The sequence below is a fragment of the Rhinolophus sinicus genome, chromosome 15, assembly GCF_057876585.1.
Source record: "Rhinolophus sinicus isolate RSI-liver-muscle chromosome 15, RSI-T2T, whole genome shotgun sequence".
Classification (NCBI taxonomy): Eukaryota; Metazoa; Chordata; class Mammalia; order Chiroptera; family Rhinolophidae; genus Rhinolophus; species Rhinolophus sinicus.
The window spans coordinates 64,815,303-65,375,730 of NC_142515.1; the positions used below are offsets into that span (position 1 = coordinate 64,815,303).

The 560,428-nt window shown below is 41.4% G+C and overlaps 8 protein-coding genes and 2 pseudogenes across 46 annotated transcripts; 5 read left to right on the forward strand and 5 right to left on the reverse strand.

The window, feature by feature from the left end:
* Positions 1-6,704: 6,704 nt before the first annotated feature.
* Positions 6,705-57,845, forward strand: LOC109437160 (WASH complex subunit 2). 7 transcript variants are annotated; one of them, XM_019716166.2, is made up of 31 exons: positions 6,705-6,844; positions 6,930-7,052; positions 7,772-7,936; positions 13,540-13,602; positions 16,025-16,198; positions 18,298-18,391; positions 19,141-19,199; positions 20,389-20,436; positions 22,705-22,815; positions 23,372-23,459; positions 24,042-24,110; positions 25,198-25,316; positions 25,787-25,844; positions 26,870-26,929; positions 27,355-27,528; positions 29,215-29,339; positions 30,372-30,458; positions 33,523-33,624; positions 35,148-35,279; positions 37,232-37,401; positions 41,938-42,043; positions 46,600-46,755; positions 48,449-48,631; positions 49,592-49,720; positions 49,851-49,931; positions 50,546-50,668; positions 51,607-51,669; positions 52,023-52,235; positions 53,782-54,399; positions 55,597-55,774; positions 57,505-57,845. In XM_019716166.2, the coding sequence occupies exons 1-31, from the start codon at positions 6,842-6,844 to the stop codon at positions 57,642-57,644; spliced, it is 4,014 nt and encodes a 1,337-aa protein (XP_019571725.2). In that variant the 5' UTR covers positions 6,705-6,841; the 3' UTR covers positions 57,645-57,845. The 7 variants fall into 7 exon arrangements, with proteins under 7 accessions (XP_019571725.2, XP_074193377.1, XP_019571727.2 ...); XM_074337276.2 differs by having other exon boundaries at positions 57,531-57,669; XM_019716168.2 differs by lacking the exon at positions 51,607-51,669.
* Positions 57,846-59,990: 2,145 nt separating this feature from the next.
* On the forward strand, positions 59,991-167,243 carry ZFAND4 (zinc finger AN1-type containing 4). Of its 13 annotated transcripts, none has more exons than XM_088792137.1 (11): positions 72,165-72,304; positions 75,711-75,830; positions 76,202-76,779; positions 121,844-121,919; positions 122,842-122,909; positions 126,257-126,443; positions 134,446-134,665; positions 155,007-156,182; positions 157,210-157,264; positions 165,229-165,346; positions 166,306-167,243. In XM_088792137.1, exons 4-11 carry the CDS (start codon positions 121,882-121,884, stop codon positions 166,439-166,441), a joined length of 1,998 nt encoding a protein of 665 aa, XP_088648263.1. In that variant the 5' UTR covers positions 72,165-72,304; positions 75,711-75,830; positions 76,202-76,779; positions 121,844-121,881; the 3' UTR covers positions 166,442-167,243. The 13 variants fall into 13 exon arrangements, with proteins under 13 accessions (XP_074193379.2, XP_019571733.3, XP_019571731.3 ...); XM_074337284.2 differs by having other exon boundaries at positions 76,677-76,779; XM_088792138.1 differs by having other exon boundaries at positions 72,167-72,304; positions 75,714-75,830.
* Positions 60,329-71,995, forward strand: LOC109437163 (small ribosomal subunit protein uS12 pseudogene; annotated as a pseudogene). The gene is made up of 2 exons (XR_016018936.1): positions 60,329-60,458; positions 60,970-71,995. The product of XR_016018936.1 is annotated as a small ribosomal subunit protein uS12 pseudogene (transcript).
* Positions 167,244-183,727: 16,484 nt separating the features above from the next.
* MARCHF8 (membrane associated ring-CH-type finger 8) lies at positions 183,728-317,863 on the forward strand. Of its 13 annotated transcripts, none has more exons than XM_088792142.1 (8): positions 183,728-183,885; positions 233,149-233,328; positions 292,254-292,304; positions 308,886-308,968; positions 309,192-310,037; positions 311,442-311,622; positions 313,560-313,707; positions 314,092-317,863. In XM_088792142.1, exons 2-8 carry the CDS (start codon positions 233,227-233,229, stop codon positions 314,391-314,393), a joined length of 1,713 nt encoding a protein of 570 aa, XP_088648268.1. In that variant the 5' UTR covers positions 183,728-183,885; positions 233,149-233,226; the 3' UTR covers positions 314,394-317,863. The 13 variants fall into 13 exon arrangements, with proteins under 13 accessions (XP_088648268.1, XP_074193394.2, XP_088648275.1 ...); XM_088792149.1 differs by having other exon boundaries at positions 183,737-184,402; positions 314,356-317,863; XM_074337297.2 differs by having other exon boundaries at positions 183,740-184,402.
* Positions 317,864-325,021: 7,158 nt separating this feature from the next.
* ALOX5 (arachidonate 5-lipoxygenase) lies at positions 325,022-372,250 on the reverse strand. The gene is made up of 14 exons (XM_074337298.2): positions 371,997-372,250; positions 365,427-365,625; positions 359,564-359,645; positions 349,037-349,159; positions 341,829-341,935; positions 341,161-341,333; positions 337,783-337,929; positions 330,678-330,881; positions 329,896-329,982; positions 328,166-328,344; positions 327,813-327,934; positions 327,350-327,450; positions 326,823-326,993; positions 325,022-325,687 (listed from the first exon to the last, which is right to left on the reverse strand). The coding sequence occupies exons 1-14, from the start codon at positions 372,144-372,146 to the stop codon at positions 325,508-325,510; spliced, it is 2,025 nt and encodes a 674-aa protein (XP_074193399.1). The 5' UTR covers positions 372,147-372,250; the 3' UTR covers positions 325,022-325,507.
* On the reverse strand, positions 363,493-364,389 carry LOC109433781 (UMP-CMP kinase pseudogene; annotated as a pseudogene).
* Positions 372,251-445,707: 73,457 nt separating the features above from the next.
* On the reverse strand, positions 445,708-454,346 carry ZNF22 (zinc finger protein 22). The gene has a single exon (XM_074337301.2). The coding sequence runs from the start codon at positions 454,344-454,346 to the stop codon at positions 453,669-453,671; it is 678 nt and encodes a 225-aa protein (XP_074193402.1). The 3' UTR covers positions 445,708-453,668.
* Positions 454,298-498,932, reverse strand: RASSF4 (Ras association domain family member 4). Of its 6 annotated transcripts, XM_019710290.3 has the most exons (12): positions 498,789-498,917; positions 494,074-494,191; positions 488,380-488,470; positions 486,330-486,405; positions 472,999-473,141; positions 471,552-471,646; positions 470,684-470,838; positions 467,008-467,109; positions 466,679-466,730; positions 465,962-466,083; positions 465,018-465,115; positions 462,462-463,703 (listed from the first exon to the last, which is right to left on the reverse strand). In XM_019710290.3, exons 3-12 carry the CDS (start codon positions 488,439-488,441, stop codon positions 463,559-463,561), a joined length of 1,050 nt encoding a protein of 349 aa, XP_019565849.3. In that variant the 5' UTR covers positions 488,442-488,470; positions 494,074-494,191; positions 498,789-498,917; the 3' UTR covers positions 462,462-463,558. The 6 variants fall into 6 exon arrangements, 5 of the variants coding, with proteins under 5 accessions (XP_019565851.3, XP_019565849.3, XP_019565848.3 ...); XM_019710292.3 differs by lacking the exons at positions 462,462-463,703; positions 494,074-494,191 and adding an exon at positions 454,298-454,433 and having other exon boundaries at positions 498,789-498,932; XM_019710289.3 differs by lacking the exon at positions 494,074-494,191 and having other exon boundaries at positions 498,789-498,932.
* DEPP1 (DEPP autophagy regulator 1) lies at positions 479,243-485,380 on the forward strand. The gene is made up of 2 exons (XM_019710294.3): positions 479,243-479,498; positions 480,076-485,380. Exon 2 carries the CDS (start codon positions 480,094-480,096, stop codon positions 480,718-480,720), a length of 627 nt encoding a protein of 208 aa, XP_019565853.2. The 5' UTR covers positions 479,243-479,498; positions 480,076-480,093; the 3' UTR covers positions 480,721-485,380.
* A 20,597-nt stretch (positions 498,933-519,529) lies between the features above and the next one.
* On the reverse strand, positions 519,530-547,936 carry TMEM72 (transmembrane protein 72). Of its 3 annotated transcripts, XM_019710283.3 has the most exons (5): positions 547,553-547,771; positions 528,680-528,746; positions 524,580-524,651; positions 523,661-523,800; positions 519,530-522,227 (listed from the first exon to the last, which is right to left on the reverse strand). In XM_019710283.3, the coding sequence occupies exons 1-5, from the start codon at positions 547,620-547,622 to the stop codon at positions 521,749-521,751; spliced, it is 828 nt and encodes a 275-aa protein (XP_019565842.2). In that variant the 5' UTR covers positions 547,623-547,771; the 3' UTR covers positions 519,530-521,748. The 3 variants fall into 3 exon arrangements, with proteins under 3 accessions (XP_019565842.2, XP_019565840.2, XP_019565841.2); XM_019710281.3 differs by lacking the exon at positions 528,680-528,746 and having other exon boundaries at positions 547,553-547,935; XM_019710282.3 differs by lacking the exons at positions 524,580-524,651; positions 528,680-528,746 and having other exon boundaries at positions 547,553-547,936.
* Positions 547,937-560,428: the final 12,492 nt, after the last annotated feature.

The window sequence follows — 560,428 nt, forward strand, 5'->3', positions numbered from 1 at the left end:
TCCCTACGACTTGTAGTCGTCCTTCCCTTCTCGGGCCCCACGTTCGGCGCTGTTCCAGCATCATTTTTTCAGAAGTCCATTTTTGCCCCACTGGCTTGAGATGCCACTTTTATCAATATGCTAAGTTTCCAAATGTGCTTGGGTCTGTTTTGAGTTTTCTATTCGTTTCCAATGGTCTCTTTGTCTACTCTTGCACTGATACTACACTGTTTTAGTATAGAGGCTTATAGTATGTTTTCACGTCTGGTAAGGCTAGTCCCCCCTCAGTTTTTCCATTTTAATGTTTTCCTAAATGTTCTTGCGAATCATATTTGTTTTTTTCCACATTGTATTCTTGCCCAAAATGCATAATCTGAATTTATTCATGAGGAAGCAGAGAAACCCAAATTGCAAGAAATTCTATAAAAGAATTGGCTGATAGTCTTCCAAAGAGTTAAGGTCATGAATGAAAAACTAAGATAAAGAAATTGTATATGATTAAAGGAGACTAAGGAGGAATGACAAATGCACTATGTAATCCTGGATGGGATTCTGGTCCATAAAAGGACATGGGACACATGAAAAAATTTGAATGAGGCCTATAGATTAGACAATGGTAATACATTGATATTAATTTCCTGGTTTTGATTGTACTGTGTTTATGTAAGATATAAATATTTGGGAACTGGGTAAAGGAAATATGGGAATTATTTGCATTATTTTTGCAACTTTTTTGTAAACCTGAAATGATTTCAAATTGAAAAATGCAATAATTAAAAGAAGAGAAAATTTTAAATTATGTATAATAAATTTGTATATATTAATATATTATAATTTATATATAATTTATATATATAATTTATATATAATATATTTCAATATTATCAATCAATATCTTTGCCAAATCCAGGAGTTGAAGACTGGCAAGAGTGAAGCAATGGGACAACATGAATGAACCTTGAGCACATTATGCTAAGTGAGATAAGTAAAACAGAGACAGAGAAGTACTATATGTTATCAGTTACATGTGAAATGTAAAAAAAGTCAAACGTGTAAAAAGTATAGAGTAAAATGGTGGTTACCAGGGGGTAGGGGGTGGAAGGTTAAAATTGATGTTGTTTAAGGGTATAAGCATTCAATGAGTACTAAATAAGCCATACTTATCTAATGTGCAGTATAATAAATATAGACAACAATATTGTACTTTAATTATGTAATGTGATAAATGGCTATCATAATATAATATATAAATGTATCAAAGAAACACATTGAACACCTAAATTTACACAATGTTATATGTCAAATGTATTCAATAAAAAAAGGATTGGATAACACACACACACACACACACACACACACACACACACGAGGGAAGCGAATAGGTGAGTACAATGATGCTGATGTCATAGCATCCCATGAGGGAGCGTTCCCTACAACAGTTCAGCTTTAGTTAAATTGTTGGTGCAGGAATTGGACTCCTAGGACAGTTACCGTGTCTCCTCTACAGGACTTGCCCACCACTTCTGGGTAATGATGTTGGTATTACTTGAAGTTGCAGGCTGGATGTCTGCCTTTTGATGTATTTGGCTGAGTAGTTGAACCAAGGGAGGTTGGGTGCTTAAAAGAAAAGCAAAAAATTCTTGGTTAAACTGAAGATTTCATTTGAGAACCAAAATCCTGAATGAATAATCTTTTAGGTGTTGAGGCATGTATTTTCTCTGAAAAGTGTGTATCTTTTATAGCAAAATCTTATTGGAGATTATATTACTGAAAAATAAACTGAGATAAACATGTAGAAGTGTTATTCAATGTCATACAGTATCGAAAATCTAAAGAATTGCATCAGCTTTAGAATTTCAATTCTTATTATAATATTTAAAAGATTGTAAACTTATCAAAATGCAAATTAATTAAGTTTTAAAATACTATACGCCAGATAAATTTATCTGAATTCTCAGGCATGGTTATGGCAGTGCAAGAATTCTCTGACATGAACAAATTCAATAAAAAGAATGACTCAAAAACATTTGCAAGTCTACGGTGGAAGTGCCAGTAAGGAGAGTAACACTGAGCATACAGGAAGGGGAGTTTATGACAGCCCTATCCCAGGGGAGACAGGAGGGGCTCAGTCAAGGGCATGGTGGTCACTGACTGACCCTGGGCAAGAGTGGGGATGGCTTTTCCAGAGACTGGGAGAAAGGGACTGAGGGAGCATGCAGCCCTGTTGCTTTTGTTTGCCTAGCATGTCTTCTCTCTGCTTTTGGCAACAGTTTCCAATTTTTGTTTTGGGACCCACTTATATCCGTTCCATGTGATCTTGGTAGAAGTACCAATTAGATGAGTGGGAATATGACCTAAGGGAAGCCAATCAGATTCTGTTTATCTCAGGAACTTGAAACTTCAGTGGAGAAACATAAAAAGGGAAGTGATTGGAGCGCAATCATTCTGATGGCAGTGGCTCAGAGAAGGCCGTCCTGAGTTCCTCCGGTTTATGCTCTTCCCAAGACCTGTCTACTAGCTTTTCCTTAAGTTCTGTGAGCTCTGCAGTATCTTTCCCAAAAATTGTATTTTGTTTGACTTTGCCAGTCGAATTCAGTTTTGTGCAAATAAAGAGCTGCATGAGATACACAGATGTATACATAAAAACATTATAAGTATGAAGTGACAAGGCGAAGTCTGTTCTCTCTGGTGGAGGCAGTGGATAGTTTGAACAATGTGAAGTTATCATAGAAAGCTGATCAAGGATAAGTATAAAAATCAAAGGTAAGTAAAAGGACTGCTATTCAGCGATGAGGGTCCATCTAAGTTTGTAGAATAGGAATGTGTAGTGATTTCCTTCAGGAACCTAGGTCCAGGAAAAGAGAAAGAGCATAGTTGGACTCATTCAAAGTTAGGAGCTAGCTTGAAAGAAAAATAGCAAAATGGAGTTACTATTGTCAAAAGAACAATCTAAAACGGACCCAGGAGTCCTCTAGGAAGCTAACACACCCTCCATGTGAAACTGAACTTCTGAACTGGGTTAAAACTCAAATGGCTACATCTGGATACAGTTCCGGTGACTTGCTCTCCATCACTGAACTCTACATTAAAATAAATAAAATTTTCACCTAGCAATAGACATAAGCAATCAATCAAGTATTGCACAGTGTAAGTCTGTATGCCAGCACCAATCACAGCTCTTTCAAAACAACTTCCTTTAGGAAGCCTCCCCTCCCCTTTTCTGTCTTTATAAACTCTGTCTCTTTCTTTCCCCCTTGGACACAGTTGGGTTTCTACTCAAATCTGTGTCTTGAATTGCAATTCCTAAAGAGCCCTTCAGTAAAGCTTTTGTTTACCTTGTAGTTCTTGGTCAAATTTGACTGACATTACGATCAAAGATTATTTGTGAGAAACATAATGTGTGGATATTAATGGCTGTCAAGAGAAGTTGTAGGCTAATATAATGGGCTCTAGGCAGAACAGGCAAGGAAATAAAGCAAAAAATGGGAGAAAAGGGGGCACTGAGGGACTTAGGCTTGGGTTAGTTGAGAACAGACTAGGGCATGAGAGAGAGATCTGAAAGTTCAAGAGGCTACTTTATTGCATCCAGATTTAGAAGCCATACAGTTTCATGTTATGAGGTCCAGGGTGTGGATAAGCAGGGGCTTTGAGAACTGGGATGTACATTAAGGTTATTAGGGTACATTGAGGCAGGTTCATCCACATGGCCACTGAAGTTGCCCATGATGATATCAGGTGGGATGCAAGTTTGATAATTGTCTCACCTCAATTTTACCAACCAAATTCTAAAGCTGTTGTTGTTTTTTAATATTAATGACTAGGGTAATAGCTGGGAGTTTGTAGATGACAACTTAAATAAAGTTCCCTTAAGAAATGAAGACTAGCTATGATGTAACATAGTGGCTAACTGTGTGGGTTCTGGCTCCGATTCTTCACTGGTTTTCCAACCCTGAGTAAGTCACCAGAAGTAAGTTATCCTCCCTGTGCCTCAGTTTTCTCAACTATAACAAGGGGTGGGGGGAAGGGATAATACCATATTTCCCTGAAAATAAGACCTAGCTGGACCATCAGTTCTAATGTGTCTTTTGGAGCAAAAATTAATATAAGACCCAGTCTTATATTATACCTGGATTATATTATATTATATTATATTATATTATATTATATTATATTATATTATATTACTAATATTATGTAAGACCTGGTCTTATAGTAAAATAAGACCGGGTTTTATATTAATTTTTGCTCCAAAAGATGCATTAGAGCTGATGGTCCGACTAGGTCTTATTTTCGGGGAAACGTGGTAGTATCTACCTCATAATATCATTGTGAGAATTAAATATGTGTAAGGTATTTGGTAAACACTGAGTACTTCACAAATGTTAGCTATTATTTGTTAAAGGGGAGACAGATATATAAATACATTATAATACAATGTAATACTTTATGAGGAATATGTTTACAGACATATTGACAATAACTCAGGGGGCACTTAAATCATATTTGGGATAATCAGGGGAGTTGTTACTGATGTGACAGAGGTGAAAAGAAAATCCAAGAGTTGGACAAATAAAGGGCATAGGAGAAATGGTAAGATCTGCGTTTTGTTTTAAATTTATTTTTAAATTGTAGTTGACATTATATTAGTTTCAGGTATACAACACAGTGATGAGACACTTATATACCTTATGAAGTGATCAGCACGGTAAGTCTAGTACCCATCTGTCACCATCCATAGTTATTATGATATTGACTATATTCCCTATGCTGTACATTACATCCTCATGACTTAGTTTATAATTGGAAATTTATACTTAATCCCTTTCATCTGTTTCACCCAACTCCCCAACCCTATCCCACTTGGCATCCATCAGTTTGTTCTCTGTATCTATGAATTTGTTCATTTGCTTTTTTAGATTCCACATATGTGAAATCATACAGTATTTGTCTTTGTCTGACTTATTTCACCTAGCGTAATACCCTCTAGGTCAGGGGTGTCCAAACTGTGGCCTGCGGGCCAACTGCGGCCCGCAATCCATTTTTAATTGGCCCGCAGCAAATTCCAAAAATATATTTAGTTTACTTAAATAAACCAGGTGAGGCAATACGTACTTCACCTCGAGTGAGTGGCCCGGCTGTTTGTGTATTTTACCGCATATGGCCGTTGGTGAAAACCATTGAAAAAAGTTTGGACACCCCTGCTCTAGGTCCATCATGTTGTCGCAAACGGCAAGGTTTCATTCTTTCTTATGGCCGAGTAATTCTGTTGAATGCTCACTGTATGGAAGGTACAATGCAAGCTATTGCACAAACAGCACTTCATTTAATAACATGTCCCTGCAAGGTATATATCCTCCCTTTACTGGGGAAGAAAGCTCACGGTTAGAATACTTGCCCTTGGGTACACAAGATGGAAAGGAATTGGGATCTGTACTTAAAAGGTTAGTTGGTTTGTCACAAGAGGGACTCCGCAGTGAGAAGGAACTTCAAGGAAGTGTAAGATAGAACAGCCAGATCACTGAACACTAGCAGGGAGCTGGGAGAGTTGAGGATGGATTCAGAAGCAAGGATCATGCAAAAGGCTGGACTTGCATCTCAGTGCAATGTCTGTGTGGTGTAGAATTAACCCCTGGATGTTCGAAAAAGGTGAAAGCATTCACAGGCTCTACAAAGTGGGAGAGTGAGAAAAGGTTTTCTTAAAATTAGGACAGAGAGAATGCCCATGGCAGTGTTTAAAGAAGATGGCTGCTGTGGGTAGTAAGGAGGGGATGGGGTAGAGGAGGGTTGCCCAGGCAGAGTGGAGTCAGAGTAGACAGCTGCACCAGAGTGGAAAGCTAACTTCTGGTTAGCTTTTTGTTATGGAGTCAGTCAGGCAGGTTTGAGGGCTGACATCCTTCCTGGGGTCTGGTCTGAAGATGATATTATCTCTGGACTCCAACATGGCCATAGCGACCTGGGACTTTAATGTGTTACCAGTAAAAACTGCAAGGGAGTTGTAAATTGCATTCCGGTGTCAAGGCGCCTGAGGATTATGAAATTGCTCTTTTCAGGTTAGGATGTTGTTAATTAATGAGGTATGGGTTTACTTCAGAAAGGGAACAGAGTTAATCAGTGAGGGGAGAAACAAAGAGAAAACATGAATATCAGGATGGATCAAACTGCAAACAAACTAAGTCTCTATTACCGGTGACTTCATAGAGAACTATGCGGTGAGTCAAACTGCAAACTAGCTAAGTCTAATTACGTTATTGATTCCCTGAATTCCCCCTTACAATGCCCAGGGAGTAAAAGATTTTAAGCAGGACCTACACAGTGAGTTGAAACACAGCATGCCGTTGATGGCCAGATAGTTCAGTCATTCTCCATTTACTGAGCGCCTGTGTACAGACGCCCAGAATGGAAGCGGACTAGAAACAAGGAACAGGAGAAGCAAGGAAGGGGTGCCCACATCCCCCCGACGTCTAAAGCCTGGAGGCTAGTCGTTCCTGTCTTGAGACGCGAGGGGCTAGTAGCGCGCTCCAGGGCTAATCGTGTGCAATCACCTGCGCCCTCCGGTTGAAGGGCACCCAGGCCCACCCCAGTCCTTCAGCGCCCCCTGGTGTCAGCACCCCTCCTTCCTCCAGCTTCCCTGCCCCTGCCCAGCTGCAACCCTCCTAAATCTCAGCCCCAATTTACATCCAGCAGCTTCCTTCCAGCGGAGCCGTAGGTCCGGTCACGTGAGGGCTAGGTCACGTGTGACATGGTCACGTGAAGCCAGGTCACGTGTGGGGCCGCGGGGCTGGAAGCTCAGCTTCTGGAGATCTGCGGGCCTGGGCGGGTGCGACCCGCATGGTGCCCAGGTCCGCCGAAGTGCACCGCCGGGATGGTGAGGACCGCAGGCTGGGATCGGGCGGGGCCGGGGCGACTGCCTCCCGGAAGCTCAGCCCCTCTTCTCGTCCTTCTCGTTGCAGATGAACCAGGCGATCCCAGAACAGGAGCGGGCGCCTGCGTCCGAGCCGGTGTGGGAGCGGCCCTGGTCTTTGGAGGAAATCCGCCGCGGCAGCCAGAGCTGGTCGCTGGCAGCCGACGCGGGCGTGAGCGGCGGGTCCCCGGGACTGAACGGGAGCGGAGGGAGAGGGGGCGCCTGGGGTGACGCGTGGCCTGCGAGGGGGGAGACTGGAGCCCGATTCTCCACCCCGGCCGTCCTGTAACACACATCCTTTGTCGCCCCCGAAAACTTCATCGTGGCAGAGCCCAGGCACTAGGGAGGGGGCGGGCCCTTAGAGTCCCACTCGGACGGGGGCCCAGACGCGGGGTCTCTTTCTGAGCCGGGCAGACCGCTTTCCCCCGCGCCGCGGGATTGCTGTGGCACTAGTGTGGCGAGTCCATGACGGTGCCTGGACCGAGTGGGGCGGTGGACAAGCCAGTATGTGGTCATCGTGGCGTGGGGTTCTTCAGGCGGGTGGTCCAAGAAGCTCAGTACTGTGATTCCAAAGTCGCATATGAAGAGGATTTTTTTAAAAGGGGTTTGTTATTTTACCCTTTGTGATCCTTGTAGAATGACAACCAAACAGGACTTTAAAATTCCTCCAGAAACGAGACAGCAAGTGTCCATTGACTCCTTGTCACTGTTTTGATGAGCTTTCGCCATTTTTCAGGGCTACTTGGTCTTAGCATTGACAAAAGCGGCATCCCTTGTACATTCCAGCACACACACACACAAAGGTGAAAGAAAACGGGTCATTTTTTGTTTTGACACAAAGAATAGATGCATGTAATATTGATACTGCTGTACGTTTATTTTTTTAAATAGCTGCTACAGTTTCTACAGGAATTCTCACAGCAGACTATCTCTAGGACCCATGAAATCAAGAAACAAGTGGACGGACTAATTCGTGAAACTAAAGCCACAGATTGTCGCCTACATAATGTCTTCAATGACTTCCTTATGCTGTCTAATACCCAGTTCATTGAGAATGTGAGTTACTTAGTTACATCAGACTTATAAATAATGCTTTTTTGAGGAGCAAGAGTCATTGTGATATTAAGTGATCTATTAGTAGTTTCCCTCCTAAATTTTGATGGAAGTGGTGGTTCTTGGTAAGTAATTAAAGCTTCTTTCTGTAGGATTAATGCCTTTTTAAAAAAGTTAGTAAAACTTTTTTTTTAAGCACTTAAAAAAAAAATCTAACAAAATTTACTCAGATTCTAGTCTTTCTATTCCTTTTTAGTTTTGGCAGTAGTCAGCAGTTATGGTGAATTGCAAGGCCCTCAAACAAGCCTTGTTACGGAATATTCTGTAGAGAGAGCCATGCCCTTTGTCTGATACTCTGGGCCACCAGCATGTAGCTGCAGTCATTGCTTGTGTTCATGTTGTTCTGATAAAATTGTATTAAAGACATGTGTGTGACCATTTGGAATATTCTCAACGTTTTGTTATGATGGCTGAACCTATGATACAGAATCAACTTTAAATAGATTACTGGGCCATAACCCATGTTTGACTTTTGTCTACGTATTTATTGAATTTCTGTTAAGTGCTGGGTCCTAGAAATATATAGACAAATTAGATAGAGCTTCTTACAAAAGATCACAGTTTTCTATTCCAGAATAGAAAGAAAGCAAGCGTGGCTGGAGCCCGGTGATATGAGGGGAGTCTAGTAAGAGATGAAAGTGGAGAGGAAGCTTAGTTAAACTGATCTGTATGTCTCATAGGGTGGCTAGCTTCCTGAATGTCAGCATTAATTTGAGAAGAGAGAATTAATAAAGCAGGCTGTTTCCTAAGATTTTAGATGTAAAGTAATAGAAAAGATTTTGAAAATTGCAGGATTATAAAAAGCCAAAGATTCTGGATTCTTAAGAGAAGACCAAATATTGTCATGCAGGTATCTTATGCAGTATGTTTGTGCGTTTTTTAGTAGTTCAGATTGAAATGCCATCACTAGCCTTTTTTTTGGGGGGAGTGGGGGGACTATTGGTAAAATAATGAGATCTTAAAGGTCATACAGATCTCTTTCCCAGTAAGTTTAAAATACTTGTATAACAAGTATTCTGGTAAAATCTGTAGTCATATCCTGGTTGGCTGGAGAATGTCAATGCTTGGTCTTGAGCATCTTTTTCATTGAAAGAGGTGGTTTACGAAACTCTCATCTCTACTTTACTAGCATATGCTGCCCCGTCACTTTTTCATCAAGCTGAATTTGGAGTCCTTTTAAATATACTTGTTGCTCTCATTCTGTAGTCAATATTAGGCAGCTCTAGATGGGACAAGGAATAAAGTTGGGAGGCTTCTTTTGTGCCCGATGTGCCCATACCACATTGGTACTGAATTGGAATCGGATCGATACTTTGGGGGTAGGGGGCATCATAAACTTCTGAATTGTAGTCTTCAGATTTTCTCGTCAGCTCTTCTTTTTTGTCCAGGTTTTCTTAATTCTGAGTTTTCCATGATCTAGTTTTTGTGGTTTTTTTTTTCTTTTTGGTTGATTTTTTTGGGTAATAGTTCTTTATTTCTGTTCACTTCTTGGATTCCCTATTTTCCATCCATCTCTCCATCCCCTGAGTCCTTTATGCCTCTTCCTGTTCATCAGAATTCCTTTCTTGATGCACCTGTTGCCACTGCCAAATTTAACTGCTTCCCAGACCTCCCTCTAATGCCACATGTTGTTTCCATTCATGGCAGAGCACGATGAAGAGAGTATGGCTAAAACTCTGATAATCTATTTGGCAGTGATTTGGCTCTTTCTGTGCTTCCTTCAAACCCTGACACTGGTACTCATGTGTTACAATTCTGGCTTGAATGATGGTGCCATTTGGTTTCATGGTAGTTTATTAGAAAGATATTCAAAGTCAGGTTAGGTTTCTGCATTTTAGTGATTAACCTTAGAGGCAGCTACAGGGTTGCAAACTGTATTACGGAATTAGTGAAACCGAAGACCAATCAGGATTTTCTAGGGCAAGAGAAATTAGTACCTTTAGGAAAGGCTCCAGAGGGGGCTCTGAAGAAGGAGAAATGCTAATTAACAGTGCTTCAGAATGTTATCAGCAGGGAGCACAGTTCTTAAAACTTCATTAATCTGTTAACTCAGGAATTTCATTCTGAAACTTTAAGTGACCCAGTTAATGACTTTTTAAGTAGCACTTCCCACAATTATAATTTTACATTTATTGATATGATTTGATGCAGCGAATGCCCCTACTAAATCGAGCCCCATTTTTTGCTAAATGTTTTATTCCTTGGGCCTAGCACAAGCTTGATATATAGGGACTCAGTGAATATTTGAATGAATGAATGAGAGAACACATACATGAAAAGGAGCAGGGCTGTGTATAATCTGTTAAGAAGTCCCCTGCTCCCTTTTTCTCCTATTACCCACCTTCACCTTTTACCATGTTTCCCCAAATGAGGAAAAGATGCTTTAAGCGGAAATACCCAAATATTTAAAAATTCTGAGTATGGCTACCTGCTCTGAAGATGATCAAAAAACACATGATAAATACTTCATAGCTGTGAGCTCAGCCTGGTGAGGGTGAAGGAAGTTAGCGTGGATTATTCTCCATGTACTGAGTACTTGAGATGCATAGTCCTGTTCCCCCGCAGAGGACACCATGGGTTTTATGTATTTGCTGGTTGGCTTCTTAGGTGTCATGTTTGGCTTTCGAGCTGCAGGCTGTTGCTGTCTTGTGTGATAGTTTTTAATGACAAGCAAGAGAAAAAGTAGGATGTTGGAATTGTTCAGACTTCAGTGTGAAGTTCAACCTTTCAGATTACCTGGTCTTGCTATTTAAATTCTGAGGTAACCTTGGTAGCTGCCATGTCATAAAGTCTCAGTTTTAAGAATTACTTACTTTTTTTGTTCCTGTGTTTGAAAATTACTTCCCAATTTTCTGATCTTTATAGAACAATTAGAAGGGTATGGAAAAAGAAGAAGCATCTGAAATTTCATCAGCTAGAGGGGAGCTGCTCAACATTTTGGCATATGTATTCCAAGTCCATTTCCTGTGCAGACATTGGCCTTTAAGTTTTTTTCCTTTATTGTGATAAAAGTAATGAACGCTCATTGTAGAAGAGATTGACATAGATTAAAAAAAAATTGAAGTGTAAAAAAATTAAAACTACAAAAATCAGCAATAATTCCACCAACCCAATTTACCCACCATTGAACATACTGGCATATTTCTTTCTAGTCTTTCTTTTTTTAACTTTAACCTTTTCTAGATGATGATGATGTGTGTGTGTGCGTGTGTGTGTATTTGCAACCTGCACTTTTAATGTTAACTTACTATTTTATAAGTATTTTAACATGCCTGTAAGACTTTTGTGAACTTAAGTTTTATTGATCTTACTCTATTTTACAATACATCATAATTTATTTAATAGTCCTTCAAAATCAAAATTTTTAATGAAGTATTTCATGTGTCTAGAAAAGAACATAATAACTACAGATGCTAATAATATGCACTACCCTCCATTAACAGATTTTAATATTCTGCCGTATTTGTTTTAAGGTCAACAACTCCCCATTTTTTTTTAACTCTAAACAGTTTGGGCGAGGGCTCCTTTGTATCTGCCTTCTTCTCCATCCCTGGGGAGTATGTAAGTGTGGATGTGTATGAATGCGTACGTGCTGTATGAGGTAGAGCCTCTTCTTTTTCCATATGGTTAACCTTTATTGTATAGTTCTTTTCCTTACTGACTTTCGTGTATGAACACATCCATGTGCATGTGTTTATGTGAATATGAAATCAGGCTTACATGTAATTGTGGGTCTGTTTCTGGCCTCTGTCTTTTATTATGTTTATCGGCTGTATGCCAGTATCACAGTCTTCAATAGATTTCTAATAAGTCTTATTAGGCCAAGTCCTGATTTCTTTTTTTTCAGAATTGTTATGGTTATCCTTGGCTTTTTATGCTCCTGTGTAAATTTGAGGATTATCTTGCGAAGTTCCACAGAAAATCCTATTAGGGTTTTGACTGGAATGCATAGAATTACAACTTTGGTGTTCATGACTTTATACTGTAAATTGTGATGCCAGGAGCATCTCATTGTTTGTGTTTATGATTGTTTTTCCTGGAGCTAAATTTCACAAAGTAGAATTCTGGGGTCAGAAGATATGGACATTTGAAAACAACATTGTCTGATCAGATTGGCAGATATTTAAAAAGGTGGACAACGTCTGTTGGCAAAGGTTTGGGAAATGGGCACTTGAATACATTGTTGGTGACAGTGTGAGTTTTTATACATTTGTTGACAGTCATCTGGAACGAGCTATTAAGATTAAAAGAACAGTTATGTTCTTTGACTTGGTAGTCCTATTTTGGGAAGCCGATCAAAATGAAAGGGCCAGGGCCTGTGAATATGTGTGTGCATATGTTTACAGCAGTTTGTTTACAAGAGGAAAAACAAAATCTCCTAATCTTCACCAATAGGGAACTCTTGAATTAATTATGGTTGAGTTCATACCATAGAATATTATGCAGATATTAGATTAAGTCAAATCTATATGCATTGACCTAGAAAGTGGCTTATGAGGACATTAAGTGAAAAAATGGAACAGAGAAGAGTGTATAGGATGAGTAGCTTTTTATTTAAGAGTAGGAAGGGTGGAAGAACTCTGAATATGTGCGAACATCTATTTATATTTGTGTAAGAGCTACAGGGAACAGAGGAGCACACACCAAGATTAACTTAGTTATTCCAAGGGTTAGGTTGGAAATGGGGAGGGAAATATTTTTAAATGTATCTCTTTTCCATATACATTTATATCGACTTTTTAATTTTAATTGAGATACAATTCACATTCCATAAAATTTACCCTTTGAAAAGGTGTGCAAGTTAGTACGTTTTAATATATTCACAAAGTTATAACCAATACCAGTATCTAATTTCAGAACATTTTCATCACCCCATTGTTTATAACAAGCATATTTTACTTTGGGAGTTTATAAGACAATAAGTACTTTAAAAATAACAGGAAATCACGGTGAGTTGCTGGAGTGATAGCTCTATTGGAAAAGAGAAGCCTGCCTTCCATGCCCATGGGTCCGTCAAACGCCTGGCCTTCTGGCAAATCATTGGTGGGCAAGGCCTGTTTTCATATAAATAGGGTAATAAAAATTTACCAACCATTTTAAGTAAAAGAATGAAAATAACGTTTACCATTTCTATTGCTCAAAATATTAAAGCTCTTATTACCTAGTAGATAAGGTCTACCAGTTGACATTCTCATTAGCCTCACATTCGAGTTACCTGTATCATTGCCCCGTCAGCATTAAATATTAGGTTAAACAAAAAGGTGTGAAAACTGGTGTAGCTGACTGTTTTTGTGATTCCTTAGTCAACAATGAGGTTGAACTTCTATTTATGTTTCCCAGTCATTTGTATCTTTTTTTTTCCTTAATTTAATTTTTGGTGAATTGACTACTGTACTTTTCTTTTTATCCCTAACTAGTCGCTTCAGCTATTTGTCAAATAATCATTTCTTCCTTGTCTATGTCATTTTTAATTTTGTATTCTTACACTGTGACTTATTCAAAATGATGTTCTGACCATTTAAAAATCTATTTGCTTCCATATTTAGCGTGTATATGATGAAGAGGTGGAGGAGCCAGTCCTCAAGGCTGTGACAGAAAAGGCAGAACAGGTACTTGTATTAGATCACTCTTCTGTTGAGTTCCTGACTTAGAGATGAAAAGTGGTGGAGGTTTGTAATGTGGTTGGAGGGGGTGGGGGGATGTGGGGGGACATGGGGAGGGCTGCTCCTCATAGCCCAATAGTCGAACCCTTTTTGCCTCTGAAATTTACTGTATTAAGAAATATGTAGTAAAGATCCTGAATTCTGGCTTCAGGATAGAGCACAGTTCAGCGAAGCTTTTCTGTAAAGGGCCAGTTAGTAAATGTTTTAGGTTTTGCTGGCCTCATTGGTCTCTGTCTTTTTCTTTTTCTTCTTTTCCTCCACCTCTTCTCCTTCCCCCTCCCTAAAAAATACAAAAAACGCTGTTACCTTGAGAGCTATTCAGGAACAGGCCTGGGGTTGGGCTGTAGTTTGAATTCTTTGAAGACTGTGATCCTTATCCCTGCCAGTTAAAAACGACAGTAAGATGGAACCTGGATTAGTTCACACACGTTTGAGTGCCTCCTACATGCCATAGGATGTGTTGGTACAAAGAATATAGACTGTGCAGTAAACATTTATGGAGTAGGAAGGTTTCAGGGAGCTGGTGACTTGGAGAAAGACTTCGCCCCCACAAAGGTTACAGTCTTGGTTGGGGCGACAGGACACAGTGTGTCAGGTGCATGGCTACTCACTGTTTTGGAAGTTCAGAAGAGAAAGAGCTCAGGGGTAAGATAGCAGAGAAAGGCTTCATGATGAGGTGTGAGCTGGGTAAGCAAAGAAGGGCCAGATTGTAAGGCCATTTCAGCAGGAGAGAATGCCGTGAGCTGTGGTTCCCAGTTGGGGGATGTTCCTGGCATTTTCTGGACTCTTAGTGCAAAATCCTGGAGGTTAGATAAGAGGAAGGTAGAGGGGTGAGGGGCAGATGCTGGAGGGCTTCCGAAAGTGGGCTAAGTAGCTGAGGGGCAGCAGTCCTTCCCTTTCCCCCTGTGGCTTCATGGATTCTTCCAGAGTTCTCATCATAGGCCAAAGCACAGATAAAGGATCTTAACTTTCTAGCACTCTGGCAGAATGTGTACCCTTTTCTTCCCACTCAGGAAAGCACAGTGGAATATGTGTACGATTGTTATGGGAGTAGCCTTGAATCAGTTCTAATTTATTCAATTATTCAATCAGCTCTAATTATTAAATCACTTGAAAAAGTTGGTCTTTTATCAGTTACTGTTACTTGTCATATATGAAGCTGTCAGACTAGGAAAGGATATTAGAAACCAGCTACAGTTCTCCCTATTTCCAAACTTTTTTAAAATAAGAAGGTTTGAATAGTACTATTTTTAATAGTACTCCAGGATTTGCTAACCACTGAAGTCCAGTGGTATCCAGTTGCACCAAGTCAGGTTCAATTTTAAAGTGAAAGTGTTTAGTGAACTGTTTTTAAAAAGTCACTGTATATTTATTTCACAAATGTATTTTCACACACTTACAGTGTTAGCTATTTAACTAGAACGAGGCCTACCAGAGTATTAAAAAGATGCAGCCCAAACAAAAAAGCTCACTTAGAAAGACTCCCATACTTGACATAAAAGTGTAAAATGTTCGTAGGGTTTTCCCTGTTGGCCCTGAAAACACTGCATGGTTGGGTTCTTTCTATAAGTATGTATCAGTTTCTGGGATATTTGTGAAGAGGGGAAATGACACAATTTCTTTTTCAACATTTTTGACAACTGATGGGTCACAGTTGAGTGTGTGAAGGGGCTGTCATTGAGAGCTGCTGTGGTAGGAAATGGAGACCTGTGGAATATTTTCAGCAGGTTGGTGACATGCACAGACTTCTGCGGGGGGGGCATTGTTCTGGGGTGATGGATGGGATAGATTAGAGATGAAACTGACCCTCTCTTGGTTTGAAACAAATTGATAAAATAACTGTAATTTTCCAGTTGTTTTTGAATTATAATTGAAACATGACATCTCTGGCTGGAGTATTTTCTTCTAAGTCTTTATTCCTAACATTGTCCAAAGGATCACTAACCAAGATTAGTGGGATATCGTCATGGTGAAGCTAAAAGTCTAGGCTCTTCATTCCTCCAGTAGCAGGGAAGGAAGTGCCATTTGAGGGCTTGTGATGTCCCATCCATGGTTAGTGTACTTTCACCCAAGTTGTCTGGCTGAACCAGCACAAAGGAGTGCTTTTGTTTCTGAGGACAATGAACCTGGAGCTCTGGGACCTTAGGTACTTCGATCCATGTCCTGAAAGTGACAAACTTAGGATTGAAAACTTAACTCCAAAGTCTGTGTGGAGGCAGAATCTGACTTTTGTTTACATTTTAATTAAGAATTTTTTTATTTTTATTTTTTGGAGCATAAGTCCAGGCCTTAGAGAACATTTGCAGTGTTTTATTATGGTTATATCAATATATTGGCGATCCACGCTGAACAGTGTTTTTTTTTGTAGGAGAAGACTCGGGAACAGAAAGAAGTAGATCTGATTCCTAAAGTTCAGGAGGCTGTGAACTATGGTTTACAAGTGTTGGACAGTGCATTTGAGCAACTCGATATAAAAGCAGGAAACTCCGACTCTGAAGAAGAGGATGCTAATGAGAGGGTAGAGCTGATCCTTGAACCAAAGGTAAAGACATTTGATCCAGGTACTTATTGTTACACCTGTTATGTTTTGCGAACTGTATTTGGATACAGAATTAGTAAAATATGCACTTTACTTCTAGAAAGTGGACATGCCACTTAGCAGTCTCGCGTTTACTCCATCAGAAAGATCTGCTCTCCTCGCATGTTGAGCACTTACTGGGCACAAGTAGCGTGCCCAGTGAGGGCAGTACGGAGTTAGAGCAGGGTTCCTACTCTCGTGATGCTTATGACCTCGAGATGGTGGGAGAGGGGAGACATTTTTATGAGTCACCATCATAAGTGCTCTGAGAGAAAACTGACCTCTAGCTGGGGAAATTAGGGTAAAGATGAGGCTTGAATTGGGTTTTGAAGGATGAGAAGGCTAATGAGAGGTGGAGGTTGTTCAGAACCTGAAATTCTGTAGTTTGTGTTAAAGGAGACTAGAAGTATTGAAAGACATTTGGGTTGTTTCCAGGTTTTGGCTATTATGATAAAGCTGCTATGCTTGTGTATGAACAGACTATTAGCCTAACAGGTATTTATTGCTTTACTGTTACTGTCTCTCAGATTGCGAAAGGAGACAGTGGCAACACAGATTCACTCAGGAGAAACACAAAAGCTGCTGTGTTGCTTTTGAAAGTCCTTGTGATACGCAGGTGCCTCAGGAATTGAAACGTGCCACAAACCCAGACTCTTCTAGTCGTTTATTTGGTTGACATTTCTCTTCCAGTTTGTGCTTCCAGTGTCGCACGGGTTGGGGCTGATCCTTTAGCACTGGGACACTTGATGGCTTGTATTTTTACTGTAGGGATATAGAAGTCAGCAGTGGACCCTGGGCCACATTTGTGACTTCCAAGTCACACACCACTTTCTGTTTTACAGGAGCACTTTGAAGGCCTTCTGAGTCAGTGAGCAGTCAGCCCAATTACCACTTCCTTTTCTTTGCACTAAATTGGTTGCTATTGTATCTTTAACCTTTACATTACGCTTCCCAAACTTTATGCTGTGTGAAGCATAGAATTATTCTCCCTTGTCCCCCAGAGTCTGTTTGATAAGGAAGAGATATTATGGCCAAAGGGTCATGCCTCACAGAAAACAAGTGAGCTTTTCCTCAGCAGTGGAGATGGGAGGTTGTCCTGGTGGGGGGAGTGCTTTCTTGTCCTTAAATTTTTAATGTGTGTGATGGGTGGGACTTAGGAGTAGGGGACTGAAATGCAAGGATCTCCAACATGTGTTATCCTGTACAGTCGCCTTTATCTCATCCAATGTTTTATCATCTGGTCGTCTTTTACCAACTTCAGTTCTCTAAATTATACAGTGTGAACCTCTCGGGATGCTGTTATTCTCTGAGATATTTTTTCTCCCAGAAAAGTTCTCATCAGACTTTTAGACATTGCATTCACGATGTGGACTATAGATATTCGCACAGTTGCCCTTGTGTTTCTTGTCATGTAGTCTGCGCTTCCTGTGGTCTGTTCAGTCTTCTGCTTTGCGCTGTTGCCATGCAAAGGAGCGCTGCATACCCTCTGTGCTGTGTTAGTGACCTTTTGGCCATGCCTTCTCCACCAAGCCTGCACATTCCCACCTGCCTTCTCATAGTTATAGAAAACCATTTGGGTTTTCTCAGGACTCAGGACTCATAGGTTGAGTGGTTGACTTTTGTTCAGTGGTGCAGCTTTTTAGGGGAGGAAGGGGAGTTCGGAGTCATCAGAGCTTGCCAGAGTTCCTGGTTCTTTTCTAGGTCCTCCTTCTGTTGAAGTTGTGCTTTGAAGTGCCCCATGTGGCTGTGAATTTGTGCCCCTCTCCCTGATTACTGCTGGTAAATGGTGTGCAGGCTTTGCCACTTTTGTTAATATAGTTAGGTTCTTAAGAAAGGAGATGCTGTATGATTCAGCTTCACTTTGCCATCTTTACCAAAGATTTGACTTTTTTTTAATCAATGATTTTTTTTTTTGTACTTTTAATCCTGCTGTATTTCTTAGTGTCCCCTTTTATCATGTAACTTGTTTGGGGTAGTCAGATGAAATAAAATATCAAATGGGAAACTTAATGTTACTTTGCAACCTAAATCTTTAATGGCTGATTCCCTTTCATGTTTTGCAGGATCTGTACATTGATCGTCCTTTACCTTATTTGATTGGGTCAAAGCTGTTCATGGAGCAGGAAGACGTGGGTCTTGGAGAGCTGTCTAGTGAAGGTACTCTTTTACACCAAATATTTTTGTTACTTTTAACATTTATATCTTTTTATTTTGAAATAATTTCAAGCTTTACATTAATGTTGTAAGAGTAGTACCAAGAACTCCCACACACCCTTCACCCAGGCTTACTGGTTAACATTTCACCACATTTGTTTTCTCTCTCTGAACAGATACACATAATATTTTTTTCTGAACCTATTTGAGAGTCATCAATCAGACATCATGCCCTATTACTCCCAAATATTTCTCTGTATATTTTCTGTGAACAAGGACATTCTCTTATATAACCACAGTATAATTGTCAAAGTCAGGAAATTTTACATAATACTATTGGCTAATCCTCAGTCATACTCAAATTTTGCCAGTTGTTCCAATAACATCCTTTACAGTCTCTTTTTTTTTTCTGGTCTAGCATTCAATTCAGGATCACTCACTGCATTTAGCCGTCCAAAAAAAAAAAATTATCTTCGCTTTTCACTACTGTGACATCTTTGAAGATGTCAGTTTTTTCCATTGTAATTAATAAATTTTTTTGTAATTAGTATCTTGGGAGATACGTAGAGGCTATCTAAATATTTTATTCCGCACTGTAGTAAAGATACTTTTAATTCCAGTTAATGGTATAATATAGTTTTATCAAAATCTCTGTGATGCTGATATGTGGTGGTTTATGATTTTGAGAAGGAACTAAATAAGCACATTTTCTTATGAATATTGGCAATAACCCTAATTTTTCTTCTAAACAGAAGGGTCAGTAGGCAGCGATCGTGGTAGCATTGTGGACAGCGAAGAAGAGAACGAAGAGGTAAGGGCTGCATCGTGCGTCCAGGCCATGATAGGCAGGCAACTCAGGGTGTGTTGAGCAGGCCAAGTAAATAACATAGCTCTGATTCAGTCTGTTTTCGTAAGTCTTTTAACAGTGATAGAAGCTGTATTCTCAAGCTTTCTCCTTGGGATTAGATTTCCGTTTTGTCTTGCGTACAAGAACTGGAAAACTGCTTTAATCCCTTTCACCATTTCCCTCTTCCACCTCCCCAGCAAATCCTGTTTTTACCAATAGGTTTTGAGGGGCACAGTGTAGATATTTTGGTAGAATTGCTCTCTGCCTACGATAGTCTTTTGAGTAATTTGTATTTTTGAATAATTCTAGGAAAAAAGTCCACATTTGAAGCTTTTATTATAAAGCCTCCTAGAGAGAAGAATGCTCAAAGCATCCACTTATGTCTAGCTTTGTTGCTGCTTCTAGCATCTTCATACCCACAGAGCGTAATCTGACCCCTGCTCTGGGGTCTCCAGGTCTGTGGACCTTGACCACTGTTGTATCTGGATTTGTCCCTTTAGATGGAATATTTGTTACTACAAAGGGCAGTGACAGTTGAAGGCTAATTCTGCGTGTGGATTTCTAAAAGGAGACAGTATTGTATGCGTGTACTTCTCTCTTCTGCCTTCTGCACAGTCCCCTCCTTCAGTCAGCCCTCCAAACAAAACACCTACCAGTGGGAAAATACCTTTTCTTAATAACCTCGCTGTGACGGATGGTCATGAGCTGAATCCTTTGCTTTTAGCCATTCATACAACTCTTGACATGATTGGAGGTGGCAGTTACTGGTGTTCCCTCTGGGGCCTGATGAAGTAGTTATCCTATTTAGAGGAGTGGAGTCCAAAAATGTAAAAATCACACAAATCAATTTTGGGTAATTTAGTTAATTAAATGTACAACTCTTGCTTTAAGCCCAAAGGTTAGAGATGGTAGTGCAGATAGATATGAACAAATTCTTACAGATGTTTCAATTAACCACCAAAGTTACCTGTTCACTGGAGCAGCCCTTGGCCATGTTGGCAGCTGCCCATCTCACCTGTACTTGTCACTTCAGGTACCCAGTGACCAGTAGAGAAACTGACTGTTGACTAGCCCCAAAAACTAGCCCCCAAATCATTTCGGTACTTCTGAGTAAAACCTGTTTTAACAACAAAGCCTTTTTTTTCCCTTAAAGGAGTCAGATGGAGATTTTGCCAATCATAGTGACAATGAGCAAAACCGGGTAAGGCTCATGTATTGAAGTGACTTTAGTTTTAAATGTTAATTGAAGCATAGCAGATATACTAAATACATACTAAAATTACTTTTGAATGACTTATGAGACAATAAGGATTTATTCATGTTTACAACCAGTTTTCCTTCAAGCATTTCATGTGTTTTTTGTTTTGTTTTGTTTTTTGTTTTTTTTTTATTGGGGAAGGGGAACAGGACTTTATTGGGGAACACTGTGTACTTCCAGGCCTTTTTTTTTTTTTTCCCAAGTCAAGTTGTTTTCCTTTCAATCTCAGTTGTGGAGGGTGCTGTTCAGCTTCAAGTTGTTGTTGCTAGCTCCAGGTCCAGTTGCCGTTGCTAGTTGCAGGGGGCGCTGCCCACCATCCCTTGTGGGAGTCAAGGAATTGAACTGGCAACCTTGTGGTTGAGAGCCCGCACTCCAACCAGCTGAGCCATCCGGGAGGCAGCTCAGCTCAAGGTGCCGTGTTCAACCTTAGTTGCAGGGGGCAGAGCCCACCATCCCTTGCGGAACTCGAGGAGTTGAACTGGCAACCTTGTGGTTGAGAGCCCACTGGCCCATGTGGGAATCGAACCGGCAGCCTTCGGAGTTAGGAGCATGGAGCTCTAACTGCCTGAGCCACCGGGCCGGCCCCAAGCATTTCATGTTTTGATGCTATTACCCCTTGTATATTATTTTTCAATTTTGCTTTATATTTTGTCTTTATTTTTCTTAGAAAACAAAAAAGTGAAAAACAAAATTGAGAAACAGAGCCTCTAAAAGAAGTCCTGGTTACCCAAACTGAACTAATTGCACCCTCTCCCCTGTTTTAAAATTTGAGACAATATAGCAGTAACGTTAAGGACCACTCAAAAGATGAAAAATCTTCTAATCTTACTGTTTTAGTATCGCTGTATTAATTTTGGGGGACCTTTCTAAGGATATATTCTTTTCATAATACGTATAGTTTATTTTCTGCTATTTTACATTAACATAAGTGTTTCCTTGTCATTTTAAATAGTCTTTGTAATTTGCTTTCTAAACTTCTGTATTTCTAAGCAAATGATATATGATACTGTCGTAGTCTCCATATGTATATGGGAAATAGTTTATTTTCAGGATTTTATTTTTGAGATAATGATACATTCAGTATTTTCCTACATAAATACTGAATGTATCATTATCTCAAAAATAAAATCTGTGACCTATTTCCTTAGGAATGAGGTAGTGTAGAGTTATATTAAAGGCTCTTGATATTACTGTCTGATGGACATTCTAAATTACAGATCCTGTGTAATGATTTTCCTGCACTTATCAGCACTGTGATTATGATTTTTGCCACCATAATATATGTACAGTGGTATATTGATATCATCCTAATTTGCATTTGAGTTTCCTAATTGGGAAATACTTTTTCATAAAAATTTTTGACTATTAAATGAAGGATTTGGTACTTTTTGGTTGGTACTTATATTTTCCCAGTTGTATTCACAAATGTCACTCGTCTCTATAATTTTAATAACCAAGCCATATCTCCTTCTGTGGAATTTACTATTAAGACCCATAAACTTAGGCAGTTTTTGAAATAGTATACTATAGTGATCAAAAGCATTTGCTTATCCATTGAAAATAGACTGGTTTTGTGTGCCACAGCCAACCTCAGAGTTCTAAGGATTTTAGCATAGTGCATGGCACAGTATATTGATTTAAACATTTAAAAAAATTTAAATTATACATACCAGTGGCTGCTTTTATAAAAATTAAAACTTAATAGATAAAGCTTAGTTTGAGCCCTGTGACCCTCATCTTCTCACACTCTCCAGAAGTAATTCGTGTTATTATCTGGGAGTGTATCTTTCCAAGTGTTTTTCTTTGCTTTTACAAGTATTTCTGCCTCCATGAAAAGGGTGTAGGGCCAAGGGGGGTGCCAGGTATCATGCTGGATTTATCACACAGTTTTTTCACTTGATGCTTTGGATATCTCACCAGTTGTTGCAGCTTGTTCCTTTTAACTGTTAGTATTATTATGATAAGATGAAACTTAGTTTATTCCTTTCTCTAGTGACATTTTAAATATTCCAGTATTTTGTTGTTATTTTCTTGCACTGGCAGTAAACCTGTGTGTCTTGTTCTAGCACCTGCACTGCTCGTAACTTTTGCTTCATCATCATCATCATTTAACAAGCGAGTACCGTTTTGCCTAAAGGCTAAGTGGCACTGTCTCTTTTTCAACTCGATGAACTTATCTAATAGCTCTAATCTGGTGGTTTATATCCTTAGCACACTGCACAGATGAGTGATGAGGAAGAGGATGATGATGGTTGTGACATTTTTGCTGACTCTGAGAAGGAGGAGGAAGATACTGAGGACCTCGGAGAAAACACTAGACCTGTAAGAGAGACTGAACCTTGGTATCTTTCGGCAAGGTTTGGAAGTGGTACCTAAGACTCATTCCTTCTATTGTACTTTATATTTGTAACTGTCTTATTTTATGTCACATTTGTGTTTCCATTTATACTTTTGAACATAAGCGTTGAGTATCCCAAGTTGCCTTATAGGTGTTAATTTCTCTTTCAAATGTTACAATTTCACAAGTCAGATCATTCAAAATATATTCAGTTCTAGAGTTTAAGACCCCAATAATCCTTCCTCGTTCCCCACTCCAAGCACCTCGTGGTGGTTTTCTTATCTAGCTCTTCAAACAAGTATTTAATGAATTTTTAAAAAAATAAGGAAATATGGAGGATGTCCCTTTGAAGGGACACCAGGTCCTGTCTCTCAGGTGGTCTGTATAGCGTGCATGTATTTCAATCCATTTAGTTAAATCCTATTTTATCAGTCCAATATTGTTGCCATTGTTTACACAATTTTGTTAGGTATTCCAAAGTAAACTGTAATAGTTGGTATGTTATAAAAAGGTGATTCTTTTGGTCTCCTCTGCCTGTAGAAAAGAAATAGACCAACGTCATTTGCTGATGAGCTGGCCGCCCGGATCAGAGGGGATGCTGCAAGCCAGGTGGCAGAAGACCGAACAGGTACATCCCCAGATGAGTTACGGGGAAGTGCGGCCCTCCGCAGAGCTTGACTAAATGGGTGAAGTTCCCCGTTTAGTTTTACTAAGGCACAAGAGGATTGCGTCGTACTTCTCGTTCTTCTTTTGACTTCAGATTCTTTAATAACTGAACATTGTGGACCTCCCAGGAAAAATGCACATTTATATAACATTGTATATGCAACTTCAGGGGATTGGTGGATGCCCCAGGGAACCATGGGCCCCAGATTCAGAATCTCTGCCTTAATATTTACTCCCATATCTTGACTAAATGAAAATGTACTGGACAGTATGTTCTAGTGATTTAGCAGGATGGGAAAATGGCAGGATAATTCTTTCAGCAAGTGCGGTCTTGGTATGCACGTGACCCTGGTATGTAAGCTGAAACTGAGTGCCTGCTATGGTAAGGCACTGGCTGAAGGGCTCCGGTGGAGCTGAGAGACAAAGTTCAGTGGCTTTCTCTGAGCTTGGGAGTCATGAGGGTGGCTCACATGTTTGTGAAAGATCAGTAGATAAATACGAAGTGTAGACTGAGTGTGGTTAAAACTGTGACATATTCTTCAAGTTTTATCTCCAGAAGCAAAACCTAAGAAGACACCAAGAGAGAAGAACGAAAGGAGAACCCCCGCAGATGGTAGGCCTTTCCCTCAATTCTGGTGTTTTCGGAGGCTCTTAACTCAGGATATTGCTTGCGTAATTCAAAGTGCCACTTTAGATGCAATGGTGCCTATGTCTCGATTCATGCTACAGAGCATTTAAAAGCATGCTTTGGGTGCTGGGAGGAGAGATGGGTGTGGAAGAAAATTCTGTGAGGATTTGAATTACTAGATTTTATAGTGATCATTAGCTGTTTTTCCAAAATTCTCTTCAAATATAGAAACTAGGGGTCTTGAGCATGTTTTTGTGTTTTTTTTCCCCCTTCTGCCTCCCCCCCCCCCCCAAACCTCCCTCCACTCTGGTTCAAGCCGTTGTTTCTCAGTCTAGTTGTGTAGGACACAGCTCCCTGGCCCATGCTGGTATTATGAGCCCATCCTCCCCCTCCCCCCCCCCCCCCCAGGCAGTCGGTCGCCTTTCATCGGTTGGCCGCACACAGCAGCTCATGGCAGTTCTTACTGGCTGCTGACGCTGGCTGCTGGCTACTCATCCTGGCCACCGGCCGCTCATGGGCAGCACACAGTAGCCAACGGCAGCCCACAGTGGCTCAGGGCAGCCCAGCTCCAGGGAGAGCTGTTGTTCACAATCTTAGCTGTAGAGGGCGGAGCTCTACATATGTTTTTTAATAAAGAATATACCAGGCTCTGTCATGTTAAACAATAATGCCCATTACATTTCCACCTGTGACTGAGCAATCTGCAAATCTCTTTGTTTAGCCTGCCCTTCCCCCAAATTCGTGGTGGGGTGTTTCTGAATGGCAGTCACCATATACTTGCTTCAGAAGACATAAATCTAGATTAAAGGGATCACCTATGGAATTTACCCTGCTCCAGACATTTCCAGACTTTAAGGTGGGAACCTGGAGAGTCTTTTAAGGGATTCAGTGGACTGTTCAATGAGTTTTTGTTAGAAATTTCTCAGACTGCCAGCACTTAAATACCCCTTGTTACATATGGTTAGATAAACTCTATGCCAATTTTGGAGATGTTGCAAAGGCTAAACCCCGGAATTTAAGTACCAACCCTATCTTTAACTCTCCCTGCAAAACATTCCTTTCTGTTTGCCAGATAAAGAAGAGAGTTTGTTTTCACCCCCCAAGCTGACTGATGAAGACTTCTCACCATTTGGCTCGAGAGGTGGCCTGTTCAGTGGAGGGAAGGGGCTTTTTGACGATGAGGATGAGGAGGTGAGTCAGGGGTAATTGGAAGCTCTCCATAGCTGTGTCAAGGGTACATAAGAAAGAAATACATCTTGTTCCTTTAGGAGGGAAAAAAGTGGCTTCTTAGTTGAAAGTTACCTCTTTCATATTTGGGGAGATTTGTGTTTAAGAATCACAAAGTGAGAAAATACTGTATCCTAATGCCCTTTGTTAGGTGGGGAGAGGATGTGGAGCTGTTAATAGTGAATAATTTACTTCATAAGGCAATTGTTTCTTATCTATTGTCTTCTTCCATGTTTGTATTTAATTTCTGGACAGACTTAAATTCTTTAAGGGTCTGATTTTGCCATAGTCTTCACTTTGCAACTGATTTTCAGGCAGGACAGCAAATATGTACCTTTAAACTTTACAAGGTACTTTTCTTTAGAAAGCCTCAAAGGCAGTGACATTTTCTACTGTGTTTTTGAATTCTGTGTCGTCTATTTCATTACAACCAGAGTGACCTCTTCAGGGAAGCCCCTCAGGACCGAGAGGCTCGAACCCCAGCTAGTGAAGGTAAGCTCAGATAGAGGCTGGCTGTGCTTCATTGTGCCCAGATTTCCAAAACTGTTTACTTTGCATTAGGAGGGGGAGTCCCTGGAGTTGTTCCCAAGCCTTGTTTCTTTGTCAGGCAGGAAGCTGTTGTATTTACCTCAGTCTAGTTAAAAGTAGTTTATTTGCACTAATTCATGTCTTGGAAAAAATAAAGAGTGTTATCTGTAAACCCACATCACAATTTGCCTCTTAGAGAATTCATAAAAAGTCAAACAGGAAAAATACCCTAGCAACACATTTTAATTTAATCAAGTTTAACTGAAAGAAACACTTGTAAAATTCTGCATATAAATTTGAGATCAATAATTCCTCAGCCCATTGTGCATCATATCTGTGGAGTTTTTAAAAGGCACACACACCTAAAAAAATTTTTTAAATTACAAATTTTATTGCTTTAGGCCTGTGGTAGTTCTTGGGAATTGGGAATTAGTTATTTTAAGCAACTGGGTCTCCCCAGGCCACGAGTCATCAGATTTTGGACCGTTCAGACGCTGCCTTGATTGTCCTGTGGTGCCTGATCTCCACTTTTTGGCATCGGTGATTTGCCTAGTTTCCCCCTATCCTGTTTCTGTCTTGATTTTTTTCATTTTTGTCTCAGGTTTTTTGCTGTTCTTTTTGTTTGTTCGTCTCACCAACAAAAATGGGTAGAGTGGGCACTGGAAGAGCCCTGCTTGCTCGGCCCCTCCCACCTCATCCCTGCATCCTCCTTGGCCTCCCCGGCCAGCCCCACTCCTTTTGTCTGCCCAGAGTCACACTGATCTTCCATGGGAGTCACAGCTGAGATGACATTAGTACCAAGAAAAATGTCATGACATCGGTAGAAAAGATAATACTAAGGAACTTTAAAATGGCTCTTTTAGGGAAAATTAGTTTTAAAAGGTCTCTTATTAAGTGTGTGTTGTGTTGTACATATTTTAGGAAGGTACATTTAACAAGGAAAGTTAATTTCTTTGTTGAAATGGATCTCTTATTCTTTCTCATTTTAGTGTCTTCATCCTCTAAACCTGGAAAGAAAATCCCAGCAGGAGCAGTTTCTGTATTTTTAGGTATCATCATGTAGGGTTTGTTTTTTGAAAACTGTATTAGTATCATTTTGTCATTTTTAAAATTGCCATCTTCTAAGGGCTGGCTGGAGAGGAGGAGGAGCTTCAGAGGGCATGGGACAGATTATAGAAAAGAAAGCTCATTTCCTGGGATTGGCTGCTATTTTTTTAGAAATTGGTGGCCTTGGCCCTTATATTTGTTTGAGTGACCCGGTGACTTGGCATTATGGGATGTTCTCTAGCAGAAAAAGATAGACGTTATTGAGTCCTGTTACTGTGTTTTGTGAATAAACTGAAAGTAAAATTTCTTGGTGGGTGGTAGTGGTTTTTCCTTTTCTGTAAAGTCAGAAGGCGCCTCCCCCCCCTCCCCCCCCATACACACACACACACTGGCTCACAGCCTGGCTGTCTCCTCCCTGTCCCCACAGGGGATGCTGATATGTTTGGTACAACCTCTGCTCCATCACTGAAGGAACCCCAGAAGCCCGAGCAGCCCACCCCAGGAAAAAGCTCGTACCTCCCAGTGCCCACCGGACTCTTTGATGACGACGATGATGACGATGACTTTTTTGCAGCATCCTCTGGCAAACCCTCCAAGACAGGTATCTGTTCCAGCCTGTTTCTGGGACTTTACCAGAAAAAGAATATTGACCTAAAAAGGACATAAAGCTGCTCTAGTTTATATCTCTTGCAATACCAGAACCCCTCCTCAAGTATTCCTGTCTTAGAGTTGTCTCATCTCTACTTAAATAGTATGGTCGCTTGTAGATCTCTATTTTACGAATCAATCTTTTCTGCTTTGGAAACAAATTACTAGAAATATCTTCCTTATGGAGAGCTGAAATCTGTTCCCTGTAATATCTGCTCAAGAATTGTACTTCTCACCTTTGGAATTACAGAGAAAGTTTTAATTACACTTTCTTCCTGCAGTCCTTAGTAAACTATATGAGTAGAACGCCACAGGCTAGCTGTTTAGTTCCCAGCTGCTGTACTGTGTTCCAGAAAGCCTCGGTAACCTTGGCTTTCCCTAGCACTACAGGGTTTTCAGCCCCTTGGCCACGTTGGTACCCTCCTTCCTTATCCCTACAAATTTAAGCTAGTTTGTTGATGAAATCATCCTCTACATCAATTCTTTAATGCACAGACTCCCAGGACTGCTGTGAAAATGCAGATTTTGGTTTAGTGGGTGGGGGAGTGGGGCCTCGAGTTTGCATTTCTAAGGAGCCCTCTGTTGGCAGAGAGTGCTGCTCTGTGGGTGCTCTCAGCCCCTTTTTTCAGTGGTAGGTGGTGTGGGAAGTAAGGATAGAAACAGAAAGTGAGGGAAATAACAGCCTAGTTATTTTAGAAAGAGTGCAAAGGGATGCCCAATAATCCTCAGATCTAGGTCAACTGAAAGGATGGTGAGTCCGGGCAGTAGAGCCTCCTGTGGCTGGGAGGGCTCTCACTGTGATGGGTGTCACTGAGCTGATTTGCAATCATAGGTCAGCTGATGCTGCTTTCTTTGACAGCTGATTCTCCTGGGACATTCATGAGTCAGCTCCCTCATTTCAGCAAAACATGCCTCATTCAGTGCAGCAGTGCTTGTGGTACTGAAAGGTGGAAACTGCCCAAGTAGTCATCAGTAGGGTAAATTATGGTCCTTCCATTCAGTGGAATTTTGTGGACCTCTTAAAAGAATGAGGTCTATGTACATTGACATGGCAAGACACTCTAGGTACATTAAGTGAAAAACGCAATGGTAAGACCCGTTGTTCAAGTTATGTTATCATTTATAGCCTTATATTGAATGACTGAAGTTAATATGTTAGTATCTCTTTTGGGAAAATTAGTAGCATGTATACCAAACTGTTTCCAGTGGGTGGAGGGATGGGGTGATGGGGGAGATTTCAGTATTTGCTTTTATATACTTTTGTATAATTTGATTTTTTTTTTTTTTTTAAAGTAGAAGCCAAACCTCATTTCTCAGCTCCTAGAGTGATTGACTATTAAATGATCTTACTTTCTATGGGTCTCTCTAGCTTGTATGCCAGTCCAAGCTGCTCTAGGCATCACATGTTGTTGCTTGGATAAGTGTGTAAACCAGATGGTTCAACTGTCCCGTGTTTCATCTGAGCTGCTGTTGTGTTCTTTGAAAAATTCCAGTCTAGTCCACTTAATATTTCTTGATAACTAATCAAGAAATGATATACTTTTAAAATTTATTCTTTGAGAGGGAAGAATTTTTAATCTGTGAATTTTGTGGTGGGACTTTTTACCTTCGTGTAATTTGTTGTGTTATCTTTTTAAAGACAAAATCAAATCCACTGCCACTATCTTTGATGATGAGAAAGGAGATCTGTTCAAAGAAAAAGCAGCGGCTTTACCAGACGCTGCTGTGACTCAGACAGATGAAAATAAAACAAGAGCAGAAAAGGTGAGCAGGAGGGAAGACCGAACATAGGAGTGTTTGCTTGAGACATCTTGTTAATTCCTCTGGAATCCAGAGGGCAGTAGTATTTCCTTTTAAGTGTATAGTGAAGAACTTCAAACACACAGGAATTTGGAAGAAAAGCAACCAGATAACCACCACCGAGTTTCAGCAGTTGTTAGGGTTTTGCCCAGCTGTTCTAACATTCACTGATGATCTTTTCCTGAACCAGTTATGTTGCGGGGGTGCAAAAGAATGTTTTTCTAATTCTTGCAATTTTTTCTTCCTTTATTAGTGGGCGTTTTCCTGAAGAGAAGAACTTTTTCTTCTCTGCTTTTTTAGTATCGTTATAGGATCCTGGCTTCTCTATTCATGTATTATAATCTGTGAGCATCGTTATTTTTTGTGATGCTCAGATTGACCTGTATTTGGCCAGTGGGATGCCTCCCCCTCAGTCTTTAAGCAGTTCTGGCTGCTTTCCCTTCCCTATGCCATCTTGTACACCTTGACCTTTCTAAAGCACATCTTGTGTGATGTCCACATTATGAAACCCTGACCTTCTTACTGCTGACCACCTAGGTTCCAGCGCTTGAGAACTCTGCCAGTTCCTGGGGCCTCCCACCGTCCCATTTATGCACTGTACGAGGCAGGCAGCCTGTCCTTCTCTGAACCACCAGATGTGCCCTCTGCTTATCTTGCTTTTCTCCTCACATGGTTCCCTCTGCCTGGAATGTCCTTGCTTGTACCATCTCGTGTCTGGGACTTGTCCTGAGAAATTTACTTTATCAAGGAACTGTTTCTATTTTCTTTCCTAACTTATGCCAACTTTTAAATCCTTTCTCATGACACTTATCCTTTTGAGTTAATTCTTCGAATGAATTTGATACAGCTCCAAGACCCATGGCCCATTTCTTCCCCGGTACGTGGACGGTGCCTTATCCCAGCAGACTCAGTACATTTTCGGAGTGAATGATTGAGTAAACCCTCACTTCCAGGTGTCTTGTTTGTTAACTCTGAATTTTTCCCCCCCCAACAAAGGTTACCCTGCCTTCCAGCAAAAGTCTCAAGCTTTTGCCAGAAGCAAAGACTCAAAAAGGTTTATTTTCAGATGAGGAAGACACTGAGGTAAGGAATTCTTTTTCTTAGTTCTGGGAATTAGTCTGTCGTTATGACATTAGAAACTATTTCTTAATCAGGATTTTCTCAGTAGAGGTACATGACTTTTTATTAAGTTCTTTAGTTCTGTTTTTTGAAAATAATCTCTTGAGAACACATGGCCTTTAGAAAGCAGTATGTGTACAGTACTTTTCACTGTTGGATTTGAATCCAGTACATCTCATGGGAGGAAAATACTGTCTCACTTAGCTCAAATTTTAGGCTGTTTATTGGTCTGCAGTGCGATGAGGCGCTTGTGCTAGGACGGAAATGGACACGCTGCTTCTCTTTTGGTAGTCTCACTCAGAAGTGAGCTTGGTGGCGAAGGGATGAGCATTCTGGCCCAGACTTTTATCTGCTGACTGGAACAGTTTGTGGCCGGCGTGGGCTTGCAGACACCCTCCGTCCCCCGGGCACTTGGCCCAAAGCAGCCCCAGCTCTCAGGGTGTCCCTGCTTTTTCTGACTCCCACAGCCTCAGTCCTTTTAGAACCAGTTTTAGGCTAGGCTTTTAGAGGATCAGAGACTGGTATAAGAATGTCATGGCAGCAGCTAGTCCCCTTCACAGAAAAGTATGTGGGCGTGGCAGAAATTTACGTGTAATTTCCTAATTTTGTGAACTTTGAGTTAAACTCCAATGATTCCTTTGTACTAACAGCCAGGATGAACATACATCTCTTTCTAAGTATAGTGATTACCACTGATATAAAAAGCCTTGGAGGCTTATATGCCATTGACAGCCAGTGTACAGGAGATAGGAATTCACCAAAGTCCAGCTAAACCCAACTCCTGCCATGTGGGCACGGTGTTGAGTGCGGGGCCTCACTGGTCTCCTATGCGCTCACTGCCTGCTGCTTCGCCGGCAGGCACACCTGCACTTCAGGCCCCTGCCCATCTGGGAATGCTCTGTCCACAGTCCACGTGGCTCCTTACTTGTCCCAGTTTTCTGCCAGGCCTCCCCCAATGACCATTGCCCTGGTAACATGCCCACCAGCACACACCACACCGTGCTCCTTCACCACTCTTCTGTTGTACTGTCTTCACAGCCTGTGTTGCCAGGTGGTATTTCATGGCTACTTGTTTATTGTCCCAACTGCAATAAACTTGGTGAGGACATGATGTTTTGTTCACTGCTCTTGTCCATGATACCTAGTGATTGACATTCGGTGAACCATCAAGTAGCTGTTAACTACAGGAAAAAAGAAAACAAATATGAGCAATTTTAGTGACTTAAAGGTGTTCCTTTGAAGTTTCTTATCGTTATGAAATAAATCACTCCAAAACTTAATGACTTAACACATCAATAAGTTTTGGCTCCAGAAGTTGACTGGGCTGAGCTGGGCACTTTCCAGGTAGGTTCCCATGTGGCTCCTCGTCTGAGGGTGGCCAGGCTGGGAGTCATCTCACTCACATTTCTGGGCCTGGGCAGGGAAGACTCGAGCACCCCCTCTTATCTCTGTTCCCCAAGCATGGCCACTGCTGGGACTTCTTCCATGGGCTCCTTATGGTGGCCCAGAGCTCCCCAGTGAGATCCAGAGAACGCTGCACAGAGGCCGTATTGCTTTTCGTACCCGAGCCTCTGAAGTCGGCATTATCACTTCTGTTGCATTCTCTTGGTCGAGAGAGGCCTACCCAGGTTCAAGGGCAGGGGACAGATGCCACTTCTTGATGGTAGGAGTGTAAAAGGATTTGCAGACAGGCTTTAAAACCATCACTGAAGGCTTTGTCCCATGTGCATTATCACAGATTGTTTTTATTGGATGCTGGCAGGGTGCGTAGGCAAGGAGAAGTGAAACAGTGTAGCCCAGGAGATAAAGCTTTGGACCAGGAGGATTCATTCTTTACTCCTGCCTCTACGTCTCAGGTGTGGAGCTGAAACTTGCCCTGTGAAATCACTGTGGGGAGGTGTTTGAGGTAATGGAAAAGCCTTTTTTCCCAACAGCAAGGAAGATATTAGGGGTCCAAAACCATGATGTTCACATTGGTTTTTGTTGTTTGTTTTGGTGTCCTTTTTAAAAAGCAACATAGCCCTATCTTTAAGTGAAATCTTGCCAATGTGTAAAATGCAGGAGAGGCATGGGAAGCCAAGAGCGCCCCCTGTGTGGCCTTTTCTGCCTAAATAGACCCCTGGGACTCCATGGTCTTCTGTGAAAACCACTGGACTGAGAAGAGCTCTTCTCAGTTAATGAACTCATTAGGTCTTTATTTGAGGAGAAGACATTGACTTCATAATAAAAAATTTATCTAGAGAGGTCTTAGAAACTATGTTCTTGTCCTACTTAATTGTCTGGCTCTTGTGTGTTGAAGTGCCCTCCTGAGGAAATAGTTGTCCTATTTTATGTTAAATTCACGGAGCTAATTTTATTCTTATTTATGCAACTCAATTTGTAGACCTTTCTTTGCATTATAGGCTAATGTTTGGTAGCAATTTGAAAATTCCTTAAGAATCCACCAGATTTTTCTCTTGTTTGTAACATCCAGCTGTCGTTCAAGTAGAATGCCTAATATTTTAAAATAAAAACTGAATTTGTATTTATTTAAAAGAAATTATGTTATGTACTCTTACAAGAGGAGAAAGGGGTGTTTCTGTTAAACAGAGTCGTAGATCCAGTAATTTGGGAATCTAGCTTTAGTTTCCATTATAGAATAAATATATTTAATCCTTCTGACTCTTTGGGCAGAAAAAGGAAGCCTTTTTTTTTTTTTTTTTTTTTTTAGCATGATAGGAGATTGATTGCAAAAATTTCCCCTGCCTTAAGTCATGCAAGTGGGATGCCAAGATAAAGCAAATTGGGAGCATCAAAGCCTGTGGGTTCCAGCGACGTTACCTGGTATTGCGTGTGGTCCCTTCCTCCTCACAGATGGGCATTCGTGCTGTGCACAGGTGGGACACACTGACACGTGTTCCCTGAGGACAGTCTGATAGAGACCTAGCTGCATGGCAGCTGCCATGTAATAGTCTTCAGTGTTACATAGAATGGGTACTTTATAACTGACATACCTTGTTAACCAAGGACTTTCATCTTGATTCAACAGGATTTGTTTTCTTCTCAAAATGTGAGTAAGTCAAAAGACGCAGCTGTCCTGCCTAGCAAACTCCCCAAGTCAGTCTCGCTTTTCGATGATGAAGATGAAGAGGTAAACGTGATTGCAACACAGATAATCAAATTTTTGATTAGTAGAAAACTGTTGCTGATGTAACTTTATAGCCAGAGGCTCATTCAGTAGAATGAGGTGATGGGGAAGCAGTCAAGCTCTCTGAGGCTTGTATAGCACAAGTATTTCAGCTTTTCTTTCAGCAACTCCTTTCTTATACACTTGTCAGGACATTAAGTTTTTGACCCAGCTCTTAAGGAAGGCTTTGTGGATTTCACTTTAAAAATCTGGCTTTAAGAAATACTTTTTAGAGGCTGGATCTGTGTTCTGCCTGGTGCTCTACAAGAATGTCTTGGATAAAGGGGAAGGCAGGAGGGGAAGTCAGTCACGTCCTCACTGCTTTTCCTTACTGCCCTGGATAAGAGAGCAAAGTGGGGGAGAGAATCAGGGTAGAGCTAGCCAGCATACTGTGCATAGAGCTGTGCAGTGGCTCAGCTGGGCGGCACAGCAGGTCCTGCGTTCACATCGCAGCTCCACTGCGTGCAGATTGGGGAGGCGGGGCAAGTGGCTTAGCCTTTCTGAATCTCCTATGGCTTAGTAGTACGTAGGGTCACTGTGACAGCTAAAACAACAGTGCCTGGCACATAGTACGTGCATAGTATATGTTAGCTTTGGTCATCAGTATCCCCATCAGATGCCATTCCTTATTTTCATGACCTTTCATGCCTTCCCACACTCTCTAGAGGCTCCCATGATCGAATCTTTACATTTTAGGACTGTTCACCTGATTAAGTTTACTGTGAAGAGTGTATTTCTGTCTAACTCAGGCTCAGGCCCTTTGATGGTTTGTTACCCATATGATAAAAAAAGTACCTTAATAGGCACTTCTGGAGGGCTTGAGGACACAAAAATGTACAGATGCCTTTGAATCTATAGGGATCAGCTCTCAGTAGGCCAGATTTTACTTAGTAAACTCTTTCTTACAATTGTATTGTCTCTTTAAAATTAACCAGAAACACAAGTCATCCCTTCCCTCTGTCCTGGGTATATGTGCTTCATAAATGTAAAGAGTGGAGAAAGCTCAGTGTTTCTCTCCTTCTGTCCATCGCTCAAGCTCAGGAGTCACAGAAAGGAAGGTGCACGTCTCTGGCTGCCGCAGGGCACAGTGCTGCTCTCGTGGCAGTTGCAGGCTCTGGGCTCTCCCTAGTAAGCACAGGACCTGCCCACCACAGGACCTGGTGGCGCCAGGTTTCCTCCTGTTTCTGTGACATTGTCCGCACATCCCCCCGCTTCCTCCCAAGTATTCTGCCTTTGAGTTCTAGGGTATCTGTGTTTGCCTTTTGTGGACAGAGGGTACAGTTAGAGAAGACTGCAGACTGTTGTTGCAGGCTTATATGTAAGAGAAGTGGGACTTATTTGCATTTTGTGATTCCCGTCAAAGGCATTATATACATTCTGTACCTGACTAGAGATTTATTCTCTAACAATTTGACATGAGAAAATGTCTTAAGATTTTGTTTTATGTGTATGAAGTTGTCATATTCTTCTGCCATTTGTTTTTCTAGGATAATCTTTTTGGGGCCACAGCTGCTAAGAAGCAGACATCATCTCTACCCACTCAAAGCCAAGAGAAAGCAAAACCTTCTGAGCCCTCGAAAACGAAAGCATCTGCCTTGCTGTTCAGCAGTGATGAGGAGGTAGGTTGAAAGTCTCTGCTAGAGAAGAGTAGATTATTAGATAGGATTTAAGAGTTACGGCTATCCCAAACATTTTCTTTTTCTACCTATTTTATATCTAGGGAAGTTCAGTCACACCAAAGACTATGTTGACAAGACTACCCTGTTTCCCTGAAAATAAGACCTAGCTGGACAATCAGCTCTAATGCGTCTTTTGGAGCAAAAATTAATGTAAGACCTGGTATTATATTATACCTGGTCTTATATTATATTATATAAGACCCGGTCTTATAGTAAAATAAAATCGAGTCTTATATTAATTTTTGCTCCAAAGAACGCATTAGAGCTGATTGTCTGACTAGGTCTTATTTTGGGGGAAACACAGTAGCTTTCTTATCTTGAAGAAAGATATTCAGTATAGTATGTTAAATAGAAGATTGATCTTTTCAAAATGATTAGGAATAAAATAAATAGGGCCCTCAAATTGTAATATATGCTAATTTAAATGAGTTAAGTCTTATTTTACCTTGTTAAATGATCACTGCCTTTCATTAATCAAGAACATGAATCTAGACACGGTAGGAGTATCCTATGCAAGTTTAACTCCTTTTTTATTAGAGTCTTAACAATATTTTCATTTACTGTTTTGATACATATTAGCAAAGCCAATAGTAAATATGGTTTAGCTGCTGTTTAGATATAGGTGTACAAGAAAAACTTTAAATATAATATTTAAAAACCTGAGCATTAAAAATCTCCCATATGATAATAATTGCTCTTCTTTAACACCATAGGCAAGTTAGAGTATGACATGGATAGATAAATTGTAGACATGGTGTTTTTATTGAAAGCAACTTAAAATGACATAGCATAATTTTCTTCTACTCAAACGTTAGGAATTTACAATGGGTATTCTTTTTATTTTTTTTTTATTTTTAGCATTGTTAGTGATTGTTTTCCCCTTAGGAATGGCCAACCATCAGTGGAATGTTTCCTACCATAGTGGTTCAGGAAAATAAAAATATTAGCTAAAGCTAGTCACTGGCATAAAGATAACCACAGTTCTAGAACAGAGACTCTCAACGTTGGCTGCCCATTGGGATCACCTGGAGAACGTTAAAGAGTGCTAATATTGGGTTCCACCACTAGAGATCCTGAATTAATTGGCTTACGGTATGACCTGTCACTGGGACTTTCTAAAGCCCTTTTAGGGATTCTAGCATGTATTGCTGCTGGAGGAGCTTGTCTCAAATTATAAGTTAGGAAATCACCTGGGCGTCCAGTTATGAGTGCAGGTTCTGACTCAGAAAGTCTGGGAGGAACCTGAGATTCTGCATAACAGATGCTGCTGGCTATGGACCCCACTTTGATTTGCAAAGCTCTAGACTCTGGAGACCAAAGGACCACTTAAGAAGTGCTCAGGAGTTACTTGATTTGAAGGGGTGAGCATAGCCAGGTGCGGCTTCCTTAAATGCTCTCTCAGTCTGGATTCAGACTTTTGTGGTAAAAGGGTCATAAGTCTGTTTATATGTGCATTGTGTGAGTTTTTTATACTGCTTTTCCTAGCCTGCTTTGGGATTTTTAAATTAAGATACTTCCTCCAATGTTGAGAGTTCTTGGTTTATTTTTTTTAACATACTTTTTCCTTTTCACCCCCCTCTTTAATTAATTTTGATCCTCTAAAATACACAATGTCCCTCATCCTGATGTAGAACAGACCATAGAGAGGAGACTCTTCGGGGCAGGCAGTGGAGGAGGAAGGCATGGACAGGGCTGTGAAGTCAGAGAACCCAGCTGTCTAGATCTGAGTCCAAAGAAAAGCCTGGGATGTGAGCTTTCTTCAAGTGTGATACACTTAGTAGGGTAATACTTAGTTTAAATACAACTTAGTTTAACGAATGTAAATTTTGTTTTACCTCCTAGGTTCTTTACACTACATTGCCACTGGATTAATACATATTTTATATTTTCAGGACCAGTGGAATATTACTGCTTCACAGACCAACTCAGTGCCTGACAATAGGTCTAAAGGAGAGCTTAGGCACTCTGGGACCACTCAGGACCAGGAGACCAGGGCTGTGAAAAAGACCAGCCTCTTTGAGGAAGACGAAGAAGATGATCTGTTCGCTATTGCTAAGGACAGGTGAGGGAGTCCTTGCATGAAGTCATTTAGTCTGAGTCTGTGATAACAAGGGATTTGAGGTGGTTAGTTCCTGGGGTGAGCTGCTAATCATTCAGTACCGCGTGGTAATACAAATAAGGCCATCTAATTTTTACTTGCAAGATATTTGTCCCCATTACTAGGAAATGTTTGCATGGGTTTTTTTTGTTTGTTTGTTTTCTCTTGTGTTTTTTTTGATGGATCCTTACCGAATTTCTTCTATCTTTTTTTTTTAACTTTAAAATATTTTCTTGGTTTAGTATGGTTTAAGGACAGTTTGTTGTCTTTTGTGGTGTTTCTCTGTTATACCCTAAAGAATGCCAAGTTTGGTCAAGGTTATAAGTTTGTCATTTGGATAGAAATCTGCTCAGCCCTGAAATCTATGTAATTTTACTAACAATTGTCACCCCAATAAATTTAATTAAAAAAAAGAAATTCCAAAAAAAAAAAAAAAAAAAAAGAAATCTGCTCAGCCATGAACAGCATCCTGTTGGGAGGATGGTTCCCTGCAGGGTTGTGCTGTATCATACCAATTACAGGTACCCAACCACATTCCTGCTTGTACAAGCTGGCAGGGTGTGCAGAGTGAGGATGGGTTGTGGATTCACAATAACTCTCCTGCAAGTATTTTTTTTCCCTCTTGAGAGTCTTAAATGATCACTTTGAAATTCAGCTGAATGGTAGTAGCATAAAGAAGCAATTGATTGGACATGTAAATGCTGTGCATTGGTGTGGTTTCATTTTGATTTGATAGATTCAGAAGCACCTCATATTTTTATCTCTGAATATTGTGATCTCTTCAAATGTCACCATTTCTACTTTTGGCCCCTGTGACTTCACACCTGAATATATCCTTGGCCCCTGGTTAAGAATGCTGGCTCTGGAATCCCAAGACCTGATAATAAATTCTGGCCCTGTCACTTCCTCTCTGAATAACATTGGGCAAGATACCTAATCTCTCTGGGCCTGAGTTTCCTCATACGTTAAACAAAAATACTACTAATAATACTTCTCCCATAGGATCACTGAGATGATTAAATGAAGTCCAAATGGAAATACTTAGCACAAAAGCTAGTACATTGTAAGCACCCAAATATTACCATTTATTGTCATGAGTGTAGGGGAAATAACATTTCATTCTTTTATTTTGTTACTCTCTTTCTCCTGGGACACTTCTTCCTTTCATACCTGGCTAGCCAGCTCCTTGCAAGACTCAGTTTAACCCCTCTCTTTTACGAAGCCTTCCCTAACCCAAACAGGTGAGAGAGAGAGAGAAGTAAATGGGGTTGGAGTCTGGAGCAGAAATGGCACCATGTCTGTATGTCCCTTCTGTGTGGCTCTGGAGCACTTGAGCACTTTCTACATGGCATAGAAGTTACCTGTTACCATATGCGCCCCTCCCTTTTCCCCTACCCCCCACACACATAGTCACAGGTTTGGAGATCTGGAAACATGTCTCATTTGTAGGTCCCAGTCCAAACTACACACAAAACCTGGCTTTCAGTAATGCTTCTCTGCTCTGGACTCATTCCATCTCCAGCTGGTCCAGAAGTTGTCTGTAAAATGTAGTGTACAGGCATTTTCCTGAGGGAATAATTCAAAGCTTTCATCCGATAATTTAAAAAAAGAAAAGCTTTTACAGACAGTAACAGGTGTAGGAAAGGGTGTGGAGGAATTAAAACCCTCATACGCTTTGTTGGAGGAAATGTAAAATGGTGTGGTCACTTCGGTCAGCAGCCTAGCAGTTCCTTGCAATGTTAAACATGGAGTTACCACATGCCTTAATTTCACTCTTAAGTATATGCTGGAAAGAAAGGAAAACACGTCCACACAAAAACTTGTACAGAAATGTTCATCGTGGCATTGTTCATAGTAGCCAAAATTTGGAAACAACTCAAGTCCATCAACTGATGAAAGGGTAAACGAAATATGTTATATCCGTACAGTGGACTCTTATTCAGCAGTAAGAAGGAATGGAGTACTAATACATGCCGCAACATGGAAGAACCTTGAAAATATTGTGATAATTGAAAGAAGCCAGTCACAGAAGACCACATGTATGATTCCATTTGTGTATAATGTCCAGAATAGATAAATCCGTAGAGACAGAAAATGGATTAGTGTTGGGGGTTGAGGGGAAAGGAAAATTGGGAGTGACTGTTAACCGGGATAAGGTTTCATTTTGGGTTGATGGAGATATTGTGAACTTGTATTATAGTGATAGTTGCACAACACTGAATTTACTGAAAACCAGTTAATCGTATGCTTAAAAAGGGTACATTTTATGGTATGTAAAGTATATCTGCAGACCATTCTAAGAAAACCAAGATTTGTGACCCTCACGAAGTTGTGAAATACTGTATTGTAAGCAGGGCACTCAATGTCCTGTCTTGTCTGGACAGCCCTAGCTTGTGTCATTCCAGCATGATCTTTAATAATTTTCCCTTTCACTCTCAAAAGTGTCCTGGTTTAGACCATGAACTCTGTGGTCATCATAATGTTTTTCTGATAGCCGTACTTTTTAAATAAATCAAAATACTTCACCTATTATACTGAGAAATATTCTAGCTTACCGGGTAACATAATTTTCTTCTGAGCACAGATCTCCGTGAGAGGCCCAAATTTAACCAGCAGTTGCTGAGAGTGTGGACTGAAGGCCAAGATTAAGGACTGTCTTTTGGTTTCTACTGTATCTATGTCCGGAAAAAACCTAGCTTTTTTCCAGCTTACCTTCAGAATCTGTTATTAGATGGGTTTTTTGTGGGTTGGGTATTTTTTTGTTTTGTTTTTGGGTTTTGTTTTGTTTTTAGAAATTACTTGTTCGGAAAATTATACGTAAGATTTTCTCCTGCTATAGCTACTTAAAGAGGTTTTTGGCATTTTTAGGCATCTGATATAATTAATTTTTAATGATTTGTGATCATTCATTACCTAGTTGTTAAATACTTTGGTTATAGTTTATGTGTGTGAATTTTTATTGGTGTATTTCCTTATAGGCCTATCACATGTTATCTTACTGTGTCATTATGAATTGACTCTGCTTTTATAGCTTCTTTAAGATATATCCTTAATTTCTAACTATCCTTTAGTATGTGTCCAGTGTAAGTGCAGTCAACTATTTGGTTAGTTCCCTAATTAGTGACCCTTAGGTTTGTTTTTTGTTTTGTTTTTTAACATGTAGGCAGACATGAATATTAAACTAACAAATAAGCTACATGTCCTTTGTTAATAGTGAACTAACAAAACGATGATACATACATATCACTGGTTTATATGCTAGTTATATTGTATGTAAGTAGGTGGATATGATGAGCAATTCACTTAAGTGACTTACTGATATTTTTATCTAGCTAACATTGAATTTAAAGTTTTCATTATTTGGTAATTCTCTAGTATGCCAGCTGGATGATTGCTTATCATGTAGTGAAAACTGGCATTTGACCCTTTAGTAGTTGGAACACTTTCTGTTCTGGACCCCATGTCCAGTGCTAAGCCTCCACTTTTCTATTTCTGTTCCTTCAAAGGTCCTGACCAGACTTGTGCTGGCAGACACTTATTGCCCACCTTCTTCTTAGGGGCCAGCGCTGAATCCTAGGTCAGGAGGTAGGTGAAGGCAGGCAGGAGGAGAGCTGTGGCTGGATGTCAGTGGTGGTGCCCAACGTGGGGTGAAAGATGGTGAATAGTGATGTGGAGCACAGTGAGAATGAGCTCTGCTTTCCCCGGGTTCTTAGAAACTATGTAGAGGGGATGGGATGGAATGGGTTTCAGTTTTGAAGAGAAGGCATGGAAGAGCATGCAGATCCTTGGAAATGCAGAGGTAAGTGGCCAAGGAGCACCAGGCCACAGGTCACAGCCCAAGCAGGCCCTGGCCCTGTGATGTCTTGACAACTGCCTTTCTGACCACTCTGGAAACAGGCATCCATGCTCTCTGGTTCTTCCTCTGCCGTAGGAAGTGGTGAGAGAGAATGCTACGTTTGGGAATGCTTGAAGTGTTGTGTGCCTTGGCAAAGCTAACAGCTAGTGCACCTACACTGAGGCAAAAGTAACTGAAAGGGGACAAGACAAGGAAGGCCTTGGATTCTTCTACATAAGGACGAGGGACAAGCAGATGATCTGCTAGACACAAATTTCATCTCATTCAAAGGTTTTTCTTGTTTGCTTATAACTGTGTAAGGTCAACAGAAGGCTCAGGTGTTTTGGTGGTGCCATGTTTCCCCAAAAATAAAACCTAGCCGGACCATTAGCTCTAATGCGTCTTTTGGAGCAAAAATTAATATAAGACCCGGTCTTACATTATATGATATTATATAAGACCTGGTCTAATATTATAGTAAAGTAAGACTGGGTCTTATATTAATTTTTGCTCCAAAAGACGCATTAGAGTTGATTGTCCAATTAGGTCTTATTTTCGGGGAAACATGCTAGGTGGGTTCCTATAGGGGTGGCCTAGAAAGGATATTGTTTGTTTGTTTGTTTGTTTTTATCACATTTGCCTTTTCTTTGACTTTGTTTGTATAGCCAGAAGAAGACCCAGAGGGCATCACTCCTCTTTGAAGACGATGACGCTGACAGTGGAAGCTCTCTGTTTGGCTCTCCTCCCACATCTGTTCCTCCTGCAACAATGGTATTCTTAATTTTAGGTCCAGGAAGTATCCTTGAGGTGGTGTTACCTAAACAGTCATACTTCCCTGAATCAGCTCTTAAAAACAGACCTTGGAGGCTGATCTAATGGAAAAACTCATTTAATTTTAGAAAGAGATCTTCTGGGTAGTGGTATTTTACAGGTGAAGCTCACATGCAAAGCCTGGAGAACAGGATTCCTCCATGTGGTGCAGCTCTGTTGTGAGCTGTAGTTCTCCAGAGCCTCGGTGAGTGCTGCTGCAGTTCTGGAGGAATCGCCAGGCTTAGCGCCAGTGGCATGGAGTTCTGCTAACATGAGGCCTGGACAGTTAAGGCACATATGATCCCTTTTAGCGGCATGTTTTAAGTACTAACACTTTGGTCTTGGTTTACATTAATAGCCAATCAGTAAAAAGGAAGGGAATTCTGACACCTGCTACAACATGGATGAACCTTAAGGACATTATACTCAGTGAAATAGCTGGTCACAAAAGGACAAATGCTGTATAATTCCACTTACATGGGCCACCTGGAGTAGTCAGATTTATAAAAACAGGAAGTAGAATGGTGGTTGCAGAGGCTCTGGATAGGGAAGAAATGGGGAGTTGTTTAATGAGTCCAGATTTTCAGTTTTGCAAGATGAAAAAATCTGGAGATTAGTTGCACTTCAATGTATTTTTAACATTACTGAACTATATACTTAGAAATGGTTAAAATGGGTAAATTTTATGTTGTGTTTTTTTACTGCAGTGTAGATAAATATTTTTGAAGTATGTGATAAGAAAAAAAATAGCCAGTCAGTGGCTCTCTGGTGTTAGTCAATAGCCTTCTAGTGGTTACGTCTTCGTGGCATGACTTCCACAGTCACCTAAGCTCACACGTTCAGCGCGTCTCTGTGTTCGTCACATCACAAAGGAGTAGTAAAGAGTGAGAGGAAGGGGCATGATGATGCTAGGTGTCCGGGAGCCGAGGCATGCTGGGAGCCTGTCTTCGGCCTGTCATTCATCCTTCCCCAGCACATTCCCTGAGTGGCTATACGTGAGTATGTGCACTCAGAACAAAGAGAAGCCAAACAATATTTTACAGCCACCTGGCTGTTGCTGACAGGCCAAAAGGGAAATTGCGAACTTCTTGGGCTAGGACCTCCTGTACCTGAGCTGGGGAAGCACGAAAGGCCACGCGTCACGCTGACTCAGCCAGCTGTGAGGGACTTCAACTCCAAGCTCAGAACACTGCATATTGGCGTGTGCTAGAGGCAGAAAGACATGCAGGACAGGGATGAGCCCCAGTATTCCTGCCGCGTGGGAGCAACCCCAGAATTCAAAATGGCAGCTCCGCCACCCAGCTTGGTGAAGAAGACCCTCCCCTCCCACCTCAGCAATGGTGACGCAGGCACATCCCAAAGGACACTCCTGCTCCTTGGGGGTACTAGAGGGATGGATGTGATACGGCAGCAAAGGAGTCTGGGACTTCCTGTTTCCTGCAGGCCGATACTTGGCTCTTCTCCCATACCTCCTAAAGATTTTTTGTTTTAAATTACACAGCAATATGTGGATGCCTTCTGAACAAGGGTTTAGAAAATGCAGAGACTGCAAAGTCCCGGTTCCATAATCCTCCCTAGACAAAATCATTGGGAACAATGTGTTATCAGTCCTTTCAGCCCTGTTTCTAAGCCTGAAAGGATTTATATCTTTTTTAAAAAATTAAATAAGATCATGTACATTTTCAGGCATCTGTTTTTGTCCTGCAGCATTATATGTCATTTCCATGAGCTCCATCTTACTTCTTCACCACTGTATAGTATTCCGTAGTGTAACTACCAGGACGTGTGACTGTTTCTCCTCCGATGGAGTAATCCACTGTTTTCTGCGAGCTTGTTAGGGCTGTTTCTTCCCATTCCTCCTGCCTTCTCATCTTCAACCTTGACTGTTGAGATGATTTAGTACCTGGTCTATCTATCACGGCTTCTTCCCTCATCAGCTCTCCTTGCTGTTGCCCTGGTTGTCCTCTTAAAGACATACTCCTGTTCTTTTCTTGTTACAGCACTTTAGCTAAGCCTGCCATGCTTCCTGTGATCTCATTCAAACTGGACTCATCTTTTCCAGCCTCTCACACCATGTGCTGTAGGTCACTCGTCCTGTCCTAGAATGCTCCAGAAGAGGTTGTTGTCTCTTTTGTCTGGAAATCTTCGTATTTTCAGACATAACGATAAGTGTTAATTTGTACTATGGGAGCTTCCCAGACCAGGCACATGGCAGTTCATGATGCAGGAACTGCTTCCTACACGTTCCCATTAAGTGGGCTTGCACAGCTTGTACGAGAAACTTTCAGCACTGGGGGAGCATGCTGCCCTCCTTGGGCTCTGGGACTTCCTGCTGCTGCTTCTGAGGTGGTCACAAGCCTTTCCTGGCATCACTCATTACTTGCGTCTCCCTAAAGATGACATCTAGTTCGGGAGATCTGAGTGGGTTTTCTATGTAAATTATAAATAACTTCTACCATGGATAAATGATCAATAATCTAATGAATTTTGAAGGTTCTAGAACTGTAAAATGTCTTTTAGCCTGTAGTATTACGATCATTAATTAAGACAGAAAGTCAAGATACACATCTTAAATAGCTGAACTACCTGCAAATTGATTTTTACCATAAAGGTCAAATATAATCACCTTTAGACAATAGTATATAAAAGATATTTGTTGTATAGAGATCCTAGAATATTCTAAAGTAAGTTAAATGTGACTCACCTGTCAAGAAAATTAATTTCATGACAGAGATGAAGACTCAGCATATCTTTAGGAAGGTTTAAAACCAGTGGTTTGGCTAGCAGCATTTTCCTTGGTTTAAGGCCGGTAATTACATGAAGTGAGAATATGTTTCACCACACCTATGTCTTGTTTTTTACCCTCATCAGCTTGCATCGAGATCATACGTAGTTTTCACTGAGTCCACAATATTTTTTCCTTTAATTATTTCAGTTTTACCTTATCTCTTCTGAACTCTTTTGTGTGTTTCCAGTCTTTTATTTCAAGTTCAAATGGTTATGCATTTTAAGGACCTCTTCCTAACAATAACAAACAATCTCCTTACCTTATTCTTCTTACTTCATTCATAATTTTACCATCTGTCTTCCTAATTTGATTTAGAAACTGCTTCAGAGCTTACTTCTTCATGTCATCGCATGTAGTGGTACGATAGTTAGTTTTTCCTAAAGAAGTTTTGATGTCACTTGACCCAAGAATGCCGGTAATTCCAGGCAAGTCACATAGCCTCAGTTTCCTAACCTCTGACATCCTGCCTCACAGCTGAGGGACAGATGAGACAGGGGTAGTGCTTGCACTCTTGTGTCGCAGCCCCTACCTGATGTAAAGCACAGTGACTAGCTATGGAAATACGTATGTGATCCTTTCAGGTACATGGACATACGTGTGATAGCTGTTAATGTAAGTTAGGAAGCTGGTAAGGGCTAGGGAGAGATGTGAGTAATAGTCTTACCAACAAAGCAACCGATGCTTACTGAAGAGAACAGGAAAACCTTCCTGGGGGACATCTGAGCTGGGCCTTGCTTGAAAGACGACTATTGCCCCACATGGCAGTGCCAGACTTTACAGTGGGTTTAAGGACTAGTGAGGATTGGTAAACTGCAGTGTATAAAGGGATAGGGTGAGGTGTCAGTTGATTGTCATGTTTAGCATTTGCTTAATGCACACAGTGCATGTCTGGGGTGGGAAATGACGTGATCTGGTGGGTGTTTTATTTTAACAAGACAGCTCTGGAAGATGTCATATAGCTGAAATGTAAGATGAGCAAGGCAGAGAGGAGACGAGAAATTGTCTTGATGGCAAAGGTAAGGATCTCAGCCATGGCATTATGTATGGTGATAACAGACACAAGGAGACACACGCAGCTGATATGGTGGCACAAACGAAGTGCCACGTCTGTGTGTCTCTTCTCCTTGTTTGTGCCCCATGGTCTCCTGTCCTGTCTCTCCCACCACAGCACTTAGCACCCTAAGAGCACTGTGGCTTCAGCTTGCTCTGTGCATTGCAGGCACACTTTGTTTTGGGTGTTAACCTAAAAATAAAGGGCCAAAGTGAGAGGCAACAAGCTTTCATTTGCGATCCAAAAGAATAGCTGTTCAGGCAGAATAGCACTGATTCAGGCTTCAGAAACCCAGATAGCTTCTGATTAGGAGGCAAGGCAAGAGGTATTTATAAGAAGGGGAAGAGGAACAATTACATGAATAGAAGGGAGGTGTTCAGGAGCTAAGGAAGAAATTTCTATAGGTGCAGATAAGATAACATAGTGATGCTAAATCTAAAGAATGTTTTTAATTTTCAGTCCCTAGTCATAGTATCTGCTTTCTTGTTATCTTCACCAACGGTTGGTTGGGATATGCAGTGCTGCTTTAGGTCCAGTCCAAAGGTTATCTGGCCCTGTTTCAACATTTTAAAGGTTTGAGGGGTAAAACAAGCAAGGCAGTTCCTCTGGGATGGCAGCTCTGACTCCATTTTAAAGTGCTGTTTTTCATGAGGATGTCATTCACTCATCTTTTGGTAGAAAAAAGAGCCTGTCCCTGAGGCACCACCTCTGCTGTTCAGCGATGAAGACGAGAAGGAGGCACAGTTTGGAGTGAGGCCTGTGGGCCAGAAGGTTGAGAGTGCCAGCGAATCATCAGGATTTGGGAGAACACATGTGGTGGACAAGTCAGAAAAGGTGGACGGTTTCTTGTATATTCTGACACATTTGTCTTGCATATGTTCTTGTAAAACACACACATACACACACACGTGCAACTCTTACATCTTTCTACCGCAGAAAACACATGGCTCGGTGGTTGACAGATTTGAAAACACTGAGAAGTATAAAGAAGAAAATCTCTGATCCTACCACTCAGGGAACCTCCAGCACTGCTCTGGCCTTTCCGCCTCTCCTAGACTGGCGCGCACGGATGTATGGGCTGGCTGTGTCACACTGCTCCTGTCACTTTGTGTTCATGTCCGTCTTGCCTCTCTCTCTCCAGGGTGTTCTCCATCATCTTGTTTCTCACTTCGGTTTTCTCCCTGCATGTCTGCTTTTCTGACTTGTTCTCCATAGTGTTCCTATTATCCCTGGTTCTCTTCTAGTCCCCACCTGTACTTGAATTAAAATGACAGTCTTAAGAAGATTTTAGTTTACCATTCTTGTATGTGTAGTTGATGTTGGCCATGGATTAAAGTGAAATTTGTCTTCTAAACCATCAGCATTCTTTTCCTGAGCGGGCTGTTATTTCCTGTAGGTGGCTTGGGGGATAAATCTGCTGGCTGCATCTGGAAATCAGCGATTGCCAACGATGTCTGTATAGCTTTTCTTTTTTTCTAACTTTCCTTGTACTCTGTGTGTTCAATGGCTTCTCTTCTAGGGCCTGTGTGGAGAATGTCTCATATACTTTTTCTGTTGCATTTCCTTGGGGCTGCAGTGATACAAACATTTTATTTGTACTTGAGTCATCGTGTGACATTCTCTTCCTATAATTTCGATGTAGTTTCTGTGTTCCTGTAGCCCCTGAGTTACCCCCGGCACAACCCATTTCACACTTGAATTCTAACTGCTGGTTGTACAGTGCTCTCCCTTGCGTGAATGTAAGCTCTTTGAGGATTGGGGCCAGGTTTGTTTTGCTCACCATGTATCTATAGTACTTAGTATTATTACCTTGCATACAGTAGTGACTTTTAAAATTACATATTTCTTCAAAGCTGCATTTTTTCCCCCCCACAGTTTAACCACTCTGCAGTTAGGATGCACCTCAAAATCAATGGCATGTTTAATTGGGAGTCATTTTTTCTTCCTTGGTGGTTCATACAGTAATAATGGTTCTTACAATCAATGGTAACTTACCTGAAATGCGGTGCTTGTTGAATGAATAAGTGTTGCTTTTTACAGTTATTTTAGAGATTCTTCTAATTGCATGCAATGTAAGCCCTCTATAATTTAAGTGTTCAATTTCGTCAATTAGGTTTCTCGTTGGGACTTGCATATTAGTTAAATATTAGGAAATATATGCTCCACTCCCAATGATTCGTACTTGTGTTATCGCTACGACTGAGGAGTTATTTATAGCTCTAGAGCAACCTATGTGGGTCAAGGTTATAACTGGCATATATACCTCTTGGTAGGAAGGAGAGACTGATGGCTTTAAGCTGAATGGAAGAAGTCTCTTTGGCGGTGAATTATGTACAGAATAGTCACCATTGGAGCAGCCAATCAAGGATTGGTTTCTGTTTTACCTGGGAGCGGATCCGAAGAACTGTCATGCCCTGAGACCGCACACGGGCAGTTACTGGATTAATGAGGAGCTTGGGGGGGGCTCCGCAGTAGAATTTGCATTTTCAGATTTACTTATTTTTTTCCTTATTCTATTCATTTTCAGGAAGGATCTTTGACTGTACCGACTCAGGAAGCAGGCAAGCATTCTGATTTATTTTCTTCACCATCCCCATTGGACAAAGGAACCAAAAGTAGAACCAAAACTGTTCTTAGCTTATTTGATGAGGAAGAGGATAAAACAGAAGATCAGAACAGCATCCAAGCTCCAAAGAAAGAAGTAGGAAAGGTGAGCAAAAGCAGTAAAGGCTCGGGACTTTAGAAGGATAAAAGAATCTCATTTCATAGTATTAGTTCTGCCATGTGAGTTGCTGAAGAGTTGAGGGTTCCAGTTTCTTCACATCCTCACCAACACTTTTCCTATATTTTCGTCCAGTCTCTTACTGTGTATGATTTTATATTGTGATTTTTACAGTGATGAAATTTTAACATTAATTGCTGTTACACTGGTTTTTATGTATAATCAATAATGATAATCAATTATTAGTTAATTTTTAATGTGACCTATTTTCGTCAGAAGTGAGTTTTGTTTGTTTATTTTATTCTGTGGATGTGATACTACAGAAATAGGGGAAAATTTTAGAATGTCAAGGCTGGGGCATTATAGTGTCAGATCAAGTAATGTAAATAGTAACTTTCAAGTGTCAGACACCCTAGCAAATAAAGATTCGTTTAGAATCTGGAGGTAGTGGGATAGAAGGTGTGCAACGGGGAAGGTTGGCTGGTCACACCTGTGCCATGTCTGTGGACTAAGATACTGACAGGTTAGGGATACATGCTTGACCACTGCATGTAGTTTTTGGTATTAAGTCAGCTACTGTCTCTTCTTCCCTTTGGTAATAAGATGGAGAGAACTTATTTACTTTTGTGTGTTTTCACCATTATGGACCTAATGGGTTAAGTAAGATGTTTGGATACTACACAAAGGTTGCAAGATGATCTTTCCAGAGTATGTGTATGTATCTATATGTATATATATTCTTCCACTATTTTGATAGCTGTATAGTATTCCATTATGTGAATATGTCATTGCCCTTCCTGTTTGCAGTTAGGCTGTGTCCAGCCTTTAGCCATTGTAAACAGAGCCACAGGGGACATCTTAGTTGTTCCTTCTTTGCCGCTGTGTGTTATTTCCTTGAGATAAATCCTTAGAAGTCTAAGTGCATGTGAATGTCCCTCTTTTTCCCAGAGTCCCGACCCTGATGCCCGCCCCAAGAGCACAGGTGTCTTTCAGGATGAAGAGCTCCTTTTTAGTCACAAGCTCCAGAAGGACAATGACCCAGATGTTGACCTTTTCTCTGGCACCAAAAAAACCAAGGTCAGTTCCCAATGGTTCTCCACATCATGGCTTTGTTATTGTATTAGATATTTTCTCAGCAACTCACCTGGTGGCTGTCTTTGTAAGTTGTTTTTGTTTCGATACTGAATTTGAGTTTTGTCTGTTGTAGTCGCTAGAGCCACGTGTTGGGAGCCTGTTTGGGGATGATGAAGACGATGACCTTTTCAGCTCTGCCAAGTCCCAGCCTTTGGTACCAGCATTTTGATGTCTATGCTTGGGTGTGTGGGGTGCCTTCTGGGAAACGAAATTAATGTCCAGTTACACGATTAAAGAAAATACTCAGAGAATTGTGGTGCTTACTAGTAAATAAATGGCAAATAATGTGCTGATGAGAACATTCGTGTTGTTCTCTATTATTAAAACATTAACTAACCCAGGTTCTTTTCTTACAAATTTGTTTGATTTTTAAGTTGTTTATTGAAAGACTAGTGCACACAACATGGTGACTAAATATTCATGCTTTTCAAATGCAAAACTTTAAATCTGAGTGTTTGCCCCTATGTGTCATTTCCTGCACTTGCCCCAGTAGATTTGTAAGTACTCTCTATTTTCTTTTTATCATAGAGTGGACTCCTAAGAAAGTCACAGTCTTTAGAATGCTATTTCTGAAACACTGCCTTTGAGTTAGTTCAACCCTCATTTGAGAAATGACTTTTAAAACTCAGAACCCATGTGTTGTGTGTGTGTGTGTGTGTGTGTGTGTGTGTGTATGTGTGTGTATAGATATGTGTTTTTTTCATTGTGACTTTTTAAAAAATGTCTAAGGTACTTGACAGACTTATGGTGTTTTTTGTTCTTTTGAAGATACCAGAAAAGAAAAGGGTAGTGAAAAAAGACCAGTTTGTCTCCTCTTTCAAGAACGAGAAACATCCTGAATCCACTCAAGGTATCAAAGAAAAAAGCATGTGGAAACCGGAAATCCCTCAGGTTAGACTGATCTCTTCAAGGTTCAAGGACTTTGAGCTCTTGTTTGCGTCCCCGTACAGATGAACTCATACAGATCCAAGGTTATTCAGAGTTCTCTTAATTAAGAAGGAAACAGTACCTAGCACTACCTCTCTTTACTCTAATATTTTTGACCCCCGCTCATCTCGCTTTTCAGTGCATATTCTAGACCCATGAATCTATACTTATCATTATTACTTTTAGAGTCCCTTCAAATTCAATTCCAAGGTAGAGTAAAGAACCTTATTCCCACTAGAACCCCCATTTCTCCTTTTGGGCTATCTTGGAGTATTATTACAAATTAAATGTAAATTGCATCACCCAATTTCTTGGTTCCCCCTCATGTTACGTCTTCTGAGATCGTTGCTCTCAGTTCTTGTCCTCTGCAGTCTTCTCTGTGGCGTGGCTCCTGAGAAGAGGCCAGGACTGCGGGCGAGTTCCATTCTGGCTTGCAGCTGTCCCGGCTGTTTCCCTGAGACCTCAGTGTCCTGAGCTGTGAAACAAGGCAGTAGCGCTAGCACATCTCCAGGGACTCGTCCCACGCCTCAGCTGCTTTTGCTCTTAGGCCAGTGCATTAGGCCGTGGGTGAATTTCTGTGGGCTCCGTAATAACTCCTGTGTGGGATAACCAGCACGGTAATTGCTGGCTGGTGAGGTTTTGGTGCTGTCACCCTACAATTTTCAGGAAACTTTTTCATGATCTCTGTCTGCCTCTGCACAGTGGCTGAGGAGGCGTAAGGGAAGTGACATAGGTGGAATGTTTCGAGGCCCCAGGAGGGATCTGAGGGCCTTTCCCATTAGAGAATTACAGAAAGTGACAGCTTAGCCCCATCACAGATTTATCTACAGGCATAAGTGTAACCCAAGAGACAACTTTTCTATTTCCCGAGTGGATTTTTAACTGAATGTAATTTCACACAGGACTCACCAGGTCTCGCTCCATTTAAAACCAAAGAGCCATCCCCTCGGATCTGCAAAATACAAGTAATTATAACATGTCTGGAATCTTCATTGCCTGCCTTGTGGCATCTATATACTTTTTTGGATTTGTACTATTGTCAGCTGCTGCCAGGCGTTTTCTCATCTCTTCCCCACCCTCTAGTTGTTGCTTCTTGTGTGCTGTGTCTGTAATATCTTTTCTTTAGTCCAGTGGTGGGCACAGGTGTGTAAGCCTCTGTTTAATTCTGAGACGTGATGAGGAGACTTGGTGGCATCTCTCTTTCTCCTCTTGTGTTATATGTTCTGTACACTGAGTCTCTCATCCTGTGTCACAGTAATAATCATAGACTGCTGTGTTTAAGAAAATACAGAGAGTAAGTGTTATTTTTCTCCCTTAGGCAAATTTAGCGATTAACCCAGCAGCCTTGCTGCCTGCAGTGACTCCCCAGATCTCTGGAATGAATCCTGCTTTGTCAGAATTGGCTCTTCCCTCATCTGGACCTGGGAGAAACCACAGTCTGGAAAGTATGTCCACTCTGCCTGGGAGTGTGGAGGCTGGAGTGAGTTTTGACCTCCCAGCTCAGGCCGACACTTTGCACAGTGCAAACAAGGTGATGAAGCCACCTTCATTCTCTTCTTGCTTCTTTTTTTTTTTTAACCAGAACAACTTGTATGTTTCTTCCTAGTCCATCAGTTACACACAAGAGACCGACTCCCCATTTGAAGGGGCACCTTGTCCTTCCTTCAGCCTCCGTGCCCTCCTTCCAGCTCCTTAATTCTACTCCACTCTTCACTGCCTGTGTTTGTTACATTTACCTTTTACTCAGTAGCCACAGTTAAACCCCACCACCTCCAGGCTGTTGTCGCATAGCCACAACAGGTCTTTTAAACACAGAGCAGATTGTGCCCCTCTGCTGGCTCCTCACTGCCCGAAGGAGGATATTCGAGCTCCTTGGCCTGGTATTAAAACCTTTTACAATCTGTGCTGACTGAGGCTTCCGGTTTCCCCACCAGCCACCCCACTCTGCACACCCAACCCCGATCACACCAGGCACCGTCCCGGAACACACCACTGCTGCCATCTGCTGGTGCTGCTTCCAGGGTCAGGAATGCCCTTCCTCTTGGACCGCTCAGCTTCTGTGATATTTCCCTTCCCTCCCCGTCTCATGCCTTTCCTCTGCGATCGCCGGGTAGTACACCCAGCCACACTGTTCACAGGACTGTAGACTGGGATCTCTGACGTTTTGCTTTTGTTTTAGTTGGTTCTCTTTTTTCTCTCCAGCCTTCCTTCTCTAGAAAGTCTTAGCTGATCTCTGAGTGACAGTACCTAGGATAACCCTAGCAGATACAGTCAAGTGTTTGCTACCCTGTTTTCCTTGTGAAAAATAAAATACCCTTATCTTTGTTATATTTTATAGCTTAATTTTAAATTGGCTACTTTTTAATTTCATTTGTGAAATTTCCTTGAAATAGGCAAACACGGTACTTTGCCCAAAGTAACTTGTACCTTCTCAAAACTACTTGATTGTATATTTTAGAAAATATTGTAAATACTGCATCATTGCAATAAATGTCTCGTATTTTGAGGTTATATTAAAAGTTCTGATTTTTAAGTCACATTTTTATGTGAAATCTTTACCATTTGAATTTATTGTTTGTTGATTTGAAGAAAAGAGCACCTTAGATTACATCTCTTTATTTTCTGACACTTCTCTGCTCCTGGAGCCTGATTTTAGGCTCGCCTCTAATAAAGGTTAGTACCAGAATTCCCCCAGATTCTTGTTTTGAAATATATCCACATTAAACTGAGAGCAGAGTACAGATCAGGGAAGGTTATGGGGCACAGAGCGCCAACGTGCCTACTTTGCAGGGTTCCAGTGGCAGATGAAGCTTTTTGTATGAAACTGAACAGAAATTGCCCTCAAAAGACTGCAAAATGTAGAATACTAAAGGATTCAGAGCGACTTATTTTTGGACTACTAGGAGCTGTTAAACTTCTTTGGAAATCTTTAAGAAATAACCTCTTCTGTGTCTTAGATATCTTGATTAAAGTAGACCAGATAATCTTCCAAAACTTTGACTTGTTGATTATTTGCTATGTTAGCTTTGGACACTTTTATTTAATCATCAGATCAATGTGGTCTCTTGCCGTTGTAGAGCCGGGTCAAAGTGAGAGGGAAGCGCAGGCCGCAGACCCGTGCAGCTCGGCGCTTGGCTGCACAGGAGTCCAGTGAGGCTGAGGACACGAGTGACCCCAGAGGATCCGTTGCACAACTGGCAGAAGGTGCCATTTCTCCAGAATGCCATCAGCCACAGTCCAGGGCAGCTGGTGGAAAAGATAGCTCTGAGGAGTCCGTGGCAGCTGCCACTCCAACTTGGACAGGTGTTCCGGTGCCTGGAGTGGATAGAAGCCCCTCTGCGAAATTTCTGGGTCAACTGCTTGAAGATGACCTTTTTGATTCTGGAGATACCTTTTCCAAAGGTACTGGATCTCAGTTCATGGGGAGAAGAAAAGCCAAGGCAAAGGCAGCAGACAGCCCAGCCAACCCTCCAGGGGGAAGTAAAGAAACGAGCCCCATGTTTGCTGCTCTGGGCGAGGCAGGTAGTGATGATGATCTCTTTCAGTCTGTTAAGCCGAAACCAACAAAGAAAACAAATCCCTTCCCTCTCCTGGAAGATGAGGATGATCTCTTTCCAGATCAGAAAGGCAAGAAGAATGATTCAAAATCCAACAGTCAGCAGGATGTCATCTCAAAAGCACAAGATATTTTTGAGGTAATAGGATGTAACAGCATGTTCTTGTGCCTGGTTCTATGTTAAGGAAAGTGCTAGTTGGCTCAGTTGAGCCATGGATTACGTAAAGCTTGTTTCATTGCTGCCCGTATCTACTTGCTTAGTAATTATAATTAGGTTTCTGTATTAATATAGTAGCTCTGAAACTTACTCAGAAGTACTTTTTTGTTTTGGTTCATGGTAGATGGTAATAGTTGCTGGCTGGCCATTATATTGATACAGATCTTGATTTTTAGAATTTTTATCATAATGTTGCTTCAGTCAGCTTCTTTGGCAGGTCACTCTCTGACATACATAAAGCAGTATTGGTACAGCTTGAGTGTTTAACCTCGGGTTCTTGAGTAAATGGGCCCTAGCTAATGGTTGAGCACTGGCTGGAGGGCCTTCAGCGGCACTCTCTAGGCAGGTGTTCAGTGAGCATCTGGGTCCTAGAGACACAGGTGAACTAGGACCAGTGCTCTGCTCCCCAGTTCTCTAAGGGAGGGGAATTGGATATGACAGGGCGGAGTGATGGGTAAGGGTGGAGGCTCTCCTTCAGCTAGAACCGGTAGAGAAGGCCTCTCTATATCTCTGTAGAGTTGGCATTTGAGCTGGGACTGAGACAGGGCATGTAGCCTAAGACATTGACACCCCTTCCAGGGTACAACATGAGGTGCCCCACTGGTGACACAAGTAACAAGTGAGTGTACCCAGTACCTGCAGCTGGAGAAAAACAAGAACCAGTTTCATCCAGCTAGGCTGATCCCCTTGACCTGGACCTGACCTTTAGCTAATTATAATGTCATTGTAATCTCATTTGCATTGCGGTTACTATAGTGGGACCATACCAAAACGTGCCCCCACCCCAGAGGTGTAAATACTGGCTCGCTCTCTGAATTCACCCACACTTTCCTTTCAAGTGTGTACTTTTGTCTCAGTAAACTCCCTGTGCTTTACTGCATCTGTCTCGCTCTTGAATTCTTTCTCATGTGAAGACAAGAACCCAGTCACCACTGCTCTGGGTGGAGTCCTCCTTTGGACATCCCAGCGAGCCTCCAGGGACAGGATCTGGTAGAGGGCACAGGTCATATGGCTGTTCCAGAACACCCTGGCAGTTTGTATTTTTTACAACTTGTTGAAATACGTGTTTTTAGAAAAAAAAAATTTAATACTGTTTTTCTTGGTTTTCGCCTTAACAAGGATGATATATTTGCTACAGAAGCAATTAAACCCTCACAAAAATCAAGAGAGAAGGAAAGAACATTTGAACCCAACTTGTTTGATGATAACATTGATATCTTTGCCGACCTAACTGTAAAACCAAAAGAAAAGTCCAAAAAGAAAGTGGAAGCTAAGTCTATATTTGATGATGATATGGGTAAGTATGATTTTCTATACGACACAGTCATTACTGTTCAACAACATGGTATTTCTCCTGCTACCTTCATCTTGGCCCTTTCCTGGGAAATGTTCCCAGTGGGTTTTCTTTGACTTGCTGTGTAATCCTGAGTTAGGCTGAGGATGGATAAGTTCATGGACTAGTCATTTTGGTGAAACAGCATTTTGGTATGATAGACATCAAGGACTTGAAGGAGACCCAGAATGTGGCCTTCATTTTGACTTTTAGTATGCCCCCTGCCAATTATCTGTGACAAATCTGAACACTCTGATGTTATGATAGGAGGATCAGAAACTACCCCAACATGCTAAAAAGTAGGTAGAGGTGACGGCTGCGGGCACGATGTAATCAGAGTTCTAGTTGGAGAGTGTTCAGAGAATGGAGCGGCAGTTCAGGAGGAAAACAGGACTAGATAGGAAAGCAGGTTATAACTCAGACTTAAGTCTTACCAAAGATCTTCTGTGTTTGTAAACATTCTCATTTTCCCTCCATGGTGGAACATCTTATTAATGGACAAGCCAAACGCCCAAATACCCTAATTGTAGGGCTTCTGAAATGTCTTGTATTGTGTGTTGGTGGATAGGACTTGGCTGAGGCCAGATACATACTTCCTACTCCTTCCCCTCTCTCTTAGGTCTAAACCTTGGGGTTAACTGGGAGAAAATCCGTGCTGCAATTGCCACCAACTATTCCCAAGCAAGCGTGTGCTCTGTTTCCATCTGCTTCCTACGATATTGGGTGCAGAAGAGACTCTCGTTTCTTTTATTACAAAAAAAGTCATATATGTCTGTTGTAATAGATTAACACTATTCAGAAAATGTAAAAAGTGAAAAACAAACCCTAGAGGTTACTATTAGGTTGGTGCAAAAGTAATTGCAGCTTTTAATCTTTTAAACTGCAATTACTTTTTGCACCAACCTAATATTATTGAGAGTTAGGTTTGTATACTTCTTTTCCCCCCCAAAATAAGAATGTACTTATTCTGCTGTTCCTTTTAGTCACTTAATGTCTCCCATGTTAGTAGAGATCTGCTTTCTTGTTTTTAGTGATTGTATAGCATTGCTTTGTATTTAGCCGTTAACCTATTGAGGGTATCTAGATTGTTTTGAAATTTTCTCAGTTACAAATATCGCCATGGTCTTTAACATTTGCATATGCGTATCTGTATTTACACATGCTAAAATCTCTGTAGGATAGCATCTTAACAGTAAAATTAGTAAGGTGAGTCATGGAACCCTAGAGTCAGTGCAACACTAAACATAAGGTAGTCATAAAGACTTAGCATTGAGGTGCCTCAAATAGATGCATGTACTCTGAAAAAGCATGACTCCTGTGCTGGATTTCCCTTTGCTTATTTTCAGTATCCTTTCCTTTTAATGTCCAGTGGGAAAAGAATGTAGAAATAAGTATAATGTCACAGCTAGTAAAATCGGGGGCTGGATTTTTCCTCTCCTGCATGGGTGCACACATACCTTCATAGCTTAGAAAATGGTGTTCAGAGAGAACATATGACTTGCATGTGATCATAAAACTTAATTATTAGCAGAGCCAGGACCAGAATCTAAGAGGCTTGGCTCTGTCTTAGTGTTTTTGGTATCACGAACTTGTTACCAGACTTGAGTGTTTGGTGGTTTGTGTAGCTGTGTCTTGAAAGTTATTTTTTTGGGGGGGGCCTATTCAGCAACTCTTTCTCTTTTTTGTTTTTAAAGATGATATCTTCTCCTCTGGTGTCCAGGCTAAGACAGCGAAACCAAAAAGTCGATCTTCACAGGCAATACCTGAACCGAGATCCGAACAGAAGGTGGCCAACGTGTTTGATGATCCTTTGAATGCCTTTGGAGGCCAGTAGACCATTCAGAGTGTCACATCTCACCCTTCAGCTACATCCTTGAGTTAATGATGCTGTCCTATACGCTCATTGTCTTAACTGAATTATAAAACGGAAATAGTGAAACAGCGCACTCACCTTTTACCAGATGCACTTAGTATTTTTCTGCATTGGTTTTAATCATGCTTAATACTGAAAAACAAAAATAAATGTTTCACAGTGTTTGTTTATTTGTTTTTAATTATATTTTGATTTAATCAATTCACCTTGGTAGAGCCACAATATAATTTAGGGCTTATTAGAGAAGAAACCTATTTGTGCATTTCACAGGTGGGCAAGGAATCCTAGAGGTAGCAAATCACAGATAGACGACCAGGAGTCTTCCTTACATGGACGGAGGCCTCATATTAGTTAGAACCTGGGCAGGTGATAGAGGAAGAAGGTGAGAGATTATCAACCTCAACCGCAGCAGTCTTTGCAATAGGAGAGAAGGGTTCTCTGATACCACTGAATCCTGAAAATGCCTCTTCAGGTGCACTAAGGTAAGATTTGACAAACCATGGCCCTCCACTGTTTTTGAAAATAAAGTTTTATTGGAATATAACCATACCTCTTTATTTATTAGGTTGGTACAAAAGTAATTGTGGTTTTTGCAAAAATTTTCAACCTTTTAAACTGCAATTACTTTTGCACTAATCTATACATAATTGTCTACAGCTGTTTTCACCCTGCATGTAGTATGGGAGTTGAGTAGTTGTGACACAAAGCATAAGATATTTTCTATCTGGCCCTTTACAGAAATAGTTTGCTGATCCTTGATCTAAGGCATCCATTTCCATTCCTTGGAGCTTAGCATTATTTTGTGAAAGAGACATAATGAACCTAGGTGATGGTAGGAAGAAGTCCTGAGGATAGAAATGTCAGCCTCCAAAGCAGCTCTGTTCTGTAGATCTCTGCACTGTGGGAATGTTCTGTAACCGTGTTGTCCAATATGTTAGCCACTAGCCACATGGACGGCTGAGCCTCCTCCTAGTCTGTTTTCCTGTGCTGAGTAGTTAATGTGTAACCAATCTTATAGGCAGGCCCAGTTGGCTTCACCAATCCTGAAGCCACTAACTTCTTCCTTGGGCATTTTTAAGATGGAGCTAGGAATTGTTTATACTGAGTCAAAGATTTTGTACAGCCCCCACAGATCAGCTGTTTGCCCTGCTCTGCTGTGAGTGACCTTATGACGCGAGAGGGTGCTTACTACCATGTTTACCCAAAAAATAAGACTGGGTGTTATATTAAGGTTTGCTCCAAAAGACGCATTAGGGCTTATGTTCAGATGTCAGCCTGAAAAATCATGCTAGGGCTTTTCCGGGTAGGTCTTATTTTCGGCGAAACAGTAGTTGCCTGCTCTTTTCCCTTTTGTGCATCTACCTTTTGTCCCTTAGGTTACTTGTGTACAGTTTCCTGCTCTCAGTCCGAGCCCACTGTGGTGTCTGACTCAGTAAGCATTTGTTAAACAGTTTTTTCTTTTGGAGCGATTGAATCTACTGATCTGTCATTAGGATTGATTCCAGGGAATTCAGGAGAGTTAGAAATATACAGTTAGAAAATATGCACATTGCTATTTTGAGAGGTTTGAAAGGGGGAGGGAACTTAACACTCATTAGCCCTGCAGTAGGCACGTTTCAGGTTATTTTATTCAGTCCCCATAATTCTACCAGATATGTAAGGTCCTCATTTTACAGGTAAGGCTAAAACCTGGAAGCAAGGTTAAATAACGGAATAGGTTGGATTTTTTGTTTTGAGACCTAGATTAAAATCTGGTTCTCCCACTTAGAGCTGTTTGAGTGTCGGCAAATTATTTTCCTTTCTTAGCTTTTATTTGTTCCTTTGTCAAATAGAGGTTTCAATACGAACCTTGCAGGATTATTATAAGGGGAGAGAATATACTAAACGCAAGAAGAGGGATCTGTTCAAGGCAGGCCAGCACGGAACACTAGGAGCGCACAGGCTCTGGAAAGACCATCTACTGGCCTGCCTGGGACCTTCCTTTCCCCAGCACATGGTGTACCTGTAAGAGCGCCTTAGGTTATGTTGGCCTCAGGAAAGGTGCTATTCGCACCTTCGTGTGGCCAGAGGCCAACGCCGCCGTTCCTACAGGCTGTCCGGCCCGTCTCCAGCCCGCCCACTTGGGCCCTAGTCTGGTGTCCACTGTCAATAATAAAGAGTCAACATCCGGGCCACTCCTAAACCACAGCCACCACCGAATGAAAAGAAAGCTCCGGCGCCCCGGCAACCGCCGGCGCCGGCGGCCAGGCCTGATTGGAAGGCGGCGTGAGCGGCGGCGAGCGATTGGCGCGCTGTGTCACAAAGGGGCGGGGCGCGGCCGCAGAGCGCCCCTCGCCAGTGCCGGCCGCGGCGTCCTGGGTGGGACTGCACCTCCCTGTCGGCCTGCGGACGAGCGAGCGAGCGGATCAGACAGCCGGTGAGGGCGAGCGGGCCGGATGGGGTGGGCGCCCGGGGCCGAGGGCCGCTGAGCGGAGCCGCGCTGCCGCCGCGGGCCAGAGGGGTGCGCCGGCCTCTGGGCGCGGGGCAGCCGGGCCGCGCCCACTCCGCCGCCTGTCGCTGTGCTCGCCGCTGTTGCCCCGAGACCGGCGCGGCGGGCAGTCTTCGCTGAGGACACAGCCTCCATTCTCCGCCTCTCCGCAAGCAGGACGCGCCTCCGTGCGACGGGCGCTGCTCTCTGATCGCGGATTTCGACGCGGAGCCTGATCGCTGTCCTCCAGATCAGGCCCCTGCGTCTGCGGAGCCGGCGTTTCTCTTGGAGGAGCACGGGCTGTGCAGGTGACTCAGCGGTCTTCAGGAGTTTGTGCGTTGATGATTCGAGTAGACATTGGCTCCGAAGGAGCGTTTAGGGTACATTTGCACGGTATGGTGGTATAATTTCTGTAGCTTGTATTTGAAACTGAGGGGTGTCTTCACACATTAGTAAAAACAGTTCATTAATAGTCACTATTTTTAGTTGCTGCGTATTGTTCTGGATCTCTTTAGGTTGGGGGGAAAGTTTAAAAGGTAATTGCCCTTATGCAGCTAATATTCTTTACAATGGAGGATAAAGCTGATCCTTAGGTTACTGAAATTACTTATTTAGAGCTATTATTGCCTCACCTGTCTTGAACTTCCCTTTCATCTTTGGTGGTTGTATTTTAGAACTTTTTTCAGAAGAAATGAGAGAAATGTTTTGGGAATAGATTTAGAAATGTTTTTTGATGTCATTACTATTAATAGCGAAGTGTGTTTTTTAAAATTATTGGTAAAAATCCTTTGCTTTTGCTTGTGCCGATGGTGCCGGCAGGATGGGCAAGTATCACCGGCTTCGTACTGCCAGGAATCTCCGGAGCCACCGACGAGATCAGAAATGGCATGATAAACAGTACGAGAAAGACCATTTGGGCACAGCCCTCAAGGGCAACCCTTTTGGAGGCGCTTCCCATTCAGAGGGAATCGTGTTGGAACAAGTTGGGGTTGAAGCCAAACAGCCAGCTTCTGCCATCAAGAAGTGTGTTAGGGCCCAGCTAATCAAGAATGGCAAAAAAGGTCACAGCCTTCGTACCCAATGATGATTGTTTGAATTTTATTGAGGAAACATGAAGTTCTGGTTGCTGGATTTGGTCGCAAAGGTCATGCTGTTGATGACATGCCTGGAGTCTGCATTAAGGTTGTCAAAGTAGCCAATGTCTCTCTCTTGGCCTTATACAAAGGCAAAAAGGAAAGACCGAGATAAGTTTTGGTGGTGAAAACACAGTGGTAATACATTTTGCATATGCCAAAAACAAAAACAAACAAAAAACTTTAAGTACTTTTTTCTTAGTCTTCCTTTCCTATTCCTCTTCTATGTTTTGGCTGTTCTTGTTCTTTCATCATTTCCCATCCTGTCTTTGAGTCTTCACTGCCCCTACTTTCCACCATCATAGGGTTCCATACTATTTTATGTCGAGCATGACCCCACAGCACTTCCATGGTCCCTGCTTTTAATACTGGCTAGTGTTTGGCCTGCTGAGCTTTCATTTGCCTCTCTCTACCATCATCTAGTCCTCCAGTCAGTTTAACATGATTTAATGGCCTCATTTTGCCCTCTGTTACAGTGATTGCTACTGCTGAGAAATATAACTATTTTCTTGAGGCATACATTTCAGTTTTGAATTTGGTTACCAACCTTGCTTTTTTTCTGATATTGGAAGTTACTCCATTGATTAGGGCTCAAATTAATGTGGGTGTTCACAATTAGTGCTGTGCTAGGTTGTTGTTTTCGCCCATAGTTACTTTATCCATTCTTATTATAGATGAAGGACTTCCAAATCTGTCTTTGTTACCTTCTCCCACCCCCAGCTTTTTTATTATACTTAGAGTATTGCTGTGGAAGAGTGTCGTGATATGCTCCTTAGATCTTCTGTCTCTAAACTCCTTGGTTAGGCACTGGTCACCCATGTCTTTCTTTTTTTTAACGTTTATTTCAGCATTCCTGATCCCTGACTTCTGTTGCTAGAGTTGCTACTATGTAGATAGGAGTGCTGTTTGCTTTGGAAAAGCAGATACTGATTATTTTGTAGTACATACATGATAAATATGTTCTTAAGAATCTGCATGTTATCCAAAATTACACTGTAAAAGCAGTTGTTTCAGTGAGGGGGGAGAAGGGTCAGAGATTAGCTTCATACAATGTCATTTTTCCTACAGGCATTTCAGTGTGTTAAAGATATAAGAAACAAAACCTGAGGAATACGTTATTTAGCTTTTATTTAAGTGCAGTGATCCTTTACTACTATCACTAGCAGTATTATTAGCACAGTACTTTGTAGTATTATATTTATTACTCATTATTTTGATTAGTAGTATAACAGCACTCAGAGCAGCTATGCTGCTAGCAACAACTTTTCTTCCTGTGATGCCGTCTTTTTAGGACGATCAGCAGTTTGCACAATGAAATTCAGTTTCCCTAATTAATTAATTATACTTCCAATTAGTATTATAAAGTGTTCTGCTAAGTATTTCTGCTAAGTATTCACATAGCAGAAATCCCTGTATGAGCATGTATGTTATGAGTTGGGTAAACTTTGGTGGACTTAGTTTGGAATGAATCATAGCATGATTCCCATGGGAAACCAACATTCCTCCAAACAAACTTTTGGAGCATAACCAAACATTCCTTCATCTCTAAAAAAGGGATAATACCTTATCAATATCAGCTTTGTTCTAAGGATCAATTGAGAAAATGAATATTTACTTACTCTTTCATGAACAAACCTTTAATGAGCACCCATGTGTATAAAACACTGCGCCAGGTGGTGGGCGGTAATCAGATGTGGTTCCTCCCTTAAGTAGCTCACAGTATAGTCGAGTAAGAAGGCCGTGTAAAAATGAAATTGATTGTAATAGGTGCAATATGCGATGGAGGTAGGGGTGCAAAGGAGAGTAACCATAAAAGACTTGTGGAATAGTTGCTATTTGAGCTGAGTTTTGAAAAATGATTAGTGCTTGTCAGGTAGTCAAGTGTAACACTGGCAGTGAGCAGAGCAAAGCAGGAGGTCTGATGTAGAGGCTGATGTGTTCCAAAGCTGCAGGTGCAAATGATGAGAGAACAGAGGTACCAGAGGTGTTGCAGGGTGGGGTGAGGTGTATGTATAAATAAAATGGGGCTGGAAGGTGAGATGCATGATCTTAGGACCCTTTCTAAGGAGTCTGAATTTTATTCTATAAATAGTGGGAAACCATTGTAGGGCCTTGAACTAAGAAATAACATGATCAGTTATACATTTAAAAAAGATAACTGTGCTCCACATCAAGAGTCATTAGGGAAATGCAAGTTAAAACAGTGAGCTATCACTACATGCCTATTAGAATGGCCAAAATCCAGAACACTGACATCATTAAATGCTGGCAAGGGTGTGGAATAATACTAGGAACTGTCTGTCACTTGTTGTTGGCGGCTACTTTGTAAGACACTTTGGCAGTTTCATACAAAACTGAACGTACTCTTAGCACAAGATCCAGCAGTTGGTATTTACCACTCCTTGGTATTTACCCAAAGGAGTTAAAAACTCATGTTTGCACAAAAACCTGCACACAGATGTCTATAGCAGCTTTATTCATTGTTGCCAAAGCTTGGAAGCAACCAAGGAGTGTCCTTCAGTAAGTGTATGGATAAATAATCTGTGTACATTCAAACAATGGAATATTACTTAGTATTACAAAGAAATGAGCTGTGAACCCATGAAAAGACATGGAGGAAATTTAAATGCATATTACTATATGAAAAGTCAATCTGAAAAGGCTACATACTATATGATTCCAAGTATATGACAGTCTGGAAAAGACAAAATTATGGGGATGGTAAAAAGATCAGTGGTTGCCAGGGAGTTGGGTGGGAGTGGAAGATGAATAGGTAGGGCACAGAGGCATCTTAGGGCATTGCAACTATTCTGTGTGATACTCCAATGGTGGGCGCATGTCATTACACATTTCTGATAACCCACAGAATGTACAACACCAGGAGTGAACCCTAATGTAAAGTATGGCTTTGGGGAGCTAATGATGCATCACTATAGGTTCATTGATTGTAACAGATACACTGCTCTGGTGCAGCACTGCGACAGTGGGGAAGTTGTGCGTGTATGAGGGCAGGGAATGTGTGGGAACTCTACTTCTATTCAGTTTTGCTCTGAGCCTAAACTGCTCTAAAAAATAAGTCTATTTAAAAGAGAGCAAAAAATCAGGTTTTTGACTAACTTAGATTCATTTCCCTCATTTACTCTGAATAGCTGTTTCACAGCAATGCTTTCTGAAGTGAAATATAAATTAATTTTAGAGCTTTGACCTCTCCCCCTGCTTAAATATAGTTGAGAGTAAAATAATTTCTGAACTATATGACATGATACCCTAATCCAGTTTTCATTAAACTTCCTTAAAATAGAAAAAAAATAACTGTTGGCATCATTGAGAATGGATTGGAAGAGTGGAGTGCAGGAGTCAAGGAGTATAGATAGGCTGTCGAAATTGCTCAGTTGAGAACTAATGAAGGCCTGAACTAAATCCTAATCATTGTTGTTGGAGAGCATGACAGATTATAGAAATATTAAGAAGTTGTACTGTTAGGATGGGTCACTTCTAGATATTTTAGGGATAGAGGAAAATCTAAAATGATTCAAGATTTCTAGCTTGAGTGACTAGATTAATGGTGATGTTGATCTAGATGGAGACTGGAGGACAAGAAGGAGGTTTGTAGGGAAGATGATTACATTTGGATATACTGGATTTCAGGTGTCTGTCTAATGTCCAGATTTCATATGCTTATGGAATATCATGCCTCTAGAATGGAGATGTAGGTTATTAATCAAACCATAGTCTTTTAAAAATAACTCTTCCTTTAAACACACTGCTATGAAAATTACAGTGACTTCAGTCAAGGTAAAAAATTTATCACCCATTTTTCATCTTTACTCTTTTATGTCTCCAGTGTTCGTTTTTTGTTCACTTAGGCTTACTTACTGATACCCTTCTTCTACTCTGAGGCTTTACCTATTCTGTAGTACACTCAAAACTTTAGGGGCCGGCCCGGTGGCTCAGGCAGTTAGAGCTTCGTGCTCCTAACTCCAAAGGCTGCCGGTTCGATTCCCACATGGGCCAGTGGGCTCTCAACCACTGTTCAATTCCTCGAGTCCTGCAAGGGATGGTGGGCTGCACCCCCTGCAACTAAGATTGAACATGGCACCTTGAGCTGAGCTGCCTCCCGGATGGCTCAGTTGTTGATTGGAGCACGGGCTCTCAACCACAAGGTTGCCTGTTCGATTCCTCGACTCAGGCAAGGGATAGTGGGCTCCACCGCCTGCAACTAAGATTGAACACGGCACCTTGAGCTGAGCTGCCGCTGAGCTCCCAGATGGCTCAGTTGGTTGGAGCGTGTCCTCTCAACCACAAGGTTGACGTTCGACTCCTGCAAGGGATGTTGGGCTGTGCCCCCTGCAACTAGCAACGGCAACTGGACCTGGAGCTGAGCTGTGCCCTCCACAACTAAGACTGAAAGGACAACAACTTGAAGCTGAATGGCACCCTCCACAACTAAGATTGAAAGGACAACAACTTGACTTGGGAAAAAAAAAAAAAGTCCTGGAAGTACACACTGTTCCCCAATAAAAAGTCCTGTTCCCCTTCCCCAATAAAATCTTAAAAAAAAACAAAAAACTTTACCCATCTCTGGACTACATCAAACTAAAAAGGTTTTGCACGTTGAAGGAAAGTATCACAAAATGAAAAGACAGCCTACTGAGTGGGAGAAGATATTTGCAAATGATACATCTGATAAGGTGTTAATATCCAAACTATATAAGGAACTCCTACAACTTAACACCAAAAAAACAAACAATCCAATTGAAAAATGGGCAGAGGACCTGAATAGACTTTTTCCAAAGAGGACATACACATGGCCAACAAACATGAAAACATACTCAGATATCACTAATCATCAGAGAAATGCAAATCAAAAACACAATAAGATATCGCCTCACTCTGTCGGAACAGCTATCATCAATAAACAAGTAACGTGCTGGCGAGGATGTGGAGAAAAGGGAGCCCTCGTGCACTGTTGGTGGGATTAGGGCAACATATTAATAAAATAAGAGACAATTCTCACAGTCATCTCAATAGACTCTGGAAAGAAAAGCATTTGACAAAATCCAACACCCTTTCATGATTAAAAAACAAACACCTAAACAAAGTAGGAATAGACGAGAACATATTCAATCTGATAAAAATTAATGAAAACCCCACAGCTAAAATAATAGGTTATGGTTAAAGACAATGCTTTCCCTCCACAATCAGGAATAGGACAAGAATGTCTGCTCTCACCACTTCTGTTCAACCTTGTATTGGAGATTCTAGGCAGGGAGTTAGATAAGAAAAGGAAATAAAGAGCTTCCAGATTGGAAAGGAAGAGGTAAAAATCTCTATTTGCAGACCACATGAATTTATATGTAGAAAATCCTAGGGATCGACTAGAACTAATAAATGTATTCATCAAGGTTGCAGTGTACAAGATCAATATATTAATATCAATTGTATTTCTATACACTTAGCAATGAAAAATCTGAAAATAAAACTAAACAATTTCATTTAAATAGCATCAAAAAGACTAAAATTCTTCGGAATACATTTATTTGAAATGCAAAACTTGTACTTTAAAAACAAAACATTGTTGAAAGCCTTTGAAGAAGTTATGAGTAAACTGAAAGATGTCACATGTTCATGGATTAGAAGATTTAATATTGTTAAGATGGTAATACTCTACAAATTGTGAACTGTTGTTGACTGGGAGCCTTACTGATAACATAAACAGTCAGATTAACACCTATTTTGCACATTGTGTGTATTATATATTGTATCCTTACAATAAGCTAGAGAGAAGAAAATATAATGAAAATCATAAGAGAAAATACATTTAAAGTACTGCAATATATTTATCTGTACTGTAAGTTTATGTCATATGTTTATAAGATCATTTGTCAATACATCAATATTACATGATACAAAACACTGTAGATGTTTTTAATATATGTATTACAACACTGGACATCAAAAGTGAAAAGATCATGTGAAAAAGAAATTCATATTTATTTATAGATTATAACGATTCATGCATTGATAATGAAGAAGTAGCAATATGATTGCTTTCCAGTAGCTTAGTGTAATCGATACCATTACTTCATGGTAGCCTAACCCATACACTAATGAAGGCAAAAAAATTTTATGGCATACAGTATTATACTCATATTCATAAGGTAGTATTGAAAACATCGTTACTTTTTGAAAAAAAACACATACCTGTGATGATAGGCTGATACACAGTTTCTCCAATTATGATAGAGGCATACTGTTACTGTGATGAAATTCTTTGAAAAGCAGTAGTAAGAAAACTAACACTATTAATTTTATATTAAATATCACTCACCTTGTGCCTATGTAAGGATAGGCTATCCACTTCCATACAAGTCTTGCAATCTGTTCTACACAATGAATACTAGTCAGTGATTATGATGATGATACAAAAAATGCCATATATAGTTCTTGCTATACAGTTACTAGATTTTCTCACAAAGAAGCACACAAACACGCACAACAAATAAACTTAGTAATTGTATGGCATGATGATTTTCACTCATTAATTGGAAGTGGAGCACTATCTTCATCCTCATTGTCTTCACAATAAGGAAGAGGAAGAGGAGGGGTCGTCTTGCTATCTTGGGGGGCAGAGGCGGAAAAGATGGAGGAGATGGAAGGGGAGGCAGGAGAGGCAGGCACACTCGGTGTAACTTTGTGGAAATATATAATTCCTGCCGGACTTTTTGCTTTTTCATTTCTCTAAAAATGTTTCTATATGTTTCCAATCCTTCCATCATTTACTTTAGTATCAGTGCCTGTACCATAGAAGCGTCCATGTTGTAAAGTGAGTCAAAAGCAGTCTTGAGTAATTGGAACCCTTCGACCAGGTTGCCTATGTCAGGTCATTTTCCGGCACTGCCTCTTTCACATCGTCCGGCACTGGTTCAGAAGAACTCATCCCCACCGAGTTGTCTTCTGTTATTCCTCTGGTGTGTCCATTAGCTCTTGAATTTCTCCAAGATCCATATCTTGAAAGCCTTCACCCCCGCCTTTCCCCTTTGTTGCCATATCCACAATCTCTTATGATTTCCCTGAGGCTGTATTGTAAATCCCCTGAAGTCATGCACGGCATCTGGACACAGTTTTCTCCAGCAGGAATTTGTTGTTTTGGGCTTGTTGAATTTCACAGCTTTTTCTATCACCGTGATGGCATCTTCAGTGGTGTAATCCTTCCAGACTTTCATGATGTTGTTTTTATCAAGGTTCTCTTCCATAGCACTGACATCCTTTTCCATTGAGCACTATGTGTAATGAGCCTTAAAGGTCCTTATGGCCCCCTGATTTAGAGACTGAATTAGAGATGATGGGTTTGGGGACAAGTAGTCCACCTTGGTGCCTTCGGTCTTGAACTCATGGGGTTCTGGGTGACCAGGAGAATTGTCCAAAATCAAATCAACTTTAAAAGACAGTTCCTTATTGGCAAGGTATTTCCTGACTTCAGGAACAAACCATCGATGGAACCAGTCCAGGAAAAGGGTTCTCATTGTTCAGGCCGCCTTGTTGTACAACCAAAACACTGGCTGCTGGTGTTACCTTTTCCCTTCAAGGTTTGGGGGTGAGCAGCCTTATAGATAAGGCTGTTCCTTGGCATTTGCACAGAACAGTAGAGTTAGTCTGCCCCTCCCTGTCTTAAATCCTGGTGTTCACTTTTCTTCCTTAACTCATGAATGTCCTTTGTGACATTTTTTCTTTCCAGGATAGGACACTTTCATCTGCATTAAAAACCTGAGAGGCAGATATGTTTTCTCCTCAATGATTTTCTTCACTGGTCTGCTGATTCTTAGCAGAAGCTGATTCTCCTGGCATGTTGACATTTTCCAAGACAAATCTTTTAGAAAATTACTGCCATTAAATTCTCCAGCTTCACATCTTTCACCTTCGTCTTCCTTTAAGTTGTCATATTACTTTGCTTTTTCTCAAATCATATTAGAGTCTATAGGTAGGCCTTTTCTTACAGCAATCTTACACCCACATTAAAGCTACATTTTCAATACAGTCTAAAAAAGTATTTTACAAAAAGTGCTAAGTTTTCATGCCTGCTGGTGATGTTGCAGCAACGGGTTCACAAATTTCCTTTTATTTTTTTACGTGGTCCTAACGCTGGATTAATTTATCTTGAAATGGTGGGCAACTGCAGCTGCAGACCTCAATCTACAGTACACACCAAGCAATTCAAGTTTTTTTTCTAATGTCATGACTTCTTTCCATGTTGGGAGCACTTCCAGCACCACTAGTGGCACTTTGTATGGATTTCATGGTGTTACTCAAGGTTTGCGGTATTACCATATAAACACAATGAAAAATACATGAGAACCTTGAGACATCACTTGTTACTGCAATACACAATTTACTAGCGAGACAAACTGCCTATGTGGAGATGACTAGTATCATGCATGGTGTAACCAGATTCTCACAACACTTGCTCACCGCAGTTGCCATAGGAGGTGACTTCGAAATGATCACAGTAGTTCAGTATGTACTACAATTAATTTTATGCAGTTTTGATTTAATATTACCTATTTATGTTTTTTTACATTTCTCTCAACTGAATGGCACCACGTATGGTCTGTGTTTTTGTGCTTAAGTTTTGATAAATTTTAACTATATAATTTGCATATATTTTGTGGTAGCACATGATAAAATAAACTAGTATCTACACGTATTTTTTGCATACATGACACATCTAACTTTTTATCTTTTCAAATATTTTTAGGCTATACAATTCACCTGTGAGTTTCTTCAAATTGTCACAAATCTCAAACATTTTTTTCAATATATTCATTGAAAAAAATCTGCATATAAGTGGACCTGCACAGTTCAAACCTGTGTTTTCAAGGGTCAGCTGAAATTTGTATCACCTTGGATTAGTCAAAGCTTTTAAAATATGACACAAAAAACACAAGGAACAAAAGAAAAATAGCCAAATTGGACTTCATTAAAATTAAAAACTTTTGTATCTGCAACGACACCATCAAGAAAGTTAAAAAGACAGTCCTTAAAATTGTAGAAAATATTTGCGAATCATATCTGTTAAGAGGCTTGTATCTAGAAAACATAAAAAAAAAATCCTTACAACTCAATAATAGACCACCCAATTAAAAGTGGACAAAGGATCTGAATAGACTTTCTAAATAGACATTTCTGTAAAGAAGGTATACAAATGGCCAATGAGCACATGAAAAGATGCTCAACATCATTTCTCTTTAGAAGAAGGCAAGTCACAACCACAATGAGATACCACTTCACACTCACTAGGATGGCTTTAATCAAGACAATAAAAACTATTGGCAAGGACGTGGAGAAACAACACTCTCATTCATTGTTGATGGCAATGTAAAATGGTTCAGACCACTTTTGGAGTTACACAATTGCTAAATGTGGAGTTACCACATGACCTAGTAATTCCACTCCTAGATATATACGGCGGAGAAAGGAAAACATGTCCACACAAAAACTGTAATTGAATGTTCTCATAGCTTTATTCATAATAGCCAGAAATTGGAAACAATCCAAAATGCCCATCAACTGATGACTGGATAAACAACATTTATTCAACAATAAACAAAGAATAAAGTACTGATACATTCTAGAACATGGATGAACTTTGAAAACATTATGCTAAGGAAAGAAGCCTGTTACAAAATATTACATATTGTGTGATTCTATTTATGTGAAGTGTCCAGAATAGGCAAAATTATAGACACAAAGTAGATTAGTGGTTGCCTGGGGCTGAGAGGGAAAGGGAGAATTCGGGAATGATGTCTAAGTTGTACTTGACGTGATGAAAAGGTTCTAAAAATGATTATGGTGATGGTGGTACAATTCTGTGAATATATTAAAACACGGTAAATTTTAGACTTTAAATGGATGAATTCTATGATACGTACCTCAGTAAAGCTATTACAATTTACCTACCTCTCCAGGAAAATGTGTATCATCTGTCCTCTAGTTTAAGACCGTCCCCTTTACAAGTTTTCACTGAAAAATAGTAATTTGTCAATTTGAGTATTCCTATTTTTCTAATTATATACTTGTTAATTATCTTAGTACTTCTGTTAGTGGTGTTTGCCTCTTGGATGTTTGTGTGTAGAAATTATGTCTAATGTCTGTTAACCAGCATTAACCATCCCAGTGCTCTACTGATTGATAACATATGGAAACACAAATGCTCATTAATTATTTAGTGAGTCCTATTTTTAAGGAACCTTTTAAGATGGTTGCTATTCCTTTTATTCAGTGTGATTCAAATGTACAGTGGCTATAAAGTTATGCTTTATATGGATTCTAAAACATAATTTACATGTTTTAGGAAAAGATGTGCATAAATTTTTCAAAGTCTTGCAAGCACATACCTATGTATGGAGTTCGCTGATTTAAATAGCATTAACAAAAAAACAAATATTTGTTGAGCATGTGCTGTATATAAGTAACTGTGCTGAGCTTTAGTAAGATACAGAAAATTATTGCAAATATACCTGTTCTTGATAATCTTACAGTTTAATGGAGGTGGGGAGTGATTTCAGAGACAAATGTGAGAAGTTCAGGATTAGCATATTAAGCACTAAAATGAATTCGGGGGCTGTCTGGAAGATTGATGTGGCCAGAGTTGTTCAGAAAATGTTTATGGAGGAATGAGACTTTCAGGTAGACTTGTTAAAAAATTATTCTTGTTTTTAAGGTACGAAACTGAAAACATGAACAACGATACATATTACCAATGTTCAAAGCTGATTTGGCTAGAACTGGTATACAGTTGCCTACAACATATTCCAGAAGAATTAGAAAAGCCAAAGTAATGGATAACCGAAAAGAGCCTCCATTCTTCAATGAAGATAACATGGGACCACTGTACTACAAACTTCCTTTCTATGACACCATGGAGCTCTTCGTTGAAACATTGACTGGAACATGTTTTGAGCTGAGAGTTTCACCCTTTGAAGCTGTTATTTCTGTGAAAGCAAAAATTCAGAGATTGGAAGGTACTAGTCTTTCTTTATTTTTAGGATATAAGGATTAAATTTGTTCATCAAGAGTGTATAATAACTTTAACTTTTCCTACAGAGAAAAGGTCAAACATACACAGAATTAGAAACTATAGGCTAATTAACCCCCATGTACGTTTTACTCAGCTTCAACAGTTATCAATTCATGAGCTTTCTTGTTATCATTTCTGTGTTCCCCTCACCTCATTCCCTTTCCACCAGATTCTTCTGAAGCAAATTCGTGGCATCATGTTAATGGTGTGAAATAATATTTTAAAACAGTTTTTCAACAGGTTATGATGACTTACAAATTCTGCCATAACTACCTTACAGTTACTTTTAATGAGCAATAGTAATTGCATTCCCTTTGAGAATACTTTTTCCTTCTTTAATGTGGAGATTTTCTGAGACAAGTTTTTGGCTTACACTTATATATATTGGAAGTTTCCTCAGTATAGCAGGCACATTGAATATTGTACATCATCTCTTTTGTGGTTCGTGTATTTGTGAAGTGTCACAAACTACTTTGTGTAAAATTAGTCTTTTACTTTGTACTTAGCAGACTTCTGAAATAAGTGGTATTTGTCATTTATAGTTGTTAAAATCTAGTCTTTACTAGTAGAAAATTACATTGCCCCATATAATACTAAATAGATCTTTGCTTTTCAAACAAGCTGGAACTTGCTTTTAAAGGTAGTAACTAGCATTGCCCTCCAGCCCAGGTTAAGTTCAGAATTGTAGAAGGATGAGGAGGGTTGGAATTTTTATCTGTGTAAATCAAGGATCCTGGTATCTGGGCTTCTGAGTATTTGCTGCTCCTCTAGTAACTAACCTGTATTGAAGTTAGTGGCCAGGTGAGTCCAATGACGGCGTCAGTACATGGCACATGAAGGTTTTGTCTTCCCAAGTGATCTGGTGAGACATGGAGTCTGAATAGTTTATTTTGGATTTGTGCTTCTTTTTTATTTATATGACGGGGTAATGATATCTTTTTAGGAAGAGGAGGGTAAACCCTCCTGTGCTCTAAATAATTCTTCTATTATTTCCTCCTTTCATGCATTTTGAATAACCCTTGTGCAGCAAAAACACTTTAGAGACCATGCTATTTAGGCCTCTTAATGTCAGAAGAGTAAACTTGGGCTTAGAGAAGATTAGGGACTTGTCCAGTGGAAGTATTTAGTTACTGATTGAGTTAGGACCAGAACCAAGATGTAGGCTTCTTGTCCTCTGGAAGGAGGGTAAAGCAGTGGCTTTGTAGATATTAGACAGTTGAATCCTAGGTTAGACAATCATAAAACAAATACAGTTATTGTGGGGTTGGGGGGGAGAGAGAGAGAGAGCATACACGAGTTCTCTGGTATTCTTATAAGGGTACTGATCCCACCCTGAGGTCTCACCTTCATGAGTCTCACCTTCTCACCTTCATAACTTCATCTAATTATCTCCCAAAGGCCCCATCTCCAAATAGTATCACATTAGGAGTTCAGCTTTCAATATACCAATTTGCAGAGGGACACAGTTCAGTCCATGACACCTACCACTAGTGGTCAATAGCTTAATTCCTATGCCCATTCTTCATCCTCATACCCTTTACCCCTTCCTTTCCTCTTATTCTCCATACTTTCTTGTAACTTTTTTTTAAATTAGTTTCAGGTGTACAAAACAATGTCATAGTTAGACATTTATACCCCTCCCAACTCCCCTCCCCCAATCTACTACCCCTCTGACGTCATATATAGCTGTTACAATTCCATTGATTACATTCCCTATGCTGTACTCCACTTCCTGTGACCATACATATATTAAATTATAGTTGACATCCATTGTTATTCAGTTTCAGCCTCAGGTGTACAGCACAGTGGTCAGGCATCTACACCGTCCCTGAAGTGGTCTCCCTAATAAGACAAGTGCCTATCTGACACCCTACAAAATCTTTACAACATTATTGATTATATTCCCCAAACTGTTTTTCATATCCCCGTGGCAATATTGTGGCTACCAATTTGTGCTTTCTAATCCCCTCACCTTCTCCCTCATCCCCACCCCACTGACATCTAGCAACCATCAGTTTTTTCTCTGTATTTCTGAGACTATTTCTGATTAGTTTACTCATTTATTCTGTTCTTTAGATTCCACACATAAGTGAGATCACATGGTATTTGTCTTTCTCCGTCTGACTTATTTCACTTAGCATAATATCCTCTAGGTCCATCCATATTGTTGCAAATGGTAAGATTTCATTCTTTTTTATGGCTGAGTAATACTCCATTGTATAAATGTACTGCAGTTTCTTAATCCAGTCATCTACCGATGGGCATTTCGGTTGTTTCCATGTCTTGGCTATTGTAAATAGTGCTGCAGTAAACATAGGGGTGCATAGATTTTTTCGAATTAGCGATTTGGATTTCTTTGGATAGATGCCCAGGAGTGGAATTGTTGGGTCATAAGGTAGTTCCACTTCCAGTTTTTTGAGATACCTCCATACTGATTTCCATAGTAGCTACACCAATCTGCAATCCCACCAACAATGTACCAGGGTTCCCTTTTCTTTACAACCTCACCAGCACTTGTTGTTTGTGGACTTGTTGATGATAGTCATTCTGACAGGAGTGAGGTGGTATCTCATTGTGGTTTTTATTTGCATTTCTCTGATAATTAGTGAGGTTGAGTATCTTTTCATGTTTGCTGGCCATCTGTATGTCCTCTTTAGAGAAATGTCTCTTCATGTCCTCTGCCCATTTTTTTTTTAAAGATTTTATTGGGGAAGTGGAACAGGACTTTATTGGGGAACAGTGTGTACTTGCAGAACTTTTTTTTTTCCAAGTCAAGTTGTTGTCCTTTCAGTCTTGGTTTTGGAGGGCGCAGCTCAGCTCCAGGTTCAGTTGCCGTTGCTAGTTGCAGGGGGTGCAGCCCACCATCCCTTGTGGGAGTCGAACCGGCAACCTTGTGGTTGAGAGCCCACCGGCCCATGTGGGAATGGAACCGCCAGCCTTTGGAGTTAGGAGCACGGAGCTCCAACCGCCTGAGCCACCGGGCCGGTCCATTTTTTAATTGGGTTGTTTGTTTTTTTGGTGTTGAGTTGAATGAGTTTTTTAATAAATTTTGGATGTTAATCCCTTATCAGATGTATCATTGGCAAATATCTTCTCCCATTCAGTAGGATGCCATTTTGTTTTATTGATGGTTTCCTTTGCTGTGAAAAACTTTTGAGTTTGATGTAATACCACATGTTTATTTTTCCTTTTACTTCCCTTGCCCGAGGCGATATATCAATAAAAATATACTAAGGGTAATGTCTGCAAATTTACTTCCTATATTTTCTTCTAGGAGTTTTATGGTTTCAGATCTTCTTTCTTGTAACTTCTTGCAGCTCATGGGCAGTGACAGTCATTCTATTCTTCAGCAGGCTTCAAGAGGGCATCCATCCTGAAAAAATCAGTTTGAATCCTTTCCTGGGTGATCTTTCTATTTCTACTGGAAGGAAGACATTTCTTCTGTCAGGAAGACATTTGGGGCTAACATGGTGGGTAAGACTCTCCAAAACAGAGTGATATGGAGTAGGGAGAGGTGACACTGCTTGGTTTAATCCTTAGGGGAAATGGTTGCTCTGCCAGATGGTTTTTCCTTATAGGCATCCTTTGTTAAGTTTAGAACTAGAACCCAGTGGGGGATAGAAAGGTAGATGGAGGGGACTGTGGAAGAAGGGCTGAAGGAGTGTTCTGGAGGAGGCATGATGAAGCTGTAGTGAGAAAGGAGCAGTACCTACAGGGAGCTTCCAGTGGGCCTGGAAGGCATGGGAGCACTGACTTCAGATTACTTACTGAGGAAATTACTAAACCCTCTCTTTCCCTCAGTTTTGCTCATTTTATTTTATTTTGTTTTATTTTTTGAAAGGAGGGCACAGCTCACAGTGGCCCATGCAGGGATCAAACCGGCAACCTTGATGTTATCAGCACCACCTTCTAACCAATTGAGCTAATGGTCACCCCGTTTTGCACATTTTAAATGGGAATAACAATAATACCTGTCTCAAGGAGTTGTTCTTAGAATTATCTGAGTTAATAAATGTGAAGCGTTTAGCAGAGCATCTGTGTTCTTTATCAGGGGGAAATAATCTGTGGAGAAGCACAGTACATATCTGAGAATATAAGAGCTGTGCCCTTGGGAGGAGATGTAATCTAGCCCTCCAAGTTTCTAGAGAAGGCCAATTATTTGAAGCTTGTCATTACCTAGAGCAGTAGTCAGCAAAGGAGAGTATATATATTGCTCAGAGGATGTGAAACACAATCCAGTGGAATTTGGAAAGAAAAAAACATCTGCCAAGAAATGTAAGTGATTGTTGTCATTTGTTTTTTATTTCCATGGGCAGTGGATTCCCTGTACTGGCCATCTATGGTAATTGGCATTAGTGCTCTCTAATAAAGACTTCTCTGAATGGGATAGTATTGTTTTCCTGGCCCTCTTCTGTATAGGTGAGTCCCTATTATTAGTTCTGGCCAATGAGCTATGAATGGGAAGTTTCTATCAGCCTGCGTCCCTGAGTGATTATAGTGAGCAGATCCCTGGCTGATATGCAATGGACATGTAACTTGAGCAAGAAGGAAATCTTTGTTTTAAGCCACTGACATTTTATTGTGGTTTAGGGTAGGTTCAGCGTAACCTACAGGTAACCCCTGTATAACATGGTTGTTAGGTTCTGAAGAGATGCTGTGTTATGTGAATCCATGTCATACGAAACAGAACTAGTACAAAAAAGGGGGTTAGGTTCCAAAAATTAAAAAAAATACTATTATATTTTTATAATTAGGAGAAATATCTTTATTAAAGCAATTTTCACCAAAAGTATAATGTTTTCTTCATCATCACTACTAAGCACCATTTTTTTTTTAAGATTTTTTTTTTTTAATTGGGGAAGGGGTACAGGACTTTATTGGGGGAACAGTGTACTTCCAGGACTTTTTTCCAAGTCAAGTTGTTGTCCTTTCAATCTTAGTTGTGGAGGGTGCCGTTCAGCTTCAAGCTGTTGTCCTTTCAGTCTTAGTTGTGGCGGGCGCAGCTCAACTCCAGGTCCAGTTGCCATTTCTAGTTGCAGGGGGCACAGCCCACCATCCTTTGTGGGAGTCGAACCGGCAATCTTGTGGTTGAGAGTGTGTGCTCCAACCAACTGAGCCATCTGGGAGTTCAGTGGCAGCCAAGCTCAAGGTGCCGTGTTCAATTTTAGTTGCAGGGGGCGCTGCCCACCATCCCTTGCGGGACTCAAGGAATCGAACTGGCAGCCTTGTGGTTAAGAGCCCACTGGCCTATGTGGGAATCGAACCGGCAGCCTTCGGAGTTAGGAGCATGGAGCTCTAACCGCCGGAGCCACCAGGCTGGCCTAAGCACCATTTTTTGACAAGATGTCTTCATCCTCTGAACTTAATACTCCACGAACAAAATGGATTTAAATTCTAATAAATTTTAAAATTCTGCAGTCAAATCTAATACGACATCCATGCTCTAATGAAAAATTTCAAAGGAGATACCTTTTGCTCTTAAAATCTTTTATTATGTTCCATGTTATTCGGGGATTTCCCTAATTTCAAATGAGATATTGTCAAGCTGTGTGTCATGCGGGGTCTCTGGTCCCACTCCCCACATAAGAATGCAGGATATGGTGAGGACAAAAAGGAACACCCACAGAGCCATAGATAGGGGAGCCATGTTCTCTCTGGCGGCTGGGCGAGACACACACAGTAGTATCCACACGATCCGCATACCGCCATTCACTTCTCTGCCTGCCAACCAACCAACCAATCAACACAGCCCCACAGTTACATCTGTAGCCAATTGGCTAACTGGTTACGGCTGACGGCTAACCAATCACAGTTGATGGTCATTCACTACCAGAGCCAGCACCTCCCCACACGAGGCTGAGAGCATGGAAACTGCTCTCTGGGACTCTGTCCCCACACTCCACCCCTTCAAGGTCTTGCCTCACAATCTACACTACAAGCGTCTTCTGTGAGGGGCCCTGTGACTTCTCCAATTCCAAAATTGTACGACCAATTTCCTCCTCTCCTCCTGGCAGGTGGTACTGTCGCACCGTAACCACACACTGGGGCTGCGGCAACACTTGAGGAGGGTGGTGAGCATGCCAACATGTCAGTCACTTTCACCACACCCATACGGAGATGGAACTCTTCCACCGACGACTGTAAACTGAGGCCATGTAGCACGTCCACTCCTACAATATATTCCGGAACGGGGGAGACATACTCCTTGTACATACGGGGGTGGGGGTGGGGGGAAGCCTTCCTATACCCAGTGGTAAGGAAACAGCTTTTACCATCATTGTCTGTCCCCTATAGCCATCAATGCAGATTGATGGTCCCATAAACATAGCCATCTGGGTTCCCATAAACAAGACTGTAGTCTACGCCAGTGTCCACTAGGGCAAAAACCCTCTGCACATTAGAAGGGGACCAATGTATGAACAGTTCCACGTGGGGCCTCCGGTCCTCGCTCATCCCCTCTGACCTGGTACCTTGGCTCTACCCCTAATCAAGCTGAAAGGAGTCCTGGAGGACACAAGTCGTGCTTTCCCGGACTTTTCCTTTAGGCTTCTCCGGAATTGCTGTTCCGGACACAACTGTTTCCAAAGTTCCAACAAGAGTGCATTGGATTGTCGGTCTGTTTTTTCCCGATCAATCCCTGCTGCCACGAGATTATGTCACATCTGCGTGTGTGTTACTCTCTAAGGCCTGCGACCTCGCCCCCTTACTTTTGATTTGGGTTTCTAGGTCTCAACTTCCCAGACCTCCTGTCTTAACTTCCTTTGCCGCAGTCTTTCAATATCCCCTAGGGTGGCCAGGGCAATTGTAACTTCATGGATCCGCCGCCCCACATAGGGCCTAAGAATGGCAACCAAGGATCCAAAAGCACTCGCAGGTGCAGTATCCAAAACCAGATCTCATGCTGGTTGTAAAACGCTCGTCATCCGGCCCCCGCATACTAGGGTTGAACATAGCATGTCTCATACCCACTTCACGGATGATTTAAGTTCAGTATACCATTGCTATTTACTCACAGTGTCTGGCAGCTCGCCAGCCTCTCCTCATACTGTGCTTACAGCAGCAGTGAGCCACTCCATTAGAGTGTGGTTGCCCTGGTCTTGGGCCAACCTATGGCGATTCTGTAACCTTTGTCGCAGGGACGGATGCATGGTCATGGAGGCCAGCTTTTCCATTTCGCCTGGGGAGCAGAGAATGCTGTCTGCACCCTCATCCCATAAACGTAGTAGCCAAGCCTAGATTGGCTCTCCAGGGTGCTGTCAGCACCGCTTCCCCAGCTCCTGCAGCTCAGTGGGAATGTAAGGCGTGTAGGTTGTGAACTCAGTCACAGCTGGGTTAGCGGCAGCAATGCTCCTGGGGCGCAAAGGTTGCTCACGTTTTACCCTTTGCTTCAAGATTGGCCGGGCTTGGGGGTTTGGAGCTACATTGTCTCCACTCATGTCATCTGCCTCTGCCTCAGAGTCTCCACTGTGGGGCTCCTCCTCTAACAAGCGGACTGAGCTTCCAGCGCCTCCCACTGGAACACCTGGTCCCGCACCTGTGCTATTCCAGCAAGCGCTTCCTCCGAGTTAATGATGCACTAGGGTGAGAACCTCCTCCAACCGACGGTCCCCAGCTCCCAATGCCACCCCCCAGGGCTGCTGATTTGGCACCTGAGCTATTTAATTAAGCGTGTCCTCTATGTTACGACACAAGGCGGTGAGGAACATGCAGCCTTCATGGCCAGCTGTACCCTTTGCCTCCTTCAGCAACCACTCAGCCAGAACCTGCAGGGCCCTCTCCGTGCTGGCCGGAGAGCCATCCATGTCCTCCCATCCCTCTTTGGGGGTCCAACTTCTGAGAACTGTGGCTACCGCGTACCACACACTGTGTGGGGGCCAGCTCTTCTGCCCAGAGTCAAACGCCATTCCTATCTGATTGGAATCTTGCTCGCCGCTCCAGGTGTCCAATTGCGTGAAGGCCTCAGTGCAAGATGTCCGCAACCCTCAGAACCTATGGCAGCAGCAGATTACCAAAAGGAAGGTGATGCCTTGTATGGCCAAGAGGGTGGTGTGCCATCTGGAGGTTTGAGTCTCCCTGGCAGACCACGCCTCCCATTCCCGGCGCAGCTCCTCACGGGTCTCCTGAAGCTGACCTTTGACACTCCAGAAAGCTTTGCCGGGCACCATACCCTGCTCACTGCGCCATTTATCATGCTGTGTGTCATGCGGGGTCTCTGGTCCCACTCCCCACATAATAACGCAGGACGTGGTGAGGCCAAAAAAGAACACCATGGAGCCATAGATAGGGGAGTCATACCGCTATATTCTCTCTGGCAGCTGGGCGAGACACACGCAGTAGTAGCCACATGATCCACAGTCCACCATTCACTTCTGGGCCTGCCAACCAACCAACCAATCAGTGCAGCCCCGCAGTTATATCAGTAGCCAATTGGCCAAGCGGTTACAGCTGGTGATCAACCAGTCATAGTTGATGGTCATTCATTACCTGAGCCAGCACCTCCCCACGTGAGGCTGAGAGCCTGGAAACTGCTCTCTGGGACTCTGTCCCCTAGATACCTTCTACTCTTAAAAGCTCTTATTATGTTCCGTGTTATTCGGGGATTTCCTTAATTTCGAACGAGATACTTTTTGCTCTTAAAAGCTCTTATTACACTCTGTGTTATTTGGGAATTTCTCTAATTCTCAAACCGTGTTAGAGTGAAACCATGTTCTAGGATGCCGTGTTGTACGAGGGTTTTCCCAAATTCTCTAAATGTGTGAGAGCGAAACAGTCTTATTGAAGTGCCGTGTTATATGGGGGTTATCTGTACTTTATTCTTACTGATTCAGTATCACATAGGGATCCATTTTTTTTTTCACTATATAGATAATTGGTTATCTAAAACCACTTACTGAATTAGTTTAATCTTTTCTGATTAATTTCATATCTGTCATGTACTACATTTTTATTTATATAGCTCTTTGATCTGATCTTTATCTAGCTCTATACCAATATTATACTGTCTTATTTATTATAATTTATAAGTTTTGATAGCTGATGGTGTCCATACAAATTAAGGATTGTTATGTCTCTTTGGAGAATTGACTCCTTTATCATGTAATGCTCCTCTTTATCCCGGATAACTTTCCTTGCTCTGAAATCTGCTCTGTCTACAATTAATTTAGCCACTCCAGCTTTCTTTTGGTTAATGTTAGCCTGACATATCTTTCTTCATCCCTTTACATTTCCCCCCCCAGCTTTCTTGAGGTATAATTGACAAATAAAATTGTATCTATCCTTATTCAGTTGGCTCTCCATATCTGTGGGTTTTGCATCTGCTGATACAACCAACCATGGATCTAAAATAGTATTTTCAGTCTGTGGTTGGAAATCAGTGGATGCGGAGGGATAGCTGTATGCATCGTTTTATGCCATTTTATATTAGGTTGGTGCAAAATATTGCGGTTTAAGAGGTTAAAAATAATTGCGAAACCCACAGTTAATTTTGCACCAACCTAATATAAGGGACTTGAGCATCCACAGATTTTGGTATCTGAAGGTGGTCCTGGAACTAGTCCCCTGTGGATACCGAAGGATGACTACTTTTAATTTATATGTATCTTTATCCGTAAGTGGATTTCTTTTAGACAACACTGCAGTTGGGTCTTATTTTTGATCCAGTTTGATGATCTCTGTCTATTTATTGTTTTATTTAGGCAATTTATGTTTAAAATGATTATTCATGTAGTTGGATTAATAACTATCATATTTGTAAGTTTTCTATTTGTTGCCATTGTTATTTGTTCCTGTTTTTGTTTTATACTCTTTTCTGCATTTTATGATTTTAACTGATCATTTTATATGGTTCTATTTTCCCTCCTTTCCTATCATCAGTTACACTTTTTAAACTTTTTGGGGGGGTTGTGCTAGAGTTCGCACTATACATTTAGAGCTAATCCAAAATTAATGAGATACACCAAAGCACAGGTCGGGAAGAGCTCAGAGAACACCAAACTGAATAAAATTTAAGTTATACTATACCTCTTCACAGGTATTGCAATTACCTTATAATAACTAAATATTCCTAATTCCCCCTCTTCTCCCTGTATCATTACTATCATTCATTTCATTTATAAGTCATTATCATCTATACATTGTTATTACTATTATCTTGAACAAACTATTATCTGTTAGATCAATAAGAGTCAGAAAACTAATCAAAGTTTTTATTTTACCTTCATTTATTTCTTCTCTGATGATCTTTCTTTTTTTATGTAGATTTGAGTTTCTGACATATTTTCCTTCTCTCTGAAGAATTTCTTTTAACATTTCTTGCAAGCCAGGTGTACTGGCAACAAATTCCCTCAATTTTGTTTATCTGAGCAAGTCTATTTCTCCCTACTTTTGAAGGCTAATTTCATAGGGTATAGAATTCTAGGTATTTTTCTTTCAACACTTTATATTTCACTCCACTCTCTTGTTGCTTACAGGATTTCTGATGAGAAGTTCCCTGTAATTACTATCCATGTGTTTTTATCCTCTGGCTTCTTTAATGATTTTTCTATTTGTCTTTGCTATTCTGCAGTTTGATATAATATGTCTACGTGGAGATTTTTAAATTTTATTCAGTTTGGTGTTCTCTGAGCTCTTCCCGATCTGTGCTTTGGTGTATCTCATTAATTTTGAAAAATACTGGGCCATTATTACTTAAAATCTTTCTTCTGTTCTATTTCCTCTTTCTTCTAGTATTCCAGTTACACCTTTTGAAATTTTCCCACAGTTCTTGAATGTTCTGCTTTTTTTCTTTCTTTTTTCTCTTTACATTTAAATTTGGGAAGTTTATATTGACATTTCTTTAAGCTCACTTTTTCTTTTCTTGCCATACCTAGTCTGCTAATGAGCAAACCCATCGAAGGCATTTTTTATTTCTGTTAGTGTTTTTTAATCTGTAGTATCTACTTATACTTTCTTACAGTTTCAGTCTCTGTGCCTATATTACCCATCTATTATTTTATCTTGTCTACTTTTCCATTAAATTTCTTAGTATATTAATCATAGTTATTTTAATTTCCCTGTCTGATAATTTCAAAATCTCTGTCATATGAATCTGGTTCTGATGTTTGTTTTGTTTCTTGAGATTGCATTTTTTCTTGTCTTGTAGCATGCTTTGTAATTTTTTGTTGAAAGCTGGATGTACTGTATCAGTTAATGGTAACTGAGGTAAATAGGCCTTTAATGTGAGCTTTTATATTAAACTGGCTAGGAGTTGGGCTGTGTTTAATGTTTATTGTAGCTGTAAGTAACAGAGACTTCAGATTCCTCTAGTTTCCTTGTTTTTTCTCCCCTGTTGTCTTTGGGTTTTCCTAAGAACTCCTCCTTAGAACAAGTCTGTGTCTTGTAGCTCTTTCACTTGTAATCCACTGTTGTTATACTAGAGCCCTGTTAGTGTGGTCGTAAAATATTGGGGGAAGGAAACTACCTATAATCGTTGATTAAATCTCAGTCTTTTAGTGGGCCTGTGTCCCTGGGCTATGACCTTCAAGACATTTCTTAGCTTTTCCCCTAATCCTCCCCATAATCACTTAAGTAAGATAGGAAAACTAGAGGGATCTGGAATCACTGAAATGCCTTTCCCCCATGGGCGCTGGCTCTGGTAAAGTGATAGGCCTTTATTATGGAGAATGCTCTGAGCTTTTTCATAATGTTTATGTTTCCCCTCCCTCTGCCTGAGCTACAAAGGGATCTTTCTTGATTCTTTCCAGTGAGAACCTGATGTTGTTTCTAGTGATAAAACTCTGAAAGGTATGGGAGCTCCCCCGACACTGTGCCCCCAGGAATTCCCCAATCTCACACTCATCCATCTGCAGCCTCCACCAGATCATCAAAGTGACCACTGAGGTGTTCCTTTCAGTTTATGTCTCTAGTCTGTTTCTGCTTCATGCAAGCAGATCTTGGTTGTAACTCTCTGGATTTGCCCATCTCTGTAGATTTTGGGCTGATGGTTTGCCCTCCTACCTCATTTACTGATGGCTCCCAGAAAAGCTGTTGGTTTTCAGTTTGTTCATCTTTTTTCTTGTTGTAAGGTTGGGGGTGGCAACTTAAAAGCTTTTTACATGTTGTAACTGAAACTGGAAGTCTGAACTTTGTTTTTAATTTGACCGTTTATGATTTAATATTTCCTTTTGTTACCGGAATCCTAGCTGCTACATTGCCGGAGGGTGGCCCTCCTTGGCATGGTGTCCAGGTTCTTGGCGTCTTGAGCAAAGAATTGAACGAAACACGGAAATAAAGTGGTGAAAGAGCAGTTTATTAGAAGAAAAAGTACACTCCAAAGAGGTAGGAGTGGGCCTGAGAAGAAGGCAGTGGCTGAAGGGCCCATTATTAGAAGAGAAAGTATACTTCAAAAGGATAGGAGCAGGCCTGAACAAAGGTGTGTCTCAAAAGACTCAAAAGGTGCTGACTGGCGAGGACTTGGAGTTTTTATCCCTTTTTTTCTCTAGAATGGGCTGTTCCTCTCCAGGTGTGGGACCACTTGATTGACACCTGTGATTGACAAGAGGCTATTACTTCATCTTTTCAGACTGCACATGTTCCTTCCCAGAATTCAGTCTGTTATAATGATATTAATGAACTTCTGGGCATGTGTATGATGCTATAATGATGGTATAATGAAGCCCATGTGAAATGAAGGTCGTTGTGGACTTCACTGTGCAGGTGTGAGTGACCAGTTTAATCTAGTTGGGTATTTTGTACCCATTTGTTTCCTTATAGTAGTAGATAATTATAATGAAAAGGGTAAGTTTTGGGCAGTCGCATTCTGTGGGTTGTGTTGGACGTGCAGGAATGCAGAGACCCAATGCCTGTCACCAACTACCTGCTTTGTCTTTCCCTGGAGAGATGTGATCCCCATAAAATCTCTGTGGGAAGTTGAGGGACAAGGAGGTCTTTTCTTCTGTATCTGCTTCCTGCTGGGCAGGGGCATAGAGCTGTCCCTACCTATTGGGAGATTCACGGAACTCTCGTCCTATCTGGTCTTAGATGAGAGGAAGGGGTCTCGAGATCTGCCTGGAAGACTGTGTTGGCTTCCTTGGTTGGAACCGGTAATCTTGTTTGAGGTATCATCTGTATCCCCAAGGCCCCTGAATGAGGAAAAATAGATTTTAATTAATAAATTTAAAAGTGTTTGGCTTAAAGAGCAGAGCTCAAAGCTATTGATGTGAGGTGGCTACGTGATAGAAAATCCGTGCGCTCTAGGAGCTTGTGGCCATTCAACCGGTCATTCAGGTGGTGGTAATTGTCCAGGAGCTGGGCCCAGAATGGGTTAGAAAGAACATTGGCCTTCAATGATTACAATCGAAAAGTGTAAATAAACATTTACAAAATAATTAAAAGGCGGGGGTGGGTGGTGGGTGCAGGAGCTAAGAAACTGGGGAAAAAGAAACTTAAAGCAAAGGAAGCTTAAAATACTTAGAGGAAAGAAAAACTGTGTTAACTATATCCTACAAGTTTTTAAGTTGAATTTAATTGTCATTAAATTCTAAGTGTTTGTTTTGTCAAAAATATTTATTTTATCATTTAAAAAATTATAATAGAGACTCTGCAACCATAGAAATATATAGGATTAGATAGATTCGATCACTTTTTGTAATTTATACACGTTCCCAATATTCTAACTAATACTACTGAACATGTTTTCATTTTTCTCTAAGTCTAATAAACTATCTCCATTTTTTAATAAAGGTATAAGTTACGTATTGTAAAATTCACCATTTTTAGTATTGTATTAGTTTGGTAGGGCTGCCATAGCAAGGTACTACAAACTGGGTGGCTTACGGAACAGGAATTTATTATTTCAGAGTTCTAGAGGTTAGAAGTCCAAGATCAATGTATTGGCACTGTTGGTTCCTTCTGAGAGCTCTTAGAGAAAATCTGTACCATGCCTTTCGCCTAGCTTTTGATGGTTTGCTGTCAGTCTAGGGCTGAGATGACAACATACAATTTTCAAGAACAGGCAGTAGAGCAGACATTTCTTCCTAAAGCATCTCCCAATCTCAGATGACCCCATAGCTTGAGACAAAGGGGAAAGGAGAGAGAATCTGGTACCTAGGCACAATGGGAAGTTAGCTCAGAGATAAATTATTTGTTTCTCAAACCCCAGAACTGTAATGTTTGTGGTTGTTTTGTTTTGTTTTCCCACCTACTTTTTGGTAGTGCCAGATGCTCTAGTCCAGCCAGTTTCATCAAGATGTTCTAGGATCATCCTGTGTATTTCTTGCCCTGTCAGAATCAGCCATTTCTTTGAGGAGTCCTCGTTCCTTTTGTTGGAGTATGGTATTAGGAACCAAGATCTGGGTATGGCAATTGACTGTTTAACCACAATAATAGAAACTAGTAGACAGTGGAATATTATTTTCACAGTGTTGAGAGAAATAACAATCTCTACCTAGAACTGAATTTATCTTTCTTTCAAAGATGAGGACAAAATTAAAGACATTCCCAGAAAAAACAAAACTTGAATTTCTTAACAATTTCTTGCTAAAGGAATTTCTGAAGGATATATCTTAGAAGGCAAATGATTCCTAAAGGAAGTTGATGATGCAAGGTGGAATGGTTATCAAAATGGCATATTTATAGATGAATCTAAATAAGCATTTACTTAATAAAACAATAATATATGAAGGTTTGAAAAAATTGATTTAAAATCCTGGTAACAATGACATATAAGTCAAGGTGGAGTTTGTAATGAGAGTGCTAAGGCTCTTACTAGTATTGTTTATGAAGAGGGTAAAGATGCGATTAGCTTTAGACTTTATTTTGTTAAATGTGATCATTTAAATTTCTAGAGTAATCACTAGAGATTAGAAATAGAGTTATGTAATTTCCAAATGATAGAAGTACTTTACCTTCTTCTATCGGAATTAATAATACACATAAGAGTCAGGTAATTAAAGCAGGACAATTAGAAAGCACAAAGTAAGATAATAAAAATGAACAGAAATATATCAGTAATTCCAATAATGTAAAATGGATAAAGCTGTCTAATTGAAAGACAACTGATAGAGTACTTTTTCAAAAAGTCCATACGAAATGCTGTTTATAAGAGACCTAATCTGAAATATAAGGACCCCAAAATGTTGAAAGTAAAAAGGATTGAAAAAGATATACCAGTTTAATACTAACCTGAAGAAAGTTAGTGTTTCTATATTAGTAAAGTTATTATGTAAAAGGTGAAACATGGAAAAACCATGTAGAGGGATAGTCATAGTAGTCTTGTTGGTAATGTCAAAATTCTTGAAACAACTCAAATGAGTACACTAGAATGGATAAATTGTGGTATATGTAAATATATTTGTCATTGTCATGCCAGGTGGCAGGTGGGGTCTCTGGTTCCGCTCCCCACATAGGAACACAGGACATGGTGAGGCCAAAAAGGAACACCCACGGAGCCATGGATAGGGGAGTCATACCAGTATATTCTCACTGGCAGCTGGGTTGGAGACACAGGCAGCAGGAGCCACACTATCCACAACCTGCTGTCCACTACTCTGCAATCCACAACCCACACTCCGCCGTGCTAACTGCAATCCGCGCTTCCCAGCCACCATCTTCTTGCTAGCCTCCCGCCCCCATTTTCTGCTAGCGTAGCCACAGCAGTTATATTAGTGGCCAATGGCTCACTGGTTACAGCTGATGGCCAACTAGCCACAGCTGATGGCCATCCAATCACAGTTGATGGCCATTTACTACCTGAGCCAGCACCTTTCCATGTGAGGCCGAGAGCCTGGAAACTGCACTCCTGGCTCTATCCCCACAGTCATATACTGGAATTGAATTCTAAGGAATAGATTACAATAGGGAAAACTAATGGAATAATAGTTTCATGTGTGACATGGGTACATACATACAACAACAATAGTGTATAAAAAAGCAAATCATAGAGGAATACAAACACTGTGATTTCCCATATTATATAAAGATCAAGAATAAGGAAGGAACAGAGAAGAACTATAAAAACAATCAGAAAACAATAAAATGGCAAAAACTACAACCTACCAATAATTACTTTAAATGTAAATGGACTAAATGCTCCAATCAAAAGACATAGTGTCACTGAATGGATAGAAAAAGGAAGACCCTTCCATGTGCTGCCTACAAGAGATTGAATTCATATCAAAAGACACACAGACTAAAAGTAAAGGGATGGAAAAAGATATTTCATGCAAATGGAAACAAAACAAAACAAAAAGCTGGGGTAGTGATATTTATATCAGACAAAATCAACTTTAAAACAAAGGCTGTAGCAAGAGCCAAAGAAGGGCATTTCATAATTATAAAGAGATCAATCCAATAAAAGGCTATAACTCTTGTAAAGATTAAAAAGAGGCAAAAGAAACAATACCACACAGTGAAATAAAGCAATAGCAATAACAATAGCAAAAGGCAGAGGAATGATTCACAATGGATTTAGAATGGTGATTACTTGTGGGTGGAGGTAAGAGGATGCAACTGAGAAGCATGAAAGAGTGTTTTTTCTTTATATGCTTGTCAAGATTTGGTGTGGTCAATCTTTTTAATTTTAGTCGTTCTAATGGGCATGTAGTAATATCTCATTGTGGTTTTAGTTTCTCTAATGACTAATGATATTGAAGATCTTCATGAGTTTATTTGCCATCCATATATATTCTTTGTTGAAGTGTATATTCAACTCTTTTACCCATTTTTTTTTAAATTGGGTTGTTTGTTTTCTTATTGTTGAGTTTTCAGAATCTTTATATGTTTTGAATATGGGTCTTTAATCAGATACATACATGTTTTGCTGAGATGTTCTTCCAAGCTGTGGCTTGTCTTTTTATTCTTTTAACAGTGTTTTTTTTTGAAGAGTAGAAATTTTAATTTTGCTGAACTCCAACTTATCCAAAAAAAAATGTTTTAAGGATATAGATGTCATATCTAAGAAATCTTTGACTAATCTGAGATCACAAAAATTTTCTTCTATATTTTCCTCTAAAAGTTCAGTTACATTGATTTTTTAAAATATATTTTTTTAATTAAAGTTTATTGGGCTGATAGTAGTAAAGTTACATAGGTTTCAAGTGTACAATTCTGTAATACATCATCTGTATATCACATTGTTCACCACCCAGAGTCAGCTCTCCTTCCATCACCATATATTAATTTTTGATCCTGTTTAAAAATAATTTTTTATTTTTCTATTATAGTTGACATACAATATTATATTCGTTTCAGTTTGACAACATAGTGATTAGACATTTATGTAACTTATAAAGTGATCATCTTAATAAATCTAGTACCCATCTGGCACCATACATAGTTATTACAATATTATTGACTATTTTCCCTATGCTATAATTTATATTCCCGTGACTATTTTGTAACTACCAATTTGTACTTCTTAATTCCTTCCCCTTTTTTACCCATCCCTCCCAACCTTCCTTCTATCTGTCAACCATCAAAATGTTTTCTGTATCTATGAGTTTGTTCCTGTTTTGTTTTTTTTTATTTATTTTGTTTTTTGGTTTCCACATGTAAGTTAAATCATACAGTATTTGTCTTTCTCTGTCTTATTTACATTAATTGATTTTTAAAATATTAGACCAGCATTCTTGGAATTAACCTTTGTTCATCATTTTGTTTTTTTCTTAATATGTTGTTGAATTCTGTTTGCTGAAACTTTGTGTAGTATATTTATATCTGTGTTAATGAAAGATATTGGTTTTATCTTGTTATGTCTTTGTCTAGTTTTGGTATAAGGTAATACTGTCATCATGGAATGAATGGGACTATTCCTTCTGCAATTTTTTTTGGAAGTGAGTAGAATTGATATTATGTTTAATAATATCGGGCTATTCAAGTTATCTTGTTCTTGAATGAGCTTGGGTAGCTTTTTTAAAGGATTTTGTTAATCAGTTGTTGAATTTTATTGGCATAGTTTATAATATTCCTTTATTATCCTTTCAATATCTGTGTAACCTGTAGTGATGTCACCCCTCTCATTCTTAATACTCGTAATTTGCATAGTCTTTTTTTTAAATGAGTTTTATCAATTTTAAAACTCATTTCTCTTGTTTTTGTCTCATAAATTTGTTTCTGCTTACTTGTCGCATATTATGTTTCTGCTTACTTGGGGTTTAATTTGCTCTTTTTCTAATTTTTTAAGAGAGACTAAGTTCATTGAGACATTCCTTCTTACGAAATACTGGTATTTAGTGTTTTAAGTTTCCTCCTAAGTACTGCTAATTATATCACCCCACACATTTTGATATGTTGTATTTTCATTCAGTTCAAATTCTTTCTAATTTTTCTTTTGATGTATTTTTAATACTTTTTAAAATTTTTCAATTAGTTGATGTTTGATGTTATATTAATTTTAGGTGTACAGCATAGACGTTAGACATTTATATAACTTAGGAAGTGATCCCCCCAATAAGTCTAATATCTATCTGACACCGTACACACTACAATATTATTGACTATATTCCTCATGCTATGCTTTACATCCCCATGACTATTTTGTAACTACCAATTTATATTTCTTAATTCCTTCCTCCTTTTTCACCCACCCTCTGAGACCAGGGGCGGGGTGAATGTTTTTATCGAGATTGATGGAGACTGAGATATGGCATCGGCCTTAGTCTGCACACTAGGATGGGGGAGGGCTCCACAAAGAAACTGGATTCTGCCAGCACTTCTGTCTGGGACAAAGCTGTGTCTCCAGCCCTTGCCCTGGAACCAGACAATTCAGTTCCTCCTGGTATGTCCCTGGCGCCTAGTGAGCTGCTGCCCCAGCACTGGAGCTCAGGAGTGGGACTACTTGCTCCTCAGGGGGGATCTCTGCATCTGAGATATCCTTTTGATTTTTAATGGTTACAGGTGGGTAACCCCTCATACCAGGCTTTTTCTGTATGTCCCTAGTTATAGGGCTTCAGTTCAACTAGACTTCAGGTAATTCTCAATGATGGTTGTTCTGTAGTTTAGTTGTAATTTTGATGTGGTCGTGAGAGGATGCAGGCACAGCATTTACCTGCTCCTTAATCTTGACTGGAAATATTTTTTATGTATTTTTTTTGATCCATGAGTCTTTTAGAAAAATGTTTAGTTTCTAAAACTTTGGGGAATTTCTAGAAATCTCTGTTATTAATTTATAATTTAATTATACTGCATTGTTTGAATTCCTTTAAATGTTTAGACACTTGTTTTATGGTCCAGAATATGGTCTGTCTTGGTAAATGTTTCATTTACACTTGAGAAAAATACGTGTTTCTTTTATTTAGGAGTATATTATTTACGGGTGTAGTATTCTATAAATGTCAATCAAGTCAATTTCTTTGATAGTATTCTGTTATACTATGTCCTTATCTACTCATTCTATCAACTGTTGAGAGAAGGGTATTGAAATCTCCAACTATAATTATGAATTTATCTTTTTCTAATTTACAGTTCTGTTAGCTTCTGTGTCATGTATTTTGAAGCTCTGTTATTAGGTGTATACATTTTTAGGATTTTAGGTCCTCGTGATTTCATTAGCCCCTTCATCATTATGAACTGACATTCTTTATCCTTGGAAATCACTTTTGCCCTGACATCTACCTTATTGGATATTAATAGAAATCACTCCATATTTCTTTTGACTAGTGTGCTAATAACATAATCTTTTTCCAGCATTTTATTTTTATTTTAATTAAATTTATTGGGGTGACATTGGTTAATAAAATTATGTAGTTTTCAGAGTGTACAATTCTATAATACATCATCTATATATCACATCGTGTAGTCACCACCCAGAGTCAGTTCTTCCATCACCATATATTTGACTCCCATTTACTCTCCTCTACCACCTCCTTCCCCCCTTACCCTGTGGTAACCACTAAATTGTTGTCTGTGTATATGAGTTTTTGTTTGTTTGTTTGTTTCTCTTATTCTTTGTTGCTTTCAGTTTTATACCACACATATGAGTGAAATCATATAGTTCCTGACTTTCTGTCTGACTTCTTTCACTTAGCATGATAATCTCAAGATTCATCCATGTTTTCGCAAATGGAGTATTACATCTTTTCTTATGGCTGAGTAATATTTCAATGTATATATGTACCACATCTTTTTTATCCAATCATCTATTGAAGGACACTTCATTTGTTTCCATGTCTTGACCATGGTGAATAATGCTACAATGAAGATAGGGGTACATATATCTCTTTTTTTTTTGTTTATATCTGCTGCCTCTGCACTGTCCCCCAAGAGGAAAGCTGGTCAAGGACTCTTTCTGTTTGTCACAGTCCCTTTGGTGTACCCATCAACAGAAGCCGTGCTGACCACCAGAGTCAGACAGTCCCCTGGGCAGCGGCAGCAAACATCAGAGTGCCAAACTTGTGTATAAGCTTCTGTCCAGGAGATACTAGCAAAGCAAAGGGAGAGTGTGAAGATGACACCAACAGGCTTCCCTGGTCTCTGCAGAGTATTGCTGTTGGTCCCTTGATGTGTGTTAAATTAAAAGTCTATCCCTTCGGCTCCATCTGTTAACATAAACAAACGGGAGTCTTTCCTGGACAGACCAGGCATTTCTGTCCACGGCCTCTGTGCTGGGAGTGGTCCACAGCGAGTCCACGTGAGCCTCGGAAGTCCTGTCTCTTAGTTCCATGTAGCCTTGCCAGTCTCATGGGTGCAAGCCTCATTAGTGTTCAGACCTAGATGTTTTTGGGCCCATCTCGTACGTGGAAGCTTTAAAAGTTGGGGTGCCAGATGTGGGGTCCAAACCATTTGATCCTCAGGGAGAAGCTGGGAGTTATAAATTTCTTCCTGGTTGTGTGTTGCTGCACTAGGGATGGGATTTATGATAAGATTGTTTCTCAGCCTCTCCTACCTGTTTAGGTATGGGTTTTTCTTATTCGCTTGGTGGATAGGAATCATTTAGCTTGTTTCTGGATTTCTCTGAGGGAATTGTTCCACGTGTAGCTGTACATTCAGCGTGTTTATGGGAGGAGGTGTGTTCAGGAGCCTCCCATATCACCATCTTGAAGTGGAACCAAAAGTGACTTCTGTGTTGATCTGGGTCAAAGAGTGGGGACAACCACAGGGCCTAAGTAAGATCTAAAGGGGATCCAGAGAAGTAAGGAGAATCTGCTCTCGTTTTTAAGGAATCTTGCCTAACCTAAAGTCATGATGATTTATCCTTTTGTCTTTTTCTAGTTTTATAGCTTTAGCTCTTACATTTAGGTTTTTCATCTTTTCTTAAATGAAAATAAAATTCACATTACATTAAATTAACCATTGTAAAGCCTATTATTCAATGGGCTTTTGAACTCTTATCAAGTAAATCACTTATCTCCATTTCATTAAGGTCTTTTTCTGAGGTTTTATATTGTTATTTTGTTTGGAACATATACTTCTTTTTTAATAACTTCTTCTCATTTAATAACTTCATAACATTGTGCATCCTTAGTTCTGTCTAGTTCCAAGATATTCTCATCACTTCAAAATGAAGCCCTGAATCCATTAAATAATCATTTTTCATTCCCTTCTCTCCCAGTTCCTAGCAACATCTAATTTACTTTCTGTCTCTATCAACTTACTTATATTGGATATTTCATATAAATGGAATTATACAATAATGTTTTTGGGGTTCATCTATGTTGTATCATATATCAGTTTTCCTTTCCATTTTATAGCAGAATAATATTCCGTTGTATGGATATGCTGTTTTGTTTATCCATTCTTCAGTTGATGGACATTGATGTTTCCAGTTTACGTTTGTTATGAATAAAGCTGCTATGAACATACGTGTACAAGTATTTGAGTACTTGTATTCAATTCTTTGGTTCTTCACCTATGTGTGGAATTGCTGGGTCATATGATAATTTTATGTTTAACTTTTTGAGGGGCTGCCCAACTGTTTTCCCTGATCCATATTGAATTGATTTTGTATATGGTTTAAGATAGGGGTCCAAATTCAATCCTTTGCATGTGCAACATGTAAGATTTTGAAAGTTGTTCCAGCACCATTTGTTAAAAGTACTATTTTTTTTCCCACTGAATTGTCTTGGAATCCTTGTCAAAAATCAATTGAACACATACATATGAGTTTTTTTCTTGCTTTTCAGTTTTGTTCCATTGATCTATCCATTGTCTATCCTTGTGCCAGTACTACACTGTCTTGATTACTGTATCTTTGTAGTAAGCTCTTTCAGGATTATTTTGGTTATTCAGGATCTCTTGCATTTCCATGTGAATTTTAGGATGAGCTTGTCCATTTATGTAAAAAAATGCTTTTGGAATTTTGATAGGGATTGTATTGAATTTGTAAAGTTCATTTGGAGAATAGTGCTACCTTAATCATAGTAAGTTTTCCAATCCATGAACACAGGATATCTTTCTATTAATTTGTCTTCTTTAATTAATTCCAACCATGTTTTGTAGTTTTCAGTGTACCTTTGCATTTGTTTTCTTACATTTATTCCTAAGTATTTTCTTATTTTACATTTTATTGTAAATGTGTTTCCTTAATTTTATTTTTGGATTAGTATTAGTGTGTAGAAAACTGATACTTTATATTGATATCATTTTCTGCAATTCAGTGACTTAGCAATAGTTCTGTGTGTGTGTGTGTATTCTTCAGGAATTTCCATATAATTAGATCATGTCATCTATGAATATAGATGGTTTTACTTCTTCCTTTCCAATCTCAATGCTTTTTATTTTTGTTTCTTAATCGTCTTGACTAAAACCTTCAGTAAAACATTGAACAGAAGTGGTAAAAGTGGATATCCTTGTCTTATTTCTGATCTTAGGGGGAAAACTTTCATTCTTTTACTATTACATGCAGAGGGTGCCAAAAAAAATGTATACACATTTTAAGAAAGGAAAAAAACTGTATTAAAATTGTAATACAATGAACGACTCTAGCGTTCATTTGATTAACACCATCTTTTGAACGAATGTCATGCTAAAAATTGCTACCATAATTCAACTTCGAAAAGTAATACATAGATAACATCTTTTAAAATGTGTACATTTTTTTTTTTTTTTTTGCACCCTTCAGTATGATGGTAGCCAATTTGTTTTTCATAAATGCCCTATACCAGGTTGAGGAAATTCCCTTCTATTACTAGTTTGTTGAGTGTTTTCTCATGAAAGAGCGTTGGATTTTGTCAGAGGCAAGTTCAGTATTTATTGAGATAATCATGTGGTTTTTGTCTGTTATTGTATTAATATGGTCTGTTACATTGACTCATTTTTGTATGTTGACCCAACCTTGCGTTCCTGGGATGAATTCCCACTTGTGTGTGGTATGTAATCCTCTCAATATGCAGCTGGATTCTGTTTGCTGGTCTTTTGTTGAGGATATTTGCAATTATATTCGTAAGGGATAGTTTTATTTTCCTATAATATCTTTGTCTTGTGTACCCCAGTAATACTGGCTTGATAGAATGAGTTGTTAAGTGTTCCATCCTTTTTTATTTTTTGGAAGAGTTCATGAAGGATTGTGTTAATATATTACATGTTTGAGAGAATTTAGCAGTGATGTCTGGTCCTGAGCTTTTTTTGTTGGAAGTTTTTTGATTACTGACTCAGTCTCTACTTTGTATTGATCTATTCAGATATTGTTTTTTGATTCAGTTTTCATTGTTCGCGAGTTTCTAGGAATTTTTCCATTTCATCTAGGTTATTTAATTTGTTGGCATATAATTGTTCGTGCTATCCCTATATAATTCTTTTTATTTCTGTAAGGTCAATAATGTTTCCACTTTCATTCCTGATTTTTGTAAATTGAGTCTCTTTTTTTGTCTAGCTAAAGTTTTGTCAATTTTGTTGCTCTTTTCAAATGGTCATCTTTTCGTTTTATTAGTTTTCTCTTGTTTATATTATCTCCACTTTATAATTTATTTCCTTCTTTTTGCTTTGAGTTTAGTTTAGTCTTCTGTTTCAGTTTTTTAAGGTAGAAGTTTAAATTATCTACTTGAGATCATTCCTCTTTTTTATTGTAGGTATTTACAGCTATAAGTGTCTTTCTAAGCACAGTGATTGCTTAGTCCGGTATTTTGTTGTATTTTTGTTTTAATTCATCTGAAAATATTGTTTTAAATTTTTGTTGTTCTTTCTTTTTTGACCCTTCGGGATTTTAAAAGTGTGTTTAATTTGTGTTTGTTGGTTTTCCAAATTTGCTTTTGCTGTTGATTTTCAATTTCATTCCATTTCGTTGGAGGACATATTTTGCATTATTTCAGTCATCTTAAATTTATTGAAACTTGTGGCATGACATATGGTATATTCTGCAGACTGTTCCATGTGCATTTGAGAAGAATATGAATTTGTTGGATAGAGTGCTCTATAGATGTTATATGTAGTTGGTTTATAATGCTTTTCAAGTTTTTTCTTGCAGAGCTTCTATCTAGTTGTTCTACCCTTTATTAAAAGTGGGATATTGAAGTCTCCACTATCATTGTTACTATCTCTTCCTTGAATTCTTTTTGTTTTTATTTATTTTGGGTCTGGATTGTTACGTGCATATATGTTTATGATGGTTACATCTTGTTGATGGATTCACCCTTTTTTTTCTCTCAATTTATCATTGTATTTGTTTTTTTTTTAATTTATTGGGGTGACAATTGTTAGCAAAATTACATAGATTTCAGGTGTACAATTCTGTATTACATCATCTATAAATCCCATTGTGTGTTCACCACCCAGAGTCAGTTCTCCTTCCATCACCATATATTTGATCCCCCTTACCCTCATCTCCCACCCCCATCCCCCTTACCCTCTGGTAACCAATGAACTATTGTCTGTGTCTATGAGTTTTTGTTTCTCATTTGTTTGTCTTGTTCTTTTGTTGTTTTTGGTTTATATACCACATATCAGTGAAATCATAGGGTTCTATGCTTTTTCTGTCTGACTTATTTCGCTTAGCATCATACTCTCAAGATCCATCCATGTTGTCACAAATGTTCCTATATCATCTTTTCTTACCACTGAATAGTATTCCATTATGTATATATACCACAACTTCTTTATCCATTCATCTATCGAAGGACATTTTGGCTGTTTCCATGTCTTGGCCACCATAAACAAAGCTGCAATGAACATTGGAGCACACGTGTTTTTATGTATAAATGTTTTCAGAGTTTTTGGGTAGATACCCAGGAGAGAGATTGCTGGGTCATATGGTAATTCTATTCATAATTTTTTGAGGAACCTCCACACTGCCTTCCATAATAGCTGCACCAGTCTGCATTCCCACCAATAGTGTTTGAGTGTTCCTTTTTCTCCACAGCCTCTCCAACACTTGTTACTATTTGTTTTGTTGATGATAGCCATTCTGACTGGGGTGAGGTGATATCTCATTGTGATTTTTATTTGCATTTCTCTGATGATTAGTGATGTTGAGCATTTTTTCATATGTCTATTTGCCATTTGTATGTCCTCTTTGGAGAAACGTCTCTTCAGGTCCTCTACCCATTTTTCAATTGGGTTGTTTGTTTTTTGTTGTTGAGTTTCATGAGTTCCTTGTATATTTTGGATATTAGCCCCTTATCGGAGACACCGTTTGCAAAAATCTTTTCCCATTCGGTTGGTTGCCTCTTTATTTTGTCAATTGTTTCTTTTGCTGTGCAGAAGCTTTTAAGTTTCATATAGTCCCATTTGTTTATTTTAGCTTTTACTTTCATTGCCTTTGGAGTCAAATTCATAAAATGCTCTTTGAACCCAAGGTCCATAAGTTTAGTACCTATGTTTTCTTCTATGCAGTTTATTGTGTCAGGTCTTATGCTTAAGTCTTTGATCCATTTTGAGTTAATTTTGGTACATGGTGACAGATAGCAGTCCAGTTTCATTCTTTTGCACGTGGCTATCCAATTATCCGAGCACCATTTATTGAAGAGGCTGTCTTTGCTCCATTGTATGTTTTTAGCTTCTTTGTCAAAAATTGTTTGTCCATATTTATGTGGTTTTATTTCTGGGTTCTCAATTCTATTCCATTGGTCTATGTGTCTGTTTTTCTGCCAATACCATGCTGTTTTGATTATTGTTGCCCTGTAGTACAAGCTAAAGTCAGGGAGTGTGATACCTCCAGTATTGTTCTTTTTTCTTAAGATTGCTTTGGCTATTCGGGGTCTTTTGTGGTTCCAAACAAATCTGATGATTTTTTGTTCTATTTCTTTAAAAAATGCCATTGGGATTTTGATGGGGATTGCATTAAAACTGTATATTGCTTTGGGTAATATGGCCATTTTAACTGTGGTGATTCTTCCATCCATGAGCACGGAATGTCTTTCCATTTCTTTTTGTCTTATTCAGTTTCTTTCAAAAATGTCTTATAGTTTTCAGCATACAGGTCCTTCACATCCTTGGTTAAGTTTATTCCTAGGTATTTTATTCTTTTTGCTGCAACTGCAAAAGGAATCGGTTTTTGTATTTCTTTTTCTGAGATTTCATTGTTAGTATATAGGAATGCAGTGGACTTTTGTACGTTGATTTTGTAGCCGGCAACTTTACTGTATTCGTTGATTGTTTCTAATAGCTTTTTGGTAGAGTCTTTAGGGTTTTCTATACATAGCATCATATCATCTGCAAAGAGTGATAATTTAACTTCTTCATTCCCAATTTGGACGCCTTTTATTTCTTTCTGATTGCCTGATTGCTTTGGCAAGGACTTCCAACACTATGTTGAAAAGCAGAGGTGATAGGGGACATCCCTGTCGTGTTCCTGAATGTAGAGCAAAGGGCTTCAGTTTTTCACCATTAATTATGAGATTAGCTGAGGCTTGTCATATATGGCCTTTATTATATTAAGGTATTTTCCTTCTATACCTATTTTATTAAGTGTTTTAATCATAAATGGATGTTGTATCTTGTCAAATGCTTTTTCTGCATCAATTGATATAATCATATGATTTTTGTCCTTTATTTTGTTTATGTGATGTTTCCCATTGATGGATTTGTGAATGTTGAACCATCCTTGTGCGCTGGGAACGAACCCCACTTGGTCGTGATGAATAATCTTTTTAATGCATTGTTGTGGATTCACCCTTTTATCATTATATTCTTTGTTTCTTGTAACAATTTTTTTAAGTCGATTTTTTTCTGATATTAGTATGGCCAATCTAGCTCTCTTTTGGTTACTATTTGCATGGCATACCTTTTTCAGTCCTTTGGTTTCATCATCTTGATTTTTTTGGTCTGTTCTCTCAATCTCTGCCTTGTAATTAGAGTGTTTAAATCCACTTAAATGTGATATAATTACTGGTTGGCAGAACTTCTGTCACTTTGCTATTTGTTTTCTATGTTTGTTATAATATATTTTTTGTTCCTCTGTTTCTCCATTATTGCTTTTTCTGTTATGTAAAGATTTTCTAGTTTATCATTTTAATTCCCTTATCTTTTTTTAGTTATATGTTTTTGAGTTATTTTCTTAGTGGTTGCCTTGGTAAATACTATTAGCATCTTTAATTTATTAAAATGCAGTCCAGATTACTACCAACTTAATTTTAATAGTATATAATAACTTTGCTGCTAAATAGCTTTATCCTCTCATTTGTGCTGTTATTACATCTTTATACATTGTGTGTCCATCAACACAGATTCATAATTATTGCTTTATGCACTTTTCTTTGAATCAGATAAGAAAAATAGGGGTTGCAAACAAAAAATATATTAATATTATCTTTTGTATTTATCTATATTGTTTTTTTTTTTTTTACCAGTGTTCTTTAATAGTGTGTGGATTCAAGTTAGTCTCTAGAGTCCTTTCATTTTAGCCTGAAGGACTCCTTTTAACACTTTTTGTATGACAGGTCTGTTAACAACGAATTCTCAGTTTTTGTTTGTCTGGGATTGTCTTTGTTTCTCCCCATTTTTACAGGATAATTTCTTTGTATATAGAATATTGGTTGGTAGTTTCTTTTTTCTGTCAGCACTTTGAATATGTCATCTCTCTGCCTTCTGTTTTTTTCCATGGTTTCTGATGAGAAACAACTGTTAATCTAATTGAACATCCCTTTCCATGATAAGTAGCTTCTCTCTTGCTGCTTTCTAGATTCTCTTTGTTTTTGAAAGTTTAATTATGCTGTATCTCACTGTCTATCTCTTTGAATTTATCGGATTAGAGTTAATTGAGATGCTTGGATATGTAGGTTAATGTTTTTTTCATCAAATTTGGGAATTTGTGGGCCATTATTTCTTCAACTATTTTTTCTGTCCCTCTCTCTTTTTCCTCTAGGACTCCCATTATGCAGATGGTATGCTTCATGCTGTCCTACAGGTCTCTTAGGCACTGTTGACTTCTCATCATTCTTTTTCCTGTATGTTTTTCAGAGCAGGTAGTCAAGGAACCTACATTAAAGTTCACTACTTCTGTCTTCTGCCAGCTCAAATCTGGTATTCAGCCTCTCTCGTGAATTTTTCATTTCAGTTATTGTACTTTTTGACCTCTATAATATCTATTTAGCTTTATTATTTCTAAATATTTATTGATATTCTCTATTTGGTAAGATATGGTTTTCTTTCATTCCTTGTTCCTGATTTCCTTCAGCTCTTGTAACATGTTTAAAATAACTGACTTCAAGTCTTTGTCTAATAAATCTAACTTCTCAGTTTCCTCAGAGACAAATTTTTACTATTATTTGCTTTTCCCCAGTGTATAGGCTATACTGTCTGGGTTTACTGTTTGTTTGTTTGTTTACTTGTTTTTGTTCTTTCTGTGCTTTGTAGTTTTTGTTGAAACTTGACTGGTTTTCAACATTTTGATCACAATGTGACAACTCTGGATATAAGATGATTAGATTTTCCTCCTCCCCAGTTTTTTCCCCCCTCTGAATTAATTATGTAAAGTCTGCTCTTTTTTTTTTTTTTTATGTTTATGGCCATGCAGTCTTTGTTTCATTAGCATTATCATAATGGTCAGTTGAGTGGACAGAGACTTTTTTAAATGATTGAAATAAAACATTCTCTTAGGGACTCTGTGTGTTTGTGTGTTGGGGCACACCTTCAACACTTAGCCAGGAAGTTTATAGCTCTGTTTTAGCCTTCCCATCCTGGCTATGTAGTACCTGAAAGTTAGAGAGAACTGAGAGCTTAGTGCCTTCTCAGCTCTCTCCTGAGCATTTGCACACCTTCGAGCATGTGTGGTACCTTCTAGGTTCCCAGGAGTACGTAAGAGATTCTGACAGCAGCTTATTCACCTTCCTTCCCCTCCCAATATGTTTGAGTAATCTAAGTTGTTTTCCCCAACTTTTTTCATTTCCTCAGGATGCAACAACTAAAACATTTGCTCATTAATGCTTTGAACAAACACCCCTCTGGTAATGGCTTTTAGTGCTGAGTAAGTTCTGAGTTAGGTGAGCTAAAGAAAGCCATTTGAAAGGATCTTCTAGTAAGGCACCAGATAACTCAAAACAAATAATTTTGATTTTTTTGTGTATGAATGAGGTTCTTTGTGTTCCCCCTGGTACTGGTACTGAGAACAAAGCTGTTAATTTGAAGACTGCTGCAGACCTGGGGAGTAGAGGCTGGGTTAGTGTGAATTAAAATACCACAAAAGAGCTCATTGCTCTTAACAAATTTCAGCATTTTTTGTAATAAGTACTTGCTGAGTTGTTATAAGCAGTTGGTCAGTTTCCAGAGTTCTTTAAATGTTGATTTTGAGAGTTTTTGCCATTTTTCAGTTTCTTTTATGGGAGATGTGCTTTTAGAATTCCTTACTCCACTGTTTCCCCCAACATCCTCATCCTTTAAGTTATTTTAGCTGAAAAAGCATTCTAGCTTGACTTTTTTTCTTCTTCTCAGTACATTAAATATGTTGCTTTGCTATCTTCTGGAATAGTTTAAGAAAAATTCTATCATCATTTTATTTCTGTATGTAGATATCTTTATATTTTTCTGGCTGCTTCTAAGATTTTCCCTTTATCACTGGTTTTGAGCAAAATGATTAGTGTTATATCTTTCTATGGTTTTCTAAATGTTTCTTGTGTTTAGTGTTTAGGATCTGTGAGTATTATAGTTTTCTTCAAGTTTGGAAAATTTTAAACCATTATTTTAAAAGTATTTTTTGTTGTTCTCCCTTCTGTCTCTTCTTTTTTGCAGACTCAAGGTACTGGTATAGTAGGTTGCTTGAAGTTGTTCCACAGCTCACTGATGTTTTCTTCATTGTTTTTTTCTGACACTTTTTGTTGTTCCCTGTTTTGTTTTGCTTAGTGTCACTGTTGCTATGTCTTCAACTTCACCATTTATTTTTCTCCAAATTCTAATTTGTTGTTAGTCCTGTCTAGTAGAAATTGTAGTTTTTAATCTCTAAAAGTTTCATCCTGGAATTGTAGTTTTTATCTCTAAAAGTCTGAATTGAGTCTTTAAAGTCTTTTTTGTCCCTACTTCAGTTTTTGAACATATAGAGTATAAATATAATAACTTTTAATATTCTTCTCTGGTAAGTCTTGCCTCTTTGTAAGTTTTCTGTGTCTCTGATTATTTTTTTCCGATGAAATATTGTGTTTTTCTGTTTATTTGCATGCCTGGAAATCTTTGACCAGATGCCTGACATTGTGAATTTTCTTTTGGGTACTGGATATTTTTGTATTCTACAGATCTTCTTGAACTTTATTTTGTGATATATTTAAATTACTTTTAATCAGTTTGATCTTTTCTGTTCTTGATTTTACGATTTTTTAAGTGTGACTGGACCAATATTCACTTTAGGTCTAATTATTCCCTATTACTGAGGTAAGATCTTCCTGAATGTGCTACCCATTGTGAGATGAATTTTGAGATTTTTTTTCCAGTCCAGTCCTGTGTGAGTGCTGTGCAGTGTTCTCTTTCAGATGGTTCCTTCTTACCCTGAGGTAGTTTCAATATAAGCACATGCTGATCAGTGTTTTGCTGGATATTCAAATGGCACCCTCTGTGCATCTCTGTTTTGTCGTTCTTTTCTCTCTGGTACTCTTCTGCTCAATGAACTCTTCTCTACCTTTGTGTCCTTGGACTCTTAGCTCCACTTTTCAGCTCTCTGAGTCTGCTGATATTCACCTCAGTTTCCCCTCTCTGTGCATGGCTTGGAAGTTCTCTCAGAGAAGTAAGCTGGGGCAGTCTTGGGGTTCACTTGATTTGTTTACCACCTTTCAGAGATCACTTTCTTTTTATTGCTTGATGTTTTAGTGTCTTGGTATCCATAGTTTCATATATTTGTCTTGTTTTATTTTTATTATTTCAGGTAGGAGGATACATTTGGTCTCTGTTATTCCATCTTAACTGGAAACCAAAGCCTCTGCTATACTTTAAGGGAAGTGCCCCCTTCCATGTGTCTGAGGAGCCAATGCTGGTTCTCATTGCTCTCCTTAGTTTTTCCTCATGTTTCTCTGCTACATTTGGTAGAAAATCTTTATAAACTGTGATCTCGAATTATGTGTACTTCTTTTTGTTATTTGAGGGTGGAACTTTTTATATTAATATTTTCACTGATTTTGTAGGGAAGAGAATGGAGTAAAACTACTGCTCTAACAACTATGACAGTGAGTGACTTCAGTTACTGAAAATGCTTCCTTTATATTCTACTCATTCTTATGTACACCCTTGTTATCTTAAGGGAATAATATGGTTTTAAAATTTTTTGGTAGATTCCGTTTCTTTTTTTTTTTTTTTAAGTTAAGGAAGTGTCTTTCTACTACGGGTATTTGAAAACATTATTATTTTAACAACTGATTCCAGAATTTTTCTTTGAGTAAGAACTTTGGGAGGAATCCTTAGAAAAGTTACTTGGAGTAGATGGCAAGTCCCTTAAAGCATGACTATTAGAGGAGGACCACAGCCTTCTTTCCCCTAGTGATATAAAATGATGAGTATACTGTTCATGTGCAAACAAAATGGGAGGAATTTTGGGGGGGGGGGGGCTCTTATTGCAATGAGGATAGAGAACTGAGAGATTGAAAGGATAAAGTAGAAAATAGAAGGGAAGAGATGGTATGATGGTTAATTTTATGTGTCAACCTGACTGGACCATGAGTTGCCCAGATATTTGGTCAAACATTATTCTGAGTATTCCTGTGAGGGTATTTTTGGATGAGATTAACATTTAAATTGGGATTTTGAATAAAGCAGATTGCCCTCCATAATATGGGTGGGCCTCATCCAGTTAGTTGAAGGACTGAATAGAACAAAAAGACCAGCCTCTCTCTTGAATAAGAAAGAATTCTTCATTTAGGCTTCGGATTTCATCTGCAACATTGGCTCCTCCTGGTTCCATAGCAAACCGTCTTCAGGTTCAAACTGGACCAAACTGGACCCTCTCCTGGGTCTCCACCCTGCTGGCTTTCAGACTAGACCTGTAGCCTCAACTCTTCTGGGTCTCCAACCTGCCAGCCCACCCTGCATGTTTAGGACTTGCCTCCCTCCATGATCACATGAGCCAATTTTTTATAAACCATTCAATCAATTGACATCTCTTTCTATCTCTCTCAAAAGAAAAACAATGACACAGAACTAATGGGGGTGATAGAAAAGGGAAAAGGGGGTAAAATATATAGTGATGAAAGGATAACTGACTCTGGGTAGTGAGCACACAATGTAATATATAGATGATGTTTTATATAAATGTACACTTGAAACCTATGTAATTTTACTAATGTCACCCCAATAAATTTAATAAAAATAAGGCTTGAAGGGAATACATCAATAAATTAATAATGGTTGCCTCTTGATAAAAAGAAATAAAACTATAATTCTGGAAAACTTCCAGAAATATGAAAAGACCTGAATCTACACATTGAAAGGATCTATTAGGTAACCTGGAAAAATTCACCCAGAACTATTTGATTTCACTGATAAAGATAAAATCCTTAACAGTTTCTCACACAATGCACACACACACGCACGCACACACACAGTCAAATAACTTATAAAGCAAAAGAATTAGACTGCACTTAGCAGCAACAAAAACAATCTGATTTTAAAATGAGCAAAGGACTTGCATAGACATTTCTCCAAAGAAGACATATAGATGGCTAATCAGCATATAAAAAGATAGTCAACATTACTAATCAGGGAAATGCAAATGAAAACCACTATAAGATGTCACACCCAATGCAATGTTCACTATAAAGGAAAAAAAAAAAACACAATAACTCAGAAAATCACAGGTGTTGGCAAGGATGTGGAGGAATTAGAACCCTTGTGTATAAAATTGTGCAGCCACAATGGAAAACAGTATGGAGGCTCCTCAAAACATTAAAAATAGAACTATCTTATGATCCAACAATCCTATTTCTGGATATATATTAAAATAAATCAGGATCTGGAAGAGATGTTTGCACACCCATTTTATTGCATCATTATCCATAATAGCCAACAGATGGTAGCAACCTAAATGTTTATTGACAGATGAATGGATGAAGAAAATGCAGTATTTTGACTTGTATACTATAAGCTGAGGACTGCACACAAATATATTATTCTAGTTGGTAAATTTATTTATAACATAGAGGTTAGTGATTCTAAAGTAATTTACGTGTATAGTAAGTTTGAGCAAATAAGTAAATATATTGTGGATAATGTGAACTGCTCTTCACTGTGAGAGAAAGAGGTTACACATGAGGAAAGGGAAAAGGCTAGAATGAACACTGTGGTGATAAATTGGAATTGGAGGTATCTGTATGAATTCCTGAGTTTTAATATACATGAAATTTGGGTGAGTACAGAAGCACGTTTATATGTGTGTAGTAAATATACATATTTTCTATCTCTGTCTGTTATGAAGGCCTAGATACAATAGCAATGAGCACACTTAGCACTTGGGTCTTGGTTTCTAAATACCATTCCAATAAAAGTAACCTTGGAGAAATGACTGATGCCAGGACTGAGGCAGGAAAATAAAGATGAACCTGGACTATCTTGTGGTACGATGCATAGCAAGGATATGCCTTAAAAATGATGGGGACATTTCAAAAGGACATATGAGCCAGTTTAAAGGTACTCCTGATAGTCAAACTTAGGACAATTTCAGTAATCAAATAACAATAACAATAGATTATAACCCATAGAATAAATATCTATGAGTCCATGCTGATGTAAGTAAATAATTGGGTAAATAGAGAATAAGGGCTAAGGAACAGCTTTTCCTTACAGTAGAATGCCCATAATGTGTAAAGAATAAGAGAAATAGAAAAATCTTTTGTCAGGCAAATATTACAGTAACAACTGTTCTTGGCAAGGCCATCAGTAAATACTAAAATTATTGGCCAAAATGATAAGAAGAAATGGAATGTTTGCATAGCATCAAGGTAGCTCCTCACTAGATATTTACTAATTACAAAATTAAAATAGTAACTTTAAATTGTAGAAATCTGGCTGATACCAACTTAGTTATGCAATCAAAGTCACCAATGAAACTCTGTTTGCTAAATCCAATAGTCAATTCTCATTTCTCTTCCTGTTGGGCCTATCAAAGCAGCTGATCACTCCCTCCTTCTGGAAACATTTTATTCCCAAGATACAACCTTCTCTTGGCTTTGTTATTACCTCTTCTGCCACTCCCCCTCAACCTCCTTGGCTGCTCAGTGTCAACTCCCTGACCTCTTAATTTTGTAGTGCCCTTGGGTTTCTTCTCTTTTTCAGTGTAGACTTACTCTCTTGGAGATCTCATCCTACTAGCTAAATATTGAAGACTCTCAAATTTTTCTCCCTAGCCTGGATTTCTGTCCTGAACCATAGGCAAACATGTCTAGCCTAGTCAACATATCCCTTTGAATGTGAAATAATTATCTCAAAATTACCATACCTAAAACTAAACTCTTCCAAACCTGTTTCAGCTCCAAATTTACCTATCTCAATTAATGGTACCTCCATCCATCCAAGTTGCCTGGGTCAAATATCAGGGAGTCACTCCTGACAATTGCTTCCAGGAGATAGAAACAGAGGGAATACTTCCTAACTCATTCCATGAGGCCAACGTTACCTTAGTTTCCAAACCAGACAAAGACATTACAATAAAAGAAAACTATAGACCAATATCTCTAATGAACGTAGATGAAAATTTTCAACAAAATATTTGCACACTAAATCCAACAATGTATAAAAAGAATTATACGGCATGACCAAGTGGGATATATCCAAAGTATGCCAGGCTTGTTGATCATTTAAAAATCAAGGTAGTCATACAAGCCCAGGAAGGCCAGAGAGTTCCACACAAGATGAACCCAAACAGGCCCAAACCAAGACACATTATAGTTAAAATGGCACAAGTAAAATACAAAGAATCCTAAAAGCAGTAAGAGATAGACAGCAAGTTACTTAAATGGGAGCTCTGATAAGAGTATCAGCTGACTTTTCTACAGAAACATTGCAAGCCAGAGGAGAGTGCCGGGAAATATTGAAAATGATGGAAAACAAAGGCCTACAACCTAGATTGCCTTACCCAGCAAGGCTATCATTTAAACTTGAAGGAGAGATAAAGAGCTTCTGGGAAAAGAATAAGCTAAAGGAATTCATTGCCACCAAGCTAGCATTGCAGGAAATGTTAATGTCTTCTTTAGGCAGAAGAAAGATAAAAGCAAACTAGCAAAGACCAGAAATACAAATAACAAAATGGCAATAACTATGTACCTATCAACAATCACTTTAAATGTAAATGGATTAAATGCTCCAGTCAAAAGACACAGGGTGGCTGAGTGGATAAGAAAACAAGACCCATGCATATGCTGTATACAAGAGACTCACTTCAGATCAAAGACACACACAGGCTGAAAGTAAAGGGATGGAATTAGATATTTCTTGCAAATGGAAATGACAGAAAAGCTGGAGTAGCAGTATTTATATTGGACAAAATAGACTATAAAACGAAGAATATAATAAAAGACCAAGAAAGGCACGACATAATAATAAAGGGATCTATCCAACAAAGGACATAACCCTAGTAAGCATCTATGCACCCAACATAAGAGCATCTAAATATATAAAACAGATATTGACTGACAGAAAGACAGAGATCAACAGTAACACTATCATAGTAGGGGACTTCAACACACCACTGACAACAAGGACAGATCCTCCAGACAGAAAATCAATATGGAAACAGTAGCCTTAACTGACACTTTAGACCAGTTGGATTTAATCAATATTTTTAGAGCATTTCACCCCAAAGCTGCAGATTATACATTCTTCTTTAGCACATGGAACCTCTTCCAAGATAGATCACATGTTAGACCACAAAACAAGTCTCAGTAAATTTAAGAAAGTTGAAATCAAATCAAGCATCTTCTCTGACCACAATGCTATGAAATTAGAAATCAATTACAAGAAAAAAAACTGGAAAACACACAAATGCTTGGAGGCTGAAAAACATGTTACTAAATAATGAATGGGTCAACAGTGAGATCAAGGAAGAAATCAAAAGGTATCTCGAGACAAATGAAAATGAAAACACAACAACCCAAAATCTATGGGATGCAGTGAAAGCAGTCCTAAGAGGGAAATTCATAACAATGCAGGCCTACCTAAAGAAACAAGAAAAATCTCAAATCAACAGTCTATCCTTACACCTAAGGGAACTGGAAAAAGAACAGCAAAATAAACCCAAAGGGAGTACAAGGAAGGAAATAAATGAAATAGAGACCAAGAAAATAAAAACATCAAAGAAACCAAGAGCTGGTTTTTTGAAAACATAAACAAAATCGATAAATCTTTTGCCAGACTCATCAAAAAAAAGAGAGAGAGGATCCAAATTTATAAAATCAGAAACGAAAGAGGAGAAGTGACAACAGACACTGCAGAAATGCAAAAAAATTTTAAGAAAATACTATAAGCAACTGTACACCAACAAATTAAAAATTTGGAAGAAATCTGGAAGAAATTGATAATTTTTTTAGAAGCATACAACCTTCCAAGGCTGAATTAAGAAGAAACACAAAAATCTGAATAGACTGATTATTACCAGTGAAATTGAATCAGTAATCAACAAGCTCCCAACAAACAAAAGCCCTGCACCAGATGTCTTTACAGGTGAATTTTACCAAACATTCAGAAAAGAATTATCACCTATTCTCAAACTATTCCAAAAAATCCAGAAGGAGGAAAGGCTCCCAAATTCTTTTTACATGGCCACTATCACCCTGATCTCCAAACCAGACAAAGATATTACAAAAAAAAGAAAACTACAGGCCAATATCCCTAATGAACATAGATGCAAAAATCCTCAACAAAATATTAACAAACAATTCAGCAATACATTAAAAAGATCATACAGTATGATCAAGTGGGAACCATTCCTGGTTTGCAATGTGGGTTCAATATCCGTAAATCAATTAATGTGATACACCACATTAACAAAATGAAAAATAAAAATCATATGGTCATATCAATAGATGCAGAAAAAGCATCTGACAAAATCCAGCATCCATTTATGATAAGAACTCTTAGCAAAGTGGGAATAGAGGGAGGGATCATATCTCAACATAATAAAGGCCATATATGATAAACCCATAGCTAACATCGTACTCAATAGGGAAAAGCTAAAACCTTTCCCTTTAGGATCAGGAACAAGACAAGGGTTTCCACTTTCACCACTTTTATTCAACATAGTTCGGAAGTTCTAGCTATAGCCGTCAGACTAGGAAAAGAAATAAAAAGCATCCAAATTGGAAAGAAGGAAGTAAAATTGTCGTTATATGCAGACGACATGATACTATATAGAGAGAACCCCAAAAACTTCACCAGAAAACTATTAAAACTGATAAATGAATTTAGTAAAGTAGCAGGATACAAAATTAATATTTAGAAGTCAGTTGCATTTGTATACACCAATAATAAACTATCAGAAGGAGAAATTAAGAAAACAATCCCATTTACAATTGCTAAAAAAAGTATAAAATGGAATAAATTGAACGAAAGGAGTAAAAGACCTGTACTCAGAAAATTATAAGACACTGACAAAAATTAAAGAAGATACAAATAAATGGAAACACATTCCATGCTCATGGATAAGAAGAGTTATTATAGTTAAAAAATGTCCATACTATCTAAGACAATATATAGATTCAACACAATTTCTATCAAGCTACCAATGACATTTTTCACAGAAATAGAACACATAATCCTATAATTTATAAAAGACCCCGAATAGCCACAGTAATCTTAAGAAATAGTAAAGTGGGAGGTATCACGCTACCTCAATCGTACTACAAGTCTATAGAAATCAAAACAGCATGGTACTGGCATTAAAACAGACACATAGATCAATGGAACAAAGTAACCCAGAAATAAATCCATACCTATATGGTAATTTATGACAATGGCAGCAAGAATTTACATTGGGGTAAAGACAATCTATTCAATAAGTGGTGCTGGGAAACCTGGACAGATATATGCAATAAAATGAAGCTGGACCACCTCCTTACGCCATATACAAGAACAAATTCAAAAGGAAGTAAAGACTTAAATGTAAGATCCGAAACCATAAAACTCTTAGAAGAAAATATAGGAAGTAAGTTTGCAGACATTACCCTTGGTAATAAGTAATATTTTTTCCTGATATATTCCCTTGGGCAAGGGAAGTGGGGAAAAAAAACAAACAGATGGGATTATATCAAACTCAAAAGTTTTTTCGCAGCAATGGAAACCATCAATAAAAAAGGCATCCTAATGAATGGGAGAAGATATTTGTCAATGATACATCTGGTAAGGGGTTAATACAGAAAAAGCATCTGACAAAATCCAAAGTTTATAAAAAACTCATTGAACTCAACACCAAAAAAACAACCCAATTAAAAAATGGGCAGAGGACATAAAGGGACATTTTTCTAAGGACATACAGATGGCCAACAGACCTATGAAAAAATGCTCAACCTCACTAATCATTAGAGAAATGCAAATAAAAACCACAATGAGATACTACCTCACTCTGATCAGAATGGCTATTATCAATAACTCAACGAACAACAAGTGCTGGTGAGGATGTGGAGAAAAGGGAACCCTCGTGCACTGCTGGTGGGATTGCAGATTGGTGCAGCCACTATGGGAAATAGTATGGCGGTATCTCAAAAAACTGGAAATGGAACTACCTTATGACCCAGTAATTTCATTCTTAGGTATCTATCCAGAGAAATCCAAAATGCTGATTCAAAAAGATACATTGTGCAGCCCTATGTTTATTGCAGCACTGTTCACAATAGCCAAGACATGGAAACAACCAAAATGCCCATCAGTAGATGACTGGATTAAGAAACTGTGGTACATGTATACAATGGAGGATTACTTGGCCATAAAGAAGAATGAAATCTTAACCATTTGCAACGATATGGATGGACCTAGAGGACATTATGCTAAGTGAAATAAGTCAGACAGAGAAAGACTTACATATAGAAACTCACTTACATGTGGAATCTAAAGAACAGAATAAATGAGCAAACTAATCAGAAGTAGTCTCAGAGATACAGAGAAACATTGATGGTTGCTAGATGAGGAGGAAGGTGAGGGGATTAGAAAGCACACATTGGTAGCTACAGGATTGCCACGGGGATACGAAAGACAGTTTGGGGAATATAATCAATAATGTGGTAAAGGGGCCGGCCCCGTGGCCCAAGTGGTTGGAGCTCAGTGCTCCTAACTCCGAAGGCTGCCGGTTCGATTCCCACATGAGCCAATGGGCTCTCAACCACAAGGTTGACAGTTTGATTCCTCGACTCCCGCAAGGGATGGTGGGCTCCACCCCCTGCAACTAAGATTGAACACGGCACCTTGACCTGTGCTGCCGCTGAGCGCCCGGATGGCTCAGTTGGTTGGAGCACGTCCTCTCAACCACAAGGTTGCAGGTTCAATTTGTTGACTCCCTGCAACTAACAATAGCAACTGGACCTGGAGCTGAGCTGTGCCATCCACAACTAAGATTGAAAGGACAACAACTTGACTTGGAAAAAGTACTGGAAGTACACACTGTTCCCCAATAAAGTCCTGTTCCCCTTCCCCAATAAAATCTTTAAAAAAATAAATAAATAATAATGTTGTAAAGATTTTGTAGGCTGTCAGATGGGCACTTGTCTTATTAGGGAGACCACTTCAGGGATGGTATAGATGCCTGACCACTGCACTGTATACCTGAAGCTGAAGCTGAATAATACTGAATGTCAGCTGTAATTTTGTATATGTATATATATGTATATATGTAAAATTATACATTTATACATATACACATATATACATATATATACATATATATACATATATACATATATATATATAGTCACAGGATGTGGAGTACAGCTATATACGATGTCAGAGGCATAGTAGATTCGGGGAGGGGGTTATCACTTTGTGAGGGGTGTAAATGTCTAACTATTATATTACATTGTTTTGTATACCTGAAACTAATTAAAAAACAAACAAAATGACACACATATACATATATCTATATATCTATATATAAAAGGTAATCTATCACCTCACCAGCCTAAAGAAGAAAAACCACACAATCATATCAGTAGATGCAAAAAAAGCATTTGATGAAATCCAACATTCATTCATGATAAAAATTCTCAGCAAATTAGGAATAGAGGGGAATTTCCTCAATTTGACAAAAACCTACATACTTAATGGTTTGAAATTTGAATCTTTTCTGCTAAGATAATGAACAAGGCAAAGATGTCCCCTCGCACTGCTGCTTTTGAATACTGTACTGGAAGTTCTAGCTAATACAATAAAACCAGAAAAGGAAATAAAAGGTCTATATATTGGGAAGGGAAAAACAAAACTGTCTTTGTTACATATGACATGATTCTGTAGAAAATCCAAAAGAATCAACAACAACAAAAGCTCCTGGAACATTAGTATCCAATAAAATGAAAAACTTAGATATAAATCTAACAAAATATGTACAGGGTCTATATGAGGAAAACTATAAAACTCTGAGGACAGACATCAAACAATAACTCAATAAATGGGGAGAGATTCCACGTCTATGAATAGGAAGACAATATTGTCAAGCTGTCTGTAGATTCAACACAATCCCATAAATATCTCAGCACGTTATTTTGTGAGTATCAACAAACTGACGGTACATTTTTTATGGAGAGGCAAAAGACCCAGAATATCCAACTCAATATTGAAGGAGAAGAACAGAGCTGGAGGACTGATACTACCCAACTTCACGACTTACTAAAAAGCTACCGTAATCAAGACAGTGTAGTAAGGATAAAAGAATAGACAAATAGATCAATGGAATAGAATACAGAGAGCCCAAAAATAGACCCACATAAATGAACCCAACTGATCTTTGACAAAGGAGCAAGCCAATAAAATGGAGCAAAGTTTCTTCAACAAACGACCCTGGGAGAACTGGACATTCTTCACACAGACCTTATACCCTTCAAAAAAGTTGGCTCAAAATGGGTCATAGACCTAAATGTAAATTGCAAGCTATAAAACCCCTCAATGATAACATGCAGAAAAACCCAGATGACATTGGGGATGGTGATGACTTTTTAGATCCAATATCAAAAGCATGATCTATGAAAAAAGTGATTGGTAAACTGGACTTCATTAAAATTAAAAACTTCTACTCTGTGAAAGACAATGTCAAGAGAATGAGAAGAGAAGCCACAAACTGGGAGAAAATATTTGCAAGAAACAGATCTGATAAAGGACTATTATCCAAAATATATAAAGAACTCTTAAAACTCAATAATAAGAAAATAAACAACCCAATTAAAAAATAGGTTAAAGACCTGAACAGACACTTGACCAAAGAAAATGTGCAGATAGCAAGTAAGCATTTGAACGTCATATGTCATTAGGGAAATATGAATTAAAATATCAATGGAACACAACTACACACCTATTAGAATGGCCAAAATCCAATCAGTGAAACTTAGGTTTTACTTAAGGCAGATAAAAATAATACTGATAATAAATCCATTACACTTACATATAATATAATGCCAGGTTACTCAATGAAATGAAAACCGATATAGCAAGGTAAAGAGATAAAGAGTGATTGGCACTGGTGAGGGTGAGGAGTGTATTTTTTTGTAAGTGGTCAAGAAAGGTATGAGGAAATGACATGTGAGAATTTTAATAAAGCAAGGGAAGGAACAATAAGGATATCTGGAGGAGGCGATACCTTGAGTCAGGAAGTAGCCGGACTTATTGAAGAAAGAATAAAGGCAAGCGTGCCTCAAGTAGAATTACTAAAACAGAGAGTAATGGAACATACGGTTAAAGATATGTGTAGGAAAGGCTTTTAAATGCAGCACTAATGAGTTTGACATCCTCTAGCTATCCTGTTCTAGGGATTTCCTATTGGTCCAGTAATACAGCTAATTTCCCAGCTTTACAACATCTGTATTAGGATTCTCCAAAGAAATAGAACCGAAGTTGTGTGTGTGTGTGTGTGTGTGTGTGTGTGTGTGTGTGTGTGTGTGTGTGTGTCTGTAACTGTTGAGGATTTTATCTTTATCATTGAGATCAAATAGTTCTGGGTGAATTTTCCCAGGTACCTAATAGATCCTTTCAATGTAAATTCAGGTCTTTTTCTATTTCTGGAAGTATTCCAGGATTATAGTTTTAAATATTAGTTCTGTTTCACTGTTTTTCTTTTTCAAGGACTTTGGTAATATGAATATTATTCCTTCAGGGCCTGTTTTTCATTTCAACTACCTTCTCTCTGACCCTTTTTTCTTCTTTCTTTATGTCATTTTTATTCTCTTGGTTGCTTTCCTGCCTTGTCCCTTATATTATCTCTCGGTATCTTGTAATTTATTCTTCATTTTTGAGGTAATTTTGTCTTTTTTCCTTCGTTTCTTTTCTGAGTTTAGTCAGCTTTCTTTTTCATTTGTCTCTGTTTTGTTTTGTTGGGCTTTTTCTTTTTTGGACATTTTCTGTTCATAATTTTTGAATTTCTGATTCACATCATTTTTTTTATATCTTCAAATGCTTGAGCTAGTTTGGGGTGTGGCTTTACAGTTTTCTTCTGCTTCGTGGTTATTTCTCTGGGTAAAATTTTACCTTGGTTGATAAGTGTGGGGTTTTGTTTTCTAGTTTTTACTGTTTGTATGGATTTGTTAATTTTTCTCTTGCTGATTTTTGTGGTAAAGGGGTGTTTTACAGATTCTATTTAATGGTGCTCTCTCTGTCAATATAGCAATGTCCAGACGTTTTAGTAGATATTTTATGTTTGTTTTAAGGTGATGGGAGTTGTGAGTCCTCCAATTTTGTGGTTTTCTTTTGTCTTAGAGGACTCTTAACACGTTGCGTAGGGATCACGAGAATCTTCGTTTTTTTCTGAGCCATGCGTTAAGGACGGATAACGAGAATTCTCGTTTTTACTGTTGACTCTTTTTACTTTGCACATTTTATTGAATTATTTGTGTTTCGTTAATAACAAAGGAAGCTGCTTTCTGCAGTATCACACCAGGAGGGATTACTAACATCATAGGTGAGTAAATCCTAAAAAATTCCATAGAAAAATAATAAATGACATAGAAGCATTTACGCTTTAAAGAGAAGAGTGCATTTTAAAGTAGTTTCTTTTAAAAACCTGCCGGAACAGAGGGGTATGAGGGATTTAAACTCCACCATACGCAACGTGTTAAGTGTTCACCCTTTGTTCCTGTTCCCCTCAGTGATAAAGGAATTACTAAAAGATGCTCTTCCTCTTTTGTTTTTATGCCTCCTGCAGAAACTCCTTCAATTTGCTTGGCTTTAAAATCCCTTCCTTATAGTCAATGCTCTAATCCACCTGAGTCTTTTTGTAGACTTTTCAGACATAGAATAGCTTCCCTGTTTGTCTTTCCAAAATTTTTCTCAGTCAGCCCTGCAGCGGGGGAGCGTGAGACTTCCTGCTCTGGGAATAGGTGATTGCCCCTTTTTATTCCGTTATTTTGAAGTTTGAACATTCTCTGACTTCAAGTTAGGAGGCTGAGGGCATGGTTTCTGTGTATCATTTCCCTTCTTGTTGTTCTGTATTGTTTTGGGAGGAAATATTGGGAGATGGGAGCTATGGTTCACCATTGTCCTTAATTATCCATAAGTTCTATGGATTCTGGTTTATTTTCTAAATGTAGAAAAGAACATTTTTTCAAACACACACACATCTGTGTGAAAATTCTAAAAAAAGACAAAAGAAACATGCTTGAGTCATTATTAGGATTAGATGAGGTCATGAGGGTTGGACCCCCTTGATGGGATTAGTGCCCTTATGAGAGAGATATCAGAGAGCCCCCCTTCTCTCTGGGTGCACTCTCAAAGAGGTTGGGTGAGCACACAGGAGAATGTCAGCTGCCTACCAGCCAAGAAAAGAGGCATCAGAATGAAACCTACTTTGCTGGAGCATTGATCTGGGACTTCCCAGTGTCTATAACTGTATAATTGATTCTTAATATTTTGTTTTTCTTTCCTTTTTTTTATTAAATTCATTGGTTAGTAAAATTATATAGTTTTCAAGTGTACAATTCTGTAATTCTATAATAAATCATCTATATATCACATTGTATGCTCACCACCCAGAGTCAATTCTCTTTCCATTACCAAATATTTGACCCTGTTTACCCTCTTCTCTTCTAGCCTCTTACCCTCTGGTAACCACTAAACTGTTGTCTATGTTTATGAGTTTTTGTTTCTTTATTTGTGTCTTTTTCCTTTGTTGCTTTCAGTTTTATATCCCACATATCAGTGAAATCATATGGTTCTCGACTTTTTCTGTCTGATTTATTTCACTTAGCATAATAATCTCAAGATTCATCCATGTTGTTGCAAATGGCACTATTTCATATTTTCTTATGACAAGTAGTATTCCATTGTGTGAACATACCACATCTTCTTTATCCAATCATCCATTGAAGGGTTCTGTTTGTTCTCATGTATTGGCCACAGTGAATAATGCTGCAGTGAACATAGGGGTATATATATCTTTACAGATAAATGTTTTCAGATTTTTTTGGGTAGATACCCAGCAGACGGATTGCTGGGTCATATAGTAATTCTATTCTTAATTTTATTTTTTTAAAGATTTTATTGGGGAAGGGGAACAGAACTTTTTTTTTTATTGGGGAATAGTGTGTACTTCCAGGACTTTTTTTTTCCAAGTCAAGTTGTTGTCCTTTCAGTCTTAGTTGTGGAGGGCGCAGCTCAGCTCCAGGTTCAGTTGCTGTTACTAGTTGCAGGGGGTGCAGCCCACCATCCCTTGCGGGAGTTGAACCGGCAACCCTGTGGTTGAGAGAACACGCTCCAACCAACTGAGCCATCCAGGAGCTCAGCGGCAGCTCAGCTCAAGGTGCCATGTTCAATCTTAGTTGCAGGGGGCGGAGCCCACCATCCCTTGCAGGACTCGAGGAATTGAACTGGCAACCTTGTGGTTGAGAGCCCACTGGCCCATGTGGGTCTTGAACCGGCAGCCTTCTGAGTTAAGAGCATGGAGCTCTAACCGCCTGAGCCACCAGGCCAGCCCCTGTTTTTAATTTTTTGAGGAACCTCCACACTGCCTTCCATAACAGCTGCACCAGTCTGCATTCCCACCAACAGTGTATGAGGGTTCCTTTTTCTCCACAGCCTTTCCAAAACTTGTTACTATTTGTCTTGTTGATGATAGCCATTCTGACTGGGGTGAGGTGATATCTCATTGTGGTTTTGATTTGCATTTCCTTAATAGCTAGTGAAGTTGAGCTTTTTTTTCACAGATCAGTTGGACGTTTGTATGTTTTCTTGGGAGAAGTGTCTGTTCAGGTTGTCTCCCCATTTTTTAATTAGATTGTTTGTTTTTTTGTTTTGAGTTGTATGAGTTCTTTATGTATTTTAGTTATTAGCCCCTTATTGGAGGTGTTGTTTGCAAATATCTTCTCCCATGTGGTTGGTTGCTTCTTTGTTTTGCTGAGGTTTTCTTTTGCTGTGTAGAAGCTTTTTAGTTTGATATAGTCCCATTCATTTATTTTTGCTTTTACTTCCTTTTCCTTTGAGTTCAAATTCATAAAATCCTCTCTGAACCCAAGGTCCACAGTTTAGTACCTATACTTTCTTCTATGCAGTTTATTGTTTCAGGTCTTATGTTTAGGTCTTTGATCCATTTTGTGTTAATGTTGGTACATAGTGACAGATAGCAGTCTAGTTTCATTCTTTTGCACGTGACTTTCCAATTTTCCCAGCACCATTTATTGAAGAGGCTTTCTATTCTCCACTGTATGTTTTTGGTTCCTTTGTCGAAAATTATCTGCCCATGTATATGTGGGTTTATTTCTGGGCTCTCAATTCGATTGTATTGGTCTGCTGCCAATACCATGCTGTTTTTTTCTTTTTTAAAATTTATTGGGGTGACAATTGTTAGTAAAATTACATAGATTTCAGGTGTACAATTCTGTATTACATCATCTATAAATCCCATTGTGTGTTCACCACCCAGAGTCAGTTCTCCTTCCATCACCATGCTGTTTTAAATATTGTCACTTTGTAGCACAAGCTGAAGTCAGAGAGTGTGACACCTCCAGCCTTGTTCTTTTTTCTTAGGATTGTTTTGTTTATTCGGGGTCTTTTGTGATTCCATACAGATCTGATGATTTTTTTGTTCTATTTCTTTAAAAAATGACATTGGGATTTTGATGGGGATTGCATTATATCTATATTTTGCTTTGGGTAATATGGCCATTTTAACTATGTTGATTCTTCTAATCCATGAACATGGAATATCTTTCCATTTCTTCATGTCTTCTTCAATTTATTTTTTAAATGTCTTATAGTTTTCAGTGCATAGGTTCCTCACATCCTTTGTTAAGTTTATTCCTAGGTATTTAATTCTTTTTGTTGCGATTGCAAAAGGAATTGCTTTTTCTTTTTCATTTCTCTTTCTGAAATTTCATTGTTAGTATATAGCAATGCAATGTATTTTTGTACATTGATTTTGTAGCCAGTACCTTTACTATATTTATTTATTGTTTCTAATAGGTTTTTGGTGGAGTCTTTAGGGTTTTCTATATAACGAATCATGTCATTTGCAAAAAGTGACAGTTTAACTTCTTTGTTCCCAATTTGGATGCTTTTTATTTCTTTTTCTTGCCTGATTGCTCTGGCGAGGACTTCCAGTACTAAGTTGAAAACAGTGGTGATGGGGGCAACCCTGTCTTATTCCTGAGCATAGAGCAAAAGCCTACAGTTTTTCACTGTTAATTATGATATTAGCTTAGGGTTTGTCCTTATTTTGTTGAGGTAGTTTCCTTTTATACTTATTTAATTGTTTTAATCACAAATGGATGTTGTATCTTATCAAATGTTTTTTCTGCATCTATTGATATAATCATATAATTTTTATCCTTTATTATATGTGGTGTATCACATTGATCGATTTTAATATGTTGAACCATCCTGGTGAGCCTAGAATGAACAATACTTGATCATGATGTATAATCTTTTTAGTATATTGTATTCAACTTGCTAGAATTTTGTTTAGGATTTTTGCATCTATTCATCAGAGATATTGGTCTGTAGTTTGTGTGTGTGTGTGTGTGTGTGTGTGTGTGTTGTCCTTACCAGTTTTGTTATCAGGATAATGTTGGCCTCATGAAATAAGTTAGGAAGTACTGCCTCTTCTTCAATATTTTGGAAGAGTTTGAGGAAGACCAGTGTTAGTTTCTCTTTGAATGTTTGGTATAATTTACTAGTGAATCTATCTGGTCCTGGACTTTTGCTTTTGGGAAGGTTTTGGATGATTTTTTCAATTTTCTTACTGGTGATCAGTCTATTTAGATTTTCCAGTTCTTTGTGATTCAGCCTAGGAAGGCTATATGTTTCTAAGAACTTGTCCATTTCTTCTAGGTTATTGAATTTGGTGGCATATAGTCCTTCATAGTATTCTTGTGTGATCCTTTGTATTTCTGCATTAACTGTGGTACTTCTGTTTCATTTCTGATTTTGTTTATTTGTAACTTTTCTCTTTTTACCTTAGTGAGTCTAGTCAATATTTTGGGTATATATCCTTTTAAAACTTACTTTTTGTGAATAATGACTGAATTGCACTTTAATATATATTTCTGTCATAATTTATTTACCCAGTCTTCTATTAAGAGGTATTTTCACCTATCTAACTTTTCACTAGTATAAACAAAGCTGTATTAAATGATAAGTGAGTGTGAGTGTATTTGTGAATGCACTGGCTTATAATAATAAACACTAGCACATATAGCACGTTTCCTGTTCTAGGCAGCTTATAGTGTCATAAGCAAAAGTAATTAGACAGGGTAGTATGTGGGATGTTTGAAAAAGATTTTCATCCATATCACTATCCACTAAATGTCCCAATGTCTAAATGCAGATAATGCTTACTCTGGATAGTGTAGTCTAGATAGATAGTCTTTGGGTATTTAAATGTGCAGTTTGTAAAAAAAAAAAAAATGCTAGAGTGTGGGATCTGCCTGGTGTTCTCTTAACATCACAGAAATGTATAGAAGCTGCCTTGTAGACTATATCTTTCAGCATTGAAAATTATTCACTTTTTTTCCCCTGAGATTGAATTATTCTGTAATTAGTGTTCAGGCTCTACAAAAATACATGTTAATATATACAATAATGAACTGTAATCACATACAGACACTGAGGTGGAAAGGATTTTCTAATACATTAATGTTTTTAATTGGAAATTATATTGTCTGCCCCTTTTTAAGATTATTGACCTTTCTATTCACAAGAGATATGAAAGATGCCATTTTAGTCACTGAATAAACTCACATAATAAACAATCATTATTCCATGTGGACATTTACTCTGGGAACAAATTTTTAGAATACAAACCCCTAAGGAAAGTAAACTAAATGTTCCATATTTTTGATTTAGATATAATTGATATATTAGTTTCAGGTGTACAACATAATGATTTGCTCTTTGGGTATATTGCAAAATGATCTCCACAATAAGTCTAGTTAACATTTATCAGCATACAGTTAAAAGTTTGTTTTTTTTCTTGTGATGAAAAATTTAAAGATATCTCTTGGCAACTTTCAGATAGATAACACAGTGTTAGTAATTATAGTCCCCGTGTTGTAAGTCACATTCCCATGACTTATTTATTTTATAGCTGGGAGTATGAACATTTTAACTCCTATCCATTTCTCCGATCCCCACTCATACTTTTAATACTGAATATAATAATATAGTTTGTACTCTGCAGCATTTAGAACTGTCTTCTAGGGCTTAACTATTAAATAAACTCTTTAGGGTTGATTCATGATATCTTGTTTTGTTTTTCCCTTGTGATATCTTGTCTTTTAAAGGCTCTGTAATGTCAGGCTCCGGAATGTCATAGTATTTTGTTTCAAAGTCAGAGAGTTACTGAAACATATTGTTATTTTTACAAAGTAAGTGGATTGGATACATCTATTTTTAGCCACTCTATTTCCTAGATTTTAGCTAAGCACTTAGCATTCAATTTAGAAGTGTGTTTAATTTATTATTATTGTTATTTATTATTATTATTATTATATGAAACAGTATTACATCATCCTCTTTAAAAGACTATTGAATTTTTAACCGTTTTTTATAACCTTTTCCTAAGGTATTCCCATCTGTCAGCAGCACTTAATTTGGAATAACATGGAACTTGAAGATGATTATTGCTTGAATGATTACAAGTGAGTGTATGAGCTGTTCCCTAGACACTCAGTATTACCACTTCATATGCCAGTGTTTATCTTCTGAATCATGTCTCTTTTCTTCTGAATAGTTCTGATACCTAGATTTCAGTGTCAATCCAGAACTTTAAGATGTGTTGGCTCAGTGCCCCACACTACCCAGTTCTTGTCCTCTGGTTCTTTGTTTTACCTTCTAACTGTTCACGCCAAGCTAATTATCCCCTGCCTTTTTACAGCTTCCTCTTCTGATCTTGCCTTCCTTGCTCCTTTCTTTGAATATTGACTCATTGCCACCTGGCTATGTCATTTTCTTTCTGTTTTCACAAGTATTATGTAAAAGAGTACTGCTCTTCACCAACTCTCATTTTTCCTTAAGCCCTTCCTTCTGTTGCCAAGTGACCAGGGGTTGTAGATACACTGTCTGACCGTTTGTCCTTCTTCCTCCCTTCTCTCACATCATTCTTAATTCTATCCTTAAGAAAAGAGCAAAAGGGTCAGAGGTGATGTGGAATAGCCGGAAGAACACTGGGAGACCTTGTAGATTTGCTGTTTTCTGTTTTCTATTTTATAAACTATATCTGCTATTTTCTAACTCAGGGTCTTAGATAAGCTTATTTTCTTCTTCGGGCCTCTGTTTCCTTACATGTAAAATGAAGAGGCTAAACCACACAATCACAGAGTCCTCTCCAGTAATTTTATTCTGAAATTTCATGTCATATTTAAGGTTTAGGAGAACTTGTTCACTTTTTCATTATTTATACATGTAAATAAATTAACATTTTATGTTTATGCACATTGCTATATCTATTTTTATATTTTAGAGGGTAGGCACAGTGCCTAATAAAGCAGCACATAATTATGTGTGTATTTAACTGAATGCATTCTGATGATTGTAGTTTATTTTTGTGTTAATTATCCACAGCATTTCAGAAGGTTATACCTTGAAGCTGGTACTGGCTATGCGTGGAGGACCTATAAATACTAGAAGAGGTAGGCATATGTTAAAGTTACGTATGTTAAAGCAATTTGACAACAGTAATCTTCAAGTCAGTTGGTGTTTTTATATGTTTTATAAAACATATTTATTTAGGTCCTCTTTCTGTGGTTAGGTCTTAGAGGAGCCACATTTGTTACTCTAGGCATTGTTTTTTAAAGCCTAAAATTCTAGGAAAATCTCATGATTCCTGATTCAATCCAGAGATATTTAAAAATAAACTTCACCAGTATAGGGGAGGGAAATGGAATGGTATAGTAAAAATATGTTGTTATTATTGTGTTCAAGTTCATTTCAGTCTTGTTGCTTTTTCTTTATCCACTGAGTCTTCAACTCCTGGGGTAATGATCATTATAGAAAATTCCAAAGATGCCTGTTAGCCTGGTTTATGATGCATTTGGGTTTCATGGGTATTATCATGGCCCTGTTGAATCTTTTTTCAGAATGTGGGTGTCTGGCAGTCTATTCATTCATTCAGTAAATACATTTGGAGCCCTTATTAGGTGTTCAGTGCACTGTTTCCTGGGAGAAAGCATCCCGCTTCATCACAGTGCCCACTATAAACATGTAGAAGTTGATGCCATTTCAAGTGCTGGAGGGAATAGGGCAGCGCGGTAGAGTCTGCGGGGGCCATAACGGCAGCGTGGTAGAGTCTGTGGAAGCCAGGTAGTCCGAGGGTGATTGAGGAAGAGCCCTTGGAGACGATGGTGTGAGCAGACACTTCGTTAACAGGAAAGTTGTAAGCATGGGAAGAACTGGGAGTGTTCCCATTGTTCCCTGATTCAGGGATGTCCCGTGAATCCCCACCAAACAGGCGTCCTGAGACTGCTCAGAGCAGTCCTTCTCTGTGTGCCTCATTTGGGAGATCCTTCTCTAGCCACGAAACAGAAGGTTAAGTATTGATCCCACTGCTGCTTCTTTGTTCCACAAGTCAAATTTTATCTCTGCTTCAAAATTTTGGTTAGAAAATAAGGTTATTACCATCTTTTTCCTAGCAACTTCAAGAGTGTTTTGTGAGATATGTTACTTTGGCTGTTGAACTGTTTTGGATAGGTTGGAAAAAATGAGGATAATAATGTTAGAGCTGATTAATTAGCATTCCTAATCTCGGGGACTTTCTATTAACTTGACTTAGGAAATTGTCCTCTGTGACATAAGGTGATGTTTATAGTACTGATTCTGACGGTAGTGTAAAAACCTAACGCGTATACTGAGCCATTATGATAAGGTAGAATTATATAGTGTTTAATAACATGTGAACTCCATTGTGTTCTATTTTTGAAAGCTGGTTATTTGTGTATAGTATTGTTTTTAAACCAGGAGATTTAATCAGAAGACCTACTTTTCTTACTAGGACTAAAATTATTTTATGTTGATGAGGAAGAGTGTAAGTGCTACCGAGTCTGAGTTAAAAATGTATGTAGTTTTAAATCTTTTTTAAAAAGTGAAAATGAAAGGCATCACTATCTTTTGGTAGTTGAAGCTTAGTAATACTTTTTTTCATACAGCTTTCTGTGCCTTGTTAGTAAATTAAGAAATCAGCACCTAGAACTTGTCTGTTTTTTTGATATTTTAAGTTAAGTTTTTAATATTTTGCCTTTATTGAATCAACTTTTTTAAAATTAAAAGCTTGCTGTTGTCTACCTTACATTATTGAAAACTTTGTGAAAAATAAAAACTGTATCCAAATCTAAAACTTCATATTGTATTTGAGAAACCATATTTTTTTAGCTATTTAGTCTTACTTGACAATTATGGTTTAGAAAGTACCTTTATCATATGAGTTCCAATAATATTTAGCTTTTAAAATTGTTTATGAATGAACCATTATCAAAACAGTGTAGAAAATACTTTCTTTTCTAAAACTAAATTTCACCCTAACCTATATATACAGTGTTTTATACCTGATGAAATCTAAGTGATTTTTGTTATGAAAAAGTGTGTGTGCACATACACACATATGCGTACACGCATCAATCCCAACACCTCCCTAAGTAAGGCACTCTTTGTTGGTTCAAGCAAGGCTTTCATGCGGCTTCAATAACGGCAGTAGCATTACTAGTAGTTTTTTATTTCTTACCAGTGTAATGTAGAAAGTATAGTATTAACTTAAAAATGGCAAGAACTTCTGTCAAAAATGTCTTTTAATATTTATGTATTTTGTGTCTATGAAAGTGTCCATCAAAACATCTGAATGTTTTTATAAAAATAATCTGAAGTTTATCGTATTTCTAAAGTTTCTGTGTTTCAGTAGTGGTGGTATTGAATTTAGGATATGGGAACATCTTGAATGTTTTTACCTTACTTTCAGAGTTTAGCACTTCTTATTGCTGTAATTTTTTAAAGGGTAATGCAGCACTGTGATTCTGTTAACAATTAAGCTGCTTGAATGAGAGTTACGAAGTTTGAGAAATTGTTGCTTCTTCTAGGAAAGAGCATATGTTTCTTCAGCTTGACATGAGAGTGTCTTTGGAAGCGAACTTTCCCCCCCGTAACCATTACTTAGACACACCTAAGTGAGGGAGCAATCTCTTTAGGCCCATTCCTACCACAGGAGCAGGAGCTGTGGCTGCTGTGGACAAGAGCGGGGTATAATGATGGCTGCATGTCATTCAAACCTGAGGACAGCTCCAGCTTCCAGAGCCTGTGGGCAGTAGGGGCTCTGCCCCGGTGCTTGTGCTGACGGGACATGGATGCATATTAGGACACTTGGGGTCCTGGGAAGGTGCTTTCAAGTAACAACATTCTGACCATTACACACATTGTAGTTTTAGTACATGAGTGGCCCCCTTGTGTTCTGAATTATTGTGTACAGTTAATTACCTAACTGCACATCAAGAAACAGCTCTAAGAAGGATCAGCCTCTATACAAAACCAGAAAGAAAAAGAGGGATTCATTTGCTTCTCATTTCTAATATATGTCTCCCAATTATGTGTGTGTTTATTTTTTAAATGTAAACTAAGTGGGATTTATATTGCTTTTAATTATTGATTGTTGGAACCAATATTGGAAAATATAGGAAGCAGAAGATGTCAAGTGAGAACAGTCATTGGTAATTATGTTGTAGAATCAACAAATATATAGACTCTAGTGGCACAGAAAAACCTCATTTATTTTTGTACGTAACAACATAATAATGCATTTCATTTATTCAATATTAATACAGCATAGGGAATGCTGTGTTCACTATAGAAGACCAGAAACTTCTTTGAAGAATGTCATGTATATATTGCATAGACAGCATTGTTGTTCAAATTCAGCTCTTTATATCCTGTCACTGTACCAAGATGCATAAAACTTGATATAAATTGAAAGCTTGTTTATCAATTTTTCCATTTATAGTTCCTATTGAAGATCCACTTAGGGAGATGGCTGAGTACATGGATTCCAGTCAAGACGAGGTCTGGCAGAAGACCTCCTGCAACAAACAAGTAACATTTTTGGTATACCGAGAAGGAGATCAATTGAATTTCTTTCGTGTAGTAGATAGGGGAGATGGCACTTTAACACCATTATCTGAATCTTTAAGGTAAATAGGTTTTCATTTGCATGTGTCACTTAGAAAAGAACATCATATTATACACTCTGTAAACCTTTATGTTTACCTTGTGTTGTTAGAATAATGTTACTGTATTCATGAGACTGACTAAATTCCATGCATTTTCCCCCAACTGCCCCCCAACCCCAGGTATGTAATTCTGAAATTGTCCTTCATATGATTAATACTAAGTAATTTCTGAAACTGAAAATTCTTTATGGAATAGGATTTTTTTTCATACAAAAGATTTATTTCTGTAACTTTATGAAACTCTAAGATGCCTACTAGATTATGGAGTCTTATTATAATAGTGTGTTATTATACAACCTTGCCATAATAGAAAGGTTTGAACCTAAAGTTGCTGTCTTTTTTCAAAATTTAACTCTGCTGCTTAAATGTGGATAAATCTTACTTCTCTAGTCTTGTTTTCCAACTCTATAAAAGCGGAAGGAGTTGTTGTATTACTTATAAAATCAGAAGGAAATGAGCAGAAGGTACTTAGCTAGGCAACAGAACAGTTAAGGAATTGGCCAGGGCAGCCTATAAGTTTCTGTGAATCCGTCTTAATTGATTCTTAAGGCCTCTCACTTAAGTCACTAAGCACTACTGAGCTTTTTTAGACAGTCTCGACACTAGGCACTGGGTTACAGAGATGATTATTCCTTTCTCAGGGAGCATGCAATCTGCTATAAATAGTGTCTGTAAATACTTTTGGCAATTGTTATTAAAAGATATCAACATCTCTGGAAAACCAGATGAGAAGGACCTTTATTTTGCCTGAAAAGTAGGGAGTTAGGGACAACCTCTGAGAAGAAGTGACCATAAAAGTAGGAGTTTGCCAAGCAGACGAAGGAAAGGTCTTACAGGTCACTAAATGTAATCCCACAGTATAAAAAGCCAGTGGCAAAACTCTTCATAGAAAAGATAACTTATAGTCTGGAGAACATTTTCTGTGGGGCAGGAGTCTGGGCACAGTTTATGTGGGTGCTCTGTTCAGGGTCCCACAGGCCGCAATCATGGTTGGCAAAGGTGCGTCTTATCTGGAGGTTTGATCGGAGGAGAGAATCAGCTTTCACATTCATTCACATTGTTGCCATAATTCCCTTCCTGGCAGCTCTATGACTGAAGCCCTGCTTTTCTGCTGGCTATTGGGCTAGACGTTGCCCACAGCTCCCTTCTCACTAACTCACAATAACTAAGTTTCTGTGAATCTGGGGCCTAAGTTCCATCTGCAAGTTCCTTTTACTTTTGCTCTGTTCTGTTGGCTACATGTAAATCAGAAGTCATGGCCACAGTCAAAGGTAGGAAAGTGTACAGGGCGTGAGTAATGGGATCGGGAAATGCGAGGCTTCCTGTGGGATTCTGCCCACCATGGACTGTTATGTAGAAGGAAGACTAGACTCATTCACTGTGGCCACAGAGTGTACACTGTGACAAATGGGTGTTGACTATTGACTGTAATTGTCAGGATCTGGTTAGCACTACAAACGTTGCATAATCACATGAGCTAGAAGTCAAGATGAGGGAGCGATGAGGGGTGCAGCCTTAATCCAGTGTCTCACTTGAACTGTGGGTGTGATTTCTTCATCCCAGTGTCTATATGTGCTAGCTCACTGATGTTTGGGTGTTCTTCCCTAAGAACATCCTCTGTTGGCGTTCCTTTCCTAAGGGAGAGAATCTAAGCTCCTTAGCTTAGTATGTACAATCCTTTACCACCTGTCACCATCAGTTTTCAGTTCTCTTTCATTATGCCATGTTTTTGCACATCTATTTCCCTTTACTTGAAATTTCATGTCCTCCTTTTCTTCCAATTTTTCCTCAGCCAACTTCTGTTGTATTTAAGATACAGCCCAAATGTTGCTGTGGATTTCAATTAAAATTGTATTATTGTTTCTCTCTAGGTCATTTTTTTGTTTGTTTATTTTCTGCTTCCTTTCTATTCACCTACCAGAATCGTACAAGAGGTAGAGTGGATAAGAAAGCAGAGTAAAAAATTTTTTTAGTCATACCTTGAAGGACGTTTGTTTTGTCTATTCTACAACAGGGGGCAGGAAACTGTTCTGTAAAGGGTCATATAGTTACTATTTTAGGATTTTTCAGACTAAGAGATAAAATCAATTGTACTTGTATAACAAGAGAGAAAAAAAGTCCACAAAATTTTTACTGACAGAATTTAAACTATAAGAATAATAGAAAGAGAGAGAGAGAGAGAAAGAGAGAGAGAGAGAGTGTGTGTGATTCAGGTCTGCTAATGAGAAGAATGGAATTCTTTTTGTGGGAGTAATATTTTACTTAATTGGGATAGAAAGCTCGTGTTGCCTGTCAAATTTGCAAAATCATTTCCAAAAGTTTATCTGTTAATATTGATCTGTAATGAGATTTTACGTATTTTATCTTTGCAATTTTCTTTCTACACAGATAGGTACTACCATATACTGATATGAGTTTATGAGCATATGATTTTAATTGAGCATATTCATCACCTGGAAGGCATTCATAGCATTCTATTAGTCTTCCCTTGCTGTTTCCCTTTAGCACGTCGTCACACTGCAGATTAATTACTTTCAATTGAAGATGGATGGAGCTCCTTTAAACAGATTTTGAAATTGGAAATTTCCATTAACTTGCAATGAGGTATAAAAATACTGCTGGTAGTATATTTTGAGCTCAGAAAACATGTCTGCTGCAAACTTGTGTGGGAATGGAGATCCCAGCTAAATTTTTAGCTTTTGAAAGCCTGACATTTCATTACATGAAGTTCACAGTAGTACTAGTTGTCAAAATAACATTATGCAGTATAAATTTCTCACATAAGTATGGTTTTGCCTTGTCATTTTAGGTGGAATTCATTAAGAAACATTATCAAGTCCACAGGAAAAGCTAATTTCCAAAGGCATTTACTGTTTGCTATTAGCTGTTGAGGGTGGTTCTTTTGTCCGGAAAATTTTAGTGTCAGCCCTGAGCTAAAAGAAAAAAATCATAAAACTACTACTGTCAAGTCATTGAACTGATGGTGAAGTTCAGGAGACAAAGAAAATTTACCCTTGACACTACTGGTTCAATAATACATGGTAGATTCAAATATTTGCCACAGAATACCTGCTGATGAATAATGCAGTGAGTAACCATAGGTTTTAAACAGCTTACATTTTCATTAGCTCTGTAAATTTGTTCAACTAAACTTTGCTCTTTTTTTTTGTTCTACACATATTTTTATTCCATCAATAGTAGGAAATTTCACTACAAGTTGTACTGAATTAGTGTTTTAGCAACTTTCAAAATAATCTTCACTGTGGTGGTTTTATGCAGTCACTAGTTCTCAGTCACTTCAAACTTGATATTGATGCCCTGAATAAACAAAACAGCTACACAGTATCGATAACTTACATTGACTCATCAAAAGCCAAGAAAACCAACTCCAAATCACTTGCCTTATTTTTTAATTGACTATTTTTTATTATTTTGTTAATTAAAGTTTATTGGGGTGACAATTGTTAGTAAAATTACATAGGTTTCAAGTGTACATTTTAATTGACTATTGATGTTGCTTTCAATGTTGTCAACTTTTCGAGAAATTGTTCTTGCTGTAGGAGTAGTCTTGAAGCAAGTTTCTTTTGTCTGGACCCATTTCTTCAACCACTGTGATCAAACATGGTTTAATTAATTCACTATTAACAAACAGATTTCCTTGCTTGGCTAGTAAATAAACCACTTGGAAACTTATTTTGGTTGCAGTCTCATTTTAATTTTTGTGAAGAAATTCTACTATGATGAGATACTGCATTTTAAATTTTCTGATTTTTTTGACCATTGCTTTCATGCAAGTTGAGACTATTATGATGAGTCCCTTAGTCTGGTGATGTCAAAATATGTTGTTTTTCTTTAGCATAGCTATAGTGTCATTGCATAATAAACACAATGCTTTGCTGTTTACTTAATAACAAATGATTCGCTCTCTACTGTGCCTTAAAACTGTCACATTTGAAGTCCACTCTTCTCTTCTTGTTGTGACGTTAGGTACACACTGCTAATTTTTTTTTTTTTTGAAACGTCACTGTACAGTGATACGCCTGGCACTCGGAATGCTGTTGAATTATAACTATGTCACTGTGATTTGTAGCATGCCAAGCCATAGTGCAAAGCAATGAGAACCACATACAATTTCTGTTGCGGCTACTCACTCTGCCATGGCAGTGCAGTCAGCCATATGCAACATGGGCATTCCAATAAAACTGTTAGTGACACACGTTTGAATTTCATATAATTTTCACATCTTATGAAATATTGTTTTTATTTTTTCAACTATTTAAAAATGTAAAAACCATTCTTAGCTTGTGGGGCACACAAAAATAAGTGGTGGACTGAATTGGCTGGTGGCTGAAGTTTGCTGACTTCTATTCTAAGAAGAAACAGAGATAATTGGGTAATTATTTGATTCATTCCAATACAAAATCTACTATCAGTCATTTTTAGTCTCAAATCTTTTTAGTCAATCATGCCACCTTCCTGCTTTTTAAAATGGAAAGAAATAGGAGGAAGCATTTGCAAGACTTTATTAAATGGTAACGTGTCCATGAAAGTCACATGAGGACATGGCTTCATGATGAACAATATTCATGTTGAAATAAATAATATTACATTTGTCCATTTCTTATTTTTTAATCATGTTATTAGATTAAAAGATTTAGAGAAAGTTAAATATAAGCACTCAAGAAAATATTTAGGTAATTGTTATGCTTATGTGAATTCTCCATGCACATATATTAAAATTTTGATTTTCTCTTCTTAGAAAATATTTAGAAATTCAAGAAAATATTTTGGCTACTTAAATATGAAGAGAGATATTTTTTTATTAGACTTGTTAATTACTATGTTATCCTTGTCTAGTTACATTTATCCAATGCAAAAAAAATTGTGATTGCCTTCTGATATCATGAATCTGTGGTTTGTGAGAGAAAAAGCACAATAATCTGATTCTTTTTTAAAAAAATAGGTGAATTTAAAAGTTTCTTTAAACCTCCAAAATGCATCCAATGAAATATTTATCATGAATTTACTTTCTTACATACCTACACACATGTGCGCATAAACATGGAAACAGTAAAGGACCAGTTTTTTTGTTTTTTGTTTTTGTTTGTTTTTAGGAAGGTTGAGTCAGAGACCTCTTTCAATATTCAACATGGGTACTTAAAGTTAAAACACCACAGCGTATAATGGAGAAGTATTTAAAGTTAAAATATTGCAAGGTAACCAAGAATAGAGTATACTTGTGTCATTCCTTCCAATTCTAAGGGTGAGCTGGCAAAAATCTTCCTTTAACTCTCCTTTTCAGGTGTCATTAACTTCAAGACAAGAGCCATCATATACCCTAAGTTCTGTCACTTTTTTTGGTACACAAGCATGGTGCAGTAAGGTCTATTGTTTGGTGCCTGGGAAGCAACAGGAAGTAATATAAAGAATAGAGTTTGGAACCAGACAGATGGGGAATTTGAATCTTAGGTCTGCCACTTACTAACTCTCCCATCTTGAACAAAATCACTTAACCTCTCTCAGCTGCAGTTTCTTCATTATAAAATGGGATATAATGTCATCTTATATAGTTTTTGTGAGTATTAGAAATAATATGTGGAAGTACCTGGAAGAGTAGGCATTTAGTAAATGCTGGCAGTGTAGTGTTGTGCCCGTGGTGTCAGCTTTCCTAGTGTAATAGGCATCTACAATAGGTCCATGTGAAGTGATGGTCACAAGGCAAGCACTAGGGACTGAACTGTTTGTGGACATCAAGTCCTGCCATTCTTCCTTCTGATAACGACGCCTGCTGTTCATGCAATTAACTCACAATTTCAAAATGTCATCAGTTTCACCATATAAAATTTAGGAATGAGGTTTTCTACTCTCTACTTTGCTTTTGTGTGGTGGTAGTATGTGCTTCAGATGTGTTATGGAATGTGCCTTATTAAGGCTATCCTAAATTGTTTCCATTTCTTACCACCATATAAAACAGGAAATCTTATTAGCCCTCTTATTCTTCAGCATACGAGGTGTGATCAAACAATACGGCAAATGTTTAAATAAAAATGATTCATTACAGTAAAAGACACATTGCCATTAATACCCTCAAAATACCTCCCCTTGCTTTGAACACACTTATGCCATCATTCTTGCCACTTTCTGAAGCAGTTCTGGAAATTCTCTTTCGTGAGTGTCTTTAATTGCGCTGTCGTAGCTGCCTCAATGTCCTGAATCATTTTGACTTTGGGGAGGAGCCAGAAGTTACACGGTGCCAGATCTGGTGAATAAGGTGGATGAGGACACACCGCAAGGTTTTTATTTGACAGAAATTGCCATATACCAGAAATGATGTGTGACACGGAGCATTGTCATGCTAATTTATGGCACACTTTAAAACACACCTCTCAACCATAGCTCACACCCGGCTGAGTGCACCGAACAAGTTGAAACTTGTCACACACTGTTACTAAGTTTCGGTGCACCGTTTCCTGTATTGAAGATTCCTGCCTTTCCGTTGGATGGCACTCGGCAGCAGCATTCACCATATTTTGTGATCACAGTGGAAAGGCTCCATGTCACACATCGCTTCTGGTATGGCAATTTCTGTCAAATAAAAACATTATGGTGTGTCCTCACCCACCTTATTCACTGGATCTGCACTGCGTGACTTCCTGGCTTTTCCCCAAAGTCAAAATGACCATGAAAGGTAAACATTTTGAATCAATTCAGGACATGGAGGCCGCCACAACAGCACAACTAAAGACACTCACAAAAGAGGACTTCCAGAACTGCTTCAGAAAGTGGCAAGAATGTGGAATAAGTGTGTTCGAAGCGACGGGGGGAGTATTTGGGAGGGATTAATTAATGGCAATGTGTCTTTTACTGTAATAATTTTTTTTAATTTAAACATTCACCGTAGGTTTGGATCACCTCATAGATCACACCTCATAGATTTATAAGTAAATCAGGCACAGTGACTAACACACATTCTTTTCTGCTCTATTTAAAATTTTCGTCATTCTTCAGATATATTGAGCTTATGTTTTTTTCAAACCTTTAATATTGTAATTGTCCCATTATTTAAAAAGCTGAATGAAATTTCAGTAACGTTTGTATTAAGTTCAACCAACATCTATTGAATATGTGCCAAACACTGTGCTGGCTGTTAAGACTAGGAAGATGACAAAGCCTAGTAACTTCTTTCAACTTACATTTGGTGGAGTGAGAGGGAAAGATAGACATGTAAGTATAAATATGAAGATAGTGCAATAAGTGCCATTATGTTATGCAAAGAGAAGGGACTCCAAATAATAATTATGTTTGCCATGATGATTAATCAGTAATTGAAATGTTTTACGTGTTTAATAATTTATGTCATGACTTGCCTGGAGTGTCTTTTTTCATTTAAAATCTATGCTACATTTCTAAACACACTGAGAAAAATCTTCAGTTATCTATATTTTTTTGTTGTTCTTTAAGAACAGAAAATGTTCTGATGACACCTGTGTACGAGTTCCTTTTTTTTTAGTGAGAATACTCTCAGGATGCATAAAAATCTGGATTTCTCTTCTGTGTCAGTTTCTTTTTCATTCAGGTTAATGAGAATTTGATCAGCCTGTAAACTAGGTTTCAAAATGATTAGCCTTGACTGATAAAATGAAATCCAATCATTCTTGTGGAAATGGGTTTTGCTTCTTTGAGAATGATACAGTAGGTGCCCAAAGATCTCCACTTTTGGTATACTGACTCAGAAAAGCTCAGCTGTACTGGAATTTTCAGTAATGCTAGATTATATTTATCACCATTTATTTTTTCTCCTAAAATATAGCTTTGAAATACATTTGCCTTGAATTTACATTGACAAGATGGATTTATTGTTTTGTCATTAGCAGTGTCTATAGTTTCTGTTGCACATAGAGTATTTTTAGTCATTTGGCACGTATCAGGCCTGTTTCACTCGTGATGATCATTTTCTTTGCAGTGGTCGTTCTGTGTGTAATTCATATACTGATGAGGATGAAGAAGTTGAGCCTTCTCCTTCTGGGCAACAGATAATTGAAAATTCAATAACTATGAATAAGATGAAGCTGCTGAAGGCTAAGATGGAGAATATGAATCTCAGCAAAAAGGTGAAGCTGCTGGCCCTTGGCCAAGCCGCTGTCCAGTTTGTCTGCACAGGGCTCACGGTCTGGGGTCTGCTGGTAATTGTGAAAAAGTACTTATAAAACATCACTCATCTCGGGTTTCTGGCCTCAGTTATTTATTGAGGCATTAAAAGTGATGAATTGGTTTGTAGGCCAGCAACACATCTAATGTGATTATACCACACTTAAATTAATTAATGATTTTTAAAAATTTCATAGTTCTACAGCAAAGGAAGATAATAAAAGATAGCCTACTCTTAATCTTACAGTTACTTTTTAAATGCTCTGTTCATGTACTTTCTATGGACATCTTCTCTGTCTGGGCGTTGGTAAGGAGTGTGCCTGTGATCAGCTTTACTACATATTGTTAGTGTCTGAATGAGGGTTGAAGTTTTCATTCATTCTTACCAATATTTGGTACAGTCCTTCCTTTTTATTTTTTCATTTTGGTTCATGTGTAGAGCCATCACATGATGGTTTTAATTTGCATTTCTATGACCAATGAAGTCGAACACCCTTCATGTGTTTATAGGGTATTTGGATATTCTTTTTTGTAAAACGCCTTTCAAATCTTACCCATTTTTCTATTGGGTTGTATGTTTTTTGCTTATTGATTTTTCTTTTTTAGATCTGTATATATTCTGGATATAAGACCTTTGTCGTGTGTGTGTGTATGTGTGTGTGTGTTTGTGTGTGTGTGTGTGTGTGACCACTCTGTTTATTTTTCACTCTATTAATAGCTCGTCCCCTTTTCTTTATTGCAATATAATACATACGTATAATAAAAGTCACAAGTTTTTAATTTACAGCTTGGTGAACTTTTACATTTATATGCATCCATGTAGGTACAACCCAAATTAAAATGGACCTGTTTTTCTCTCCAGTTTTCCTTATAGCCTTTTGAAATCAATACCTACCTTTCCCCAATCCTAGAAATAACTACTATTTTTATATTTGCCACCGTAAGTTAGTTTTTCCTCTTCTTGAAATTTGTATAAATGAAATATAGAATGTTCTCTCTTTTTTTCAGTCTGGTTTCTTTTTCTCGACACAGTACTTTTGTGATTCATTGTGTTGTTATCAGTTCCTTCTTTTTTCACTGCTGTATACTATTCCGTTGTATGACTATATTTCAATTTATTTCTCTCTTCTCTTGACAGACATTTGGGTTGTTTCTATTCTTATACATGTCTTTGGATATATGTACTCTTTTCTTTGGGGCATATATCTAGGAATGGTCTTGTAGCGATCGGGTTGGTATCGTTAGCTGTTATGCCAAACACTTTTGCAAAGTTTCTGAGCCAATTTACACTCCCGTCAGCAACATTAGAGTTCCAGTTTGTGCCACATCCTCACCAACACTTGATATTGTCAGTCTTTTTCATTTTAACTATTCTGGTGGATGTGTCGTGGTTTTCATTTACCTTTCTCTTAGGAGGAATAGTAAGTTTTTTGTATGCTTTTTTTTTAATTAAAGATTATTGGGGTGACAATTGTTAGTAAAGTTACATAGATTTCAGGTGTACAATTCTGTAATACATCATCTATATATCACATGGTGTGTTCACCACCCAGAGTCAGTTCTCCTTCCATCACCATATATTTGATCCCCTTTACTCTCTTCTACCACCCCCCAACCCCCTTACCTTCTGGTAACCACTAAACCATCGTCTGTGTCTCTGTGTTTCTTCATTTGTCTAGTTCCTTTGTTGTTTTCAGTTTTATATATCACATAACAGTGAAATCATATGGTTCTTGACTTTTTCTGTCTGACTTATTTCGCTTAGCATAATCTCAAGATCCATCCATGTTGTCCCAAAGTGTGCTTCGATAGATGATTGGATAAAGAAGATGTGGTATATATACACAATGGAATACTATTCTGCCATAAGAAAAGATGAAATGGTATCATATGTTATGATGCTGACTTTTGTACCAACAGTCTTTATATCATGTAAAGCACCATCATCTGTTTAAATACATCAGTTTTTTAAAATTTTCTTATCAAATGCCCATTCAGGTCTTTTGCTCATTAGGCATTTTTATATTAGGGATACAAGTTCTTTGTCAGACGTATGATTTACAGATATCCTAACACTGTACAGCTTGCTCTTTTACTTTCTTATTCTTTTAATAAATATTCTTTATTTTAATGTGTTCTAACTTATCAGTTTTCCTCTAGTGATTAGCAATTTTTATAATCTTTAAATGAAGTCTTACCTATCACAGTGTCTTGAAGACATGCCTCTGTTTTTCTCCAAAAGCTCTGTGATTGTTCCTTTTTCACGTCAATTTACAATCCGTCTAAAACAAAAACTTTTTTTAATATAATGTGAAGTAGGGTAAAAATAATTTTTTCCAGATGGACAACTAGCTCTATTAAAAAAAACAAAACTAAAAAAAACTTTTCACAGAATCCTAAATGTTTATGTACCTAATAACAGAACTTCAAAATACATGAAGCAAAAGCTACAAAGAGAAATAGACAATTTCATGATTATATTAGAAGGTTTCCATACTCCCACTCTCAAAAATGGCCAGAAAAAGATAATCAGAAGGGATGTAAAAAGACTTGGACAATACTGTTAACTTCCTTGCCCCAGTTGATATTTATAGAATGTTCCATAACGACAGCAGAATATACATTTTAAAAAAGTGCACTCAGAACAGTTTACTAAGATAAACCGTATTGTATACTATCAAACAAGTCCCAATAAATTTTAAAAGATTCAAATCATACAAAAAAAGCTCTCTTATTACAGTGTAATAAATTAGTAGTCAATAATAGAAAGACTTCTAGAAAATCTAATACTTTGGAAATAATAACTTCTAAGTAACAGGTGGGTCAAAGAAGAAATCCAAAGGGAAATTAAAAAGTATTTTGCATTGACTAAAAATATTCTGATAATGTAGTGAATTTATTTTTTAAAATATGAAATAATTCTTACATTTTTAGAATGAACCCCTATTGGTTGTGATGAATTTTCCTTTTTATGTCTTTAGATTTAATTTGCTAACATTTTATTTAAGATTTTTGTTCATCAGAAAAATTGGCCTGTAATTTTCCCTTCTTTTCCAACATACAGCAAAGTTGAAAGGATTTTAAAGTGAACTACTATTTATCTACCACCTAAATTCTACAATTAACATTTTTTAAATGTTTATTTTTAATTGTGATAAAATACATGTAATATAAAACTTGCCATCTTAGTCATTTTTAAATGTATATACCGTTCAGTCGTGTTAAGTACATTGACACTGTTGCACAACCAATTTCTAGAACTTTTTCATCTTGCAAACTGAAACTCTATTCTCATTAAACAACTCCGTTTCCCCACTCTCCTCAGCCCCTAGCAATTCTACTCTCTGTTTCTAGGAATTTGACTCTTTACATACCTCATATAATTGGAATCACACAGTGTTTGTTTTTTGGTGACTGACATTTCACTCAGCAGTGTGGTCAAGGTTCATCCATCTTGTAGCATGTCACAATTTCCATGCTTTTTAAGGTTAAGTATTCCATTGTATACGTGTGTGTATATATAGGCATATACACAACATTTTACTTATCCATGCATGTGTTGATGGAGATGTGTGTTGCTTTCACCTTTTGGCTATTGCAGATAACGCTATTTCAATTCTTTTGGAAATATACCCAGGATTTCAGGATCATATAGTAATTCTATTTTTAATGTTTTGAGGAACTGCCATACTGTTTTCCATAGCAGTTGCACCATCTTACAATCCCACCAGTGGTGCACAAAGGTTTTAATTTTTCTGCATTCTCACCAACACTTGTTGTTGTTTTAAATAGCAGCCATCCTGAGGGGTGTGAGGTGATATCTCATTGTAGTTTTGATTTGCATTTTTCTAATGATTTGTGATGTTGAGCATATTTTCATGTGCTAGTTTGCCATTTGTATACCTTCTTTGGAGAAATGTCTACTCAAGTCTTGCCCATTTTCAAATTGGGTTATATGTTTTTATTATTGAGGTTTGAGTTCTTTATATATTCTGGATATTAACGTCTTATGAGATATATGATTTGCAAATATTTTCTCCTATTCCGTAGGTTGCCTTTTTACTCTGATGGTAGTGCCTTTTGATGCATAGAAGTTTCAAATTTTGATATAGTCCAATTTATTTTTACTTTTGTTGCCTGTGCTTTTGGTATCACACTCAAGAAATTATTACCAAATCCAATGTCATGGAACTTTTCCTCTTATGTTTTTTTCTGAGAGTTTTAGAATTTGAGATCTTACATTTAGGTCTTTGATATATTTTAAGTTAATTTTTCTTTTTGCTGTAAGTAAAGGTGCAACTTCATTCTTTTGTATGTTCATATCCAATTTTTCCAACACCTTTTATTAGAGAAACTGTCCTTTCCCCATTTAGCAGTGGGCTCCTTAGTTTCCAAACGTGAAATATCATATACCTTTTTGTTATTATTTGTACTTTAATTTCACTGTGATGAGAGAACATACTCTAAATGATTTCAAGCCTTTGAAATTAGTTGAAATTTGTGACGATGCATACTGGTGAATGCCACTTGTGCACTTGAAAACACTGTGTAGTCTATCACTATATATAGTGTTGTATACATATCAATTAGATCAAGTTTGTGAATTATGTTGTTCAGATCTGTATCCTTTGTGAAGTTTTTTAGTCTGTTTTCTATCAGTTATTGAGAGAGGCTTATTAAAAACCTCCTTAGTTATGTATCTGTGTTTCTTTTTTAGATGTTTATTTTTGCTTTACATATTTTGAAACTCTGTCACTTGGTATGGTAAAGGTTTGTGTGATATCCAGGGAGTGGTATCTTTCTTGTGCTTTAACATCTTTATTATTATAAAATGTTCTTCTTTATCCCTAGTAATGCATTTTTCTTAAAATCTACTTTATTATTAGCATACTTATTCTAGCTTGCTTTTGGTTTGTGTTTCTATTGTGTATCTTTTCCATCCTATTACTTTCAATCTCTCTGTAGTCCTATATTTAAGGTTTGTCTCTTGTAATCAGTACGTAGTTGGTTTTATTATTTTTTTAGAATTTATTTTTTAAAATTTTTATTAAATTTATTGGGGTGACATTGGTTAATAAAAATTATATAAAGGTTTCAAGTGTGCACTTCTATAATACATCATCTATATATTACATTGTTCACCACCCAGAGTCAGTTCTCCTTCCATCACCATGTAATTGACCCCCTTTATCCTTTTCTACCATATTCCCTCCCCTCTTACCCTCTGGTAACCACTAAAATTTTGTTTATGTCTATGATTTTTTTGTATGTCTGCTTGTCTCATTTGTTGTAGCTTTCAGTTTTATATCCCACATACGAGTGAAGTCATACAGTTCTCAACTTCTTTTGTCTGACTTATTTCACTTAGCATGATAATCTCAAGATCCATCCATGTTGTCACAAATGGCAGTATTTCATCTTTTCTTATGGCCGAGTAATATTCCATTGTATATATGTACCACATCTTCTTTATCCACTAATTTGTTGAAGGACACTGGTTGTTTCCATGTCTTGCCCACCGTAAATAAAGCTACAGTGAACATCAGAGCACATATATCTTTATGGATAAATATTTTCATATTTTTTGGGTAGATACCCAGGAGAGGGATTGCTGGGTCATATGGTAATTCTATTCTTAATTTTTTGAGGAAACTCTGTACTGTTTTCCATAGTGGCTGTACCAACTTGCATTCCCAGCAGCAGTGTATGAGGGTTCCTTTTCTCCACAGCCTCTCCAACAGTTGCTTTTACTTGTCTTGTTGATAATAGCCATTCTAACAGGTGTGAGGTGGTATCTCACTGTGGTTTTGATTTGCATTTCCCTAACAGCTAGTGAAACTGAACATTTTTTTCATATATCTGTTGCACGTTTCTTTGTTTTCTTGGGAGAAGTGTCTGTTCAGGTCTGTTTTTTGTTGTTGAGTTGTATGAGTTCTTTAGATATTTTGGCTGTTGGCCCCTTATTGGAGGTAAATATCTTCTCCCATTCAGTTGGTTGCCTCTTTGTTTTGTTGATGGTTTCTTTTGCTATGCAGAAGCTTTTTAGTTTGATATAGTCCTATCCATTTATTTTTGCTTTTACTTCCTTTGCATTTGAGGTCAAATTTATAAAATTATTTCTGAACCCGAAGTCCATAAGTTTAGTACTTATGCTTTCTTCTATGCAATTTATTGTTTCAGGTCTTATTTTTGGGTCTTTGATCTATTTTGAGTTAATTTTGGTATATGGTGACAAATAGCAGTCTAGTTTCATTCTTTGGCACATGGCTTTCCAATTTTCCCAGCACCATTTATTGAAGAGGCTCTCTCCATTGTATGTTTTTGTCGCCTTTGTTGAAAATGATCTGCCCATATATACATGGGTTTATTTCTGAGGTATCAATTCTATTTCATTGGTCTGTGTCTGTTGTCCTGACAATACCATGCTGTTTTGATTATTGTTGCTTTGTAGTATAAATTGAAGTCAGGGAGTGTGGTACTTTGTTCTTTCTTTATCAGGAATACTATGGCTATTGGGGGTCTTTTGTGATTCCACACAAATTTAATGATTTTTTCTTCTATTTCTTTTTAAAATGCCATTGGGATTTTGATGGGATTGCATTATACCTGTATATTGCTTTGGGTAATATGGACATTTTAACTATGTTAATTCTTCCAATCCATGAACATGGAATATCTTTCCATTTCTTTGTGTCTTCTTCAATTTCTTTTAATAATGTCATAATAGTTTTCAGTGTATAGGTCCTTCACATCCTTTGTTAAGTTTACTCCTAAATATTTAATTTTTTTTTTTGCAGTTGCAAAAGGAATTGCTTTTTTCATGTCCTTTTCTGAAATTTTATTCTGAGTGTATTGGGAACGCAGTGGATTTTTGTACATTGAATTTGTATCCTGCAACTTTACTGTATTTGTTTATTGTTTCTAATAGTTTTTTGGTGGGGTCTTTGGGGTTTTCTATATAAAGGGTCATGTCATCTGCAAAAAAGTAACAATTTAACTTCTTCATTCCCAATTTGGATGCTTTTATTTCTTTCTGTTGCCTGATTGCTCTGTCTAGGACAGTACTATGTTGAATAACAGTGGTGACACGGGGAATCCCTGTCTTATTCCTGATCTTAGAGGGAAAGGTTTCAGTTTTTCAACAGTAAGTATGACATTAGGGTTTCTCATATATGGTCTTTATTATGAGTTCTGACAAGTTCACAAATTCATCCTAGAAAAAGTGCTACATACCTCATTGCTGAATATCACTATGGTCACCTTCGAAGTACTCCCCTTGGGAAGCTATGCACTGACACCAGTGCCGAGTCCACCCTTCAAAGCAATTTTGGAACTCTTTTTCTGGAATGGCCATCAGTGCTGTCATCATATTAACCTCGATGTCTTGAATGTCATCAAAATGTCTTCCTTTCAATATTTCCTTTATCTTCAGTTAAAGAAGGAAGTCATTGGGGACCAGATCAGATGAGTAGGGAGGATGTTTCAATACAGTTACTTGTTTCCTGGCTAGAAACTCCCTCACCGACAGTGCCATGTGAGCTGGTGCATTGTCATGATGCAAGAGCCATGAATTGTTGGTGAAAAGTTCAGGTTCTCCGACTTTTTCATGCAGTCGTTTTAGCACTTCCAAATAGTAAACTTGGTTAACTGTCCAGTTGGTACAAATTCATAATGAATAATCCCTCTTATATCAAAAAAATGTTAGCAACATTGTTGCAACAAGTTCGCGAACTTAATTGTCAGACTTCATATGTTGAGGTACTTTCCTCCTGTACACATTTTATTAAGTGTTTGAATCATAAATGGATGTTGTTTCTTGTCAAATGCTTTTTCTGCATCTATTGATATGATCATATGATTTTTATCCTTTATTTTGTTTATGTGGTATATCACATTGATCAATTTTTGTGTGTTGAATCATCCTTGCACCCCTGGAATGAACCCCACTTGATTGTTATGCATATTCTTTTTAATGTATTTTTGTATTCAATTTGCTAGTATTTTGTTTATGACTTTTGTGTCTCTATTCATCAGAGATGTTGGTGTGTAGTTTGTGTGTGTGTGTGTGTGTGTGTGTGTGTGTGTGTTATCCTTATCAGGTTTTGGTATCAGGGTAATGTTGGCCTTATAAAATGAGTTAGTAAGTATTGCCTCTTCTTGAGTTTTTTGAAATGGTTTGAGGAGGACAGGTATTAAGTCATCTTTAAATGTTTGGTAGAATTCACTAGTTAAGTCTGGTCCTGGGCTTTTGCTTTGTGGGATTTTTTTGATGATTGTTTCAATTTTCTTGCTGTTGATCAATCTATTTAGATTTTTCAGTTGTTCATGATTCAGTCTAGGAGGGTTATATATTTTATTCAGTTTCTGTTTTGCAGTTATTATTATGAATTTTTATACTTTTTTTTCAAGTGATTACTTAGAGACTATAATATGCATCCTTGACTACTTATAGTCTAATAAAAATGACTTTTACTACTCTCCTATTAGTGGTAGTATCTTAGAACACTATCTTCATTTGTACATCCAAATATTTTTTATGTCGTTGTTGTTATACATTTTAATTGTACACACAGATGGTGCCAAAAAACTGTATACACATTTTAAGAAAGGAAAAAAAAATATTAAAATTGTAATATCAATATATACTGATAACAAAAGATAAATAAAAGTCACGTTTACACATTGTTTTGGCACCCCCGGTATATTTGAACTCCTAAAATTGTTTTACGTTGCCAATAATATTATTTACATACCAATATTATTTATACACATAATAATTATACATAACACCCCTGTGCACTTGACCCAGATTCACCAGTTAATAATAAAGTAAACATTTTTTCGTATTTGCTTTCCTTCTCTACTTCTTTCTTTTTCTTTTTTTTTAAGATTTTTATTGGGGAAGGGGAACAGGACTTTATTGGGGAACATGTATGTCCAGGACTTTTTTCCAAGTCAAGTTGTTGTCCTTTCAATCTTAGTTGTGAAGGGTGCCGTTCAGCTTCAAGTTGTTGTCCTTTCAGTCTTAGTTGTGGAGGGTGCAGCTCAGCTCCAGGTCCAGTTGCCATTGCTAGTTGCAGGGGGCGCTGCCCACCATCCCTTGCGGGACTTGAGGAATTGAACTGACAACCTTGTGGTTGAGAGCCCACTGGCCCATGTGGGAATCGAACCGGCAGCCTTCGGAGTTAGGAGGATGGAGCTCTAACTGCCTGAGCCACCGGGCCGGCCCCTCTTTCTTTTTTTTTAAATTAAAGTTTATTGGGGTGACAATTGTTAGTAAAGTTACATAGATTTCAGGTGTACAATTCTGTATGACATCATCTATAAATCCCATTCTGTGTTCACCACCCAGAGTCAGTTCTTCTTCCATCACCATATAATTTGATCCCCTTTACCCTCATCTACCACCCCCGTCCCCCCTTACCCCTGGTAACCACTAAACTATTCTCTGTGTCTATGAGTTTTTGTTTCTCATTTGTTTGTCTTGTTCTTTTGTTGCTTTTTGTTTATATACCACATATCAGTGAAATCATTTGGTTCTCTACTTTTTCCATCTGACTTACTTCGCTTAGGATTATAATCTCAATATCCATCCATGTTGTCACAAATGGTCCTATTTCATCTTTTCTTACCGTCGAATAATATTCCATTGTGTATATATACCACAACTTCTTTATCCATTCATCTATCGAAGGACATTTTGGTTGTTTCCATGTCTTGGCCACCGTAAACAAAGCTGCAATGAACATTGGAGCACACGTGTCTTTATGGATAAATGTTTTCAGATTTTTTGGGTAGATAACCAGGAGAGGGATTGCTGGGTCATATGGCAATTCTATTCGTACTTTTTTGAGGAACCTCCACACTGCCTTCCATAACGGCTGCACCAGTCTTCATTCCCACCAACAGTGTATGAGGCTTCCTTTTTCTCCACAGCCTCTCCAACACTTGTTACTACTGCGTTTCCCCGAAAATAAGACCTAGCCGTACTATCAGCTCTAACACGTCTTTTGGAGCAAAAATTAATCTAAGACCCGGTCTTCTATTATAGTAAAATAAGACTGGGTCTTAGATTAATTTTTGCTCCAAAAGACACATTAGAGCTGATTGTCTGGCTAGGTCTTATTTTCGGGAAAACACGGTATTTGTCTTGATGATAGTCATTCTAACTGGGATGAGGTGATATCTCATTGTGGTTGTTTTTGTTTTTTTTTTATTTCCCATCCCCAGCCGCAAACAACCACGGACTTATCTGCTGTCATGATACATCGTGTTTTAGAATGGCATATACGGGAGTCACAGAGTGTGTACCCTTTTGTGTCTGACTTCTTTGACTTAGAATGCTTTTGAGGTTTAACCACGCAGTTGAGTAATCTTAGTTTGTTACATTTTATTGCAGAGTAGAATTCCATTATATGGAGATACCCCAATTTGTTTATCCAGTCACATATTGTGAATTATTATACATGACATCTGTTCTTTACACGGACATAGGTTTTCAATTCAAGAAATGGACTTGATGAATCATATGATAACTGTAGGTTTAGCATTTTTTTAAAAAATGTTTTATTGGGGAAGGGAAACAGGAATTTATTGGGAAACAGTGTGTACTTCCAGGCCTTTTTTCCAAGTCAAGTTGTTGTCCTTTCAATCTTAGTTGTGGAGGGTGCCGTTCAGCTTCAAGTTGTTATCCTTTCAGTCTTAGTTGTGGAGGGCGCAGCTCAGCTCCAGGTCCAGTTGCCATTTTCTAGTTGCAGGGGCACAGCCCACCATCCCTTGCGAGAGTCGAACCGGCAACCATGTGGGTGAGAGGACGCATTCCAACCAACTGAGCCATCCAGGAGCTCAGCAGCAACCCAGCTCAAGGTGCCGTGTTCAATTTTAGTTGCGGGGAGCGCTGCCCACCCTCCCTTCCAGGACTCGAGGAATTGAACTGGCAACCTTGTGGTTGAGAGCCCACTGGCCCATGTGGGAATCCAACCGGCAGCCTTCGGAGTTAGGAGCACAGAGCTCTAACCGCCTGAGCCACCGGGCCGGCCCCTCATTGTCGTTTTTCTTTTTCTTTTTTTTGAAATTTATTGGGGTGACAATTGTTAGTAAAATTACATAGATTTCAGGTGTACAATTCTGTATTACATTATCTATAAATCCCATTCTGTGTTCACCACCCAGAGTCAGTTCTCCTTCCATCACGATATATTTGATCCCCCTTACCCTCATCTTCCACCCCCCACGTCATTGTCGTTTTTATTTGCATTTCTCTGATGATTAGTGATGTTGAGCATTTTTTCATATGTCTATTTGCCATTTGTATGTCCTCTTTGGAGAAATGTCTCTTCAGGTCCTCTGCCTCTTTTTCAGTTGGGTTGTTTGTTTTGTTGTTGAATTGCATGAATTCCTTGTATATTTTGGATATTAGACCCTTCTCGGAGGCACTGTTTGCAAAAATCTTCTCCCATTCAGTTGGTTGCCTCTTTATTTTGTCGCCGGTTTCTTGTGCTGTGCATTAGCTTTTAAATTTGATATAGTCCCATTCATTTATTTTAGCTTTTACTTCCCTTGCCTTTGGAGTCAAAGTCATAAAATGCTCTTTGAACTCAAGGTCTATAAGTTTAGTACCTATGTTTTCTTCTCTGCAGTTTATTGTTTCAGGTCTTATGCTTAAGTCTTTGATCCATTTTGAGTTAATTTTGGTACATAGTGACAATAGCAGTCCAGTTTCATTCTTTTGCACGTGGCTGTCCAATTCTGCCAGCACCATTTATTGAAGAGGCTGTCTTTTCTCCATTGTATGTTTTTTGTTTCTTTGTCAAAAATTATCTGTCCATATTTATGTGGTTTTATTTCTGGGTTCTCAATTCTATTCCATTAGTCTATGTGTCTGTTTTTCTGCCAATACCATGCTGTTTTGATTATTGTTGCCCTGTAGAAGAGGCTAAAGTCAGGGAGTGTGATACCTCCAGCATTGTTCTTTTTTCTTAGGATTGCTTTGGCTATTTGGGGTCTTTTGTGGTTCCAAACAAATCTGATGATTTTTTGTTCTATTTCTTTTTAAAAATGCCATTGGGATTTTGATGGGGATTGCATTAAATCTGTATATTGCTTTGGGTAATATGGTCATTTTAACTATGTTGATTCTTCCAATTCATGAGCATGAAATGTCTTTCCATTTCTTTGTGTCTTCTTCAGTTTCTCTTAAAAATGGCTTATAATTTTCAGTATATATCTCTTTCACATCCTTGGTTAAGTTTATTCCTAGACATTTTATTCTTTTTGCTGCAATTGCAAAAGGAATTTTTTTTTTAAATTTCTTTTTCTGAGATTTCATTGTTAGTATATAGGAATGCAATGGACTTTTGTACATTGATTTTGTAGCCAGCAACTTTATTGTATTCGTTGATTGTTTCTAATAGCTTTTTGGTGGAGTCTTTAGGGTTTTCTATATATGGCATCATGTCATCTGCAAAGAGTGATAATTTAACTTTTTCATTCCCAATTTGGATGCCTTTTATTTCTTTCTCTTGCCTGAATGGTCTGGCAAGGACTTCCAACACAATGTTGAAAAGCAGAGGTGACAGGGGACAGCCCTGTCATGTTCCTGAACATAAAGGGCTTCAGTTTGTCTCCGTTAATTATGAGATTAGCTGAGGGCTTATCATATATGGCCTTTATTATGATAAGGTATTTTCCTTCTATACCTATTTTATTGTTTTAATCATAAATGGATGTTGTATCTTGCGAAATGCTTTTTCTGTATCAATTGATATAATCATATGATTTTTGTCCTTTATTTTGTTTATGTGATGTATCACATTGATGGATTTGCGTATGTTGAACCATCCTTGTGCCCCGGGGATGAACCCCACTTGGTCGTGATGAATAATCTTTTTAATGCATTGTTGCATTCGATTTGCTACAATTTTGTTTAGGAGTTTTGCATCTGTATTCATCAGAGATATTGGTCTGTAGTTTTCTTCTTTTGTGTTGTCCTTACCAGGTTTTGGTATCAGGGTAATATTGGCCTCATAAAATGAGTTAGGGAGCATTGTCTCTTCTTCGGTTTTTTGGAAGAGTTTGAGCAGGATTGGTATTAGATCCTCTTTGAAGGTTTGGTAGAATTCACCAGTGAAGCCATCTGGTCCCGGACTTTTGCTTTTGGGAAGGTTTTGGATGACTGATTCAATTTCGTTACTGGTGATCGGTCTGTTTAGATTTTCCAGTTCTTCATGGTTCAGCCCAGGAAAGCTATATGTTTCTAAGAACTTGTCCATTTCTTCTAGGTTATTGAATTCGGTGGCATATAGTCTTTCATAGTATTCTTGGATGATTCTTTGTATTTCTGTGGCATCCATTGTAACTTCCCCTTTTTCATTTCTGATTTTGTTAATTAGTGTCGTCTCTCTTTATCTTAGTGAGTCTAGCCAAGGGTTTGTCAATTTTGTTAATCTTTTCAAAGAACCAGCTCTTTGTCACATTAATATTTTCTATTGTCTTTTTGTTCTCTATTTCATTTAGTTCTGCTCTGATTTTTATTTCCTTTCTTCTGCTGACATTAGGTTTCATTTGTTCTTCTTTTTCTAGTTCTTTAAGGTGTAACATGAGGTTATTTATTTGGGATTTTTCTTGTTTCTTGAGTTAGGCCTGTACTGATATAAATTTCCCTCTTAAAACTGCTTTCGCTGCATCACAAAAATTTTGGTAGGATGTATTTTCATTGTCATTTGTTTCTATGTATCTTTTGATCTCTCCTCTAATTTCTTCTTTGACCCAGTCGTTCTTTAAAAGTACGTTGTGTAATCTCCATGTATTTGTGTTTTTTCTTGCTTTCTTTTTGCAGTTGATATCCAATTTCAAAGCCTTGTGATCAGAGAATCTGCTTGGTATGATTTCATCTTCTTAAATTTGCTGAGGCTGATTTTATGTCCCAATATATGGTCTATCCCTGAGAATGTTCCATGTACACTAGTAAAGAATGTATAGTCTGATGTTTTAGGATGAAGTGCTCTATAAACGTCACTTATGTCCATTTCATCTATTGTGTCATTTAGGGCTGCTATTCCGTTATTTATTTTCTGTTTGGATGATCTATCCATAGCTGTCAGTGATGTATTTAGGACTCCTAGTATAATTGTGTTTTGGTCAATTTCTCCCTTTAGTTCTGTTAGTAGTTGCTTGGTATATTTCGGTGCTCCCTGATCCTTCTCTATTTCTTTACCTTATCCATTTGGCAGTTAGTTGCCGATATAACATTTTACCCTAAATGCTTCATTTAGCATATGTATCTCCTAAGAGCAAGGGCCTTCTCTTACATAATCACAATATAGTTATCATATGCCAATCTATTACTGATACACATTAGGTCATCTGTATTCATATATCTCCATGTCTCAATGGTGTACTTTATAGCATTTTGTTTTGTTTTGATTTTTGTTCTGTTTTCAATCTGGGATGCAGTCAAGAACCATGCATTGAATTTAGTTGTAATGTTTCCTTGGTCTTCTGTTTTACAGAACTGTTTCTTAGCCTTTTTGGAACATTCATGTCAGATTTTTTGAAGAGTGTAAGCTAGTGGTTTTGTTACATCATGATTAGATGCAGGTTAAATATTTTGGGCAGGAACATTACATAGATCTTGCATTGTTCTCAGTGCAACTTATCAGGAGGCATTTAATTTTATAGTATTTTCATTATTTTTTAAGAAAATTTGCAGTTTTAGTTTACGAGATGTGATCAAACAATATGGTGAATGTTTAAATTAAAAAAAAAATTATTACAGTAAAAGATAAATGGCCATTAATGCCCCTCAAAATACTCCCCCTTACTTCAAACACACTTAACCCATGTTTCTTGCCACTTCCTGAAACAGTTCTGGAAGTCCTCTTTTATAAGTGTCTTTAGTTGCACTGTCGTGGCTGCCTCGATGTCCTGAATCATTTTGACTTTGGTGACGAGCCAGAAGTCGCACTGTGCCAGATCTGGTGAATAAGGTGGATGAGGACACACTGTAATGGTTTTATTTGACAGAAATTGCGGTACCAGAAGCAATGTGTGACACAGAGCATTGTCATGATGGAGGATGATTTATGGCACACTTTAAAACATACCTTCTCTGAACTGTAGTTCACACCCGACTGACTGCACCAAACAAGTTGAAACTTGTCACACAGTGTTACTGAGGTTCGTCGCACTGCTTCCCGTATTAAAGATCCCTGCCTTACCATTGGATAGCACTCGGTAGCAGCATTCATCATTTGTTTTTATCACAATGGAAAGGTTCTGGGTTGCACTTCGTTTCTGGTACCGCAGTTTCTGTCAAATAGAAACATTACGGTGTGTGTCCTCATTCACCTTATTAACCGGATCTGGCACCATGCAACTTCTTGCTCTTCCCCAAAGTAAAAATGACCGTGAATGGTAAACATTTTGAATCGATTCAGGACATCGAGGCAGCCACGACAGCGCAACTAAAGACACTCAGGAAAGAAGACTTCCAGAACTGCTTCAGAAAGTGGCAAGAATAATGAGATTAAGTGTTTGAAGTGAGGAGGAGTATTTTGAGGGGGATTAATAGCAATGTGTCATCTTTTAGTGTAACAATTTTTTTTACTTAAGCATTCATCGTAGTGTTCGATCATACCTCGTATAGTTTCCCTTTTATCCAAGAGTTATTTAACGGAATTTGAAAATTTTCTGGTTAGAGAGGCTTTTTGATTTTTCATTATTTTTTAATTTCTAGTATTATTGCATGGAAATCAGAGAATGTTGTTTATATTTCTACTTAATAGAATTTGATTGTTTGTGATCTAATAATCACTCTTCATGAATATTCCATTTACATTTTAGAATATGGTTCATTTTCTATAATCAGAGTAAAAAAATTGATAGTTATCTGTAAATTGGCCTTATTGATTGGTTATTTAGATCCTATATTTCCTTATTTTTTTATCAGCTTGATTTCTGTTGAAATAAGAATAGTGATATGTGAAAGTCTATTAATGGGTTTCTGTGCATTTCTCTTTTCATCTTCCATAGTTTTTGCTTTAAAAAGGTAGTTGTGTGATTTAGTGCATAAATATTAATAAGTGTATATTTTCATTATACTGATAATTCTAGATGTTATAAAATATTTAATCTCTGTTTGACTTTCAGCTTGAATTTTCTTTGCCTGATATCATCAGGTCCATAACCCTTGTTTTCTTATTGTTTTCATTTGCTTTTTACACCTTTCTCAAGCTTTTTGAAATTTTTTTTTAAAATTAACATTTTAAATTTACTTTGTTTTAGGTATATCTTTTACATATGATTGGGTTTTGCTTTGTGAACCAATTTGAAATTTTAAAAAATAGATAACAATCATATTTACATTTATTGGTATGATTTTTATAGTTGGTCTCAACTGTCTTATAATTTTGTTATATTTACAGTTTCTTCATGGTCTGTTTTCTTTTGTATGTGTATGGATATGTGGATGTGTGACTGTGTACTTTTTGGACCTTCAGAAGCTTTTTCTTTTTGTCTATTTTTAACTTTATATTAGTATCTTTTCATGTTCTTGATCTGCTTTTTCCTTATTTAACCTTCTTTTATTTTCCATCTTTGAAAGATATCTTTTGAGTCCTACTTATTAACAAAGTTACAATTAATGAACTTTCAATAAATAAATTAATTTGTTTCTCTCCTCTTTTTTCTTCCATTTAAAAAAATTTGCATTATTTCTACTTTTGTAGAAAATATAACATTTATAAATCATTCTTTTACTGTTGTCCCACTCTTACATTAGTTTTACCTCTTTAATTAAACATATACCATGCTTACTATCAGTTTTTTTACTCAATTTTACCCATAATTTTTTTATTAGAAGAAGCTCATTTTTACTAAATTACTCAGTAAAGGCTTATATGTACAGTCATTCCTCAGTTATTGGATATTTTCTTTAGCTTGGATACTTAAAGGACAATTTGGCTGAATAGAAAATGCTTGGTTCACAGTTTTTCCCTTGAGTTTCTTTAAAATGTGGCTCTACTGTTGTCTTGCCTTGTGTATTGCCATTGAGAAATCTAGTTGCCAATCTGACTTTCTAGTCTTTGTAAATTGAGGATTTTTTTTCCTTTTAAGTCTAATGATTTTAACACAGTGTATCTTGAAATTAACCATTCTGCATCAATTTTTACTATACACTGAGTCTTGTGACTTGAAGATTTCAAGTTTTATTTTGGGAGTGATAGTTTTTTAAATGTTTTCATTGTTTCTTTGTTTTCTTTTTTAGAGACTTCCTTTGTACACATGTGGGATCTTATTTTTCTTCTATGCAAGCACTCTCTGATTCTTTTTGATTCTTTATTTCATTTTCATCCTCTTGGCTTTTTTCATACCTTCCTTGAGTACTTTGTATTACATGTTCAGGAGAATCTAATCTCCTGTGGGCACGTTGTAATTTAGTCTTCATTTCTGAGATGATTTAGTGGCTCTTCAGATTATTTTCTGGGTTTTGTCAGCTCTCATTTCACATCTTTCTTTTTCTTTTGTCCATTGTGTCTTGAGTTTTTAGTATTCTGATGTGATGTGGCTTTTTTTTTTTTTTAAAGCACATCATTAGGTTTTTTGTTGTTGTTGCTGTTTTGTTTTTTATTGGGGAGGGGGAACAGGACTTTATTGGGGAACAATGTGCACTTCCAGGACTTTTCTCCAAGTCAAGTTGTTGTCCTTTCAGTCTTAGTTGTGGAGGGTTCTGTTCAGCTTCAAGTTGTTGTTCTTTCAGTCTTAGTTGTGGAGGGCGCAGCTCAGCTCCAGGTCCAGTTGCCGTTGCTAGTTGCAGGGTGCACAGCCCACCATCCCTTGCGGGAGTCGAACCGGCAACCTTGTGGTTGAGAGGACAGGCTCCAACCAACTGAGCCATCCAGGAGCTCAGCGGCAGCTCAGCTCAAGGTGCTGTGTTCAATCTTAGTTGCAGGGGGCAGAGCCCACCATCCCTTGCGGGACTCGAGGAATTGAACTGGCAACCTTGTGGTTGAGAGCCCACTGGCCCATGTGGGAATCGAACCGGCAGCCTTCGGAGTTAGGAGCACAGAGCTCTAACCGCCTGAGCCACCGGGCCGGCCTCCTGTGATGTGGCTTTTTAAAAAATATCTGCAAATACTAACTTAAGGATGTTAATTCAGGTTGGAGTGTTGTGATGCAGTTTTGTTTTGCTTCTTTGTTTTTGGGGGTGGTATTTTCATCAGCTGAAATGTTCTGATTCTCATTTTCCGTTTTATTTCATAGTACCTTAGTATGGATTTGGTCTATGTATTTCTGTTTTATGTTCTGATTTTTTTGTGAAATTTTTATTTACTCAAATAAATGTTAACAGTTATGTGTAGATAAAAGTGAGGATTTTGTGTGACAAAGTAAATTACTTATTTCAAGAGTACCCTCTTTTATTTTAGTGAAATGTAGTTTTGTTTTTAAATCAATGGAAATCTTATTGGAGGGTGAGGTTGGTGTGTTTTCTGATTTTGTGATTTTTTTGTGGCTATAGGATTCTTACTTTCACTTTCTTGCTACCTTCTTTACCTTTACTATTAAGTTCTCAATGGGATCCTTTTCCTTCCAACTTACCTCTTCTTTCCCCAGAAGTGGTATCTTCTTGAAGCTATCTCCTCAGGTCCTGAACAGTTTTAAGCCACTTTCTTTTAATTTTCTAGTAGCCTGTGTTTTAATATCCTAGATCTTAAACCTGCTTTCAATATTTTCATAATCAAGTGGGAGTTTCTCTTTTTGGGTTTATATTTGTTCCATCAGCCCTAGGTTATCCATACCTCTCTTTTTTTTCCTTCCCCTCCTTCTCTTAATGCCCTTCCTCCCCTCCTTTTCTCCCTCCCTTCCTTCCTTCTTTCCTTCCTGTCTTGTTCCACAGTCTAGCTTGCTCTCACTATAGGCATAGGCTTTGCAGGTGAGTATCCTGGATTTGAGTGTTTTTCTACTTACAGGTAATTTGAAGTTAATTTTATCTGTTTCCTAGCTTTCATGAAGGCATGATTTTATTTGTTTATGTTGTTAATCTGTGTGGTTTTTTGGAGAATGCATGAAGAAATTCAGATTTAGGCAACCACCATTAATCATTATAGCCCAGAAGTCATCACCTTCAGTTTTGTAGAATATTTTTGCTGAGTATAAAATTGCAGATTAGCAAAACAGTGGCCCTAGGATAAAAGCAGCTATGGGAGCCAGCATATCTTTCTTTTGTTTTTAATTTTTTTAATTTTAATTTTAATTTTTAGTTTTAGCTTCTCTACTTCTTGCCTCAAGTGATATCCACTGAATTATCTAGGTTTTCTTGTATTTCTATGTTGGGATTGTTGATAGGTCATTAGGTATTACATCCCATCTGGATGCTCATAACAACCTTAATGATAAGAGCTAAGGCTTCATAACTTTAATCTTCATCTGTATCCATAACATTATGAATTGTTGTGATATTTTTATTAAAAATCTAAAACCTACTGTATCAGAGACCCGTAGACCACTTCCATGTTTAATGGTTTGCTAGGAAGACTCACAAGACTAGCGTATAGTTGTATTCATGGCTAGGATTTATTACAGGAAAAAGGTAGAAAGCAAAATCAGCAAAGGGAAAAGGCTCATGGGGTGAAGCACAAGCTTCCCAGAATCCTTTCCTGGTGAAGTCTCACAGGATGTGCTTAACTCCTCTATCGATGAGTTGTGTCAGCACATGTAGAATGTTGTTTACCAGGAAGTTCATTTGAGACTCTGTGCCCAGGGGTTTTATTGGAGGCTGTTCACATAGGCACCCTCTGCCTAGCCTGCACCAAAATTCCAGACTCCCAGAAGGAAAGACGGTATTCAGTGTAAACCATGTTGTTTGCACAAATAGATTAGGCATGGCGAGCTACTTTTATCAATCAGGGTGGTAAGATCCCTCTTGAAATACAAGTCCCCAGAAGCCAGCCAAAGAAGCAACATTGCAAGCAGGCATTTTCAAGGATAGCAGTTTAGTCCTGTTAACTCCTTTCCAATACCTACCTAGCCAACCATGCTCATCTTACTAGGAAAAGTTGTACGGAATCAAAAATGGTCAGCAATGTCATATCTAATATAAAGTGAGTTTTCTTCTCGGCAAAACTCTGACAGTGAATCAGAAGTGAGGAAAGTAAATAAAATTATTTTTCTTTAACATTCTCAGAAAATTATACTTAAGATAACAAATTTCTTCTCAATCGTAAGCTTAAGGTTTTAATCTTTTTAAACATTTTAAAGTGAGGTAATCAAAATACCAATATCTTATAGTAAATCACATTTTCTTTTTTCATTAATTTTTGTTTATGGGCAGAGAAAATGACTGTGTAAAGGAATTATATGTTCACTCTTTTCTTTTAGCCTAAGAAATCTGTCAAGGTAAAACCTCACCCACCTATAGCTCCTCGACCTTCTAGTAGTTCCACAGCAGCTGCTCGGCACAGATTGTTAAGAGTTCTCCCCCACATTGGGCAGTCTTCTTTACCTTCTCCTGGGAATCCACATCTACCTGAAACATCCAACAATGCAGTTTCAAGTCTGGCAACTCTGTCCCCTGCTGATAGAACAATATCACTTGTCCCTAGTAAATTTCTTACGGAAGATGGTAACTGGGAGAGTAACACACTGTCTCCTTCGAATGATGGTGTCAAACTACCACCTCAGATAACTCATATGGAGTTTGAAAATGACAAAGCGTTTGTCGACTCTGTTCTCCATCTTGAATCATCCCTGCCTAGGCAGACAAAACACTTTCCAGGAAATTTGTCATCTAATAATGAGGATGACGCTATTTTATTTCCAACTTCTGAACAGTGTGTAACTGAAAAATCACTTCTACCTGAAGTGGGTTTGTTTGCTTCATTTACAGAAGGACATACTGATGAACAGAACAGTGGCTTAGAAGATGCTTCAAAGATAAATCCAGAGTTCTTACTCACTACTGGTAATAAAGGGTCAAAAACTGCAGAACAGCATCTTAAACATGTTGCAAGAGTTTTGAGTGGTAAATCAGTAGAGACCACAGTTCTCAACCACCGTGAATTAAGTCCTCAAAAGAATAGACTCTTGTCACCTCTTCACTGTTCTACACCAATGTCACTCTATAATTCTCTGGTGAAACCACAGAGACAGTCCAAATGTCCTGAGTCTGGGACTCTCCAGTCTTCTGCTTCGCAAAATGTGCTCCGGTCATTGGATGTTCGAAATATAACTGATTCTTCTTTCTCTAAGTCTACTCACTTTCGAGCTGTTAAAGTTGATTCACCTGGGAAAAGATCCGATATTATTTCTAAAGTTGAGGCTCGGGATATCACAGAAATGGCAAACAAGGCTTCCAAAGAGCCTGTTGGTTGTGTAAATAATGTAGGTTTTCTTTCTTCGCTGACCCGTAGCACAAGCAGAGATGGGTTCCAGAGCACGCGTGGGGTAGGCAAGCTTTGGACCTCGGGAATTGGGCTGTCTACAAACCTCCAGCATTTTCAGGAAGAAAGCTTTAGGAAAAGTTCTCCCCAGTTAGAATCTGCAGAATTTTTTCTAGTAAGTATTTACCTTTCAGTATATTCTACTTGTTGTCCTTGTAGTGACTCAAAATATTTAAAGTTTATTTTTTCGGTTACATAAGTAAGGAAGCCTAAGGTTGACTTCTTTTCATAGTTTCTGTTAAAATGTTTATGTAGTTTGTAGTAAATCTTTTTAGCAGCTGAATTTTAACTAATGTTTTAATCCTAAATTGAGAACTATAATTTGAAAATTATTTCATGTAAACATCTTACCAGATACAGTAGTCCCCTCTTATCTGTGGTGGTATACAATCTAAGACCCCCAGTGGATGCCTGAAACCACGATAATACCTTATATATACTGTTTTTCTTATACATACATACTTGTGATAAAGTTTAATTTATAAATTAGGCACAGTAAGAGATGAACAATAACTAGTAATAAAATAGAACAATTATAACAATGTACTGTTAAAAGTTATACAAATGTGGTCTCTCTCAAAATATCTTATTATACTATATTCAACCTTATTCGTCTTATGATGATGTGAGATGGTACAATGCCTACATGACAAGATGGAGTGAGTTTGACAGGTGGGACAAAGGGGTGATTCACATCCTGGGAAGGATGGAGTGAGATTCCATCATGCTACTCAGAATGGCATGCAGTTTAAAACTTATGAATTGTTTATTTCTGGAATTTCCCATTTATTATTTTTGGACCTCGGTTGACCTCAGGTAACTGAAACTGCGGAAAGCAAAACTGTGGATATGAGGGAAATACTTTATTTTTGAGTGCTAAATACCTTTTATTAATGTTTTTCCCAAATAAGAACTTCTTTTTGTGCCATCATATCATACTCTCTTAAAGATAAGTAATAAATACTATATTGCTGGATGTGAGAATGAGGTTTCAAGTTTATTTAATCAAAATTAGGTTAAATAATTTTAAAATAAAGCCCAACAACATGTTTGTAAAAAAGTACAAGTATTTTATGTTTGGTGATCTTTTCTTCTGTTCTCCATTAACTCACCTCTATAGATGTTTTGTGTTTTCATTGTAGTCTGCCCGTGGTATTGGAATGAATGGAAATAATACAGCAACAGGGAAAAGAGTAGGTAAGCTACAGATAACTTTGAAAACAATATAAGGCTAATAATCATATCATTGTGCATACTGTTGAGTTTCAAAGAGAAATGAGAAGAACATTCTCTGGTATGTACAGAGCAAACTCTCCCTAAACTTTATTTCACTTAAGAAAATGATTATGAGAACTGACTGTAGGACGTATTTGAAGAATAAAACAAAAATGAAATTTAGGTCTCTGTTGTCTGGGAAGAGATATGGTCTATGTGAAAAGACAAGGTGAATGAAGAATTAACATGTAGTTCCCATCCCTCCCATGCATTGACCACTCTGGAGCCATGCTGGGCTACTGGGTGGGCTTTGATGCAGTAACCTAGAAAGTTATTTTTTAACATCGTGATCCAATGTCAAGGATGGTAGTAAGAGTTCTTTTTGATAGACTGGTTATTCTGGATAAAAGAAAAGGATCTCTAAGGCCAGCCCTTTCCAAGGAACAATAGCACGATGACTGTAACACTAAAACCTCGTTCTACCATAACACTTTAAAGCTTCACTGGCTGGCCAGATTTTCAAGGTGGCCATTGCTGTCCTCAACCTTTGTGTGTTCATGCCCACACTAGGAAGGGAAGCTCTTTACAAAGGTGTACCACCTTTGTAACCTCAAGGTTCTAAAGGATATTTGATAAATTATGGCTGTTATGTGAGTGTTGTCTTTAAAGAGATACGTAGGCTTTGTTTTCCATTATTATATAAGTTCCATGGTTCTAAAGTCTTAATATATCCCTTTTTTAGACAATTTTTTTATTGTGGTAAAATACACATAATGTAAAATTTACTGTTTTAATCCTTTTGAAGTGTACAGTTCGGTGGCATTAAGTACATTCACATTGTTGGGCAACCATCACTACCATCCATCTCCAGAACCCCTTATGTCTTGAAAAACTGTAACACTGTAGCCATTAAACACTAACTCCACATTTCCCCCTCCCTCCGGCCTACTCTACTTTCTCTCTTTATAATTTTAACTACTCTAAGTACCTCATAAGTGGAATCCTACAGTATTTGATCTTTGTGTCCAGCTTGCTTCACTTAGCATAAGGTCAAGTTGCACCCATGTTGTAGCATGTGTCAGAACCTCCATATTTTTGAGGCCAAATAATATCCCATTGTATGTATATGCAACATTTTGCTTATCCATGCATCTGTGGATGGAGACTTGTGTTGCTTTCACATTTTAGCTACTGTGAATAAAGCTGCTATGAACATGGGTATAAAATATCCCTTTGAGAACCTGCTTTCACTTCTTTTGAGTATACAAGGTCTGACAATTAAATTTGCAAACTTGTTTTCAACAATGTTGCTAACCTTTTTTGATATCAGAGGGATTATTCATGATGAATCTGTGCCAACTGGACAACCAGTTAAAAACCAAGTTTACTATTTGGAAGTGCTGAAAAGGCTGTGTGAAAAAGTTAGACGACCTGAACTTTTTGCCAACAATTCATGGCTCTTGCATCACGACAATGCACCAGCTCACAGGGTACTATCTGGAAGGGAGTTTTTAGCCAGTAAACAAGTAAGTGTATTGGAACACCCTCCCTACTGACCTGATCTGGCCCCCAATGACTTCTTTCTTTACCTGAAGATAAAGGAAATATTGAAAGTAAGACATTCTGATGACATTCAAGACATCAAGGGTAATAGGATGATAGCTCTGATGGCCATTCCAAAAAGAGTTCCAAAATTGCTTTGAAGGGTGGACCAGGCACTGGCATCGGTGCATAGCTTTCCAAGGGTAGTACTTCGAAGGTGACTGTAGTGATATTCAGCAATGAGGGATGTATTATAGCACTTTCTTTAGGATGAGTTCGCAAACTTAATTGTCAGACCTCGTATACAACGGAATATTACTCGGCCCTGGGAGGGAATGTATTCTTGCCATCTGCAGCGGCATGGATGGACCTGCGGGGATATTGTGCTGAGTGGGGTATGTCAGACAGAGAATGAAAGAGCAATGTGATTTCGCTTATATGTGAAATCTAAAGAACAAAATAAACGAAACAAACAAACTCATAGATATGTCTGATAGTTGTATATATACCACCTCTTCTTTATCCATTCTTGCATCGACAGGTACCCAGGCTGCCTCCACATCTTGGCCATTGTAAACAATGCTGCAATGAACATATGGATGCACTTGTCCCCTCAAAGTAGTGTTTTGGGTTTCTTCAGATAAATACCCAGAAGTGGGAGTAGTGGGTTCTTCTTTGTCTCTTGTTATAGACTTTGTTCTAAAGTCTGTTTTGTCTGGTATAAGTATTGCTACGCCAGCTCTTTGTTTCCATCTTCATGAAATATCTTTTTTCATCCCTTTCAATCTGTGTGTGTCTTTTGATCTGAAGTGAGTCTCTTTATCATATGTAAGGGTCTTGCTTTCTTATCCATTTAGCCACCCTATCTTTGATTGGAACATTTAATCCATTTACATTACAATGAATGTTGATAGATATGTAGTTATTGCCATTTTATTATTCATATTTTTAATCTTTTTTTTTTTTGGTCTTAAAGAGTCCCTTTAACATTTTAATACTGCTATGGTGGTGATGAACTCCTTTAGCTATTTCTTGTCTGGGAAGCTCTTTATCTGTCCTTCGATTCCAAATGATAGCTTTGCTGGGTAGAGTAATCTTGGTTGTAGCTACTTGCTTTTTATCACTTTAATATTTCCTGCCAATCCTTCTGGCCTGCAAAGTTTCTGTTGAGAAATCAGCTGATAGTCTTATGGGAGCTCCCTTATAGGTAACTAACTCCTTTTCTCTTGCTGCTTTTAAGATTATTTCTTTGTAATATTTGGCATTTTGATTATGACATATCTTGGTGAGGGCCTCTTTGGGTTCATCCTGTTTGGGACTCTCTGAGCTTCCTGGGCTTGTATGTCCATTTCCTTCACCAGGTTAGGGAAGTTTTTCATCATTTTTTCTTCAAATCGCTTTTCAACTCCTTGCTGTCTCTCTCTCTCTCTTCTCCTTCTGGTACCCCTATGATGCAAATGTTGGTATGCTTGATGTTGTCCCAGAGGCCCCTTAAACTGTCCTCATGTTTTTGGATTCTTTTTTCTTTTTGTTGTTATGTTTGTGTGTTTTTGCTACATTATCTTCTAAATTGCTGATTCGATCCTCTGCTTCATTTAATCTATTGATTCCTTCTAATATATTCTTAATTTCAGTTATGGTATGCTTTATTTCTCACTGGTTCTTTTTTATGTTTTCTACCTCTATTTTTATGTTTCCTATCTCTTTGTTGAAGTTCTCCCTGAGATCATTGAGCATCCTTATAACCAACCCGTGTTTTGAACCCTGGGTCTGGTAGATTGCTTCTCTATTTTTTATTTTTTTATTTTTTTTTAGCTTTGTTCTGTTCTTTCATTTGGGACATGATTCTTTGTCTCCTCATTTTGGCTACCTCCCTGTTTGTTTCTATGTATTAGGTAGGGCTGCTATTTCTCCCGATCTTAGTAGTGTGGCCTTATGTAGTAAGTGTGCTATGGGTCTCAGTGGCACAATCTTCCTGTTCATCTGAGCTGGGTGCTTCAGGTGTGTCCCTTGTGTGGGTTGTATGTGGTCTTCTGTTGTAGTTGAGCCTCGGTTGCTCTTTGCATGTCAGTAGGAGGGATTGACTCTAGGACTGATTGGTTGTGAGTATGGGTCATCACTACAGTGGAGGAGCTGTGGTTCAAGGGCTGACCCTACAGATCAGGATTCACTTTAGTGGGGCTGTGGTGCCTGACCAGTTGCGCTGTGGTTGCATTGTCTTTGGAGATGGGCAGATGATGCGCTGGCTCAGTCTGAAGATGGCCACTGAGCTTGCCAGCCTAGGGCCTTCTGGGAGGGGCCCTTATGCAGACCAAGCTTAGCCCTAGCCTCTGTCCTGCCCGGGGACACTTGGCATGAGCCACAAAGCAATCCACAGATGGCCGCCTGTGCTGTGCTTGGAGGTGCCTTGAGAGGCCAAACTGTGAACTGAGGCCGGCTGGCACTAGTGCCAGGCTTGAGGTTCGGGACATGCTGAAGCCAAGTGCTACTTATTTGGGTTTTGTGAACCTTTGAGAGATTTTAGGAAAGTCCACAGCATGAGCCAAGACTTGGTCTTTGTATGGAAAAGCCATCGGAAGCGGCTTGGGTGTGCCCGAAAGTTGGGGGTGGAGGGTGGTTCAGGGAATCACCAGGATGGACGAACAGTGTTAGCCAGATTGATGGACACTCAGATACGGCTGCCTGCATCCTCACTCCAGGAGAATAGGACTGCTAAACAAAGAAACAATGGATTCTATCAGCACTTCTGTCTGGGAGAAAACTGCCCCTCCTGCCCTTGACTTGACGGCAGACAATTTAGTGCCTCCTCATATGTCCTTGGCCCCTTTTCAAGCTGCTGCCCAAGTGCTTGAGTTCAGAGTGAGTGAGTCTGTCAGTGAGTAAGTCCATGCCTGGGCCTTTTAAGAGAAGTGTCCGGGAGTGCATCTGCCCTCCATCTAACTCAGTCACAATCTTCACTGGCTTTCACAGCCAGAAGTTATGGGGACTTCTCTCTGTGACACTGGAACCGTGGGCTGGGGAGCCTGGTGTGGGGCTGAGACCCTTCTCTCCTCCGGGTGGTTCCAATGCAGCCGAGATATCCCTTCTAATTTTTAAAGGCCACACACAGGTGTGGGACCAGCTTGTTCCACATCTCTGCCCCTCGTACCAGTCTCAAGGTGGCTTTTTCTGTTTGTCCTTAGTTGTAGGGCTTCAGTTCAGCTAGACCTCAGGAGATTCTTAATGATGGTTGTTTTACAGTTTAGTTGTAATTTTGATGTGGTCATGAGAGGAGACAAGCAAAACATTTACCTACTCCACCATCTTGACTGGAAATCTACTTTACATGTTAAAATTATTTTTCCTTGACATATAGTCAAGCCTGTCCTGTCCTAACCCATAGCTCAGCCTCTTTAAAGTTGGTGTTTCACGTATTTCTCTCTTACCTCTAACTCAGCCTTCAGTGCGTTCTTCTTTTCTCATTGCTCCTTTGAAATTTCTGTTGCTGAGGTCACCAAAGATCTCCACAATTTCAAATCCAGTGGATGCTTCTCTTTCTCTCTCTCTCTCTCTCTCTCTCTCTCTTCCCCCCTCTCCTTCCCTCCCTCTGTCTTCCCTCTCTCCCCCAACCCCTCTTATTCCGGGGTATCACATTGTTGTAGTTTTTTGGGGTTTGTTTTTGTTTTTTGTTAACCTCAGTGTTTTACTCATTTTCCAAGACTTGTGTTTGTCCTTGGGTACCCTCTTTTGGTTCATTTCATTTAGGTTAAGCCATCTGCTGCTCCCTGCAGTGAAGATTTCCCAAACTAGAGCTGTGTGACTTGCTGCCATTTCCTTTCAGTAATAACTGTACCATTCTGAATTACCTGGAAGAGCCTGTGAAAGTTTGGGTATAACTTTTATTTAATTGACCTACTAAGTTCCTCCATTGGTCCTCTTTGCTTTTCACTATAGGGTCTCCCTTGGAAATTTTATCCATTTTCATAGCTTTCATCATCATTTTAGGCAGATGATTATCAAATTCACACCTTGAACACTATTATTTTGTTGGCTGCCTTTTCTGTTGGGTGAATTTTTGTAGATCATTGTGTAGTGCCAATATTAGAACTGGAAACACCAAACAAGTGAGTTAATCCAAATATCTTTAATCTTCTTCTGAAAAGCAACTCTTCACATCAGTATTGTGTTATTGTTGACTTTTTCTTTATTCATTTGTTCAACACACATTTGAGAGAGGGCTTCAGAGAGGAGTTGATGATTGATGACATCTTACAGGATAAGTAGAGTTTTACTAGGTTGGCAAGGTGGAGTAGAGTATTTTAGAAGAACAGATTGTGCACGTAATGTGTCTAGTCCATCATTCAGGGGTGGGTATGATGTGGTAAAGGACAGAAAATCTTTCTGGAAAATTACAAAGGTATCATACTGGACATACGTGACCTTGAATGCCAGTCCAAGGAATTTGACTTTCCTGTATGCTCTAGGGAATGTACATATTAGTGATGGTTCCTAGCCTGGAGTAGATGACTAATTAATTGTTTTCTCTGGTGGGTAGAAGGATATATGGAAACCATTCTCATAGAAGACTGCAGTTAATGTATCTATGCCACCTCATTCCTGTCACTGCTCTGTTCTCTGTCTTGGCACATTCACAAGAGTTCTTGAATGAAAAAGTTGGGGAAACATTGAGTTAAGCACCCTAAGGAAGGAAAAAATGAAAGTGTGACTGCACTGAACTAAATTATCATCTACAGATTTTTCTACTGTTGGTTAGGGAAGAATATTCCAAGCCTGAATTTCAAAGGAAATTTCCGTTAAATGAGCTTAAAGAAGATATCTGGTGCAAATGCTTATTTTTTAAGAAGTGGAGAGTATCCCATCACCTTTGTGAAATGTTCTTGATAGCTCTCAATGTCTTGAAGAAGAAATGCTAATTAAGTGAGTGGGTGCCCAGCATTATTAGGAGTTTAATTGTTTCAAATTTTGTTACCAGTTTTGGGCAAGATCAGAAATGTATTTTAAACTGGCAATAAAACAAACCTAGCATCCAAAAGGTGTAGCAACAATTAATTGTAATTCTAATTTTTTGACCCTTGGAGAATTTTCAGAGACTTTTAGCTGCCAGGTAAACATCGAGCCCAGGCCTCCCAAACCTTTCTCGGTGGTGGGGAACAGGTTCCAGTGCCAGTGACATTCAGCAGTTGTTCTCTTGCCCTTCCCTTTGTTTTGGTTTTCTTTGCTTGCCTCTTGCTTCTTGGCCTTTGAGTGCCAGCCAAGTGCGCTGTGTGCTTGTTGTTGTAACCACTGTCACAGTGACTTGGAGCCTCTCCACTTAGGAGGGATTTGTTGGAATTTTGCTCAGTTCTAAAAGCATTTCACTTATTAATTAAAGAAATTGATTTAATTCTTTCTCATAACAGATGTACTCTTATTTTTAAGGTAAAAAATCAAGTTGTTAAAATAGTACAGAATTTATCAGTGCACCATATTAGTCACTATTGATGATATGATATTTTACATAATTAAAACATTTAAAATTTCCAAATGCTTTTTATATGTGAGAACTGAGTTGACCTTAGAACCCTTAGAAATCTAGGGAGAAAAAAATAACTTGTTCTGTTATCTTAAAAATGAACAAATTGAAATTTTTAAAGAATAAATAACTTGTTCATGCTTTGACCAATAACTTGTTCGTATCAAGACCATTATCGTGATACTCTGGTGTTCCTTGTTGGTGTGAAAGAACAGGTAATTGTATTACACAGTACCGTGTTTCCCTGAGAATAAAGACCCACCCGGACCATCAGCTCTAATGCATCTTTTGGAGCAAAAATTAATATAAGACCTGGTATTATATTATATATTATATTATATTAGACTCGGTCTTATATTAAAATAAGACCACGTTATATTATATTATATTATATTATATTATATTATATTATACCCTGTCTTATAGTAAAATAAGACCTGGTCTTTAATTATATTATATAAGACCGGGTCTTATATTAATTTTTGCTCCAAAAGACACATTAGAGCTGATAGTCTGGCTAGGTCTTATTTTCAGGGAAACATGGTACGTATATTGTTTCTCAGAGGCCTCATAAATATGGTTTTAAACCAGACATTTTTCTTGATTCTCTGTCAAAGTTTGGTGCACTTTATGTACACTGATGGCCCTTAGGAATAATCAGAGAAGTTTTGGTGTGTACAAAAAGTCCTAAAAATATGAGTCCCAGTCAGTTGAAACCTACCACATCTTAAAAATATAACAACTCATCTTTACCTGCAGATTCTGAAAATAATTTTAGATATAAAAATAACAAGTTAATTTTTATGGCATAGAAGTTTGCTTGTGTTTTGCTTAACATTTCACATTTTGAATTTTATGCCTGTATTAATGAAGCTGTCCTTTCTCTAAATAGGAGAATGTACTCATCATCTTCCACCTGTGAAAGCCCCTATTCAAACAAAGAAGAAAACAACAAAGCATTGTTTTCTATGTGGAAAGAAAACTGGACTGGCTACTAGCTATGAATGCAGGTAGGTTGGCTAGCTGGCAAAGCTGAGGTGCTTTCTTTGTGGTAACTCAGCTTGGGGGTACAATATAAAACATTGTTTAAATCGGCTATTCGTAACATCATTAAGATGATGTTCAAATAGCAGCTCTCAGGTGAATTCCTAATTAGCTGAAGTGAAGAGCAAGTAGACAACTCATGAATTGACAATCTCATGAGATCCTCCCCTGCCTTATAAATGAACAGCTTTAAACCAATGGGAGAGTGCACTTTCTTTGCTTTATGAAAGATATACTCAGTTTTTGTTTGAATATAGCTTGGAAGAACCCCTCCTCCAAGATTCTATTTTAAGTTGAACAAAAAAAGGACTAAATTTAAAATTAATGTAGTATAAATTTTAACAATTATATGGTACACTTTTATTTCAAAACAGATGAATAATATATTTACAAAAAATAATAATTTTTTTCTACCCATAATTATTTCTTTCATTAGCGTTCATTAACATGCCCCAAGGATGGTATCCGCCCTTAGGTTGAAGCCAGGCATTAAAAATAACTGCTGATTTTGAGAGTGTATTCTATTCAAATGGAAACAGCTTATCTTGTTGCTGGAAATATTTTTTAAGTCCTTTCCTGGCTTAGTTGGGTTTTACATAATTTTCTTATGAGAAGTTCGTAGTTCTCCCATGTTTAAGTAGTGAATATATTTATCAGCTTTGCAATTTTACTACTTAATAAAGAGCCATACTGCTTCATTCCATAACAGATTCTTTATTATAAACTCTCACATTCCTGGACCATTACCTTGTTCTTTTGGGGGGTTCTTCTGCTTGTCTATGAGCGGAAGGGAAATGCCGGAGCCGAAGCTGCTAGAGAACCAAAGGGCTCCTGTGGGACTGCCGGAGGTCAAGCACTGATCTCCCGAACAGATGGGCCTCGACTAGAAATGTGACTATTCACATGAACTTTTTTTGTGCTTTAGATGTGGAAACAACTTCTGTGCATCTCATCGCTATGCAGAAACTCACAGCTGCACCTATGATTACAAGAGTTCAGGAAGGAGATACTTACAGGAGGCAAATCCTGTAGTTAACACACCAAAACTTCCAAAACTCTAATTCTTGCTCTGCGCCTAACTGTTCTCCCCGAGGAATTGTATTGCAATGACAGAAGAAACATTGTTTAGACTACATTAATTTTGTTTGACTCCAAAAGATTTGCCAAATAATGAAAGCATATGATGCACAGTGTTGGAGCATGAGAATGCTATTGTATTTGATATCTCTATTCTTGGGTGAATCAAAAGTTTTTAAATTAGTTGTAAAAACTTTATAATGATTTAGCTTTGTTATTGCATCTCTTCTGTTAAGTATTTTGTATATTTGATATTGCAATTTTACTAGACAAGTCTGCAAAATGTGTACTTTAGGAAGTTAACATTGACTGTGTAACGAGCTTCCACTTTATACAGAAATGAGCTGTCAGGTTTTGGCTCTACTCAAATGTACCACTTGTGTGTGCGGATTTTTAAAAATCCCATGTGTGAAAGTTTATTGAGTTTACTAGCAAATTCCTTTTTTATTTCAAGCTACTTTTTTATTTAAAAAAAAACACGAAAAAAACATTTGGTTTTCCCATGTGGTTTTAACACAGATTTCTTCCATATTCACATTGGCATTCAAACATGTATTCATTCTATAAAACACATCATGTTAATTATAGTATATAATTCTTAAAATGCTACTTTTTGAATGGTAGTTTTAAAATAGAAGATGTCCCATTTGTTGCCATTAAATACAGAACCCAACTTTTTACTTTTTGAAAAATGGCTACATTTAAAACAGAATCTCACCGCTTGGTTTGTCTTTGTGTATGTTGAGTGCTATTACCAGGAGAAATTCAAATAAATATTCAATTTCATTATGAGTTTGATTTTTGATTACTTAAAATTTTTCTCTTATGAATACTTTTAAATTAAAACCATTTAATTAAATAAATCAGTAATTTACTCTACTTGGAAAAAAATGATTATCAGTATAAAGGTATTCTTTTAGGGAATAAGGACCCTGCTCTCCAGATGTAACCAATATGCCATTCACGCTTTGGGGAGGCCATTTGCTTTATGGCAGTTTAGTTGAACCTAATGGTGAACTCTGGTAAACAGCTGGCAGGCAATCCACATGGGGTCTGCAGGGTTACCAGAAGGCTAATTTAGGGCCTCCACAGGGTTTCTTTCTTTATATAAGTTGAGTGAACTAGAGATTTCCCTTAACCCTTCTGTCATGCAGGGTGGCATGCGGTGGGGTCTCTGGTCCCGCTCCCCACATAACAACGCAGGATATGGTGAGGCCAAAAAGGAACACCCACGGAGCCATAGGTAGGGGAGTCATACCTTTATATTCTTGCTGGCAGCTGAGTTGGAGACACAGGAAGCAGGAGCCACATGATCCGCAACCTGCCGTCCACTTCTCTCTGCCAACCAACAATCCGCCTCTCTGCAATCCGCAATCCACACTCTGCCATTTGCTAGCTCAGCCACCATCTTCTTGCTAGCCCCCATTTGCTGCTAGCGTAGCTATGGCAGTTATGTTAGAGGCCAGTGGCTCACTGGTTACAGCTGAAGGCCAACTAGCCACAGCTGATGGCCATCAATCACAGTTGATGACCATCTACTACCTGAGCCAGCACCTTTCCATGTGAGGCTGAGAGCCTGGAAACTGCACTCCTGGCTCTGTCCCCACACCTTCTCTACTTCCTGTAAGAGCTTGAATGTTGGATGGCAAAAGATGCCTTCATCTTCTCTCAGAGCAAGAAGGAAATATATTTACAGCAGGGAAAGTGTGAGAAATTAGTGGAACAACACCGCACTTAGGTGTTGACGGAATACTTTTTATAGGGGCTGTATAGGCTAATGAAAAATATTTCCATCTTCGTTTAGTTCAGTTTTTCCTCCCTTATCAAGACAACGTGTGCTTTAGACATTTAAAATCTAAGAACTATATTACGTGGACAGGCTGCTGAGAAATGGACCAAAACATATTTATTCTACAAGTAAATATGAATACTTATGGCTTGCTTAATGCACTCTGCTTTTTAAACCACAGCCAGGTAGACATGTCTCGTTTGAAGTTTGCCAAAGATTTTGGTCAAAGTTGAGTTTGATTTTTTTTTTTTTTTTTTACCAATTTCTAACTTCCTGAGAGATTAAATTACAGTGGTACCTCGGTTTTCTAACGTAATCCACGAGTTCTGAAATGTTGGAAAAGAGCCGACAGCTAGGCCTCAGGTCTTGCACTCAGCGGAATCTGCGTGACATGTTCGACTTCTGAGTCGTGTTCGAAAACTGAAGCACTTCCGGGTTTGCAGTGTTCATAAACCAAAATGTTCATCAATGGAGTCATTCGAAAACCAAGGTATTACTGTAGTTTAATTCAAGAAATTATATCACGATTGGAAGGTATTTCTTTATGCTTTGAATTCTTATAGAGAAGCGATCATAATTTTAGAGACCTCAGATCTGCCTTTGCATTCCTGGTAATTAGCGGAGTGCCTTGCATATAGTCATTGGTTAAATAGTAGTTAAATAAATTAATTGAAGCTTAACCATGATTTTTAAAAAGGCATTTATATTGTCCGATATAACTAAACTAATTTTATATTATAAAATTCATTTTCTGTGGGTTTTTTTTTAAATGGTAAGCATTTAGTTTTAGAAACATTAAAAGTCTTAAAGGGGCCGGCCCAGTGGCTCAGGCAGTTAGAGATCCATGCTCCTAACTCCGAAGGCTGCTGGTTCGATTCCCACATGGGCCAGTGGGCTCTCAACCACAAGGCTGCCAGTTCAATTCCTCGAGTCCCGCAAGGGATGGTGGGCTCCGCCCCCTGAAACTAAGATTGAACAAGGCACCTTGAGCTGTGTTGCCGCTGAGCTCCCGAATGGCTCAGTTGGTTGGAGCGCGTCCTCTCAACCTCAAAACACAAGATTGCTGGTTCTACTCCCACAAGGGATGGTGGGCTGCGTCCCCTGCAACTAGCAATGGCAACTGGACCTGGAGCTGAGCTGCACCCTCCACAACTAAGACTGAAAGGACAACAACTTGAAACTGAATGGCACCCTCCACAACTAAGATTGAAAAGGACAACGACTTGACTTGGAAAAAAGTCCTGGAAGTACACACTGTTCCCCAATAAAATCCTGTTCCCCTACAAAAAAAAAAAAAAAAAAAAGGTCTTAAAAATTTTTAGCTTAGCTATATGAAATATTTTTAAGTTAAGTTTAGTGCATTTTAATCATTCTAACATGGGAATTTCAAATACCACGTTTTTAAATTTTATCAGTGTTGCAACTTGTGTAGGGATTTAAATATAAAAAAGAAGACAGGAATTAATTTTCTGATACATGTTTACGATGGTGGTAAGCCATCATGATAAATAACCCAATTTTGTATCTAGCAGTATTTTCCAAAGTATGACCCCTTTACCACCACTGAAATATGCAATGATTTTGAGTGGTATATGGATGAACATTTGTTAATAATTATATATTTTTAATGTGTGTCAGAAAAATATAACTCTAAATTGCTTAAGTTGAAAATAAAAGAAATTGATGTAAGTTAAAAAAAAGTTGATTGAAAATTGACAAGCAAGGATATGTATAATAAAAATCATAAAAGTAGATGTGAATGACTGAAATTTAGAACTAATGGTATGATCTCATTTTTCTTTGAAAATTATTCTAAATTTAAAAAATGGTTAATGGAAGTAAATTACATGATTTTTAGAAAAACTATATAAGGATAAAAAAATGAAAGTACAAATAACCATAGACCTCCTCCCAATTTCTTTAAAAATTTTTAATTCTAATTTCTCTGGTAGTTACCATCATAGCACTAGCCAAAATATTTAGACATTATTTTTTGACACCCCATCATTGCAGGCGAGGAATTTAGCGTGATAACACATTACCTCAACACTCTACTTTCCAATTTTTATTAGTATAGTAGTCTGCTCATGCAGTAACTGCTGTAGCAAATAACCACAGGCTGGGTGGCTTAAACAACAGACATTAATTTTCACAGTTTGGAAGGCTAGAAGTCGCAGAGCAAGGTCCAGTAGGATGAGTCTCTTGCTGTCTCGCTTCCTGGCTTTCAGAGAGTTGCCTTCTCATGATGTCTCATGTGGCCATTCCTCCGTGTGGATGTGCACACAGCTCCATGGTGTCTCTTCCCATAAGGACACTAGTTCTCTGGGATCATCTAATCTTGATTACCTCCTTACTTCAAATATAGCCACAGTGGGGGGTTAGGACTTCAACATGTGAATTTGGAGAAGACACTGAGTCCGTAATGGTCAGTTATTTTTGTTGTAGTAGTTATTTCAAATTCACCCACTCCTTGCAGTTGCTGTAGTCTATGTTACCATAGCTTTCATTTTCCTTCCTAACTAGGCAGCAAATAGCTTCCTATCTAGGCTCCTTGAATTAGTCCCAGGCCCTTCATAATCTGTTTTCTACTTAAATTGTGGTGAGCTTGCAGAACCAAAAAATTGAGCACATCAATGCTTGACATATATCAGTGACTTCTTTTCACTGATTCAGGGTCTTAGAATAAAGACCCAAATCCTTAACCCTTCTTCCTAGTAGGGCCTCTGTGGTCTGGCTTCCATTCATTGCTCCAGCCTCATATTGCACATGTCCCCTTGCTTTCTGGGATTTGCCCACACTGACTATCGTTTCGTTTCCCCAGCCTGTTTCCCCTGGTTAACACCCACTTTTTCCTCAGATGCCAGCTCCATCATTACTTCCTGAAGGTGATGATGTATCCCTGTCTAATTCAGTACCCTTCCTTTTCATACCATATACTTTTCCTGCACGGAATCGAGTATTATTTTGACATTTGTGTGATCCTTTGAATTGCACAAGATGGCAAGTTTGCTGAGAGCAGGAATTGCCTTCTTGTCCATCTATCCATCCTTGTTGCCCAGCATTGCATGTAAACCTCAGTAAATATTTGTTGAACGGAAGAAGAAACTTTAAGAATGTACTAAGTCTCTTTAGTGATCTATCAACTTTAAGTGATATAGCCTTTTCCGCCTTGTTTTCAGGCTTATTTAAAAATTCAAAGCGATAAGTAAAAATATTATATTTATAGAAATATTATTCATTGAAGACACAAATACTATATTTTCTTTAACATAATCTAATGTCACTAAATGTAGTGATAAAATGGATTTTCTTTTAATTCCTTCATTTGCTCAAAATTATACCATAATTATTTTTTTATTCCTTTTTGGTACAGCTCATGTTTTTCTTTATTTTCAATTGTTTTTCTTTTTATTAATGTCATAAAGAAAATATACTTGCATCTTATCATCAGATTAAGATTGTCCATGTTCTTAATCATATAGCTTATTGGTAATCATTCTTCTGGAAGACATTCTTCACATAATCCTTTGCCTTTTGTTCTAATTTAGTTTGCTTTAATTATATTTATTTTTAAATACTTTCAAATTTATAGAAAAGTTAAAAGCACAGTAAAAAAGAACTTTCATAAACCTTTCACTCAGATTCCTTAGCTATTGATATTACATCATATTTGTACCCTCTCTCTGTGGGTGTATATAGCCATTATCATTAGTCTTTTTCTGAACCATTTGAGACTAAGATGCAGACATGATGCCCTTCCATCTGTATACGCTCCAGTGTGTATTTTTCCTGAAAAAGGACACAATCCTATGCAATTTCCATCCAACCCTCCAAAAATGAAATAAATATTGATTGATACGATATTATCATCCTGTCTAAAAACATTCAAATTTCACGAACTTCCACAAAAATGTTTTTTGTTTTGTTTTTCTCCCTCTGGTTCAGGATCCAGGAGCAAAATTTCATGGAGGGCTTTGGAAATATAAACTGTAAGACTTTCCTGGCATGTATAAAATTGTCCTTCATATGCCCTCACGCTTGATTGGTGGTTTGGCTGGATTTGGAAGTGTTTTCTCTCAAAAGTTTGAAGGCACTGAACCACTGACTTCTGTATACAGCGTTGCTGAAGGAATCCTAATGCCAATCTAATATTTATATCTTTGCTATTTAGTAAGGTGGGTTCTTTTGGTGGTTTGTTTCTAAAGACTTTAAAGCTGTTTCTCTTAGGTTGTGGACATTTGATATTTCATTGATTTTTATCCATTTTCTTAATATTAGGTGTGTCTATTTTTTCGGAAGTCTCAACATTTTCTACAGCTCAGGGATTTTTTTCATTAAAAAAAATCGATCTCTCTATTGCCTCTGTTCTATTATTATGGAAATTCTGTTAGATGTTTGGTCCCCTAGAAAGATCCTCCATTTGTGATTTTTTTCTTATTTTTAACCATTTAAAAAATTCCAAATACACATGCAGTAAAGTGAATATGAGGTCGGACAATTAAGTTCCCGAACTCATCCTAGAAAAAGTGCTACATACCTCATTGCTGAATATCACTATGGTCACCTTCAAAGTTCTCCCTTTGGGAAGCTATGCACTGACGCCACCACCTACTCCACCCTTCAAAGCAAGTTTGGAACTCTTTCTGGAATGGCCATCAGAGCTGTCGTTGTATTACCCTTGAGGTCCTGAATGTCATCAAAATGTCTTCCTTTCAATACTTCCTTTATCTTTGGGTAAAGAAAGAAGTCATTGGGGGCCAGATCAGGTGAGTAGGGAGGGTGTGCCACTACAGTTATTTGTTTACTGGCTTAAAACTCCCTCCCAGACAGTGCCATGTGAGCTGGTGCATTGTCATGACGCAAGAGCCATGAATTGTTGGCAAAAAGTTCAGGTTCTCTAACTTTTTCATGCAGCCTTTTCAGTACTTCCAAATAGTAAACTTGGTTAACTGTTTGTCCAGTTGGTACAGATTCATCATGAATAATCCCTCTGATATCAAAAAAGGTTAGCAACATTGTTGCAACAAGTTGGTGAACTGAGTTGTCAGACCTCGTATACACAAAATATGTACAGCTTCGTGACTTACCACAAAAGCAAATCTCTGTCACCATTGTTCAGGTTAAGAAATATGAAACATTGCCAGCACTCCAGAAGCCATTCCTGCCTCCTCCCCTTTCCCAGTCACTACTCCATCCTCTATGATGGTAATCACCGTCCTACCTTTCTGTGATAGTTGTGTTTTTTTTTCCAATTCTTTATGGTTTTATGACCTAAGCATGTATCCCTGCAGTTTTGCTTTACAAAACGAAAACCTTTACCTATTGGAATTGTATAGTATGTATTACTCTTTGTATGGCTTTTTGCATTCAGTGTTGCTTGTGAGATTAATTTGTGTTGCATGTAGTTGTACTTAATTTTTATTGTGGTATTGTATTCTTTTCTATGGCTGTGCCACTATTTATCCCTCCATCCACTGTTGATGGACATTTGAGTTGTTCCTAGCTTTGGATTTGCATTTAATGCTGCTGTGCTGTAAACATTTGTGCACATGCTTCTCAGAACATGTATATACACATTTCATTTGAGTCTATACCTAAGAGTAGAATTGCTGGATTACAGTATGATCATTGTGTTTGTTTAGCCTATAAGATAATACAAACAAATTTTCAAAAGTGTTTTTCTTTTTACCAACTTATCTCTACCCATAACAGTTTAAGAGGCTTCCTCTGTTTCACATTCTTATCAGTACTTCTATCTCTAGTGTAGTCATTCCAGTGACTGGCTTTTGTTTACAACTGCTCACATGTTCCTGCCCTCTTCAACCTCTCTCCTTACCAGCTCCAAGGTGGCTTTTATTTTTTTATTTTATTTATTTTATTTTTTTTTGCAGTTTTAGGGGTTGGGGAGTGGAGTAGGATCCTGGCTTTGGGGAGGAGAGGGTCTCCCTTGAGTGACATTGAACTTTGATTTCTGTCTCCCTGGCCCTGCCAGGCCATCAGAACCAAAGTTCCTATCAGCCTGGTTTGGCATATGCACTTAGTACAGACAGGGTTTCTGTGCTCTGCTTACCCCTTTGGAGGCATGCTTTCACTTAGATTTTAGCTGTGATTCTTTAGCATCTTGCCAGTTCTTTGGTTCTTTAAGAATATATACACTTTAAAATTTTTTATCCAGTAGTTTCAACTTGAGGAGTGGCTTAAATAACCTAGTCAGCTTTATTTCTGGAAACTGAAATTTTTGTTTTTAATTGCATTTTTTTCAATTCATTTCTTCGATTATTTGTCAGTCTTAAATCTCTTTCTTTTGTGCTGTTGATTTTCTACAACTATTTGATGATGTTGTACATGGCTAAGAAGAATGTGACTGATTAGCATGGGTAGGGGCCAAGGATAATAGTGGAACTACTGCTTAATGTATGTGTACGTGGCCATTGTGCTTTATGAGATAATCCTCTTTTGCAAACTCATTCATTCAGATATTCATTGAGTGCCTCCCATGTGCAAGGAATTATAATTAGTTGTTTGGAATATAAGTGAACTAGACAGGGAGAGTTTACATTGCAATGTAGACAGACTTTAAACAACTCACCATGCCATTATTATAATTTTGATGAATAATATAAAGGAAAAGTGCGTGGAGTTGTGCAAGTATGTAACAGGCCACTGATCGAGCCCAATACTCTTTTAGGTGAAACCTCTCAAAGAGTAACAAATGATAAATAGCTAGGGAAAAGGGGAAGTGATGAGGGAGAGGCCTAGGAAAATACACATGTATACATTCGCACAAAGATGTTCTTTTCTAGCGGGATTTTACCTCTTTATTCAGGAAGGGATGTCCTGCTTAGAGACGTTAGCCTACATTTCATTGACTAGAAGAACCCTATTACAAGACTAACTGGAAGATCAAGGTTTCAGCCTTTCCATTGTAGCAGTTTCAAGCAAGGAAGAAAGAGGTTGAAAAATGGAGATTTGGGTCAGCTACACAAGAATGATTAGATTCCAAAAGGGATGAGAATTTAAGCTTTGTCGGGATAGAAGGAAAATATAAAGGACAAAATCCTAATGAAGAGAATTCATGTACACTAGATCAACCCAAAGCTCATATGTAATCTCAAGAAGAGAATCAAATATTTTATTATACACCTAGAATAGGAAAAAAGAATAAGGTTGAGATTTTAGTCTATATATTTTTTGTTATAATCACATCCTTAATGTTAAATATATTCAGTCCTATTTTACCAAAACCCGTGTTTACCAAACCAATGTTTACCAAACCAATGTTTACCAATACTTATAGCAGGCGTTTAAAACAGACATTAGGGGAAGAAAAGTTGATAAAGGATGGAATGAATACTAATAAGTCATCAAAAGGAATATTTACAAGTAGGATCAAAAAGTAAAGTTCAATACCTTGCTATATAGGAAACACCTGAGTAGAAAGATACAGACAAATACTAGGTCAATCTTTTACTTTTAGCTCATTTCTTTTTGCTTGATATTTCGTTGCAAGGATATATTTCATTACTCTGTCAGCTGAACAGGCCTAGAAGCAACAACATCCTGGTAGCAGTAAGTACACTTAGCCCCCAGATCTTCTTATACTAAGTGTAAAAGGATGATCCCATACTTCCTTGGAGAAATGGCTGATTCTAAGATTGGGACAGGAGATTTCTTGTAGTGCCAGAAAGTAAGGAAGTGCTAAACAAATAAGCAAAAAACAAGCACACTAAAAACCTACAGTAACGATATGTCAGAGGGATACAGCAGCCAACTAAGAGTTCCCAATGACCAAACCTGGAACAATTTGAGCAATAAGATATGTATTGGGTTATAACTCAAAGTGCAAAGTAAATATCTATGAGTCTACATTTATATAAATAAATAAATAAATAAATAAATAAAATTTGAAACGTCAGGGAAGAGCTATCCCCCTTGAAGAATTCTGTAGATAGTCCTTCAAAGAGGGTATAACTCCCCATGCCTTAATGTAGTCTGTGCTTACTGATTTCCTTCAATGAATACTGTATGGAAAGAGTAACTTTATAATGGAGAAAACTGACAAACACTACCTCAGCTAGGTGATCAAGGTCACCATCCACAATGATATGTCATGTTGATAATATGTAATGAAAATGGCAGTTTACCTCTGTGGTCTTCCTCTCAAAATCCCACAACCCCAGGCTAACCATAAGAAAAACATTAGGCAATTTCCAATTGAAGGACATTCTGCAAAACACCTGCCTTGAACTCAAAATTGTCAAGGTCATCAAAAACAAAGTCTGAGAAACTGTCACAGCCAAGAACAGCCTGAGGAGATGTGGTGACTAAATGTAATGTGGCATCCTGGATGGGATCCTGGAACAGAAAAGGGATAAAACTTAGGTTAAAACTAGGGAAATCTCAGTAAAGCATGGACTTTAATATACCATTCTAATATATTAATATAGGGAAAACTGGGCGTGAGCTATATGGGAGCTCTGCACTATTTTTGCAAATCTTCTGTAAATCTAAAGCTAGTCTAAAAAATAGTTTATTAAAAAAACTGAAAAAAAGATATGCAAAAAGAAGTAGAAGAGACTAGGTAGTAAACGCCTTACTACCCACTGTAAACATAATATAACAAGTCAAGAGTGAAAACCAAGATGGATTTAACGTTTTTGTAGAGAATAAAATGAGCCGCATAGCAGGAATGTATGTTTTCTCAAGATCAAGTATTGATTCCTTTATAAAAAATTCACTTGGGGGAAAAATCCATGTAAAATATAAAAAGTAAAAATTTTAAACACTAGTAGAACTATTGTAAAATGCTGTCATTAAAATGTGTAACAATAGAAGACTAAAATTATTCACACTTAAATTTTAAAATTCTAGACTATATTATTTTATACATCAACATTTATAAATAGTACTTATTAAAATTTGCACAACATAGTCAAAGATGTAATTTACCAGAAAAAGTGCTGTATTCTTTATTCTAGCAGAAATGTCTATGTTACCAAAAAAGAAAAACACAAACTGGAACTAATGTAGGACTTGGGAAAAGAACTCAGAAAATCAAAAGAAAAGAGAAAATGGAAATCGGGAAAAGAAATACTGGAAATTGAATAAAATTGCGCTTATCCTGAAATATTTCAACCAAATTCATATCAATATTACCTTAAGAAAGTAAAGCAAATCAGCAAAATTAGAAATGAAAAGGGAAGGTTAATTCATAAGAATCTAGAAAATATAAGGGAAAGTTAGCAAAATGAGTGGAGCCTCAAAGATTTTCTTATTTTACCTTAATTACCTCTTTAAAAGGCCTATGTCCAATACAGTCACATTGTGAGGTCCTGAGGCTTAGGACCTCAACATATAAATTTTGTGGAGACAAAATTCAGACCATAACACAAGCTATATTATGCTGTGGTAACAAGTTAACCCCCAAAGCTCAGTGGTTTAATACAACAACATTTATTTCTCACTGATGTAAAATCCAATGAGCCAGGCAACTTCCCAGGGCAGCTGCCTGATGAGGTGACTCAGTGATTCAGGTTGTTTCCATGTGTGGCTTTGCCAAGGCAACATGTGGTCTGCAAGATTGCTGCAGCAGGAAGGAGAGAGCTGGAAGGTTGCACATTGGCTTTTAAATGCTTTTGCCTACAGTGTATATGCACCCTTCTGCTCGCAGCCCATTGGTCAAGCTAGTCATATGGCATGGGGCTGGGGAATGCATATTTAATGAGTTGTAAATGTCTGTCACAGATGGTAATAAGTGCTAAGAACAAAAACCAAACAGAGTAGGGTGACACAGATAAGACTGTTGTTTTAGAAAGGGTGGTCAAAGACAGCCATTTATGAGAAAGTTACATTTCAGTAAAGTCACAAAGAAAATGAGAAAATGGGGAAATGTGTTTGTCACGCAGAGTGTCAAGCGGGGTCTCTAGTCCCGCTCCCCGCACAAGAACGCAGGATATGGCAAGGCCAAAATGGAACACCCACGGAGCCATAGGTAGGGGAGTCATACCACTATAGTCTCGCTGGCAGCTGGGTTGGAGACACAGGAAGCAGGAGCCACACGATCCACAACCCGCTGTCCACTTGTCTCTGCCAACCAACCAATCCCACTTGCTAGCTGCAATCCGCCTCTCTGCAATCAGCAATCCACACTTCGCCACGCCACGACACCACACCTTGCCAGCTTAGCCATGGCAGTTATATCAATGGCTAATGGCTAACCAGTAACACCCGGTGGCCAACTAGGCACAGCTGATGACCATCTATTACCTGAGCCAGCACCTTTCCACGTGAGGCCGAGAGCCTGGAAACTGCTCTCTGGGGCTCTGTCCCCACAGTGTTATATACCTGAGGAAACCAAGAAATAGCAAGGAAGCGAGGTGGCTGGAGCAAAACAAGTGAGGGGGACTATAGGACATAAGGGCAACATCATAGATGTGAATTCTTTATAGACAATAACTTTGGATTTTATTCTGAATTGGGAAATATTGGGGGTTTACATAATTGAACTTAAGTTTTGAAAAATTGTTACTGAAACAAAGGCCAAAACTCAAAATATCAGAGATTGGAGTAAGGAAAAGTTACTATCATAGAACGTGCCAACCAACAAGATGGGTGACCTAATGGTGCCACAGATCAATCTTACTCGCTGGACTAGGTTAGGAGTTTTAAGGGGCCAGGGGAACCGGTATGCAGAAATGCTGGTGGGGCAAGTCTAATTGGAGGACCTTGAACTTGGCCATTTATGGTAAAGGGGTGCTAATACCAGATTCCTGGACAATGGACCCTTGGCTTCTGAAAGGGATCTGGTGTTCAAGTTCTGGTTATGTTCTGGTCCTTTGGTTCGGGGGTGGTGGTAAAGGGGGGTTAGACTTTGATTCTGGGTGTAGCTAGAGATCAAAGTTCTCTCCTCTGCATATGTCTTGACTGCCTGACTTGTGGTTTTAGTCTGTTGTCTCTGAAAAACAGCTCAGTATCTCGTTAAACAGGATAGGGCCATTTTGAGCTGGTTCTACAGTTACAAAATCACTCTGGTGATTGTGTGGGGAAAAAAGACTATAGGAGACAAGGATGGAAGTCAGGAGACAGATACAGCGATCATCTACGTGTGAAATCATGGGGCTGGGGCTAGGGCTGGGCCTGGGATGCAACACTTTCCGAGATGATTTTCATCCTTTCTTTCACCTCCTCAAACTACCAGCAACTCTCTCCCTCTCTTCATTCTCAGCTTCTTATTTTATTAAACTATGAACAATTAAAAAAGAAATTCCACATGCATTTGTTGCCGGGAAATGGGTTCTTGGTATCATTACAGGAAAGAATTCAAGGATGCACCAAATAAGCCAAGCCAAGCAAGCACCAAATAAGAATTCAAGGATGCACCAAATAAGCCAAGGATTTATTAAAAGAAGATATTATACTCCCAAAATAGTGGTGGGAGTGGGCAGGCCAGGACTACAGCAACTGCCCCAAAGAACAAAGAGGCTTAGGATTTTATTAGAACTAGGGTGTAAAATATGCAAGATCTAGGAGTGTTATAGGCCTTCCCAGGCTGTCCTCACTGACCACTCCTTCCCATCGGGAGATGGGATTCCTTTGTCCTTATCTGGCCCTTGTCAGAACTGTCATGGCGACATGGAGGTGGAGACTTTTCCCTGCCTGCAATGCTAGTACTATAATTCATTACAATTAGTTAAAGTTCACCTTGAGGGGCAAGATGGCCTCCTGAGTCTGTTCTTGGCCACCAAAATCGAGTTCTGGTGAGTCCGGTAGCTGCACTTTTTCTTTAGAATGATCTCATCTCTTCTCCTTCATCTCTACTTCCTTTCTCCTTCCTTTCCACTCCCCTCTCTCCCCAGGCCCTATTCTTCTTGCCTATGATAACATAACAACAAATCTGCCACACTCTGTATCGGGTGCCGGCCCACTTCCTCATTCACTTATCTATGGATGACCCCTCCAGCCTACTCACGATTTCCTTCTTATAGTTGTCACTCTCTATTTCGCCAATATTTTCTCATTACTGGACCATTTCTATTAGCATATACATATTGAAACAGAAAACCTACCCCCCCAATCTCTTGCTTGCTGTTGTCCCATTCCCCTGCTCCTCTTTATAGCAAAAAGAAATGTACCTATTTGCCGTCACCATTTATCTCTATAATCACAGCTGTATCCCCACCAGTTTATCTTACTCTGTTCTCAAACTCTCAACAATCTCTACACTGCCAAATCGAAAGGTCAGTTCTCATTTTACTCAACCTCTCAGTAGCAAATGACACACTTAGACACTACCTTCTTTAGGACTTCTCTGTTTTGTTTCTCCTCTTACCTCTCTGGCTGCTGTTACCGTGTTTCCCCGAAAATAAGACCTAGCCAAACGATCAACTCTAATGCGTCTTTTGGAGTAAAAATTAATATAAGACCCTGTATTTAGTATAGTATAGTATAGTATAGTATAGTATAGTATAGTATAGTATAGTATAGTATAGTATAGGATAGCATAGCATACCCGGTCTTATATAAGACCCGGTATTATATTATATTATACCTTGTCTTATTCTAAAATAAGACCAGGTCTTATATTAATTTTTGCTCCAAAAGACGCATTAGAGCTGATGGTCCGGCTAGGTCTTATTTTTGGGGAAACATGGTAGTAAGTTTCCTTTGCTAGGCTTCTTATCTCTGAAGTGCCCCATGACTAGCCCTTGGATTTTTTTCCCTGCAATTATGCAATTAATGTTCTAGGTCAGCAACTTTCAGTGATTTTCAAATTGTAGGCCACAACTGGTTACTTGGTTAAAAAAATCAATTGACTTAGGAGCAGAAGTTTTTAAAAAATGAAATGGATTAAGTAGGAGAGAAAGGAAATAATGCATTGCGTACAGGGAGGGTAAATTTGCTTCTTGAACCTTTTAAGTTATGTACATGTATTTGGTCAGTATGCAAAATATATTTTGTATCTTGTATTGAAGTCAGAAGGTTTGAAAGTTACTGCTCTGTGTGATTTCATTCCATCCTGTGGCTTTAAATACCACTGACCAATCTCTCTCTCTCTCTCTCTCTCTCTCTCTCTCTCTCTCTCTCTCTCTCTCTCTCTCAGAATTCCAGTGTTTTCTATCCAGTTGCTAACAGTACATCTTCATTTGGATGTCTAATAGGAATGTAAAATTTAGCATGTACAAAATCAGATTCTTGATTCCGCCCCTCGCCCCCAAACAACACACATCCCCTTTTCTTCATCTGAATGACAATTCCATTGTTTTGGTTGTTTAGGCCATAAAACCTTACAGTCGTCCACCCAAATCAAGATATAGTCAGATATAATGGAACTACATCTTTATGATTATTAATAAAAAGAAAAAGGCACTTAGACTTGGAATCAAGAAACATAAATTCAAGGCTGGCTCTACCATATTGTAGCTTTATAGCACCTTAGTAGGCTATTGTTCACTTATTTCTTTGTTTGCAAGTTCCACATTACTCCTGACATTTGTCATTCTAGTGGAACACTGGGTTAGATGAAATGCCACTATAGAATCAGACATTTTCAGTACATCTTATCATACATAACAGTACATTTTTTTTTGTTTGCAGTGAAACTCTAAAAAACAAAAAATGGCTAGATATGTTTCATCACTTGGTGGACAATTTTGTCTGGCTCTTGGGGTAACACTGGTTGCTTGGCTCAGGCCTGACTTCTTTCTTTCCCACAAACTCTAGGAGAGGGCAGGCACTTTCCCTATGTGGGCTGAGGCAATGGAAAGGTAGTACATTAGTTGTCCCCAATCACCACAAACGGGATTTAGAATTAACCTGCTGCTATAAGGCCAGTGCTCCCCTTGAAGTGACCAATTCCCTTCCTGGCAGCCTTCCATTCTAAGTGCAAAGACTTCCCAGTTGTGCTTAATTCCCTTGCTGGTAATCTTATCCTCAACTCCAGTCCAGGTGGCAAGAATCCAGATCTGGGACCTGGACACATTCCAGTTGTCAACTCCCTTTCCCTCCGGACTCTGACTTCCTATCTACCCTCTTGCCAAAGGCCATATATGATTAACATTTATTGAACACTGTATATGTTGGGCACTTTAAAGTGTTGTGCCAGTATTATTTCATCTTCATAACTATTCAGTAGATATTATCTTTCTTTTAGATAAATGAAGAAAGAGGTTCAGAAAGGTTAGATAAATTGCCTAGATAGTAATGGCTGAGCCAGGACCACCCCCTAGCGTTGCCTCTATGAGTTCTGCCTAAACTCACAGATCCTTCTGGATCTGTGAAGGTTCTTTGCCATTTCCTACAGAAGGATGGCAGGATTTTACATCCACAGATCAACTTTTTGCTTCCCAGGCATGGTTTAGGCATAAGATATAACCAATGGAAGATACTGTTGCTGCCTTCATGGATCATCTGCTGCCCAAAGCAACAGAAGAAGTCAACCAGGTTGTGGCAACTGGCCTTGTAGCCTATTTTCCACAGTAAAAGATGAGCGTGGAGAAAATTCATCACTGTATTTTGTACTCTACATAATGTTGTTACATTCTAGGTGTGTTATAGAAATGAAGAGGATGTTTAACCTCCTTGTATTGATTTAGAGGGTATGCTGAGCCCACTGTTTTGAGCCTGTCAATTTGATCTGATAGACAGCCAAGAATGGAAAGTGATCAGAACTGTATGGAGAAACCCAATTCTCCAACAGATCACTCCTGGGTAACAGAAAGATTCTGGAGTATTTGCGGGTATTTGCTCACAATTCACTCATAAATTTACTAAGAAATAATACAAACTATTAGTGTTTTATGCAACTTATAATGAATAGTATGGGAGAAATTGGCAGTGGCTGAAAGTTCTGCAAAGTTTGATCTGGGAAAACTGGACTTGGTAGAAATAGTCACTAAAAATAAAATGACAAAGTTTAACAGGGACAAAATCTGAATGCTGAATCAAATATTTACTTAGATATGTTTGTATTGACACATACAAAGTCTAATTCCTATAAAAATTATAATAAAATATAATTTAAAATAAAAGTTGAAAGATCCATAAGCCCATCCTTACACCCTTTCCATGATGGGGGTGGGTAGACTTTGCACGTAGCTGTTCACTGCAGATTAGCGAGCGAAAGCAAACGAAAGTGTTCGTTAAGGCAAAGAAAACTATTACTGTTTATTACCTTGCTCTCCCTTCATTTGCTAGCTTTGGGTATTTTCCATTTTTTTCTTGAAGTTCTACAATATACTGCTGGAACAAATTCCCCCTTCTTCCGAAACACTAATAACATATGCGCTCAGGCCCAGGAGTCACTGAAGGACGAAGCCCGGGTGGTGGGTGCCTTCCCCGTCTTCGCCAGGGCTGAGCAGGGCGTCTGGGTCTCGTCCCGGCACCCGAGACGTGCGAGCGCAGCTCCAGCGCGCCGAGGCTGCCACCTCCGCCAGCCCCAGCGCGCCGTCGTCGCTGGGCAACGCCTTCCCCCAACCCCGGCGAGCACGTGACGCGCGCGTCACGTGACGAGCCCGTCGGCGTCCTCCTGCAGAGCCGTGTAAACAGGCCCGCAGCGCTTGATGCGGCCCTGCTTGGTCCGCGTCTCCGGCATGCTGCAGGCGGCCCCGGGCAGCCTGGTCGCGAGCTCAGCGCCCACCTGAGGTAACTCCCGCGGCGTCGCGACCGCTGGATCTCACGCCGTGAGCAGCCGCCGTCACCCGCCGCGGACGAGGCCGGCGGAGCCCCTGGCCCCGGTAGGGGGTGTGGCTGCCCGCTGTGAGGTCCGCGACAGGTGGGCTGGGCGGGGGCGGCCGTCAAGGCCTGGGTTCTGTGCTGTCCTGGGCCGGGGTCCCAGCTCCCGGCTTCCAGCCGGCGGAAAGGCTGCAGCGACCTCGAGCCGTGGGCCCTTCCGCCCCCGCGCTCGACGCTGCGCTGGGGGCCCGGTCAAGCCAGGGGCCGCAGGATCTGTCGGGCGCCGGGGCCCGGTGGGCTGCCTGCGGGGAATCCCAGATGAAGTCCTGCCCCTAACGGATCCTGAGACCTAGGGCAAGTCAGCCCTCGCCCTTGGTCAGAGTTTCCACATCTGTAAAATGAAAGTCTGGACTAGGACCTTCCACTTCTGACCTGTGTGATCTGGAGAGACCTGCATACATTGGAAGCTGCCAGAAAAAAAGCATAGGTAGATAATTTTCTTTTAATTGCTCAGTTTTTGTTCGTCCTGAAATCTTTCATCTGACAATGTATGGATTCTTGATCACCTCGGTGAAGTTTTTCATAGAAAATTTAAGAAAGTCTTAATGGTTTATGTTACTGTTTTGTCAGGCTTTTGTTTTTTAATGCAATGTAACCTCCTTTCTTAAAACCTCATTTAGAAGCCCAATTTGCAAAAAAGATCAAAAGAAACCTTTATCTACCTCACTGTCTCCTCTCCTCCCCATACTCCCTAAGAGTCCCTAGAGATCACAGATTGAAAAGCGCTGTTATATAGAGTTGAGGAAAGATTTTGTGTTTTTGTTAATTTGATGGGATTCGGAACATGAATCCTGGGCGTATTTGTTCGACTGCATGTCATGGAGTTAGACAATATTTCCAATATATACTGGAAAAAGGCCCCAAAATTTCCAATAAAGACTTTCTCTTTACATCTTTTTTTGCACCCCAGTCCCAAGAGAAGTAAGTGTATGCTTATAATCGTGAGACCTCAGACCTCACTGCTGGTTTAGTTTAGGCACAGAAGGGGAGTAGAAGACTTTTTGCAAGTCTTTTATTTGAGACCAACTGAATGGATTAATTAGAACATTTCCACTGAAAAGTGTGAAAGGTGGGAGAGTCTGAACTAACATCGTTAGAGTCATGGAATAATGTGAATGTTTCCAAATTTTGAGACTCGAGCAAGAGAATGTGGGGTTTGAGAGGACTGGCTTTAGGAGAAATGGAGGTCCTGCTTCATACATGTAAACAAAATGTGAGGTGGTGGTGTGTAGGCAAAAAAATTATCAGTAGGATTTTTTTTTTTACGTTAAGAGAAATGCATAGTTTCCTAATTAGTTGGTTTTTTAATACTAGAGTTGATAAGAGACTTACTGAAACTTGAAGTTAGATATTGAAAGAGGAAAACCATACACTTTTACAGCTTGTCCACTTGGTGCTTCTGTGAGGTGAGCCAGAATTGGGGGTTGAATGGACTATGAGTGGATCCCAAGGTGAGCTAGTAAAGTATGTTTTCTCTCTTCAAAGCAAACTCACTTCCTTGACCCTTTTTTTTTTTAATTTTTAAATTTTTTAAAAACTTTTTTTTATTAGTTTCAGGTGCACAAAGCAATGTAATAGACGTTTATCATTTATATCCCTCACACAATGACAACCTCCCCCCCCATCCACTACCCCTCTGACATCGCATGCAGCCATTACATTTCCATTGTCTCTATTTCTAATGTTGTACTCCGCTTCTTGTAACTATGTATATATAAAATTGACATTCATTATTGTTCAGCTTTAGCTTCAGGGGTACAGTGCACTTCCTTGATCTTTGATTTAGGTTTTGGCAAGTCACTTCCCTTCCTCTAGTCTCAGTTTCTGTGACAAAGTTAGGAAATTGGATTGATCACTGCTCCACCTTTTGGCTTCAGTTAAGGTTGTCAGGTAAAATACAGGAAACCCAATGAAGTTTGAATTTCTGATTAACAGTAAATAAGTTCTTAGTATAAATATTGCATAGAGTGTGCTTTACTACATAAGAACATTCATTATCTGAAATTCAAGTTTAACTGGGCCGTTTTTATTTGCTAAATCTGACAACCATAGCTCCAACATTTTTGACTTTTTCAAATTAGCTCCAGAGAGAAATTATGGAGGCACAGACAGGAGTGAATTGATTCAACCAGTCAAGACCCCATATTTGTTAATAGTAGGAGTGTCTATTTCTTGAGGAATAGCTGTTTTACTTGTGGTCTCTCTCTCTTCTCCCATTTACAGCAGTTCCTTTTCTGCCATAATTACATAATGTTTAGATTTATACTTTTGGTGCTAAACAATTTAAATATCTAGAAGGAAAAGAAAGGCTGCCAAATGTCTAAAAGTAACAAATTTGAGTCTTGAAGTGGTATGTGCCACCTACTGTGTTTCCCCGAAAATAAGACTGAGTCTTACATTAATTTTTGCTCCAAAAGATGCATTAGGGCTTATGTTCAGGGGATGTCATCCTGAAAAATCATGCTAGGGCTTATTTTCCGATTAGGTCTTATTTGCGTGGAAACACGTTTTTGTTTTTTCTATAAAAGATGCTTTATAACGCTACTTGTTCTCCAGTTGTGTAATTGATTTTAAGACATTTTCTAAAGCAGTGGACTGTTCTGATGGTAAATAATCTTCCAGAAAGTTCTTATGACTTTTGATTTGGCCCGCTGTGAATATGGAAGATGATCAGTATATGCATTATAAACATTTTATATATTAACTGACTTGTCAATTTTGTCTTTGGTATATTTTGAAGTTGCAGTGTTGAAATTCTTTTTCAAGGAATGTAATTTTAAATTCCTCATTTTTTGAGTTTTTTTTTTTAAACGATGCCAGATCCAGTTTCTTAACTCACTCTGAAATGCCTGAATTTTCTAATTCATTTTTCATTCAATAGTCAACAAAAAACTGAGTGTGCTTTCTATGTACCAGCTGATGTGGTCAGTGTAGTTCATCAGGTGCTTGTCTCATTGAGGATGTAAATTACGTGCAATTCAAGGAAATATGATGAGGGCCTTGAAATGCTATGGAAATTGAGAGGAGGATAAGTGCCCAAGATGGCTGAACTTCCTGGAGTAAGTGGTGTTTCATGCAGTTGTGGTAGTAAAGGTGGGGTCAGAAAGACAGGCTTACAGAAAAGTGGGAAGAAGCAGGAAAGGGCAGGAAATCCATTTCTCAGTTCTACAAAGCATACACTTGGTTGGATTAAAAATAGTTGATGATAATTGTTTACATGTAGTTTTTGGTTCACTGTGATGCTCCTTATCTGCATTAAGTGTGTTGGAATGGAACTTTTTCAGGGTATATATTAGAAAGACCTTCAGGTGTCATTATAGTACTTTGAAAACATGTTTGTGTCATACATATAAAAATGTGTAATTTGCATATGTAAAGTTCAAAAACTAGAACATTACTCATACTGTTGAAACCTGTGTGCCCCTTCCTGATTAGGCTCCCCTACCTTCCCCTCAGAAGTAACCACCACACTGAATTCTGTGTCTTCGCTTTTCTTGATAGTGTGGCTTGATATATCCCCCTGCAAACATTGTTTACTTTTACATATTTTTGAACTTTATATAAATAGCCTCATACTATGTGAATATTTTTCTGTGACTTTTTTCACTTATAACTAGGTTACTATGTTTCATTCATGTTTTTTTCCCCCAAGGTTCATCCATGTTGATATTTTCCAAGTACAGCCATTTCCTTGAGGTAAACAGCTAGGATGGGAATTGCAGTTTGTAGGGTGTCCATATCTGTGGTTTTACTAAATACTGCCAAATTGCTCTCCTACGTAGTTGTGCTGTTTTACTCTCCTAGCAGCAGGTATGAGACTTTCTGTTGGTATGCTGTCTACATGCTCCCCCATGTTTGGTATGGGCAAAATATATATCTAATAATAATAAACGTCTAGTATCCAGAGTATGTAAAGAACTTTTACAACTCAACAATAAAAAGAACTCAGTTAAAAAACAAAGGATTTGAATAAACATTTCTTTAAACAAGACGTGCAAATGGCCAATAAGCACCTGAAAAGATGCTTGACTTCATTAGCCACCCGGAAAATGCAAATCAAAACACAGTGAAATACCATGTCTCACCCATTAGGATGGCTATAATCACAAAGACATATAATAAGTGTTGCGGAGATGGTGGAGGAATTGGACTCTTCATACACTGTTGGTGGGAATGTTACATGGTACAACTACTTTGAGAAACAGTCTGGCAGTTCTTTGAACAGCTAAACATGGGGATACCAAATGACACAGCAATTTCACTCCTAGATATATACCCAAAGAAAAATGAAAACAGCTATCCAGTCCAAAACTTGTACATAAATGTTCACATTAGCAGTATTCATAATAGCCAAAAGGTAGAAAAAACTCAAATGTATCTCAATGAATAGATAAAATGTGGTTTATCCATACAAGGGAATATTCAGCCATAAAAAAGAATGAAGTACATACTCATGCTGAAACTTAGATGAACCTTGAAAACATTATGCTAAGTAGTAAAAGCCAGTTACAAAGGCCACATATTGTATGATTACATTTACATGAAATGTCCAGAATACACAAATATGAAGAGTCAGAAAGTAGGTTGGTGTTTGCCTAGAGCTGGGGTTGGGGTTGGGGAACATGGGGAATTTGACTGATCATGAATAATGGATTTTTTTCGATGATAAAATGTCTGGTGGCACAATTCTGAATATGCTACAAACCATTGAATCGTATACCTAAAGAAAGCTGTTGGTGGAAAGAAGGAAATTGAAAAACGAAAAACAAAACTACCCTGCTGTGAGAAGCCCTGTGGAGAAGCTCATGTGGTCGGAACCAAGACTTGCTCACTGCCACATGAGTGAGCTCGGAAGCAAAGCCCTCCTTTCCCCCTTGTACACACACAGCCGAGCCTTCAGATGATCCTGCAGCCCAGCCAGCGGCTGGACTCATGATAGACCATGAGCCATAGATACCCAGCTAAGGTGTTTCTAGGTTCTTGATCCTTAATAACTGTGATATAATAAATGTTCATTGTTTGAAACCAGCATCTTGGGGTGACTGATTATACAGTAAATAACTAATATATGGGCGTTAACATTGCATTATATATTGCCTTTAATTTTGGTGTTGTAGAAAACTATAATTTTTTAAAAAAATCCATCATTTGTTCACTATAGTTTATAACTAATAGGTAGTAATACATGTCTTAAAGTATCCTTTAAATTATTGGGGTGTATCTTTAGAATAGTTTAAATTATTTTTTAAAAGTTGTAATTTCTGTGTGATGCATTATGAATCTTTATCAATCAGAACAGGCCATTTCCAGACCATATAGCAGTACAGAACATTTTTCATACTGCCATGATATTCCGGTAACCGTTTTATACTTAAAAGTTATGGATGGTATTAATATAGCTTAGGCAGATTTATTATTTATGACTTTAGCAAAGGTACTCAAAAATTATTATTCAGGCAAAACTTAGTTTCCTAGAAGGCATCCTCTTCTTACTGTAACCATACAGAAGGAAGTTAAAGAAGATTTTTGTTCTTTTCTTTTGAATATTTCTGTATTTCAGTTGAAGAAAGATTGTATGACTACATTAGATGGATAAGGAACTCAGTGAGTTATGAAATTTGATTTTAAAAACGAAGTCACATTTCAAAAGTTTGTAAGGATTCTCTGACCTTTACTTTTTTTACCTTTTTAAAAACAGAAGATGTGTATTTATTAACATACAAAGATACATGTAGTATCATGTATGAAAAAAACAGACCATAGAAGTTTTCCCCTATGTTTTCTTCTGAAAGTTTTGTAGTATTAGCTCTTATACAGAGGGTGCCAAAAAAATGTATACACATTTTCAGAAAGGAAAAAACTATTAAAATTACACTGATGGTAACTACTTTGAGCACCTCTTGTAATTGCAGAAATCAAACGTGACTTGCATTCTTTTGTTATCGGTTTGTATTATTACAATTTTTTTTAAATGGGGTGACAATTGTTACTAAAATTACATAGATTTCAGGTGTACAGTTCTGTATTACATCATCTATAAATCCCATGTGTGTTCACCACCCAGAGTCAGTTCTCCTTCCATCACCATATATTTGATTCCCCTTACCCTCATCTCCCACCCCCACCCCTCTTATCCTCTGCTAATCACTAAACTATTGTCTGTGTCTATGAGTTTTTGTTTCTCATTTGTTTGTTTTGTTGTTTTTGGTTTATATACCACATATCAGTGAAATGGTTCTCCGCTTTTTCTGTCTGACTTATTTCGCTTAGCATTATACTCTCAAGATGCATCCACGTTGTCACAAATGTTCCTATATCATCTTTTCTTACTGCCGAATAATATTCCATTCTGTATATGTACCACAACTTCTTTATCCATTCATCTATCGAAGGACATTTTGGTTGTTTCCATGTCTTGGCCACCGTAAACAAAGCTGCAATGAACATTGGAGCACACGTGTCTTTATGTATAAATGTTGTCAGATTTTTTGGGTAGATACCCAGGAGAGGGATTGCTGTGTCATATGGCAATTCTAGTCGTAATTTTTTTTTTTTTTTTTTTTGCCGGAACAAGACACCTGTTTATTTCCTAGGAAGGGGAGTACAGGGTCTGGGGAGTTCCCGCTACAGTCTCGTCTTCACACTGCGGGCCAGCAGACATCACTTGCAGAAGAGCACATTCCAGAAGAGCAGCCAGCAGGGGTTATTCGTAATTTTTTGAGGACCTCTACACTGCCTTCCATAACAGCTGCACCAGTCTGCATTCCCACCAACAGTGTATGACGGTTCCTTTTTCTCCACAGCCTCTCCAACACTTGTTACTATTTGTCTTGTTGATGATAGCCATTCTGACTGGGGTGAGGTGATAGCTCATTGTGGTTTTTATTTGCATTTCTCTGATAATTAGTGATGTTGGGCATTTTTTCATATGTCTATTTGCCATTTGTATGTCCTCTTTGGAGAAATGTCTCTTCAGGTCCTCTGCCCATTTTTTAATTGGGTTGTTTGTTTTTTTGTTGTTGAGTTTCATGAATTCCTTGTATATTTTGGATATTAGCCCCTTATCGGAGGCACTGTTTGCAAAAATCTTCTCCCATTCAGTTGGTTGCCTCTTTATTTTGTCGATGGTTTCTTTTGCTGTGCAGAAGCTTTTAAGTTTCATATAGTTCCATTCGTTTATTTTAGCTTTTACTTCCATTGCCTTTGGAGTCAAATTCATAAAATGCTCTTTGAACCCAAGGTCCATAAGTTTAGTACCTATGTTTTCTTCTATGCAGTTTATTGTGTCAGGTCTTATGCTTAAGTCTTCGATCCATTTTGAATTAATTTTGGTACATGGTGACAGATAGCAGTCCAGTTTCATTCTTTTGCACGTGGCTATCCAATTATCCCAGCACCATTTATTGAAGAGGCTGTCTTTTCTCCATTGTATGTTTTTTGCTTCTTTGTCAAAAATTATCTGTCCATATTCATGTGGTTTTATTTCTGGGTTCTCAGTTCTATTCCATTGGTCGATGTGTCTGTTTTTCTGCCAATGCCATGCTGTTTTGATTATTGTTGCCCTGTAGTACAAGCTAAAGTCAGGGAGTGTGATACCTCCAGTATTGTTCTTTTTTCTTAAGATTGCTTTGGCTATTTGGGGTCTTTTGTGGTTCCAAACAAATCTGATGATTTTTTTGTTCTATTTCTTTAAAAAATGCCATTTGGATTTTGATGGGGATTGCATTGAATCTGTATATTGCTTTGAGTAATATGGCCATTTTAACTACGTTGATTCTTCCAATCCATGAGCCCGGAATGTCTTTCCATTTCTTTGTGTCTTCTCAATTTCTTTTAAAAATGTCTTATAGTTCTCAGCATATAGGTCTTTCACATCCTTGGTTAAGTTTATTCCTCGGTATTTTATGCTTTTTGCTGCTATTGCAAAAGGAATTGTTTTTGTTTTTTTTAAGATTTTATTGGGGAAGGGGAACAGGACTTTATTGGGGAACAGTGTGTACTTCCAGGACATTTTTTCTTTCCCAAGCCAAGTTGTTGTCCTTTCAATCTTAGTTGTGGAGGGTGCCGTTCAGCTTCAAGTTGTTGTCCTTTCAGTCTTAGTTGTGGAGGGTGCAGCTCAGCTCCAGGTCCAGTTGCCATTGTTAATTGCAGGGGGCACAGCCCACCATCCCTTGTGGGAGTGGAACCAGCAACCTTGTGGTTGAAAGGGTGCATTCCAACCAACTGAGCCATCCTGGGGGCAGCTCAGCTCAAGGTGCCCTGTTCAATCTTAGTTGCAGGGGGCGGAGCCCACCATCCGTTGTGGGACTCGAGGGATTGAATTGGCAACCTTGTGGTTGAGAGCTCACTGGCCCATGTGGAAATCGAACTGGCAGTCTTCGGAGTTAGGAGCATGGAACTCTAACCGCATGAGCCACTGGGCCGGCCCAAAGGAATTGTTTTTTGTATTTCTTTTCCTGAGATTTTAGTCTTAGTATATAGGAATGCAATGGACTTTTTGTACGTTGATTTTGTAGCCGCCAACTTTACTGTATTCGTTTATTGTTTCAAATAGTTTTTTGGTGGAGTCTTCAGGGTTTTCTATATATAGCATCATGTCATCTGCAAAGAGTGACAATTTAACTTCTTCATTCCCAATTGGGATGCCTTTTTTTTCTTTCTTTTGCCTGATTGCTCTGGCAAGGACTTCCAACACTATGTTGAAAAGCAGAGGTGATAGGGGACAGCCCTGTTGTGTTCCTGAACGTAGAGCAAAGGGCTTCAGTTTTTCACCATTAATTATGAGATTAGCTGAGGGCTTGTCATATATGGCCTTTATTATGTTAAGGTATTTTCCTTCTATACCTATTTTATTAAGTGTTTTAATCATAAATGGATGTTGTATCTTGTGAAATGCTTTTTCTGCATCAATTGATATAATCATACGATTTTTGTCCTTTATTTTGTTTATGTGATGTATCACATTGATGGATTTGGCGGATGTTGAACCATCCTTGTGCTCTGGGGATGAACCCCAATTGGCTGTGATGAATAATCTTTTTAATGCATTGTTGCATTCGATTTGCTAGAATTTTATTTTGGATTTTTGCATCTGTATTCATCAGAGATATTGGTCTGTAGTTTTCGTTTTTTGTGTTGTCCTTACCAGGTTTTGGTATCAGGGTAATGTTGGCTTCATAAAATGAGTTAGGGAGTACTGTCTCGACTTCAATGTTTTGGAAGAGTTTGAGCAGGATTGGTATTAGATCCTCTTTGAAGGTTTGGTAGAATTCACTAGTGAAGCCATCTGGTCCGGAGTTTTGCTTTTGGGAAGGTTTTGGATGACTGATTCAATTTCGTTACTGGTGATATGTTTGTTTTAGATTTTCCAGTTCTTCATGGTTCAGCCTAGGAAGGCTATATGTTTCTAAGAACTTGTCCATTTCTTCTAGGTTATTAAATTTGGTGGCATATAGTCTTTCATAGTATTCTTGGATGATTCTTTATATTTCTGTGGCATCCATTGTAACTTCCCCTTTTTCATTTCTGATTTTGTTAATTAGTCTCTTCTCTCTTTTAATCTTAGTGAGTCTTTGTTAATCATTTCAAAGAACCATCTCTTTGTCACAGTAATTTTTTCTGTTGTCTTTTTGGTCTCTATTTCATTTACCTCTGCTCTAATTATTGTTATTTCCTTTCTCCTGCTGACGTTGGGTTTCATTTGTTCTTCGTTTTCTAGTTCTTTAAGGTATAACATGAGGTTATTTATTTGGGATTTTTCTAGTTTCTTGACATAGGCCTGTAATGATATAAATTTCGCTCTTAAAACTGCTTTCGTTGCATCCCAAAAATTTTGGTAGGATATATTTTCATTGTCACTTGTTTCTGTGTATCTTTTGATCTCTCCTCTAATTTCTTCTTTGACCCGGTCATTCTTTAAAAGTATGTGGTTTAATCTCCATGTATTTATGTATTTTTCCTGCTTTCTTTTTGCAGTTGATATCCAATTTCAAAGCTTTGTGATCACAGAATATGCTTGGTATGATTTCAATCTTCTTAAATTTGCTGAGGCTGATTTTATGTCCCGATATATGGTCTATCCTTGAGAATGTTCCATGTACACTAGAAAAAAAATGTATAGTCTGATGTTTTAGGATGAAGTGCTCTATATATGTCAATTATGTCCATTTCATCTAATGTGTCATTTAGGGCTGCTATTTCGTTATTTATTTTCTGTTTGGATGATCTATGCATAACTGTCAATGATTTATTTAAGTTCCCTGGTATAATTGTGTTTTGGTCAATTTCTCCATTTAGTTCTGCTAGTAGTTGCTTGGTATATTTCGGTGCTCCCTGATTGGGGTCATAAATATTGATGACTGTTATGTCTTCTTGTTGTATAGTCCCCTTACCATTGTGAAATGTCCATCTTTGTCTCTTGTTATCTTTTTCACCTTGAAGTCTGTTTCATCTGATATCAGTATGTCTACACCAGATTTTCTCTGGGTACCATTTGCTTGGAGTGTCAATTTCCACCCTTCCACTTTGAGTCTATGCTTGTCCTTGTAGCTGAGATGTGTCTCTTGGAGACAGCATATGGTTGGGTTCAGTTGTTTGATGCAATCTGTTACGCTGTGCCTTTTTATTGGTGAGTTCAGTCCATTTACATTTAGGGTGATTATTGATATGTGAGGATTTCCTATCATCCTATCTTTAGTTTTCTGGTAAGGCTGTGTCTTCATTGTTTCTTTGCCTTTTTGTTGTTGTCTGTTAGTTCTGTGTGGTGGTATTCTATGATGTTTCCCTCTGTTTCTTCTTTTATTACAGTATATATTTGAGTTCTGGATTTTTTTTGAGTGGTTACCGTTAAGTTTACGTAAAAGAAAGTTTGCTATTTAGAGTATTCCATTTTCTTCAGCACGCTTACTTTCTCCATTCCCATATTCCGGTTCAGGCCTTTACTCTCCCTCTTTTTATGTTTCGGTTGCCACAAATTGTCCCTGTTGATGGTGGTCGAATAGCCTCCTTTAGTATTTCTTGTAGTGCAGGTTGTGTATTAGAAAATTCCCTCAGCTTCTGTATGTCTGGAAAGGTCTTTATTCCTCCTTCATATCTAAAGGGTATCTTTGCTGGATATATTATTCTTGGCTCATAATTTCTCTCTTTCAATAGTTTGAATATTTGGTTCCACTCCCTCCTGGCTTGTAGAGTTTCTGCTGAAAAGTCTGATGATAACCTAATGGGCTTTCCTTTGTAGGTTACCGTCTTCTTTTCCCTGGCTGCCTTGAGGATTCTTTCTTTGTTGTTGATTTTAGACAGCTTCAATACAATGTGCCTTGGAGAAGGCCTGTTGGGATTGAGGTAATTAGGTGTTCTATTTGCTTCTTGGATTCGAGGATCCAGTTCTTTCCACAAGTTTGGGAAGTTCTCATCGATGATTTGTTTGAATATATTCTCTGTTCCTTTCTCTGTTTCTTATCCTTCTGGTATGCCCATTATTCTTATATTGCTGTTTCTGATGGAGTCACACAGTTCTTGTAGAGTTCTTGCATTTCTTTTAAGTCTCAAGTCTTTTTCTTCTTCCATCCATGTCATTTCCAGGTTTCTATCTTCGATGTCACTGATTCTTTCCTCCATCTGGTCAACTCTACTACGTAAGCTGGCTGTTTCATTCTTAATTTCTTCTGTTGAGTTCTTAATCTCCAGAAATTCTATTTGATTCTTTTTTAAAATTTCAGTGTCTTTTGTAAAATGTTCATGTTGTTCTTTGTGTTTCTGAGTTCATTAAACTGCCTTTCTGTGTTTTCTTGCATCTCGTTGAGTTTTTTCAGAACTGCAATCTTGAATCCTCTGTCATTTAAGTCACATATTTCCATATCTTTAAGTTCCTTTTCTGGAGACTTTTCACTTTCTTTTTGAGCTGTCTTGTTGCCTTGGTTATTCATGGCAATTACTGATTTATTATTTCTCTTCCTAGACATCTACAGGAGTGGCTTCTGCAACAGGTTGATAGGAAGAGGTCTTTCTTTTGTTTTCCAGTACTTTTTGGTAGAATGTTTTATTTTCTCTCTGACTGCAGCCTTTTTTTCTCTCTCACACTGTAGTGCTATGTTTTCTCTGCACTATTCCAGCTTCTCACACAATGGGGGGATTCCCTGGGAGACAGGCTTCTCCTCTGTTAACAGTTCACTTGGGTCACAGGGCACAGTGTCCGTGTGGGTATGCGGAGAGCTTTTGAAGTTGCAAAGCTCTTCCTGCACCAGATTCAGAGCCCGTATGTTTCAGCAGTTCTGTTTACTCCTTCAGGGATCTGCCCACATAGGTAGAGATGGGTGGGGTGAGTTGTGAGAGGTGGCCCAGAGCAATGGCAGCGACCACCACCACAGCTGGTCCTACTTCCACAGCTCCCTCCCCTTTGGCAGAACTAGTTGGGCTGCGAATGTGTGTTTGAGGACCACAGTTCTCAGAACAGCAAATATTCTGTTCTTTTGATCTGACACCGCTACCGTTCAGCTTCTAGCACTGGGCTGATGGGGGCATGGTGAGCTCTGGGAGGATAGGGATGGGGCGGCGGCTAGTCTCAGTGCCTAAGGCTTCCGTTCTCTGCTTGGCAGTGAGCGCTTAAACCACCGTTTTCAGCCTTCTTCCCTCAGTCTTTGCTCCAAGGTCTCTGCCATGAGCGTTGGGTTCAGCCGTGTTATATGCTGTCCCTTCAGCCCTGTGGGCCATATATGGAGCCCTAGCAGTCCGAGTCCTTCCCTCTCCCGCAGCTGCGGTAGTTCCTGGATGCAGCAAGCTTGGAGCACTGAGCTCGGTCTGCGTCCTGCGCCCACATGGCTCTGTCTCCACACTTACGCCTTTCCTCCTCCCCCCTCGCATGATTCGCCCACCTTTAGGTGAATTCAGTAGTGGGCCTCTTCGTCTTGCCTGTCTGCTGTGCAGGGAGTCCTTTGTGGAGTTATAGTTGTTCGATTAGTTGTAAATTCCAGGGGAGATTTACAGAGGCTCACCTCACGCCGCCATTTTGATGATGTCTCTCTATTATTACAATTTTAATACAGTTTTTTCCTTTCTGGAAATGTGTAGGCACTTTTTTGGCACCCTCTGTATTTAGGAGTATGATCTGTTTTTAGGGGTTGATAGGATGAGTGGTATGAGATACGTTCATTATTTCTGTTTATTGATACGTAATTCTTTTGGTATTAGTTGTTTTAAATTATCCTTTACCTATTGAATTTTTTGCCCGTTATCCTTTTCCCATTGAATTTCCTTTGGCATTTTTGTTGCAAATCATCTCATACATGTGTGGGTCTATTTCTGGACTCACTCTTCTGTTGATTTATATGTCTGTCCTTACGTCAATATCATACAGTATGTCTTACTGTAGCTTTATGTATGGTTTGAAATTGGTTAGTATAAATCCTCTAACTTGGTTCTTTGTTTTCATAGGTCCTTTGTTTTTTCATGAATATTTTTAAATCAGCTTGTTATTTGAAAAAAACAACAACAAAAAATCTTGGGATTCCAATTGCAATTGTTTTGAATCTCTTTATCAATTTGTAGAAAATTGCTATCTTACTATATTACCTTCTAATCTATAACGAGGCACATACCGTGTTTCCCCGAAAATAAGACCTAGCCGGACAATGAGCTCTAATGCATCTTTTGGAGCAAAAATTAGTATAAGACCCAGTCTTATTTTACTATTACATAAGATATAGAAGAGAATAGAGAATGGGGAATGGGGAATGGGGAATGGGGAATGGAATGGAATGGAATGGAATGGAATAATTTTTGCTTTAAAAGATGCATTAGAGCTGATTGTCCGGCTAGGTCTTATTTTCAGGGAAACAGGGTGTTTCTCTATTTAATTCTTTAATTTCTTGCAACTTATTTTTAGTTTTGTAGTATACAGGTCCTATGCATATTTTGTCACATTTACATCTCAGTGTGTTTTTTTGATGTTATAAATGGGATTAAAAAATCATTTTCCACTTCTTCATTGCTAATATATAGAAATACAGATGGTTTTGTATACTATGTTTGTATATTGTAGTCTTTCTAAATTGACTTATTTGTTTCAGTTAGGTTTTTAGGATTTTCTTTACCTACAGTTTTTGAATAAAGAGTTTTATTTCTTCCTTTCCAATGAGTGTACCTTCTCTCCCTCCCTCCCTCCTACCTCCTCCTTTCTCCCTCTTCTGTCCCCTCCCCCATCTCCTCTTTTTTCTTTCTTTCCCTTATTGTGCTGACCAGGACCTCAAATCCAACATTATGATAGAAGTGGTAAGCATACATTTATGTTTTGTTCCCACTCAGTGGGAAAGCATTCAGTCTTATACAAAAAGCACTATCTATAAACATTCTTATTTTTTAACTTTTTTATATATTTTAACTTTTTAATTAGTTTCAGGTATACAAAACAACATAATGATTAGACATTCACACCCCTTACAAAGTGATACCTCCCAAGTCTACTACCCCTCTGACACCATACATAGCTGTTACAATACCACTGTTTATGCTGTGCTTTACAAGTTGACATTCAATCTTATTTTATACTAGTTTCAGGTGTACCGCGCAGTGGTTAGGCACTTATGTAATCTATGAGGTGATTCCCCCTGGTAAGTCTAGTATGCATCAGACACCCTACATAGTCTTTTGAACATTGTTGGTTATATTCCCTATACTGTATTTCACATCCCTGTGATTATATTGTGACTACCACTGTGTACTTTCTAATCCCTTCACCTTCTTCCCTATCCCCTAACCCCCTCTCCCATCTAGCAAACATCAGTGTTTTCTCTGTATCTATGAGTCTATTTTTGTTTCGTTTGCTTGTTTATTGTGGTTTTTAGATTTCACATATAAGTGAGATCATATGGTATTTGTCTTTCTCAGTCTGACTTACTTCACTTAGCATAATACTTTCTAGGTCCATCCATGTTGTTGCAAATGGTAAGATTTTATTCTTTTATGTGGCTGAGTAATACTCCGTTGTATAAATGTACCACAGTTTCTTCATCCAATCATCTATTGATGATCATTTCAGTTTTTTCCGTATCTTGGCTGTTGTGAATAGTGCTGCATTCAACATAGGGGTGTATAGGTGTTTTTTTTGTTTTGTTTTTTTAATTAGTGTTATGGATTTCTTTGGATAAATACCCAGGAGTAGAATTGCGGGTCATAAGGTAGTTCTATTTTTAATTTTTTTGAGGAACCTCCATACTGTTTTCCATAGTGGCTGCACCAATTTGCAATCCTACCCACAGTGTAGGAGGGCTCTCTTTTCTCCACATCCTTGTGGTTTGTTGATTATTGATGATAGCCATTCTGTCTTTACCCCAATGTAAATTCTTGCTTCCTTTGTCATAGATTAAATGACCATATAGGCATGGATTTATTTCTGGGCTCTCTATTGTGTTCCATTGACCTATGTGTCTGTTTTTATGCCAGTACCATGCTGTTTTGATTACTATAGCCTTGTAGTATAATTTGATATCAGGTAGCGGGATACCTCTAGCTTTGTTATTATTTCTCAGGGTTGCAGTGGCTATTCAGGGCCTTTAATGGTTCTATATAAATTTTAGGATTATTTGTTCTAGTTCTGTGACAAATGCCATTGGTATTTTGATAGAGATAACATTGAATCTGTAAATTACTTTGGGTAGTATGGATATTTTAAGGATGTTAGGTCCTTCTATCCATGAGCACGGTATATGCTTTCATTTTTTTCTTTTTAACTTATTTCTTAAATGTCTTACAATTTTTTGAGTACAGGTCTTTTATGTCCTTGATAAGTTTATTTGTAGGTTTTCTGATTTTGATGCAATTGTAAATGGGATTGTTTTCTTAATTTCTCTTTCTGATAGTTCGTTATTGGTGTATAAAAATGCAACCGATCTCTGAATGTTAATTTTGTATTCTGCGACTTTACTAAATTCATTCATTAGTTCTAATACTTTTTTGGTGGAGTCTTTGGGGTTCTCTGCATATAGTATCATGTCATCTGCAAATGATGACAATTTTACTTCCAACTTGGAAGCCTTTTATTTCTTTTTCTTGTCTGATTGCTGTGGCTAGAACTTCCACTAAGTACTATGTTGAGTAAAAGTGGTGAAAATAAGCATTCCTGTCTTGTTCCTGATGTTATGGGGAATGCTTTTAGTTTTTCTCCATTGAGTATAATATTAGCTGTATTCCCTGTGTTCCCACTTTCCTGAGAGTTTTAATCATAAATGGATGCTGGATTTTGCCCACTGCTTTTTCTGCATCTATTGTAGGACCATATGCTTTTTATTTTTCATTTTGTTAATGTGTATCACATTAATTGATTTGTGGATATTGAACCTTGCATACCAGGAATGAATCCCACTTGATCGTGGTGTATGGTCTTTTTAATGTATTGCTGAATTCAGTTTGCTAATATTTTGTTGAGCATTTTTGCCTCTATGTTCATTAGGGCTGTCGGCCTCTAGTTTTGTATTTTTGTAATGTCTTTGTCTGGTTTTGGAATCGGAGTAATGGTGGCCTAATAAAACGAGCTTGGGAGTCTTCTTTCCTCCTGGATTTTTTGGAATAGTTTGGGGAGAATAGGTGTTAATTCTTTTTTAAATGTTTGGTAAAATTCACCTGTGAAGCCATCTTGTCCAATACTTTTGTTTGTTGGTTGCTTGTTGATTACTGATTCAATTTCATTGATAGTAACCGGTCTGTTCACATTTTCTATTTTTTCTTGATTCAGCCTTGGAAGATTGTATGGTTCTAGGAATTTATCCATTTCTTCCAGATTATCTAATTTGTTGGCGCATAGTAGTATTTTTCTAATTTTCTTTCTTTTTTTTTGTATTTCTTTGGTGTTGGTTGTCACTTCTCCCCTTTCATTTCTGATTTTATTATATTTGGGTCCTCTTTTTTTCATGATGAGTCTGGTTAAAGGTTTGTCGATTTTATGTATCTTTTTGAAAAACTAGCTCTTGGTTCATTGATCTGTTGAATTTTTTTTTTAAATCTCTATTTTGTTAGTTTCTGCTCTGATCTTTATTATTTCTCTTTCCTTCTACTTACTTTCGTCTTTTTTTGTTGTTCTTTTTCAGATCTCTTAGGTGTAAATTTAGATTCAGATTTTTCTTGGTTCTTTAGGTAGGCCTGCATTGCTCTGAAATTCTCTCTTAGGACTGCTTTTGCTGTGTCTCATAGATTTTGGGTCGTTGTGTTTTCATTTTCATTTCTCTTTGGTATCTTTTGATTTCTTCCTTGATCTCATTGTTGACTCATTCATTATTTAGTAGAATGTTATTTAGTCTTCTTATGTTTGTGTGTTTTTCAGGGTTTTTTTGGCTTTGTTGGTTTTGATTTCTGGTTTCATACCATATGGTCAGAGAAGATGCTTGCTATGATTTCAGGCCTCTTAAATTTATTGAGACTTGTTTTGTGAACTAACATGTTGTCTATCTTGGAAAATGTTCTGCGTGCACTTGAAAAGAATGTATATTGTGCTGTTTTAGAGTGAAATGCTCTAAAGATATCAATTAAATCCATCTGATCTAGTGGGTCATTTAAGTCCACCGTTTCCATGTTGATTTTCTTTCTGGAAGATTTGTCCACTGATATCAGTGGGGTGTTAAAGTCCCCTACTATGATGTATTACTGTTGATCTGTGCTTTTATGTCTGTTAATATTGGCTTCATATAGTTAGATACTCTTATGTTGGGTGCATAAATGTTTACTAGGGTTATGTTCTCCTGTTGGATTGATCCCTTTATTATTAAGCAATGTCCTTCTTTGTCTTTTATTATAGTCTTTGTTTTAATGTCTGTCCTATGTAAGTATTGCTACCTCAACTTTTTTTTTTTTTTTTTTTCATTTGCATGAAATATCTTTTTCCATCTCTTTACTTTTAGTCTGTGTGTCTTTCAATCTGAGGTGGGTCTCTTGTAGACAGCATATGCAAGGCTCTTGTTTTCTTATCCATTCAGCTACTCTGTGTCTTTTGATTAGAGCATTTAATCTACTTACATTTAAAGTGATTATTGATAGGTACATAGTTTTGCCATTTTATTGTTCATATTTTTGATATTTGTTGGTTTGTTTTCCTCTGCTTAAAGCAGTCCTTTTAACATTTCTTGTAATACAGGCTTGATGGTAATGAATTCCTTTAGCTTTTTCTTGTCTGGAAAGCTCCTTATTACTCATTCAATTTTAAATCATAACCTTGCTGAGTAGAGTAATCTTGGTCCTTGCTTTTCATCACTTTGAATGTTTCCTGCCACTCCCTTCTGGCCTGCAAAGTTTCTGTTGAAAAATCAGCTGACAATTTTATGGGAGCTCCGGTGTAAGTAATTAGTTGTCTTTTTCTTGCTGTTTTTAGGGTTCTCTCTGTTTTTAAGCTTTGCCATTTTAATTATAATGTGTCTTGGTGTGGGCCTGTTTGGGTTCATCTTGTTTGGGACTCTGCACATCCTGGACTTGTATGTCTGTTTCTTTCGCATAGTGCCCTGAGAATACTACAGCCAGCCACCACTCACCTCAGGGCAGTTCCTAGCCTGCGATCACTTTGCAAAATGCCCTTAGAATGCCACAGCCAGTCACCACTTGCCTTGGGCTTGCAAATCCTTGAGAGATGCTGTAGAGTGGCTGCGGCACAGGTGTTGGGTCACTCGACCATCAGAAGCTCCCTGGGTTATCATGGGCCTTCTGCTGGAAAGACTTCTGGGGCTTGTAGGGCGGGGCTTGCCACTCAGCCACTGAGAGTGCCCATGGCAATGCAGCACTAGGTGGGTGGGGTGTCGTTCCAGGGAGGTGAGGGCTATGGGTAGTAGTTTCTGCATAGTCAGTGCAGTTTCGGCTCCTGCATCGATGCTGGTCCACAAACACCTTGCAAAAATGCCCCCAGAATACCACAGCCAGCCACTGTCCTCCTCAGGCCAATAGGCCCCCAAGAGATGCTGTCACCCAGGGCTTGGGTCACCATCTACCACCAAACATTTCCCAGGCTGCCACAGGCCATCTGCCACTGCAGTAAGGCTTTTGCATCCTCTGGGGCAGGGCCAGCAGCCCAGCAGTCAAGAGTGTCTTGGACAGTGCAGTATCAGCTGTGTGGGATGGGGACCCAGGGTGTCACCAAGGCAGTGTGCACACGCGGATTCCACCAGACCATTGTTGTCCCTTTGGGAAAGGGCTCAACACAAAAGATGGCGCCTTCCTTTAGACTATACATGGCTTATGCTCCACACAGGGCCAGCAATGGCTCCTGACCCTCCAGCCCTCACTCCGAGCCACACAGCTCAGTCCTTCTTGCACACCTCTGGCATCCTCCAATCACTGCCCCTCTGCCAGAGACCAGGTGAGTGTTTGCAAGTGAGTGAGCATGTGTGTGGGCCTCGGTTTTCAGCTGCTTTCAGTCTCGCTGGGAAAGGCAGAGACCTCACTGATTTTCACTTCCAGATGCTGTGGGAACTTCTCTTCCTGGCACAGGATCCCTGGGCTGAGTAGCCCAGTGTGGGGCTGGGGCCCCGTCCTCTTCAGCGGGATCCCCCACCACCGGGTGTCCCTCTTGGTGTTCAGTCACTATCTGTGGGTTTTGGGTCAGCCCATTTTGCATCTTCCCCTCTCCTTCCAGTTTCAATGTGGCCTCTTCTTTATATCCTTAGTTATAGGGGTTCTGTACAGCTAGTGTTCAGATGATTCTTGAGTTGATTGTTTTATAATTTATTTGTAATTTCAGTGTGATCCTGGGATACAATAGGCATAGCATTTACCTAATCCGCCATCTTGGGGCAACTCCATACAATGATTAATTTTTGAAAATTGAACAAACCTTATATCCTTGGAATAAACCTCACCTGGTCATGATTTATAATTCTTTTTATATTTCCTGAATTCTATTTTCCAGTATTTTGTTAAAGATTTCTTTTTCTTTTCTGTTTTGAGGACTTCTTGTAGCCATTCCGTTCTTCTAGGGTATATATTTTGCTGGTGATGCAGTCTCTTAGTTTACTTGACCTCACAATGCCTTGATTTTTCCTTCCTCTCTGAAGGCTATTTTTGTTGTATATAGGGTTCTGAGTTGACAGTTTTTCCTTTTAGTCCTTGTAAGGTAAGGTGTTGTGTGTCTTTGTCTGGCCTCCATAGTTTTTGATGAAATATTTGTTGTCATTTAAATGATTTTCCTTTATAGGTAAGGAGTGGTTTCTCTCTCACTGCTTTCAGGTTGTTTCCTTTGTTTAGCATTCAGAAGTTTGACAGTGATATGCCTTGATGAATATTTCTTTGAGTTTATTCTGTTTGGGGTTTGCTCAGAATTCTTAGCCGTTATTTCAAGTACTTTTTCAGTCCAGCCCTCTTTAATAACATGAATGTTAGATCTTTAGTTACAGTCATACAGGTCCCAGAGGCTGTATTCATTTTTCTTTTTCAGTCTCTTTTCTCTCTGTCATTCAGATTGGTTAGTTTCTATTGTTCTGTTTTCTGGTTCACTGATTCTTTTCTCTGTCCCCACCATTCTGATGTTGAGCCCATCTGTTGATTTTTGTATTTTTGGTAATGGTATTTTTTCAGTTCTGAAATTTCCTTTTGTTTCTTCTTTGTAGCTTATATTTCTTTGCTCAGACTTTTCTTTTCTTTTCTCTTCTCTTCTCTTCTCTTTTTTTTTTTTACTGAGGCAGTGGTGGGGATGAAAGCCCCAGCTACCTACTAGGCCTTCTCAGATACTGTTCTGATGGGCATGTTTAGATGCTTTGTTACATCTTGGTGAGAGCAGGGTCTAGTCTACCCTCAGTGTTTGCTAACATGAGTGGGACCATGGCCACAGTTTTTTCTGGAGTGTTTGACTCGAGTAGGGTGTCTGAAAATGTGGTCTATAAGCTTTTTTGTCTCTCTAGGTTGACCCTTTACCAGTCATTTGTTCAGAAAGAGCAGACTTTTTGTTGTCAGCACCCCTTGGTGTTTCTGGGTTGTATGAGGTGAAAAAGAAAACCCAGGGAACTCAACACAGTATTGTTCCTTCAAGCTTAAGGTCCCTAGCTGGTCTGCCTTTCAGAGTCTTATATTTTATATATAATGTTTTTAGCTGTACTTAGTGGGACAAATAGGGAAAAGTACAGTTAACTCTATCTTCCCAGAAATGTAAGCTGCTTTTTCCTTCCTTCCTTCCTTCCTTCCTTCCTTCCTTCCTTCCTTCCTTCCTTCCTTGTTAGTTTCAGGTGTACAGAACAATGAAATAGTTAGACATTTATACCTCTCACAAAGTGATAACCCCCCTCCCCCAATTTACTACCCCTCTGACATTGTATATAGCTCTTAAAATTCCATTGACTATTTCCTATGCTGTATGCCACGTCCTGTAACTATATATATATTAAATTGTAGTTGACATTCAATATTATTTAGCCTCAGGTGTATAGCGCAGTGGTCAGGCATCTACACCATCCATGAAGTGGTCTCCCTAATAAGACGTGCTCATTTGACACCCTACAAAATCTTTACAACATTAATTGATTATATTCCCCAAACAGTTTTTCATATCCCCGTGGCAATATTGTGGCTACCAATTTGTGCTTTCTAATCCCCTCACCTTCTCCCTCATCCCCACCCCCCTGCCATCTAGCAACCATCAGTTTTTTCTCTGTCTCTGAGACTATTTTTGTTTAGTTTGCTCATTTATTCTGTTCTTTAGATTCCACGTATAAGTGAGATCATATGGTATTTGTTTTCTTCGTCTGACTTATTTCACTTATAAGCTACTTTTTAAAATATTCTTTTACTGTCATTTTAATAGTCTTGGTGGAAGAGGAACTGAACTTAAGTGTTCAATCTACACCTTTATATTACTCTCAATTGTGTTATTACATTTGTATGATTTAGGCAGATGAAATAGTTTACTTAGTGATTATTTTGTTCATGGTACACAATCTTATGTGGAAGAGCCTTTTGGAAATGATTGAGAGCATGAAACTCTACTTGGCTAAGGTTTCTCAAAAAAAACTCCATGCCATAAATGAATTCCTTCTGTGTCATTCCCAGAAGGATTAAATTGATTTTAGGTGAATTCAGAGTAGTTGATGTAGAGCTTGATGTTTTAGTACTATAGCCTGATTTTTAACTTAAAATGGCCTTTTAGTTTAGGCCAGGAGCCTATATATTGTAAACCTTTACATTTATTTTGATTTGTTAAAAAATAAACATATAATCTCAAAAGGATAACTTCTATATTAAATTCTGTCAAAGCATTAACATTTTAAGGAATTACTGCAAGTCTTTAAGTTTGTTAATTCAGTTGTGAATATGTTAGGAATGTTCCAGCACTTACCCAGGAGCCATACTGGTTAAGAATATGGGCTTTGGAGCCAGCTTCAGTGCTTACTGTATGACCTTGGGCCTGGGTTTCTTCATCCATATAGTGGAAAAGACAACAGTTATACTTTTTCATATCACGGTTGTGGTCACGTGAGTTTTCTTTTAACTTAATACTGTGTCGTGCGGGAGACCCTGCTTGCTGCGCCATTTGTCAGGCAGGGCGGCCTGCGGGGTCTCTGCTCCTGCTCCCCACACAAGAACGCAGGATATGGTGAGGCCAAAAAGGAACACCCACGGAGCCATAGGTAGGGGAGTCATACCACTATGGTCTCACTGGAGGCTGGGTTCACTGGACGTGCGACCTGCTGTCTGTTTTTCTGCCAACCGACTGACGACTCTCCTCCACTCTCCTCGACTCTGTTCCTCTTCTCTCCTCGGCTTTCCTCGGCAGTCCTCGGCTCTCCTCCGTAGCTGCAGCAGTTATTCCAGCGGCCAATCGGCTAACTGGCCACAGCCGACGGCCAACCAGCCACAGCCGAGCCAGCACCTTTCCACGTGAGGCCGAGAGCCTGTAAACTACTTTCTGGGGCTCTGTACCCACACTCCACCCCTACAGGGTCTTGCCTCATAATCTATGCGACAAGCGTCTTCTGCGAGGTTCCCTGTGCCATATTAGCCTACTGACACCTACGGACAAAAAGAAACAGTAGTCTTTGGAACCAACAATGGCAAATCCCTTCCATCTGGGAGGATACATGCTAGCTTTTTGTCCTGGGAAAGGAGGGTCGCTGCCACTGGCACCTTTCCCGGTTTGTGGTACCAGACCTTTATGGCAGTACTTGGGGTCCCTTGCATAGTTTCAACATGTAACAGAACAGGGGACCCCATAATAGGCCATAGTGAGAGCACATAGTTTCCTCGCAAAATCATCCCGGTATCGGGACCTCTGTATACTACAGTCACTTGCGGTGGCCACTCAGCCACCACCCCTGGCGTGACTTGCAAATCATGAGTCAAACCGGCCCCCCGTGCGGCTATCAGGCCCAACCATCGACAGTGGGGGCTTTTGACCTGCCAGGGCCAAGTCCATTGCTGCCGTTCCCCTGCTTTCAAGCATGTGGGTGCTGGCAGCAAAATGTTTCCATTTCTGCCGTAGCCTGGCTTTAACAGAGTCTCACTGGTGGTAACTTGTAATTGAATGGGAGCGGCCGTTCGATGTAGCAGAGCTTCTACTGGTGCGGGCCCTCCCTTCCGTGGTCTCTCATTCAGGACTCTCAGGACGTCCCATAGACGCGAGGCCCAGTCACGCATCGTGGGAGGGTGTTTTGATACCAGGAGATCTTGCTTCAAAAGGCCATTGTAGCGTTCAATCATGCCAGCTGCTTGTGGGTTATATGGGGTATGAAACAACCATTGCATGTCCATCCTGGCAGCCCAGCGCTGCACTTCTTGCCCTGTAAAGTGGGTACCCCTGTCACTTTAAATGACTTGGGGGCGCCCATAGAGGGCGCACAGCCGTGTAAGGGCGACCACTGTATGCCGCTGATCCGCAGCCGGACAGGGCCAAGCAAACATCAACCCGTAGCAGTGTCCACTGCTGTAAATGCGTATATCGCATTGCAGGCCTTAGACAGGGGTCCAATGTAATCCACTTGCCAGCGAGTGAGGGGCACCCTCCCTCGCATAATCTGCTGTGTCTCCCAGAGGAGCCTCCGCCTTTGGGGGCTGCCCTGGGCACAGACGGCACAGTCATAGCAGGCATCTGCTATCTCCTGCCATTACAAAGGCAGACCCCAGCGTCTGCTCACCTGCCACATGGTTCGGCTTCCAGCGTGCTGCAATTTCCTGTGCAGCCAATGGGCCACATCAGTGGCAGGAGCCCGTTCTAACTATCAGACCCGTGCTAGGGCATCTGCTTCATCATTACCTGGGGACACTAAGGGGGAGTGACCTGTGACATGTATTAAGGTCACCTCCTTTCTCTGCCCTAGGTCCCAGAGGCCCTGCCACATGGCTTGACCCCACAGTGGACGGTGTCCCAACAACCAGTTTTGGTGTTTCCATGTAGGGAGCCACAACGTTAGGCCCCGGAACACCGCCCAGCTGTCAGTGCAAATAACTAGGGGCCCAGGCTCGTGGCTGATTACCATCCACACAGCCCGTAATTCAGCCCACTGGCTACTCTGGCCCATCCCAGTATCAGACCAAATGGTGTCTGTTTTGGGCTGCACACCAATAGCCGTCCAAACAGCTGCAGCCCCTCGGCTAGAACCATCGGTAAACCAGGCACCCTCAGGTACTGGGGACTGTCCTTCTTTGTAGGGCTAGGGCTCCAAGTCCTCCCCTCTAGGCAGAGCACTTGGCTCAGCCTGGGCTACAAGCTCCACAGGCCCCAGGACCTGTTGTAGCTCTGTGCTCAAAGGGCTTGAACTAACGGTGCCACGTTGCTCCAAGTAGGCACCCCACTTGGCGAGGGTGGTGGTCTGTGCCACCCCCGTTTTGGGTCCCTGGGTCCACGTACGGACCCACCCCTGGACAGGATAGTTTGTTCAAACCAACACATGTGCCGTTCCTGTGATGGCTTCTGTGGCCACTAGGGCTGCATACACAGCAGCCAGCTGTTTCTCTATTAGAGAGTAGCAGACCTCCGCTCCTTTCCATAATTGGGACCAAAATCCCACTGGCAACCAGAGACGCTCCTGCCATTGCCAGAAGCCCCATCCGTACCCCTCTTGGGTTACGTGAACATCAAGTTCAAATGGGCGGCCGGGGTCTACTACTTGCAGAGCCTGTGCCTGCTGCACTGCCCGTTTCGTGGCAACGAACCCTTGTTCTATAGCCTCTGTCCAATCCCATGAGGCCCCCTTTTTTATTATATTGTACAAGGGCCTTGCCGTTTGTGCTAAATGGGGTACAAACGCCCGCCAATATCCTAGCAGACCCAAATACGCCTGCATTTGAGAGACCTTGGTCGGCTGGGGAAAGGCTTGTATCTTATCAATGATTACCTCAGGTGTAACCTTTGTCTTACCCGACCACACAACACCCAAAAACTTGATGGATAAGCCAGGGCCTTGGACCTTTTCCTCATTGACCGCCCAGCCGCGTGACTTCAGGTGGCAGAGAAGAGAGGGAGCTGCTTGCTCTAAATCAGAAAGAGAATCTGAGGTTAACAGAATGTCATCAACATAATGAAACAAGGCCACAGAGGGTGGGCGATCCCACCGTGCTAAATCCTGGGCCACGAGCCCGTGGCAGATAGTGGGGCTGTGCAAGTATCCTTGCGGACGGACTTGAAAAGTCCACTGCCGCCCATCCCACGTAAAATCAAACTGCTCTTGACACTCAGAAGCAATGTCAATGGAGAAAAAAGCATTGGCCAAGTCCACTACATAGTGATATGTCCCCAGGCGGACAGTCAGACAATCCATTAAATCATGAATTGAAGGCACTGCAGCGTGCAAGGGTGGCGTCACCTTATTTAACTCCTTATAGTCCACAATCATTCGCCAGGTCCCATCTGGCTTCTTGACAGGCCATACTGGGGAGTTAAAGGGACTGTGCGTTGGCCTCACTATATGTGCCTTTTCCAATTCCAATATTGTACGACCAATCTCCTCCTATCCTCCTGGCAGGCGGGACTGTCGCACTGTAACCACGCGCCAGGGCTGTGGCAACACTTGAGGAGGGTGGTGAGTATGCCCGCGTGTCACCGCTTTCACGACCCGGATCTGGAGACGGAACTCTCCTACCGACATCTGTAAGCTGAGGCCATGTAGCATGTCCACCCCTAAAATATACTCTGGAACGGGGGAGACTTAAACCTTGTAGGTACGAGGAGGAAGCCTTTCTATACCCAGTGGTAAGGAAACGGCTTTCACAGTCACAGTTTTTCCCCCGTAGCCATCAGTGCAGATTGCTGATCCAGGGAACAGTTCTGGGTTCCCATAAAAGAGACTGCAGTCTGCGCCAGTGTCAACTAGAGCCAAAACCCTCTGTACATTTGAAGGGGACCAATGTATGCACAGTTCCACGTGGGGCCTCCGGTCTCTGCTCGTCCCCTCTGACCGGGTATCTTGGCCCCACCCCTAATCAAGCTGAAAGGAGTCGGCCTCAAGCGGCTGCATGAAGTCCTGGAGGGACACGGGTCGTGCTTTCCCAGACTCCTCCTTTATGCTTCTCTGGAATTGTTGTTCCGGACGCAACTGTTTCCAAAGTTCCAGCAGGAGTGCATTGGGTTGTCGGCCTATTTTCTCCCTATCGACCCCTGCTGCCACGAGATCACGCCACATCTGTGCGCGTGTTACTCTCTGAGGCCCGCGACCTCGCCCCTTTACCTTTGGTTTGGGCTTCCAGGTCTCAACTGTGCGGATCTCTTGTCTTAACTTCCTTCGCCTCCGGCTTTCAACATCCCCTAGGGTGGCCATGGCAGTTGTAACTTCATGGATCCGTCGCCCTACATACGGTGTAAGAAGAGCAACCAAGGATCCAAAAGCACTCGCAGGTGCAGTATCCAAAACCAGATCTCTCATGCTGGCAGTAAAAAGCTCGTCATCTGGTCCCCGCATGTTGAGGTTAAAAATAGCATGTCTCATACCCATTTCACGGATTATTTGCGTAAGTTCTGTATATGACTGCCATTGACTCAGTGTCTGGCAGCTCGCCAGCCTGTTCCCATACGGTGCGTACCGCAGCAGTGAGCCACGCCATTAGAGAATGGTTGCCCTGGTTGTTGGCCAACCTATGGCAGTTTTGTAACCTTTGTTGCAGGGACGGATGCACTGTCACGAAGGCTAGCTTTTCCATCTCACCTGGGGAATAGAGAATGTTGTCTGCTCCCTCATCCCATAAACGTAATAGCCAAGCCGAGACTGGCTCTCCAGGGCGCTGTCTGTACCGCCTCCCCAGCTCCTGCAACTCAGTGGGAGTGTATGGGGTGTAGGTCGTGAACTCAGTCACAGCTGGGTTGCCGGCAGCAACGCCCCCGGGCCCAAAGGTTGCTCATGTTTTACCCTTTGCTTCAAGATTGGCCGGGATTGGGGGTTGGGAGCTACATTGTCTCCACTTGCTTCCTCTGCCTCTGCCTCAGAGTCTCCACCCTGGGGCTCCTTCTCTAACAGGCGGACCCGGGCTTCCAGCGCTTCCAACCGGGATGCCTGGTCCAGCACCCGGGCCATTTCATTAAGCCCATTTTCCGTGTTGAGACTCAAGGCCGTGAGGAACATCTAGCCCACGTGGCCGGCTGTAGCCTTCTCCTCCTCCGGCAACCGCTCAGCCAGAGCCTGCAGGGCCCTCTCCACACTGGCCGGAGAACCGTCCATGTCCTCCCACCCCTCCTTGGGGGTCCAACTCCTGAGAACAGTGGCCACCGGACACCATACACTGTGTGGGGGCCACACGTCCTCCTGCCCAGAGTCAGACGCCATTCCTATCTGGTCGGAATCTTGCTCACCATGCCAGGTGTCTGAGTGGGTGGAGACCTCCTTGTAAGATGTCCACCACCCTCGGATCCTAAGGCCGCAACAGATCAACAAAAGGAGGACAATGCCTTCTATAACCAAGTAGGTGGTGTGCCAGCTGGAGGCTTGAGTCTCCCAGGCAGACCGCGCCTCCCGTTCCCAGTGTCGCTCCTCATGGGCCTTCCGAAGCTGGGCCCTCACACGCACAAACCGCTCCACCATGCTTTGGTAGGTTTTGGCCAGCACCGTACCCTGCTCGCTGAGCCATTTGTCGTGCAGGAGACCCTGCTCGCTGCGCCATTTGTCGGGCAGGGCGGCCTGCGGGGTCTCTGCTCCCGCTGCCCACACAAGGACGCAGGATATGGTGAGGCCAAAAAGGAACACCCACGGAGCCATAGGTAGGGGAGTCATACTGCTATGGTCTCAGTGGAGGCTGGGTTCACTGGACGTGCGACCTGCTGTCCGTTTTTCTGCCACCCGACTGATGACTCTCCTCTTCTCTCCTCGACTGTGTTCCTCTTCTCTCTTCGGCTCTCCTTGGCAATCCTCGGCAATCCTCGGCTCTCCTCGGCTCTCCTCCGTAGCCGCAGCAGTTACATCAGCGGCCAATTGGCCTACCGGCCACAGCCAACGGCCAATCAGCCACAGCCGAGCCAGCACCCCTCCACATGAGGCCGAGAGCCTGTAAACTACTTTCTGGGGCTCTGTCCCCACATACTGACTGAAAATATTTTTTTATTTTGTCATGGAACTTAAATGATTATGTCAACTCGAGTACTAATACAGCATCTTATACAACTTAGTATAGTTCTGAGGGCATTAGACTTAAGAGTTAGGAAGTCTGAGTTTCACTCCTGACTTGATTGAGTAGCTGCTGATCTCTGGCAAGCAGCCTTGCTTCATCTCTCTCTGCCTGGCTTTATACCCACTTATAAAAGTGGGGTTTGGTGGGAATTGGTTGCTCTCAAAGATTCCTTCTCGTTCTTCCATTTTGGTTTTTTGTCTCCCACTGAGTCATAGCAGAGTTAGCTATAGCACAGTTCATTAGGAGAGCACATTTTGCAACCTGGAGAAGAAAAACACTTGGGATGGGGTGGGCAAGCTAATTTTACAGAAGCATTGAGGAATGACACATTGGGAAAAGGTTTGTTTCTTGTGATTCTAATCTGGGCAAAACTGACAACAGGAAATGGAAAGGAGGCATTCTTGACTCAGCATAATGGACACATTTCTAACAGTTATTTCTGTTCAACATTGAAATGGGCCACCTTAAGTGCTTTATACTTCCTAAAGGACAAAGGTCAAGGCAAACTGGCAAATGATGTTTTAGTTAGGTCCACTGTTGTTTAAGCCTCAGCTAGGGATGGTGTTGGATAACTTCTCTATAACCTTATGGCCTCCCAGGGGTGGAAATCATGGCATGATAAAGTCGTTAAAATAATCAAGAAAACCCATATTGCAGTGTATGGTACAGTGGTCACCGACTTTAACTGAATTATAATGATGATTCATATACTACACTCTTTTTTATCTGCAACTTTTTTGGTTGAAATGCATACTGAGTACTATTTGCTCTTAAGTCTTGTTGGTTTTGATTATTCATCTGGGAAAAGCAGCACTCTTCTTCATTTTGAGTGATCTTTGAAGGTTTGCTACTTTTCTTTTAAGCAAAGCTGGGAACTGTGAGTTTGGGTTCTTAGGTCCTGTGGAGATACACAGCTAAATTTGTCATCAGCTGTGTGGGTGCATTGCAAGCTTTTCTGGAGATATTTACCAGTCTGGGCGGTTTTGATAGTATTATCTTCTCACAGTTTCTGCTGTGAAGCAGTCTTTGACGAAGTATGTGATATATGGCGGGGAGCAAGCCCTTGGGGAAAAGGTATGTTTATTTTATTAAATCATAATGCTCTTTCCCCCCAGTTTCTGAGGTAGAATGTTGGTCAACGAAGGAACAGTTCTCTCACCCTTTCTTAGCATCTGGTTGAGGAGGTTTTGTGTGTGTGTGTGTGTGTGTGTGTGTGTGTGTGCACATTTCCTAAACTTTCTCAGGTCTTCTTTATCCACTGGGTATCCCGTTTCTGCTGAGTTGGGGTTAGACTCTACTGTGCTAGTAGATAAGTCATTTTATGGCAGGCTTCTCAACCTTAGCACTGTTGACATTTGCAGCTGGGTAAGTCTTTGTCGGTGGGGCCGCCCTGTGCATTGTAGGGTGTGGAGCGACATCCCTGGCCTCTTCCTACTAGTGCTGGTAGCACCCCCAACAGTTATGGCAACCAAAAATAGCTCCAAGACATTGCCAAAAGTCCCCTGGGTGGCAGAATCACCCAGTTGAGAACCACTGACATGGACGCCTCTCAGCTAGTACTCTGCCACAGTTGTGGTCCTACTCTCATCTGGTTTCCCCATGTTGCCAGCCTTGCTCCCCCCTCCTCCCCCCCACAGCTAATTAGATGGAAAGTTGCCAAGTGGAAGGTGGACTCAGTGGGGAGTAAACAGAGCAGAGCTGGAGTCAGGTGGGGCCCTGCTTAGTGGCTTAGCCTGCAACACACAGATGGGTGTGTGTTTGGGTGGCAGATAATGATTAGACTTACAAACAAATGTTCTTTGACATGAAAGTGAGCTGGTGATGGCATGGTGGTCCTAGCACACAAACCTAATCAGGTATGTAGCGTCGTCGTCTTGTCTGAAGCCTGCCTGAGAGTCTGGGGTTTTGACAGAAAGCTCAGGGATGTTTTCTCCTTGATGTTTTTATTTTAAAGAAGCAAGGAAAAAGAGAAACTGCTTATTCATGAACTTCTGTGTTCGATGTAGATTTCATTTTTGAGGTGACTTCAGTAGCTAGATAGAGTCAGTAATTTTTTTACATGAATTATGTGAGGCGGGAGAGTTTGTAGATATAAAGCAGCAAATATGTAACGAGTGCAACTGGGGATGGTACCATACCCTCAAGAAATGCTCAGTGCTGAGGGAGCGAGGCAGGTAACTGCTCTGTGCTGGGTGGGGGCAAGTGATGGGGGGGGGGCAAAGAGAGATCTCAGACAAACTCAAGACTTGGAACAGGTGTTCACAGGCCTTGTTTATATTTCTTTTCAAACAGTGTTATTAATACTTCTATTCTGGGCTTTATGAATTGTTTTTTACATAGTCAAGGTTATCCTGAATGCCTGTTTTTATAAACTTTATTCTCATCATTTGTTGTATAACATTTCCTATTTTAATTTTACTGACTGTATATTGCATTTCATGGTTACATTCTAATGTACTTAACCATTTCCTTATTGTTTAACATATAGCTTATTTTAAAGAATTTTGCTATTGTAAACATCCTTTGATGGATGTTTTTAGGCATATGTTTATATCCACAGTTCAGATGATTTCTTTAGGAGAGTATCATGAACTCGAATCTCTGGGTGAGATGGTATGGATATTTTTAAGGCTCTTGGTTCTTATTACTGAACCACTTTACTGAACGGTTCTAATTCACATTCCCACTAGCACAGTGTGAGTGCCCCTTTTAGGGCATCCTTACCAAATGTTGGGTGCTATTAAAAAAGAAAAGAATTGATTTAACAGGTGGAAAACACCTCGTTTTTGTCTTTCTTTGCCTGTTTAAATTATTAAGCTGATTTTTTTTTCCTTTAAGTTTGTTAGCTTCTTTTGTAAATTGGCTGTGCATGTCCTTTTCCCATTAATCTTTTGGGATATTACTGCTTTTTTCCCCCGATTCCTTTATACAGTTTCTTTATGTATTAAATGAAGTAACCTTATGTCTGTCATGTTTGTCAAAAACACTTTTCTAGTTCAATTACGTCTTTTGCTTTATGTGTAACTTTTGATGCTCTTACAGAAAAGCTATAAGAGTACAAAGAATTCCCACATATCCTTAACTAAAATTCACCAAATTTTTATATTTTACCCATTTTATCACACTCTGTGCATATATAAATGTAAGTCTAAGAACCAGGGCCTTCTTTTAATAAACATAGAAAAATTACTTGTCAGGGAATTTAATAATTGATCAGTATTGTTATCTAATTCACAGTTCATATTACATTTTCAACACTTGTTCCTATAATATCCTTTATCACACTTTTGTTTTCCCTGCTCACTATCCTACTTAGAATCACACAATTTTTTTCAATCTGCATACATCATTTTTATTGCCTTTGCCAAGAATTACGTGACTGTATGCCAAAATGAACACCACTGTTTGGCATAGGTGGAGATTGCAAACTCTTGTCCATACAGTATGGCCACATGATGTCTGTTTAGATGATGTAAAAATAAGTTAGTATAGTCAATAAAATGAGCTGTAAGTGGTAGTTAAGAAGTCAAGATACCTGAACGAAACATGGCTGTGAGACAGCTGAGTAACCGACCTTGCTTCAAAATGGACTAGTGAATAACAGGCATGTGGGAGCTCACAGTTTTTAGTCTCCTTTAATGTGAAATAGTTCTTCAACCTGTCTTTGTCGTTCTCAATGTTGACATTTTTGAAGAGTACAGACCAGTTATTTTCTAGAATGTCCCTCAATTTGTGCTTGTCTAAAGTTTGTTCATGGTTAGATTCGGGTTATACATTTTAGACAAGGATAACCCAGAAGTGATTTTTTATTTTTCTTAGTGGAACGTATTAGGAGCCACTTGATGGTACTTAGTTCCAATATTGGTGATAATATTTGACACTTGGTTAAGTTGTTATCTGCCAGACTTCTCCACTGCCAAGATACAGTTTTTCCCTTTGAGATTAATAAGTATGTATTGACACCAGATAAATATCCTGTTCCTCATCAAACTTTCACCTACTAGTTTTAGCATCCAGTGATGATTTTACAACTCCATACTTCCTTCTGTTTTATTACTTGGCATTCTGCTGTGGAGAAGAGTCTTTCTTTCTCCCTCCATTTCCCACCTTGCACCCATCCATCCATATATCCACCCATTCATTCATTTGATTCATAGATATATTCTTATCTAGTGTTCTATGATTTGTTATTCTAATTATTTTGATACTCAAACTGTCCCAGATTTGGTCCATGTGACCCTTTTCAAGCTTGTTCCTGTGTCCTTTTTTATATGTCTCCACAATTCTTTGAGCACCTATTTGCTTTCTGGTGCAACAAGATGCTCTGGGCTCATTTTGGGTGCCTCAGCCCTGGAATCAGCTTTTCTCCAAGGAGCCTTGTACCTATTAGTGAGGAACAAGGTCTGGGTGCATGATGTCCTTATCGTGACTGGGGTGTCTTACTTGTAGGCTGTCTTAGTGGACAGAGCTAGGATGTGTTTGTGTGTGTATATATATTTTTGTTGCTAGTGTACACACACATACATGTGTCTGTATTTTATATGTGCACGCGTGTGTGTGTGTGTGTAACTGTGATTTCATATTGATACTACCACTGTTAATCCAACACCATGGGGATACATTGTAGTATCCTTCCTTATGCTGAATTTTGTCAAATGCTTTTACATCTTGCTTACACTCATGGTGCAGATATTCTCCTGTTTATTTTTAGGAGTTTTACAGTTTTGGCTTTTACGTTTAGATCTATGATCCATCTGAAATTATTTTTTGTTTATGGTGTGAGATAGGGGTTGAAGTTCATTTTTTTTTTTTTCCTATGTGGATATGCAGTTGCTCCAGCACCATTTGTTGAAAAGGCTTTCCATAACCCATTGAATTGCTTTGGTGCCTTTTTTGAAAATCAGTTGGCCATGTACGTGTAAGTCTATTCCTGGACACACTGTTCTGATCTATTTGTCTGTCCTTAGGCCAGGACCATATTTTGATGATTACTGTAGATTTATAATAAGTCTTGAAGTCAGATAATGTAAGTCCTTCAACTTTATTCTTTTTCAAGATTGTTTTGGCTGTTCTAGATCCGTTGTATTTCCATTTAAATTTTAGAATCAAATGGCCAATTTCTATAAAAATTCCTGGTGGGAATACGAATGAAATTCTGATTTGGGCAGAATCAACATCCTTACAGTATTGGATCTTCCAAATTACAAACCCGGTGTATGTCTCCATTTATTTAGATATTTCATTTCTCTCAGCAGTATTTTATAGTTTTCAGTATATGGAGCATGCATGTCTTTTGTTAAAATTATTCATAATCTGTTTTCTGATATTTTAAGATAAAGTCTTTTTCATTTTCTTTTTGGTGCTAGTATATAGAAACAAATGCATTTGAATTTTGTATATTGACTTTGCATCCTGCAACCTTGCTAAATTAGTTTAATCTTGCTAAACTGACTTAAATTTCTTAGACATTTCTTTGTTAGCAGTTATGTAGCCTGTGAAAAGAAACAGTTTTACATCTTCCTCTTTAATTTTCATGCCTTGTAATTATTTTCCTTGCCATATTGCACTGGCTAGGATCTTTTGTATATTGTTGAGTAGATGTGCCGAGAGTGGGCTCTTTGCCTTACTGCCAGTCACAGAGGTGAAATCCTCAGGACTTCATTATTAATTATGTTATTTGCTGTCGGTTTATATGATTGAGGAAATTTCTGTTTTTAGTATGCTGAGGGTTTTTAAAAAACTCAGAATGGATGTTAATATTTTTCAGATGCTTTTGTTGAATCTGTTATTATGTTAAATGACATTGACTTTAAAATGTTAATTTAACTTTATATTCCTGGGATAAACCCCTCTTGGTTATGATACACTACTCTTTTAAAAGTTACTGAATTTGATTTTTCTATTTGCCAAGGATGTTTTCATTTGGGTGCATAAACTATGTTCATGATTTGTAGTTGTTTTTGTAATTTTTTTTTAGGTTTTGCTAATAGGTTTATGCAAAGCATCTAAAATGAGTTGGGAAGTGTTTCATCCTTTATTTTCTTTCTCATATGTTTGATAGAATTAACCAGTGAAATAATTTGAACTTTGAGTTTTCTTTTTGCAAAGGGTAGGCTAACCAATTCAATTTATTCAATAGATATATGGCTATTCAGATTTTTTAAATTTCATTTTGTTTCGGTTGTAGAAAGTCGTGTTTTCCTTATTATTAGTGTTTGTATGGTATAGCTTTTTCCATCCTCTTACTTTTAACCTATATCTTCATAGTCAAAATATATTTCTTATAGACATGATATAGTTGGGTCTTGGTTTTGTTTTTATTTTCTTTCTCCCCAGTCTGACAATCTCTACCTTTCAGTTGGAATAGGTAGTCCCTTTTATATTTAATATACTTACTGATACACAGTTGATCCTCATTGTTTATGTATTCTATATATGCCAATTTGCCTGCTTGATAAAATTGATTTTGTAACTCCAAAATCACAGTGCTGCCAGAGTCATTCAGAGACATGCACAGAGCAGTGAAAAATTTGAGTCATCTGACATGCACTCCCAGATTAGGATAAACAAGTTGATACTCTGCTTTCTTTTTTCAGCACTCATACTGTAAACGTGTCTTTTTTGTGGTCTACTCAGTGCCAGGTTTTTCACATTTTTTCACTTTTTTTGTTGATGATTTCACTGTTTATAATTGTCTCTAAGCACAGTGCTGAGTGTTCCTAAGTGGCTGTTCCTAAGAAAGCTGTGATGTGCCTTACAGAGAGAAATAGTCATGTAGATAAACTAACTCAGGCATGAGTTACAGTGCTGTTCGTCATGGTTCAATGGTAATGATTCAGCAATATGTACAGTTGACTCTTGAACAACATGGGTTTGAACTGGGCAGGTCCACTGATACATGTTTTTTTAAAAAATAAATACAGGTGGCCTTTTGTATCTGCAAATTTTGCATCCATGGATTCAACCAACTGGGGATCGAAAATAGTATTTTCCCATTCCCAACCACGGTTTGCCAACTGTGAATTTTTAGCTTCAGATCAGAACAGTAATTAAAAACAGTAATTTTTGACCCATGGTTTGTTGAGTCATGGATGGGAAGGGCTACAGTCAAAAGTTATATGTGGATTTTCAACTGCGTGGGGGTCGGCATCCCTGAACCCGGTGTTGTTCAAGGGTCAACTGTATTTGCTAAATAAGGTGTCTTTAAACAGAAGAAACCATAAAGCAAGGTTATGTATTCATTGGTTGACTGAGGTGTTGTAACCAGAGACTTGCAGGAACTTAACCCCGTATTTGCCCCAGGAGCAGTAGTTCCATATTCACTAATTAAGGGCTTGTGACAACTTTATAGAACGTAACTACTGCAAATAATGAGAATTGACCGTAGTTGGGTTTAGATCTCTTTTTTACTCTTTGTATTACTCTTTTCCTCCTTTACTCTATAGGGCTAATTGACTATTTTCTTAGTATTTCATTTTACAACATTTTATTAGTGATTGCATTTGCAGTTACAACAGGCATCCTTGATTTACCACAGTTTATCCTACTCTTAGACTTAATATTATACCACTTTCTGTAAAATGTAAGAAACTTGCAACAATGTAAACAGTTTATTTAGCCACTCACCTACTGAAGGACGTTTTGGTTTCTTCCAAGTTTAGGCAATTATGGATAAAACTGGGTAGATACTTATACCAGACAAAATAGACTTTAAAACAAAAGCTATAACAAGAGACAAAGAAGGACCCAGTAACCCCACTTCTGGGTATCTTATCTGAGGAAACCCAAAACACTATTTTAAAAAGATGTGTGCATCTATATTTTCACTGCAGCATTATTTACAACAACCAGGATACAGAAGCAATCTAAGTGTTCAATACAAAATGGACAAAGGAGGTGGTATATATATTCAATGGAACATTACTCAGCCATGAAAAAGAATGAAATCTTAACCATCTGTACAGCATGGATGGACCTAGAGGGTATTATGCTAAGTGAAATAAGTCAGACAGAGAAAGACATACCATATGATTTCATTACATGTGAAATCTAAAAAGCAAAATAAATGAACAAACAAACCAGAAACAAACTCATAGATACAGAGAACATTTTGATGTTGGCCAGATGGGAGGGGGGTTGGAAGGGATGGGTGAAGGGAGGAAGGAATTAAGAGGTACAATTGGTAGTTACAAAATAGTCATGGGGTTGTAAGGTGTAGCATAGGGAATTTAGTCACTAATATTACAATAACTACTGTATTCCCCCAAAAATAAGACCAGGTCTTATATTAATTTTTGCTCCAAAAGATGCATTAGGGCTTATTTTCAGGGGATGTCTTATTTTTTCATGTACAACAATCTACATTTATTCATGTACAACAATCTACATTCATTTATTCATGTACAAAAATCTACATTTTTTCACATACAGTCATGCCATCTTCTGGAACATTGTCATAACGCCCAAACCCCAAATTCTGGCTTGACTTTCTTGCGACTCCATTTCCTGTACAACCATTGGCCCCAATCTCTCATGTCCAGCAATAGAGCTCTCCTTAAATGAGCACTTCTTGTCCATGTAGCCTGCTCGTGGTGCATTGGTAACACAGCTGTCAGTGATTTTATCCCATGAATTCTTCACCCAAGTCACGACCTCTTGCAGGCCAGGCTTCACAAAGTTTCCACGCTGATTTCTTTCCATTCTATTTTCAATATAGTCATTGATTTCCATGTGCAAATGGTCCTTGAATAGCTTGTTTATTGCAATATCAAGAGTCTGGAGATAGGCAGTCATTCCTGTAGGAATCATTATTTGATCTATTCTTCTCTCTGCAAGGAAGTTCTTCATGTCTTTAGCTTGGAGAGTACTGGCTGAATCCCAGACCAGCAGACCTCTTTGGCCACCTTGCAAAACAAGTGGCAGCATTAAATCGACCCACTTCCTTATAACTGCTTGTGTGCACCAGGCTTTTTCGGTTTCAAGAACATAAATGCCTGAAACACGTTCAACCTTATCTTTCTTGCCTTTAGTGATGATTATATCTTTCTTGCCCTTAGAGGTGGGGCTTTCTTTCCATCCAGATGAATTGCCAAAATACAGGTAACACATGAACGTTCATAACCAGTGGAGGGAATGTAGATTGACAAGGCACCCCTCTGATCAATTGTCGTTTGAGATCCTTGGCCCAGAAACACTGCAGTTTCATCCATCGCAATCATGTTTGGGAGTTGGTATTTAGAAAAGTCGATGCCATCAACAAAGGAATTGAAAGCAAGTGCACGTTGAATAACTTCAGTATCTTCCAGCTTGAACAGTGTTGTCGATCTTAGAGACAGTTCATATCGCTGAAGGAAGCCATCCAGCCAGTGTTGTGATGCTTTGAATTCTTCTGGGGATATTTCTAACGGGTGCCATTGCAAGGGCAAATGCTTGAATATCAGTCCTGCGCACAACCAAAGCCTTTGCTCTCCTGTCAGCAATCCATTCACAGATGATGTCTTCCAGCTCAGGAAATAATTGTTGCTGACCTCATCCATACTTGCTCCTCTTAGCATTTCCCTTGTCCACCTGTTGACTGAGTTTATCATACTCTGCTCACCATTTTCGGACCATTCGGAGATCCAATTTCTTCTCTTTGCAGAAAGAGGTAAGATTCTTGCCCCAGGAGTCCTCCACGATTCCTTTCTTGTACTCGACGGAATAGCTCTTTCTTTTTGCACTTAACTTGTCTGGGGGTCAAAATATTATTCCCTTTAAATCTACCATTAAATCAAGTTAACTGAAGACTTATGAGACGGAAATAGCAACAAAAATTATGACAGTTAAGATGATGGTCCACACAAAAGCGACGAAAAATTGCAGGCACCAAAATTCAGAAAACGTTTCTTTATTTTACATGAGTGCATTAAGTACATCCATTACAACACATGACGTATTGAATTATGAAGATTCATGTTAGACACAACCATGTCCATTGGTTATCGAGTGCGCACGTTAGTCCTGTGTTGTGTCTGTACTCCGATTGGTCATTCGGCAATAAGTCTCGAGTTCATCTGTTTACATAGGTGTTTATCTCTCGTCCAAAGGCGCCCGCTTGGTATTTACAAATACTTAATTATAATTTAAGTTATTTTAAGTATTAATGTCAACAATATTATTTATTTATATTTAATTATATATTAATATTATTATTTTATAACTCAATACGTCCGTCGTGTGTTGCAATGCACATACTAAATGTGTCCGTCTGCTGACGATCTTAACTGGGGCTTATTTTTTGGGTAGGGCTTATATTACGAGCATCCTGAAAAATCATGCTAGGGCTTATTTTCCGGTTAGGTCTTATTTTCGGGAAAATATGGTATGTATGGTGTCAGATGGGTACTAGATTTATGGGGGAATCACTTCGTAAGTTATATAAATGTCTGATCAATGTTGTATACTTGAAATTAATATAATGTGTGTTTAATTGAAAAATAAAAAAATTTTAAAGTGATTTTGGTTTATTTTATATTATCATATTTTGTCTTTATGTATGCCATATCATCTGTACCTCTAAGAAGATATTGATTGATTTATTTAAAAGGATTAAAATCACTTTAGAAAATTAACATTTTATTTTCCCCAGTTTTCTTTTTGTATGTATTATTTTTGTTCCTTTCATTTGAAGCTCTTGTACATTTGATCAATAAATAAGAAAGGCCAGGAATGGTTTCTGTGAAATGGGGAGCAGATTGAGTTGTGGAAGACGAGAGACGAGAAAATGGATACAATTGTAGACAACTTAGAATGCTTGGTTATAGAGGAAAAGGGAGTAGGAACACTGAAAGCATTTTTATTTTTGTTTTTAAAAGTGGGAAACACATAAAGCACCTTAAAATTCTGTACTAATACAGAATTTTGAAATTTTTTAATTGCATCTAGTGACATAAACTACTTATTCTATGCATTTACTGTGGAAAACTGATTCTGTTACTTTGTTGATGTGAAGGAGTCTTTAGGAAGGAGAGGTTAAAAATCTGGGTAGGAGGATGTCTGCTAATTGGAGGCCCCTGAGTAGTCAGGGGAGGGGGAGGACACAGATCCCAGGTACATCCCCCGAGCTGGAGTTGCCTCTTCCTTCGAATTGCATAATAAAATTTACATAATTCGTGAAAGGATTGGGGGCGGTAGGTAAGTTTATGTGATTGGTTGCAGGAAGTTGAGCTTTTACAGTAAATATTCAAACAGTGAAAGCACCTGATCTCATGGTCAGATCCTGGACACATGGGCTTCTGGCACACGAGGAAATGTTAAGAAAGAAAATTCATTCTTCTTTTGTGGAAAGATGGCTTTTAGTATTTTGCAATAAGAGGTTTCTTTTATAACCATGATTAAAAGAAAATAAAAACATTTACTAATAGCCTGTGTTTATTATTTTCTGTGTTCTGTGAAAGATGGTGGTTTTTGCCATAGATATGTTTCGGCCACAGTACTAGGAACAAACATACTGAAAAAAGGCAATGTAAGGGACAGGTAGCCTCCTAAGCGCTGGGCACTCAGACTTACTGATAATAGACCAGTCCTAACTTCCCACGGTCTGCAATGTTATAATGCTAAGAGTTTCGTGTTCTGAGCCTCCATTTCTGCTGGTGTGTAAAGGCCATTCCACTGCCGTCACTTTCTGTGAGATGTATGCAAACTGGAAATAGTATGACATGAAAATGTTAATAAAGTCTTACTATGTGTGAAATATGAAATAATGTAGTCTCCAAAATCAGTAACTTTGGAATGAAAGTCAGATGTAATAAAAACACCACGAAGAAAGGCAAACTATTTCCAGGATGTGCTATGCTGTTTTTTGAAGGGAAATGATTATCTGTGCAAAAATATTAGAGGAAATGCTGAAAAAATTAAAAAGGAGCATAAAGCAAACACTCGGATGGTTGTAAACATCTGCATCCTGTGAATGCATCCCCTTTATTCCTGTAGTAAACTTAGGCTTAAATTCTGAGGCCATAAGAGTGTTCTCCTCTCAGAAAGTGACCTTTTTTATGGTTTGTTAACATAAAATTATGACTATTACCAACCTATGTGGAATGACTTGAGCTTTTAATTTTAGCTCTTTAAAAATACGTATTTAAACTATAAAAGTAATAGATCATTACTAAAGGTTTAGAAAATAGAGAAATGAAAATTCATCTATACTGCCACATTTTTTAAATCATTAGCATTTTTATGAATTCCCTTTTTGCTTGTGTGTATGTAACATAGTTATAAGGTGTGTATAATTTTATCACCTGCTTTTTATCACACCCATGCTTCCCTTGTGTCTAGTGCCCACCTAAGATTCCTTTGATTGTACTAACACTAGAGTTTACTTAGCTCCTCTTCCCCTATTTGGGGAAATTATGGGTACTTTCTCTTTTGTTTTTTTTGTTGTTGTTGTTGTAAATAATGTTATATTGAAAATCTGGGAGCTTGTAGATTTTTGAATATGTATTTTCTCAGGCTAAGCTTCCCAAAGGTAAGCTCTTCCACAGTTTCTGAGTGCTGTTGCGCATAGGTTTCCCTGGTGGGCATTCTGAGTGTATGATGCTACCATAAGAAGATCGTGAGAACACAGCCTCAGTACATATTGGTCAATGATAGATTTTGCCATATTTTTGTAGAATTTTATAAAATTTAAAATTTTATGTAAAGGAAAAAAATTGTTCCCTGAACTGTTGCCTTTCCTTGATTATTAAAATGTGTTAAGTGAGGATCCATACTATGTCCTCATTTGTGAAGTGGCTGTTCCTAAGCCCTGCCCATTTATCTGTTGGGATTTTAATGTTTTTTAAAAGCTATTTGTCTTAACTTACATAAATAAGATACTAACTTTCTGTCCTATGTGCTACAAATATTTTCCAATCTTTTTTGCCTGTTCGTTTATTTTTGCTTTTAATTACAGAACTGTATCTACAACCCTTTTTCTTTTGTGATTTTTTTTCCCTGTTAATTCTAGGCTCTAAGTCAGTTTCCCTTTAGTTCCTTAATATATTAATTTGCAATTGTATCTTGTTATTGTTTTATATTTAACTTTTATATCCATCAGAGTTTATTCTGATGAATGAAGTGTGAGTCTTAATAGTTATTTTCCCTCCAAATTGTTAACCAGTTATCCCAACACCATTTATTGAGTAACTTGTCCCTTTCTTACAATTTTGTGTTGCTTCTTCTGTTGGTTATAATATGCTATACAATTCAGTCAGTTTCTGGACTGTCTTTTTTGTCTTGTAATTATACCTTCCTGTTTAATAATAATCATTGCTTTGTAATGTTTTTTCATAGGACTCATCTACCTATAGCTTCTTCCCCAACATTTTTATTTGATCATCTCATTCTTATGTATAATTTTCGAATCATTTTGTGATGTAAAAAAATCTTGCCTAGACTTTGATTATAATTACTTTGAATATATGCTTTATTTTGGAGAAAACATCTTATTATAGTATTCAGACATACTCGAAAATCACTGAATGTTTTTCATTAAAATTTCTTGAGTAGCTTTTACATCATTTATCTCTAATTATTTTTTGCTTTTTGTTTTGTTGGCATACAGGAATGTTGGTGAAATTAATATGTTTTGTTGACCTTAAAAATAAAACAGCCAGTTGTTTTACCAGCAAAAGGGGTTTATTTAGGAATAGCAAAGAATTGCAATTAGGGACAAGGAAGCTTTAGGAAAACCTCAGGCAAGTCCCACAAGAAAAGGAGAGGAATGTTACTTTGTAGAGAAAAAGGAGGCGGTTGGGAGGGGTTGTTTTGAAGGAAAGTATTGGAGGAATGAGAGGGTGCAGTGTTTCTCATTGGCTGGGCTTGTTGCTGGGCAAAGAAAATTCTTCCCTATTGAGGCCTGTAACTCACATAGAGTGGTAGTGCATGAGGGCTCCCCTTGCTGGCCTCCCAACTTCATTTTAAATGAGGTTTCCTTAATTCTGTTTCATAGTTTATGTACTTTTTTCTTACACTAGAATACATTACTGACTTTATACAGATGTTTGTTTTTAACTGATTCCAGTAGTTCTTAGAAAATTCCTTTGGACTTTTAGCTCTTCCATTGTACTATAAGTTCTCTTTTTAAGCCTTATCACAGCAGAAAAATCCGTATATTAAATAATAGCAGTGGTAACATGCTTATTTTGCTTTTTAGTTTAATTAGAATGTATCCAAGAGTGTGAGTGTAATGTTAAATTTTGGTTCAGTGAGGTGTGTTTTGTTTTTTAAAGTTAGGGATCCTCATTGCTGTTTTCTAAAAAGTTTTAAAATTGTGTATTATCATTTGTTTATAGCACCTAATGACATAAATGACTCATCCTGCAGGTTTTCCCTGGAAAGCTGAATCTATTTCTGGGTGTTCAGGTCCCGGTGTGCTTGTGAGTCCAGTGCGCACTCTGTGCATATTTTGGGTTTTGAGATGTTACTGGCACAGGGGTCCTTGCCTCTCTCAGGATAGAAATCAAGAGAGTTGGGTGAAACAGTTTTGCAGAGAGAAAGGTTTATTAAAGTGAAAGCTTGATGCACTGAGAGGGTGCACTCCAGAGAAGAATGGATGTGGCTCCCCAAGGTTTACAGGCACAGCGGTTTTATGCGCTCTTGAGGTTGGGGGCCACCTCTTCCTCTTTCCTTTTTCCCTCCCCAGAGTATGTTGAGGTGGGTCCTACACCATGCCAGTGCAGTGTACCTACATGCTGCTTCGTATATTGCACGTCTCATTAGCATCTTAAATCTCCATGCAGGGGTGTGTTTTTCACTATGACAATGAGGAAAAAGTTAACTATAGTTAGCTCTTTTAACTAAATGCACAAGCGTGACTTTAGAAACTTTCCCTGGGCTTGCTTATCTCTCCTGCAATTAGGGTTCTGTTCACTCATTGTGTCTTACTGGCCGAGGGATGTAACTCAAGGTAGTTTTCCCCTGCTGCAAGTTCCACTCCGAGACCACCGACGACCACGCCACAGGCATGTCAAGCTCAGTGTGCCTATCTGTGGCAGCCCCACCTTAGCCCCCGTCCTTGCACTGCGGTCTTGTCAGTGCACAGCTAGAAACCAGGGTGTGGTTTAGACCCCTGCCTGGGTGATGTCAGTCCTCCTTTGCAGATAGTCCCTCTCCTTCCTCCATAGTCGCTGCTTTAAAGCCGGCCACCATCATTCAGTGTTGTATATTAGAACTGGCCTCAGTCCTGCTGCTTTCTTTCCTTCTGTGTCTGCTAACTGCTGTGCACAGGCTTCTCATTTTTCACATGAAACCTGTTTCTCTTAGAAACAGGCTTGACTTAAAGTTATTTATTCTGAGTGCCAGTCGGGGTGTCAAGATTCAACAGCTCACAATAGGGAGGTGCAGGGCACTGCTGGAGCCTGGCACCCTGTGAGCAAGGGTACAGGGAGGCATGCAGACCTGGGGTGACTGTCCCTCAGGGAGGCTGCGACTGGCATCTTTGTCTCCTGGCTGCTGCTTTGTGGTCTCTGTTTGTCCCCAGCATTGTTGGAGTGGGCAGAATCCTTCATTTGTCTTGGCCATCTGGAAAGCACATAGAACAGCGTGACTGTGAAGCCCCGCTGGTCGGCTTAGGGTCCGGGCCTTCCTATGCCTTACAGAGATACCATTATCAGCCTGGTTCCCCTCAGTCATGCTGCTAGAGGCTCTAAGTAAAGGCCAGAAAGCATTGAGGTCCCACTTGTATGACCACAGTGTCAGACAGAGACGTAGGAAGACAGAAAATAGTACTGGAAAGACAAGGCAAACAAACGGGCCTCTGAGGCTGGGACAGGAGTCGCCGCAGGCGCCTGGCAGGGCAGGCACAGACGCCCTTCTGCTTGTGCACATGCGCACAGGCCCGTGGGGCCACTGCAGTGACCTTGGGAATGAGGAGAGGGTCTTACCTTTCTGTTGTAGAGATGAAGAAACACAGTCACTGAAATTTATCAGTTTGCATAGTTAGTATTTAATAGTCAATACTTAGTTTCTGATTGCTGATTTTGCACTCCTAACCTTTCTCAAAACTGGAAGAGTGATAGGGTAACAGTGGCCATCTCTATTTTTTCCAGATAAATAACATTAGGGATAGCACAAAGCAAAAATAAAATTTATCTTAATCCATATCAATTATTTCCATATACTTTTTAAAAACAGCTTTATTGAGATATAATTCACATCCATTATAATCCACTCATTTAAAGTGGACAGTTCGGTGGTTTTTAGTATACGTAAGAGCTGTGTAATCATCACCATAATAAATCTTAAGAACATTTTCATTACCCTAAAAAGAGATACTTTTAGCCACCCCACCTCTATCGCTAACCCTTGGCAGTCATTAATTTTTGTGTTTCTGGAGATTTGCCTGTTCTGGACATTTCATACAAACGCTATCACACAGCATGTCATCCTTCTGTTACATAGTATGTTTCCAAAGTTCATCCATGTGGTAGCATGTGTTTGTACTTCGTTCCTTTTTACTGCTGAATGACATATCATTGTATAGATAACACATTTATCTGTTCATTACTTTATGCACATTTGTATTTCTGCTTTTGGCTATGAACATCCGTGTATATGTTTTATGTGGGCATATACTTTCATTTCTTGGGTGTGTGTATATGTAAAAGTGAAATTACTGAGTCATAAAGTAACTCTCTATTTAACATTTTGAGGAAAAGCCAGACTTGTCCAAAGCAGCTGTGTACATTCCCACCAGTGGTGTATGAGGGTTTCAATTTCTCCACATCCTTGCCTACACTTTCTGTTTTAATTACAGCCATAATTGAAAAGAGTGTTCTTTCCCCATTGAATGGTCTTGGTACCGTGCTGAAAAATCAGTTAACCATAGACAGTTTATTTCTTGACTCTAAATTCTGTTCCATTGATCTATATATCTATCCTTATTCCAGTGCCACACTATCTTGATTACTATTCCTTTGTGTTAATAGTAAGTTTTGAAATTGGTAAGTGTGAATTCTCCAACTTTCTTCTTTTTCAAGATTGTTTTGGATATTTTAGATCTGTTGAATTTCTATCTGAATTTTAGGATTAACTTCTTTAATTTCTATGAAGAAGTAAACTGAGTTTTTGATAGGGATTTCTGTATCTGTAGATCAATTTGGGATAGTTGCCATCTTAACTATTGTAAGTCTTCTGATCCATGAAAATGGGGTATCCATTTCCATAAACTTAACGACCAGCTTTGTCAGTTCAGTTCTTCTTGCTATGGATGTTCATATTAGTTGTTACATTTTGCAAGTTAGCATTAGTGGAATTGAAGACCTCATGCCTGGATTGCCAGGCAAGTGCAGAGGTTTAACTAGTGCTCTTAATTAAAGATGATATTTGGAAAGTATGCAAAGAAAGTTGTATGAGTAACATTTGATTTATGCTTTTCATGTGAACCTTCACATTATTTTTATCCTAAATATATCTCGCATAGGAGAGGGATTGCTTCAGGAAAACTTTCAGGTCTATTGGAGATCAGGGTGCATATCAGAAGAGTAGCCTAAATGACTGTAAGGAGGGAAGTATTTCAAAGCTGCAGAAAAATTAAAAACCCTCTCACATTTGTTTTTATGTGGCGTAAATAGTCCTCCCCAGGCTTGTCATTGACATGTAGCAGTGATGTAATAATGATGATTATGCAAGAAGCAACAAAGGCAGTTATTGACATGATATGTGGTGGGACCAAGTATTCCAAGAGGACAGATGGATTTTTGTCATCTGCGACAGAGGACTTTAATGCATTACTGGTGAAAAACTGCTCACCACTGACTATTATGACCTCCTGGAGAGTGTAAGACAAATTAGCATAGCAGTAAGTGCCTCTTGTCTTATGTAATGTGAACACAAATAGACCGTTTATTGGAAACAGTGGTCCATTTTGTCATCATCAAGGGCTTTGAAATAGGGTAGGTGATGTATAACATCCAAACTTGAACATTTTATTTATTGTACTATTTAGACACTAAGATCACCTACTGTATTTTCCTGTTTTGTTGGTTATCAATGGTTACCCCCATTATAAGACTAGACTTTTAAAAACAGTATTATTTTATTTTTATTTTTAAATTATAGTTGACATTTAATATTATATTAGTTTCAGATGTAAACATACTGTTTAGACATTTATGTAACTTACAAAGTGACTTCCCTGAAAAGTCTAGTACCTCCTTGGCACCATACATAGTTATTGCAATATTACTGAATATATTCCTTATCATGTACTTTACATGCCCATGACTGTTTTATAACTGCCAATTTGTACTTCTTAAATCCCTTCACCTTTTTCACCCTGTCCCTCAACCTCCTCCCATCTGGTAACCATCAGTTTGTTCTCTGTATCTATGACTTTGGTTCTGTTTTGTTTGTTCATTTATTTTGCTTGTTAGATTCCACATATAAGTGAAATCTTATGTATTTGTCTTTTTCTGTCTTATCTCCCGTAACATAGTACCCTCTAAGTCCATCCATGTAGCTGCAAATGGTAAGATTTCATTCTTTTTTATGGCCAAGTAATATTCCATTGTATATATGTAACACATATTCTTTAACTAGTCATATATTGATGGGCACTTAGGTTGCTTCCATATCTTGGCTATTGTGAATAATACTGCTGAACTTAGGGGTGCATATATCTTTTTGAATTAATGTTTTGGATTTCTTCGGATAAATACCCAGAGGTGGACTTGCTGGGTCACAAGGTAGTTCTATTTTTAATTTTTTGAGGAACCTCCATACTGTTTTCCATAGTGGCTTCTCCAATTTGCAATCCCACCCACAGTGCACAAGGGTTCTCTTTTCTCCACATCCACACCAGCACTGGTTTGTTGATTTATTGATGATCGCCATAATGACAGGTGTGAGGTGGTATCTCATTGTGGTTTTAATTTACATTTCCCTGATGATTAGTGATGTTGAGCATCTTTTCATATGTCTACTGGCCATCTTTGGAGAAGATGTCCTCTTTGGAGAAATGTCTATTCACATCCTCTGCCCATTTTTAAATCAGATTGTTCATCTTTTCATGTTAAGTTATATGAGTTCCTTATATATTTTGTATATTAACCCCTTACCAGATGTGTCATTGGTGAATATCTTCTTCCATTCAGTGGGTTGTCTTTCGTTTTATTGATGGTTTCCTTTGCTGTGCAAAAAGTTTTTAGTTTGATGTAATTCCATTTGTTTATTTTTGTTTTGTTTTTCTTGCCCAAGGAGATGTATCCGAAAAAAAATATTACTACGAGCAATGTCAGAGAGTTTATAACCTATATTTTCTTCTAGGGGTTTTATGAGTATGTTTTTGCATCTTACATTTAACTCTTTAATCCATTTTGAGTTTTTGTTTTTCGTGGGGTTTTTTTGTTTTTGTTTTTGGTATATGGTGTAAGAAGGTGGCCCAATTTCATTTTCTTGCACGAATCTGTCCAGTTTTACCAATACTATTTGTAAAGAAACTGTCTTTACTCCACTGTGTATTCTTGCCTCCTTTGTCATAGATTAATTGACTGTATAAGCTTGGGTTTATTTCTGGGCTTTATTTCTGCTCCGTTGATGTGTATGTCTTTTTTTATGCCAGTACCATGCTGTTTTGATACTATAGCCTTGTGGTATAATTTGATATCAGATAGCATCAGTGATGCCTTCAGCTTTGTTCTTCTTTCTCAAGATTGTTTTATCTTTGGGGGCTTTTATATTTCCATATAAATTTTAGGATTCTAGTTCTGTGAAAAATGCCATTGGTATTTTGATAGAGATTGCATTGAATCTATAGCTTGATTTGGGTAGTATCGTCATTTTAACAATGTTAATTCTTTCTATCCATGAACATGGTATATGCTTCCATTTATTTGTTTCTTCTTTATTTCTTAAATGTCTTACCTCCTTGGTTAAGTATCTCCTTGGTTAAATTTATTCCTAGGTATTTTATTCTCTTTTTGAAGCAATTGTAAATGGGATAGTTTTCTTAATTTCTCTTTCTGATAGTTCATTATTGGTGTGTAAAAGAACAGCCAGTTTCTGAGTTTTAATTTTGTTCCTTGCTACTTTTATTGAATTCATCTGTCAGTTCTAATAACTTTTTTTGGTGCACTCTTTAGAGCCACGATGCCTAAAATATTTACTATCTGACCCTTTACCGGAGAAGTTTGCCAACAACTGGTGTAGCCAGTCTAGACTTTTGGAAGGTTACACATGGATAATAGATATTTAAATTTATTTTAGACTCCTTAATCTTTATTCTTATTGTACGGATTCAAGGGCAGCAGTTAAGGAAAGATCGCTCCTTATGTCAGGATGAATGCTTGCTTATTCAAGAAAAAACATTTAACTTCATAAATATTCTTATAACAAAGGATGATACTGCTGTGTTTAAAATCTAAGTAGTCAATGCACAATTAGTATCTGATTATATGTGTACCTGATCCACCAACCTCTTTCAGGTGCTCCCATCTTCTTACTACAAGAAAAAAATGTTACAATTTCCCCCATAGGCATTCACCTATTATTTTTGAAGACCAAGTATTTATGCCAGACATTGCAACTTATTTAAATATAAATATAAAATGCTAATTTAACTGTTGAAAATTTGAAATGTTTTAGCTCAGTTATGTCTTGTCTTGTCTTCTTTCTCAGCTGTAAGTCCATGGCCCAAAATGACTCTACCACTGCAGACTGTCTTCTGTGAAGAAGACGAGCAGACAGGAGGCTGTGATGAGCATACCACTGCATCAGCTCTCGGCCATTCCATCCCAGGATGCCACCTCCGCCAGAGTCTACAGAATTAAGACCAAAGAAAAGGAGAGAGAAGAACAGGTAATATTCCTTTTAGTTTCTTACTTTTGTGGTTTTCATTAAATATGGTCTAGAATGATAATTCTGAAGATCAAGGTTTTCTTCTAGTATATTACCGTATACTACCATATATAAAGTATATTACCTACCATATACTAAAAATCATGTGATGTGCTCAGAATTTGTCTTTTTGTAAATTTTGTAGGTTTTCAGATTTTGCTATCAATTTATTCTGCCATGGTTATACATGACATTTATCTTCATTGGTTAAATCTACCTGATTATTTCTGATAATTCACTGAGAAAATGTTCTTTGGATTGTTAGACCATGATGCAAAGGATAAATTTATTTGAACAAAAAAGTATGAACACCTTGTACATACTAGTCTCTGCTTGTTGCAAGGGTATGGTTAACATCACAGAGCCTATCTCTGTCCTCGCGTGGCTCTTCATTTGGCCTGGCAATGAATTAATTATGCATTAGAGTTTAATAAGGTGATGTAGAAAGCTTGGGACCATCTAATCCCAGCCCAGGGAGTCAGGAATGGCGTCTTGGAGAAAACAACATTTACAGGGAGAACCTGAGCAGTGACCTGGAGTTAGCTGGGAAAACGGAAGAGTGTCCCAGTTGGGGGAAATAGTACATGCCGAAAGCCCAAGGGTAGAGCAAGATAAATTTAAGGGATTAAAATATAAAGTATAAGAAATGGAACATAAAGTTTGACTTGGATAGTGGCAAGATGGGGAATGGTAAAAGGAGTTACCATATTTTGCTGTGTATAATGTGCACTTTTTGGCCCAAATTTATAGGGAAAAATAAGGATGCTCATTATTCATGGGTAGTACTAATTCCATATCTATATAAATATTTTTCAGTCTTTTATTTATTTATGCTTATGAGTTAAAAATGTAACTCTAGAAATCAATAACGATATCTGTATACAAAATAATACACTGGAATACGATAATCAGTTTTGTTGCACTTATGACAAACCTGCAATGACAAAGAGTTCTTGGCTTTCTATGATACGTAAATATCATAAATTTGTTACCGGTTCATACAATTTCTTGTACTTTGTATCTATTCTTGTGTTTTGTAATTATTTGTTACATAAAAATTGTGGTACCATAATATGTTAAAAAAATGCTAAAATTCCTTTATAATACAAAAAACAAGTATTTAAAGGTAAACAAATAAAATTTTAAATTAAAAAATTAAAACAAAATATTTTTTCCCTGAAAATTTGGGCCAAAAGCGTGAGTGCACATTATACATAGGAACGCATTATACACGGCAAAATACAGTACCTTCAGGAGTTTGGGATTATCTTTGCAGAAAAATGAATTATCAGATTTGTGTTCTTAAAACTTTCACTCAGGTTGCAGTTTGGAGAATGAATTGAATGGGTGGTAGGGAGACTAGTGAGAGATTATTTAATAGCCTTCTTAGGCCAAGTTTGGCAAACTTTTTCTGTAAAGGGTCAGATAATAAATATTTTAAACTTTGTAGGCTAGATAGTTACATCTCCTCAACTCTGCCATTGTAGCATGAAAACAGCCAAAGACAATATATAAATGAAGGGACATAACTGTGTTCCAATAAAATTTTATTTACAAAGACAGGTGACAGGCCAGATTTGGCCAAATGTCTATATAAGTTTGCTGATCCCTGGCCTAGAAAAGGTGGTAGTGAGCTCGTTTAGGATGGGGTAGTGGGGAGGTACTTAGTTTATCAATCTAGTGGGCTTGCTGAGTGCATATTGGGGGTGGGGGGCAGGGGAGAATCAGGGCTGACTCCTTCCTTCCTTGCCTTTGCAACATATTTTACAAACATTTGTTCTCGTAGCATTCCTCTTTTATAGTTAAACTTAATCTTTGCCCAAGACTCTAAAAAATTTTTTGTTAAGTCAAGAATCAGTAAGTCTTGTTTAAAGTGAAATCATTATAGTTTATGGGATACCATTGTTTCTACTATTTCATAAAGAATTAAGCAGAACAAATTTATATCATAGCTCTTAAAGTATGAGGTGTGATCAAACAATACAGTGAATGTTTAAATAAAAAAAACTTATTACAATAAAAGACACACTGCCATTAATCCCCTTCATAACACTCCTCCGGCTTTGAACACACTTATCCCATCGTTCTTACCACTTTCTGAAGCAATTCTGGAAGTCCTCTTTTGTGAGTGTCTTTAGTTGTGTGTCGCGGCTGCCCTAATGTCCTGAATTGATTCAAAACGTTTACCTTTCTTGATCATTTTGACTTTGGGAAAGAGCCAGAAGTCGCACGGTACCAGATCCCCTGAATAAGGTGGATGAGGACACACCATAATGTTTTTATTTGACATAAATTGCCATACCAGAATCGATGTGTGACATGTAGCATTGTCACGATGGAGGATAATTTACGGCACACTTTAAAACACAACTTCTCTCAACCGTAACTCACATCAAACAAATTGAAACTTGTCACACACTGTTACTAAGGTTCAATGAGTGGCTTCCCATATTGAAGATTCCTGCCTTTCCATTGGATGGCACTCAGCAACAGCATTCACCGTATTTTGTGATTGCAACGGATGGCTGCGTGTCTCACATCACTTCTGGTACAGCAATTTCTGTCAAATAAAAACATTATGGTGTGTCTTCATCCACCTTATTCACTAGATCTGGTACCATGTGACTTCTGGCTCTTCCCCAAAGTCAAAATGACTCAGGACATTGAGGCAGCCATGGCAGCGCAACTAAAGACACTCATGAAAGAGAACTTCCAGAACTGCTTCAGAAAGTGGCAAGAACAATAGGATAAGTGTGTTCAAAGCGAGGGGGAATATTTTGAGGGGGATTAATGGCAATGTGTCTTTTACTGTAATATATATATTTTTTTAATTTAAGCATTCACCATAGTTTTTGATCATACCTCGTACATGGACTATGGAAAATGTAAAGGTACCATATAAATTAAGAGGTTTCTGTATTCTTAGTGTGTGTTTTATTTTCTTCAGTTGTTTGAGTTGTCAGTCTGCACCCTTTCTATTTTGCTGTGCTCTTAGGAGAAGTATAACAATACTGGTTCAAATGCTGACTTGGGTGGTGGTGGGATAGATGGTTTCTGGATGTAGTATGTTCAGTATTTTAGTTTTTCCTCAACTTCTAGGGGATGGGAGAATACCCTAGAATATCTTTCCTATATTCTATCAATTTGCATTTAATAGTCTTCACTTAAGAGTCATTTAAGTTAGGAGTCTTTTTTTGTAATCCTTCTTAGCCCAGATGGATTTTTAAATACCCTGTCCCTAATTTATACCAAGTTGAGGCTGCTAGTTCCTATTTATTGTAGTGTTGAACTTGGACACCAGATGGCAGGAATTTCTTAGAATGTATGTGAGGAAGTTGTAATACTTGTTTGGAACAGAGAAAGGAAGATGACTCAACATTTTAGACCAACAAGAGAGATTCTTTTTGATATAAAATCCTGCTGCAGATTTGTTGGAGGTGAGTATTCAATAAATATTAATCTATTTGATTTGGTTCTTAAGTATTAACCAGCTGTATGCATGAAATTGGGATTTTGATTCGTGTTGTCACGAGGAACCCATCCTGTCCCACTTAGTGTGAAGAATAATTCGAACACCCAATTCCCAGTTCAGGGAATCCTGGTACCAAGTTGAGGCAGCAGGTAATGGAAGAACAACTGAGGTAGGAGCTTGAAGGTTCCAGCACTAAATGTGGTTGTAGGTTTCTAAGCATCTGAAATGTAGTATTAGGATTAGTTTGGAAGGGGAATTTTTGTGCAGTGGAGCCTATTTTCCTTTATCCAGTTTCTCTGGCCCAGTGAATTCAAAACAAAATCCTTTGATACAATTTCTGATCTTCATGTGCTTGGGGAGGAGGAGTGGAGGGAAGAAGAAGCTATGTTGAGGCACCCCTTCCTCCTTCCGTCCCATCCACTGTTCTCCGAACAGCAAAGGGAAATTTACATCACAATCTCTGGGGTAACAGGAGACAATTCATTACATCAGTAACCATTTTATTTCTTCTGAATCTTGTGAGAAGACAGGAGCATTGCAGTTTACCCAGAATCAAATCATCCAACCCTTAACAATGACACTGTTTTACCTGTTAGGATCAGATGCATGATTCTATCTATAGCACTCATGGCACAAGCCCATTTCTACAGTTCTAAGAAGAGTGAATGACTTTTACACAGTAGTTAATACCATTGATGAAGAAATGAATGAATTCAGTTTTGGTGGTGTGGGGACCACTGTGGAAGTAAGAGGGATGTTTTATAATCCATTAAGGGATTTTTGCTGGGTGAATGTTTCTTAAAATAGGATTTTTTTTTCCTTTAGCTCCTTCTAAGTATTGATTCATTGCTGTCCAGACTTTGGTCTGCATTTAGAAACCTGATGTGGTGGTTAGTTGCATTCTTTTAAAAGAAATGTATTCTTTATAGGGTTTTTTTGAGACTGTTTTCTTTTTTTCTTACAGTTTAAGGAGTTATTGGTTAATGTCTTACTAGTTTTACTAGTGTTGGGGCGTTTCTTTGGTTCTTGTGGGGGATTTTAGAGCCTTTCAATCTTCTTTCAATTCTTTTAATTAATTTCTTATCTGGGTTTACTCTTTGTCCTGTGGTTCATAGGTCCCTTTATGTTTTTCAAGATCACATTTTGTTTTAAAATAGCTGTGTTGAGGTATAATTAACATGCAATAAACAGTACATACTGGGGTACCAAAAAAATGTATAAACATTTTAAGAGATGGTCAACATTGCTCAAACAGTACTTTGCGGTAATCAGAAGTGTCTGGACATTGATGGTAACCACTTTGAGCACCTCTTGTAATTGCAGAAGTCAAACGTGACTTGTATTCATCTTTTGTTATTGGTATATATTGAGTATTACAATTTTAATAGTTTTTTCCTTTCTTAAAATGTGTATACATTTTTTTTAGCACCCTCTGTATTTGAAGTGTACATTTTGGCAAGTTATGACATCTGTGTGTATGCACACCTATGTACACACACGTAACGCTTCACAATCACGATTATGAATGCATCCATCATGCCCAAAAGTTTCCTCCTGCCCCTTGGTTATTCCTCCCTTCCACTCCTCTCCCACCTCTTTTTCAAGCAACCATTGATCTGCTTTCTTCCACTATAGAGTATTAATGTACTTTCAGAGTTTTAGGTGGATGGAATCATACATTTTGTACTCTTTTTTTTGTCTAGCACTTCACAGCTTAGTTCTTTTGAGAGTCATCTAAGCTGTGTGTATCAGTAGTTCACTCCTTTTCTTGCTGAGTGGTGTCCATTGTTTGGACATACTACAATTTGTTTATCCATTCTCCTGTTGATGGATATTTGGATTGTTTCCAGTTTGGGGTTATTGTGAATAAATAGCTGTGAACATTCGTAAACCCTTGTATGAACATACATTCCTTTCCCGTGGTATAATACCTAGGAATGGAACCATATGGTAGATTATGTTTAACTTGTTAAGAAACTGCCAAACTGTTTTTCAAAGTGATTGTACCATTTTATATTCCTCCCACAAGTATAACAGTTTCAATTCTACACCCTCATCCCCACCAGCACTTGGTTTGGTCAGTCTCTTCAATTTTAGCTATCTAATAGGTATATGCTAGTATCTTCTTGAGGTTTTAATTTGCATTTTCCTCGTGAGTAATTATGTTAAGCATCTTTTCATGTGCTTTTTACCCATATATTTTTGTTAAAGTGTCTATTTAAATCTTGTCCATTTGAAAAAAATTTGGTCTTTTATTTTCTTATTGCTGAGTTGTGAGCATTCTCTGTATAGTCTAAGTACAAGTTTTTTATCGGATACATGCTTTGCAAGTATCTCTCTCTCAATGTCTGGATTGTCTTTACATGTGCCTGCCAGTGTCATTCAAAGACCAGTTTTAAATTTTGGTGAAATCAAATTTACTTATTTTTTTTCTTTTATGCATCATACTTTTGGTGTTCTATTAGAATTCTTTGCCTAACCCAGTGTTGCAAATAATATCTCCTATGGTTTCTTCTAGAAGTTTTATAGTTTGGGCTTTACATGTATAAGATCTACTTTGAGTTAGTTTTGTATATTGTGTGAGTTAGACTCCATTGCATTACCTTTAATTAGTTGCCCGTGTGTGTGTGCTTATTTCTGGACTCGCTTTTCAGTTGCATTGATCTATTTGCTTATCTTTACACCAATATCTCACCGTTGTGAACACTCAAGCTTTGTAATACATCTGGAAAATCAGATAGTGTTCTTTTTTTTTTAGTTTTGCCTATTTTAGGGTTTTGTTTTGTTTTTGTTGTTTGTTTTTTTTTGCATTTCCATATGAGTTTAAGAATAAGATTGCCAGTTTTTACACACAAAAAAGTCTTCCGGGATTTTTGTTGGAATTAGAGAATCCATAGTTCAATTTCAGGGAGAACTGACATTTTATTGCAGTATTGAACCTTGTAAACTATGTCTCCTCTTTAAGTCTTATTTAATTTCTCTCAGAAATGTTTCATATATTTCATTGTATAGGTTTTACATATCTTTTGCCAGATTTATGCCTAAGTATTTTGTATTTTTGATGCCGTTGTAAATATTGTCTTTTAAATGTTAATTTCCTATTGTTCATGGCTAGTACACAGAAATAAAATTGATTTTTGTGTATGATTCAGCACAGCTGTGGAACAGCATGACTGTAAAACACCTCAGGTGAGGTGTCCCAAGTGAAGTGGCCCAGGCAAGACGACGCCCAGTGTTACAGATCTGGTATTACAGCTCTAGTGTAGTGAGACTGCTCTGTCTGATATCACTCTGGCAATGTTGCTGCTCCAGCCAGGGAAACACAGTCTTTAATGGAAACTGAAAGTGTGCTCTACCAGAACACAGGGGAGGATGACTTATATAGAGAGAAATTCCTGCCTCTGGTCCTTGATTGGTCCATTTCTATGCAAATGAGGACTCCAATTCCTCACAGTTTTATTGGTTCAAATAGCACTATCCTGAGTGGTCAGAAATGGAGCTGCTCTGATTTGTTGTTGAAGCTGCACAGCTCTGGTTGGACAGGGAAAGTCTCAGTCCTATTGGTCAAATTTCAGTCCTAGTTGCTCTCTTATAAGGGTCAACTCAGAGATAGGAGCCCCGTGCTGGAGGCTTGGTGGCCCAGTCTGTGGCTTTTCCCTGCAATACCTACCATGTGTGTGAGAGTCCTGTAAACAATAACTGCTAGACTGGTTGTGAGTTTGGGCCTGATTAACTGCAAGGAGTCCTTCTTGGCAGGTATATTATTCTCAGGGTCAACAATTAATATAAGGTTATTCAGATTATCTGTTACTTTTTGAATAAACTTTGATAATTTGTGTCTTTCATAGAATTCGTTGATTTCATTGTTGAATTTATTGGCATAAAATTGTTTATAATGTTCTCTTGTTGTCTTAGTCTGCCTATGCTGCTATAACAAAATACCTCAGACTGGATAAATTACAAACAATAGAAATTTATTTCTCACAGTTCTGGAAGCCGGAAGTCCCTGATCAGAGTGCCAGTATGATCAGGTGTGACCCCACTTCTGGGCTACAGACATCTCATTGTAGCCTCACAGGGCAGAAGGGGTGAGTTATTATCTCTGGGGCCTCTTTTATAAAGACATTAATACATTTCTGGGGCTCTGCCCTATGAGAACCCAGTCACCTCCCAAAGGCTCCACTTCTTAATACCATCACATTGGGCATTAGGATTTCAGCATATGAATATGAATTCTGGGGGTCACAAACATTCTTCCTATAGCACTTACACTTTTAATGTCTTTAGAATCTGTAGTGATGACTTTCATTCTTGGTACTCTTAATTTGTGTCTTCTTTCTTTTTTTTTCCTGACCCTCTTGCCAGAGTTCTATCAGTTTTATTGATCCCAAAGAATTCTTTTGGTTTCATAGATTGTTCTCTATTATTATGTTTCCTTTGAGTTTAACTTGCTGTTCTTTTTCTAGCTTCTTAAGGGAGAAGCCAAAGTTATTTATTTGAGAACTTTCTTATTTTCTAACATAGGTGTTTAGTGATTATAAATTTCCCAAGTTCTGTTTTCATGGCCTTTTGCAAATTCTGCTATGTTGAATTTTATTCAGTTCAGAATACTCTGTAATTTCCCTCTGATTTCTTTGATCCATGGGTTATTTTTAAGTGTGTTATTTAATTTCCAAAATTTTGGGACTTTCCAGACATCTTGTTCTTACTGATTTCTAATTTAATTCCATTTTGGTCTGAAAACATATTTTGGATAACTTTAAATCCTTTAAAACTTTGAATCCTTTAAAATGTATCAAAGCTTGTTTCAGAATTTGGTCTCTGGTGAATGTTCTGTGGGCATTTAAGAAGAAAATGTATTTCACTATTTTGGATGGAATGTTTTGTAAATGTCAGTCAGGTCAAGTTGATAGTCTTTTTCAAGTCTATATTCTTGCAGTCTAGTTGGTCTCTTAGTTGCAAGAGTGGTAATAAAATTGCTGACTCTAACTGTGGATTTGTCTCTTTCTCCTTACAGTTATACCAATTTTGGAACATGTATTCGATGCTTGCTCTGTTATAAGCTGTTCATAAACATTTAGGATTGTTTAGACTTGGTAAATTAACCCCCTTATTATTATGAAATGATTATCTTTATTCCTGATGATGATATTCTTTGTTCTGAAGTCTACTTTGGTAGTAATCCAGGTACTCCAGCTTTCTTTTGATTAGGATTAGTATGGTATCACCTTTTCCATCTTTCTACTTGTAACCTATTTGTGACTTTGAAGTGCTCTCCATGTAAGCAACATATGATTGGGTCTTTTATATCCAGTCTGACAATCTTTCCTCTTTATTTAAATGTTCAGACCATTTATATCTAATGAGATTATTGATATGGTTAGGTTAAGTCTTCCTATACTTTTCTATTGGACCCATCTGTTCTTTGTTCCCCTTTTCAGACATTTTGTACCTTTTAAAAAATTGAATACTTTTAAGATTTAATTGTTTTCTTTTTGTTTTTATTTGCTATAACTCTTTATTTTTTATTTTGTTTTATTTTTTTAGGATTTATAGTATACATCTTTAATATTTCACAGTCTACTGTCAAGTGGTATTATACTACTTCAAGCATGCTATAAGAACCTTACAATAGTATACTCTCATTTCTCCCCTCCTGGTCTTTATGCTATTGTTGTCATACATTTTTTTTGTATATATGTGATAAACCCAAGAGTACAAAGTTATTATTTTAAAACACTTTTCAAAGAGATTAAAATAAGAAAATATCTGTTTTACCCATGCAATTATCATTTTTGGTGTTCTTGATCTTTTTGAGTAGATCCAGTAAATCCATTTCATCTGTGATTTTTCTTCTGTATTAAGGAACTTCATTGAACATTTCTTGTAGTATGAGTCTACTGATAGTGACTTGTTTCAGCTTTCTTTTTTTTTTTCTTTCTGTCTTAATTTCTTATGTCTGGGGTTTGTTGAACTTTGTATATCTGTGGGTTTACAGTTTTCATTGAATTTGGAATATTTTCAAACATTTTTTTCTGTCCCTCACTTTTTTGGGGATTCCATTATGCACATCAAATGGCTTGAAGTTGTATTTTTAATTTTTTAAATTTTAATTTTTCTTTCTGTGTTTTAGTTTCGATAATTCTAATTGCTATGCTTATAAGTTTATTAATCTTTTGTTTTGCAATGTCTAATCTGCCTTTAATTCCATTTAGTATATTTTCCATATCAGACATAGTGTAGTTTTTATATCTTGAAGTTCCATTTGGATCTTTTTTTACATCTTCCATGGATCTAATCAACGTTTGATCATAAGATCCAAATAGACCTTCTAAAATTGATTTAAATATTAAACTGACAAGATACAAAGTGGTGGATATCTTTGGTATCTTTGTAGACTTCTTTTTTTCCGATTTCAGTACAATTATAGTATATTGAATACATTTCCATTTGATTATCCTGAGATTTTTCTTCATTTCATTCCCACTTCTCTTTTTCATACAAATAATTTTACCATTTAAAAGTTTCCTGTGTTTTATTTTTCTGTCTCCTTTCCCCATTATTTAATGTCTTTGCTTATCTGTAGGCCAATTTTAAAACATCCTGCTGTGCATTTAAATAGGATTATTACTGTGTATTTTAAAAAGTTGACATAATAAAGGCTATATACGACAAATCCTCAGCTACTATCGTACTTAATGGTGACAAAATGGAAGCTTTTCCTCTAAGATCAGGAACAAGAAATACAGGGCTGTCCCCTCTCACCACTGTTACCAATATAGTGTTGGAAATCCTCACCAGAGCAATCAGGCAAGAAAGAGAAATGAAAGGCGTCCAATTGGGGAATGAAGAAGTTAAATTGTCACTTTTTGCAGATGACATGATTCTTTATAAAGAAAACAACAAAGACTCCACCAAAAAACTGTTAGAAACAAACAAATACAGTAAAGGTGCAGGATACAATTTCAATGTACAGAAATTCATTGCTTTCCTATATACTAACAATGAAATTTCAGAAAAAAGAAATAGAAAAAAACAAAACAGTTCCTTTTGCAATTGCAACAAAAAGAATTAAATACCTAGGAATAAACTTAAAGTATGTGAAGGACCTGTACACTGAAATCTATAAGACATTACTAAAGGAAATTGAAGAAGACATAAAGAAATGTAAAGACATTCTGTATTCATGGGTTGGAAGAATCAACCCAGTTAAAATGGCCATATTACCCAAAGGTATATACAGATTTAATTCAATCCCCATCAAAATCCCAATGGCAATTTTTAAAGCAATAGAACAAAAAAATCATCAAATTTATGTGGAATCACAAAAGATCCCAAATAGCCACAGCAATCCTGAGAAAATAGAACAAGACTGAAAGTATCACACTGCCTGATTTCAATTTATACTACTACAAAGCACCAATAATCAAAACAGCATGGTATTGGCAAAACAACAGATACAGAGGCCAGTGGAATAGAATTGAGAGCCTAGAAATAAACCCACATATATATATATGGGCAGATAATTTTTGACATAAACATACAATGGAGAAAACAAAGGTTCTTGAGTAAATGGTGCTGGGAAAATTGGAAAGCCACATGCAAAACAATGAAGCTAGACTGCTATCTTGTCACCATGTACCAACATTAACTCAAAATGGATCCAAGACCTAAACATAAGATCTGAAGCAATAAATTGTGCAGAAAAAAGCATAGGTACTAAACTAATGGACCTTGGGTTCAGAGAGGATTTTATGAATTTGATCTCAAAGGCAAGGGAAGTAAAAGCGAAAACAAATGAGTGGGACTAAATCAAACTAGAAAGCTTCTGCACAGCAAAAGAAACCATCAACAAAACAAAGAAGCAACCAACTGAATGGGAGAAGATATTCGGGAACAACACCTCTGATAAAGGGCTAATCTCCAAAATATATTAAGAATTCACATAGCTTAACAACAAAAAAACTAACAGTCGATTAAAAAATGGGCAGAGGACCTGACCAGACACTCTCCCAAGAAGACATACCAACAGCCAACAGATCTATGAAAAAATGCTCAGCTTCACTAGCTATTAGGGAAATGCAAATCAAAACCACAATGAGATACCACCTCACACCTGCTAGAATGACTATTAACAAGACAAATAATAACAAGTGTTGGAGAGGCTGTGTAGAAAAAGTAACCCTCACACACTGTTGGTGGGAATGTAAACTGGTACAGCCACTATGGAAGACAGTCTGGAAGTTCCTAAAAAAATGAACACGTTGCGTACGGCGGGGTTTAAATCCCTCATACCCCTCTGTTTGGCATGTTTTTAAAAGAAACTACTTTAAAATGTATTCTTCTCTTTAAAGCGTAAATGCTTCTATGTCATTTATTATTTTTCTATAAATAATAGATTCTACAAATAAATTATTCTATAAATTATTCTATAAATAATTATTCTACAAGTAATTCAATAAAATATGCAAAGTAAAAAGAGTCAACAGTAAAAACGAGAATTCTTGTTATCCGTCCTTAACGCATGGCTCAGAAAAAAACAAAGATTCTCGTGATCCGTACGCAACGTGTTAAGTATAGAATTACCATATGACCTAGCAATTTCTCTTCTGGGTGTATACCAGAAAAATCTGAAAACATTTATCTGTAACAATATATGTACTCCTGTGTTCATTGCAGCATTATGCACCGTGGCCAAGACATGAAAACAATCGAAGTGTCCTTTGATAAATGATTGGATAAAGAAGATGTGGTACATATACATAATGGAATATTACTTGGCCGTAAGAAGAGATGAAATACTGCCATTTGAAACAACAGGGATGGATCTTGAGATTATTATGCTAAGTGAAATAAGTCAGACAGAAAAAATCGAGAACCATATGACTTCACTCATGTGGGATATAAAACTGAAAGCAACAAAAGAACAAGACAAAGAAACAAACAAAAACTCATAGACACAGACAACAGTTTAGTGGTTACCAGAGGGTAAGGGGGGAAGAAGGGGAGAAGAAGATAAAGGGGGTCAAATACATGGTGATACAAGGAGAACTGACTTTGGGTGGTGAACACACAGTGCAATATATAGATGATGTATTATAGAATTGTACACTTGAAAACTATATAATTTTGCTAACCAGTGTCACCCCAATAAATTTAATTAAAAAAAAAGAAATACAAATTGTTAGTTACAAAATAGTCACAGGGATGTAAAGTACAGCATAGAGAATATAGTCAGTAATGTTTCAACAACTATGTATAGTGCCAGGTGGGTACTAGACTAATCAGGGGGATCAGTGTATAAATTATATACATGTCTAACTACTAGGCTGTACACTTGAAACTAATGTAATATTGAATGTCAACTGTAAGTGAAACAAAATAAATAAATAAATTCAAAAAACTATAAAAGTCTAAAAGACAACTTTGTATCTGGCCATCAAATTAGTGTTTAGAAATACGTATTTCATTTGACAGTATTTGTAAATTACTTTCCATGTCAGAATGATGTCCATTTTACCGTGTTATTAACAGGGTTCCAGGGTCCACTGTAAATAACAGCATCATTTCCAGTGAGTTGAAGGAGAGGGATTTAATACAGGGAAGTAAGTAGTTGCTTACAAAGTAGTTGGAAGGGTTAGGAGCAGGCCTAAGTTTCCAGGAACAGCTAACTCCCAGCACCCCTGGACTGCTCTGCTGAGATTAGGAGCTGACAAATCAGAATGTTGCTATTGCCACTTTTGGTGAAGAAAAGTCACTTATCTGTACCATGGTTGGCAAAGCTGCCATTGCTGCTGTAGACTTTGCTGAGTTAGGAGGAAGCTGCTGGCTCTAGAACCACATCACTTTGCCATAATCTGGACAAGCCACTTGAACGCTCTGCCCTCTGCTTTTCAAATCCCCAATGTCTCATCTCTAGATCAAAGCTTTGAGTGTGAGGGCGTTGGATTCATGCTACCTAATGTCTGAAACCCAAATTGTAAGGTTGCCTGGAAATTCCATTTTTAAACTTTTGCTCCATAACCTTAAATTTACAATTAATTGGTATGGATATTGAAAGAATCAATTCACATTACTGTATCCCTTGAAGAGGAAAAATTTAAAAGGTACTGTGTTTTCCCGAAAATAATGGGGAAACCTAGCCGGACCATCAGCTCTAATGTGTCTTTTGGACCAAAAATTAATATAAGACCTGGTATTATATTATATTATATTATATTATATTATATTATATTATATTATATTATATTATATTATATTACACTCTGTCTTACATTAAAACAAGACCAGCTCTTATATTAATTTTTGCTCCAAAAGACGCATTAGAGCTGATGGTCCGGCTAGGTCTTATTTTCAGGGAAACACGGTAATTCAGTGATTATCTTACATTTAACCAATAAGCTTCATGGAAAATGAAAGTGGTATTTTCTTTGAATGTTGGCAGCTAATACTGTACTCATCTTTACTTGACATCTTCTGAAAAGATGGCCTCACAATTGTTCAAGTGATAATAGTATTTTGAGGCACAGTCACCATATTTTTACAACTCTTAATAATTATTTTCTTTTCTCTGCTAGATAAATTACTCCCTTTAAAATCATAAAAACCTAATACAGTTGACCTTTAAACAACACTGGTTTGAACTGCGCAGGTCCACTTATATGCAGATTTTTTTTCAATAAGTACAGTTGGCTTATGTGAATTAAACAAAGTAGGAGGCAAATAATTTTTCAAATTTTCTGTCAGTAACCCTCTTGAAAATACAAAAACACCCAAATTTGTTTTCCTAATGCAGAGATTTCAAGAAATAATACTATTGTTAAAATATCCTGCGATAGTTGTTAGGTGGCTTTTATGTCTGATATCATCAATATGACCCCTTTATTTTACACAAATGAAGAAACAGATGCAAAGAGAAATGCCTTACCCATGGTCACTTGAATTTGTTATTTTGTTTCCGCTTAAAAATTACTTTCACGTGACTATAAATATATGGCACACATTTATTCTTTCATTTGTTTATGCATCAAGGAGATACTAACAGTGTATTATGTACTAGAAAGAATCCTGCCCTCAGGGATCCTGTATTCCCGCAGGGAAACATGGAGGAGCCATGTCACAGAGGCTTGGATGGCAGCCTCCCCATGGATTTCAACTGGAACTTTTTTGATCTGTGATGTGGCTAGTTGCGCTTTTGTTTTTGTTTATCCCATTTCTGCTTGGGATTTAGGTGTGCTTTTTCAGTTTTTGAATTTGAGGGCCCATGCCTTTCTTCACTTTTGGAAAATTATCACCCATTATTTCCTAAAATTGCCTCTCCCCCATTCTCTTCATTCTCCCTCTGGGATAACGTTCATTCTCTCTTCTGCTATGTTTTCTGTCTCTTTCTGTGTGCTGCACTCTGGGTGAGTTCTTCAGTATTCTCTTTCTATTCACTAACTCTCTCCTCAGCTGGGTTTAGCCCTGCCATTGAAATTTTAATTTTAATGTCTTCATTTTTTAATTGACATGTAGTTGACATACATTATCCCATGTATGAAGCATTATAGTGATGCAATATATATATACCTTATGAAATGTCCCCACAATAAGTCTGGTTATCATCTGTCATCATACGGTTATTACAATATTATTGACTATATTCCCTATGCTGTACATTACATCTCCATGACTTATTTATTTTATAACTGGAAGTTTGTACCTTTTAATCCTCTTCACCTATTTCGCCCTGCCTGCAACCCCTACCCACTCTGGTAACCATTAATTTCCTGTATCTGTGAGTCTGTTTCTATTTTGTTTTGCTTGTTTGTTTTGTTTTTTAGATTCCACGTGTAAGTGAAATCATACCGTATTTGTCTTTCTCTTTCTGCCTTATTTTACTTAGCATAATTTCCTCTAGATCCACCCATGTTGTCACAAATAGCAAGGTTTCATTCTTTTTTATTGTATGTATGTACCGTATCTTCTTTATCCATTTATCTATCAGTGGACACTTAGGTTACTTCTGTATCTGGGCTATTGTAAATAATGCTTCAATGAACATGGGGTGCATATATCTCTTCCAATTAGTGTTTTGGATTTCTTCGGATAAATATCCCAGAAGTGGAATTGTTAGATCGTATGATAGTTCTATTTTTAATTTTTAGAGGAACCTCCATACTGTTTTCCATAGTAGCTGTACTGATTTACAATTCCACCCACAGTGTCCGAGGGTTCCCTTTTCTCCACATCCTCACCAACACTTATTTTTTGTCTTTTTGGTAATAGCCATTCTAACAGATGTGAGGTGGCATCTCATTGTGGTTTTGATTTGCATTTCCCTGATGATTAGTGATGTAGAGCATCTTTTCATGTGTCTGTTGGCCATTTGTATGTCTTCCTTGGAAAATATATCCTCTGTCCATCTTTTAAATTGGGTTGTTTGTATTTTTGATGTAACGTTGTATAGTTCTTCATATATTTTGGATATTAACTGCACATCGGGTATGTGATTTGCAAATATCTTCTCCTATTCAGTAGGTTGCTTGTTCGTTTTGTTGATAGTTTCCTTCTCTGTGCAAAAACTTTTAGTTTGATATAATCCTGTACATGTTTTTATTTCATAAATTTTCATTTTTTTTCATAATTTTCTGTCTTTGCATTATGTTTTATTTTTCCTTTACCTCAGTTAACATAATAATTCAAGTTTTTTTCCTTTAGCTTTCGCCTCTTATTAATGCTCTGACTTTAAATTTTTCCTTGCTCATGGATCCTGGGGATTTTTCTTTGTTGCTTTTGATTTGGGCTATATATTAAAAATTATTTTGCTATGTTTTATCCAGTAGTGTTATGTGTTCGGAGATGGGAATGGGGTACTGTATTGTTTGCCACAGCTCAGCAGTTCCAGTTTCCCCAGTGTACTATGAATTGTGTGTATATGTATAAAAAGAATTGTGTTGTAAATATTACCTAAAACTCGAGGTATGAAAATTTCTCACATTTTTCAGTAATATGCTTGATGCATTTCCCTGTAGTAAGTGGAGGTGTGCAGTTGTTCATGAATCAATTATTCTCTTCACATGTGGCCATTTTTATAACATCCAAATAGGTGAAGTGGGGAGAATTCAGATGTATCTGAATCCCTAGAGAGAAATCTATCTAAGCTAGAGATAGATGTTTTGGAGTTGGTAGCATATAGACAGGAAAGGGGACCCTAGGAATAGATAAAATTGTCAGTTAGAATGAACAGCCTGATAAAAAAAAAAGGAGTGTGCCAGGACACTGATGCAGAGGAGTCACCGTTTCACAGATAGCCCTTCTCGTGGCAGCAGGTACCACATGCTGGCCGGTACTTTGGTTGCTTGCAGTATTTTGGAATAGTTTATGTCTTTCTTTCATGTCACTTTCGTGTAAGCAATGGAGTATCACCTTTCATTCAGTCATCCTAGTGCTGAGTTTGTGGGTTTTTTGTGTTTGCTTATGAAAACTCTGTTTATCCCATTCCAGAAGCCTGTCTTTTTTTAAACAGCAGGGAACTGTTGGAGTCACAGTATTTGGGTAATATGTAAGCAACTAGTAGTGGGTGTGGTGATAAGGAGTCTTGATGTCTTTGCTTTGGTTTTGAATTAGGTTTAGGCTGGTTAAGGCATAATGTTTGTGTATTATTAGCTGGGTAATCAGCACTTAGAAGCAGAGTCACACACCCAAATTGTGAAAGACATTCTCCACTGATTCATATTGTACCCGAGATTCACTGATGTCTGTTCCCTGAGAGCACAGGTCTTTTTTTCAGATTAGCTGTGTGACCTAGGATTCTGCTTACCAGCACGGTTCTGTGGTCACTCAGTGTCACCATCCTCCTTTCTTGGCCTCAGTGGCCCTCCTAAACCAAGCCACTGATAGCAGTTGTTACCCCAAATCTAACTCACAGGCACAGAGATTAGAATCTTCTACCAAGTGAACTAGTTTTCTTAGAAGTAATAATGGTACATTACAGGGAAATGTCCTTATTCTTAGGAAGTACCTACAGAAATAGTGAGGGGTAGTATGCATAATGTCTGCAACTTATTTTCAAATGGTTCATCCAGAAAAAGAAAAATAACAAGGAAAAATATATACGCGTGTGTGAATGTGTGTATGTGTGTGGGAGAGAGAGAGAGAGAGAGAGAGAGAGAGAGAGAGAGAGAGAGAAAGCAAATGTGGCAAATTTTGTAATGGTTGATGCATCTAGGTGTGAAAGATGTAGGGTATCCATTGTACTATTTTTTCAACTTTTCTGTGTATTTAAAATTTTTCAAAATAGAAAGTTTTGGGAAATAAAACAATATGCTGTTGTCTTATGTGAGTAAAGCCAGGGTTGCAGTAAACAGTAATAAACAGTAAATAATAATAAATAATGTAAAGGCCTGTAGTTACCTGGAATGCTTCTTAGGTATTGATACATTTTAAAATCTGATTCTAAATATTTTATATCTTAGGATTATGTGGCATTGGTTGATGTTTATACTCAGTTGCTGACATAAAAAGTTCTGTTTTTAAAATGTGGTTGTTGATCATTGATGATGTTCCTTACCCATGACATTACCAGAATATCCAAAATGAAAGCTGTGACTAAATAAGGTTTCCTTTATGTTGTATTTTAGGAGATTTTCTTCCTTTGTTTATTTAGGTAATTGCAAGTTGTGCTATCAAATATCCGTACTTTAGGTGTTCTCAAATGCATGGCTCACTCTGTGTCCCGTTGCCCTTTCTTCTCTGATGTATTAGGAATAGACTGCAAGCAGGCGTTCCCATGTCTTAGATGTGTGTGCAAACTTTCCAAAGGGCACGAAGCATTGGTAGACTTATGTGCATCTGTATTTGGATCCCTCCCCTTCCACGAGTACTTGAGCCTGAAACTTTTCCTGCCAGTTGTCCACCCGCATCTCCTCTCACAGGAGCTCTCCTTCTACTCTGAAGACAAACATACCGCTTAATTTTATTCTGTTTCATTGTATTAGGAATAAAAATCTCATGTCATCAAACAAAAGGACAATTGGAATTACTGGTTTTGGGAAATCTTTTAATAAGCAAGTCACTGTATACTTGCCTAGGTAGTGAATCTTTTTCTGTCTTATACAAACTGTATTTCTGAAGCTTCAGGACTAAGTTCTGTTGGCCGGTGAGCACGTACTGAATTCAGACCCACAGAGATTGTTAAAAGTGACTTCACCTCTTCCGTTCTTCAGCTACTATTCTTTTTTTGTTTTTTAATTAAAGTGTATTGGGGTGACAATTGTTAGTAAAGTTACGTAGATTTCAGGTGTACAATTCTGTATTACATCATCTATATCTCACATTCTGTGCTCACCACCCAGAGTCAGTTCTCCTTCCATCACCATATATTTGCTCCCCTTTACCCTCATCTACCACCCAGCTACTATTCTTCAGTGAAGAACTTTGGAGGGAGAAACGTTTGAGAGCTAAGCAAAATAAGTTTCAAGTGATAAAAATGGCTTTTAAAATGTCATTTAAAGATAAGCTAGTTTTTCAGCTCTCCTTAGTTCTTAGTTGCTAGAATGGGTCCTTAGCACCTTTGAACAGCTGAAGCAGTACCTGTTAGTGAAGACTATTGTTTTAGACATGATTTGGGTATTTTTCTGGACAATACAGTTTTTCAAGATATTCTAGGTAAAATATGAGGATAAAAATATTTTGTGACTTCTTTCAGATAAAAATATGTATCATTCAACAAAGTAGTTAATGACTTTTTATTGAATTATATCATGAAGTATTTATTCCAGTTATATTTAATCCTCATAAAATGTTTTGTATTTTCTACCTCCAATTAATAAAAAATGAAATTATATTCTTGCTGCCAGACTCATTTGCTTTAGCAACATAGTAATTGTAGTAGGTTTTGGTAATCTCTCCTCGGTATTTGCTTTACATCCTCTCATGTGGTAGAATGGAATTCATAGCCTAGATAAGTATTTAGAACATAACAAGGCACAGGATTGGGTTCCCTCTGAAACCTGGTGACGGGCTCAGGCCAGAATCCTACTTGACACATATTTTAGACCCTCCTCCATTGTGAGTCTTAAGTCTGACTGCTGTGACAAAACCACACATATCTTCCTTCATTTGTACTTTTTATCCTGGTCAACAATACTTCAGCATTGTTGTTTTCTAGCATTGAAGGAACTTGGTCTGATTATAATTTAGATTAACTATAATATATGTCAAGTACTCAAGGATTGCTTAAATGTTTAAGAATGTTACTATTGTGAATACTGTTTTCCCTTTATTTAAGTAGGTCCACCATAGGTATTTATAAGTTATCTTTCTAGTTTATATGTCCAATAAGGAATCCATTCTTCCTCTCCATTCTCCATTCTCTTGCTCCGTGGGTGGGTGGTAGTGGGTGGATATGTGAAAGAGAGAAAGAGAAACTAACGTCGTGTGTATCTCTGATGTGGCATTTATTTACGTCTATCATGTAGTTGTTACCTGTTAGTTGTTTACTTGTTTATACCCCATAATAGAGTATGAATTCCTTACTGGTAGGGATGATATTTTTGTTCATCAACATAAATCCCTTCCCTTGTAGCATATAGGATGGCAATATCCATGTTTAAATGAAGACATACTCAATCTTTTATAAATGGTAATTGTAATTTCTACTCAGATATTTATATTTTTGTTTCAAAAACAGGTCAAAAAAGTATAAGGTGGCAGTTGGAAAAACCTGGCAAAGGTTTTCTTGTACAGACTCCTGCCAGCACATTAGAGCCTTTGTAGATATGGGATCCCTGATGCTTCTGTTATAAAACTGGCAAGATCCCAGGTCCTCTGCCACGTACAGTGGTTTGAAAGCTAAGTCGTTTTAATTAGTGTATCACGCACACTTTATTAGAAGGATTCTGGTCTAGAACAGTGATATGAGACTGGTAGCTTTGGGAATGCTCTTGAATGTGGTATATAAGCGAGAAGAGGGCTCTCTAGGTGGGTAGCAAACTATCCCAGTGTCTGAAGGTGTGGTTTGCTGCTGGGCTGGGACCAGCAGACCAGGCCAGGACTGGCATTTCAGAGACAATGTGGAGGGGTTGGCTAGGTTTCCACAGGGTGCTTCCTTGAGCAATCTGTTAATCACTGAGGAAGTCCTAGGCTCCGGAAAGGCCCACAAAGCATATAGTAAAGATCAGAGCAAACCAAGGTCTCGTCCAGAGTATTGGGCAGCGTTGGAGGGAGCAGGTTTCAAGATCATGGGCAGCTTGAGTTCAGCAGGTCAGGGCCTTGAGAGCAGTGGGCTGGCAGAGAAAATCCATGGAGGGCATTTGACTGCAGGCGTCCAGGCAGGGACTCGGCATTTTCTCGCACTCTCTTCTGCATTTTGTGATCGTAGAATTGAAAGTGTTCAGGGCAGTCCAACTTTGATGCAGAGTTTTTATGAGCGTTGGAAGGACTTGCCTGACAACCATTACCTTGCCCTATTTCAGAATTCTTCCGAAGGCCTGGCCCTGGCCTTTCACCTCAGACACTCAGAAGGAATCAGAACTCTTTATGAGACACCTGGAAGATGGTGTGAGTCCATCGCCTGAGATAGCAGCTGCTCCTTGAGAAGTACCTCTACCAGTACATCTGCAGGCTTTAAGGGCTTCAGGAATGAGAAGTTCTGTCTGTGGGAATTTGAAACCCAGATCACAGACACCCTTGAAAAGAGGATGTAACAGATGACAGTAGTTGAGATACAATAAGAAACAAATTTCAGTTGTAATTTAAAATACAATGTATCCCTGGTTTAAACAGTGCGTGACAGTATATAAAAAGCAACAGATTGATGAGTAAGGTGATGATTGTTTTAAAATTGGAGAATTAGTTTATCACTTAGAATTAATGTATTACCCAGCAATCCCTTATGCTACTCTGATGGTTTGTCATGGAAAAAAATGTTGAGAACCCTTGTTTGTATTACATATTTAAGATGTGTTTACCCCAACTTCAGTCTGCTAAGGAGGGCATGGAAAATCTTCCCTTGCATAATTTTAGTTTCTTACAATAATTATAAGCACTTCTTATAGAAGAGGCTCTCCTCTTACATATGTTCATATTATTCTCAGAGTGGGGAGTGGAAGCAGGCCCTGAATAACACAGGGTGGAATTGTGCGTGTGTATAGTTGGTAAAAAAAGAGTCTGCATCACCTGGCTAAACGCTGATGGGTTCACCGTTCTGCCACCAGCTCCTGCTGCTCGGCGTGTCCATGGTGTGCCTTGTCGATGCCATCACTCTGCTGCTGCCGCCACCACGGTGCCAACCTGCCTGTCCTCCTTTTAGTTTGCTCTTACAATCCAGTGTTCTCATAGACATCCCAAGCCGAAGAATGAGGCTGACAGAAATAAGGATACCTTTTTTCCACAGAATGAATAGAATTGGCTGCCTTGGAAGGTGGCTGGAGAGCTCTCTATTCTGGGATCCCATAGGAGAAACAATAGAAGCTGCAATTTTATATGAAGAATAAGGCTCTGGATTAGGTTGGACCAGATGAGCTTTACGTCTCTGTTAATTCTGAGAATCACTGGTTTTTTTTTAAGATCGTAAGACAATAATCAGTTTGAAGTTCTATGTTAATTTAAAAAATATACATGCTAACATAAAAGGGCTTAATATTGTAAATAGATAGTACACAGGCCACCTGTTGGGATGCTTTCAGCTACAAGTAACAGAACATCAACCCAACCTGCCTTAAACAGTGAAATGTTTTACTAGGTCATGTAAAAGGCAGTCCACGTGAAAATGAGGAATGGGCTTGGGGTGGGAGCTGATCCAGCATATCAGAGACATTCTCAAGGACCCGGGTTCTTCATGTCTGTCTGCTCCACCATTCATGGTGTTTGCTTTATCTCAAGGCGGATTTCACCTAGCGTGGTAGGTAGGCAGTTGTCAGTAGCACTCAGGGTTTGTGCAGGGAGCAAGAGGAAGACGGGCTTATTTCTGTCTCTGAGGGGGGAGGTGTTTCCTAGATGCCTCCTGCAGAACTCAGGAGCCACAGGTGAGCTTTTGCCAGTAAGCCTGCTCCAGCGACAGGGGAAGGTCAGCATCCTGAGATAGGTGGTAACTCTGGGGAGAGGAAGACTGAAGAGAATTGGGGTTCGGTTGCGTAGGCGGAAGAACAACCAACAATATCCACTGTAGTCATTTTGCTACCATTTTGCCATCTATTATGCCAAAAGTCACTATTTTTAATGTGACTGATATGTCAGGTTTGTTTTTTTGTAAGTAGTGTGATTTCTGTTTTAAGATGGCAGAGTGAAGCCAAATTTCAAAATATGCATCCTTTTGTACCTAATGATATGAACAGCAAATGGATAAAAACTGGCAGATATATACCAACAGCAAATTCAAAGGAAAATAGCTGATGGTCAGTGAGAGAAATGAAGGTTTCCAAGACTTCAGATGCTCTATGAGAGAAAAGAATGAGGGACAAGATGCTGAAAACTGCCTAATGGCTGTGGCTGGAGAGTGGGTCCTGAGGGAGACTTGGGGATTCCAAGTGATCAGAAGCCCTTCCCTGAATGCTTCTCTCACGTGACAAAAGAAAGCATACTGGAGATCACTATTTTGGTATGTCTAGGCTGGAATAGAAGTAGATAAGAAAGGCAGACTAGTGATAAACCCTAGAGCTGGTTATCTTCGTCAGTAAACTGGGCGTTAGCAGAACACCTGTCAGAAGGGCACATCCATAGAGCAAGTGTCTTTGGAGAGCAGTAAGTGGAAGAAGGGGCACTTGGTGAGCTGCAGGGGCAGAGTTCCCTAATCGCTCACTTCCGGCTTGGTTGGAGGTAGGGAATGAATAGTCAGAATTTGGAGGAAAAGAAATTGACTGCAAAGGAGGAAGAGAGCAACCTGGGCTGAGTCTTTCTGATGGAAATAAAACCTCACAAGGATTTAGGGGATTAAAGAATGTTGAGGAGAAAAGACTGTCCTGAAAGAAGAGCAGAGGGAGGCAGCTGGTCGCCCCAATCCCTCTAAGCTGGTTCCCTCTCACTTTTTCACACTGCATGGACCTCCCTCCCTGCAATGCACGTGCACAAAGCTCCCAGCGTGCGACACACATAGACAAAGCTCCCAGCATAGACAAAGCTCCCAGCATAGACAAAGCTCCCAGTGTGTGACACGTGCACAAAGCTCCCAGCATGCAACACTAGCTCAGAGAGTAAGCTGGAACGGGAGGGTCCCCAGACGTCCCTGTGAAACCTGAGTGAATGAGAAGACATGGAGGCCTCTGCGCTCATGACTGCATGGAGACAGGACAATGCTTGCCCACGATGGATTCAGAACGTTTTGGAAGAAGTACTAATTGCTCTTCAAATCAGGAGAGAATTCCCAAGTAAGTTAAGTTATTAAGTAGTAAACTATAAATAACCTGAGTTTTATAAAACACAGGCTCAGAAATCATATAAGAAAATAACAGAATGAGGTGAATAGGGAAAATTACAGGGCCAAGGAGACATAAAGAACTGGTTTGCAGAACAAATACATTAGAAGCAGCTAGGAACAGAATAATAATGGCTGAAAAATTAATCATTGACAGCAGAAGGTTGAGATACAGTAAGTGCAGGAGAAAATGAAAAGGACTGAAGCAGGTAGAAATGACAGGTGTGGGACTGGCCTTCCTGGAGTGGAGCTGAGCCAGCGCAGTGTGAGCCTCTGTTGTTCAAGTTCCTTTTGGAATTATGTGTTTGGTTGCAGAGAATTAACTACTTTAGACATCACTCACTTGGAAATGTGTAAGCACTGACAGATTGGTGACAATGCGTGTTCGTGTTCTTCCTAGAAGACTACCAAGGAGATAAAGGTTTATTTACAGCCTGAGAGACCAGGAAAATCCCCCTTTGAAGCAGCTTGCTCCCTGGCATTGGTACTGAAAGCATCCCTCCCCCACCACACGATGCTTTTCTGTGCTTTGCAGGCACTGGTCTCTTGCTAAATGTAAACTGACCGCTCATCTCAGGGCCAGCACTTGGCTGCTTGTCCTGCAATCAGAAGCCACTTGGTAGGACGGGTTCTATGGAGGAAAAACTGTTGTCCTGTTAGACATCTGTGGTTAATCATTTACTTTTTGTGCATTTTTTAAATCTCTCAAGGAAGCTTGGGTGATAGGTTAGCATGAGAAAAGAGCAAATAGATCCACTAACATTTACTGTCACTGACTAGAAAACTGCACTTTTATTCCTAGCCTGCCAGCAAGTGTGGGTTAGAGTTTTTACATTGCAAATTGCAGTGGGGAGCACGCATACAGCAGAAAGCGGTTGCTGCATTGTACTAGTCATGAATTATTCATTCGCCACCTAGTTCCTTGGAAATCAGCTGGAGGAAGTAGTAGTCAGTCCAGTTTGATCACAGCACTGGCACACTGAGGGCTCCAGCAGCCTCTGCGAGCCAGCCCTGCAGGTGTGCTTCTGCTGGCTGCTGGGAGCAGCCGCAGCTTGCAGGCTGAACCCAGGAACATGCGCTCACAGGGGAGGGCTGCACTGAGGACGCACGTCCGCATCGCATCTTGACAGGAAATGAAGCTTCAGGTAGGAGAAGTGTCTGGTCAGCAGAGGTCTGATTCTCATCGATTTTAAGATGCCATTAGGCCTCGTGGAACAAATAGAGAGAACCCGAGTTTGTCAAGGGCGTCTCAGTATTAAGGTTTTCAGCCAGAGAAGCTTAGCACTTTAATTCCATTTTCAAGGATGTACTTTGTTTCTAACAAAACTGATTGTGAAAAGTATTCTTCAGCCAAATAAGCATTTCAGTATATAAATTACAGCATTTTTTCATGATATCCTCCTACTGCTGGTGTAAAAAAAAAAGAAATCTTTTTTATTGACATAATATTGCCAATATAATTTTAAATCATGGAATTATGGGTTTGGAAAAATCCTGACAAAGACAATTTATAATTGGAATGAGCACAACCTCAGGCTCCCTTTTATATTCTAGAGGAAGTATTGTTTTCACAAGGCACCTTGGCTCTTTCTGCTGGAATATTCATTCTGGAAAGATATTTTAGCTCTTTGTAGGATGGACAATGTGTAAAAGATGGAACAGTAACAAAGGGCCTTTGTTCTGTTGGTATTATTTATCGTGTGTGTGTGTGTGTATCTAAGTCAGGCATGTAATTTCATTTGGCAGGGACATCTTAATGTTGCCATTTGCATGTCTGTCTTATTTTGTTGGATGCTGTCTTTGTGAGACTAAGAGATGCTTTTGAGCTGTAGGGACAAAAAATGGAAAGATGAAAAGAATCAGCCTCAAGGGATCTGGGCCAGATTGAATATATGTATTTCATCAGGAAATAATTACAGTTTTGAAGCTCTTAAGTAAAAACAAACATTCCTTGAACACGTACATGCAGAGCTCTGAGATAGTCCTGGAAGACTGATAATCCCCTATAACATTTTCTTAAGATCCACAGGAGAAGCCACTTTTGTTTGTTCACTCATCATTCTCAAAGGCCTAGAACAGTACCTGTCCATAGTAGGTGCTCAATAAACGTATTTCCTGAATGAGTACAATCTATACTAAAAAAAATTGAAGTCTTTCTGCAAAGGTTACTTGCTTATACAGCACTATAGGGAGTAGTTACAGTGTTATAATTTTTATAACTTTTATAACAAATGTGTTGATTTGTATTGATAAAGATTTTTCAGCTAACTGGATCTATAAAGTATTATAAAATGGCAGAAATTAAAATCTGTTCATTTTACTGTTTATATAATTAAGGTTTTTAAAGACCTTTACTTTTTTTTTTCAGCATAACTTTATTTCATATTCAAAAATGAAAATGGCTTAATGGAAAGTGCATTTTAAAAAGATTGTATTCATCAGTACATTACTAGGTAAATTGTCATTCTAATCATACCATGTTACATGTAACATTTCATAAAGCATTTAATTTATTAGTCTATGTAGAAGGGTTTTTGGAATTACAAACCCATTTATTCATAACTTCACAGGTAGGTTTGAAACCACAATGTGTGTAGTGCTGAGGACCCAAAGAGGTCGTATCTGGTAACTTCTCTTCCTACCCACAAGTTCACTCTATAAAGAACAAAGTGAAATCTAGAGATTACAGATGAATGGCCCAAAAGCAGATGGTTTGCTGTTAGGTCTGATGCTTACTTGTCGTGTGTATTTTCTAGTTGTTTGTTACTTCATTATTACCACATTAAAGCTGAAAAAAAAGAAGCAGATAATAACATTACTATTTGGACTGTATTGTTTTAGTGAAAAACAACTATTGATGCACTTTGTATTACTTTAAATAAATTGCCATAGTCCATTTGTTGAAATATAGTTGTATAAATTGTAGGCATTCCCTCTAATTTCTGTTTTTTCCCTGAGTTAAAATTGTAGTAACTAAATGTTATTTCAAATTTTATTTCAAATTGGAACTTGTAAAACGATATTTTTGTGCCATTTTTTTGCTCTTCCTTAAAACTACGTGAGATTTGCTTTTATTTGTGAGATAGATGTAGATTATTTCGTAATTTTTCTGAATCTTTTTTACCGACTGGACAATGGGTTACCATAACAAAATGGTGTGTGTGCTTGTATGTAGACAGAGATCTCTCTTTCTCTCTTTTCTCATAAGGCCTACCAGTGGGGTCCTCAGACCCTACCCTAATGAGCTCATTTAACCTTAATTACTTCCTAAAGCCCTCTCTCCAAATACAGTGACATTGGGGGTTAGGGCTTCAACATAGGAATTTTGGGGGTGAGACAGTTCAGTCCATATCACTGACCAAGGCAATATTTTCTAAAGTAAGATTTCTAGTAAGTTTTTTTGCTTCATCTTTTTTCAATCAAATAAAATTTTAAACAATTCAAACATAAAGCTCCAAGCTATATAAAGCATCTGTAAATGGAATAATTTTAGTTTTTAACCTTCCTGTGTTAAAATTTATTTAAAATGTGAGACACTGTACTACTCCCGCCTATCTTCTCCATACCCTCCCTCCTCAAATCAAGATTATATGAATGTTCAGTCTGCCCTCCCCAGAATCAGTGGTTACACAGGTAGGGTCCAGTTAGAATTTTCCCAGGGGATAGCATAGGCCTGAAATCTGTGTTTGAATTCCAAGTCTACCATTTGCTAGCTGGGGGTCTTGGGAAATAACTGAATTTCTCCGAGTCTAGGTTTCTCCATTTTACAAATGGTGATTACACTTTCTTTGAGGGAGTGGCTAGTTGGCTGTCCAAATCCGTGTATTAAAATATCATTTTCATAGCCAACAAACACATGAAAAGATGCTCAACATCATTAATCGTTAGGGAAATACAAATCAAAATTACAATGCGATACCAATTCATACCCACTAAGATGGAAAATAACAAGTGTTGGTGAGGGCATGGAGAAATTGGGAGCCTCATGCATTGCTGGTGGGATGTGAATGGTGCAGCTGCTGTAGAAAACAGTTTAGTGGTTCCTCAATAAGTTAAACATCGAACTACCATATGACCTAGCAATTCCACGTGTAAGTATATGCTCCAAAGTATTAAAAACTGGTGTTCAAGCAAAGCATGAACGTTCATCACAGCACTATTCATGGTAGCCAGAAGGTGCAGACAAGCCAGACGTCTGTCAGCAGATAAATGGATAAGCAAAATGTGATACATTCATCTAATAGAATATGACTCAGCCACAGAAAGAATGAAGTACTGACACGTGCTGATACAAGCATCAGTGGACCTTGAAAACATTGTGTTAAGTGAAGGAAGCCAGACACAAAAGGCCACATTTTGTATGATTCCATTTATATGAAATATGGAGACAGAAGACAGGATTTGTGTTTGCCAGGGACTTGGCAGAGTGGAATGGGGATGACTGCTAATGGGTCTGGGGTTTCATTTTAGGATAATGAAAATGTTCTGGAAGTAGATTGTAATGATGGTTGCACAACATTGTAGGTGTACTAAATGTACACTTTAAAATGGTTAATGGTTGAAACAGTAAGTTTTATGTATGTTTTACCACAAGAAAAAAAAAGACGGGAAAAAAAACAGAAAAAAGTATATTTTCAGGAAAAGGTAAAACCATGATCCCTATGAACATATTTTAAGGAATTTATTTTACTCGTGATATGAGAGAACTAGGCAGATGTTTAACTAGTTCAAGGGAAAAGTTAAAACAGCACCAATTTATGTAGACTAAAGGACTCTTGAGACAATTGCAAATGGAGACAAAACTTTTTTTATAGGGGGTTGTGGCAGGGGGTCTGGGGGTGGCCCAGTGGAAGTCAGGCAGTTAACAATCACTCTCAGGCAGGACGTCATTTACGGAGCTATCAAGTACCTACAGTAGACAAAAAATTGCAAATAGCTCGTACTTTTCCGTTGAAACTCAACATTTTTCCCCCTATAGGCTTTCTCTTTGATCAAAAATAATCTCATAGAAAAATTATTCTTGATCACAAAATAAGATCATTTTAGATTATTAGCCTGATGATTTACATGTGCATAACAAGAATGTTAATTGCCCTTATGGACCTTCTTCTTAAGTTTGCTTTGCTGAAAGTTTTTATAAGGAATCTCAGGTTGGATTTTTTAAAGCCTCTTATTATTTGTGGTAAATTTAGGAAGCCATGCTGAGAACTTGCTATCAGATTTCACCTGTAGTACCTGTAAGGATTCCTTCAAATTTTAAGTTTTGGGGGCCTGCCAAGAAGTGGCTTTCCTTACTTGACTGTAAGGCTAGGAATCTTTTATGCCAGTTTTCCCAAGAAAGCTTTGCAAGCATGGCTCTGAAAAGTTAATCTGAGTTCTTTAAAAGTATCTGGTCATATCTTTTAATGAGCCCCATTCTCAAATGTGAGCTTGGTTACAAAACCAATGTTTCTAATACATACTAGTAAAAAGAAGACATATTCTTTGAACCTGTGCAGATAACTTTATTGCTATGAAATAAGAATATTCAGTAAGAGTTTCCAAATTCTGGAGGGCCCACTCAGAGAGAATAAGATACCGTTTACAAGGGTTGCATTTCAGTTTACAAAAGCAGAGTGTACTGTTGTTGTGAGTTACAGATAGTTTTAAGAGGTGAGAGGAAGGTCTTCTTTATATATATGCCAAGTAAAACCTGTAATCATTTCTCATTTAGCTTTCTTTAATGAATTCTTACTCCGTTGAGGCTGGGATTAGCAGATGAATCCATCTGCTTCATAAGAGTCCTGGAAGTCCTGACCTAATCCTAACCCTGGTCTCAGAGGTGTTCAGATGGCACCATCAGAAACCTGTACCCCAAAGTACCTGGCATAGTCCTTTCCCACGAGGCTCTGACACAGCCCTCTGACCTGTAGCTGACTGCAAAAGCTTTCAGGGAAGCATCAGGCTAAAACAAAATATCTGTAGATGACCAAAGACTCAATATGGCTGTGATTAATTTATTAGTGATAGTGTTATCAAACCAAAATCCGTGTGCCTGACATTTCGAAATGCCAAAACTCAAAACGTCAGAGTTTGGAATAAGGAAAAGTTATTATCAAAGAACGTGCCAACCAAGAAGATGGGAGACCCAATGGTGCCTCAGATCCATCTTACTTGCTGGATTAGGTTAGGAGTTTTAAGGGGCCAGGGGAACCGGTATGCAGAAATGCTGGTGGGGCAAGTTTAATTGGAGGACCTTGAACTTGGCCATTTATGGTAAAGGGGCGTTAACACTGGGTCTTCCTGGACAAGGACCCTTGGCTTCTGAAAGGGATCTGGTGTTCAAGTTCCGGTTATGTTCTGGTCCTTTGGTTCTGGAGTGGGTGGGGGAGGCGGGGGTTAGACTTTGATTCCGGGTGTAGCTGGAGGTCAGAGTTCTCTCCTCTGCACGTGTCTTGGCTGCGTGACTTGTAGTTTTGGTCTGTTGTCTCTGAAAAACAATTCATTATCTCATTAAACAGGATAGGACCATTTTGAGCTGGTTCTGAGGTTACAACAATTTTTAAAAATGGAAGATCTGATGAGAGTTTATTTCATGAAAAACGTAACTGACAAAGAGAAATTTGGTGGTTTCTGTAACATGCAAAACAAGATAATAATGTGAAGCCAAAAAGAGTTTTAGACAAAATAATTATAAGAATTAACTCTGTATTCAAGGAATGCAATGAGCATTACATTTGATTTATAAAAATGAATGAGCATAAACTTAACAGAAAAACATAAACTGAACAGAAAAAATCTTGAGATATAATAATCATGAGACATACAGGTACCATTGTATATACCCGGAACATATCAGAACTATCAAATAAAGTCAGCCAGCAAGTCTGGAGTAGTTCCTAAACTTCTGTATTGTAATGAAACTGTAATAAGTGACATGAATCCCCAGTTGAAAACCATTGACCTAGAAGATGTTAGATTCAAATTTAAAAAGTAAAGTTGTGACTAAGTTAACATTTTTTAAAAAGTAAACAGGACTCATGACCGATAATGACTACAGAGTAGCATCAGGCCTCTGAGAAGTAGAAATGTATCATGACAGTGAGGGTACTGACTTATGTCTTCTCGTTTCATAACTCTTCCCATGCAGTTTATCAAGAGTAACAAATCAAGTCAGCCTAGTTATTTCAAGTACCTCTCCTAGTTATTTCAAGTACCTCTCCTTTTACAGAATGAAAATATAAATCTTTGTGATTTTTTTAGGGCCTTCTGGGAAATCTCAAAGACACTTTTAACTGCAAAAGCTATCCCGAAATGTTCATTTTATTTTACATTTAGATTTGATTTTGTGAAGACAAGAACTAGAAGTTGTCAAGAGATTTGAACACTTAAGATAGAAATTGTATTAATATTTGACTTCATTTTTTAAGTGACAACTAGACATTTGAAAATAAACATAGAAAGTAACATGATTGTAAAGAATTTAGCTCTTTCATCAATGAGGAACCTTTATTTTCTAAATTAAGGACATAATAAAGGCAACATAAAACACACAGAAAATTAATCCAATAAAGCAGAATCTTTGTTACCTAGGGAGATGCAGAGAAAGTGAGAGTAATCTTATAGCCTCATACTGAGCATGCACCAGTCATTTAAGCAGAGAAAACAAAATTCTAGTTTTGCATCAGTGTAGTATTTGGTACTAAAGAAACTACAAGCTTTTTTATAAAACCTTATTAATTAACCCATCAAAACTGAGCCAGCTTTGGCCAAAGCAAATAAAATTTCCTTTCCTTAAATCTTCTACAGCTTTCTTGTTTTCTCCTTCACAAACCTTTTTCTCATTCTGGAATAACCAGCCCTTTTATTTGAGGACAAAACTATTTTTTTCCCCCTTTAGTAAACAAAGCTCATCTCACTGCTGATACACAGAAAGTTGTATCTTTCCTTCACCATTGCTTCTAGTAGTCTCATTTTCATACATCAGTTATAAAGTAACACAGAGAGCATTAGGGAATGGATGATTGTGGTCACACACCACCATTTCAGCAGACTAGCAGACTAACACAACTTTTTGTAGCTGCACCTACCCTTGTACAAGTCTTACAGTGGCATAAAATGAGTATGTTTTTAACAGATTAACAGATCCAAAGACACAGACTCTTGGTAGCATATAGAAATAAGAAACAAAAGTATATACATTTAAAATTATGCTTACTAATAAATGTTTTAGTGTTCTGTCTTACTTAGAAACCGTCTAGGCATCCACTGAATATCCATTAATTAATTTGAATTATAAAAGTTTTTAAGTTACCTACAGATCTTGGAACTTTATCTTCAAGCTGACATAGTATGAGACATATTTACTGTTGAAATACAAGTTTATCAGAATAATGAATGGGAATGGTTAAACCAGTTTAGATTTTTCATAACTTTAAATAGAGTAATGCTAGTTTACTTAATCAAAAAACTTAGGAAAGACATACCCAAATAGAATAAAAATCTATGCTTATTTTGTACTTAACTCTTATAAATCAGAGAAGGCATAGGTATTTTTATTATACTATAGATAATTAAACCGATCTTATTTGCCAAAGATTTGCCTAAATTATGTTAATCTGATTTCTTAAGACATGTCTGAATTGGTTTCTGTAGGGATATTTTTAAAATCTAGTACACTATGTTAGAATTTCAGCTTCTTTATTTTCTAGGAATTTTAGGAATATTCTATTTATATAGGGGATTATCTCTGTAAATCAATTAGAATAGACTCATTTAAGAGATTTTATAATCTAATGAATTTCATAATACAATTCATTAATACCATGCCAAGTCAGAAAAATATTACATCCTCACGCATTGAAAGGCAAAACCTTTCTGAATTACAGACACATAGACGTGCAGACACAGATAGCTTCAATTCTAAAATTTCAGCCGTTGGTTAAGAGTAAACACAGGATTACAAAACTCATCGGTCCATATCAAAGAGCTATTTTTTCCCATTGGATTTGAGTTCTTAATTGATTTGCTCAGGACAAGCAGACAAACAGAAAAGACTAACAAACCAGATTATCTGTAGTCTCTCAGCCATTAACCCATTTACAGAAAATACAGAGGCTATAAAAATGGTGAGACCAAAAAACCAAATTCTCAATGTAGAATTATTTATTGGAGGTGAAAAAAAAAAGAAAAGAATTTAGTAGAGAGCAAAAATTCTCCTTCCAAGCAGATCCCAATTTCCCAGCCAGAAGATTTGAGTAGGATAGAACCATGTGGTTTGAATAGACTAGCTCTAAGAGGTGGCTCTGCTTGGTTTAAAACAATGTTCTGTCCTTCCACCAATCTCTATGGTAAGTAAGGATTAGGGGCAGAATGTTGCTATTAATAGGATATAGCAGTTGCCTGGCTCAGACAGTGGCATTAGCTGCCACTAGTCCTCCACTGAGGAAAACACCCCTTCACAAGCCAATACTAGTGATAATAACTAGGGAGTTGCGACTAGCAAACCCTAATGTGTAGAACTGACCAAATGGATATAAGTGGGGATAGACAGACAGTCTCTTGTCTAGTGATTGTTTTAGGCCAGTCAGAACCAACCCCTAGAGCTGGAAGTGGGGCTTAATCCTGCTGAAAAGGGCAACCCTGGGAAACTCAGAGCTTTGTGCACAGGGAAAGGAGAGAATGTGTCTTGGAGTCTGATTTGTGAAATGTGAGAGTGAGCTCTGGACGGAGCCCTGGAGGCCAGTCTCCGGCCCTGGGCTGTCAGGTTGGTAGTCCTTGGTAAGCCATTGTGAGCACCTTGTGTTGGGTCGTATGCCAACCAAAACTAGCATTACAGGACTTGTTAGGAAGACTTCAGGATATTAGATTGTATTGTGCACACCTTGCAGTCTGTACTAAGAGCCTATGAAAAAAGAGATTAACTAATCCCGAAACCTCCTGTCTAAATGGGAGAGAGGGAAAATGTGGCTTTGCTAAGAAAAATCTCAGTTTTTGTAATCCAGGGACCCAGAGCTTTGTAGAATTGGAATAACCAAATTATTTGCTCCAAGGTTAGGTTAGTTTGTGCAAAGGCACGAAGGCCCAGGGATATAGTAGGGGGTATGAGTGGGCCTGTGACAGCCGGCCACCTTCCTCTCCACCCCTGAATTTCCCGGGGACCTGTGGTTAGGTCCCCATCTGCCCGACAGAGGGGCAGTCATTTCTCACTGTGGACATGACCTGGCATCCAGGACAAGTTCAGGAGGCAGTGTTTGATGCCCCTTGCCTGGGGCTGTAAGCAGCTAAATAGGGGCTGTATGTGTAGAGCCTAGTAAATTGATGCCAAGAGACAGAAGTGCCAAGACTTAAAGATGAAACTGTCTAGGAGTCCAAGGAATTGACCAGAAGCAAATAAACATACTGATAAGTGGAGATCCCAAGCTAACATAAGACAAAGATGGCCAGTTGAAAGCAAGTATTAGGACTTCCTAATATTCCCCCTTTGCGGAAAATTCCAAATAAATATTAAACTTGGGGTTTTCTTGTACTCTCGTTCCCAAATCAAGCTCTGTGAGCTAAATGGAACAAATCCTATTCCACACTCAGAAATTCCTTTCCATTATTCTGTAGTTCATTGGATGAAACTGTGAGGTTGGCTATGAGAATGTGGATTTTTTTTTATTCAGTGGGATTTGAGTGAATCCCAAGAAGGTGTGTATAGTGCTGTGCACTTCTGAGGAGGGTTCCCAGCACCATTCCTCAGAGCATAACAGGAGAAAAATCAGACCACTAAAAGAATGTTTCATTTAGCTTCATTGGTAGTGAAATGGCCTTTTTATGACATGATGGCACTTATTTTTACTGCCCTAATTTGACAGAGTAAAAGTTAGCATTCTTATGTCCACTCCCAAATGTTTTTTGAAATTCGATTAGTCCATGAAATCCAAAAGTCTAGGAGTCACTGATTTAGGGACTATAGTAATAGTATACCCTTCAGATTTGCAAAAACCCTAGCAGCCTAACTACCAACGTTCAGGAATCTATTCTTCTGCATCCATGACAGACAGTTGTCAACATCTGCTTGGATATCTGGGGATGGAAAGCTAGGCAGTCCTTTGCGTTTCTTTTCTTAACATTACTCTTTCTTTTTTAGATGCACTTTCTAGGAAGTCCCTTTGCATTTCAAGTCACAGGCTGTGCTCCATTTTTTTCCGTGTGTGGTATGTTTTAAAAAAACAAATATTTAGTCTTTGTCACCTGTTCCTGGCACAGAGCTTCTAAAATTGGAATTTCCTGAGTTCTGGGAGTATCTTTTTTTATTCATAATGAGCCCCTTTCATAAAATCTGAGTCTATGCTAATGAGATGACTCTTGGGGGCCCCTAGAAACCTTCAGAATGGGGGCTGGTCACCAGAAAAACCAACCATGTGAATAAAAGGGTGGTACTTTCAGTTCTACCGTATTTTCCCGAAAATAAGACCGGGTCTTATATTAATTTTTGCTCTAAAAGATGTATTAGGGCGTATTTTCAGGGGATGTCTTATTTTGTCATGTACAACAGTCTACATTTATTCAAATACAGTCATGTCATCTTCTGGAACATTGTCATAACATACTAAATGCATCCGTCTGGCTGATGATCTTAACTGGGGCTTATTTTCAGGGTAGGTCTTATTTTCGGGGAAACACGGTTTTCCCTCACCTCCAGGGAGTGAAGAGGGAGAGGCTGGGGATTGAGTGTAGTCTCAGTGGCCAATGATTTGATCAGTCATGCCTATGTAATGAAACCATGATTAAAATATCCTAAGCAACAGGAGCGGGGGCCCATCCCACAGAAGCTCTCGCCCTCAGGATGTAAGTGCATGTCCCCACAGCACTCACTCAGCCTTCCCTCCCCCAGCCCTTGGCTACCACTCATCTGCTTTCTAACTCTATACTTTTATCTCAACGTTTTATATTAATGAATCATGTAATATGTAACCTTTCGTATCTGCCTTCTTCACTTAGAATAATGTTTTCAAATAATAAAATTGCAGACTGTATCAATAATTAATTACTTTTTATGACTGAATAATGTTCCCATTATAAGGGTGTACCACATTTTGTTTATCAATTTATTCATTGATGGACTGCCTTTGGGATGGTTTTCATATTTTGGATATTTTGACTTTGTTTCCATGGTATTTCTTTTTTCCCTGTTTTTTTTAACCCACCTATATCATTGAAATGAATTTCTTATAGACAGCATATAAGTGGGTTATTTTTTTAAAATAATTCTACACACCTGTTTTTCACTTGTGTTTACGTGTACACTTAATGTAATTATTGCATGTTTATTTTGGTTTTGACTATATCTCTTTGTATTTTTTAAGGTATTATAGAATACATAATTTTCAATCTGTTTAGAGTCAATATTTTGCTACTTCATTTGGAATGTAGAAACTTTACCACAGTGTGGAAAACATACCATAACATTCACCTTCCCCCTTTATGTTATATATTACATCTACATACTTTGAAAACCTTTCAGAGTGTTTTTTTTTTTTTTTTTTTTTTTTTTTTTTGCTTTCAACTATCAAACATGTTTTAAAGCAATAAAGATGAGAATAATAGTCAATTGTTTTTACCCAATTATTTAGCCTTTCTGTTGCCCTTCCTTTGTTACTGATATTCCTTATTTTCTTCTGGTATCATTTTCTCCTATATGAAGGACTTCCCTTTACCAGTTATCTTAGAGTAGATATGTTGGCCAGAAATCCTCTTGTTCTTCACTGTCAGTGTCTTCATTTCCCCTTCATTCCTGAAGGATATTTTCACAAGATACCCTATTCTGAGTAAAAAATTTCCTGTCAGCATTTGAATTCTTCCTGAATGCCGTGATTTCAGATGAGCAGTCCAGTCATTTGAGTCATTGGTTCACTAGGTGATGTGTTTTTCTCTGGCTGCTGTCAAGATTTCTTCTTTGCCTTTAATTTTCAGCAATTTGATTATGACACGTGTGGGCATGGATTTCTTTTAGTTTATCCTGTTTGGAATTCAGCTTCTTTAGTTTGTACACTTTATGTCCTTTTCCAAGCTAGGAAATTTTAGCAAGTATTTCTTCAAGTATTTTTCAGCATTGTACTCTTTCTCCTTTACTTTTTGGATTCCAGTGGCATGACTCTTAGGCCATTTGTTTTTGCTTCCCAGGTCCATGAGATTCTGGCCATATTTTTAAAAAATCTCTTTTTCTCTCTGTTGTTTAGATAGAATAGTTTATATTTTTCTATTAAAGATGGAAAGGGACCACAGGTTAAACCTGACAAGGTCAGGAGACTGAAAATAACCACGTAAGATGGCGTGAACATAAAAACATTCATAACTAAGGTGGGCGCTGGTGGGAAGTCACATCTTTAGCCTAAAGCTTCCTTCATATAGTCAATCTTCACCTTAAGTGAGGCTGTCTGTTGTCTTTTTGCACCTTAGGTGACATCCTTGGAAACTCAGTAATCGCTTTTCCCAGACCAGAGCAGGAAAGTATAGAACCCCCATTATTCTTGTCCCTTGATTAACACCTATATGTGAACTATTAACTAGCCTGTACCCACCTATGTGAAAGAAGTACCTCTCTTGTTATATTAGTGTCATCATGTCATCCTTTATTTTTAACCTGTTTGTATTTATATGTTTAAAGTATTTTTCTTATAGGCAGCATATAGTTACTCTCTTGCTTTTATATCCAGTCTGAAAACCTCTGTCTTTTAATTAGTGTTTAAATCACACACACAAACATGCACATATATGTTACACATATACACATGTAGGTGTATAATAGTTAATTTTGTATATTATGAGATAATTGTACATTCATGTTAAATTGGTTCTGGTACCAGTTCCAATGTGGATGTGGGATGGGGTTCCCCACCCAGTACCACGCAATTCTTGGACCACCAGAGTGTCTGACAATTCAACTCAATTCTGACACTGTCAGATTCCAAAGGTTAAGGGTTCAGTCCTACATGACTGTCCCCACCCCGTCAGACACCAGTTGCAAGCCTACGCTGTTATCTGTGTTCTGGCTGACTGACTGGCTGTAAATCAGAGGTTCCCACAACCCCCTCCTTGGTTTCGATTAATTTGCTAGAGTGGCTCAGAGAACTCAGAGAAACATTGTGCTTACGAGATCACCAGTTTATTGTAACTGGATATAACTCACGAATAGCTGCATAGGGCAAGGTGTGGGGGAAGGGTGCGGAGCTTTAGCTTGCCTGTCCTCTCCAGGTAGTCACTTTCCCCACACCTCCATGTGTTCACCAACCTGGAAGCTTTCCAAACTCTGCTGTTTTGGGTTTTTATGTAGATTTCATTTACTAGGCATCATTGATTAAATCATCCACGTTGGCAATTGATTCAACCTCCAGCCCCTCCCCCCTCTTGGGAGGTTAGAAGGTGGGACTGAAAGTTCCAACCCTCTAATCACATGGTTGGTTCCAGGGCAATCAGCACCCATACTTAGGTGCTTTCCAAAAGTCACCTCATTAACATAACAAAAGGTACGTTTATCACTCTCAACAGTAAATGGCAAGGATTTTGGAAGCTTTGAGCTAGGACAGAGACCAAATTCATACATATACTGGGGGTACCAAAAAAATGTATACAAATGGACACTTTGTTCAACGTTGCTCAAGCAGTACTTTGCCATAGTCAGAAGTGTCTGGATGCTGATGGTAACCACTTTGAGCACCTCTTGTAATTGCAGAAGTCAAACGTGACTTGTACTCATCTCTTGGTATCAATATATATTGAGTATTACCATTTTAATAGTTGTTTCCTGTCTTAAAATGTGTATACATTTTTTGGCACCCCCTGTATATCTATTTCTTATAAATCAGTGTCACATAAATAGTGTTAGGAAATGATATAGAAAGATCTCACGTACCTACTGTCAACCAATGATAACATCTTACGAAGCCATAGTGAGATACCACGACCAGGATCTCGACGCTGATGCAGTCAAGACAGAGCCCATCTCAGGGACCCTCAGTTGCCTTTTACAGACACACCTCTCCCCTCCTGTCCTTCCTCCTCTTCAACCACTGACAACCCTAGGCTGTTCTAATTTTAGATAATTTTGCCACTTAAAGAATGTTATATAAATGGAATCATACAATTTGTGACTTTTGGGGATTGGCTTTTTTTACTAAGTACAACTCTCTTGAGATTCCTTTTTACAGTGAGTAGCATTCCATGGTATGGACGTACCACAATGTTTGTTCACATGTTGAAGGATGTTTGTTTAAACTAAACTGCTGTAAACACCTACGTTCAAGTTTGTGTGTGAACATATGTTTTCATTTCTCTGGGATAAATACCCAGAAGAGCAATGGTGGTTGTTTTTATATGGTAATTGCATGTTTAATTTTTAAAGAAAACTTCCAGAGTGAATAACATCTTATATTCCTGCAAGAATGATCTAGTTTCTCTGCATCCTCAACCAGAATTTGGTGATGTCATTTTTTTTAATTTTAGCCATTCTAACTGGTGTGTAGTGATATCTCATGGTTTAATTTGCATTTCACTGGTGGCTAATGATATTGAACATCTTTACATATGTTTATTTGCCATCTGAATTCTCTTCTTCATTCAAATGTTTAATTTATCAGGTTTTCCTTCTATGGATCATTCATGTTTTTGATGTCAAGTATAAGAACTCTTTAACCCTAAATCCTAAAGGTTTCCTCTTATTTTTTTCCTAAAAATGTTGCAGTTTTACATTGTACAGTTAATTAAGTCTGAGGTTTTTTTGTGTTAATTTTTAAACAAAGTTTGAGACTCAAGTTAGAGTCTTTTATTTATTTATTTTTTTTTTGCTTATTGTCCAATTGCTCTAGCACCATTTGGTGAAAATTTTCTCTCCAGAATCAAATGGGCATATTGTGTGGGTCTATTTCAGAATTCTTTATCATGTTCCATTGATCTGTATGTCTGTTTCTTTACCAATACCACCCAGTCTTGAATACTGTGGCTATTTAATAATAGATCTTAAAATCGTGTAGACTTATTCTTCCCACTTAAATCTTCCTTTTATAAAGTTGCTTTAGGTGTTCTAGTTCTTTGCTTACATGAATTTTATAAATTTTAGAATAATCTTATCTATATCTACAAAAAACTTGCATTTTGCAGTTTTAGCATTCAAGTCCTATTTTGTTAGATTTGCTAAATACTTTAGTTTTTTAGAATGACTTATAAATAGTAATCTTTGTGTCTTTTTGTTCATTGCTATATATCAAAATGCAGTTAATTTTCCCGTGTTTATCTTATGACTTTGCTGAACCTACTTGTTCTAGGATGTTTTTATTGCTGTTGATTTCTGTAGATCGTCTGTATAGGCAATCATGTCATTTGCAAATAGACCATTTTCTTTCTTCCACTCTGATGTGTATGACTTTTATTTCCTTTATTTCCCTTATTGCACTGGCTAAAACTTTCAGCACGGTGATAAATAAGAATGGTGAAAAACACTGAGCAAAGTAGGAATACAGAGAAACTAGTTCAGTGTAATAAAGGCCATACATGAAAAGCCTGTGGTCAACATCATACCTGGTGGCGAAAGCCTAAAAGCTTTCCCTCTGGGATCAGGGACAAGGATGCCTGCTCTTGCCACTACTGTTCAACAGGGAGAAAGAAACAGAAATAGAAGGCCTCCGAATTGGAAAGAAGTAAAATTATTTCCATTCACAGATGACATGAGTTTATATGTAGAAAACTTAAAGATTCTAACAACAAGAAAACTGTTTGAACTAATGAATAAATTCAACAAAGTTAAAGGATACAAAATCAATATGCAGCAATCAGTTGCATTTCTGTACGCTAACAATGAACAATCCATAAAGGAAATTAAGAAAACAATCCCATTTTTAATATCATAAAAAATAATAAAATACTTAGGAATGAACTTACCCAAGGAGATGAAAGACACAGTATTGAAAGACATTAAACAAGACATAGATAAATATAGAGACATCTTGTGTTCCTGGATTGGCAGACTTAATGTTTATAAGAAGTCAGTAATATCTAAACTAAAAAATTCATCCTAAAATTCATATGGAATCTTAAGGGACCCCAAATCTTGGGGGGCAGAAAGGAGTAAGTTGTAGGTCTCACACTTCCTGATTTCAAAACTTGTTACAAAACTACAGTAATCAAAACGGTGTGGTACTGGCATAAAGACAGACAGACCAGTGGAATAGAATAGAGAGACTAGAATGAAAGCCTCACATATGTGAGTAAGGTCAGATGGTTTTTGAGAAGAGTGCCAGGACTGTTCAATGAGGAAAGGACAGTCTTTTTAACAAATGGTGTTGGAAAAACTGGTATCCACATACAGAATGAAGTTGAATCCTTACCTTGCACCGTACACAAAAGTTAACTCAAAATGTATCAAAGACCTAACTAAACCTAAACTATAAAACTCTTAGAACAAGAAAACATAGGAGGAACAACTTCGTGACTTTAGATTTGGCAATTATTTATTGGATATGACACCAAAACATAGGCCACAAAAGTAAAAATAAACTGGATTACATCAAAATTAAAAACTATGGCGCATCAAATGATACAGTCAACAGTGAAAAAGCAACCTATGGAATGGGAGAAAACATTTGGAAATCATATATCTGATAAGGGGTTAATATTCAGCATATTTAAAGAACTCCTACAACTCAAAAAATGACAAATAATCTAATTAAAATGAGCAAAGGACTTGAATAGACATTTCCTCGAAGAAGATATATAAATGGCCAACAAACACATGAAAAGATACTCAACATCACTAATCATTAGAGATCGCAAATAAAAACCACAGTGAGATACCACCTCCTACCAAAGTAGCTACTGAAAAAAAAAGTGTTGGTGAGGATGTGGAGAAGTTGCAATCGTCGTGCACGGTTGCTGGTGATGTAAAATAGTGCAGCCGCTATGGAAAACAGTATGATGGTTCCTGAAAAAATTAAAGATTGAATTAACATATGATCCAGCAATTCTACTTTTGGGTATATATCCAATCGAATTGAAAGCAGGGTCTTGAATAGGTATTCGGACACTTATATTTATAACAGCATTATTCTCAATGCCCAAAAGGTAGAAGTAGCACAAATGCAAAATATGGTATATACGTACAATGGAATTTTATTCAGCTTTTACAAAGGATGAAATTGTGACATATGCCACAACATGGATGAACCTTGAGGACATTATACTAAGTGAAATAAGCCAGTCACGAAAAGACAACTATATGAGGCATCCATTTATATGAGGTATCTCCGGTTGTCAAATTCATAGAAACAGAAAGTAAAATAGTGGTTGCTAGGCATGAAAGAGGAAAATGGCGAGTTGTTGTTTAATGTGTATAACGTTTCAGGTTTGCAAGATGAAAAAGTTCTGGAGATTGGTGGCACAACAGTGTGAATATACTTAGCAATACTGGACTGTATAAGAATGGTTAAAATAGTTTTACGTTATGTTTTTTTTAATTTCACCTAAAATTTTTAAAATGGTAAGAATCAACATCATTGCCTTGTTCATAATCTTAATTATGTAAGTTTACCTGTAGGTTTTTTGTAGATCCTCTTTATCAAGATCTCCTGTATTACTTCCCTGTGTTTTCGGCCATTTTTACATATTTTTTAGAGTAATGTCTGTTCAGGTCCTTTGCACATTTTATAGTTGAGATATAATAATTCTGAGACATTAGAAACACAATTGATTTTTGTATGTTGTTCCTGTCCTCTGCATTCTTTTGTATACAAGATCATGATTGTAAGTGAATAGAGATTGTTTTACATCTTCCTTTTCAAGCTGGATGTCCTTTTCCTTTTGCTGCCTAATTACCCTGCCTAGAACCCTCACTGCAATGTTGAGTGGAACTTACAAGAGTGGACATCTTGTTCCTAATCTTACTGTGAAACCATTCTTTGATCATTAAGTGTGATTTAACTGGGTTGTTTGTAGATGCACTTTATCAGGTTGAGGAAGTTTTCTTCTGTTCCTGGTAATGTAAAATGGTGTAGCCATGTGTTTGTTTGTTTGTTTTTTCAGGAAAGGTGTTAGATTTTTGTCAAATGTTTATTCTGTGTCTTTTTCCCCTCCTAGGGTAAAGATGTTCAATTTGTTTTTGTTTTTTTCCTTTATAAAAATTATTTTTCAATTAGAGGTGATATTCTATATTATTTTATATTAGTTTCAGGTGTACAGACATTTATATAATTTATGAAGTGATCCCCTGATTTGTCCAGTACCCACCTGGCACTACACATAGTTACCACAATATTATTGACAATATTCCCTATGCTGTACTTTACATTCCATAACTATTTTGTACCTGCTACCGTGTTTCCCCGAAAATAAGACCTAGCTGGACAATCAACTCTAATGCGTCTTTTGGAGCAAACATTAGTACAAGACCTGGTCTTATTTAACTATAAGACCCAGTCTTATATAATATGATATAAGACTGGGTCTTATATTAACGTTTGCTCCAAAAGACGCATTAGAGCTGATTGTCCGGCTAGGTCTTATTTTGGGGGAAACATGGTAATTTGTGTTTCTTACCTTTACCCTTTTCACCCTGACCCATCCCCCTCCCATCCAGCAACCATCAGTTTGTTCTCTGTATCTGAGTCTGTTTTTGTTTTGTTTGTTCATTTATTCTGTTCTTTAGATTCCACATATAAGTGAAATCATATGGTATTTGTCTGACTTATTTCACTTAGGTCTGTCCATGTTGGTCTATCACTGTAGGTCCATCCATGTTGTTGCAAATAGTAAGATTTCATTCTTTTTTATGGCTGAATAATATTTCATACTGTTTTCCATAGTGGCTGCACCAATTTGCAATTCCACCAACAGTGCATGAGGGTTCCCTTTTCTCTACATCCTCGCCAACACTTTTTGTTTGTTGATTTATTAATGATAACCATTCTGAGAGGTGTGAGGTGGCATCTCATTGTGGTTTTGATGTGCATTTTCATGATGATTAGTGACATTGAGCATCTTTTCATATGTCTATTGGCCATCTGTATGTCCTCTTTGGAGAAATGTCTATTCATGTCCTCTGCCCATTTTTTAATTGGCTTGTTTGTTTTTTGGGTGTTGAGTTGTATGAGTTCTTTATGAATTTTAGATATCAACCCTTATCAAATATATCATTGGTGAATATCTTCTACTCAGTAGGTTGTCTTTTCGTTTTATTGATGGTTTCCTTTGCTGTGCAGAAACTTTTTAGTTTGATGTAGTCCCATTTTTCATTTTGTTCTCTTGCCTGAGGAGATGTACCAGAAAAATTTTACTAAGAGAAATGTCAGAGAGTTTACTGTCTATGTTTTCTTCTAGGAGTTTTATGGTTTCAGGTCTTACATTTAAGTCTTTAATCCAGTTTGAGTTTATTATATATAGTGTAAGAAGGTGGTCTAGTTTTATTTTTTTTGCATGTGTCTGTCCAATTTTCCCAACACCATTTATTGAATAGACTGTATTTACCTCCCTGTATATTGTTGCCTCCTTTGTCATAGATTAAATGACCATATAAGCATGGGTTTATTTCTGGGTTCTCTGTTTGATTTCATTGACCTATGTGTCTGTTTTTTATGCCAGTACCATGCTGTTTTGATTACTATAGACTTCTAGTATAATTTGATATAAGGTAGCATGATACCTTCGACTTTGTCTTCTTTGTCTTCTTAACATTGCTTTAGCTATTTGGGGTCTTTTGTATTTTCACATAAATTTTAGGATTATTTATTCTAGTTCTGTGAAAAATGCCATTGATATTTTGCTAGGGATTGCATTGAATCTAGGGGTTGCTTTGGATATCATGGGCATCTTAATGATGTTAATTCTTCCTATCCATGAGCATGGTATATGCTTCCATTTGTTTGTATCTTCTTCAGTTTTTTTTCTTCAGTGTCTTATAATTTTCCTAGTACAAATCTTTTATCTCTTTATTTTTAAGTATTTTATTTTTTGATGTAATTGTAAATGGGATTGTTTTCTTAATTTCTTTTTCTGATAGTTCATTATTGGTTTATCAAAATGCAACCAATTTCTAAATATTAATTTTGTATCCTGCTACTTTACTAAAATTCATTTATCAGTTCTAATAATTTTTTTGGTGCATTCTTTAGGGTTCTCTCTATGTAGTATCGTGTCCTTTAGAAATAATGACAGTTTGACTTCTGCCTTTCCAATTTGGATGTCTTGTATTTCTTTTTCCTGTCTGATTGTTGAGGCTAGGACTTCCAATACTGTGTTGAATAAAAGTGGTAAAATTGGCTGTCATTATCTTGTTTCTGATCTTATGGAAAATACTTTTATCTTTTCACTATTGAGTATGACATTAGCTGTAGATTTGTCATGTATGACCTTTGTCATGTTGAGATATGTCCCCTTTCCTCCCACTTTGCTGAGAGATTTTAGCATAAATGGAGCCTGGATTTTGTAAAATGATTTTTCTTCATCTATTGATATGTTCATATGATTTTTATCTTTCATTCTATTTAAGTGGTATATTACATTTATTGATTTGTGAATATTGAACCAACCTTGCATTCCATGGATGAATTCCACTTCATCGTAGTGTATGATCTTTTGAATGTTTTGCTGAATTTGCTAATATTTTGGTGAGAATTTTTGCACCTGTGTTCATCGGGGATAGTGGCCTATAATTTTCCCTTTTTTGGAATGTCTTTGTCTGGTTTTGGAATAAGGGTAATGGTAGCCTTGTAAAATGAGCTTGGGACCCTTCCCTCCTCTTCAATTATTTTTTTTTTAAAGATTTTATTGGGGAAAGGGAACAGGACTTTATTGGGGAACAGTGTGTACTTCCAGGACTTTTTCCAAGTCAAGTTGTTGTCATTTTAATCTTAGGTTTGGAGGGCACAGCTCAGTTCAAGGTGCCGTGTTCAATCTTGGTTTCGGGAGGCGGAGCCCACCATCACTGGTGGGAGTCGAGGAGTCGAACCGGCAACCTTGTGGTTGAGAGCCCTCGCTCCAACCAACAGCCATCTCCAACAGCCATCTGGCTACCCAGGAGCTGAGTGACAGCTCATTGACTTCATTTTAGTTGCAGAGGGCGCAGCTCGCTGGCCCATGTGGGAATCGAACCGGCAGCCCTGTTGCCCAGAGCTCGCGCTCTAACCAACTGTGCCACCTGTCCGCCCATTAATTATTTTGTTTGGTTTTGAATTAAGTTGATGTTGTGCATTACATTGAGTTTTAGTTGTTTGTCCAAAGTTGTGTTCCTGTTACAAATCCCAGTCATATCAGTATATCTTTTGTATCTGTTACTGGATTTGTTATTTTGCATTTTGTTGAAAATTCTTGAGTCTGTATTACAAGGAATATTGGTGTATAGTTTTCTATTCTTGTGATATCTTTATCTTTTGTTCGTTATGTTTTTGCTTTAGTCTTTTTTTAGTGTAATACTGGCTGCATAGAATGAGTTGGATAGTGTTCCCTTCTCTTATATTTTTGGGATGACCTTATGAAGAATTGGTATTTTTTTCATCTTTAAATGTTTGATGGCATTAACCAGTGATACTGTCTGAATCTAGTCTTTTCTTTGAGGGAAATTTTAAAATTACTAATTCAATCTGGTTTAGTCAGATTTTCTATTTTCTCCTGGAGTCACTTTTGGTAATTTGTGTCTCTGAGCAAATTTTCCTCTTTCATTTTAGTTATTTAAGTTCTTGGTTACAGTATTGTTCGTAGTATTGTCTTATAATCCTTTATATTTCTGTAGTGTTGGTAATACTCTTATTTCTAATTTTAGTAATTTGAGTTGAATTTCCTTTTTTTTTTTTTTTTTTTTTTGGTGAAGCTAGATAAAGATTTCTTGATTTTTTTTTTTTTTCTTTAATCTTGTCAAAGAACCAACTTTTGGTTTTGTTGATTTTTTTTTTTCCTATCAATTTTTCATTCCTTATTTCATCCCTGTAAATCTTTCCTTCTGTTTACTTTAGGTGTAGTTTGCTCTTTTCTTAATACAGTGTCTTGTTGTGGAAGCAATTTATTTGATATTATTATTCTTTATTTCTGTCAGCATTTACAGCTATAAGTATCTCTCTGAGCACTGTTTTAGCTACATTGCATACATTTGATATTTTGTGTCTTTATTTTTATTAATCTCATATTTTTCTTAATTTTTCTTGTGAGTCTTTGACCCACTGGTTATTTCAGATTTTATTGTTTAATTTCCACATATTTGTGAGTTTTACCTAATTTCTTTCTGTTACTGATATCTAATTTAACTCTGTTATTTTCAGAAATCATACTTTGTATGATTTCAATTCTCTTAAATTTATTGAGGCTTGTTTTATGGTCTACCATATAGTCTCTCCTGGAGAATGTTACGTATACATTTGAGAAGAGTATTATTCTTTTGTTTTAGGTTTAGTGTTCTATAGATACCTGTTAGGTCAGGTTGGCTTACAGTGCTGTTCAGTCCTCTGTTTTGTTGGTCTTTTACCTACTTTTTTTGTACATTGTTGAATATGGGGTATTGAAGTGTCCCAGGATTTTTGGAATTGTATAGTTTTCAGTTGGTTCTGTCAGTTTTTACTTCCCGTAATTTTTGGTTCTCTTATGAGGTGCATATATATATATATATATCTTCATGATGGATTGACCCTCTTACAATAAATACCCCTCTTTATCTCTAGTGTAATTTTCTTAAGTCTACTTTTTCTGATATTGGTATAATCATTCCAACTTTCTTATGGTGGCTGTTTTGGCAGTTTATCCCTTTCCTTCTTTTAACTTTAATCCTATTTGTAATTTTGCTTTAAAGTGTGTCTCCTCTAGACAGTGTACCATTGCATTTGTATTTTTATCCACTGTAATAACTCTTCCTTTTTATTGCATTGTTAATATATAATGCTGTTAATAGGGCTTGATTTGTCTGCCATTTCATTCTTTGTTTTCTATACATCTTAAACTTTTTTCTGTGTCTTTCCTTTGCTGCTTCTTTTTGCATTAAGTGAATTTCTTTTTTTCTTAGTGTTTGCTCCAGGGTTTATATTATATATTTTTTTCTTAACAAAATCTACTTCAGATTCACATTAATTTAATTGCACTAAGCTAAAATCATTTCTCCTATGTATCTGTATTTCCTCTTTCCCTTTCTTTGCTAATATTGTTATAGGTATTACATCTATATATGTTACAAACCCAATAATACATTGTTGAAGTTATTACTTTATAGAAGTAATAATAACTTTTAAAGAAGTAAAAGAAAGAAGAACATGCATGTATGAGGTGTGAACAAAAAAATACAATGAATGTTTAAGTAAAAAAATATTATTACAGTAAAAGACACATTGCCATTAATTAATTCCTCCCAAATACTCCCTGTCGCTTCAAACACACCCCATTGTTCTTGCCACTTTCTGAAGCAGTTCTGGAAGTCTTCTTTCCTGAGTGTCTTTAGTTGCACAGTTTTGGCTGCCTCAATGTCCAACGTCGGTTCAGAAGATTTACCTTTCACGGTCATTTTGACTTTGGTGAAGCGCCAGAAGTCACACAATGCCAGATCCAGTGAATAAGGTGGATGAGGATACACTGTAATGTTTGTATTTGACAGAAATTGTTGTGTGACACGGAGCCTTTCCATTGTGATCACAAAATACGGTGAATGCTGCTGCGGAGTGTCATCCAACGGAAAGGCAGGGATCTTCAATATGGGAAGTGGCGCTACGAACATTAGTAACAGTGTGTGACAAGTTTCAACTTGTTTGGTGCAGTGAGTCAGGTGTTAGCTACAGTTGAGAAAAGGTGGATTTTTTTTTCTTTTTTTTAGTTTCAGGTGCACAAAACAATATAATAATTAGACATTTATCATTTATATCCCTCACACAGTGACAACCCCACTCCCCCCATCCACTACCCCTCTGACATCGCACACAGCCATTACATTTCCACTGTCTCTATTCCTAATGCTGTTCTCCGCTTCTTTTACCTCTCTCTCTCTCTCTCTCTCTCTCTCTCTCTCTCTCTCTCTCTCTCTATATATATATATATATATATATATATATATATATATATATATATATATATAATTGTAGTTGGCATTCATTATTGTTCAGCTTCAACTTCAGGTGTACAGTGCAGTGATCAGGCATCTACACCATCCTGGGGTGGTCTCCCTAATGAGACAAGTGTCCATCGGATACCCCACAAAATCTTTACAACATTATTGATTATATTCCCCAAATTGACTTTCGTATCCCCATGACAATCTGGTGGTTACTGACTGTGCTTTCTAATCCCCTCACATTCCCTCTTATCCCCACCCGCACTCCCATCTGGCAACCCTGTTTTTCCTCTGTGTCTCTGAGACTGTTTCTGATTAGTTCATTCATTTATTCTTCTCTTTAGATTCCACACATAAGTGAGATCATATGGTATTTGTCTTTCTCTGTCTGACTTATTTCACTTAACATAATGTTCTCTAGGTCCATCCATGTTGTTGCAAATGGTAATATTTCCTTCTTCTTTATGGCTGCATAATACTCAATTGTATAAATGTACCACAGTGAGAAGGTGTATTTTAAATATTTGTTGTTGTTGGGGAAGGGGAACAGGACTTTATTGGGGAACAGTATGTACTTCCAGGACTTTTTTTTTTCCCAAGTCAAGTTGTTGTCCTTTCAATCTTAGTTGTGGAGGGTGCCGTTCAGCTTCAAGTTGTTGTCCTTTCAGTCTTAGTTGTGGAGGGCGCAGCTCAGCTCCAGGTCCAGTTGCCGTTGCTAGTTGCAGGGGGTGCAGCCCAACATCCCTTGCGGGAGTCGAACCAGCAACCTTGTGGTTGAGAGGACGCGCTCCAACTAACTGAGCCATCTGGGAGGCAGCTCAGCTCAAGGTGCCATGTTCAATCTTAGTTGCAGGGGGTGCTCCCCACCATCCCTTGTGGGAGTCAAGGAATCGAACTGGCAACCTTGTGGTTGAGAGCCCACTGGCCCATGTGGGAATCGAACCGGCAGCCTTCGGAGTTAGGAGCATGGAGCTTTAACCGCCTGAGCCACAGGGCCGACCTGAGAAGGTGTGTTTTAAAGTGTGCCGTAAATCATCCTCCATTGTGACAATACTCCGTGTTGTAGATCGCTTCTGGTATATAGCAATTTCTGTCAAATCAAAATATTACAGTGTGTCTTCATCCCCCTTATGCACTGGAGGTGGCACTGCTCAACTTCTGGCTCTTCCCGAAAGTCAGAATGATTCAGGACATGGAGGCAGCCACGACAACGCAACTAAAGTCGCACACGAAAGAGAACTTGCAGAACTGCTTCAGAAAGTGGCAAGAACGATGGGATAAGTGTCTTTGAAGTGAGGGGGAGGATTTTGAGGGGGATTAATGGCATTGTGTTTTACTGTAATAATTTTTTAAGTTTAAACATTGACTGGATCATTTGATCACACCTCGTATTTACAGTTTGTTATTTTAAAACTATTTACCATTTCTTGTTCTCATCATTGATTTGCATGGATTTGAGTTGCCCTCTGGTGTGACTTCCTTATGCCAATACAGCTTTGTACACACCCACCTCTTTTGTTTGTTATTGTCAAATATGTTGATTTATCCGTGTTACAGATCCAACAATACAATTATATGTATGTTTTTATTATAAGTCCTTTTAAAATAAGAGAAGAAATATATATATATGTATGTACACACATATGTATACATATATACACATGTACACATATAAAAATACACATATAAATATATCTTCATATATACATATGCACTGGCTTTCATAATTATATAATTAGCTTTACTGGCATTTTTAAATGTGGTTTCTAATTATTATTTAGTATTACTTGATTTCAGCCAAAATAACTTCTCATTAATATTTTTATTAGTTTCAGGTTCATTAACATTTTTTTAAGGTGTGTCTTCTAGCAATGAATTCTCCCTAGTTTTTGTTTTTTCTGGGAATATCTACATTTCACCTTCATTATTGAAGATAGGTCTGCTGGAATAGTATTCTTGGTTTTCATTCTTTTTCTTTCAGTTTTCTCTATATATTCTCCTACAGGCTTCTGGCCTCCATGTTTCTGATGAGAAGTCAGCTGTTAATCTTTTGGAAGTTTCTTGTACATAATGAGTTATTTTTCTCTTGCTGCTGTCAAGATTTTCTCTTTGTCTTTCAGCATGTTAATTTGACGTGTCTAGATGTGGATTCCTTTGCTTTTATCCCACTACAATTTTATTTAGCTTGTTGGATTTGTAGATTAAAGTCTCCATCAAATTTTGAAAGTGTTCAGCTATTATTCCTTTTAATATTTTTCTCCTTCCTTTCTTCCTTTCCCCTGGTACTTTCATTATGGATATGTTGGTGCACTTAATACTGTTCCTCATTTCTCTAAGGTTCTATTTAGTTTTTCTTTATCCTTTTTGATATCTGTTCTTCAGATTGCTTTTAATCTCTTAGGATTTATCAAGTTTACTGACTCTCCTCTGACAGCTCAAATCTGCTATAAGTGCCTATAATGAATTTTCATTTCAGTTATACTTTTCAATTCCATATTTTCCATGTTGTTCATTTTGCACAATTTTTATTAATATTGTTTATTAGATAGTATGACCATTGCTTATTACTGCTGTTATCTATTGGAAAGACGTTGTCATCACGTCTTCCTTTGCCTCTTTAAGTATAATTTCCTTTAGTTTTATGAACATAATTATAATAGCTATTTTAAAGCCTTTGTACACTAAATACAATTTCTGGGCTCTCTCAAGAGAGGTTTCTGTTATCTGCCTTTTTTTTTTCTTCCTATGTATAGGTTATACTTTCCTGTTCCTCTGTATGTCTTACAATTTTTTGTTCAACACTATACATTTTAGGTAATTCTTCTTAGCAACTCCGAATTATAATGATTTCATCCCCTACCCCGTGGGATTGTTCTTTGTTTAGTGACTTGACCAGACTGTGTAGTGAAACCTGTTTTTCTCCAGAGGGCAGACAGAGCCTTGACCTGGGATGACTGTTTCTAGCAGTGCTCTTTTTGACAGTCTCCCTGATGTTTCTGTTAAGCTTTCTTGTATCTGTTGATTTCACACTCAATTTTTAGTGTCCATTAACTGCTGGCTGATTGCTGTGCTATTTTGGACAATTCCGTGGAGCGTAAAATGCTCCATGGTCTGATCCAAGTATATTCAGGTCCCTTTGCTGCATTTGTTTTCAAGGCCAGTATTTTTGTTTTTTTCTAACCTCAGGAGGACCTTCTTAGCTGTCTCTCTCTGGTTTCCTGTGGTATACTTCTAGCTGCTTTATGGTTTAGCTTGTTGCTCTTGTCAGGCTACCTGTCTTTTCTTAAAATGTCATCATTTTTGGGAGCACCCATAGGCTTGAAGGTCTACATACTCCGTTCCAAATAATGCCCTTTTCTTTGGAGACAGCTTAGGAGCTCTCTGTTTTTTTGGCCTGCCTTTCCACTCCTGCAAATTCTAAGCCTGTGCTCCAGAACTGTGAGCAGTGTGCTAGCAGGAGCGCTGCCTGTGGTTTTTTAAGCTTGCTTCCCTTGGTGTGGAGCTTCCACCCCAACAGCGAATATCTTGGGGCCCCATTCCTCTCATCCTCTCATGGCTGGGGTAGAGCTCCTGCTCTGCCAGTGGACCCCATGCAGGAGAAGAGAGTCCAGGCCTGCCATTATGTTGCTTTTGCCTGGAACATGGCTTCTACAGCATGGAGTTGGTGGAGTGGGTGTGTCATGCTTAAAGCCTGGCCCTCTCTGTGGGATGCCATCCTATTCTATTGGGAGCTGGGGAAAAGGGAGCCTTTGTTTCTTGGCTGAACCTGCCCGGACTGGAGCTTCTGTCCACCTGAGGAGGGACTGGGTTGTGGCTCAAATGCCAAAGGTTCTCACTGTTGCTACCAAGGTGTACTAGACTTTCCTGGATGAAATGTTTCTCTGTTTGCTCTATGTCCTTAGGATACTTTTGATATCTTAGGAGTTAAGTGTACCATTTTGTTTTTTGTTTTCTGTGTGTTCTCTCCCTCTCACTCTTCTCCTTTCTATTGCTTCCTTCTCTTTTTCCCACCTTCTTATAGGCTACTTGAACTATTTTTAAGAATTCCTTTTTTATCTGTGGTGTTAATGAATATATCTCTTGCATGGCTTTTTTTGGTGTGTGCTTATCTTTGAAAGCAAACACTGTATCTTATATTTCTTATATCTCTAACTTTTTGGACATTTTATATCTTATATCTCTAACTTTTTGGACATTTGGAAAACAGTTACAATATTTTGGTGTTATTTTTTGCTAATTTTAACATGTGTGTCAGTTTTAATTGACTCATTATAGATTATGTGTTATTTCTTCTTTGCATATCTGGTGTAAATAATTTCTACTGCATAACAAAGTGCAGTGGTTGCCTCAGGGCAAAGCATTTCTATGATTGAGTTGCTAACTGAACTAATCACTTTTCTTTAATGGAATATAATTTTTATTTGTAAGAACAACTGACAGACAGTGAAGCCATAGTTATTCTGACTTGGGTAATTTGCCAGACATTTTTTGAAATTGAATGAATGAGCCAGTCTTTCACTTCAAGAAAAGCCAGTAACAGTTTTTCTTACCAATGATAAAATTTGAGGTTTCTAAGCAAAATTGGAATTTCGGGAAACTTGTATCCACCACTGTGGGCATGGTAGCTTTTTTAATAATTAAGGACTCTTCTGATGCAATTGATGGTCATATTAACGTGTGTGATCTTTTTTATATTGAATAACGAAGTGTATCAATCTTGGAAGATCTGCATAACTCAGTGAGCCAATAATTTCTAAATGGCCAAGGTATGATATTATAAAGGCATGTATGGTTAAGAGATCAATTCAAAGTAAAAGATGGCCCAGTTGATGTTAATAGAGTATTAAAAGTTCGTTAATATTGTTTGAGTTCACGTCACAGCTTGAATTTTGTGCAATACAAAGAATAATATACCCAGTTGTCTTAAATGGTTATTAAAATACATATTCCTTTTCTAACTACATAACTATATACCGTAGTCCCCCTAATTTGCAGAGGATATGTTCCAAGATCCCCAGTGGATGCCTAAAACTTGTAGATAGTACCAAACTGTTTGTATTATGTTTTTTCCTATGCACACATACTTATGATAAAGTTCAGTTTAAAAATTAGGCACAGTAAGAGATTAACAACAACTAATAAAAAAGAACAGTTATGGCAGTATACTACATTAAAAGTTACGTGAAAATGGTCTCTTTCTCTCAAAATACCTGGAATTTTCCATTTAATATTTTCAAGCATGATTGCCTACAGGTAACTGAAAACACAGAAAGCAAAACTGCAAATGGGGGGGGGGGTGTACTGTAAAGGCAAATATTCTTCATTTACTTCAATGAAAACAACACATCAGAAGAGACTGAATGCACAATCTGACATTAAAATACAGCTGTCTTCTATAACAAGACTGAGAAAACAAGATTTAGAAATATCTGTAGATTTAGAAATCTTTAACAAGAGTTACAAAAATGTAAAATCATGCAACTCTGCTCACAGTTTTTGTTTGGAAAAATAGTTATTTTTCATATAAATGTTTATATTAACTGGGTTTGTTGTTAATTCTAAATGAATTAAGGGATTCATGTTTTTAGAATAGTTTGTTTTAATTTCAAATATGGTAAATATCAATGGATAGAACCCACATAAACAAAAGGTTTTAGGAATCCTCAATTTTTTTACATTGTAAAGGGGTGCTGAGACCAAAAAGTTTGAGATTTCTGGTGTATACTTTCTCTCCTCCTGGTCCCAAGGTGACTGCTGTACCTGGGAGGACATCTGTCTATATTCCAGGGTGAATGAGAAGAGGAATGCTAGAGAAAGGAGCAATGGCTATATCAGGAGAGCAAAATATTTTCCCAGAAAACCTCGAGGTTAATTTTTTTACAGAGAACTTTCTTACATATTTACCCTGAACTGCAGAATAGTGTGTGAGAGAGAGAACTTTTAGTTGGGTCCATTGCTGCTCAGAACAAAGTTGGAGTTCTGTTGGTGGGGGTGTTCATTTTCTTGTTTGTTTATTTAATGACTGGTCCTGGTCAGTTTCTGGGAAATTCCTAGATGGAGTTCTATTGTTTGACTCCTTTATGCAGAATCCCCAAAACATGCTTAGACATCTTATCTCATTGTCTTGTTAATTTTTGGCTCCTACTTTCCCAAGCACATTTGGCCTCTGTGGGCTCTGTGTCTTGGTTCTATGCTCTGGTGTATTCTATTGGAGCTACACTTGGACTTGCAAAACATTGACAGGACTTGTGAAATGTCCCTTATTCTTCAGCAGAGCTCTTTATCTTTGTGATTTGATAACTTTTCACATTAACAAAACTTTTTTCATATCCTCAAACTTAGTCTTTCCCAGTCTATGTATCAATCTGTTTTCTGGTTGATTTATTTGTATTAACTCAATTGTGAGCTCACTGCCATCTTTTACACAGAAATTTACTTTTACAATAGTTATGATTTGCATTTTAAAAAATGAGTCATTCAATTATACCTCAGTTTTTAAAAAATGAATCATAGCCATTATGAATTATTCTGGCCCAGGATTTGGAATGAAATTTGCATCTGAAAGTGTGGGTTGGGGACCATGGAAGTAGCTGGAGTTTATTGGAAACGCAGAATCTCAATCCACCTCAGACCTAGAAAATTACAATCTGCATTTTAGCAAGATCATCCCTAATTGATTCAAGTGTAAAACCTTTCAGAAGTACTGTCTCCGGGAGAAAATAAATGAGAAGAGGGCATGGAGCTGTGTTCTGAGGAGCTGTCATGTTCAGTGCAGAAAAAAAGAGCCCACCAGAGACATGGCGAAGTGTAATTCCACAGTGTGGCACCTCCTGGGGCCTCCCTTCTCTGAGGCTGGAGGGTAACAGTGTTGGTGTCCAGCAGTGAGTGAGGCTTCCTCTCTCCCTGGGTTACAACGTGATGGGATCCACTGAGTGAGCAGTGACATATTAAAGATTGTGTGAAAATAATTTGCCAGGGTTTTTTCATCACTTAGTTATTAAAGCTTAGTTTGGGCTTGAACTGGAATGGAACTTTTTTTTCCTTTGGTATGCCTAATTCCAGTTCTTGATATTTGGTAAATTTTCCTTCTCATTCAGAAACATGCCTGTCTGATCATAGGAAAGAATGGTGTCAACCACTCTACCTGGATATAATTTATATATGTGCTTTTTTGTGTCATTTTTCAACTTTTCCTTAGTTGTACATTCCTCATCAAAACACTATTTCAAAGCAGCTCTGTGGTAACATCATGGAGCAGGCCTAGGGGCCAGATTTATTTTTGTCCATATTCTGTGACTGATACAGTTGTTTGCATATGGTAGTCACACAGTAAAAAAGTATGGAATTTATAAGTAACTTGACTTAAATTAATCCTGAGATTTGCTTCCTGAAAAATAGGTCTGTTATAGTCCTGAACTTCTTAGAGTTTTCAGTAAGTTCAAATAAATGTAGCAATATTTAAGGGAAAAAAATGTCTTTTGGAACTGAATTGTTAATTTCCTGCCAAGTAGTGGAGAAGCCATCTAAAATATCAGTGGGTTTCAGGCTTTGAAGCATCTGTATCTTCTGGAGCTAGTTATTTGTTTGATTTTACCAATGTGAAATACTGCATTGTTCTAACAACACAATAAAGGCTTATATCATTAAATTGATTTCTCAAGTTCGTAAGGTAAACTTCTAGTTCTCAGTCTGAGTTTATAATGTTATCTACCTGAATTTCCAGGACTCTCCGCACCCCAGTGTTCCTTCTCTATGGAATAATGAATGTCAGAAAGGTCTAGGACATGAATTATTGCTTCTCTTAGTACCTCAGCACTTGTAGTTTTCTAGATGGTGTTAAACTGGCCATTTCTTGCCATTGTGGTTATAATTGGTTTTCTGTACAAATAATCCAAGGCATATAGTAAATTTAGTTGACTAAATCCAAATTTAGTAGTGACTCTCCAGTAGCTGAACCATAAAGCGTGGATCACAACAGTACCCTGTATTTGTCCATAATACATTCTTGACACATGAATGAAATTTAAGTGGCTGTAGATTTACCTCTTGTGTGGATAGAGGGACTCTCCATTCCTGGTGAGTGGATGTGTCAATAAAATGACTGAACGAAATTCCTGATTAAGTCTGATCTTTTAGACACAGTGTTTGGTAACATATTGCCAACACTGAGTATACTTTATAATTTTGTTCTTTTCCTTTATAACTATCCAATGGACTAACTTAAGACCAAGAAACTTGCCACTGAGGCAAAACACTTAATAGCATTGTCTGTATTGTATTACAACTTAAGAAGCCTGAATTTCTCTTTCCACTGAGATTTATAAAATAAGGAGAGAATGTAATAAAAAAATATTCCAGAAATTGCACAAATACATTGGTGTGAAGACAAAGAAGACAACACTGGTAAACATGGGCCAGCTGGCAGGCCATGTGGGAGAGCGTGAAAAGTTTCTTCAGCATTTTAGGGATGTTGGGTGTTCAGAAGCCAAGTATACAAAAGTCAAGGCAGTCTGTGATTTCGTGGGTTGAGAGGAAGGGGAAAGTTCTAACTTTCTAGATCGCTAGCTCTTTAAGGAGAGACTTGGAATGGAATCAAGTCTTTCTCAAAGGAGTTTTTAAATGACCCAGTAGCTCCTTTGCATTTCTGACTGATCAAAGGATTTTACCTGCTAATTACATCTCAACCTTCTTTAGTCTTCCCCATGGTTATTGCATACCATGTGAACTGAGTAGAGAAAAGATTATCTTAAAAATACAAGTAAACAAGTGAGATCATGCCTTCCATTTGTTATAGTCCCCCCCCCCCCCCCATTTGGGTTTAGAGCAAGGATGAAAGGATGAATGGATTCAGAGAGAGTTACCTTCTTATATTTAAACACAGATTTACATTTGGAATGGTTTTTTTTAAAAAGAAAGTTATAATGTAGAAGATTATTGTATTCATTTGCTAGGACTGCCGTAACAAAATACCACAGACTCAGTTGCTTAAACAACAGGAATTTTCTCATGGTCTGGAAGCTAAAAGTCTGAGATCAAAGTGTCAGCAGGTTTGATTTCTTCTGAGGCCTCTTTCTTTGGCTTGGAAATGGCTGTCTTCTCCCTGTGTCCTCACATGGTCTTCCCTCTGTGTGTATCTATGTCCTAATTTCCCCTTCTTATAAGGACACCATTCATATTGGGTCAGGGCCCACACTAATAACCTGACCTCATTTTAACATAATTACCTCTTTAAAGACCCTATCTCCAAATACAGTCATGTTTTGAGTATTGGGTGGGGGTTAGGGCTTCAGCATACGAATTTTAGGGGGACACAATTCAGTCCATAGCAGTTGTGTCTCAGGAAGGTCAACTTAAAAGCAGAGAGACCAGGGAGAAAGTTATTCAAGAATCCACGTGAGAAATGAAGAGAAGCTCATCCAAGGCCTTGGCAAGAGAAATGGAGATGAGGTTAAGGAGGAAGAATTTGGTTTAAGACTCTAGGACTGGAGGTGGAGGAGTGTGAAAGGGAGGAGGTTAGCACGACTCAGATTTCTCTAATTCAAGAGGAGAAACAGGCTTGAGGGAATAGATGTGAGCTGTGCTATGTCCTTGTTGAGTAGCCAGACGCCCTGGATGGCTGAGCTGTCCTGTTTCTCTGTCCCCATCCTACAAGGGCTCCTCACCACACACACCTGAACGTTCAGTTTTTGCCTCTGAATCTGCACTTCAATGTGTTATAAGACACTTTTCATCCTCTTATTTTTACAGTTCATTCCAAATTCCTGTTCTTTTCTTGTTAACTTAAGTGCCTTTGGGTCAAGGACAGTTATTTTATTCATCTTTGCTAAATTCTCCAGTATCTCAGTGCTGGCCCAGTACATAGTAGTTTGTGTTCAGCTAATTCTAGTTGAAGGAATGACTTGTCAGTAGGATTGCTAGGATCAATTACTTGTTCTTTTCACATTTTAATCCCCCGTTTGGTTTTCTTGACACTTAACACCTGTTTGGTTTTGTTGCAGAATGAGAAGACTTTGGGACATTCCATGAGTCATCCCAGTAGCGTCTCTAAGGTAGAGTGCCACTGAAATGCGTTGTTTTCATAGCTTGGGTTTTTTATGTTCTTACACCTTGCATGTGTTTATACTCTTTTCTTTTAAAGACATAAAGTTACTTTTTTTCTAGTGAGGCAATTCTGGGTGCATGTTGGGAGCAGTGACTAGTAGGAGAAAACCCTATTTCTTCCAGTAGAAATCATTGCTTTCAGGTAAAAGAAATCTCAAGCCAGTCTCAATCAGGGGTGCATCTGACTGATAGTAACAAAAATCCAACTCTGGTGACTTAAATGGTTACAATTTAGGTGGTTCTGCTGACATGTGGAGGCCGATGGTCCCAGGCTGATGCACTTGCTCACAGGTGCTGCCAGGGTGCAGGCACTTCCTGTTCTCCCTGTGCCCCCTTCCTCCGCATGTTGTCACCCTCACGCTCATGTGGTCTCGAGGTGGGGCTGGGCCTCCACGTACCAGCTGTGGTTCTGGTGACCATAGGACTGAGAATGACGGAGGATGGAGGGGTCTGTCAGCTGAGAGTGACCCTTTTCAGCAGGAAGGCACAAGCTTCTCAGAAGCCCTACCCAGCTGCCTGACTTCTGCTTATATCTCATTGGCCAGAACTGGATCATGAGGCCACCTCCAGCTGCCAGGTGGCTACGAAAGGGAGGGCCGAGTGGGTGCACCTGATGCACCTGTGGGGCAGTCACTTCTGTGGCGTGCCAGGATCATGTCAGCTGCTGGGGTGGCCCCGGGGCCAGCACAGGGTTTCACATGCAGGGAGCTAGCTCTGTGTACTGCTCTCTCAGCCTGGACCTGGGCTTGTCTGTCCATAGAGATTCCTGTAGAGATTGACCTTGTCCACGTCTGTGTCACTTGGCCAGACGCTGACACAGACAGTGACTGGAAGGCTGGAACAACATAGCAGATATTGTCCTGCTGTGTCAGGCCTCAAATACTCTGAAATCAGCAGTCACATTATGTGCCATTTTAATTTGCAAACTGTTAGGCACAGCCGGAGGAATGAGTCGCAGGAGACCAAGATTGGTCTATTAGAATTTATTTGGCGTGTTTGAGCTACACGAGGTCAGGCCAGAAAAGACCATCACCTCCCTGAGCAAAGAGGGGTATGGAGTTTTATAGGAGGGGGTAAACGAGGCTGTTCCCCCTTCAATGACAAAGGGTTCCAGGGCACGACGAAGCCCTCCAGCTCGACACCCCGGCCCCAGGTCGCCGTCTGGACCCCCCAGGCCCCTGATCACAAGCCCTAAGGAGATAAAGCAACACAGGATCAAGATAGCTTTTAAGAGAAGGTTTCTCCTGACTTAACACAAACTACACAGATATTTTCATACACATCACCCTATTTTTTTTTTTTTTAAACCAAAAGCAGTATCTAGCAAATCCTTTACGACATTAATCAGTCTGTTCTTAGGCATATTTGTGGTCTAACCATATCATCAACCCACTTAATTTCGTGTAAAAAGAGAAGCCCATAGTGCTCAGTGTGACACCAAAGGCCATTTGCAGAGTGCTCCTCGGTTCACTCCTGCCCTGACCTCCCCGCAGACCGGTTGGTCACTCAAGCCACGGCTTGGCCATCTCACGTAAATACCTTTCCCTGAATGCTCCCTCCCATTCCTAACTCCATTTCTTTCTTCTGCTGTCCTGAAGCCCAGAATGCTAGAGCTGCAGAACTGTGCAGTGGTGGGTCATTCCTGAGCCAAAAGGCAAGCTCTGACTCCCGCCCTGTGGAGGAGCTGTCCAGCGTTTCAGCATCGAGAAAGGCGAGAGGGTGCAGACCCAGATGGCCTTTGTAGTTAAGTTGAAGTAAACGTTTTAAAAGCATACAGTAGCTCTCGCTGCCTTGTCCCGATGGCTAAGGGCAGTTCTGAAAGAGGGCGTCATCCTGTGCCTCAAATACGCATGTTTGTTTATGGTTTTAGTAAGATTTTATTTAAAGCAAAGTTTCCTCCTATAATTAAAAAGGAAAAGTTTGTGAACCCCTGGCTCACGGTGTCTTGAGGAACATTTGATGGCCTTGGCGCAGGCCTGGGGTAGGTATTTGGAGTTGCTGTGGGAGGGTTTTGGGGTTAGACAACGGGTTACTTGTCATGTGACTTTGAGGAAGGACTCTTCTCTGAGTTTTAATTTCCTGATGAGTAAAATCAGGGCAATAATACAGCCTTTGGGATTGTGAGTCTTAAGGAAAATGTTCAAGGAGACCTGGGGCAGCTCCCTCATCGCCGTGAGTCAGTAAACTGACTCTTGTTAAACCTTGTCGAACCCTGGTGACCTCCGGTTGATTAGGTCAGGATGGTACTTGATGGTAGCTCTTATTATTTTATTACTGATCAAAGGCAGAACTGTACGCTTTAAAATAACTTTCACTTGGGTGTGAAAATTAAGAAATCTGTTCTCTAAAAGTTCTGTTCTTCCCTTTCTTCCTACTTGCCCACATTTTTCTTGTGTGTTCTTTGTGCCAGGCACTGAGCTCTAGGTACTGGCATAAAATGACGAGCAAAACAAACATGGCCACTGACTTAGAGCTTCCTTGTAGGCAGGGCTGAGATTTTTCTTTAAAAAGCGATTTTAGCTCTACCCTGCCACTTTTAGGAACAGGGGAACTGTAAAAGCCTTAAAGCTTTCGGCCATCACAGAGCAGGGCCAGGAAGACCAGGTCTCTTCCATTTTCAAAGCAGGAGTCCTGCACAGGTAACTGGGGTCAAAGGAAGATCCCAGGAGTGGTGTGTGCTCACACAACTTTCCAGTGTGGAATTTTGTTGCGTGTACCCCTCTTCAAGTAAGCAAGGTCATACCATATGGAGTCGTTATGGGGCTGTGGGGAGGGCAGGACTTCAGTGAAAGATAACTTTGTTTTTGAGAATGCAGGTCTTCGATGCAGTATTTGTGAAGTGAGCCTGTTGTTTGTGGCTGCCCTTAGGCCAGGAACATAAAAGTCTAGCTTCAGTGTATCAGACATTCTTAAGCAGATGCTCCATACCCTTGAGATAGAGGATACAAAGAAAGGTCAGCCTGCAGACTTGTTTTATGTCACCTGAAAACTCCCTTGTCTCTGTCAGGAGACTTTTTCTGCCCACCAGCTTCCAGCAGCCGGGTTCAGTGCTGGTTTGCGCTCACTCAGTCCCCTCTCATCGGCCTGTGCTGCAGTTTACGGCCAACTGGTCTGGCCCATGACCTTGGAGGTTGAGAACAGGTAAAAAATAAGCCTCTGCCTGCCTCACAGTCTACCATCTAGAGTTTTAAAATTTTTATTTATTGATTTATTTCAATTACAGTTGACATTCAGTATTATATTATTTTGGGTGCACAGCATAGTGGTTAGACATTTATGTAATTTATGCAGTGATCCCTCTGATTAGTCTAGTACCCACCAGGCACCACACATAGTTACTTATCACAATATTATTGATTATCTTCTCTATGTTGTACTTTACATGCCCGTGACTATTTTCAACTGCTAATTTGTACTTCTTGATCTCTTCACCTTTTTCACCTCCTCCCCTTCTGACAACCATCAGTTTGTTCTCTGTATCTATGAGTCTGTTTCTGTTTGTTCATTTATATTGTTCTTTAGAGTCCACATATAAATGAGATCATATGGTATTTGTCTTTCTCAGTCTGACTTACTTCACTCAGCATAATACCCTCTAGGTCCATCCATGTTGTTGATAATGGTACAATTTCATTCATTTGTCTGGCTGAGTAATACTCCATTGTATAGATGTACCACATCGTGTTTCTCCAGTCATCTGTTGATGAGCACTCGGGTTGCTTCCATATCTTGCCTATTGTAAATGCTGCAGTGAACAGAGGGGTGCATATATCTTTTTGAGTTAATGTTTTGGATTTCTTTGGACAAATACCCAGAAGTGGAATTGCTTGGTCATAAGGTAGTTCTATTTTCAAATCTTTGAGGAACCTCCATAGTGTTTTCCATAGTGGCTGCACCAATCTGCAATCCCACCAGCAGTGCACAGAGGTTCCCTTTCCTCCACATCCTCGCCAACACTTGTTTGTTGATGTACTGATGATAGCCGCTCTGACAGGTGAGTGGTGGTATCTCATTACAGTTTTAATTTGCATTTCTCAGATGATTAGTGACATTGAGCTTCTTTTCTTATGTTCATTGGCCATCTGTATATGATCTTTGGAGAAATGTTTCTTCATGTTTTTGCCTGTTTTTTATTGGATTGTTTATTTTTTATTATTGAGCATTATGAGTTTGTTATGTATTTTGGGTATTAATCCCTTATCGGATATATCATTTGCAAACATATTCTCCCATTCATTAGGTTTTTATTTTCATTTTGTTGATGGTTTCCTTCACTGTGCAGAAGATTTTTAGTTTGATGATGTTCCATTTGTTTACCTTTGCTTTTGTTTCCCTTGCTCGAGGGAACATATCCATAAAGATACTACGGAGACCAATGGCAAATAGTTTACTGCCTATGTTTTCTTCTAGGAGTTTTATGGTTTCAGGTCTTACATGTAAGTCTTTAATCCATTTTGACTTTATTCTTGTATATGGTGTAAGAGAGTGGTCCAGTTTCATTTTTTTTGCATTTATCTGTCCAGTTTTCCCTATACCACTTGTTGGACCCTTTCACTGTGTTAATTGAATTCAAGTTTTTTCCTCCAAAATGTGTCAAATAGCCACAGAAAATAATTACAGTATTTATATTTTTAGGTAAATACAATTAAGGTGTTACATTTTATTAAAATAAATGATTACTTTAAAGTATAAAAATTTCCTGTTATTCATTCTTGAAAAACACAAAAATATAGAAAAATGTACATCTACTTTCCTAAACTTCCTTTCTGGAACACTGAGCTCGTGGGATCAAGTTGAACGCTGCAGTCAGCAGCATGGAAATATCATTCGACTATAGTTGAATGTCGCAGCAAAAGTGTGAAGAGACTGTCATTTCTCCAGTATATATTCTTGCCCCTTTGTTGTAGATTCGTTGGTCATACAAGCAAGGGTTTATTTCTGGGCTCTTTATTCTATTCTATTGATCTGTCTGTGTGTTTGTGTGCCAGTACCATACTATTTTGATTATTACAACTTTGTAGTATAGTTTCAGATCAGGGACCATGATACCTCCATCTTTGTTCTTCTTTCTCAAAATTGCTTTGGCTACTCATGGTCTCTTGTGGTTTCATATAAATTTTAGGATTATTCTAGTTCTGAGAAGACTGTCATTGGTATTTTTGATAGGGGTTGCATTGAATCTGTGGATTGCTTTGGGTAGCATGGTAGTTTTAACAATGTTAATCCTTCTAACTCATGAGCACATCCTTCCATGTATTTGTGTCTTCTTCCGTTCCTTTCTTAATGTTGTACAGTTTTCAGAGTATAGGTCTTTTACCTCCTTAGTTAAATTTATTCCTAGGTACTTTATTCTTTTTGATGCAACTGAAAATGGGATTGTTTTCTTAATTTCTCCTTCTCATCATTGATTATTAATATATAGAAACACGATGGGTTTCTGTATATTAATTTTGTATCCTGATATTTTACTGAATTCGTTAACTTTTTGGTGGATTCTTTTTTTAACGATATATATACATATGTATGTGTGTGTGTGTGTGTGTGTGTGCATATATATATATATATATATATATATATATATATATATATATATATTTAATTTTATTGGGGAACAGTGTGTTTCTCCAGGGCCCATCAGCTCCAAGTTGTTGTCCTTCAATCTAGTTGTGGAGGGCACAACTCAGCTCCAAGTCCAGTTGCCGTTTTTCAACCTTTAGTTGCAGGGGGTGTAGCCCATCATCCCATAAGGGAATTGAACCAGCAACCCTGTTGTTGAGAGCTCACATTCTAACCAACTGAGCCATCCAGCCGCCCTTGGTGGATTCTTCAGGGTTCTCTCTCTATAGTATTATGTCATCAGCAAATAATGACAGTTTTACTTCCTCCTTTCCAATTTGGATGCCTTTTATATATCTTTCTCTTGTTTTGTTGCTGTGGCTAGGATTTCTAATAGTATATTGAAAAGAAGTGGCAATAGTGAGCATCTTTATCTTGTTCCTGATCTTAGAGGAAAAGCTTTCAGCTTTGAACCGTTGCGTATGATGTTAAGCAGTTTACTTGTCATATACAGCCTTTATTATGTTGAAGTTTTTTCTATATCCACTTTGTTGAGAGTTTTTATCATAAGTGAGTGTTGAATTTTATCAAGTGCTTTTTCTGCATCTGTTGAGGTGATCATGAGTTTTATCCTTGTTTTTGTTGATGTGATGAGTCACGTCGCTTTGTAGGTGTTGAACCACCCTGGCATCTCTGGTATAAATCCCCCTTGATCATAGTGCAGAATCCTTTTAATGTAGTATTGGTTTCGGCTTGCTAGTATTTTGTTGAGAATTTTTCATATGTTTCCTATCTATGTTCATCAGAGATACGGACTGTAATTCTCTTTTTTTGTATTGTCTTTGTCTGGCTTTGGTATCAGGCTATTGCTAGCCTTGTAGAATGAGTTTGGAAGTGTTCCTTCAGCTTCATTTTTTGGAGTAGTTTGAGAAGGACAGGTACTAATTCTTCTTTAAATGTTTCCTAGAATCAACCTGGGAAGCCATCTGGGCTTCTGTGTTGGATGCTTAGATATTTACAATTGTTATATCCTTTTCTTGGATTAACCCCTTTATCATTAATGTCCTTCTTTGTCTCCTTTTATTAAAGTCTATTTTGCGTGATATCAGTATTGCTACCCCAGCTTTCTTTTCATTTCTATTTGTGTGGAATACCTTTTTCCATCCCTTCACATTCAGTCTGTGTCTTTTGATCTAAGGTGAGTCTCCTGTACGCAGCATTATAGATCTTGTTTTTTTAATCTGTTCTACTATCCTATGTCTTATTATTGGAGCATTTAGCCCATTTACATTTAAAATAATTATTGATAGGTATATGTTTATTGTCATTTTATTGTTTTTTGGTTTTCTTTTCTGTTCCTTCTTCTCTTGGTCTTTTTCCTTTTGATTTTCTGGTTTTCTTCAGTGTTTTTGGTTGGGTTCCTTTCCCTTTATTGTTTGTATATTTTTTGTAGGGTTTTGGTTTGTGGTTATCATGAGGTTCATGTATATCCATCTGTATCTATAGCAGTCTGTTTTAAACTGATAGGCATGTAAGTTCAAATGCATTCTAAAAGCACTACATTTTTATTCTCCCCTCCATTGTTTATGTTTTTGACATTGTTTTCTATCTTTTTGTTTTGTGTGTCCCCTGAAAGTTATAGTTAATTTTATTATACTACTTTGTTTTTTAACCTTCATATTAGCTCTTTAGGTCATCGAAGCACTGTGTTTATTAAATATTTGCGTTTACCAGTAAGGTTTTTTTCTTTCCTGTATTTCTTATTTCTGGTTTTGGCCTTGAAAGAAGACCCGTTAACGATTCTTGTGAAGCTGGTTAGTGGTAGTGAACTCCTGGTTTTGCTTGTTCGGGAAGCTCTCTTGTTCAATTCTGAGTCATAACCTTGCTATATATTATTCTAGGATGTAGGTTCCTTTCTTTCAGCACTTTAGATATTTCTTGCTACTCTCTTCTGGCCTCTAAAGTTGCTGCTGAAAAATCAGCTGGTAGCCTTAGGGCCCAGGGGCTGAAACCTAACTTAGGTCAAGAGGACTTCAGCCTGCCAGAGGTTCGGATCATGTGACCGTTGGTCAGGTCTGGGCTACTGTCTTCTGCTGACCCGGGGGTTGCTGATTATCCCCAGGAGATGCGAGGTCTCTGAGGGATGCATAGATAGAGAGGGGTATGATTTCTAGAGCTAGGATTTAAAACTAAATTTAATTAAAGTCATAAGGATCCTCAGTTACACTATTGTTTGGCAAGCAAATCTCAGTGAATTTGAGCATTGACTCTACTTGACCTTATGACTATTTCCCAGTTACTGTTGCTGTTCAGCCCGAATGAGGGACAGCAGATGCCATGTCAGACCTCAGGACAGCCTGAGCAGGGAGGCCCTGCACCTCGGTTTCTCAATGCAAAGTTGCCCAGTGACAGACTTAGTTACGCAGACTTACGGGTTAAGTGTAAGGCAGAATATACCTTTCTTACGTTACACTGAAGAAAACAAGTATGCTGAAGACAAGGCACTTACTTTCTTGCAGCAAAAACAAGGGAGATTAATTGGAGGAGGTGAATGGCGTCTGGTAGTGACAGCCTGCTTCATACTTGTCACCAACACAGTGTAGCCTCACTTGGGTCCTGATGGTCTGCCATGGGCAATATTTTGCTATTTGGCTTCCCTTTTGTAAAGTTTGACCGTATATTCATATTTTTTCTTCTTCTGACTTGTCACAGTTTCATTTTTGGCTAAAACTTTAGACCAACAATTTTCAAAATTTGGTTCTGATTCTCCAAGGTGGGAGCGGGGGGGACATGACAAGGTTAAAACCAGTTTCATAATAAGACATTATTTGGCTTTTCACTCTCATTCTCTCACAGGTGTACAGTGGAGTTTCCAGGGGCTAGGTGCATCCAAGATGGCTTCTTCTGTCTGACATTGGTGGCCTTTTGTTTTAAAATTTTCTGATATAGTAAAGATTGATCAGTGTAACACATATAAACACAAGCTCTTTGGGGCCTCAATAATTTTAGAGTGTAAAGGGATCTCAAGACCAACAAGTTTGGGAACCTGTGTTTTAGACGTATCAATAGAGAGACAGTCACTCCAGAGTGTACTTGTTTTAGTCATTCAACAAGTGTTCATTGAACACATGTTGTATGCCAGGCACTGACTGTGCTAGGCTGAACAGCAGTCGTATCTAAGCTAACATATTGTTCCAGAAACATCTCTTTATAAACCTTGCTAAGTGCTATGAGAGAAATGAGCAGGGTGCAAGGGCAGTGGCTAGTACGGGTGAAAAGCCCTTCCTGAGGAGAAACCTGAGGGAGGGCCAGTCACGCCAGGTGGGGTGTGGGGCTCCCTGGCAGGAGCCAGAGGCTGTGGAGTGCTGGGTGCCAACACTGTGTGGTTGAGCTGGGGTGCTGGGGGCAGTGCCTAGGTAGGAAGCAGGTCTCTGAATGTTTCTTTAGGTTGTCGGGGGGAGGGTGTGTGCATGAAAAGGTTACTGATTTCACTTGTCATTTGGCTTTAGAGGAGGCGCCTTAACATTAAGTGTGGGGTCATCTGTCTTGTCCCCTGTGTCCTGTCAGTCACATTGTCCCAGGTTCTAGGTTCACCTGCCGGATGGGCAGCCTGGGCAGAGTCTCTTTCTCCCAGTGAGTGGACTGTGTAACTTTTCTTGGGACGAGGACATTTCCTAGCAGAGATCCCTGCAAGTTGAGTCTGCACTTCATCAAGCAGTGGTTGCCCACATGGAAGCCTCTGCAGGGAGGCCTTCCTGGAATAGGGGGAGGCAGTGGGGGGCGTTCCTGGCCTTATTTGAGCCTTGCAGCAGCCCTGTGGAGTACTGACCTGACTTTTCAGTGCTTAAACTCCTGCTCCAAGGGGTGAACCCTTGACAGATGGTGTGCTCGGCGGAGCAGCCCCAGAACCCAGGAGGAGGACAATGGAGCCAAAACCCAGTGCTGCTGCCACCACTCCGGAATGTTTCAAGGGAGAATTCTTGGAAATAAAATATATTTTGATTGTATTTGAAAAGTTAAATATTTAAAGGAAGTCTGTAATAGTAAAGGGTCCTTTGGCTGCTAAATAGCTCAGATACACAGCCCTTTCACCATGTTATTTCTGTGATTTTGGATCTTTATGTGGTTACACTTGCAGTTTCTGGGAGTGTGAAACCATCTCTGCTCAGAAATTATTGCCTTCAATGTAATTGGTTGGAAACAAGTCATATTTACAAGATCCCCGAAGTAGCTGAAAGGCCTGCTTTGGAAGATGAGCCCTGAGCCGTCCTCTCAGCTGTTACCGTGCCTCCAGGTGCTAATGCTGTGCGCCCCTGGGCATGTGTTACTTGATGACAGAATTCGAACTCTCTCCAAAAGGCACCAGAGAAAACTGTTACTGTTAGCACTACTCATTTAGGCAATGCGAGGGGCATTTATAAGGAGACTCATTCAGTACACTCCTCCATACATCCTGTTCTGTGTGTGCTCTGTGTTTACGTTTCAATGGCCAGTTTTAATTAATTGCTGTTGTGTAAGCCGTTCTTGGTACAGCCCTTTGTCAAGATTCAACGTGTATTTATCAGAGCAGACACAGAGCTGGTCTCTCCTTTATTGTAGCTCGTTTTCAAAGTTGAATACAACTGGTTTAGGTATAGAAATCAGAGCCTCTCATAACTAAGCATGTGTTCACAGAGTAACTTCTGTGCTAAGCAGAGAACTTCCTGAAATGCCGTCTCAGTCTGTCCATCGCAGTGTCTGAACATCGAGTGAGGCTTTCTTGGCTTTGTGATGGGAGGCCAGGGATGCCGAGCGAGCAGTGAGAGGCAGATTACTGTCCCTTGGTTTGGGAGTGGAGGGGCAGAAGGCAAACGTGAGGTGGCCTGGGAAGCAAAATTCTCAAGTGGCCCCCAGAGATGTCCCAATCAGTGCCCAGAACCTGTGACTCCCTGATCGTGTTGGAGTGATCGAATGGAATCACATGAGCTCTGCAAAGTGGAAGGGTTTCTCTGGCTGGTGTCTAGTGGATGTCAGGGGTTGGAAGCAGGAGTGAGCTTGAAGACCGGGGGATTGATGGGGCACGCGGGCAGCCCCGGGCTGACAGCCAGCAAGGGGACGGGTTCCTCAGTGGTGAAGCTGCAAAGAATTGCATTCTGCCAACCCCCCGAATGAACATGGAATATATTTTCCCCAGGGCCTCTGGAAAGGGAGAGACCCGAGCAGAGGCTTCCATCCCACTGTGTGTCAGATGATCAACTTGTGTAGTTTTGTGCCACTAAGTTTGGGGTAATTTGTCACACAGCAGTAGGTGGCAGATGCTGTCCATGTAGAGGAAAGACCCGTCTGGGAGCTGTCAGCCCTTCACTTTGGAAGCGCTGTGCTGACAGTGTAACATGCTCTCCTCACTTAGCCATCTTCTTTTACCTATTTTAGTATTTTGTGTTTTCTTTGTATAAACACAGTCGTGTAATGACTTTTAAATTATTTTGACCATCATCCTTCACAAGTTGTCGTTTTTACATTGAAACTCCCGTATTCTCACACATAAAACTGAAAGAAAACATTCTCCCTAAAGACTTAGTCCTTATGATGTCAGGTGTGCTCTGACATCCTCTGGGTTTCACTTTTTTAGATGTTGGTTAGGACCTACTAAACCGATTTCTTTACTGGCTTTCCCAGAGTTGGAAAATCATTACAGTTGGTTGTACTTCTGTAGTTTTATTTTACTTCTTCAACTTTCAATCAAATGTTATTTTTAAAATGAGTTTGTGTTGAGGAAATACCCGTTCATGGTAGAAGTGGTGTAGTGGTTGGGAAGGGTCTCCATGAAAAGGCAGTGTCCTCCCACCCAGGCTCCCTGCTGTCCTTCCATGTTTCAGAGGAGCCTTGGAAGCGTGCAGCCTTCCCTTGCAGATGGTCTGCATGTACCGGTGCTCAGGACGTGGCTTTCCCTCGGCCTGTCCCTCCACGTACCATTACCAGGCACACGCTTCCCCTTCCTGTAAAGACTGCCTGGCACTCCTTTCTGTTGGCATACCCCATACCCATCTTGACTCAGCTCCCAAGCTCATGGCATTGAGGCGTTTACAGCTTTGCCGCAGTAAATGATGCTGTGCAAACTTTTGTGCATATGTGTGAGGATGAATTCCTACAAGAAGAGTTGCTGGATGTGTGTACGTGCATTTGTAATTCTGACAGAAATTGCCAAACTGCCATCTTATGGTGGTTTCCCAGTTTGCTTTCCCACCAGCAATGTATAAGCATGCCTGTTTTCCTACACTTTTGCCAACACAGGTATTATTTGATTTAAAAACAAAACAAAACAAAATCTTGTTGTTAATGATGGTGTATTTCATTATAGTTTTATTTTTCTCACTGTGAGAGAGGTTCAGCATCTTTTCGTATTTTAAGTTCCTCTGTACTTTCTTTCCCATTTTTTTCTGAGTCACTGGTTTGATGTTCTGCCGCCGGTTGTAAACATGAGCCCTACTTGTCTTTTACCCTTGTGATCCCGTCCTCCTCCAAATTCCTCCTGGCTTAAAGCAGACAGACCAACCAGACCATTTCTTGTAGCCCATCACCTGTTGATGTAAATCAGACGGGCTGATTCACTTTTTTTAGGGGCCTGAGACTCCAAATGTGTGAAAATAGCTTTGCTGGTAAAAGAAAAGAAGGCCCAGTAGGGGTTGCAACCGAGAAGGGGGAGGTGGTAGAGGGAGGTTGGGAGGTAACCCCTTGGAAGAAGGAAACAGGAAGGTAAGACTGGTGTCCCGCGTCGCTAAGAAGCAGACTCCATGAGTCTGTTACAGTAACTCTTCCTGTGGCAGTAAGTTCTTGACGAAGGAAACAGAGACGAAGGAATGCCAGCTTCTGCCAAGGATATGCGGGAAGTTTTCTGTATGTTTTTGGCAGCCTTGATAAAAATCATTTGAAGCAGCAAGTCTGATAGGCAAGACAACCCCTGACTGACTTGAGTACAGCAAAACAACATGTCTGGCAGTATTTGTCATTCCTAAGAAATAAAATCAACGGAGATTTGGGCCTAGACAGAATCCGGAGGTTTGTTTTGGCATCATTGATTACAACTTCTTACGAAGAGGGGATTTTTGCAAATATTTTTATTATACTGAGATCACTTTAGATTCCTTGTCATGACTGGAAAGTGTCTGGTTTGAGAACCAACAAAGCACTTGAGAAACACAGAGCCTTAAGTTTTCTGGACACGTTGGAACTTTCTGATTAGGGTCATTTACACTTTTTATCAGTAGCGGTGCTGTGGTCGGACCCTACGGAGGGAGAGAGTTCGCTGGAGTGCTGCGTGGCAGGGTCTCCCTTTCCCATCACCAGCACAGCCCCACAGCCTCCCTCGGCGCCCTGCCCACTGCTGTCGGAGAGCAGGAGACCTGTGGGTGCTGGGAGAGTGGACAGCTGCCGGGCCTGCCAGGACACTGCTGGCACCTCGACTCACCTGGACATTCGGCCGCGGAACTGCACTTGGAGCTGTAGGCTTCATTTTGTTGCTGTTGGTGATCAGGCGAGAGTTTTAAATGCGCATTGGTAGGTTGATAGGTTTTATTGCCCTTGACACCAGCAACAAGTTAAGCTCTTTAAAGTTGCTGAGCTGTGCTTCCGTCAGCATTCCACATGTGGACGGTCCTGAATGCAACACATGCTCTTCCAGCTGGTGACAGAAGGAGCCTCCTCTGGGAGCTGCGATGGCCCCCACAGGTCTTGCTCGTTTTCTCTTTTTCAAGAAGGAGTCAGCCAGGATAAAGCATTCGTTGGTTTGTATTTATGTAAAACAACAATAAGGGGATTTTGAAATTTCCTTGAAACCTCATGATCTAATAAGAAGAGAGACTTTTTGTCTGTTATTGCGGGGCTTATTGAAGCCTGGACATTACCTGCTGGGAGAGTCTCATGAGGTCGTTTGTGAGAGTGGAGAGGATGAAATGAGGGCAGGAACGTGGATAGAGGATGCTGAGACTATTCCTGTTTCCTGATGAACAGAGAGGAGGGGCTTGGGACAGCTGCCATGTCTCCCAGGCTCGATGCTCTGTCTCAAGTACACGCACAGCTGTGTCTGAGTTCCCCGGGAGACACCTGACGGGAAATTCGCAGAGAAGTGGTCTCAGGCCCTGTCGCATATGTGGGCAGCCTGGCTGCTTCCTTGATCCAAGCTTTGTTCTGCCCAGAGGCTCTTCTATCTTGAGCTCCGAGCAGCCCCCGATCACGGGCATGGGACTGTTCCCCAGACTTCGCTTTTGGACATGGAGTACTTGAAGATCAGAACAGGAACGAGAGGCCATTTTCTCTTTATTTCAATTTCCCATCTGACACTTGCCTCCTCCTAGGACGCTGACCCTGGGGAAGCCTCATTCTGCAGATAAGACCACACATTCCTCCCACAGGGTTTCCCGTCCCTTCGGGATATAGGAAAGTACACGTGGTTTCAGGAGATGATGTTTTTACAGAGATAACAGGGAGGGAGGTGTAATAATTGGGTAATTCCCTTTGTCTGCTGGGTGAGCAGTGCATCTTCCATCCCTCCTATGAGAAGGGGGCTTCCCTCCATACCTCAGTCTGGGCTACGAAACTTGACCCAGCAACATCGAGGAAGGAAAGCTGACCTCCTGGCAGTGAGGGGACAAGGGTGTCCCCTAGATATTCCTGTCCTCCTTTCCTCCAGGGTCTGCTGGGGAGGCATGGTGACGACACTTCTCCCCAAAACGGTGCCCAGCGGTGGCCTTCATGATGCACTTCCACCCTTGCCTAGCAGAGCTGTCAGCCTCACAAGTAAGGGAGGCAGCAGGCAGGTCAAGAAAGCTTCCTGTCTCAGAATGGGGTTAGGGCTGAGTATCGGCAGGCGGCTGAGGAGTGTGGGACCTTTGCGTTGCTGCCCCTCAGCCCGCTTCCTTCCGCAGTGACTAACAGCGCAAGCTCGTGTGCTCAACCCAGTCTAGATGGTGGGGCCTGGGCCTGCTGTCTGGCCAGGCTGGCCGGGCAGAGGAGCCCCGGGTGGGGCCTGTGATGGCTCCCTGGGGAGACGGTGCTGAGAAAGCAGACGGATGGGAATGCAACAGCATGGTGTCCCCAAGGGTCCTGAGACGCCCTCATTTTGTTTTACGAAGACTCGTGACAAGGTAGTGGCAGGTTATTTTGGGGGTGTCATTTTCATATGTCCAAATAAATTAAACATTAGAATCCTAACAACTTTGACCAGTAATTCTTTCAGAGAAAATATACCCAGTGTTTCCGTGCACATTCTGTGGGAGAGGAAACGAAGGTCCTTGGAGACTCGGCAGGGGTGCTAGTCGAGGAAGTGCTGCGTGATCTTCAGCACGGGCAGCATGATAGCATGTGACTTCTTGGCTCAGGTTTCCGCAGGAACAGTTGGGTTTAAAATGCTTGCTCCCTGTGCTGAGGAGCGGGAATGGTGCTCCAGTAGACCTGTCCTCTCCAGGCTGGTGCATTTGCCGGGGAGGGGAAATGGGGAGGTGGGGAGAACTTCTGGAAAGGGGTATTGCCTGTCTTGGTGGCCCCACCCATGTCTGGGGGTCCCGTAGCAGGAGTGCCAGAGTGAGATTACGCCCTTAGGGGTGCCAGGTCTCAGCTGGGAAATTGTGGACCTGAGTGGGTCTCCCCAAGGAACCAAGGAGAGGGCTGAGGGCCACTGAGTGGTCCTGGGGAAGGTGGGGTGGTGATGTGGGCATGCTGTTGATAACAGACTCACTACCGTTGGCCCTCTATATCCAGGGCTTCACACCTGTGGATTAAGTCGACTCTGGATTGAAAGTATTCAGGGGGAAGAACATCCCACAAAGTTCCTAAAAGCAAACCTTGAATTTGCCAGGCGCTGAGCACTATGCTAAATCCATGCAAATGCAGTGCTGTGTGTTCACACCCTGCTGTAGCCTGTGTGCAAATACAGGTCATGTGCAAATACTGTGCCATTGTATGTAAGCGACTTGAGTATTCCTGGAGTTTGGTATCCACGGGGTCCTGGAATTAATCCTCCCCCCCGCCCCCCCATACGCAGGGACAACTGCTGTTTTCGTGTGGTTATTTAGGTTGCGTGGAGCAGACGCTCACTAAGGCTCATTGTCCTAAGGAGAAAAGGATGCATTTACATGCTTACCCGTGGTGCTGTGAGGCCTGGAAACGCAGTGAGCGGCCCCGCTCCCTAAGGCCTCGCAAGGGCCCCATAGGCTAGATGGGGCCTGCAGGGCTCTCTGGTGTGCTTTTGTATTCTTGGCCTAGCCACACTTTCTCTTGCTATTTCTCTCCTTCCCTTCTCTTCCCAGGTGATACTTCCTCACTCTCCTAGATTTTTTTCTCTAATTTTGGCTTATTCACGACTTTTCAGAGCCCCTGCTCTCTCTCTTGACCTCTTCTACAGTTTCTTTCCAATGTAAATTTTCTCAATCATTGGTTTTGGTTAGAACTCTGGGAGCCTTCTGGGCTCAGACCCCTCCTGGGCCGCAGGTTGAACTCTGGATCAGTGGCCCCGTCATCAGGTAGTCTCCCTTTTGTAGAAAGAGCGCTGGCAGGATAGTAAGGTTTGGGGGCCCAACCATGAGGCTTTGAGGGGACAGGTGCAGACAAGGTCCTGCCAGCCTTGGTGGGGATTACCGCAACATAGCCGGCATGTGCCACACATTTCTTGTGCTTTTGTTATACACCTTGCGGTACATGGTTTCTTGTGTATGAAAAAGCTAAATGTAGATGCTTAGGAAATAAATGAGCATCAAGTTTGCAGGACACCTGTGCTGCTGTTCCAGCCTCAGGAATTTCCTGGTACACATCTGCCCACTTCCAAGAGTGCTCTTTGATTTGTCTTGTCTCAGCTTGTGGGGACCTAGTGCTTGTTACTCCCCGAGCATTAGGAAGTTGCAGGCATTCTCCAATTTTCTCCTCATTGCCGTTCGGAAGGAGAGTGTGTTCTCTATCGCCTGGACTCTTTTCTGAACACTGACTGAGGTGTGTCGTTGCAGGCTGGGGGTCCTCCGCTGGCATCCGCTCCAGTGTCTGCCTTCTCTCGCACTTCTGTCACGCCTTCCAATCAGGACATCTGCAGGTAACAGTCGCTTCCTGTGCATCCCAGAAGTAAGCACTAGTGTGTGTGGGTCCTTGATTTCCCATGAGTTTGGTCAGAACGCCTTTGCTCCAAACAGCTGGCCCAATTTTATGTGCTGTTTGCTCACCAAGTACCATGAGTCTCATTTCTTCACGTGGATGTCTGTTCTCTTTTAAATTGTTTTTACTTTCTGTGCTTTTATCCCACTGTTCTCTGCATGCAGTTCCAGTGCAGTGTTTTCTGAGTGTTGTCACCACAGTTCCGTGCAGTCTGCTGTTGTCTTGAAAGCTGCTCAATGCCAGAGTGCTCTGACACAAGGGCTCACTGTGACAGTTATCTGTAAGGACACATTACAGGCATCAGACAGAAATTCCTGTGGTTCAGAATGGGCCCAGGCCTCGAAGCCTGCTAAGAATACCAAATCCAGAAGAACACTAAAGTTCTCAAAATCCCTAAACGATATGGGTGAGAAGGCCCAGGATACTTTGGAAAGCTTTGACTATGTGGAAAGAACTTGCTCTGAAGGGAAATTCGTGCTCTTTCAAGATCCGTGTCTCAGAATGAACAGGTTCCATTATAAAGAAAAAAGAACACTGAATAGCAAACCTCTGGGCCATTCCAAACAGTCTTGTGTTTCATCCCTGTCTGCCAATCATCCAGCTGCCTCAGAGGTGGGAGGTGGCAAGGGGGGTGTGCCCGTGCCTCTGTGGGAGGAGAAGGCGGACAGCGCTTCCGTGCCCCGAAGCCACCGGCTGCTCCGGTACCTGCTCTCGCTCTCGCTCGGCTCAGGCGCCAGCAGCCTGCACAGGCCCCACGAGAGGGAGGGCTGTGCCGCGTACCTGCATGCTGCCCAGTCCTCCGGAGGGCTGGCCGGGAGCACAGGCTTCTGCTCTGATGAAATGGGAGACGATGACGTCTTTGAGGACAGCACTTCCGCACAGTCCAAGAGCAAGGTCCTGCGGGCGCCCCTCTGCTCAGTGGAGAAGGACAGTGACCTGGATTGTCCTTCTCCTCTCTCTGAAAAACGCCCCCCCATCTCTCCTGTGTCCACGTCAGGGGACACCTGCAGGTTGGTCAGCCGAGAACCAGCATTCTGGCACCTCTGCTCCACACCTGTGTGTAGCCTCAGCTTTAATATGTGAGGTCTCAGGAAAATGAGTGAATAGGCAGTTGTAGACAACTGTGGTTTAAGAGTTTTCTCCAGAAGAGCAAATTGTTGATATGGTTTGAAAAACCAGTTTCTATGACATGGGTCCCAAGATAGTTTCACAGGTGATAAAAGAGGAAGAAGTGACACATAGTAAAGGTCAAGCTGACTCTTAGCAACTAAAACTAAGTTGTTTTTGCACAAAGAAATTGGGAGAGAAAGTTTTCTGGCTTGTTGGTCTAGTCTGTCAGCACTGGCCGCCCCTCTCTGCCTCGTGTGGACCCCTCGTTCCCCCTCCACGCGAGGTGTGTGTGGAAAGGCTGTTCTCCCTCCTCCTTTTTAACCTGGAGGCAGCCTCTCTACCCAGCTCTTAGCTCCACTGCTACCCGTTTCTCCTCCCGTGGGCAGTGTCCTTGTCTGGCCCCCAAACTCTTTCAGAATTCACGTTTTGTCACCACTCTCAGGCCTTGCCCATTCCAGCCTTGCCCCAGTCGCTCCCCCTCAGGGCCAGTGATCATCATTTCTGACAATTGGACACAAAACCCCTGTCACAGAAACAAACAGCTGACAGGCTGGCCAGGGGCAAAGCTCTGCTCCTTTCAGGCCGGGTGTCCCTACCTGCTCTCCAGCTGCTGGAAAAGACCCTTTGTTTCTCAAAAATGTATTACGTTTCCTGAGGTTAGTAGCTATATCCTGTTGCATGTACGCTGCACCTTTAGATAATAATGAATGATTTGAAGTTCTCCCTTATTGCTGTGAGGGGTCCTGCACAAAGAAATGAAATTGCAGTACCTTATAGTGGTTTTATTTTAGGTCTGGGGGAGGCACTGGGATTTCTCTGTTTACTCTCAGAGAGAGGACAGAGATAAGTGAGGTCAGTGATTACAGCTAAAAAGCAAATTCCATCATCTTTTTAAGTCATTGGTAATTATGGAAGGTAGAGTGCTGGTTTTGTTTTACACAGAAAATTTTTTTCTAATTATTTTAACATCTTAAGTTCTGGAAGATGCTTGAAAGACAAAGTTGCCTGAAATTCGTCTTTCCGTGAAGTTCTTAAATCTTACCAAAAGTGACTGCTTTGTCATTTCTTGTATCATTTTTTCCTCTCTGATGCCCAATGCCATCCAGACTTTCCATGTCGGTGCGGTAAGCTAGAAAGTTTTAGTTTGTCGTAATTACCCTCATTTGTGTTTGTATGTTTTTGTGCTTGTAGTCATTCTGTGATGTTTGTTTCTGAAAGTTTTCTTTGGGGGATTGACCTTCCACTGAAGCGTCATCTTCCCTGTCATGTGGCCCCCTCGCACTAACTGCTGTCCTCCTGCCCAGGATCTGCCACTGTGAAGGGGATGAGGACAGCCCTCTGATCACCCCCTGCCGCTGCACAGGGAGCCTCCACTTCGTGCACCAGGCCTGCCTGCAGCAGTGGATCAAGAGCTCTGACACGCGCTGCTGCGAGCTATGCAAGTACGAGTTCATCATGGAGACCAAGCTGAAGCCTCTGAGAAAAGTACGTGTCCAGGCCCCGGGAGGGCTGCAGCCTCGCTGGGATGAGTGCGGGAAGGGTTAGCACCATGGCCTGCGGGAATGACGCCTTAACTTCCTGTGTGCATTTCTCCAAAAAGGGGGGCGGGGGGTGGAGGCTGCTGCGGACATTCATGCTGTAGAGATGGCTGCTTCTGGTGTGATCGCCAAGTCCCTCCTCGCAGGCAGAAGGAGGCGCGCTCTTGCCCTTGCCCTTCACCCCTAGTGCTTGTTTGTTTTTTCCCTTCCGACAAAGCCTGCTTGCTTGTCTGTGTCAGTCCTTTGGTCCTTGACCACAGATGGTTTTGTGACATTTTAGTTAGCATTTAACTTGATATGTGTTAACTCTTTGTGTCTTGCCTCTCATTAGGACCATGGGTTAGAGATTAGCATGCCTCCCCAGCACAAAGCGCAGCATAACAGTAACTTGATTTGTATATTCCTGTGGGAAGTATTTCCTAGACGGGAGGTAGGAGAAAGGAGCTGCGTTACTGAATCACAGCTCTGCTTGGCCCTGCTGATGGCTCCCTCTGAGAGGACCCTGGTCCTGCACTCATGTCCTTTGTAGACGTTGTTTGTTCAGTGTGTCTCTGTCTGCCCAGAACATAAGGTTTTGTCTGGAACAGTAAAACCTTGTTCTTATCGCAAACCTTTAACATGTAAATTGCAAGGGGAATCAAGTTGTCAGACAGCAGCGCAGAACAGTGCCAGGTAAATGCTAGCCCCGGGCAGTGAAGCGAAGCAGATGTCAGAGAGGGAAGTAACCCTTGGCGAGAGCACTGGGGAGTAGAATGGCGGTAGCATCATAGGCTGTTTGGGTGTTGAAGCAAGTCTGGAAGGATCAGTAGGATTTGGAGGTGACGTGAAAGGAGTTGACAGAAGCTAGGTTGTCTCTGGATAAAAGCACGCACCAAGTAGGTGAGGGTGAGCATTTCAGGGCATGTGAGAGGCTTGAACCGAGTGACTTAGGACAGAGCAGGACGTCGGGGAGCCGGGCAGCGAGCCAAGGAAAGATGCACCTGTCACGTAGACAGCAGTCTGGGCGTTAGAGAATGCAGCGCAAATGGCTTAAAAACGGTTTCGCACCATAAAAGGCTTTCAATTCATTGGGTATCTAGTCTGTGCTGGCCTCCCAGGTGAGTCTTATGGCACTTTGACCAGTACAGACAATCCATGAGGCTCTGCTTTCATCTTATCCTGTTTAGACCCATGGAAACGGCTGTGACTAGAGCTGGTGGAGGATATGCAGTGTTTACACTTTGTTCTTTTTCTCTATCTTCATGTGTTTACTTCCAATTCAGAAAGCAATAAATGAACAAAGGAAATCTGGCTCTTGGGAGGAATTAGTGAGCTCCTGGAGGAGGTGGGGCTGGTAGAGGCTGCTTGTACCAGGAACTCTTAGCATCGGCTTCACGCTGTTGCTGTCAGAGGAGGAGAGGACCAGAGAGGGAGACCTCTGCCATCACCGTCACGATGTGGTGTGCCCATCTGCTAGTGTGTTGTGGCGTCATCACCTTTCTCTTCCCCTTGCCCATGCCACTCAGCAAGTCAGGGAGACGTACAATGTGCCACCATGTCTGCGGCCAACATGCCGTTTTCAGCAGGACAAACCACACAGTCCCTTCTCAAGCCATTTGATGTCTGCTTGCAAGAATAAGCAGATGGGGTGCTGGTCGTGGGTCATAGCTCATTTCGAGCTCAGCTTCTTTTCATTGCACAGAAAGTTGGCTCTCGACAGAATACCTGTAGCTGGTACCTGGCTGAAACCAAGTGGTTTAAAGAGAATGACTTGGGTATTGGGGGAAATCCATCTAGTTTGGGAACAGGGGAGGGGAAGCCATTCTTACCCACCAAGGTGCTCACCCCCTTGGTGTCCTGTATTCCCCGAGCCTGAGCCTCACGCTCCGCGTCCTGCCTTTGCAGTGGGAGAAGCTGCAGATGACGCCCAGTGAGCGCAGGAAGCTCATGTGCTCTGTGACGTTCCATGTCATCGCCATCACCTGCGTGGTCTGGTCCTTGTACGTGCTCATCGACCGCACAACCGAGGAGATCAAGCAAGGCCAGGCAACAGGTATGTGCTGGGAACCAGAGGGGTCGCCGCATGGAGGTCCTGGCAACCCCCGTGGGTCTCTGGGTTGGGTGGTCCCGCAGGTTCCCTCTCAGGTCAGACCTCAGACGTCTGGGGGTCGAGGGGCCATCAGCTGTCAGGCACCAGGCTCCTATTTGGATGAGGTGTTTTTTTTTAATTAATAAAACCCTGTCAGAAGAGATCAAATCATGGGGAGAGAATCTCCATGAACTGCCTCCTGTAAGAGGCAGTGGAGACCCCTCCTTCAACCAAGCAGGCTTTGATGAGGAAAGCATCGTGGGTTATGGGAAGCTCCCAAGTTGTGTTTTATTTACTTCTGATCTTAAATAAGGTCAGCTGATAGGCTAACCCGGTTTCCCCTTGCAGGAATCCTAGAGTGGCCCTTTTGGACTAAATTGGTGGTGGTGGCCATCGGCTTTACCGGAGGACTTCTTTTTATGTACGTTCAGTGCAGAGTGTATGTGCAGTTGTGGAAGAGACTCAAGGCTTATAACAGAGTAATCTATGTTCAGAACTGTCCAGAAACAAGCAAAAAGAATATTTTTGAAAAACCTGCACTCACAGAGCCCAACTTTGAAAATAAAGATGGACGTGGACTCTGTCATTCCGACACAAACTCTTGTTGCACAGAACCTGAAGACACTGGAGCAGAAATCGTTCACGTCTGATTGTGTGGAGGGTATAGTGTTCCTGGACATCCACGGACAGCTGAAGGAACTTGTTTACTGCCAACTGTGTCCCTTTTCTTGCGTGCTTCAATAGCACAGACTGGGCAGGTGACTCATTTTAATTGCTTCTCTTTTTCTAAACCCTCCTCAGTGAGTCTCCTGGAAAGCTCTCCCATCGGCTGTGCACAGCTGGGTCCACTTCTGCCAGCATGTCTATGGGAAGGGAAGGTGGAAGAGCCCCAGGACACCAGGATAGGGGGAGCTGGCCCATGGTCTGGAGCAGAATGAGAGAATCAAATGCCAAACTGAAACCTGAGGGCAGAGCAGGAGCAGGGTGGCACCCGGGCCCTGAGGCTCAGCCTCTGCCAGTTGGCAGCAGTCCCCACTGTGGAGCGAAGTGTTTGGGAAAGTCTGGTCACGATGGGGGAGTTCCCTCCTCACTAAGGAGAACCGGGAGATGAGATCCGGCTGCCGACACTGCCGAGCAGCCGCCTCGGTGCTCTGTGCCTGGTGGCCAGTGGTTCACTAAGCAAACAGCACTTTACAAAAAGAATCTTTACTTTATAATATGTGTCCAGTGAGACTGACATTCAAAAGAATGTCTCGTTTCAAACCTTCTCTTCATGAACGTGATTCTCTCTTTTGTGTTATGACTGCCCTAAAACCCCTTTTGCCTTATGTATTCTAAGAAACATGACGTCCATTCTGTGTGCATTAAAGGGACTTGTGACTATAAAACAAAACAAACAGATATGAGGCTTTTCCATAACACTTCATGGGAATTAATGGATTCTGGATGGCAATTTGAGCGTATTTCCTATGGTTTCAAGCCTGTTTTATGACAAGTCTTTATAGGCCTGCCCTGAATGTCTCTCATTTGTCAACAATGAAAAGGAAGGGTTTAGAGGTCTAAACAAAAGGAAAGGAAGTGAGTAATTAGAACAAAAGTGAATATTTAAAAACCATTTGAAAACAGACAAGCCTCTGTAGTTTGTGCCGGCGTCACCCTGACAGAGGAAGCACGCACCGCCCTGGTGTAGGGTGCTGCTCCTGGCTGCCTGCCACCTCCGCCAGCTTCTGCTCCTGGGAGGGTCCGTGGATCACGTCAGAGAGGCAGACTCTGGGATGAGGGCCAGGAGTTAGCAGCAAGCTGCCATGGTCCACTGGTCAGTGCCCCAGCCACCCCACCCATTCGTCGCCTTAACTGGACTGAGCAGAGAGGACACTTAGGGGCCCCTGGCCCTGCGATCGGTCCGTTCTGTCATCAGGGATTATCTCCTGTTCCATTCTGCATGAAACAAACAAAACCAAAATCACTACCATCAAATGGCCTTTGTCCCTTAAAAAGTCTGCTTAAAATTGTTTTTTAAAACCTGTTTTATCGCACCAGGCAAAAGAGTCACCTCCAGGAAAGCAGGCCAGGAGGGTCTGCGGTGTGACGTGCATGTGTCCAGGGGCATGTGCAGAGCCTCCTCTGGGGGTGAGGTGCCCAGGGTCCTCTGTGTCTTAGCTGCCTCCTGTCCCATTACCAGGATGAAGCAAACACAAGGTGATTCCTTTGCTTTCCAGACTGGAAGCCCTGCGGCTTGAGTCAGAAGGATGAGGGTGTCTGAGCAGCTCTCAGGGAGGCGTGTGGTAGCAGACTGCTCTGCTCTCTTCTCTCACTCAGAGTCTGACTCTGGGCTCACGGGGTCTGGTCTGAGGAGCTGCTTTGCCGTGGTCTTTCTCTGGCCAAGCAGGCACTGTCTAGATGCAGCCACCCCTTCACCCCTTTCTCTGGTCAGACGACCCTCCTGTCTCCCAGGCCACCTCCCGCCCATGCCTGTGATCACTGTGCCCCAAAGTGCAATTATCCACCTCACCCCTCTCAGCCGTGTCAGCCCTGCCTCTGCCCCTTGGGGACTGCTTCAGCAAGGCGCGTGTCTCTACCACCCTCTGATAGCCAGGAGTGCTCAGGTAGACAGCGGTAGATTTTTAAGTGGGAATCCTTCCGTCTCCCCTGATGGAACCCCTTATGCTGAACTTGAAAAGTACCGAGGCTTCCTGTAGAGGTAAGTGTGCTTCGGTAGTGGCAGCCCCTGGGCAGGGCCCCCCTCCCAGCCCCCTGTAGCTGGCACCCCCTATGGCAAAGGTGCCTTTGTAACCATAGCTGTGTGTTGCTCCCATGCCCAGCCACATTCTCCCGTGAAGCCCTGTCACTTGTTTTCAGGAAGCATAACGCCATCTCATCACCCCACACCATGCTCCTACAGCCCCTCTGCCAGTAGACGTCTGTCCCATGTCTTCCTTTCCTCTCTCGGAACAGTGCACAGATGCCCCCTTGCCGTTCTCTTTTCTGACAGGTTCCAGTTGAGCACCTCTGACCCAGTTCTTAGTCCCAGCTCTCACCTCTTCCCGCTGGGTCCCACAGTGAGGCACATAGCCCTGGCCAGGCTGTGCTATACTGCCATCTAATGGGGATGGCAGATCTGCTGTGTTCCGTCAGTCTGTCAGCTTGCCCTCTACGTGATTTTAGGGCTTAATTATTCCCCAGTTTCCCCTCATTTTGCACCTGGCTTTAGTGGGAAGATGGCATTTGGCTGAACCATATAGAAACAAGAGATGAGCATGCAGGTCTCAGGGCCAGGAGGGCTGGTACTTGTGGGCCAGGCTAAGGGGAGACAGGAGCGGCCTTGGGTGTCACCAGGCACCCTGTCTGATTTGGCCTTTACTCTCCCAAAAGCTTCAGTATGACTCAAGGGTTTCTGACTTTGGCTTCCAGCAGTAATTTGGTTTTGTGCCCGAGTTTATTTTAAGAATTTCCTGAAAACTCCTTGAAAGGTCTTGTCCTACTCTAGGCCTCTAACGAGACCTCGGTTTTTTTTCCTGCTTCAATTCCCTTTTCAATCTTAGAGGTCTAGTTTCCAAACCTGCAGGCATGCACTACCTGGCTGCAGATGTACAGACCCCAGGTAGTCGGGCCAGTGCAGGAGCTTCAGGTAACCCTGAGCAGGTTGGAGCTGCAGCTGCTGCCTGGTGGTTGGCTGCAGGGCTGGAGGAGATGGAACAGACGGGTGAAGATCCGTGATGCTGTCGATTTGGCAAATACCCGTTTGGATCTGATTTAAATCTGCAACTTCCCTCTCTAGCCCAAGGAACAACCTGTACATAGGGAAATGAAGGCCTTTATCTTTGTGTAGGAAGTAAGTTGTGCAGCTCCTCACCTATTTAGATGCAATGTTTCTTGAAAGTTGATTGTTAATAAAAACCAAATTTACACTGGCATGTGTGGTGTAGTTTCTAACAGGCACTTCACATTTGAAGTTTTTCTTAGGAAGTTTCTAGTTATCTAAATGTCTAGTTTTGTATCCTTTTGTGTATGTTCACTGTTTCTCAGTATTACCACTTGAATAATTCTCTGTACAGGGGGCTTGTTTGTGCTATACACAGGGGTGTCTAATTGTAGCAATAAAGCATTTCTTGAAAAAGGAGTTTTTCCATGAAAGTGTTTTCCTGCAGGGAGGCTGGGGACTGTGACATTCACTCAGGGTCCTGATCCCCTTTCCAGGTTCCTCTGCTCATACATCAGGGAAAGGAGCCACGCACCTTGTGCTGGTGTCCATTTTCCTCAGAGGGGGGCAGCTCCCGGACACTGGTCATGGGAGGGGGTGGGTCCCCCTGAGTGGGGGGCAGCTCCTGGACACTGGTCATGGGAGGGGGTGGGTCCCCCTGAGGGGGGCAGCTCCCGGACACTGGTCATGGGAGGGGGTGGGTCCCCCTGAGGGGGGCAGCTCCCGGACACTGGTCATGGGAGGGGGTGGGTCCCCCTGAGGGGGCAGCTCCCGGACACTGGTCATGGGAGGGGGTGGGTCCCCCTGAGGGGGCAGCTCCCGGACACTGGTCATGGGAGGGGGTGGGTCCCCCTGAGGGGGGCAGCTCTCAGACACTGGAGGGTGTGTCAGCATGGCAGTGAAAACTGAAGAGTGCTTGATTGAAACATCCAGGCTGTACCTGCACTCAGCGCCCTAAAGAAGCCAAGCTCAAGTTCAGGGTGTGTATGGCAACATGACCGTTGGAGCAGTCCATTGCTCAACTATCCTTATCTGTTGAGACATTTACTGAACCACAGCCCAGCTGAGTGAGAGAAGCGGGGGGCCAGCAGGATTGCTGGGGATAGGCTAGCCTGCTGCATCTCCTGGCCTTGGAAGGGCTTCCCTGACTAATGGCAATGCCACCAATCCCCCACTTTGGAGACTGCAAGCCTTTGCTCACAACAGAGCTTTTACCTGAGTGTGTGAAGTGAGGTAGGCCACAGTGGTCGGGGACATACTGTCCCCTAGGGGAGCCAGAACTTGTCCGCACGTTCAGGGCAGCACGGTAGGCTTCCAGGAGACTTGGGAGCTAAGCAGGGTCTTTCTTGCCTGAGTTCTGCGGAGAAGAGGTCCCCAGAACTGAGTGGAGCTGTTGAGTCTTCCAGAGGAGCTTATGCAGCAACAGCGCCGCTGAATGTGCACTGGTGTGTGCGTGCTGGGGGAGGGCAGCCAGGGCATGTGAGCGTGTGCTCAGCTGTGGTTGAGGTGGAGCTAGATGTGAGCTGGGGGCTGCCAGAGAGGAGAGGATGGGTTTCAGGAGCTTGGTTGCAGGCTGGCTTACGACAGTGCTGCCCCAGGCCTTTCTGCTCTTTGACACCAGCCACAGTGAGAGGTGTAGGCTGCTGCATGACCGCCTCTAGGGGGGCACTTTCAATCCTCCCTGTTATGGGGTGGCACTGAGGTTTGCAGGCCAAGCTCCTGTTTTTGGAAATAAAGTTAGGGGCACAGGCCCACTCATTTACATATGATTTCAGCTGATTTCCTGCTACAGTGGCAAAGTTGAATAGTTGGGACAGATCTTATGGCCTGCAGAGCCTAAGATACTTCTTTACATGGTCCTTTATAGAAAACGTTTTCCAACCCTTGGTCCGTGTGAATGGTGTCACAGCCCATGTCAGAGGTGTGGACGGCCCCCTCCAGGGCCTGTCCTGTCCCCCAGCCTCAGAAGTGCTCCAGGGACCAGGAGTCCTGCTACGCCTCTACATGGCTGGTTTTGGAAAGAGCTGAGAGGTGTAGTTCCAGAGGATAAGAAGGCAGGGGAAGAACACGCCTTCCTGAGGTGGCAGGGCCCAGCCCCTCGGCTCCGAGAAGCCTGCATCTTCCCTGCTTCGCCCAGGCTGCCTCTTGGAGCTGAAATGACAGGAGCAGAGTCAAGGCTGCACTGGGATGACCTCAGTATCCCCCGCACACAGGGCAGGGGGGCGGAAGTTTGGCGGTGTCGGGGGGCCAAGCCTGGGCTGCACTGTGGGTCCTGTGACACCTGCCCTCTGGGTAAGAGAGTGCCAGTCAGTCTGTAGAGGTGAGCTGGCCTGGCTGTGGTTCTGCTGCTGTAGCATAGTCTGCAGCAGGGGCCGGGGGAGACTGTGAGAGGCCTCATGGGCTGGTGTGTGAAAGGGGACTAGTCCATTTCACTACTTACCCTACTTTTCTGATGTTGAACGGCCCTGTTATGAAATGATGACGATAGAGGGAATCGCTTGGTGCGGGTGCTTTTTATTGATTGGTTGGTTAATGCTGGGTTTATACCAACAAAAACTTGGTAACTCAAATGTCCCTTCAGACTTCTTTTCAAAACTTTTCTGGTGCATGAAATCAGGTCTGGGAACCCTGGTTCAGGGACTCTTTCCTCAGCCAGCAGATGGGTGGGCCCACGACGACTGTGAGTGCCTGTGTCATGCTCCTGGGGGAATGCCCATAGCTTTTACCCAATTTTCAAAGTGTTCCATGCATCTCCTCCACATCTCCCCCTGACACTAAAAACAGCGACTTTAGTCTAACCCAAGGGCATTGCCCGGGGTCACACTGAGGCAGCCAGAGCTCCGCTGACTCAAGGCTCTTCTCCCTCCCCACCTCTGAGGGGTGTCTAGGAGGAAGTTCAGCCAATTTCCAATTCTCCCACCCTCTCCGACAGCCCTGCAGAGGCCCAGGCCCAAGAGACAGGGCTAGGATCTCTGACCTCATCCCACCATTTAAGATGGAGGAGCGACAGAAGTCCTGGGGGCAGTGCTGCTGTCGAGAGAAACAAGCTTTCTTCTGCCCTCTGATTCTTCTGGCTGGTCTAACAGTCAGGTAGGCATGAGACAGAGTAGAAAGAGAGAAGGACCAAATTCAATACATACACATGTATGGGAACCCCACATGCAGGAGAGGTTCTGATACAAAAAGGGGACATGGGTGTGTATAAGACATTCTGAGCTGGGGATGAGGGAAGGTGCCTGGGGTCTTCAAAGCGTCACTGCAGGATGATGCAAGATGCTTAGTAGATAGAAGTTTGTCCTGCCTTATAGATCGGTCAAAAGAGGTTATGATAATTGTTTATGATGGCTTATTAGGGGCATCAAGTTCTTCTAGGTAGTTAAGAGAGGGGCAGACGTTTCTCTTGGGCCTGAAACTAAAATTGCCTTTAGCCTACAATAATCCACATACCAGAGGCACATCTGGGGTGGCTCCAGTGTGCCGTTTAATGAGTTTTGACAAATGTATCCACCTATGTAACCCAAACCCTTATCAAAATACAGAACATTACCTCAATCCTAAAACTTCTGAAGCCCCTTTCAGTCCACTCCTGTCCCTGTACCTCCGAAAGCAAACATTGTTCTGATGTCTTGGTTTTAGCTCATCCGAGAACTTAATTTTAATGGAGTCATACAGTATATATGATTTTGTGTAAGAGTTCTCTCAATCAGCACAATGCTTTTGAGTTTCACATATGCTCTTATATCAGTTACCTCATTCCTTTTTATTGTTGATTAAGAGTCCATTATATGAATATATCCATCACTTTGTCCATTTCCTTATTGCTGGATACTTGTGTTTACAGTTTGGAGCTACTCTGAATAGAAGTGCTGAGAATGTATCTGTGAACATGTTTTCATTTCTCTTTGGTAAACCTGGGAATGGAATGCTGGTTCAGAGAGGGCAGTTTTATAAGAAACTAAACACATTTTTCCAAAGCAGGTGAGGCACTTTATATCCCCACCCACAATGTGTGAAGGTTTCAGTTACTTCATGTGCTCGCCAACATTTGGTGGTGTCAGTCATCAAGATAAAATACAAGCATTCAGCCATTCTCATAGATGTGTAGTTGTACTTCATTGTAGCTTTAATTTATAGTTTCTTAATGACTAATGATGTTGAACATCTTTTCATGTGTATCTTGTCTTGTGCTTATTAGCCATTCACGAATCTTAGTCTTTTTGTATAACGGGCTGGCAAACTATAGCCTACTGGCCATATCTAGCCCATGGCCTGATTTTGTAAGGCCCCTGAGCTAGGAATGTGTTTCACATTTTTAAGAGGTTGTTTTAAAAAGTGCAACACATTGTATGTAGCCTGCCAAACCTAAAATATTTAAAGAAAAAATTTGCTCACCTTATTATTTAAAGTGTGTCTCTTATATATAGCATATTGTTGGGTATTGATTTTTAAAATCTATTCCAATAATCTCTGCCTTTTTGTTGGAGTTTTTTAGTCCATTAACATTTGATGTAATTATTGATATGGTTGGTTCTGTGTCTACCATTTTATTATTTGATTTCTATTTGTCCCTATTTTTATTTCTCTCTTTCTCTTTTCCTGCTTTCTTTTAATTATTTACATAGAATACCATCTGTTGGTTTTTAGCTATACTTATTTCTTTACATTATTTTTAGTGGTTGCCCTAGGGATTATAATCTACCCACTTAAAATTTCACAAACTACTTAGAATTAATATTGTGCCACTTGATAATAAGATATAGAAACCATGTGACTGGAAAAAGTCCATTAAATACCCATTGTCTTTTATGCTATCTTCATATGTATTATGATCACATATATTATAAATGCTACATGATAATGCTATAATATTTGCTTTAAATAGTTGTATATATTTTAAAGGAATTAAGAGGGGGGAGAAAAGTCTCTTAATTTAGCAAATATTTACCATTTCCGATACTCTCTCATCCTTCCTGAAAATCTGAGTTTCCATCTAGTGTTATTTCCCTTCAGCCTGATGAATTTTCTTTAACATTTCTTATAGTATAGATCTGCTGGCAATAGATTCTCTTAGTTTTATTTTACCTGGAAATTTCTTTATTTTGTTTTCATACTAGAAGGATATTTTTGCTGATTACAGAATTCTGTGTTGGTGATTGTTTTCTTTTAGTGCTTTAAAAATATTGTTCCAATGTCTTCTGGCCCCTTCAGTTTCTGAGGAAAAGTTATCTATAATTAAAATCTTGCTATTGTATATGTGCTACCACTTTCAAGAGTATCCCTTTAACAATGGTTTTGAGGAGTTTGGCTCTGAAATATGGGTTTCTTTGTATTTATTCTGCTTGGGTTTGACTGCGCTTCTTGAAGCTATAAATTTATGTCTTTCACCAAATTTGGAAACATTTTGAACTTTATTTCCTCAAATATTTGTTGTGCCCCATTCTCTTTCACCTCCCCTCTCTTTCTGGGACTCCAATTACTTGTATGTCAAAACTTCTGATATTGTCCCATCGATCTCTGTGGCTCGGTTCATGTGAAAAAAATTCTCTTTGTACTTCAGATTGATTGGATCATTTCTACTGATCTATCTTCAAGTTCACTGTCTCTTTGTTTTGTTGTCTCTGTTTTGTGTTAAGCCCATTAACTTTTTAGTTATAGAATTTCCATTTGCTGATGGTGGTGGTGGTGTCCATCTTCTTCTTCATAGTTCTCTGGTGAAGATTTGCTATCCTTTAATAAATTGGTAGTATATTTCCTTTAACTCATTGAGCAGTTATAAAAGCTTCCTTAAAACCATTGTCGGGTGACCAGTTAGCTCAGTTGGTTAGAGCATGGTGCTAATAGCATCGAGGTTGCCAGTTCGATCCCCACATGGGCCACTGTGAGCTGCGTTCTCCTTAAACACAAGCAAACAAAGAAAAAAACACCATTCTCCACTAAGTCCAACATCTGAGTCATCTTGTGATTAGTCTCTGTTGTTTGTCTTTTCCCTTGAGGTCACATTTTCCTAATACTTTGTTGAGTAGGTTTGTGTCCTGGCTGTTGTGAATGTTATTTTTTGGAGACTCTGAGTTCTGTTATGTTCCTCTGAAGAATGATTTTTTCTTTTAAGCAGGTAGTTAACTTGGTTGAACTTAAACTAAAGACAGTTTGAAACATCAAATCTCTGTTTTATCTTCAATTGAGCTGTTTACAATTAGCCCCATTCATGCATGGCTTAGGGGTCAGGTTTGGACAGAGTTTGTGAAGAGAACTTTGGTAACAAAGGAACTGTGCTCAGATATCCAGCTGCAGAGAACCAGGAGCACCAGCTGCAAAGAACGTATTTGACTGACAGCTCCAGCTGCCACACCTTTGGATCCTCTGTGACATTCATGCCAAGACCATTTTTGACATTCCTACCTGACACAAGGTTTCTGTAATGGACAACTTTTGTTTGAGGATCTCCATTAGCTGGCGTGAGACCTAGAAGTTACTGCAGTCTGAAGCCCTTTCTTCCCAACCCTTCCCTCCCTCTCTCCTTGCACAGGGTCAGACCTGCACTGCCATCCCTGCTGGCTCCTCTTCTTTCCTGCTCCCTCCTCCTTCCCTGCTCCCTCCTCCTTGCTCACATGGCCTATGAGTTCTCAAGGTTGGTATGTTGGCCCTGACAGGCACCTGGATCTGAGTCAGTGCCTCCACCATGACCATGATTACGGAGTCTGTTACCAAGGTGTCATTCACCAATGTGGTGGGAGGTTCTCAGGGGTTGGAAGTCTGGGGCATGAAGGGGCTGGAACTGTCTCTCTAATACCCACTCCAGTGGTCAGGTTTCCTGAGAGAGACTTTAGTGTCAGGAACGCCTGCATACCTCCTGCATGCCATGTTGGCCCGCATGGGTCGAGACTTTTACCCAGACATTGAGTGGCTGGCCTACCACATCAGGTGAATCTTCTGGAAATTCTGGAGACCCTGCTGACTCAATTCTGAAGCTGGGGGTTGTGGATTTGGGTATGTGTGTAGGAGACAACAGATAGCCATGCCCAAGTTTAGCTTCCTGGACCTGGGGAAAGAAAATGCATATTTTAAGCCAAGTTGAGGCCTCTGCTATAGAAGAAAACAGCCCCCAGCTCCTGAGACAATTCCTGGAATCTGTCAGTTAGGTGCCCTGCCAGGAGAGAGCAGCACGCTGGAGCCTTATGCCAGCCCTGGGCCAGTCCTTGGGCACAGGTATATGTCCGATGGTTTCCCTGTCCTCCAGGGGCTGCAGGGACCACATGGCAGGACAACAGAGGTTTGGACAAAGCCCGGGGAGAAAAATGAGCTCTATCTGCAATCAAGGAGGCCTCCCCTGATGAGATGACATTTGCAATGTGTTCTGAAGAAATAGTAGGAGCTTTCTGGACAAAGAAAGAAAAGCACATTCTGCCCAGGCAGGGGTGTGTGTGGGGGGAGATCGGGGGGAGGGTAGCTTTTGCCTAGACGGAATCATGATTATGGCATTTTGCTTTTTTGTGGGAAGGGGGGATATGAGCTGTTCGAGTTGGTTGGACTGCAGCATGTGGAAGGAGACCTGTTTTAAATCAACTTTATGACAACTACTTCGTTCAATAAGAATTTATTTGGGCATCTGCTATATGTAAGAAATTGAACTAAGCATAAATAGAACAGAAAATAATCATTCCATGTCTCCAATAAGAAGACACATCTATCGGTTATCCTGATTTACTGTTGCCCCCTGGTGTGGAAATTCGAGCTGGCAGAGGACAGGAAGCTACAGTACCCTGCTCTGTGCAGGAGGGGTCCCTGCAGTGTCTACACTTTGATCAAAGTATGGGATTCACTAAAGACAGGAATAAAACACGAAGCTTCGCTATACTATGGCCCAACCTGGGACAGCCAGTCAGCCTGGGACCTCGGGGCAGAATTCCCAGGAATCCTGGGAGGCCCAGGGGCAGCAAGCTGCTGGCAGCCTGCCCCGTAGCCGCCCTGTGAGCCCCTCCCTCAGGGAAGGCCGGAGTCTGGGTGCCGAGCAAAGCCCTGAGCAGTGGCCATCCTGGAGGGCGGGAGGCAGGCTCAGGCAGCCACTCAGATGGCCACGCTGTTGGGAATCCGGTCTGGGGACAAGTAGTAATACGGCAGCTTCTTGTTCTTGTTGCGCTCAGCGATCACGCTGACGATGGTGTCGAGGTTCTTGCGGAATCGGGCCATGGCCTCCTTCACAGGCTTCTCAATGAAATGCTCTTCTGGGTACATGCCCAGGAACAGCTGAGGAACCAGACACAGACAGATAGATGGACAGGTTAATCAGCAGTGCGGCGAGGGTAACTGACAGGCCTGGTCCCACCCAAGGAGCTCATCCTTTGGGAGTCACCTCTGCTGCCTGCCCAGAGTGCCCTGAGAATGCAAAAGCCACACCTACCCTGGCTTTCCCTAAGGAAGTTTCCGGAGCGGGAGGGGGCTTACAGATAAAGGGGAGGGATAACTGCCCGGCTGCTGGGTGGCCACAAGGACGCGTACTGGTGCAGGAGAATGGAGGCTGGTGGCCCCAGCTGGTGGGCGTGTGGCTGTGGGGTCCTGGGCCTGTCCTGTCCAGCACTCCTGCCCTCCCATTGGGCTCCAGGCAGCAGGGCCATAGGGGCCACCGCTGGCCTTCTCTCGCCCTGTGGAGGCGGGGTGCTCATGTACATACTCACAGAGATGTCGGCAAATTAAAACTAGACCCTGAAAAAAACCCAAAACTACTGGATTGTTAAAACTGGAAAGTTTCACATCCAGGGCTGCTAAGGGTGGGAGACACATCATATGCTATTATTGACGGGATTCTGGATTTAGTCTGTGAAGGGCAGTTCAGTCTCAACATTCTTTGACCAAGAAATCCCTCTACAAGGAGTGTACCCTCTGGTCCTGTTGAACACATGTGCAAAGACACATGTGCAAAGATGTTAGTGAGAGACAAGCATGTTAGCAAAGGCCCTGAGCAACTGCAGTGTCCCGGAGCCTGGGCTGGTGCAGTCATTCTGTGCAGCCCTGAGCTGGCGCTGTGGAGCACGACCACTGAGATGCCCAGCTTTGAGATTAGGTTAAACAAGGGGTGTCTGGAAGGATCCCCAGGACAGTCTTAGAAGCCCACATGAGAAAGCTTTGTCACTGTTGGGTTGCTGGGTGTGCCCTTGTGGAGAATGTTACCAGAGGAGCAGAGTCCCCCATGCTTTCCTGCCCCAGGCACCTGGAGTGCCCTCATGGCTCAGGCCTGAGGACCTGGAGGGCCTCTCCAGCCCTGGGAGTCAGGATTCCCGGAGGACAGATGTCCACCCTGGGCCCTGAATCACAAAACCCTGAGGTTGAGGAATGGGTTACACCTGGGGCGGCCTGCCTGCCAGAAGGGGAAGAATGGCCTCACCTCATTTTCCTGGAACTGGCTTAGTGCCCACACTGCTCCCAGATGCCAACAGGAGCGGCCACGGTCTGGCAGCGTGTCCACGATCTGCTCGATGGTGACCACACCCTTGGCCGTAGGCGGTGGGGCCCGCATGGTTGGGGGAGCATTGGGGATCCAGGAGCACCAGTCATACTGAAGGGAGAGCCGGGGACACACAATCCAGCCACCGCCCACCTGCACCTCCCGCCTCGCCCCTGTGCATGCCTCCCACTCCAGCAGGACCCCAGGCAGTCCGGCTACAGCCCCCTTGCCGCATTGGACCCTTCGCTGAGTGGGCAGAATCCACGATCACCCAATTCAGGTCCCGAAGCTGCCTGAGGTCTGCCTGGCTTTCTTCACGCCCCCTGCCCCCCGCCACTCCCCTACCCCCGCCCCCCAGATGGCTGGAAGACTAGGAAGTAGAGCAGCCCCTCCCACAGGTCTGTAGGAATGAAGATCAAGGTGATCTTGGTGATTTCCCACTCACTGCTCGCCCTGCCCTTGCCCACCTGGCCAAAGTTCACCGCTGCATGCTGGGCTGAGGCCGTAAAGATCACTACGGTCAGGTACTCAGACAGCTTGTCCCTGGTCTTGACGGACTTGGGGAAGCCTAAGGGCCAGTGAGAGACAGGCTAAGGCCCTGCCTCCTGGAAGGGGCACCCACCCACAGCGCCAGCCCCACCCCCAGATCCCCTGGGTGATCCCATGCCAGTGCTGTGAGGCCCAGCATGGATAAAACATCCTGGTGGGGACAGAGGCTTGGTCCAGTGTCCTGATGTTTCTAACCTGGGCTCTCAGAGCTGTAGAAAGCCCCTAAAATGTCCCCATGAGGCTTACTGGTGGCCCAGAGTCCCTTGGGGGGCCTACCCCCAGCACCCAGGTGCTAAGGTGAATGCCACAAGCCAGTGTAGCCCAGGGAAAGTCAGGTGCTGGGAAGAGCAGGACAGCGACTGCAGGAGGGGCCGGCCCTACCTGAGGCCTTCTTTCCTCTCATGCCGTACACATAGACGTCGTTCACGAAGTCCTGCAGCTCCGAGTCGTCTGCCACCACCTCGTCACTCTCGTAGTAGATGCCCACCACGTCAGCCGTGAACCTGACTCACGAGGAGGGGCCCAGCCAGGAGTTACTGACCCAGCCAGGTCTGCAGAGCTGTGCCTCCCGGCCCCTGCCAGGGCCCCTCAATGCCTGCCACTGACTCCTAACGCCCAGGTCACTGAGGCCACCCTGCCCGGTCCCCGCTCCTCCACCAGCGCCTACATGCACTCCTCCGGCAGGACCTCTGCTCCCGCCACGTGGGGCGCCCCACAGCTCCGCTCACACTCACGTCCTGATCGCCTCCCACACCAGGAGCCCGTCGTCCCGGTAGAAGTAGTAAGGGATGTCCTGGGTGCTGTCCATGCCCCGGGCCTTGATGGCCTCCGGAAAGCACAGGGAGGCGTAGGTCAGGTCCTGCATGGCCCTCTGCACCATCTGCACGTGCCCGCCGCCCCCTGTGGCGTTGGCCTTGAGTGGCAGTGGAGAGAGAACACTGTGAGCTGAGGCCCCTTCCCTCTCTCCAGCTTCCAGCCCCAGGGCTCGCCAGGAGAAAGTGTGATTGGTGGTGCAGCGGCCAGGGATGCAGGGGGTCCAAGCCATGTCCTGGGAGAATGCCAGGGCAGCCCAGTGAGGTTACAGGGAGGAGCCTCTGCCTGGTCTGACGCAAGGGGCTGAGGTGGACAGATAGGTGCAGAGACTGGGGGCAGCTGCAGAGGGAGTGGCGAGCTCACTCTGGGGAGGGCGGCAGGGTCAGCTGGCTGCGTGGGGACTGGGCGGCTGCATCCTGGCACCTGTTCTGGTTCTGAGCACAGACTGCTCAGAGTCTGAGCATTGCTCTCAGTGACCCATCTTTGGGTGAAAGAAAGGGGCAGATATTAGCCCCCAGGACCCACACAGCTCTGAGGGCTTGTGTGCTTAGGTGAGGGCATGGGAGATGCACAAGGAGGGCCCTGGTCCTCCCCCCGCGGCTGAAACACAGGCCCACATGCTCGCCAGCATGCGCACACAATGGGAGTTGAGCTGTCAGGCCACAGAGTCCTCCAAGGAGGATTAGGGTGCAGGGTGCCAGACATGGGTCCGCTAGGGCCATCTGAGCCAAGTGGGACCCATCAGAGCTGCTCCCCGGTATTGCCTCTTTGGATGGGAGGTGATGGTCACTGCATGGGAACACGAGCCTGGAGCTCCCTGGGCTGGGGTCCTGCTCCCCCTCTGGGGGGAGAATGAGGCCATCAGAGTTTAAAGAGAGGAGAAGTGTAAGCCAGTGTGCTTGGGCCCTGGGGACACTGAGTCACTGGGTTCAGTATGCTCTGATGTTCCCTCACCCCTGTGTATCCAGATATATGAGACAGTACATTTCCTTCCCGGCTTCAGCTGGTTTGAGTCGGGTTTTGTCTTTTGTAACCCAAACAGGGGTTCAGCCTTAGTGAGCATCTGGCTGCTCACTAAGGGGAGACAGGAGAGGAGGCATGTCAGGGGCCAGGGCTCAGCGCTGCCAGGAGGGGCTTGGTAAGGCTGGTAAGGCTCTGACAGGGAGTCGAAATGGAGTGGGGTGCTGCCTGTGACAAGTAGTAGGGACTGAGCCCCGCTGAGGAGAGTGGGTTGGGAGCCCTGATGGCCTGGAAGGGAAGACAGCGGGGGCTGTGCTCAGTGATGGGGGGCAGAGTGGGAAGGGACACCCAGGTCCCTCGTGTATGAGGTGAGGAGTGGGTGCCAGGAGGCAGGGTCTGCCAGAGAATGGGAGACAGGAGGAGTGGGACAGGTGACAGGGAGCGGACATGGTGAGGAAGAGCTGGTGGTGACAGCAGGTACTGCACTCAGCAGACAAGAGCTGGCCCAGCGGCCCGGGGAAGGGGCCAGTGAGTGGCTACAAACTGGGAGCCTTCACTCCGCATGCTGTGCCGCCAGCCGCCCGACTCCAGCTTTCCCAGGCCTCCAGCCACGAGGTGGCTCAGGGCCTGGTCTTCTGAGAGGACATCTGGGCCTGAGCTGGGGTGCAGATTTTGAGAAGCAGGCACCCACCTTGTCAAAGAGGCCAAACTCGCAAATGAGCTGCTCGCGGGCCTTGGTGTTGATGGCGATGGTGAAGCGCACGTGAGCCACCAGGAGCTGGGGAGGAGCCAGGGACACGTCAGGGAGCCCAGCAGGGCCCTAGTGCTGTCAGTCCACTGTGGACGAGGATTCTAGGGCTCAGGGAAGAAGCAGAGGCTGGCGTGCTGTCTTCACTGCTGGCAACTGCCAGAGGCCTGGGGGTGCAGCTTCGATGCTCAGCAATAACGATCATAAGAATGGTACTAGTCAATGCTGACAGAGCTTAGCTACGTGCCAGGCACTGTTTCAAGCTCTCTGAACTTGTGAACTATTTTAATCCTCACAGTAATCCTACGAGACAGCTGTACTATCTGATCTCTGTTTTACAGATGGGGAAACTGAGGCACATAGAGATATTTTTAGCCTGCAGTCACCCTAGCGGTTGGTGCCTAGAGGATTCGGGAAGAGAGAAGGGCAGGGATAGTGGGGGCTGCTGCCTGGGCTCAGACAAGGGTCACACTGAACTCATTTGCCTCTTCAAACTCTGTCCTCCCTCCTTGGGCCACCAGGGTCTGTGTCAGGCCCAAGCCCCGTGTCCTTGGGAGCCAGCGGGCTTTCAGCAGATGTTACTGCCCCTGAATGTCTCTCCAGGGATCCTTATGCCCTGACCACTGCCAGCCACAGCCCTGTGGGAGGTCAGTGCCCCTTCCTCCCACCTGTACCCTCCACGTCCAGATGCCCTCCCCAACCGGTGAGGCAGGAGCTTGCTGCACCTTGAAAATGGGGTGCACGGCAGGCAGCTGGCGGTACATGGCGATGCCAAAGACTTCAGACACCAGGTGTGTGCGCAGGAGGTGGGTGACAGTCTGGTGGACATGGAAGTCACTGGAGCGCACCCAGATTTTGGCCAGGAGCCAGTCGTATTTTGCATCCGAAGGAAGAAAAATGGGGTTCTCTTCTCCTGGGACTTGATTGAGCTGACACATAGGAGAAAGAAAAGAAAATACACTGCAGTCTTTCGCTCCAGACTATAGGAACCTGGTCTCAGGATATTCCAGAAGAATCCAACTTTCTCAAACAGTGACTTTTGAATCATGGGAGAATTCTGGTGGAAGGCAGAGGGCGCAGGGTTTGTGTTTCCCCTCCAGCCACATCGCTGACTACCTGTGGGACCCTGGACAGCTTACGGAGCCTTCCTGAGCTCCGCTGTCCCCATAGGAATAAGGGGACAGTATGTACTTACCCCACAGAGCTCTTATGAGAATGAGTATGAGGGCAGGAAGGCAGCAGCAGGGAGTGAGCAGGGCAGGTGAGCGGGGACCCTGCTGTGGCCCCCAACACGCTCTTGTCCCACTACCCGCTTACTCCCTCCTGCTTCTGGCTGCCTTTTGGTCTCTAGCATTTTTTCTTCCTCTGTTCTTTCCTTTAAATGCTCTGCCTTGGTGCTCCTGACCAGCACCCCCAGGTCCCAGGCTCTAGGGCCCTCAAGATGCAGTGTCCCAGGTGACCACCCCTTGAGCCCAGACCTGAGGCCAGGTGTAGAGGCTTCTCTCCCCTCTCCCGTTTCAACTCCACACTGGGCCAAGGTGATTTTTTCCTAAGATGGAAATCATGTCATGCCAATCCCTTCCTTAAAAACACTCAGCCACTTCTTAATGTCCAAAAAGAAAGCCCTCAAGCTCCGTGGTCTGGCGCTGAGGACGGACCCCCACCTGCGTCCCTCCCACTCACCGAACCCCTTGTCCCTAGATTCGTCCATGCCAACAGCCATTGGCATTCATCCAACTAGCATGGTGTCAGGACCCACAGCCTGAAGTCGTGTGAGCCTGTGAGGGCAGCACTGTCATTGCCCCATCTTCAGAGGAAGACACAGCATCTTCATCTTAGGGGGTGGACATTTAGGGTGACAATGAATTATCCAGACCAGAGAAGCATGAAGGAGCTGCAGTCCAGCCGCAGGAGCAGGCCAGGGCTGGGGCTGGGAAGGGCTGTGGGCAAGCAGGTGGGTGGGTGGCCCTTCAGAGACCAGTGTAGCCACAGCACAGTGACTAAGGAGGAAGGCTGCCTGAGATGGAAGGCCCGACCCCCGGGGCTCTGCGAGGTCATGCTAAGTGTTCTGGAAGGTAACTTCCCTGTCTCTCTCTTGAAAACAGCAGTGCCAATAGGAATATAATGCAAGCCACAAGTAGACTTTAAATGTTCAGGCAGCCATAATAATGAAAGTAGAAAGAAATAGGTGAAGTATAATTTTATTTTATAATTTTATTTTACCTAATATACCTAAAATATTACCATTTCAACGTGGAAATAATGTAAAATTGTTGAGATATTTTACATTCTTTTTTTCTCATTCTAAGTGTTTGAAACCAGGTGAGTATGTTGCCCTTACAGCATGCCTTGGTTCGAACTAACCACAAGTGGAGTATTCTAGAACCATGGGTGGTCAGTGGCACCTGCACTGGACAGGGCAGCTCTAGACAGCCAGCTCTGTCCTGCCCACCCAGGATAGACAGTGCTGGGAGGAAGGGAGAGCAGGGCTTGGCCTTCACAATATTCTTGCTTATTTGTTTATTAATGCAGTTAGTTGTCAACCTTTAAATATCAGATAATTTCACATAAAAACTTGGATTACCAGGTTTTCTTGAAAAATTAGGTCAGAACTCTGAATAATTGTCATAGAGCAGCTCTTGGCCCCACCCCACCCCCATGTCAGCTCTCAGGCTCCCCACTGGCCCTGCCCCTTGCTGGTGCTTCACTCACTTGCACTAACTGCCCAGCCCCATGGACATCTGACCGCCTGGCCTCCCAGAGCGCGTGGGAAGTCGGGCTCGCTCTGGGAGATGCTCTGAGTGGAGCAGCCCCTGCTGTGTGCTGGGGCCCCACTCGTGCTCGCCATGGCCCTGCATTGCGGATGTCCTTGCCATCTCCACTTTGCAGAGGAGACCTGAGGCTCAGAGTGGGAAGCACCTCTCCTAAGCTGAACGGGGATGGGACCCAGTGCCCTGCCCTCCCCTTTCTCTCCTCCCTCACTTCCTAGTTCAGACCCTCACTGCCTTTCTCCCTTGAACACTTACCGAGCCTCACAGACCACCCTGATTTGGGGGTGCCCCTCCTGATATCTGTTCTTTCCATCCTGCCCACTTCTGTCCAGGCTCTTAGTGACACTGTGGGACTCCAGAATGCGCCCTGAGTGGCTTGGTGTTTTGGTTTTTTAAATTTGTTTTTTGGGTAAGGAAGTAGATTTTCGTTTCTGATTAGAAAATAATATATACTTATTGTAAAAAAATTGTAGTTATATCAGAAGATCATAAGAAAGAAAACATGATCTACCTTATTTGCACATGTGCATGTGTATCTGTTCAATGCTCCATAAATTGAACGCTATCATAATGAAAGTCCGTCTCTTCTTTCTGCTGCTCACCTGTGCCCCACCCAACCAGCCCACCAGTATTCTTGACCTGGTGCCCCTGTGTCCTGCACCTCTGCATATCCACAGGAGTCTGTGCTTACATCTGAAGTGTGCTGCTTCCTTGCATTCAGTTTACATAGAGGAGATCATATAATCTCTACCTTGCATCTTTTCCGATTTGTTAACTCATTGTGGAAATCCCTCATGGTAAGCTGGGAGAGAGCTAAGTCATTCGTTTTAATGGTGGTAAGACATTTCACGGCCTGGACATAATAAGTTTCATCTAGTCAATCCTCTGCTACCTTCAGATTGCCCTCAGGGTTGTTTGTTTCCCCACCACAGACAGTGCTGTGATACCAAGCTCTCACATGGCCCCCTCGTATTAGTGCTTTCATTTCTGCTGATTGGGCACTAGAGAGCGCCTGCTGTGCCTTGGGGAAAGCCTACTTCTGTCTGACAGGCAGTGCCCACTGCTTGGCTCCTTCAGAGGGGACGCTGCCTGTCAGAACACTTAAATGGTCTAGTCGTGGTTCAGAGCCCCTGAGTGTCCTTCCGATTGCCCTGGCCATGCCAGCCCTGCCTCCAGGACCCTCTGACCACCCACTGAGATCCAGAACCTCAAGAGGCACACCTGGTATGGCAGGTGCTGCAGAACCCGCTGAGTTGCAGGCCCAGGTACTAACTGCAGACTCCCCAGGCCCACCCCTCCAATTAGTGCAGAGTGAACCATCCCCGGCTGCAACTCAGGCCTGTGTGTAGAGACCCAACCTTGCTAGACATTGGTGCTACCACTTTTTCTTCCCCAATCGGATGGGGCAGAAGTGAGATCTTATTGTAATTTTAATTTGCATTTCCCTAACTAATAGTGAGTTTGAGAATTTTTCCATATATTGATTGTCCGTTTACGTTTCCTCTTCAAGCAACTTCCTATTTACACTCTGCCCGCTTTTCTATTGGGATATGTCTTTTCTTTATCAACTTAAAGGAGTTATTTGTGTTATAGATATTCATTCTTTACCTGCCACTGTGTAGCACTTATTTTCCCCAAGCTATTATTTGCCCGTTGGCTTTGTTTATGGTATATGTTACTATTCAACTTTTAAAACGTCACATAATAAAATACGCCTCTTTTCCTTTATAATGTTTTGGCTTTCTGTTTTTACTTTAAAAAGTTTCCTTGGCACTCATGTTATACAATATTCTCCTAAATTCTCTTTTACTTTTTTACACGTTCATCTTCAATTCATCTGGAATTTATTTTTTAAAATAGCGTGACATACGGGCCTAATTTTTCCCGTTTGCAAAGGCAGTTGTGATAACGGCACAGAAATACCATCCCTTTTTACTCAGTTGAAAACCACCCTTGTCATACAATAAATTCTTATTTCTGGGGGTTTATTGCTGGACTCTTTATCTATATACTGTCTCCCCAGTCTGTCTGTTCTCATGCATAGCCTCTGCTTTGAACAGTGATGTATGGTATTCCTTAATATCCAGCAAGGAAAATCCTCCCTGTTTTGTTTTGTTGTTTTCCAAAAACATTTTGGCTATCTTTGAGCATTTCTTTTTTCATATAAATCTGTAAATTCTTTTATTCAGTTTTCTCACTTTCCTATCCTCACTCCACACACAAAACAAAGAGAGAAAACCTGATTAGAAATTTAATTGGAAGTGCATTAGGTTTATATGATAAAATTTAGTAGAACTAGCATTTTTATGACAAAGTTTTCTTATTCACTATGAAAGCACATGTTATGATTTTGTTTTGCATCCTTTAAAATGATTTTATACTTTTCTTTATATGGCTATTATATTTTATATAATTAGTATAGAGAAAAGCTAATGGTATTTTTGAAAAGCATATTTATTGACACCTTGCTAAATTAATTTATTAATTCCAGTAGCTTTTTAAAAAATTAAGAGTCTTAGGTTTTCTAGGTCCACCATCATAGTATTACCGAAGCATACTCTTTGCTGTTTTCTTTTACATGTTTATTATTTTATTTTCTTATCACATCTAGTACAATGCTGAATAACACTGGTAATGTCAGCATTCTTAGTTATGATTCAATGGAAATGGCCATAGGATTGCCATTTTTGAATGATATTTCCTGTCTTTATCATACGTAAGTAGATTCCCTCTATGATTATTTTAATTTTTACTAGTTGTGGCTACTAAATGTTATGAAATTCCCTTTCAATTTCCATGGATACAACTAGAAGATTTCTTCCTTATCGGTGTAGTGAGTGAATCATGCTGACAGTTTGCCTGATACTGACACATCTGGAAAAAACTACTTGGTTATGACATATTAGTCATTAATTACACTGCTGCATTTACTTTGCTGATATCATATTTAGATTTCTCTTAAACCTACATTTGTAACTTAGAGCGGACTTGGGCTTCCTTTTGGAGCTTTCCCACATGGGTTTTAGCACTGAAGTTATGCCAGCTTCACAGAATGAATCTTGGGGATGAAACACCTTACAGAAATGTCTGCTGTCTCCAGGCTGCCAAAAACTCAGCTGCCCATCATATGGGGCTCCCACTAGTCAGACATTTAAGCAGTTTTCTAATCGCTTATGTGGGAATTGGTCTATGATCTACAATTTCTTCTAATAATTTATATTTTGCTAGGTTTTTATCCATTTCCTCTAGTTTTTCAAATTTGTTGCCACATTATTACACTTTTTTAAAAAGCTGTGATTATGTCTTTTTTCTTATGCATAATCTTATATATTTTTGCTTTTTTTCTTTCATTAACCTCATGAGGGGGTTATTTATTTTCTTGGACCTTTTAAAGCACCAAAGTTTAGATTTATTATCCTCTGGCTTTCCTTCAACAGTTCTTTATAGTTTGCAAAGTTTCCAGTTTTCACAAGAGGGAAGAGATTCAGGAACATTCTGTGACTTGCCCAAAGTCCCACATTACAAGTGGCAGAGCTGGGACTTAAGCCAGGTCCCAGACGCCAGGCCACTCCAAGAGGTTTCAGAGCACAGGCAGCTTCAGAGGCATGTGCCAGTGGTAAACAGCCCCCCAACGTGGGTCTCCTAGCTGCTGACTTTGCTTTCATCACCTATCCTTTTAGCATTGGCCTCAGTTTCCTAAGCACAGGGCTTCTCTCTGATAACAGGCCGGAAGTCCTCAGGAGGAGACACGCCCTGGAGACTGGGTGACTGCGGGGGACATGGACTCTGGAGCCAGACAGCCCAGCATGAGTCCAGCTCTGCCGCTGACGGTGTGCACTTGTGCCTCAGTTCCTCCATCTGAGGAAAACAATCCCTAGCAGTAGAGACTGCCTACTTTGCAAGGTTGTAGTGACATTACATGAATAGACGCAGGTCCTGACTTGAAACCCTGTTGGTCAAATGTTTCAGAAATCAAGGATTTTCAAGATTTTAGCAGTGTGTATACTTCATTATGTGACACCTCTCTCTCCTGCCCTGGGTCTGGGGCAACATACTATTTTACAATCAAACACATTAGTATTTCTGCAGTGACACACATGCATTTCACATTGAATGGGACAAAGCCTTTTATAGTCTCACCTGTTGGTTCAGAGCGGGTTTTGCTGCCCATAAATTTGCTACCAATTTGTGAAAAACCCAGCAGTATTAGAAGGTTTCAGATTTCAGAACTGAGGGTAAGGGTCTAGGACTCTGCAGGCTAACACTTAGGATAGTCTTGGTATGCGGTTGGCATCTGGCAACTGGCTGCTAAGATATCCACAGCACCCATGCCCGCTTCACGGTTGGCTAAAAGTACTGTTTCCTGAATGCCTGCCTGCCTGTCCCCCACGGGGTCCCTGTGCAGACCGCCCCATGGACCAACAGATACTCCTGTCCTGCTGTCTGCATAGCAGCTCCCCCAGTGTTGCAGCTTCCTGCTGCTCTGAGGAAGCAGAGGGCGGCCAGGACAGTGGACAGTTGAAATTCTGCCTACACCTGCGTCCCCCCAAACTGCTCCACTCTTTCCTCCTCCGCTGTCCCTGGCGGAAACAAGAACCCGTGGGTACTCGAAGGCAGCCTCCTAGGACTGGCACATTACCTGAGCAGCCTCCATGGTGCCTCTGGGGGCTTCAGTCTCCAGCTCATTGCGTAGCTTCACCTGCCTGGTCCCTGTTGGTGTTTTGATTTGGGACCCCTGCTCAGGGTGCTGGGGTGGGGGGTGGAGTATGATTCCCCAGTGCAGGTGCTCTGCAGGGCACCTTGCTTTGCCAGGAATTTCTCAAGTGTATCTTGGGGAGTGGAGCCCTTTCGGACCCTGTGGACAGCCCTCCCGACTGCTGGCCAGAAGCCTTAGGTTCTGGTTTTTCCTGTCTACCTGGTAGCACCCTCAGCACCCTCCTCAGGAGGTACAGGTAGAGCTGCCTCCTCTTTCTGGAGGTTTGGGTGGAGCGACTCAGGAAAACTCCTCCCTGGCTGCTGAGGGTGGCGCCACCCAGGAAGAGAACAGGCCACAGCATACCTGGATGGCGATGGGGACCATCTTGTTGGCCAGGTTCTTGTACAGCAAGCAGATGGGTGCCGCCAGGAACTGCAGCGTGCAGGGGTCTGTTCTGTTGGCATCGACGCCGTCCAGAAGCTCAAAGTCCACGATGAAGATGTTCCCTTGCTGCAGGAGGCAAGAGGACACGTGTCCCAGTCAGTGTCAGCCAGAGACAGCCCAGAATGCGGCCCAGAGGGAGCAACAAGCCCCTCTGCAGCTCAGAGTTTCTAGATCTTTTGTTATCCGACTCAAAGGCTGATTCACATCAAGAGTTTTCACAGGTTGTAGAGGTTTTTCCACAAGGGGGAGAATGGCAGCGGCCAGTTTCGTTGTTGTATCTGAAATCTGCCTAAAGTTTATGAAAGATTTTGAAAGACCACCCAGAGTGACCGTTTAACAAGAACACGGAGTTTAGATGAAATAGATGAGAGAAATCAAACAGCAAAGAGTGACGCTGCAGGACTCCAGTTACCTGAAGTTCAAAACTGGGCAAACTCCAGTCAGAGTCACCCTTGGGGGAGAGAGCCAGAAGGGGGCGGGTCTTCTGCGGTGGGAGGTTCAGTAAGGGGCAGGGTCTACAGAGGCAGGGGTCTCCAGGATCCAGGTGGGTCTTCAGGTGGGGGGGGGGTGCTCTTCTGGGGCGGGGAGAAACTGCAGGGGCTGGCGGTGTCTGCAGGAGTGCTGTGCTCTGCGTGCTGGTCTGAGGCTGGTGGCACAGCAGAGTTGAGCACTTGGTTTGCTGAGTTTGTTGACACTCCCGATTTCTGTAATTAGGCTCCACTACAGGACGAATGTGCCTGTGACTTGGGGAGAGGGGGGAGAAAATGGCCCTTTGCAGACAACACAGAGTCCTCTAGAGGGGGCCCCGACCTGAGCGCTCCAGGCTTCCTTTCGCACGGTTGGGGTCAGCTCAGGCCAGAACATGCAGTTTGGGTAGAGGACAGGCAGTGCTTCTTAAACCTTTGTGTTTTAAGTGAGTTATGGAGGCAGAGGTTGAGGGCCAGCTGGGGAAGGGTGTAGGATTTCCCCTGTGACAAAGACGGGTCCACAGGAGCTCAGGAGAGATGTGTATCCACAACTCTGCCTGCAGAGGGCGCGCTTTGGTCACTGCCCACGCGGTTCACGAACCCCGGCTGAGAGGGGACCAAAGACCGGCTTGTTCAGAGACCGGCCACCTTCTTCCTCCTTTTTTGGACACGGGGGACCACGGCAGTTGTGTGACACCAGTGATGAGCTCTAAGCAGTCTGCCCGCGATGCGTGCGAGGCAGGGGTGGGACAGGGTGGGGGGTTGTTTCCTTGGCCAGCCAGGGCAGAGAGAGGGTGGGAAGAGGCTGATTCCAGAGGGCATGAGACAGGGCCCCTTAGGATGCCTGGACAAGCAGGCGGAGACGTGTGGGCCGGTGGGGCTGGACAACTGGCCTTTCGGAGAAGATGTGAGCATCACTGACTTCTGCGCAGAAGGAATGGCTGACAACAGAATCTTGAGAGGACCCGGGTTAGTTAACGTGAAGAGTGGCAGACTAAAGGGAGGCCCTGCAACCCAGGCCTGGGAACCAAGAGGCCTGGAATTGGCGCCTGCGCCTGGGGCATTTCTCTGTTATCCCAAGCCACCTCCTCTCTCTGGCCTTAGTGCCGTCCTGCTGGAAAGTGAGGGGCCAACCCCATCCCTCACTTCTGACATGCTGGGATTCTACTGTACACACTGGTGTCCTTGCCTGTCTGGCGTTCCTGGCCTCTCCTTGGGGTCAGCGTCCTTCTCCCAGCCATAGTGACTGGTTCAGGGAATTAAGAAGTGTGCTGTAGGATATGGATGGTGCGTCTGTGCAAGACTCCAGTCAGTGGTGGCTATTAGATGATTGCTTCATGACCAAAATCACAGCTGAGCATCTAGACCAGGGGTGCCCAAACTTTTTTCAATGTTTTTCACCAAGGGCCACATGCGGTAAAATACACAAACAGCCAGGCCACTCACTTGAGGTGAAGTACATATTGCCTCACCTGGTTTATTTAAGTAAACTAAATATATTTTTGGAATTTGCTGTGGGCCAATTAACAATGTATTGCGGGCCGCAGTTGGCCCGCAGGGCTGCAGTTTGGACACCCCTGGTCTAGACCATTGCTCAGAAGAAAGATACCCATTGTGACAAAGACAGCTGCTGGGGGTGATAAGGATACTGAAGCAGAGTTGTCCCCTGCCAGGGTGACTAGGTGCACAGATGGCTGCTCAGTCCCTGCCATTTCTAGGATTCTCTGGCTTTTAAGGTTCTGTGAATGTCTGATTTGAAGTTTGAAACCTACAGCACTGAATCAATACGTCCAGCAATTAATCAACAGAGGAAACTGTGCTGCCTGCATGGGGGCACATGTTGTCAGCTGTCCATATAAACAGGTAGTGTCCAAGGGCCTGGATAGGTCAAGGTGGGGGTGGGGGCTGGTTAGGACGGCCTGGCCTGGTGCAGGAGCCTATCCTGGGGACTTCAGTTGGGCAGGTAGCCCTCCAGAGTCAGGTGAGCAGGGTGTGGGGGCTGGGATCTGTCCACAGATCTGACACTGACCCCTCGCTTCCTGCTGGAGCCCCAAAGCAAAGTGAGCAAGCAAGATGGGGTGACTGGAAACAGCAGAAGGCCATCTAGACACCTAGGGGCAGGTGGCAGGAGGCCCAGCCATCCTGGCTCTAGTGGGAAGAGGCCATCTGATGGGAGACCAAAGTCCATTCCTAGGGCCTCAGGACACCAAGTCCCCCCAGACCCACCGTGGGGGTGTGTGAACCCTTTCTGTCTGAAGACTAACTTAGTCTTCAACTGGCGAGGGCTGACCCTGCAGGTGAGCGCCGGGCAGGGTGGGAGAGAGGGTAAGGACAGAAGCAGATGCTATCAACGTTTCTAATTAGAAAGTCAAAAATTCCATCAGTTTTCTCTGTTGTTTTTTTGTTGTTGTTCTGCTGCTGGGTTGCTTCTTTCTCTAGTTTCCTCAGCTTTGCAAAGTGGGTGACAATTTGATGGCCATGTGTGTACGGCATCTCTCACAATGCCTGGCCCAAAACAGAGGGAGCTCTTTGAATTATTGAGATTAATATTGATATTATGCTCCTAGACCCAATCATCATTGGGAAATGCCACAATCCATTCTTTGTCTCACATTGGACAAGACAGATTTCATAAATGCCCAGGAAAAGGAAGAGGCTGCTTCGCCGATGGCAGTTGACCTTGCCATCAACCTGAAGGACGAGCCAGGAGATGGCCTGGGGGCCGGTGAGCACTGGCCAGCAGAAAGTGGTTTCCGCCCACCAGAGTGAGCCCAGCCATCTGAGTTGGGCTTCTGGCCTGGACCACCATCCATAGCCACACAGGTCTTACCTCGACCTCCTGCTCCAGGGTGAGCTGCCTCTCCAAGCTGCACTCCACCATCTCCGTGGTCACCGGGAGCTTCTCGGGCAGCTTCGTGCATCGCTGGATCAGTACGGGGTTGCAGCCGTTCAGGAACTGGTACCCGAACATGAGGTCTTCCTGCCAGTGATTCATGACCCGCTCTGTGGGGGACAGAATGGTGGCAGCCTGAGTTCTCAGTGCAGGGAGTTCAGGCTATGCTGGCTCCCCTCTCCCAGGCAACCTATGCAATGGGAGGAAATATTGGAAAAGCCTATATCTGATAAGGGGTTAATGTGCAAAATATCCATAGAACTGCAACAACTCAATAGAAAAAAAATCTAATAACTCAATTCAAAAATAGGCAAAGGACTTGCACAGGCATTTCTCCAAAGGTGACATACAAATTGCTAGCAGGTATATAAAAAAATGGTCAATGACACTAACCGTCAGGGAAATGCAAATAAAACCCACAATGAGATATCACCTCACACCTGTCAGGACGGCTATTATAAAAAAATGAAACAAAACAAAGGACAACAAGTGAGGGTGTGGAGAAGCTGTGGGTAGGAATGCAGAATATGCAGCTGCTATGGACATAGCACATGGGGTGCAGGGGTGGTCTCCACGGCACCAAGAGAGCCCCAAGGCACACTCACCAGAAATAGTGTTGCTGATCTTGACGAAGATTTTCTCGAAGTCGGCGAAGTCGCTCCAGGAAGACTGGAACATGTGCATGAAGCGGTTGATGAACAGGTTCTCCATCCTGCACATGGCGACAGGCAGCGTCACCCTGTGCGCTCCAGCCCTCCTCCCTCTGCACAGCCCCTCACATCGTGCTCTCAGAGCCTCTAGATACCACGTGGGCAGCGGGGACCTGAATGCAGGGCAGCTTCTTGCGGCAGCTGATTGGCTTTGTGGAACCAGGACGGAAACTGGCACCTATGTCTGACGCTCTTCCTACTGCACCTCCCCAATGAAAGAGATTGGCCGCCTGCCCTGAGGACCATCTACGGCACCTCCCATCCCTTCCATGCACGCTTTCATCCACACGTTCATTCACTTATTTATTCTCAGTGTGAGTTTCTAGGGACAGAGTTCCACATCTCTGATGCAGCTGCCTTGCCAAGTCTGCTGGATTTCAGAGGGATGAGTCATTCAGTTGAGTTTAACCATCATTTACTTTCTGCCTAACCCTGGCTCTGTGGCTGGTGCTGAGGACACAGTTTCCGAATACTCCTTACACAGGATAGCAAAATAACCCAGGACAGGAGCTTGGTAAATTCAAAGTGCAGGCTGCAGGCAATAAGGAATGAGATCTGAGTGGCCTGAGCAATCCCAGGGGCTTCCTGGAGGAGGTGGATGTGGGATGGGTCTGGGAAAGGTGGAGAGGAAGGGAAGAGGCTCCCCAGGCTTCCCTACAAAACCCAAGGCACAGGACAGAAATGTGGGCATTCTGGCCAGTGCTCACCGTGACACACTCTGCTTCAGTTTCTCTCTCTGGCACACACATGGCTGAAAATAACAAGCAGTTACCTATTTCCTCCCCACTGGTAGTGCTTGCTGCCCACTCTTCCAGTATTCAGGCCTACTTACCTGTTCTGTCTTTTGTATGTCCTGACTTGGGACCTTTGCCTGTGTGGTTCACTCTGCAATGTCCTGTATCCCTTTTTCTTCTCTTGAGCATGTGGGGTGAGTGTATCTTGAAGGTTCACCCAATGTACCACCCACTCCTCCTTCAATTTCAGAGAAGCTGCCTCTTCTCCAGACCACGCCAACCCTGTGATGCTGTCTCTGCAAGGCTGATGGCAGATTACGTACAAACCCTTTTGTGTGACTGCCTGCCTGCTGCCTCAGATGTCGGAATGCAAAGGCATGTCTGCGTTGCTCAGCTCAACCCAGGCCTCCCAGCACTAGAGGGGCTCAGGCAGCACTGCTCGTTATCAGAGGGGTGGCAGATGCTTGGGGCAGGGGACCTTGCCAGAGGTGCTCCTCCAGGAGGCTCCCCTTTCTGCACCCCCCGCCTCAAGAGTGCCACGCAGAGCCAAGCCATTCCCCAAAGAAGGAGCCCTAACTGGCAAGGCCCAGCCCCCTCCAAGGACTCTTTTCTTCTGTGGTGGGTTACCTTTGGCTGAGCATTGTCACAGGAAGGGTTGAGAGTCCCAAGCTTCCTCATGCCATCCCTCACCGGCAGAATCAAAGGACTGAACTTTGAGTGAACCTGGCTGATGGGACAGAGGTGTCTGTCATCCCAGGGGAGCCACCTGTGAGCATGCATGAGGGCACCAAGCCCGAGTGACCAAAGACGCGCACTCAGCACACCAGCAGGAGATGCCGGGGCCTTCCTGGCCCTGCCAGGCAGGGGAAAGGCACCGGAGGCAGAACCCGACACACCCCCTTGCCAGACTCCCCTTCCAGATCTGCCTCAGTTTAGCAAATGCTTCTCTCCTTTGTACTGATGACCCTGGAGCCCTAAGAACACACACTACTCAGGAGAGGGTCCTGGGGCCACAAGGCTGGTGACCTCTGTGAGTGTCTATTTCTCCTCTGTAAGTTGGACCCACCAGCTGCCCGCAGGTTACTGACATGCTGTAATGCCTGGAAGGTGCTGGAGTATAGCCTGGGCAGTGGGGCTGCACATAGTAGGTGCTCAGTGCCTCGGAGCTGGGGAATAGCGCTGGCGTTGTCTTCCAGCCCATCGCTGGGATCTTCATCACTTTTATTCTAGCCCCTCGTGGGGAAGGAAGAGCTTTGACACCCATGCTTATTTGACATGCGTGCTTCTTGCAGCCTCCCCACCGGCAGACAGGCCACCGGGGCCCGGGAATACTCCCAGCTAAGCTTCTTTCAGCCATTTACCTCATTCTTCCCCCATCATCCATGACCCTCCTCCTCCATCTCCTTTGTTAGCTGAGTCTATGGGGACAGAAACCCTTGTTAAGCTAGAGGAGTATATCCTGTGTCAGTCTGTGTGTGGAGAAGACTTGTTTCTAGGAGAGCAGAGGCCTTCCCTGACCCCTTCTCTCCCTGTAGCTCTGAGGGTGGCCCAGCAGCAGATGCTGCCCAGGAAAGAGGTCCTAGACCTTGTGGGGAACTGGGAGTGAGTCACAGTCCATAATCGAGTCACTCCCTACTGGGAGGGGGTCACCGTCTCTCCAGCTGGGTCTCTTTGACCTCAGAACAGGACGGGGCATGGCAGTACTTAGAGGAAGCCACAGATCCAGGAAGAAGGGGAATTAGGAAGAAAATATTTGCATGTTCTCTAGGGGCGAAATATTTCTGCATACTTATAGACAACTGGATATAAGGGACTTTTAAAGATCTGTTATTGTACAAAGAGGAACCTGTAGCCCAGAGAAGGCACCTGGCTCATTCAAGGTCACACAGCTAGGTAACAACATGGCCAGACAACAGTACAGCCAGGTAATGGCACAGCCAGGCAAGAACCTGCACCGAGCTGCTGGCCTGGGCTGGAAGAGGCGGGAGCTCTTACTTCCTCTACTTCCCCTGCTACTTTCCTTCTTCTGACAGCTGCTCATTTTCCATCTCACAGTTCTGCTGTCTGGGGTGGCAGGCACAGCTGACTGAGGACTGGCCTCATTCCAGTCAGAGCAGGTGGCTCGGAAGAAACAAGTTGCCAGGCGCGATGCAGAAAGCGAGCTGCCCAGTGGTGGAGGTTCAGTGGGGAAGGCCTCTTTGGTGACTTCAGCCATGAGTTTCACTTTTCTAAAGGCAGGACTGGGTTTAGTGGAGAGAGTGGTACTGCTATGGTGTGAGCTGCAGGGACTCAGGCCAGGCCCTGGGTCAGTGGATTCCATCAGGGACCTTCAGTGCGGAGAAGGCTGCCAGGCATGGGGTGGGCGCCCTTTCCCCATCAGACCACGAGGGGGCTGGACCAGACGGTCTTGGAGCCCCCAACCCATGTGGTGGGGTTCTGACAAGAGAATCCTGTTTGGGCCTGTGAGTCTACCTGCAAGCCAAAGCCAAGGAGACAGAGGGTAGCTGACAGGGTTGCAGGTCTGCCTGGGGGTTAAGGACCTGACCTGAAATCGCAGCCCCATTGCTTCGCAGCCATGCAGCCTTGCGTAAGTCCATAACCTTGCTGCGCCTCAGTTTCCTCATCCTTGAAACGGGCATAATGATCATTGCTGGCTCACAGGTATGTACACAGAGTTCAACAAATATTAGCGACTAGTGCCATCTGCAGCCTTAGGCCACCATGGTCTGAGGGGACTAGGGGTCAGACCCTAATCCAGTGTGCAGCATAGCATTTTGCTCTCCCTCCCCCAGGGCCTCCTGCCTAATTTACTCATCCCCTTTCTTCCTCCACACCCAATTCATGGCAGAATCTTCACCTGCTGACTCCTCTTCATGCCTCTCCTCTATGTCCCCCAAAAGTTCTCACCCAGGATACTGGTGACCTCTGAGTGGGTGCATCTGAAGGGCCCTAAACACCCCTGATCTCTCTGAAGCATCTGACAACCACCCCTTTTCTTCTTGACACGAAAATGCAGAATGCTGAGCCCCCTGGACCTTGTCCCTGCTTCAGACCCCCCTGGTTCTGCCCCGCCTTCTCCCCAGGTAAAGGCTGGGCTCCTTGTCCCCTCCCTGCCTTGGCAGCCTCAGTCCCGATTCCCTCCACGTGTCCCAACACCGGTCCTCCTGGATCACCAAGGTTGTCACTGCCCAGAACGCCATCCCCTCTGCACCTCCCATCAGTGCGGTGAACTCCTATGAATCTTCGAAACCCAGGTGAGGCTTCTGTCTTAGAAAGAGACGCTGTCCCGCAACAGCGTTCCCTCCTGTTTCCCCCAGTGCTCTTTCCTAAGGAACATCTACCACGTGCTATTGTGATGAGCTCGCCACACTCTGTCCCCACTGGACTGTGAGCTGCTTGGAGCTGGGGCCCAGGGTCCACTTTGCATACAGCTCAGGTCCCCACTCACCAGGAGCTCATTAAGCATTTGTCAGAAGAGGAGGGGCAGGTAGCTTCCTCCTCCAGGCCTGCCCCCCCGGGGGTGGAGGAGGCCCAGAAGAGCTAGCAAACAGGCAGGGACAGCACTGAGAAGGCAGCAACCTGGGGGGCCTTGTTTTTTGGGTTCAGGACTAAGGCGAAAGTCCTCCTGAGTACTCAGAATGGAGATACTAGAGGGCACTCACCGTCAGCGTGCCAGATGCCACCAGGGGGACACTGCATACGTGAGTTCATTTAAATCTCATGACGCTTCTAGCAGCTAGGTATGATTGGCCTCATTATCAGAAGGAAATTTAGGGTCAGAAGACTTAACTCTCCCAAAATGGCGCAGCTAGGGCCTGAATCAACTCCAGCTGGCCAGGCTTTAAATAAGGAACCTTTCGCTTTTAAAGGGTAATTACAGATGAGTTGATAATTGTTGCCAATTTGAATAGATTTTTTCCCCCAGGAAAGCAACGGGGTAACCTGGTCCTGCGAGTGTGGTCCAAGGACTAGCAGCATCAGTGTCAGCTGGGGATCGTTCTTGGCGCGTAGACTCCTACCCCATGGGGACACACTGATCAGAACCTGTGGCCCGGTTTTCCACAGTGGCCCACTTGCACAGGAGTGTCTGAGGGATGCTGTCTGGACCCAGGTTTCCTCACTGGGAAGCCGACTTCTTGTCCTCAGCTAGGATGGCGTGGTGCAGTGCCCAGGACAAGCCCAGCTGCCCTGAGATGGGCCCACAAAACACAACCATGTTAGGTTAAACCTGCACCGTCCTTTACTGAGTTTGTGTCAATGCAGGAATCAGCATTTTCTCTTTCTGTCCCAGGGCAGGCTTAAGGCTGGTGTGGTGGAGGGGTGCCGTAAGAAGAAAAGGCAGATTGCTGGGACCTGAACAGTCCTGGAGCCAGCCATACTGTCGGCACTCCATAAATGCCAGCTGGGCTACACTGAAGAGCAGAGAAGGGTGCAGGAAGAGAGGAAAATGCAAGGGGGGAATCGCGAATTCACCTTTAACCCCAGTTCCCCACAGGAGCACTGAGGGATGCCTGCGACCCTCTGAGGAACCCCGAGAGCACCATCAAGGGATGTCTTCATGTCAGCGTTTCTCAGGCTGCTACAGTCCTTTAGCAGGGTTTCTCGGTGTGGGCCCCAGACCAGCTGCATCCAAACCCCTGGACTTTGTTAGAAATGCAGATTCTCAGGCCCCACCTCTGGCCCCCTGAATCAGACACTTGAGGGGCGGGTCCAGAAATCCAGGTTTTAACAAGCCTCCAGGGGAGTGTGACCCAAGCCATAGTCTGAGAACCACTGCTGAAGAGGCTGCTGTACTTTCCAATTTAATCTGACCCCCTTTTAGGGAAACACTACTTTGTGCTTTGTGTTAACTCATTCTATGACTAAGTTTTTCTTAGTTTCAGGTGTACAAACAACACAGTGATTAGATGTTTGTGCACCTCACAGAGTGATCACCCCAATAACGTCTAGAGCTAATCTGACATTGTACATGTAGTTACTACAACACTATTGACTATATTCCCTATGCTGTACTTTACATCCCTGTGACTATTTTTTAAATTATACTTGACACTCAACATTTTTTATATTAGTTTCAGGTGTACAGCATAGAGGCTAGACATTTTATATGGTTTATGAAGTGATCCCCTGATAAGTCTAGTACCCACCTGACACCATGCACAGTTATTACAACATTATTGACTATATTACCTGTGCTGTACTTTACATCCCCATGATTGTTTTGTGACTACTAATTTGTATTTCTTAATCCCTTCACTTTTCTCACCCAGTGCCTCAACCCCCCTCCAATGTTTCTTCTCTGTACCTATGAGTCTAGGACCCATTTTTAACAAGAAAAAAATGCTAGTTTCATAAATATAATTTTAAAAATTCCAGGTTTGTCTAACTTTTAGGTGGAATTTTTCCCCCTACATTTTCCCAACAAATTTCTTTTCCAGTGGGACAGAGCTCTGATTTGATAATAAAATTCAATACAAGTGAAGAGGGTTGATATACAGACATACAGGCATCAGTTAGAAGGAGACTACTTTCACAATTTCCAAGAAGATCAGGGACATTTGGGGTAACAGTTGTGAAGTTAAGGGGGAGAACCCTACTTTGTGTGAATGCTTTGGTGATGTTGAGCCAACCTGCTTCTGAACTGGAGCGACAATAAGAGGGGGTGGAGGTGGGGTCTTCTTCCCTTACAAACTCACGGCTTTTGAAAAACTAAAGCCAAGAGAACGAGCTTCCTCAGCTTCCCTCCTCTCCACCCCTCATCTTACCCACTCTTGGGCATCTAGCCTCTGAGGGCCCCACCCCTCAACCACAGAGAGGGAGCACAGAACTCTGGTCTCTGCCATTCAGAAGCAGGAGCCTTGGGCAAGGTATTTGACTTCCTTATTCCCCGGGTTTCTCAGCTGAAAATGGGGATAATGACCGCCTACCTCATGGGTTGTTGTGAGGTATGAACGGTGACAGGTCGTGCACGCCAGGGACCAGCGAGGCACAGCAGCCATTATTAGCGCAGAGCCCTGCCATCTGGGTGACAGCCTGGACGCTGTCTACCCTTGCGTTGGCCATGAGGGATTGAGATGTGGGTGGAAATGAGACATTCCAACTAAAGATCTCCATTTGGGGCTGAAACACAGCTATGTTTTGTGTCCTCCAGGCTGTAACTTTGTTTAGATACAGGATATCCTGTGATTATGCATTGGGAATCCACTCTACAGCCAAGATATAATCAAATGCATTAGGGAAGAGGTGCTTGACAGAGCCGCCCCCCAGCCCCAGTCCCCGCCCCAGGCCCCCACAAGGAAAGGAGAGTCCCACTCCCAGCCCTGGCCACTGGAGGAGCTGCTCAGTGTCTTCGAGTTGCCATAAACTTACGCTTTGGAGTAGTTCAGAACGAAGTCCACACCTTTCTCACTATCAAACTGGATATCGCGAGGTAAGTCCCTGTGGCACTTGGCATCGATACTCAAGGGGAAGCCAGGGTTCCATTCCATCCATCTGAGCATGAAAAAGAAGAACAAAACTGGGTGAATGCCTCTAGGTGGGGACCCTCAGGCTGAAGGCTGCCTGTGTGGTCTGAGGGTGTGCTTGCCATCTGGTCAACACGTTACAGCTGCGTGTGTGTCCAGCGAGGTACTAGGACCCTTCCCGAGGTCGGGCGGCCACCCACTTTGCTGTTCCCTGAGCATCGCAGTGGGGGGGCCTGTGGCTCCCTGATCCTGACGCTGGGCTTACAACACAGAGGTAGCGGATGGTAGGTGTGCACCAGTGTGTAAAAAGGAATCGAGAAAGGCAGTGTCAGAAGACCTCATTTATTTGAGGCGACATTCAATAGCAATGTCTCCCAACATTCTCCCCAGCACAGAACTGCCCTGCAGGTCACCGGAGTTAGACTTGGTTAAGGCTGCCCCACCACGTCTGACCTGGACAGCCACTGTCCCACCATCTGGTCAGTGCACCGTGAACTGCATGTGGTGGTCAGGGGAAAGGGGACAGTTGTTATACCTGTGTAGTAGGGTGCACAAGGCCGCAGGGTGTCTGAGTGAGGCCCCTGCTCCACCAGGCACAGACAGCTGCCAATAACAGGTTTAGAGATTGTTACAATCCAAATAGCTCCCCCTAAAGGCAGGCCATACGCTCCATCCTGCCAAAATAATTAGATCCTAGTCCCTTGAAACTTAACCCGCAGCATTGGACATTAGTATTTTGTTTTTCAAATTTTACTTTTCTTTTTGTTTATTAAAAAAACAAAACGAAACAAACTCTGTCAGTTTCTTAGCGCAAGGAGAATGATCTAGTATTTGTTTAAAAACCAAAATTTACATTCTGATATTTCAGCTTTTGCATTTATATTCTTTTTTTTTTTTTAATTAAATTTATTGGGGTGACAATTGTTAGTAAAATTACATAGATTTCAGGTGTACAATTCTGTATTACATCATCTATAAATCCCATTGTGTGTTCATCACCCAGAGTCAGTTCTCCTTCCATCACCATATATTTGATCCCCCTTACCCTCATCTCCCACCCCCCACCCCCCGCCAACGTTACCCTCTGGCAACCACTAAACTATTGTCTGTGTCTATGAGTTTCTGTTTCTCATTTGTTTGTCTTGTTCTTTTGTTGTTTTTGGTTTATATACCACATATCAGTGAAATCACATGGTTCTGCATTTATATTCTTAAATTTGATCTTTCTTCTGAGAGGAAAGTAAAACATTGAGATTTTTGGTCATTAAAATATCTTGCGTCCCTGCATCCTCATGTTCATTGCAGTACTATTTACAATAGCCAAACATGGAAACAACCTAAGTGTCCAACAACAGACGACTGGAAAAAGAAGTTGTGTCACATATACACAATGGACTATTACTTGACCATGAAAAAAGAATGAAATCTTACCATTTGCAACAACATGAATGAACCTACAGGGCATTATGCTAAGTGAAATAAGTCAGGCAGAGAAAGATAAATAACAAATGATTTCACTTACATGTGGAACTTAAAAAACAAAATAAACAAAACAGAAACAAACCCAAAGATACAGAGAACAAATTGATGATTGCTAGGTGGGAGGAAGCTTGGGGGCCTGGGTGAAAAAGGTGAAGGGATTAAGAAGTACAAATTGGTAGTTACAAAATAGTCATGGGATGTAAAGTACAGCATAGGGAATATAGTCAATAATATGGTAATAACTATGTACAGTGCCAGCTGGGTCCTAGACTAGTCAGGGGGATCATTTCTTAAATTATACAAATATCTAACCACTATGCTGTACACCTGAAATTAACATAAAGTAATATTGAATGTCAACTGTAATTGGAAAATTAAAAATTTTTTTTAAAAAGTCTCGAGTCCCTTTAATATTATCTTGTGGTTTTACTGTCACAAAAATCCCCACTGTTTCTCGTGGCATTCTGTTGGCCCAGTAAGCCTCTCAGTAGGACCATAAGAGGTGATCACTGTTAGAGCAAACACATTTTGGAAACCATTTTCTGTTGCATAGCACCTTACATTTCTCAACTTTCTGAGTATATGCTAGGCAGGAAAAAAAAAAAGAGAAAAGGCAGATCTAGATATATACTGATTAATTTTTAAATATCAGAGGTGTGTGTGTGTGTGTGTGTGTGTGTGTGTGAGGGGGCGGGGTGGGGAATGAAGGGAGAGAGAGAAGAGAGATATGCCCCCACAAGTTCACAAACTTCTGAGAGAAGAAAAATAATCAAACTATCATTAAGTTTTTCGTTTGTAACATTGAAAATAGGAAGAGAGTGTCAAGTGTTTACAGACTTGTTTTTTAGATCATCATCTAAGTCTCTTATGTCAAGTCAAATAATTGGCGAGGTCAGGAGAATTTTTTTGTGGGGGGCGGTGTTGGGGATAAGCACATACCCTTTCTGAGGAAACTAAATGAACAAGTTCATCAAGACAAAAATGAAATTAGGATGAACCATTAAGTTCCTAAATATAGTAGAGAGTGTTCATCTGAAAACAATAGCAAGTATAATTTTAAATAAACAAAAATATCAAAGCCATTTTCTCAAAAATCAGGACGCAGAGAGGATGTTCATCACTGCTACTATTACTTGTTTGGGAATTCCAGCCACTCAATAAGAAAAAAATATCCGTAGTGTAAATAATGGGTAATAAGAGACAAAATTATCATCATTTAAATAATATGATCAAATAACTAGGTAACTAAAAAGACTCACTGACTAGATTAAATGATGTAGCTTAACAACCACAACACTATACGTTGCTCTGGCTGCGTGCATGCGAGTCCCACAGAGTTACGGTAAGTCACGGTGAGAGAACACGGGTTGTGGGTGACGACCTGTGTTGGCTTCTCCGTCTCTCTGCCTGGCTGACTGAGTCATGAGGGTCAGCTGGACTCACCAGCTTTCTGGCAAATTAGAGACTAGTTTTACTTGTTACTTTACTTCCAAACTCTAATCTGGAAGCTTGAGAGTTTTTATGAAAGAGGAACTCTGAGATTATGCAGACGGTGCAAAGCCCAGTGTTTCCTGAACGGAAGCAGAGGAGGGTGTGTGAAAAGAGCAAATTAGTAGGAGGAAGAAAAAATGATGATTAGACCTATGAAAGGGGTAAACTGTCTCACCAGAAAACCTCTCTGACCCATCTCCTAGACCCTGCCAAAGCCCCACTCATGTGAAAACACCACTGAATCCACCTCTCCCTGGTAAAGGGCTGTTTCCCAAAAGGTGTTCCATAGAGCACTTGTTCTGCAGGATGCTAAGAGTCATAGGTCAAATTCTCTTGGGAAACACTGGGTTAAAAAGAAATTAACCATGGTCCATTACCACAGAACTTCCCAGAATCCTTAGTGCTTATGGGCATTCTGAACCTCCAGGAGGGAGATGTGATAAACAGTTTCCCAAAGTTGTTTTACCATAGGACATTTTTCCAGGGAAAAAGTTTTGGGACCAGTGCTCCAGGGCACACTTTGGAAACTACTGGATTAAGAAAAATGCTTGTAAAACTAATTTATCTATCAGTCATTAACATCTTAGTCTGAACTAGTATGGACTGGCTAAGACCTGCTGTCCATTCCCCTAACAGGACACAACTAGCCTGATTCTCTGGGAGCTGTTTGGTTTGATATCACTACAATCTAGGACTCCTTCCTTCCCCAGAGACAGAAGCAGGTGGGGAGCCCACTATAGGGGGCTTTGCCACAGGTGGCTGAAGGGAGGAAAACCAAGAAAGGAGTGTACAAATAATCACCCTTTCAGATGGGGATGGATGGTGCAGAGCTCTTGGACCATGCCTTGTCTATCGTACCAAGTACAAACGTCTCAAAAAACATTTATGGTATCTGAGCTGAGAGGCTTACACACAAATATTCTAAAACAAATCACAATTTCATAAATCCCTAACATTACCCACAGTATAATCAGATTACTCTCCTCCATCTGGTATAAACACAAAAGTTTTATTTAAAAATTTTATTATGAAATAGAATATATAAATACAGAGGGTGCCAAAAAGATGTATATGCATTTTAAGAGATGTTATCTATGTGGCAGCAGTTCGCCATAATCAGAAGTGTCTGGATGCTGATGGCAACAACTTTGAGCACTTCTCGTAACTGCAGAAGTCAAACCTGACTATATATTGAATATTACAATTTTAATACAGGTTTTTTCTTTCTTAAAATGTGTCTACATTTTTTGGTACCCTCTGTATATGTATGTATGTATATGTATGTATGCACACACACACTCACACCTGCAGAAAAATGTACAAAACATCTGTATAACCAACATGGAAATCAAGAATCAGAACATTGTTGGTACCGTGAAACCTCCTTCTCACTTAACCTCACAATCACCATCCTCCCTTTTATTTTTTCACTTTCTTGCTATTGTTTATTATTCCATGGCTATACAGCTTTCCCTAAACAATGCAATTCCAAATGTTATGGAGTGGCCAGACTTGTGTCTGGCTTCTATTCCACACTGTAGTTGTGAGGTTCGTCCACGCTGCTCAGTGCAGCAGCTGTTTGTTGATTTTCTTTGCAGGGTAGAATGATCACAGTTTATGTATCTGTTCTATTGTTGGTGGACACGGGTGGTTTCCATTTTTCATGTCTCATAAATGATGCTGTGGCAAACATCTGTGTACATGTATCCAGTACACAGGCACACGGATTTGGTCCAGGAACAGAATGTCTGGGTCATAGATTATATGTAGCTTCAAGTTTATTAGATATTGAAAAATTGTTTTCTTCAAGGGATGTATCAATTTATACTCCTGCCTGCAGCTCAGGAGCCGCCCCCACCTTAATGGCGTTCTTTAACACTTGGGTCTTGTCAAGTTTCAGTTTTGCCCATGTGGTGTGTGTGTGTGTTTGTATGTGTGTGTTAATGTAGTAGTGCTTTAATTAGTACATCTTCATTGTGTGTTACTTCTGATTTTCTTGGTTACAAATGAAGCTGAGCACCTTTTCTGGGTATTTGCTCCTCATTTTATGCAGCGACTGCTCGAATCTCTTGAGTATTTTTCTACTGAATTGACAACCCTCTTCTTATAGATTTGTTGGGGTCCTGTGTATGCCATGTTTCCCCGAAAATAAGACTGGGTTTTATATTAAGTTTTGCTCCAAAAGACGCATTAGGACTTATGTTCAGGGGATGTCCTCCTGAAAAATCATGCTAGGGCTTCTTTTCTGGTTAGGTCTTATTTTCAGGGAAACAGTATTAGGGATCATAAATCTTGTCCATCACTCTGTGAATTGTCTCCTCCCCCTCCTTGTGATGTCTTTCAGTGAACAGAAGTCCCTCAGCGTCGGGTAGGGGAACTTAATCTTTCCTGTAAGGTTAGTGCATCTTGAGTCTTCTTTGAAAAATCTTTTGTCCTTAAGGCCATGAAGAATAATCTATAGCCTAAATGTTTTGTAGCTTTGCCTTTAACATTGAAGCCCATTCAACCCCAACCTGAGTTTTCTGAACGACATGATATAGAATCCAAGTTCTCCCCCTCCTCGCTTCCCGGTCTGTGCCCAATAGCCCCGGCTCTTCTCCTCATGCGCCCTCTGCATACATCAAGTATCCATGTGTGTATGTCCCTGTTTCTCATTTTTTTCATTCTGTTTCATGGATATATACGTTTTTATGGGAAGAGGATAGACTTAAAGGCAGTTCTGAGGCTGGCGCAACCAGTGGTTTCAGTAGGGGTTTGTCCTGCATTGGACCCCACTGGGACCCTGAGAGTGGAGCAAGGATAAAGAGCTAAGAGATGAGAGACACCTTTACAAATGAAAAAGTTAAAAAACAAAAAAGATGCTACCTTCCTATGGTAAAAATTAGTGAAATGGGTACCCGTACACTGCTTGTGAAAACTGGTTAAAGATTTTTGAAGAGAGATGTGCCAGTACATATTAATAACTTACACTGTTTGCTTTAGTACTTTCATTTTTGGGCACCTACCGTATGGAGATACTTACAAAGGCACAGAAAGTTCCACACAAAGGTTTCTCACATTGTTTATAAGAATAAAAAACTGGAAACCTCCAAAATGTCCAGTCAGACTGGTGTTTAAGTAAATGATGGTGCATCCATATAATGGAATATTATATAAAACCCAGGATAATGTTTGTGGTGAGATTTTTTTAAATGTGGGGAAATGTTTCTGTTACACCTCTAAGAGAGAGAGAAAAAAAGATGTCAAGTCATATACAGAGGGTGCCAAAAAAATGTACACACATTTTAAGAAAGGAAACAACTGTATTGAAAATGTAATGCTCAATATACACCGATTACAAAAGATGAATACAAGTCATGTGTATAAGTATACATTTTTTGGCACCCTCAGTATAGAGTACCATCCCAAATAAGTGAAAGGAGATGAATTACAGGTATTTTTCTGCTTCTACATTATTCCCCTTCCTTTGCTTTGCTGGATTGAAAAACCCTGACATATTACAGATTCCTTATAAGCAGTTAAACTAGAGATGACTAGGTAGAAAAGAGTAACAGTCATTGCTCTCCCAAAGCCCCTCCACAACCCAGGAAACCATGCTGACCATTTAGTACGATTCCTTTCACTCCTTTCTCTTGGAAGGAAACTCAAATGTATGAAATGAAATTAAAAAGAAAAAAGCTCTGCTATGGACATAAACAGGTGTGGGCTGGGGAAACCTGGAGGATAAAAGCTCCATTTGCTCAAAACCCCACAATGACCGCTCAAACCCATTTAGGGGCTGAATACAGCCTACTGGCCACCAGGTTCCATATGAGCACTCAAGATCATGTGTTAGAAGCACCTGTTTATTATTTTTAAACAGTTTTATTGAGATATAATTTATATACCATAAAATTCACTCCTCAAAATTAATCAAAAGGTTTTTAATATATTTACAGAGTTGTGCATCCATCACCATAATCTAATTTTGGAATATTTTCATCCCAAATAGAAACCTTGTACCATTAATAGCCACTCCCCATTCCCCAACTCCAACTTCTAGCCCTAGGCAACCCCTAATCTACCAATCTCTGTCGGTAGATTTGCCTATTCGGACATTTCACATCAATAGAATCATACAATATGTGTTCTTTTGTAAATGACCTTTTCTCATTTAGCAAAATGTTTTGAGGTTTAGCATGTATCTACAGTTCATTACTTTTTAATGCCAAATAATATTGCATTGTATGGATAGACATTTTGTTTATCCACTCATCAGTTAATGGAATTTTGGTTCTTTCCATTTTGGGGTTATTATGAATATTATTGCTATAAATGTTTGTGTACCATTGTGTGTGTGTGTGTGTGTGTGTGTGTGTGTGTGTGTAGAAATACGTTTTCATTACTCTGGGTAGACACCTAGGAGCAGAATTGCTAGGTCATATGGTAATTCTGTTAAAGATTTTTGAGGAGCTGCTAAACTGTTGTGCAAAGTGGCTGCATCGTTTTCCATTCCCACCAGCAGTGTGTGAGTTTCTCCACATCCTTGGCAGCACGTGGTATTATCTGTCTTTTTTATTCTATCGATCCTAGTGCATGTGAAGTGGTATCTCATGGTGCTTCCAATTTACACTTTCCTGATGACTAATAGTGTTGAGCATCTTTTCATGTGCTTATTGGCCATTCATACATTTTCTCGGGAGAAGTGTTTATTCATTCCTTTTTATGGCCGAAATATCATATATTCCATTATACAGAAACACCACTGACATTCATCAGTTATTGGACATTTGGGTTGTATTCATCTTTTGGCAATTATGAATAATGCTGCTATAAACATTCATGTGCAAGTTTTTGTGTGGACATATGTTTTCATTTTTCTTGGGTATATGTCTAGGTGTGGGATTGCTGGATCACATGATAACTCTCTAATAGCCTGAGGAACTACCAGACTGTTTCCCAAAGCAGCTGCACCATTTCACATTTCCACCAGCAGTGTACGAGGTTCTGAATTCTCCACATCCTTGCCAACACTTGTCATTTTATTCCATTCTGTGGGTTGGCTTTTCGTTTTCTTGAGGGTATCCTTTGAAGCATAAAAGTTTTAAAGTTTGATGACATCAATTTGTCTATTTTTCTTTTGTTGCTTATGCTTTTGTTGTCATATCTAAAAATCCTTTGCCAAATCCAAGTTCTGAAGGTTTACCCATGTTTTCTTCAAAGTTTTATAGTTTTAGCTCTTTCATTAGGTATTTTATCCATTTTAAGTTAATTTATGTATGTGGTATGAGGTAAGAGTCCAACTTTATTCTTTTACATGTGGCTATTCAGTTGTTTCATTTGTTGAAAAGACTAGACTTCCTCCAATGAATTTTTTTACTACCTCTGTTGAAAATTTATTGACCATAAATATAAGGGCTTATTTCTGGACTCTCAATAATATTTCGTTGATCTATACAATGTCTATCCTTATGTCAGTATCGCTTTGTTTCGATTACTGCTGCGGTATAATAATTTTGATACTGAGAAGTATGAGTCCTTCAACTTTGTTTTCTTTTTTCAAGATTGTTTTGACTATTCTAGGTTACTTGCATTTTAATATGAATTTTAGGATCTGCTGGTAAATTTCTGCAAAAAAGTTGGCTGGGATTTTGATACGGATTGTGTTGAATTTATACATCACTTTGGGAAGTATTGCCATTTAAACAGTACTAAGTCCTCTGGCCCATGAACATGAGATGACTTTCATCTTGTTTGGATCTTCTTTAATTACCTTCAACAGTGTTTTGTAGTTTATGTTGTACAAATCTTGGATTTCTTTTGTTAAATTTATTCATAAATATTTTATTCCTTTTGATGCTAAATTGAATTGTTTTTTATTTTCATTTCCAGATTGTTGATTACTACCATATAGAAAAACAACTGAATTTTGTAAATTATCTTTTATCCTGCAACCTTGCTGGTTTATTAGTTCCAATAGTTTTTTGGTGACTTCCTTAGAATTTTCTATATATGAGATCATGTCATCTGTGAATGGCAATAGTTTTATTTATTTATTTTTTGTTTATTTTTTTTATTTGGGAGACATTTATTTACTTTCCCATATCACCATTCATTGATAAATCTTCCATCTCCTCAGGAAAACAGCACTATTGAGTGACTGTTACATCCTATGGAGAACTTCGATCTTTGGTCACAGCGTTAAGAATTCCTGGTTTTGATCCCATGATTATTTATTGTTCTTTAATGTGGCTTCCTTTTTATTTCTCTTACCTAACTGCCCTGGCTAGTCCTTCCAGCACGATGTTGAATAGAAGTGGTAAAAGCTGACATCCTTATCTTGTTCCCAGGTGTTAGGAGGAAAGCATGCAATCTTTCCCCATTAAGTATGATGTGAATTGTGAGTTTTCTGTAGATGCCCTTTATCAGGTTGAAAGAGTTCCCTTTAATTCCTTTTTTTTTTTTTTTATCACAAAAGGGTATTGGATTTTGTTAAATGCTTTCTTGTGTGTCTATTGATATGATCATGTTTCCTTGTTCTTTACTCTATTGACAGGTATATTACATTAATTGATTTTTGGACGTTAAACCAGCCTTGCATATTTGGGATAAATCCTACCTGGCCATATTATATAATGCCTTTTATGTGCTGCTGAGCTTGGTTTGCTAGCATTTTATTGAAAATGTTTGCATTTATATTCCTAAGAGATATTGGTGTATAGTTTTCTTTTTTAATGATGTCTTTGACTGGCTTTGGTATAATACTGGTCTCACACAATGAGTTAAGACTTGTTCCCTCCCCTTCTATTTTTTGTAAGATTGGGATTAATTCTTTAAATGCTTGGTAGAATTCGCCAGAGGAGCCATCTGGGCCTGGGCTTTTCTTTGTGGGAAGTTTTAAGATTACTAATTCAGTCTCGTTGCTTGTGATTGTTCTATTCAGATTATTTTGTCTTCAGTCAGTTATGAGTCAATCTTTCTAGAAATCTGTCCATTTCATCTAAGTTATCTAATGGTTTAGTATATAGTAGTTCATAGTATTCTCTTTTGTTCATTTTAATTTCTGTGAGTTGGTATTGATGTTCTCTCTCTTATTTCTAATTTTAATAATTTGTGTCCTCTCTTTTCTCTGTTGGCTAGAGATTTGTCAATTTTGTTCTGTATTGTGTATCACTTTTATAAGCAAATTATTATCAGAAGACATAAAAAGTGAGGGGTAATCCCTGCAATAAATGATGGGATACACCAAGATAAATTCAAACTTTTGCTGCCCCATTTCTCCTAAATGCCAACATAGTTGATCCCAAAGTTTTCCCATAACTCCCCTTACCATCTCTGCCTGGAGGGGTGGTCAGATGGAGCTTCTGGACCACAGGGAGCTGGTGCCTTGGTCATCGCTTATCAACAGTGACAGGCCAGAAGCTGTGGGCAGGGAAAAAAACATGGACCCGTGGCCACGTGGCCTGATGTCATCACTCACCTATATTGTTTTTGCCGTGTTTCCAGTTCTTTACATCTGTGCTGCTTGAGAATGTGAATTTGGTCATCGCGGGCCAACTTTGCTGTGAGGAAAGGACACATGTGAGAAGAGCCTCAGGAAGAAGGATAACAATGTCCAACACTTAGGTTTCCCTCAGACACGCTGCCTATGCCAAGTGCTTTACATACATCATTTTATGTAAGCCTCAGAACACTCTACTATTTGTTATCAAATGGCCCTCAGGGACGTTGAATGGCTTTGCCCTTGAATTTCACTGAAGGTCATACACCCAATGAATGGATTTTCAACACAAGACTCAAATCCCATGTTCTCAGTCACTCCTTTTATGCAAGACAAATCTAGTTCCTCCACCCCACCCCACCCCACCTGCTCACTCAGCAGCCTGGGGACCCTGCACCTCGGCTGAAAATTTCCAGATGCATGAGTCAGGCGTGGTTCTCATCAGGCTTTACTGGGACCAGACAATGATTCACTGCCTCCCTCCTGCAGGGACAGGGTGTGTCCACCTCTGGCCAGCAAGTAGATTTCCACCTGGGGGCTCTAACCTTCTGCTCAGCCCCCAGGACACTGCGTCTGTCAAGAATCCTGGGCCCCTAGTGCAGAGCTGCCATTCCTCTCTTTATAGTCCTTGGTGGATTTATTTAAACCACGGCAGAGTACTTCACTGCTGTTCCCCCTGCAATTCTCATGCAGAGCAAAAATGACAGCTGACTAAGGCTTCCCTGTTGCCTAAGAGAGCAGCAGAGACTCACGGCTCTTGTGTTTCAAAGTGCAATTGGCTGCTTCCTGGATAAATGTGTAACTTAAGATCCAACATACAGAACCCGACACTGTCCAGTTCCCTGTGGTGCCCACACAGAGGACTGAGAATGTAGCTTAATTTGAAAATAGTATGTAGTGTCCTAGTGTGTGGGCTTTAGAAGAGACACACCTGGGTTTGGGTGTCGACTTGGGATCTGTCACTCACAGCTGTGTGACCTGTAGCAAGTTGCTTTGGCTTCCTTACAGCTGAAATGGAGATAATAATGCCTATTTCTAGGGTTATGGTGGGGAGCTAGTGAGAGAATGCAATAAAGCATTCCATAGCGTTTGGCACCCAGTAACTGCCCAATAAATGGGAACAGTGGTTATTGTCCTAATAATCGTAATAGACTTGAGCCTTTTCTTCCTCCCTCTGAGCCGGGGCTTCAAAAGCATCTCATCTCTCGTTTCAGGAGAGGGGCAGGTGACTAAGGGCAGGGGTGGGAGGGGTGGGATCATGATTACCCTTTACACTATTGTTTAAGACAAAGCCTGTGAACACGGTTAAGGGAGCCTGAGTGGCAGGAATTCCAGAGCTTCTCTTGAAAAGCGGCCTAGAATAGTGCTTCTCCAGCTCTCTGTGGTAAAGGACCAGTTTTTAAAACCCATTCCTTCACAGACTGATAGTTTTGTAAAATACAATAAAAATGAACTACTGGAAAAATGAAATAAAAGCAAACCAAAGACTTTCAAAATACAAGTGCTGTTCTTATTATCAGATGCAACAGTCATAGAATTATTCTGGCAAGTTGCTCTAAAACTGTTCTGTCTCTCTACTTGCCTCACTGCAGAACAGCCCGCTACAGTTCTTAGCCCACACTCCCGTCGAATGGCCACCACAAGACAGAGTAAATTTTGTGACCTTTTTCCTGATTGAGGTCAGGGGACAAAAGTCCTTTCAGCTCCAGTCATTCAATTCTGAAATATTCTTGGAATTTGGTTTCCTTCCTTCCTTCCTTCCTTCCTTCCTTCCTTCCTTCCTTCCTTCCTTCCTTCCTTCCTTCCTTTTCCACAGTATTAAATTTATTGGGTTTATTTACTAAATAATTCATATATAGCCAACATCACTGAATGAAAATAATGTTGGTTAAGTTTTAAAGAAATAGCAAGGCTTCCACTGGGGTCTTTCAAGAAAGTGAAAAACTTGTTGGTGACTGTATCTTTAACAAATGGAATGACCAAACTAGGGAAGTCAGATGTATCTTAATTAGCTCCTAAACTCAACAATGCCAACATATTTTTCTACTTAAAAAGCAAACAAAAAGCAAAGCTTCATAATTTAGTAATTACTATGTCCCTTGGGTTTTGTTTTCAAATGCCACAGGAAGATATTTAATGAGAGGAAGGAAAGCACCTAATCTCAGCAGTCTTCTTAAAAACTTTAAGTTGAGGTTGCTTTCACAATATCAGTATAAATATTGAGATCCCCATCTGATGGATTTCTTCACTTATGTGAGTAGGAATGAACTTACAATCTTAAAGTCTTTACTCCTGTTTCATACTACAGCTGTTTGATTAAATTACCAGTAAAATCCCTCTGTATTGGCTGGACTGAATCATTAGATAAGAATTCACTGCAATCTCTTCCAAGAAACCAAGCTACTGTCAATACAAATTTTGGTGTCTAATATGTTACAGTACTATGGATACTTTGTTTTCTAATGGCAAATATGTTGAAAATTCATCATTAATACATGAATTTCATAACACACATAGAAATAAATGTATTTATTATAATATAAGACATCCATAAATTGTCCTCATTATTCCCAATGGCTTTAAATATAAAATCTAATTATACAAAGTCAAAATTTCTTGTTCTGATTTAACCCTATAAACCGAAAGTACATGTGGTGAAGATGAGAAACATTTTAATCTCATAAGAACCTGGGATACCACTTTGCACTAGTGATGGCAGAAAAAGATAAGAAGGAAAAAAACATTTTTTTTCCAGAGATTTTAAAAGAAAAAATAGATTTAAGAAAAAATTCCTTTGGACTTTATAGCTTTTTTAAAAAAAATTGTGCCTTTCCATGCTTCAACATCGTGAAAAAAAATTTTACTGAATAAAAGTAGTCAGGAAGGGAATCAAACATTTATAAGATATATTTATTATTTTCTAACCAAAGTGCAATGATTTTTAAAACTTCTTTAATAAATAACTATGAAAAAAATATTCAAGAAAGTAAAATACAAATGGGAAATTTAACCATTAGATTTCTTCTCCTTTATACTAACTTTATATTTAGTCTAGAAAACAAACAAACAAACAAAAAACCCATTTTACCATAAATCTAGCACATGAATTTCAAGGTTCCACTGCTAAGAATTCTGTTAAGATCAGTTTAATCATTAATAACACTACATAATAGAGCATAAGGAACACATGTCATTAGATGTGATCCTTGCCCCTTATCCTTAGATTTGTGTCAGAATAAAGCTGACAATTCTGCCAGATTCTGAACCCCCAGTGCCCCCATTCCAATTCCTGGAAGCAAAGACTATTCCCTGTCACACAATTTTGTACAAGTTGTAGTCAAATGAAGCCTAAGTTTTCTTACCTTTCTATAGGAAATGATCAGTTATTTGATAAATACTAAAACATTTCTAGGAATTCACTTTATGAATTTGTTTACAAAACACGTTGTGCCAAGAACTGACTACACAAGAAGCTTCTTTGGAAATTGGTCCACAAATTCACTTAAGAGGTTGGAAATTTAAAACTTGCAAGAAAAAGAGGAAGTATGGAATTCCTAATCATGACATGTTGTAATTACTAAAGGGATATACACATATATAAAAAGTTTTGCTCAGAGCAGACACAAATTATCAAAGGGATATTCTTTTTGAATAAAAACAAAGAACTAACTAATACTATTCTTTGTTTTATGAGCACCATAGCTAGGATGAAGTTAGACTGAATTCACTGACTACTCCTGTGACAAAAAAACAAAAGATTAAAATAAAATGGAAGATAAAAAGTTTGTCTTATTTTCTAGCCATTAATTGTGATGTAATTATACTTTACAATGTTATAAGCATTGTTCCATTTTATTGTGTTTGATTTTTGATGATCCCCATAACACACTGGTAAAACAAAGTAGACATGTTCTTAAGTATTACTCAAATACATTTTGAGCAATAAGATTATATATATACCTTAAAAAGGGATTGTGATAGCAGCTATGTCAGAGCAATATTCAAGCATGATTTCAAGGATGCTTTCAGGTTTCAAGTTAGCCTTCTTTGTCACAAATTTCCACAACTTCATCAAAAATTTCAACAGGTTTAGAAGCACCTGTTTTCTTGACTTTCCCCATTTCTTCACATAAGTCAATAACCGGTTTTGTTGACTGGAGATAGGTTTGAATTCTCTTTTCCAAGCCATCTCTGTTGTCTTCACTCCCACCACTGCTCTTTCCCCCCTCAAGACATGTTCAATACAGATCTCATTGTTACAACCAAAAACAGAACGACAGATACTTTTGCCTTCTCATCTATGGTCTTGTTCCAACCTTGACGGTTGTCGTGATTTCCTGGAAACCCATCAATCAAGAATTTGTTCTTCTGAGCACTGACAGCCCTGGTCTGATCCATTTTCTGCTTTAACAAATGGATGGTTAGCTCAGCTGGCACAGTCCTTCCATCTTTAATGTACTTTTGAATGGGTTCCACATATTGTGAATCTGGGTTCTTCCTTTCATCAAGTTCTTCTGTAGAAAGGTGTGTGTAGTCAATATTTATCGACGCTTCGGGCGCCCTGAGTCCCCTTGCCGGCGCCAGGACCGCCGAGGACGAACACGACCAACGGCTTCATGAGGCGGTGACAGCAGAGGAAAAGCGGCCGGCGGGTCAGCGGCGGGAAACTAAGGACCAGGAGGTGCAGCCGCCGGCGGCTGCAGTGTCTCAGAAAACCCCGCGCTGGGTCGGACGCTGGTAGGTGACCACAACCAGGCGGGCAGAGGCGCGGGGCGCGGCGGCGAGAGGGGGCGGGCCGAGGGGGGGCCTAGTCGTCGTGCCCTGGAATTTGGTTTCTTAAATTCCGTGTCAGAAACGATGGAGTTTAGGACATCTGGTAGAGAGGAACTGTTTTCCCCTTTGTCTTGGCTTCCTTGGCTAGTTGGGGGTAATAATCATTCTCCTTTTATCTGCCCTGCCGAACTTCTGTGAAGAACAAACGCACTATAGGAAATGCGCTGTAGCTAGGAATTGCCAACCCGTGCCGCTGATAGAAGCAGCTGTCCTCCCCCTCCTCGTTCTAGTGCACGCACAGCATCTGACGGTTTATGTTCCCGTTTAGAGTGTGAGCCAACCGAAGCGCAAGGACTTGAAGTCAGGTAGACTTGCTGAGGCAGGGATGTGACTTATGCTAAAAGGCTGGTGTGCAAGGGGGAGCCGTTCAGAGAGCTAGCAGCCTTGCCTCCGCCCTCGACTTCTCTTCTGTGCCATATCATGCCAGTCGGGTCTCTTAGGAAGAACGGCTTCCTGAGGAACTGCCAGACTGGGGTATGCACATTTGAGGGTCTTGCTTAGCAGGACAGATTTCAGGTTCTTTTCTCTTTCAGCAAAAGGTGGGACTTTAGGTTTAACACCTGGTGACTGTGCAGACCAGGCCTGCCCAGAGCCCCTCTGCATGGGGGGCCCTGGAGCCCAAGCCCCACTAAGGGCAGTGTGGGCCTTTGTCTGACATCTGAAGAGCTGCTCACTTAGGGGTACGCCTCTGGGGTATTTGTTACCAGGGAACCTAGTTACCTCTGACAAAAAGGGGTCATATTCTTCCCCTAGAATGACTGTAACTCAGAGAGGGGACATGGCTGGCTGTGTGCCTGGGGCCTCTCACCCCACGCTCTGAGCCTGGGGCTTTTTAGTACTAGGAGGAAGGTCACACCTCCCGCAGGTGCTTCCAGGCACAGGGCAGTGCCCAACCACTGACTGTGACATTGTTATATTCCCATGGATACAGTTTTCTGAGGAAGGGGAGGCCTGCAAGCCCTCTCCATTCCTGGGAAGCTCATGGAGTGGAAGGATCTAAGCCACTCACCTCGGCCATCTCTCAGGATGATCTCGCCCTCACCGGTGATCCAGCGGTAGCAGGGGAACTCGATGTAATCCCCATAGGGAGTCTTCAGCGTGACATACTTCAGGTACCAGTCGTCATGAAGCCAGTACTTGCGCTTCTCAATTTTGACCAGCTGTATGTCACCCAGTTCATCATCCACTGTCACATCGTAAGAATCAACCTGAGAAGGAGAAAAGGCCAATTAGACCCTCCGAGGTCTCCCGAGTATGTATCACCCTGAATTCATTTAGAGAACATGTCTGCCCAATGCCGGCCTTTGGCAAGGCTGTGTGCTGCACCTGTGTGGTGGCTACGCGACGACCTGTGAGTCTGCAGCTCTTGCTGGTAGATGGAAGGAAGGGTGAAGGGCTGGAGCACTGCACTGGGCCTTGCAAAGACCAGCAGGCTTGTGAAGCCCTAGACTCCATGCTTTTCCAAGGCACTTTCGAAGCCAGATTTCAGCAATCTTTGAGTTTTTTCCTTGGTGGCAGAACCTACAGTTCTCAGCACGCTAATGAAGTGAAGGGAGGGCAGGCATGTTCACTCTGCATGTGACCCCAGGTGTCCCTATTTCCATTCTTCTTCCACCAAAGCTGCCAGCACAGAGGACTTCATAAGGGGAATGGGAAGTGGGGTATTTTCAGCAAACTTCTTGGGTTCTGAGCACAGTGAGCAGATTGCATGTCGTGGTTGCCACAGATGCCAGATGCTTGTGGTTAGAAGGCAGAAGCCTCTTCCTTATGCCCTGTGGTCTGCACCTGGGTCCTGAGGACTGAGGAGCCAGGTATGTGTGTGGAATGATACTTCTCAGTCCCTAACATGTGTCCGAGCACATCTGTCCTGCCAGAATGCCTCATCTTTCAGGGTGAAAGAGCCCTCCTGCCCCAGAGCATGTCCTATGGGAGAACAGGGGCCCAAGACGAGGTCACAGAGAACACTGACCCTCAGGGTCTGAGAGACCTGAGGATGGGGCCTGTCTGATTCCTAGGGAGTAGCCATTAGACCCTGGTGCAGAGTTGGGAGAGGAGTCCCAATGGGGGCTGGATGACCTGAGGTGCTGGGAAGAGGGGGAGGAAAGGAAGGATACATCTCTGATTGGGTGGCTTATGGAGGTGGGAAGAGGAGAGGGATCCCTGAGCTGAGGCATCAGTGGGCCAGAGCAGAAGGTTCCGATGGGACAAGAAGCCCACTCTGGGCCCTGCCTGCCACGAGTGGGGGTCTGCAGAGACCTCAGCTCTCATGTTAGGCCAAGGCAGAGATTCCCACAGGAACGGGGGGAGTGCAGTGAGGAAGAGAGAGTGAGGTGAGCCAGGTGTCAGGGCAGCACGGCCAGCCTTAGTGGGTGCCAAAGTGACTGACCCTGGGATTCAGCAAATTGCATCACTGAGGCTCTGTTTCTTCATCTGTCAAGGGGAGATAATGCCTACCTGTCAGGACCATTGAGAAATCCGAATGGCGTGATGCTGGGCTCCTTTCTTCATGGCACAGGCCGCTGGCGGCTGTGTGCATCAGACCACCTAGTCCTCCTTCCTTGACTGCTGGGGGCAGGGGGGGGGGTCACAGGGGAGCAGGCCGCACACTGCCTGTGAGCAGTCATGAGCTAGCATGGGCCCCTTCACTGAGGTCCATCCTGACTACATGCCAAACCGAGTAACTGGAAGTAGATGTGGGAGGAAGCATTGAGCCCATGATCTCAAACTTCTTGGCTCAAACCTGGGAGGGAATTCCTGTGAGGGAAGAGAAGGGGCTGTGAGCCAGAGGGAGAATGGGAGGCACTTTCAGTGCTGGCAGTATAGGCCGAGCAGAGGGAAGTCAGCATGTGGTGAGGCCTGGGTCTGGGCCGGAGGTGGCTGCTGCAGGGGAAGTGGCTTTCTTGTGGCTCTGAAGAGCTAGAGGGGGCTGAGGGTGTCGGGGGTTGATGCCAGGAAGGCTGAGCTGAGGGAGGAGGGAGGCCATTCTAAAGGAAAAGGTTCCATAAGCATCTGGGGTGGCCACTCTCATGGGAGGGAGGATCCCAGCACCTTGGAATGGAAAGGGAAGGGAAATCAGGCTCAGGGAACCTCGTCAGGACTGGAAAGGAAGGGCCAAGTGTCCAGCTGTGGGTGGTGACTGACAAGGAAGAAATGGAACAGCTTCTCAGAGGGAAGGGAGACCACGGTCACCCTTCAGCACACCTGTGGTGCAATCACAGGAGAAAGGGGCCATCCAGGTCCCCCTCTCCCACCTAGCACTGCAGACCTGGCAGAGGGCTTTGGACTATCATCTGGGAGAAACAGACGCAACATGCTATTTGACAGGGTGAAGGACAGACCTCCCATTCTGGCTTGTCTGTGGCTGGCCCTGGCTTCAGGCCCAGAGTTACAGGAAGTGAACGAGGGTCCGAGTAGTTCAGCCTCACCTGAATCAGGACAAAGTCTGGTGGCTGTGACTCTGGCCAAAGGAGCCACTACTGGAGAGTCACAGAGGATAGAGAAAGGCTCTGTGCGTCAAAGCAAATTCAGGTCCCAGGACGGTGCCCAGACCACACGGTGTGCCGATCTTCCTGCCGATCCTCCTCTCCACTGGCCGCTGCTGTTTGTTGTCTGTGTGCCCTGACACATTGAACTCTCATGTCCATTCTGCACAGTGGACACTATCAACAGTGGATGGCCCATAACAGGCCCTCAATAAATACAGGACATGTGCATGGCTGCATGCATGGGTCCCATTTTACTGAGACTCAGAGAGGTCTGGCAGCTACCGTGCCAGTGAGTAATTGTGGCCCCGTGATTAGAATCCACACCTGTGTGACGACCAAAACCAGGTTCCTCCCACCATTCCCCATGGCTTCATGATGGGAAAAGCCCTGGACTGGGAACCAGCGACCTGTCTCTGAGCCTGTGTTCAACCCATTGATGGAGTATGAAGGGGCAACCTGGATGGGGTGGAAACCTTCCTAAGATATGGCACTTGAAGCTGCTCTTGGGAGTTGGTAAGACTTCAGAGGTGAGGTGAGTGGGAGAAGGGTGGGCAAGGCATTTTGGATGCCCAAGTTGGGGACGGGGTGGCTGGAGCACGGAGCTCCTTGGGGCAGAGGGGGCAGGTGCTGTAGTCAGATGCTGGGAAGAGACATGGAACCAGGAAAACATGCGACTCACCAGCCTCGTTTCACAGCAGGGTTACTTTGCTGATTTCACTTGTTGTTCTCAACTCTTTTTTGAATATCTCAGCAAAATGTTAGCTAGCCAGTTTTCATTTGATCTTTATATCAGCATTTTGAGAAAGCTTTCATTTGTCTCTGCCCCAGATCCCTCGCTGGAGAAGGACAGAGGAAAGTCAGGGTGTGGCCCAGCCTAGGATGCCTGTCTTAGAGGGCGCTGATAAGGGGCTGGTGGGGGTGGGAGAGGACAGGAGGAGGGAGAAAAAGGGGTGGACAATGGAGAGACTGAAGCAGAGAGGGGGAAAGTGGGCAGTGGTTAGGGAGGTTGAGGGGGCAGGGAATGGGGGAGCAGGGGAAAATGGGAGATAGAGCAGAAGGGAGAAAGGAGTGCAGAAAAGAAGAGAGAAATGGGGGACTTTGGGGGACTTGGGAAATAGGAAGTAGAGGAAGGAAGAGAAGGAGGAAGAGGAGGCTGAATGTAGGGAAGAGAGGGGACAGAGAGCGAAGACTGGGCAATAGAGATTGAGGGTCAAAGTAAAATGTTTATTCTTTATTCATGTATGCTGAGAAGGAGGTATGCTATTAAAATGTATTCTCCATTAATATAAGAATATTCACTAAATGTATTTAAGAAGTATATGTAGTTGTAATAATTGTTTATACTCAGTGAATATAGTCAAGGACAATTATTAAACATCACTCTATTGCCCTTAGCTTTCCTAACAGTGCTGTCATGGAATGAGAATGGGTCAAGTTAGATTTCCCAGAAATCTTCAGATCTGTTAAAGTCATCCCATCTGACCTGAAATTACGTTAAATTGACAGAGTTAAAGAAACACATCAATTTGTTAAATTTGCCTAGACTTGGACTAGTCTATGGGCTCTTGGGGCCACCAGTCTGGCTTTCCGCAACTGACAGTGGGAAGCCAGTCCAGGGGTGACTGTTTACAGGAGAAGCTCACCTGCAAGGACTCTGCCCCCCAGGCCTGTTCTGAGTCACTATGCAGAACCTGCTGAGAAGAACCAGGCATCTGTGACTTGAGGAAAATCAGTCCTGTCCATCATTTGACTGAATTGCACAAGGAAGAGTGGGGGTATTGACCTGCTAGTGACCAGGAAATGATTGAATTGGTGGCCTGGAAATAGTCTTTACTGTTACTGTTATTAACCATGATGATTGTAACACTTTTTGAGTAAAATGAGATAGCTTTACCTTCTCAGCTAGTATTTCCTCTAAGTTTTCTCCTTCACCTTTACCCAAAAGGGACGGACTGTCCTTAAAGACCATTGGCTGGAGAATGAGGAAGTAGGTCCTGGGCACTGCAAGACAGTGTGGAGTAACTGCATCAACAGGAACTTTCTCAAAAACTGTGTTTTTTCCAGAGCGTTTCAGAGCCGGCTGGGTCCCTGCAGTACAGCAGCCCCTCCCCGCTTGCCCCTTTCACCCCGTGGAAATGGGACATGCAAATCTCTCCTGAAATTTGCTTCTGGGCCTCTCACTGAGGTGTTTAATCACCATGTCATTTGAATGAATTCTCAGGGCTAGGAGGACAGAAGAGAAGGAGGGAAATAAAGAACAGGAGAGTGCTTTCATCCCTCTTCCAAAAATTCATTATGGCCACACCACAGTGTCTCTTCCGGGGAGAAGCCACACGTGGGGTACCGCATGGGACACAGTTAGCACACTGGTGTGTGTGGCGTGTAGAGGGGAACAGGGCCCACTGTGGCCCCCTTATAAAGAGGAAGTATCTGTATCCTCTACTCCTCCCTAGGTGTTGGGGGGGAGCCATGAAATAACAGAAATAAATGAAGGTGCTTCAGAAACAACAGAGGGTGTCATCATCCCAAATGGTGATTCCCAAGCTTTGCCACACCACTGTCCTTGGGACCAGCCTCCTGATCGGGGAAACCGAGTGACAGGAGGTTGTTCTTATACTCACTCCCTAACTCCTCTTGAAGGGGTCTCAAGCCAGGCTAATGTGCTGAACTCAACTGAGTGCCGAGCTGGCTTACAGCCAGGTTCTGAAGCTTTAGGGCAGGAATCAAACCCACCTTGAGTTTGGAATCTGGAAAAGGAGTGGACTTTAGGCTCTACAGACCTCTAACACACTCTATGAATTTTATCCAGGAAGTGTTCAGTTGAGCCATATAAAATTGCTGTTTTGTTTGTCAAACATAATCAACAGTATGAGTAATTTTATATGGTTTGCACTTATAATCAACGAAATGGTGAGAAGACAGCTTTGTGAAGTCTCCATCTTTTTGGTCCAGTTCAGGGGCTGGGGTGGTAGAAGGGAGCACATAGTCCCTGGGCACCTGCAGTGTGTCCAGACTTTCACAAGTCATTTACCGAGCACTTCCTGTGCTTGCCACTGGGCTGGGCACAGCACTAAACCTCAGTGACAACTGTGACCTGCCATGTTCACAAAGAGAGCCACAGGGCTAGATCCATGGCTAGGCCAGCATCTGGAGGCCACCTGTGCATGGCCTCACACAATACCTGGCACCACAAAGAGGTGCCGTAAACATGGGCTCCATTTGCTTCTTGCACTCCCCCAGCTCCGGGGTCTCCAGTGAGGAGGGGCGAGGGGAAGTCCTCCTCCCCCCTCTTCCTGCACTGAGCCCACACCTCAGGTGGAATTCTCCCTGGTGCATACTCTGCTGGTAGCCAGTGACGACTTCCAGATCTGCAAGTCTTCTCCTTGCTTGGGTTCTCTTGTCCCCGCTAAATTCCTCTGGTGATCTGTCCTGAGAATGGAGCTGCTCAGGTGTGGAGACATCTGCTAGTGTCACTCTAGGTCACTAACAGGCCTGGGCTCACCCAGGACTCCTGGACCCTCCTGAAGCCAACTCTTCCATTTTACATTTGGGGTAACTTGGTCCAGAGAGGCAACAGAGTGAGCTAGTGGTCTGGCCCAGATGAAATTCAGGCCTCTGGACCCCCAGACCTACACTTCTCCCACAGCTTGTGGCTGCCCTGACGTGCCCTCTGTGCTTCAGAGAGGGCAAGGCTCATAGTATGACTCCCTCCCCTCACCAGCCGCGGAAGGAGCCCTAGGAAATGGGGCACCAGTAACGCTGCCCACAGCACTTGCCCAGTTAAGGGGCCTCTCAGAACCTTGAGTCCCCATCTGTGAAACAGCAAACCTTGCATCTTCTCCTGCTTCCTGGGGAGAAGAGCCTCATCCTGGAAGCCTCCGTCCCCGACTTCGGGTCCCAGCCGCCCCGACGAGGTCCTGGACGGGTTTCCACCCGGTCCGGGTCTCCAAGAGGGGTTGCTGGACGCCCCCCGACCCCCTCAGCCGAGTTCCGGCAGCCCCATGGTTCCTGGCTCCCCCTGCTCGGTCCCGTCCCCCGACCCGCCCCGACTGGGACCCAGGCGCCCCCAACCCAGTTTGGCCGCGCGCTCTCACCGCGCCGCGCTCGAAGTCGTTGTAGAAGGGCTTGTCCAGCAGGTGCTTCTCGCTGCAGCCCGCGGAGCCCACCAGGCTGAGGTAGATGTAGTCGTCGGTGCCAGCGAACCACTGGCTGCCGGTGGCCACGGTGACGGTGTAAGAGGGCATGGCGGCGGACAGCGAGCGCCACGGCTGTGAGTGCAGTGAGCTCTGCGAGCCTCCGCGCGCGGGTCCCCGCGCGTCTGCACCTAGTCGGGCCGCGCGCCGCTTCCTCCCAGCGCCCCGCCCCGCCCCGCCCGCCCTCCTGCAGCTCCGGCCTCGCGGTGACCGCCTCGGACACCGCCGGAGTCAGCCGCTCCTTATTGGCTTGGCGTCTGTTTCAGCATTCAGGGGACTGGGGCAACCTCAGCTGCCATCCCCTCATCCATCCTTCCGTCCGTCCGTCCGTTCACTCAGTCGCTCATTCACTGTTACCCCTCCTTCCTGCCCCAGCTTCCCCCACTGCCAGGCTCCAGGGATGGGATAGGGTTGGGCTCGGGGACCCCTAGACAACGAGACACACTCGCTGCTCTCACCAAGTTCCCAGCGTGAGTGGGAGGCTGCGCGACCGTTACAATCACCCACGCTGTGTGTTCTGGAGGTGGACAGCAGGAAGAGAAGCCCACCTGGGAAGTCAGGAAGGCTTGCGAGAGGAGCCCACACACGAGCTAACACTGAGGGTGAGCTGAGACTTCCGTCAGAGTTGGCTTCCTTCATAGGCTTCACTGAAAATGTCACTCTGGGCCTGTGCAGGTAGGCACCTAAGTGAGTCAGATGCCAGCAGCGCTCAGGCTATGAGGTTGTCAGTATATAGTGGGAGGAGGGCAGAGAGCGAGAGGGAGGCCAGAACAAGAAAGCCCAAATCGCAACACCTAGGGCTTGTCTGGAGGAAGACAGAGCTTTCAGAGAGGAGGAGCTGAAGAAACTCGGTCAGATTTCAGGGCGGCTGGCTTTGTTCATCGAAAGACAGGCATCCAAAGGATTCTCTGGGAATCAAATTGGACATGAAAGGTTCTGGGCACTGTTGAGATGGGAGCATATGAAGACAGCATAAAAGCCAGGCAAGGTACATGCTCCAGGAAACCCTGGAGGAGGTACGAAGGATGGCTATGGAATTACCCTTCATATCTAAGAACAAAATGGCTATTGTTTTTCTTTAGAAAGGAAATACAATCTATTTTTTGACAAAAGTAATGAACTATCATTGTAGAAAATATAGAAAAGTTTGGTACACAATCAAAATTCTTAACATACATAAAAAGCAGTTAGTAAAAATTACATTAGACGTTTTATACCATTAAAAGCACATACGTGCAATTTCATGTCATATTTCCATTTTCCTTAATATTATAACATAATTTTCTATGGAATTTCACTTTTGAAATATTTTTTAAAATTGCATAATGTTTAATTTTATGGATATACCACCATTTCTTTAATTAGACCACTATTATAGGACATTTACGTTGCTTCACCCATAAATAACTCTATGGCACATATTTTGTGCTTAAAACCTTTTTTAAAAAGGTTTTCTTAAGACAGGGACTTAGAAAACAACCAAAGTGTATGAACATTTTGAGACTTTGTTACATGTTAAGATATTTTCCCAAGGACTGTAATAATTTACATTTATGCCATTTACTCTCATGCAGAACATAGAATCTTTGTTTCACAGGAAGTTCGTGGTAATGGGGTAGTTTCCAAAGTTATCTCAATCTTTCTCTGCCCTTATTCAGGCTTTCAGCATCTCCTGCATGGATTGTAATGACAGCTTTCTACCTAATAACCCCTCTGCCTCTAGTCTAACTGTCAACCCCCCACCTCATGCCCTAACTCTCTAGCCAGAATTATTTCCCTGTGACGTAGATGGGATCATCTCATGGCCTGTCTTGAAGTCCATCATTGCTTGCTTGCTTTCAAAAATTTTACAACTTTATTGAGATGTAATTAGCATGCCATACAATTCACTCAGTGTACAATTTTAGTAATATTCAGACTTGTGAGGCCATCGCCACAGTCAAGTTTAGAACATTTTCATTACCCCATTAGCAGTCACTTCCCATTTATTTGCCCCCTCATCCTCTAGCCAGGGAAAACACTAATCTATGTTCTGTCTTTATAGATTTGCCTATTTTGGACATTTCATATGAATGGAATAATACAATATGTGACTTTTTATTACTGGCTTCTTCTACTTAGAACAATTTTTTCGAAGTTTATCCATGTTGCAGGACATATCAGTATTTTATTCCTTCTTGATGCTGAATAATATTCCATTTTTATGAATATACCATATTGTTTCTATCCATTCATCAGATGATGGAAATTTGAGTTGTTTCCACTGTTGGGCTATTATTAATAAAGATGCCATGAATTTTTGTGTGGATGTATGTTTGCATTTTTCTTGGGGAGATAACTAGGAGTGGAATTGCTGGACCATATGGTAGCTCTATGTTTAGCATTTTGAGGAAATGCCAGATTGTTTTCCAAAGTGGCTGTACCATTTTACATTTACTCATGAATATTTTATACGGTTTTTTGAAGAAAAGCTATTTATTTATTTATTTATTGTTTTTTCCTCCCAGCTTTATTCTGATACAAGGATATTTTTATTTTGTTGACAAATAAAAATCATATATATTGAAGGTACACAAGGTAAGGTTTTTATATACAGATACATTGTGACATGATTACCACAATCAAGACATTGAACACATACATCACCTCACATAGTTATCCCCCCCTTTTTTTTTTTGGTATGGTGAGAACATAAGATCTACTCTACTAGCAAATTTCAAGTATACAGTATTATTAATTATAGTCACATGCTGTATATTAGATACCAAGAACTTATAACTGAAAGTTTTTACCCTTTGACCAACCTCTCCAGATTTTCCCTACTCCCAGACCCTGGTAATCACCACTCTACTCTCTGGTTCTGAGTTTGACTTCTTTATGTTCTACGTATACGAGTGTAAGTGAGATAATACAGTACTTGCTTTCTATGTCTGGCTTATTCACTTAGCATAATGTCCTCTATGTTCATCCATATTGTCAGAAATGGCAGGATTTTCTTTTTTATGGCTGAATGGTATTCCATTTGTGAGTGTGTGAGTGTGTGCATGTGTGTGTGTGTGTGTGTGTCATTTTTTTTGTGTGTGCACTCATCCATCAACAGACACTTAGGTTGTTTCCATATCTTGGCGATTGTGAATAATGCTGCAATGAACACCGAAAGGCAGATATCTCTTGAAGATACTGACTTGATTTCCTTTGGATAAATACCCAGAAGTGGTATTGCTGGATTATATTGTAGTCCTGCTTTTAACATTTGATGACCCTCCATGCTGTTTTCCATAGTGGCTGCACCAATTTACATTCCCACCAGCAGTGTACAAGGGTTTCCTTTTCTCCACACCCTGGCCAACACTTGTTATCTTTTGTCTTTTTGGTAATAGCCATTCTAACGAGTATGAGATATTTCCTTGTGGTTTTGATTTGCATGTCCCTGTTGATTAGTGGTGTTGAGCACCTTTTCACGTACCTGCTGGCCATCTGTATGTCTTCTTTAGAAAAATGTCTACTCAGATCCTCTGTCCGTTTTATAATTGAGTTGTTTCTTTTTGCTATTGAGTTGTATGAGTTCTTTACATATTTTGTAGATTAAACCCTTATCAGCTATTTAGTTTGCAAATATTTTCTCCCATTCAGTAGGTTGCCTTTTCATTTTGTTGATTGTATCCTTTGCTGTGCAGAAGGTTTTCAGTTTGATATAGTCCCACCTGTTCACTTTTGCTTTTGTTCCCCGTTCTTTTGGGGTCATATATAAAAATCATTGCCAAGACTTAGCTCAAGGAGCTTTTCCTTCTAGGAGTTTTAGGGTTTTAAGGTCTTACATTTAAGTCTTTAATCCATTTTGAGTTGCTTTTATATATGGTGTAAGACAAGGATCCAATTTCATTATTTTGCTTGTGGATATCCAATTTTTCCAACATCATTTAGTGAAGAGACTATTCTTTTCCCATTGTGTATTCTTGGCACTCTTTTCATAGATTAGTTGATCGTATATATGTGGGTCTATTTCTGGACTCTCTATTCCATTCCATTGGTCTATGTGTCTGTTTTTATGCCAGTAATACACTGTTTTGATTACTATAGCTTTGTAATATAATTTGACATCAAAAGTGTTATGCCTCCATTTTTTGGCCTTCTTTCATAAGATGGTTTTTGCTATTTGTGGTTTCATATGAATTTTAAAATTGTTTTTTATATTTCTGTGAAGAATGCTGTTGGAAGTTTAATAGAGATTGCATTAAATCTGTAGTTCACTTTGTGCAGCATGGACATTTTCACAATATTAATTCTTCCAATCCAAGGACATGGGATATCTTTCCACTTTTTTCTGTCATCTAATTTCTTTCATCATTATCTTATAGTTTTTAGTGTATAGAAATTTCACCTTGGTTAAATTTATTCCTAGTTATTTTATTTTCATTGATGTTACTGTAAGTGAAATTTTCTTAATTTTATTTTTAGATTGTTCATTGTTAGTGTACGAGACAAGACAATTAAGTTCATGAACTCATCCTAGAAAAAGTGTTACATTGCTGAATATCACTACGGTCACCTTCGAAGTACTCTCCTTGGGAAGCTATGCACCGATGCCAGTGCCTAGGCCACTCTTCAAAGCAATTTTGGAACTTTTTTCTTGGAATGGCCATCAGAACTGTCACAGTATTACCCTCGATGTCCTGAATGTTATCCAAATGTCTTCCTTCCAATATTTCCTTGATCTTTGGCCAAAGAAAGAAGTCATTGGGGGCCAGATCAGGTGAGCAGGGAAGGTGTTCCAATATAGTTATTTGTTTGCTGGCTAAAAACTCCCTCACAGACATTGCCGTGTGAGCTGGTGCATTGTTGTGATGCAGGAGCCATGATTTGTAGGCAAAAAGTGCAGGTCGTCTAACTTTTTCACGCAACCTTTTCAGCACTTCCAAAGAGAAAATTTGGTTAACTGTTTGTCCAGTTGGTACAAACTCATAATGAATAATCCCTCTGATATCAAAAAAGGTTAGCAACATTGTTGCAACAAGTTCGCGAACTTAATTGTCTGACCTCTTATAGATAAAAATTTGATTACCATATATTAATTTTATACCCTGCAAACTTGCTGAACTCATTTACTAACTCTAGTGGTTTTGCATTTGATTGTGTGTGTGTATTTCTCTCATGTCACATGAGAATAGAGATAGTTTTACTTCTTATTCATCTGTCTGGATATTTTTTATTTCTTTTTCTTGCCTAATTGCTTTGGCCGGAACCTTCAGTACAAGGTTAAATAAAAGTAGCAAAATCAGGATTCCTTGTCATGTTCCTGATTTAAGAATTAAGAATCTAGTCTTTCATCATTAAGTATTATGTCAGCTTTAGGTTTTTCATAGCTTCCATTTACCAAATTGAGAAAGTTCCTTTTACTCTTCTTATTTTTTTACTGTTTTTATCATGAAAGGGTGTTGGAGTTTTATTAAGTGCGGTTTTTTTCTGCATCAGTTGGGACATTGTGCAGTATTTTTCCTATATTCTATTAATATAGAGCATTACATTATTGATTTTCAGTTAAGCTGACCTTGCAATCCTAGATAAATCCCATTTAGTCATGGTGTATACTACTTTTTTGTGTGTGTGTTGCTGAGTTCAGTGCTATGTAGTATTTTGCTGACAATATTTTTATAATAGTGTCTACATATTAATGAGATATTGATCTTTAGTTTTCTTATTCTATATTTTTCTGGTTTGGTATCAGGGTAATACCAGCCTCATAAAATGAGTTGGGAAATATTCCTTCACTTCTATTTTTTGGAAAAGTTTGTAAAGAATTTGTGTTAATACTTCTTTGAATGTTTGGTAGCAGTCAGTAGTAAAGGCTTCTGGACCTGGGCTTTTCTTTGTGGGTAGTATTTTCATTATTGATTACATTTTTTCATTTGTTATAGGTCTATTCAGATCGTCTATTTCTTCTGGAGTCAGTTTTGGTGGTTTATGTTTTACTAGGAATTTGTCTATTTATCCTAATATATTCTTATATAATTCTTTAGCATACAGTTGTTCATAGTATTACCTTATAGTCATTTTTTTATTTTTATAAGGTTAGTACTGATGTTCCTCTTTCATTCCCAATTGTAGTCATTTGTCTCCCTCCATTGCCTGCCCCACTCCAGTCTACCTCTCTCTCTCTCACGCTCTCTTGTTATTCTAGCTAAAGTTTTCTCAGTTGTGCTGATCTTTTCAAAGACCAACTTTTGGTTTCATTGATTTTCTCTATTAATTTTCATTCTCTATTTCATGCATTTCCACTTTGATTTTTGTTTCCTTCCTTCTGTTACTTTAGGTTAGTTTCCTCCTCTTTTGATAGTGTCTTAAGGTGAAATTTAGGTTATTTATTTGATATCTTTTTTTGTTTTTAATATAGGTGTTTACAGCTATAAAATTCCCTCTAAGTAGTGCTTATAAATTTTGGTATGATGGATCACCAGTTTCATTCCACTCAAAGTATTTTCTATTTCCCCTTGTGATTTTTTCCTTTGAACTATTGTTTATTTAGGAATGTATTATTTAAGTTACACATATTTGTGAGTTACGCAAATTTCTTTCTGTTATTGATTTCTAATTTCATTCTATTGTAGTCAGAAAACATAGTACTTTGTAAGATATCATTGGTTTAAAAATTTTGAGGTTTGTTTTATAAACTATCATATGATTTATCTTGTGTAATTTTTAAAATGTTTTTGAGAAAAATATGTATTCTGCTGTTGTTGGGTGGACTGTCCTATAGTTGCATGTTAGGTCTAGTTGTTTTATATTATTTTTCAAGTATTCTATATCTTTGTTGATCTATTGCCTGGTGTTCTATCCATTATTGAAAGTAGGGTATTAAAGACCTCAAATTTTACATTTGAAATGTCTATTTCTCCCTTTAATTCTTTCACGTTTTGCTTTATGTATTTTGAGATTCTGTCTTAAGTACATATATGTTTACAATTGTTATACCTTCCTGACCATTTTATTATTATGATATGTCCTAGTTTATCTCTAAGTACTTTTATTTCTGTCATAAAATCTATTTTGTCTGATATTGGCATAGCCACTCCAGCTGTCTTATAGTTGCTCTTTGTATGCTATATCTCTTTCCAGCCCTTTACTTTCAATCTATTTGTAATTTTAAATTTAAATTGTGTCTCTTGTAGAAAACATATAGTTTATCTTGTTTCTTTTCAAATCCAGTCTGACAATCTCTTCCTTTTGATTGGATTGTTTAATACATTCACTTTTAATGCCATCACTGGTATAGTTGGATTTATGTCTTCCATTTTACTCCTTCTTTTGTATAAATCATGTCTTTTTTGTTCCACTGTTTTTCGTTTACTGCCTTCTTTTGTTTAAGTGAATATTTTTTAATAGCATTTTAATTCTTCTAATGATTTTGTTGCTCTATTTAGTTAGTTTCTTAGTGGTTGCTATAGGGTTTCAATATATATTTTAACCTATCAGAATCTATCTCAGATTTACATAAATTTAATTTCAGTGAGATATAGAAAAGTTACTCCCATATAGGTCTATTCCCTTTTTCTTTTTGTCTTATTATAGTTATGCATATTATGCATATATATATATATGTATATATGTACATATATATGGTGAATGTTTAAATAAAAAAATTATTACAGTAAAAGATATATTGCCATTAATCCCTCTCAAAATACTTTCCTTCACTTCAAACACACTTATCCCATCATTCTTGCCGCTTTCTGAAGCAGTTTTGGAAGTCATCTTTTGTCAGTATCTTTAGTCGCGTTGTTGTGGCTCCCTCCATGTCCTGAATTGATTCAAAACATTTACCTTTTGTGGTCATTTTGACTTTGAGGAAGAGACAGAAGTTGCACAGTGCCAGATCCGGTGAATAAGGTGAATGAGGACACACTATAATGTTTTAATTTGACAGAAATTGCCATACCAGAAGTGATGTTTAAAACATAGTATTGTCATGATGGAGGATGAAACCGTTTGCCCATTTCATGTTAACGCGTTGTTTGTGATCCATGATTTATGCACACTTTAAAACACACCTTCTCTCAACCGTAGCTCACACCTGACTGACTGCACCAAACAAGTTGAAACTTGTTACCCACTGTTACTATGGTTAGACACACCACTTTCCGTATTGGAGATCCCTGCCTTTCTGTTGGATGGCACTTGGCAGCAGCATTCACCATAGTTTTTGATATATATATATATATATATATATATATATATATATATATATATATATATATATATATATATATATATCAAACCTGATAATATATTGTTATAATTATTACTCTATTTAATTTTATGTCTTTTAAAGAAGCTGAGAGAAGAAGGGAGAGTATTTATAGAATTTGTGTTCTTATTTACTATTTCTGGCTTTCTTCACTTCCTTTATATATTTGAATTGTCATCTGGTGTTGTTTCCTTACTTCAATACAATTTTGCTCTCTCCTACCTCCTTTGTGATGTTATTGTAAAATATGTTACATTTGTAATATATATATATATATATATATATATATATATATATATATATATATATATGGTGATTGCCTTTAAGTCAATTAAGAAATGAGAAAAATACACATTGTACTGTCTTTTGTAATTACATTTACTGGTCCTCCTTTGTTTCCTTTTCTTTCTTTCCTTTTCTTTCTTTCTTTTTCTTTCTTTCTTTCTTCTTTCCTTCCTTCCTTCCTTCCTTCCTTCCTTCCTTCCTTCCTTCCTTCCTTCCTTCCTTCCTTCTTTCTTTCTTTTTGGTGGGTTCAATTTATTGTCTGATGCCACTTGCTTCATCCTGAAGAACTTCCTTTAGTGTTTCTTTTAAAGTTGGCCTGCTAGCAACAAATTCTCTCAATTATAGTAATCTTGGAATGGTTTTGATTTCACCTTTATCTTTGAAAGGTAGTTTTGCTGGGTATGATACTTTTTATTATTGTGGTAAAAATACATAAAATAAATTATCATTTTCCTTTTCTTTTATTAATTTTCCTAGTAATTGTATTTTACAAAACTTTTTTATTGGGTAAATTATGTATAACATAAAATTTTACTACTATTTAAAAAATATTTAAGTATACAGTTTGGTGACATTAAGTACATTCATAGTATTTTCCTACTATTACCACCACCATCCATATTCAGAACTTTTTTATCTTCCCAAAGTGAAACTTTTTATCCATGAAAAAGTAACTCTCCATTTCCCCCTGTCTGCAGCCCCTGGCAGTCACCAATTTATTTTTTGTCTTCATGAATTTGACTACTCTAGGGACTTTATATATGTTAATGATACAGTATTTGTCCTTTTGTGTTTGGTTTACACTTAACATAATATATAACATGTTTCATCCATGTTGTAGCATGTGTCTGTTTATTCCTTTTTAAGGCTGAATAATATCTCATCGTGTGTATATATAGGTTTTCCCCGCCTTTCTGAAAGTAGAGTGTGTCTATGAAACCTTTAGTTAGCTGAAATAGCATAAAGTGAAGAGTAGCCCCTGATTTCTGCAAGTTCACATTATGCCACTTTTCTTTTACGAAAGACCTACATTAGTACCTGTTTTTGCTAAATGAAAGAAATCCAAAGAAGATATAGCTTTTACGAAAAAAGTCATTATCTTACTCATGTAGGTTTTTCGTAAAAGTGAAGTGGCGTAACTCAAACTTTCAGATAGTGGGGGACAACGTTATGCCACATTTTGTTTATCCATCCATCCATTGATGAACATTTGGGTTGTTTTTACATTTTGAATTGTGAATAATGCTGCTATAAACATTGGTGTAAAACATCTGTTGAAGTCCCTGCTTCAATATTTTTTGTGTATATACCCAGAAGTGGAATTGGATCATATTGTAATTCTATGTTTAAGTTTTTGAGGAATCACCATACTGTTTTCCACAGTGGCTGCAAAGTTTTACATTTCTACCAGCAATGCACAGGGTTCTGAAGTCCCCAGATCCTCACCAACACTGTTGTTTTATGTTGTTGTGATAATAGCTATTCTAATAGGTGTGAGGTTGTATTTCATTGTGGTTTTGATTTGCATTTTCCTAGTGATTAGTGCTACTGAGTATCTTTTCATGTGCTTATTGTCCACCTGTATATTTTCTTGGGAGAAATTTCTATTTAAATCCTTTGCTCAATTTCGAATTGCATTGCTATTTTTTTCTTTTGAAGCAGTTCTTTATATAATCTGGATATTAATCCCTTATGATCTATTTGATATTTAAATATTTCTCCAGTTTCGTAGATTGTATTTTTATTATTTTGACAGTGTTCTTTGATATTCAAAAGTTTTAAATTTTGATGAAGTCCAATTTATCTATTTTTCTTTTGTTGCCTGTGCTTGTATCATATTCAAGAAATCATTGTCAAATCCAATGTCATGAAGATTTTCCCAGTTTTCTTATAAGAGTTTTAGGTCTTGAGTTTTAGTCTGATCTATTTTAAGTTAATTTTTGTATGTGGTGTAAGATAAGTGTGAACTTCATTCTTTTGCACGTAGATATTCAGTTTCCCAGCACCATTTGTAGAAAACATTCTTCTTTCTTCATTGAATGCTCTTGGCACACTTGTTGAAAATTTTCTGACCATGTATGTGAGAGTTTATTTCTCAACTTTCTATTCTGTTCGTTGGTTTATAAGTCTGTCTTTATGCCAGTAACATATATATTGCTATAGCTTTGTATAAGTTTTTATATCAGGAAATGAGATGTCTACAGCTTTGTTTTGCTTTTTCAAATTTATTTGGCTATTCAAGGTATCTTGTCCTTCCATATGAATTTTAGGATGGAATTTCTATTTCTGCAAAAACATCATTGGGGTTTTGATAGGGATTGCATTGAATCTGTACATTGCTTTTGGATAGCACTGACATTTAAACAACATTAAATATTCCAATTCATTAACATGGGATGTCTTTTCATTTATTTATGTGTCTAATTTTTTAAAGCAATGTTTTGTAGTTTTCTGTGTACAAATCCTTTGTCTACTTGGTTAAGTTTATTCCAAAGTATTTTATTTTTTCAATGCTCTTGTAAATGGAATTGTTTTCATAATTTTCTTTTCAGGTTGTTCATTATTCATGTGTGGAAATTGAACGAGTTTTGTGTATTTATTTTATATACTACAACTTGTTGAATTTGTTTATTTGTTGTAACAGTTTACATAAGATCATATCATCTGTGAACAGAGATAATTTTACTTCTTTATTTCTATTTTGGATGCCTTCTCTTTCTTTTTCTTGCCTAATTACTTTGGCTAGAACTTCTTATACTATGTTAAATGGATACAAGCTTCTTACTTGACAGTTTTTTTTCCTTTCAGTACTTTGAATTTCCATCCCACTGCCTTCTGGCCTCAATTGTTTCTAATGAGAAAACAGTTGTTAACCTTATTGAGGTTACCTTGTATGTGACAGTTGTTTTCTCTTGCTGTTTTCAATTTTTTCCTTTGTCTTTCAACATTTTGACCACGAAGTGTCTGAGTGTGGATTTTTCTATTTACGCTTCTTGGAGTTCATTAAGGTTCTTGGATATTTAGATTAATATTTTTCATTAAATGGGAGTCTTCAGCCATTACTTCTTTGAGTATTTTTTTCTGTAAATTTCTCTCTTCTCTCCTTCTAGTGCTCCAATTAGGTATATCCTGGTATGCTTAATGGTTTCCTATATTACTCTGAGGTTCTCTTCATTATTCTTTTTTCTGTTCTTCAGATTTCATAGTCTCTATCAAAGTGTCTTCAAGTTCTTTGATTATTTCTCCTGTTATCTCAAATCTACTCTTGGTTATTGCATTTTTTAACTTCAGAATTTTCATTTTATTGTTGTTAGTTTAAAAAAATATTTTACATGTTTTATGGATAGTTTCTAATTGACAAGACATTTCATCATAACTTCATTTTATTTATGCATGGTTTTCTTTAGTTTTATAAACATACTTAAATAGTTGATTTGAAGGTGTTTTCTTGTTTGTTTGTTTTTGTTTTTGCTCTCTGACATATGGACTTCTTCAAAGACAGTTTCTGTTGTTTGCCTTTTTTCTTCTGTATGGGTCACACTTTTCTATATCCCTGCATGTCTCAATTTTTTTGTTCAAATCTGGATGTTTTAGATAATATTTTTTAGTAAATTTGGATACTCATTTCTTCCCCTTCCCCCAGGTTGTTGCCATCTGATTGTTTATTCATTTTTTTATTTACTTGGCTGTACTATATGTGAAGTCTATTTCCTCTGCGACATAGGAGACCTCTGACACCACTCCTCAGGTGCGTAGCCTTGGACATGTGTATTCTTAAGCTGGTATGACAAGGTTTTTAGCAGTGCTGTCTTTGTTTCTTCCCCTAATCTATTAAGTTTTCTGCACTTTTGGCACCATGCTCCACAATTATCCTCAACTAATTGCTGACTGATTCCTCTGTTGTGTTTAACAGTTTCCTAGGGCATAATTTGCTCCACAATCTGCCAAATGAATTTGGACCATTTACAGGAGGAGTTTTTGAGATCTGTCTTTGAAGTTTGTTTTAACCTAAGAAGGCTCTTCTTAGTTGTCTCCTTCCTTGGTTTATATTGCACATTTCTAGTTGGTTTATCATTTAGAATGTTGCTCTCTAACAGATTAAAATATTAGATTAAGCTGTCATCCTCCTCTTAATTGCTTACCACCAAAATCTTCACTGTTTTTGACAGTGAAGGGTTATACTGCCCCATGCTCTTTGAAGTAAAGTCAGTCCCCTTAGGAAGACCTAAGGAAATATTTTCTTATGGCTTTCCTCTCTCCCTGAGTAGGCCTCCATGACACTGCTCTGGAGCTGTTGGACAGTGGCATGCTTTTCTCAGATGACTTTCCTTCTCTATGACTGAGGCAGTAGCTTCCGTTCTTCTGCCTCTTCTTGCATGGAACCTCCTCTCTTGGCATGGAATTTCCACCCTATGAGTGATCGGGGGTGAGGACATTCAGGGCCCAATATTATTGGCCTGCCACACCTAAGATAGAGCTTGTGCCCTAAGAGTAGAGGCTGGGTGGAAAAAAGAAGCATCAGACCTCTCAGCCAAGCTTGCCTGGAATAAAGCTTCTGCAATATAGAACCAGATGGGATGAGAAATGGTGGTGGTCTCACCCTCCCAGGGTGAAACTATAGCCCTAGCCTGGGAGTTGGAGGGACAAGAGAGCCCTATGTTCTTGGCTGCACATCACCCGAGTAGAGTTTCTGTTTTGCTGAGATGGATGGAGGGGACGGAGTAAGTGGGTCAAGGCTTAAATGCCACAGACTCTCTTACTGATATTAGTAAATTTTCTTGGATAATTTTTTCTTCATTTGCTATATGTCTTTAGGACAATTTCCACTCACTTAATATTTTTTGTTTTGTTTTAATTTTTACCAGTTATGGTTGTTTCACTCTGGAGAATGTCTGTGGAGCTCCTCATGCCATCATTCTTGAACTGCTTATTGCATCATTGCTTCCTAACACCTGAAGAGTGAACCCTAGAAGGAACAGAAGAGGTGGAGATGCTGTGGTTGAATTACAGTGAACTAATACAGGGGCTTGAAGTGCTGGTGCATTGGCTTTTCTCTTGTTTCATCCCCTCCCTTCACTCCTATCCTCCAAGCCCTTACAAGACAACACTTTTTGAGGCTCATTTACCTTTATGCAAAAGCCCTAACACTTTCCCTTCACAGTCTTGCCCTCCCTGCCCTCATCCACTCACTCCTACATCCTTCCCATGTGAATCAGTCAGGGTTCCATCACAGAAACAGAAACAGAAGGTACATGTACCTATGAAGAGATTTATAGCAAGAATTGCCTTTTGTGGTGGGAGCTGGGTAATCAAGTCTGAAATCGGTGGTTCAGGCTATCAGGAGGGGCAGGGTGAAAACTCTCAGATAGGAGCTGCTGCTGCTGTTAACAACAGAAATTGCTTTTTCCTCAGGGAAAACTTAGTTCTTTTCTTACAACCTGGGATCAGGCTCACCCAGGTAATCCAGGGTAATCTCTTTTACATAAAGTCAACGGATGTTAGATATTAATCACATGTACAAAACATCTTCACAGCAACACCTAGGTCAGTGTTTCATTGAATAACTAGGTAGTGTAGCCTAGCCAAGTTGACACGTAAAACTGACCATCACACCCTGCTTCAGCCACGGTGTTCTTTCCTGAACACTACATTTTCTTATATCCATGAAATCTCGTCCTATTTCCTTTCCTTGGTCTGGAATAGGCCTATCCTCCTTCTCTGTCTCCTGACCTCCTTTTCCGAGAAACTGAACAAGTGTTGCTTCTTCCATGGAGCCCTCCTTGAATCTTCCAAGCAGAATTACTTGTACCTCTTCTGAGCTCCCACAACTTTTGCTCTTGCCCATATTTTGGCATATTTCCACTCTGTCCCATCACTGTTTACTCCTGCCTTCATTTCTCCCAACGTATTCTGAAGTATTTGAGGACAGGGATGGGTTTCATCCATCTCTTGGTCTCCAGCACGATGCCAGACACAGCGAAACTGTAAATAGACACTAGGTGAGTGCAGTTACTAGCGAGCCTGCAACTTGCTAAGGAAGTGGTTGGCAAGCAGATAGGCAGCATGAGCCTAAGCTCGAGAGAGCAGTTCTAACTTCCCCTGTAGCTGGTCGCATGATCTCTGACTCATGGAGTGGGACTTGTGGCATGTCCACAGGAAGCCCTGCAGCCACTGCACTTATAACTGCAGCAGGAAAAGTGTGACCCTCCAGCAGGACAACATGGCCCTGGTGCCCTGGCTGGCCATGGAAGTGACTGGGGACAGGTTTGTCTGGGGAGTCACTTTCCTCTGGTTTTGTAGGACCACAACTTCTTTTGGTCAGTTTCAAACTTTTATAGTCCTTTTCAGTTTCTCCCGCACAGTTAAACAGAATTAAACATTGTCTACCACTAAGCACCAAAGAAACACTCATCTACTGGGGACTAAGAAAGAAAAAAACCCAATTATCTAGCATCCCATCTCCCCACCCTGCCTTGGGGTAGACAACCTCAGAGTCCTGGCTGACTGCCCTTCAGGGTGACTGTCACCAGCTACTTCCAGCCCATTGCTTGTTTAGGCAGGTAAAGACTAACTCTTCAGAAGTCCATGTATCTTTTTAAGGATCCTGCTGAAGGATAATGATGAAACACTTACTGCAGCTTCTTCAGTCTATGATCACAGCTCAGACACTTCTGGATGGGGGCCCCCTCCCCGCCGTCTTCCTCTTTGTGCTTTTAGAACAAGACCAGGCTTTATGGTTTGTTTCTACCCTCCCAAAGCTATAACATAAGAGTGGGGTGGGGTAACCCACACTACCTGACCTTGGTTTATGCTCTCCTAAGACCCAGATAGGTTTAACATCTGTGGCTCAGTTCAACTACTCTATTCTACTTAGGAAGATAAGGTTAATGAATGTTCTTCCCTTTGAAATGTATTAAATATAAAGATACTTTTCAATCCATGAAGGACAATATTCAAATAGACTTGTTTAACTGTTATTACTGCTTTTTTTCAAAAGGGAAAATAATTTTCATAGGCTGATTCATATGTTGGCTGGTGAAGGCCACACTAGACATTGGATGAGGATTGCTGGATGGGAATATCCTGAAAAGGATTTAGAAAACCAAACCTCCAATTATTGGAGGAAGCCAGGGAACTTGCTCGAAAGCTACATCGAGCAATTCCTGAGGCTTTTCCAAGGTCTATCGATTGGAGCAAAATTCACACTAGCTCACAAAGCCCTGACAAATCTTTTCATGACTATTATAATAGGTTTCAGGTGGTTTTTAAGGAAAATTCTGGTCTTCCTTCAGATATCGACTCCACACGTGTAACTTTTAATTCTTTGTTTGTCAATGGGCTAAACAAACACCTTTTCCCTCCTGGTTAGGAGATCCAGGATGGGATGGGGAACTATGCCTACCTTAGACTTGGTGAATTTAGCTAATGAGCTTGCCAGTACCCCAGATGAGACGGCTAAAAGCAAAATCGCCAAAACATTTGACTTTCAGTCGTGGTAAATGGGAGGCCCTGTGGGAAATCAGAGAACTCCAACTTTTTGCCATTACTGCAAGAAGCAAGGACATTGGCAAAGGGATTGCCATAAGTTGAAACATACAAGACACTCTCTGCCAGGGCTCTGAGGAATTACAGGGGCTTTTTTCCAGTCCTTCCCCTTAATCATCTTGGAGAAACAGGTTTACGCATCTGAACCTAGTCCCTTTCTGTCTAGGTCCCTTAAGAGATGAACGTTAGCATTGTTTTCTCCTTAGTTCTTCTGCCCCTACCCATTGATTAGGCAGAGACTTCTTAAAGAAGTATCATGCTGGATTTCTTTCCTCCTGAGACTGAGGAAGCCCCTCATGACTGCCTGACAAGGACAGGAGTCATTTTTTGACTCCTTTGCAGGAGACTCCTCTGGATAAAGCTGATTTCTCATGGTTACCGATGGTTCGTACTTAAAAAATGACAACGGTGAGTACTGTGCTGGCTACGCTGTTGTAACTCCTTCTGAAGTCATTGAGGCAGCACTGTTGCACCTGGCCACTTCAACACAGCAGGCTGAATTATATACTCTCACTGGAGCTTGCATTTTAGCAAAGGGTAAAGCTGTCAACATTTATAGTGACAGCAGATACGCCTTTGGGGTGGCCCATGACTTTGGAATGATATGGAAACAACGTGGTTTCCTTACCTCCATTTGAGGTCTGGCAACTAGACTTCATGCAGCTTTCCCCGTCTTATGGATACAAATATGTTTTAGTCATGATATGTATGTTTTCTCACTGGACTGAAGTTTTCCCTTGCAGACAAGCTAAAATAACGTGCTGTTAGAGATTATTCCCATGTGGGGAACTCCTCTTGAACTCCACAGTGATTGAGGGACCCATTTCAGTGGGCAGGTGCTGAAGCAAGTACGTGCTTGGCCAGTCCTACAACATTTTCACTGCTTACCATCCCCAATTTTCAGGGTTGGTTGAACACACTAATGTTATAATTAAGACTCAACTGGACAGACTTACAGAAACTCTTCAAATACCTTGGCCAAAAGCATTGCCATTAGTCCTTTTAAATCTCGATCTACCCTTTTTGGGACTCATAAGCTCTCACCCTTTGAGACAATTACAGGATATCTTATGCATTTAGCCCCTGCTACATTAGCTATGTTGCCATGCTGTTCTAATTCTACCTTTAACTTAGATCTTTTTAAGCTCTGCTTCTGAGGCTGGTCAACACTGGACACCAGCTGTTTTCTGATCCATGCATTCTTCCCCATGATGGAAGAGATGACACCCAGAAGAGGCCCTTCTGACATCGAGAGAGGAGAGGCTGAACAGACATTGAGGGACAATAGACTGGACACTGGAAAACTTGAGACTAGAAGACCTGACTATTGATCAATGATCTTTTAGAGAAAAGGCCCACGGGGGAGCTGAGCCCCTTGTTAACTCTCTAGTCCTGACTTCCTGTTAAAACTTTGTGGTAACTTCCGGGGGAGGGATGCTACTAAACAGAATAGCCATCTTGGAGTTGGGGCTTTTTTCTTTTTCACGTGTGTGTGTGTGTCAGAAGTGTGTATTTGTACAGTCCTGGGGTGATCTTGTTTCTTTTTCTTTTCCCGAATAACCATTCTCTAGGTGGATTTTCTGGAGATTTATTTTTGTCAGTCGACACAGCAGATTCAGTGTATGGTGAGAGCCCACTTCCTGTTTCATAGATGACCATTTTTTTGCTATGTCCTTACAGGAAGGAAGGGGCAAGAGAGCTCTCTGGGGTCTCTTTCATAAGGGGACAAATCCTGTTAATGAAGCCGCTCCACATGACCTAATTATCTCCCAAGGCACTACCTCCAGATACTATCACATTGGGGATTAGGTTTCAACATAAGAATTTTGAGGAGACACAGTCTATAGCAAAAATTTTCAGATATAATATGGCTATGAATACTTTGTTGGCAATATGTGTTGTAAAAATCTTCTTTCTGTTGAGGCTTTATGTTTTTACTTTCCACGTGGCATTTTGTTTTGTGAGAAATATAATTTCCCAATTTTAATCCATCAATCTCTTTCTTGGTGGTTTTGACTTTTTTTGGTTTTAACATATCCTCCCCTACCCCAAAGATATAAATACTCATATTAGCTTATAAAATGCTATAATTTAATTATTTAAAAAATTAAATTAGAATTGATTTTTGGCATATGGTGTGAGGTAAGGATCCAATTTTCATTTCTATCCATAGTGATGCCAATTGTCTCAGAACAATATGTGTAAGTCATCCTTTCCCACTGTTATGTTCATCATATTAGATCTGCAATAACTAGAATTATATAGTCTGTTGCAAAAAAAAAATTCTTGGTGACTTTGGGTTAGGCAAATACTTTATTTTAACTATGACACCAAAAGCATAATCCATAAAAGAAAATAATAAATACCATGTTTCCCCAAAAATAAGACCTAGCCAGACCATCAGCTCTAATGCGTCTTTTAGAGCAAAAATTAATATAAGACCCGGTCTTGTATAATATATATAATAATATATACTATATTATTAATTATATGAATTCTATTAATTATAATATAATATAAGACGAGGTCTTGTATTAATTATTGCTCTAAAAGACACATTACAGCTGATAGTCTGGCTAGGTCTTATTTTTTGGGGAAACACGGTATTAGACTTCACCAAAATAAAAAACATCTGCTTGTCACAAGAAATTGTTAAGAGAATGAAAGGGCAAGTCCCAGACTGGAAGAAATATTTGCAAAATCATATCTGTTTAGCACAATAATATCAAGACCCATCCATGTTGTCGCAAATGGCACTATTTCATCTTTTCTTATGGCACACTAGTATTCCATTGTGTATATATACCACAACTTCTTTATCCAATCTTCAATTGAAGGACACTTTGGTTGTTTCCATGTCTTGGCCACTGTAAATAAAACTGCAGTGAACATCAGAGCACATATATCTTTATGGATAAATGTTTTCAGAGTTTTTTGGTAGATATCCAAGAGAAGGATTGCTGGGTCATATGGTAATTCTATTTTTAATTTTTTGAGGACTCTGCCTTCCACAGCAGCTGCACCAGTCTACATTCCCATCAACAGTGTATGAGGGCTCCTTTTTCTCCACAGCCTCTTCAACCCTTATTATTTGTCTTGCTGATGGTAGCCATTCTAACTGGTGTAAGGTGATATCTCATTGTGGTATTAAATTGCATTTCACCAATGATTAGTGATGTTGAGCATCTTTTCATATGTATATTGGCCATCTGTATGTCCTATTTGGAAAAATGTCTATTCAGGTCCTCTGCCCATTTTTTAATTGGATGGTTTGGGGTGTGTGTGTGTGTGTGTGTGTGTGTGTGTGTGTGTGTCTGTGTTAACTTGTGTGTGTTATTTATATATTTCGGATATTAACCCCTTATTGAATGTATCATTGGTGAATAACTTCTTTCATTCAATAGGTTGTCTTTCTGTTTTGGTTTGGTTTCCTTTGCTGTGCAAAAACATTTTAGCTTGATTTAGTCACATTTGTTTAATTTTTCTTTGTTTCCCTTGCCCAAAGAGAGATATCATATATATATACACACATATATATGTATCTTCTTCAATTTCATATATATGTATGTATATATATATATATATATATATATATATATATATATATGAATAAAACTAAGAACAATGTCAAAGAGTTTACTTCCTATGTTTTTTTTCCTAGGAGTTTTATGATTTCAGGTCTTACATTTAAGTCTTTAGTTCATTTTGAATTTATTTTTGTATATGGTGTAAAAAGTGGTCTAGTTTCATTTTTTTTTGGCATATATTTGTTGCATTTTGTCAACACCATAATTGAAGAGACTGCCTTTTCACCATTGTATATTCTTGCCTCTTTTGTCATAGATTAATTGAATATACAAGTATAGGTTTATTCCTGGGCTCTTTATTCTGTTCAATTGATCTATGAGTCTGTTTTTATGCCATTGTCACGCTATTTTTGTTTACTATAGCCTTGTAGTATAGTTTGATATCAGGTTGAGTGATACCTCCAGCTTTGTTTGTCTTTCTCAAGATTGCTGTGGATTTTCAGGGGTCTTTTTTTGGTGCCATATAAACTTGGGATTATTTTAGTTTTGTGAAAAATGCCATTTGTATTTTGATAGAGATTTCATTGAATCTATAAATTGCTTTTGGTAATATGGACATTTTAATGATATTAACTCTTCCTATCCATGAGCATGATATATACTTTCGTTTTTTTGTATCTTCTTCAATTTCTTTCTTCAGTATCTTATAATTTTCCAAGTACAGGTATAATGCAGAGTCTCAGGTCCTCCTCCCAGCAGGTGAACACAGGAGATGTTGAGGCCGAAAAGGAACAACAACGGAGACACAGGTAGGGGGTTCATACCACTATACAGTGGTATCTTGGTTTTTGAACATAATCCGTTCTGGAAGACTGTTTGAAAACAGCTGACAGCTAGGCCTCAGGATCTTGCACTCAGTGGAAGCCATGTGACATGTTCGACTTCTGAGGTGTGTTTGAAAACTGAAGCATTTACTTCCAGGCTTACGGCGTTCGTAAACCAAAATGTTCATCAACGGAGACGCTCGAAAACTGAGGTACTACTGTATTCTCCATGGCGGCTGGTTGAGACACAAGAAGCAAACATCCACCAGTACCCCAACAAGGGATTTCTCTGCACCAGTCTCTCTGGCAGCCGGGCTAGACACAGGAAGTAGGACCATTTGCAATCTGTGCTTGCTACCGTATTTCCCTGAAAATAATATCTAGCAGGACCATCAGCTCTAATGCGTCTTTTGGAGATTAATATAAGACCAGGTATTATGTTATGTTATGTTATGTTATGTTATGTTATGTTATGTTATGTTATGTTATGTTATGTTATGTTATGTTATGTTATGTTATATTATGTTATGTTATATTAAAGACCCGGTCTTATATTATAGTAAAATAAGACCAGGTTTTATATTAATTTTTGCTCCAAAAGATGCATTAGAGCTGATGGTCCAGCTAGTTCTTATTTTTGGGGAAACAGGGTAACCACAATCCGCGCTTGCTAACCACAATCTGCACTTGCTAGCGTAGCCATGGCAGTTATATACAAAACAATAGCCAACCAGTGGCTAATAGCCAACTGGTTACAGATGGTGGCCAACTGGTCACAGCTGATTGCCATCTAATAACCAAGCCAGCACATTTCCACATGAAGCTGAGAGCCCGGAAACTGCTCTCTGGGACTCTGTCCCTACAACAGGTCATTTCCTTCCTTGGTTAAATTTATTCCTAGGTATTTTAATTTTTGATGCAATTGTAAATGAGACTATTTTCTTAAATTTTCTTTCTGATAGTTCATTATTGGTGTGTACCTGATTTCTGAAATGTACCTGATTTCTGAATATTAATTTTGTATCTTGTTACTTTACTGAATTCGCTTATCAATTTTCATAGTTTTGTGGGGGTAATCTTTCAGGTTCTCTAAATATAGTATCATGTCATCTGCAGATAATGAAAGTTTTAGTTCTTCCTTTCCAATTTAGTTGCCTTTCATGTCTTTTTCTTATCTGATTGCTATGGCTAGGGCTTCCAATACTATGTTGAAGAAAAGTGGTGAAAGTGTATATTTTTGTCTTGTTTCTGATCTAAAGGAAAATGCTTTTAGTTTTTCTCTGTTGAGTATGATGTTAGCTGTGGGTTTGTCATATATGAACTTTATTATGTAAAGAGGTATGTTCTCTCTATTCTCTCTTTGCTGTTTTTTTTTAAACCTTAAATGGATAATGGATTTTGTAAAATGCTTTTATTTCATATATTGATATGATCATATGGTTTTTATTTTTCATTTTGTTTATGTGGCATATCATATTAATTGATTTGTGGATATTGAATCAACCTTACATCCCAGGAATAAATCCAGCTTGATCGTGGTATGTGATCTCTTTAATGTATTGCTGAATTCAGTTTGCTAACATTTTGTTGAGGAATTTTGCATCTATGTTCATTAGGCAAGTAGACCTATAATTTTCTCTTTTTGTAATCTCTTTGGTTTTGGAATCAGGATTATGTTGGTCTCATAGAATGAGCTTGGGAGCATTCCCTTTTCTTGAATTTTTTGAAATAGTTTGAGAAGAACAGGTGTTAATTCTTCTTTGAATGTTAGGGAAAATTCACCCGTTAAGTCATCCAGTCCAATACTTTTGTTTGTTGGGACTTTGACTGCTGATTCAATTCTGTTAGTAGTAATCAGTCTACTTAGATTTTCTGTTTGTTCTTGACACAGTCTTGGAAGATTGTATCTTTCTAGGAATTTATTAATTTCTTCCATTGTCTAATTCGTTGGAATATAATTGTATTTTCTTATAACCCTTTGTATACCTGTGGTAAGAGTTGTCACATTGCTTTCATTTCTGATTTTAGTTATTTCAGTCCTCTCTCTTGTTTTCTTGATGAATCTGGTTAAAGATTTATCAATTTTGTTTATCTTTTCAAACAAACAGCTCTTAGTTTCATTGATCTTTTGTATTTTTTTTTTAGACGCTATTTCATTTATTTCCACTCTGATCTGTATTATTTCCTTCCTTCAACTAATTTTGGGCTTTGTTTGTTCTTCTTTTTCTAGGTCCAGTAGGTGTAAGTTTAGATAGTTTGTTTGAGAGTTTTATTTGTTTGTTTGTTTGTTTCTTGAGGTAGGCCTATATTGCTAAGAATTTTCCTCTTAGATCCACTTTTGCTGTGTCCAATAGATTTTGGGTCACTGTGTTTTCATTTTCCTTTGCCTCAAGGTATCTTTTGATTTCTTTCTTGATCTCATTGTTTAATAACATTTTATTTGGCCTCCATGTGTTTGTGTGTTTTTCAGGGTTTTTTTTCTAGTAATTGATTTCCAGTTTCATAACATTGTGGTCAGAGAAGTTACTTGGTATGATTTCAATTTTCTTAAATTTATTGAGACTTTTTTTGTGGCCTAACATGTTGTCTATCCTGGAAAATGATCCATGTGTGCTAAAAAAGAATGTATAGAATGTATATTCTGCTGTTTTGGGGTGAAATGACCAAAAAATATCAATTAAATTTATTGGGTCTAGTGTGTCATTTAAGGTCACTGTTTCCTTGTTCATTTTCTTTCTGGGTGCTCTATCCATTGATGCCAATGGGGTGTTAAATTCCCATATAAGTACTCTATTACTATCAATCTCTCCCTTTATATCAGTCAACATTTTCTTTATGAATTTAGGTGCTTCTGGTTGGGTGTGGAAATATTTAGAAGAGATTTATATTCTTTTTGGAGTGATCCCTTTATAAATATGAAATGTCCCTCTTTGTCTCTTGTTTTTGCCTTTGAGGTAAAGTCTGTTTTTATCTGACAAAACTATTACTATCCCAGCTTTTCCTTTCATTTCCATTTGCATGAAATATCTTTTTCCATCCCTTTACTTTGAGTCTGTGGGTGTTTTTTTAATTTTAAATGGTCTCTAGTAAAAAGCAAATGTATGAATTTTGTTCTGTTATCCATTTAAATACTCTATATCTTTTGATTTGAATATTTAATCCATTTATAATTTAAAGTGATTATTTGCTGAGGCAGCATATTCAAGAAGATGGAAATCAGACCAAGCATATTATTTAATCACAGTGCTTGAAATTGGAGATCAATAGCAAAATGAAAGAGGAGAAACCACACATACATGAAGATTAAACAACATGCTACTAAAGAATGATTGGGTCAAAGAAGAAATAAAAACAGAGATCAAAAGATACATAGAAACAAATGAGAATGAAAATGCATCATGTCAAAATTATTGGCATGTAGTGAAAGCAGTATTAAGCAGGAAATTTATATCATTACAGGTGTGTCTCAAGAAACTAAAAAAAATCCAAATAAAAGACACAATGTTACATCTATTTTTTTAAAAATTAAAGTTTATTGAGGTGACAATTGTTTGTCAAGTTACATAGGTTTCAGGTGTACAATTCTGTAATATATAATATATAATCTATATATCACATTGTGTGTTCACCACCCAGAATCAGTACTCCTTCCATCATCATATATTTGATTCTGTTCACCCTCATCTACCACTCCCCTCTGGTAACCACTGAACTATTGTCTGTGTCTATAAGTTTTTGTTTCTTCATTTGTTTGTCTTGTTCCTTTGTTGCTTATAGGTTATATACCACATATCAATGAAATCATATGGTTCTCGACTTTTTCTGTCTGACTTATTTTGCTTAGCATTATAATCTCAAGATGCATCAATTTTGCTGCAAATGGCACTATTTCATCTTTTCTTATGGCACAATAGTATTCCATTGTGTATATATACCACATCTTCTTTATCCAATCATCTATTGAAGGACACTTTGGTTGTTTCCATGTCTTGGCCACCGTAAATAAAGCTGCAATGAACATCGGACACATACATCTTTACAGACAAATGTTTTCAGATTTTTGGGGTAGATACCCAAATAGGGATTGTTGGGTCATATGGTAATTCTATTTTTAATTTTTTGAGGAATCTCCCTGTTGCCTTCCATAGCAGCTGAACCAATCTTCACTCCCACCAACAGTGTATAAGGTTTCCTTTTTCTCCACAGCCTCTCCAACACTTGTTACTATTTGTCTTCTTAATGACAGCCATTCTAACTGGTGTGAGGTGATATATCATTTTTTATTTGCATTCATCTGATTGGTGATGTTGAGCATTTTTTCATATGTCTATTGGCCATTTGTATGTCCTCTTTGGAGAAATGACTATTCAGGTCCTCTGCCCAGTTTTTAATTGGATTGTTTGTTTTTTGTTGTTGTTGAGTTGTATGAGTTCCTTGTATATTTTGGATATTAGCCCCTTATCAGAGTCACTATTTGCAAATATCTTGTCCCATTCAGTTGGTTGCATCTTTATTTTGTCGAAAGTTTCTTTGACTGTGCAGAATATTGTTAGTTTGATATAGTCCCATTGATTTGTTTTAGCTTTTACTTCCCTTGCCTTTGAGGTCAAATTCATAAAATGCTTTTTGAGCCTAAGGTCCATAAGTTTAGTTTTGTTTTCTTCTATGCAGTTTATTGTTTCAGGTCTTCTTCTATGCAGTTTATTGTTTCAGGTCTTATGATTAGGTCTTTGATCCATTTTGAGTTAATTTTGGTACACAGTGACAGATAGCAGTCTAGTTTCATTCTTTTGCAGGTGGCTTTCCAATTCTCCCAGCACCATTTATTGAAGAGGCTGTCTTTTCTCCACTGTAAGTTTTTGGCTTCTTTGTCAAAAATTATCTGTCCATATTTATGTTGGTTTATTTCCTGGTTCTCAATTTTATTCCATTGGTCTGTGTGTCTGTTTTTCTGCCAGTATCATAATGTTTTGATTACTGTTGCTTTGTAGGACAAGCTGAAGTCAGGGAGTGTGATACCTCCAGCATTGTTCTTTTTTCTTAGTATTGCTTTGGCTATTCATGGTTTTTTTTTGTTCCATACAAATCTGACAATTTTTTGTTCTATGTTTTTTAAAAATGTCATTGGGATTTTGATGGGGATTGCATTAAATCTGTATATTGGTTTGGTAATATGGCCATTTTAACTGTGTTGAATCTTCCAATTCATGAACACAGAATGTTCTTCCATTTCTTTTTGTCTTCTTCAATTATTTTTAAAACTGTCTTACAGTTTTCAGTGTGTAAGTCTTTCACATCCTTGGTTAAGTTTATTCCTAGGTATTTTATTCTTTTTGTTGCAATTACAAAAGGAATTTTTAAATTTCTTTTTCTGAGATTTCATTGTTAGTATATAAGAATGCAATGGACTTTGGTACATTGATTTTGTAACTGGCAAATTTACTGTATTTGTTTATTGTTTCTAATAGCTTTTTGGTGGAGTCTTTAGGGTTTTCTGTATATAGCATCATGTCATCTCCAAAGAGTGACAACTTAACTTCTTCATTCCCAATTTGGATGCCTTTTATTTCTTTGCCTTGCCTGACTGCTCTGGCAAGGACTTCCAACACTATGTTGAAAAGCAGAGGTGATAGGAGACAGCCCTGTCGTGTTCCTGAACGTAGAGCAAAGGGCTTCAGGTTTTCACCATTAATTGTGATTTTAGCTGAGGGTTTGTCACATATGGCCTTTATTATGTTAAGGTATTTTCCTTCTATACCCATTTTATTAAGTGCTTTAATCATAAATGATGTTGTATCTTCCTAAATGCTTTTTCTGCATCTATTGATATAATCATATAATTTTTGCCCTTTATTTTGTTTATGTAGTATCACATTGATTGATTTGCATATGTTGAACCATCCTTGTGTCTGTGGGATGAACCCCACTTGGTCATAATGTATAATCTTTTAAATGCACTGTTGCATTTGATTTGCTAGAATTTTGTTTAGGATTTTTGCATCTATATTCATCAGAGATATTTGTCTGTAATTTTCTTTTTTTGTGTTATTTGTATGAGGCTTTGGTATCAGGGTAATGTTGGCCTCATAAAATGAGTTAGGGCATATTGTCTCTTCAATTTTTTGAAAGAATTTGAGTAGGACAGGTATTAGATCCTCTTTGAATGTTTGGTAGAATTTACTAGTGAACCATCTGGTTCTGAACTTTTGCTTTAGGGATGGTTTTGGATGACTGATTCAATTTCCTTACTGTTGTTCAGTCTGTTTAGAATTTCCAATTCTTTGTGATTCTGCCTAGGAAGGCTATATGTTCTTAAGAACATGTCCATTTCTTCTAGGTTATTGAATTTGGTGGCATACAGTCCTTCATATTATTCTTGGATAATCCTTTGTTTTCTGTGGCATCCATGGTAACTTTCCTTCTTTCATTTCTGATTTTGTTTACTTGTGTCTTTTCTCTTTTTGTCATACTGAGTCTAGCCAAGGGTTTGTCAATTTTATTAATCTTTTCAAAGAACCACCTCTTTGTTGTATTAATTTTTTCTATTGTCTTTTTGTTCTTTATTTCATTTAGTTCTGCTCTGATTTTTATTATTTGTTTCCTTCTGCGGACTTTGGGTTTAATTTGTTCTTTTTCTAGTTCTTTGAGGTGTAATGTGAGGTTATTTATCTGGGATTTTTGTTTATTTCTTGATTTAGGCCTGTACTGATATAAATTTCCCTCTTAAAACTGCTTTCGCTGCATCCCTAACATTTTGGTAGGATGTATTTTCATTCTCATTTGTTTCTATTTATTTTGTGATCTCTCCTCTTATTTCTTCTTTGACCCAGTCATTCTTTAAAAGTAGTTGTTTAATCTGCACATAGCTCTGTTTTTTCCTGTGGTTTTATTTGTGTGTGTGTGTGTGTGTGTGTGTGTGTGTGTGTGTGTGCCATTGATATACAATTTCAAAGCCATGTGATCAGAGAATATGCTTGGTATGATTTCAATCTTCTTAAATTTGCTGAGACTACTTTTATGTCCCAACATATGGTCTATCCTTGAGAATGTTCCATGTACACTAGAAAAGAATGTATAGTCTGATGTTCTAGCATGAAGTGCTCTATAAATGTCAATTATGTCCATTTCATCTAATGTGTCATTTAGGGCTGATATTTCTTTATTCATTTTTCTGTTTGGATGATCTATCCATAGCTGTCAATGATGGATTTAGGTCCCCTAGTATAATTGTGTTTTGGTCATTTTCTCCCTTTAGTTCTGTTAGTAGTTGCTTGGTATATTTCGGTGCTCCCTGATTGGGGGCATAAATATTGATGACTGTTATGTCTTCTTGTTGTATAGTCCCCTTTATCATTTTAGTCCACCTTTGTCTCTCATTACAGTTTTTTATCCTGAAGTCTGTTTCATCTATATATCAGTATGGCTATATCTGATTTTCTCTGAATACCATTTGCTTGGAGTTTCAGTTTCCATTCTTTCACATTGGGTCCATATTTATCCCTATAGCTGAAATGTGTCTCTTGGAGGCAGCATATGATTGGGTTGACTTTTTTGATCCAATCTGCTACTCTGTGTCTTTTTATTGCTGAGTTCAGTCCATTTACATTTAGGCTTATTATTGATATATGAGAATTTCCTATCATTCTATCTCTGGTTTTCTGGTAGGATGATGTCTCCATTGTTTCTTTGCATTTTTGTCACTGTCTATTATTTCAGTGTGGTGGTATTCGATGATTTTCCCTCTGTTTCTTCTTTTTTTGTGTGTTATCTATTTCAGTTCTGGAGTTTCTTTTTGTTGTCATTGTTGTTTTTGGTGTGGTTACCATTAAGTTTATGTAAAAGAAAGTTTCGTATTTAGAGTATTCCATTTTTTTCAGCATGCTTACTTTCTCCATTCACTTGTGCTGGTTCAGGCCGTTACTCTCTCTACTTTTATGTTTTTGTTGTCGCAAATTATCCCTGTTTATGCTCTGAGTTGATTTCTGTACTGCAGTAGCAAGTTGTCTTTTCTCTCCTTTTTTTAACTGTCTTTTTTTTCTTCTTTACCCTGTATGTTATGTTTAAATGTATAGTGTATTTGGCATAGGGATTGCCATTTCCTGCTTCTGTCTGTTTGTAATACTACTGATGGTTTTGTATTCTATTGCTTTTTTGTTTCAGGTCAAATTTGTCCTTCAGTATTTCTTGTAATGCAGGTTGTGTATTAGAAAATTCCCTCAGCTTCTGTATGTCTGGAAAGGTCTTTATTCCTTCTTCATATCTAAAGGATATCTTTGCTGGACATATTATTCTTGGCTCATAATTTCTCTCTTTCAATAGTTTGAATATTTGGTTCCACTCCCTCCTGGCTTGTAGAGTTTCTGCTGAAAAATCTGATGATAATCTAATGGGCTTCCTTTGTAGGTTACCGTCTTCTTTTCCTTGGCTGCCTTGAGGATTCTTTCTTTGTTGTTAATTTTTGACAGCCTCAATACAATGTTCGTTGGAGAAGGCCTGTTGGGATTAAGATAATTAGTTGTTCTATTTGCTTCTTGGATTTGAAGATCCAGTTCTTTCCACAAGATTGGGAAGTTCTTGTTGACTATTTGTTTGAATATACTCTCTGTTCCCTTCTATCTTTCTTCTCCTTCTGGTATGCCCATTATTCTTATATTGCTCTTTCTAATGGAGTCTTAAAGTTCTTGTAGAGTTCTTTCATTTATTTTAACTCTCAAGTCTCTCTCTTTTTCCATCCGTGTCATTTCCAGATTTCTATCTTCGATGTCACTGGTTCTGGTTCTTTCCTCCATCTGGTCAGCTCTGTTACCTAAGATAGCTATTTCATTCTTCATTTATTTTATTGAGTTCTTAATCTCCAGAAATCCTATTCAATTCTGTTTTAAAATTTCAATCTGTTTGGTAAAATGTTCATTTTGTTCTTTGACTGTGTTTCTGAGTTCATTAAACTGCCTGTCTGAGTTTTCTTGCATTTTGTTGAGTTTTTTTTTTTTTTCCCAGCTGCAATCTTGAATTCTCTGTGATTTAAGTCACATATTTCCATGTCTTTAAGTTCATTTTCTGGAGACTTTTCATTTTCTTTCTGAGGTGCCTTGTTACCTTGGTTATTCATGGCAATTAATGAATTATTATTTCTCTTCCTAGTCATCTACAGGAGTGGGTTCTGCAACAGGTTGGTAGGAATAGGTCTTGATTTTTGCTTTCGGTGTTTTCTTTTCTGTCCAAATGTTTTCTTTTGTGTCCAAATGCAGTCTTTTATTATCTCTCATGCTGTAGTGTTATATTTACTGTTCACTGTACCGGCTTGTCACATAATGTGGAGAGCCCTAGAATGTGCACTTCGCCTATGTGAGAAGGTTGCCTGGGTCTCAGGGCACTGCCTCTGTGGGATGATGTGGAAGGATTCTGAAGTTCTGCAGCTCTTCCTGCACCAGTTTCAGGGCCTGTGTGTTTCAGTGCCTGTGTTTACTTCTGCAGGGATCTGCCCAGACAGGTGGGGGCAGGGGTGGGGTGGGTTGTGAGAGGTGGCTGTGAGCAATGTCGGCAACAACCAGCACAGCCAATCCTGCACCCAAGGCTTCTCTCCTTCACCAGAACTAGTTGGGCCGCAAGTCTGTGGCTGCTGGTTGCAGTTTTCAGAACTGCAAATATTTGTTTATTTGATCTGACACTGCTACTGTTCTGCTTGTAGCACTGAGAAGGTAGGAGTGGGGCAAATTATGGGAGGGTAAGGAGGGGTCAGCTTTGCTCCATGCTTATGTCTTCCATCCTCTGTTTGGCAGTAAGGGCTTAAACGTTCTTCTCTTAGGCTTTGCTTTGAGGTCTCTGCCATGAGTGTTCGGTTCAGCAGTGTTACATGCTGATCCCTTAGGAAGGACTGTGGGCCATAAAGGGAGTGCTAGTATTCCAAATTCCTCCCTCTCCCATGACTGCTGTAGGTTTGGAATGCAGAGAGCTGAGGGCTCCAATCTGTCCTGTGCCCAAGCAGGGCCCTTGTCTCCACACTTTCCCCTTCACTCCTCCCTTTCTCACCCAATTTGCCCACCCCTAGATGAATTCAGTTGCGTACTTCATAGTCTTGCCTGTTTGCTATGTAGGGAGTCCTTTGTGGAATTATAACTGTTCAATTTGTTGTAAATTCCAGGGAGATTTCAAGATGCTCACCTCACACTGCCATTTCTATGACTTCTAATGTTACATCTCAAAGAACAAGAAAAAGAAGAACAAATGAAATGCAAAGTCAGGAGAAGGGAGGAAATAATAAAAATTAGAACAGCATTAAACAAACAAGAGAACAAATGAAAAACAGAAAAAATTAACGCAACTAAGAACTCATTATTTGAAAAGATTAATAAAATTGACAAACCCTTAGGTAGACTCACTAGGGGAAAAAGAGAAAAGACACAAATAAAATAAAAAATAAAAGAGAAGTTAAGACAGATACCACAGTAATGCAAAGGATTATCCAAGAATACTATGAAGGATTATATGCCATCAGATTTAATAACATAGAAGAAATGGACAAGTGTTTAGCAATATCTAACCTTCCTAGACTGAGTCACTGAGAAATGGAAAATCTAAATAAAAGGATCAACAGTAAGGAAATTGAAACAATCATGCAAAACTCCCCAAAAGCGAAAGTGCAGGACAAGGTGCCTTCACTAGTGAATTCTACCAAACACTCAAAGATGATTTAATACTTTCCCTCCTCAAAATTTTCCAAAAAATTAAAGAAGAGGAAATATTTCTAAACTCATTTTTTGAGGTCAACATTACCCTTAAACCAAAACTTGGTAAGAATAACACACACACAAAAAGACTACAGACCGATATATCTGATGAATACAGAGGCAAAATTTTTAAACAAAACACTAGCAAATCAAATAAAACAACACATTAAAAAGTTGAAGGAAGAGATTTGGAACTTCAGAAGCTTTCCACATCCCCCCATAGAGGTGGCACCGTATGACCCAGGCAAACTTCACAGAGGAGAAGCCCGCCTTCCAGGGAATTCCTCCATTGTGTCAGAAGCTGGAATAATGCAGAGAAAACATAAAACTACACTGTGAGAGAGAATAAAAAGGCTGCAATCAGAGAGAAAATAAAACATTCTACCAACACCTACTGTAAAACAAAAGAAAGATCACTTTCTATCAACCTGTTGCAGAACCCACTCCTGTAGATGTCTAGGAAGAGAAATAATAAATCATTAATTGCCATGAATAACCAAGGCAACAAGCCAGCTCAGAAAGAAAATGAAAAGTCTCTAGAAAATGAACTTAAAGACATGGAAATATACAACTTAAATGACAGAGAATTCAAGATTGCAGTTCTTTAAAAACTCAACGAGATGCAAGAAAACACAGACAGGCAGTTAAATGAACTCAGAAACACAATCAAAGAGCAAGAAGAACATATTACCAAAGAGATTGAAATTTTTAAAAAGCACCAAATAGAATTTCTGGAGATTAATAACTCAATAAAAGAAATGAAGAATGAATTAGCCAGCTTAGGTAGCAGAGTTGAACAGAGGGAGGAAAGAATCAGTGACATCAAAGATAGAAATCAGGAAATGACATGGATGGAAAAAGAGAGAGATTGAGAGTTAAAAGAAATGAAAGAACTCTACAAGAACTTTCTGACTCCATCAGAAAGAACAATATAAGAATAATGGGAATACCAGAAGGAGAAGAAAGATAGAAAGGAACAGAGAGTATATTCAAACAAATAATCGTTGAGAACTTCGCAAACTTGTGGAAAGAACTGGATCGTTGAATCCAAGAAGCATATAGAACACCTAATTACCTCAACCTCAACAGGCCTTCTCCAAGGCACATTGTATTGAAACTGTCAAAAATAAACGACAAAGAAAAAATTCTCAAGGCGGCCAGGGAAAAGAAGATGGTAACCAACCACAGAAAGCCCATTAGAATATCACCAGATTTTTTAGCAGAAATTCTACAAACCAGGAAGGTGTGGAACCAAATATTCAAACTATTGAAAGAGAGAAATTATGAGCCAAGAATAATATGTCTAGCAAAGATATCCTTTAGATACGAAGGAGGAAAAAAACCTTTCCAGACATACAGAAGCTGAGGGAATTGTCTAACACATGACCTGCACTACAAGAAATACTGAAGGAGGCTATGCGACCAGCATCAATAGGTTCAATTTGTGCAACCAAAACATAAAAGGTGGGAGAGTAAAGGCCTGAACTGGAATATGGTAATAGAGAAAGTTAGCATGCTGAAAAAAAGGAATACTCTAAATATCAAACTTTCTTTTACATTAATTTAATGGTAACCACTCAAAAAAAAAAAAAATCCAGAACTGAAATATAATGTAATAAAAGAAGAAACAGAGGGGAAAACCATAGAATACAACCACACAGAAATAATAGCCAACAAAAAGGCAAAGAAACAATGGAGACACAGTCTTACCAGAAAATTAAAGATAGAATGATAGGAAATCCTCACATATCAATAATCACCCTAAATGTAAATGGACTGAATCACCAATAAAAAGGCACAGAGTAGCAGATTGGATCAAAAAACTAAACCCAACCATATGCTGCCTCCAAGAGACACATCTCAGCTACAAGGACAAACATAGACTCAAAGTGAAAGGGTGGAAATTGACACTTTCAAGTCAAATGGTACCCAGAGAAAAACAGGTGTAGCCATACTGATATCAGATGAAATGGATATCAGATGAAAGAGACTTCAGGATAAATAAGGTATCCAGAGACAAAGATGGACATTTCATAATGATAAAGGGGACAATACAACAAGAAGACATGACAGTCATCAATATTTATGCCCCCAATCAGGGAGCACTGAAATAAACCAAGCAACTACTATCAAAACTAAAGGGAGAAATTGACCAAAACACAATTATAGTAGGGGACCTAAATTCATCATTGACAGCTATGGATAGATCATCCAAACAGAAAATAAGGAAAGAAATATCAGCCCTAAATGACACATTAGATGAAATGGACATAATTGACATTCATAGAGCAGTTCATCCTAGAACATCAGAGTATATATATGGAACATTCTCAAGGATAGATCATATATTGGGATATAAAAGTAGCCTCAGCAAATTTAAGAAGATTGAAATCATACCAAGCATATTCTCTGAACACACGGCTATGAAATTGGATATCAACTGCAAAAAGAAAGTAGGAAAAAAAACTAATTTGTGGAGATTACACAACATACTTTTAAAGAATGACGAGGTCAAACAAGAAATAAGAGGAGAGATCAAAAGATACATAGAAAGAAATGAGAATGAAAATACATCCTACCAAAATGTTCAGGATGCAGCGAAAGCCGTTTTAAGAGGGAAATTTATTATCAGTACAGGCCTATCTCAAGAAACAAGAAAAATCCCAAATAAATAACCTCACATTACACCTTAAAGAACTAGAAAAAGAAGAACAAATGAAACCCAAGGTCAGCAGAAGAAAAGAAATAACAATAATCAGAGCAGAACTAAATGAAATAGAGAACAAAAAGACAATAGAAAAAATTAAAGTGACAAAGAGCTGGTTCTTTGAAAAGATTAACAAAATTGACAAACCCTTGGCTAGACTCACTAAGATAAAAAGAAAGAAGACACTAATTAACAAAATCAGAAATGAAAAAGGGGAAGTTATCACGGACACCACAGAAATACAAAGGATCATCCAAGAATATTATGAAGGACTACATGCCACCAAATTCAATAACCTAGAAGAAATGGACAAGTTCTTAGAAACATATAGCCTTCCAAGGCTGAACCATGAAGAACTGGAAAATCTAAACAGACCGATCACCAGTAAGGAAATTGAATCAGTCATTCAAAACCTTCCCAAAAGCAAAAGTCCGGGACCAGATGGCTTCACTAGTGAATTCTACCAAACCTTCAAAGAGGATCTAATACCAATTCTGCTCAAACTCTTCCAAAAAATTGAAGAAGAGAGTAATCCCTAACTCATTTTATGAGGCCAACATTACCCTGATACCAAAACCTGGTAAGGACAACAACAACAAAAAAGAAAACTAAAGACCAATATCTCTGATGAATACAGATGCAAAAATCCTAAACAAAATTCTAGCAAATCGAATACAACAATGCATCAGAAAGATTATTCATCACGACCAAGTGGGGTTCATCCCTGGGGCACAAGGATGGTTCAACATCCGCAAATTCATCCATGTGATACATCACATAAACAAAATAAAGGACAAAAATCATATGAGTATATCAATTGATGCAGAAAAAGTATTTCACAGGACACAACATCCATTTATGATTAAAACACTTAATAAAATAGGTACAGAAGGAAAATACCTTAACATAATAAAGGCCATATATGACAAGCCCTCTGCTAATCTCATAATTAATGGTGAAAAACTGAAGCCCTTTGCTCTACGTTCAGGAACACAACAGGGCTGTCCCCTATCACCTCTGCTTTTCAACATAGTGTTGGAAGTCCTTGCCAGAGCAGTCAGGCAAGGCAAAGACATAAAAGGCATCCAAATTGGGAATGAAGAAGTTAAATTGTCACTCTTTGCAGATGACATGATGCTATATATAGAAAACGCTAAAGACTCCACCAAAAAGCTATTAGAAACAATCAACGAATACAGTAATGTGGCCGGCTACAAAATCAATGTACAAAAGTCCATTGCATTCCTATATACTAAAAATGAAATCTCAGAAAGAGAAATATAAAAAACAATTCCTTTTACAATTGCAGCAAAAAGAATAAAACACCTAGGAATAAACTTAATCAAGGATGTGAAGGACCTATATGCTGAAAACTATAAGACATTTTTGAAAGAAATTGAAGAAGACACAAAGAAATGGAAAGACACCCGTGCTCATGGATTGGAAGAATCAACATAGCTAAAATGGCCATATTACCCAAAGCACTGTACAGATTTAATGCAATCCCCATCAAAATCCCAATGGCATTTTTAAAAGAAATAGAACATAAAATCATCAGATTTGTTTGGAACCACAAAAAACCCTGAATAGCCAAAGCAATCTTAAGAAAAAAGAAAAATACGGGAGGTATCACACTGCCTGTCTTTAGCTTGTACTACAGGGCTACAATAATCAAAACAGCATGGTATTGGCAGAAAAACAGACACATCGACCAATGGAATAGAATTGAGAACCCAGAAGTAAAACCACATAAATATGGACAGATTATTTTTGACAAAGAAGGTAAAAGCATACAATGGAGGAAAGACAGCCTATTCAATAAATGGTGCTGGGAGAATTGGATAGCCACGTGCAAAAGAATGAAACTGAACTGCTCTCTGTAACCATGTACCAAAATTAACTCAAAATGGATCAAAGACTTAAACATAAGACCTGACACAATAAACTGCAGAGAAGAAAACATAGGTACTAAATTTTTGGACCTTGGGTTCAAAGAGCATTTTATGAATTTGACTCCAAAGGCAATGGAAGTAAAAGCTAAAATAAACAAATGGGACTATATGAAACTTAAGAGTTTCTGCACAGCAAAAGAAACCATCGACAAAATAAAGAGGCAACCAACTGAATGGGAGAAGATTTTTGCAAACAGTGCCTCCAATAAGGGGCTAATATCCAAAATATACAAGGAACTCATGAAAGTCAACAACAAAAAAACAAACAACCCAATTGAAAAATGGGCAGAGCAGAGCAATCAGGCAAGAGAAAGAAATAAAAGGCATCCAAATTGGGAATGAAGAAGTTAAATTATCATTCTTTGCAGATGACATGATGCTATATATAGAAAACCCTAAAGACTCCACCAAAAAGCTATTAGAAACAATCAACGAATACAGTAAAGTTGCCGGCTACAAAATCAACGCACAAAAGTCCATTGCCTTCCTATATACTAACAATGAAATCTCAGAAAAAGAAATACAAAAAACAATTCCTTTTGCAATTGCAGCAAAAAGAATAAAATACCTAGGAATAAACTTAACCAAGGATGTGAAAGACCTATATGCTGAAAACTATAAGACTTTTTTGAAAGAAATTGAAGAAGACACAAAGAAATGGAAAGACATTCCATGCTCATGGATTGGAAGAATCAACATAGTTAAAATGGCCATATTACCCAAAGCAATATACAGATTCAATGCAATCCCCATCAAAATCCAAATGGCATATTTTAAAGAAATAGAACAAAAAATCATCAGATTTGTTTGGAACCACAAAAGTCCCCGAATAGCCAAAGCAATCTTAAGGAAAAAGAACAATAATGGAGGTATCACACTTCCTGACTTTGGCTTGTACTACAGGGCTACAATAATCAAAACAGCATGGTACTGGCAGAAAAACAGACACATAGACCAATGGAATAGAATTGAGAACCCAGAAATAAAACCACATAAATATGGACAGATAATTTTTGACAAAGAAGCTAAAAACATACAATGGAGCAAAGACAGCCTTTTCAATAAATGGTGCTGGGAGAATTGGATAGCCACGTGCAAAAGAATGAAACTGGACTGCTATTTGTCACCATGTACCAAAGTTAATTCAAAATGGATCAAAGACTTAAGCATAAGACCTGAAACAATAAACTGCATAGAAGAAAACATAGGTACTAAACTTATGGACCTTGGGTTCAAAGAGCATTTTATGAACTTGACTCCAAAGGCAATGGAAGTAAAATCTAAAATAAACGAATGGGACTATATGAAACTTAAAAGCTTCTGCACAGCAAAAGAAACCATTGACAACCAACTGAATGGGAGAAGATTTTTGCAAACAGTGCCTCCGATAAGGGGCTAATATCCAGAATATACAAGGAACTGATGCAACTCAACAACAAAAAAACAAACAACCCAATTGAAAAATGGGCAGAGGACTTGAAGAGACATTTCTCCAAAGAGGACATACAAATGGCAAATAGACATATGAAAAAATGCTCAACATCACTAATCATCAGAGAAATGCAAATAAAAACCACAATGAGATATCACCTCACCCCAGTCAGAATGGCTATCATCAACAAGACAAATAGTAACAAGTGTTGGAGAGGCTGTGGAGAAAAAGGAACCCTCATACACTGTTGGTGGGAATGCAGACTGGTGCAGCAGTTATGGAGGGCAGTGTGGAGGTTCCTCAGAAAATTACGAATAGAATTACCATATGACCCGTCAATCCCTCTCCTAGGTATCTACCCAAAACATCCGAAAACATTTATACATAAAGACACGTGTGCTCCAATGTTCATTGCAGCTTTGTTTACGGTGGCCAAGACATGGAAACAACCAAAATGTCCTTCGATAGATGAATGGATAAAGAAGTTGTGGTATATATACACAATGGAATACTATTCGGCAGTAAGAAAAGATGATATGGGAACATTTGTGAGAACATGGATGGATCTTGAGAGTGTAATGCTGAGCGAAATACGTCAGACAGAAAAAGTAGAGAACCATGTGATTTCACTGATATGTGGTATATAAACCTAAAACAACAAAAGAACAAGACAAACAAATGAGAAACAGAAACTCATAGACACAGACAATAGTTGAGTGGTTGCCAGAGGGTAAGGGGGGCGGGGGGTGTGGGGTGGGAGATGAGGGTAAGGGGGATCAAATATATGGTGATGGAAGGAGAACTGACTCTGGGTGATGAACACACAATGGGATTTATAGATGATGTAATACAGAATTGTACACCTGAAATCTATGTAATTTTACTAACAATTGTCACCCCAATAAATTTAATAAAATAAAATTAGAAAAATGGGCAGAGAACCTGAAGAGACGTTTCTCCAAAGAGGACATACAAATGGCAAATAGACATATGAAAAAATGCTCAACATCACTAATCATCAGAGAAATGCAAATAAAAACCACAATGAGCTATCACCTCACCCCAGTCAGAATGACTATCATCAACAAGACAAATAGTAACAAGTGTTGGAGAGGCTGTGGAGAAAAAGGAACCTCATACACTTTTGGTGGGAAGGCAGACTGGTGCAGCCGTTATGGAAGGCAGTGTGGAGGTTCCTCAAAAAATTATGAATAGAATTACCATATGACCCAGCAATCCCTCTCCTGGGTATCTACCCAAGAAATCTGAAAACATTTATCCATAAAGACACGTGTGCTCCAATGTTCATTGCAGCTTTGTTTACGGTGGCCAAGACATGGAAACAACCAAAATGTCCTTCGATAGATGAATGGATAAAGAAGTTGTGGTATATATACACAATGGAATACTATTCGGTGGTGAGAAAAGATGATATAGGAACATTTGTGACAACATGGATGGATCTTGAGAGTGTAATGCTGAGCGAAATAAGTCAGACAGAAAAAGCAGAGAACCATTTCACTGATATGTGGTATATAAACCAAAAACAACAAAAGAACAAGACAAACAAATGAGAAACAAAAACTCATAGACACAGACAATAGTTTAGTGGTTACCAGAGGGTAAGGGGGTTGGTGGGTGGGAGATGAGGGTAAGGGGGATCAAATGTATGGTGATGGAAGGAGAACTGACTCTGGGTTGTGAACACACAATGGGATTTATAGATGATGTAATACCGAATTGTACACCTGAAATCTATGTAATTTTACTAACAACTGTCACCCCAATAAATTAAAAAAAAAACCCAGATATTGACTGACATAAAGACAGACATCAACAGCAAGACTATCATAGTAGGGGATTTCAACACACTACTGACAATAAGGGACAGATCCTCCAGACAGAAAATTAATATGGAAACAGTGGCCTTAAATGACACATTAGACCAGTTGGATTTAATCGATATTTTTAGAGTATTTTACCCCAAAGCTGCAGAATATACATTCTTTTTAAGTGCACATGGAACATTTTCCAAGATAGACCACAAAAGAGGTCTCAGTAAATTTAAGAAAATTTTTGAAATCATTTCAAGCCTCTTATCTGACCATAGTCCTATGAAAATAGAAACCAATTACAAGAAAAAAACTAGAAAACATGCAACTACATGGAGCCTGAATAACATGTTACTAAATAATGAGTGGGTCAATAATGAAATCAAGGAAGAAATCAAAAGACATCTCAAGACAAACGAAAACGAAAACATAACGACCCCAAATCTATGGGATGCAGCAAAAGCAGTTCTAAGAGGGAAATTCATAGCAATGCAGGCCTACTTAAAGAAACAAGAAAAATGTCAAATCAGCAGTTTATCCTTACTCATAAGAGAACTGGAAAAAGAACAGAAAAATAAGCCCAAAGAGCATACAAGGAAGGAAATAATAAAGATCAGAGTGAAAATAAATGGGATAGAGACCAAAAAAATTACAAATGATCAATGAAACCAGGAGCTGTATTTTTGAGAAGATAAACAAAATTGACAAACATTTAGCCAGACTCATCAAAAAAAGAGAGGACCCAAATTGAGAAAATTAGAAAGTAAAAAGGAGAAATGACAGCAGACAGCACAAAAATACAAAAAAAAAAAAAAAAAAAAAAAAAAAATCAAGAAAATACTATGAGCAACCATATGCCAACAAATTCGACAATCTGGAAGAAATGGATAATTTTCTAGAAGCATACAACCTTCCAAGGCTAAGTCAAGAAGAAATGGAAAATACACTCATTACATCCAAGGAAATTGAACAGTAATCAACTAGCTCCCAACAATCAAAAGCCCTGGACCAGATGGCTGCCCAGGTGAATTTTACCAAATATTCAAAAAAGAATTATTACCTATTCTACTCAAACTATTACAAAAATGCAGAAGGAGGGGAGGCTCCCAAACTCTTTTTACGAGGTCACTATCACCCTGATCCTAAAATCAAACAAAGACATTACAAAAAAGGAAAACTACTGACCGATATCCCTAATGAACATAGATGCAAAAATCCTGAACAAAATATTAGCAAACAGAAATCAGCAATAAATTAAGAATATCATACATTATGATCAAGTGGGATTCCTTCCTGATATGCAAGGTTGGTTCAATGTCCTCAAATCAATTAATGTGATACACCTCATGAACAAAATGAAAAATAAAAATCACATGGTCATATCAATAGATGCAGAAAAAGCATTTGACAAAATCCAGCAGCCCTTATGATAAAAACTCTTAAGAAAGTTGGAATAGAGGGATTGTATCTCAATATAATCAAGGCCATATGTGATAAACCCACAGCTAACATCATACTCAATGGGGAAAAGATAAAACCATTCCCCGTAAGATCAGGAACAAGACAAGGTTGCCCACTTTCTCCACTTTGATTGAGCATAGTTTGATTGAGGAAGTTCTAGCCCAGCAATCAGACAAGAAAAACAAATAAAAGGCATCCAAATTGGAAAGGAGGAAATAAAATTGTCATTACAAGCAGATGACATGATACTATATCTAGAGAACCCCAAAGACTCCACCAAAAAAGTATTAGAACTGTTAAATGAATTCAGTAAAGGAGCAGGATACAAAATTAATATTCAGAAATCAGTTGCATTTACTATCAAAAGGAGAAATTAAGAAAACAGTCCCATTTACAATTGCTTCAAAAACTATAAAATACTTAGAAATGAATTTAACCAAAGAAGCAAAAGACCTGTACTCAGAAAAGTATAAGACACTGAAGAGAGAAATTAAAGAAGATACAAATAAATGGAAACACATAGCATGCTAATGGATAGGAAGAGTTAATACAGTTTAAATGTCCATACTACCTAAGGCAATATATAGATTCAACACAATTGCTATCAAACTACCAAGGGTGTTTTTTCACAGAAATAGAAAATATAATCCTAAAATTTTATGGAATCATAAAAGACCCCAAATAGCCAGAGCAATCTTGAGAAATAAGAACAATGTGGGAGGTATTACGATACCTGACATCAAACCATACTACAAGGCTATAGTAATCAAAACAGCATGATACTGGCATAAAAACAGACACATAGAACAATGGAACAGAATAGAGAGCCCAGAAATAAATTCATACTTACATGTTCATTTAATCTATGACAATGTAAGCAAGAATTTACATTGAGGTAAAGACCAGTCGATTCCATAAATGGTGCTGGGAAACCTGGACAGACACATGCAAAAACCTGAAGTTGGACCACCTCTTTATGCCATATACAAGAACAAAGTCAAAATGGCTTAAAGACTTAAATGTGAGATCTGAAACCATAAAATTCCTAGAAGAATACATAGGAAGTAAATTTGTAGACATTACCCTTAGTAATATTTTTACTGATATATCCCCTCGGGCAAAGGAAGTAAGAGAATAAATGAATCTATGGGGTTACATCAAACTAAAAAGCTTTTTCACAGCAAAGGAAACCATCAATAAGACAAAAAGGCATCCTACTGAATGGAAGAAGATATTTGTCAGTGATACATCTGATAAGGGGTTACTATTGAAAATTTATTAAAAAATCATTAAACTCAATCACAAAAAACAAACAACCCAATAAAAAAATGGGCAGAGGATATGAAGAAACAATTTTCTAATGAGGACATACAGATAGCATATGAAAAAATGCTCAACCTCACTAATTATTAGAGAAATGCAAATAAAAACCACAATGAGATACCACCTTGCTCCAGTTAGAATGACTATCACCAATAAATCAACAAACAACAAATGTTAGTGAGGTTGTGGATAAAAGGGAACCATAGTGCACTGCTGATGGGATTGCAGACTCGTGCAGCCACTATGGAAATCAGTATGGAGGTATCTCAAAAAACTGGAAATGGAACTACCTTATGACCCAGCAGTTCCACTCTTAGGTATCTATCCAGAAAAATCCAAAATGCTAATTTGAAAAAATTTATGCACCCCTATGTTTATTGCCACACTATTCACAATAGCCAAGACGTGGAAACAACTGAAATGCCCATCAGTAGATGACTGGATTAAGAAATTGTGGTACATTTATACAATGGAGTATTAGTTGGCCATAAAGAAGAATGAAATCTTACCATTTGCAATGATATGGATGGACCTAGACAACATTATGCTAAGTGAAATAAGTCAGATGGAGAAAGAAAAATACCATATGATCTCACTTACATGTGGAATCTAAAGAGTAGAATAAATGAACAAACTAATCAGAAACAGTCTCAGAGATATAGAAAAAAAACTTATGTTGCTAGATGGGAGGGGGTGGGGATGAGGGAGAAGATGATGGTATTAGAAAGCACAAATTGGTAACCACAAGATTGCTATGGGGATATGAAGGACAGTTTGGGGAATATAATCAATAATGTTATACAGATTTTGTAGGGTATTTCATGGATACTTTTCTTATTAGAGAGACTACTTCAGGGATGGTGTAGATGCCTAACCACTGCACTGTACACCTGAAGCAGAAGCTAAATAACAATGAGTGTCCACTATAATTGTATATTACATTATACAAGACCTGGTCTTATATTATAGTAAAATAAGACCGGGTCTTATATTAATTTTTGCTCCAAAAGACGCATTAGAGCTGATTGTCTGGCTAGGTCTTATTTTCAGGGAAACACGGTATCATGCGAAGTGAAGTAAGTCAGACAGAAGAAGTTGAGAAACATATCGTTTCACTCACATGTGGGATATAAAACTGAAAACAACAAATAAATAAGACAAATAAGCAAAAACTCATAGACACAGACAAAGTTTAGTGGTTACCAGGGGACAAAGGGGGAAGGAGGAGGTGGTAAAGGGGCCGAATATATCTTGAGAGAAGGAGATTTTACTTTGGATGGTGAATTCACAATGCGATGTATAGATGATGTGTTATAGAATTGTACACTTGAAACCTATATAATGTTATTAACCAGTGTCACCCCAATAAATGTAATTAAAAATAATTTTAAAAAATGAATATGACATTGATTTTGCTTTTATAAAAAAATACATAGGGTAGACAAATGGATAAAATAGAAGACCCATCTATATGCTACCTAAAAGCGATTCACTTCATTGTCAAGGACATACATAGATTGAAGGTGAAGAACTGGAAAAAGATAGTCCATGCAAATAGAAACCAAAAGAAAATAGGAGTAGCTATACTTATATCAGACAAATAGACTTTAACAAGCCAAAGACTGTAACAAGACACAAGGGAGGTCAATCCTTCAAGAGGATACATTTGTAATATCTATGCACTCAACATATGAACAATTACACATATAAAGCAAGTATTAACAGTCCAAAAGGTAGAAATAGACAGCAATACAATAACATTGAGGGAATGTAACGCCACATTTTCACCAATGGGTAGATCATTTGGATAAAAAATCCATAAGGAAACATTGGACTTAAACTACATTTTAGATCAGATGTATATTACATACTCACACACACACGTACACACACACATGCACATGAAGGTCGGACAATTAAGTTCACGAACTTTCCACTGTGCTCAATATACATTTATTGAACATCTCATACAATAGCAGTAGAATGCACATTCTTCTCAAGTGCATATGTAGCCTTCTCCGGGATAGATCATATGTTAGGCAGCAAAACAAGTCTTAATAAATTTAAAATTAAAGCTTGATCAAATGGTATTAAACTGGAAAATTTAACCATTTTCCAGTTAAATTTTTTTTAACCACAATGGTATTAAACTGGAAATCAATTACAAAAAGAAAACTGGGAAATTTACAAATAGGTGGAGATTATAAGATGCAGCAAAAGCAGGTCAAGAGGAGAATATATGGCAATGAACACCTACTCTTAAAAGAGAAACCTCTAGGGAGGTGACAGATTAGGTAAATGCTATGCCTGCTGTGTGCCAAGATCACATCAAAATTCCAACTAAATTATAGAAAAAACAACCCCAAGAATCATCTGAACATTAGCTGAACAGAACCCCCATAACTAAGGATATAAAGAAGAGGCCACATCAAGGCTGATTTCAAACCCTTGGATAGTGGTTGAACAGTAGGAGAGACATCTCAGTGATGAAAGTCCCCACTGAAGAGGGACGGGCTCCAGACCCACACCCGGCTCCACAGCCCAGGGGTCCTGTGCTGGGAAGAGGAGTCTCCACAGCATGTGGCTGCGAAAAACAGTGAGAACTCTTTCTGTCCATCCTGGTGAGATAGAAGGTGGCTAGAAACCCAGAAATCTTCTTCTTTTTTTATTAGTTTCAGGTGCACAAAACAATGTAATAGTTAGGCATTTATCATTTATATCCCTCACAATGTGTCAACCCCACTCCCCCCATCCACTACCCCTCTGACATCGCACACAGCCATTACATTTCCACTGTCTCTATTCCTAATGCTGTATTCTGCTTCTTGTAACTGTATACATTATATATATATATATATATATATATATATATATATATATATATATATATATATATACACATTATATATGTGTGTGTGTCTATATATATATATATATATATATATATATATATATATATATATATATATGTATGTATGTATGTATATATAAACTTGTAGTTGACATTCATTATTATTCAGCTTCAGCTTCAGGTGTACAGTGCAGTGATCAGGCATCTACATCTTCCCTGAGGTGGTCTCCCTAACGAGACGTGTCTATCAGATACCCTACAAAATCTTTACAACATTATTGATTACATTCCACAAATTAACTTTCATAACCCAATGGCAATCCTGTGGTTACTGACTGTGCTTTCTAATCCCCTCACCTTCCCCCTTATCCCCACCCCTCCCTCCCATCTAGCAACCCTCAGTTTTTCCTCTATGTCTCTGAAACTGTTTCTGATTAGTTCATTCATTTACTCTTTTCTTTAAATTCCACATATAGTGAGATCATATGGTATTTGTCTTTCTCTGTCTGACTTATTTCACTTAACATAATGTTCTCTAGGTCCATCCATGTTGTTGCAAATGGTAAGATTTCTTTCTTCTTTATGGCTGCGTAATACTCCATTGTATAAAAGTACCACAGTTTCTTAATCCAGTCGTCTACCGATGGGCATTTCGGTTGTTTCCATGCCTTGGCTATTGTGTATAGTGCTGTAATAAACATAGGGGTGCATAAATTTTTTTGAATTAGAGTTTTGGATTTCTCTGGATAGATACCTAGGAGTGGAATTACTGGATCATAAGGTAGTTCCATTTTCAGATTTTTGAGATACCTCCATACTGTTTCCCATAGTGGTTGCATCAATCTGCAATCCCACCAACAGTGCACAAGGGTTCCTTTTTCTCCACATCCTCACCAGCACTTGTTGTTTGTTGAGTTATTGATGATAGCCATTTTGACTGGGGTGAGGTGGTATCTCATTGTGGTTTTTATTTGCATTTCTCTGATGGTTAGTGAGGTTGAGCATTTCTTCATGTCTGTTTGCCATCTGTATGTCCTTTTTAGAAAAATGTCTCTTCATGTCCTCTGCCCATTTTTTAATTGGGTTGTTTTTTTGGAGTTGAGTTGAGTGAGTTTTTTTTATAAATTTGGGATATTAATCCCTTATCGGATATATAATTGGCAAATATCTTTTCCCATTCAGTAGGATCCCTTTTTGTTTTATTGATGGTTTCCTTTGCTGTGAAAAAAATTTTAGTTTGATGTATCCCACATGATTATTTTTTCTCTTACTTCCCTTGCCCGAGGGGATATATCAGTAAAAATCTTAGTCCTGGTAATGTCTGTAAAGTTTCTTCCTATATTTTCTTCTAGGAATTTTATGGTTTCAGATCTTACATTTAAGTTTTTAAGCCATTTTGAATTTATTTTTATCTATGGTATAAGGAGGTGGTTCAGCTTCATTTTTTTTGCATGTGTCCGTCCAGGTTTCCCAGCACCATTTATGGAATAAACTGTCTTTAACCCACTGTAAATTCTTGCTTCCATTGTCATAGATTAAATGACCACATAGACATGGATTAATTTCTGGGCTCTCTATTCCGTTCCACTGATCTATGTATCTGTTTTTATGCCAGTACCATGCTGTTTTGATTACTGTAGACTTGTAGTATAATTTGATGTCAGGTATCGTTATATCTCCCACTTTGTTCTTATTTCTCAAGATTGCCGAGGCTATCCGGGGTCTTTTATGGTTCCATATAAATTTTAGGATTATATTTTCTATTTCTGTGAAAAACACGTCATTGGTAGTTTGATAGGAATTGCATTGAATATGTATATTGCCTTAGGCAGCATGGACATTTTAACTATATTAATTCTTCCTATCCATGAACATGGTATGTATTTCCATCTATTTGTATCTTCTTTCATTTCTTTCTTCAGTGTCTTACAATTTTCTGAGTACAGATCTTTTACTTATTTGGTTAAATTTATTCCCAGGTATTTTATAGTTTGAAGCAATAGTAAATGGGATTGTTTTTTTAATTTCTACTTCTGATATTTTATTATTGCTATATACAAATGCAACTGATTTCTGAATATTAATTTTGTATTCTGCTACTTTACTAAATTCATCTATCAGCTCTAATAGTTTCTTGGTGGAGTCTTTAGGGTTCTCTCTCTATAGTATCATGTCATCTGCATATAATGACAATTTTACTTCCTCCTTACCAATTTGGATGCCTTTTATTTCTTTTTCTTGTCTGATTGCTGTGGCTAGAACTTCCAACACTATGTTGAATAGACGTGGAGAAAGTGTGCAACCTTGCCTTGTTCCTGATCTTAAGGGCAATGGTTTTAGCTTTTCCCCATTATGATGTTAGCTGTGGGTTTATCATATATGGCCTTTATTATGTTGAGAGGTGATCCCTCTATTCCCAATTTTTTAAGGGTTTTTATCATAAATGGCTGTTGGATTTTGTCAAATGTTTTTTCTGCATTTATTGATATGATCATATAATTTTTATTTTTCATTTTGTTAATGTGGTGTATCACATTAATTGATTTGCAGATGTTGAACCACCCTTGCATACCAGCAATGAATTCCACTTGATCATGGTGTATGATTTTTTTAATGTATTGCTGAATTCTGTTTGCTAATATTTTGTTGAGGATTTTTGCATCTATATTCATTAGAGGTATTGGCCTGTAGTTTTCCTTTTTTTGTAGTGTCTTTGTCTGATTTTAGGATCAGGGTGATAGTGACCTCATAAAAAGTGCTTGGGAGCCTTCCCTCCTGGATTTTTTAGAAGAGCTTGAGGAGAATAGGTGATAATTCTTTTTTGAATATTTTATAAAATTCACCTGTTGGGAGATTGTTGATTGCTGATTCAATTTCCCTGGTGATAATTAGTCTATGCAGGTTTTTCATTTCTTCTTGAGTTAGCCTTGGAAGGTTGTATGGTTCTAGAAAACCGTCCACTTCTTCCAGATTGTCAAATTTGTTGGCATATAGTTGCTCATAGTAATTTCTTAAATTTTTTTGTATTTCTGTGGTGTCTGTTGTCACTTCTCCTCTTTCGTTTCTGATTTTATTAATTTGGGTCCTCTCTTTCTTTTTTTGAGGAGTCTGGCTAAAGGTTTGTCGATTTTGTTTATCTTCTCTAAAAACCAACTCTTGGATTCACTGATCTTTTGTATTGTTTTTCTGGCTTCAATTTCATTTATTTCTACTCTGCTCTTTATGATCTCCTTTCTTGTTCTCCCTTTGGGCTTATTTTGCTGTTCTTTTTCCAGATCCCTTAAGTGTGAAGATAAACTGTTGATTAGTGATGTTTCTTGTTTCTTTAGGTAGGCCTGCAATGCTATGAATTTCTCTCTTAGGACTGCTTTCTCTGCACCCCATAGATTTTGAGTCATCGTGTTTTCATTTTCATTTGTCTCGAGATATCTTTTGATTTCTTCCTTGATCTCATGGTTGACACATTCATTATTTAGTAACATGTTATTAAACTTCCATGAATTGGTGTGTCTTCCAGTTGTTTTCCTGTAGTTCATTTCTAATTTCATAACACTGTGGTCAGAGACGACAATTGGTATGATTTCAATTTTCTTAAATTTATCAAGACTTGTTTTGTGGCCTAACATGTGATCTATCTTGGAAAATGTTCCATGTGCGCTTGAGAAGAACGTGTATTCTGCAGCTTTGGGGTGAAATGCTCTGAAAATATCGATTAAATCCAAGTGGTCCAATGTGTCATTTAAGGCTGTTGTTTCCATATTGATTTTCTGTCTGAAAGACCTGCCCCTTGTTGCCAGAGGTGTGTTGAAGTCCCCTACTATGATAGTGTTACTGTTGATCTCTGTCTTTATGTCAGTCAATATCTGTTTTATATATTTAGGTGCTCCTATATTGGGTGCATAGATGTTTACTAGGGTTATGTCCTCTTGTCGGATCGATCCCTTTATTATTATACAGTGCCCATCTTTGTCTTTTAATGTATCTTCATTTTAAAGTCTACTTTGTCAGATATAAGTATTGCAACTCCAGCTTTTTTCTCATTTCCATTTGCATGAAATATCTTACTTCAACCCTTCACTTTCAGCCTGTGTGTGTCTTTTGATCTGAGGTGAGTCTCTTGAATACAGTATACACAAGTGTCTTGCTTTCTTATCAACTCAGCCATCCTATGTCTTTGGATTGGAGCATTTAATCCATTTACATTTAAAGTGATTATTGATAGGTACATAGTTATTGCCATTTTTAAAATTTGTAGTTAGATTGTTTTCATCTTTCTTCTGTTTACAGAGGCCCTTTTAATATTTCCTGCAATGCTGGCTTGGTGGTAATAAATTCCTTTAGCTTATTCTTTTCTGGGAAGCTCTTTATCTCTCCTTCAATTTTAAATGATAGCCTTGCTGGATAAAGCAATCTAGGTTGCAGGCGTTTGTTTTCCATCACTTTGAGTATCTCCTGCCATTCATTCCCGGCCTGCAATATTTCTGTAGAAAAGTCATTTGATAGTCTTATAGGAATTCCCTTGTATGTAACCCTCTGTCTTTCTCTTGCTGCTTTTAGGATTCTCTCTTTGTCTTTAACCTTTGCCATTTTAACTATAATGTGTCTTGGTGTGGACCTGTTTGGGTTTATCCTGGTTGGAACTCTCTGCACTTCCTGGGCTTGTATGTCGGTTTCTTTCACCAGGTTAGGGAAGTTTTCAGCCATTATTACTTCAAATATGTTCTTGATCTCTTGCTTCCTCTCTTCACCTTCTGGTATTCCTATGATGCGCATGTTGTTGCGCTTGATGTTATCCCAGAGGTCTCTTAAACCATCTTCATTGCTTTTTATTCTTTTTGTTGTTCTGTTTGGGTGAGCTCTGCTAACTTGTCTTCTAAGTCGCTGATTCAATCCTCTGCTTCATATAACCTGCTGGTAATTCCTTCAAGTGTGTTCTTTATTTCAGTTATTGTATTCTTTAGTTCTAACTAGTTGTTCATTATGATTTCTCTATCCTTCTTTATGTCATCGCTAAGCTCTTTAAACATTCTTATCGTCAGTGTTCTGAACTCTGTCTCTGATAGGTTGGTTACCTCTATTTCATTTGGTTCCAATTCTGGAGGTTTCTTTTGTTCTTTTGTTTGGGACATGTTTCTATGTTTCCCCATTCTGGCTGACTCTCTGTGTTTGCTTCGATGTATTAGGTAGATCCCCTAGGTTTCTTAGTTTTTGCTGGGTTATCTTATGTAGTATGTGTCCTTTATATTTGATTTGCACCACTTCCTTCTTCTCCTCTGCGTGTGCTCCAAAGATGACTCTTGTATTGTGTATATTGTCCTGTTAAAGTTGATCTTTAATTGCTTTTAGCTTGTGAGTCGGTGGGATTGATTCCTAGGCTGACTGGTTGTGAGACTTGGCTCTGCCCACTGCAGGATGTTCTGCTGCATGAGGGTTAACTGCTTAAATGAGGCTTGGTCTCTGTGGGCACTTGTGCCTGTAGAGAATTCCCTCTGGGTGTGTTACTTGTAGGTCAAACCCAGTAGTACTCTGGTTTGGTCTGGAGTTGGTCTCTGGGTGTGTTGAATCTTGCGCCTCTTAAGCTGGGCCCTGGTAGAGCAATTTCAGAACAAAGCAAATCACCAAGCACAACAACAACAAGAACAACAAAGAAAAAGCCAAATACATTCACATGTAAAAACAACAGATAACCCACATTCTACACAGGAAAAAATATTAAAGATATAAAAACAAAACAAAACAAGAACAGCAGTGCCAGTCTTGGCTTAAGCCCACCAAGTAATTGCCAGGTTATCCTCTGCTGTACCAGAGTCCTCTGCATATTGTGCAGGCAGAGCTGGTCACCTGGTGCCCACAGTGACCTTGGGACTGGCAGATTTAGATGCGTGGGGCTAAGGGGTCTGGATGGTAGCTTCTACAAAGTCAGTGCAGTTTCTGCTCTTGCCTGCACATATGCGCACTGAGAGTAGCACCACCAGCCCTGTGTCCAGTTCTCCTGAGTCCTAGGGCACTTCTTCCATGTGTGCCAGGGAGATTTCTGAGTTGCTGAAAGCCCAGAACTGTGTCTGCCACCTACTGCTGATCCCTGGAAGTGTCTCTGCAGTTGTAATTGCCCTGCACTAGGCAGGCCAGAAAAGGTGGGGGCTGGGGGTGGAGGAGTCTTCTATCCCACAGGCAGTAATATCACAGTCTTCCCAGCCTTTTCCCTGGGTCAGAGCTGCGCTGCACTCCGGGTCTTCCCAGAACCTGAGCACTAAGGCTCCTCTGCAATCTGACACCACTCCTCAGTTCAGGGGCCAGTTTAAGTCTCTGGAAGGGAAGGGGTAGGATTGGGAGAGAGTGGGGAGGGGCCTAGGTATGGAGTTGATGTCCTTTGTCTGACCTAGGGCCCAGCTAGAGGTCTCAGCTGAGGTTCCTGACTCAAATGCTGGATATGCTGCCCTCTCGGTGGGAGAGATCAGCTGTGAGATGCAGGGAGAGAGCCCACCTCCTGTTCCGTCCTGGGATCCCCTGCATCTCTGCAGCTGCGGATGCGGCTGAGCCTCCACTCTGCTCCCTTCTTTATTCCCCTGCTCGCCCAATTTACCCACCTTCCAGTAATCCTCGTTCGAGTCTCTTAGCTGTTCTGTGTGACGAGCAGAGAGTCCTTTGATGGGTTATAGATGTTCTGTTTGTGGTAAGATCCGAGAACTCAAGAAGTCTGCCTCCCTGCAGCCACTCCTATGATGTCACTTGTTGTTTCAGTCTTATGTTTAGGTCTTTGATCCATTTTGAGTTAATTTTAATACACTGTGACAGATAGCAGTCCAGTTTCATTCTTTTGCAGGTGGCTTTCCAATTCTCCCAGCACCATTTATTGAAGAGGCTGTCTTTTCTTCATTGTATGTTTTTGGCTTTGTCAAAAATTACCTGTCTAGGGGTTTTGAAAATTAATTTGGGGAACATAATCAATAATGTAAAGATTTTGTAGGGTATCCGATGGACATGTGTCCCATTTGGGAGACCACCTCAGGGATGATGCAGATGCCTGATCTTTGCACGGCACACCTGAAGCTGAACAATACTGAATGCCAACTATAATTTTATATAAATAAATAAATAAATAAATAAATTATATATATATATATATATATATATATATATATATATATATATATATATATATATATATATATATGAAAAGAAAAGAAGGACACCACTGCATGACCCCAAAGTACGGGCACAAATCAGTTAATTTCATTCTTTCTTTCTCCCTTCCCTTCCCTTCCCTTCCCTTCCCTTCCCTTCCCTTCCCTTCCCTTCCTTCCTTCCCTCCCTTCCTTTTTCCTATCATATCCTTCCTTTCCTTCCGTTTCTTCCATTCCTTCCCTACCTTTCTTTCTTTGTTCTTTTTTGTAACAGCTTTATTGAGATATAATGAACACAACATGCAGTTCCCTCATTTAAAGTGTACAATTCAGTGGCTTTTAGTGTAGTCAAAGCTTTATACAGTCAACATCGCAATCCATTTTAGAACATTTTCGTCACCCTAAAAAGTATTCCTATGCCTTTTAGCCTTTACTGTGTGCAGTAACTTTAAAATTGTTATAAACCACCTCCAACTGAAACCGATTAAGAAGCAAGCAAAACATCTCACAGCACACCATTGGTTATTAGGCAATGATGTGTAATTTCTAAAACCGAACTTAAAGGCAGCTTTTCAAGAAATTTAAATGTATCACTTTAGCTACATTTATTAAATAGTCAGTGATAAGTAACTCTTAACACATGGGAGATTCAGGGACCTAGAACAGATTGTAAAATTTCTGTCTCCTTTCTTTGTATATTAGCACACATCTTTATGATTTTTCTGAGTGTGCATTAGGCAATGAAGCAAGTCAGAATTTCAGCAAAGACAAACAAACAAAAACTCATAGACACAGACAACAGTTTAGTGGGGGAGGGGAGAGGGGAGTAGTAGAAGAGGGAAAAAGGGGACAAATATATGGTGATGGAAGGAGAACTGATGCGGGGTGGTGAACACACAGTGTAACATATAGATGATGTACTATAGCAATGTACACTTGAAACGTATCTGATTTGACTAACTAATGTCACCCCAATAAAACAAAACAAAACAAACAAACAAACAAACAAACAAAATTACCTGTCTACATTAATGTGGGTTTATTTCTTGGTTCTCAATTCTATTCCATTGGTCTCTGGGTCTGTTTTTCTGCCAATACCATGCTGTGTTGATTATTGTTGACCTATAGTAAAAGCTGAAGTCAGGGAGTGTGATACCTCCAACATTGTTCTTTTTTCTTAGGATTACTTTGGCTATTCAAGGTCTTTTGTGGTTCCATGCAAATCTGATGATGTTGTGTTCTATTTCTTTAAAAAATGCCATTGGGATTTTGATGGGGATTGCATTAAATCTGTGTATTGTTTTGGGTAATATGGCCATTTTAACTATGCTGATCCTTCCAATCCATGAGCACGGAATGTCTTTCTATTTCTTTGTGTCTTCTTCAATTTCTTTTAAAAATGTCTTATAGTTTTCAGCATACAGGTCTTTCACATCCTTGGTTAAGTTTATTCCTAGGTATTTTATTCTTTTTGTTGCAATTGCAAAAGGATTTTTTTTTTTAATTTCTTTTTCTGAGATTTCATTGTTAGTATATAAGAATGCAATGAATTTTGTACATTGATTTTGTAGCCTCTAATCATCAGATAAATGCAAATAAAAACCACAATGAGATATCACCTCACCCCAGTTAGAATGGCTATCATCAACATGACAAATAGTAACAAGTGTTGGAGAGGCTGTGGAGAAAAAGGAACCCTCATACACTGTTGGTGGGAAGGAAGATTGGTGGAGCTACTACGAAAGGCAGTGTGGAGGTTCTTCAAAAAGTTAAAAATAGAATTACCATATGACCCAGCAATCCCTCTCCTGGGTATCTACCCAAAAAATCTGAAAACATTTATCCATAAAGATATATGCACTCCAATGTTCATTGCAACTTTATTTATGGTGGCCACAACATGTAAACCACCAAAGTGTCCTTTGATGATAGGATAAAGAAATTGTGGTATATATACACAATGGAATACTATTCTGCCATAAGAAAAGATGAAATAGTACTTTTTGCGACAACATGGATGGAACTTGAAATTATTATTTTGATCGAAATAAGTCACACAGAAAAAGTCGAGAACCATATGATTTCACTGATATGTGGTATATAAAACTGAAAACTATAAAAGAACAAGACAAACAAATGAAGAAACATAAACTCATAGACACAGACAATAGTTTAGTGGTTATCAGAAAGTAAGGGGGGAGGGGGGTGGTAGATGAGAGTAAGGGTGATCAAATATATAGTGATGGAAGGGGAACTGACTCTGGATGGTGAACACACAATGGTATTTATAGATGATGTAATACAGAATCATACACCTGAAATCTATGTAACTTTACTAATAATGGTCACACCAATAAACTTTAATTGAAAAAAAACAAACACTTGTTCTTTTTGTCACAGTGGGTGTCTCTGTGCTTATGCCAAGTCTTCTCCAGGCAGAACTCATATGTATTCCCACTATAGCAATAATTCTTGTGTTTATATTTTAAAACAGCACAATTTCACTAAGTATGATTTATAATTGCAAAGGGAACTTTTGAAATGGCAAAGACAATACATCTTGGAGTAGCTTCTGGAGAGAAGAAACACAGAAAATATTCAGAAGGCAGCTTTTTTGACTGGTGCACTGAAGGCGCAAAACAAAATTCTGATTCCATTATAGTCTTCCTCAAAGATTCTCTGACAGAGGCAGAAATTAGGAAGACATTTAAATCATCCTAAACCTTTCTTCACTGTACCTTCATCATGTTCGACCTGCTGTGATTCACACCATTCTTTGACCATTCTCCTTGAGGTGTTCCCCAGATAACTATTGATTTAATGGGTTAGTACTCATCCAAGATTACTATGCCAGAAGGGAAATCAATGGAAGTGAATACAATCTGGGGCATATTAGAGCCATAATAAAAGATTTCCAAAACCACAGAAGAGACAAAACATTGCTTATGGTATTTTGAATTCTGTTAAAGACCTGCAAGACAAGGATTCTAGATCTAAAACAATTACTCTTCCACAGGAAAAACAAAAAAAAAATCATTAAAACCTATCCGGTGGGAAACTGAAAAAGATTTTAAAAATTCCATCATAGAAAAGACTTAATAAGGACTAGACACAGTAATAAATATAGGTCATTTCTGAAACCTTTCCATAAAAACTAATATCTAAGGTTATAAACAAACAAACAAAGACAAATCAATAGGAGATTCTTAACTTCTGAGACTTGTAAACAATAATTTTGGGTATACTCCAAAGCTAATGTAAAAGGATCCCTGTCCTCTCTGTGTAAATGGACTAAAACTTGAAATAGAAAACTTGGTCAGACAATTCAATGGAAAACTATAGATCTGGGGATCTCTGATATTTGGCTAGACATTTTCAGGTGAACTTAGAAATACTGATAAGCTTAGGGGCAAGATCAAAGTAATGGCCCTTCAGATAAAACAACTCATCCCTGAAACAGACACTGAATTGAAAGTCCCTCCATCATCTAAGAATTAGAGATCTATTAATGAGGATATGTGCAGTTATTGCAAGCAGAAAGGTCAAGGGAAGAGCCAATGTCTCACGTTATTTAGAAGCAAAATATACTATCCCTTTCACTGGTCCCTGCACTACTCTCGTGTTGTCTGAAAAGGCCAAATGAATGTGATCGTGGCTCTGTGTTCAATTAATAAGACAGTATACTTTGCTTTTTGATATGCCTAATCCAAACACCACAGTTTCCTTAGTCCTACCTGAAGATAAATTCTTCTGTAACAGACTTTAGTCAACATTCCTTACTATTCCAGTAGATAAAGATGGTCAATATGTATTTGTCTTTATTGGGAAAAAGTTACAATACACATGAACAATGATGACTCTGCGGTGCTTTATTGAGGCTCTGTCTTATATTTCCCAACTTTTAGATCAGGATGTCTAAAATAGTGTTTTCATTTTGATCTTCCTTGATATAACACATAGATGATCTCTTTCTATGCCTCACTTATTCCAATTCTTCTAAAACTGATTCTAAATACTGACTTTAATGGTTTAAAAAGGATATAATATTTTTAAAGAGAAGCTTCCCAGTCCTAAAAGGCAATAGTTGATTACCTTAATCTTGACTTGTCAGCTGACGGTAAGAGTTTTTTGGGAAAGATTGTTAACTATTCAAAGTTACCCAAAAACAATTTTCTAAAAGACAATTGAGAACATGTCTTGGATTTACTGTTTCTCCCAGATGGAAGAACCAAGGTTTTTGGAACTAGCAAGGCCTGTACACAAGCTTCTCTTCTGTGGAACTCAAAAGTTAAATATGCCTTCAGTAACATCTAAATGGTTCTCCAACAACCACCTTTGTTGGGTCTTCCAGATCATAAACCTTTCTTCTTGACTGTCCAGGAAAGTTCAGGTCATGGTCTAGGGGCATAAATGTAAAAACATCCATCAATGACATATTGTATATAGCCTGTCTCTTTATCCATTAGCCAAGGTATATTCTTCCTGCCTCTGAGCAATTGCAGCTTTACCTACATTCTACTAGAGACAGAGTTCAAAACAATGGTTATAAGGATGCTCAAGGAACTTAGTGAAAACTTCAACAAAGAGATTGCAAGCATAAAAAAGGGCATAGAAATCATAAAAAAGAAGTGGTCAGAAGTGAAGAATACTATAACTGAAATGAAGAATATACGAGAAGTAATCACCAGCAGACTAGATGAAGCAGAGGATCAAATCAGCGATTTGGAAGACAAGGTAGCAGAAAACACCCTATTGGAACAGCAAAAAGAAAAAAATAATTAAAAAATGAGGATAGTTTGAGACCTCTGTGACAACTTCAAGTGTAACAACATTCACATCATAGGGGCACCAGAAGGAGAAGAGAAAAAGCAAGAGACTGAGAACCTATTTGAAGAAATAATGACTGAAAACTTTCCTAACCTGGCAAAGGAAATAGACATACAAGTCCAGGAAGCGAAGAGATTTCCAAACATGATGAACACAAACAGGCCCACACCTAAATGCATTACAATTAAAATGGCAAAGATTGAAGACAAAGAGAGAATCCTAAAAGTGGCAAGAGAAAGACAACTAGTAACTTATAAGGGAGCTCCCATAAGACTGTCAGATGATTTCTCAATGGAACTTTGCAGGCCAGAAGGGATTGGCAGGAAATATTCAATGTGATGAAAAGTAAGGAACTACAATTTAAGATTACTCTACCCAGCAAGGCTATCATTTAGAATCGAAGGACAGATAAAGAGCTTTCCAGACAAGAAAAAGCTAAAGGAGTTCATCACCACCAAACCAGGATTACAAGGAATGTTAGAGGGACTTCCTTAAAATGGGGGAAAAAATTAAAGTAATGAATAATAAAATGGCAATAGCTACATATCTATCAACTATTACTTTTAATGTAAATGGATTAAATCCTCCAATCAAAAGACATAAGAAGGCTGAATGGATAAGAAAACAAAAACCTTACATATGGTGCCTACAAGAGACTCACTTCAGATTGAAAGCCACACACACAGACAGAAAGTAAATGGATGGAAAAACATATTATATAAAAATGGAAAAAGAAAAAAAAAACTAGAGTAGCAATACTTATATCAGACTTTAAAACAAAGGCTATTACAATGAAGGACCCAGTAATCCCACTTAAGGGTATTTATTCAAAGAAACCCAAAATGCTACTTCGAGAAGATGTGTGCATCCATATGTTCATTGAAGCACTGTTTACAATGGCCAAGATGTGGAGGCAACCTGGGTGTGCATCAATGGATGAATGGATAAAGAGGAGGTGGTACATATATACAATGGAATATTGCCCGGCCATGGAAGGGAATGCGTTCTTACCATCTGTGGCAGCATGGATGGACCTGGAGGGTATGGTGCTGAGTGAAGTATGTCATACAGAGAAAGACGGATGCAATATGGTTTTGCTTATATGTGGAATCTAAGAACTAAGTTAAGAAACAAAACAGAAACAAACTCACAGATACCGAAAACATTGTGATGGTTGCCAGATGGGAGGGGGGTTGGGGATATGGGTGAAATAAGGGGAAAGTATTAAGAAGTAAAATTGGTTGTTACAAAGTAGTTATGGGGATGTAGAAGGAGCATACAGGATATAGTCAATAATATTGTATTAACTACGTGTGGTGTCAAATGGGTACTAGATTTGTTGGGGTAATAGATGGGAGGGGGTTAGGGGCAGGGTGAAAAAGGTGAAGAGATTAAAACCTACTAATCTGTAGTTAAAAAATAGTCATGGGGATGTAAAGTAAAACAAAGGGAATGTAGTCAATAATGTAGTAATAACTATGTATAGTGCCAGGTGGGTACTAGACTAATCAGGGGGATCACATCTTAAATTAGAGAAATGTCTAACCACTATGTTGTACACCTGAAATTAATATAAAATAATATTGAATGTCAACTGTAATTGATAAATTTAAAAAGGGGGAAAGGGGAAAGGGGAAAGGGGAATAAGAGTCTTAAATTTTCAGGTATAAAACAAATAAGTCATGGAGATGTAATGTACAGCATAGGCAATATAGCCAATAATATTGTGATAACATGGTACAGTGTCAGATGGTTGCTGGATTTACCATGGTGATCACTTCCTTAGCCATATAAATGTTGAGTAACTATGGTGTACCCCTGAAACTAATACAATATTGTATGTTAGCTATATTTTTAATAAAAATATAAAAAAGAATTTTGAAATAAATAACATTTTTTTAGGTTTGATAGAAGTGCAATTTCCTTTAATAAATAGCTGTACAATATCCTATTGCATGACTGTACCATACTTCTTAGACAAGAGAAGAAACTCAGAAGCCATAAAGTTAATTATTAAAGAAATTAAACTAAAACTGCATATTCAACTATACAAAAGATTAAGATTACATAATATATAATATATATGTATATATATTATACACACACAAATCAAATGCAAAATGATAGATTGGAAGAAAATATTTACATCACAGATAAAGGTTAATATCTTTAATATATGAACTACTCCTAAGAGAAAGACAAACAATCCAATAGAAAAATCAACAAACAATTTAAAGGGACAATTCTCAGGAGAAGGAATGTGCATGTCAAATACACTGGTAATCAAAACAACAACAACAAAGTAAACAATAAGTAGTAGTGAAGTATTTTATCTATCATATTGGCTAATACTTAAAAAAATTACAACACTCAGTGAAGCAAAGGATACTGGGAAAAGGCCTCATTCCTCTGCTGCAGATGCATGAATTGCTACAACATGCGTGGAATAGAAGTTGGCAGTACCTAGCGACATTTAGAAGATGCATGCCATTTGATCCAGCATTTGCACTTGGGAGATCCATCCTATAGAACTTAAGCCCCAGTATATAAGTATCCCAGACTTAGCCTCCACACTGATAAATTGTTAATCATGATGTGTATGAAAAGTTGGACAATTAAGTTCCTGAACTTTCCACCATGCACTTACACCATGAGCTTACAAATTCCGACATTTCATACTTCCTGAAGCCATTATGGGAATTAAAGCTAATGCATAGAAATTAATTTTGCAAATTAGTTACTAATAGCAAAACATGTGGCAATGTGGAAACATTGTGGGATTTCCAAAAGAGAACCCTAGCTTTCCTACTCTGATTCCTCACACATCATCGTTTGTACTTGGTGTATCCCACAACACAGTACTCCACAGAAGCAGCAGGGAAATAGAAGAGACAAATGTGACAGTCCAGAAGAGAAGCCTGTGCTTCCTTGGCTCAGAATGGAGCCACCCTAAAGGGTCACTTCCTGGAACTCTGGCTCAGTAGTCTATTGCTATCTCTCCTGAGTATTAATTGCTCCCAGAAAGTTTGGGGTGAGGGCAAAAAGAAATATCTCTGGATCTTGGCCATGTCTGCAGGGATTCTGGGGCCTAGCCATTATCTGCCTTTCTCTGAGGGCTTTGTTATCTCATGGAGGCAGGTCTACCAGTAGGTGCTTCCAGGAAGCTCAGAGGCTCTGGGGCAAGTTTTCAGGTACCACTTCTGGCAATAGATGACTCTGGGAGCCTTTGTTAGACACATCCTAGTAGCTCAGAGACAGATGGGCTCCAGGGAAATTATGATAACTACGAGAAAAGTCTAGAGGCTGGAGTCAGTGCATGTCAGGGGAAATTTATGTGAGGAATCCTGTGCCTTTGTGCTAATAATGCCCCAAGTTAGTGAGCCAAGCAAATGAGTAGGAAAACTAGAAAATTAATCAGACTATATGCTGTTTACAAGAGGACACCTCGTTGTGGGGATAGGGTCTCAGAGAGCAGTTTCCAGGCTCTCGGCCTCCCGTGGGGAGGTGCTGGCTCAGGTAGGATTGACCCTCGACTGTGATTGGTTGGCTGTCAGCTGTAACTGGTTAGCCAATTGACTACTGATGTAACTGCCAAGACTATGTTGATTGGTTGGTTGGTTGGCAGGCAGAGAAGTGAATGGCGGACTGCGTGCGGATCGTGTGGATCCTGCGTGTGTCTCGCCCAGCTGCCAGCGAGAATATAGTGGTATGACTCCCCTACCTATGGCTCCGTGGGTGTTCCTTTTTGGCCTCACCATATCCTGAGTTCTTATGTGGGGAGCAGGACCAGAGACCCCGCATGACACCCTGCATGACACTCGTTAAGGATATAAAGTTTGAAGGTAAAATGATGGAAAAGTGTATACTCTAAGTTTAAAAAAAAGTAAAGTGGTATAGTATAGAAACTCACATCAAAGCATACTACAAGGAAAGAAAAATTACTAGAAAGAAAGGAGATATTTCATAATGACAAAGGCATCAGTCAACCAGGAGGATTCAGCAGTTCTCCACCTGTATACAGCAAATGACATAGATTCTAAAGATATAAAAACAAAATTGACAAAACTGAAAGGAGAAATAGACAAATCCACAATTAAAGTGGGAGACTATAATATATCTTTCTCAATAAGCAATGAAATAATCTTAGAAAAGATACAGAGTAAAGATAATAGATATTCTGAAAAACTTAGCTAACAAATATAAGTCAATTAATGATAGAAGCTTGCATCCCATAATGACAGAATATAAAACCTTTTCACTGTACATGGAACATTCATCAAAATTGGCCATATTCTGGACATAAAGCAAATCTCAACACATTTAAATGATATAAATTATTCAAAGTATGTTGTCTAACCATAATTCCTAGAGAAAAATTTATGGTCTTCAATGTATACAGGGGTGTCAAAAATGTATACACATTTTAAGAGATATTATCTATGTAGCAGTAGTTTGCTGTAATCAGAAGTGTCTGGACGCTGATGGTAACTACTTTGAACACCTCTTGTAATTGCAGAAGTCAAACGTGACTATATATTGAGTATTTGTCATGCGGGAGACCCTGCTCGCTGCGCCATCTTTCAGGCGGGGTGGCCTGCTGGGTCTCTGCTCCCGCTCCCCACAATAGAACGCAGGATATGGTGAGGCCGAAAAGGAACACCCACGGAGCCATAGGTAGGGGAGTCATACCACTATGGTCTTACTGGAGGCTGGGTTCACCGGACGTGCGACCTGCCGTTCGCCTTTCCGCCAACCGACCGACCGACGACTCTCCTCCACTCTCTCGACTCTCTTCCGCTCTCCTCGGCTCTCCTCTTCCACTTTCCTCAGCTCTGCTCGGCTCCTCGGCAATCCTTCATAGCCGCAGCAGTTATACCATTGGCCAATCGGCTAACCGGCCACAGCCGACGGCCAATCAGCCACAGCCGACGGCCATCCACCACCCGAGCCAGCACCCTTCCACGTGAGGCCGAGAGCCTGTAAACTACTCTCTGGGGCTCTGTCCCCACAGGATTACAATTTTAATACAGTTTTTTTCCCTTTTTAAAATGTGTATACATTTTTTTGGCACCCTCTGTATATTAGAAAAGAAGCACATCTGAAAATTATGTATTTTTGCTTACATCTATAAACAAGCTAGAAAAAGTAAAGTAAATCAAACCTAAAGAAAGGAAAAGAAAGGATAAAGCAAAGAGCAGAATTTTGTGAAAAAACAAACAAAACAAACAAATAAACAAAAAACCAAAAACAAATGCATTCTGGTTCCACATGTAAGGAGCTTGAAGTAGCCACTCTGACCTAACAACAGGTAAAAAGCTGAACAGACTGAAAAATCAATAACTGTTCTTGGACCTGTAAGAGAGGGGGAGAACACAGGAAAAACCGCTGCTTCTGAGGTTGGAGAGAGAAGAAAATATATGTCATCACAGCTTACTGAAGCAGAGACTCACAAGTGGATATCTCTCCGGCACCAGTGCCTGTGTAGGAAAATCTGATGAATTACTGGAGGGTCAGTGTGGATGACTCTGAGGGTTAAAAACTCTAGGGTGACCCAGCCATAGAGGAACCCCCTCAATTTATGAGATTTATCTCGAAGAGCTTGACCAGATTTCCACAGTGAATATTGGAGAAAAATTATCTCGTGCTTCTGGCAGGAGGAGAGGAAAAAGCCATTCTGAAATAAACCAGAGCACTCTGTCCTTAACAAGGCCTAACATCAGGAGAAACTATTTAACTAGAGCCTAACATGCTGTGGTATCATTGAAGACTAACTGAACTGGGAGAAGGGAAATATCTAACTCCAGCTGGCGGTAGCCATCCTGTCCCATCTACAGAGGTAGGAAAAAACTAAAAAATCATTATAAAGTTCACAGTACAGAGTCTATTGGACTCACTCAAAGACTGAGACTTAACCGTAGGACTAGAGAATGCTTCCTCTCCCCTGACACATTACCATCACATTACTAAATGTCTACTTACAGCAGTTCTTTGTACCCAGTATATCATGTCTAGCTACCAAGAAAAAAAATTCTAAGGCATACCAAAAAGCAAGAAACACAGTTTGAAGAGATAGGGCAAGCATAAGAACCAGACATGGCAGGGATGTTTGAATGATCAGATTAAGTATTTAAAACAACTATGAGTACTATACTAACGGCTCCAATGGATAAAGCAGACAGCGTGCAAGAATAGATTGGCAATGTAAGCAAAGAGATGGAAATTCTAAGAAAGAACCATAATAAAATTCTAGAGGTAAAAAAACAACAACACTGTAACAGAAACAAAGAATGCCTTCAATGGGCTTATTAGACTGTACATGGCTGAGGAAAGAATCTCTGAGCTAGACTATACATCAATGGGATCCTCAAAAACCAAAAAGCAAAAAGAACAAACACTGGGAAAAACAGAACAGAACATTCAGGGGCTGTGGCAGAACTATAAAAGGGTAACATACATGTAATAAGAATATCAGAAGGTGAAGAAAGAGAGAAAGAAACAGAAGAAATATTAGAAACAATAATGACTGAGAATTTTCCCAAGTTAATGTCAGACACCAAACCACAGATCCAGGAAGCTCAGAGAACACAAAGCAGGATAAATGATCCCCAAACTACACCTAGGCATATTATTTTAAAATGACAGGAAATCAAAGATAAAGGAAAACTCCTGAAAGAAGCCAGAGAAGGGAAAAAACATCTTATCTGCGGAGGAACAAAGACAGAAATTACATCAAACTTCTCCTCAGAAACCAAGCAATCAAGAAGAGAAGTAAGGTGAAATATTTAAAGTGGTGAGATAAAAAACCCACCAACCCAGTTTTCTGTATCCTGAAAAATTATCCTCCAGAAATGCAGGAGAAATAAAGATTTTTTCAAACAAAAATTAGGAAACTTTGTTGCCAGTAGACCTGTCTTGCAAGAAATGTTAAAAGAAGTTCTTCAGAGAGAAGGAAAATAATATAGGTCATAAACTCATTTCTACATAAATTAAGGAAGACCATCAAAGAAAAAATAAGTGAAAGCAAAATAAACACTTTCATTTTTTGTATTCTTTTAAAAAAGATTTTTATTAAAATGTAGCTAACATACAATATTATATTATTTTCAGGTGTACACCATAGTTATGCAACATTTATATACTTAGAGAAGTGATCACCACGATAAGTCCAGTACCATCTGACTCCATAGTATGCTATCACAATATTGACTATATTCCACATGCTGTACATTACTTCCCCATGACTTATTTGTTTTATACCTGGACATTTGAACATCTTATTCCCCTTCACCTTCTCCCCTTTTTAAAATTTTCAATTTCATTGACATTCAATAACATTTTATATTAATTTCAGTGCACACCATAGTAGTTAGACATTTATATAATTTAAGAAGTGATCCCCGCCTGACTAGTCTACTACCCACATAGCACTATACATAGTTATAACCATACTATTGATTATATTCTCTATCCTTTACATCCTTATGACTATTTTGTAACTACCAATTTGTACTTCTTAATCCCTTCCCCTTTTTTACCCACCCCACCCCCCTCCCATCTGGCAACCATCAAAATATTCTCTATATCTATGAGTTTGTTTCTGCTTTGTTCATTTTGTTCTTTAGATAAGTGAAATCACTTTTCACCTGTCTTTCTCTGTCTGACATACTCCACTCAGCACAATACCCTCCAGGTCCATCCATGCTGCTACAGATGGCAAGAATCCATTCCCTTCCATGGCCAAGCACCTCCTTTTTATCCATTCTTCCATTGATAGACTCCCATGCTGCCTCCACATGTTGGATATCATAAACAATGCTGCAATGAACATATGGATGCATGCGTCCCCTCAAAGTAGTGTTTTGGGTTCCTTCAGATAAATACCCAGAAGAGGAATTACTGGGTTCTTCTTTGTCTCTTGCTATAGCCCCTTTTAAAAATTATTTTCAGGTGTACAAAACAATGCAATAGTCAGACATTTACACACCTCAAAAAGTGAGAACCCCCTCCCTCAATCTACTACCTCTCTGAGGTCGTATATAGCTGTTACAACTCCATTGACTCTATTCCCTATGCTGTAATCCACATCCTGTGTGTGTATATATAAAATTATATTTGATATTCAGTATTATTCAGCTTCAGCTTCAGGCGTACACTGCAGTGGTCAGGCATCTATTCCGTCTGTGAAATGGTCTCCCTAATACCGTGTTTCCCTGAAAATAAGACCTAGCTGGACCATCAGCTCTACTGCATCTTTTGGAGCAAAAATTAATATAAGGCCTGGTATTATATTATTATATTATATTATATATATTATATTATATTATATTAATTATATTATATTATATTATATTATATTATATTATATTATATTATATTATATTATATTATATTATATTATATTATATTATATACCTGGTCTTATATTATATTAAAATAAGACTGGGTCTGACATTAATTTTTGCTTCAAAAGACACATTAGAGCTGATGGTCGGGCTAGATCTTATTTTTGGGGAAACACAGTAAGACAAGTGCCCATCTAACACGCTACAAAGTCTTTACAATATTATTGATTATATTCCCTAAACTGTCTTTCATATCCCCATTATACCGTTTGTTGTAAAGTCTATTTTATTTGGTATAAGTACTGCTACCCCAGTTTTTTTTTTTTTTTTTTTCGGTTGTTCCCATTTTCATGAAATATCTTTTCCCTATCCCTTTACTTTCAGTCTCTGTGTGTCTTTTGATCTGAAGTGAATCTCTCTGGTAGGCAGCATATGTAAGAGTCTTGTTTTCTTATCCATTCAGCTACCCTATGTCTTTTGATTGGAACATATATCTATTTACATTTAAAGTAATTGTTGATAGATATGTAGTTATTGCCATTTAATTATTCATACTCTCTTTCTCATCTTAAAGAAATCACTTAAAGGTTCCTTGTAATACTTATTTGGTGGTGATGAATTTCTTTAGCTTTATCTTGTCTGGGAAGCTCTTTAGTCTTAGACTCTAAATACAGCTTTGCTAGGTAGAATAATCTTGTTTATAGGCCCTTGCTTTTCATCAATTTGAATATTTCATGTCAAATCCCTCTCGCCTGCAAATTTTCAGTTGAGAAATCAGCTGACAGTCTTATGGAAGCTCCCTTATAGGCAACTAACTGCTTTTCTCTTGCTGCTTTTAAGAGTCTCTCTTTGTCTTTAACCTTTGGCATTTTAATTATGATGTGTCTTGGTGTGGGCCTCTTTGGGTTCATCCTGTTTGGGACTCTGCACTTCCTGGGCTTTTATGTCCATTTCCTTCTCCAGGTTAGGGAAGTTTTCTATCATGATTTCTTCAAATAGGTTTTCAATTTATTGTACTCTCTTCTCCTACTGGTACCCCTATGATGTGAATGGTGGTATACTTGCTGTTGTTCCAGAGGCCCCATAAACTCTCATTTTTTTTTTTTTAAGATTTTTTTCTTTTTGCTTTTCTGTTTGGGTGTTTTCTGCTTCCCGATCTTCTAAACCGTCGATTTGATCCTCTGTTTCATCTAATCTAGTGTTGATTCCTTCCAATGTATTCTTCATTTCAGTTATTGTATTCTTTATATCTGACTTGGTCTTTTTAATATTTTCTATCTCCATTTTTGTTTCCTATTATTTTGTTGAAGTTCTCGCTGAGATCCTTGAGCATCCTTATAACCAGTGTTTTGGACTCTGCATCTGGTAGATTGTTTGTCTCCATTTTCTTTAGCTCTTTTTCTGGAACTTTGTTCTATTCTTTTATTTGGGACATATATCTTTGTCTCCCCATTTTGGCTGTCTCCCTAGGTTTGTTTCTGTGTATTAGGTAGGGCTACTATGTCTCCCAATCATAATAGAGTGGCCTTATGTAGTAGGTGTTTTGTAGAGTCCAGTAGTGCAGTCTTTCTGGCCACCAGGTGCTTCAGATGTGTCCCTTGTGTGGGTTGTGTGTGCCCTCCTGTTGTAGTTGAGCCTTAGTTTCTGTTTGCAGATCAATGGGAGGGGTTGACCCACAGGCTGACTTGCTGTGAGGACTGACCGTGACTACAGTGGAGGAGCTGTGGGTCAGGGACTGACCCTACAGAGCAGGATTTGCTTTAGTAGGGCTGTGGTGCATGGTCAGTCTGCCCTTTGGGTGCATCGTGCTTGGAGGTGGCCAGGTGATACCCTGGCTCAATCTAAAGCCTGCCACCAGGCATGCCAGCACTGAGTCCTCCTGGGAGGGGTTCTGCTCCAGGACAAGTTCAGCAGCAACCTGTGCCCTGCCTGGGCCACCTTGTATGAGCCACAGAGCAATTCACAGGTACCGCCACCCATGCTGGGCTTGCCTCCAGAGGCCAAGCCATGAATCATATCTGGCTTTCACTAATTCTGGGTTTAGGGCTGCTCAGCCTGAAGTACAGGACTACTGACACCAGATGCTGCTTGTTTGGATTTTGTCACTTTTGAGGGATTTTAGGAAAGTTTGCAGCATGAGCCAAGACAGTCCCTTTTTACAGAAAAGCCCCTGGAAGCAGCTTGGGTGTGCCTGAAATTTGGGTGGGGTGGGGTCTCAGGGAATCATCAGGGTGGGGAAAATAATCAGTACTAGCCAGTTGATGGAGATTCAGATATGGCAGCTGCCTGTGTCTGCACACTGGGATGGATGAGGTTTCAATAAAGAACAATGGCTTCTGCCAGCAACTCCATCTGGGAGAAAGCTGCCCCTCCAGCCGTCACCCTAAGGCCAAACAATTCAGTACCTCCCCATATATCTCTGGTGCCTTTTGAGCTGTTGCCCCAGTGCTGGAGCACAGAGAGAGTTAAGTCTGTGCATGAGCCCATTAAGAGTAGCGTCTGGGACTGCAGCCACCCTTGTCTCACTCAGCCACAATCTCCACTGGTTTTCACAGCTGAAAATTATGGCGACTTCTCTTCCTGACAGTGGAACCCTAGTCTGGGGAGCTTAGTGTGGATCTGGGACCCCTTGCTCCTCTGGAGGGGACCTCCACAGCTGAGACATTCCTCTCATATTTCAATATTCACACACAGGTGTGGGACCAGCCTGTTCTGTGTCTCTGCCCCTTGTACCAATCTTGAAGTGGCTTCTTCTGTATGTCCTTAGTTGTAGGGCTTTGGTTCAGCTAGACTTCAGGCGATTCACAATGATGGTTGTTCTTATTTTTTGTGTCATTAATTAATCTGACAGATAACAGTTTGTTAAAAATAATGACACCAGTAATGTATTCAGTTATGTATCCTTATGTATGTTTAGGTATATATTATACATTATAATATATATAATATATATTATATACATTATATATAATATATATAATATACATATATATATATAAATATAATATATATATTATAAATTATATATATATTATAAATTATATATATTATAAATATAATATATATATATATATATTATAAATAAATAAATAAATATATATATATATATAAAATTATGTATAAGTGTAATGAATGACAACAATGATACAAAGGACAGGAGGAACGAATTAGGATTATTTTGTTATTATAAGGTACTCACACTACCCATGAAGTTGTATATGTTATTTGAAAGTGGACTTTGATTAGCTGTAGATGTATAGCACTAACTTCAGACAACTACTAAAAAAAATTTTTAAAGTACAAATAATATGCTAAGAAAGGAGAGGAAATAGAATCGTATGCTCAATTAAAACCACAAAAGGCAGAAAAGAGTGGAAAATTAAAAATAGGAACAAAGAACAAGGGCAACAAATAGAAAACAGTAACAAATAAATATGATAGATAATAATCCAACTATCTTAATAATCACTTTGAATGTCAATAGTCTACATGTACCAATTAAAAAAGAGATAGAGATAAAAAAACAAGATGTATGTTGTCTGCAAGTAATCCACTTTAAATATAAGATATGTATAGATTAAAATTAAATGGATGAAGAAAAAATATGCCATGCTAACACTAATCAAAAGAAAACAGGAGTAGCTATATTAATTTCAGACAGATCAGACTTCAAAGGAAGGAAAATTTTCAGGGATAAAGGACAATCCATAATTCTCCAAGAACAATCTTTAATGTATATGTGCCTAGCAACAGAGCATCAAGCTATATGAGGCAGAAACGAATTGAACTGCAAGGAGAAACAGATGAACCCACTATCATGGTTGGAGACCTCAACATGCCTCAATCAGAAATGGACAAATTCAGCAGGCAGAAAATCAGTAAGAACACACATAGTTGAACTCAACAGCGCCATCAATCAACTGGATATAATCAATATTTATAGAGTACTTTATCCAATAACAGCTGAATACATAGTCTTCTCAACCTCACATGGAACATTCACCAAGACAGACCATATTCTGAGTCATAAAACACACTTTTAACAAATTTAAAACAATAGAAATTATAGCAAGTCTGTTCTTGGACCACAGTAGAATTGAACTGGAATAACCAAAAAATTAAATTGAATCCATCATTAATAACCTCACACTTAGAACATCCCGCCTCAGAAATGTCCTGTATGTCTTTTGCCCTCTATTTTGGGGTATACCTGACATCATAGACTACAGCCCACTGTCTAGCACATAGGCACCATCACAATCTGGAAGTGGTGATAGATTTAATGCCCCAGACAGCAGCCCTATCAGGATCGATGGATAAAAGCCTCTCCTGGTGGCCCTCAGACAGACAGCTGGGAAAGAGACTCTACATGCCCCTTTCAGTGTCCTCATTGGATCAAGTTCCAGTTGTCCTCAGCCTTTTCTCCTTCTAGCAGTTTTGTCTTAAGTCTGTTTGGATTGCTATAACAAACTAACACAGACTGAGTGGCTTAAATGACAAACATTTAATTCTCACATTTCTGGGTGCTGGGAATTTCAAGATCAAGGTGCCAGCAGATTCAGTGTCTGGTGAGGGCCCATTTCCTGGTTCGTAGGTAGCCACCTTCTGGTTGGATCCTCATGTGGTAGAAGTGACTGGAGAGCTCTCTGAGTCTCCTTCATAAGGGCACTAATCCCTTTTGTGAGTGCTCTACCCTACTCCCTAATCACCCTACCTCCAAATACCACCATACTGGGTGGGAATTAGGCTTCAGTAAATAAATTTTGGGGATCACAAACATTCAGTCCATAGCAGGTTTTCCAGGGGCCTCCCTTATATTCTCTGGGATTTCCTCCATGTAAATCACCTGTATATGCATTCTTGCTCGGGATCTACTTTTGGTGGTATCTCAACTCAAGTTTACTTACCTTTTTTAATTCCAGGAAAATATTTCTGTTCCATTACTCTGCAGAATTTGCCAAAAACTTGAATGACTTAGAAGCAGTTTATTTCCCAGACCCTCCACATACTAGCCCAGCCTGAATGACACATTGATTTTGGTCTTGTGAGACCCTAAGCAGAAAACCCAGCTGAGCCCACCCAGACTTCTGACTAACAGAACAGGATTGTTTTCAGCCACTAAATTTGTGGTACCTGGTTTTCTCACTGATCTTCAGTCATAGGAGCAGTACAAGAGACAGAACTTGTACTCAGTTCAACAGCATCCTCCCAAAATTCATGTCCATTTCAGAACCTCAGAATGTAACTTAATTTGGAAATGGGGTAATTGTGGGTATAATTAGTTAAGATGAAGTCATACTGAAGTAAAGTGGACCCTCAATCCATTATGATTGGTGTCCTTATAAAAAGAGGAGAGACACAGACATAAAAACACACAGGGAAAATTCCATGTGAACATAAAGGCAGAGTTTGGAATGCTGTGTCTACAAGCCAAGAAACACCAAGGATTTCTAGCAACATCAGAAACTAAGAGAAAGGCATGGAACAGATTCTCTCCTAGAATGAGAGAGCGAGAGCGAGAGAGCGAGAGAGCGAGAGAGCGAGAGAGCGAGAGAGACAGAGACAGAGACAGAGAGACAGAGACAGAGAGACCCTGCTTACACTTTGATTTCATACATTTAGCCTCTAGAAATATGAAAGAAAAAATTTCTGTTGTTGAAAGTGACCTAGTTTGTGGTACTTGGTTACAGCTGCCCTAGGAAACTATTATAAGACTTAAGTGTTTTTCTTAAGTGGTCTTTGTTTCATCAATCAAAGCGTTAGCATGAGGCTAAATGAAGCTTGGGCTGAATTTTCCATAATCCAGCCTTATTTGCCAAAAAGTTGTCTATCATTCTGCAGCCTTAGTGAGATTGTGGGGTTTTATTCTCATGTGTGTTTCGTGAAGATTTCAGTGGGAGGTAAAAAGAAACTACTAGACACTGCTATGTAGTATGGCCATTCTATTAATATTGTTGTTGTTGTGTATTTTTTAAATCTACCATCTTTTCTGGAATCAGGTGAGGTATTAAGTAATTACTTATCAAGGTAATAAATATTAATAGAAGGCAAGAGAGTCCTTCAATCCATTATATAAGCTTTGCTTGGGTTATGGGGCTTTGGAGGTTTAAAAGGCCAGCTTCAGAAAACAGACATAAGCCAGTCAATTTCCCTTCAATCACAAAAAAAAAATAAAAAAATTTATGACTTTTCAATTGGTATTAATATCATCATTTGGAATAACATGACCTCAGCATAAGAAAGTGGTCAAGAAAAGGAAATTGAAAAGAATCTGTGAAACATGCAGTTGACTACATGCTTGAGACATTCTTCTACCAGGCTGCCAGAAAAACCCATAAAAAATGCAAATCTGGGTCTACCTTGCCCCTACTTAAACCACTCTGATGCTGTAGAGTGTCTTTAGGACATAATTCCACACTTGATCTGTTCCCTCCCTACTTCCTCCTCCTCATCTTCACGCCCCAGCAGACATTCTAAGCAAGAGCCACACTGGGCTATGCACATCCCCCTGAATATTCCATGCTCCTTTACCCCTCTGTACCTTTACACGTTGTTTCCACCTTGGGGTGGCTTCTCCTCCCCTGCACCCTTGTACTGTGCTGACAAATCCTTCCCTGTACCACCCAGCCTGAGGTGGTCCTCTTCATCCCTAGTGCCCTGCTGTAGCCAGTGCAGGTCTCTATTTTGTACATACCCCCATCTTATGCAATCCTTTGTTTCATGGTTGACTTTTCTGTTATGCAGAGAGCGCCTAGGCAGGCCCAGTCAACCCCATACTGGCAGTCCTGGTACAGTGCCCGTCAGTGTTTGATGATTAAAAGATACAAAGAGGGGCACAGACTGCACATTTATGGTTGCATCTGCGAGCAGCAGCTCAGTGTCTACAAAGTAGAAGTTGTAGAGGTGGATAAAAGTACTTGTTGAGTAGGACGTGGCTACATAACTTTTTAAACTGAAAAAGACAAACCAGTGCGAGCACAGAACCTTAAAAGGCATGCCTTCGCCAGTTTTGTGACTTCCAGGTGCACTATAGTAACCAGATTTGTATCTCCAATATTATTTCCCAGGAAAAGAAACCAGGACCCCTTGGAGGACAACTGATCCCATGGCTCAGGAAAAGTCACCGTTGGTCTGGTCCTGAGTTACTGGTAACAGAAAGTGAGGATGCTTTCAAGATGTCGGGGGAAATGGTTTCCACTACGGAGGATCGAAAAACAGAATAATAATTATGTTTAATTAGAACAAATTAAACCAGTGAAAGCCCACAATCTGTTCACAAAATATTTAAAAGAGTTACTAGATGATAAACAGCAGTTCAGCAAAAAAGGTTGAGTGTAATAGGATTACAACAAATTTATGTTTATTTCAATAAGAACCAGAATATTAATATAAAGGAATATTTTCTCCTAATTATTTGTTAGTAAAAAAAAAATCTGTATCTATATATACATGTACTTTTTTTTCTGAATAAAGAGAAAAGAACAAAATAATGTATTCACAGTGGAAATAGGCAATCTGAAAGGCAAAGTTAGAAAACTGTGTTTTAAAAATTCTCCCACAAGGAATGTTTAAAAACCAGTAGAGTTAGCTTAAGATGTTTTAAGAGAAAATTGTCTGTGAGTAACTTTTCTCAATTAAGTGTGAATTTAAATACATTTAATTTTATTACTTCTGAGCAGATATAATTTATTTGCTTACTAGAAGTCTTTAGAAGACCTTATTCAATAAACATGAAAATTTAATATCTTTTCAAATTAGTGTTTTGGATTTCTTCAGATAAATACCCAGAAGTGGAATTGCTCCATCATACGGTAGTTCTATATTTAATTTTTCGAGAAACCTCCCTATTATTTTCCAGGTACAGCATAGGGAATATAGTCAATAATTTTGAGTAACTATGTATGATGGCAGGAGGGTAATAGACTTATGGGATCACTTCGTAAATTTTATAAATGTCTAATCACTATGCTGTACACCTGAAACTAATGTAAATATTGAATGTCAATTGTAATTGAAAAAAATAAAAAAATTTAACAGTATTTTTGTAAGAATGGATACAAATATAATACAAAGATATATACAGATAGTTTCTTTCAAAGTAGTCACATCAGAAAGTTATATGTTCAGTGTAATGTTACCATTACTTAAAATATTATTAGATCACTAATTTGGAAAATTGGAAATTGTCTAAGATGTAAGTCCTATTTCTTTATTCTTTTCCTGTGTCTTGTCTTACCTCATCTCATCTCCTCTTTTCTCCTCCCTCCCTCCCTCATCCTCCTTCTTCTCTTTCTTCCTCAGTTGTTGGAAATGGTATTACTACTTCCCCTTGCAAAATATACACAGTAAACTCATGAAATCTTCACAGCTGTCATCACAGCTACTTGGCATTTAGTAGCTAGAGCTGTGAACTTCCAATGGCAGCCCCTTAAAGATTTGCCCATGACCCTGGGATCCCTTGGCTGCCTTGGCTCCCATCCATTCTAAGGACTACTGGTTCAACTCTTTAAACATCTTTACCTCTCTGTATTTTGCTCTAGTTAGTCAAAGCTGACATTAGCGAAAAGTCCTTAGCAGTTTGCCACCATACAATAACAACTGAAACAACAGATTTAACTGCCAAATTTGACTTTATTTGATAGATCAGAAGACTTAGGGCCAGAAAGGAGAACTGGTTTGCCTAAAGGCACATGGCTATTCCCAGCAGAACGGGATCCAGAACTCAGAACTAATCATTCCAATTGAGTGAGCTTTCTCTGTATCACACTGCCTCTTACATGCAATAATCTCCCCTTTTCCCCCAGACAACCCAGATGCACCCAACTGCTGAACACAAACATGTTCCCATACATAGGCTCTCAGATGTGGATCAGCCTTTTGGAAGTGGGAGAAACACACCAGGAAAGAATTAGGGAATACCAGATGAGAAAGCAAGTTTATGAAATGCAATGCTGCTTAGTACTTCTCACCACCAAGCTAAGGTGAGAGAGCACCTGTATTCAACATTGCTCTGGGACCCCATCTCGTTTCCCAGACTGTTCCCAGTCTCTGTTTTGCTAAAAAGTGTAACTGGCTTTACATTTGTATTTTAAATATAATACATGCACATGATAAAAAGTTCAAACTATGGAACGCCAACGGTTCTCCCAACTAAAGCTCTGGCATTAGTCTCTACTACTGCTTTCTGCTTCCATAGGGTTCTAGCCTTACCTTCGAGCCTTCCTCTCAATGGCCTGTGCCACTCTTCTGCGCAATGTTCATGGAGAATGCTTGGAAAGAGTGTTTCTGAGGAGTGGTGGATGAAGGCTTGATGGAAATGGACGGAGAGGAGCATAGCCGGTAAGGAAAGGGGGAAATATAGACAAATCTTTCAAGGAGTTGGCTACAGAGAGCAAAGGTGAGGGGAACAGAGAAAATACCTATGATTTGTTTAGCGAACACTCTAGATTTTTCTTTTTCTACAGGATAAGAAAAGGATGTATTTATCCCCCATGCTTATGTTTTTTAATATCTAAGGTGCCGTGGAAATGACATTCATGCAATTTGACTAAAATGTGCCCAATTAAAAAAATTATGCTTGTGTCTTCAAAGACATTTTACTGAATCCCATTTGACTATAAAGAGTGGTCTTAAATTTTCAACATTTTGAGGATGGGATTTTTAAAAATATAGGTTAAATGTAGGAAAATGACCTGTGGGTTTACATTATATCTCCTTTGCTGCCATCTAGTGACAGTTCTAAGTAATGTAAAGAAGTATAAGAAGCTGTGTCCCAGAACATTGAAAATTTGACTAATACTTTCCTATTTCCTTTGTCCACACAGTGCCATCATTGCGTTGCAGTGTTTCCAACTGAGCCTAGGAATTGAATCGCTGATCCACATCAGTGGTGACACTTAACCTCCTCAAGAACACTTATTAAACACGTTTCTGGGTCCTGTATACAGCGAGGGAAGCTGACCTCTGAAAACAAGTGTGGTCCAACTACAGTTTGAAAAGTCGTGAGGACATCATGAAAAATAAACCCACCATTGAACATATACATGATATGTTTACATTGCAGGCAGAAGTCTTCCAGTGAAAAACAAGTTTTTTCTGTAAAAATGTGCTGCCATGTGTGTACATTACTTTATATTTTTGGTATTGTGTCTTTGGGACCAATTCCTAGCATAATTTCTAGGTCGAAGAGGAAATGCATACATAAATCTACTAGAGATTGCCAAATTAGGGGTTCCAACATTTTGTATTCCCATCAGCAACGTGTGAGCATGACTGGTTCTCCACAGCCTCGCCAACTGAATAGGGTTTACACTTTTGGATGATACCAATCTGATAGGTAAGAAGCTGTAGATCTTCATACTTTAAGTTTGCTGTTCATTATTATTATTTCAGTCACGGTCCAGCCAGAAATAAAACCAGACCAATTATTTTAATAAACTAAATACAGGTAAAACACAAACTGGTGGACTCAAGTGGAAAAAAAAATCCACACAAACAAACAGGGTAATACAGAGATAGTAAGTCTAATCAGCTATATTAAAACTCTTCATATTTTGGAATAGAGTAATTTTGGTTTCCTAACTGAACCCTAACTTCTGTCCATGACTGTTTGCCCCAAATCATCATATTGCCCTTTTGACTCACCTGCTTGAATTGACATTGAGCCTTTTAACCCCACGGAATGGAGAGGCTTCTTATTATATATATATCCTAGGGAACCCACAGATTGCCTTGAACATAAGTATATTACCAGAGGCTTTCTCGAATCTGAGAAAGACATTGATCTCAAAAGCTTCGTTTAAATCAGCATGCCTGTCCCTTATTCCAAATTTTTAAAAATATGTGCTTTAGAGGTCTCTTGACAAATTAGGAGGCAGAGTAGCACATTCAATCTTTCCTATTCTCTCAGAGGTCCTTGCTCATGGCATAATTCAGTCTTTAGCCTGCACATGGTACACACATATTTGTTGAATGAATTAAGTAATTAATGAAAGAACAAATGTATAAAATGACATCAAACTTTAAGGAATCAGAGTCTCATGGTGTGAAGGGACCTGGAAGGCCATTCACCTCACTGTCCTCTAAACTGGATGATTACTTTTTAATGACCTTATTCTTTTATGTTCTTTGAATTCTAAAATACAGATAGAGTGTACAGTTTTAGAAAACTTAATGTCATTTCCAACTTTTCAATGACCCAATACTTTGTGTTTACCCCCTTCAAACCAGATCTGGAGCATTAAGGACTTTACAAGCTTTATAACACACACATATATATTTTTAATATCGATTTTGTGCAGGTTGGCAAGGGGCTCAGGAACTATCTGGAATGATCCTTCCATTATGGGAAGTGGGAGCATGGAGAATCACCCAATGGTTTTTAAGTGTTACTTTTGCTTACAAATGGCCAGAACTGTTTTCTCACCTGACTATAAGGGTGCTGGGAAATGTGGGGGAGCACTTGGGTCTTTGCTTACCCAACATACTGTTTCCTCTGGAAGACAATCCCAACACGTCACTTCATTAGATGCTATTCCTTTAAACAAAATTTGTAATGATTCTACTTGTATTTGGTTTTACCACAAGGAATGCCAACTAAGAACTGTGTTTTATAGTTAAGTTATATTTTCTCATCTTTCAGCCGCAACATTTATCAATTTCAAGGTCAACGTCTTGGAGGCCTAACTCTCAGAATAGATATTGGTCAAAGCAGAATAAGCAAAGTTCCAGAGCAGTGCGGAGTTGCAGTCTTTCAGTGTGGGGCAGGGAATGGAAGGAGGTAAGACTTGAAGCCTGGGGCAGGAGGTCCAATTAGCCAACTGGGTCTGTTCTGGGGTAGTTTTTCTTCTAGCAACATGGTTATTTTTCACTGACTCATTGTCTTTTAACCTATGCTCTAAAAACTTTCATCTTATCAAAGGTTGCTGTTTCTTAATTGTGGGAAATGAGTAAACTCGTCATATCACCTCTAGTTGGAACTGGCAAAAATTTTGCAAAGTAAATAGAGACCTCTTTTTAAACTAAAACACTGAAAGTTTCATAGAAAAATATCAAATAGATCGAAAGATATGAATATTTTACGGAAAGTCTAATTTTGGCGAGAAAATGTTAAAAAAGCCCCGCGTTACGACGCAATTTGGCGGGAAAATGCCTGCATACAAAGTGTTAAGGTTGCTATTTAAGGCTCTCCTGAGGCCCATTCCAGCCTCACCTTCCGCAACTCTTGGATGAAACTGGAATGTCAATAAGGCATCTACTTGCTGCTGTGCTGAGATTCTTCTGTGCTTTGCAGCTTCCACTCCATCATGTACCTCTGCCTTTCTCCTCCTTTCTTCCTCCCACTCCCATGCAGATAACACACAGAGCCTTTACATCCCTAAAAATCTAGTTCAGGTGTGGCAAGTTAGTAGGAGGGTTGTCTTTTAAAATCTAGATTTCTCATTTCTCTTGAAAAATCACAAGAACTGGCATTATCTGGGTCTGAATCTCTGCATGGCAGTGGTTGGTTTGACAGTCAGGGTTGTCCTTTCAATGGGCAGGTGCACTGCGGTTTTCAGTACTCCTCACTTCTCACTCACTCATCTCATAGGCTGCTGGCCTCTACAGCCCTTTGGGTTTCTATTCCCTAGTATAAATGCCATCCCTTTCAAGGACCCTTCCTTCTTTCCTGTACCAGATGTAAATTCTTCCATTTTGAAAGGCAATCACACTGTAATTACCTTTTTAAAAAATGTAATTCACTTTCCTACCAGTCTTTTATACATGGCCAGTGCTCGACAGATATTTACTTCAACAAAATGAAATTACTTGCCTCCCTAACATGGGGAATAGTTTGTAGTTATGTTACTTCTATTTTGAAGAGGTACTCCTACTACCTGTCATAAAATTCATACAGGTTCTAAAATTTCCCTTAGAAATTTATTAGATGGTTCTTCCCTTTAGAAGTATCCTTTCTAAAAAAAAAAAAAAAAAAAAAAAAAAGGAAGTATCCTTTCTCTCCAAGAGTCCCGTCAGCCAAAAAACAAACAAAAACTCATGTTTAAATTTATGGGAGTTATACTTTTGTCACTGACAATTTCAGATTTGATTCAATAGCTACTCTGCCTTTGGAGACCTAAGTTAATCAGTAAATTCTCAGCAATGTCCCAGGCTTTATGCTAAGCTCTCTACCTGCATTACTTCATTTAATACCCTCCACAACTCAACCACAGGAATCTTCTCCAATTTAATCAAGAACAAAAATTCAAGTTGCCCAATTACTAGGTAACCATGATGTAAACCTAAGTAGGTAAAACCCTGGGCCCAAAGTCTTCATCATTAAATCCTGCCTACCCTTATCAAAGATTAGTATTACGTATCTAACTGACTTAAGACACCATTTTACGTGAGCACATCATAGCAGTGGTTCTCAAAGTGCATCCTGGACCAGCATGTCGCCATTACCTGGGAGCTTATTAGAAATGTAAATATCCAGCTACAGCCCAAACCTATTGAATAAGCAATTATGGGAGGAGGCCCATAATTTGATAAGCCCTCCAGGTGATTTTGATGCACTCTGAAATTGGCACTCTGGGTCAGAGGTCCCTCCTCAGTGCTCTTACAGCATCCTGTTTGCTTTACTTGTTTCTAGTTTTCCAACTTCTCTACTTGATGACTTACTTATCCTAAGTTCCTTTAAGCTAAGGCTACCTTGATCAGTTTTATTTTGACTACTCTTATTAAATGATTGAGTAAATAAATAAAAGAATGTAGAAGCCAAGCATTTTTTTTTTTAAACTTTTAAGTGTGTTTGCTCCAAGTCAAGTAGTTGTTTCAGTCTAGTTGAGGAGGGCGCAGCTCACAGTGGCCCATGTGGGGATCAAACCAGCATCCTTGTTGTTAAGAGCACTGTGCTCTATCCCACTGGACTAATGAGCCACCAGAAGCCAAGGATGTTTAACAACACATCTTATTCATTGGTGTAGGGTGGAAGAAATTTTATCAGTATTTAAAATAAATTATTTTGGAGCTTCCCTCCTGTACTCCCCGCTCTCACCAATAAAACATCCAGAGCTTGTATAAGGACTGGGCCATAACTCAGTTGGTAAACCTATTATGGTGGAAATTCAGCAGGGTATTGAGGGGCAGCATATTTTCAAAGAGGCAGTGCCTACCAGACTCACATTCTACTGTTACGCAGTTTCTAGTAGTGGAACATCGTCATTAGTTCATTAATTTAAAGCAGCTGTGATTTCTCTTCCTCCTAAGATGCTCATAAAAGGAGCAGAAGGCTGCAGTGCCATGTTAGTTATTACAGAAGGCTACCATAAATGTTATGACCTATTTGCTCCCAGTTTTAGGGTTCTAAGAAGAAATGCAAACCATAGCCAAACTGGGAATACATGAAAATCTGAACAGTATTGGCTTTCTTTTTTATGGCAAATATAGAAGTCTACTTAGGATAAAAATTTAAACTATGAAATCTAACAATTTTTAGAGGTCTTTCTGTTGCAGGGCCCTGTGGTTGCTGTAAAGTTGGAAAACTCATCAAATTTAAGAAAGTGGTTGTTGTGCGGGAGACCCTGCTCGCTGCGCTATTTGTTGTGCAAGGTGGCCAGCGGGGTCTCTAGTCCCGCTCCCCACATAAGAACGCAGGATATGGCTAGGCCAAAAAGGAACACCTATGGAGCCATAGGTAGGGGAGTCACACCACTATAGTCTCACTGGCGGCTGGAGCCACACGACCTGCAACCTGCTGTCTGCTTCTCTGCCTGCCAACCGACTGACTGATCAACCAACGCAGCCGCAAGTTATATCAGGGGCTAACTGGTAACAGCTGACGGTCAATTAGCCACAGCTGACAGCCATCTACTACCCGAGCCAGCACCTTTCCACGTGAGGCCGAGAGCCTGGAAACTGCTCTCTGGGGCTCTGTCCCCACAGTGGTGTTGGTCCCAGTCAGAAGTTACTCCAGACACAAAACTGCTATAAATAACACTGATGGTAGATGCTCAAAATGGCCCCATAGCCACACACCTGCTACAAAGTAACTTGGCTGCAATGAACAGGACACTTGCTAAGCGGTCAAAGATCAAGTGTGTTGTAAAAGGTAACTGCAATCACCTCATACTCACAAAACTCTCTGTGGACATCCTGCTGGATGAAATTGTTGTCAACAAGGCCATCTTCTATGACCCTGCACTCAGTGCAAGGCCAGGTGGGAGGCAAAGTTCAAGTTTGAGGAAATCAAAAACAGGCAAAACAAGTGCTTCTTCCAAAAGCTGTGATTTCAGATGGTCTAAATCATTAAAACAATTTCCCAGGAGAAAAATAAACAGAATATTCCATTAAAAAAATTTTTTTTTATGAGTAACTGTCATTAATACAATAAAAACTGGCATTATAAAAGACCCACAAAAAAAAAAATCGAAGAATGTTAGCATTCAATAGAAATTAAAACCTGAGCTGAAGGCTGATCAGGATGTCTGACACTTAGCACTGTTCCGAAGGAAGCTAAGTAATATGTTTGCTAGACTTTGTAAATAATTCATATAACTCACAAAAGGTTAATTTAGATTTCAAAATCTACACACTGAGCTACAATGCACTGACATTTAAATTAAATGACTTTTGCTATTGGAAAAACATTTAAGATAATCAGGGTTACCAGTTCTCGAAGGGGAAGGCAGGGAGGTATGTAAATTATAGACTTTTAATTAGCAAGTTGAGATTGTTTTGGTAAAACATGGTTTAATTATTTATTCATGTAGATCTAAAATGCTAGCTCAGTTTATCAGAGCACATGAGAATGCTAAAAGAAGTCAAAGGCCCAGAACGGATCAACATAAATCCATCCCAACTTCTGGAAAACAAGTGACACAGTGTAACCATCACAAAGAACAGTACTAGTAGGATGAGACTTGTGATCTAATTCAGTTTTCACTTTGACTTCTAAAGTATCTCTTACTAAGAATTTGGTGAAAAACAGGGAAATTCTACTCCTTTAATTAACTGTCCATAAGCAGAAGAAATAAAAGAAAGCTAATATAAAGTGATGTGCCCTGTTGACTAAAAAATCTGTGAACATGAATACATTTTAGTATGTTGAATCTTGAGTTATACTTACAAACCAATGATTAATACGCTACAACTTTACAAACATAAAATCTTCTCATCTGTTGCAGAACTCCAAAACCAATGGAATTAATTTCTTTTTCCTTTTAATTACTCCTTCAACAGAAAGTCCTAAAACCAAGTAGTCATCAGAATTCCTGCACTTTTACACACGTGTCATTAAACATGATTGTTTTTGTCAAAATGACGCAGGAAACAATTTCAAATGAGGTCAAGGATCTTATATGCTCTCAAAACATATTTTTAGTTCTTTATACTCTAGGTTACATAAAAAACAAATGAGGACAGCTGGACTCACGTAATTTCTTTCAGTCCAATAGCATTAAACTCCCGACATCTCCATGCTAGGAAAGGATAAAATATTTAAGTGCTCTATTATAAAGTTATCTCCAGTTCTAAAAGAGACAGCTTTTATTATTATTACTATTTTTTAAAGAGAGCTGAAGCAGTGCCCTTTACTTAGCGGAGACCAGCCACTGACTTTCTTCCTATACCAGCTTTCCAAGATGATACTACGTGAGTTTTGGCCCTCATATTTTTGCCTCGGGTTTTGCGAGGCTTCTCTTCTTTGTGCACCTTCATGTGCTGCCGAAGATGAGAGCTCTGGCTGAAGCATTTGCCACATTCACTGCACTGGTAGGGCTTCTCCCCTGTGTGGGTTCTCTGATGCTGAATAAGGTGGGAACTCTGGCTGAAACATCGGCCACATTCATCACACTGATAGGGCTTTTCTCCGGTATGAATTCTCTGGTGCTGAATGAGATTTGAGCTCTGTTTAAACCTTTCTCCACACTCATCACACTTATAGGGCTTTTCCCCCGTATGGATCCGTCGATGCTGAATGAGATTAGAACTCTGAAAGAAACTTTTCCCACAATCAACACATTTATGGGATTTCTTTCCAGTATGGATCTTCTGGTGTTGAAAAAGAGTAGAGCTCTGACTGAAACTCTTTTCACATTCAGTACATTTATATGGCTTCTTATCCAAGCTTCTTCTCAGTCTACTCAAGCTTGAATCAAACCGAATGGTCATGCCCCATTTCTGCCGCTGCCGGCCTGTTTTGCGCTGGTTCTCAGAGCTTTTTCCTTGGCTTGAGCGCCGAGAAATACCTCCCTTAGGTTTGCCTAACCGCATGGTGAAGAGTCAAATATATTCTTGAGAGTCTACTGTCTTCTTCTGAATTAATGTTTCTCTTCTTAGAGCTATACAGCTCAGAATTTTCTGGGCGCAGAAGAAAAAAATAGAAACAAATTACAGATGATTTGTTAATTACTCAACTTCGTGCCTCTTAAGACCCATCAAAATTGCATCCATGTTTTAATTAAAAATGTACTGAATACATATGAAAACAGGCAATTATGAAGAAAAAATATTTGCAAAATAATTCTAATAATTCCAGAGTTTAAACTTAATAAATATCATCAAATAAATATCATTGTTTTACTATTTACTTCTATGTTAACTTCTACTAACTTACTGGTGACTATCTAATTAAGGAGTCCAAATCAGAAAGAAGTGACAAATCATACTACTTTATTAAATATTTTTGTTTATCCTTATTTGTTTCGCCATTCTACTTTCACAGCTATAGATAACAGCTCTAACTTTGTAGCATAAACTGTTTTGAAAGTAGGAATTACTCTACAAGAAGTGAGTTTCTATGAAGTGAGTTTCTGTGAATCAATTCAATAAATACTGGATAAGAAAAACGTCAATGAAGAGATGCTTTATTTTTTCTAGATTTAAATGATCCAAGAAAAAGGACAATTCTTTGAAAACTTGAAACAAGAGGATTGTTTTTGGAGAAAGAAAAATTTCAAAAGAACTTTTACAGGATAGTGAAATGAAACTGAATAGAAAAAAAGGTGCCAAGTAGAACACAAGTAAAGGAGGAGGAGGAGAAAGGAAGTTTACATGTAGAAATATGATGAAATTTAAAAAATACCCAAATGCTGCAAAAATTAAAAATTTCAAATAAATTAATTTCATTTATTTGCAAAGTTATTTAAAATAATGGCCATAAACAAACAAGCCACAAACTTCAAATATGTGAAAATGTAGGGGAAACTAGGCTGCAAAAACAATACAATTATTGGAACTATTTTCCACGTCAGAAAGTAGACTTTAAAAATGGGATTACACTGAGTCTGCATCACACAAGCTTGTAAAACAAGTAACTGAAAACACAAATTACATCATTGTTCTGCCGTTTTATTGTATAACTGAGACTTCAGGCCTGATAGTGCTGAGGAATTTGTCTGGATATTTAATACTTGTGTCTGCTGTAATTAGGGTAAGTATCAGAACCAGCAAACCGCATACACCACAATATTGCAGAGAGATCACTACTCATTCCTTAATTTTAGTAAATATTTATAGGACATCTATTACAAGGAGACATTTGTTAGGTCCATGGTGCCGGTGTTCAAAAAATAACCACTATAGTAATTATACATTGAAAAAAAAAACACATTTATTTTTTTAATAGTATAATAACCAGAACTGGGAAAAAACTCAGAGGCTATCAAATCCACCTAGAACACTACAGATGAGGAAATCATACTACCAATAGCTTGCATGCCTGACACCGTGCTATTTTATTTCTCACACTGGCTTTATGGCATTATGTCCATTTTACACCCAAGGAAAGGCAGGCATCCTTCGGCCAGGTTCCCGACCCCTAGCAGCCTGACCCCAGAACCTGTATCCTTACGGGCAGAACTAACTGTGCAGCCACAACTGCCAAAGCCAAGTCCAGCGCTGGGACCGACCCTCAGCATCATTCCACGCAGGTGCAGCTATTACGGCAATCTTGTGTGATAGGAGCCGCTAGTCATGCGAACATGCCTAACCGGAATGTGCCTGTTTTTCATACACAAAATTGGGATGACAATAAGGCTACTACATCATCAGGGGTTAGAAATTTAAATGAGTCAACATCCGTAAATCCCTCAGAAGAGCCCGGTGCAACCGAAGCGTTTGTTTAATATATTTTGTCTCGAAACTCGGGCCGCGACCCAAGACGTAAGGAAGCAGTGCACTGGCACGGGCCAGTCCGCCACTGGGCCCAACGGTTGCGACTCCCCTACAGTCTCTGCCCTCCTGAGGCCTCAGACGGCTGCTCTTCACAGGCCGGGCCCACCCGGCCCTCCGCCATTGTCCCCGGCCCGGCGCCCTCCGGCGGCGCGGGGAGCGGAGGCTGCGACCACGCCTGCCACCCCGACGCCCCGGTCCCCGCTGCGGCCAGCTTGTTCAGTCCTGCTCCCGAGCACCAGCCCGGACGCCCCATCCACTCACCACGCCGAGCCGGCCACCGCCCTCGCTCCCCCGCTCGGCGCCCCTCGCGTCGCCGGAAGTAGGGGCCACGCTGGTCTTCCGCGCCGCAGCAGTCGCTCTAGGAACATGGCGGAGCGACCCTCTATGGTCGCTGGCCCACCGGAAAGAAGAAACTCTGTTGTTTTCTGCTGCCACCTCTCGGAAGGTTTCGTGTGGCTCCCTCCCTTTGTGGTGGAAGAGCGGCCTACCCAATCCAAGACTTCATTGTTTCTACAAATACCGATCACTTAGTAACTCTAAAGAGGTACTTTCAAAGAACCTAAACTGTTCCTGATCTTTTTTATGAGTCACCTTATTTCATTATCACCAAAATGCCCGTACAAGACGGGAATGATCATATTCATTGTGGGGACAGAGCCAGGAGTGCAGTTTCCAGGCCCTTGGCCTCACATGGAAAGGTGCTGGCTCAGGTAGTAAATGGTCATCAACTGTGATTGGATGGCCATCAGCTGTGGCTAGTTGGCCGTCAGATGTAACCAGTGAGCCATTGACCACTAATATAACTGCTGTGGCTATGCTAGCAGAAAATGGGGGCTAGCAAGTAGATGGTGGCTGAGCTAACAAGAGCAGATTGCAGTTAGCATGGCGGATTGTAGCTAACAAGTGGGGTTGCTTGGTTGGCAGAGAAGCGGACGGCGGGTTGCAGATTGTGTGGATCCTGTTTCCTGTGTCTCCAACCCAGCCGCCAGCAACACTATAGTGCTATCACTCCCTTGGTGTTCCTTTTTGGCCTCACCATATCCTGCGTTCTTATGTGGGAAGTGGGACTAGAGACCCTGCATGACACCCTGCATGACACTCATTTTACATATAAGGAAACCACACTCAGAGAAGAAGTTTAAGGTCACACAATGCGTAAGTGGACAACCAAGGATTGGAATTGGTCTTTTCCAATAGAAGTCTCGTGATTTTCAATACACCTTTCATTTCCCTTTAGTAATGATGTCTCCTGCTGCTGCTTTTTTATGGGATCCTCCTCCTCAGCCAAGCTGGTGGGTGCTGGGTCATCTGACCTGTGCTCTTTCTATGTGCCCTCATTCCCCTGTGTAACTTCTCCAGTCTGATGGCTTCAAATATCATCTGTACGTGCTAAAGACTCCTGAAGTGGTAACTCCAGTCCCACCCTGAGATACAAATATTATTGAACTCCAGGCTTTATATCTAGCTGATAACTCAGCACCATTTGCATCTATGATTGACATGACAAACTTAACATTTCCCCAAATGAACTTCTGATATTCACCTAACCTGTTCCTTCAAAAGTCTTCATCTCAGCAACTGATGGCAACTCTATCTTGCCAGTTGCTCAGGCCAAAAATCTTGATGTCATTATCGACTCTTTTCACCCAAAATCCAAATCCAATCCATAGCAATTCTGTTGGCTCTATCTTCAAAATATATCCAGAATCGAACCACTTCCAACACCTCCATTACTATAACCTCCAGCAAGCTGTTGTCTCCTGTCTGGATTAATGCATTATTGCTGGTATCTCCACAGTCTACCTCTAGCCCCAGAGTGATCCTCTTGAAAGCCAATTCTATCATTTCGTTCAAAACCTCCATAGGTTTACCATGCTATTAAAACAAAAGCCCATGGCCTCACAGTGGCACACAAAACTGTTACGATCTATTTCTTGTTCTTTGGTGTGTCTGCAGTGCTAAGAACAGTGCTCAGCAGGTAGCAGGCAGTCAGCAAGTATTTGTTGAAATAATAAATTTGTAAGGTACCTCATTGTTTACAAAGTGCTTTTATATCTATTCTTTGGTCATTTATCTTTACTGTAGTCTCATGATGCAGGGGTCATTACATCTGTCTTGCAGATCAGTAAAATGAGGCTGAGGGAGGGAGACTTGCTTGAATAACACAGTGAGTTAATGGCAGAGACCAGACTAGCTCAAGCTGGAGCTTTCTGCTCTGCAGGTGGCAAAGCATGAAAATGACTAAGGCCTGGGCAAGGAATGTCAACTCAGTAATCTGGATAATAGCCAGACTGTTGTAAGGATTAAATGACATACTGTAAGGCACTTAGCACAATGCATAAGAAATATAAGGCATTGCTATTACTTTTATTATTAAATTATTATTACAAGTTGTTGATGCTGGTAGTTGGAGGAGATGGGGGTAGGGGGCAATAGCCAGAGATAGTTTAGGAAAAGTTTCAAAAGCGAAAATGACCTGCTGGGACTGTTTGCTCTATGTACATTAAAATAATAAGATAAAGTTTATTCAGAAACATTTTATTAGTGAGACAGTCATTAATTAAAACTAACTCTTTCCATGTCCCACATAAAGGTGGATTACCCCTTTTTTCCTGTACCTGAAAACAGTTGGGTCAACTACAGAAGGCCCAGAGATATGTAGATTAGAGAGGAAGAGAACTGGGTAAAGAAAGATGAATCTTAAAAAGGAGATGGGAACAAGGAAGTGTGGGTGGCCAAGAGTTGATAGAGTAGGAGGTAAAGATGAGACAGAAAAGGATATTGGGTGGGGAGGAGGAGGAAGAATAAAGGGGAAAAGGAGAAAGAGAGGGAGAGAAAACAGGCTGGGTTTTATGCCCTCTATTTATTAGTCTAATAATAGTCACCACTTACTGAGTGTTTATTATGTGCCAGGCACTGTGTGGGGCGCTTGTAGTACCTCATTCAATATTCCTGTGATAGGATCGTTCTTGAACATCTCCTCTGTCTTGCTCGTGTTTTACCTCCCTGCCCATTGCTGTGTGACTTTCAGTGCCTTCTAGTGAATGACATCCCATCCTAATGATGTTGACTTTACATGTGACTAGTGTTGGCCAACTGCATATGAGTGGACATGCAGTATATCATGTCCCAGAAGGGGCTCTGAATCACTGTTTCTGCCACCAATCTGTTCTTTCCCTCTGCTGCGAGAATACTGTATCCCAAGTAGGGGCTGCTCCTTCAATCTGGGGCCAGGAGAGATGACACATGGAGCAGACACATATGCCCACCCACACCCTCCTACGTAACATGGGAGAGAAATAAATTGTTCTGGTTTTAGCCACTGAGGTTTCTGGTGTTATTTGCTACTGCAGCAAACATGACTAATATACCTCCTACAACTTTAACAGATAGGAACTGATATTATCCTCATTTTATAAACGAGAAAATGGAGGCAAGTAACTTGCCTAAGATCACACATTCACAAAGTGAGAGCGAGGCTTTGGCTCCAGAGCCTGCTCTTTCAACCTCTGCGTAACAGTATGTCTCAAATGGAATTCCAAGTTATTTTTAAACAAATTAAATTATTGAAAAAAACGGGCATGCATGATGTAAAACACAAAGGAGAATGGGGGAGAGAGTGGGAGGTATGGACAGTCAGGGCAGCAAAGTTAGGATATGCCACCACTTACTCCTAACAGCACGTCTTTCTAGGGAACTGGGCCGAGAGACCAGACCCCTTAATGCCTGGGGCTTCTATGGAAAAGACACCCAGCAGTATGCCTCTGAGTCCTCTGGTATTTGAAGGGCTCATTCTAGGAAGAAGAGGCTTCTGGGCTGAGAAAGCCCTGGCAAGACAGCTTCCTTTTACTATGGCTTTGTTCTCCCTGCATCCCTATTAACTTGCATGTACACGCATGAACACACACACACATACACACACGCACACAGCACTATCACAACTGGGCGTGCTGCTGCCTTGGGTCCACGTTTGGCAACAATGTGAGGGATGCTGTGTGGCCCAAGTTTCAGTAACGAGACTGGTCTGCCTCCCATGAAGGGACCCCGAACAATGGGGGTTCCTGAGGCTTTGCTATCTGTTTCCTCTGAGTTTTCCGGGAAAGGAAACTCTGGGAATGTCCATTTCTGGGTTTGCAGAAAACATCTGTGTTAAAAGCCTAGCCATGAGGGAGCAGAGCCCCGCCTGGAAAGCTGAGTCCAGGAGCAGGTCAGCAGCTGGCTTTCTCCCAGACAATTACAACTTCTGGGGGTCTAAATATAGTGTATGCATTTAGCTGTTTTTATACTTGTAATAACTTGGCTTTGACTGTGTTTCTTGCCTGATCAGGGCTAAGGGGCAGGGGCCCTGCTGCCCAGCAGCCCACCAGAGCACCTGACAAGGATATATCCCCCACTCCCGTGGCAGCTGCAGGCCACTGCCCTCCCGCCCACAGGGGTATGATGTGCACTGTAGGCTCCTCCACAAATCACCTGCTCAGATAGGCCGAGTCTCGAGCTTTGTTTCACTGGGACTAAAGGGCCAGATGTATCCTGGGTGAACCCACCAGCTTTGTTTTGAGAATAGCGAAGTCTTTATTCATTTTCTGGTAAACATCCCCAACAGGTAGCACATGGTTGTGGCCACAGGAAAAACAAGCTGTTTTTTCATTCCTTCTGGTAATTTGTTCTGGCCGAATCTTCCTGTTTTTCCTGAGTCCAATCGTTCTTTTGCAATCATGTTGATTTCATCTTGTGTTTGGTATTTTCTCTGGTTCCTGAGCCCTGGCCTGGGAGGGCAGTCCTGTTTTAGGAGAGGACGATCTCTTACAGGAATCTTCATTTTATCTTTGGATACATTTGTTACTTGAGATACTAGTTAGTAAAGGAGCATCTCAAAAATACTGTAAGGTCTGTGGAGAGAACATAGAGCTCTGACAAACCAGCAGGAAACCACAGAGCCTCACAGAGAAAGTCTAAAATTGTGGTATTACAGTGAGCTGAATTAAGCAGCTTTTCAAATTTCCTCTGAAAAGCAAGTATAGTGTTGATAAAGATTTGTTAACCCCTCAGATGATTGTAGAAATGTACATTTAATACTTTTCCTGTGTAATTCCCTTTTTCCTGTTAATGATTTTTCTTAGCTTTGATATTCATAAGTTTTGATTATGTCTATTTTAAAAGTGACACTTATCTAGACAGGTCTTAAATAATATTGTAACAACTGCAATGGCACCTCAAACTCCCCCTTCTCACAAAACGAAACCCAACCAAACAAGTGCGTGCTTATAGAGGGCTCCTGATCCATGGCTCCTGGACTGGTAGGTGTCTCTCGGGCTGGAATGCCACACACACTGTCTTAACCACTGGGACTAGCCTTGGGCCTCCCTCCAGGACCTTCACTGGCTCTCCGCTGTGCTGGTTCCCTGACCCTCTGGGCATCTCGCCTGCTTCTTCCAATGAGGAGATCCCTGAACATGGGGTGGACTGTGGCTCTGTCTTTGTCCCTCCAGAGCTGAGCAGAGGCCTGGGACAAGGTAGTCACTCAATTCTTGTTGAATAATGGATGGCAGTTGTCCTAGACAACTATGTAAATATGGCCTGGGTCTAAAATGACCTGGAGAGGCATATTTGTTGTCCACCCTCTCCCAGGTCTTGCCACCAGACATACCATCTGAGCCCCCGCATGGAAGATTCCTGAGGTCCTCCTGATGGTGAGAGTCTGTGATTTGGGGCGATTCTATTGTCCAGGCTGCCCACAGAGCCCACCAATGACTCCTCCTCTGTGACTTGTAGCCGCCTCTGTCCTCAGCCTCCACATTAACCCCCAGGATATGCACGGAGATGAAGGAGTCACGTTGGCATTGAGAGCAGAGCTGGGGTTCAGCTCTAGCTGCTCTGCCAAACCTGGCCCCAGGCACTGTAGGAGGAGTTTCGGAAGTTAGAGCTGGGGGTCTGGGTGGAAACACCGATGTGAAAGGAAGCTTGGTCCTGACTCCCGTAAGCACACCTTTATCGAGCACCTAGGAAACTGTGCTGCTGAAGGAGAGCAGACAACAGGAAGTGTGGTGGGCCAGCCCGGGCACCTCTCTGTGTGCCTCTGTGATGACAAAGTCAGGAGGGGACATCCTAGCATGAAGCCCACCCTGACAGGGGGTCCACATAGCACGGCTGCTCCTAAGCTCTGTTCTTTATGAGCACTGGTGATGAGCGGCTGCATGAAGCAGAGATAAAATCTCATCCGTATTTGGAAGACTTTATGATTCTTCCCTTTCAGTATGCCATCCACAGGCCCTAGTGAGAAAGGAATTGAGTGTTCAGCTTGCTGTCAAACATTTCATATGACTGATGTAAACTGTTTCATAGTTTTGTAAAGGTCTTCTTGTTCATTCCAGAAATTCCCCACCAGCTGACAAACCCAAATTGTTCAGTCTCTGGCTCCAGGAAATTCAAAGCCCTTTCTCCTCAAACTGACATTTATCTTCATCCCACCCCGTTGACGGCAGAGGGATGGAAGCCCAGAAAGGGACAGTGAAGATGGGGGCTGAGCACTGCCTTCCTGAGCTATTGCCCTGCATCTTCTCGACCCTGGACTCTTGTGTACATGGTGTGTCATCCTTCCAATGCCATGTGAGCCACCTCCTCCACATGAGCAAATTGGCGTTTTTTTGCAGCGAGCTCTTTGTGAGAGTTCTTTCAGATCTTGCTGAGGAAGTTCAGAATTAGTGCTGCAGAGAAAAGATGAGATGATCGTGGTCTTATTCGTGGTCTGACCTCTGGCCCTGGGGCACTGGGATGTGTGAGGCTCACGGGGTGACATCAGAGGCTTGGAGGCCAGTGACCAGGGACGCCATGGTGAAGTGATGGCTGGGAGCAGGGCACATCCCATACCTGCTGGCGGCCCCCATTTTCCCAGCAGAGGTCCCAACTGGCAGCATGAGGTGAAGGCAGACAGGGTCTTGTGGTTCATGTGGATGATGGGGACAGGGTCTGTGGCCCTGCAGGAGCTCTGAGCCAGGCACTGGGAAGGCAGATGGAGTCCATGCCCAGGGGCTGGGTCAGGTACTGTTCTCCTAAGCAGGAGAGGTGTGGCGTGAATGGCACAGACCATGCCATGTAGCCACATAATGTGGCCGGTGCCATCTTCAGGGCTGCTCACTGCCCAGACCAGCCTTTCGTGCAGACCCCACCCAACAAGTTCCTGCTACTCATTCCTGCGTCTGGGTCCTGTGAGTGCTCGCCTTGGAGCGAAGAGCCAGGGGCTGGGGACTTGCGATACCCTGGCAGGTGGACATGTGACAGCACAGGTGCTGGATTCCTCAGGCAGCTAGTCATTAGTGTGACTGATCAGGGCCTGGCCACTGGCATTCAGTGTGCACTGGCTGCTGCTGGCATTGGAAGAGGCGGGCACTGGGTGGCTGCTTGGCCTGCACCAGCTGCTCCAGGCGCTGCAGCATTGTCAGACGCAGGGCTTGGAACCTGGAGGGAGACACAGCCAAGGGGTCTCACTGACACTGCAGGGAAGGGGAGGGGGCGCAGAGCAAGGGAGCCACAGATGCCTGGGCTCCTGACTGGCTGATTAGCACCACCACCTGTCTTCTGCCAAAGACAGCGAAGAGCCAGGCCCATCCCTCTGGCACCACTGGTTTACAGGAATAGTCAAATAGGGCTGTAGACCCTGCCAAGTTTCAAAGCCGGATGCTGCCATTTCTATTCTAAAGACCAGTAAGGACAGGAGCAGGCTGGAGTGGAGGGGGTGCAGAGCAGGGATAGGAAGCCTGTGTTCAAGCCCTGAGTCTGTAATAACCTGTGCTGCAAGTTTCCTCAACTTGGGCCTCTGTTTCCTCTCTATACCCTGAACAGACTGACCAGGTGGCACCCAGGTCCCTTCCAGCTCCAAAATCCTACAGTGACATGCTGACTGCACGACAAATTGTTCCCTCTGACAGGTCTCTGCTGACTGCCTGCAAGGGGCCTGACTGCACTGATGGAAGCCTGTGGGCACAGGGTTGGGGGGGCTGTGGCTTTCCAAGGATCATTTAGCCAGAAGCAAGGCTCTGAGCCAGTCCCCAGCTGCAGGCCGCAGCAGTGAGCAGCTTCCCTCCTTCCCTTCCTAAGAGGGACGCTGACCCCAGCCCTGGCTGAGCACCGTCCATAGTCCTTCCCATGCTCCACCCTACAGAGGGAGAGACAAGTCATCGGGACGTGCAGCCTGGCTAACCTCACATAGCTGGGCCCTGATGGAGCTTCCCAGGAGCTGGCAGGTAACACCAGCTCACCTTTCCATCGAACGGTCCCTGGCACCTGAAAACATCAGCTGATGCAAGGTGTTCCAACAATCACTCCTTTTCAGCAGGCTCAGATTCCTGCTAGCATGCAAGGCCCAGGTCAGGCTTTATGAGCACCCAGCAGTTCCTGTCCATGGCTGCTCCTCCAGAACTGTGTTACCAGCAGAACTCACAACTCTGGTCCAGTGCCCACCCACACTCCTGCCTGACTCTCCTGCGGTTTCAGCAGCTGTGTCCCTCCCATGCTGGTGAGGTGCTGAGGCTAGATGGACAGTCTGGGCTGCGTCCCGCCATTTTGGCGGGCTGTCACCCAGATTGGTGTCAATACCAAGCAGTGGACCAGAGGGCTGTGCTGGGAAGCCAGGGTTGGCAAGCCTCCCCGAGCCGTGCAAGGGCACCGGGCACACCTGGAGCAGAGACCTTGTCCAGCCTGGCCCTGGGTGCTCTGCCTGCAGACTTGCCCTGGCGGTCAGGACGCACGATTGGCCCTTTAAGTGCTGCTTACTTCATGGTCAGTTTGATTATTTCTCTTTCCTCCTCTTCTTTTAATTTTTCAACAAAACTGTCCAGCACCGGCATTTCAAACTTAATGTACTGAGCGACCTAGAAAATCCAAGAACATTTTAACGTGCTTTAAATTAGAAGCCAAAAAAATGTTTTCTTTTCCTCATGGCTTCCATAGTGGCCAATTCAGCAATGTCTTGTATCCATGGAAGTGGCTGTCCCTCTTTCTACCCACCCCCAACACTGCTCTGTGTGTGCCAGCACGGGAGGATGGAGCCCCTGCTTACCTCAAAGCAACTATTATCCCTGGGAGGAAAGATTAAGCGAAATATTAGGAAAAGCATTCAATAGTGAGCAGAGTCACACTGGGTGTTCTCAGGGGCAGTAGTCGGGAGTGGTGGGAACTCCATTGTTTCCAACAATAGAATGAAAGTACGCTGGCCGTGGGACACAGGGTCACTGGGCCTTCTCCTTGGAAGTCCAAACCCTGTAGGCTTTTTATTGTCAGGGGAGTTTGGAAATGTGCTCATTGCCTGGCTAGGACTCAGGCTGTGGTAAGACCGAGATGCCTGGTTCCCTTCCGTAGGACCTAGTTAGGCCTCAGTTAAGAAGTGCTTGTGTGAGTCTTTAATGTAATGACAACAAAACACACCACAATGAAGGAAAAGGTTCTACCCACTGGAGGGGAAAAGCACAGCCGTGGTTGACTAGAACTCAGCTTCTTTTCCCTGAAGCCAGCTGATGGAGGTGGTGGCTGGCAGGCAGAGGGAGGGCCGAAGCTACCTCTGTGCTGGGCTTGGGGCCCTTTAGGACAGCTGTGAGGTCCCTGGCGACAGCACCTGAGAGAGCTCTGGCCAAGGTCACCGTCAGAGGCCCTGGGCATCCCCCTGCTGTCAGCCCATCCCCACCTCAGGAGCAGGCCCCCAAGCCTCAGCCCCCACTCACATCATGGGGCACTTCTTCGCCCAAGTCAGCTTCCATCAGGAATATCCTGGTGATCTTCTCACAGGGTCCGTGGAGGATTCTGGAAATCAGCGGGTACTCACAGTCTTTCAATTTTGTCCGCTCTGAAAAAACAGGTGGTTTACAAAATTTCTGGGGCATTAGGGTTGCCTTTCTTTGTTCCAGGACAGTAACATGATAAAAGATGGATGTCCAGGGGCCCCAGTGAATTTTCTCCAGACCTCCCTGAGAACACTGCCCTGAATGATGTGTGATCATGACATTCAGTGAAGGCCCAGCTCGGAGAGGAACAGTCACCGAGGAAGCGGGGAGAGGGGAGAGTGGCCATGGGGAGGCTGGGCCTGCTCAGTCAGCAGACTGTGCCACATGAGTGCTGCAGAAGAATGTGCAACTTCTGCGACAGCACTTCTCAGTGGCTGAAGGGCTCCAGCTCCACCTCGCAGACTCCGACACCCACACCCCTCCCAAATGAGTGAGGCTGGAGGTGGTGGCTTCCCCTGTGGTTATGGTGGGATTCTGTAAAGGGATAACAAACACGCCTGGGTTTGGGCAGGGGAGAGGCGTTCATGGTAGAGAGTCAGCTGCCCTGTGCCCGTCTCACAAGCCAGCGTGGCCTCAGAGAAGGAGCATGATCGGTGAGCCCGCCAAACAGACAGAGGCTTTTGTTCTTATGAGCTAAAAGAAAAGGCAGACTCTTACCCCCAGACTCATGAGCGATGTAGAGTGCAAACTCACTGGGGCCATTTTCCACCTGCACATGCAGACACAGGAAGTCAGACCACGGCTTTTCAAGACAAGGGAGAAAAGAAAGAAGGGGAGCCCCAGCAGTAACCACACACCCAGTACCACACAGACAAGTCCCCAAGCCTCCTCCCCCACTGGAACTTTCTGCTTCAAATCCCAGCGATTCCAGCTCAGTGGAGGAAACCTTGCTAGAGCTTCTGCCCAGGGGCCATGGCGGCTTCCCCCAGCCTTCAGCAACCGCCTGACCCGATACGACAGGGACATGCTGTCATAGCCGGACTTACTCGAAACTTGTTCAGCAGCAGGGTGAGCACCTGCAGGGTCGTCATGGTGCTGTTGACCCTCACGTTGGTCACGGACCCGTATGCAGGCGTAAACACGGAGGTCTGTACAGGTAGAGGGGCAGTTCAAGGCAGGGCCAGAGGGGATACGCGGGGTCTGGGCACACTGTCAGCTAGATGATGCTGAGGAAACTGGAGCAGCCGGGGAACCTGAGCTCTGGGAACACCTGTGCCTGCCCATTCACACAGATCCACACACAAGCCATGCCCAGATCTGGGTGCCCTTGAGAAAGCTGTAATAGCTCACATCTTGCTGAGAACTGACTGCAAAAAAGATGTCTGCAAGGCTCTAAGGGCCGGCTCTCAGACCCCAGGAACCAGTGCTGCGGAAGTAATTCCCAAGGGGTGGTGGGGGGACCCAGTTCCTCCCTCACTCTTTCTATCCAACAAATCACCACGTGTCTGTTGATTCTAAGACTAAAAGTTCTCAAACCTGTCCATTTCTCTCCTTTCTCCCAGCGGTGCCTGAGTGGAGGCCCTCAATTCACAATGCATCAGCCTCCCAACTTTCCCCCCTCCAAGCTCAGCCCTTTCAATCTATCTTCAACGCTGCTGCCCAAAGGAACAACCTTTTGAAAACCCTGCAACTCAGAGTATGTTCTGGACCAGCTACACCAGCCGCATCCAGCCTCAGGCCCTCTGGAAATCTGTGTTTTGAGGAGAAAGCCAGGCGATGCTATCTGCACAGTACAATCTGAAAGCAGTCATAAAGCCCAGTTCTAGGTAAAAGTACGGAAGCCTTCCCTCCCACTGCCTGCACAATGCCACCCGCAGCCCCTCTCACTGCACACACAGGTGATACGGTGGTTCCTTCCCACACAGCCTGTGTACCCGCTGCATGGCTACTTCACAGTTTGGGGACCCATTATATTCTTTGCCTATGAGACACCATATGAGAAGCCAACAAGGGCACTGCCTGAGGCTTAGTAAGTCCTCAGTGAACATTAGCCAGGGAGCAAACCTGCTAAGCACTTTACATATAATTCTTATTTAATCCTTACAACAGTCCTTTGAAGTACGTGTCACTTGTCCCCTTAGAGAGGACATGGAGGCGAGGTTAAGTAGCTTGTCAAGGTCACCCACTTCTAAAGGACAGAGCCACCCAAAGCCCCGTGCTGTACCACAGTGGCACTGGTGCCTCCCTGTGCGTCCAACCCCCTGTGGGTGAGCTCCTCCTCGCTTTCCAAAACTAGATTTAAATCTGCACATCCTCCTGTATGGCCCTAGCTCAGCTTTCCCCAGGAGGAAACTGGGACTTGGGGTGCATGAGGGACTTGTTCAGTGTCCCCAGCTGGTCACCAAGTACCGGAGCCAGACTCAGCTCTGGACCTGCCTTCCACACAATTGAGATGCAGAAAACATCTGGGTTACTTGCAAAGCCAGACTAGGCTTTCAATTCCCAATAAATGTGGCATAAAAAGTGGAGCCAGGCTATTTCAAGGAGAAGAAAGCTCTTGTCAACAAGACATTGCTAGTGTTTCTTCTGCCTGACGCCTTTTCTCAAGATGATACCAACGAGTTCCAAGTGGGAACAAAGGTCGCAGGCTGTCTCCCCATCTCTATCCACAGTGCTTTCTCTCTGACCAAACACATTTGAATCTGACAGCCCAGGGCAAAGCAGGGGGAAGGATACCACATATTCAGACTGGAAATCAAACCAACATAACTGAATCAGAACAGCTTTGGAAAATGATTGAGTGAAGTAACAGTGTACAATTCTAAGAAATAAAAGCTAGAATAACAACTCTAGGAAGTCAATTCTAGGAATTAAAAAAAAAAAAAGTTGCCTGTGACTCAAATACTCTGTCACCTAATTTTTAAGAACACTGATTCTGAATGGATGTAGAGCAAGGTGAGAAAGCGGGCTTTCTTTTTGGAAGCCCCTTACTCACCCCGATATGTGTGAATCAACTGTCTAACAAGAGTAAGATACTGGTTCATAGTCAAGACACTGGAAGGTAGTCAATTTCCTAGAATAACGGGTCCACATTCTGTGGGTAAATCTGTTACTGGGAGGGAAAGCCGCCCTGACTGGGTCACAGGTAGTGTGTCCAGTGCTGGGCTGGCTGGCTAAGGAACCGTTCCTGGCATAGTGGCTCCAGATGACATGGAGGGCTGTAATGAGAGCCCTCGCTGCTCATTTTTGTTCGTTTCAAAGGCTACAGGGTGCTCAGATATCTGCATGATCCCTGCAATGGCTTTAATAAGGTTCAATATTCCAGACACACCTCTAAGAGATGAATGACTCCCTTAGAGGAGGGATAAATGTACCAAAGATAAACCTCACTATTCGGTACCTTAAGTCATAGAGCAAAAGACTCCTGTTTTATTTTATTTTTTAATCTTTTTTTTTTTGGAATGTAGAACCAGGAAGATCCTAAAACTATACACATATATATTTTTAAATTTCAGAATAATCCCTTAAAATAACATATCACTATGTATTCAAATGCTAGCGACTGGTGCTTACTTAATGCTTTACAGACTAAACCCCTTTGGAATAAGATTTAAAGAAAACCCAATCCTTACAAGGATTTACTGCATGTAGTCCTTTTGCTAACTGAACCACGCTTAATCTCTGGCTGCCCCTTTACTCTTGCAGGAAATGCTACTCTCAGATACTCCTGGGTTTTCCTGGACTGAGCAAAGATAACCTGTGGTCACTCATTAACACTCACTGCAAACCTAGCTGGGAGGTCCTGATAAAAAAGCAGGGTCCTGTCAGCTTGCCTGGCTTAATCCTCATCCTGAAGCCCAGGGCACCCCAAGAGCGGTTTGAATGGCCTCCCTGGCAGGCCCAATCTGTGCTGCTGCTCTTCAGATCTGACCCCAAGGCCTCCCTCCCCCTCCTATTAGTCATGGCTTGTCAAGAAGGGCTGCAGCTTAAACTGGAAGCCTCTGCTTCCATTTCCCAGTGCTGGAGGATGTGGCTGTTACAGGACACTCCATCCAGGGCCTCACCCAAACTGCCACTTGTGCCATTTATAGTGACAATCAACTTTTCCTTTTATAGTTTGGTTTGTTTATGGAATGATGTCATCTGGGGAAGGAGGTCTCTTCCTGAGGTTAGTACAATACATTCTCAGAAAAGGGCTAAGTGCTGGGAATCCGGAGCTGTGCAGGTTCTCTGGACACAGACACGAGTCCCTGGGCATCCCTCAGTCAAGGGGGCTCAGTCTACCCAGCAAGCATGCCAGCAGGGTACATGATCTTCTCCTGAAACTATCCACTGAGCTCAGGGGAAACTTCATAGAAAACTGTCTGACTAAAGATAAACATGGCATAGACTAAAGACAGACTTACCCAAAATCCACACATCTTGTGAGAATGTATTAACAGTGAGTCTGTGGTAGAAAAAATACAGGCTTTTGGGTCATGAACTGGAATATTATTTTGATGTGATGTAACTTTGGACCAGATATGTCCCCCCAAGTTCCGTTTGTCCATGAGGACATGCGCACGACTGCACCTGCACACAGGGTCGTGGTGAGAGGTGAACTCTGACTCAGCCATCATGGGATTTGCCTACAAAAGGCCCACCTGTTATGCCCGTTCTTGGGGTTGGTGCCCTGTGGCCTCAGCTTTGGGGCCTAGGAAACAGGCAAGACTGGGACGTCACCTTGTGGTTGTAAAAGTGCCCATTGATGGAGAAGCGGTGTCTCCGGAGCCTCTGGGCCTCGCCAGGTGTCCGGCACCTGGGCCTCTGGATCACACAGGCTGCATCGCTCTTGGTCCGCATCAGCTGAGGGGTCTCCTCATCCTCCTCCAGGGGCTCTGCAGTGAGAAATGCATGAGAGGGTCAGGTCCAGGGGGAGTAACGGTGACAGAACTGCCATGTTCGAGCGGTCTTGCTGTATTTAGGGCTTGGCTACCTGGGGCCCCATGGTAGCACCATCCACAGCAGACAGTCAGGTGACTGCTGTTCCTGTAACAGAGGCTGGGTCCAGCTTGGGCGACGCTCAGTTTGCAGATAGGGAAGGCGGCCCACAGATAGGATAATCTGTGTTACCATATCACACTGCCATAAGCCTCTGGGCCTCCATCTCCAGACACCCAGGGCAGGTCTCTGGCATCTCATTCTGTCCTCTGAGCATGTGCTCGAGGACAGGCCCCTCACTGAGTGCACGGGGTGTGCAAAGAGGACGGACAAGTAGTTATGAATCCCGAGTATGAGAAAGAGGTCCTAGCAGCCTGTGAGGCAGGAGCACTCCACGCCCTCTGCTGACACCTCCCCTTCTATAACCCAGCAAGGTGCACGGCACTCAGTTACTGACACACTCCGTTACATCTGTAAGCCTCGGCTTCCTTTCCTGCAAGTGAGCAGTCAATGACAATGCCTCGTACTGCTCCTGCACACAAGTGAAGCCACAACTTGATACCCCACAGAGCTGCTCTTCAGAGATGGTGGTCTTGAGCCAAGCCCCTCGCTGCTCCTCCCCTACCACTGTCAGTAAGACTGGGTCCTGGGCAGGTCACAGCCTGCTCACCTGAGCTGTCTCTGGAGCTCTCAGCACTGTGCTCGGCGGGCTGAACACTTGGCTCCTGAGCAGTGACCCTGTCATCCTGAAGAGGTGGCTCCTTTCTGAAAAGAGACAATCGAAATGCTCAGAGGCTGCTGGCAGAGAAAAGGAGTCCAGGCTAAAGAGAAGAGGCCAGCTACCTCTGTGGACAGGATGCAAATGAAAAGCAGGGCATGCTGGGTTGAGGCTGGGATTTCACACCAAGAGAGTCAATGTGCCACAGTTTCTGCTGGAAGGAGATGGAGTCTGCCCTACAGACCTGAATGGCCTGTGCTTGGTCAAGTTGCATGCATACATGGACACAACAGTGCCTGCATGTGCCTGGGACCAGGCTGGGGCAGGCCAGCGTCTGTGGCCCCATGTCTAGTGGGCTCTGGCATTGCTCAGGCCTGGAAGGGAGCCGGACAGGGGCAACAACCTTGAGGGGGTAGACCTGTGGGCCTTTCAGCTGGAGAAGGAATGGTGGGTATGAGGGAGCTGGGGAGGGGCCGACAGAGTAGCCGAGGCCAGGCCGAGAGGCCTCTGAGTATCCCACTGTCTGTGCCTGCTGGTGTGACTGTGTTAACCCCTGGCAGTGGAAACAGCTCACCTGTGGCCTTTCTAAGAAGCCCGTCTGAACGAACTTTATGCTTTAAGTCTGTGGGGCTCAAAATTTGCTATGAGTGACCAGGGACACCTGGGGATGCACCAGGGGTGTCAACGTGCTAAGGGTCCTCCGAGCAGCAACTGTACTTGATTATTTGAAGGAGAAAGAGTTTTGAACTTGTGCTGCTTAAAAGGATTTATTAATGTAGAAGCAAGCACAATTCAGTGCTCACTGCCCTTTATTGGGGTGGGGGGGGGTCGGGAAGAGGTAAACATTAAACGACAAGACAGAAAATCATTTCATGCTGATTGAAACAATCTCCTGAAATTAAAATAAATCTGATATTAAATCCTGATAAATTTATAAAAATAAATTCTGATATTAAAATAAAAGCAGTAGGAGGCTAAATCTATGTGCATTTTTAAGACAGAACAGGAGATGCTGAGAAATGTTCACCTTGCAGAGGGACCTCTCGTCTACAGCCCTCTCTCCTTATATAAAGTGGCTTATGCGAATGTTTGAGAAACACAACTGGAGGTGATGGGAACCTGGGAAATCCTCCAGGAGGGAAGTGACTTGGTTGTCATCTAGAACGACCACCCTGGGGTGAGCCTGCATGTCTGCAGGTAGGCTGTAGGCTGAGGCAGTCATAAGGTGACAGGGATGAGGCTGGGCTGTGCTCCCATGCTTGTGCCCCATACAGGAGAGGGGCATTTGCCCCGAGGCTGAGGACACCCCCCAACACCCCAAACAATAAGCTCAGGATGAACAGGTGTCATGGAGGCCACCTGGCCTCCCCTCCCATCCTCCACCCAGCCCAGCACTCACTGGTGGCAGCTGGGCCAGCCAGGCATCCAGGAGTTTGAGGAGAGGTGCATTTGCTCCCTGTCATCCTGTATCTGGAGCCGGATGGGCCGTCTCAGTCCCCAGGCAATGTTGAGGAGCCCTTCGATGATCAGAGCCCCTTCTTCCTGTGGGGATCCACATAGGTCAGCCTCTTTCCCCAGAGAAGCCACCCTCAGGGTTACTGCCAACCCTCCCCAATCCCCTCAGGACCCAGCTCCTTGAACACAAAATGCCCTGGACACTTGAGCCCCAAACACCCCCCCCTTCTTTGGGGTCCTGTCCTCCCCTGAGGGGAAATCCATTTCTACCTTCTCCAAGGCACAAGGCCATGGGCCCAGCCAGGAGAAGCCTAAGGCATGTCCTTCCACTGCTCGGCCCATGCCTGGCCAGGGGCACGGCTGGGGACAGAGTAACTGAGTCCTATGTTCCACAGGGACCCAGCTGCTTCCCAGCAGGTACATCCACACAGCGATGAGGAAATAGTATAGGGAAGCATGGCTGTGCCAACACCAGGGCAATGCAGAGCACTTCTCTGCTTACCACCATTTGTCATGCAGGGTGACATGCGGGGATCTCTGGTCCTGCTCCCCACATAAGAACACAGGACATGGTGAGGCCAAAAAGGAACACCCATGGAACCATAGGTAAGGGAGTCATACCACTATAGTGTCACTGGTGGCTGGGTTGGAGACACAGGAAGCAGGACCCACACTGTCCGCAATCCGCCGTCCTAACTACAATCCGCTCTTGCTAGCTCAGCCACCATCTTCTTGCTAGCCCGTTTACTGCTAGCGTAGCCACAGCAGTTATATTAGTGGCCAATGGCTCACTGGTTACATCTGATGGCCAACTAGTCACAGTTGATGGCCATCCAATCACAGTTGGCTATTTACTACCTGAGCCAGCACCTTTCCACGTGAGGCCGAGAGCCTGGAAACTGCACTCCTGGCTCTGTCCCCACACCATTCCTGGGTTGGGGTCCCATGGTCACCAGTTCCTACTGGGAACATGCCAAGGGTGCTGGATTCCATGCCCACCAGAGCAGAGCTGGGTGTCAGCCTCACCCTTCTCCCCACACTGTTCCCAATAGGGGGCAGAACCCACCCCCAGATTTCCAAGCTGGGTCTTTTCTAAGGCTAGTCTTGTATTTCTCACCACTTGGGTCATGGCCAGCCTATGTCCTACAGAGGCACACACACTCAGAATATCTACAGCAGCTCTCACCCATGTCCCCAGCCAGCCTTGATTTCCTTACGTCTGCGGATGGCATGGCTATTCCCCTGCCACCAAATCCTGAGGTCCTAAAGACTGATTCCTGCAGAGGCAACTTCCCTCAGTCAGCTCCCATCCTACTACTCAGGTCCTTGATTCTGTTTCTCTGACCTATTTCAGGTTCCTGTCTGTGTTTGCCCACCACCTGGCTCTCTGTGCCCAGGTCAATCGCCCCCCACATGTGTGCCTGGCCAGGATGCTTTGTCTGCACCCTCAGAGCACCTACCAGAAACTTTCTCAACCTCACCCTTCCCCAGGGTGTGGTCCTCCCAGCGACCCGCTCCTAATCTGCTTTAGTACTAGTCTTTTGGCAACGAACTCTAAACATAATTCTCCCATTGCAATCTCAAGCACTGTGTTAGAGTCACAAATTCCATTTCTTTCTGCTCATTGGCATTGAAAGCTCTGTGAGAACAGGCAACTTAAGGGGAATTCATTTCCCAAGCAGGGCTTACAGAGGTGTGCTGCAGTGTCGACTTCATGGCTAGTGATAGTTTAGAACACCCTGCCATCCATAGGGAAAACAGTTCTGCTCTGTTTAAGTTTATCAAAACTACACACAGCTTTTGGAATTGCCTTGCCTAATTTGCTAAAAAAGAAGACAAACAACAAAAGAAAAACAGAGCTGTTTTTGATAACCACTGATGTTATACAGGCACAGATATGTAACTAGCCCTCCCTGTAAAAGAAAGGCTAGATTGATCCACAGGAGGTAAAGGTCAGTGTGTGTGCCCTCCCACTGCCCCAGCACCCCTCAACTGGCCCCATCAGGATGGAGGAGGGGCCCTGTCAGCCTGCAACTGTCTCTGATCAGCTCAGAGGAAGCCTGAGGTCAGAGCAGAGGGACCTTCCGGCTCTTGGGCAGCCCTCACCACACAGTTGGGGAAGTGCATGCTGGGGGAGGCAGGACCAGAACCCGGTCCCGGGGCCTCGAATTTCTACAAGTTGGAAGTCATTCTGGGCCCTTCAATTCTGTGTCCCAATCAACACTTCCCTCTTCAGTTCAGCCTATTGGCTGATCTGCTAATTGCTAACCATTTCAAACAGAACCTGAGAAACACTACAGGAGCATCCACTTAGCAGAGCCATCAAGGTGGGAACTGTCATGTGTAATTGAAATCCTGATCCCCTTTTCTGACGCCCTGCCATGCCTTTGCCCATCAGGAATACGCCATTCAAAATGCAAGAACTTGACTGCCAGCCCCTCCTGCTTGCCTTGGGAGTCTGGGGACTGTTCAACAACCAGACCTCAGGACAGGCTGCTGTCTCAGTGTCTTGCAGGGTGGCATGCGGGGTCTCTGGTCCAGCTCCCCACATAAGAACGCAGGACATGGTGAGGCCAAAAAGGAACACCCATGGAGCCATAGGGGAGTCATACCACTATAGTCTCGCTGGTGGCTGGGTTAGAAGAGACACAGGAAGCAGGAATGTGGGGACAGAGCCAGGAGTGCAGTTTCCAGGCTCTCGGCCTCACGTGGAAATGTGCTGGCTCAGGTAGTAAACGGCCATCAACTGTGATTGGATGGCCACCAGTTGTGGCTAGTTGGTCGTCAGCTGTAACCAGTGAGCCATTGGCCACTAATATAACTACTGTGGCTAGGCTAGCAGCAAATGGGGGCTAGCAAGAAGATGGTGGCTGAGCTAGCAAACAGCGGAGTGTGGATTGCAGATTGCAGAGAGGCGGATTGTAGCTAGCAAGTGGGGAGTCGGTCGGTTGGCAGAAAAGTGGACAGCAGGTCGCATGTCGTGTGAATCCAGCCTCCAGTGAGACTATAGTGGTATGACTCCCCTACCTATGGCTCCGTGGGTGTTCCTTTTTGGCCTAGCCATATCCTGCGTTCTTATGTGGGGAGCAGGACCAGAGACCCCTCATGACGCCCCACATGACAAGGAGCCACACTGTTCGCAACGCTCACTGTGCCACTTGCAGGCTAAGCCACCATCTTCTTGCTAGCCCCCATTTTCTGCTAACGTAGTGTGGGGGCAGAGCCCCAGAAAGTAGTTTCCAGGCTCTCGGCCTCACATAGGCAGGTGCTGGCTCAGGTAGTAAATGGCCATCAACTGTGATTGCATGGCCATCAGCTGTGGCTAGTTGGCCGTCAGCTGTAACCAGTGAGCTATTGGCCACTAATATAACTGCTGTGGCTACGCTAACAGAAAATGGGGGCTAGCAAGAAGATGGTGGCTGAGCTAACAAGAGCAGATTGCAGAGAGGCGGATGCCGCCAGAGAGAATATAGTGATATGACTCCCCTACTTATGGCTCCGTGGGTGTTCCTTTTTGGCCTCACCATATCCTGCGTTCTTATGTGGGGAGCGGGAACAGAGACCCCGCTGGGCGCCCCGCACGACAAATGGCGCAGTGAGCAGGGTCCCCCGCACGACACGTAGCCACAGCAGTTATATTAATGGCCAATGGCTCACTGGTTACAGCTGACGGGCCAACTAGCCACAGCTGATGGCCATCCAATCACAGTTGATGGCCATTTACTACCTGAGCCAGCACCTTTCCATGTGAGGGCGAGAGCCTGGAAAATGCACTCCTGGCTCTGTCCCCACACTCAGTGACTGTTTTCTTCCCTCTGGAGGTACAAGGCAGGTGTGTTCCAGGTGGGCCCCTGTCTGACACAGATCTGAGGTCTGTCTGAGAAGTGCATGGTGCCTGCTTTTTACCAAAAGCTTTCCCAGGTTTGCCCACCTGGTCCTCAGCTGCCTCTTGTGCTGGTGTCATGCGGGGTGTCCGGCGAGGTCTCTGCTCCTGCTCCCCACAAGAGAACGCAGGACATGGTGAGGCCAAAAAGGAACACCCATGGAGCCATAGGTAGGGGAGTCATATCACTATACTCTCGCTGGCAGCTGGGTTGGAGACACAGGAAACAGGAGCCACACAATTCTCAACCCTCACTGTGCCGCTTGCAGACTCAGCCACCATCTTCTTGCTAGCCCCCATTTTTTGCTAGCCTAGCCATAGCAGTTATATTAGTGGCCAATGGCTCACTGGTTACAGCTGACGGCCATCCAATCACAGTTGATGGCCATGTACTACCTGAGCCAGCACCTGTTTATGTGAGGCCGAGAGCCTGGAAACTGCTTTCTGGGGCTCTGTTCCCACAGCTGGCATGCTCACCCCTGTAGAGTGTGGCTTCTAACGCTGCCCAGGTGCCCTCTGGTCTCCCTGGTAACTGCCCCTTCACCCCATGTACAGCGGCTAAGTCAGTCCTTCGAAGCAGAAGCCACGACTGTTGCACCCTTGCTCAAACCCTGCAGTTTCCTTCCCTCCCACTCATAAGGAAACCCAGACTTCTTCCCACGTGTGCCAGTCATGTGGGCCTGTCGTGCGCGGAGGCTTGCTCGCCGCGCCATTTTTCAGGCGGGGCGGCCTGCGGGGTCTCTGCTCCCGCTCCCCACACAAGAACGCAGGATATGGTGAGACCAAAAAGGAACACCCATGGAGCCATAGGTAGGGGAGTCATACCACTATGGTCTCACTGGAGGCTGGGTTCACCGGACACGCGACCTGCTGTCCGCCTTTCCGCCGACCGACCGACGACTCCTCCTCCACTCTCTCGACTCTGTTCCTCCCCTCTCTTCCGCTCTCTTCGGCTCTCCTCTTCCACTCTCCTCGGTTCTGCTCGGCTCCTCGGCAATCCTCAGCAGTCCTCGGCTCTCCTCCGTAGCCGCAGCAGTTATACCAGCGGCCAATCAGCTAACCGGCCACAGCCGACAGCCAATCAGCCACAGCCGAGCCAGCACCTTTCCACGTGAGGCCGAGAGCCTGTAAACTACTCTCTGGGGCTCTGTCCCCACAGGGCCCCTTGCTGTCCCCCGAGCACTTCCTTCATAGGGGCTTTGCTGCCCTGTCCACCATGATTGCACAGCTCCCATCTGTTCAGATCTCTACTCAATGTTCCTGCTTAGAGAGGACACTGCTGACCACTCTCACAGGGGCAGCTTGTGGGGACAGAGTCCCAGAGAGCAGTTTCCAGGCTCTCGGCCTCACGTGGAAAGATGCTGGCTGTTATTAGATGGCCATCAGCTGTGGTTGGGTGGCCATCAGCTGTTACCGGTTAGCCATTAGCCACTAATATAACTGCCGTGGCTACGCTAGCAAGTTGGTTGGTTGGCAGAGAAGCAGACGGCGGATTGCGGATCGGGTGGCTCCTGCTTCCTGTGCCTCCAACCCAGCCGCCAGCGAGAATATAGTGGTATGAACCACCTATCGAGGCTCTGTTGGTGTTCCTTTTTGGCCTCGCTGTGTTCTCTGTCCACCTGCTGAGAGCGGGAGCGGGACCAGAGACCCTGCATGACACAGCAGCACTGTCCTTTGCAGCTATTAGCAGTGTGTGAAATGACAGCACCTATCCTCTGAGCACTGATTGTCCCCATCACCAGAAGGAGAGCTGTAGGATGCAGTATTTTGTTCACTGCTGGGCTCTCTAGTTACTGGTGTATGGAAACACTAATTAGATATCTGGGAACAAGGAAGCAAACGATCTCATTTGAAAGCATCACATCTGGGAAGTAGCAAAACCATGCGCACTGTCCTTGGTCCCAGACCAAGATGGGCAGGTCTCACCCTGGGGCAGCCCAAGGAGCCCTACTTCAAAAGCCTCCAGCTGAGCCCTGCACTGCCACCTCTGGCAAGGCCTCCTCGGAGTGCAGGCCCAGGGCTCTGCTGGATCCAGCATGAGGCCGCAGTGTCTTGGGCTTGCAGGGCTGGTGCATGTGCAGTGGGGAATGCCTCTAGGCGGTGGTAGCAGACCTAGGCTGCCAGGGAGAGCCCCGTGGAGACCCCTGCCCCTCCCCCCCAGTGGCCTGGGCCTGAGGTGACCAGCAGTTGAGCTGTCCCCACCCCACCCTGCAGAGTAAACATTTCCAGTGCTTCCCACAGGCACAAACATTTGCTGCGGCTGGTAGCTATGCCAGGCCCCGCCTGCCAAGCTGTTTTCCTCTGGGAGCCTTCCTGAGTGTTGCTATTTTGGGCCCTCATGACAGTAATTGATGGCTGGTGGAAAAGTATAAAAGCAGCTCCCGGGCCTCAGGTTCACCAGACGGTTCACGGAGCATCCTGCTCCGGGCAGTGGCACTGTCCTCACTGTCCTCCTCCCAGCTGCTGGACCCCTATTCCTTTGTCCCAAGCTTCCTGGTGCTTCCCGTGGCTGTGCTTGCTCATCCAGCATCCCTGCTACTCCCAGGTCCCCTCAGCTACAGGTAAGAGGAAGCAACTGCTATCTGGTTTGAGATAAAATAAAAAGGCTTTGTGTATCGGCAGGGCAGTTCTCAGCCTGGGACGTGCACAGCCTCACTGCTGGTTACTAGGCACCGAGTACAGTTAACAGCAGTGATAATACCTGTTGAGGGCTTTATATCATAAAGGGATTTCTCACGAGGTGTCATTCCATGTGATTCTCACAACATCCCCGTGAGGCAGGTATTTACACCCCTGTTTTATGGGTAAGTGGAGACTTGGAGAGATGACCTTGACAAAGTTTCCCAGGTAAGGCAGTGGCAGGCCTGGTTTTAGACCCAGGTTTCCTCTGACTTCAGTCCATTAGGCTGGGTTCCCGTATTTGTACAGGTTCTTAAACAACAGAATGATAGTGTTACGTAATGTCAGCAGGAAGGAAGGGCCCAGCAGTTGGTGCCTAGCCTTGGATCTGCAGACTTCAAACTGTTATCAGGCACACTATTCACACAGGCAGCCTCAGCTGAAGCGGGGTGGGGGGCACAGGGGGGATGTCAGGGAGGCATGGCAGACCCTCACCCCCAATTCTCTGTCAACCAACAGGTTGCTGCCTCCCTGTCCATGAGGTCCCGGCTTCTGCTTTCTGTGGCCCACCTGCCCACAATCTGGGAGAGCTTGGAGGAGATACTGCCTGGGGGGCCTGGGCAGGAACCCCTGGCCTCCCTCAGCCTGGATGACTACATGAGGTCCATTCGTCAGCTGGCACAGCCCACTTCAGTGCTGGACCAGTCTGCAGCCAGGGCCCGACTCAGCAGACCCCACTGGCTATTCCAGGCCAAGGAGAAGAGCTGCCCCACCGGGTCCCTACAGGACATCAGCACCTGCTTCCGCAGCCAGCAGCCCACACTGCCTGGGGCTGGCAATGCTGATCCCCTGGACTGGCTCTTTGGGCAGTTCCAGGAAAAGCAGCTAAGTTGGAGGGACCCGCCAAGGAGGACTGGCTCCTCTGCTGACCCCTGGGGTCCACACGGACAGATGGACAGCAGCAAGGCCCAGGGTGGCCCCAGAAGGAGGCTCTGTGATGCCAGGGTACCAGGGCACTCTCTGGAGAGACCATCAAGGGACTGGCACCAGGGTTCCTGGGCTTCCGGGCAACACAACCAGGCCACAGCCTCCCCACCAAGGTCACGCCCGAGCAGCACCCTCAGAGCTCTCTACACGCACCTCCCAGTGATCCATGAGCTCTGACCCCGCCCTAACCATGGCTTCTGTATGGAGCACGCTGCTTTCCCCACCCTCCCTCCCCTGAGATGGCACTGCCTCTGGCAGGTCTCTGGGAGGAAAATGTCTTTCCGCAGGGGCTGCCTGCTTTGAAAATTCTGAGTGAGACCCCAGCTCTAATAGTGAGAACAACCTGTCTTACACGATGCGGTGTTACTGATCCCATTTGTATTGCTTCTTACTGGCCGCCTTGGGCAAGTTATTTCATGTCTCTGTTTCTCGGTTTTCATGGGCAAAACGGGGATTATTAATGGGACCTGCCTCCTAAGCTGTTGGGACAAATAAATGTTCCCCACCCACGATGGGGCACATGTTACAAGCCCATATGTGGAGTAGCTATTTTCTATGTAGGGAAACAAGGTTGGAGGGAGAGGAGAAGCGATGTCTCAGCCCCCCAATAGCTTCAGAGCGAGGCCCTGGACACTCCCAAGTCAGCTCCTTGGCCCTCACCTTCAGAGCCCATGTTTCATGAGGCCCAAGGGAAAACATGGGATCTCAGCAAGCACCCCCACTGTGTTTCAGGGGGGACCTGTCACTGAGTCACTGGGGGATACCTCAGTGGCTCTAGCTCGCAAGTCCTGTTGTGCCATTAGGTGAGTTTCCCCTAGGCTAAGGGCCAAGAAAGAACCTGTACCAGCTCAGTCTGCAGGGTGCCAAATGACTGGACCAGATGGCCCTGTCCCCACCTGTATCCATCCTGACCTGCCTCCACCCAGGGGACCTCAACTGTGGGGTGAAGTGCAGGGTGTTTTCTAGCCACCCTGTTCTCAGGCAAGTCCAGGGGCCAAGGCCTCACTCCATATATCCTAAGGCCCAGGCCAGTCCTAGGTCCCCCAGAGACTGGCAAACCTCAGTTCCTGGAGGCAAGCAAGGAGGTGAGGGTGAGGGTTAGGGGAGAGGGAGGATTTCCCTCCTCAGAGAGGCAGGCGAAGCGTGAGAGAACTCAAAAGCATCAGGCCTGAGAACCTGTCACCCTGTTCCCTGGGGCTGGGCCAGAGCTGGCTGACCCTGGTCAGGGTGGAGGGGACAGAGAGGGGGACAGAGAGGAGGACAGAGCTGGGACCGCAGCCAAGCTCTCAGCTTCCTCCATTTCCTTGCTCTGCAGACTACCAACTATGTTTGTTTTTTTCCTTTCTTTTCCTTTTAATTTTTTCCCCTTTCCTTCCTTTCTTTTTTAAAACTATTTTTAAATTGCTTTGGACTTTAAAAATGTTAACTGTATTCTTTTATATGTGTTTTGTAGGGAGGCAGAATGTAAACCACACATTTAGGAGAAAAGGTTGCAGACAAGAAATTTACTCAGTTTCCTTGTTTGTGAAATGGGGCCACCAACATCCATCCTTCATACCTCACAGGAGTTGGGGAAACTGGACAAATGAAGATGGAGTTATAAGCACTGCATCATCGGTCACAACCTGGGAGGTGTCTCAAACCTGCAGGCCCCTGACCTTCTCCAGCAAAAACGTGCAGCCTTCAGCCAGAGCATCCTTAGGAGGAGGGGAGGGCTGACCTACCTTAGTGGGTGCCTGGCTGGTCAGCAGACGGGCAGGTTCACTGGGCCCAGCCTCACTGCAGCCCCTTCTGTGAAGCAGCGTGAAACTGGGTCAGACAGAGGGAACTAGGATGACTTGGCCAAAAACCCCACAAGCTCAGGAACCACACTGCTGTATTTGGGGAGGTCAGACAGGAGTGAGGCCCCAGGGCTCAGAGCTCCTCTACTAATATCTCTCAGTGTGAAAGAAGTAAATGGTACCTTTAGAAGGTGCCAAAAAGATTGAATGAAGCGCTGGGGGAGGGGCTTCTGGCAGTGTCACAAGCTCCTTCAGGACAGAACAGCCTCTGGGAAGAAAATCCTCATGGTCAGGGGAAGGTCTATACAGCAGTCTCACTCTCCTCCTACCCACCACTGGAGTAGGGAAGGACACAATGCCCCACCAAGAGGTGGGGCAGGCTGAGAAGACTTGGGGCTCCCAGGGAACATGTCCACTGGATGAGCACTCGCCCAGGGGCCAGGGCTCTGTCAACTGCCCATCATTACCTTTCTTGAGCAGGTGGCCTGGGACTGAGGATGGAGACTTGGTGCAGTGCCTAGTAAGGGCCACCAGGAGGAGCTTCGAGCCCACTGGGAGCTGAGCACAAGGCTGGGTGGGTGGGAGGCCGGCTGCTGGAGAAGCCACAACGCACACAGGAGGACACAGGGTCCTACTGCCTCTTGCTCACACAATTAGTAATTAGTGATGTATTTATCCAGTGATGTTTCCAAGTGGTCCATTTTTTTCTCAAGACACCTACCAGTCTGGTTAAAACACTTTGCGATCTTAAAAGGTACAGATTGCTCCCAGTTGCTTACTTTTCATTGTAATACAAGAAAAATTATCCCAAAGGCAAGGCTAACAATAGAGGAAGCTATGCCTTGGCCTCCTGAGTGGGGACTCCCTTGCATCTAGCTCTTTGGAAGCTGAGGGAAAGTTCACAGGGAAGCACTTGCCCCAGGCGTGGCCCGTGCCCACTGACACACTCCATCTCTCCAATTTCTATGGACCCTGGATGAGACAGTGGAGGAGAAGGTGCCCCAGACTGTAGTAGTCAGGCCGCAGTTGCTCCAGGGGAGGCCCAGTGACAACATGGAGGGTCTCTTCCAGGGCCCCACATGGCTGAGGGCACACCTGGTGCTCAGCAGCCTGAGGGCACCGTAGCTTGTGTGCCTGCCGAACACTAGTGATGCTGTTGTTGTATTATAAATGTCTGTGCTCAGGCCTCGAAGCCACACCAGCACCTTTCACTTAATGTAGTGACACCTTGCTTGAGAGGCTTAAACTCTGACAGCCTCAGTCTCTTTGTTGGGAAAATGGTGGGTCCTGTGTTGCAAAACTCTTGTACAGTACTACAAGTAAAGCAGAGGCAAAGTGCCTAGAGCCCATCTGCCCTGCCCTCCGGGCCTGCGGTGCCCAAGGAGAGGCCTGCCTGGGGCGGCCCTGCAGCAAGGACCTGGAACAGAGGGTTCCCCAAAGTCCAGGAGGCCTCAGGTCTGCATTCTGAGAAACTGCAGAGGCCGGGATGCTGGGTGGTGGGTGGGGTTGGAGGGACTTGTCCCAGGAACCAGTCATGCATTTCAGTGTCAGAACTCCATGCCTCCCATTCCTGCAGCCTAACTTTTTGGTGCCTGTCACCTCCCAAATACACACACTCCCTCAGGCTGGCACCCCTTGGCTGTTAAGGCTGCAGAAGGTTCCTGAAAGGTACTTTCTGGCTCCAGGGAGATCGTCAGACATCACACCTTTTTCAGGGTTGGGAACATGAAAATCCCTGCCTGTGGGATTAACTTCCTATTGCTGGAGGCTGTCAGGAACACCTCTTCCCCATGGTGGGGTCCCCTACTTCTCCATGTGGACTGTCCCATCACACACAAACACAGGGCACAGGCTCGGGGCTTCCCTTGCAGCTGCTCCTGCAGAGGGGGTTGTTGTGGGGAATCCCAAGTGCCAAGGCCAAGCTCTTAGGCCAGTGGTTCTCAAAGTCGGCCTTCCTGAGGATCCCCTGGAGGCCTGGCTCAAACGCAGATGGAGGGTGAGGAGAATCTGATTGGGCAGGCCTGGGGGAAGGAGGGTGATGAGACCTGCAGCTCTAACCAGTTCCCAGGTGACTGAAGCTGTGGGTGTGGGGACTGCATGTCAAGAGCCACCATGGTCTCAGAGCAATTCCTGAATGGCCCAGAGCGGAGGAACGGGGCGCAGCCAGAGGACCCCACTCTATGCCTGCAGCACATTAGCACCCTGGAGTTCAGGATTCAGCCCGACTCACTCCAGGCCTGCCGGCTTCTCATCCATCTCTTATGTCCAGGACTACACTGCCTGGGGCGGGGCACGCAGAACCAGGCGGGCACTTGGGCCCAGCTCTGGAGGCTTCCATTAAAGTAAGAAGAGAGACAGTGAGACCAGAGGGAGCAGGGTGCTGGGATCAGAGTCCTGCCGCAGCAGTAAGGAGGCAGGTCAGGTGGGGCTGGGTGTCACAGAGGCTGCTCTGAGGAGGGAAGACTGTGAGCCCAGAAGCACATGGACGCACAGAGGAGGTGGGGACAGTGGTTAGGGGTGGCCCTGGGCCCTGTGCAGGGTGGGCAGGTGGAGGGGAGGGGGTGCGTGAGGTTCCTGTTACTCAGGTCATGACAGGCAGCACAGCACTGCCTGGACCAGAAGCCAGCAGTTTCCCTCTGTCCAGGCTCCTGAACCATGACAGTGGCTTGGCCTGGCTAAACGTGTGTCTCAGGTGGCTGACCAGTGCAGTCTGGCAGGTGGGTCCCAGCTGGCCCTCCTTTGTGCCACTGGTAGGTGACCCCCAGGTGCCCAGGGCTTCCCAGACACTGAGGTTCATTGTCTGGTCTGGAAACTACAGAAGGATGTGTGGCTGCATAACTAAAGGAAGCAAGGATGAGTGAACAGTGTGGCCTCCACCTGGATGAGGGGTCTGTGGGTCAATGGGGACTTGAACTGCCCGTTCTCGTGTTCAACAAAAGAAGGGAAACCCAGAGGCTGCTGGCTCTCGTCGGACACTGACCAGCCAGAGAAAGTCCAGGAGCCAACCTGACCTCAACCTCAAAAACCCCCCGAATAAAACCTTACCACAATCAGACTCCCCAGCAGGCTTTACAAATAAATTGAGTCAGACCGAGGTGGGGGCCAGTGGTCTGAGCTGGGTTCCCATGTGAAAGGTCTGAAGGTTCTGGATGGTGGAAGACCAAACCTCTACTTGACCTTCCCAGTGAGCAGCTCCCCTAGCCTGGGCCCGCTGGTCACTCCCTGAAGTCCACCTGGTGTCACAGGGTATGTTTTGCCTACAGATGTGTTTTGTTTAGCCCAACTAGGGTTTGGAGGTTTGGGAAATTCCACATGAAATTGCAGGTATGTAGCTTCCTTTGAGATATCAGGAAGCGTTTGACTGTGCCAGCCCAGCCCACAGTCCTGCATAGCAGCAGTGAGGTTGATCTGACTGCCCTGCAGACGGGATCGCGCTCGCCCGTGTCCCCCCACCCCCACGCCAGCCCTGCCTCTCCCACTGGGGCCACTGGGCCCTGTGAGCATCTTTTGGGGAGCACTCCTCCATTTCAAGGCTTTCCTCTGATGTTTATTCTGATTGACGAGCACAGAGACTCTCCTTTCACTCCTTGATTGGCCTGTGAACTTGGGCAAGCCAGAACCTGTGCTGAGCTTCTTATCTGTGCTGTGGGATGGGTGCTCTCAAGATTTCAAACTCCAGTGTCCCCCAGTGTCCCACCTAGACTAAGTCCCAGCTGGAAGGAGAATGCTGCAAGGTGATTTCCACCTGCTCTGAACTCTCACAGGGATGTTCTGAGTCTCTGTACCTCTTATAGGGACATCAAAGGAGAGATCCTGGCTGCTGGTCACCTGGTCCCCAACTCAGAAGACGGGTGACCTTACAATTCATTATCCAAATGGGGACACTTCTGAGAGTGAAGGGGATGGTCTTAATTATCCTGGAATTAAAAGATATCAACCAGGACTGTCTTCTGCAAACCAGGATAAATGGTGACTCTATGAATAAAGGAGAGAAACAGGCCTTACCTCTCGGTGTCTCAACTGAAAGCTTCTGCCCTCATGGTAGCAGTTGTAGGTTTTCAGCAGGCTTATCAGCTCCGACCTACGGGGAGAGATGCATACATACTCTTGGAGTGTGGCCAGGCCTTGGACAAGGCATTTATCTTCACTGGCCTCAGTTTCCTCGTTTATAGAATGGGTGTAATAGTACACTTCTTGCCGGCCACACAGAATCGGTTAAGAGACCAGCCCACACAGGGCACACGTCCTTCAATCTTTTTGAGGATTTCACATATCAGCCCTCCTGGAAGACGTAGGGGTGGGCCTGAAAGGGAAGCAAAACTCACAGATGGGCCACATCATTGTACCTCTAGGGTATCTTCACACTTTCACTATTGCAGATAGGAATTCCTGACAGTCTCCCTGTGCTGTACATATAAGTCACTTCCTCAGATAAATCCCCTGGGCTTGGATTACTGGCATCTTAAAGACTCCTGCTTTTCCCCCATTTTACTTCCTACAAAGACCTGATGTGGCTGCTGTGGAGACACCATGAGGGTGCCTCTTCCCCATCCTGACTTCCTGGAGGTATGATCAAGGGATGAAGATGACAGCAGTGAGAATGAGATCCTGAAGGCCCTAGGAAGGCCACTCTGCCCTGTTTTCTACCTGGAACACAGGGAAAGCCACACTTGTGCCTTGGCTGGTGTGTGGCAGAGAGAAGACGAGGACAGCTCCCTGCACCCAAGCTGGGCTCTGCAGGGCTGCATGTCTAACAGACATGAAATGGGAGCCACAAAAGTCATTTAAAATCCTTTAGTAGCCACAATACAAGGGAAAATAAAACAGGTGAAATTAGTTTTAATAAAACATTTTATTGAACCCAGTATATCTAAAATACTGTCATGTCAACATGTGATCTAGGTAAAAATATTAATGAGATCTGGCTCATTTTATTTTGTAAGAAGTGTTTGCCACTTGGAGCCCTTTGACATTAACTGCACCTCTCCAGCCACAGGTCATGTGCTCGGTAGTCACACTTGCTGGTGGCTTCCCTACTGGATAGCTGGGGCTCTGGAAATTCTTCAGGCAGTACCTTTGCCCGCACTGGAATAACCCCAAACTGGATGAGCAAAACCAGCTCTGGTGCTCTGGTGTGACGCCATGTGTGACGTCGGGATGCGGGCACCTGACAGGGAAGTGATCTACACCTTCGTGGCATTAACAAAGCAGGATTCAATGTTGCACACTCACTGTGCTTCTAAGCATGTAAATGCTGAACACAAAATTATTAGGCTATATATACATGAAATGAATCATGTTATGGTGATTATGACTTTTCCCCAAATGATATTTAACATTGTTCTTATTCTAAAATTTAAATAAGAAATGATGGTACGGATAGTATTGTGAAATGATACCATGGAATGCTGCCTGTTTTCTCAGAGTCTCTAAGAGGAGGACCCCACGGGGCAGGTCCTCAGCAAAAGCTAGTCCCTCTCAAGGAGGCTGGAGGGTCTTCAGCATGACAGCAGTTGCCCAAATTTAGAAAATATTTAGACTCAGGACTTAGAAAGCAAGATAAAATGACAACTATACTTTTCTTTAGTTCAGAAATAAGTTAGCAAAAGTATCTTAAACATTTTTTAGTGATGAGAGAGAATAATCAAAATAAAAATAAGCAAAAGTTGAAAATCGTGTCAATAAAATAAACTTTTTCAGTAAAAACTCAAAACCAGTTTTGAGGGTTTTCCCCAACTGTTTAACACAATAAGAGTGTTAGTATTGCTCTAGTTTTGAAATCAATCAAATTCCATCTCTTCAGAGTCACAGAGGGCACTGTCATGCTTTTGTGGGTGGGAGAAGGCAGAGGTGAAACCCACAACCTGAAAAGATCCTTGATCTTCAGAGATAGGCTTAAAAAAAAAAGGCCCCCATCACTATCCACGGGGCAGGCACACCTCATATCTATTACAAGTGCCGACAATCCCTCTACCCAAAGGCTGCCCATGGAGGAGGGGGAGTGGTCACAAGGAGAGGGCAGGCATGAAGCCCCTCCCTGCACACAAAGGCTTACTTCAGAATGGACTTGCTGTCACTGATGGGCACGTGAGAACTGGGTGGACAGTCTTCCTTCATTTTCTCTTGTCTGCAGGCTCTGAAGTTACCTGTGGGAAAGACCAGGAAGGGCACACAGACAGGTGAGCAGGAGGAGCACTGCCCAATGCAGTGCCCAGAGACCCGGTGTGGAGGCGGGCAGCCTGGCCTCACCTCCCACCTCCTGACCCTGTCAACCCTCCAGTCCCCAGCCCCCAACCCCACTCCTACTTCCGGGCACAGGGCCGCCACAGCTGACCGGTCAGGCCCAGAGGACTTAATGGGAATCCACACCCACACTTGTCTGCCAAGCGCCCCCTGGAGGCACAAGGTCAGAACTGCTGAGTTGTTAGCCATTTCCAACCCTATCAGCCTTCCTCCACAAACCTCTCTTATAATCCCTAGTAATCAGGATTAATCTCCTAAATGTTTCAGAACACGTGCTATTTCCCCTCTACTCAGACACCCTGAATAATGGTTTCTGCCTCGATTACTCCTCCAAAATTCCAAAGCAGCCTGGGCCTATCTCCTTCATTCCTATTGAGCCCAGGCTGTGTGGCCCCATCTCTGCCCCTGGAGTCAGCTCACCAGGGCCAGCTCTCCTAGTGATGGGTTAATTGTACTATGTTCACTATGTGCCACAGACTGTGTTGAGCATTGTGGGGACAGAGCCCCAGAAAGTAGTTTACAGGCTCTCAGCCTCACGTGGAAGGGTGCTGGCTTGGGTGGGGGATGGCGGTCGGCTGTGGCCGGTTAGCTGATTGGCCGCTGGTATAACTGCTGTGGCTACGAAGGATTGCCGAGGATTGCCGAAGAGCCGAGCAGAGCCGAGCAGAGCGGAACAGAGTCGAGGAGAGTGGAGGAGAGTCGTCGGTCAGTCGGTTGGCGGAAAGGCAGACGGCAGGTCGGCGTCCGGTGGGCCCAGCCTCCAGTGAGACCATAGCGGTATGACTCCCCTACCTATGGCTCCGTGGGTGTTCCTTTTTGGCCTCACCATATCCTGCGTTCTTATGTGGGGAACGGGACCAGAGACCCCGCAGGCTGCCCCGCACGACAAATGGTGCAGCGAGCAGGGTCTCCCGCACGACAAGCATTTTCTGTGAATTACAGCAGGTCTTCCGATATGGCCTTTCGTTCAATGTTCAATGTTGTTTTGTTACAATGTTGATGCGAGGCTGTAGGAACTTAACTCTTGCTTATTGGATTAGCCTGCTGTAACATTGGTTTCATTATATGTCGTTTCACTTCAAGTCAGAACCTATTGACAGTGAGGACTTACTGTATTTCCTTTACTTCTTACAACAACATTATGAAGTAAGTACCATCCTATTCCCATTTTATGACTGAGAAAACAGGGACAGAAGTTAAGCACTTTGCCCAAGATTCCCAGCGAATAAGTAGCAAAGTCACTGTTTGAACACAAGCTCTTAGGCTTCAGATTCTGTCCTCTTAAGCCTTTCTCTATATTGACCTTGGACAGTGACTTAAACCGCCTGAGGAAAGAGTGAAGACTGGGAACATAAAACATAGAGTCACTTTAACAGAACTGGTAAAATGATTGACATTATGAAGGTTGAGGCATGAGGAAAGACTCCATTCTTGTTCTTACTGGCCTGGGAACTTAAACTTTTTTGAACTTTCCAGTTCTGTGTCAGTGCCTGGATCTACATCTGGACTTCCAGGTCACCCTCTGACTCCCCATGAAGGACTCAGGTATACATCCATCTGACATCCATTTTTCAAACCACTGGGGAGTTAGCAGACTTCCTTGGCACCCATTTCCCGGACCACCTGGCACCCATCATGTTGCCTTTCTGTCACCTGACTGATAACCATCCTGGAGCAATCCTGGGGCTAAGAATACAGGAATAATAATTCTCAAGAATGTACTTTTTGCTATAAGAACTTTTAACTTTTCTTTCTTCTTTGGAACACTTCTGGGTTTTTGCCTAGCTGTGTGTCTAGTTTGCAAAATCCAAGACCTTTGAATAATTCTTTATCCTTTTTATTCTAGCAAAACCTCCAGACTCTTTTTGCGTTCATTGGACACCCCAACCTTCCTTTTCTCATCTATGGAATGGGGTCATCTCTGCCCTATGGGATTGTTAGTGGATTCACACAGGAAATTGTCTATATCTCTTTCTAACCTGGAGAGGTTTGTGGAGTACTCCCTGGGTTTCTTTCATGGAGATTAAATCCACTAGAGCTTTCTCTATCTTGTGGCATCTTTCGCACAGATTCCTACTTCTGACTCTCTCCACATTACTCCCACAGAGGACTCTTTCTTATCAAGGCCCTTTGTGCATCAGACAGTGAGCCATAACTTCCCACACAATCTTGACCTTGCCTCTACCTCCCTTCTCCTAAGTTGCAGCCAGGAATCTGAGGGGTGAAGTTACACTAGAAGGTGGCACAGACAGGGTACAGAGCCTGTCCTTTATACCACCAAGGTCGGTTTCTTCACAAAACCCCAACATCGGTTCATACAAACCAGGCTCAGTCACATCTTCCCGACCTGTGTGGGCCCAACTGCTGTCCTATTAATATCCTTGGAGTGGAGCCTCTCACTACAGAGTGCTGTCCCCTTGGGCATGGGCTCTGACCAGTCCAGCCCTTTCCCTGCTTGCTCGACTCTACAAAGACAAGATGAGCCTGTCTGTGTGTTGGCATGAGTGCTTGATTCTGGATGCAGGGAAGGCATGGCTGGTTTGGAGAAGGGGAACTGAATGAGGTGGGCTTGCCAGTGACCTCAGAATCATCCTATAAACACCTCCCCTCTGCCTTGGTCTAGAGTGAGGCAAATCTCGGCCTGGAGAGGGCTCAGCCTCCCCACCCACCCCTTGCAGGGCAAGCCCCCAGCTGTAGCAACCACAAGGCCTGCCTCTGTGGGGTAGATGGCGGGCCACCATGGGGCCTGGTGTGAGGACCTCCTGCTGCATTCTTCTTGGAACTATTTCAAAATAGGGTTTCAGTTCCTTAGCACCTCACCTCTCCTGTGGAAAAAGTGATCTGCCAGGCTCCCCCTCAGGGTAGTTCCTCAAACATTTCTGACATAGAAGCTAGTTCCAGCCCAGGGTAAGTCTTATGTCTGGGATTCCCACTCAGCACTGATTTTGTGGGCGCGTGGCACAAGGATGTCTTGCTTTAGCAGCCTCATTATAGGAAGAGCTGCATGTACCCAGACTAACAGGAGGTGGTTTTTCTCTTGCCTGCCTCTGTACCCAGTTTCTCTCTCACTCCTCCCCACTTCCTGCTCTGAGCTCCAGCCTTCCTGAGCTGCTCATAGCTCCCCTAATGGGCTCTCGGCCTTTTCCTCTCTTTGGGTTTTTAAGGTGTTATTCTGTGCTCAGTACACAGCCCCCTCCTTGTCTTATCCTCTGGTGTTAGCTCTTCCAGCAGTTCCTTGGCAGAGCAGCGCCCTCCTGCCCTGCTCCTGTTCCCAGCTCCCCTCTGTGCTGGGCTCTGCCGGCGTCTCGTTTGGTCTCCTTGGGAGGAGTGTGGTGTGGCAGGGACCAGAGACACTGCTTTTCTGCCTCCCCACTTATTTCCAGCAGCGAACACAAGCCTGGCATGTTGCAGGAGGTCCATCAATGGCTGTTCAATTATTGGATAAATACAAGAAGCCTCAGGTCCCCAAAAATCAACTTTCCCAGAGTTGAGAATATACAGCTGGAATAAATCCCGTAAAAGTCTCCAGGGCCCAGGGAGGTGCCTCAACTGAGAGACACTGGTCAGTGGAGTCCATGGGGAGCTGGGGGACACTTGCCTTCTCTAGAGGGGCAGCTCTTCTGCTGTTTCATGAGAAGCCAGAACGTGGATTTTTATGGGCTGTATTTCACTATTCATATGATGGCTCACTTTCTCCAGCCCACTGCAGCTCTGGGGCCATGTGACTAACTCTGCAAATTGGTATTGTGTGTCACTCCCAGGCCAGCTCATTTGAGCCACTGCAACCTTGCAGCTCTCCTGTCCCCTGCCATGGTGACCCTGAAAGTCACATGTCCCAATTGGTGCAGCTTCTTGATGGTCAGCCTGGGTCCCTGAGTGTCTCTGTGGACCAGAATCCTCTGTCAACCCACAGTGAATATGGACTAGGAAAGAGAAATCAACTTCTGCTGTGATAAGTCCCTGGTGTTTCAGGGATTTGTTATTGCAGCATAACTTACACTATCCTGACTAATGCAGTAAATAATTCACACACACACACACACACATGCACACACACATCATACATATATACATACATATAGGTAGAATGTATATACACACACATACACACACATAGGTAAAAATAAAATATAGTCAGGCAAAACACACTTGCAAGACAGATGCCCTTAGTGGGGCTCCAGTTTGTGACTTCTGATTAATGACATGACTCAGTTTACAATACTTTCATTCTCCCATAGCATGTGGGGAATATGCCCATTTTGCTCTATGTAATAGGAGCATTTATAAGTGGACTTCTCTATAAGTCAAGCAGCGATTAATAATTAACAGAAGATGCTTCCTACAGAGCTCTGGACTAGGAGCTGCTAAAGGCTCATGTGACGTCAGTTGCATGCCTTTTCCTCTCTGAGCCTTAATTTTCCCATCTGTACAATAGGAATATTGACCTTTGATGGGTTAGAAATTTTCTCAACTGTAGAACTCTATTCAAATGGAACATTTATACCAATCAGATGAAAGGGGGCTGCTTTGGTTGACAGTGAGGTGAGTAGTGGGGAGCCCCACCCAGGGTCTTGCCCAGGGCTCCAGATGATACCGTTGGCAAAGCCCTGTGCTGAGTAATAGCTGAGGTCTTCCCCACGCTGGCATTCAGGAGTGTGTTACCCCTGAGAGCCTGCTCATTCAAAGGATGTAGTCAAGGTGCTGAGCGTCTCCAGCTTGAGTTGAGTGGCATCAGTGGGGGAGGCTGCACAGAGTAGGAATCAGGAGGAAAGAGAAGGAGGGTCCTTCCTAGAGTGCAGATGGCAAAGGGAAAGGGAAAGGGGAAGGTGAGGCAAAGGGTGAACAGCTTAGCTTGGAGGGACAGAGAATGGGGTATACCACCTAAGGTAAGGGTGGGAGGTGAGCAAGGCTGGGGGTAGGCAATGAAGGCCCCACTTCAGCAAAGGAGGACTTTTCCAACTTGCCTTGATGGGTCTCCAGCCTTAGGAGGTGGGGACCTCGGCCTCTCCTTTGAGAGAAACACATATTTCTGTGATCTCTGGCACTCATCATCTGTGTGGCCCTAAGCAAGTCACGTGGTCTCTCCGGGTCTCACATGTCCCATCCCTCCACCCCAAGTAGGCAACACTCTATCTCCTCGAGCTCCATCCTGAGCTCTGGGTCTCACGCACAGAATTGCACTCCAAACCTGAACACTGTGTATTTGTGCCTCCTTTACCAGAATGCAGGTTGGGATTATCATTTTGATAATCCCAGTGTCTTGTTGAGCTCAAAATTGAGTTGCATGTGTACCTAAGGGGTGTCCTAGAGATCACATGAATGAGAGAGATTCAAGGGAGAGAGAGAAGACACACACCCCAGCAAGAGAGCGGATGGGGATTTCGCTCAGTTGGGGGCATGTTCCTGAAACTGCCCCTTAAACACTCACTCTCTTTGCACATTTGGCAGGCCTTAGAGAATCTCTAATGGAATGGTTTTCAATCTTTTACATAAAGCACAATCTTACCTCTAAGTTAAACGCTAGGCAGAAGCCCAGTACACAGATGGATTACAGTGAAGCTGCCATGGTTGAAGCAGGATGGGAGAAAGGATGACCTGGGGCCAGCCTGCCACCCAGGCACGATCTGAAAACCAGAGTGACACATTCAGCTGGGCAAGCCAAGCCCTGCAGCTCTGGGAGTCCAACCTTCTTTGTCCTGGCTTGCTCACCCCCACCTTTCTCCCCTCACCAGCCCCAGAGCACACAGCTCAGGCCTCCAGGCTTGTCTCCCAGTTAGAGGAGGCTCTGTCCCCAACCAGAGGGCTCAGCTGTAGCCAGGGCTCCCTGTCTCCCAGAGGAGGGGCCCCAGGGCTGTGTGTCAGCCATGGTTACCTGTCCCCAGTGAACAGGCAGTGAATTGTTTTCGCTTTCCACGTCAGTGGCTGCCCTGCCAGCTCTGGGGAGGGGCAGCTGAAGACAGCCAGCATCACAGCTCGCCCTCACTATTGTCCCTGGACTTTGGTTTGGGACAAAGGGCAATGAAGCCTTTACAACTGCTAGGCTTGGGCCATCTTTCCTCTTTTGTGGTCATGGAGCCGGCTATCACAGAAGAAGGTAGCTCTGTGGCATTTCAGGTCACTGCGACAGTCCGATTCCTACCGGCCCATGACAGGAGAAAAAGAAGGCTTACGAAGTGGAGTTTTCAAGAAGCCAAACTGAGTGCATTTGAAAGCCTTTTATTTCAAAGCTATGTACTGCTTGCTTTTCAGTCTTACAATGCCCTTTCTTTCATAAAATAAGGGCAAAAAGAGATGGTTATTATTGTCCTTACTTGGCAAAATGGACAATGTGTCGGTATCCAAACTAAAATGTTCTGAGGATATCTGAGAAATCTGAGAGTTTGGGAACCTCTGTGCTAACATTTTATAAAATTATGATTCTTACTTTCTTATTTAGGCATGACTAAAATCAAATATATAAAGAAACTGAAATGAGAAGCAAAAGAAAGGAGGACAGAGCATGTGGTGCACAGCTGGGAGCCTTTCCATCCAGTCTGCTCCTACTATTATATAGAAGGAGGTAGAAGGTTCCCAGGGAGCAGGCAGGTGCTGGTGACACTGCCAGGCATTCCTGGGAAGCCTGAGCTCCCTGCTCCACAGCCAGAGGTCACAGCTTTCCAATGCCAGCCAGGGCCTGCAGGAAGGCGTGGAAAATAAAGCACCACCTTTAAAGGACTCTCCCTGGCACCTGTTAGCTAGCAAATGGCAGGAGCTTGGCTGGGAAAGCTGCAGTGCTGGTACCAGCTGCCTCTGAGAGGGGTCTGGCTGGACACAGGCCGCTTCTCAGCAACACATTTTTGCCAAGAAAGCCAGCTGTTGGGATTGTGGATGGCAGGCAGCAACTCAGCAGCTGCAGTCCCACACCCTTCTGAACGGCTGTCCTCACCCTTCGTCCTAATGCTCCATCACTGTCTCTGGCTCAGCTACACACCTCCCTGCCCCAGGACTGATGGCTAGGAAGTCCTGGGATGACAATGTACAGCAGGAGAGGTGTCCACAGAGCCACCGGCTACCTCCACTCCCTGCCTGTACCTGGGCTGACCCCACAGACCCGAGCTCACTTTTACTGTATCCTCCCCACCCCTGCAGTTCTGGGCTCCCACTGACAGGTGTCCCTGAGCTGATTCTGGCACCCAGGCCTCCCTGATACCGCTGCCCTTCCTCTGGAAAGCCCGGCTCTCTGCACCCACACAGGCCAGCCTCCCTCACGGCTTCCTCATGGCCCCAGCCCAGAGGCAGTGCCACATTTCTGGTGTCTGCCCTTGCTCTCTCTTTCACGGCACAGCAGCCTGGGGCAAGAAAGCTGTTTCCAATCCTTCTGCTCCCCTCACATGCACACTCCCAGGCCCTGTGGGGCCCCACCTCCCCAAACTGGGCTCACCTTTCCTATAGAAGAGGTATTTATGGAAACAGGAATCCTCTCATCTATGCTTTTTGGGCCAAATAGGTGCTCAGATGGCCACTGAGGCCTGGGCCAGCGGTGCAGTTCCTCAGGGCGCTCGGTGCCCCTGCAGGGTGTTCCCTATGGTGACCTCCACCTGTGCCACCACTGCGCTAGGCCTGTGTGCCCATGCAACCCTGCTGGGGTGGTTTCCTGTGAGACATGGTATGCCTCAGAATCTTTTGGGTTATGGAGCCCTTGAGAATCTCTTGAAAGCTTAACACACTCTCCCCACAAAAACGCACATGTGTACATGTATATGTGTGTATGCACACACACGTGCACACACTGAATCTGCACACCATGGCAGAGGGTCAGGAAGCTCTTGTTCATGTGCCCCTGGATCCTCAGACCCCAGGTTAAGAATGCTGAAATGTGTCACAGCAAAAGATAAGCAAGGGGCACCAAGGAGAGAAGTCTGGGTGTGAGTTTTATTGAAGCATCAACTTAGCAGGCGACTTCAGCATGCTGTGCCATGTTGCTTTAGGCAGGATTGTACTGGCAGCTGGTTTAGAGAGTCTTCAGGGCTCTTTCAAGTTCTGCGGCTATGGGGCATATGACACCCCGGCTCCACCCACCAAGGTCAGGCAGTGCAAAGGGAGGGGGTTCCAAATCTCTCCCTCAGCAGTGCATCCTGGGAAAGGAAGTCTGACAGCCAGAAGAGGAGACTGAGCACACTGCAAGTTCCCCTTTAACAAGAGTGAAAAAAACCTGCAGAAGCTTTGGGAAGTGCAGCAACTTACTATTTGATTTTAATTAACTTTAAAAGTATTTTCTTCAGTGAACTGTGTGACAGGATAACCAACCAGCATTTATAAGGATCTGGGTTTAAAGGTCTGTTCTGTGATTCTTTAGCTGTGTGACCTTAGGCAAGTCCCTTTCCCTTTCTGAACCTCATGTTCCTCAGTAGTTGAATCACTGACTGCTGTGAAGGTGAATGAAGAGACATGTAAGATGGGCCGCATACGCAGCTCACACTTAATATAGAAGCTCCAGTTACAGGTCATAGTGGGAGTAGTGGGAGTCAGGGACTCTGAGAAACGGTGGGGCTCTGGAGATGGGAATGTGGGACTCAAAGAGGATGCCAGTCCTTCTAGCAGGAACAGCTGTGAGTGAGTACATATGACTGAATTTACTCTCAAAACCATGATCCAGGCCTCCAGAGGCCCAGTCCAGAGGGCTTTCTGGTCGACCCCATAGTCACGGTCTCCCCTTTGAGGCTTTGCATTTACTGCGACATGCCTGAGTTCTGTTCATGAGTCATTGTCTAGCTGACCCCTACCCAGGAGGACCCTGGACCTTCACTCTGTTCATGACCTCCAGGCCACCCATTGGAATATCAGGGTGGAAATATGACCCCACCCAGCAGCTTTCACACTGACACTGTAATCTGTGGCTTCAAATGCACTTTCACTGTCAAGTATTGAACCACCAGCACACAGAGAGAATTATGACAAGAACTAATGAAAACAGACTTAACAAACACTGACAAAGTGCTGAGACAAACCCCATTACTACTTCCCGTCAGCAATTTTTGACCTAAGTTTAACATGTTCCATCGTCTCTTCTCTCCCTTCCCCTTCCCTCTCTTCCTTCTCCTTCCCTTTCCTCTCCCTCAGCCCCCTCCTTCTTCCCTCCCTCTCCCTTGCACCTCCCATCCTGGTGGCAGCAGCTTAGGAATTATACAGGGGAGCAGGAGGCAGGCAGACACGCATGTACGTGTTAGTTCTACCAATTCATAGTTCTTTTGTTTGTTTTTCAAATCATGGCTTCTGGCAACAAATCTTTATTGTGTTGTGGCCAGTTAAACTACAGAGCAACCAGTGAGGGTCTCCTCTGCAAGTGCAAGAGAAGGGCATGGCTTTGGAGTCTAATCTGCTTGGGTTCAAATGACAGAATCCAGCCTTTCTTTGCTGTGACATTATTTAATTCGTTTGTTAAGCTTGCCTACAGTGTTTTAGGATAGCACTGGCCCTGGCCTGGCACGCATTTTGGTGTGAGAAGAGGTCCTCCTACCCATAGGTCTGTGCCAGGTTAACGAAAACACTGAGACATCAGTCTCTCGAAGTGCAGGACTGAGGCTCAGGAGCAGGAGGGAGAGCGGGGTGAGCTCTCCGTGGGTGATGTGAATGAGACTTCGCACAATAAGCGTTGATTCAAATCCTGACTCCACCACTGACTCATCTGGGTAAAACTAGACAATTCCATAACTCTTTAAGCCTCAGTTTTTGTTTTTTTTTTTTCATCTGAAAATGGGGATAATGAAACTCTCGGGGCTGTGAGGCACACTGTGCTAAAGCCCTTAGCGCGGGTCTGGGAACAAGGCAAATCCTCTATAAACAGCGATTGTGAGGCGAGTCCCTCCTGCTATTATCTTGGCGTTGGTTTTCCACCTATGAAACCTTAGAATTGTGCCAGAGGCGCTCCGAGACTGACCCCGCAACTCTAAGATCAATGCTTCCAGGATACTAGCTAAGATACTAGGCAAAGGTGTAGCCTGCGGCCTCGTCACCTGCGGTGCTCAGGTTTTAGCCCCTAAAGTGCCCTCCCTTTGGAGGAGGTGGTTGGCGCCGTGCCCAACTCAACATTGGGCCCAAGGCTGGCAGGGAGGGGACCCTGCGCGCCGCAGCCAAGGGGCACCTTGTCCAGGCTCCAGCGCCGGTGGCAGGGGGCGGTCTCGGAGGCGGAGGCGTCAGTGCTCCCTCGACGCCCCCGAACTCTCCGTCCCACGTATAACTCACCGTCCACTCATCGCGCAGTCCAGAGGTCGCTGTCAGTGCTGTACCCTCGCCGGCACTCACGGCACTCACGCTGCATCCGTAGCGCCTATTGCCCACCGCCTGCTGTGTTCTGGGCGTCCGGACCGCCCCTCCCGCCCCTCGCCCCGCTGCGGCCAATGGTGACGCCCGTCTGTCCCTCTCCGCCCCGCCCCGCCCCGCCCGCCTCTCGCCTTGCGCCCGCCAATGGCGCCGCCTCGTCCGGCCCGCCGTGTCCCGGGCACACAGAGAAGGGTCCGCTCCAGGCGGTGCCCGAGGGGCTGCGGGGAAGGATCGGGCCGCGAGGTCTGCGGAGTGTCCTCGGACCACCACCAGGGCGCTCGGAAACTCTCAGAGGAAGCTGCCCGGGCTCGGCTGGGAGGGTCCTATAACCTTGGGGTAATCGGGGACCCTTGGGTTTCCAACGAAGGCCGCTGCGTGGCCGCTGCAATTACTAGATTGAAGGTCGCCTGAGGGGAGGTTATCAGTAAAGCCCCAACCATTGTTATTATTTTGCTCACGGAGCAGCCCTCGTATGTAGTCCGGCTGTTTGGTTGACGTGGCCTTTCAGAGCTCCACCGCCTTTAAGAAATCAGATCCGACGATACAGAGGAAAAGATAAACTTCTCTCCCAGTCACAGCCTGCTCCCGGAGGATTTGTCTGCGCGGAGTAACAGGGTCAGAAGACCTGTTAGAGGAATTCAGAACAATTCAGTGTTTCTGGGGTGTGGGCGTGGCAGCGCAGGGGAAGAGGTTAATGGAAACGTTTGCAATTTCTGTTTTATCCCATAATTCCCAGTTCTGACTTCTGGATGGACCTCCTCTCCCCTATCCCCAATATGAATCATTTTAGCTTCATTCAGTCTGTGGTTCTTAATCTTTTTAGTCACACGGCCATTTTAGAATCTGATATGGACCTTCTAGACAAATGCAGGTGCCCACATAAGCAAATATCAGCTGAGTTAAGTATATGGGCCCTGGGCCCCACTTAAGAGGGGCTGTGCTAATCATTGTTAGGACTGCTGGAATTGGGGTAAAGAAATTGGGCTCTGCTATCTACTTTTGCGTGACCTTGCCATGTTGCAACACCTCTGGGCCTGTCCCCCCCCCCCCCCTGCAGAAATGAGGGGGCTAAAGACCAGTCCAGGGATCCTTCAGCTCTATTTTTCCTTTAGTTCTTGGAGAATGGCCCATCCTCTGCCAGGCCCGGGCTCACCGTGGTTGGGGACCTCCTCTCATGCACAGTCCAAAGGTCTGGTCATCATAGCTGAAGCCAATAATTGGGTGCTTCTAAAAGGTTTTTAAAAACAGTGGGTAAAATGCAACATAGCGCTCAACCTGTGAGCATTCACTCATGCCCAGTAGTGTAAGTAAACATAGTACATAGGGTGACATACAATTTCCCTGGGACTTTCCAGCTTTTGAGAGTGAATCACTGTGCCATCCCCAGGGCCAGGATAAGTCTAGAGTGAGGATTGGATTTGAGGAAGCAATCTGATGTGTCCTGCACCCACACTGTGCATCAGCACTGTGTGAGGTGCTTTACATCAGGGGTCCCGTGGAATCTCCTCAGTACTCCTGGGGAGTGGGTGCAAATTACCTACATTTTCATGGCACACAAGTGTCCATCATCAGGGAGGAAACCCCTTTCCTTCAGTGTTCAATGGAACTGTACTTGGCCTCCAGCTCACTTATGGTGGGTGTTGTGGATACTGTCAGTTGTCAACCCAGTATCCATTTCCTTCTTTGGAAAAAAGAAAGAGAGGAAGGAAGGACAGAAAATGAAAAGAAAGGACAGAGAGTGCATGCATGTGTGAGTGAACAACTTGTGTGCAGCATCAACGGGGAGCCCCTAGTGACGGACCATGAGCACCAGTATTCTTCATACTACAGTCGCAACCGGACTAAGTTAGTGCATGATGTGACTGCTGTGTAAAACAGAGCAGAAAATAGCAGTGTACAGTACACAGAGTAAATGTAAGTTGTGTGTTATGAAACTTTTCTTTGCACTCTTCGTGTTTCAGTTGTGTGTATTAGGCAGTGATATTAAATGTGTTTCTCACTGGGACACCGTCAGAAATGTTTCAAAGTCATTGTCTAAGTCAATCTTGACAATCCTTTTCATGGCTTTTCCCACCTTCCTTTGAAGCTAGAAGTGGCCATATGACCCACCTCTGTGCAAAGAGATAGGCAAAATATGTGGGAGAGGAGAGATTTAAGGAAGGGAGAAGACAATTTTGCTTTTCTGGTAGAAGGAACAGAATACCCCCGCCCCCTGCTTTTCTGTCTCAAATGTGGATATAATGTGTAATGTCTGAAGCATTGGCAGTCATTTTGTGATCATAACACAAAATGTCCACATGCTAATGCTGGTGAAACATAAAATAAGAGGAGTCTGGGTCTTCGTTAGCATATGGGGCTGCAGCACCATGTCTGCTTACCCTAGACTTTTTGCCATGGAGAAAATCAAAACCTTATTTGTTTAAGCCAGAGGTTGGTAAATCTTTTCTGTAAAGGGCCAGATAGTAAATATTTTAGGGTTTGTGGGCTGAATTATCTGTGTTGCAACTACTTAGCTCTGCTGTTGTAGTTTGAAAGCATCCATAGACAACGTGTAAAGCAAAGGGCATGGCTGTGGTTCCAATAAAACTACAAAACAGGTGGCAGGCCACATGTGACCCATGGGCTACAGTTCGCTAAAACTTTCCCTAGATGATTTTGCTCCCTTTATTGCCTCTTTGATCTCATCTCCCCTTACTTCCTGTCCTTCTCTCTGCTCTGGTTATTCTCTTCTTCCCACACATGAGGTCCACTCCCACCTCAGGGCCTTTGCACTTGCTGTTCCCTCAGCCTGGAAGGCTCTTCTCCCAAATGTCCACAGAACTTGCTCCTTCACTTCCTTCAGGTCTTTACTCACAAATCTCCTTCTCTTTGAGGTCTTCCCAGCCTCGCTAAATAACATGCCCCTCCCCGCCCACAGGTTCTAACTCTGTGGCATGCTGTGTATTTCACTTCCTTATTATGAGCTCCTTGAGGGAGGAAGGCTGTGTCTGTTGTGGACTCTGCCTCGAATGTCATGGTATTTAATCAATATTTGGTTGGCAACTGATTTTTTTTTTCCTTTTTGCCAAGTTCAAGCAAGAAAACAGACTCAGAGGGGCTTATAAACCCATATAGAGGGACACAGCGAGTGAAGTGATGGAATCTGAGTTTGCACCCTGGTGGCCCTGGGAGGTCGTGTTTGTGCCACCAGTGAGTGAAGGGAGAACAACATGTACCTCCACTGGAAGATCGGGCTTGAGAGGAGTTGAGGCCACACAGAAGTTTCTACAAGACTCGGCCCTAGGGCATCACCCCATTGATGGAGGCCTCTGGGAGTCCATTAAAAGAACCAGGCATTATCCTGTGCATCTTGGGCAATTTCACTTTTTATGGCATTCCTGAATCAGAAGCTTTAGAAAATCATTATTTTGCAAACAGTCCAGACTGATTTGTAAAATCCATAAAAATCCAAATGGAAACACTTATGATTCAACATTTTTAGTCGAGAAAGAACCACAGAGAGTAAATTTATATTTGATGTGCAAGTAGGGAAACTTAAAGGAGTCTAAAAGTCCATAAAACACAAAGGCTGCCATTGGTGCAAGGCATCTGCTAAGCTTTTTCTTGAGGCTTTTTGGCACCAGGGCACTGATCCAAGGAGACAGAGAAATTACCATCATCCTTGTGGTGCTTCGAGGGGCAAGTCATGAAAATGCCCAGGTATAATCACATGTTGTTGAGATGTGATTTATATTTCTCTGAGTCTTGAAAAATAGGTTTATGTATTTTAACGTAAATAATATTAATAATGAGGATCATTTTCAAGGTCATTTCCTTAAAACAGTAAAGAGAAGTTTAAATTAAAATTACTACTTAATTAACTAAGGCCTTTTATGGATGACTTTGTATGATTTTTTTTCCTTCACTGTCTCTGACATAAGATTCAGAACAAGTGAGTTTTTAAAGCAATTTTTCAAAAAAGTCTGTATGATTTCAAATGTAATTCTTTAGGAAACAATTGGATGATTGCACTTGAGACCTGTAAGATCTGGTATAAACCAAGCAGCTTTTCTTTGTTTTTAATGGGCTCTGTTTTATGGAACCCCCCAGCAGGAAGAAGCCACTTACAGAATGCTTCTTGCACAATTTGTTTTGGTGGAATCCTTGAGTAGTGAGGTCATCCCATTGCATGATTTAACATACAGGAGGATTTACCATCAGTTTTTAGATGAGTTCTTAAATAATGTGAAATGATTTCCATTACCTCTATTTGTTAGCATATAAACAATAACTTCAGGTTAATACACAGACCTCTTTAACCCACACCACAGGAGAATTTATTCTCCAAACAGACATAAATTTCAATGATGTTATCACATAGGTGTCTTCCCATCACACACACACACACACACACACACACACACACACACACACACACACACGCTTTCTGTATTATTTGTCCTTGATGGTTGTGCTTTGGAAAAGCTTTCATCCCTCCCTGTAGAACTAGTTAGTACTTAGGCACAGGGTTTCCTAGGAGGGAGAGAGGTTGCTTTAAAAAGTAGCTAAAAATTGCTGCTGAAAGTTCCGTTTGGAGAAAAACAACTGCTTAGTTCAAGTCCTTTCTCCACCAGGTATTGAGGAAAAGGTATGACAGTCCTGAGGTCTGCTCCAAAAACATAAGTGAAAATAAGATGGCATGAACATCTACAGGCAGAGAGCAGAAACAGGCCTGGTTTGTTGAGGAGTCAAAGGTCTTTGTTTTTACCCTCTCCTCCCTATAATCCTGACACTGGACATATACAATTTTGGTGTTCATCCAACAGTACAAATCAGAAGGCTAGGGGAGGGATACGTCTTCACTTCCTTAGGGCTTCTCTGCTTTCCCAAGCCTCTCCCACCCATCCATTCTTCATAGCATCCTTCCACCCTCTACTTGGCTGTACTCTCAAAGGATGCTGACAATGAGGGCCTGCTAGAAAGTCGATAATTGTGGATGGACATTGTAATGGCTGTGAGTTAATACATCTTAAAAATAAGATGAAAATAATGATGGCAATGCAAGAATCCTGAAAAAACTGTATTTTCAATGTAACTATAATTTTAATAATAGAAAATTATGTTGTTCAGTATTTGGATTCATTGAACAAATAGCAAGACTGTCCGCTGGACACAGGGAGATAGGCATGAAACAGTACAAGGGCAGGAGGGTTTATAGGACAAAGCCTCTCAAAGGACAATGTCTTAAGTAAGGATTTACCTCCACAAAGAGTCTGGTGTTGCTTGAATTTCTATCAATAGCAAGATACTGAGAGTCAAGACTGAGAACTAATAAGCGATTAAGACCTTCCCTCAAGCCAGGATGTTAAACAGTCGAAAGGAAGTTGGAACCTTCCAGATGGAAAAGAAAGGAAACTTGAGAGTGCACAGAGCATTTACACAAACAAGGGCCATTTGTCCAGCTCTGGCCTGTGTATTACAAAACAGGTCAGCCTCAGGGCATTCTGGGGAGACATGACAGCTAGACAATGTGGCTGCTGCTGTGTCATGGATGGCAGAGCAGCACGCTCTACCTCTTCCTCCAAGCATGCAGCTTCCCAGGGAACATAAGCCATCCCCAGTGGGAAACAGCGAGCTAGCCAGACTTGACCTGTTAACCCTGTGTTTAAAAAGATGTTTCAGCTGAGTTAACCTCACCTCTGAAACTGTCATCAAAGCCGCCTCTGTTCAGCCCCTGGTGTGAGAGGGGCTGCCACCCCCAAGTTTCCTTCCAACCTTTGTTAACTATGAACTAAAGACCTGTGTGATTAGGAAGGATAGTGCCATATAATTGCTAAACTTCTTAAATTTTGTGTCCACTTGGGAATCATCTTGGCTATTCCCTTTGAAAATTCTCTCCCAGTGTAACAAATTATATGTCGATCTTAGAGCTGGGACAGTGCATTAGTCACGGTTCTCCAGCTAAACAGAACCAATAGATATATTTCCTATTGAGATAGATTGATAAAATGAAAAGAGTGAGAATGAGAGAGGGAAGGGGAGGGAGGGAGGGACGGAGAGAGAGATTTTAAGGCATTGGCTTATGTGGTTGTGGGGCTGACAGGTCCAGAATCTTTTGGGCTCACCTTCTGGCTGGCGATTCAGGTAAGAGTTGTTGCAATTTGAGTCTGAAATCTGCAAGCTGGGAACTCAGGCAGGGTCAATGTTGAATCTTGAGGCAGAATTGCTTCTTCCTTGGGAAGTCTCAGTCTATTCTCTTAAGACCTCCAACTGGTTGGATGAGGTAACTCGTTTTACTCAAAGTCTACTGATTTAAAGTTAATCACATCTGAAAAATATCTTCATAACAACAATATTTTCTTGTCAAAGACAACAAGACTTGTCTTTGATCAAACAACTGGGTGCTGTGGCTGAGCCAAGTGAACACGTAAAACGAACTATCACAACCAGTGTTTAACCAACAGCTTGTACCCCCTCTTGCCCCGGTCAGGAGAGACTCCGTGACAGAGTATGGCCTGATACTTGGCATTACAGGACTCTTAAGGATGTTACCGTGCCTCTTTTGTCAGGAGTTTCATGTTTGAATGTACCTATATAATCTGTAGCAATTTTTGAGGAACTTTTGTTTTTCTCTTGGCTTAGTAAGTCTAAATTGGGGGTTGGCCAGACAGTAAATATTTTCATCTCTCTGGCTACTACTGAAGCAAAAGCAGCCATAGGCAATCTGTGAGTGAATGGCATGGCTGTGTTCCAATAAAACTTTATTTACAAAAACAAGCAGAGGGTCCATGGGTAAAGGGAGAGTCTGGGATGATATCAGACCTTTTCTCCCTGCCAAACCTGGCAAAGGGAGTAAGTAAACTATGCTCTAGGTTGGGCTGCTTTCAGCTATGAGGAATAAAACATCGAAACAAAGGGAGTTTTGTTATCGCACACAATAAAAAGCCCCAGAAATGAGTACTTCCAGGGTTGGATAAGTCACGGTCTCAAAGACATCTTCAAGGACCCTGGTTCTTTTCATCTCTGCACTCTGTCATCTTCAGCATATTGGTTTAGTTCACCCAGGTGTCTGCAAATGGTTCGTATACTTCTTGGCAGACATGACCACATTCAATAGAAGAAGCGGAAGAGAGTGCTCCCATGTGACTCCTTTTATTAGCAAGGAACCCTTTGCCAGAAGGCACCGGGCCATCTCACCTCACTTTTCATTGGCCAGAACTTGGGTGAGGGTACTGCAGACGATGGCCAGGGGAGGAAGGTAGATCAGCCATGAAAAGTCAGGCTCTACGAGTGAGCAGGGGTGCCTCTGGGAAGAAGTGCAGCAATGAACGCCTACTCTCCAAGCAGATGAGGTGGGCCCATTCCAAGAGGGGCAGAGTCACTGCCTTGTGATGGTCAGCAGGGTCTGAAGGGGAAAGGACGGCATCAGGCTGGAGAGAAGTTCAGGAGAGCAGTTTCCTCTGTTGAGCACCATGTATGAGACTCTGTACAATTGGAATGTACCCTGGCTATAGAAAAACTGGGAACAAGAGAATAGGGAGTCACCGCAGCCACCCACGCCAGGCAAACAGGAACTGAAAATGCCCATGGAGAAATGAAGAGCAGCTGCGGGGGGCCTGAGGCCAGAAACATCCCCTGCCAGCTGCTGGGGGGCTTAGCCATGAGCTCTGGCTGGTCTCTCTCTGCTAACCTTCCTTATAAGCTCCAGGGACTGGAGCACAGCATGCAGGAGCAGCAGGAGACCTGGGACCCAGAATGAAACCAGAATGTGGCCCCAGTACATATGCTGCGTTTCTAGGTGTCAGCGTGACATTTGCTTACCACTTCCGACCTGCACTGGGGCAGGACAGAGCTTGCTGAGGCTGGAGTTTGTCCTGGGCTTGAAGGCAGCCATGTGGGAGGGCTTGGCACAGCTTCCAGGCTCAGCTGGGTCCAGCTTTGCTCAGGCCCATCAGCCACCCAGGGGAAACCCAAAAGGCACAGGCCTACGGCTTTGTGAGCGGCACCATGTGGGGTAGGAGATCTGTGGGCAGGAGAGTCTGGAGACAATGCTCCAGCGGTGAATGTATTGGGGTGGGGGTACTCAGTGCTCAGAACAAAAACTGCCCCCGGGCATGTGAGCACAAGAGTGAAAAATGAAGTAAACACAGTCACAACCAAAATGGGGAGCTGGTCTGCCTTGTCCCACCTAAGCTAGCTCTCCACATTCTCTTCCTTTATCACTTCTTGTTCCTGGCCTCCTTTGCATTTACTCTTGAGAAACATTAGAATCTTGGGTAAGTTAGGGTCATCTGGTCAACACCCTTCTCATTCAAAAGATGAGGAGAGAGAGGCACAGAGGATGTGGTATGGCCAAGGGCTGGTGAGGTCCGTGACCAGTCTTAGACTTTAATCTCCTGATGATGTTACGAGTCTCTAGAGCCTGGAATGAATACTGGCCCAACTGCTTTTTATCTGTGTGCCAGTGTTCACATTACCAAATTCTCCATTCTGTGCCTTCCTATTTATAAATGTGATCATAAGAGACTCTGCCTCATAGGCTGTAAAGACTAAAGGAGGTGGAACCTGCAAAGCACTGAATTCCTGGAACACTCAAGTCTCAGTTCTGCCAGTTGTCATTGTTTTGGATATGGCTCTTTGCCTTATGCTCTTTCTATGGCACAAGAGTCTTCTTTATTATGTGTGGAGAATATATACGCCAGCTTTAGATCTGATGGACTTGGCATGCTTCCCTTGTCCCAGAGTAGACAATTACATACCTGATAACATTCTAGTCTGATTTTTGAAACTCAACACAAATCTGCCTTTCTAGATTTCCCTCTGAATTCATCTCATGGCACATGGTTTGTAATTTCATTGTAATGCTTATACCTGTCCTCATGTCAGTCACACTTAAGGGTCCCTCTATGGGATCTGACAGCATGCCTGACTCACCTTTCCAGCCCATTACCTTGCATGGTGCTTGGACCACCAGTAGGTGCTCAATGAATATTTGTTGAACTAAATGGACTCTTGTTCCTGGCCACCTATTCTCTAAGTTTATACTGGATCTCCTGGATTAAAAGAAAGGAAGGTGTTCCACTCTGGAAAGAGGAACCCGAGACTTGCGGCCTGTAAACATCTCAGAGTTTCCTGGAAACTGAAAACTGAAGCAAAACTGAAGCTGGTAGCACAAGTACCCACACTCTGGGCTACATGATGCCTCATACAGAAGCAGCTATGTAGGGGCACATGAGTCACCACAGGCATTGCCCATTCACTTTACTTGTTATCTTCTCTTTGAAGGGAAATTTGATTTGAGACTTTCAGAGGCTTTCAGTATTAGATGATAAACATTCCATTGGTTGGGCTCTTGCACCTGCCCCAGTATATTCTCAGTATATTTCTCCAGTTCTAGTGCTCCCAACTTTCCCAGATCAGTATCCTAAGATACTGCAAATTTCTCAGAAGCTATATATATATATATATATATATATATATATATATATATATATATATATATATATATACACACACACACACACACACACACACATATATATCACATAGCATATCTTTAGACTCAGTATTGGATTTTTCTTGGGCCTGCTCTGTAGTCTGGGCAAATGCTTCCTGTTAATGTGTTAATGTGCATAGTTGGACATCTCTCCCTGAGGCTCAGAGCTGGCAGGTCCTTTAGAAGTGACCTTGTCCCTCAAACTGCATATGAAGAATGACCCAAGCCCCCAAATCTCAGCAGAGCCAAGTGAGACCATATTCTTGGCCTGGAAGCTTCTTTCTGTGATGTTGTTTTCACCCTTGTCATAATGTGAAACTCAGAATATAATGTTACACTTAAGTGAAACTTGGCCTCTGTGAATTCCTCTTCTGTCCTGTGCAAAGGTCTTGACATATCAGCTCCTCCTTCTTGTTGGGACAATGATAAGATAACCAGCCAGGCAGACCCTGTGGGAACAGCCGTATCCAGTCAATGGAGACAGTCTCTCCTTTTCTCCCAAGAGCATTATATTTCATCTCTTCTCCAGGTGGTCACATGATGGCTGTCCACTAGTTAGCCAGCAGCTCTTGACTCCAGCTGAGCTCAGGACTTTGAGGGGAAAATGCAGGCTGGATGACTGACCAGCTTCCAGAGAAATTCTGTGCAGGTTTGGGATGGGGAAAGATGTTTCCCCATTTAGACACACCAAATGACAGTTTCCTTTGAGAGATCAGTGAGATGTGGGATGGGTAGAACCCCAGAATAAGAGACTCAAGTTTGTTCCCGGGACAAACACGCCGTTGGCGAGGAACTGGGTCCAAGCCAAGCTAAAAGGAGCAGGATGGACTTGGCGAGAGTGATATGCAGCCTGCAGAGAAAGCTGCATCCCAGCAGAACTGACCAAGGAGGGAGCCAAAGATCTCTGAGTGGCTGTAGGCACCATGTCCAGGAGAGGAGCATTCCAGGACCAGGAAGACCAGGGGCTGATGTTTACTGAGTCCCTGCCAGCACCAGGTGCTCTACTTCACTGATACCATCACATTTAACCCTCGGTCAATTATTTGAGGTAAGTGCTATGATTAGTCTCTCTTTACAAATGGGCAAGTGAAGGCTCAGAGGGGTTGCAGGAACTCTGGCCACTCAGCAGGTGAAGAACAGGTCTAGGGCTCAAACCTAGGATTTGCACACTCGATGGTCAAAATTCTCACTAAAGCACTCCATTTCGTCATGGTCATGGCAAGAAACAAAAACGAAAACGAAAACCAAAAAGAACGACAACAAAGGAGCAGGACTTCTGGACTGGCTGTGTGAGGAGCTTGGGGGTCCCTCTTTCCCATAAAACAGCTGTTTAAGAAAATTTTAAATATCAATTATTAAAATCTGTAGATATTGTCCTAAGGGCATATAACAAATGGAGAAACATTCATTCAAGAAAATCTACTAAATCTTGGTAAGAAGGTGAGATTTATGGCGTTTGAACCACCACCCATTCCCTTATTCCCTCTCAGCTCCATCTCTTGGAAATTACGCCAGGCACTTGGCACTAGGCAGGTATGGACAATAACACAGGGGCTCCCTCTCCCTCCAGCTCCCATTTTAGGGTACAGTTTTGACCCAAGAGTGGCAAGATGTTAGTGTTTCTCATCTCTTGAGGCCCCGTGTTGAAGAAATTCTATTCCAGGCATAACCAAGATGTCTGAGACCCCTCCTTCCCACTGAGCCCTCAGTCATACAGCAGAAGCTCTGCTCCATGTGCAGCAAGCTGAGAATACTGGGGCCTCAAATGCCCCACCCCTGCTCACTCCTAGGATGCCGGAAGGGACACACAGAGAATGACAAGGCCTATCCTCCCATCCCAGTATCCACTCGTAGAGCAGGAGTGTCACTGCAGGGAAGCAGATATCTGTGCCCATTTCTGGCTCCTGTGCAGTGCTGCAGAGGTTCTTCCATGGGGAAAAAGAAGACAGTAAGGATGATGAAGAAAGAGCTCACAGCTCTGCCTGAGGGGACTGATTTTATTTAGAACAGAAAGGGGAGAATTCCATACATCAGGGAAATGTTGACAACAATGCAGATCTTGGTGGAGAGAAGTTAAAAAGATGCTCGTAGCTCCATGGTACTGGTAGCAACAAACGAAAGGGCAGGATAACCAGAAATTTACTAGAGCAGTGGGTAAAGAGACCCCCCAAAAGAATCTTCTTGGGGTCACAGTCCACGGCAGGGGTCAGAAGGTCGCGTGCATGCACCCACTCAGGAGCAATCAGCAGGATGTGGGTGGCCTTGATGGCATCCCCAGTCCACGCAGAGATCCATTAGCAAAGGATAGCTACATCACTGGCACAAAGGGCGTAAGCACACTCTGACCAAATACTGGCTCATGGCAACTCCCAGAAAGCCAGGCTTAAAAATAAAAGCACACACATCCCTGACAGTAGTCTGTTACACGGTTTTGTGTGCTTAAGGCTGTGCCCTCTCAGGAGTGATCAGAGAAGAAACATCCAAGCTACTAGTCCCTGGCTGAATGTGGGGAAAAATGTAAATTCCTGGAACCATGATAGATGTCTCCAAGTCTTCTCTCTCTCTCTCTCTCTCACACACACACACACAAATGGGAAGGAGTAAGTACATAACTTGTCAAAGGCCTTAATCACAACTTTTGACAAATATGTGGCTTATGCTAATACAGGGGACACTCCTAGGTAACTAGGCTAAAAATTAAACACAAAGAAAAAAATCTGAGCAAGGATATTGAATGTGGAATATTGCGGGGGATGGGGGTGGTCAGGGATTGATTGACTTTAGATAATTAGTCCAGCCAAGTCAATAAACAAACAAATGAATAAACAAGCAACAAGAGACTCAGGCAGGGATGGGGGAGAACCACTATCTAGAATAACTACTATACTTCATCTAAAATGTCCAGTTTAGACGTGTACAAAAAAAGAACATGTGGTACACAGTGGAAAAAAGCAGGCAATAGACGGTGTTTGAGGGGGCCAAGAAGTGACACAAAAATGTCAAGGCAGCTATTATAAGTATGTTCAAAAACCTAAAGGAAACCATGTTTAACGAATTAGAGGAAAGCTCTTCCCATAAGCGGCCTGAGGTGACCTCTGAAAATGGTTCCCTATTCACTTGACCCAGAGGACCCCACAAAATCATGCAAATAAAGAAGTTCAAATCTTTGTGTTCACTTTAAGAACACTCGTGAAACTGCCCAGGCCATCGAGGGTGTGCATATGTGAAAAGCCACCAAGTATCGGAAGGATGTCACATTACAGAAGCAATGTGTGCCACTCCATTGTTACAATGGTGGAGTTGGGAGGTGTGCCCAGGCCCAACAGTGGGGCTGGATGCAGAGTCAGTGGCCCAAAAAAAGTGCAGAATTTTTGCTTTATGTGCTTAAAAATGCAGAGAGTAATGCTGAGCTTAAGGGTTTAGATGTGGACTCTCTGGTCACCGAGCACAGCCAATGAACAAAGCTCCCAAGATGCAGCACAGAACTTACAGAGCTCACGGGCAGATTAACCCACACACGAGCTCTCCCTTTCACATTGAGATGATCCTCACTGAAAAAGAACAAATTGTTCCTAAACCAGAAGAAGAGGTTGCACAGAAAAAAGAGATATCCCAGAAGAAACTGAAGAAACAAAAAGTTATGGCCTGGGAATATATTCAGCATTAAATAAATGCTAACAAAAGTAAAAATAAATAAGAATTAAAGGAAAGCATGATGATGTCTTATTATATAGAAAATAAGAAGAAATAAAATAAATAAAACAAAGAGAGATAAAATGTTTTAAAAAGAACCAAATGGAAATTCTAGAGTTGAAAAGTAAAATAAGCAAAATGAAAAATTCAGTAGATTCAACAGGAGATTTGACATAGCAGAGGAAAAAATAAGCAAATTTGAAGATAGATAAATAGAAATTAATGCAATCTGAAGAACAGAGAAGGAAAAGGAATGAAGAAAAATGAACAGAGCCTCAGACTAATGTGGGACATCAATATGCACACCAACATATGCATAAGGAGACTACCAGGAAGGGAGGAGAGAGAAAAGGGGAAGAATAAATATTCTAAGAAATAATGGCTGAAAAATTCATAAGTTTGGTGATAAACATTAATGTACACACCCAAGAAGCTCAATAAATTCCAAGTAGAGTAATTCAAAGAGACATTCAGGCAGATCATAGTCAGTATGTTGAAAGACAAAACAGAGAAAATCTTGAAAGCTCTAAGAGAAAATGACTCATCCTGTACACAAGAAGTTCAATAACAGCTAACTTTGCATCAGAAACAATGGAGGCCAAAAGGCTGTGTGAAGACGTATTTAAAGTGCTGAAAGTTGACCCAAAACACACACACACAGACATACACACACACACAAATAAACGTGTCACCCAAGAACATTACATCCAGCAAAACTATCTTTCTAAAACTAAATGAAATATATTCCCAGACAAACAAAATCTGAGAGAATGTGTTGCCAGCAGATCTGTCTAACAAGAAATACTAAAGGAAATACTTCAGACAATGACAATAATGGCACAAAGGAGGCAGATGGAAACAAAGCTATTTTGAAGCAAGGAAATGATACCAGAGGATAACCTGAACCTAAAGGAGGAAATGAAGAGAACCAGAAATGGCAAACAAGATTAATATAACAAATGATAAATATACACTTGATATCTTTGCTTCTCTCAACTGCTTTAAAAGACATTAAGATTGTAAAAATTAATAATCTCAACAATATATTGTTGGGTTTGTAACATTTATAGAATATATATATATATATATATATATATATACCGGGGGTGCCAAAAAATGTATACACATTTTAAGAGATGTTATCTATGCTCAGGGGGTAGTTCGCCATAATCAGAGGTGTCTGGATGCTGATGGTAACCACTTGAGCACCTCTTGTAATTGCAGAAGTCAAACGTGACTTGTATTCATCTTTTGTTATCAGCATATATTGAGTATTAAAATTAATACAGATTTTTCCTTTCTTAAAATGTGCACACATATTTTTATCTCTCTCTCTCTCTCTCTCTCTCTCTCTCTCTCTCTATATATATATATATATATATATATATATATATATATGTATATATATAGATAGATAGAGATAGATAGAGATATAAATATATCTCTATCTATCTATATATAGAGAGATTATTGATATATATATCTATATATCTATATATATATATATATCTCAATAATACCATAGAAAGTGGGGACAGAATGGAGCTATATAGAAGTAAAGTTTCTCTATTTCAATGGAATTAAGTTAGTATAAATGTAAACTAAATTTTGATATATTTAAAGTGCATATTGTAATCCCTAAGTCAACCACTAAGAAAATAATTCAAAATTTAATTTAAAAAATTTTAAAGGAATTAAATTTTTGCACTAGAAAGTGCTTAATACCAAAGAAGGCAGTGAAGGAGGAGTACAGAAACAAAAAAATGCAGGAGACATATAGAAAACAAAAAGCAACATGGGAGATATAAATCTGACCATATCAATAATATTAAACGTAAATGAATTCAACAATATAAACAAAAGGTAGGGGTGGACAGATTGGATAACAAAAGAAGACTTAACTATATCCTGTCTACAAGAAAAACACGACAATTTCAAAAATACAAATAGATTAACAGAAAAGATGAAAAATATATACCAGACAAAATGCAATCATATGAGAGCTGGAGTGGTACAGTGATATTAGACAAAATCTACTTTAAAACAAAAAATGTTACTAAAGGTTAAAAGAGACATTTCAAAATGATAGTCAATGTGTCAAGAAGATATACAATTATAAACATATATGTATTTAACATCAGAGCCCCAAACACATGAAACAAAAACTGATAGAATTGAAGAGAGAAATGGACAATTTAACAGTAACAGTTAGAGACTTCAAAATCACACTTTGAATAATGGTTAGAACAAATATCAGATTATTAAACAAGGACTTAGAAGACATGAATGACACTACAAATCACTTAGATCCAACAGATTTCCATAGAGCACTCTACCCAGTAATGGGAGAATTACCCATTCTTCCTAAGATCATGTGGAACATTCTCCACAATAGACCATGGTAGAAGATAGACTATAGAACAAGCTTAATAAATTAAAAATACCAAATATAGTCACTAACCACAATGGAATTAAATTAGAATATGTGATTAAAATAGCACATAACGGCCAGTAGGTCAAAGAAGAAATCACAAAGGAAACTAGAAAATACTTTTCAGATAAAAGAAAACAAAGCCTCAACATAGCAAATCATATAAGATTCAGCTAGAGCAGTGCTCAGAGAGAAATTTATAGGTGTAAATGTATATTTAAAAAAATTAGAAATATCTCATATCAATAACCTAACCTTCCACCTGAAGAAACTAGAAGAGTAAACTAAAGGCAAAGTGAGTAGAAGGAAGGAAAAATTGAAGATTAGAACAGAAACAAATGAAATAGAGAATATTAAAACAATGAAGAAAAATAATGAATGAAACCAAAAGTTGATTCTTTGAAAGATGGCTAGACTGACCAAGAGAAAAAGAAATAGACTCATATTACTAAAATTGGGAATAAAAAGAGGATACATCACTACTGATTTCATGGGAATAAAAGGGACTATAAAATAATGTTATGAACAACAGTATGCCAACAAATTAGGTAACTTGGATGAAATGGACAAATTCCTAGAAAGACACAAAGTACCAAAACTGATTAAAGAAGGAAGTTTTTGCAAATTTAAAAGGTAAAGAGCTTGAATTAGGCCCAGGCCCCAATGGCTTCACTGGTGAATTCTACTGAAATGTAAAAAATAATTGATACCAGTCCTTCACAACCTCTTTCAAAAAATAGAAGAGGTGAGAACACTTTCTAATTCATTTTATGTGTTTAGTACTACCCTTTACCAAGACAGGACAAAGACATCACAAGAATAGAAAACTACTGATCAATATCCTGTATGAATATCAACACAAAAATTCTCTACAAAATACAGCAACTAGAAAAATAATCCAGCAACATATAAAAAGGATTATGTACCACAAGCAAATAGGATTTATTCCATGAAAACATTGGTTGTAAGCATTTCAAAATCAATGACTGTAATAGACCATATCAATAGAATAAGGGACAAACATGTTCATCTTCAATGATGCAGAAAATGCATTTGACAAAATCCAATATCCTTTCATGATTAAAAACACATTCTGGAAATAGAATGAAACTTCCTCAACTTCATAAAAGGAAGGTACAAAAAAATCTAGCTAACATTCTAGTTTATGGTGAAAGACTGAATGCTTCCCCCAAGGATCAGGAACAAGACAAGGATGTCTGCTCTTGTTCTCTTCAGTGTTGGACTGGAAGTGCTACCTAGGGAAATTAGGCAAGAAAAAGAAATAAAAAGGTTTGAGATTGAAAAGAAAGAAGTAAAACTATCTCTATTGGCAAATGACATAATATTGTATGTAGATAATGATAAAGACTTGATGAAAAACTCTTGTATTAAAATAAATTACAGGCATCACACTTCCTGATTTGAAACTATACTACAGGGCTATAATAATCAAAACAGTATGGTATCATCATAAAAACAGACATATAGATCAATGAAACGGAATAGAGAGCCCAGAAATAAACCCATGCACATATGGTCAATTAATTTATGACAAAGGAGCCTAAAATATACAATGGGGAAATGATAGTCGGTCCCTTCAATAAATGGTGCTGGGAAAACTGGATGGCCACATGCCAAAGAGTGAAGCTGGACCCCTACTTACACCACACATAGAAGTCAACTCAAAGTGGATTAAAGACTTGAACATAGACCTAAAAGCATAAAACTCCTAAAAGAAAATAAGGGAGTAAACTCTTTGACATTGGTCGTGGCGATGATTTTTTGGATTTGAAACTAAAGCAAAGGCAACAAAAGCAAAGATAAACAAGTGGGACTATATCAAACTAAAAAGTTTCTGCACAGTAAAGGAAGCAATCAACAAAATGAAAAGGCAACATACAGAATGGGAGAAAATATTTGCAAATCACATATCTGGTAAGGGGTTAATATAAAAATATATAAAGAACTCATACAACTCAATATCAATCAATCAATCAATCAATAAACAAACAAACTGATTAAAAAGTGGGAAAAGGAACCAAATAGACATTTTTCCAGAGAAGACAGTACAAATGGCCAACAGGTACATGAAAAGGTGCTTAACATCAGTAATCATCATGGAAATGTAAATCCAAACCACAATGAGATACCACCTCACACCTGTCAGAACAGCTATCATCACAAAGACAAGAAATAACAGGTATGGGTGAGGATGTGGTGAAAAGAGAACACTTGTGCACTTAGTGGGAATACAAATTGATGCAGCCACTATGGAAAACAGTATCGAGGGTCCTCAAAAACTTAAAAATAGAACTACAGTATGATACAGCAATCACACTCCTGGGTACATATCCAAAGGAAATGAGAACAGGATAGCAAAGTGATAGCTGCACCACCATTCATTGCAGCACTATTCACAATAGCCAAGACATGGAAACAACCTAAGTGTTGTTCAACAGGTAAATGGATAAAGAAGATGTGGTATATATACATACAATTAAATATTATTCAGCCATGAGAAAGAAGGAAACCCTGCCCTTTGAGATAACATGGATGGACATTGAGGGCATTATGCTAAATTGAATAACACAGACAGAGCAAGACAAATACTGTATGGTATCACATAATGTGGAACTCCACCTCCCCACCCCCAACACACACACACAAATATCAAACTCTTAGAAATAGAAAGTAGAAAAGTGGTTGCCAGAGGCTGAGGGATTGGGGAAACAGGGAGAGATTGATAAAAGGGTACAAACTTTCAGCTATGAGGTGAATATAATTAAAATTTAAAAATTAAATAAATTCAGCAAGTTTGTAAGATATGAGATCAACACACAAAAAGCAATTGTATTTCTACATACCAGCATCTGAAACTGAAGTTTTTAAGAAAGCTAACTATGTGAGGTGATAGATATGTTAATTAACTTGACTATGGAAATCATTTCACAATGTATACATATATCAAATTGTACACACACACACATATATATATATATGTATATTATTTATTATATATATAATTTATTTGTCAATTGTACCTCAATAAAGCTGGGGAATAAAAAGGAAAACCATTCCATTTACAAAAGCACGGAAAAGAATGAAATAGGAATAATTTTAACAAGAAAAGTGTTAAGACTTGCATGTAGGAAACTACAAAACACTATTGAAAGAAATTAAAGAAGATCTAAATAAGAAATTAAAGAAGATCTAGGGCTGGTCCGGTGGCTCAAGTGGTTGGAGCTCCATGCTCCTAATTCCGAAGGCTGCCGGTTCGATTCCCACATGGGCCAGTTCATGAAGGTTGCCAGTTCAACTCCTCGGGTCCTGCAAGGGATGGTGGGCTCCGCCCCCTGCAACTAAGATTGAAAACGGCACCTTGAGCTGAGCTGCTGCTGAGCTCCCAGATGGCTCAGTTGGTTGGAGCATGTCCTCTCAACCACAGGGTTTCCAGTTCAATTCCTCGATTCCCGCAAGGGATGGTGGGCTGCACCCCTGCAACTAGCAACGGCAACTGGACCTGGAGCTGAGCTGTGCCCTCCACAACTAAGATCGAAAGGAGAACAACCTGACTTGTAAAAAAAAAAAAGTCCTGGAAGTACACACTGTTCACCAATAAAGTCCTGTTCCCTTTCCCCAATTAAAAAAAAAAAAAAGATCTAAATCCATATTTATGGATTGGAAGATTTAACATTATTAAGATGGGAATACTCCTAAAAGTGATCTAGAGAGTCAATTAAATTCTTATCAAAATCCCAGCTTGCCTTTCTTTGCAGATATTGACAGGCTGATCCTAAAATTCATATAGAAGTCTGAGAGACTTTGAATAGCCAAACCATCTTGAAAAAGAAGAACAAAGTTGGGGGCTAACACTTCCTGGTTTCAAAATGTACTTACTCCAAAGCTACAGTAATCAAAACTGTGGTATTGTCATAAGGACATACATACGGATCACTGGAATAGGGTTGCAAATGTGGAAATTTATGATCTATAAGTTTTCAACAAAGGTACAAGACAATTCAATTCAATAAATGGTGCTGAAACAACAGAATATCCACATGTAAAAGAATTAAGTTAGACTCCACCTCATATCACACACAAGAATTAGCTCAAAATTTATCATACTTCTTAATTTAATAGCTAAAAGTATAAAACTCTTAGAGGAAAACATAGAAATAAATCTTCATGACCTTCAGTTAGGCAATGGTTTCTTAGATTTGACCACAAAAGAAAAAGCAACAAAAGGACAAAAATAGATAAATTGGACTCCCCCAAAATTAAATATTTTTTTTGCTTCAAAGGACACTATCAAAAAAGTGAAAAGGTAACTCACTGAATGTGTGAAATGTCTGCAAATTATATATCTGATAAGGGTCTGGTATCCGGAGTATATAAAGAGCTCTTACACATTAAAATAAAAAGGCAAAAAAAAAAAAAAAAAAGAACAAAACAAAAAAACAACAACAAACACCCTAATTTAAAAACAGGCAAAGCATTTAAGTAGACATTTCTAAGGAAGATATACAAGAAATGGTCAATAATTCTTGAAAAGATGCTCAACACCATTAGTCATTACAGAAATACATATCAAAACCATAATAAATGGATAACTATAATAAAAAAGATGACAATAGCAAGTGTTGGCAAGGATGTGGAAAAACCAGAACACTCATATATTGTTGGTGGGAATGTAAAATGGTGCAGCCACTTTGGACAACAGTTTGACAGTTTCTCAAGAAGTTGTACACTGAGTTTACCATTTGACCCAGCAATTCCATGCCTAGGTATGTATCTAAGAGCAATGAAAATACATGTCTACCCCAAAATTTGTATATAAATGTTCATAACAGCATTATTCATGATAGGCACAAAGTGGAAACAATCCGATGTTCATTAATAGATGAAGAAATAAACACAATGTAGTTGTATATCCATATAATGGAATATTATTCAGCCATGAAAAGGAGTGAAATAAAGATACACGTTACAACATGAATGAACCTTGGAAACATTATGCTAAGTGAACAAAGCAAGTCATGAAAGACCATGTCTTATATGATTCAATTTGTATGAAATGTCCAGAAGGAAAATCTATAAAGACAGTTAGAGTGCTTAGGCTGGGGTACGGGTGTGGTGGGGAGTGATTGTTAACGGTTTTCTTTCTTTTTTTTTTTTTTGCGGAGGGGTGGGTGGTGATAAAAATGTGAACTTAGATTGTGGTATACTTGATTATGAACATACAAAACCATTTAAATTGGTGAGTTTTATGGTATGTGAATTACATCTCGATGAAGATATTTTAAAAACTAAAAAGAAAATCCCTTAGAACTGATGGGAGAGAGCAGTTATCCTCTCTGCCCAGCTAATGCTGCAGCAGACCCTCCCTTAACTGATGACAGGCAGCAGGAAGCCTAGATGTCTCAGAGTCACACGCACATCACATTACCCGGACTCCCAATGCCCCCTCACCTCTAGGACACATCCTAAACAAGGCTCTAGAGCTCGGGTTTACAGAATGGTTTATTAAATGGGATCTGGCAGTTCTGACATTACATTTCTGGGTGTGCTTCTTGGTCATCCGTCCAGGTCTGCAGGCTGGGGTTCTGAGAACAGAGCAGGAGTGTCAGGGGTCTCCAGAGGCTGGCCACGCCTGTGCTGTGCCCATCACGTCCCCCTTCTCCCCATGACAGGTGCAAGACCCTGCGCTCCTCCCCACTTTGGATGGAGCACAGGCAGCCTGCATAGGACACCTCCCATTAGGAACTGGGTGCGATCCCCACCCACCCACACCCATGTGCCACATTATACACTCTCCCCTGACTGTGACTCTCAGCTCCAGAAGTCCCTCCTCAGGGGCAGCTGAAGAAACAGCCCCACTGCTTCCACCATGGAAGACTTATAGGAATGTGTCTTTTTTCACTCAGTTTTAAGGAAGAACTGGGTTATTGCAGGAAGAGGTCTGCTTATTTGGGACACTTGTTGCATTTAGGCAATAAACTGATACAAGCTTCTGGTTGTCTATTTCCATACATTCGCAAAATAACTCATAGGGATGTTAAAAAGTGTATGAGAATGAACACCCATTTCTTCTGTTGGCTCACATACACAACTGGGGAGCCACGTAACTGTGCTTTCAGATTGCTCGTTAATTAAGATTGCCTATGAAGAAGAGTGCATTTGTTCTTCCTTGCAATAATCCCATGGACCAAATGAAAACTATATTGCAAATCCTTTAACTAAGGAATATGATTCAAGCTTCTTTGCTCAATCTGGGTTAACTGTCACTTCCATGGCTTCATGGTAGACAGCCAGCCTGCCTGTCACTTTCCTCCCATCCCCCCTTGTCCCCTCCTCTTCCCTTCCATTTTCAACAAACATAATTTATCACCTATTCTGCCACCAGGCACCTACACATGCTGTGCTGTGTGGTGTCAGGGCACCACCTCCCTGGTCCCTGCATGCAGCCCTCACTGCATCCTGTGCTGTGGCATTCATGCTGAAGAATGTCATCGGTTTTCAGGATCTTTTAGTTTACATCATCTACTTGGAATCTTGGAAAAGTGCATGTGGTATGGATGCAGAGAACCCTCAGCGATTCTTCTGGAATGACCATCACTCATGTGGACTGGCTATCCTCACAGTGAGCACAGAGCAGCATTGTTTCCTGGAGTGGCTCCGTGACTCCTGCTGCCGGGGCCAGCCCCAGAGCATACAGAGAATGTGGCCCATTGCTGGGCACTGAGTGTGGCCACACAGGCTGCAGCCCGGACTTCCCTGCCCACATTGAGCAATCTTGATAGGGGTCAGGACCCACGGCCACTTCCTTGACATGTGGAAGTTGCCCGTGCATCCCTGGGTCTTCAGAGCTGGGATGCTGCCTCAGAGGTGGTATGGGCCGTGTGTCCTTGCTGAGTTCTGAGACCTGTATCAGGAGCAGGAGAAGGCTGGTAGCTTCTCCTGGGCCTGAGGCAGCCTTGTGTGAAGCAGGAGTGATGGTCTCTTTGGGGAAGCACATGGATTTCCCTACTCCATGTCCAGGAGGAGGAACCTGTGCTGGCTCGAGGCAGCGTGGGCTTCACTTACGCCTCCCTCACGGCCACTGCAGGACCTGCCATGCCACGTGACGGCCCCAGAGGCTCTGCCACCGTGGGGATGTCTGCTCACCTCTTGAAGAGCTGACCTGTGAGGACTCCGTGCTCCCAGAGGGCCCGTGGATATCAAGACTGTACAGGCGGGGCCATGCAGACCCCTCGCTGAGTATCCCCCAGACTGGAGCAAGCCACTCAGAAGAGGCCAGTGGCCGCAAGAGGAGACAGGAAGAGTGGGTGCTGGGGGGCAGGGATGATGGGGGTGGTGTCGGACGTGGTCTCCTCTGGCTCGCTGTCCCTATCGTCCAGGCCTTCGGCGAGGGCTGGGATGATCCTGACCACACTGTCTTGAAAGTGCACTTGCTTCTTCTTGGCCAGAGAATAAGCGGGCTCCAGAGCCAGCTCCGTCAGGGTGTCTGGGTGCTGGAGGGCGCTGGGCTTCCTGGTGCCCTTCAGGATGCTCTTCATGTGGATGAAGAGGGAGCTGGGCCCCTCCTTGAGGGCTCCGTGGAAAGTGTAAGTTTGCTCGGTGTCCCCAGAACCAGTGGTGCTCATGGCGCTGCTGGAGGGGTCCGTGTACTGCTCCGGGGGGGCCGGCACCTCATGGGCAGCTTTGCTCCTCTTGCGTTTACTCAGTAGGAAGTAGGCCAGGCCGGTGACGATGAGCATGGAGCCTGGAAGAGATTGGGAGGTCAGGATGCTGGGTGTGTCCTGGAGAAAAGCCAGAGGCTGTCCAAGCCCACTATTCCCAAAGGCCTCTGTCGCACACCCGTGTGGCCACACTCAGGCCCACTGCCCTCCAGCCTTCATGCCTAACTTGGCCTCATACACCCACATGAGACTTGGGGGGCAGCAGGCCTAACGCTCTGCTGAGGTCTGTTGGCAAGGTGCATGCTGCGCTAGGGCCCTGACCCTGACTGTGAGCTAGCAGACCTGTACCTGAGGCTCCCTTCCTATTGGCAGCTGACCCTGGTGCTGCCTGAACAGCCTCCCATCTCCACGCTCAGCCTCCCTCTTAGGAAGGCTAATTGGAGCTGGCTCCGTGACACCTTCAGTGGGCCCGGACTCTATATTGCTTACTGGGCCCCACGTGCTGAACTGGACTTCCTTCCCACTTTCACTCAGCCTCCTCAATGGACACTGAGGAAAGTGCAGATACCCTTAGGTAGGGCTGGCATCACACTGGCCCCTCCTGGCCCCCACGCAGCCTCCAGGCCAGAGGCCCCTGGATCCCAGGCTGAGGCTTGCTGCCCTGGGTTTCCTGCTGGAGCCCTGCCCCATCCAGAGGAAGGGTGGAGGTGGCGGTCCTGCCTGTCAGGCCAGAGCCTCCTGTGCCCCTCATTTCCTAAGGAGTGGGAGTCTGTGGGTTGCTCCGGCCTCTGCTGTGCTGATAGCTGTTCAGGAGTCCACTGGGGGGCCGTGAGCAGTGGCCTTCAGAGGCTGTGAGCGGTACGGTAAGAGAAACCACAGGAAGCAAAAGAGGCTCTGCCTTCCATTCCTGTCTCCCTGGGCAGGTGGCTTCCTGGCATTTTAGATCATCGTGAAGAGAGGCACAGCTTTCATAGCTGGGAGGAGAGAAGAGGAGAGTACTAGCAGAAAAGGTCATGGATAAAACCCAGGAGGTGGGAGCACTGAGTCCTCACTTCTGCGATCAGGAATCAGGCTGAGCAGCAGTGTCTAGGAGGTGAAGTGGAAGAAGAGATTGGGGCTGTGAGGGTCTTTTGGGGTCCCATCCTTGTGTGCCTTCCAAATCAGGCTGAGGAGTTTGGACCTGAATCAGTAAGCATTGGCGAGAGATGGCCGGCTTTGGGTAGAGGCGTGACCATCTCACACACTCTGAAAGCTCAATCCACACACAGGCATTGGAGGAAAGGCCAGGTCCCATTTGGGGGCACAGCCTTTGGACACCCACAGGAAAGATGCACTTCTCCGGACATTCCTGCCACTTAATCAGCATGGCGGATGTCTGATAGGTCCTCATTCCCACACAGTAGGCCAGAGAGGGCAGTGGGGGCCTGGAGCCAGCGTCACTGCAGGATGAGGAGGGGAGGATTCAGCCCCTCCTGCTCAGAGCCCACCTGCTTCCACCACCTCCTGGAGCTCCTACCTGGGATGGTCACGTGCCAGACCAGCACAGGATGGAGGAAGCAGGCCACGGACAGCAGCATGTAGGCCAGGAACTTCTGGAAGCAACCCAGCCAGCGGGCCTTCTCCCTTGTTCTATATGCCAGGGACCCTGGCCGACATCTAGGAAGAAGGAGTCTAGGGTTACCAGGAAGCAGGGTGTCACTCAGGAAGCCCCAGCAACACACGAGGATGTAGGAGGCTGGGACCATATCCTGCTGTGGCCTTGCTCCCCACAGTGGCCTCTGGCTGAACACCCCCAAGGGTGGGAGTTCACCGTTAGGGGTTCTACAGTTAGGGTGTTGCCGGAGCCCCTCCAGAGGGGCTGCACAGGCAGTGGGAATTCTACCGTGGCGTGGAGAAGGTGTGCATAAGGGAGACACCTGGCTGAGACGGTTGTGTGGACAATGCACTGCACAAGGGGCCTGGCCACGTGGGTGAGCAGGCTGGGATCCAGCTGATGCTGCGCACAGTCTTGCTGAGGTATGAGCTGGAATTGGCTCAGAGGGGCTTCTTTCTTTGCTGGCATGCAGAGTCCATACAGGAGCCCAGCAGAGTACTGAGCAGGTTTCCTCAGGGTTGCTGCCTCCAGGTTTAGAAGGAGGAAAGCATTGGCATTTAGGTCCATCTCTTTTATCCTCTGAACTGGCCTGGAGCAAGGATCTGCGCAGCTGCACTCTGCCCAGGGTAGCTTTGAGGAGTGGAGGTCCGCAGCATGGCCCTCCTCCCACACCCCGCTGCCACGGATCTATGGTGCCCCCTGGTGGTCATTCTTTTGTAAGCACACACTGTCTGGGAGTGTAGGGGTCCAGAGCTGGTACAATGTCCCCTTAAGCTCAGGGCTCCTCCCTACTATCCCCCCCAGAAGTTGCAAGGATCACTTGGCAGTGGAGACTACTTACTGGAAGCAGATGGCCAGCAGCTGAGCCACAAAGTAGGCCCCTTCACACACGGAAATGGCGGCTCCTGTAAATCTATGATGGAGACAGGTGAGGGAGGCCCGGCACCCTCTGACTCTCCCTTCGCTTTCCCATGAGCCATCTTCTCACAGCACCTTGGCCTCATGGGTATCTACAACTGACCAACTGACCAGGAGTTTTTTTTACCTAATCCTGTTGCCCAACCAGCTGTCTTGTTGGACTGTAGTGGTGGAGGGGATGGGGTCCGGAATCCAGAGAGAGGTGAGCAGGGAGCTGCAAGGGAGACCAGGCCAGCCGGGGAGACCATCTTGACCACAGAACCCTTGAGTGGACACCGGCAGGCATGTCCTCTACCTGCTGTTAGCAGGATGGACACCTACTGCCTGACTGTGAGAGCCTTAAGGCTGGATCTATTCCCAAACCCTGTCCTTCTCCCTCTTGTCTCATCATCCAAAAAGTCACCAGGAGCAGCTGATTGTGTTTCTTAAGTAGCCTTAGAATCAGTCCCCTTCTCTCTGGCCTCACCTGTATCACCTGAGTTTGGGCATTGCCCCCTGGACATCTGCACCACCTTGCCCCTTTTGGCCTCCCTAAGTCCCTGGCCCTCAACTCCTGCCCCCTGCTACTCCACTCTGTCACTACCAGGATGCCCCAAAGGCTCCTTCTGAAACCTAAATCTGATCACATTCCTCCCAATCTAGAGTGCTTCAAAGCCTCCTTATGTTTCAAGTGTGGTCCAGGGACATTGCAATCAGAATCTCCTGGGGAATATATAAATTCATAGATTCCTGGGCCAGCCCCTGACTTTCTACATCTGAATCTTTGGGAATGGAACTTACTTTTTTTTTATTGGAGAGTATCACTGGCCTATAGAATTGAAATTCCTTAGCGTGTCTTTTAAAGCCCTACATGAGCTTCCATATTCCTCTGACTACACAAGAAGCTATCAGATGCTCCAGGGCGTTTGCACAGGTGAGCCCCTCTTGGAAGGACTCCCCCTTCCTCCTCGTGTCTGTTTGGTGGACTCTTGCTTCTCCACGTTGCACGGTGTAACCAGAGTAGTTCCCTCTCTAATTCTTTCATGTAGCCCAGGCCGACTCTGGGAAAGGCTTATTGAACTGGAGTGAATGAGTGAGTGAGAAGAGATACTGCCTTGCAGGGGAAGGTAGCTCAGGGTCAGGGTTTCCTCAGGGCCCTGGCCATTGCCCCCGCTACTGATCAGCTGTGTAACCACAGGCAAGTGGCTTGCTCTCTCTGTGCCTCAGTTTCCTCAGCTGTAAACTGAGAGAAATTATAGTGCTTAACCAATAGAATTGTTATAAGGACTAAATGAGTCGATTTTTGTAAAGGCCTTCAAATTTACTTGGCAAATAGTACTCATTATATAAATGTTATTATCATTTCTCTGTCTCTGTCTCTGTCTCTGTCTCTCTCTCTCCCCCTCCCTCCCTCTCTGTGTGTTTGTGTGTGTGTGACCGTTTAGTACTTGACCTCTACTTTCTCCCACTCTCTGTATGCTGCCCAGTGTCTCTCTAACTCTTACTCCTCAGCTTTTAAATGGTAATACCCTTCAGCCATTGGTGCGACTACTATTTGTGGATAACTGGAGGGAGGCAGTGAGGAGCCTCATGGAAACAGGAAGAAGGGAGAGGGAGCAAGTATAGAGAGACGTGGGGAAGAACAAGTGCAAAGCCAGTGACAGATCAGTTCCTACTGGTGCCTGTCTGCTCTTGACCATGGCCCCTGCTTGGTCCTGGGGACTCAGAGAAGGCAGTGACAGACATACAGGGAGTGTGCTATGCTTCATGAATGCTTCGAGTATGAGGGAACACTGGGGAGGATGGGAGGAAGAAGAACTGAATAAAGGGAGGCAGGGCATTTGGACACTTGGGTGGCCCTTGAGGAACGAATGGGCATGAGTGCAGGAGGGATGGCCAGGGTGGGTTGTGGGTGCCAATCCTACAGGGTTGGAGAGCAGGGCATGGGTGGAGAAAACAAACTAGTTCACAGTGAGGGGAGGGGGAACGGAGGGTAGACATAACGTCTTCTAGGCCTGGACCACAGAGTGACCAGATGGGCATCGTGTCCCCTCGAGACAGGCAGAGCAGTCGGGAAGAGGCACGGTGCTGGGCAGAAAGCAGTGAGCATTAACTAGTGCAGACCTGACCTGTTACAGTAGGATGATAACCCTAGCTCTTACCCGAAGTGATGTTTGTGGTTGAACTAGGCGACCATATGGAGAGGAGGGGGCCCAGGCCTTCTTCTGGATGCCAGAGAGACAGTGCAAAAGCTGGGACAGGCTCAGCAAGACAGTAGGATACCCAGAGCAAGAAGTCACTTCCAGCCAGTGGGGGTTTCTGGCCTGGGGCAGGTGTCCCCGGACAGAATGCCAGGCTTTGGGAATGCTGAAGGGGGTGGAAAGACGCCCTGGATGCTCAACAGGATGAGCAAAGGCCTAGAGGTGAGGTGATGTCGGTGAGCTTGGGAGAGTCAGAAACTCCTGGCGTGTAAACTGAGTCACAAGGAATAAGGTGGAGGCCAGAAGGTGACAAAAGAGTGTGGATTGGAGCTGTAAAAGCCCTTGGAGGTCATCAGGGAGACCTGTGTTTCTAGGTAGCTGACGCTGTGGCAGTGGGGAAATGCACTGGAAGGTTAGCATGTGGTTGGGAGATGGTGGGTGAGAGCCACCTGGCACAACAAAGGGCTTGTCTGGGGCAGGCATCTTCTTAGGATGCAGATGAAGCCACCATGACTAGGGTTGAGGGGGTTGTGGGGGAGCACAGAATACAGCCTGGTGACTCTGCAGGCAGACAGGGCTCCCTGTATCCCTCAAGATCGGGCTGCTGAGAAGCTGGTCAGAACCAGCGGCGACTCCATGCTGTCCTACCCTCTGGGACACCACTGCACAGTGACCTCCTTCCCACCAGGGGGCGTCTGCAGAGGCAGCTGGCAGAGAAGAAAGGACCGAGGCTGGGGAACTAGATGGACCTACTACTCATGAGCTTGGAAAATGAGCTGAGCTGCTTACCCCCCTGAATTTTTTCATCTGTAAAACTAGGGTGGTACTCTCTTCTGTGCTGCCAGAGTTAAAGAACATAATGTAAATAAAACATTTAACTGTGTTGGGCATGGAGATGGGCTCTCATTTATGGTCCTTCGAGTTGATTTTCCTCTGTCTAAAATAAGAGCTCAGTTAATGTTTGCTGAATAAAGAAATTATTGAAGAGATGAATGAGTGGATAGACATGAGGTCTGGCAATTAAGTTCGCGAACTTCTTGCTAACCTTTTTTGACATCAGATTCGTTATGAATTTGTACCAAGTTTACTATTTGGAAGTGCTGAATAGGCTGCGTGAAAAAGTTAGATGACCTGAACTTTTCGCCAACAATTCATGGCTCTTGCATCACGACAATGCACCAGCTCACACAGCACTGTCTGTGAGGGAGTTTTTAGCCAGTAAACAAATAACTGCATTGGAACACCCTCCCTACTCATCTGACCTGGCCCCCAATGACTTCTTTCTTTACCTGAAGAGAGAGGAAATATTGAAAGGAAGACATTTGGATGGCATTCAGGACATCAAGGTAATATGATGATAGCTCTGATGGCCATTCTAGAAAAGAGTTCCAAAATTGCTTTGAAAGGTGGATTAGGCAATTGGTGTTTGTGCATAGCTTCCCAAGGAGAGTACTTTGAAGGTGACCGGAGTGATATTCAGCAATGAAGTATGTAGCACTTTTTCTAGGATGAGTTCATGAACTTAATTGTCAGATCTCATAGATGGATGCATGGATAGATGGATAGGTGGGTGGGTGGGTGGATGGATGGATGGATGGATGGATGGGTGGATGGGTGAATCAGAAGTTGTATAGGTGGATGGAAGGAAGGATAATTAGTTAATTTATGGGATGGTCTGACTAAAGCCATTCCCAAAGCATAGAATATCCTAAAGCCCCTCTTCTCCTCCCACCTTTGGGATAGGATGGCCCTAGCCTGGGAAAGGGTAGGTCAGTCTGAGCAGACAGACTCAGGGTGAATTGGAGGAGAATATGTAGGCAGGAGCACATTCACACATACTCACAGCAGGTAGAAGGCCAGGCTTTTGAACTGCCCCTGGAGGAAGGTCTCGGTGCCCATGCCGATCAACACTAAGAGGGGAAGAGGAGGGGAGACAGTGGCCCAGGTGCTCCAGCCACAGTAATACCCTGAGGAGGGCTCTTTTGCATAGAGTGAGCCTTCTCCCAGGGGATGAGAGCCAGGGGAGGCTCTTCCACACGTGGCACAGGGATTGGTGGCTGGGAAGATACAAGAAAGCAGGGATCCTTCTGAGTTGGTCTGTGGAAACCAGAGTGCTTTCAGGCAGAACCCTAGAGGTCTTTTAATCCAGGCTCCCCAGAGTGCAGACGTCATCCTCTGCCTGCATTGGTCATGCCACGACCCCTGAGTATCCCAGAGATAGCCCATGCTGACAGGCTACCAAACGCTCTGCTGCACAGTGGTCCTTCACATGTTCTGGCCTCAGGGCCCTCGTCGTCCTGTAGGCCCATGCCCATCTGTGCTATGTGTCTGGGCTTCAGTGCTTGGCCACAATGGGACCTGCCTGTTGTTGCTGCTTCTGAGACCTCTTTTTCACTTGCTGTTTTGGCAGCTGCATCACACACTCTGGGCTCATTACTTTGGACCCAGAGCTGATTAAGCCCCTGGGGGTTTGCTGTGACATGGGATGCTGCTCAGCCTCATCTTTCCTCCTGCCCTTTCTTGGCATTTGGTGCTCAAACACTTGACCTTCATTTTTTGTCCAGGGTGAATTTTGTCTTGGAACCACCTTTCCAGACTTGCTGGCTCCCTGTTACCTCCTCAGGCAGGGACTCCCTTGCTCTCATAGCTTCACTCAACCAGCCATGCCTTTGGCTCCATTCACTCACTGATGGAAACATTCCACAGTCAGCACTCAGGTGTTCCTAGACCTTCTTCCAGGACCACATTGGCCCACTAATCAGACCTCTTTCTGGCCCCATGCACCCTATATTTCTGTCTTTGGGCTCAGATAACATATCCAGGTATTTGCCATTGTGGCTTCACCATGTCTCCCTCCCACAAAGTCAGAGATAGTGGGCTGAGCTGTCAAAGGTGGCCCTGAGTGGCCCTTCCTCTGCTCCCCTCAGCAGCTTCCCTGGGCCTGATGCCACCTCTCTTCCCTGGCAGAGATACTGTGTACACTTCCAGCCCTGGGCGACCTGAGCCCCAAATCCACTGCAGATGTACTGCCTCCTGAAGTGCAGTGCGGAACCCCTTTCTTAGGCCACCAGCACTTCCACCCCTCACTTCTGGGGGGATTACGGAAGCGCTGCAGGGAGGAGGGACAGAGCACCTTGACTTAGGTCAAGCTGGCTCGTCCCAGGTGAGCGGCTGGGGGTGCTGCTCAGCTATACACCTCTGCACTGTTAACATAATTGCAGAGAACTTAATGGTGTCCGCACAATCGTCACACGCATCCTGGTTCCTCCCAGCAGCCCTGAGGCATAGGGAGTTATATCCTCCCCATCTTACGGGGAGGAAAATGAGGCTCAGTGACCTGCATTGTTCTCACAAGGACACACACAGGCCCAAACGTAGAGGACCTACAGACCGAACTTGAGACTTCTGGCTCTAGGTGGTGAACAGTTTCCTGGTTTTCACTGTCTACCACACACGAGGTAAGACAATTAAGTTCATGAACTCATCCTAGAAAAAGTGCTACACACCTCATTGCTGAATATCATTATAGTCACCTTCGAAGCACTCCCCTTGGGAAGCTATGCTCTGATGCTAGCGCCTAGTCTACCATTCAAAGCAATTTTGGAACTCTTTTTCTGGAATGGCCATCAGAGCTGTCATCATATTACCCTTGATGTCCTGAATGGCATCAGAATGTCTTCCTTTCAATATTTCCTTTATCTTTGGGTAAAGAAAGAAGTCATTGGGGGCCAGATCAGGTGAGTAGGGAGGGTGTTCCAATACAGTTATTTGTTTACAGGCTAAAAACTCCCTCGTGGACAGTGCTGTGTGAGTTGGTACATTGTGATGCAAGAGCCATGAATTGTTGGCAAAAAGTTCAGGTCGTCATCTTCACGCAGCCTATTCAGCACTTCCAAATAGTAAACTTAGTTAGTTGGTATAAATTCATAATGAATAATCCCTCCGATATCAAAAAAGGTTAGCAACATCGTTGCAACAAGTTCACGAACTTAATTGTCAGACCTCGTATGTGTGTGCTCTGTGGTGTGTGTGTGTGTGTTTTGCAGGCAAATGCCCATTTAATTTTCACTATGTATCCTGTTCTCAGCATTTAGCATCTATTAACTTACAACAGTCCTATGTGACAGTACTGTTAGCCTCATTTTACAGAAGAGAAAACTGAGGCACGGAACGTGTAAGTAAAACAAATAAACCAATTAACTGTGGATGCCTAGGTCAGATCCTGCATTTCAATCTCACATTCTCTAGTTAATAGCTGAGTCACTCAATCTCTCGGAGCCTCAGTTTCTTAATTATCCCTCTTGCACATAACGTTATGAGAATTCAGTAAGCTAATCGATGCCGAGAACATCGTAAATGTTCAGTGAAATTGCTTGTTAATTTTTGGCAGGGGCTTCATTCACATTGTAGTCTTTGTAGATTTGCATGGGCCTGTGCAGGATGTCAGTAGTTGGAAGGTAAAAGTCTCGGGAATGCAGCCCCTTTCCCTTACTTGCACCCATTTTGTGTGTGGAGACCTATTTTGATACCTTTTGACTGAAACAAAGGGTCAACAGTCAAAGGGGCATTTGAGGAATACTCTAGAGGCAGGGCTTGTTTGCAGTTAAAAAAAAAAAAAATCAAGTAACAACAGAGAAGTGAGACAGCTGGGTTGGAATCCCAGTTCTGTGTGTTATGACCTTGGTAAAATGGGTAAGTACTTAACTCATCAGAGTTAGGATTCCCATCTGTGGAATGGGGAGAATAAGTTATACCTCACAGAGTTGTTTCTTGGATTGGAGAAAAATGAGTCTGAAATGCAGAGCTTTGTGCTTGGTAAGTGTCAAGTGGTCAATACACATGTGCTCTTTCCTCCCTCTAACTCGGGACGTGTCAGCTTCCCCAGGCTGCATCTAGCCCGTTTTGTACTAAGGGAAGTGGGGCCACCAGCCAAAAGCTCTCAACCAACCACAGCAATGCTGGATTCTGCAAGCCCAAGGACAGAGGTACGCCCTCTGGCTAGAGGAGGAGGGCAGGGAGATGGAGCCAGGAGCAGGGGTCCTCAGGTCAGGAGATCCTTAAGGGAGCCAGTGGGATTTTCATGGGAGCCCTAAGGCCCCTTGTCACCAGGGCCAATGGGTCACATACTTTCGGCTTGATCCTCCCAGTTCTGGGGCTCCCATTCTCAGAGGCAGACCATGCGAGGTTGAGACAACACGAATCAAAATGAAGTCCTTCCTTCTGTCCCCTGCATCTGTCTGCCTGCGGCCTCAACCACTGTCTTACTTCTGCCCTGGACCTATTTGGCTGTACTCCTTGGTGTCTCCTGGTAGCTCTTCCTAGACTGCTTTCCTGTCATCTGTGGTTTCCTGTTGGGGTGATCTTAGGTCAAGCCCTATGGTGCGCTGAATTGCGTCATCGGGCTCCTCTCTGGGGTATGCTTGGTCCAGGGGGAGAAATGAGATACAGACTGAGAAAAGCATGGTGACCCAGGCTATAAGAGAGGCTTATCTGAGTGCTCAGGGGGCCAGAGAGAGAAGAGCCATTCCTGGGGATTACCAGCAAAGATGTTATAAAGAGGATTCATGCAAGGTGCACTGGGAAGGCAGGAAATAGACATGTGCAAATGGAGGGGTACGGCATTGCAGGAAGACCCCTCCTCGCCATTATGACAGAAGGTTATTTCATCTGGAGCAGGGTCACAGGGAGGGGGCAGTACATGTGACTGAGGCTGGACTGTGGGTTTTTAATCAGACTTCACAGGTTGGGCAGGGGGAGCCTTGAGTGTTTTGGAGCAGCTGAGTGACATGTTCAGATTGGCATTTCAGAAAGCTTTCCACATCAGGCAGAAGGGGTAAGAGGCTTTGGTAAGACTGCCCGGCAGACGGGAGGTGGTAGCAAGTTACTGGACACTGCCCGGCGTGCTCCGGGAACCCGCTTCTGGCACACTGGTAGCCTCCAGTTCCTCTGTTGGCCTGGTTTAAAGCAAAGTTCACCCTGTGGCTCCTGATGGTATGCCCAGGTGACCCTGTTCACCCGTCTGCAGGGCAGCACCCAAGAGAAGGGGGTTTGCTCCATCATGGGCCCAGATAAGGAGACTTCCCAGGCACAGAGGAGAAGGGCGTGTCCTGCTGAAACATGATGGTCTCTCACTGTTTTCTGGGTAGTGGAAGCAGAGGTGTGGGATGGTCACAGGTGAGCAGAGGCATTTGGGTTTGGAAGCTCCCTGGGCATGCCAGCCCAGCAAGCTGCCTCTCAGGGAGGTCATACCATGTGCCACACACCCCAGTAGGCCCTCTACATACATCTTATTTACTCTGCACAACATTCCTTGAGGTGAAAATTGTCAACCCCATGTTATTTATGGAAAAATCCAAGGACCAGTATCCTGGAAGTGAGCACCTTTCAAGGCACACTGGTAGTGAGGGCAGAGGGAAGCCAGGAACAGGACCAATTCCACTGGTTCCCAGGTCCCTGGCAGGGGAAGGACTCTGGTGAGAATGGTGCAGGTGGAGGAGGACATTTCCTTGGGCTCTTCATAAGCATGGAGGAGGGGTGTCCCGTGAATGAGGTCTGTGTCGCTGTGGGCAATAGACCACTGCATCTCCCAAGCCCACTTGTGAATGGATTTTTGCAATGTCTGCATGAGAAAGAGCCAGGACCCAGAGTCAGTTCTCCTTCCATCACCATATATTTGATCCCTTTTACCCTCAATTGTCACCCCAATAAACTTTAATTTAAAAAAAAAAAAAAAAGAGCCAGGAAACCGCCTCTTCACTGCCTCAGTGACCTGCCTGGTGCTCAAGCTGTGTGGTTACCGCCCATCCAACCCTCACCCTGGGCATCTGGCAAAGGGCCCTCAGCCTCGGCAGGTCGAGCTCTCTTCTGAGAGTGAGAAGTGGTCGCAGCCTGAATTTCCCCACCCAGGGCAGTTCCACCCAGCAACCCAAGGGCACTGAAGGCCCAAAGTCCCCCCAGGAGAGTCCACACCCTCATTCACGGCACATTCTCTGTGTCAGGCCCAGGTAAAGTACAGGGGCGCAAAGGAAATATGGGTCTGAGCCTGGGCATACCGTCTCAGACCCAGGAAACAAAGTGATGTCCCCACGTGGGAACAGGCCACAACACTCTGGGAGCAGGAAGAGTGCAGGCTCCACTTGGCTGGAAGCTGAGGAAGGCTCCGCAGAGGAGGACGGCAAGGTGATGCCAGGAAGATGGAGCAGCAGGAGTTCGAGTCTGCAACTGTGACGGCCACGGCTACGCGTGCAGACAAGGGACAGGAGCTTGTCTCTGGGTGCCTCCCCGTATAATTCCTGGGGCTGCACAAGGTCATGGGGCTACATGGGGCAGTGACAGTGTGGCTTCCTGGGCCCACAATCTCAGGTCCTCTTTCACATTGCAACTTCCTTTCACCATTCCAAGGGAGCCAAGCCCATTGAGAAAGCTGTGCCCTGTGGTCCTGTGAAAACCCTCCATCGGCAATCTGGGTGCAGCCAACTACCCTGGGGACCGTTGTTCCTGCAAGGACTTACTCTAGTTCCTAACACTTATCTCCCCAAAGCTCTCTCAGGCTTTACATGACTGCTCGTTACCATCTCTGACGTAAGTGAGCCAGGAATGGTATCCTTGTGAAGACAATTCTGCTGACCCCTGCAGCAGCAACTCTCCCAGAGACTGGGTGAGGTTATTGCTGGACCAATGGCAGAAAATGGGAGTTGACCCCCACGTACTTAGACTGTTAGGTGAGAGAAATACCTCTAATTATAGCCATGCAATTTGGGGTTTCTTTGTTACAGGAGACGCATTAGATTGAGCTGGATACAAATTCTTTGCAACTCTTCCCATAAATATAGTAACTCTCCTCCCCTTGGATATAGTCTGGCTTTAGTGACTCACTTGTCTGATAGAATGCTCTAGAAGTAAATTTCGGGAACTTGCATAGCTAATTTGCAAAGAGTTTCTACCCAGACCTATTAAAAATGCTTGTTTTGGATGGAAGCTACTCACCATGTAAGAAGTCTGATGCTCCTGAGGCCACCATGTGAGAGAAAGCCAAGCTAACCATGTGGAGAAAACACGAGCAGCCAGCCACAGCTGGTTGAGCCCTCTCAGCGAGGCCTGGAGCGCATGAATGAAGATGTGGTCTTGGACATCCCGGCCCCAGAAGGTGCAAAGAGGAGGAGGACTGATGAACCCAGCCAACACGCAGAGCATGTGGCCTTAGATGAGCCCTTGCAGTCACCCCACTTGAGCACCCAGTCCTTGTGGAGCAGAGATGAGCCGTCTCCTCTGGGCCCTGCCTGAATTACTGAGCCACAGAATTTTCAGCATAATGAGATGGTGATAGTCTTAAGCCACTAAGTTTCAAGTGGTTTTATTGTGCGGCCTGAGATAAGTGGAAAAGCGGCTCATCCTACTCTTTAACTACCTGAGATGTTTTGGCCCAGAAACCCCGTGTCTGGCTGGGTGTGTGTTCTGACCCTTTCAGCAGTGAGTATTCCTCAGAGCCCTGTGGCCTCTGGCCCTTCTCACTGGGTCTTCAACTTGGCTGTCGGGAAATCAACTCCCAGGTTCCTTGGTCCTGCAGCATCTATCCCCCTGCCCAAATGCATGCACGGCCTTGGAGATGTTGTCTCCTAGGAACGGGGCTTGGTGTCTGGGGCCTCCTTTGGGACCATAGAATCCTAGGGTGGTTTTGTACCTTAATATTTTATGGAGCATCCATGAGGTCCTGCCTCTCCTAAGCAGGACCCTTCTGCAGCTTCATTTTAAAAAGATGCTCAGTGGAAAAAGTGAGGAAATAAAAAAGTGGGATTTCCTGCTTCAGGAGAATTCCTTAAACTGTATCCAGTACTTGCTCCTGACAGCCACCCTGTGCCTTGTGATGAAGCAAGCCCCCCACACTTACCCCTCCCCCCTCCCAGAATGCTCACTGACCTGTGCTGGGGACAAGCTATCTTTGGAAGTCACCATAGTTCCACATGACATAGATATAGGACTCCAAACTTATTTTGACTGAGGGTCTGGAGTTTCCTAAATGTTTCCTGGGGACTAGTCTCCAGAACCAGGCACTTCAGAAGCCAGGCAATGACCATGAAGTGTGCCTTAAGTGAGCGGGTGAGGTGTTGAATAAAGAATGGAACTGGTGTATGGGAAGGAGCTCAGCCACCCTGTTTCCTGAGTGTCTGTCTTCCCAAGTCTACACAGGTAGACCAGCTGCTGTCTCAAAGGCCTTACATCATCCCTGTGGATGGGGATGGGGACAACTCCTCATTTTGTGGCATTGGACTGAGGAATTCTGCCAGGACTCCAAATGTAGGCATGGCATCCAACAGAACCAGGTCTAGGATTAGGCCAGCAAGGTACCTGGACACAAATTTAGAGAGGCGTTCACCCCCAAGGCCATGCTTCCTGTGCTGGCATCCAGAGATGTACATGGCCTGTGGTTTGAGGATATCTGGACACTCACGGAATCTGGCCTGCACTTCTGGTCTTCCTTCTTCCTCAAGCAGCAGCCTGGCCAGAGTCTCTGAAACTTTGCCTTCACAGGGCTCTAGTTCAGTACAAAATGGGTAGCCTTCATTAGCAATTCACCCCAACGAATGACCCTGAGGCCCTTGCCCAGAGCTCAGCATGGAGTCAGATGGGCTGACAGTTTGACAGGGAGACAGGGAGACAAATGCCACACACGTCCGCAGAATCAGGCTTCATTATAACCAATTCTCTATAAGAAAGACTTGCCCGCAGAGCGGCCTGGCTCCTGGCTGTGTGTTCTTCCAGCTGCAGGAGGGAGGTGCTGGCGCTACACTGCTCTTACACTGCTGTTACATGGCCTGTCCTCCCATCCCTCCCTGTTTTCTGTCCCTTAGGATCCCGTGAGCCCTCGTCCCAGCCCAATGGAACCACATCACAAGCCGACCCCTGCACAGTCCTCCCTACTCTGGTGTCACTCCCCGCACAGTCCCCAGGGAGGCCTCTTGCTTGGTGCCCATTACAGCCAGCTCTTCTTCCTCAAGCATTTGTGGTCAAGCCTGGTCCCCTTCCCTCTAGGCTCTGCCCCTTCTGTCTGGGCTGGGTCTAACCTCCTCAGAGTAGGTTCTCCCAGAGGCCAGGGTTTTCTTCTGAGTCACCTCCCTGAACTGCTTGTTTTAGGTCAGGCTTAGTAGGGGTCGATTCTGGACCAAGAGGCTGCGGGGCAGGCCCGGGCCAGGCAGCCACCTCCTGAGCCCCTGAGTAACCTGGAGCTGTGGTCCCAGAGTGCGGCTGAGTGAGAGCTAGGAGGTGCTGTGCTGGGGCAGAGGGCACATGAGGCTGGATCAGAAAGGCTGAGTTCTGGCTCCTCACACAAATCATAACTCTCTCGTTGGCTTCCTCTTCTGGAAATTGAGGATAATAAAGACATGCCTAACTCGCTAAGAGTGTTCGGTGTTAGTAAATTATAGTGTTTGCTGTGCAAATGTAGGCAATTGCTAATAGTATTATTAGGAGGGGCGGGTTGTTTCCATTAGTACTCTCAAGGGGGAGGATAGGGTTTATTTTCATTCTTTCTTTCCATCAATACACTTTTATTGTGGCTGAGAGCTCTCTCTACGCCCCGAAGTCGCTCATTGATTTTCTTGTCTCAGCTCCCTTCTGCAGGCCTGAGCAGGTTCTAAGTGCTTCCCAGCCCCTCCACCATCACCACAGCATCTCTTTGTAATACCTCTGTGCGGTCTGCCAGGGGCCTAACGGGCTCGGGCCAGTGTGCTCTTGGGCCTGCGGGGCTATTGCTGAGGGGCTATTTCCCCAGCTTCAGGCCTCGTGCTGCTTTTGCCTCTGGACAAACTTCATGGTTGTCTGTTCTGACTCCATTGCTGGGCTGAGTTTTGACACCTGTCTTGCAGTCAGTGCAGTGCCCTGGTGGCAACACAGGACACTTCACAGAGGTGACTAGAGGCCACCACTAACTGGCTTTCAATGCCAGTCATCTTAGCCCTGGCTGCGTCGGGAGCCAGATGAGAATGTAATGTGCTCACCACTGTCGAGGGCAGTCTCATAACTCACCATGTCTTATTTATTGGTCCTCTTCATCCTCAAGTATGGCCTGTCTCCTGCTAGTCTGAAGGTCTGTAAGGACAACTCAGATAGAGGTGCACTAGGCTGATGACAGTGGCTGGGGTGGTTTAGGTTTGGAAGAGGCCACAGCTAGTGGTAGAGGTGAAAGCTAGATTTTCACCTTGCTAAGAGCATGGAGATGTTGGAACCAGTTGCTAAGAACCTGCTGAGACATTAAGCTAGTAGATGCGGGCCTCTTAACTCAGGAGAAATTCTGGCGATTCTAAGCATGGCAGGAAGGTTTCTGTGTGGATTGAGAGCTGATACCTATGAGCCAGGGTTCATAATACACTGTTAGTAAAGGCCAAGATTTTATAGTAGAAAATTCCAAATATTTAGTTAGAAGAAATTTTAGAGTATAGTGTGGCACTTACTATCTTCCAATAATTCTCACAAGCCTGTTTGGGGACAATTTCCTGAAGGTGAGAGTCCACCCATTCTCTACTAGACTCTCTAAACATGTGCCATAGACTAATGCTGACCAGCCAAGATGGCGATTTTGTTTGGCCTGTAGAAGGCTGTGTGATACACTGCAGTGATGCGCCCAAACCTGGATCTCTCTTGGCATCCACACCCTTTGTTGCGTGACTTTGCAGTGAAGTCTATGTCCCGAACCCTTGAGTCTTGGCTCAGCAGGGTGACTTGCTTTGGGCGCCATGCCAGCATAGAGGTGTAGTGGGCTCGTGCACTGTCATGGTCTCTCATGCCTCTGTCATTGTCATGGGCACATGCCAGAGCCACCCTGCTGGAGCACAAGGGTCACAGGGAGCAGAGTGGCCTGTTTTATCCTAGACAAGGCCAGCCTAGCAAGCCAACAGCCAACACAAACAGAGCTGCCTACCCACTCAGATGTGTGACTAATGAAAGCCTACTGCCGCATCCCACTAAGGTTTTGCAGATGTTACACAGTGTTATTTTGGCAATAGATAACTGACATATCTACTTTTTAGAACAGTTTTATTGAGGAGTAATTGATATATAACAAACTGCACTTATTTACAAGTGCAAGTTGGTAAGTATTGACATATGTATATACCCAGAAAACCATCACTACAATCAAGATAATGAACATATCTATCCTGCTACCCTTGTAATCCTACCCTCCTACCCTTTCATCCACCTCTGGGCAACCACCAATCTACATTCTATTACTAGAGATTAGTTTTCATTTCCTCGAAATTTATTTAAATGGTATCATACAGTAGGTACTCTTTGTTTGTTTGTTTGTTTGACTGCCTATTTTCATTCTGCATGATTATTTTGAGATGCATCCATTTGTAGCATGTGTCAGTAGTTTATGCTTTTCTATTGCTAAGTAGCATGGATATAGCTTGGTCAGTTTATAATCCATCTGTGGATGAGCACTTGGGTTGCTTCTAGTTTTGGCTGTTGCAAATAAAGATGCTATGAACACTCATGCACCGTATTTGCATGGACATATGCTTTCTTTTCTCTTAGGTAAATACGTAGGAGTGGAATGATTGGGTCATATGGTAGGTTTACATTTAACTTTTCTACAAAACTGCCAAACCATTTCCAAAGTGAGTGCATCATTTTACATCTTCATCAGTGGTGTATGAGAGTTCCTCATCCTCACCAGCACTCCCACACTTGGCATGGTGAATCTTTTTACTTTTAGCCATTCTAATGGCAGGTTGTATTGTCTCACTGTGGCTTGGATGTGCATTTCCCTAAAGACTGATGATACGGAGCATTTTTTGCATATATTTATTTGCCACCGTATCTCTTTGGTGACTTGTTCTTTCATTCTATTCAAGTTATGTTTTGAAGAGTAAAGTTTCAAATTTTGATGGTGTGCAATTTACCAATTTAAATTTTGATGGTGTGCAATTCTTCTATGGATTGAAATTTGGTATTGTACCTAAGAAATCTCTGCCTAACACTTTACTGAGGTTTTATCTTACTTTCTAGGAGTTTCATAGTTTTAGGTTTTATATTTATGCCTATAATCCATTTTGAGTCTTTTATTTGTATATGGTACAATGTGTATATATATATATATATATATATATATATATATATATATATATATATATATATATATTTTGTAAATGGATATTCCATTGTTCAGTGCCATTTGTTGAGATAGTTATCCTTTCTACACTAAATTACCTTTCTATTATACTTAAGTCAAAATTCTGTTTTTCATATATGTCTAGATCTATTTCTGGACTCTGTTCTATTAATTGATTTGTCTTTGTGTCAAAATTGGACTGCCTTGATTTCTGTAGCTTTATAATAAGTCTTTAAAAATCAGATAGTATTAAATTTCTAGCTTTGCTCTTTGTTTACAAAGTTGTTTTGGTTATGCGATATTAGGGAGTTTGCATTTCTAGGTGAATTTTAGAAACAGCCTGTCAATTTTTAGAAACACACACACAAAACCCACTAGATTTTGACTGAGACTGCACTCAGACATAGAGAAATTTTGGGGAGAATTAACATCTTAATGATATTGAGTCTTCTTACCCATGAACAAAATATATCTCTCCATATATTTAGGTCTTCTTTATTATCTCTCAGCAATTTTTTTTTTAGTTTTTACTGTATAGATTTTGTCAGATAGCATTTTATATTTTTGATGTTATGAATTACATTTAAAATTTATTTTCTTATTATTTGTTGCTAGTATATAGAAATACAATTGATTGTTGTATAGTGATCTTGCGTTCTGCAATCTTGTGAAACCCTTTGTTAGTTCTAGTAGCTTTTCTGGTAGATTGCATCAGCTTTTTCATAGACAATCATGTCATCTGTGAATAACAAGTTTTTTTTCTTCCTTGCCAACCGAAATGCTTGTTATTTCTTTTCTTTGCCTTATTGAACTGTCTAGAACTCCTAGTACAACGTTGACTAGAAGTGATGAGTGGACATCCTTGTGTTGTTACTGATCTTAGGACAAAAGTGTTCAGTATTTTACTTTTCAGTGGCTGTAGGCTTTTTATTGATGTCCTTTTGAGGCTGATAACATTTCCTTCTATTACTAGTTTGATGATAGTTTTTATCATGAATGAATGTTGAATTTTGTCAAATGCTTCTTCTGTATCTATTTAGATAGTAATATGGTTTTTCCTTTTTAGTTTGTTAATGTGGCCGGTTATATCAATTGATTTTTAAATATTAAAGCAAGCTTACATTTCTGGGATAAACTCTACTTGCTTATAATATATTATCATTTTTATATATTTTTATTTAATTTGCTAAAACTTGGTTTAGAGTTTTTACATCTATGTTGATGAGGGATATTAGTCTGTAGTTTTCTTACGATGTCTTTGTCTAGTTTTGCTATTGGAGTAATGCTAGTTTTATAGAATGAGTTGAGAACTATTCCCCCTTTCAAATTTCTGGAAGAGTTGTGTATATGGAATAGATATGGTTTCTTCCTTGAATGTTGTAGAATTCACCTGTGAAGCCATCTGGACTGATATCCACTTTTTGATGGTGCCATTGTTTATGTTAAGGAACTCTGCAGACTTGCAGGGTTCACTGAAAATATTGAGGATATTACCTCCAGCACAGAATGGCATCTTCCTTATAAGGACCTATGGGGAATATTTCTTCTAGGTCTTGATTTCAGTTCAAGGTATTTGCCCAAATTATTTGCTCTTTATTCTATCTTGCATTCAAAGAGAATATTTCTCTGCTCATTCTTCCACATGGCAGCTTTCCTGGTGCTAGAAAACAATGACCACGCCAGTAGGTATTCTCCGTCCATGCCATGTTTCTTCACCTGACCCTTACCTGGCCTATGGCAAGCCAAGATGGCTCTGGGGAAGCCCCAAGACTACTCCCTCTCCCAAGGGTCAGCTGCTTGTATCTGACTACATTACTTTTTAATAATAATCCCCTCAGATTGTTGTACAGAACTAAAGACAATCTTAAAAGAACTGTCAACCAATGAAAAATAAAATAAGGCTACCATCTTCCTTCTGGTTGGATCATTACAAGTGGTACAGACATAACTAAGTACCCATGGGCTGATCATAATGACCCAAGCTCAAAATGTGAAGGAAAATGTTCCTCAGTGTAAGACCTTTCACAGACTAGCCCCTTCCTCCTTTCCAGCTTCAAGGGTCGTATATTCCTTTTTCCTTTCTTCTAATCTTCCTGCTTTTCATGTCCTGCCATGAGTCCCTCCCTCACACTGTACAGTCCCTGTGTTCTGCACATTCCTTTAAAATTACCCAGCACTGAGTGAGAATCTACATGCCAGGCATTTTCCTCCTTTAATCACTGTTTCATTGTATGCTCATAATCCTCATTTGTTATTCCCATTTCATAGATGAGAAAACTGATGTTTACAGTGGTTAGGTAACATGTTAAGGTCACACACCTAGTCAGTGGTGGAGAAGGATACAAATTCATCTCCCAAACACTATGCGTTAGTGCTTGGTGCCAGGATGTTCTAGGTTGTCTCCCTCATGGCACCGTGTGCTTCTCTAGGTGGAAGTCATGCCATCCTAATATATGGGTTTCTACTGCACAAAGTGAAAACTGCAAAGGTTTGCCAAATAAATGAATCCTAAGTGGAGTTCTAGATTTCTTGTTTTTAATCTAAGAAGGAGGACACAGACACATAGAAGGAAAGAAAGAAATGCTTGAGCCAAATCATGTTATCTTTCAGTGGTAGGAGGGTGGAACAGAGGTAGGGATATTTCATTTACTCATTGGGACAATCAGATCGGAAAAGGAAAACAGTCAACATCTGATTGGAGGATCTGAAAACAGTGTGGGTAATAAATCCACCTGCAGATGCGTTGTAGTGCATGAAGCTTCCTGAGAAGGCAGGAGGGGGTCACAGGGATGTACATTTGAGAAGGGTGGAAATTAGCATGGAGAGCCCAACATGGCTGCCTCCGAAGCATTAAGTGTGATTCTGAAGGCTTTGAATAGGGGCTCAACAATACATTTGCTGGACTCTGTAAAAAAAAATAATGAGGACATCTGGGTTTAAATGCTTCTTTTGTCCTAGTCTATATTAATAGACCTGGTCTCCGTTTGGAATGGAATGTGGCAGAAATGGGGCTGCTGGGAATGTGGCCCTGTCCTTGATGTAAAGGAGAGGCTAATGGGTCAGAACCTGGCACACAGCAAACCCCTAAGTGATCCCAGTTTGGTCCAAAGTAGTTGATTTGTGGGAAGTAGCACGTTGACCTCACAAGCAGGACTTCTCAATGGCCTGTCTCAATTCCAGCTCATTTCCTGCTTAGCTGTGTGGTGCCCGTCCCTCTGGAACTGTGTGCCCATAGGCCCTGGATGTATACCCATCACTGCCCTGGGAGTGGGCAGACTGAGGCTACCACACTGGCCCTGCTGGTTACTGGCTGTGTGGCCTCTGCCAAGCCACTGAAACATTCTGAGCCTCGGCTTCCTCATTTGTAAAATGGGACTTTGCTCAGCATCTGGCCCTCACAGACACTGGAGGGCTTTCGCAAGGTAAGTTTTTACAGCATGTCAGTCAGTCATGCACCTTTGGATCCAAACACTGAAGGCCCTACTGTGATAGTTTCCTCTGGGGCTGTGTGCAGATTTGTCCCTGGATGAGGTCCAGGAGTGGTTTGGCAGGATGGTCAAGGTAGTGCCAGTCAAAACGTGTGGCAGTCATTCAGAGACAGAATGAGCAGCTGGACCGAATAACAGTGTCTTTAGGTTTAGGAAGTGTTTGATCATTCCTGACTATGCTTCACTGTAACTGCCCATCCTCCGCATGACTCACCTGCCTGAGCCTGTGGGTGGTCAGGAGTTACTGATGGGGGCACTAGGATAGACTGACAGGTGACCTCGGTCAGGCCTCATTGGTACCCTCTGTGTGCATCCTGAAGTCACATCCCAAGATATGGAAAACACATCCCTTAGCCTGAGTTAGGTGGAGGGCACAATGAGTAAGAGTGGACCACTATCAGTTCAACTCTTGCCTCCCTGCTTCCTGGTTGTGAGACCTGGAGCAAGTAGTATCAGCCGACCAAGGCTCAGTTTCACCCTACATACAATGGGGATGAAGATGAAAATGATGGTGCTGCAAAGGGTAGTTATATGAAATGAGATACTATCTTTAAAACATGTAGCAGAGTTTGTTTCACAGTAAATACTCAAATATTAATGTTCATCGTCAGCTATTACACCCAGAGCTGAGACTGGAAGAGTATAAAGTCGTTGAGCCCCTTTGCTCTGAGGAAAGTTGGGAGGTCTCACCAAAGGGCCCAGAGACAGTTTCCTGGCATCTCCTCTTTTGGGGAGGCTTGTGCCCATGGGCAGGGACACAACTGTGAGGAGAGGGCTTTCCCTCCAGTTGTCAGGGCTTAGGGAAAGGAGTCTTCCCTCTTTCTTCCATACCCCACCCAAGTTGGGGGCCAGAAGGCGCATCATCTGCCCTGACACAGGGACCTCCTCCCATTTTTTTTCTTTGGGATGAGGAGTGGTGAGGAAGTTCATGGAGACTCACCTTCGGGGGCAGGAAGAAGACTGCAGAAAGTCAAAGGGAAGCCAATCTTGCCTTCCCAGAACAGGGATGGGGACGAATCTTGTAGGGGAGGAGCACCCTGGCTGCTGTGCTCCCATCTCAGTTACCACCCATTTTCCCAGGTTCCCTCTCCTGACGATTAGTCTGCAGTGAGGACAACCCACAAGGTTGAGGGACCCCTGGAGCCTGAGTCTGGCCTTGCCCTCTGGTAGACCCAGTGACGACCTGCCCTGACGGATGGACAGGTAGGTGTCTGTCATCTGAACAGGAGTGGGGAGTGCTCACCATCTGTGTGCTGTTCCCCACTGTGTCCGCTGAGGCCACATCTCAGTGACAGGCTGAGAGGTCACATATGTGGGGACACGGGGACACACAGACACACAGACACACAATGCCTTACTGGCCAGAAAGGTCATGCAAATGAGTGAAGCCAGCTAAGTATAAGACTAATGGGGAGGAATGGGTTTGTGATGACCTGGAAACCTTATGACTGATTCAAAGGGAGAGAGTTTACTAATATTAGAAATACTCTGGCTGGGTGCAGTCTGTCCAGGACCTGTTTATTCCTATTTGACAGTAGCAATGCTCTGTATTGTCCACTCTGGCTGTGGTTTGGGGCTGGACATGGGGGTGGGGCCACATGGCCATGGGACTGACCCCTGGACGTCCCAATGGAGCTTCATCCACAGGGGCTGGTGAAGAGAGACAGATGAGCTCAGCCAGCACCAGTGCAGGCCACGCTCTTGCCAAGATGCCGGGCCTTGCCATCCTGGTGGAGTCCCCTTTGTACCTTTGGAGCCTCTGACAGCCCCAGACCCTGTCTGCAGAGGGAAGGAGGGTTAAGGGAGGAAATCAGTGGATGGGAGCTGCCCGGTCCCCGCAGGGCGACCTCGGGTTACATGCTTTTCCGAGCTTCTGGAGAACAACACTCCTTCCCACAATGGGTCCAGGGGCTCCTGTAGGTCTTCTGGAGTTCCTAAAAATTGACAATCTCTGTCTCAAGTGTTATTTCCTTTCCAGTAGCAATGCCCCTATAATGAGGTGTGGACTTCTCAACCGAGAGTTCAATAAAAAAGAAGCTTAAGTGAATAAGGAATTTGCAAATCTGAAAAACTGGAAACAGGCCAGGAGTTCAGTGATGCTGGAAGAAACTCGGGATATGCCTGGGAGCACCAAAGCCCCTCTCTAGCTTCCCACCTGCTCCCAGAACGCTAGAAAACCCCAACAAGAATATTGGAAAGCCTGGCCATTAGGAGGTAGCTCGTGGCCTATTTTTAGCCTGGATCATATTTCAAAGCCAAGGAAGAAGCCCATCTTCAGCCTTAACAACCACCCTCTGTGCAGAGATAAGGGTTGTGGTCAAGAGGTGCAGCTCTGTGTGTGCGCATGTACACATGGCTGCAGACCCTTCCACTGGCTGAGATAAATCAGACTTTTAAACTGTCTTTAGCTAATCCATCTTAAAACAGTTCACAGACAGGAGGCAGGCCTTGGCTTTGGGCAGAGTATGTCGCGGGGACTGTCACTGTGATATCTGAGAGCTGAAAGGGGTGTGCTTCCACATTTGGAAACCAAGGCTTAGAGGAGGGCAGGGTGGAGTTAAGATCAATAGTTGTAGACCAAGACTGGAACCCAGACATGGAGACCCTACTTAGGGTAACCTCCCCCTCCCCAGGATGGCAGCTGGGAACCTTGGTGTCACTCCCATACGTGTAAGGAACAGAAGCTGGAGCTGTCTCCCCCACCAGCTTACTCAGGGCTCTCAGCAGAGCAATTCCAGACCCTTCCTTGTACCTGCTTGGTGGGGCTCCCTACTCTGCGAGGTAGGGAGCTCTTTGACCAGAGTCCTGGCCTTTTCAAGTCAAAGGACTAGGCTCCAGGCTGACTGTCCCTCTGTCCTGAAGCGTGACATTGGGCAAGGTCACTGCCCCTATTTGAACTCCGATGCTCCATGTTGTAACAGGAGAGGTGGGATCAGCCCATCGTGAAGGGCCCTTTCTGTGCGAACTCAGGGCGCCTGCATGCTGCAGAGCCCACTAGCTAGTCTACCAGTGAGCCTACCCTGGTGCCTGGGAATCACACAGATGTCCCTGAGCTCTGAAGTATGTCACGGGGCTTCTCCCGAGAGGTTTCCGTCTCCAGTCCCACCTAGCTATGACCAGTGTGTGCGTTCTTGACCCTCCAAAACACCAGGTCTAGTTATCTGCATTATACAGACCAGAAGGCTCAATCCCAGAGGGCCTAGGTGGCTCTCCCAAGGTCACACATTAGCAAGTGACAAAGCTGGGGCTGGAAGCAGCACTGCTTAAGTCTCAGCTGGGGGACATTGCCCATTTACCAAGATCCGTGCATGTGATTCAGTCTAGTGGTGGGAAGGACTTGATGAGCAGTGGGTGTCTCCTCCTTGTCCCCAAGGGACAGTGGGGCCCAGAGCTCAGGGCTCAGAATGCTGCCTGCCCACTTGCCCCACACAGACCCTGGCTGAGTGGGGGGCATGGAGCTAAGGGTAGAGTTTGCATCGGGGAGATGAGCAGGTGGCACTCAGGGTCATGGCTGTGCTGTTCTGCTCTTTTTGCCTGTCCTGCCGGCAGGTTGGGCAGCCCATGATCAGGCAGGTGAGGGAGAGGAGCCCAGCACCGGGAACCATTTCCCCCCAACCCCACAGTGCATTAAGGGAAGCCCAAGATTTTCATGACCAGCCTCTACTTAGCTCCGCTGGCCCGAGTGCTGGGAATTCTCGCACCATGAAATCGGGCTGTGGTTTGAGTAAAGCAAAATGCGCTCCATTGACCATTTACATAACGCTTTAGTGAGGCATCTGGCCCTTTACACCTTCACCTTCAGTCCTCACCCCCACCTCACAATAGCCCTCCAGGAGGTAGGGTAGACCCCTCCACTCATTTGGGAGATGAAGATGCTGGGGGCTCCCAAGGTCACACAGATGGTAGGTAACCAAACAGATTTAGCACCAGGCCCCCTGGCTCCCAGTCCCAGGTTCACCCCACTGCATCCACTGCTGCCCTGCAGAGCAGTGTTTCTTGGGGGTCTTGGGAAGGAAGGTGAAAGGCAATGTGTTCAGATGTGTCTAGCTTCTACCCCTCTGGCAGCACTGTCCGCTCCGCCCAGTGTGCAGGGTACTGCAGGAGGGAGGTGGGGTCTTACCTGCAGCAGTAGTGATGCCCAGGAGCCGGCAGGTGTATTCCAGCCCAGTCCAGAACACCTCCAGTTTCATGGTGCCAGGAGCAAGTGCAGGGTCCCCTCAGGGCAGGCAGCAGAGGCTCCAGCCTGAGATGCTCTCGGACGTCCGTGTGCAGTGGGAGGCTGGTGCTGCCGGCTTGAGGCCCCAGCACCCCAGGGCTCTGCCTTCCCAAACCAGTCCTGGCCACCGCTGTCTGGCTGAGGTGTGAACAGGGCTCACCTTCTTGGCTCAGCTGCCCGTGTCCTTGCCCGGCACTCAGCTTAATCATTACCTTGTAAGAATGTCCCCACCACTCTGCACAGCCAGGGCCTGGCCTGTAGCCACTGCAGCCTCAGCGGGCGCTTGAGATCAGGCCGGTTAGGGCTGAGTTGGAGGCAGGCAGCCTGAAGCTGGCAATGAACAGTTTCTGGCTGGGAGGAGGAAGCCCGCAGAGGAGCCAGCCCAGGCCCTTCCTTACTGGGCAGCTCCAGGACACTCTCACCTGGACCTCAGGCCGGGGGGGTCCAGAGAGGCCGTGTCTGGAGGTGACTGTGCATGCAGGCAGGTCCCTGTTTGTGCGCATATGGGAGAAAGGGATGTGTCTTTAAATAACCAGTAGAAACAACTTTTGAAATGAGTCCCAAGCTTCTATTCTTCTGAGTATAGGTGGACTAGAAAGCTTTTGAGTCTGTGGCATGTTTGGACTCTGATCAGACATACTGAGCTCAGGCCCACTCCACACGGGGACCTTTCTTTATTCCCAACATGTATCCTGACATGTGATGTGGGAAATCACTATGATTCTTTGGGAGGGGAGTTGCTATGTCAATAATTAACTGGTGACCTTGGGGAAACAAAAAGATGTTTGTGAGCCTTAGCAACTTTTGCAGAAAATGAGAAGGTTTGCCTGCACTGGTGCTTCTCAAAGTGTTTTCTGAGAGCTGCGCCAAGAAGCCCAACCTCTAACATTTGGCAATTGTGGGCTTTCACTAATTCTTAATTTACTAGTTGATGTAAGAGGTGGAATGATATCAAGTTTTAGCTTTCTTCCCATTTTTCTGAAATCTTTTTACTTTGTTGCTTACATGGGATAGACAACAAAACAACCAAAAAATTAGGGAAAAAACCCCAGACCAAATTCTAATCAAGGGAAAACTCAGGCATAATTGGTCTTGCTTTTTTCCTTTGGTGAGGATGCATGCATGCATCCTCATATAATAGGCTGTATTTGCTAATAAATTATTCTAATTTGATTGATTAAATTGATTAAGATTTCATAGCATTCCATACACACTACCATTGTTTTTCATCTCCCCCGGCCCCTTGAATGAGTTTAAGAACCTCAGTGTTCATGGGATCTTTGAGACCAAGTTTAAAAATGTATGATTTGACATATTTATTTCTTGGGTTATCTGACTGTGTTTACTAGAAGACTGTGTTTACCAAACCCTTAGACGCTGTTCCCTGAGTCCTGTGGCACACACTGCACTAGCAGGCGTAGCTGGGGGGCCAGGTGGCAGCAGCCCGAGACTCGATGCGCTGTAGGAACCTGTTCTCTCAGCTCCTGGGAAGCTCTGACTGACCCCACAGCACCTTGCTAGCAGCAGCTGATTTCATTGTCTACCTGACACCTGTGGGCTCTGAAGAGAGGGAGCCCATCCAGGCCTTGGGTGGCAGGGCCTGTTCAGTTCGCCAGTCCTGGTTATAGCTTCCCCTTCCTGGCAACTTTGGTTTAGGAACTAGACTGTGACCCAATTCTGGTCAAATGGCCCGGAAGGGACATGTGTTCGTGGCCTCTGGGAAAGTGTCCTCACTTGTAGCAGGGGCCTGAGGGGGGCTGTGCTCCTCCCTTGGATCCACCTGTGTTGGGAGCGGTAGCTCTCCCATGATGGAGCGAAGGGGTAGAGGCCTAGGGCATGGCCAGTGCGTGGAGTTTGCCCAGTAAGATGGGCAGCAACACTGGGCTCCGGATGTGGTGGCGGAGCTGCATATCTTACCTGTTTCTTATGGTGAAGCCAGTCGATCTAGGTTTCATCACAGCTGAAAGCACTTCTTGGTGGGTGATGCCTGAACTGAGTCCTCTCCATGGCCTTTTCCTCAGGAAGCTCTTTCCTGTGCATTGGGCCGGGCGGAGGGTGAGAATGAGAACTGAAGAGGCTGAGAATTAGGGGGTGTTTTTCCATCCTTGACGGTGCTTTTCTGGGCCTGCCCCTTAAGCGGATGGAAGAGAGAGGTGTGGGGCTGGTGGTGGAAGGAGAGCAGAGCTCAATGCAAAAGCAAAATGTGGAGGAATCTCAGAGAGGGCCCTCTTGAAGAAACAGTGAAGACTCTGGCAGAGTTCATGACCCCTCTTACTATCATTCAGACATTTGTGGAGCTCCCTGGGGAAAGGAGGCACCTAGCTGGGCAGATAAGTTGCTTAGACCTCTTAGAATTCAGATAAAAGATTGTCAGGGACTAGGGGACAGAGACCCTAAGGTATAAGCTGACTGAGTAGGTGGTAAAGCTCCCAGACATGAAAGTCTGCCCTTGCACTTGCTAATGGGCCCAGGGGATCAGAGAGGGGGCATCTCCTAGATAAATCAGTGGATGCCTAGGGAGCTTGTGAGGAGCTAACAAGGGGAAGGATAGAGGGAGGGACGAGGGACGGAGAACTGTGACTGGCTGTGAGGAACATGTATGAAGAATGTGGAAAGGGACTCTGAGTGACACAAGGGAGTGTCATGTGGGGAGTCATGCGGGGTCTCTGCTCCCGCTCCCTGCACAAGAATGCAGGATATGGCCAGGCCCAAAAGGAATACCCATGGAGCCATAGGTAGGGAAGTCATACCACTATGGTCTCACTGGAGGCTGGGTTCACAGAACGTGCGACCTTCTGTCCGCTTTTCTGCCAACCGACCGACGACTCTCCTCCACTCTCCTCGACTCTGCTCCTCTACTCTCCTCAACTCTCCTCCGTAGCCGCAGCAGTTATATTAGTGGGCAATGGCTCAATGGTTACAGCTGACGGCCAACCAGCCAAAGCTGACAGCCATCTACCACCCAAGCCAGCACACCTCCATATGAGGCCAAGAGCCTGGAAACTGCTCTTTGGGGCTCTGTCCCCACACTGCACCCCTACAGGGTCTCGCCTCATAATCTATGCGACAAGCGTCTTCTGCGAGGGTCCCTGTGCCATATTAGCCTACTGACACCTACGGACAAAAAGAAACAGTAGTCTTAGGAACCAACAATGGCAAATCCCTTCCATCTGGGAGGATACATGCTAGCTTTTTGTCCTGGGAAAGGAGGGTCGCTGCCACTGGCACCTTTCCCGGTTTGTGGTACCAGACCTTTATGGCAGTACTTGGGGTCCCTTGCATAGTTTCAACATGTAACAGAACAGGGGACCCCATAATAGGCCATAGTGAGAGCACATAGTTTCCTCGCAAAATCATCCCGGTATCGGGACCTCTGTATACTACAGTCACTTGCGGTGGCCACTCAGCCACCACCCCTGGCGTCACTTGCAAATCATGAGTCAAACCGGCCCCCCATGCGGCTATCAGGCCCAACCATCGACAGTGGGGGCTTTTGACCTGCCAGGGCCAAGTCCATTGCTGCCGTTCCCCTGCTTTCAAGCATGTGGGTGCTGGCAGCAAAATGTTTCCATTTCTGCCGTAGCCTGACTTTAACAGAGTCTCACTGGTGGTAACTTGTAATTGAATGGGAGCGGCCGTTCGATATAGCAGAGCTTCTACTGGTGCGGGCCCTCCCTTCTGTGGTCTCTCATTCAGGACTCTCAGGACGTCCCATAGACGCGAGGCCCAGTCACGCATCGTGGGAGGGTGTTTTGATACCAGGAGATCTTGCTTCAAAAGACCATTATAACGTTCAATCATGCCAGCTGCTTGTGGGTTATATGGGGTATGAAACAACCATTGCATGTCCATCCTGGCAGCCCAGCGCTGCACTTCTTGCCCCGTAAAGTGGGTACCCCTGTCACTTTAAATGACTTGGGGGCGCCCATAGAGGGCGCACAGCCGTGTAAGGGCGACCACTGTATGCCGCTGATCCGCAGCCGGACAGGGCCAAGCAAACATCAACCCCGTAGCAGTGTCCACTGCTGTAAATACGTATATCGCATTGCAGGCCTTAGGCAGGGGTCCAATGTAATCCACTTGCCAGCAAGTGAGGGGCACCCTCCCTCGCATAATCTGCTGTGTCTCCCAGAGGAGCCTCCGCCTTTGGGGGCTGTCCTGGGCACAGACGGCACAGTCATAGCAGGCATCTGCTATCTCCTGCCATTTCAAAGGCAGACCCCAGCGTCTGCTCACCTGCCACATGGTTCGGCTTCCAGCGTGCTGCAATTTCCTGTGCAGCCAATGGGCCACATCAGTGGCAGGAGCCCGTTCTAACTATCGGACCCGTGCTATGGCATCTGCTTCATCATTACCTGGGGACACTAAGGGGGAGTGACCTGTGACATGCATTAAGGTCACCTCCTTTCTCTGCCCTAGGTCCCAGAGGCCCTGCCACATGGCTTGACCCCACAGTGGACGGTGTCCCACCAACCAGTTTTGGTGTTTCCATGTAGGGAGCCACAATGTTAGGCCCCGGAACACCGCCCAGCTGTCAGTGCAAATAACTAGGGGCCCAGGCTCGTGGCTGATTACCATCCACACAGCCCGTAATTCAGCCCACTGGCTACTCTGGCCCATCCCAGTATCAGACCAAATGGTGTCTGTTTTGGGCTGCACACCAATAGCCGTCCAAACAGCTGCAGCCCCTCGGCTAGAACCATCGGTAAACCAGGCACCCTCAGGTACTGGGGACTGTCCTTCTTTGTAGGGCTAGGGCTCCAAGTCCTCCCCTCTAGGCAGAGCACTTGGCTCAGCCTGGGCTACAAGCTCCACAGGCCCCAGGACCTGTTGTAGCTCTGTGCTCAAAGGGCTTGAACTAAGGATGCTACGTTGTTCCAAGTAGGCACCCCACTTGGCGAGGGTGGTGGTCTGTGCCACCCCTGTTTTGGGTCCCTGGGTCCACGTACGGACCCACCCCTGGACAGGATAGTTTGTTCAAACCAACACATGTGCCATTCCTGTGATGGCTTCTGTGGCCACTAGGGCTGCATACACAGCAGCCAGCTGTTTCTCTATTAGAGAGTAGCAGACCTCCGCTCCTTTCCATAATTGGGACCAAAATCCCACTGGCAACCAGAGACGCTCCTGCCATTGCCCCATCCGTACCCCTCTTGGGTTACGTGAACATCAAGTTCAAATGGGTGGCCGGGGTCTACTACTTGCAGAGCCTGTGCCTGCTGCACTGCCCGTTTTGTGGCAATGAAGCCTTGCTCTATAGCCTCTGTCCAATCCCATGAGGCCCCCTTTTTTTATTATATTGTACAAGGGCCTTGCCGTTTGTGCTAAATGGGGTACAAACGCCCGCCAATATCCTAGCAGACCCAAATACGTCTGCATTTGAGAGACCTTGGTCGGCCGGGGAAAGGCTTGTATCTTATCAATGATTACCTCAGGTATAACCTTTGTCTTACCCGACCACACAACACCCAAAAACTTGACGGATAAGCCAGGGCCTTGGACCTTTTCCTCATTCACCGCCCAGCCGCGTGACTTCAGGTGGCAGAGAAGAGAGGGAGCTACTTGCTCTAAATCAGAAAGAGAATCTGATGTTAACAGAATATCATCAACATAATGAAACAAGGCCACAGAGGATGGGCGATCCCACTGTGCCAAATCCTGGGCCACGAGCCCATGGCAGATAGTGGGGCTGTGCAAGTATCCTTGCGGATGGACTTGAAAAGTCCACTGCTGCCCATCCCAAGTAAAAGCAAACTGCTCTTGACACTCAGATGCAATGTCAATGGAGAAAAAAGCATTGGCCAAGTCCACTACATAGTGATATGTCCCCAGGCGGACAGTCAGACGATCCATTAAATCATGTATTGAAGGCACTGCAGCGTGCAAGGGTGGTGTCACCTTATTTAATTCCCTACAGTCCACAGTCATTCGCCAGGTCCCATCTGGCTTCTTGACAGGCCATACTGGGGAGTTAAAGGGACTGTGCGTTGGCCTCACAATATGTGCCTTCTCCAATTCCAATATTGTACGACCAATCTCCTCCTGTCCTCCTGGAAGGCGGTACTGTCGCACTGCAACCACGCGCCAGGGCTGTGGCAACACTTGAGGAGGGTGGTGAGCATGCCCGCGTGTCACCGCTTTCACCACCCGGATCTGGAGACGGAACTCTCCTACCGATGTCTGTAAGCTGAGGCCATGTAGCACGTCCACCCCTAGAATATACTCCGGAACGGGGGAGACATAAACCTTGTAGGTACGAGGGGGAAGCCTTCCTATACCCATGGTAAGGAAACGGCTTTCACAGTCACAGTCTTTCCCCCGTAGCCATCAATGCAGACTGCTGGTCCAGGGAACAGTTCTGGGTTCCCATAGACAAGACTGCAGTCTGCGCCAGTGTCAACTAGGGCCAAAACCCTCTGTACATTAGAAGGGGACCAATGTATGGACAGTTCCACATGGGGCCTCTGGTCCCTGCTTGTCCCCTCTGACCAGGTACCTTGGCCCCACCCCTAATCAAGCTGAAAGGAGTCGGCCTCAAGCGGCTGCATGAAGTCCTGGAGGGACACGGGTCGCACTTTCTCAGACTTCTCCTTTATGCTTCTCCGGAATTGTTGTTCTGGATGCAACTGTTTCCAAAGTTCCAGCAGGAGTGCATTGGGTTGTCGGTCTATTTTCTTCCGATCGACCCCTGCTGCCACGAGATCATGCCACATCTGTGTGCGTGTTACTCGCTGAGGCCCACGACCTCACCCCTTTACCTTTGGTTTGGGCTTCCAGGTCTCAACTGTGCGGACCTCCTGTCTTAACTTCCTTCGCCTCCGGCTTTCAATATCCCCTAGGGTGGCCATGGCAGTTGTAACTTCATGGATCCGCTGCCCCAAGTAGGGCGTAAGAATGACAACCAAGCATCCAAAAGCACTCGCAGGTGCAGTATCCAAAACCAGATCTCTCATGCTGGCAGTAAAAAGCTCGTCATCTGGGCCCTGCATGTTAAGGTTAAAAATAGCATGTCTCACACTCATTTCACGGATGATTTGAGTAAGTTCTGTATATGACTGCCATTGACTCACAGTGTCTGGCAGCTCGCCAGCCTGTCCCCATACTGTGCATACCACAGCAGTGAGCCACTCCATTAGAGAATGGTTGCCCTGGTCGTGGGCCAACCTATGGCAGTTCTGTAACCTTTGTTGCAGGGACAGATGCACTGTCACGAAGGCTAGCTTTTCCATCTTGCCTGGGAGCAGAGAATGCTGTCTGCTCCCTCATCCCATAAACGTAATAGCCAAGCTGAGACTGGCTCTCCAGGGCGCTGTCTGTACCGTCTCCCCAGCTCCTGCAACTCAGTGGGAGTGTATGGGGTGTAGGTTGTGAACTCAGTCACAGCTGGGTTGCCGGCAGCAACGCCCCCGGGGCCCAAAGCTTGCTCATGTTTTACCCTTTGCTTCAAGATTGGCTGGGCTTGGGGGTTGGGAGCTACATTGTCTCCACTCGCTTCCTCCGCCTCTGATTCAGAGTCTCCACCTTGGGGCCCCTGTTCTAACAGGCGGACCCGGGCTTCCAGCGCTTCCAACTGGGACACCTGGTTCGGCACCCGGGCCATTTCATTAAGCACATTTTCCGTGTTGAGACTCAAGGCCGTGAGGAACATCCAGCCCACGCAGCCAGCTGTAGCCTTCTCCTCCTCTGGCACCTGCTCAGTCAGAGCCTGCAGGGCCCTCTCCACACTGGCCGGAGAGCCATCCATGTCCTCCCACCCCTCCTTGGGGGTCCAACTCCTGAGAACAGTGGTCACCGGACACCATACACTGTGGGGGCCACACATCCTCCTGCCCAGAGTCAGATTCCATTCCTACCTGGTCGGAATCTTGCTCACCGTGCCAGGTGTCTGAGTGGGTGGAGGCCTCGGTGTAAGATGTCCACCACCCTCGGAGCTTAAGGCTGCAGCAGATCACCAAAATGAAGGCGACGCCTTCTATTGCCAAGAGGGTGGTGTGCCATTTGGAGGCTTGAGTCTCCCAGGCAGACAGTTCCTCCCGTTCCCGGAGTCGCTCCTCATGGACTTCCTGAAGCTGGGCTCTCACATGCTGTCGTGCGGGGGACCCTGCTCGCTGCGCCATTTGTCGTGCAGGGAGGCCTGCGGGGTCTCTGCTCCCGCTCCCCATACAAGAACGCAGGATATGGTGAGGCCAAAAAGGAACACCCACGGAGCTATAGGTAGGGGAGTCATACCACTATATTCTCTCTGGCGGCACTATACTCTCACTGGAGGCTGGATCCACACTGTCCGCAAACCGCCATCCACGCTTGCCAGCCCAGCCGCCATCTTCTTGCTAGCCCCCATTCTTTCTCTCTTTTTCCCTTCTCCTCTCTCTGCTAGTGTAGCCACAGCAGTTATATTAGTGGCCAATGGCTGACTGGTTACAGCTGATGGCCAACTAGCCACAGCTGATGGCCATGCAATCACAGTTGGCCATTTACTACCTGAGCCAACACCTGTCTATGTGAGGCCGAGAGCCTGGAAACTACTTTCTGAGGCTCTGCCCCCACACACGCACAAACCGCTCCACCATGCTTTAGTAGGTTTTGGCCAGCACCGTACCCTGCTTACGCAACTGAGCTTTTATATGTGTAAACTGCTCCAGTATATTCCAGAGAGTTTCAGCTGACACCATACCCTGCTGGCTGTGCCATTTGTCATGCAGGGTGTCATGCGGGGTCTCTGCTCCCGCTCCCTGCACAAGACCACAGGTGTCGTGTGGGGCGGCCTGCGGGGTCTCTACTCCCGCTCCCCACATAAGAACGCAGGATGTGGCTAGGCCCAAAAGGAACACCCACGGAGCCATAGGTAGGGAAGTCATACCACAGTGGTCTCACTGGAGGCTGAGTTCACACGACGTGCGACCTGCTGTCCGCTTTTCTGCCAACCAACCGACGACTCTCCTGCATTCTCCTCGACTCTGCTCCCCTTCCCTCCGTAGCCGTAGCAGTTATATTAGTGGCCAATGGCTCAATGGTTACAGCTGACGGCCAACTAGCCACAGCTGACAGCCATCTACCACCTGAGCCAGCACCCCTCCATGAGGCCGAGAGCCTGGAAACTACTCTCTGGGGCTCTGTCCCCACACCCCCTATGTCCATCTTCAAAGCCAGCAACTGTGGCCAAGTCCCTCTCACTTTTGAATCTCTTCATCTTTCACCTCCTCTCTCTCCCAGAAAGGAAAGTAGCTCCACTGTGATTAAACGGGCCCACCCTCAGGCTGTTTCACTATCTTAAGGCCAGCTCATTAGCAACCTAATTCCATCTTCAGCCTAAATTCCCTTTTCCCATGTAACATCACACTCACAGGTCCTGGGGATTATGACATGGGCATTGTTGGGGGCATATTCTGCATGCTACACTGTCCAAGCTTCCTCTGTATATTTTGCCTTCACAGAAGATTAGGGTGGGGAACCTGAGCACCAGAAGTTGGGGTATTTTCTTTAGCCTTTCAGAGAATCCTCAGTTAGAGAAAAGAGCTGCACTTGTGGGAAATGGAGCTGTAGCCTTGGACAAATGGTTCTCAAAGAATGGTCTCTGGGGGTGGGGCCCAGCAACCTGGGTTTAACAAGACTTGTTGCTAACTCTGATGAGTCCCCTTGCTGAGGAACGGCTGTCCTTCCAGCCTCACTTTGGTTCTGAACTGGCTCATCGGAGTGACCTTAAGCTGGCCTTTCTTCTGTGCATTGTGCTCAGCCACCGAGGGCTGCTTCTTAGGCTGCCAGGGTCTCTTAGCCTCCTGGGGTCTCCTTGGGGGACCAGGAACATGATTTCCTGAGAAGTCAGGCTGCTAATACCATGCAAAGGTAACATGACCCAGAAAATTGACCAGGAGGAGCTGAAAAGTCTCTGGCAGGGTCTTTTGGGAAGCCAGCTGGGCTCCCAGCTCAGACAGGGATGCAGGAAGTCAGGCTGGCAGGGGAAGAGCCTCTGAGAATTCCAGTGCAGTGTAGGCTGGGCTCTGCAGCACCAGCCGCAAGGTTCTCTGTGTGTGGGTGTAGGGAGGCAGGTGAAATCACAGATCCTGTGTGGGTGGAGCCCAGTGGGGTAATGAGCATCTGGGGACAGAGCCAAGAGTACAGTTTCCAGGCTCTCTCCCTCATGTGGAAAGGTGCTCACTCGGGTACTAAATGGCCGTCAATTGTGATTGGATGGCCATCAGCTGTGGTTAGTTGGCCGTCAGCTGTAACCAGTGAGCCATTGACCACTAATATAACTGCGGTGCCTATGCTAGCAGAAAATGGGGGCTAGTAAGAAGATGATGGCTGAGTTAGCACGCGAGGATTGCAGTTAGCACGTGAGGTTGGTTGGCAGAGAAGTGGACGGCAGGTTGCAGATAGTGTGGCTCCTGCTTCCTGTGTCTCCAACCCAGCCGTCAGCGAGACTGTAGTGGTATGACTCCCCTATCTATGGCTCCGTGGGTGATCCTTTTTGGCCTCGCCATATCCTGCGTTCTTGTGTGGGGAGCAGGAGCTGAGACCCTGCATGACACCCTGAATGACAGCATCCTTTGACCTTTGAGAAACCCAGACTCACACTTTTCTGAAGTGTCACATAAGACATTAGGCCTTAGACTTGACTGTTGATAGGAATCACTGGGGGAGGTTTAAGAATCCTGAGGCCCAGTTCATACCTCAGACCACCTTAGAATGTCTGGGGGCGGGACCTAGGCTCAGTGCCCATATTAATGCTTTCCAGGTAACCTAATGTGCAGGTAACATAGAGAACCACTAATCTAACACCGTGGCTCTGAATCCTGACTGCACACTAAAATCTACTGGGAAATATTACGAAAAAAATAAAACGAGCCTGCTGAGTACTATAAACCAGTCTCTGGGGAGGCCAGCTGGGCGTTGTAGGTGTTAGGACTCCCCAGGTGATTTCACAAGGCACAGCCAAGTTGAAACCCAGGTCTAATGGGAGTAGTGTCTGAGGCTCAGCTCAGCCCACTGTGTAGGGGGGCGGGGGGCTCTCTGTTTAATTGCAAAGTGGTAAGCACCTGGCCCAGCCTGGTCAGTGCCTGGCAGTGTTCCGTGAAGTTTCCTTTGTCCTCTGTTAAACTGGTTCTTGTTCATGTCCAGCTAGGAAACCTGTAGCAGAAGAAAGGCTTTGGCCCCAAGTGTGAGTGAGGCCTGGGAGATGCCCCTGAGATGACCTGTCCAGATCTGACATTGGCTTTAGTCAGAGCTCTTTTTTTAAAACAATGAAGATCCAGTACTCATATTTTGATGGATTGCAAAATAATTTCCCTCATTTTCCCTTCTCTGCCTTTCTACTCTGGCAATTTTGTATAATTTCTAGATAATCCAGATGAAGGAATAAGAAGGCTGACTACTCCTCAGGGGTCGCAGGTAGCACAACACACGTACATTCCACATCCCTGTCCGGTGAACAAGGGTGATGCAACAGAGGCCGGAAGCCTGGCTCCCAGGGCTCCATGCTTCCTGACACTAGCTATTCTCTGCTGCTATCAGCTCCCAGGCTTCGTTTTATGCCTACCAAAACTGGCGGACTGTTTTCCTTCAGCGACGGGCACTAGCATATTATGTTACATTGTTGATGAAGGCAGGGTTGATAGGCTATTCAGGGTTCAGCTACTTGCTACGTAGCTGTGTGACCCTAGGCAAGTTACTTAGTCTTTCTGATCCTTGGTAGGTCACTTCATCTGTTTTTAGTGGTTACAGATTTTTAGTTCATAACACTCACTTCTCCAAAGTAAATAATCTGCTCTAGTTTCTAGTGACTAAACTGGAGGGAGGCACATTCTGTCTAGTTGGAGGGTCTCTCTCTTTTCATAGGGTTGAACAAGAATCTCAGGGGATTTAAATGGCCTAAATGCTCAGAAGAGGCCCTCTGGCATTCATTCCACATTGGTCACCACTGATTTTTGTTTGTGTGTTTGTTCATAGGTTTCTTGAAGGCACATGGTTCTGAATCACCTCTGTCACGTCATGGGGGTGGTGGCAGAGTGCAAGAATGGCCACATGCTCCACTCCTTCCTGTGCCCACACACTTTACAGCTCCTTTCCTCCCCTTGAGTCTGGGCTGACCTGTGTCTTACTTTGGCCAGAAGCCTGTGGTGGACGTGAAGGGGGCCCACTCTAAACCTCAAGACCTCACACGCTTCTGTGCTTTCTCTTTCTCTCTTTCTCTGTACCCACCCAGCTGCCATTGGAACAAGTCCAGGCTACTCTACTGGAAGATAGGAATAGAGATGGGCTGTCCCAGCTGAGGCCATCCCAGACCAGCTGACCCGACAACAGAATAGAAAGCCATGTATCCAACCCGCAGAACTGTGAGATAAGAAGTGGCAGTATTTTTAGTCACTTAGCTGTAGGCTGTTTGTCAGTCAAAGCCGATAGGTGCCTTTACCCCTGTGAACCTGCACAGAGTGAGTGCAGTTGCTGCTATTTATTGAAGGAAATCCACTCATGCCCAGACTCAGAAAAATTCCCTGCACCCCCATGCTCTTCTCCTCAGACTCCCCAGTTCCCTGCTAGCTGAGGCCTATGAAGCCTGTGAGAGTGACATCTTTCTCTGAGCACAGTACACCTTTGGCTGCAATCCTGGGAACGTGAGTCACAGCAGAGAACAGAGTGTGGATGGCCTCTCAGGACGGGAGCCTCAGATCGCTTCATGCCCTAGCCCCTGCAGCAAGAAAACAGTATGATCTCCACAGATAAGATGGGACTGGTGCCGGCTAGGACCACATAAGCAAGGGTGAAATAGTGTGTGTGGGGTGA

What these genes read in the sequence shown, in the direction of transcription:
- LOC109437160 (XM_019716166.2), top strand. An exon ending in CAGATGAGGAAGACACTGAG is followed by an intron (nt 30,459 to 33,522) that starts GTAAGGAATTCT and finishes TTGATTCAACAG; the next exon opens with GATTTGTTTTCTTCTCAAAA. An exon ending in CTGGCACCAAAAAAACCAAG is followed by an intron (nt 49,721 to 49,850) that starts GTCAGTTCCCAA and finishes TGTCTGTTGTAG; the next exon opens with TCGCTAGAGCCACGTGTTGG.
- ZFAND4 (XM_074337278.2), top strand. Translation starts at nt 72,043, where the DNA reads ATGTTCAAAGCTGATTTGGCTAGAACTGGTATACAGTTGCCTACAACA. An exon ending in TATTGCTTGAATGATTACAA is followed by an intron (nt 121,920 to 122,841) that starts GTGAGTGTATGA and finishes AATTATCCACAG; the next exon opens with CATTTCAGAAGGTTATACCT. An exon ending in TCACGGTCTGGGGTCTGCTG is followed by an intron (nt 134,666 to 155,006) that starts GTAATTGTGAAA and finishes CTTTTCTTTTAG; the next exon opens with CCTAAGAAATCTGTCAAGGT.
- MARCHF8 (XM_088792142.1), top strand. Translation starts at nt 233,227, where the DNA reads ATGAGCATACCACTGCATCAGCTCTCGGCCATTCCATCCCAGGATGCC. An exon ending in ATCCCAGTAGCGTCTCTAAG is followed by an intron (nt 292,305 to 308,885) that starts GTAGAGTGCCAC and finishes GTGTCGTTGCAG; the next exon opens with GCTGGGGGTCCTCCGCTGGC. An exon ending in CAAGCAAGGCCAGGCAACAG is followed by an intron (nt 313,708 to 314,091) that starts GTATGTGCTGGG and finishes TTCCCCTTGCAG; the next exon opens with GAATCCTAGAGTGGCCCTTT.
- ALOX5 (XM_074337298.2), bottom strand. Translation starts at nt 372,146, where the DNA reads ATGCCCTCTTACACCGTCACCGTGGCCACCGGCAGCCAGTGGTTCGCT. An exon ending in CCCTGGAGCAGGAGGTCGAG is followed by an intron (nt 337,930 to 341,160) that starts GTAAGACCTGTG and finishes TGCCTCCTGCAG; the next exon opens with CAAGGGAACATCTTCATCGT. An exon ending in GTGTGGGAGGCGATCAGGAC is followed by an intron (nt 327,935 to 328,165) that starts GTGAGTGTGAGC and finishes CTCGTGAGTCAG; the next exon opens with GTTCACGGCTGACGTGGTGG.
- ZNF22 (XM_074337301.2), bottom strand. Translation starts at nt 454,346, where the DNA reads ATGCGGTTAGGCAAACCTAAGGGAGGTATTTCTCGGCGCTCAAGCCAA.
- DEPP1 (XM_019710294.3), top strand. Translation starts at nt 480,094, where the DNA reads ATGAGGTCCCGGCTTCTGCTTTCTGTGGCCCACCTGCCCACAATCTGG.
- RASSF4 (XM_019710289.3), bottom strand. Translation starts at nt 488,441, where the DNA reads ATGAAGGAAGACTGTCCACCCAGTTCTCACGTGCCCATCAGTGACAGC. An exon ending in TGCTGCTGAACAAGTTTCGA is followed by an intron (nt 466,731 to 467,007) that starts GTAAGTCCGGCT and finishes CTGCATGTGCAG; the next exon opens with GTGGAAAATGGCCCCAGTGA. An exon ending in ATAATCAAACTGACCATGAA is followed by an intron (nt 463,704 to 465,017) that starts GTAAGCAGCACT and finishes GTCTCCCTCCAG; the next exon opens with GTTCCAAGCCCTGCGTCTGA.
- TMEM72 (XM_019710281.3), bottom strand. Translation starts at nt 547,857, where the DNA reads ATGATTAAGCTGAGTGCCGGGCAAGGACACGGGCAGCTGAGCCAAGAA. An exon ending in CTGCTGGCCATCTGCTTCCA is followed by an intron (nt 523,801 to 524,579) that starts GTAAGTAGTCTC and finishes CCTTCTTCCTAG; the next exon opens with ATGTCGGCCAGGGTCCCTGG. An exon ending in CTGGCACGTGACCATCCCAG is followed by an intron (nt 522,228 to 523,660) that starts GTAGGAGCTCCA and finishes AATCTCTTCCAG; the next exon opens with GCTCCATGCTCATCGTCACC.